We start from the raw sequence: 491,707 nt of genomic DNA, 5'->3' as shown, positions 1-491,707 counted from the left end.
AGTTTCAGCTTAGAGAAAGCGCACTGCCACCACATTGCTCCTACTGGTGGAACCACACATTCCAATCCAGATAAGGAGCAGCACCTTTTTCACACACTGCAGGGTCCTGGTGAAATTTGCCTACCCAAAGCTTTTGTTTGTCTTGTGAGTGGGAAACTCTTGTGGGTGCCCATTGCAGCTTCCCTCCTGTGGCAAATAGTAAATTTGGGTGGGTGATTTTCATTAGAAGTGGGAGTGGGGTTTGACTTCCCATGGTCCCAGTGCTAAGTAGGAACCCCCTGTAGCAGTAGTAGTTGCTTAAAACACCAAGGTGCATTTAACCTCACACATGGCACTGGAGGATCAGCCAGGAAATGTGTCTGTTGTGCCTCTACTAAGTAGCCTTGGAGCGAGTTGTGTCTTGCCTTGAACTTTGCACCAGCCCTGTAAAGTGCTTTGAACTGACATTGACATGAAGCCTGTGTTCTCTCTGTGCGGGGTTCAGGCTGCAATCCTATACACACTTTCCTGGGAGTAAGCCCCATTGTACAGTGGGACTGACTGCTGAGTAGATCTGCTTAGGCCTTTGCCTTCAGCTTACAAACATGTGCATGTCATTCTTCCCTGACTCTGCTTTCCACGGTCCTCTCCCCTGCTCACCACTTGTATCAGTTTGTCAGTGGTGGGCCCCTCAGGCTCAGGACCTGCTTTTTCTTTTGTAAACAAGAATATGCCAAGTGCTTCACAGTGGTGGTCTCAATGTGTTAAGACCATCTGCACCTCAAACCTACCAGAAGGTGGACCCACCTTCAAGAGCCCACTGGGTGAGATGACCAAGCGAGGGCCCAGCTAGCCGTGTTCCCTCAGCCACAGAGCTCAGCTTCCCTGGAAGTCCAGCAAGGATGTATGATGTCATCACTGAGTGTCCAGGAATGCTGACCCAGCCACGGAGGGGCCTGTGTGTGCAGCATTACCAGCCATGCTCCTTTTCCTACCCAGTGACTGGCAATCACTGTGTGCTGCTACCTTGTGTTATAGTCTGCCCTTTCTTTCCTTCCAGGCTAAGGGAAGGAGAGAAGGGCAGAAGCTGGCATGATACCAACAAGCATGCACTCACTTCTAAACCAGAGGGAGGGAGGCATGCCAGAAACATGCCCATCAGCAACTCCAGTCAGTGCAATGGCACTCATCTGGAACGTGGAGCTGTGGCCACTGCTCAAGCTGGTTTTTATAGTGCTGTTATAGTCTTAAGAGGCTTGGCTATTGGGGGAGGGATGTGTGTCACAAAAAGTTCCTGCTCTTTGGAGTGTGACACAAAGCCACTGGAAAGAACCCAGTTCCTAGTTAATGCATTTTTGAGAATGCTTCTTTGGGCTAGTCTGAGCCTGCAGCGCCTGTTGAAGACAGTCTGCCAGTGCTGAGAGTGAATGATATGAGACAGAACCCCTGCTGGTTTATTTTGCCATGGAAACCACTTTGTGAACTACGATCCTTGGTGACCTCAACACTGACTTCAGCCTATCCTGAGAGCTTCCATCAAACTTGCCTGATCACGGATCATCTGAGGTCAGGGGAAGATATGCAGCTCTTTAGCTTCGGAAATAAGGCAGCCAAGAGAGGAACCGGGATAGAATAGTTATTACCAAATAATGTGGAAGACAAAAATGTGACACAAGGAGAGCTTCTTCCTCTCCTTACGGAAGGCTTGGGGGTCATCCAATGCAGTTGAGTGCAGGAGATCCAGAAGAGACTTGAGGAAGCCCATGCAATGCAATGCAAAATTAACTTGTGGAACTCTCTGCCACAAGATGTGGCAATGACCACTTAGGCAGGGGTGAAAAAACCCAAAACATAGCACCTGGCTGCTTAAACATTTGTTCAGCTGGACTGCACGAGAGAGCATCCCAGGGCAGGCTGAAGGCCCTGGCACCCCAAACCTCACCCCCCTAACAGGACCCTTGAAATCATGAGGTTGCAGAGAACCTCCTTCTGACTCGGATGACCCCTTGGGCAGCCCAGTCCCTGCAACTTTCCTGAGCCGCTGGAGCCCCAGTTCCCTTCCCTCGAGCCTGTGACAGGCCCAGCCCAGGATGCAGGGTGCCCCCTTGGCATGGCCACTGGGTGCTGGAAGTGGGGCGGGACTGGCAGTGGCGCAGCTGGAGGGCCAAGGCACTCGGTTTGCAGGGGCCTGACCGTGCCCTGGGAGCAGCCCCCGGAGTCGTGCGGGTGGGAGCAAAGCGGGCGGATGGCCCGACGGGGGCGCTTGCAGCTGCGGCGAGACGCCTGCCAACTCGGCGCCCGGGCCCCTTCTGGCTCTGCCAGGCTCGGGCCTGGAGCCTCGGCAGCCGCTCTGCAAGGAAGGCGGCGGAGAGCGAGTGCGGGCAAGGCGGCTTTATTGGACGGGCGGCGCCTGCTCGGCGTTCTTCTCTCGCGGGGGCCTGGACGGGCGGGGTCTAGGCGGCGGCGGCGGCGGGGGCGACGGGCTCGGGGGCGGCGGGGGGCGCCTCGACGGCGGGCGGCGCGCCGGGCAGGCCGATGGGGATGTTCCTCTGGGTGCCGGGCGGCGGCAGGCGCGGGGCCTCCACGCAGAGGCGCTGGGCGTCGGGCGCGAGGGTGCAGGCCAGGCGCTCCAGGTCGGCGTCGGCGGGCAGGCGCAGCTCCTTGCGCACCTCGTGGTACTCGCGGCTCACGCAGCCGTCGGTCTCGTCCGCGCGCCGCTCGCGCTTGCCGGTGACGGTCAGGCGGCGGCCCTCCAGCCGCACGGACAGCTGCTCGGGCGCGAAGCCGGCCACGTCCACGCCGAAGCGGTAGGGCGCGCCCGCGCCGTCCTCGTCGGCGGAGTCCTCGGCGGGCGAGGGCCTGCGGCCGCGGCGGCCGCGGGCGGCGGCCAGGCAGGGGTAGGCGTCCAGCAGCGCGGCCCGCACGCGCTCCATCTCCTCCAGGTGGCGCTGCACGTCGCACACCAGCTCGTCCAGCAGGCTGGGCGGCGGCAGCCCCACCGGCCCCGGCACGTACTCCACCAGCGCCCGCGCGCAGCCCCTGCGGGCCGAGGGCCGGCGGGCCGGCGAGCGGCAGCCGTCGCGGGGGAGGCCCGCCATGCCGAGGGAGACCCGCCCCGACGGCGCTGCTGCTTCCCGGCGCGGGCTCGCCTGCCGCTGCTCGCCGCTAACCGTCCCCGGGGAGAACGCGGCGGCTTCCAGCGCGCGCCCGTCGAACGCGCCGCGCCCAGCAGGCAGGCTGCAGCCGCGGCCGCGCTTCCCGGGAGGCTCTCAACCTGGCAGCTTAGTGCACACAGTGGTGACTCACTCTGCCAAACTTAGTTCTTTACGCCCCCCCAGCGCTGGCAGTAGCTACGCTACTGGTCTACGCTACTGGGGCTCTCAGCAGGGGCCCCTCCGTTGTGTTTTGCACAGCGATGCACGAGGCTCCCAGAGACCACTTTTGCTGTTCCCAAACAACATACGTGGGGATCGTGTCCCTGCCCCGAAGAATGGCTGGTGACTTTTAAGGCTTCAGTCCTACAAAATACGCACCCAGAGCAAGCCCCACTGAACAGTGGAGCTTCCTCCAAAGTAGAGATGTGCCAGGGAAGGTCACAGAGGTTGCAGCCTCTGCCTACTGAGGGCCCAGTCCTATCCTGTCCAGCTTTGCAGCAGAAAGGCTACATCCTGCAGTGGTTGGCAGTCACAGAGGCCCCCTTAAGGTAAGAAAATGCTTGGTCCCTGGCCTTACCTATGGACTACTGCACTGGAAAGTTGGATAAGCTTCCCTGAGGAGTCAGTGTCCAATTGTAGGCTTAAGCAGGGCTGTGGAAAAGGAATTCTGCACATGTTCAAGGATGCCCAGCTCTTTCTGACTTGCTGCTGCTTTTGCTTCAGGGCTGAATCCTCAAACTGAGAACATGTTTCTGGCTACTCTGGCAAAATCTTGGCTTGAGCTCCATCTCCTTGAATGGAATCTCCCCCCCCCCCCCAACTGCAGGGCTTCCTTTTTCAGTTGTGACTACAGTTGTTGCGTTAGTTCAGCTGCATTTTCAACAACTGGCTGTGGAGGAGGAACTGCTTCTGTTGTCCCATCACATCTCAGTTACCAGAGAGCACAAAGGAACAGCTCAGTCCTATCCCATTTTCCGGCAAGGAGGCCTTGTCTCAGGACTGTGTTGGTGCTGGGAGGTTGGACAGGACTGGGCCAAGTCTGGGCCCTCCTCACCCCCAGTGTGTTTCCAGTGGCTGCGGACTGGTGTTCTTGACATCTCTCCAGATGTATATATACAGATGTATAAATAAAACATGTATATAGTAGTATATAACATATATAATAATAGTATATCAACTGTATATCATCATCATGGGTTGCAACCCTAATTTTGCTGGGTCTAGTACTGCTGAGCAGAGCCTCCAATAAAAATTAATTGATCAATTGTCCTAATTAATTCAAAAAACTAAAAGACATTTTTTCTACCGCTTTCTAAAGCGTCCCGAACCCGGCCTCCTCACTGCGGAGCTGCTGTTGGGAGAGTCTGGCGCCCCCAGTGGCCGGTCCGGAGAAGCTTCCTATTGGCCAAGGTGGACGTCAAGCCAGGGGGCGAGGCAAGAAGCGTCTCCTTATTGGGTAAAGTTCCAAACGCCTCGCCCTCTCCCTTCACCCTGATTGGCCGAGCTCTTGCGGAGGGTGGGACTTTGAGGGCAGGGGACTTCCGGTTGGCTGCAGAGTGCGGAAGTCTCCGGAGCCGAGGCTGAGGTGAGAGTCCGCCGGGGGCCGCTGGTCAGAGATGCCCCCTCCGGTGCCCGCAGCGGCCTGAGCGCCTCTCTGCCCCCCCCGAAAGCGCCCTGCTCTGAGGAGCCCCCCGCTGAGGGGCTCGGTGTCTTGGGCCTGACAGCGCTGCGGGGGGTCAGCCCCACATTATTTCTTTGCTCAGCGTGCAGGTGGTCTGTGGAACTCCCTGCCACTGGATGTGGTGATGGCAGCTGGCCTGGATGCCTTTAAGGGGGGACTGCACAGACCTACTCAGCCTGTCATTGGTCAGTGGAACTCCTTGCCACAGGATGTGATGGTGGCATCTGACCTGGATGCCACTCAAAGGGGACTGCGGAGACCTACCCAGCCTGTCATTAGTCTGTGGAACTCCTTGCCACTGGATGGGACGTTGGCATCTGGCCTGGAAGCCTTTAAAAGGCGACTGGGCTATGGGGACATGGGTGGGTGGGGATGCAGAACCTCCCTACTGGAGTCCTTTGAAAAGCGCTGCCGCCGCCATGTGAGACACTCAAGCATATTCAACCCATGCATGGGTTGAGTGTGCTTGAGCGCCTCACGTGTTAGCAGCGGCGCTTTTTGAAGGACTCCAGTAGGGAGGCTCTGCATCCCCACCCACCGTACATCTCTAGACTGGACAGACCTACCCAGTCTGACAACAGTCTGTGGAACTCCTTGCCACAGGAGGTGGTGATGGTGTCTGGCCTGGATGCCTTTAAGAGGGGATTGGACACATTTTTGGAGGAAACATCCATCACGGGTCACAAGCCTTGATGGGTTTGTGCAACCTCCTGATTTTAGAAGTGCGCTGCCTCAGAATGCCAGGTGCAAGGGAGGGCGCCAGGTTGAGGGGCCTGCCACAATGCAGCAAACACGGGTAAGAGGCTTGGAGTGGGCAGAAGGGCTGTTTCAAGTGCACAAAAGTTTTGCTCGCTGAGCCTAGCCTCCTACTGTTGTTTGCTGCATTGTGTCGCGGTCCTGCTGCCAGGTGGTGGATGTCAGGGGATGCTGCATGTACCACCAGACATCATCCTGCATACCACCAGTGGTTTGTGTACCACCAGTTGAGAAACACTGCTGTAGTGCAATCTTGTGCATTCCTATGGAGAAGTCAGCCTGGCTGAGACTAATGGGGCTTGCTTCTAGGTAAAGTTGTGTAGAACTGCAGCCTTGGTTTCCTTTGAAGTCAATAGCTGTCTGTCTTAGATTTCCCTTTTGAGTTCAGAGGCCTCCTACGTAATCCAGATCATCTGAATTCTCTCCAGCTGTTATGGCAAGTGGGAAACTGCCTAAGTTGCAGTTATAAATTGTTTCATTATTTTTCCTAGAAAAACCTCTGGGAACACATGCTGTGTATTGAGGCTGGTGGTCAGAGAATTTTCTGCCGTAAGCAGCAGAGGTGGTAAGTTGCCATCATGAACCACAGTTGTGATTGTGTAATTTATTTATTTTTTTTGTAGGACTGGAGGAACACCAAGATGACCACTGTGGTCATGCCCTTCACCTGCCAGCTTCCACGGGAGTATAAGAACATTTATTACATCTTGACTGAAAACCACCCTTATGGCAACAAGACGTTTCCTGCAGGAACTATGTGTTACCTGAATGAACGCACATACCTGCAGCACATTAGCAGCGACTTACCCCCCACTCGTTTCTGGAAGTTTGTTATGCTGGTCGATGATTCTGTGGCCACTATGGATGTGGAAACTCTGCAGCCGCTAAACAGCAGCGTGGCAGATTTCCTCTCGGCTATCAGCAACCCTGAAGAAAGGTTGAATTTTTTTCTGGAGAAGCATGGGCTAGACGCAGCCATGAAGGCCCAGCCAGGCCAACAGGTCCTTGTGGATCTGGATCAGCAGACTTTCCCTGGCACAATCTCCTACATTGGAAAACTTCACTGGCGCCCTTTGCCATCTGGGCTCTGGCCAGTTTACTTTGGAGTGGAGTTGCAGGTAAGTCTGATCAATAATGACCCATTTAACATTTTTATAAACGATCTGCATGATGGTATGAAGGGTTTGCTCATTACATAACTCAAAGCTGTGGGGATAGTGAATGCCCTAGAACAGTGTTTCTCAAACTGTGGGTTGGGATCCACTAGGTGGGTCGTGAGCCAATTTTAGGTGGGTCCCCATTCATTTCAATATTTTATTTTTAATATATTAGACTTGGTGCTATCATGGTACGTGACTGCATTTGGAGAAATGTTAACAGACCTGTATTTTGAACAAGCTACTATGTATATTTTAACAATGATAGTAAATGGGGCTTACTCCTGAGTAAGTGTGGGTAGGATTGCAGCCTAGGATTGTGAAAAGTGTTCCTACTTGCTGATGTCACATCTGGACATGACATCACTTCTGGTGGGTCCCAACAGATTCTCATTCTAAAAAGTGGGTCCCGGTGCTAAATGTGTGAGAACCACTTCCTAGAAGACAGAACTAGGATTCAAAATGATATTGACTAGGCTCTGCTGATACCAAGATGGTGTTTAAGGGAGACAAATGTAAAATCCCACATGTAACAAAGGTACAAGTACAAGATGAGGGAAACCTGGCTTGGCGGCAGCAGGTGCAAAAAAGTTCCAAGTGTCTTAGTGGGCCATCAACTGAACAAAGGCCAGTAAGGTTACACCAAGAAACCAGAAGTTGCTTTTTTTTTTTTTTTTTAACTGTTGGGCTCAGGGACATTCCCTGGTATCTGTGGTTTCAGTAAGCTGGAGAGGGTCCTGGAATGGAACCCCCGCAGATATCAGGGCACGCTTGTAATGGACTAGATTACTTCCAAGGTACCTTCCAAGTCTGGTTTTCTATTATCATATGTAGCATTTATATACAGCATATTTGTTCAAAGCACTTCTCAGTAATCTTGATCACACGCAGGATGTGGTGACGGCATCTGGCCTGGATGCCTTTAAAAGGGGATTGGACAAGTTTCCGGAGGAAAAATCCATTATGGGTTACAAGCCATGATGCGTATGTGCAACCTCCTGATTTTATAAATGGGCTATGTATCAGAATGCCACATGCAAGGGAGAGCACCAGGATGAGAGGTCTTGTTATCAGGTGTGCTCCCTGGGGCATTTGGTGGGCCGCTGTGAGATACAGGAAGCTGGACTAAATGGGCCTATGGTCTGATCCAGTGGGGCTGTTCTTATGTACACGTCTGTTTGCTTTTAGAACTACGTCTTTCATTAGGGGAGAGCAAGTTGTTTTTGCCAGGTTCTGAAAATCTGCGAAGTTCAAATGAGAGCAGATGAGTCATTTATGTTTTGTTTTGGGTAGCCAATGTCTGAAACGCACCAGATTTGAGTTCCACTGAACACACACACTCTCTCATGATTTTGGAGGGAAGGAAAAAAACTGTTTTTGTACTAATGCACAATGAAGTCTTTATCTTAGCCTGCTATTTGCAGATATTTTTCAATCTTAAGAGGAAGAAAGAAAATTGGAGTAGACATTTTTATTAAGCAGAGACCATGAAGTGAGGTTTCTAGTTAAATGGTAAATGAAAGATGTGCTTCTTAGGATCGTGTTAATGGGGTGACTCCTGAATTCCAGTTTGCTATGCACTCATTGTCTGGTGGTAGACGTGAGCTACTTTGTTGCATTTTTCTTAGTGGGTGAGAAGCCTCTCAGTAAGAATACTTGGATTCCTTATAACATGGATAGTGTTCTCTCTCTCTCTCTCTCTGGAGCAGAAAACATGCTTCAGCTGTTCTGTCCAGCTCTCTCACTTTGCCCGTGGCTTAAGATGTATAATCGATCTGCTACTTTTCCAGGGTGATGGTGAAGGCAAAGGCAGCTGTGACGGTGTCTTTCATGGGAGAGAGTACTTCAAGTGTAAACAGAACTGTGGTGTTTTTCTGCCATGTAACAAACTACGGTTTGTACCAGCACCAGAGAATGATGCGGTGAAGCCAGATGCGACCGTGCCTGTTCCTGTGAAAGTGGGGGATTCTGTGGGTTTCTATTTGGATGATCTTTTCACACGAGGAATAGTAATGAGTGTATTCAAAGAAGACAACACCTGGATGGTTAAAATATGCCCGGTAAGGAAATCTGTCAGCTCTTTCTCTTAATTGGTAGAAGAAAGTCTGGACGTGACTTGCAGTTTTAAAAATAAGGAATGATGAATCCCTGTTCGTATTTGTGCAGAAAAGCACATTGAGTGGAACTTGTGCAACTAGTGTCCCCTGTTGCTGGCAGGAGCTACCAGTTCTTACCTGGCTTTATGGGTAGAGTGATGTTCAAAGAGGATATGTAGCTCAAAGGTACTGAACCTGAGGCTCTGGAAAATCATCAGTTAGAGTAAAAGTGTGGAGGCCTGAAATTGGTCCAGCTCAATATACAGTACATTGCAATTCCTTGTAACAGATTCATTCAGTTGCTGGCTCAGCTCCAGACCTCTTACATATGATCTTGTTTTGTTCTACTTGCCATGGTTATGACTTACCTGGGTCAGTAGCAGTGGGGGAAAAACCCACACCGGGCCTCCCAATTGCAGACTATGGTAGTGCAACAGATTTTCATTCACACCAGGGAGTTTGAGTATAAATCTTAGGGGTTAAACAGATTTTCTTAATAGTTGGCACCTTTTCCTCAGTCTCCCAAAGTGTTAACCATTAAGGAGAGCAGGGTGTGGAACAGTGGGCTCCATCCTGTGGGGGAAGCTGGGAAAGGGGGCCTCACAGGGTGCTGATGTTGGTGCTTCTGGTATGGAGAAATAGTAGCAGATGGAGACCCCTGGATGCCTTCCTGAGGAGCTGTAGCAGTTCACAGGAGTCTGCTTCTGAGCAGGGAAGGACAGCAGAATGCTCTGAGATATTGACAGAAAGCAGATGGAAAAGAAATCCCTGCAGTTCTTCCCTAAATGGAAAGTTGGGGAAGAGACAAAAGAGAGGGACAAATGGTACTTGTTAAGCCCCTTTCCCCATCTGAGGCCATGGAGAATGGTGGTGGATGGCTAGGTTCATAAAGCTCATGCTTTGCATGTAGGGGGTTTCCTGGTTCGGCTGGGTAAGACATCTGCCTGATGCCTTGGAGAAGTGTTGCTAGTCAATCCAAATAATATTGAGCTAGATGGGCCAGCAGTCTGACTTCATGGAAAGCAACCTCATATGTTCAGGCAACTGATAGTCAGTCTTGCCCCTCCACACCTCTGTGCCTCCCATGGAGGAATAGCTTGCATTAGGCAATGCAGGTATTGCTGGAATTCTTGAAGCCATTTCTTCTGGAGCAGTGGGTTTCAAAGTGTATTCTGAGGAACTGGGGTTTCTTGGGAGGTTAATCAGAAGTTGCAGGGTCACCTGGAAGAGAGTTTGCCTGCTGTTTCCAGTCTCTTCCTATGGTCTGAACTCTCAGTTTATGGTGAGGCCTGACAGACCTGGCCAGAATTTCATACAAATTGTGTGCAAAAAGTCACACTCCTTGAGCATCCTCTGTAATGCAAGAGTTCCTTTTCACATCGGTGGGGGGTGGTCCTTAGCAAATATGTTTGCAAGAAGGTAAAAATCTAGAAAACCACTTCCTTAGAGCAGCATTTCTCAGCACTGCTCCTCCAACGTTGATAAATTAAAGATCAATAAGTCACCGGGCCCTGATGGCATCCACCCAAGGGTTATTAAGGAATTGAAGAATGAAGTTGCAGATCTCTTGACTAAGGTATGCAACTTGTCCCTCAAAACGGCCATGGTGCCAGAAGATTGGAGGATAGCAAATGTCACGCCTATTTTTAAAAAGGGAAAGAGGGGGGACCCGGGAAACTATAGGCCGGTCAGCCTAACATCCATACCGGGTAAGATGGTGGAATGCCTCATCAAAGATAGGATCTCAAAACACATAGACGAACAGGCCTTGCTGAGGGAGAGTCAGCATGGCTTCTGTAAGGGTAAGTCTTGCCTCACGAACCTTATAGAATTCTTTGAAAAGGTCAACAGGCATGTGGATGCGGGAGAACCCGTGGACATTATATATCTGGACTTTCAGAAGGCGTTTGACACGGTCCCTCACCAAAGGCTACTGAAAAAACTCCACAGTCAGGGAATTAGAGGACAGGTCCTCTCGTGGATTGAGAACTGGTTGGAGGCCAGGAAGCAGAGAGTGGGTGTCAATGGGCAATTTTCACAATGGAGAGAGGTGAAAAGTGGTGTGCCCCAAGGATCTGTCCTGGGACCGGTGCTTTTCAACCTCTTCATAAATGACCTGGAGACAGGGTTGAGCAGTGAAGTGGCTAAGTTTGCAGATGACACCAAAGTTTTCTGAGTGGTAAAGACCAGAAGTGATTGTGAGGAGCTCCAGAAGGATCTCTCCAGACTGGCAGAATGGGCAGCAAAATGGCAGATGCGCTTCAATGTCAGTAAGTGTAAAGTCATGCACATTGGGGCAAAAAATCAAAACTTTAGATATAGGCTGATGGGTTCTGAGCTGTCTGTGACAGATCAGGAGAGAGATCTTGGGGTGGTGGTGGACAGGTCGATGAAAGTGTCGACCCAATGTGTGGCGGCAGTGAAGAAGGCCAATTCTATGCTTGGGATCATTAGGAAGGGTATTGAGAACAAAACGGCTAGTATTATAATGCCGTTGTACAAATCTATGGTAAGGCCACACCTAGAGTATTGTGTCCAGTTCTGGTCGCCGCATCTCAAAAAAGACATAGTGGAAATGGAAAAGGTGCAAAAGAGAGCGACTAAGATGATTACGGGGCTGGGGCACCTTCCTTATGAGGAAAGGCTACGGCGTTTGGGCCTCTTCAGCCTAGAAAAGAGACGGTTGAGGGGGGACATGATTGAGACATACAAAATTATGCAGGGATTGGACAGAGTGGATAGGGAGATGCTCTTTGCACTCTCACATAATACCAGAACCAGGGGACATCCACTAAAATTGAGTGTTGGGCGGGTTAGGACAGACAAAAGAGAATATTTCTTTAGTCAGCGTGTGGTCGGTCTGTGGAACTCCTTGCCACAGGATGTGGTGCTGGCGTCTAGCCTAGACGCCTTTAAAAGGGGATTGGACAAGTTTCTGGAGGAAAAATCCATTATGGGGTACAAGCCATGATGTGTATGCACAACCTCCTGATTTTAGAAATGGGTTATGTCAGAATGCCAGATGCAGGGGAGGGCACCAGGATGAGGTCTCTTGTTATCTGGTGTGCTCCCTGGGGCATTTGGTGGGCCGCTGTGAGATACAGGAAGCTGGACTAGATGGGCCTATAGCCTCATCCAGTGGGGCTGTTCTTATGTTCTTATGTAACGTACCACTTGCCATCATGCTGTCCTTGGAGATCACCAAGCATCATCGCCAGTTACTTCTGGGATCAGAGACCGTGAGACCAAGGTCAGTAAGAGTCTCACAATGGGTAGGAGAGCTTTTTCTTGTTCTTGAAAAACATGCAATGAAGCTCTGCCCGCCAGCTCTAGCTTCCTATCACAGTTGGAAGCACCGGTCGGAATCTCACTACCAGGCGGTGGGCTCTATGCATACCTCCCAACACACCAGGCATACCACTGGTGGTGCATGATTGAGAAGCACTGCTCTAGAGCAGGGATGTTCAAACATTTTGGCAGGAGGGCCACATCATCTCTCTGACACTGTGTTGGGGGCCAGGAAAAAAAGAATTAATTTACATTTCAGATTTGAATAAATTTACATAAATGTATTTATTAGAGATGGAACTTCTCTGAATGAATGAAGGTCTTGCAGTAGCTCAAGGCCTATAAAAGGCCTTGCACAAAGCTTTCCTTCTCTGCCACTGCTGCATCATAGATGTGAAACAGCAAGTAGTGGAGGGAGCCCTTGTCCCACAGCTCAGATGAGAGGTTGAACAGTCGTCTTCATGCTAAGAGCAGTTGCATCGGGCCAGCATGGACTCCAGCAAGTCTCTGGAGGGCCAGAGGCTCTTTGGAGACTGGGGGCTCCCCGAGGGCCTGATTGGGAGCCCCTGAGGGCCGCAAGTGGCCCCCAGGCCGGGGTTTGGGCAGCCCTGCTCTAGAGTGATTCCACCAAGGTAAACAAGGCTCTGGTAACATCAGTGCAGTCTTTCTTTCGCATTGAAATGGCCTATTGTTCCCACCCACCTACTCCACAAAAATGTTCGTTCTTCTTAAGTCCAATAATTTTTTTCCTTTGCTGTTAGGAAGAAGAAGCATCAGGAGATGTTTTCAGGGTTATCCCCATGGACTCTGTCGTGAAGCAAGAGTTGCTTTTCTCAGGTGAATAGACACTTTGGTGGTCTTTTGGTGTAGGTTCTGTTCTCCATTCTGGAGAAAGACAGGAAGGGCCTTCTTGTTGTACTGTAGAATTTGAGGTGTGAGTTGAAATGTCTGCAGCCTGATATGTGCCCCTCACAGTATTTGTAATGAGCCTGTTTCCCTCAGGGGGCAAAACTAAATTTATGTATTTGGTTCTTTGGTGCATTCCCCCTTCAGACCATGTGAAAAGAAGCAGCAGCCCAGAGTATTCTTAGTCCTAGACATGAACACCCCTTGCTTAGGAACACACCGAGGGAGGGCCCCTGTCCTTTGAGAGAGATGGAGCTTTTTTGTTTGTTCTTCACCAGCCGAGGGAGATTTCCTCAGAGAGACTTTGTGTACCCCACCCCCAACCTTTAGCCTTTTGTCTACCTGCTTGAAAGGCTTCAGAAGCAGCTTCTCAGTCATCCTCATTGGAGTCCTGTAAAGCAGGTGAACGTTCCTATTTTCCCCACTGCAGTTGGGAGACTGAGGCAGCGGCATCACCTAAGGTCAGCCATCAAATTCACGGTGGAGCTGTGAGTGGAGCAGCTTCTGTGTGAACCACATTTCCACCTGGTGTATCAGGGATACTCCCAGAATTGTTTTCTTAGCCTGTCTTACAGGAGTCATAGGAAAACTGAGTCACTGCCCTTGGGTCTCTGGAGGCTGGTTCTTGACCTCATCTCTGCCATTTCACTTCATTTTAAAGTTACATTTTCTGCCATCCAGAGCGGTGTTCTCCAAGGCAGTACAATTATATAAAAATAAGCATAAAGCACGTGTGTTGCTTTTCAGACTTTGAAGTGGAGGCTGATTCTAGGCACCAGGAACATGTAAAACGTAAGAGAAGTGAGAGCTCAGAGGACCTGGGAACCAAGCTCCCCTCCCTTGGTGTCAACTCCGTAGTGCAGATCAACATGGATGGGGGCCATTCAGTCACGGGAACGATTCGCTGGATTGGCAGCCTGTCAAAAACATCGCAGAAAATGGCTGGAGTTGAACTGGTAGGTGTAAGGGTTGTATAGACACCTGAATGTATAGTCCCTGTGTTCTGTTGCCCTCTAGTGACACGTTCTTGTGTGACCGAGAAGCAGAGCACATGATGGGGGTATGTAGATAGAAGTTCTGCTTAACAAAGTAAGGAGATGGTGGTGAGAGGCAGAGCAAAATTGGAATTTTCCTATTTTTCTATTCCTTGCTGCCGCCTCTCCCATCTCCGTGGGCGGTGGCACTCATAAATGGGCCCTCTCCGATGACGGGAGAGGATGAGCCAGATTGTATATGCAGTCTCTCAAACACCTGGCCTCTTTCTAGGTTAAAACCAACACCTTGAATTGGACCCAGTAATGAATAGGCAGCCAGTGCAGCTGCTGGAGCAGCAGCCCAACAGAGTCTAACTGCCGACCTCCAGCAAGCACTTACTGCTAGGCCGCTGCTTATTTCTGAAGGAAGGTCACAAAGGATGGTGACGGGTGTCTGACCTTTGCCCAGGCCTGTCTTCCTTACATCTATTTGACTGCTAGGTGGAACTGTGGAAAAGGTTGGACTTTGGTGCCATCAGCATGCTGATGAACACCTATCTCTGCTTCTCATTGTCTTCTGACCCAGAGGTTTCTTTGACATCCAACCAGAGTAAGAGTTCTGTGTAACTTGGGGACATGCATAGTACCTTGTGGCTGGTCTGGATACATCGTGCATAGGAGCTGTTCTGTACAACAGTCCTGCCCCCTGCCTGAATGTTTCCCTCCTTCACAGGATGAAGAGAAGGGCTCTTCTGATGGTGAATGGCAAGGTGTGCGCTACTTCACCTGTCCACCAAAGCGGGGTCTCTTTGTGAAATTGGAGTCATGCCAGCCAGACATGCGGTTCCAGGGTAGCAGTCATACGTCTGTGGAGCACACTGGGTTTAGTAAGTTCCCCTCTGTCTCTTGGCATACTCTGGAGATGCTGGATGAGAAATGAACAGGTGAGGGTCATGTGATTGGTGCACTTGCCACCCACTGGCCTGATCTAGGCTGGCTTCTCTGGAATAGTTGAAGCTGCCTTATGCAAAGATTACAGACCTGGCTAGGTAAGTGTTGCCTGCAGTGGTTGGCAGAGGCACTCCAGACACATGCTCTAGTGCTGAGTCCCAGCCGCCCCTTGCCGTGAATGTATTGAGGAGGCCCCAGCTCCATCAGCAGCTCTTGTACGCTGAGTCAGCAAATGGCCTCTTTTCACTGTGATGGCCTGGGTAGCAAACTGGGGTTGGACAACAGAGAGATCCCTGGCACTTAAAGGCTCAACACAGGGGTTGCAACCTGGTGTACAGCTGGGCTCCTCTTAGTGACCGCAAATACATTTTTCAGAAATAGTCATTTGACGGTTTGAAAAGAGGCCTCGCCTCTGTTTCAGGTGGACTGGATGCTCCTGAGGTGCTGAGCAACTCTCCCCCTCTGAGGGAGGATGCTGCTGTGCGTGTCCTCCAAGGGCGGATGAGAGGGATCCAGGGCCACTGCAACTCCTGTTACATGGATGCCGCCCTGTTCAGGTAGGTGGCTGCACTCGCCTTCTTTTTGAACGATGCATTCAGGCTGTAGGGAAGCTGCCGGACTTGTAATAGGATTGTAGATCTCTCATAAAACCTGGCAGAGCTTCCTCTTTGTCTTCACCTTTCCTGTCCTTTGGCTTCATGGCCAAACCTGCTGCAAGGCTGGATTTTTGCCAGGACAAGTGCAAGGATTTTTGCCTTGAGAAGTGAGTTGGGCCACTATGCACCCTCTCTCAGATGGAAGCCTCTCTTCCCCTGTTGCTCACGTTGTCGCTTCAATCTCTCTCTCTGTCTCTGTGTCAGTTAAAAAAAAGTCTGCTCCTGCTCAGTTCCTGTCCTGCAGTCTGAAGTGTTGCTGCCACCCAGTAGAGTGACCAAGCGCCTCCTCTCTCACCACAGCCTCTTCTCCTGCACCTCCGTCCTGGACTCCATGCTCTATAAGCCCTCCCTCCCACCTGATGAGCACGTTCAGAAGATCCTCCGGGACAAGATAGTCAACCCCCTCCGGCAGTAAGTGGCAAATGGACCCAACATCTTGTGTGCTTCCCGCTCCCTCTTTGTGGTTCATGTGTGTTTTGTGCTTATTGTGTTCTACAAATGCTGAATCAAGGCTAAGGGCCTAAAATTTCATTTTAAAAAGGTAAGCTTCTAGCCCAGTGGTTCTCAACTGGGGCAACGTGATGCCCCAGCCTGAGAGCCCTGGCCTCTGCCCCCTTAAGGGGCAGGGAGGGGGGGAACCAGATCATGAAACTGGAAGTGGGTCGCAATTGTTACTTTGAGTGTCTCTGCATGTTGGGGAGCACTGTGGAGGCTCATGTGGGGTTCCCTGCATCCCTGGGAGCTTGCTACAGTCTCTGGTAAGTCAAAGCAAGCTCCTGCGCCCCTCAAATGTGACACGATCCTAGCAATCGCGTTGCTGCCTTTCCCCCCCTCCCCTGCAAGAACTTATAGTGGGGCTCAAACTCCCTGAAAACTGCTGTGAAGGGAAGCTTGAAATCCAGTGGGCAATCCCTGGTAGAATCAAAGACGCTGAACCAGATCTGGTATGGATTTCAGTGACTGAAGCCAGAGCATCGGGGCTGATGTGTAGCTCCTTGTTTCTCACCATAACTGGCAGAATTGGATTAAAGGAGGCAAAATAAGCAGATATATGAGAATGCGCTTAATGCAGTGTGTGTTCAAAATGTGGCTGTGGTGGGGCACTGCAGGTTGGTGTTAGTCTCTGGCTTGTACCAGTGTTGGCTTTTGACTGTATCTTGCATGTTTCCTTCATCTAAGTCAGAAAGAGATGATGCCGTTTCCTTCCTTTCTCAGGAATGGCTTTGTGGCTGCAGGCAGTGTGATGGATCTTCGATGCCAGTTGACTGAGAAGGGGCAATGTTCCAGCTTTGCCACATCTGAGAAAGGTGGAATGCATTTATGGGGGGGGGGGTTGTGCTGTAGTGCAGTTGCGTTGCCAAGACATCCCTGATGTGGTGTTCTGCCAGACTATAGAAATTGGTTTAAAACGTCTCCTTTTCCTTCAGCTTTTCACTTTCTGACACGTCCCAGTTGCCACCTGGTGGTTCTACTGGTCACTTTGGACTGGCAGATGCTTTGTGAACATTTGATGTAGTGAGAACTGGCATTTATTGCTGCAAGGCAAATGCTGGCTTTTAATGGCTTTCCTCTGGGTTGGGAAAAAACTACAATCCGATATCCTACAATGATATCTGGCAAAAAAACAGATGTAGTGAAATGTTGTGGTAGCTCTACTGCATCAGAAACCCGTTTAGCAAATTCCTCTTGGTATTGCCATGGTCACTTAAGCCAGGGAAATGAACTCTTCCTTCCCATTTTGCTTTCCATGTGCTGTTCTTGTTCACCCCACTAGTGGGGTTGGGGGGACTGGCTGGCTGACTTTCACTTTCTCCTAAGCACTAACCCTCATCGAACAGGCGATCTGCCCACTCTCTTTCTGGCTATCACCTTATGCAGGGTCTCATTTGCCATTTCCTTTGCCCTTTCAGACCCAGAGGAGTTTCTTAATCTCATCATGCATCGCATCTTTGGGATAGAGCCTCTTCTGAAGTTGCAGTAAGTTCTGTTTCTTCTCAGAGAGGCAGAATACTTTTGATCCTGTTCTATGGCTAGGAAGAAATTGTATTGTTGGAGGAGACTGTGCTGGGAGAGTGCCATGTGTGGGACTACTGGCTTATATTTGGTCACCTTTAGGGAGACGGGGTGGTGTTGCTCACTTTTCCTCACAAAATACAGTCAGAAAACACTGTTGCCAGCTGACTGCTTTGATTCGTTCCTATAAATTAATACCCACTTTAAGGCTTAATCTGCTGATTTGGTGCCTGGGTGGCCTCCCAGGTGGGGAGGGGGATTGATGGAGGCTAACCTTTGTTTGCTTTGTGCTGTTGTGATAGCTGCAACAGTCCTAAGAATTCCTTTCCTGGGGAGGGGGGGAGAGCAGGTGAGCTTGTAAAGATGGGTAGCTGCAGAGGAGTGATGGACTTGCTGCCTACAGGTCTGGAAGGCAGAAAGAGCAGGAGTGCTACTGCTACCAGATATTCATGGACAAGCAGGAGGACTTGGTGGTGCCCAACGTACAGCAGCTGGTGGAACACTCCTTCCTCTCCTCTGATCTCAAGCTGGTGGAGGTGAGTGGTCGAGGTCTCCTTTCAGTCACCACCACACAAACATAGTGGTTAATGATTAACATTTGAGCATTATGGTCCTGCGCAGAACCTCAACTGGGTTTTCACTGGAGATTGCAGTTTCAAATATAAGCAAGGCTGCTACAAAATGTGTCCAAACTGTCCAATTATGCAAACCAGCATGATGTCTGCAGTGGGGGAAGATCTATCAGTTGGTGACAGAGCAAACAGTTGCATGTTGAAGATCCCAGGTCCAGTCCATGATATGTTAGGAGGTGGTGCAGGAGTCAGATTTCTCTGTGCCTGAGACTGGTTTGGAGCCACTGGTAGTTGGAGTAGACAGTCTAGGTAATGGGTGTAGGCCAGTGGTTCTCACACTTTTAGCACCGGGACCCACTTTTTTAGAATGAGAATCAGTCAGGATCCACCAGAAGTGATGTCATGACTAGAAGTGACATCATCAAGCAGGAAAATTTTTCTCAATTCTAGGATGCAATCCTACCCACACTTACCCAGGAGTAAGTCACACTGACTACCATTGTTAAAAGTATATGCATAATAGCCTGTTAAAAGTACAGATCTGTAGTATTTCCCCAAATGCAGTCACATCCCATGGCAGCATCCAAGTCTAATATAGTAAAAATACGTAAAATATTGAAAATAATGGGAACCCACCTGAAATTGGCTTGTGACCCACCTAGTGGGTCCTAACCCACAGTTTGAGAAACACTGGTATAGGCCATCTGTGTGAGGGCAATTGAAGTACCCCACTTGGCAATACTTTTTCATTTGGGTGCTTCCTTTTTTTTCCAAAGGCAAAATTACCATTGTCATTTTGATCAGGAGAATGATAGCATGTCCCCAGTATTAAATTGCTGTTCGGGCCTGATATTTCCACCCCAAGGTTCTATAAAGGAGTCTACAATTTAGTACCAAATTCTAGTTTGTTGAATTCCATGCGCTGTTTGACAGGCAGAGCTATACTGCTCCTGGTATGCTCTTCCCTGTCCTTTCTATCAAGTTTGTCTCTGGAATAACCTCATCCCAATGGTTCTTTCCATTCCAGCAGGTTTTCCTTATGTTCACTATATCTATGTTCTCCTTTCTGTCCAAGCCCTTCAGCTTCCCCATCTGAGATCTCTTGACATCTGCATTAAAACACCTAGACATGGTATCCTGTTCCACATGTTGATTTGTGCTATTTCCCCTGCAGTGTGTCTCAAACAGAGATCAAATGCAACGCAGTGAAATTACTGAGATCTTTTTTTCAGGGTTGGGAGAAGTTTAGAACCAGTTTTAACGTTGGAGAGGTGTGAGGCATAGTGAAGTCACCAGTTTTAAGGTGGAGAGCAGAACTATTGCACCTTCCAAAATTCTCCTCTCTACACAACTCTTAAAAGTTTTAAGAGCCTGCTGTCCTCCTTTGTCTAGAGCAGGGGTGTCCAAACTTTTTGCAGGAGGGCCACATTATCTCCCTGACACTGTGTTGGGAGCTGGGGGAAAAAAATTAACGTTTCAAATTTGCATAAATTTACATAAATGAATATATTAGAGATGGAACTTATATATATGGATGAAGGTCCTGCAATAGCTCAAGGCCTATAAAAGGCCTTTCCTTTGCTTACGCTGCTGCATTACAGATGTGAAAAAGCAAGCAGTGGAGGGAGCCCTCGTCCCACAGCTCACGCAAAAGGTCGAACAGTTGGCTGTCAACACTGAGTGCAGTTGCATCAGGCCAGTGTGGGCTCCAGCAAGTCTTTGGAGGGCCAGAGGCTCATTGGAGACTGGGGGCTCCCTGAGGGCCGGATTGGGAGTCCTCAAGGGCCGCAAGTGGCCCCAGGGCCGGGGTTTGGGCACCCCGGGTCTAGAGTCTGGATTTGCTACATGGCTGTTGGAGTAAGCCTATAGACCCTTCCCCAGAAGAATCTGTGTGTGATTGGACGACATCTGTGGTCAGAAGGAAAGTCCTGTGACTTGGTTTGTTTTTTCTTCCTGCCTAGATTCCATCCTGCTTTATCCTTCAAATGCCCCGTTTTGGGAAAGAATACAAAATGTTCAGCAAAATCATCCCCTCCTTGGAGCTGGACATCACTGACTTGCTGCTTGATAGTAGGTTATGGGGGATAAGATGGGAGGGACAGTGCAAAAGACCACTTTTGCTAATATACACAGGTTCTGGTCTGCTCTGTAGTTTATTTCCATGGAGCTCTGCTGTGCAAAACAGATGATTGTTTGGGAAGTGGCTGCCTGTAACTGGCCCAACAGGTGATGTGGAGGGTGGTCCTCCTGACCTTGGACAACAGGGGGGTTTCTAATCCCTACTCACTTTATTTATTTCGTTTGACTTCATACTTTGGAGTGTTAACGGCATATGGAAATAAAGCACAATGAAAAGCCCAAATCACTGTACAGAGTAAAGCTTCCCAATGTTCACAGGAGGCCATTAGTTAACATTTAGATAGCCTGGGAGAATAAAGTGCCTCCGAAAGGACCAATGAGGGAAACGCCTGTTGTCTTGCCTTCTCATGGACACTGATTCCAGCCTGAGCTCTGTCGTCTGGCCACTGCTGCAAAAGCAGGGTCTGTGCAGCCAGTTCCTGCTGGGGAAGGGAGGTGTTGTGGTGGCAGGTGGTCCTAACTGGGCCAAGGAGGATCTTGGTCAGCAAAAGCTGCCTCCTCCCTCCCTCCCTCTGCTGTGGGCAGGCTGTGAAAGGTTCAGGGTCTGACCTTCTGGTCCTTTCTACAGGTCCCCGGGAATGCTTTGTGTGCGGAGCCGTGGCCACACAGGAGTGCTCTGCGTGCTTCAAAGACAAGATGTTTGCAGATGTGGGTCTGAAGCAGTACTGCGATTCTTGCTGCAGACAGGTACCCCCTTTTCCTGTGTGGGCGGGGAAGGGCCTAGACTCTTATTCACCCTGTTTGAGACCTCTGAAAAGAAGCATGAGGGAACTGCACAGATGGTGTTTTATCCAGAAGGACCTGTGCCTAGTCTGTGAAGGAAGACTGGTATGCCAGTACACTGCTTGTAATGGGAGCGGGTCTGCCTATGCCTGCTTCTTTACACGGACTTGAAATCCTCATTTTCATTGAGGACATGGGCAGAAAGAAGCAAGGCCAGGCAGGGTCGGTGTCTTGTTGGGGAGCTATGCCGGGTACGCAGGTCCAACTTGGAGAGCTGTTTCTCTCTTTGGATTGGCCTTTGGCAGCCTCTGCTCACTCTTCCCATATTAAAAGACAACCCCCTTTGATTCTTGGAGACCAGTTTTTGTGCCAGGTATAAATTCTCTGCTAGCCTAGTCAATTCACTTTAAACATACAGCTTGGCCAAGTGTTTGTTCATGTGATCTTCATGACTGGAAGGCAGAGAAAAGCCTGCCTCCTGGCTGCTTGTGTTATCCTTGGACGTCTGGGGTTTGAAAAAGCTATTTACTAAAGCGGTGTCCTTTCTTTTTCTAATGAAATGCACATGAGATGCTGGGGAGCTCCCAGGTTCTGCATTATGTTTTCGGAACAGCTGGAAAGCAAGAAAGAAGCAAGAGGGGCTCTTGACCCGGTTCTGTGGAGAGCATCTCTGAAAAATGTGTGCCATCAGAGGACAGGAGACTCACATCTCCTAGAAAGCCTCTTGACCGCCTTGTGCTCTCTCTCTTGTGCTTGTTTGCAGGCTCACTCTCATTACCAGAGGAAAACGCATCAGCTTACCAGGCTTCACACCCCTGAGGAATTCTGCAAGGGGAACCATCTTGGCAGTCCGTGGGTGCCTCGAGAAAAACTGGAGCTGTTCGCTGTCCTTTGCATTGAGACCAGCCACTATGTCTCCTTTGTGAAATATGGACCACAGAAAGAGAACTGGATGTTCTTTGACAGCATGGCAGACAGGCATGGTGAGTGTGTGTGGTCCCAGTGCTCAGTGTGCATGTGCTCACCCAAATGTTCAAAACACCACTGAAACAGGTGGGAATTAACTCTGGATGTTTGGGAAGGAAAAGATGCACTCATTCATTGAGGGCAGTTGCCTGTGAGGCCAACATTGAATAATGATAAACAGCCAGTGCCATGCCTATAGAGTAATGTGGGGGAGCTATGTAAGTAATTCTCCCCTAATTTGGGGCACTGCATCAATGGAGTGCTAACCTTTTATTTCTTAATGGGCAACAACCTGTCAATGACAAAGCTACAGCAGAAGCCCTTTAAACATAAGAACAGTCCCGCTGGATCAGGCCATAGGCCCATCTAGTCCAGCTTCCTGTATCTCACAGCAGCCCACCAAATGCCCCAGGGAGCACACCAGATAACAAGAGACCTCATCCTGGTGCCCTCCCTTGTATCTGGCATTTACACCTACACATCAAGTTTCCTTTGGAGTTTTGGAGCATGCAATTGAATGGTGTCCTCCCCAAACAAAACAGCCTCTTCGTAACCAAGTGTGGTTTACAGAAATTAGATATTTCTTTCCCAGCCTCTTAGCAGTTGACATCAAGTGTCACATTAATTTGCAAGATGCTTGCAGAGCCAAAAAGGCAGGTGTTCTAAATGCTGTGCTGCACTTGCAGCTTTGCAGCAGGGCAAGGGTTAATGGCTATAGTGGTACTTGCCAAGAAGCACAGCTCCTGCATGCAAAACAGACTGAATACATAATAGAGCACATGCAGACCAGCTTGTTCGGCATAAACGTGTCCAGTTTGTGTACTTTATTCTTGGCTTGGTATTTGAGCTATATAGAATTGCGGCAGAGCAGGTTGTAGAACTATTTCTGTTTTAAGAGGAGGAGAAGGAATATGTGCTGAATGTGAAAGTGATCAGATGCAGTGAAGAAGGAGCAGGTGGCATACCTGCATCAGACAAAGCTGCTCCAGTCAGCACCTTCCCTTTCTCTCTCACATTGCTGTTGTCCCAAGCAATCTCTCTGGTGGTTGTGGTGCAAGAAGCAGGAGAATAGGACAGGTGATGGCCCTAGGGGAGATGAGTGAGAGGGTGGGATTGGTCTGTAACAATACTGCTATCGCTACAAGGCACAGAATACTCTGGATTCTAGACCCTGTGCAGCCAATGGAGTCTGTGCCAGTTTCCTGCCTAGGCAGTGGCAGGAGGCCAGCCTTTCTTATGTCAGGACGGAGGTTATTCCAGATCAGGGGTGTCCAAAGTTTTTGGCAGGAGGGCCACATCATCTCTCTGACACTGCGTCGGGGGCTGGGGAAAGAAAGAATTAATTTACATTTAAAATTTGAATAAATTTGCATAAGTTTACATAAATGAATATATTAAAGATGAACTTATATGAACGAACGAAGGTCTTGCAATAGCTCAAGGCCTATAAAAGGCCTTGCAGAAAGCAAGGCTGGCCTTTCCTTTGCTGCCGCTATTGCATCACAGACATGAAACAACAAGCAGTGGAGGGAGCCCTCATCCCACAGCTCATGCGAGAGGTCAAACAGTTGCCTTCACGCTGAGAGCAGTTGTGTCGGGCCAGTGCGGGCTGCAACAAATCTCTGGAGGGCCAGAGCTCATTGGAGACTGGGGGCTCCCTGAGGGCCGCATTGAGAGGCCTCGAGGGCCGCATGTGGCCCTAGGGCCAGGGTTTGGGCACCCCTGTTCCAGATGAACCTAAGGCCACCCTGCAACTCAGAAATCTTTAGTCCTCAAACCTACCTCTTTCTTATTGGTGCAGGTGACGAGAATGGCTACAACATTCCCACCGTGACACTGTGCCCAGAGGTCGCCAAATACTTGGAGATGCCAGTGGCTGCCTTGGCAAGGGAGCAGCCCCGGGACATGGAAGGAGTCGCCAAGCGCCTCTTCTGTGACGCCTACATGTACATGTACCAAAGCAAGAAAATGGCACTTTACAAGTGACCAGTGGGTGGCTTCAGACTGTTGGTGGCCCTACTGCAGTGAGAGGACTCTGCGGCTTTTCCATCGCTTTTCCAAAACGTATCTCAGAGTTGACGGAATTGGGAGAGTTGGGTGGTGAGATGAGCTTCCTTGATGTGATCCCAGCATTGTCAGCTGTGTGGGAATAAGGATATCAGTGCAAGGATCTCCCACTTCTTCCTCTTCAGTGGACCATCCCAAGGTGTTCCTCCTTCGATCTATAGCTCAGGGAACCAGGAGCTTAATGCAGGTCTCGAACTGTGACTTGGGACTGTGATTCTGCACTGGGAAGTAGTCACAGCCCACCACTTCCCAACTTTTCTGGATTCCACAAATCCAAAGCACAGCGAGAACTGCCTTCTCCTTCACAGCAGTCTCAGCCAAGAAACTCTTCCTGCAATAAGTTCTGGGTTTGACCTGGAATCCCAGCCTTTGCTGCTGCTCTTCTGTGTTCATTTTTTGTGCACTGTGTGTGCACAATTGGTACATGTATGACATGGCTAGAGCCCCCAGTGTCAGGTGATGGCTGCATGGCCACATCCTTGGCCAGAGTGTCCATGTGAGGAAATGGGGAAGGCATTAGAGGGGTATAAACTGGGGAGGTTGTAGTCGTATTTCTGCACCGCCACCCCCCCCTCCCCATTTAGTTAGGATCAAAGATATTTGCCATGGGTAAAAGTTTCAACAGAGCAATTAGGTGTTAGAGGAGTACAAACGGGAGGTTGTGGTAGTATTCCTGATGCTTTAGGGTGTCTAAAGCTAGAAATGCACTTTTAGCACTGAGGGCATATTTCTGGCTTGGCGTTGGCAGTAATCTGGGGTGGAACTTGATTTAGTTGTGCAGGTCTGGCCCTGATAATTTCTGACTCAGCCTTTAGCTCCTTCCCTCTAATTTTTTGCGTTTGTGCATTTCTAAAAGGAGCAGACAATATAGTGCTAGGCAAGCTGGGGTGGTGTCCTTACGCGCTGTTCCCCAATATGTCCTCAGCCCCCACAGGGCCTTTGGAAGAACTTGTGCTGAAGCTTCTGTCTCTTCCAGTGTCGTCCTTACTACTTGTAATAGCTCCTGGAGCTCCTGGCATGAAGAATGTGGCAACCGGGACCCCATAAGGGGCAGGTGCAGGGAGCGGGGAAAGAGTGACTGTTTACAGCTGTGCTGCGGATAGCCAAGTGTGGCTGTCTCCTTCATTCTCTTGCATTTAGTAATTTCTCCTTGATGCAAACGCTCTTCTAGTGATCCAGTTTGCTGTGATGGTTCCCAAAAACATGCTTAGCTGGGCTGCCTTACCCCTGCCCTAAGCCCTATGAAGATGTTTTGGTAATTTGTCTCCCTCCACTTAGACTGATCTTGTCTATCAGTTCCCATCTCTAAATGTTCGGAGTGTGGTAGAAACCCACAATTTCTTTGGTGCATCTGCACAGGCTCCCAGAAGCTTGAAATAATTGTGGCAGTTGACGCAGGTTCCTCCTCCTGTTGATCTGGGGATAGGTGCAATGTAGCTGCTGGCTCTTCCATTGCACTTTGTTGTGGTCTCCCAGGCAAGTACAGAAGTGGGGATTCTGCTTGCTTGGAGCAATCTTTGCCAGTCTATTCTGAGGCTGACCTGGTGGGCAATAATTGTTCCATTTCTTGTGCAGTCCTCAGTTGACGTGATCAGTGCATGTGGCCCACCTGCTCATGGCTTATTTAAGTTCTTGGGATCTGGGCTGTTCTGCGATTTTCATTTTCTCTTTAGCTGTTTGTGTAACTTTTGCCTTAAATCATCTCAGGGGAACGAAAGGAGATGTTTGGTGTCCACCTTCACTTCCAAAATGTGTCTCCCAATACAGTGTTTTTATGACTTCACCTGTGTGTGATTTATTCTTTCAGAAGTGTCTTTCTGTGTGGGGGCCAAGAGGGGGGATGCAGTGGGAGTCTTTGCTTTGCATGGCCACATCTTTGCCCAGAGTGTCCTTGTGAGGAAATGGGGAAGGCATTAGAGGGGTATAAACAGGGGCGTTGTGGTCGTATTTCTTCGCCACCATGCCCCCCCATTTAGTTAAGATCAAAGATATTTGCCCTGGGTAAAAGTTCCAACAGAGCAATTCCTGCCCAGAGGGCTTGGTAGCAGCAGCAGACCAAAGAAAGGGAAGGCCTCAGGCTCTGGGGATCTGTTTCATTTTTTACTAGCACCCAGCCTGGAGCCAAGTGCAAAATGGTAGCATAGGGAAGGGGCCAGCGATCAGCCACAGCCCATGAGGCAGGTGCCAGAGTGATTGCACACACAAGTACAAATCTGCCCCAAGCAGATGAGCGATTCTGCCACACAGCCCTGTCCTTGTCCAGCAGATGCAACAGCTAACATTCCCGTTTCGTGGGGCTGGAGCACTGAGGCCAAGATGCAAGTACTTAGGAGCGCAAGGCAGAAAACTAGTTGGGGCAGAACTTGCGGTTTCACTGGCTATTGCTAAAACGACAGGCAGTCAGAAACTCGCTGATCTGCTGTAAGTCACCCACAGATCTAGCAATAGATCCCACTGGACCTTCTGTCTTTCTCACGCAGTTGAACAGATGGACACCGCAGGAAGCAGGACTAGCACAGGGAAGGTCAGCTGGCCCTGGAGTATGAGGTTCTTCCGGAGTCATGGCAGCTGCGGCAATGAAGGGGAAAGCCTTAGATCACAGTGAGGTGTGCAGTGAATGCAGAATTGCACTCTTGGAAGCAAACACCAGCTGATCATAAATTGAGACAGACAACTTCATGTATAAATAGTGGCTAAATAGATTTATTTTCATACAAAGGATACATGGGTCCCTTCCCACCCCCTATCAGGGAGCGGCACTGGAAGGGGTGTGGTCTCCTTGCACAGTGTTCCATCTGCCAACTCCCTTGTGCTTCTGGTGCCCTCCCCTTTGAACGTTGGGCTCTCAATCTGGCATCAGCAACCCCTCCACCCAAGTTGCCATTTCCTCCACTATGGGTGGGCTCTCCCTGTCTGGCTGGCTGCAAATCCACACAAGACACTGCACTGCATCATAGTGCTGCAGGGACTTCCTCCTGGCTTCTCAGGCATTTCCTTCTCCTTCCCCTTCAGTCTGGTGTCTGCCTGACTTTTCCCCTGCCTGTGCTGTGGCCATGGGAATGAGAAACCAGGAGATTCCCAGGCAGGTGCCAACAAATCTGGGCAGCTCTTTGCCTGTGGCCTCAGGAGGGATGCTGGCCAGTGCAACATCTCTCTCACTGATGCTGGAGGGTTGTTACAAAGGCCAGGACTAGATGTGGCAGAGAAAAGAAATCTGGTCTTCTGTAATATCCTAGCCTGAGCAGATGAGAGGCCACCTCTTCTTTCCTTCATGTGGCGAGAAACAAGGAGGGGCTTCTATCCCCCAGCACAACTGAGTGTGTTTGTGCCACTGCTGTGTGCCTGCAGAGGTTGTCTGTCTTCAGGCCAGTCCCTTTGTGATCTGTGTGCCAAGGTATGGCACCATCTCTCTACTGCACCAGCACTAGGATAACACATCAGCAGGAGAGCCAATGCCAGGGTGTGCGTGCAAGTTGAATGCTTAGTATTCCTCATCTGCCTTTCACTCTGATGTTACCAAGCAGTCCTAGTCTATTCCCCAACCCCCCCATTCCAACTGTGCACATCAGAAAAAACATCAGAAGACCTAGTAACCTGCACAGGCCTTACGGAACAGGACAAAGTTGGCATATCTGTGTTGGTATGAAGCCTGTGCATTGATTTTCTGCAGGGTTAAGTTTAGGGCTGCTGTTTTAGGTGATGCCTGTGTTGACATCTTCACCCTTTTCGTTCCATTCTAGTACACAAAGAATAATTTCAACTTTCCCACCATCTGGCCCTGTCTGTGGGGACTGTGGTAAAGCAATCCAACTTTCTGGTGTTGGTGTATCTGGTGTGCTCCCTGGGGCATTTGGTGGGCTGCTGTGAGATACAGGAAGCTGGACTAGATGGGCCTATGGCCTGATCCAGTGGGGCTGTTCTTATGTTCTTAACTTGTGCCATGGGAATAAAGTACACAGCTGTGCACAACTTGCTGCTTTTGCATACATGACTCTGCTGCAGAAAACCAGTCTTGGTCCAATATCTTGCTCGGGCCGCACATCTCCAGCAGTAAGTCTGCCCTTTGGGTATTTTTATTACATCAGACCTATAGGCCCTGTTTAAACATTAGTCATGCTGCAACTTTGCTCTTTTAGGCCATTGTCACCAACACCTGGGTTTATAACATTTCAAAATTTAAGCAGACACCAAATATGGTTTTTTTTTGTAAATAAAAACATACCCAGGATGGAACTTTCACTTCAGTGACACTGAAAAAAACAGCGGCGGGGGGGGGGGACAGGAACCTGTCTTTTCAGTGAAGCAGGGGGAGGATTGGGGGGGTTGCTTTCAAAGTAAACATGAGGAATGTTAATTGTCTACTATCAGCACTGAGCCACCAGTGGCTGTCTGCATTCATAAGCCTCAGGATTTTGCATGACCTCATAAATGCTCTAAGAAGCTTTAAACAGGCCACCTCTTTTTTCTGAGTGCTGCAAGCCACAGGTAGTCTTCGTAGAATCATAGCATTGGAGGGGACCCACCCGGTTATCTAGTCCAACCCCCCCCCCCATAGCAGGAAATCCTCCCAGAGCATCTGGAGCAGGTGCTTGTCAAGCGTCTGCTTGAAGACCTCCGGTGAAGGAGAATCCACCACCTCTCGCCAATCTGTTCCACTGCCGAACTGCGCTGACCACCAAGAATTTCTTCTTGACATCCAATCAGAATCTCCTCTCTTGCAGTTTGTACCCATTGGCTCCAATTCTGCTCTGAAGCAGATGAGAACCAATTTGGTCCTTCTTCCACAGGACAGCCCTTCAGGTATTGGAAGAGCACTATCATCCCCTCTCAGCCTTCTCTTCCCTTCCCTTCCCTTCTTTACCTAAACATACCAAATCCCCTCAATCCTTTCTCATAGGGCTTGTTCTCCAGCCCTCTGACCCTCCTTGTTGCTCTCCTCTAAACCAGTTCCAGTGTGGCTGCATCTTTCTTAAAGTGAACAGAGTTCAGTTCAGCCCAGAACTGAACAGTGTTCCAGGTGAGGCCTGCCCAATGCGGAGTAAAGTGAAACCACTAGTTCCTGCGACTTGGAAGCTACAGGTGGCAGCAATTCAGTCAGTATTTCCCGTCACTGCAGACTGCCTCTCGTGCAGCTATCCTTCAAGGCAGTTGTTCTGTGCACCTCACCAGGCCCAAATTTGCCAGTTTTACTGCAGAAGAGTTTCTGCCTGGGAAGAGTCCAAAAAGGGAAAGTTTTTCAGACTTGACAGCTATCTGCTTGAGCAGCCATGCTTCAAAATATGTTAAGAAAACTGTTGTGATGGTGTGTGTGTGTGTGGGGCGGGGGGGACGGACGGACGGAGATGCCTGTCTAATTAGTATAGGTGACACCTGTTTTCCACAGGCAGATCTGGGGGTCAATCCCTTAACTCAGTGGTTCTCAAACTCTCTGGGAGTTTGAGCCCTGCTGTAAGTTGCAGGGGGGGGAGGGGAGCAATGCGATTGCCTGTATTGTGCTGCTTTCAAGGGCTATGGGGCTTTCATGCACTCACCACAGGGTGTAGCAGCCTCCCAGGAGTATGGGGAGCCTCTGCAGGACTCCCTGAAGCACACAAACAGTAGATTACAACCCACTTCCAGTTTTGCAGTTGAAAACCAGAGATGGGTCGTGATCATTATTATTTTGAGTTTCTGTATGCTTTGGGGGGGGGCCCTTGGTGAGGCTCGTGTGGGGCTCCCCACACGCTCAGGAGCCTGCTGCAGGCTTTGGTGAGTGCAGGAAAGCCCCTGCGCCCCTCAAAAGCAGTGCAATTCAGGCAATCAGTTTGCACCATTCCCCCCTCCCCACCCCTTAAGGGGGCAGGGGCCAGGGAATACAGGCTGGGCCTTAGTTTGAGAACCACTGCCTTAACTCAATTCCCCAACCTTGATTCGGAGGTAATTTTTTCATTCCATTTTAAATCAAAAATTTATTCAAGGTTATACCCCACTTCAGTTGCATTTTGTCTTTTCTAAGGGGAGGTTAAGGGTTGTTAAACAGACACAAGCAGCATGTTTTTGAAGCTTGGCTTTGCATCAGATATTCTCAGGATGCAGAGATGGGTGCCAACAGCAGCAGTACTGTCTGCATGGTGATGAAAAGGGAAGATGCCATGATCTGGGTACATTCCACGGCTTTGGCACAGTGTCCCCTTCCTGGCTACTGCGTTGGGCGAGCACACAAGGCAGGTTCTCTTGCCCTGTGTTTGTTTTGGTCACTACACTGCTCTGGGCTTTGGTCTAGACTTTGGTTACGAGAAGAACCCCAGATGGTCTTGTGGCCTGTGTGAAATTGGTCCTTGGACAGCCAGTCTGAATGTGCAACTATGTGGATTAAAGGGGAAAGAGCAAGAGGAGTTGGGTTAAACCACTGGAGAAGTGCCGAAGTAGAGAAGCAGTTCTGGGACTGGGCAAGGTATCCCCCCTGGGGGCTGGAGACCAGTGGCAGTCCTCAAAGGAGTGGGTGTTCACAGCCTAATGTCAGTTCTTTTTGCAAGTGTCTCATGCAGTGACGGGGAAGGCTACAGAAAGGCTGAAGGCCAGGTGGGGCTGGGACTGATGTTCATCAGCCTCATACCTCTGACTGAGGGGTGCAGGAGAGCCTTGGCTCAAACCCCCCCCCCCCCCCCCCGTGGTCAGTTGACTGCAGGGGAAAGCCAGAGAGCAGAGAGTCTGCTCTCTGCCACACTAACGGGCTTGAAATTGCAGAAGCTGTTTGATTCCTAGGTGAAGCCAGAGAGTAGGGGCAGGAAGAGACCCTTCCCCCCTTCCCTACAATAAATAAATAAATATACCATGCTGTGATGCTGTGCACCCCTACTTGGGAATAAGCCTGGCTGTGGAGAAAAGATGAGAGGGAAGCAAGGTTGTGACAGGTCCCTCTGGGACTTGTGCTTAGGATAGTAGACTTGACTGTGCCACTGCAGCCCCGAGCCCGTGACCTCCAGCAACAGCAGCTCCCACCTTGGCCTCCAAGGAAGCCCACTCCTGCGCCACCCTCTTTTAGGACCTGGTTTGTTGCATCCGTCTTGGCAAGTCCTTCATTGTGAAATGACTTTCCTCCACCTCTTCTAGGGCAGCTGCTCCTCGCCCCTCCAGTCCTCCCGCCTCTTCTCAACCAGCAATTGCAGGTCTCTTGTGCAAAAAAAATGAGTCTCTTGGGAAGTGAGATTAGTCAGTTCTTCCACGTTGAAACCAAAATGGCAAAAAAAGAGAACAATTTTAAAAATGCAACCCCCTCCCCCCCACGGATGGAAGGAAAACACTACAGCTTACAATTGAGGTTAACCCAAACTTTTCAATGAAGAGAATCACACAGAATGTCTGTCAGGGGCCTCCAGGGCACCGCAGGGCCTCTGCTCCAGCAGGCTGTGGCAGCCACGCAGCCAGTCTGCTTCCTGCAGCGGGCAAACAGCCGCCCAGGCTTGGGAAGCTTGCTTGCTTGCTTCTCGGTCCTGCTCCGATTGCACCACTGCCCCAGCCGCCAGCCAGCCAGGACTTGGGGAGCAGAGAATGGTCCAGGCAAAGGCTGGTATCAAAGGCCTCCTTGGGGTTTGGTCTGGGAAGGGAAAGGCTGCTCCAGGCTCCCCAGTAGGAGGGGCGAACCCAGAACGCGAACCTTGGGACTGCCTCAGTTGCGCCTGTTGGCCAGCTGCCGATCTCGTTTCTTTTTCTCCATCAACCTGCATTGGAAGAGAGAAAAAGGGCTTTAGGCTGCAGAGCCAAGAGCTTCACCTCCAGAATTAACATTTTAGCCCTCCCAGCAGCAGCTAATCAGCTCTGGAAACCTCTAATGTGAGGCTAGCAGAGCACAAGATTCTGGTGGACTCAGGCCACATCCTGGTGCTGTGGGCTTGAGGATACAGCAGTGGAAGAGCTGTGAGTTAACAGGGGTAAAAGAGAACCTGTGGGCAGTGCACAGGGAACAGGTCAATCAAGTGACATCCTTGCCGGCAGGCAGGCGGTTTTTCTGCAGGTTAGGAGAGTGCCTGGTGATCTGAACTCACTTTCTGTTGCGCACTTCCGTCAGTTCCATGAGCCGCTCCTGAGCTGCCCGCAGCTCATCCAGCCGCTGCTGATAGCGCGAGTCGCAACTGTTGCTTTGCTCAAAGCTGGACACCTGGTTGGAGAGCTCGTTGGTTCGGTCCCGCAGCTGCTGGATGGAGGAGTACAAGTTCTCGTCGTCTTCCTCCTGCAACATGTGCAGCAAACTAAACCATGTGAGGATGAATGTTCTGGTCCCAAAGCTGCCTCTGTAAGAGGCCCTTAAAGCTGCCGTCCTCCTTTCACATGGGAGTTGTGGGTGGCCCAGATGCTGTGCCCCCTCTGGCTCAGTGAAGCCCACCCACACGCTGCTGCTGCAAGGTCGCATACGTTCAAAGGAGCATGCAAGCATGTTCCTCAGCCTACCTCAGAGTGGTTGAATTAGGAGGGAATGCTCACATGAGGAGAGCCTAGCCGCCAGATAGGCTCAAGGGAGCCCTCAATGCAGCCCCATCCTTCCCAAAGTGTCCCCCAGTGGCCCCTGCAAAGTCCATGGAGAAGCAGGAAGAGGCTGACACTCTCCCGTTGTTGCTGCCATGCAAGTGGGATTCTTCTGTCATGGAAGCAACGTTCACACATATTCATTATCCTGCCCACTCCCTCTGGAAGCACGGCGATGTGGGCACATCTTATGGGGGGGGTGAGTTTAATGTGTTGAAGGAGTTCACAGGAAGCCCCAACAGCTGATTTCAAAGTAGGAATTGGACTGCGGGCGTGATGGTTAAGATTGCCCAGGAGAGTCCTCAAGGCGGCAGCAACTCTAAACCACTCCTGTCTGCTGGAAGCACGAGGTCTCCTGAGTGAAACACAGGTCCAAACGTAGCAGGAGAATCGCCATTCTCCTCCTTGAAACTGTGGGACTTGTGCTCACACTTATCACTGAAAGCCTGCCCTGTGCATCTTTCCTGTCTAGCGGCCCAGTCCTGGGTGGCCCACAGAATGCAGTGGTCCTGGTGCTGGTGTAGCCAGCATGCTATGAGCCAGTTGGGGACCAGTAAAGTTTTATTTACCTACTCTGCCACACCATGGTCCCCAATGACCCTACTCAGACCAGAACCAGCCCTTTGGCTTGTGTAAATCCAAGTGGGTCTGGGGAGTATGTCGAGGCTGGAAGGGGGCATAGGATATCAGTGCCCAGCCCACCCTTGCCACATCCTCAGACGGCCCTGAACCCTGCCCCAATCCCCCCTGCAGAATACCCCAGACCACCCCTTGTGCTAACTTACTGGCTGTGGTGGGGACTGGGCTCTTCATCAGCGCATGCCTGGGCCTATCAGCCATTTGTGCTGGTGGCCCTGGCCTGTGCACCACTGCTGCCGCTGGCAGGACAGTGGCCCGGGCCGTCCGTCGATGGAACACAAGCTTCATCTGCGGAAGGCCCAGACAGGAATGGCCCAAAGGCAAGTGGGCCAACAGAGGACCTTTCTCACAGCTTTCTGCAGGCTCCGGTGTTGAACCCTGAACACCACTCAGACTTGTGCTGTGTGGCAACTGCAAGGCTCTCTGGAGGTAGGAGGTTGTAGCTTCCGGCGCTGGAAACAGTGACCCGCCTGGTGGCGCAAAGAAGTGGCTTACCTTGGCGTTGACAATTTCAATGTGAATCAGCAGAGCAGCCAGTTCAAGGTCCTCACTGTAGCTGTTCTTCAGGGGCACCGACCTGTAACCTGCAGGCAGGAGTCATAGTTCAATGCAAGTCAGACCCTTACATTCCCTGCAGCAGAAAGCTGAATCCTGAGAATTGCAGCACAACCAAAATGACGTTTGCCAACAAACCATTTACCCCATTAAACCTTCTGCTTTAGATCAAGCCTGTTTGGCTGGAAAGTGTCAAGTGTGTGGACAGCAGCAATCTGGGAGCCATTGCTTAGCAGAACTCTCAGGAATATTTTGACAAAGTCTTGCTCCAGACTCGGTGGTTATGGAAGATGATAAAGGCTCACAGCCCAACTCTCCCTAGCGCTGTGGTGTCCTTTATGGCAGCGGAGACAGTTCCACAGCTGTAAGTAGCCCTATGATGGCCCCACTTTGGGGCCACTGCTGTAAAGGTGCTGTAAAGCAGTGGAGGCAGGGGTGGCCAGAATGGGGGAGTTTCTGGGCAGGAAGGGGATGGGCGGGAAGCAGAACAGGGGTGAATCCTGGCATGTGCTAGATACCACCCCTCTCCCCTCTCCTCAGACCTGCACCAGATCCAAGGAGACCCACTGGAGGCTTCCAGGCTACCTCATCCCTCACAGGATGCAGTACTCTTTTGGTGCACTGAATTGGCTGAGGGGGAGACTTTAGTGAGGACTGAGCTGTTAGTAACTGGATAAGCTACAGAAAGCAAAGTGCAAGACAACTCTTGAAATGCAGGAACCACACAGTGAGGTCCCCTCAGAGTGGAACTGGTGCTCTTTAGCTTGTTTGTAAATGGCCTGGACACAGGGAAAAGCAGCAATGTGGCCACATTTGGAGAACAAGCCGGATTACTTAGGATGAAAATATTTCTTTACTCAGCGTGTGGTCGGTCTGTGGAACTCCTTGCCACAGGATGTGGTGCTGACGTCTAGCCTAGATGCCTTTAAAACGCGATTGGACAAGTTTCTGGAGGAAAAATTCATTACGGGGTACAAGCCATGATGTGTATGCGCAACCTCCTGATTTTAGAAATGGGTTATGTCAGAATGCCAGATGCAAGGGAGGGCACCAGGATGAGGTCTCCTGTTATCTGGTGTGCTCCCTGGGGCATTTGGTGGGCCGCTGTGAGATACAGGAAGCTGGACTAGATGGGCCTATGGCCTGATCCAGTGGGGCTGTTCTTATGTACCCAGGCAGGGAGACTACAATGAGCTCCAAAAGGATCTCTTCTGGCTGAGTGACTGGGCAATGAAATGGCATATGAGGTTCAGTGTTCATCAAAGTGTAGAGTGTGTGAAGGCAAAAAAAAAGAGAAGACCTCCACAACTGCTCCCCTGCACAGGATGCAGCAGTAGCCATTTTAGGGAGAAAAGGATTGGGCTCTGACTCTGTAGTTTGATCCTGGCACACAGTTCTCTCTGCCATTTTTGTGGCATCTTTGGCCAAGGGGGGACTTGGTCACCTTTTTATGAGACCCAGCAAAAAGCACCATCCAAGGGAGATGAATTGTGCGCTGGGGGTCAGTGGCTGAAAGGGAGCAGGTCGGGGGGGGGACGAAAGGGAGGAAATTCATTGTGTACCTGTTTTGAGGGCCTTGACAGGGAAGGTTGCCTGAGCCAAGAAGTTGGGGTCGCTGAACATGTCTTCCTCAAAGACCACAAAGCGCAGGAAGGCAAACTCGGGGTTGTTGATGTCAAAGACAAACTGCTTGACCAGCCAAACAGGGTTGAGGCCGTTGTCAGCTGCGCAGCGAGGAGGAAAAAAAAGCAAAAAAAGGAGCCCACTGAGAGTCGGATCCTAAACCCAGGTGGCCATGACAAGACAAGGCAGAAGGGAAAGAAAAGCTCCCCCTGAAGCAGAAGCATTTGTGCTGGGTCCTGTTTTCAACTAGGCTCTGCACACACACCCTTCCACTGGAAGAATGGGGGTAATCTGAAAGACCTCACATAAACCTTCATTTCCAATATCCCAGGGAGAGCTCGCACATTCAGAAAGTCCCAGGTTCCACTCCTGACATCTACAGTAAGAGGAACTCAGGTGGTAAGATGAGCAAAGGTCTCCTTCTACCTGAGAGAGACGCTGGAACTACTTCCAGTCAGAGGAGACAACACGGGACGAGATGGATCAAGTATCAGCATAAGTCAGAGTTTTATGTTCACACTGCAGAGCGGGCTGCATTCTCCCCCCCCCCCTCTGATTTGCACTCAGTGGTGTGAATGGATCATCTAAATCGCATGAGCTCAAATTGCTATGAAATTTGGGGAAACAGCAGCTTGGGGCAAATGGGTCAGCATTCTGATGTGCCACAATCACAGGAAGTCTCTGGTTGTGGAAGGGAGCTACTCCAAAATGAACTAGTTTAGCTAAACAAGAAGCTCTCTCTCTCTCTCTCTCTCACACACACACACACACACAGCGAGAAACCAGCCCCCTCACCAACAACATCTGTCTTGCTTTTACTGTTGTCAAACTCAGAGCCGCACACCTCCACTTCCACAAAGGGACACACAATGCTGCGCCCGTTCTTGGGCAGATGCCGGGCCCCCAGGATCTGCGGAGAGAAAGACTCCATTGAGTCAGATGGAGGTGACAAGAAACTGGACACCCCTGCCTGCCAGCCTGGTACCAGTCCCCCACCTGACAACCCCTCGGTTCACTTGCCTGTAACTGAATGGTGATGGGCTCCACAATCTTCAGGCTGCTCTTGTCAAAGGGGTCGAAGAGGTCGTCCCGCATGATGTCCGGCTGCAATACATACCCACTGCGCCCTCCCAGCATGAACAGTGACTGGTTCAGCTGCATAGGCTTGTCTGGAAGCACAAACGCACCAGAGCTCAGAGAAAACAAAGCACGCTTCGGAAGGTTCCATGGGTCCTCAGTGGGGCCAGTATACAGAGTACGGGCATGGGATGGAACACTGTTGTTTCATATCTGGGCTGTGTGAGAAGGGAAAGGCTGCCCACAGGTGGCCCAGGGAGAGGAAGCTTACCAGGGGTCTGGAAGTTGAGAGCCACCAACTGGCTGCCACAGATCCACATGGGCAGCGGGTCATAGTTGGACGAGTCAAGGCGCTGCCCCTTGGGGTAGATGCGGCTCAGCTGCCGGCGGTTGTACTGCAGGAATTTCTTGCCCTTGCTGCGGTTGGCGTACTTCTCCGCCTTGGTCTCCGGAAAGGAAGACATGTCTCGGTAACAGGCTTTCTCTGTGCCGATCTCTGGAAGGCAAAAAGATGCCCAGGAGCTTGAGGTCCCGGACTCCAGCGATGGTGGGGCCAAATGGTAAAAACGCCCCCCTCAGTTTGTCACATGGGGCTGGACAGGGTGGGGGAGAAAGGGGCACACTCACTCTCCTCATCAAATGGCACAGGGCGGCAGTAAACGACCAGTTCTGACAGCTCCAGGGCAATCTTTTTCCTTCGCTCCATGATTTTCCCTTCCTGCATCTGCACCGAAGGCAAGGGTCAAAAAGAGAGGCCTCTCTCTCACACACAGAACATGCATGCAGAGCAGTCGTTCCCAACCTTGAGGAGCCCAAGGACCATTGCGACAAAAATTGGAACTGGCATGGGCCACATGCAACCAGGGCCTCCAAGAGAAATTTTATCAGGGGCTACAACATTTCTTTTGAGCCCACTCCCAAACAGGGAGGGGAGGGCTGGGCAGAAAGGGGGTTGGAGAGGGGGCAAAAGAGGGCAAGGGGAGGGTGGCAACAACAGGAAAAATCTTTGGAGTCCAGATCGACCTTGCTTCCCAATGTGGAGCCCAGGTCTACCTGCCCACACAGCACTGGTAGCTAGATGCAGTAATACAGAAAACCAAACACACTCCAGCCTCTAAAAATTTTTAAATATAGAAAATCATTGCAGAAAATTAGCTCATCATATTCAGACTCCCACTAGAACGGAAAGTATCCTGGGCGTACCAAAATGTGCTTCTGCAGTAGCTGTCGTCCCACAGCTGTGTCCTTCATACCCTCTTCCATGCTAAGCAGCTCCACAAGCCAAACAGCTACTGGAGCAGGCCAGTTTGCCCCCCAGATCTGACAGTGTTCAGGAGAGTCAGGTGTGCATTCCTTGGCCCAACACATACGGCTTGCAGCAGCTGCAGCCACTGCACTCCCAGTACTCCATGTGGGCAGCAAATCCAAGCAATATTGAAAAATAAAAGATTCCAGGAAATTTCAAAGGCCCCCTCCTTTATGACTGGGGGCCCAGGTACCTCCTGGACCCCCTCTCATGGGCCCTCATGCAACCATTATCCTTCACACAGGAAATACAAATACATTTGTAATAATTAGAGAATATTTATTAGAGATAGAACAGTTCAGCCCCCGTCCCATCTTTAAGACATACTTTCTAGGACAGATGCCATCAGCATCGGGTGACAAAAGGAAACTGACCCTCAGCACTGCTTCCATTCAGTTGCTCTGTTTCAAAAGGGCTCCCAAGGTGGCCGTGTCTGGTGGTTGCTCCAGTCAAGAAAAGTCATCGCTAAACTCCCTTGAAGTGTAACTGGGTGGGTGTGGAAGCCACAGTCTTTCTGCCGTGGGTTCTGAATGAAGTGCAGGGCTGGGATGAGCTGTGTCTGGGATAGTGTGGAGGGCCCCCAGGATCCTTCCTTTCTCCCCACTTGCTGGAATCTCTCTTCCTGTTCCCTTCTATCCTCTCTCCCATTCTCCTTTTGTCTTCCCACCCATTTCCTTCTTTTTGCCTCTTTCCTGTTTCCGCCAGCAACTGTAGGTGTCTCTGTACTGAGGTTTCAACACAAGTCTAATAACAAGCAAAGCTCCGAGCCACAGACCCCTCCCGGGTGGGACTCACCCTGGCATCGGCGTTCTGCGTGGCTTCCCTGATCTTGGCCACCCAGTCGTTGAGCTCCTCCTGGGTGTCTGTGGCCACATCCAGTGACTGGGACGGGTGGGTCATCTGCTGGGAATGGATGGTGAAGACAAATGGTTTGGAGCTCCGCCCGTCTTTGGAGATAACTACAAGGACACCAGAGGGGTTGGCTTTACTGGAAGAGGTTCCCAATGAAGGACAGTTCCCTGGAGAAACTGGGATAACTAAGGCCATCCCTGCTGCCCATATTGTGCACTGCGGAGGTGAGCAGAGAATTGGCCTGGGGCACTTGCCTGGAGAGAAAGAAAGGCAGGCCAGTCTCCAAAAATCATCATAGTTTTGGACCAGCTCTCTGGATAGAGATTCTCTGTGAGGCAAAGACTTCATTCTTATTCCCACTGTTTGTGTTTTAACTTGAGAATGAGGTTTTTAAAATGTAAATTACAATTCCTAAAACTTGTTGGCATCCTTCAGTCTCGGAAGACTCTGGTATCGCGCTCTGAACGGTGGTTCTGGAACAGAGTCCTCTCCAGTGCGTGAAGCCTGGGTAAAGTAGGTATGGAGGATAGACTGTTTCCCATGCAGCAAATCCCCCCCTCTCCAAGTAGCTGAAATGGTCCAATGGAAAGGCAGAGGCCAATACGGTTGGTTCCAGTGGCGTCGCAGGAATTGCCAGAGCGTGACCATATACAGCCGCGAACTGCCTCAGGGACTCCGGCTCCGGATTTTGCCTCGAGGTTGACTCCTGAAGCCTTTCCCATAACTAGATGTAGCCACAAGGCAGTGGAGGTTTGGGATCAGTTTTCCTTCTCTCAGATGAGCTGCCTTCCCAGGCTGACGAGTCCCATCTACCCAGTGGCTGTTTAGTCGCCTCTTACAACAAGTACAGCCAAACTGAGGGCCTATTCCTATCCCCCACCCCCCAGGAGTTTCCTAAAACTATGGCCATATGATTCAGATGAACTGCTGGATATTTGCTTTCTTGTTCCTGTACAACATCATAGAGCAGGGTTTTTCAAAGGCGTTGAGCTCCTCCCTCCTCCCAACCAGCACCAGCCATTTGTTCCCAGAAGAGATCCTTGCACAAAGCTGAGTGTGTGCAGCAGCCTCTGTGTGTTGGGGTACTAATCCAGCAGAAGAAGATGACAGCTTCTAAAACCACACATGTGAGAACGTCATAGAAGCAAAGCAGGAACTCTTTCCAAATAACGATGGGGCAAGGGTCCCTCCACAACCAGTAGTAGTAGTAGTAATAATAATTTCAAAGTCATGTTTTGACTGGATTTTGTTCATATCCACTTATCGAGTCCTCCCCAAGGACCTACGATAGGCAGCTATTTTCTGTCATCATGTTGTTGCAATGATGATGATGATGATTAACAGCATTTCTATACCACTTTTCAACAAAAAGTTCACAAAGCGGTTTACAAGTTTACAAACGGTTTACAAATCTAGTGCGATTAGTAAAGATCTGCTGAAAGAGCTGCCATGTCTTGGGTGGCACTGGGAGAAAAGTTCACCAGAAACTGGTCAGCATTCATTTAAGTTTGGTCTGTTTTCATGGAAGAGACGACCTGTCTGGACAAGGCCTCTCGTCACTGCTTTGACGTGTGACTACTCCATACCCATCCCTGCTGTCCCTGTTATCCCAGTCCCCGATTAGAGCGTCCATTTCAAATGACTGTGGCCATTTCAGTTGCAACCAATGATAGGTAGAGGGGTTGACTCAGAGAGATACATTATGCTCTGCCGCTCCGTGTTTTGGTCCTCCTACACAAGGAGGTAAGGATTGTGTGTCAACAGGGAGAGAAGGTCTAGTACAATTCTTAGATCTGTGATTTGTGCAAATATGATCTGTGTGTCAGATGTTCTGTGGATGCAAGTCTGATCCTTTCTTCCCAGAGGATGCGTTGGAAACCCCTCCCTTCTCCAATGGCAAAATCTTGTAGACACTTACCTACATGGCAGGAAGGGACATCAATAAAACCTTTCAAGAAGCTGCCTAGGGGGCTGTTCTCTACGGACTGAAAGAGACAAAGAAAAGAGCAGGGCAGTGAGATAAAGACAGATAACTTGTAACAGGCAGCGGGACACAAAGTTGGACAAATCCCGTTCTCTGTCTTCATGTCCCAGTTCAGTGATTCCCCTGCTGTGCTCCCCAAACCAAATGGAATTGCGACACATTTATTCAAAATTAATGACTGTACGACAATCAATAGACATAAAGTACTTTAAACAAACTTTAATTGATTAATCAGTTTAACTGATTAAAGCTCTAATTGCAGATTCTAGAAGGGTACTGGTTAATCAAGAAATTCATTAGTCTTGTGAAACTAGATCGTAAATTGCAGTTTGTGCCCCCCCATTACCTCTGTTGTGACAATACTGACAATGTGTCTCTCCTTCTCCCCCCCCCCCCACACACAGACAGACATTTTTAAATCATGCTTTTAATTGTATTCTTTTTAATCATTGTTGTAAGCGAACCTTGGGTCCCTTTGGGGAGAAAGGTGGGGTATAAATGAACTAAATAAATAAAAGTACACGTGAATGCGCATGCCTCCACTCTCTCTCTCAATCTGGGAATGTGGACCTCAGCTCCTATGATGGTGGGGATGATTACATGAGTTTACCCCACCTAATCAGCACAGGCCACTCTCTTACCAGGGAGCAGAGCCCACACTGTGAAGAACCCCTATGTTTTGGTTGTGTATATTGGGGAACAGGAGTTGCAGGGAGGAGGGAGAAGAAAGTTGGGGGAAAGGCAACAGACTGCTTGGTCAGGAAGCCAGAGTTCAGAACTGATTTGTTCCCAGTCCCTGTATGAGAATGTCGTCACAGCAACAGTTGGCGGATGGAAAGAGGTGACTGTTCTATATGGGAACAGGGAGTTCATATTATGCCACTGAACAAGCCAAATGAATGAGTCATTTCAATGACATCTGGTGGGAAATGCAGCCCTCTAGAGAATTTTTGAAACTATCTTCCAGATGGCCCATTTCTCTCCACTTCCCCAACTTGTTGTGTGTTATACGTATTTTCATTAGAAGCAAGATTAAAACCTTAGCATATAATAATCATATGCTCATTTTTGTGGTCTTATGACACCTTTTGAACCCTTTGGGCAGGGAGGAACCTGGTTGCGCCAGTGATGTATGCACTGTCAGTGCCAGTAAATGGAAACAGGAATAGTCCTGTCACTCCCAAAAGGTGAAGTATGTCAACATTCAATGCATGCTACTAAAGTCGTAGTAGCACAACCAGAAAGGTCTGTCTGGCAGATGAGCAACTGCATCAGATTACCACAAGGCACATCTTTCTGCAAACATCCTTTTTCCAAAAGTAGAAAAATGCCTATGCTGTATTTAGCTTTCAAGGTCCTACTCAAGTCAACCAGCTATAAGAAAACTGCTGTATTTCATTGCATCAACACTCAGTTTCTAACAACCAACACAACCAGTTCAACTATCAAAGGTTCCAATAGTAGCCCTATGGGAGAGGAATGACTTTGGATCTAGCAGACATAATTATTCATTCTTATTCTTCTTCATTATTATTATTATAGTTCGAGTCTCATTAATTGCGAGGGTTCTGTTCCAGAACTCACATGGATGGCAAGAACTGCATTAAAGCAAATCCATTTAAAAAACAATGTCCCTTTGCTAGGTGATTTTAAAACAGCCTTGCTTACCTTTGTGATGTAAGACACTGAGGCCAAATCCTATCCAACTTTTCAGCCCTGGTATAGCTGTGCCAACAGGATGTGCGCTGCATCCTGTGGTGGGAAGGTAGCTACAGAGACTTCTACAAGATAAGGGAACATTTCTTCCATTGCCTTGGGGCTGCATTGCAGCTGCACTGGCACTGGAAAATTGGATAGGATTGGGCTCTAAGCCATTGGGCACAGAATCCATCAATCAGTCTCTCTCCAGGCACTTAGAAAGGCTTCACTCTGAACCAGCGACCCTTCCCTTCACCCAGATCGCAGTGCTGGGAAAGAATGCAAAGTGATTTTCTTTCAAGTGCTCAGGGGGAAGGGAGGGGTTGCTTGCCTTGGAGTGAAGCTATCCTAAGTCATAGAAAACAAAGTCATCATGAAACATAATTTAAAATGTGAAATTCAACAGGGAACGTGTTTTTATAATTAAAAAGCGGCTGTGCTCCCCCCCCCCACACACACACATAAAGGGTTTAGTCAGGAAATGACAGGGTGGGATTTGAACTCACAGCCTCATCCTGCGCTGGTCCAGAAGTATTCATAATCTCCTCCACATAGTTGGCTGGGAACCAGAGCTGCTTCTTTCCTCCATAATCACCTCGCCACCTGGAAGGGGTAACAGGAACAAGGAAAGCAGACTGACTTGGGGAGCATTAGGGGTGTCAACACTGCACACGATGGCAGAGGAACAGTTGGGATGGGAAAACAGAGAAGGATCAGTTAAACACCACAACAACACATTGATTCAACAACTCACACAGGTTGCAGCTCACAACTCACACAACCCACCCAAAAAATACTTCTTTGCATAGGACAGGCAGGCAAAGGCCATTGCCCCCTTACATGGTGGAAGTAGTTGAAGATTTGGAACATTCCATGTCTGGATCCTATGAGGGACAGGTGACACCAGCAGGTGGCTTCCTGCTCTGGAACAGTGAAGCCCTCGCTGCTGTCATGGCCCTCAAGGGACAGCCAGGCCTTTAGGAACTAGACCAACAGACCAACACCTGTGGCTGAGGCATAGTCTTCAATGAGCCTCTGACCCGCTGGAAATTGTTGGAGCTCATGCTGGCCAGCAACTGCTGGCTGCGACCGCCAGATGCAAGCTGTGGGCTGACTCAGAGCAAGGCATTATATTGGTTCCATGTGTTTCCTGATCTTCCCTGGGCATTATTTTAACCCCACTCTTCCCTCTGAACTACTTATGTCTGCATGTGTTTCTGCCTTGGTCTCTATGTTTTCACTGTGCAAGAGGTGTGTGGTAAACAGTTCATAGTTCTCATGTGGTTCTACATGCCTGTATTATAGTTCTCATGTGTATTATAAATTATTATAATTTTAAATGTGTATTAATTTAAAATGTGTATTATAAATAAGCTCAGTAAAATTCATTCATTCATATAAGTTCCATCTCTAATGTATTCATTTGTGTAAATTTATGTAAAGTTATTCAAATTCTTTTTCCCCCCCCGACACAGTGTCAGAGAGATGATGTGGCCCTCCTGCCAAAATGTTTGCCCACCCCTGCCATAAACCATCGTTTGCACATAAATTAGAGATGACTGCTAAGTGAGAAAAGGAGCGGAAGGCAACTAATGTTGGCAGGAGGAGGTGGGGGGGACCCCAAAAGCCATGAGGCAGGGCCTCAGATGGTCTGGCAAGGAGAGAGTGGGCTCTGAGCCAGGCCTGGCAGTTGCTGCTCTGGTGCTTTTTCTCATGAACTGTTTCCACCCCAGGGCTCTTCAAGGCTGCCACAGCCACAATCATCTGGAAGCAGAATGAAAACAGTGGTTCACCACCGCACAGAATACAGCAACACATTTTCCAGAAAGCTGATTCTCGTGGCTAGGAACTTCCTCTACTGTTTATGCAGAAGCAAGTGGGGCAGGCTACCACAGCAGCTCATTCCTCGCCGCCTTCCCCTTTTACTGCTTCCTCCTGAGCGTGGCTATAGCGTTCCTGGGAACAGCCCTTAATTGCCTCTTCAGTAGCCTTTTAAGTGCCCCTTAATGTCAGTTCTTACAACGATGGGGAAATACTCTTACAATTAAAAACATAAAATGGAAAAGAAGTGATACTCGGTTGCCAGGTCAAAACAAAAGCTTTGGTGTGTGTTTGTGTGAGCACGTGTACATGTGCTTGCCTATTCGTGTGACGAGTGCATAATATAATATAAGGATCCATGTGCCACAAAGACCACAGGGAGGCAGTGGCTCCCCACTGCTTTCATGCCTGTCTGATGAGGGCTCTCTGGGGCCCCTCCCCTCTGCCTCCTAAAGGACTCACCACCCTCCGTCTTGCTTGTCCACGTTGTGAACGATGGCTTGTTTGCAGAATGACAGCTCATCTTCCCGCTGGGCTTTGTAATCATACAAGGCTTTCACTGTACACTAGGAAGAAAAAGAGATGGTACCACCAGGGTTGCATTTATAACATTCTCCAAGCTCTGTGTCAAGGCAAATCCACAAAAGGAAAACAGCAATGCAGATTATGCACCCTCAACTACGGTTTCTTCTGTATGTTTTTTGCTGCTCCTAACATCAAAGTTTGTCTAGCATTTGGGACTGTTATTACCTGGCAGAAGAGGAGGAAGGGGGATCAGCCACAGGGCAATGGTCTGTATTGAAAACATTTTCATCGCTCCCTAATAGTCCCATAGAGGCCGTCAGGGTGGCCCACAACAGTTCATCATAGATTTAGGGGTGCTCATAGGTTTGTGATCCCCAAAATATCCAGTCCAGCAGGATCCACGAGGATAACACAGTGTTTAATAGCACAGTGTTAAAATAGCACATCTGCTGTCCAAAGGAAAAACCAAGCAGGGGCTGCTATTTTCTATAGTGACACCCAGAGGGCTGAACCCCCTGCCTAGAGGCACATCCTCCTTGCCAGATCTCCGGCTCTGCTTCAAAGTCTTTTCTGTTCCAAGGAACCCTAAATTCTCTTGCCTTTAGGTTTCTGCATTCATTGCAATTGCTCATTGTAGTTGTTTGGGCTTTTAAATGTAATTTGATTCTATTGTTGATTACTTTGAGCATATTCCTATTAGAGGACTGAGAAAGTGGGGCAAAAAGAGATGAATAAATGGTAAGCAGCAAGGAGTAGCTGCAGTGGGTACTGATAAGTGTGCTCTCCATTCTCGATCCTGGTAATTGCCAAGTACCAGTAGCATAGAAAGCGGAGTGGGAGGAAGTCCCTGACGTGCCCTGGCTGAGTGACGGGTGTGCCAACTGAGCCCCTGCCAAGCAGAGGCCTGTGCCATATTTGAAAGAGGGCAGATGGGCCCTCTCTTCCGCTAGGTTTCGAACGGCTGCAAAATGGCAGCCTCCGAAAGCACTTTGGTGTTGGCACAATGATGCAGTGACACCATCACATTACTGCTGAACCATTTCCAGGTGCCAGACAATACTTCCGGTGAGTATGGAGGGTGGCACGGGGATAGTGATATTCATCCCAGGTGACGCCTGCGCTGGCAATGCCACTGCTAAGTGCACCTCGGGTTCCTGCATACTCACTCTGGCCAAGGGCATCTTGTTAGCTTCTACATAGAAGTGAGGGGTCCGCACCTCGTATAGCGCTCCATAGTCCAACTCCTGCAAGGAAAAGCAGGGCCATTCAGGCAGCCACAAAACCCACTATCCCCCCCCCCCCTTTTAGCTTCCTCTTAGTGGGGAGGAGCACAGGGCAAATGAAAGCAGGCAGGGGAAGAGAACAGCCAGTCTCCGAAAGGAGGCATCATTTTGCGATGGCATTGATTCTGCCGCCTGCTGTGTTATTTCTTTCCGCAATGAACCAAATCAGTAAAATTAAGCCAGAATGGACATCATTCTTCCCCACACCATACATTTGGCTTTACTAATTTGATTTTAAAGATTTGTTAATGAATTATTATTAATAGGAATATTTATACACTGCTTTACAACAAAAGTAGTTCACAAAGCTGTTATTATTGAATAAACAATTCAATCAATGGCCCCTTCCCTCCAAAGGGTTTTCAGTCTGAAAAGGGATGGAGAAGAGACACCAGCAACAGACGCTTGGAAAAGGGCCCATGCTGAGCTGAGGGCTGACAGTGGCTCTCTGCCTGCTAAGTATAAGAGGACACACTTTGAAAGGTCAGCAGGGGTCAAGTTAATACCCCAGATCTAGAGGAGCCCAAGGTGGCTCAGACATCACTATGGCCTGTGAAAGTTCCAAGCAGTGTATTGCCATCATTTGTCATTCCACATATCAAACACGAGTTTCCTTTTAATCATTAATAACCAACAACTAGTTCTTCCATTTTGAAAAAAATTAAAATAAAAGCATAACAAACTACATTCCAGTTATCAGAATTAGCTGGTTCTTGTAGGATATGCTGAGTTTATTCAATAGAGTAGGATGGGGAAGGTTAGCGGACAAACCTGTTTTGTCTCAGTGGAAAAGATCACCAATTTGGCACTTTACAGAATAACCACAGCAAAAGAGGCAGCTCCCTGTCCTGGTGAGTTTACAGATGGGGAGGAGACAAAGTGACAGAGGAGAGGAGACGAAAAGGACAGAATGCAAGGAGCAGCTCCTGACCAACTTGACTGCTGAGATTTGTGTGCTCCTAAAGGGAACGCAGTTCGCCTTCCAGGATCCCATAAGCAATACCACAACCAGTGGGGCATCCCTCACCGCTGTGCCCATCTTCTCCAGTGTCTCCTCATTGATAGGGTAGCGCAGCCTCATCTTCCGATAAAGGGGGTGCTTCTCATAGTAGCTGACCAGGTCGAGAAGGCTCTCAAATTCCGCTGAGCTGCCCAGCATGAAGAGTCGGCCCTCCTGCTGGATCCGGCAATGCTTGATCTTGCCCTCTGCCCTGCAGCCCACGCAACCCAGAGGAGAGAAGGGGCCTTAGATGGGATTCCTCAGTGCTCAACTTTACAGTTGTAAGAGAATTACAGTGCAGTTGCACCACCAAAGCGCGTGCTGCATCCTGCAGGGTGGGGTGGGGAGGTCTCAGAGATTTCCTCCGGGCAAGAGAACATTTGTTCCTTTACCTGGAATTAAGCCCTCTACTCAGACCTGCCCCAGCTACACAGCTGGCACAAGGCCAAGCAGACCCTGGAAGGCAGATGGAGGCCAGGAAGGGGGATAAGATATTGGCAGCATCACTGCTGCTGGTACTGCCCCCCCTGCAGCTATGACCCACCCTCCTCCACCCTGGTCTCCCTCCCATTCCTCCTCTCCCCCACCCAACCAACCCCCGCCTCCCTCCAACCCCCTGCACTGACTTATCAGCAACGGGGCTCTTTTCCAGGCCTCTCGCATGTTGCCCAGGCTGCTCACGGCTTCCAGCAGCAGCGCAGTTGTGCTAAATGGTGTGTTGCATTTTGCAGCAGCCATAAAAGTGCTTGCGCTGCAGCGACACTAGTTCTGGCAGCAGAGGCCTTTATAATATTGGGCCGCAAACAATACTATTATTATTGCTATTTTAATGAAAGCAAATTTTACAAGGTTTTTTTTACAACACAAAGTCAAATTCGCTGGGTACAGTGACATTTTACATACAATTGTGTGAACATAAGAACAGCCCCACTGGATCAGGCCATAGGCCCATCTAGTCCAGCTTCCTGTATCTCACCAAATGCCCCAGGGAGCACACCAGATAACAAGAGACCTCATCTTGGTAACAAGAGACCTCATCTTGTTGACAAGAGACCTCATCCTGGTGTTGTGTTACACCTGGTGTTATGTTACAAAACCCTTCTGGCTAATTCCATTAATGCAAAGTAGCTTTGAAAGGGGACAATCTGAGACAAAGAAATGGCGAGGGGAGTGGAAGGGAGGCTGAATTTTATTCCTACCGGCTGTTATTTGCTGCTTCTCCCTTCCCCTAGTGCAGGCACCCGTTTGCTCTCTCAAATGTCAGGGACACTGACACTCACCGGAAGGAGATGGCGTAGGAGTTGGGCTCGCCGCGCTTGCGCACAAGGAAGGCTCCATCCCGAGGCACCCGCATCAGCATGTGCTCTGCCTGCAAGCGGGTCAGGTTGGCATGATACCACCTGGATGGGACAGAACATGCAGAGAGATTAAAATATGCTTCAGGTCTGTGCCTTCCTAGGTGCACTGCGAGTTTATGGATGAAGGAGATGGTGCAACTCTGTGGAGACCCACCCCTGCAACCAGCATCTATGGGGCCCAGAGACGACTCCCTTCAATGCTACCTTTCTTGATTACTCCCAGCAGGATTTAATATTTTAGAAATGAGGGTTCCCAGACCCGAGCCTCTCTGGACACAATCTCTTGGGGGAAGGGTATTCAGTACCAGATATGCAGGACTTAGTGGCACAAGAAACATACTCTGCACATGTGCAGGGATTCTCACATGTTTCAGGACTTCAAACTAATACTGAAAATGGGTTCAGAAGATGAGACTTGGCGAGTCCCTGGCTCAGAAGAAAGCAGGCCTGCAAGAATGCCGTCATCTTGATCATGTTCTGATAACCCTATAGAGCCTTCAATTCAGCAATCTCGTCCTGGGGGTGTTTCAGCCCATGTGCCCCCCCATGCACCCCTGCTCCCACCTTCTCAACCTTCCCTTATTCTAATGCCCAAACCGGACAAAGTGGGGATGTGGGCCTGCACAGGAGAAGAAGACCAGAGGAGAGAGAGAGAGAGAGGAGGACCAAGCTGCTCACTCCTTGCTTTCATGGGCATTGGGCTGTGGCACGGGATCCGTCAGACGCATCTCAAACTCATTGCAGCGCAGTGGCACCTCACGGTAGTGGCAGATGAGGCTGTAAAGGCTGTCAAAGACTAGGTTGTCCGTCAGGTAGAATTTGGTGGCACCAGCTTCCTGCCGGGAATGGATGCGGCAGTGCTGGACACGGCCAGAGCGCCTGTGAAGGAAGGACAGGAAAGATTTGGCAAGAGGCCCGCCTCTCTCCCAGTCAGGCAGGAGGAGCACAGGCAGGCCGCAGTCACAGGAGCCTTTTTCAGAAGCATGGCTGGGGCTCCAGTCAGTGGAAATACGTAGGGCAGACTCTATGTACACTGTGGTATTGGGGGCTGCCCCATGCTGTGTGATCTGTCAGAACGCCTGCAATACGCCTTGGAGAACAGGCACCTCCCCGCACGATTGGGACCCCTGTCTCTTCAGGCTTCCGATCACGTGAAGTACCTAACCTTGTATCACACTGCGGATATGCACCTAAATGCATGACAGTGTATGACAGGAGCTGAGCCTGTTGCCATCTAAGCATTCAGCCCTCCCACATCTGCTGAGAGGTGATAACATGTGCAAGACTCAGCACTGCACAAAGGCAAGATCTTTTAAAATTACATATTTTCTAAAATTAGCTTCCATCTTGCATCAAATTGTAAATGTGAGAGCTCCACGTTAAGAACAAATTTTGATCCGAACATTTTAATTCCACATTTTAACCTTAAGAAAAACTGTATTAACTTTTGACACTTGGGAGTTGCTTGAGGACCAGAGGACTCAGCTCTGGGGAAAATTATTCACTGAATGCAGGACTAGAAGGAAGGGGACACAGGGAGAAATTCAGAGTCATTCTCGGCAGTGGCATAGCAAGAGGGGTTGCAAAGCCCTAAGTTTTGCAGGTGCCTGAACATGCCACACAAGCAGCCCCTCCCTCTCCCCTTCAGAGCCATTCTGGAGCCATCGCCCCGATGCTTTGCACCCCCTCTAGCTATGCCACTGATGCTCGGCACCGCTTTGGAAGAGTGGCCCCACACACTGGCTTGCAACCAAGTGGGTCTGCAAAAGAAGAACACATGGCCACAAGAGCAAAGTCTTCCCTCAGGTGTTGCCCTGGCCAACTGGCGTAACCATCCCTTCCAGCAGGGGCTGCAGGCATCACCAAAGGCAGGCAAGGTCATGCAACAAACTTTTTGAAGCGCCTGGTGACAGATCCTCATGACCATTACGGTGCCTCACTTCTGGCTAAGCTTTGGCTGCCCTCATCAAACTGTTTCTACGCAACATCCTTGTGGTGTAGCTGTAACTGTGGGGGAACATAAGATGCACCCGGCTGCAAGGTCAGATCAAAGCCCCACCTAGGCAAGCATCCTTTTCAGTGGCACAAGGCCTCTGAACATGGAGGGTCCAAGTCACCCAGACCAAGAGCCCGGGCATTCCTCCCTGAACACAGAAAGTGGTCGTCTACTGAGTCAGGCAGCTGGACTCTCCATTCTTGACTAGAAACAGCTCCCCAAAGACTGAAGCCTTTCCCACCGCCTGCTGCCCAAGACCTTTCTAAGTGCAGGTGCAGGCAACTGGACCTGGGGCCTGCAGCAAAGCAGGTGTTCAACCACTGAGCTGGTTCTCACCCAAATCAGCGGATGAGTCACGGCTCTGTATGTGGAAGGTCCCAGGTTCGAACCCTGGCAGCATCTCCAGGGAGGGCAGAGACACATTCCCAGCTGAAACCCTGGAGAGAGCTACTGTCAGCCCATGTTGACAATACCAAACTTTCCAGACCAAGAGGGCTGACGCTGAATACAGCAGATTCTTTTCTTCCTATGCTACTCTGCACCATTGACCAGTAAGAAGCTGCCCTCCAGGTGAAGGATCCAGGTGATGGATCCAAGCTGACTTTCCTCTCCAGCCCACCCCCTCCCCCCACGTCAAAGTCAAACAGTGCTAAGCTGGCTTGCTCTTAATACCCAGAATATTTCAGACTACCAAGTACAAAATGGTAAAAACATACCATGTGGGGAGCCAATTGCACTACAATTCCAAGAGTTTCCTGCATTTCTGATAAAATTCTTTCCACTGCTTTGCAGGATATTGACAAGAGACTCAGGGCGCAATCCTGACCCCTTATGTCAGTGCTTTCCAGCACTGGCATAGCGGTGCCAATGGGGCATGTGCTGCATCCTGCAGTTGGGTGTCACTCACGGAAGCCTCCTCAAAGCAAGGGAATGTTTGTTCCCTTACCTCAGAGCTACATTGCCCTTATGTCAGTGCTGGAATGCACTGACATAAGGGGTTAGGACTGTGCCCTCAACCTACTACATGGATGCCACAGCGCGGTCAAATTTCCTGCTGGGCAAAAGGGTTGTCTGCACCCACCCCATGTCTAATGGCTGCCAGAGGCCCCTGAGAAGCAACTCTTTCTAGAGAAGGGATGAACGTTTGGAAAGGTGATTTCACTCTTCCATAGAATACACTTTCTCAGTTCCATCACGGCAAGTGGAAGAGAGCTCTTTGATTGCTGGAATCAAGCTATTCTAAACCAGCAGCCTCTCTGGAATGAATGCCTAAACATGGTCTGTACATGTGGCCTGATGTCCCATGTCAAGGTGCTCTTATCGCTATGAAGACAGGCTCATATGCACAGACAGAAGCTCAGATCTCTCCTCTTGGAGGTCTCCAAGTGCATGTTTGGCCATGTGCTGGTTCAGGGTTGTGGTGTGTCCTCCATGGCCTACCAGAAGGAGAGGGTGTAGTCGCCCACAAAGGTCTCACTCTCTCGCACCAAGAAAGTGCCATCTTTGCCACCCGTCTCAGTGCAGTACTCATGCAGCAGCTTCTCGGCAATCTGGCGCCCATCGCGGCCCCCGCCCAGCTTGCCGTGGAACCATTTCTCACTGAAGTGCAGCTCATTGTTGTTAAATTCCTGAGAAAACCACCAGGGGAGGGGCAGACAAATGGGAGAGGGAGGTGGAGGGGAAGGAGAGGGGGAAAGTACATGTGGAATCAGAGAAGAAAAACTGTATGAGAGAGGGCAAAAAACACAGCCAGTTTCATAATGTGTTCCAATGGGCACTGTTTCTGGAAACATCTTCCAGAATGAACAGCTGCCATAAGAACATAAGAAGAGCCCCACTGGATCAGGCCAAAGGCCCATCAAGTTCAGCTTCCTGGACCTCACAGTGGCCCACCAGATGCCTCAGGGAGCACACGAGACAACAAGAGACCTGCATCCTAGTGCCCTCCCTTGCATCTGGCATTCTAACCACTGACCAACCAGCTACTGCCACAGGCCGTGACATTCCACGTCCCCAGAGCACCAACAGCCCTCTTGGAACAAAGCTCGCGTGAGGTGGATTTGCAAAGGACAAAACCTGATCTTGTGTCTCATGCAGGCTTCTTTTGACTGCTGCCTGAGCTTACCCTCAGCTTTACCTTTCGATGCCACCTAACCGCTGATCTTCGTTTCCTCAGAGGTTTTCATTTTAAAAAGGAAGGGAGGGATCTCAACGTTTTCATAAACACACAGGGCCTGCCTTAGGACAATGTGGCCTCTGTCATGACACTGGACCCCGCTTTCTGGGGGTCCCTGCACTGGGGCAGTAGGTGGATCTCCCACTGCAGCCAGCATCTGAAATCCTCGGAGGGCAGCACAGTGAGCAGAGTGTGGGCTCGCTCACCATCCCTGGGACTGTTTGGCCTGAAATGGGCTCCTGGAAGTAGATGGCAGTGAAATTATGTCACCACCAACTATTTCTACTTTTCATGCTTTGCATGCAGCGCCGCAAGCATCTGACTCGCTGCAGCTGCTCTTGCCCTGTGCAAGTGCCCTGCCTGTTGCCAGTCCTGCAATGTGACAACTATGAGAGTGATCTGTGAACCAGAAGGCCCCAGTTCAGATCCCACCCCTGCCACAAACACGCCAGTCTCCAGTGAGCTGTGGCCTCTCAGAGTCTCAGTCTCTTCACTTGCGATATACAGAGACTGGCCTGCCGCACAGAGCTCTTGTGAGGATTCCTGAGATGAGACACCTTCTGCTACCTGATGGATGGAGAGCCACGGCAGACCTATTCTAAATAAATAAATGAATAAATAACCGATGTCAAGCACTTTGGATGCCACATGAAGGTCAGATATTAGATCAGGGATTCCCATGCCAAGGAAAACTGTGTCTGACCTGCCTGGGGTTTCCCAAACATTCTGAAAACCAACCCTTGCCCATTGCTGCAGAAATACAAAGTCAGTCACCACAGGCCAGGGCAGTCCTGCACAAGTGTTTTCTGTGCTTTTCCATGGCCACCACACACTCGGTGTTCACATAAAATGACCTCAGAGTCTCTTTATCCTCTGTGATTTCATCCTTGCAATTATCAACACGATTCTCTTCCATGGCTGAAAAATGAGCATGGCCAAATCCTCGCTTCCTCAGCAACAGCCCACCCCCCCTTCAGCTCCCATGCAATCTCAGCCCCTGCCCTGCCTTCTCCCTCTCCTGCACCAGAGGCACACCTCCTTCTGCTCCATTTCTTCCTCATCCTCATTGGACTGGTAGTGGGACGTCTCCTCGGAGTAATAGATCTTGTGGCTCGTCAGAACAAAGTAGTGGGGGCTCCAGGTCTGCCAAAGAGGAAGAAACATCAAAGGTGGGGGGGGGAGGGTGGAAGGCCTATTTCTGCCTCTCTGTCTGTGAGTCATGAGGCTGCACAACCTCAATCACAGGAAAACACAAATCTCCAGGGAATGGAGGGCAGAATCCCAGCATTCCACCAAGAAACATCCTGTCCTGCTTCCAGCCCCAGATGCATCCATTAAGTGGGCAATGGAGAAGAGCTCCCCTCAACTTGCCCTTTTTCTTCCTCGTCTCCCTTCTGAAGTTAGGCAGGTGCTGACCAATGAGAGGGGGCTCTCCAGATCATGGTGCCCCATCTCTGGGCCCCTCTCCCCAGAGAAGCTGGCTTGGTGTTCACCCTCATTTTCAGCACTAGGCAAAGACCACTTTGTTCACCCAGGCCTTTCCAAATGTCACTCAACCCTGGCTTATACTGTGCACTTTTCTCATTTCTCTTGCTTTAGATCTTGCTGGCTATTTATACTGCTGCTGATCCACTTTGATTTACTGCACTGTTTTAAAGTTATTGCTGTTAGCCACCCTGAAACTTATTTTAATAGTGCAGTATTTACATTTTTGGATAAATATATTCTGGACAATTTTTCTTCAAAATCAAAATACCCTGAGCTCTCCTTCCTGCTGCCCCATCATTCCACTTTGCCACCATTCCCTGTTGCCACCTGCTTATGACAATTCAAAGCTTTTGGATACTGAATCTAATCATCAACCTGTCCAGCCCTGACTGGCAACAGTTCTCAGTTTGGAGGTTTTTCCCAGTTCTGCTGCCTGAGATGTTTGTAGCTGAAGATACCAGGACTGAACCTGGGACCTTCTGCATGCTAAGCACACTGCACGCCTGGCCACTGTGATATGGACCATGCTTAGACTCCAAGACCATGAGTTTTGGTTACTGTCAAAGGAAAGATATGGTCTAGCACAGTGGAAGCCCCACAGCTGAGGCAGTCACATTCCCGTAATGCAGTGGTTCTCGAACTTTTCCGGCTTGCGCCTCCCTTGATCCTTGTTTTCTTTTTTGAAGAGGGAGGGAAAAGAGAACGGTGAGGATCCTTGGTGAAGCTGACACAGACCCCAAGCCTATGTAGGTCTACTCAGAAGTAACCCCCATTTGAGTCAATGGGGCTTACTCCCAGGAAAGTGTGGAAAGGACTGCAGCCACACCCAGCAAGATTACAACTCACCCCAAAGTAGATGGGGGCTGCTCACACACACACACCCAACATGCAAATGCCACCCCTGTTCCCCCTAGGCAAGACGGAGGGATGCAGGCTGGGGCATTTGGACACCCCCACTAAGAGCAGGCTGGCTGAGCTGAGCTGCAAACTCTACCCTCCCAGTTTGAAGCCTCTTCTCCTCTCCTCCAGCCTTGACCAATCCCAGGATGCCCAGGGCGAGGAGTACACTGGGAAATGTAGTTCTTGGGGCAAGGTTGCACATGGAGAGAGCTCCATGATCAGATGCGGCACCTCTGTCTGCCCAGCCAGCCTTCTCTCCCACCTCCCCCCACCATGTTGCACACGCCCTCCCCACCTCACGCTGCCCCACCCACCTCGTTCACAGCTGCAGAAAAGCAGCAAGTCAGGAGGCAGCACGTGCAGCAGAGCAGAGCAGAGCAGCCTCACCTCTCTCCCCGAGATGCCTGGCAACGCCCCTGGAGGCTAGCCATGCCTCACCAGGGAGGCAGGACACATGGATTGAATACCTCAGCCATCATGTCTAGGCTCAACCTCAAAATACCAGGATCGTACCCACATGCAACCAAGCATTTCAGCCTTAGCTTATCCCTTTGATCAGGTACGCAAATTGTGGACAGAAAGGGGGGGCTGCTGAAGAGAAATCTGGTAATATGGACACCCCCTACAGAAGGGACAGGGCTTAGGCAGACACCACCCTTCTGAGGGAAGGGCGGAGACCAAAACTCACATGGTCGATGGGGTCCTCAAGGTACAGGATGCCATTCTTGATAGAATTGCTGATGTCGTTCTCTGAATAGCTGGCCATGGAGACCTCTTCGTAAAGGTTTCCTTCAACCAGCTTCTTGTGCTACAAGTGGAGGAGAAGAAGGCAGGATGGAGAGGCTGCAGAGGGATGTGGCCAGAGTGGCCATCTTTTGTCTCGTGATTCATGAGGAGAACTGGTGGTCTTTTAAATCTTCCAAAAAGAAGACCAGCTCACACCTGCTGCCAGCCTCTCACAGGCCTGAATCCAGCCTGAAGGTCCAGCAGCTGCTGGAGCATGCCCAGGGCTTCTATCTCGCTCTCGGGGTTCTGTCCTTTCCTTAGTTATAAGGAATTTTCCAGGCCCAGAGAAAATGGGGAGGAATGGACCCGCCACCCTTTGGCAGAACAGTTAATGTTTGTGTTGGGAAGGATCTGGCAGTCTCTCTTGTGTATGTTTATGTGGAGAGGAAGTGCCCACATATTCATAAGGCAGGATTCAGTGTGTGTTTGGGGGCTGTCACCAGACATACACGTTTTTCCCATCCTTTAACATGTTTAAGTTCCCCTTTTAGCCCCTGACAGTGAGTATGGCAAGGGACTTTAAAATGGGCAGCTGAGGGAAGATGTTTTTTAAGATCATGTCCACCTTCCATACCTTTTAAGCAGCTTTCTCTGCTCACCATTACAACGGCAAATGCAGCGTTTTTCAGGGTCCCTGAGCAAGCCCACTGAGGGTGAGTGGGATTATGAACAACTCATGCCAAACCAGGCAAAATCTCAAGTGCATAGAGCTGTGCAGCTCAGGTGCATGGAGTCTGGAGCATGGCTAGGCTTGATCGGGGGGACCATACATGCCAGAGGTGCTTTCTCAACTACAATGGTTTCCATTCTTGTTCTTTACATGCAGGCTGTCATGTCATGAATTTAAAAGCCCGTTTTCCTCCCCAAACCGCTGCCCCATGCTTGCTGCAGGAACCATGGGTGCTAGGTGGGGCTTAGCAATGCTCCAGCTGGGGTGACTGACCCCTAAGCCCCATGCTGGCTGCAGGGAGCAGTCATACCTTGATGAGGATCTTTTTCTTGAGCTGGGCAGGTGAGGGCAGCTGGTCAGCATTGACGTCCACTGGCTTGGTCAGCAGCATGTCTCCAAAGACCTTCCTGAAGTGGGAAGCCATGTTCCGCTGCTGGACGATGCTGCAGTGGTCCTCGATGGAGAGGATGATGGGAAACCTGGAGGAACAGCAGGCTGTTTCACCTCTGAGACTTGGCTTGATGCCTCTCTATGCATGTCTAGGCATCTCTTAGAAGAGCTCAGATGATACGCATGCATGCACTGCAGGGCGCCTTGCTTCGTTCACAAAGAGCAGTGACTCTATCCCATGCTGGGCCCAGTACCAGGACTTCCTTCCAAATCCCACCTGTTAGGCCTAGGACAAGGGGCAACTGAGGCTCACTTGGCTGCCCTCACCTCAGGAGCCTCTATTTCATAGCAGTCCTGCCAAAGGAAGCAAGAAGACCCTTCAGGCAGGCCAGTCAAGATTTCTGCGATCTGACACTCTGAATCGGCCTTTCTGTCTGCAGATCTCTGCTGCTCTTGACTCTTGTCACTTCTTGCAAGACTTTCATGGCATCTCCTGTTCAAGGCTCTCAAGCAGCAAGGCTTGGAAGGACCTCTGCCTGAGGTCTGTGGAGCCGCCATCGGCCTGAGAAAATGACATCCACGGTCTGACACCTTATCAGGTGGTATGCTTTATATGCAGCAGGAGATAATGCTGATGCAGCACCTCTCTCAAGGCACCTGCATGATGGAGCTACACACTTTGCTGATCTTCCACACTTTAATTTTAGCACTGTAGTGACAAAATGCAAGAAGCTTCTGCCTGAACACTCCCTCAGAACAACGAGGAAGAACCTCACACCTCACAAATAGTTACAGAGTTCTACGGAAATAATTCTGTGTTGGTCTGTTCTCGCAGTCATTAGTAAGAGGCAGTAATGTACCCCCTCCCCTTAGAAAGAGACAGAAAATGAAGAGCCTTGGATCCCTGAGAGGTGCCAGCCTCACTTACTCAGAGGTGGTGAAGGCATGCTCCTTGATGGTGTGCAGCACGTCCAAGAATTTGATTTTGGAGGTAAGCGTGTGGCCATGGTAGATGATTGGCAGGTCATCGGGACCATCCCAGCAATCCACTGAGGGCACAGAGGATTTCACATTTAATTCATTCATTCACAAAGGTGTCTGGACAGTTCAACCATTGCCCAACACACCACTACGACCTCTGGTTGTTCTGCTCCGGCAAAGAGGGGAGCAGAAAACGGCCTCCATGCCTGCTGCCCTCCAGTCCCAGATACGAGGGACACAGTTGTAGTGATTCAGGGGTGATGTTCCCCGTGACGTTCAGAAGAACTTTCCTCTATTACTGATGCTGGGCTCAAATCGAAGCTCACCTCACTTGGTCCTGAGCTAGAACAGCCCTTGTGGGCAAACAGCCAAAGAACAGCATGACTCACAGAACCCCAATGGGAGACTGGTGGAAACCAGAACCCCCTAACTGGACTCAGGGCCCCAGGACTGGCCAAGGCCACTCACGTTCGATGCAGCGGCAGCCCATTCGAAGGCAGCGAGCGTAGGCTTCCAGGGAAGACTCACTGGAGAACTGGTCGCCTGTGAGATACCTGTGAGACAAGGAAGAGAGGAAATGATCTTAAGCACGTTGCACCCAGCGAGTCATGGACTCTCCGCTCACAACAGGAGAGGAAACTGAATGCTTTCCACATGCGCTGCCTCCGGCGCATTCTCGGCATCACCTGGCAGGACAAAGTTCCAAACAACACAGTCCTGGAACGTGCTGGAATCCCTAGCATGTATGCACTGCTGAAACAGAGATGCCTGCGTTGGCTTGGTCATGTGGTGAGAATGGATGATGGCCAGATCCCAAAGGATCTCCTCTATGGAGAACTCGTGCAAGGAAAGCGCCCTACAGGTAGACCACAGCTGCGATACAAGGACATCTGCAAGAGGGATCTGAAGGCCTTAGGAGTGGACCTCAATAGTGGGAAACCCTGGCCTCTGAGCGGCCTGCTTGGAGGCAGGCTGTGCAGCATGGCCTTTCCCAGTTTGAAGAGACACTTTGCCAACAGTCTGAGGCTAAGAGGCAAAGAAGGAAGGCCCATAGCCAGGGAGACAGGCCAGGGACACACTGCACTTGCTCCCAGTGTGGAAGGGATTGTCACTCCCGAATCGGCCTTTTCAGCCACTCTAGACGCTGTGCCAGAACCACCCTTCAGAGCGCGATACCATAGTCTTTCGAGACTGAAGGTTGCCAAATTGTTACGTTGCACCCAAAAAAAAGGCCAGGGCTTATTATGGAAAGGGTGCTGGGAGCAGCTTAGCTACGTACCAAGGTGGAAGGCCAAATCCACGGCTGGAGTTAAATGCTAAAAATCAATGGGATGAGGCTGAGAAATATCATCCAATGATTCTGTCCACTAGATCAGTATTTCTCAAACTGTGGGTTGAAACCCACTTGGTGGGTCATGACCCGATTTTTGGTGGGTCCTGCAGAGCCTCCAAGGAAAACACGGGTGATGGAAAGTTCAATTGTCTCAAGCCTTGAGGCTATTCAAAAATCAGACAGCTGCTAATGGTCGTGCAAACAGAGGAGCTCCTGTATTCTGCAAGCCTCTGTAAATGTAGGGAGGTAAACGTTTGAACATCTTTTTTCTGGTATTTTTTTTCCCCAAGTCTGTCAATGACAGGGAGTAGGGGCAGGTGAAGGCTGGCTCACAGAACTAAGGGCCCAATCCACAGCCTGTGTATGCTGGCTTATGGCTGGCGCACACTGTCGCAAACGTGCCATAAGGCACATTTGCAAGACTTACCGCATCCCCACTGCTGGAGGTAGCCCAGTGTGAGATCACACTGGTCCAGCTCTAGCAGTGGGCCCGCATTCCGCTGCCTGGTAGTTGCTGGGACCGCCAAGAGGTGGAGAGGTGAGTGTGGGTGGAGGCAGGGAGGAGATGTTCCGGGGTAGGGGAAGGTGGAGGAGGGTGGGCGGAGGGCAGCGAGGAGGCATGGCTGGAGGAGGGAGCAGGGAGAGAGAGAGGGTGGGACTGATGGAGTTTGGCTGCACCGGATCCTGAGCCCCATGTTGGCCCCATGTGTGGCCCAACATGGAGCTCTTTGATTCTGCAGCAGCTCCAGACCTGCCGTAGAACTGAATAGCCTCATTGCAGGGCTACTTCCCTTAGTGAAGGGGACAAACGTCCCCTTCTCCCAAGGAGGCGATGGCGGTTGCCCAGGGTGTTCTGGATGCTGCGGCAGCCATGTCGCCGCCGTGGCAGCCCCACACTCTGGACAGCTCAGGATTGGTTGCCTGCCCCTCAAGCCTTAAGGCTGTTCAACAGAGTTTTCTCAATTTGAAAAACGGATCAAGTTGTTTTGCAAATAAATAGTAGTAGTTGGCAGCCTTCAGTCTCGAAAGACTATGGTATCGCGCTCTGAAAGGTGGTTCTGGAACAGCATCTAGTGTGGCTGAAAAGGCCGATTCGGGAGTGACAATCCCTTCCACACTGGGAGCAAGTGCAGTCTGTCCCTGGCCTGTCTCCCTGGCTATGGGCCTTCCTTCTTTGCCTCTTAGCCTCAGACTGTTGGCCAAGTGTCTCTTCAAACTGGGAAAGGCCATGTTGCACAGCCTGCCTCCAAGCAGACCGCTCAGAGACCAGGGTTTCCCACTTGTTGAGGTCCACTCCTAAGGCCTTCAGATCCCTCTTGCAGATGTCCTTGTATCGCAGCTGTGGTCTACCTGTAGGGCGCTTTCCTTGCACGAGTTCTCCATAGAGGAGATCCTTTGGGATCCGGCCATCATCCATTCTCACGACATGACCGAGCCAACGCAGGCGTCTCTGTTTCAGTAGTGCATACATGCTAGGGATTCCAGCACGTTCCAGGACTGTGTTGTTTGAAACTTTGTCCTGCCAGGTGATGCCGAGAGTACGTCGGAGGCAGCGCATGTGGAAAGCATTCAGTTTCCTCTCCTGTTGTGAGTGAAGAGTCCATGTGCAAATAAATAAATAAATAAATAAATAAATAAATAAATAAATAGTTATTTCTTTCTAAATCATTTTTTAAAGTCTTATAAAGAAGGTGGGTCCTGACAGAGTGTCATTTTAAAAAGTGGGTCCCAGTGCTAAAAAGTTTGAGAACGACTGCACCAGACCATATTAACCAACCATTTCCTTGAATGTGGGAGCATGACTCAGCCACAGGGCTTAGGAAGGCATCTTGCCCGTGCTGTGGTTTCACACCGGCAGCTGTGGGGAGATTAAGACATTTTGTGGTTTTGTGTACCAAGGTGGCTGTGTACAACCAATGGGTATTCTTGCTTTAGTGGTGTGACCCAAACTGTTCCCTTACCAGCAGATCACAAGGCCTGTGCTCTTGAGCAAATGACCCTACGGTCCAGGGAGGCTCTTACGTGTTGTGAGAGGATGAGATCCAGTACTGAGATAAGGGGTAATTCATTTCGTCTGTCACTACCCGCTCGTATTTGGAGTCCATCACCATATTTTCTTTGGAGAACAGGAATGTCAAAAACTGTGGGATGCAGAGGAGAGAAAATTCAGATTATTATTTTCAGTGTGAATCCAAGTTAACTGTGAGATGCTGAAATACACTGAAGTGCACGTGGGAGATTATATCTTTAATGGTTAGTAATGTTACTTATTTATTGAAAGGAATACTCTAGGGAAAGGAATAGTGACACCAGTAGTAGGGCCTAAAACAGCAGGGGGGTAGGCACAAATCTGACTTGGGTCAATCTCAACCTGTGGGGTCAGTGGAGGAAGTCTTGGGACATTGTGTCACTCACCTCATCCAGCTGGAAGAAGGGCTCTGTCATGTCACTGAAGGGATCCTGCAGGTAGCTGCACATGAACTCCCGGACCTTGGTAATGTCACTAGCCCAGGATTCCTAGAGGGAAGGGGTAGAGTTTGGTGTTACAAAGAAGATCCACATTCAACCTTCCAGCAGTGGATGGTGAGAGATCCTTGGAAAGAGAGATCCACATTGAAAACAAATTTCACGCTTGTTTTAGCTTGAAAAGTCCACAAGTTGGCAACATAACACAGGAAAGATTCTTGTGGTGCTTTAAGACTAAGGCTGCAATCCTGTAATGTGTACTTGAGAGTAAAGCCCACTGAACTTAGTGACTTATGGCCCAATCCTACTTAAGGCCTGCGCTGGAAGAATGTGCATGTTGCTGGCGTAGTCTGCCTCAAAGGTGTTGTAAAGCTCATTTTGGCAGTGCAGGGAGCTAGCGCACCAGTGGGAAGGCTTGAGCCTTCCTGTGCATACTGCCGGAGAGACAGAGGTCCAGTGGAGAAGCTAAGCCCAACATAGGGGAAAGGGTGGGGCAGGGGGAGAGTGGGGAGGGTGGAATGGGGAGGAGGTGAGCGGGTCAAGCCCAGGATGGAGAAAGAATCGGTGGCACTAGCACGTGCCAAATTCTGAGGGCTTCCCTGGGCCTGATCCAGCTGCATAGATCAATGTGGACTTGCACCAGCTATATTGGTGGGGCAGATCTAAGTTGACTGGTTGCGGCTGCTGGAGCTTCCCCAGGGCAAAGGATCAAATGTCCCCAAGAAAACCTCCAGCAGCCAAAAGTTCCCTCTGGGATGCAGCATGGCCTACGCTAGTGCCACTGCACAGGGATTTAGTTAGGATCGGGCTGAGTAAGCAAACACAGCATTGCACTGTAACACTTTTGTCTTGGGGTAGCACAATAGCTAGGAAGACCAAACCAGGCAATATAAGGGGCTCATATGAAGAGCATTCTTGATTCATGTTTGTACCCAAAAAAATCTCAGGTGTCACACCCCTGGCTCTCAGTTACTAAAGACAGAGTTTTTCCATGTGTTCTCTGAAGAAAGGGCTAGTCCCTCTCTACCATGTTCTTCTGCACAGGAGAGGCTGTCCCAAACCCATGTTTCTGTCCACCGTAGCAAAAAAAGGACTCCTCTCTTTGCAGATACCTTCTGGTCATACTGCAGAAACTTCTGGAAGTCATATAATGTGATTTGGCAGAGCTCTGGTCGATCCACATTTCTGGGAAGAAAGTTGAGAAGACAAAGTGTGGGTTGAACAGGGCCACAAAATCTACATAGGAATACACTCTACAGAGCCACAAACATCAACATGCACATAAAGAACTCTTGTTAAGTTTGTCTTCACCGTGAGAATTGGAACAGAGGCACCCAGGCAAGGGCATGTCTAGACATACCCAGTTCCTTTGGCCTGTCTTTGAAATACTTCAGTTAGGCTTAGACAACTTGAACAGGAAATTAGACAAATTCATGGAGGCCTACAGACCGACCCTAACTAATTCCCCATGGGAAGGTCAAGTAGCGCCAGCATGGCTACCATTGCATTTCACAGGGACTTTTGGCCTCCAGGGGCCTCTTTAGGGTAAGGGAACATTTGTTCCATTGCCCTGGTGTACTGGCCCGGCGGGTCTACTCAGATCTGTACCAGCAATATCACCGGCCCAAGTCTGTGTGGACCTGTGAAGGCAGATTGTTTCTGGAAAGGGGGAGAGGATTTAGCAGGCATCACTGTCACCAAATCTGCCCTCTTCCCTGGCCCAATCTGCCCTCCTCCCTGCTTTCACCCCACCCTTTTCTGCCCACCCCACCCCATGCACTCTTACCTGTGGTGGTGGGCGGTGGGTGACCACTGTCACACAGAGCTGGCCATGTACCACTCCAGCAGTGCCCAGCCTGTGCTTTCCAGTGGGTCATGTTTTGCAATTGCTAGAAATCGCATTGTGCAGCTGGAATACTTGTTCCAGCAGCACAATGCGCTAGTAGGACTGGGCTGCAAGCTGGGAGCATGTCTAGCACTCTGAGCTCCTTGGGAGAAGGACAGCATAACAATCCTAGATTTACTATCCTTTTCACAGAGACATAAAAAGAAGAGTCCTTCACACTCACCGCAAGGGGAAAGACAACTCCAGCTGTTCAATTACCTGAAATGAAAGGAGGAACATGGCCATCAGCAGAGCAGTTGGGGTGCTGGCAGGACTACTGCAGTCTTTCATTAATTGGCAGGACAGGCCAGCTAAGGTTTGATCAGCAGATTTTTGAAGCACATACCAGATAACTGGGAATATCACTAGACTTTATATTCTCAGAAGAGACCCAGGGTAGTGAACGACCTCCATGGGGCGGGGGGACCTATTAGAAAGATCCAGAGACAGGGCTAAACAGCAAGTTTGCGGATGACACCAAACTTTTCCGAGTGATGAAGACCAGAAGAGATTGTGAGGAGCTCCAGAAGGATCTCTCCAAACTGGAAGAATGGGCAGCAAAATGGCAGATGCGTTTCAATGTCAGTAAGTGTAAAGTCATGCACATTGGGGCAAAAAATCAAAACTTCACATATAGGCTGATGGGTTCTGAGCTGTCTGTAACGGATCAGGAGAGTGATCTGGGGTTGGTAGTGGACAGCTCCCCAATTGTGTGGACAGCTCCCAAGTGTTGCCCCAATGTGCATCGGCGGTGAAGGCTAACTCCATGCTTGGGATAATTAGAAAAGGTATTAAGAATAAGACAGCTAATATAATGCCGTTGTACAAATCGATGGTAAGGCCACACCTGGAGTATTGTGTCCAGTTCTGGTCACCACATCTCAAAAAGGACATAGTGGAAATGGAAAAGGTGCAGAAAAGATGACTGGGCTGGGGCACCTTCCTTATGAGGAAAGGTTACAGCATTTGGGGATCTTCAGTCTAGAAAAGAGGTACCTGAGGGTGACATGATTGAGACATACAAAATTAAGCAGTGGATGGATAGAGTGGATAGAGAGAGATGCTCTTTTCCCTCTCACATAACACCAGAACCAGGGGGCATTCACGAAAGTTGAGTGTTGGGAGAGTTAGGACAAACAAAAAAAATATTTCTTTATCCAGTGTGTAATTAGTCTGTGGAACTCCTTGCCACAGGAAGTAGTGATGACATCTTGCCTAGATGCCTTTAAGAGGGGATTGGTCAAATTTGGGGAGGAAAAGTTCATTACGGGTTACAAGTCATGGTAGGTATGTGCAAGTTCCTGGTTTCAGAGGTAGGCTGCCTCTGATTGCCAGATGCAGGGGAGGGCACCAGGACGTAGGTTGTCTGTTGTCTTGTGTGCTCCCTGAAACACTTGGTGGGGCTGCTGTGAGATACAGGAAAGTGGACCAGATGGGCCTTTGGCCTGATCCAGTGGGGTTCTTCTTATGCTCTTATGATACCAAACGATTTCCTAATGGCTCTGGACAACTTTCCTGCCACTCTGGAATAGGGAAACGGCCTGAGCTCTTGACAAAACTGCTCCTGAGTATTCTCTGCCCAGCCACAGAGTTACACAGTTGTTTTTCTGGGGAGCCGATGGCAAGGAAGTGACAGACCAAACAGCTAGATGAGCAATGGCTGAGGAAGACTCACAACAAATCTAGCCAAGTGTGGGTTAGAGCCCTTATTAGGGACCACTGACAGGGGGTTCTTATGCACAGCCCACCAGATTTTGGTGGCTGGGTTTGGCCCGTGGAATGCTGGGTGCTTCCCAAGGACCTTGGATATTCACAGATATTTCTGGAAAACATGGGCTATTCCAAGTAAGACTGCTTTCTGTAGCTGGCATGTAGTGATTTCATTTACGCCTAGGATGTTCTCGTGCTTTTCCAAAGTCCTTTGGTCCTGGGCCCAGAGTGCCAACAATGATGAGTACAATTTTAGCTTTATTTTGCCACAGGTGTTCTATTTCAATTGGCAAATCTTTATATTTCATTATCTTGTCCTGTTCTGTCTCTTTGATTCTCGCATCTCCAGATTTTGCCACATCTTTTATCCATACCTGCTGCATTCCAACAATTGTCAAATTAATAATCTCCCAACTTTCTTCCTAATTCCTATATGCCGAAACAAATTCACAATTTGTTTGAATCTGATCAATTTACACCTAACATTTATACCCAAACACCAAGTCACTTGAGAAAAAAGTGGGGGAAAGAGTAGTGCAAGATACCGGGAGGACCGTCTCATCCTACATGAAACCGCACATCCTTTGAGGTCATCTCAGGAGGGCTTATTGGAGGTGACATCATTTTTGGAAAACAGGTTGGCAGTAATTTAGGACAAGGCTTCTCTATGACGCCCAGTCCCCAGATCCCCCAATATGAGATCAGAGCAGCCCTCACTGTTTGGGTCTTCTGCAAGGCTTTGAGCTTTTTATATTTCAACCAACTGTGGATTCTTCACTGCTGCTCTTTACCTACAGCACAGTCTCCATTTGTCATGCCTGGCTGTTTGTTTGTGGTTGCTTATTGTGGTTCTGATTTTTGTGGGTTTTTCTTCCTTGCACTTAGAGGCTGATTTGCTTATTCTATTGCTAATTTGTTATGTTTTATACTTTTCTTATTTTTAATTGATGTAGGCCACTTGGGCTTCCCACGAGAAAAGAAAGGTGGGGCACAAGTATTTTAAAATAAGCAAGCAAACATTTGATCACTCAATTAATAAACAAACATTTTGGGAGGGGCTGTAGCTCAGTGGTAGAGCCCCGCTTTGCATGCAGAAGGTCCCAGATTCCACCTGTGGCTGCATCTCCAAGTAGGGCAGAGAACAATACCTGGCTTTTGTGCACTTGCAGCCGGTCAGTGTCAACAAGCCCGAGCCAGGGAGATCAACGGCCTGACCTAGGTTCCTAGCATAGTTGTTTTGTTTTTCAAAAATGCCTCTGCTTAACTAAAGGAATACAGTGCCAAGCCAAGAAAGTGTGAAGCATCCCAGGGCACTATTAACTCAGCCCTGCATGAAGATCTTTGGGGATAGAGATCTGCTCAGGTAGGTAAGGCACCTAAACCTACCCCCTTCCCTGACAAGGGGAGTTCAACTGCACATCCCCACACTCAGTTGGACATTACTGCTGCAGGGCTGCCTTTTGTCTTCTCCTTCTGTGTCCAGAGTCTAAGCCTCAGTTCTATCTAACTATTCCTTCTAACTCAGGGGAACTATCTGGCTACAGAATTCTTCTAGCTCCACTTCTAGAGCAATCCCTGATGTGAAGGCAGGTGCAGATCCTCTGGAAGTGGAGCTCTGAACTACCTTCCCAGCACTCTTGCTACGCTCATCTCCATGATCCTGTCCAGGATCCCATCTATCCAATGCAGGTCTCTTGCGGTTCTTACCGATTTCTGGGCATCAAACATCAGGTTTTTGTAGAAGTGTGCAAAATGGTTGAAGGTCATTTCAGTCCTAACTTCTAGCTCCTGTTTGAAAAAGAAGAGAGAGCAGGTTTTATGGAGGCTTCCTCAGCAGTGCCAAGAATCTTGTGTGCATATCTGCCCTCCCTCTATCCCAAAAAACCCTGCCAGTTTGTCACAACTCGTGTTTGTAGCTGATACTGGAAACACACAGATTTTGAAAGATTTAACTTCTGATGAAGCCACTATTATTCTTTACACCAGTGTCATGATTTAATCAGCTCTGCTGCATTTGCATGGATTATATAGTTTTAAATTATTATCTATTCAAAATTGTGAGCTTACCAGAAGTTTGTCCCGTAGGAACCTCATGTTAGGCACTCGGTAGTTGACCTGGGGCAACATGGCCTTCAGATCCTTGGGAGTAATGCTACAACAAAGAGAGAAAGAGACAAGAATGGTGCATGTGTGAACTAAGGCTCCTATCAGCACCCGTACTCTTCTCTGGGCCACACAGGATCAGCTTGCAATCTCAAATTTTTGAAAACGCAGACCTGTACATAAATAGCCTCAGGCTACAAACTGAATTCCCACTAGACCCATAACCATGCCCTGAAAAGGTAAAAAATTCACCAGACAAGCAGGCGCATCTCCAGTGCAATAGGGGAGAGAAGCATGTAGACCGCATCTGCTGCACGGCTGCTGCTCTTTGCCTGCACAGGATTGCACTAAGATAACTGTGTACATGAACATCACATTCTCCCCCTCGAGCATTCAGGGGTGGCTTTAATGCCTGAAGGAAGGTCAAGTAGCAACACTGTATTGTGGTGCGGTGGTGTAGCTGGGTCCCATCGGGTAGATGGGACTTGTCAGCCTGGGAAGGCAGCTCATCTGAGAGAAGGAAAACTCTGATCCCAAACCTCCACTGCCTTGTGGCTACATCCAGTTATGGAAAAGGCTTCAGGAGTCAACCTCGAGGCAAAATCTGGAGCCGGAGTCCCTGAGGCAGTTCACGGCTGAACACAGTCACGTTCTGGCAACTCCTGCGACGCCGCTGGAACCAACCGTACTGGCCTCTGCCTTTCCATTGGACCATTTCAGCGATGTGGAGAGGGGGGATTTGCTGCATGGGTAACAGCCTATCCTCCATACCTACTTTACCCAGGCTTTGTGCACTGGAGAGGACACTCTGTTCCAGAACCACCATCCAGAGCGCGATACCAGTCTTCCGAGACTGAAGGGTGCCAACATAAGGTGTAGCTGGAGGGGGGTGGAGCACTCAGCCTGGCATGGAGGTGGGCGAGTGGCCCCTCCCTTCGGAGCCATTCCTAGCGGGGGGAGGGGCAAAATGGAGCCATACGGGGCAAATGCTCGCCCACCTCCCTGCCAGGCTGAGTGTTCCACTCCCAGTTACGGTGAGCCACCTTCAACATGTTATTGGAAAAGCAGATATAAGACATCCCTAGAACAAAGTACAGGCCAGTGGCATAGCCACAGGGGGTGCAAAGTGCTAAGTTTTAAAGGGAGCCTCACTGTAGTATGCAAGTGGCCCCTGCCCCTCCCCTTTCAAGTTTTCACCTCCATTTTGTCCCCCCCCCAGAATGGGTCCAAAGGGGAGGGGCCACTTGCGTGCTTCAGTGAAGATCCCTGCAAAACTTTGCGATTTGTACCCCTTCTCACTATGCCACTGGTACAGTCTACAGCCCCCTACACAACGCAGCCCAGGAAGGTACTGTGGCCTAGAAGGGGGCAAGACTGACATCTTTATCTTTAGGGTGCATTCCAGTTCTTACTTACTACTATTATCATCATTTTTTTTATCCTAGCCTCTTCCACAAAGAAGCAGCATATATGGACCTTCCCCTTATTTTATTCTCATGACAACCCTGCAAGATTTGTTAGGCTGAGAGAGAGAGTCTAACAGTGGAACTTAGACTGCATACCGCTGTTCAGGGCAACGGGCAAAATGTGCGCTCTCTGTGGCACCTCACTCTTTACCAACCAAGGCAGTTTAACACAAGCGACATTATAGCTTCTTCTGCAACCCACCCTGTACTGGAATCTTAGAAGCCACATACTGTATCCCTGTAATGTCGTATTTGGGCTCCAGAAAACCTGCAATTCCTCACCTTGGACAGCAGGTGGCAGCAAGGTGAAGCGCTCCCCCAATACCACCACTCCCTCCACAACATTGACCCAGCTGCTCTCTGGATTACAGGCACAGTTCACAAGATGCAATTTTCAAGGAGGGAACTTCTCAAGCCTCTTTGACCTCCTTGCTTCTGCTTCAGACTGCAGGTTGCTGCTGCAAGCAGTCAGCCTACAGTGGAATTCCAGTTGTGCTCTGACATTCCAGCACCCAAAACAAGGGGGCTGCACAAGCCCCTCAACTTAGACTTTCCGTGGCCCACAAAAGCACAAACAGCCTGGGCAGCAAAAGGTGGGCAGACAACAAACATGTACGCAGTGAGGAGAGAGCAGCAGGTGAAGCTGCCTAAGGCTTTGCACCTTACACGTTAAGATGAGAGACAGAGAGAATCAAGGAAGTCAGGGCTACTGACGCCTTAGAACTACCAGTGACTGGGCAAGAGTGAGCGAGCGAGCAAGCGCGCCAGTTTCTGCCTTGTACCTTGATGTGCAGGTGTGGGCAGGTGATGACTTGGAAGACAGATGTCCAAATCAGTTAATTCAGTGACAGTTTGTGAGTCTTATTCAGAGCAGCAAAGAATGTAACAGATTTGATTCATGAGGTCATGATTCACCTGGAAGTTCTTGCATGCTAGCCTTATTGAAAGAAGTGAGAGTTGCACAGGAGCACAATAGTTTTTTTCCCATAAGCTTGCGCAGGAGAGCCACATTAGGTAGACTCCACATTAGCTAGTGGAGAGGAGAGCCCTGTTTGGGTTTTGTGCCTCAGGCTTTTGTAGGCAGCCCCTCTAAATAGAAGAGATGTAGCACACGAACCCAGAGCTTCACCTGCAGGAGGATAATAGACCACCAGGGAGCAGGTGCAGAGTCCCTTTTGATTATCGCTGAGAAGCCACAATCAGACTGCACTGCACACATTTCAGGTTGAATAGAAGGGCTGCTGGTTCCAGGTGTGCAGTTTTGGGGTAGAGCCCCAGCAAAAAAAAAAAAAAAAAAAAAAGTTTGAATATGCTGTGTGGCAGCTATGAAAAAGGCAAATGCCAGTTTCAGGATGATTTGGACAGTGTCAAAAATAGAAATACTGCAACAGTACTGAAATGCCCTTATACAATTCCATGGCGCAGCTGGTGGTCCATGACCATGTTTTAAATTTGCAAAGCAAGAGTGCAGACTCAAGATCTCTTAATCCACGCCAGATGATCCTCAGGATGCACTAGTGAGTGCCTTGCTGGATCAGACCAGGGTCCTCCTAGTCCAGCATAGTGGCAGGAATCCTAGCAGCTGGTAGGCAATAGACAGCCCACTGGATGTGGGCCAGTGGCCCTTTGGCTCTACTGGTTTATCTTCTACACGCCGCTCCTTTACCCATCACTGAAGCCCTTTTCATATATTATATCCCTGCATTTAGTGAACACAGGGAGAGAGAAATGTGGCTGTGCTGACTAGCCCCAAACTCCAGGCCTACATAGTCACTGGCCACCTCTCCCAGGCTTCTGTACATCCAGCACTTACACACAAGCGCTGAATGCTGGAAGAGTTTCTTCTGACAGGTGCCTAGGAGTCTGTCAATGTCAGACATGGCTGGCCAGTGGACTTCCTTCTCCCTGTGTTCTCTGAACACGAGGAGAACAACATACAAAGAGGGTCTGCAGCACAGCATACCGGGAATTAAGAAAGGGTTCTAAGTGCACAGGCCCTGGTTTTCAAGTTGGCTTGTCCTTGCTTGAAAATAATCAACGTTAATACTTTTTTAAAAAATTAATATCAATGGAAAACTGCAGTATGTGAGACATTGCAAATGGATGCTGCCAATCTCCTTTTGTCACAAGCAAACAAAAGGGTGGAGTGGATGAGGAGACTCTTAAGAGCTTGTTCTCGTGACAATGTTATTTGCTGCATTGTCTGAACTGGGCTTCAGCATCTCTGTGATGTTTAGTTATTCCAGAGTGCATAAAAACATGTATACTGGCTGCATCCCTAATCCCAACATGGATTAAATACGACAGTTAAATATAAAATAAATCTTGTGAGATTAAAAAATGGCAGCTGCAAAACATTTGCCGAGTTTGCTGAAACAGCCTGTTTTGTAAAGTAATACCATCAAAGCTTTAAATGTATAAAATAATGTTAGTGAGATCAAGCGCATTTTGAAACCCAAATTGGATTAGAGTGTTTAGTTTAACAAGACAATTCTCAGTAGAGTTACGAGTCTTTTATAAAATAATTCCACTGGGATTAAATTAAGTATCTGATTAATGTGACACCAGGGAGGACTCAATGGATGCTCTGATATAATAATCCAAGTGTAATTATGTTCATTGTCTTGAATAAATTCCACCAAGTTTAAAATGAACTACTGATGATTGAAATAATGTGGCCAGGATTAAAGTGAGTTGAAAACGAATCCAGTGCAAAACTTTTAAAATGCTGATGGCTCCATTTCTTATGCAACAATCTCTGTGGATTAAAGCAAGTTCCCAACATGTCTAACAACTTGAATGTGGAACTTTGTGGGGCACACACTGCTGGGAGAAAAAGTCCTTCAGGATCTCAACTTTCTCCTCGTTCTGACGGCATCACTTCCTGCCTCCACACCCTTCTCTTCCTGCACAGTCCCCTGTCCTTTCCTATCCAGCATCCTGTTTACAGATTGCTGGCATACAGGAAGGGGTAAAGGTTACAGCTGCTGCCTCCTATCACAACATGCCTCACTGACTGGTTCTCCCTCTAGTTTCTCCACCACCTTCCCTGCAGAGTCTTCGTTTCAGAAAGAGACACACAAAGATGGTCACTGTCCATCCTCGCTCCAATTAAGCAAATTGGCCATGAGTGGAAGAAGATTCCTTTGGAGGGAAAGGCCACATCTCAGTGGTGCAGCACATGCTCTAAATGCAGCCCCAGGTCCCGTCTTTGGTGTCTCCAAGTAAAGAATACCTCAGGTAGCAAAGACGCTGGAGAATTTTGTGGGGCATCAGAGCAGTTGATACTGGAATAGGCGGATCAACGAAAGGTGTAACTCAGTATAAAGCAGCAACTGGGAAGGGAAGCAAGAAGCAGCGACAAGGCAGGGTGGAAGAAGTGCAGGCAATGGAATGCACACCACCAGGCAAGGGCTGCAGGCTCAGGCCTGCCTGGAGACTCCTCCTCAAAGAGGTGGCAAAAATGTACCTGAACCGTACCAAGACAGGTGAGGGCTGCTGCTAACACAACAGAATGCTCCTTCATACCCAAGGATACCCCTGCACACAGAAAGCAAGCAGGTCAGGGAGGCAACAAAGTTAGAATTCCTCTCTGCAGTGCTGGCTTTCTGCATGCATAAAAGTAGTCCATCAGGCAGCCTGATGCACCCCACATGCAAGGGTGTCATCTCTGTGAGGCTGAAGAGAGCATATTTGTGTTGCTCATAACACAGAGGTGAGTAACCAGCATCAGCCCCTCTGATCTGTGGTGTAGCTAAAGGGGGATAGCAACATGGTAAGTACTGCAGGAGCTGCAACGCGCTATGTAAGCAGCCCCTCCCTCTCGCCGTTGGAGCCATTCTGGATAGCTCCGGCAATGTGCAGTCACTCAAATCTTCACTAAGACAATTGTGTGGGTGCTTCTACCCCCTCCCAAAGTAAATCCAGCTCTCCAAATTCCATGCCAAGGCAGCCAAATGCTGCAATCAGATTGAAACATGCAAACAAAGCCTCTCTGCACGCACACACGCTTCTTTAATACAATATGTTCTCCAGGCTTTCATAGGATTTGAACTACTGTGGTGGCAACAGACGAGTGGATGGCACTGAAACCTGGGGGCAGGGGATGCAGGTGCAAAAAGAGAGGAGAACCACTGAAGGGGAGTGAAGCCCTTGGAAATTTTGTTCAGCCCCTCCAGACTTCATCAGACTTTGCCTGGACATTTCCCAGCCTTTTGCTAAAAGCCACTTTTTGCTTTGCAGTGCTCTGCTTGTGGGTGGGACTGGGGAGCAGGCAGATGCTTCACAAGGATGGCTGGAAACCTTCAAGAAGGTCCTACCAAGCACTTGCCCCCTTCCACGTGTTGGGGTCATCCCTGATGACCACCAAAGTGAGAACCACCCTCAGCACTCACCTGCCTTCTCGTGACCTATCCACGGAGTCAAACTGTTTTCTCAGCCACCTAGGAAAAGAAAAGGAGAGCGCATGAGCCTGAGGCTGGGGATACGTGTCTTGCAAAACGACCTCCTGGCATGGAAAAAGAGGCCTTTCTAGCAGGTATCTCCAGCAGGAGAATTTATTACTGGCTGCCAAGAAGGATGGCTCTTTTTGCCATGGCTAGCCTCGTTCACAGGCAAGGCACAGTCCAACTCGGCAGCAGTTCAGGTGTGCATTTTTCTCCACTGTCCTGCTGGATCAGGCCACAGGCCAGAGGCTAGTGCAGGAAGGTTGCTGGCAGAGCGCACTGCAGAAAACAGCCATCTGGTCTTCGAACCCAGCCTCTGTGAAGGAGAAGTGCCCTTCTTGGGAACACAGTATGGAGTTATTCCCATAAAGGAAGATATAAGGAATCTGTTCTGAAACTGAAAATGTCAAGGTCTTGTTAAACTGAATCCTTCTCTTGCTTGTTTCTGGAAAGGTTAGACAGACAAGGCCCTCCCCATCCTTCCCTGGATGCCTCTGCCACAGTGGTGATGCCAGGAACATAAGAACATAAGAACAGCCCCACTGGATCAGGCCATAGGCCCATCTAGTCCAGCTTCCTGTATCTCACAGCGGCCCACCAAATGCCCCAGGGAGCACACCAGATAACAAGAGACCTCATCCTGGTGCCCTCCCTTGCATCTGGCATTCTGACATAGCCCATTTCTAAAATCAGGAGGTTGTGCATACACATCATGGCTTGTACCCCATAATGGAATTTTCCTCCAGAAACTTGTCCAATCCCCTTTTAAAGGCGCCTAGGCTAGACGCCAGCACCACATCCTGTGGCAAGGAGTTCCACAGACCGACCACACGCTGAGTAAAGAAATATTTTCTTTTGTCTGTCCTAACCCGCCCAACACTCAATTTTAGTGGATGTCCCCTGGTTCTGGTATTATGTGAGAGTGTAAAGAGCATCTCCCTATCCACTCTGTCCATCCCCTGCATAATTTTGTATGTCTCAATCACGTCCCCCCTCAGGCGTCGCTTTTCTAGGTTGAAGGGGCCCAAACGCCGCAGCCTTTCCTCATAAAGGCTTAGACCTTAGTCAAGAGGTCTGCAACTTCATTCTTCCATATTCCAGAAAAAATATACTGCGGGGGGGGGGCATAGAAGGGGCAAGGTCCATAGGGGGTAAGCTCTGTCTCATGGGTTCAGTTTCTGAAAGAGAAATGATGGGTCATTTTTGGAGTTTGCATTCGTTCTTCCATCTTAAACCTATCTTCTCTGAAGTTTTGATAATATGCTAGGCTGACTGGGCTTTCTGGGAAGGAAGAACCCTCAGGCAACATCTGGGCCTTGTGTGTGTGGTGTGTGTTTTCCCCCTGCCCCCACTGCCTCCCCCGCCCCCACAAGGACTCTCTGCTGGTTTCAAACTCCCGGAGGTTGAAAACCACAGATCCAGAAAAAAGGCGTCTGAGGGGGGGACATAATTGAGACATACGAAACTATGCAGGGAATGGATAATGTGGATAGAGGGGTGTTCTTTTCCCTCTCACACAACACCAAAACCAGGGAACATTCACTAAAATTGAGTGTGGGGAGAGTTAAGAAAGACAAAAGAAAATATTTCTTTACCCAGCATGTAGTTAGACTGTGGAACTCCTTGCCACAAAATGTGGTGGTGGCATCTGGCCTGGATGCTTTTAAAAGGGGATTGGACCAATTTCTAGAGGAAAAGTCCATCACAGGTTACAAGCCGTGATGGGTATTTGCAACCTCCTGACTTTACAGGTAGGCTACCTCAGAATGCCAGACGTGAAGGAGGGCACCAGGATGCAGGTCTCTTGTTGTCTTGTGTGCTCCCAGAGGCACCTGGTGGGCCACTGTGAGCTACAGGGAGCTGGATTAGTTGAGCTTTTGGCCTGATGTTCCAGTTACATCCTTTGTTCCATTTTCAGGGCATGATTCAGCAACAGGGAAGCAACGGAGGGGAGGTGTGGATGAGCTACTCGTTGGGTGCACAACCCCCCTTGTCCCTACTCTGGCCCCATTTGTGCTCTGCCTGCAAGAAGGGAGTTGATCCTTCCTCTCTCGGAAACTGAGCAGAGGAAGACACTGTGGCAGTAGCATAGCCAGAGGGGGGGCACGGTAGGTACAACAGGTGCTGCAACTCCCAGTGTAAGGGTCTCCTCCCAGCCGCTGTTGGAGCCAATGTGGGGCAGCGATGGCAGTGCACAGGCACATGTTGCTGTTACTGCCCCAAACAGCTCCAACAGCAACTTGGAGGGGCCACTTACACAGGGAGTTGTGGCGCCCGCTGTAGTTCAGTGCTGCCACCTCCTGGCTATACAACTGCACTGCAGCAGCTTTGCTTGGGCGAGCAGAGAATTAGGACTGTCTTAGCCAAGACATCCAAGTGGGAGGAGAGAAGGAGGAAGCTGAAAGCAGACTGGTTGTTCTATGTGTACCGAGATTGTGTGGTATGCAGGACCTGGTTAGAGATGTAAACGTTACTGAGCCATTGGGGAACAGTGATCATGCTGCGATCCGTTTTGACGTGCACATTGGGGGAAGAATACCAGGCAAATCTCTAACAAAAACCCTTGACTTCCGACGGGCGGACTTCCCTCAAATGAGGAGGCTGGTTAGAAGGAGGTTGAAAGGGAGGGTAAAAAGAGTCCAATCTCTCCAGAGTGCATGGAGGCTGCTTAAAACAACAGTAATAGAGGCCCAGCAGAGGTGTATACCACAAAGAAAGAAGGGTTCCACTAAATCCAGGAGAGTGCCCGCATGGCTAACCAGCCAAGTTAGAGAGGCTGTGAAGGGCAAGGAAGCTTCCTTCCGTAAATGGAAGTCTTGCCCTAATGAAGAGAATAAAAAGGAACATAAACTGTGGCAAAAGAAATGTAAGAAGGTGATACTGGAGGACAAGCGAGACTATGAGGAACGCATGGCCAGCAACATTAAGGGGAATAATAAAAGCTTTTTCAAATATGTTAGAAGCAGGAAACCCGCCAGAGAAGCGGTTGGCCCTCTGGATGGTGAGGGAGGGAAAGGGGAGATAAAAGGAGACTTAGAGATGGCAGAGAAATTAAATGAGTTCTTTGCATCCGTCTTCACGGCAGAAGACCTCGGGCAGATACCACTGCCCAAATGGCCCCTCCTGACCGAGGAGTTAAGTCAGATAGAGGTTAAAAAAGAAGATGTTTCAGACCTCATTGATAAATTAAAGATCAAGAAGTCACTGGGGCCTGATGGCATCCACCCAAGGGTTATTAAGGAATTGAAGAATGAAGTTGCAGACCTCTTGACTAAGGTATGCAACTTGTCCCTCAAAACGGCCACGGTGCCAGATGATTGGAGGATAGCAAATGTCACGCCTACTTTTAAAAAGGGAAAGAGGGGGGACCCGGGAAACTATAGGCTGGTCAGCCTAACATCCACACCGGGTAAGATGGTGGAATACCTCATCAAAGATAGGATCTCAAAACACATAGATGAACAGGCCTTGCTGAGGGAGAGTCAGCATGGCTTCTGTAAGGGTAAGTCTTGCCTCACGAACCTTATAGAATTCTTTGAAAAGGTCAACAGGCATGTGGATGTGGGAGAACCCGTGGACATTATATATCTGGACTTTCAGAAGGCGTTTGACACGGTCCCTCACCAAAGGCTACTGAAAAAACTCCACAGTCAGGGAATTAGAGGACAGGTCCTCTCATGGATTGAGAACTGGTTGGAGGCCAGGAAGCAGAGAGTGGGTGTCAATGGGCAATTTTCACAATGGAGAGAGGTGAAAAGCGGTGTGCCCTAAGGATCTGTCCTGGGACTGGTGCTTTTCAACCTCTTCATAAATGACCTGGAGACAGGGTTGAGCAGTGAAGTGGCTAAATTTGCAGACGACACCAAACTTTTCCGAGTGCTAAAGACCAGAAGTGATTGTGAGGAGCTCCAGAAGGATCTCTCCAGACTGGCAGAATGGGCAGCAAAATGGCAGATGCGCTTCAATGTCAGTAAGTGTAAAGTCATGCACATTGGGGCAAAAAATCAAAACTTTAGATATAGGCTGATGGGTTCTGAGCTGTCTGTGACAGATCAGGAGAGAGATCTTGGGGTGGTGGTGGACAGGTCGATGAAAGTGTCGACCCAATGTGTGGCGGTAGTGAAGAAGGCCAATTCTATGCTTGGGATCATTAGGAAGGGTATTGAGAACAAAACTGCTAGTATTATAATGCCGTTGTACAAATTGATGGTAAGGCCACACCTGGAGTATTGTGTCCAGTTCTGGTCGCCACATCTCAAAAAAGACATAGTGGAAATGGAAAAGGTGCAAAAGAGAGCGACTAAGATGATTACGGGGCTAGGGCACCTTCCTTATGAGGAAAGGCTGCGGCGTTTGGGCCTCTTCAGCCTAGAAAAGAGACACCTGAGGGGGGACATGATTGAGACATACAAAATTATGCAGGGGATGGACAGAGTGGATAGGGAGATGCTCTTTACACTCTCACATAATACCAGAACCAGGGGACATCCACTAAAATTGAGTGTTGGGCGGGTTAGGACAGACAAAAGAAAATATTTCTTACTCAGCGTGTGGTTGGTCTGTGGAACTCCTTGCCACAGGATGTGGTGATGGCGTCTAGCCTAGGCGCCTTTAAAAGGGGATTGGACAAGTTTCTGGAGGAAAAATCCATTATGGGGTACAAGCCATGATGTGTATGCGCAACCTCCTGATTTTAGAAATGGGTTATGTCAGAATGCCAGATGCAAAGGAGGGCACCAGGATTTTTATAGTTGGCAACCTTCAGTCTCGAAAGACTATGGTATCGCGCTCTGAAAGGTGGTTCTGGAACAGCGTCTAGTGTGGCTGAAAAGGCCGATTCGGGAGTGACAATCCCTTCCACACTGGGAGCAAGTGCAGTCTGTCCCTGGCCTGTCTCCCTGGCTATGGGCTGCCCTTCTTTGCCTCTTTGCCTCAGACTGCTGGCCAAGTGTCTCTTCAAACTGGGAAAGGCCATGTTGCACAGCCTGCCTCCAAGCGGATCGCACAGAGGTCAGGGTTTCCCACTTGTTGAGGTCCACTCCTAAGGCCTTCAGATCCCTCTTGCAGATGTCCTTGTATCGCAGCTGTGGTCTACCTGTAGGGCGCTTTCCTTGCACGAGTTCTCCATAGAGGAGATACAGGAAGCTGGACTAGATGGGCCTATGGCCTGATCCAGTGGGGCTGTTCTTATGTTCTTACAGTACTTACAGCACTCTGTATGGGAATGCTACCAGAAAATTCTATGCTATTCACACAGGTACAAGGGTACCTTTCAATCTGGAGTGGCGTCTGTGACCGCTGCGTGTCCATCACTAGCCAGTTCAGGCCTGTCACCCAGAGATTGACATCTTCTTCGCAGAAAGCTGAGGAGAAAAAGAAGGAAAGAAGATGGTGATGAAGTGAGAAAGATTCACTTGTCTGCACTGAGGCCTGAGGGCAGGCCCAAGCAGAACAGGCAGCCCAGTTCTATCTGACTGAACATTTCTGGGACTTGATCCTCACCTGGCATTTAACTCATCTACTGTGCATCTAAGCTTCAAAATGCTTAGGACCTGACTGAGGACCCTACCAAATGAGGGTGAGGAACGACCACTGTTGAAGGAGAGCTCTGTGAAGGAAGACAGAAGGAGGGGAGTGCCTTGTGACCTGACTTAAGGGGTCGGCAAGGGGGAGGATGCCGGAGGCTACCTCAGTAGCACAGCCAGAGCGGGATGTGGTTAGTACGGCAGGTGCTGCAATACGCCCCCTCCAACTCGCTGTCGGAGCCATTTGGGGCAGCGACAGCAACGCATGCCTTGCTGGCGTCACTAGGGGGGTGCAGGGGTGCGGGCCACACCGGGTGATGTGCCGGGGCGGGTGACACGCCCTGGGGAGGATGCACTAACTTTGCGGTTTCAGGAGCTACCCTGTCATGCCATACACCATTGGATGCGGAATGGCCAGCGGAGTGCAATGCAAAAAACAGAATTAAAATAGCTCCTTTCATTCAAAAGTTATGCCCAAAAAAAGGAAGGAAAAAATGAATGGCTCCCTAAGGAAAGTGAAAGTGAGCCGTACTGTGCATTTACTCGTGAGTAGGCGAACTTGCCTTCATGCATTGGAAAGGGCAGGCTGAGAGGACTCCAAGGACGTCAGAATGGTCCTGATCCAATGAATGTAGCCCCCAAAAACACATAAAGGAGAAGGAGGTTCCTGCCTTCCTCCCAGCTGCAGTCTATTGAGCCCTATCAAAAATGAAGCAGCCACATGGTTGTGTTTCCTTGCGAGCAGCCAGACGTGCCTTGGCTGCTGGTCAGGCCAGGCAAAGGGAAATGTGAGGACACCAGAAGGGTCCTGATCCGATGGAGCTGGAACACAAATGCTCCAGAAGGCAGCCCCCCCCCCCCCACTAAGAAGGACAAAAAAGAGGCTTGAACTGGTAAGGGGAATGTTTTCTATTTTGCACTTGTAAAGCCAGGTGGGTTTTTATTCTGATATGCCTGAAATAGAAGAACTTTAAACTAGGCACTGGGGAGGACTGGAAATCTCACTGATTCTCTTTTTTTTTGGGGGGGGGGGGGTTATTGAAGGCAGGCTACAGAGTAAGCCCCATTGACCGCTATGGGACTTACTTCTGAGTAGACATGCATAGGCTTGGGCTCAACGGCTGCAATTCTACCCACATTTTCCTGAGAGTAAGCCCCATTGACCACTATGGGACTTACTTCAGAGTAGATTCACTTGGTGGAACAGGACTGGCTCCGCCTTATTTATTTCTTTTATTTTAATTTAATTATTTATAATTATTTATTTCAATTTGCTTGATGATGTCACTTCTGGCCATGACATCACTTCCAATGGGTCCTGGACAGATTGTCATTCTAAAAAGTGGGTCCCAGTGCTAAAAGTTTGAGAACTGCTGCAATAAGGTCTTAGTAAGTTGACACGGGGTACGTGTGCGTGTGCGTGTGTGAGACTCTACAAGTTTTCAAAATCACTAAAATCAGAGTTTGGAGGACTAATATGATCACGTTACATATCAATCAATGCGTAATTTCATGCAGAATGCAATGAAACAAACCAGATTGAAATATCTGTGTTCTAACAAAAGGTACAGCCAAAAAACCAGCAGGGGCGGGGCGATGGTACATCACCACGCCCACCACCTGGGGCGTTGCCCCACCCACTTCATGGGGTGACGTGCAGGCCTCCCGCATCGGGTGACACGAATCCTAGAGACGCCATTGCTTGCAGACATTGCCCCAAATGGCTCCGATGGCAAGCTGGAGGGGGCACTTACATGGCGTGTTGTGATGCCTGCTGTACTTACCATGTCACCCCCCAGCTACTGGGCTCCTTGCTTCTGAATGAGCACCATGAGGCAAAGGCACGCTTCATTTCTTTTGCTTGACTCATGTTTGGAAAAATGCAAAGTCTTTGGTAGAACCTTGGAGGCTTTCTTTAACAGGATCTCTGGACAACTCTGCCAACCCTTTCACCCTCTTTCTAAGGCCAGGAAGAAATTCAGGAGGAAAGTATATGTGTTTTTATTTATGGCGAGAGTTTCCAACTTTTCAGCATTCTTCTGGAATGTTCCTATTTCAGAATCTATGTCTATAGACAGGAAGACACATTACCACATATCAGCCTACATTTCAGCAGAAGCAAAACCTCCAAAGGAAATGCCAAATGACCAGGGGATGAATTAAATGATCAGTCACAGATGATGCATCTGCCTATTCAAATGGAAGATGTATCATCTGTGATTGATCATTTAATTCATCTCTCCAGTTGCTATTTTGTTAGAACACTTATTTCTTCATTCAATCTCACATCATTCTGATGCCAGAGGTTGAAACTTCTCTTGCTTAGAATAATTTTTGCAAAAAAAACTGAGCAACAGGAAACATGGATATTTTCTAGGAAAAGAAGTACAGGCGAACTGGCATCCTGCCTTCACTGCGCTGGCCTGCAAAGAGAATGGAAGGCAGGTGCACCACACCCTTCCCTGCTTTATTAGTCATAGGAAGTGTGTTTGTATTGGCCAGTGGCCACAGCAGACAAAAGGCTGGACAACATCACCCTTTACATTCCAGAACCAGTAGCCAACTCAAATACTCAAAAACTCAAATCCAACTCAATCCAACAAGACCAAAAGCCAGACAAACTGGAAAAAAATAAACTGATGCAAACACATGCCCTAAGAGACAATGAAGCAGAATTGCAATTCACCTTACAGGACCTGGTTTTAGTGTTAGCCTAGCAGAACTCACCAGACTCTTATCAGCTCTGCAGCTCTGCCTCTAAGACACTCCACACCCCAAAAGAGTTCTTGACGTATTGGGGTTATTTATTTTGATTTAACTGTACACTAAGGGCAGTTCAATAGACAGCAAATGCTTGACTTACAGTGCAGTCCTATGCATGTCTACTCAGAAGTAAGTTCTACTGTGTTCAGTGATATTTATTTTCAGGAAAATGAAAATAGCTTAAACCAGTTCCACAAATACACAGGCTAGCGGCCCTGTCCTGTTGGGCTTTGCCACCGCGGAACATGCGTCCGACGTGGAGACTGCTGTGAAAGCACCATAATGGGCTTTCTGACAGCACATTGAGTAGCATGTTGCTGTACACACCTTCCCGCACAGTCACTGGCTCTCCCATTGGAGCAGGTAAGCCACCAGAGACGTGAGAGGGGGTGGCGCAAGGGCAGAATGGGAGTGGGGAGGAGGTGAAACTGGGTGGGAAGGGGGACATAATAGGAGAGGGGAGGCTGCTGGAGGGTGTGGATCTTGTGAAGATGGCTCACACCAGAAGAACAGGGAGCTCGGAGTCTCAAACCAGCCAGAGTGATGAAAACATGATGCGATGAGGCTCAGAGCGGTTAAGCGCATTACAGTAATCTAATCTGGAGCTGACCAGAACAGGAATGACTGAGCCAGGTCTGACATGGCCTTCCCCTCTCTACAACCCTTCCTCCCATGGCACTCCACTGACCAGCGACACTCAGCGTCTTCAGCCGGAAGTCCATTCCGTACAAGATGATGAAGCACAAGGCAGAGTCCAGTTTCCGAGCATCTTCTGGATATCGTTCAAAATCCCGGGAATTCTTGCCTGGCCGGATCTCCTTAATTTCTCTAATGTCCACTGCAAGAACAGAAATAAATAAGTTAGTATTTGCTCAAAGACTGGTAGAATTATACTTGCTTGTCAATCCCACCATTACAATATTCACGGAGTTATCGCCTCTTTCGATAGTGTGAATGGTTTTGATATTGGGACTGGTACCACAGAGTGGACAAAAACACCTAACCTCGTAATCTGCTTAATTAATCTAGAGCAATGGTATCAAACTTTTCAGTATGTCATTTTTTCCCCCCATTTTAAAAATGACAATCTGTTGGAAACCACTAGAAATGACGTCATTGATCAAGAAGTGATGTCATGGCCGAAAGTGACATCATCAAGCAGGAAAACTTTTAACAGCCCCCATATCACAAAATCAAATCAAGTAAGTACGTTAAAAGTTTACAATAAGTATAAGTTTAAAAATTTATTGAAAATAAAGACCCTCCCAAGTCGCTGCTGATCTGTTTAAAAAAAACTCCCCAGACATTCCAAAGACTGCAATCCTATCCACACTTAACCGGGAATAAGCCCCACTGACTATCATTGTTAAAATCATATACAGTACATAGTAGCATATGAAAAAGTACAGTTCTGTAACATTTCCCCAAAGGCGGTCACCTACCCTGGTAGCAGAGTTTACCCCAGAGTTTACGCAAAGGTAAGCAAAAAATATTTTTACTTACTTCCCATGGCCTTCCCCCCCATAGGATGCAGCATGCACCATTTTTGGCATGGCTGCATCGGCACTGGCAGTGGGGCAGATAGGTTTGGGCTGTCAGTTTTCCACACCACATAAGGAGCAGGGAAGAGCTGGATCAAAGCACAACCAGACTGAAAGGGAGGAGGAATTGGGGGGGGGGTTCCATTTGACTGCCCCGATGGAATGAAACACAATAGGCAAGACCATCATGTTTTCCTGTCCTACCCAGAAGTGGCAGGACCAGATCCAAGTGCATTAGGGTTCAAGAAAGGACAAAAATGCTTTTAAAATAACCTCTGTGCTTAGGTCTTGACTGCTCCCTCACCTTTGGGAACTGTCACCACAATGCTGCTCACGCCCCCAGCCGGGCTATTTCATTTTCTCTGTGTTATAATTAGGTCTGAATATACTTTTGGAAGTTTCTGGAGTCTGACGCTAGTTTCTAGAGCTCGTCACCCTGCCCCTGGATAAAATTAAGCACCAATTATTTCCAATTTTATACCCAGGGAAACTCATGGCTCTTGGCTGTTCCAAACAGTTTAGCCACAGGGATCTTTAGGCTTACAGTAAACACAGGAGGCGATTCTTGTCTTACAGAAGGAGAGGTTTGAATCAGACAGACTTCTAGTCTGATCCAGCAGTACTCTTCTCAGGTTCACCTGCCCTTCTTCTCTGGGTTGATCTGAGGAGGAGGTGAAGCAGCTGGTGGATGAATGGTCCTGTGTCTTGCAGGCACTAAGAATGGGAAGGGACCTTCTTTCTAACTCTGTGCCCTAAAACAGAGGGTGATCATACTGTTCTTAAGATCTGTGTTGACAAAAAGTGACATCGGAGTCTGATTGTTTATTAAGTCCCATTGTACTGCACTTGTTTACAGGTATAAACACACACACCTGTCTCCAAAGCAATTTAGAAATTTCAGAAGCAAATACACACATCAAACACAATTAATATAATTTCAGCAAAACAAAAATATAGAAATACACCGTTCAACAGATGTATTAAGAGGTCAAAGAGTAAGTGAGCAAAAATAAATTCCAAAGGCCACAAACTCCGCAGACATAAAAATCCTGTCTGAAGAAGTGCATTTTAAGGATCTGTCTGAATATGGGGAGAAGGAAAGTCTTCCAGGTCTCCCTGGGGAGGACAGTTCAGCTGTGCTGGCATCTCCAGTTGCAATAGCCACATCCTTTGTGCCCAAGTGAGGCAGAGCAGAGCTTCTGAAGCCATCTTAGGGCATGGGCAGGTTCTTTCAGGAGAAAACAGTGCTTCATGCATCCTGGTCCTCACAGCCTGGCCCATCCATAAGGGCAACTGAGGCTGGCGCCTCAGGCAGCCGGCCTTTGTCCACCCATTCCCCTCCACAGGTCCTCCTCCCACTCCCCGAACTAGAAAATGAAGAGCAGGGTGGAGCAGAAGGGCCCATCGCTCTCCTCTCTTGCATACTTTCTCTCCCACATTGTCCCCCTCTTCTTTTTCCAGTCCAAGGGCGAGAGGAACACAGGGGGGCAGCATATGGCAGCCTGTCTCAGGCACTGGGAAGTCTTGGACTGATCCACCTGGTTCTTGCCAGTCAAGGGCTTTAAAGGTTGGGGCCGTCACTTTGATCTGAACTGAGGGACAAAGAGGTAAGCAACGAAGATGGCAAAGGTCCGACCACCTGGTTGCATTCAACCAATGGTGGCAGCCACATTTTGAATCAGAGGCTGCTTCTAAACCATCTTCAAAAAGAGCCCCTCCCAGAGAATAAACCCTGCAATGATGAACCCTGAACATCACTTGGGCAGGCATGATTTTGGTCATCATCATGGACCATGCAAATGACTCCTGGCTGGCCCTTGTGAGGTCCATCTTGGGGGTGATTTGTAAGCAGCAGAAAAAGGGTGGCATCTTCCCCTCTATCCAGACTGGAAAAGGAGTCACTGTGGAGCCAGCAGCCACCAGACTCACTGACTGACTGAAAGCGTCCTAATTCCTCAAAAGGTTTTCAGCTCAGTGATGAAGAATTCTCCATAATTATGAAACCCTCCGTTTCTCTGGTGGAAGTCATGGCACTAAAACCCATTTCAAACTCATGCAGTGCCCTGTGAAACACTACCAAGAAGACAAGGACAATCTGCCCCAGAACTGAGAAATAAACTTGCTCTGTGGCCTCCAAGTCACCAGACTTAATCACCACCTTGCAGGTCCTCGCATGAGCCTGTCTCTGGCTGTCTGCCTTTACTCAGTCCCTGGGCAGCTTGATCTCATCCCTTAAAATTACAGTTGTCTGCCTACTTATCTGAGCAAACCCTCATTATTCTCTCTATACAAAGAAACAGCCAGGAGGCTCATTGAGGTGTGGTTTCTGGCCATGCAGTCTAGACCAAGAGACTGTTGATATGGATGATTGTTTTGCAACACTAGGTTAGCCTCTGGGAGGCTCCTGGACCTCTGCAAGGCCACCTGGCATTCCAGGGGGTAAAAGGAAGGGCTGCCACCAGTGTCAGTAAAAGAAATTGGCCACTAATTTTGAAAGTGGTAAGATGTTTACATGCTTGCAAATTAACTAGCAAGCTTGAGCTAGTATAGACTGAGGCTGCAAGCCTATGCATACTTACTTGGGAACAAGCCCCATTTAATATTGTGGGACTTACTTCTGAGTAAACCTGCATGTAAGACACATGCTGTAAGTTTTAAAAATCTGAAGAGGTGGATTGGTAAGAGAAAGAGAGGAATAACTGCCCAATCTTATCCCCGGAGGCTCCGCCAAGTGCAGTGGTGCCAAAATGGCTACCACTGCATCCAGCAGCTCCGCCAGGTCCACCAGAGGTCTCCTTGGAGAAAACCCCAAGCTTTGCAGTGGGGCTTCCTAAATCCCCACCAGCAATTTTGCTGGCACAGACTTGAGAGCCTGTGTTGGACTTTGCAGCCAGACATGGAGGACAGGACAGAGCAGAGCAGAGCAGAGCAGGGCTCCGCCGGTCCCACCCTCCTCCCAAGTCAGTTCCTCTCCCCCTCCCCTGCCCCCTTCCACCTACTCCCCACCTCCCCTGCCCCGAAAATACCCACCTCTGGCCAGCGCTGCAAGAGCTCCCGCCAGCCCTCTGCACAGTGCTGAGGCAGCCCCCCCTCCAGGTGCTGTGGACATGCATGTTTGCAACAGCCAGCGCCAGCGCCAGGGCTGAACAGGACTGAGTCCTAAGACATTTCATTTGAAAATGCCTTGAGGCTCAAATACACAGTAACTTCAGCTATCCCAATCCAACATGCAAGGGGCCTGCTGAGGACTGTTATGCCTGCCATACCTTCCATGCTTCTCAACACTAATTTTCAAATTAATCTAATTACAGTAGAACCTCCAAAGTTGACCACCTCTCTATATTGACCACCTCCTTAAGTTGACCTAATTTTCACAGTATGAACAGGCACTGCATCATGTACACTATGGGAGACAAACCTCTCTATATTGACCACCTCCGTAAGTTGTATCTTGACCACTTTGACCATTGCACAGAGTATTAATTAACCCTCCGTAAGTTGCCCAGTGAACGCGATACTGTGGGCCTGTGTTTTGTCTGGTTTGTCCCATCTTGGAAAACCAAGAAGCCATGCAACAATCCCTGCCCTACGCCTGCTAGCGCGTGTGCGAAGGGGTTTTTAAAGGTGGGCACACTGCACATAGCCGACAGACCTGCACCGGCTGCCAACTGTACCTGGACATGTACCAAGTTGTGAGGGACATGAGGTTGCTTGTGCATTGTGAAGCCACTGTCCTTTCACTTTGGTTTCCATCACCCGTGCATTACTTTACACTTACACTGAAACACAACTGCTATTTTGCTGCCTATTCTGCCAGTTTGGAGAGATCCTTCTGGAGCACTTCACAATCCCTTCTGGTCTTCACCACTCAGAAAAGTTTAGTGTCATCCACAAACTTGTCCACCTCCCTGCTTATCCCTGTTTCCAGGTCATTTATGAAGATGTTGAAAAGCAGCAGTCCCAGGATAGATCCTTGGGGCACTCCACTTTCCACCTCTCTCCACTTTTTTTGTCAATTGCCCATTGACACCCACTCTCTGTTTCCTGGTCCTCAACCAGTTCCCAATCCATGAAAGGACCTATCCTCTTATTCCCTAACTGTGGAGTTTTCTCAACAGCTTCTAGTGAGGGACCGTATCAAACACCTTTTGGCATTTAGTGAATCTGAGGAGACCCAGTAGAGGCCAGGCAGCCTAAGTAAAAAGTGTTTTTGTTGTTTTTTTTCTAGCTGTTGGGGCTATGTAACATGCTACATGCTATGGGCTGGCAAGAGATAGCATTGGTCTGCCTGTCTGCTATGAAACCAAGTACTTTTTTTTAACTTACAATTTTTTTTAAGCTTATGGATTTTCAGGGTTTTTTTTAAAGCACTGATTGTGGGCTATTTATTCTCTGTCTCTTGATATAGATATAGATGATATAAATAGTAAGCACCACAAGAGGATCAATTCTCATTGATATTTGCAATTTTGTATTGGCAACCTTCAGTCTTGAAAGACTATGGTATCGCGCTCTGAAAAGTGCTTCTGGAACAGCGTCAGATGTGGCTGAAGAGGCCAATTTGGGAGTGACAGTCCCTTCCACACCGGGAGCAAGTGCAGTCTGTCCCTGGTCTGTCTCCCTGGCTATGGGCCTTCCTTCTTTGCCTCTTAGCCTCAGACTGTTGGCAAAGTGTCTCTTCAAACTGGGAAAGGCCATGCTGCACAGCCTGCCTCCAAGCGGGCCGCTCAGAGGCCAGGGTTTCCCACTTGTTGAGGTCCATCCCTAAGGCCTTCAGATCCCTCTTGCAGATGTCCTTGTATCGCAGCTGTGGTCTACCTGTAGGGCGCTTTCCTTGCACGAGTTCTCCATAGAGGAGATCCTTTGGGATCCGGCCATCATCCATTCTCACGACATGACCAAGCCAACGCAGGCGTCTCTGTTTCAGCAGTGAATACATGCTAGGGATTCCAGCACGTTCCAGGACTGTGTTGTTTGGAACTTTGTCCTGCCAGGTGATGCCGAGGATGCGTTGGAGGCAGCGCATGTGGAAAGCGCTCAGTTTCCTCTCCTGTTGTGAGCGAAGAGTCCATGACTCGCTGCAGTACAGAAGTGTACTCAGGACGCAAGCTCTGTAGACCTGGATCTTGGTATGTTCCGTCAGCTTCTTGTTGGACCAGACTCTCTTTGTGAGTCTGGAAAACGTGGTAGCTGCTTTACCGATGCGTTTGTTTAGCTCGGTATCGAGAGAAAGAGTGTCGAAGATCGTTGAGCCAAGGTACACAAAGTCATGGACAACCTCCAGTTCATGCGCAGAGATTGTAATGCAGGGAGGTGAGTCCACATCCTGAACCATGACCTGTGTTTTCTTCAGGCTGATTGTCAGTCCAAATATACTTGCAATATAACTTTTTAAAAATCCAATCTAAATAATAACTTGGCCTTGCATTTGTTGTCCTGGAAGCTAAACATGATAATATTTAAATGCCTTTTTTCCATATGTTGACCACCTCCCTATGTTGACCAATTTCCTCCAGTCCCTTGGGTGGTCAACTTAAAGAGGTTCTACTGTAACTGCAATTCCAAATGTTAAGAAATCAACCTCAGGATTTCCAGTGGCGTCACTAGGGTTGGCATCACTAGTGTGGTAGGCCAGTGCATTACCCAAATGATGGACCTCCTCCCATGCAGTGGGAGGGGCAACGCCCCAGGCAGTGGGCGTGGTGATGCACCATCGCCCCACCCCACTGTGTTTTTTTTCTACAACTTTGGATAGAATATAGATATTTCAACGTGGTTCATTTCATTGCATTCTGTATGAAATTACATCGATGATATATAACATGGTATTATTTGAAAGTGCCAAGATTTTAAAAATTTTGATCAGTAGTGGTGTCACCATCCCCTGTGCGCATCACCCAGTGTGGCCCCGCAGCTCCCTATATTCCTCGCAATGCCACTGGGAAGTTCTATACCTTCAGCAGCAATAACTACGCAAACTATAAATAATCAAACTGGAAATTAAAAATGGAGGAAAAATGCAATAGATATGGAATTGGACATACTTTTATGATTTACTGTCCAGATTAACCATGCAAAGTTCTCAAACCATAGTTCCAACCTTGTTGGCATCCTTCAGTCTCGGAAGACTATGGTGTCACACTCTGAATGGTGGTTCTAGAACAGAGTATCCTCTCCAGTGCATGAAGCCTAGGTAAAGTAGGTATGGAGGATGGTCTGTTACCCATGCAGCAAATCCCCCCTCTCCACATCGCTGAAATGGTCCAATGGAAAGGCAGAGGCCAATACGGTTGGTTCCAGCGGCGTCGCAGGAGTTGCCAGAACGTGACTGTGTTCAGCCACGAACTGCCTCAGGGACTCCGGCTCCGGATTTTGCCTCGAGGTTGACTCCTGAAGCCTTTTCCATAACTGGCTGTAGCCACAAGGCAGTGGAGGTTTGGGATCAGAGTTTTCCTTCTCTCAGATGAGCTGCCTTCCCAGGCTGACATAACCATGTATTATCAGATCAATACTCAAATCCTTTCCTAATTGTTTCATAAGAACAGCCCCACTGGATCAGGCCATAGACCCATCTAGTCCAGCTTCCTGTATCTCACAGCAACCCACCAAATGCCCCAGGGAGCACACCAGGTAACAAGAGACCTGCATCCTGATGACCTCCCTTGCATCTGGCATTCTGACATAACCCATTTCTAAAATCAGGAGGTTGCACATACGCATCATGGCTTGTACCCCGTAATGGATTTTTCCTCCAGAAACTTGCCCAATCCCTTTTAAAGGTGTCCAGGCCAGATGCCATCACCACATCCTGTAGCAAGGAGTTCCAAAGACCAATCACACGCTGAGTAAAGAAATATTTTCTTTTGTCTGTCCTAACTCTCCCAACACTCAATTTTAGTGGATGTCCCCTGGTTCTGGTACAATCCTATACATGTCTACTCAGAAGAAAGCCCATTAGGTTTAGTGATACTCTTGAGTGAGTGTGTAGAAGACTGCAGTGTGACATAAGTTTTATGTTCAAGTAACAGCTGACAGATCCTTGTAATGTTTGACATGTCAAGTCAAGGCTAACCAATTCTTTTCCACAGGGTAAGGGCATATATTTCCAGTCACCCCACGGGGCTTCTTGGATCAGTGCCAGCTATTTAGCTGGTGCAAATTCCGGAAGCCCCGTGAAGGGCTGCCTGGCCTGGGATAGGTGTCATATATGGTGGAGGACGCCTCCCCCAATCCCTCCCCCTCCCAGGCCTGATCTGCCCCTTGTTCAGCCTTTCCCCTGCCCAGAAATGCCCCCCTCCCCACCACCATCCCCAAGCCCCTGGTCTGCCTGACACAACCTTACTGTGCCGGCAGGTGCTACTCCTGAATGCAGAGCTAGCAGGCCGGACCAAGTCATTGGTCTGGCGTTGCCAGTTTACAAATAGTCACAAACATGCTTTATGGCACATTTACAACACTCTGAGCCGGTGCAGAGATGGCTTAGGCAGGGGATAGGACTGCGCTGTCAGGAGCCAAGCCTTGCAAAATGAGTATACAAAAATGACTAGCCCCAAAAGTCTTAAACTCACTTGTCATGAACTCAAATGTTCCAGCAGTCTCTTTCACCTTGGACAACCCTGTTTTCTGGTCCCTGCCTCAGTCAATCCCTGAACCCCCTTGGGCCTTTGGGAACGCCTTTTTAAAATAGTGCAACAAATTGTCATTTTTCAGAGTCCAGCCCCCTGCCCAGGATCACTTTAAACTTCTGATAACAGACTGGGGAAAAAATCATGTTTTTCCAGCAGATCTTGATCCAAAAGAACAGACTCTGCTGCACTGAAAACTATTCAGCAATGCATCATGGAGGGAGGGGGGGTGCAAAGATCCTGATCAAGAAAATAAGGATGTTGCCATGTCTCCCTATTACCATCTGTGAAATGTTGAAGGGTCTGTCATCGCTCTCTATGATCAAGGAAAAAATAAAGGCAGTTTTGGTAAAGATTTCCCTGCCTGATCAAATTAAGGAATTTTTCACTCACTACAGGTGAGCTCAATGTTTATTTCAGTCCTGTCTTGGGCTACCTATTTGGCAAGAAAGGCTGGCTATTAAATGTTTTTGTTTTTTTAAATGAATACTCAAAGCTCTTCATGGCACAGGTTAAGAGAGTCATTGGCATCCTTCAGTCTCGGGAGACTATGGTATCGCACTCTGAAAAGTGCTTCTGGAACAGCGTCAGGTGTGGCTGAAGAGGCCAATCCGGGAGTGACAATCCCTTCCACACCGGGAGCAAGTGTAGACTGTCCCTGGTCTGTCTCCCTGGCTATGGGCCTTACTTCTTTGCCTCTTAGCCTCAGACTGTTGGCCAAGTGTCTCTTCAAACTGGGAAAGGCCATGCTGCACAGCCTGCCTCCAAGCGGGCTGCTCAGAGGCCAGGGTTTCCCACCTGTTGAGGTCCACTCCTAAGGCCTTCAGATCCCTCTTGCAGATGCCCTTGTATCGCAGCTGTGGTCTACACGTAGGGCACTTTCCCTGCACAAGTTCTCCATAGAGGAGATCCTTTGGGATCCAGCCATCGCCCATTCTCACGACATGACCAAACCATCGCAGGTTAAGAGAGGATTTCCAATATGAAGGTTACATTCACTAAGGAAGGCCTTTACAAGGTCTTTACAAGGAACCTTACAAGGTTCCAAACTGTTCCTTCAACTTACTCAGATGGCAAGTTCTCCAAAACCCCTCTGGAAAAGAGCCTCTGAATAAAGCTGTCAGGGAGCAGCTACACCATAAGCTGTTGCACTGTCCTCTATATAAAGCTCCCAGAGAAAAATTCTGGTCCAGTTTATTTAAGTACCCTGAGATATCAGATTCTGAAAAAATTCTGTCATCTTTCACCTGATTGGAAAAAACATCCACTTCCCAAACTTCATTACTTGCCAGAGTAGTGTTTAAAATCAGACAAAAACACACACAGTCTTATGCAGTATTCTGTACTGAGAAAAGCACACGGCTTCCATAGGGCCACCTAGTGGGTTCATGACTAAGGCAAGATCTGAACAGGGGACTTCCCGGGGCTCACAGTTCATGTTCTTCACCACCAAGTCAAAGAGGCCTTTTTGTCTCGCAAGCAGAGGGATGCAGACAGAAACAGTCAGAGCTACGTGGAGAGAACCGGCTGTCTAGGTTATTGTCCTGGAGAAGAGGGCAGGAAACCAGTCAGTTCCTGGGGTTTCCAGCAAGCAACAATCCCATCTCTAGCTAGGTCTGTCCACCGACAAAGGACAGGAAAGGAAGTCAGAGGGTGGTGGGCCGGCTGGGGAGCAGTGAGATCACACATGCCGATCACGCCTACGTGCCACCGTGTGCACTGGGAGCACCGTCCATATGCACGAAGCTCCATGGTCAGAGTGATACAATGTCTGACATCTGTCAATATCCAGGGAGCCGTTTTCATGTGTGTGGACACATACAGGCCCCACCCCAACGGCACAATCCAGGGGAGAAGTGGTTGTCCACTGTTTCTTTCTCTTTAAGGCTACTTTATAGCACAATCCTATGCACAATTAAAAGCAGCAATCAGACATCAAAAGCTTGCTGGAATCAAAACATCTCCAGGCCTCGCAGGAAGGTTAACAATGAAGGAGCTGTTCTCAACTCAAAGAGGAGGGAATTCCACAATACAGGCGCCACCACCAAGAAGGCCCTATTTCTGGCCGCCACCCCCTAACCTCTCTAGATGACGGCACAACCAACAGGGCCCCCCCTGATGACGGAAGAGAGCAGGCCGGAACAGACGATAGAAGGCGGTCTCTCAAATACACTGGTCCCAAGCCGTTTAGGGCTTTAAAGGCCTCCAAGTCCCAACTCAGTCAACCGTTCCAGAAGGACACCGTGGTCGATGGTGTCAAAAGCCGCTGAAAGGTCAAACAGGACCAGCATGGATGCACTCCCACCATCCAGCCCTCGGCGTAGGTCATCCACCAAGGTGACCAAGGCCGTCTCAGTCCCAAAGCCTGGCCTGAAGCCAGACTGAAAGGGATCCAGATAATCCACATTTCTGATCATGTTGGGATTTCTTATTATTCTTTAATATTGCAGCTGTTACCGAGCCATTCGGGCTGACCCAGACCTCCCCTGGGTCTGGGCTCCCAGCGAGTGCCTGACCTGGCCTGGATTGGCCTGTGGGGTCAAGATAAGCAGGTGACCAAGCTGGTCACCCTTAAACCACAGAGCTCAGACTGTTTGCCTGGCAGTGGGTGACCAGAAGCAAAGGTGTCAAGAGCCTGCTGGTGGTGGTCTGAGATGGGCCCCCTCCCCCCGGTGCCTTAGGCCAGCTGCGACTGGGCACAGTGGGCAGGAGATCATCTCCAAGTCTCCAAACAGCTGCCATGCCTCCATGCCCCTACTTGCAGCAAAGGAGGAGATGGACTGGGCAGCCCAAGGCCATATGACTGGGCAGCCCAAGGATTCAGCAGGGTGTGGTGGACTTGCACTGGGATGAGCGGGTTTCCCCTTTTTGGGGGACCCACCCAACCCACTGTTACAGAAACCTTCAGCCATTTCCAGGCAGAGGCTGCCAGCCACAGACTAATCTCTGCATAGCCTACATCCTCCATGACATCCAAGCTCGCAGCTTACCACTGCCAAACCCCAAACGTTTATTTATTTAGCCACAAATAAAGTTATTCTTTGTGCAGTGCATAAGGAGCCATGGCGCCTTGGCGGGCTGAGCCAATGAGCTGCAAGGGAAGGTGGGGAGGGGGTATTATGAAACCCGGTCTGTTTGCCTTTGGGGACAGATTAGCCTCCCAGCGTAATCACATAAGTTGGTATGGGTGTCTGTCCACTCAGTGCTCGTCTAGGTTTGCACACGATATTCGAGGAGGGTCAAAGGGTTATTATACTGGAGAGACACTGATCACTTTGTTCCATACTTGGAGCTCAGAAAACCGAATGAACAGCACAAATCAAAAATCCATTCAGTGGCTTCAGACACTGCACACTCTGAGTGAGCGCTTAATTCAGCTGAACACTGGCCGTTCAAGCCCTTCCAAGAGTGCAACTGAGGAGGCTCTGCAAAGGCAGAAGGAGCTGCTGTTGCTGAGGATCAGAGAACCACAGAATGTTAGAGTTCACTTAGTTCAACCCCCTGTCGGCTCAGTGCTGATAACAAACCAGATTAAGACGTTAAACATGCCACTGATTCCTGACAGGGTTTTTCTTCTCCCCACCAAGAACAGCTGGGAAATGATGGCTCAGTCCAAACTGGGGCTGTGGCACATGTAAGTTGGGTAGGGGGGGCAACCATTCTCCCCCCACTGCTGTTTTCCTTTGACAAACTGCCCCCTGCCAAAGTTATTTGCCCACCCACCCCCAAGTAGCACTGTTAGCAGCTTGCCACTATATAAGCAACATATGCACACAGAGGCCTCTGGTGGGGCCACTGCAAGATACAGGAAGCGGGACTAGGTGGGCCCTGGACCTGATCCAGTGGGTCTCCTCTTAAGTTCTTATAAGCTCTCCAGTGATGTTTCCTGTCCGGATCATCTGACAGTTTACAATAGTTTTCCCTCCAGAGACTTTTCTGCAGATGAAACCCTGGCTGAGAATTCCTGCACACTGCAGCAGATTCTGGGTAAGTGTTTCAGGAGGAGCAAACTGCACAGAGGGGCAAACCCTTTTACAGATGGAGTCAGCTAGGAGGGACCAAGGCAGATCGGAGGGAGTGATCTCAGTGATTTTGTTTTTGCTTTTCATTTGCTTTTTGCCTTTTCTAACGTACAATCTTTGTGTGCCACTTTGGAATTTGTTTTAAAATGAAAAATGATACCAACAATTCAAAAAATGAATTAATGTGTTTGCCTCTTCCTCTACTACCAGGAGTTTGCTATGGCCCGTTTCGGACAACAGGATCCAGAGATGGGTGATCTTCAAGATCTGCAAGGCCAATTGAAGTTTCAAGGGTTACAACCAGCACCTTGAATTGTATCCAGAACACTCCAGAGAAACAGTAAGGTGTGTAAGTGACATACTCCTGGCAATCTATTGCTGTAGTGAAGTGGACTGCAGTATTCCGCACTAGTGGATGTTCCCCTATGACCTTCAAGCGCAGGCGCACACAGAGAGTTTTGTAATCAAGTCTTGGTGTCACGAAGGAAGCTCCAGACTTACACCAACATCCTTCATAATATTTCTCCAAATCTGCCTCAAAGCCAGGAACCATCTTTTCACTGCTTACAGCGTCTTGCAGTTACAACCCTTCTAATTCCCAATTTATACCTATTCACAGCCCTTTTGCAGTCAGGTTGTTCTTGAACCAAAGGAGCTCTGCATTCTGTTCCCTCACCTGATATATTTGCTGAGATTAGTTTATTCCATGCCTAGTATGAAATTTCACCTCACCCTTGATGGCTACAGAGTAGGGCAATATAACATCCACAGTTCCCTGAAAAAAATATTGACACTTGATTTTATTGGCAAGCTATCAGACATACCCTCCCATACATGCTCCAACACACTCCCCATAAGCACACAGTTCTGGGTCAGAACAGGGCAGTGTCTGCATGCGCACATTATCAGCCATGAAAGCAACCATGAATCCTACTTCAGGTGCAGCCAAGATCCCTCTTGTGACTTAATGGGAAGTGAGTACCCCGGAGTGTTCCAGAGGCGAAATGCACACATGGAGTCACTTCCCTCACGGATGTGGCATTCAACCAGGCGTTGCAGAAGGCCATGACCTGAAGCTTTCAGCAGCATTTAGGAACAGCCAGAGAGCTTCCGTTTGTCATTAGAATGGAAACCACAGCACATAGCAGGGATTGCTCTTCCTGGAACTCTGACCCAGGGCAGGTAACTGTCCCTGACCTCATTCTACCCCCACCACAACGCTTCCTCTCACTTCCACTGGCAAGACTGAGAGGGAGAGAGAACCTTAGGGACAAAGACTGTGTGGATGAGGGGTGGGTGATACAAAATCTTGCCCAAGAGGCAGGACCATCCACCTAACAAATCAATCTATGCAAGCCAGGCCAACAACAAGAGTGTGGCAAACGGTTTTCCACAATCAATCATCCAGGTGGCTCTCATAGGAAAGCCAGCTGCCCTTGCAATAGCTTAGATCCCCACCACCTCAGGTACTCAGTGGTGAGCAGAAAGATTTCTGCACACACTCAGGCACTCTCCTTTCTGGGTGGCCTCTAGTTCTAAAGAAAGACACAAAATGTTGGACAGAGCAGACGTCTTCTAAGTGCACCTATTCAAAAGGTATCGCTCCGAGCAGGGCCAGCTCAACCATGAAGCAGCTGGAATGTACCAGTGGTGGATGGCTGGGGTGGTGGATGCTACCAATTCCCCCCAGCCTACTGCAGACGTGAGCCATATTGATCTGCTTCCTTACCATGCTCCATCAAGTGCAGACCAGGAGGTGCAGGATGTCTGGTTTGGGGACCACACAAGCAAAGGAGCTCCTTCATTCACATGATCCCTTTAAATAAAACCAGCTCCTGCTCTTCCTGGTCTGAGAAAACCACATGGTGGAGCCTGGTACAGGGCTTTCCCTTTTCGGCACACCACGACAGAGGTGGCAGCGTGGGTGGTATCCCTGACTCTCACCATGTTTATAAGGACTGCAGCACTGAATCAATCAGTGGGCTCAATTAGTTGTTTGCGAAGGAGCACCTGATCGCTCCAGTGGTAGGTTTGTTTTTGTCTAATTAAACAGGCCAACACTCATTTTCCTTTCTTAAACAATAAATAATAATAATAATAATAATAATAATAATAATAATAATAATAATAATAATAATAAAAATTATTATTATTATTATTATTATTATTATTATTATTATTATTAACAGTATTTATATACCGCTTTTCAACGAAAAGTTCATAAAGCGGTTTACGAAGAAAAATCAAATAATTAATGGCTCCCTGTTCCAAAAGGGCTACACCAATTCCGGGGTATATCTGGGGTGCCGATTCCAAAAATTTCATCCATTTTGTCCTATCACGTCTAGTTTTGGAGACACAGCATAGCCTCTTTAGTGAATGGTTCAAGCAGCTTCCTCACGAGGAAGCCTACACCATGGATGCCTACGGAGGGCCAGAAGAGATATCATTAAGCAGAAAGTGACATCGTTAAGCAGATGATGGCCAGAAATAAGCCCTTTGTCCTCACACAGGAACTTATTGGCTGTAAACAACAAAATATGCAAATCTGCATAATATTTGCCACTCTTTCAGCAGTGCTGCTTCTGCCAAGGTGTCACTTTGCAGCTGGGCTGCTGAGAGGTGGTCTGCAAAGCGACGCCTCAGCAGAAATGGCACTGCTGAAAGAGCAGCCTGCATGGCCAAAGGGCTCTCCCAGCTCCTCAGCAGTCTGCCTCTTGGTCTGCCCCTTCCTCTGTAGTGTTCCTTGCCTTCTGAGGCCTCCTTCCATCTCTCCCAGAGCTTCAATAGAAGTGGCACTGCTTAAAGGGCAGCACTGGGAGAGCCCAATTGCCATGGGGGTCAGATAAGGAGCTTCTGAGGGGCACATCCAGCTTTATGTTTGTGACACCCCTGCACTAGCCCATCACTCTCCTTCACAGAGGTTGGTGTGTCATCAGGCAGGAGGGAACAGAATTTGGCACACTGCCTTAGACATCAGTAAGTCCAAGGCTGGCCATGGACATAACTGCATCACAAATGAAAGGAGCTGCTACAAATCACATCCAGGAAAAGGCAGGAGCACAAAGAAAATCCCAGAGTGCAAAGGACTGCCAGTGATATCACCTGAACTCTCACAAGAAGCACATAAGCAAAAGACAGTGTTTCCAGATTAAACGGCCAGTATGAACCCAGTCCAGAGCACTGAGGCCTTGCTCTGGCTACTCAAAGTTCCATTCAGCTCCACCCTGGTTCTGAGATGTGAGCAGGCACTGCCTACACATTCTCATGGCAATGAGGACCAGCAGCTTGCAAAGAAAAACCAAGATTTCCAGATCACTGACTTTGGAACAGAATGCCAGACGTGAAACTTCCACACTTGTAACGAGGAAACATGCACAGCTCCAGTTACTCTGTCACTTGAGACGAGATCTATTTGTCATTTGATGTCTTTCTTAAACACAGACTTTCCTAGCCTAGAAAGCAGTTCTCACCAAGCCTGGCAGCCGCTGTTCCGCTTCTCTGATTCATCTCCCTGTTTCCAGTTCCCACCCTGTTGGTAACAACAGACTCTTCCTTTCCCAGTGCACTTGCAAGCTGAGCCTTCCTCACTTTAAACTTAGCAGCTCCAGACATGGGCTGGATGGGATCAGCCTAGGAGGTGACTGGAGGGGGAGTGTCTCTGGCTTGACTTCCCCACAGCGGGGATTACTGAGCGACTTCACACGGGCAAATCCCTTCATTTGCCATTCAGTTCCAATGCTGAAGAAGCAATGGGACCCTCTGTTCGCTGGGGTGTGGCCGGCTCCACCCCCTCCCAATGCATTTACAGCTCATGTCTGTGTTAGTTCAGCTGTCTGCATATGAACCAGGCAGGAGAGCATTTTTAGAACAGTTTCCGTCTATTGTGTTGATGGCTCTCTTGGAAGAAGAATCTGTGTGTGCAAATGAATTTTTTTTTTTAAATCCATTTCTCTCTAGAGCCATCTCAAGGCTTCAGCTGGCAGGTCCACAGCTCACAACTGACCTGATCTGGTAAAGGTGATATCTGTATTTTTTTTATTTATTTAAATGATTTATATCCCACCTTTCCCTTCCAATAAATGGAGTGCTCAAGGTGGTGCACCACAATCGTCTTTTAGAGAGAGGAGCAAGAGGCAGGCAGGGGGCCAGCCTGTATGACAACCATGCTCTGATGTACATGCACAAGCATAGTGTTCACATGCTCTATGACAGGGGTGTCAAACTTGTTTCATACCGAGGGCCAAATAGCATTCATGATGCTTGCTGAGGGCCAAAAGTGATGCCATTAGGCAGGAAGTGATGTCATTAAACAGCTCATAACCAAAAATAAGCACTTTTCCTCACTTAGGAACTCATTAGCTGCAAATGACAGAAGAAAAAACAGACAAATCTTGACCATATTTCAAGACATGGGAGAGCCTAATTTTCATGTGGGCTGCCCTTTCAGCAGTGCCAGCACTGCTAAGCAGCTGAGAGCACGAGGGCCTGATAAAAAGCTTCCGCGGGCCACATCCGGCCCCTGGGCCTTATAATTGACACCCCTGCTCTATGATGTATTTCTGCTTTCACAGAAACCAGCGTGCCAGCTGAACTCACGAACTGCAGATTGCAGTCCTTCAAGCCACTCATACAAAACCAGGATCAAACTGCAGTTTGTGATCCTGGCTTGGAGTGATCACGCAAGGCGGCCAGCTATATTACACAAGTAGCAAAGCAGTCATGAACCATCATGCTCATGAGAAGGGTAAGGTGGCCTTATTCAAAAGAGGACAGGCTCCCAGACCAACAGTAATTTTGAGGCAGAAGGAATTTCCACAGGGACAGATTATCTCATCCTTGCCTGACAAACATCATCTCCTGAAATTCCTTCCCCCACACAAGTATGAAGGGGGTGGAAGAGCTCTATGCAGCTGCTGTGCTGTATGCAATTGGTGTACCTTCTGTGAATGAGCCGCATGACATGCACAGTCTCCTTGCCAGCACCACACCTGCCTTCTAGCCCTTGGATTTCTAATGTGATAAGGCCAATCAAGACAACACTCATTTATAGGCACTAGTTGCGGCAGGAAGTCTTGCATGCTACTCTGTAAAGTGCCATGTGCTCAATGATAATAACAGCAATAATATGGAGAGACAAGGTTATTTACATTTGCGGCAAGGAGGCTTCCAGGCCCAGGTCAAAGTGGTGGTCTTGAACTTTAAAGCCTGAAATGACCTGGGCCTTGCACATGAAGAGTGGATCCCTCTCCCATCTAAAGCAAATCAAGTGGTGGCGTTTGCTACCACAAGTTGTAGTAATGGCCACTTGCTCAGACAGCTTTAAAAGGGGAATTGGACAGATTCTTGAAGGGGAAGCCTAGCGGTGGCCATTAGTTGCAACAGCCATGCAGGGATGGGTTTAAGGGTGGGCCAGCCAGGTAACAACTGGGGGCCCAATAGGTAGTGACAGACCTGCTATTAAAGGTGCAAATGCTCTGGGTGTGGAGCCTCATGCACTAGGAGTGCGCAGAAGCCTCCCCAACGCGGTCAGAAACTGTGCTTCCGGTCTGCTGGAAGCACAGTTTAAAACAGCAGGGAAGCTTCAGGAGGCTTCCCCGACAAGTCCCGGAGTCGCGCAAGGTTCCGTGCACTCCAGGTAAGTTGAGGGGTGGATTTGCACTGCAGGGGGGGGGAGAATGGGGGGGGAAGGTTTGCTACTGCCATCAGGCATTCCAGTTCTTCTTAACATGACAAAGCTTCTGTTGGAACAAAGAAATTTGTTTTTATTTGTTTATATATGGCATGAACAAATAGAGATTTACAGAGCCATGAGTGAAAGTGTATCATCTTACAGGACATGGATAAATCCAGCATGCAGATCACTCTTCAAGGTTATGAAAGGGGCTGCAGGCGTGTTCAAAAATAAGGTGCCCAAAATGTGAACAAATGGGAGATATGCCAAAGACCCTCTTCACCTGGGCGTGGGGATCACTGAGTGTGGGGTTGCCCTGCCTGCACACATGAACTGTAGGGGAGCAACAGTCGAGAGGCTTCCACCATCGAGCCCTGCTTGTGAGCTTCCTAAAAGTCCCTGGGTGGAACCCCATGGGAAACAGGGTGCTGGAACTGATGGATCTTGCGACTGATCTGGTAGACCTCTTCATAAGGTCCTTTCCCATTCTGTCCTCCAAGGCCAGCAGAGGAAACTCTGCGCTCAGTCCCTTGGAGGACAGATTGGTGGGGCCTCAGAACAGGGCAGTTGCAAGGATCCTCTGGAACTTCTTGGCCAGAGAAAGTGGACTTGAGCACAACTTGGTTGTCTGAGAGTCAAGACAGCTTCCCTGTGTTGGCCATCTGATTCTGTGCTCAGATTATAGTTGCTTCTGAGCTGATATGATATATATTCTTTGGGTTTGGACTATTGGTTTTATCCTTGCCACTGTTTTACTTTGATTTTATTGAACATGGCTGTGTGTGCTTGTGTGTAATAGAAAAGTTCTTAATAACCATTTTTAAGGAAAAACTGTGTCTGCTACCAAAACAGAATGGCCAGCTCCTTTCCTGGCAGAAGTTCCTCTGCTTCTGACATAAAGGAGCAACCCAAAAGCTACAGCGTCCTCCATGACAAAGTTGCCCAGAATCAGTATCACAGCTAGAGGGGGTGCAAAGCACTAAGTTTTGCAGGCAGCCCCTCCCCTTCAGAGCCATTCTGGGAGGGGGGAGCAAAATGGAGGCAGGCGCCAGAGAAGACCCAGAGCCTGGAATGGCTCCGAAGGGGAGGGGCTGCTTACATGCCGTGGAAGGGCTCCCTGCAAAACTTAGCGCTTTGCAACCCCTCTAGCTACACTGCTACCCAGAATAAAACAAAAACAATACACACATGTACACACAAAGCACCTGCTGAACTTCTCTCTGGCTTAAGGTACAGAAGCCTTCTTTTGGAAAGGAGCTGGCGACTTAGGCTGCAATCCTAACCTCACTTTCCTGGGAGTAAGTTCCATTGAACACAATAGGACTTACTTCTGAGTAGACCTGGTTAGGCTTGTGCCCTTAAAGTCATACAAATGTGAATGAACTGGAGCCTCCACCATGTTTGCACTTAAGAGCAGGTCCCTCATTCACCTGCAACCCACTTCCGAGCCTGCCCATCCAGAGAATAAACACATCAAGGGACAGACTGCAATGTTGACCCTTATTTCAAGTCCACTACCTTGCTGACAGGATTAAAAACTGCCCACAGAAGATGGTGGGGGGTGAGGGATGGAAATAGGGAAGACAGCAGAAGGAATGAAGCCGGTAATTGACACAAGTCCAAAGAGGTCAGATTAATGCGACAACCGGCAAATCGGACTTCCCAGTGAGTCAACACAATCCCCACTGGAACGGAAGCAAGGTGAGAAAGGGTGGAGGTCAGGTGCAGTTTCAAGCCCTAATCCCTTTCCTTCCCCCAAAAGGTCTCACTTTGCTACTGTGGCTTCCACTCCAAAGAGGCCATGCATCGAGCTGGAAACGGACACGGGGCTGCAAGGAAGTGTTATTTTTCATCAATGGGATTCCTCCCCCCTTCTTCCCCCATCTCAGAAAGCATGATCTGCCTGACAGAGGTGCACTGGCTGGGGAATTTATGTCTTCTGCCTGCTTGGAAAAGGGGAATCAAACAAATAAGTGGACAGAAACAGTCGGTCAAAATGTGTTTCCGAATGCTGGCTTTCCGTACAACCAGTAATTGGCTTGCACACAGGACGGCCAGAGTGCAAGTCAGAAATTCACACTGTGCCTGCCTTGAAGATCACCAACAGGTGGGGAGGTGAAGTGGCAACATACCTCCTGCCCATTTCATTTGCTCCCATTTCCCAACATGCCCTGCAGGTCTTCTGGAGTCTTTCTTGGCATGCTGGGGACCAGATAAAGAAAGCCTGGGGACAACCGCTATGGTTTACCCTATGCTTGGTCTGTTGAATTAAAAAGACCCAGTACGGCATCTGGCAGTCCTGCCTTCAGAATTATCACCACTTATTTTTTTCTTCTTCATTTATATGAGGGGTGGCCAGCCTGCAGCATGCCACCTGCCACTTTTTATGTAGAGAATCATGACCAGGCCACTCCACCTTAACACTGCTTTTAGCAATCGCCATAATAGCTAAATAAAGCCTCCGAGTTCAAGGGCAGTATATTTCCAAGTGCCAGAAGGTACAGAGCACGAAAAATGGGAGTGCTGTTGCCTATTTGGGGCTTTCCAAAGACACCTGGCTGACTGCTGATGAGGCCAGGTGTCCTACATGGGTCTTTAGTTCGACACTGCAGGACCTGCTCTGGTTCATATCAGTTGCATTCATTACTCTTTTGAACTGCCCAGCCCCCCTCTGCCTGCTCACTTTCTCATCTTCAAAGATGATCTTAGCCAGGATCTCTTTGTGGATGATTTTCCTGAAGATGGCATTTCCACTGGGTTGGGTTACCTGAGCTTTGCTGATCTCATAGCCATCTCTGCACTGCCCCACTCAATCCCTGTGGCCTTCCACGGCCCATCCCAAGCTTTCCTGGGTAAGTGAGTAATCTGCCAGTTAGCAGAATGCAGCTCTCTAGCATCTGCCCTACTGACTTTCTCTCCTGTCCCATCTTTCTCCTCATTTTCCAACCAGGGCAAATCAAGCAGAGTAGGTGTGGCTGCCCCGAGTGCATCACCGCAGCTTTAGAAACTTGAGGGCATGCTGTGTAAGAGATAGCAAAGAAATCAAGCAGACTGTAAACAGCTGTGCTGCTTTCTTTGTTATTATTTAAATGTTCTCCAAAAATATATGGCAACTTTGCACGAGCCACACAGAAAGTGTCCATGTGCTGTCAGTGGCACACGTGCCAGAGGTTGGCCATCCCTGATTGATATAGTACAGTACTCTCAAAGTACATGGAACTTTATAAAGCATAAGCCAGGTTCTAGGAAGCTTACACTCTAAAATGTACTACAGGGGGATCTGGGCATGGTCTGCACGGAGGTGGCAGTGACAGCCATGGGGTTTTAACTGCAATAGGAGGAAGACAGCAAGGAGCCCTGAGGGACTCCAACAGAGACAGGGAAAGAGGTGGATCCTGTCCCTAGCAAAACACTGAGCAAGCAAAGAGAGAGGCAGGAGGAGAACCGTGGGGCTCCTGGAGGGAATCAAGTAAGACAGCAGGAGTGGCAGGATTGAGGGCAGCCAGGAGAGTGGAGTGGAATGGAATGGAAGGCTGGGTGGGGTGGATGGATCCAGGTGAGGAAACAGAAGACCAAAGAGGAAAAGGTCACAGCAACCTCTCTGAGGCTGGGGGTCTCTGTCTGTAGAGTGGGCAGACACCCTGAGAGCCTAGATGTGAGGGAGGGAGAAGGCAGAAGCACAAGAGTGTTTAGAGAGAAACCTGGAAGGCACCAGGGAGGAGCTGATTAAACCAAAGAAAAGAAACAAAGATATCAACCTCCACTGTGGACATGGAGCTGCAAACTCAGATTTTCAACCTTTTTCATCACACGGCACACTGAGAAGGTGCACACCATCACTTTCTGATAACTGATGAAGCACACTGCACTGCCAGCTGGGGGTTCACCTCTCCACTGGTCCTATGAATATATGACCCTCCCCTGCTGCACACCTGCAGACCATTCACGGCACACCCATCGCATTGCAACTGTAATGGCTGAATGAGGGGCAAATTCTCCCAGAGCTGAGCTTCAGCGACTCCAGTAACACCAGCCCCCCACAATGGACACGTCACAAGGACTGGGAGAGGTCAGCAACTGCCAGTTCCTCGGCCAACGCAGACCTTCTAGGAGGCACTCTCAGGCGCCAAAAGCAACAGGTCCTGGCAGAGGAACACGAGCCTGCCCCCCATCCCTCCCCTCCAGCCAAAGAAGCTGCAGACCAGGAGCAGGGGCTGCATCCCTTCAGCGCAAGTGCAGCATCTCGGACCCACTGGCATTAAACAGCATGCCAAAGCCACAGGACACATGCTGCTCTTGCTGCAAATGCTCCACACTGGCTGACCCCAGCAGACCTCGATAAAGATTTGCTGGAGCACCACACCCTGCACTCAGCCAGCTTGCCCAGGACCCGGCAAGGATTCCAGCCTGCAGCGCCTGGTTCACCCATAAGCACACGTGAAGCACCTCTGGGGTGGGGGCAGCAGTGGTAGGAGGGGCTGAGCAGAGCAGCTGTTTAAATGCCCCAGCAAGGAGTTTGGAAAGAAAGCAAAGGCATTTGGGAGCAGCCAGTAAACAGTGATGAGACGGAGGACTCCTAAAGCTGCTTCACAGGAGCCTCTTTTCCTTTCCAACCCAGTGCTTTGCCTCTCAGGAGCAAAGCCTCTGGTGCAAACAGGCCTGCAGTCACAGCTGTATCCAAAAAACCAGGCTTTCAGGCCCAATGAAGGCAAAAGCAGTCTCTTCTCAGCCCTTCCCACCCCACCTTCATCCACTCCAGAGGACATCACCTCCCAAGCAAGCTTGCGTTGGGGCCCTTGTGTAGCTGGGGTCTCACTGCCTCAACTAGGGTCTCACTGCCTTCCTGGTGTTTGAGGATCATATTCCAGTTGAAAGTTTTTCTGGTGCACCCACTCAGTCACTGGGCTGTGTGCGTGTTTTATGGTCAGGGCGGCTTGAATGGGGTCCTAGCAGGTCTGAGGCAGCTCCAGCTTTAATGTGTTTTTAAGGTTCTAAGTCCCTTTTGGCAAAGTCCCTCAAGCAGCAAACAGGCCACATCTCAAGTACACTAAATCACCACCAGATGAAAAGTCAGCAACGTTGGTGGCTGACACAAGCAGCCCTTGGGCATGAAGGACCAGGAGCGGTTTTTTTGTGAGAAAAGGCTTAGAGCTCAGTCTTGGAACTGAAAACAGGTTCTGTGGTTCAGCATGGGCCCAGAGCCACCCTGGTGCCCATCAGTGTTGTGCCCCTGGCTCCAGTTTGTGGGCTTCAGGAGTTCTAGTAGAGCCACCTGAGGTGGTCACTGCAAGCAGCCAGTTGTGGGGGGACACTAGTAGCTTAGCTACAAGGGGGTGGCAAAGTAAGTGCACAACTGCCACAACATGCCATGTCAGCAGCCTCCCCCCACATTTGCCACGACAAGGAGCCACAAAAACCAGCCAGGGGATCCACAGAATCCTCAAGAAAATGCCGCCACCCTATGTAATGTATAGGATTGTAGCCATAATCGGGAGCTGCAGCCAATGGCCCAAAGCCATCAGTCAAAAAAGTTTGGTAACTTATATTCTGCCGCCCCCCCCCCCCCCCGGGCAGTGGGACAAAGTGCCCGCCCCCAATAGGAAGTAATTGCAATGATGTCATCACATCACCACAATTACTTCTGGAACTGCACCAATACTAGCTGTGAGCCTGCCGCCCCTTCTTCTTCTCCCCCTTTTTAAAGGGGAAGTGGCACGGTTCTATACTGCACAGATCTGAGAGTGGGGTACTACCAGATCCTTGGGATTTTTGAATAATAACATCATGCTATATATCATTCGATGCAAAATTTAATGCAGAAGGCAATGAAACAAACCACATCAAAATATCTCTATTCCATCAAAAGGTATAGCTTAATAACCAAAGGAAAAAAACACAAATGCATTATGTAACAAAAACTGGATTTTCTTAACTTACACCTGACCAATGAGACTGACTGTTCTGAAAGTCAATTAGGTGATATTATGACACTGCAGGGAATCAATAAGGTGTTGATATTGGGGGGGGGGAGAAGCCTGCAGAGCAATTGGGCAGCGAGCTGCTGGGGGGAAAGGCAGATTCTCCCCCATTTTCACTTTTTTGAAAGCCCGGGTGCAATGTCACTTCTGGGGCAATATTTTGAGCTTAGCACCAGTCTATAAGTTCATTAGCTACATCACTGCTTACTTTGCAACCCCCCCCCCATACAGCTATGCTACTGATACAATTAACACTGGCACTCTGTTGCCTTTATCATTTAAAAGAAGACCCCTGCCAAGCAAAAGAAGTGCAATCGACAAAGCAGGTGCTAATGGCCTTTGGCCAAAGAAGCACTTCACAAGCATCCATATTCCATTTTTGTCTGCCAAGGAGACACTCCTTAGCTAGGGAGTTTCTCTCACTAAAGTACTCTGAACTGCACCTGCCAGGCTTCTCTCTGCCAGGAAGAAGATTTGCAAGGGTCCAGGAGCCCTGGGCAGGAGGATTTAATCTGGCAACTCAAGCAGTAGCCAAGGAGAGGAGGCTGGAGGAATGGAATGTGGCTGGCCTCTATGGAAAGGGAACAGCATATGCTTTAGATTTAGAACAGGGACTGGGAAGAAGCTCTTTGTGGTTGCCCTTCCCTCTGGGGCAAGCCGATCCAATGTTGTGATGGATGGCACTGTGTTCACAAAGAAAAGGCTGTCAATGGCAATTAGCCACAATGGCTGTAGGGCAGGGGTTCCCAAACTGTGAGCCGTGATTGTAACTCTAATGGGGAGCCAGGGCCAATGGCTCAGTAGGTCAAAGGAGCAGCCAGTCAAAAAATACTTGGGATCCACTGCTGTAGGGAAACTTTGCATGCAGAGGCAGCCCATGCCAGATGCTGTCAAACCAGCAGCAGGAGAGGGTTTAAACCTCCCTGCCCTGCTTAAGGGCTTCCCAGAAGCATATGAGGCTGGCCAGTATTGAGGACAGGGTGCTGAGCTTTTGGAGCTTTCAGTCTGGTCTAGCAGGCTTTCCTTCTGGTGCTTTGGAAAAAAGAACAGCAACTTAAACCGAGACTGCAGAGACCCATCTGGAATCTGTGCTCTTTCAGAGATGCGAGCTGATCAACTTGGCCACTTCCCAAACATGGATAATTTGCAGTGGTGTACTATGGAATAAGCTCAGTGGCTGTGCTCCACCACAAAAGCAGCTTCCTGCCTCACACATGAGCAGGCGGGTGAAGCCTCTGAAAGCATGTGGATTAAAAACCAACATTTCAAAAGGCTGAAGTTGTGATGATCACAAATCACTTCAGCACTATTCAAAGCCATTGGCAGGTGTCTGCAGACAAGTAGCTCCCCAGACATCCCTGCCAGGTGGGGACACATCCTGCTCCCTCCTCCCTCTTCCTAGAGAATTCCTTTGCATCTTGGCACTGTGTTCATGCAGCAGGTAATCACTTCAGCGGCAAAAATGCTGCTGAGATATTCTCAAGACAAATGGAGAGCTGACTGTCTCTTAACACAGAGCAAAGTTACCCTGCTGCAACTGTGAAATTATCTCTGAAAAATATCCACTGGACTGTTTGGAAATCTTTTTGGAAAGGGAGGGCACCAGGATGAGGTCTCTTGTTATCTGGTGTGCTCCCTGGGGCATTTGGTGGGCCGCTGTGAGATACAGGAAGCTGGACTAGATGGGCCTATGGCCTGATCCAGTGGGGCTGTTCTTATGTTCTTTTCATTCTCCTTGTGAGCTTCCTAAGGAGGTTTTCTTCTGGGTCTGCACATCTTCCCACCAAGGTCATGCAGTGGGTGGGGAGGTAGGTGAGGCAGAGTCTCTCCACTGGAATTCTTCAAAAAGCACGGTCGCCTGCCTGTGAGATGTATGTACAAGCACTCACGACCGATGCGCTGCATGAAAATGGAAATTCCACAGAAATGGAAAGGCATGGACTGTGGGCAATCAAATTCACCTATAATCATGGCTGTGCTTAGGACATAACCAGGGTCTGAAAAAAAGGGCACAAGTCGCTAGCCTCACAAAAAACAATTAAACAGTCTTCTTAGTGGTGATCCCAAGTCAACTCATTTATGCTAACAGAAGCAGCACAGGAAACAGAACAAACCTTGGAAAATGAAATATTTTTTCCCCCAGCTGAAAGCATGACCCATCCCTCAAAGAACACTGAGCTTGCACTCTTGCACAACTCTCACTGTCAATCGCTTGGTATACAATCACTGTTTGGAGCAGACCTACACAACCAGGGCATCTTAAAAAGGTTTCCCCTTATTACAATGCCTGCTCCTCTATCTACTACTATGTATCCAGATAATCTGCTAAGGCCCTGCTCCAAGTCCACGACTTGCAGAAGCTGGACCATCGTCTACCAAGCACAGGGCCTTTCCTGTAGTAGCTCCTGCACTGCAGAATGCTCTCTGCTAGTGGCTCCTGTGGCTGCAACATTTAGAATAATAATAATAATAAAACTTTATTTTTATCCCGCCCTTCTCCCAAAAAGGGACCCAGGGCGGCTAACAACATATAAAACAAATTAAAACATAATTTCACAGATAAAAACATATTAAAAAACACATTAGCAGAACCCATAAAAACAGTAGTCAGAAGAGTCAGAATAAAAGAGCATAAAACAGCAGTTCTTAGAGGAATCGGGCCTGTAAAAAAGCAACTAGAAGATATATAAAAGATGTTAAAAAGGCCATAAACGTCAGAAGGCTTGGTTAAACAACAAGGTCTTCAGGCCTCGCCGAAAGGACTCAAGAGAGGGAGCCATTCTCAAGTCAAGGGGAAGGGAGTTCCACAACATTGGTGCCACTACTGAGAAGGCCCTATTTCTTGCCGCCTCCCCACGTACCTCCTTAGGCGGCGGCACTTGTAAAAAGGCCTTCTCTGATGACCTGAGAGGACGAGCCGGATTGTTCGGGAGTAGGCGATCTCTAAGATAACCTGGCCCAGAGCAGTATAGGGCTTTAAAGGTCAAAACCAGCACCTTGAATTGGGCCCGGAAACGAATGGGCAGCCAATGTAGCCCCCGGAGAAGTGGGCTGCCAGAGTCAAACCGCCTAGCTCCAGTGACCACACGGGCCGCCGCATTCTGCACTAATTGCAGTTTCCGAACCGTCTTCAGGGGCAGCCCCACATAAAGCGCGTTACAATAATCTAACCTCGATGTCACCGTAGCATGGATCACCGTGGCCAGGTCTGCACGATCCAAGTACGGTCGCAGCTGGCGCACCAGCCGAAGCTGAGCAAAGGCCCCCCTAGCCACAGCCGCCACCTGGGAATCCAGGAGCAGTTGCGAGTCCAGGTGGACCCCCAAGCTGCGGACCTGCTCCTTCAGAGGGAGTGCAACCCCATTCAGAGCAAGCTGATAATCCAGCACCTGCATCGAGGATTTCCGAACCAGGAGAGCCTCTGTCTTATCCAGATTTAATTTCAGCTTGTTAGCCCCCATCCAGATCCTCACTGCTTCCAGACAGAGCTCCAGGCCCTCAACCGCCACCCTGGAGTCTGGAGAAAAGGAGAGATAAAGCTGGGTGTCATCAGCATATTGATGACACCCCACTCCAAACCCCCCGGATGACCTCTCCCAGCGGTTTCAAGGAAGACAAGGCCTTTCTACCCCATCGTTCATGTGGCAATTGAGAAATCTGTTTTCCTTGTCACTTTTTTACAGGGAGTTTGTGGGAATGCAGAAACATAATGAGGTGTTTCAATGTCATCTTTGAAATTATGCTTCTGTAGTCAGCTGCCCCGTGAAGCTCCTTTGAATTAAAAGCAGGTTATAAGTCAAGTTAAGAAATAAAGGTGGAACCAACAATCATGTTTTGTGGTCAGTCAGGAAGTTAACAAAGCCATAAAGCCTTCCCACTCTCGCTTTGCAGACCCAGACAGACAGAAAGCTTATCAAATCCCTAGCAGGCAGCCACAAGTGGACCTAGGGGATCGGCCCCATGTGTGCCACCCAGAGCTCCTTGGCAGAACTGCGAAATCCATTGGTGCTTCCCAAGTTGAGTAGGTGCTACCAGTGTCTGAGGTATTGTCCAGGAAACAGAAACAGCAGAGTCTCTGCCCCGCAGATCATACAAACAATATCAAGGCAAAAGTCAAGGAAGAGGGCAGAAAAGAAACAGTGGAATTGGAGGGAGCCAACCACAGGGCCATTCCATTTAGTCTGTAACCCCAAGGCCAGGTTGGTCCACAGAACATGCCAAATGCACAGCTAACCCATTTCACGAATCCTTTTAAAGATGAAGGAACGGAGGGTGAGACTAAGGAACTTGCCGAAGGCCACCCAGGAAGTCTTTGAGGGATCCAGGGCTTTGCAGCCCCAGATCTCACACAGAATCAGCTGGAGGTCTTCATATGCAAGAAAGCACACACCTGGCTTGCTGCAGTGAGATGGAGAGCTGCATCTCCCTGGCCTGATCTCTGCTTCACTGCTCGGGTGACAGCCCAGACCAGGGAGCCCTGTGGGGGTGCGCTGAAGGCAGCAAAGGGCCAGGGCTGGCGCACCCCCTTGCCAAAAAGAGGCACTGATCAGCTCTCCCCAGCAAGGGGGCCACAAGGGACCACCAGAGCCCCTCGCTGGGCCCGGCGCACTTGGTGCCCTGCGCGTGTCATTGCCCCACAACTTTCGGGTGCCAGTCCCGACTGACGTGAGGGGGGCGGGAGGCAGGTGAGGCTGAGCCTCCCCACCCTTCGAAAGCACTGCCGCTCTGCCTGCCCCGTCCCCTGCGCGCCTACTCAGAAGTGAGCCCCGTCGGAGGCGCGGGGCTTGCCCCCAGCAGCGTGGACGGGAGCGGGCCGCGGCCGGCACAGCTGCAGAGCCGCGAGGGCGGCTTGCCACGGCCCCGGGCGAGCCCGGCTGCAGCAGCCACTCACTCACCGTCGCCCTCCACCTTCTCCGGCGAGCGGCTCCAGGCGAGCTGCCTGCTCCGGGGCCGCAGCTGGAAGCTCCTGCGCTCGGGCCGCTGCGACTTCTTCGGGGGGAAGAGGGTCAGCACCGAGCCCGCCTCCAGCGCCCGCAGCGCCGCCGCCTCCGCGCCGCAGGGCTCCTCGGGGAGGCCGTTGGCCGCCGACATGCTCCGCGCGCGGCCCCGGCGCGGCCCCTGCCATGCGGCGGCGCGGAGGCTCCGGAGGGCTGCCTGGCCAGGGGCAGCGAGAGGGCTCCGCTCCGCTCCGCGACGCCGCTCCGGCTGCCGCAATGGAGCCGGAGGAAGCTGCGCGCACACATGGCCGGAAAGGGGGCGGGCGGGGGGCGCGTCTCGGAGGAGCAGAGCCGGGCGGGGGGCGACATCTGCAGGCCGAGCGGGGCACGCAGGGCGCCCGGCCCAGGCCAGGCGGATCCCGCGGAACTCCCTGCCTCCAGGCAAGCCCCTGCTGGAGAGGACTGGGCACAGGCAGAGCGGGACGCGCGGCTGGGAGGCGGAGTCCTCTGAAAAGCCCCTGCCGCCCTGTGGGGTGCAAACGCCCCCCACCCGCACCCAGAACACCTGCCTGCACGCCCCAGGGTGACAGCCTGCTTTGCAGAGGACTCTGCCTCCCAGCCACACCGGGTCCAGGTTCCCAGGTAGGACTCCTCTGAACACCTGAGCCCTGACAGTGCAGGAGCCTGCAGAAGGCCCCGGGCAGTCCCTTCCAGCCCACCCTCTCTAGCCAGTCAATACAGAATGGCAGCCTCTTACTTAAGCCCTGCTGCAGCAGGTCCAGGCTCCCGCATCTCACAGTGGCCCCCCAAGGAGCCTCAGGGAGCACCCCACAAGGTGCCTGCATCTGACATTCTGTCTGTCAGCATCACCAAAACCTCCTCTCCCCCCCCCCCCCACCATGTCAAAGTCAGCATTTACTGCCTTCATCTCCCCCTGCAGGAAAGCAGGTCTGCAGTGTGCATCATGGGTACCTTTGGCAGACACACCACACGCTCAACAAAGGAGTCCTGCACCAAAGGTGACTCCATTCCACTTACATTAGTAGAGGAAGCGGCCTATTCTGCTGCACGGACAAGCCATGTCCAAGGAACAGTTCTGGCTTGTGGGTATTTTAACAAATGCAAGGTAGGTTTCAAAGGTCGCCAGTGCCAAGCTCAGCCAGTGCCATTAATAATGGAGAAATGAAAAGGTGCAAAGAGTCAATTCATTGACAATTTAGGACAGCAAAGGCTGAACTCTGGGGCCACAAGGACTTTTCAGCAGCTTTGGCACACATGTTCAACACAGGAAGCTGTCCTGACTTGGCATTTCTAGTGCACCTATTTGTGGAGAAGGCATTAACCTTGGAAAGCATCCATTGTTGTTGTTGTTGGCAACCTTCAGTCTCGAAAGACTCTGGTATCGCGCTCTGAAAGGTGGTTTTCGAACATCATCTAGTGTGGCTGAAAAGGCCAATCCGGGAGTGACAATCCCTTCCACACCGGGAGCAAGTGCAGCCTGTCCCTGGTCTGTCTCCCTGGCTATGGGCCTTCCTTCTTTGCCTCTTTGCCTCAGACTGTTGGCCAAGTGTCTCTTCAAACTGGGAAAGGCCATGCTGCACAGCCTGCCTCCAAGCGGGCCGCTCAGAGGCCAGGGTTTCCCACTATTGAGGTCCACTCCTAAGGCCTTCAGATCCCTCTTGCAGATGTCCTTGTATCGCAGCTGTGGTCTACCTGTAGGGCGCTTTCCTTGCACGAGTTCTCCATAGAGGAGATCCTTTGGGATCCGGCCATCATCCATTCTCACGACATGACCGAGCCAACGCAGGCGTCTCTGTTTCAGCAGTGCATACATGCTAGGGATTCCAGCACGTTCCAGGACTGTGTTGTTAGGAACTTGGTCATGCCAGGTGATGCCGAGAATGCATCGGAGGCAGTGCATGTGGAAAGCGTTCAGTTTCCTCTCCTGTTGTGAGCAAAGAGTCCATGACTCGCTGCAGTACAGAAGTGTACTCAGGACGCAAGCTATGTAGACCAAAGTATGCCCAAGTCCCTGCTTACATCTCACTGGATGGAATTGCAGTTAAGCTGTTTAAGCCTCACTGATGACATTCAGGGATCAGGACTGATCAGGAAAACAAGATATGGATGTGATCGTTGAAATGAACTTGTAAACATTAAAGGAAAAGATTGGAACTGTTATTGTTCAAAGAGCCCTGTGGCCTGCAGGTGGGCCTCATTCTGTGGTGGTCCTGTCAGCAGCCACCTGTTCCTGGCCAGTCATGCTCACTCACTCCTTTCTCACTCACCTGAGGAAGGTGCCACATCAGAGAGCGGGAATATCCATCTCCTCAGGCCAGGGAAGGAAGCCAAAAGCCTGCGTCTGTGTGGGCATTCAGCCTTGCTCACGCTTCCCTTTCCTGCGGGCAGAGGAGCCTTTGCAGAACCTCCAGTTGCCTGGCTCTCCCTTCCAGTGGCTTGAGACAAGCAGACAGGCCATTGGGGAACTAAAGGGTTGTGTGCAGGACTCTGTGCTGTTGCTCAAGGCTGACAGGGCAGTTTCCCCTTTGGGACCCCTGCAGTGTTCCAAGAGATCTGGGGAGCTTGGGGCCAGCCTGCTGGCAGTGCTCTGTAGGACCCAGCACTGCTGCTTGGCAGCTGAGACACACTCATCATGCCCAGTGCCATAGCTAGCAGGAGGCGGGGACAGTACATCTTGGGTGCCACCCTTGGGGGGGTGACACCACTAATGACCAAAATCACTAAAATCACAGTTCTTAGAAATAATACCATCATGTTATATACCATTTGCTGAGTAATTATAGCAGAATGCAGTGAAACAAATTGGAGTGAAATATCTCCATTCTATCAAAAGTTATGGCCAAAAACCACAAAACAAAAATGCAACTCTCTTATGTAACAAAAGGACAATTTCTTAAACCCAAAACAGACCAATGAGACTGATTGATCAAAAAGCCAATGAGATATTATTATGAAACTGCATGGAACCAATAAAGTGTTAGCTAGGTGACAGCCGGGGGGGGGGGTGACACAAGGGGTGGATCCAATATTTGTGGGGGGGGGGAACATGAGCACTACCTTAACTCCAGAGCCCAGATCAACCAGGTGGGTAGACCTGGGCTCTGGCTTGAACTTTGGCCTCTGCGGCCAAGGTTTGCTGGGTGGGCAGACGTGGGTGCCCATCCAGACTTGGAGCCCAGCTCTATCTGCCAGGTAGACCTGGGCTTCCATTCCAACTGTCCTCTGGAGCCACCTCTTCCAGCCATGCTGGAAGGTAAGAACATAAGAACATAAGAACATAAGAACATAAGAACAGCCCCACTGGATCAGGCCATAGGCCCATCTAGTCCAGCTTCCTGTATCTCACAGCGGCCCACCAAATGCCCCAGGGAGCACACCAGATAACAAGAGACCTCATCCTGGTGCTCTCCCCTACATCTGGCATTCTGACTTAACCCATTCCTAAAATCAGGAGGTTGCGCATACACATCATGGCTTGTACCCCATAATGGATTTTTCCTCCAGAAACTCATCCAATCCCCTTTTAAAGGCGTCTAGGCTAGACGCCAGCACCACATCCTGTGGCAAGGAGTTCCACAGACTGACCACGCGCTGAGTAAAGAAATATTTTCTTTTGTCTGTCCTAACCCGCCCAACACTCAATTTTAGTGGATGTCCCCTGGTTCTGGTATTATGTGAGAGTGTAAGGAGCATCTCCCTATCCACTCTGTCCATCCCCTGCATAATTTTGTATGTCTCAATCATGTCCCCCCTCAAGCGTCTCTTTTCTAGGCTGAAGAGGCCCAAACGCCGTAGCCTTTCCTCATAAGGAAGGTGCCCCAGCCCCGTAATCAGCTTAGTCGCTCTCTTTTGCACCTTTTCCATTTCCACTATGTCTTTTTTGAGATGCGGCGACCAGAACTGGACACAATACTCCAGGTGTGGCCTTACCATCGATTTGTACAACGGCATTATAATATTAGCCGTTTTGTTCTCAATACCCTTCCTAATGATCCCAAGCATAGAATTGGCCTTCTTCACTGCCGCCGCACATTGGGTCGACACTTTCATCGACCTGTCCACCACCACCCCAAGATCTCTCTCCTGATCTGTCACAGACAGCTCAGAACCCATCAGCCTATATCTAAAGTTTTGATTTTTTGCCCCAATGTGCATGACTTTACACTTACTGACATTGAAGCGCATCTGCCATTTTGCTGCCCATTCTGCCAGTCTGGAGAGATCCTTCTGGAGCTCCTCACAATCACTTCTGGTCTTTACCACTCGGAAAAGTTTGGTGTCATCTGCAAACTTAGCCACTTCACTGCTCAACCCTGTCTCCAGGTCATTTATGAAGAGGTTGAAAAGCACCGGTCCCAGGACAGATCCTTGGGGCACACCGCTTTTCACCTCTCTCCATTGTGAAAATTGCCCATTGACACCCACTCTCTGCTTCCTGGCCTCCAACCAGTTCTCAATCCACGAGAGGACCTGTCCTCTAATTCCCTGACTGTGGAGTTTTTTCAGTAGCCTTTGGTGAGGGACCGTGTCAAATGCCTTCTGAAAGTCCAGATATATAATGTCCACGGGTTCTCCCACATCCACATGCCTGTTGACCTTTTCAAAGAATTCTATAAGGTTCGTGAGGCAAGACTTACCCTTACAGAAGCCATGCTGACTCTCCCTCAGCAAGGCCTGTTCATCTATGTGTTTTGAGATCCTATCTTTGATGAGGCATTCCACCATCTTACCCAGTATGGATGTTAGGCTGACCGGCCTATAGTTTCCCGGGTCCCCCCTCTTTCCCTTTTTAAAAATAGGCGTGACATTTGCTATCCTCCAATCTTCTGGTACCGTGGCCGTTTTGATGGTGCCAACTTTTGATGGTGCCACTTTTGAAGGTGCCAACGATGAAGCAAAGAGCATGGATAATGGTCCTGTAGGTTGGTGTGGCTAAATGAGTGGACCACTGCAGGAGTTGTCCTGTGACACGTGCCAGCCCAACAATTGACCCATGCACTACTCCCTTGATACCCTCCAAGCCAGATGTGCCTGTCTGTAGTGATGCAGGTATTCAGTGCCTGATGAGGTGCTCAGTCTCCTGCTGTGGCTGGGTGATTAGAGAGCAGATCTGTGGACTGGTGGGTATGAGTTCCAGACGTGACTCTTCATCTTTTGTCCCTGCCCTGAGTGTTTCTGGTCAGTCATGCAAAAGGTGAGAGCCTTGCTGGTGCCTCTTATGAGCCTCTCAGCCTGTGCCTTTGTGAAGTGATCTATCAGCAGCAGCCTGTATTTCCTGAGCGCTCCTGACTTGTCCCAGTCGTTCCCCTGGTATAAGAGCTCCTTCCAGCTGGGAGATGTCCCCACGCAAACGCAAACCCTTGGCATGGAGAGGCTGGTGTGGTTGTTTCACGTGGCTGTCCTCTCCTAGGGGGTCTTGTTACCCTTGCTCTATTCTGCCCCAAAGATATTCCTTACCTGTGTGTGAGTAGCTGTCCAAAAGGGCGAGGGCAAAGTTCCCAGGTTGCTGAGCCAGCAGGGAAGAGGAAGGCTTGATTCAAGGAGCTGGTCAGAAGAGGTGTTGCTCCCACAAGATACTGGCAGCAATGGAGAGATTGTGTAGCTGTTGCCCCAGGTATAGGAGGATTATAGGAGGCTGTAGGATTGTATAGCTGTTGCCCCCAGGAGGAGGCCCTGAACCAGAAGTGAGCTGGGTTCACAATTCCTCTTCCTTAGTAAGACTTATAATACCCACAAGGGGGAGGGGGTCCCTCAGTGTCCTTTGAGCATGAGTTATGGCAACTCAATAAGGAACAGGCAAAACAGGCATCACAGTCAGCTCAGCTCACCTCACTATTGGCCTGGGGGGTTGGAGCCTAGATGGACAGAAGGAGGTTCCATCCACCCAAGCCCCCCCCCCCTACTTGGCAGCTCCCAGGGTTTCCAGCCTACCTCACAGGCATAAGTTAGCGCAGCGGTTTTCAACAGGTGTGCCACAGCACACTAGTGCACTGCAGCTGCTCCTCAGGTGTGCCATGAGACGGGGGGGGGGGAGAGGGACGTTTTTGTTCCATATGCAGCAGCCAAGCAGAGACCTCACAGCCGCACAAAGCAAAGAAGTGTCTGAGCAACCTCACAAGGCAAGACGCTGCTGTTTTCGGCCCCTGCTCAGCAGCTTCCCAGCTTTGTGCAGTTGCAGGAGGCTCCTACTCTGCCAAGAGCAGCACATTCCAAATCCAGGCAAGAGCCCTGCAGAGCGGGGGACTGGGCTTCACTTTTGAATTTCCCTGCAAAAGGAGCAATGGAGGGAAACTCAGCAGACTTAGCTTATCATTGAAATGACTACAGCTTCCCCAGTCTTTCTCTCCCCCACCATTGGGGCGGGGGAAGCAATGTAATACACGCAATAGGGATCAAGTGTGTACACCGGTGGGCTGGGCAGAAATGGGTTCAACCAACCTAAACCAGGGACCATGTTTATTAGCCTTATTCACAAATCTAGCATTCTGCTCTCCTAGTGTCACAAGCGTCAGATCTGGTTGTGGTAATTCAGTGCAAAAACAGGCACTTTGCACATGTAAAGGCTGTAATTTATTGTCACATCACATTCTAGAGCCCATTAAGCCTGCAACCCTATTCACACTTCCCTCAGAATGAGCCCCCACTGAATTCACTGGGATTTACTTTGCACAGAATTGGACTGAGCTGCACCAGAGCTGCCCTCCAGAACCAGATCAAAGGAGGAAGCAAAAGGAAAAGATGGATATCCCAGAGGTCTGTAGGACAAGAAAGGAGTCCTGGATTGTGAGCATGGAGCCTTTTCAAAACCTCTCAGAGCACATGTAAAAATTCCAGCCACAAGAAAGCAAAAATCTTATGTATATTTCTACATACATATTCAAGCCTCCTACAATAATGGACTCTTCAGGAGTTCACTTGTACTGTACCACTACATGGAAAGCCCCCTGCTGTTTGAGAGGGTGACTCCTGGGTCCTAAAACTCCCAATCAAAATAGGGGAGATATAAAACAAATTGGAGGGTGGATCCCACAGTTGCACTGAATCATGCTGCTTTTCTGCGAAAAGGACAAGTGAATAAAATCAAAATAGCAGATCCTCATGAATAAAGGTAATCTACCCCAAATATCCTAACACTGGAGGAGAACTTGAGGGTATGTTTGTCAACCATCCATTCTCAGACAAGGAACATCATGAAACAATCAAACACAGATTTCTCACTGATCTATTTTTAAAAAATGGTTTATTACAGTTATAGCAGTTTATTTATTATTCCTGGCGTATAAATCTCACAGATCCCTCTAGGCAGTCATGGGCAAAAGTAGAGGCCAGCGTGCTGTGGGCCACCTTAAGGAACTCCATTCAAATTTATTTTTCCCTAGCCATATTGTGGATTCACTCTGATGCAGGCTAGAGCAGTGGTTCTCACACTTTTTGCACCGGGACCCATTTTTTAGAATGAGAATCTGTCAAGACCCACTGGAAGAGATGTCATGACTGGGAGTGACAACATCAAGCAAGAAAATTTTTAACAATCCTGGGCTCTAATCCTACCCACACTTACCCAGGAGTTAGTCCCATTGAGTTTCATTGTTAAAAGCATATACATAGTAGCCTGTTCAAAGTACAGATCTGTAACTTCCCCAAATAAGAACATAAGAAGAGCCCTGCTGGATCAGGCCATAGGCCCATCTAGTCCAGCTTCCTGTATCTCACAGTGGCCCACCAAATGCTTCAGGGAGCACACAAGACAACAGAAACAATCTGCGTCCTGGTGCCCTCCCCTGCATCTGGCAACCAGGCAGCTTGCCTCTAAAACCAAGAGCTTGCACATATCTACTATGACTTGTAACCCGTAATGAACTTCTCCTCCAGAAATTTGTTCAATCCCCTCTTAAAGGCATCTAGGAAAGATGCCATCACTACTTCCTGTGGCAAGGAGTTCCACAGACTAATTACACGCTGGGTAAAGAAATATTTTCTTCTGTCTGCCAAACTCTCCCAACACTCAATTTTAGTGGATCTCCCCTGGTTCTGGTGTTAGGTGAGAGGGAAAAGAGCATCTCTGTCCACTCTATCCTTCCTGTGCATAATTTTGTACGTTTCAATCATGTCGCCCCCAGCTGCCTCTTTTCTAGATTGAAAAGCCCCAAACGCTGTAGCCTTTCCTCATAAGGGAGGTGCCCCAGCCCAGTAATCATTTTGGTTGCTCTCTTCTGCACCTTTTCCATTTCCATTATGTCCTTTTTGAGATGTGGTGACCAGAACTGGACACAATACTCCAGGTGTGGCCTTACCATCGAATTGTACAACAGCATTATAATATTAGCTGTTTTATTCTCAATATCTTTCCTAATGATCCCAAGCATAGAATTGGCCTTCTTTGCCAATTTGCCCAGTATTCTTCCCCCAATGTGCATGTCAAAACGGATTGTAGCATGGTCACTGTTGCCCAATGGCTTGGTACATTTATATCACACAATATTAAATCCAGAATCTCTTGTCCTCTGGTGGGCTCCATGACTAGCTGCTCTAAGGCGAAGTTATTTAGCATGTCAAGAAATCCAGTCTCTCTTTTGTGACCAAACACAAATTGGCCCAGCCGATGTGGCCCAGTCCTAAATGGATTATTTTGAGCATGATCACAACAGTCGATCAATGGAAGAGCCTCCTGTCCTAACATTTTCTAATTTTAAAAATAGTTTAATGTAAAGCACCAGTTTGGCAGAGGGCTTTATATTCTGCTCCATAGATTAAAATAAAAATAAAATCTTTTTGGAAGGGTATGGAAGAAAGACTTTTGATAGCATTTGAATTAAAACTACTAATGAAAGTGGTTTAATAAAAATCAGTTTGGCTGTACTTGTTGTAAGAGGCGACTAAACAGCCACTGGGTAGATGGGACTCGTCAGCCTGGGAAGGCAGCTCATCTGAGAGAAGGAAAACTCTGATCCCAAACCTCCACTGCCTTGTGGCTACATCCAGTTATGGAAAAGGCTTCAGGAGTCAACCTCGAGACAAAATCTGGAGCCGGAGTCCCTGAGGCAGTTCATGGCTGAACACAGTCACGTTCTGGCAACTCCTGCGACGCCGCTGGAACCAACCGTATTGGCTTCTGCCTTTCCATTGGACCATTTCAGCGACGTGGAGAGGGGGGATTTGCTGCATGGGTAACAGCCTATCCTCCATACCTACTTTACCCAGGCTTCGCGCACTGGAGAGGACACTGTTCCAGAACACTATTCAGAGCGCGATACCCTAGTCTTCTGAGACTGAAGGGTGCCAACAACAATAAAAATAGATATGGTCTACAGTAATATTTCATTTCTGATTGATAATCTGTACAAACCAATCTCTGCATGTTTACTCAGAAGTCAGTTCCACTGGGTTCAACAGGTCTTACTCCCAAGTAAATTGTTCATTAGGATTTCAGCCACAACCAAGTATTCATCCAAATAACCTTACTGAATATAAAACTTCAAATATCCTTTGTTACAATGTCTAATTAAACATTCAAAATGCAGACTGTAGATTCTTGACAGTTCAAGAATTCCGAGAATATGAAAATCATTGCTCTATAGTGGCACCTAGCGGGCAAACGGATTTTAGTCCAAAAAGTACAGCAGCACCATATCAGATTGTCCTGGGCCTTCTGCTCTGAAGGAGGGATGGGCAGCCAACAGCACTTGAGAGTCCTGGCTATGAATTTGTTTTAAAGCAAGCATCTAGTCCTCATTGATGACACAAATTAAAGCTTAAGCATAAGAACATAAGAACAGCCCCACTGGATCAGGCCATAGGCCCATCTAGTCCAGCTTCCTGTATCTCACAGCGGCCCACCAAATGCCCCAGGGAGCACACCAGATAACAAGAGACCTCATCCTGGTGCCCTCCCTTGCATCTGGCATTCTGACATAACCCATTTCTAAAATCAGGAGGTTGCGCATACACATCATGGCTTGTACCCCGTAATGGATTTTTCCTCCAGAAACTTGTCCAATCCCCTTTTAAAGGCGTCTAGGGTAGACGCCAGCACTACATCCTGTGGCAAGGAGTTCCACAGACCGACCGCACGCTGAGTAAAGAAATATTTTCTTTTGTCTGTCCTAACCCGCCCAACACTCAATTTTAGTGGATGTCCCCTGGTTCTGGTATTATGTGAGAGTGTAAAGAGCATCTCCCTATCCACTCTGTCCATCCCCTGCATAATTTTGTATGTCTCAATCATGTCCCCTCTCAGGCGTCTCTTTTCTAGGCTGAAGAGGCCCAAACGCCATAGTCTTTCCTCATAAGGAAGGTGCCCCAGCCCCGTAATCATCTTAGTCGCTCTCTTTTGCACCTTTTCCATTTCCACTATGTCTTTTTTGAAATGCGGCGACCAGAACTGGACACAATACTCCAGGTGTGGCCTTACCATCGATTTGTACAATGGCATTATAATACTAGCCGTTTTGTTCTCAATACCCTTCCTAATGATCCCAAGCATAGAATTTGCCTTCTTCACTGCTGCCGCACATTGGGTCGACACTTTCATCGACCTGTCCACCACCACCCCAAGATCTCTCTCCTGATCTGTCACAGACAGCTCAGAACCCATCAGCCTATATCTAAAGTTTTGATTTTTTGCCCCAATGTGCATGACTTTACACTTACTGACATTGAAGCGCATCTGCCATTTTGCTGCCCATTCTGCCTGTCTGGAGAGATCCTTCTGGAGCTCCTCACAATCACTTCTGGTCTTCACCACTCGGAAAAGTTTGGTGTCGTCTGCAAACTTTGCCACTTCACTGCTCAACCCTGTCTCCAGGTCATTTATGAAGAGGTTGAAAAGCACCGGTCCCAGGACAGATCCTTAGGGCACACTGCTTTTCACCTCTCTCCATTGTGAAAATTGCCCATTGACACCCACTCTCTGCTTCCTGGCCTCCAACCAGTTCTCAGTCCACGAGAGGACCTGTCCTCTAATTCCCTGACTGTGGAGTTTTTTCAGTAGCCTTTGGTGAGGGACCGTGTCAAACGCCTTCTGAAAGTCCAGATATATAATGTCCACGGGTTCTCCCGCATCCACATGCCTATTGACCTTTTCAAAGAATTCTATAAGGTTCGTGAGGCAAGACTTACCCTTACAGAAGCCATGCTGACTCTCCCTCAGCAAGGCCTGTTCATCTATGTGTTTTGAGATCCTATCTTTGATGAGGCATTCCACCATCTTACCCGGTATGGATGTTAGGCTGACCGGCCTATAGTTTCCCGGGTCCCCCCTCTTTCCCTTTTTAAAAATAAGCGTGACATTTGCTATCCTCCAATCTTCTGGCACCGTGGCCGTTTTGAGGGACAAGTTGCATACCTTAGTCAAGAGATCTGCAACTTCATTCTTCAATTCCTTAATAACTCTTGGGTGGATGCCATCAGGGCCCGGTGACCTCTTGATCTTTAATTTATCAATGAGGTCTGAAACATCTTCTCTTTTAACCTCTATCTGACTTAACTCCTCGGTCAGGAGGGGCCGTTCGGGCAGCGATATCTGCCCGAGGTCTTCTGCCGTGAAGACAGATGCAAAGAACTCATTTAATTTCTCTGCCATCTCTAAGTCTCCTTTTATCTCCCCTTTCCCTCCCTCACCATCCAGAGGGCCAACCGCTTCTCTGGCAGGTTTCCTGCTTCTAACATATTTGAAGAAGCTTTTATTATTCCCCTTAATGTTGCTGGCCATGCGTTCCTCATAGTCTCGCTTGGCCTCCCGTATCACCTTCTTACATTTCTTTTGCCACAGTTTATGTTCCTTTTTATTCTCCTCATTAGGGCAAGACTTCCATTTACGGAAGGAAGCTTCCTTGCCCTTCACAGCCTCTCTAACTTGGCTGGTTAGCCATGCGGGCACCCTCCTGGATTTAGTGGAACCCTTCTTTCTTTGCGGTATACACCTCTGCTGGGCCTCTATTACTGTTGTTTTAAGCAGCCTCCATGCACTCTGGAGAGATTGGACTCTTTTTACCCTCCCTTTCAACCTCCTTCTAACCAGCCTCCTCATTTGAGGGAAGTCCGCCCGTCGGAAGTCAAGGGTTTTTGTTAGAGATTTGCCTGGTATTCTTCCCCCAACGTGCATGTCAAAACGGATCGCAGCATGATCACTGTTCCCCAGTGGCTCAGTAACGTTTACATCTCTAACCAGGTCCTGCGTACCGCACAAAATTAAATCCAGAGTCACCTGTCCTCTGGTGGGCTCCGTGACTAGCTGATCTAAGCCACAGTCATTTAGCACGTCAAGAAATCCGGCTTCCTTATCGTGACCAGAACACAAATTGACCCAGTCAATATGAGGATAATTGAAGTCCCCCATGATTACAACCCTGTCCCTCCTTGTCACCTCCCTGATCTGTTTCCTCATTTCAAGGTCCCCATCCGATTTCTGGTCTGGAGGACGATAGCACGCCCCCAGTATTGCATTGCTGCACAAGCCTGGTAATTTAACCCACAGAGATTCTACGGTGGAGTCGGACCCACCTTCAGTCTCTACTTTGCTGGATTCTATCCCTTCCTTAACATAAACGGCCACCCCACCTCCAACACGCCCCTGCCTGTCCCTGCCTGCGATATCCCACTGATATCCCACTGATTCTCCGCATTCCACCAGGTTTCCGTTATGCCCACTATGTCAATATGCCCACAAAGCATGTGCTGGAGCTGCAGGCATGTACTAGCTGCTGAAGAAATCAGAAATGAAAGTACTCCCTGTTCAAAACAGAGTCTGAAGGAACCAAGAAGGCAAACGCTGTACAATGTTAATAGAGGTAGGGGAGGGGGGTGGGGACGTGTGCAAAGCACAACTCCAAGGTTTGTTGCAAGTCCCAAAAGGAAAATTGTTGTGAAATGCATGCAGTGGCTTTAGTGGCTGCATCTGTGGTACCACTTGTCCTGCTCTGGCACCAGTTTCCTTACCCACTGTCACTCCTTCCCCTGTTGCCATTGGGCCTGCAGCAGGCAAGGACAGGAGGGGAAGCAGCTGGAGCTTTGTGCCTCAGAAGAACATAAGAAGGGCCCTGCTGGATCAGGCCCGAGGCTCATTTAGCTTAGTTTCCTGTATCTCAGAGGCAGCGGCGCTTTTCAAAGGGCTCCAGTGGAGAGGCTCTGTCTCAGCTGCCTCCCCACCCACAGCTCTCCCAGGTGGGTGCTTGGGTGCCTCTCACGGTGGGGGCCCTTTCCAAAGCACAGGGGTGGGGTGGGGTGGGGAGGCTCTGCCTCACCTGCCTCCCCACCCATCCTGTTGGCATCATGTCCTTTCCAGACCCTCTTTGCAGCAAACCGAGCGCTCCGCCCCCCTCCGGCTACGCCACCGCAGTCTCTCTGCCTGCAAGAGGAGGAGCTCGAGGAGGACAGCGGGAAGGGGGCGGGGTGGGGCGGAGCGGCCGGACGCTCCTCCAGCCCCCGTCGCGCCGTGATGACTTACGCGGAAGCGCGCCGCTGGGCCCGACGGTGACGTCAGCGGGGGGCAGACGGCCGGTCGTCACCCGCAGAGGAGGATGGAGGAGAAGGAGCAGCTGAGGCGCCAGATCCGCCTGCTGCAGGGTGAGTGCGCGCGAGGGGCTGGCAGGGGGACCCAGGCGTCCGGCGCCTCCCCCCCCCCGCTGAGGGGCTGCAGCGGCCCTTCCAGTGCTTGGCCTCTGCCAGCAGAGGGCGGCTAGTCGGGCAGGCTCTGCCCCGAGGGGCTTCCAGGCCGACAGGTAGGCGCTGGGGGCACGCGGACGTCGCTGAGCACGGAGCAGCCCTCAGAAGGGTGAGGGGCTTCTGCAGGGTTCGTTTGCTGCCCCTCTGAAGCAGTGGCGTAACTGGAGGGGGGCGAGGCGCTGCGTCTTGCTGCAGAGGGGCACCTGGTGGTGTAGCTGGAGGGGGGCGAGGCGCTGTGTCTTGCGGGGCGTGTGGTGGCCCCTCCCCTTCCAAGCTGGGGGGTGCACCAGCATGGTGCACCATGCATGGAAGCGGAGGGGCTGCCACATGCCCCGCATGACACAGTGCCTCGCCCCCGCCAGCTACACCACCAGGTGCCTATGAAGAGGGATCAGCCCCCGCTGCGCATGCTGGCCAGCACACCTCATTGGCCCCAGAGTCACTGTGTGGGTCTGCTGGTGAATGTGCCTTGGCCCTTCCTGGCCAGGCACGCATGCATAAGAGCCCCACAGGCCCAGACCAAAGCCTCTCTAGTCCACCTTCCTGTATCTGACAGCGGCCCACCAGGCGCCTCAGGGAGCACACAAGGCACATCCCATGTGCCCACCCCACAGCGTCACCCCAGCATGCAAGCAACCCTCCCCTTTGGAGCCATTCTGGGTGGCAGGAGGCGAAAGCAGTGCCATCTGGAGTTTCTGTTTGCAACCATCACTTTGGCTACCTCCTGCTTTTTCCCACCAGGAAGCTTATGGTGGCAGCCATGATATGGGAAGGACTCACTGGCAACTTTTATTCTAATATTGTCTGTTTGGTTCTTTGTTTTGTTTTGGCCTTTGAATGGAATATTTTAAGTTTTAATTATCTTTGAGATGGATCTGGCTGTGACTTAATCATCGGGGTCATGTCCACAGAAACATGCATGGTACAAAGGCACGGAAATGCTTTCAATCCCTATATAAGTTGTAAAAATGTTCTCCGTACTGCTAGAGGGATGTAGTTGAACATGTAACTAAGGGATGACTTTCCTTTCAGGCCTCATAAATGACCATAAAAATGTCCATGGAGACACACCGGCCCTGCCACCTGCCCAAGCATCCAGGTGGAGGAATCCCAGGCCAGCCTCTTTCAGCAACCAAGATATGTTCTCTTCAAGATATTCCCAGCAACCTCAGAGGGATTTTCAGCCTCACCAGAGCACCTGGCGAAAGAAATACTCCCTTGTTAATGTACCACCTCGGCCAACGCTTGCATCTGGAAACAGCCTTTCTGCTAGTGTTTCTGAGACTGTCCTGGCCCACCAAAGCACTGGGGCACCTGAGCCTCGACTAGTGCTTCCAGAAAGAAATGTATGCTTCAGTGTAGATGGTAACATTGTTGGGGCGTCAGCTGGCTCAACTGTGGACAATATTACCACTCTGAGGTCCCAGCGAGGTCCGTCTGGAGCAACAAAGGGCCCAGCTGTTTCTAGAGGATGCGTGGGTACTGCTTGCACTTTGAATGTTGGCTCAAAAGAGTGCAGAGGAGCCTGTTTCTCACCCTCGCCACGTTTATCACTTTGCAAAACAGCGCCTGCACTGTGCCTAAAGAGACCTGATGGTACAAGAGCAAATCGGGGTTCGTGTGAACTTGCCTCCACATTGTGCAGGACTGTCAGTGAGAGTGCTGTTACATTGAAATCGGAGCCTCGGACCTTACTTGATTGTGTCTCGGATTGTTTGCCAGCAAGGAGAAAACCAGCATCACAGGTTCTAGCTCTTCATAGTTCACTACAAGCCCCTGCAGCAACAGACCAACCCAATACAGGCAGGATTGCTGGTGTGTCTGTTGTATTTGGTAGTTCAACTCCTGAAACCTCTTCAGCAGTTGGGATGAGCCTCTTCAAGCACAAGACTTCAGTTCCCTCTCTTCAAAGAGCGCCCACCTTGCCAGCCTCCATCAAGTCCCCAAAGTTCAGGAAAGCCAACTATACATGGGTGGCCAATCCAAGTAAATGCCCCCGCACTGTGAAAAGGTGCGTAATGTCCAGAGCCTCTGACAACACACGGAAAGCTGCTGCAGGTGCAGAGAGAGCTCCCAAGTTACTCCCAAAAGGGGATTTGGGAGCTAAGCAGAAGAAATCCAACCTGCATTCAAAGCTGGGCATCTCTTCCAGCAAGTATAAGTGGAAAGCATCCACTCTCCAACCGTCTCCTTCCACATCCACCTCAGCATTTACGTGGCAGCGTAAGGAGTGCAATGGAGCTGGAGTATCCCACCTTTCAGGGGCCAGCACCTCTCAGACTATCGACCATGCGCCTCTTGGTCATGGCAACCCAAGAGTGTCCTTTGGGAATAATGGCTGTCTTAGTTACAAGTTGAAGAGTCGGACTAAAATAATCAAAAAAGGGGGGAGTGCCTGGTAAGTGATTGTTTCTGCTAGGAGTAAGTGCCCCAGTTGTCCTAAGACTTTTCTCCATTTTTGCTGCTGGCAGTAAACCAAAACATTTGATGCAACAAATCCATCTCTTTATTTGGGTTGTAATGCAGAGTTTGCATGAGGCACAGAAAGTCAGTGACTGGGGTAGGGGTTCAGATGGCAGAGTGTCATACTGTGTATGTATTTTTAAAAATAAATTATATATAATGTTAGATAGAAAGAGAGAAAAAAAATGGGTTATTTATATAGCACCATCTATGTTGGAGCACTAGGTCTGTCAGTGCAGGTAGAGGTGGCAAGCTGTGAAATACCATGAAGCTCTGAAAAAGGCATGGCAACTGTGGTAAGATTTAACTCTGGTATCTGGGACTTTGTTAGGTTATCAGTCCAGGGACTGGTGATTGCTTTATATATGATAAGGACTTGAAAGGGCTTGAACCACTTCAAAATGCAAACATAGGATTGAATGTCTGAATGCTCCTCCTTCCACTGTGTTAGAAGCACCCTTTTGGTAGAAAGCAAGTTGGGATGAAGGATTCTTGCCTAAACTGTTCCTGGGGTACTAGCTCTGATTCAAGTTTGCAGTGTTTAAAGAAGTAGGTAAGAATCAAGATAATAAGTAGCTGCAGCAGTGTTCTTCAGCCTTTTAAGGCCTGTGCAAGAGAGGGTTTGGATCCAATCTAATAATGGTACTGACTTATCACACTGAGTTCTTGGTATAATCCTGCACAACCTCTTACTGTCTTGTCCTGCAGCTCCTAAGGCTGCTCCTGCTCCACCTCATAGAATTATTGTGAATATACAAGAGGTGGGGGAAACAGGTCAGGCCCTGGTGATGGGGCTGATTGGGTCCCAGGAGGGAGGTGAGATTGGCAGTGGGTTCCGAGTCTCATATTATATTTATTTATTGGGGTTGTGACATGGAAAGGGTTGAAGATCACTGTTCTGCAGCAAGAATTGAGTTCAACCTACTCTTGCTGGTGTCAGTTATTGCAGCTACAGAACATGAGGGTTTCCTTTTCAGTTCAGTGATGCAGAGTTGGGCAGGTAATGGTGCTCACCTCTATAGCTCCCTGCTTTGTAGTTTATCGCAAAGAGTGTCCTGACAGTTGGCCACATCACACAAGTGTTTTGATCCTGGCTGACTGGACTTGCTGTTAGAGGAACAAGGTGGAGAGAGGAGGTTAGGTGGTAAAATGTGGGTGGGTAGGACTGGGTCAGAAGAACTGGGTGGGTCGTGGCCCCTCCCAGTTCAGTGGTAAAGCACTTTGCATGCAAAAGGCTCCAAGTTCAGTCCTTGGGATCTTCTGCAGGTGTGATTATGGGTGGCGGAGTTGGGAAATGTTTGTCTCTGCGTGAGTCCCTGGCAGGTCAGGTCAGATAATACTGGTCTAGGTGGACCAGTGGGCTGGTTCAGTATAAAGTAGCTTTGTGTGGTCATGGGTGGGGAGCATCCAGGTTTTCTTGGGGATCTTATGTTAGTAGATTCTTTTCAGTTTAGTAACTCTTTTTCTAGGTAGTGGAGAATGAAAGCCAACCTGAATGTGCTTGCTGTGTCATGGGTCTGGCCAAATACTGCTTCCTTGTGGGGAGGGCTCTCACACAGCTACAGACATTTGAATCTGCAGTTGCTACATGATTTGTCTGGATCGAAGCAGGCCTGCAGTTTTGGAGAGCTCTGACCATACGGAAGTGATTCTTGGGATGGTGGCGACTGCCTCACACCAGTGTGTAGACACAAGTCAGTGTGCAGTTGAGGTGTGGTGGAGAACTGTGATAATACCACCAATCATCTCTGGTTTCCTTCCAGTGCTTCAGCTGACAAGAAGAGCTCCTCCTCCCCGACTGTGCTTCTGAAAAGCCGCTACTGTCTTGGGAAAAGGAATCCCCCCCGTGGAAAGCCTTCTCCCACTGCCAGGAGAGCTGGCAGCAAGGGCCTGGTACAGATTGGCAAGCACAGGCTGTGCCGAGTGCCATCATACCGGCTCCATGTTTCAGCCAAAGATGGTAAGAGCAAACTTGAAAATGTGCTGGCTGGTTGGTAGTTGGTTTTTATGTGCCGGAAACCACAAGAGAAGTGTTAATATGTAGATCTGGTACAAGGCAGCACATTTTGGGCTGGTTTCCTCCATTTTGGTTCTGCCAGTTCTAGTTGAAGAGCTGTAGTCCTTCAAATGTCACAGGACTTATTATCTTTAGCAAAAATGTAAAATTGGATTGTGGTTGCTTATTTTGGTCTTGGTTTCACCCATATCATCATATGCATGAGAATGAACTGCCCCTTTGTCTCTTCAGCCTCATGGAATCATAACCCATTCAATCTGTTTGAGCATTCCTTGCTGTTGTTTTTTTAACTTCTGACTGATACGCATGCACCCACCCTCCCGTTGGTGGGCTCTGCAAGCTTGAACAGAGATTTGCACCATAGTCTGAAGCATTTTTCTAGTGGCAGTTTTTGCAAAAGTAGACTCAAACTGCTTTTGAAATTTTGGGGAACTCAAAGTGCAGTGGGGGATGTTTGACTGGGAGAGGGGTGCTTCTAAAAGAAGGGTTAATGTCCAATTCATTGCCAGTCTATGAAGTTCTGGTGTTGCTATGTTGAGAAACTCTGCCACATTTAATTTTCTGATCTCTTTTATAAATGGAACTCTTGCCAACGACCTGCTAATCTGCAACTGCTGGTGTTATTCCATAGGCAGCTCTTTTTGATTATGAAGCTACTGCGTGGTTTGTGTGCCTACGATGTTGCCTTTCTCCATGTATCTCTGCACCTGTCCTGGTGTTTTGTACACAGGTACCCTTGTTGCCATGGCCTTTTGTACGTGCAGGAACCAATAGTGAAAATGGATTTTCTGTGTGTGTTGGGTGCTAAAGCCTTCTGTGTGATCTCAGGTTCTGGCATAAGCTCCCAGTATGAGCCCAGGACTTTTCTGTCTCATAGGAAGATATGTGTTTGTCTGGCAAAGGTGACCAGATAAGCAAATTGGAATGCACAGACACCTGAGGGAGTACCTTGCCTCTTCTCCCCTTTCTTTGTCCCCCCCCCCCCCCGCAAGTCACTCAGGCCCTTCTTTGGGTGCCATTGTCTTCTGAGTTGAGGTTAGGATAGGATAAGAGTTTTCTCAGGGGCAGCCCCTTAATTGTGGTGTTTCTTCTCAAAAGAGATGCACCAAATTCACACCGCTGGTCCAGTAGAAGAGAGAAGGAACATGTTCCTTTGCCAGGCCTTAATGAAGTCTTCCAGAGGACCAATGACAGTTTAACACCAGCTAGTCGCTGAGACTGGATTTTTGGAAGGGGTGCTGTACTCACTGGACCTTGGTCTGCATGGTAATACACAAGAGTGCATGTGCAAGCATCGCTTATTAGACTGGCAATGCCTGAACTGCTCAGAGGTCCTGACTGAGGCACCTTGGTTTGTCACTTTAAAGGGCACAAGTGGATTCCAATCTAAAAAAACTGGACCAGGCAAGTCATGTTGTCAGGCCTGTTTCTGACAACATAAGCGTCTGAGTTCCTTTTTACTGATTCAGACCATTGGTCTGCCTGTGGCAGTGCTGTCTGTTTAGACAGGCCCCAGGTCTTGGGCAGAGACGGACTTTCCTCAGCTAGGCTGCCTGTTCCTTTTCAAACTGGAGACACCGGAGACTGAACTTGGTGCCTTTGGTATGCAAAACACATGGTCCACTCTGAGATGTTACCCCTGCCTTGGTTCAGGATGCTGGGACAGTACTTCATATTCCACTTCTGGCTCTGAACATAAGAACAACCCTGCTGGATCAGGCCAACAGCCCATCTAGTCCAGCTTCAGGCGTCTCACAGTGGCCCACCAGATGCTTCAGGGAGCACACAAGACAACAAGAGACCTGCATCCTGGTCCCTTCCTTTGCCCCTGGCATTCTGAGGTAGCCCACTTCTAAAACCAGGAGGTTGCACATAGCTGTCACGGCTTGTAATCTGTGATGGACGTTTCCTCCAGAAATCTGTCCAATCCCCTCTTAAAGGCCTCTAGGCCAGATGCCATCACCACATCCTGTGGCAAGGAGCTCCACAGATAAATTACATGATGGATAAAGGAATATTTTCTATTTCTCTGATGTGCTTTTTGTTTTTTGTTTTTGTTTTAATTTGATTTGCTTTTTTCTTATGAACCAGTAGTGTTGTAGGCCGCCTTGGGGCTCTTTTGTCAGAAAAAAGGATACAGATCTAAAAATAAATTAAAACTGTAGTTCTTCAGACTTGTAAAGTGAATCTGCTATGCAGTGGTGTGCCTCTGCTGAACCAGGTGATGTGCCTTCTTTGCAGGCCTGACCCCATTTTTCTGGGCAGGTCAGGTTGTGGCTGGGGAACTAACCAAATTTTAATACTGCCCCCAAATTCTAGAACAATCAGTATGGCATGTTTGAGCTGGGGTGGGCTGCAGGTATGCCTCTCTGTTGCAAGAGCCCTGTAGAAATAGGTGAGTAGTGCCTGCCAGCTTTAGGGTGATGTCACGGGGAGGAGTGTCTCTTACTGATTTGTAAACCTCCCTGAACATGGAAGAGGCAGAGTATCAAACAACCACCACTTTTTATTCATATAGCGCAGCGAGGGGAGGACCAGACTCTGGAGGAAAAAACCATAGCTCAGCAATAGAACATACAGACGGTGTTGGGTTCGGTCTCTACTCACTTCCCAAGCTGGGCTGGGAATGACCTGCCTGAAACCTGGGAGAGGTGCTGCCAGCCAGAGTAGGCAACACTGAGCTAGAAATACTAGTGGCCTTACTGAATAAGGTAGCTGAATATCTTAATATAACTGGTTTTTTCAATGCCAAACCAAGCACTGACTTTATGTGTTTGCTTCCAGGTATTAGTAATCCTTCTGATTGTTCCAAGGCTCTGGGTTCCTTGTTTCAACTTAACCCAAATAGATCTATACAACCAAGCAGAACATGCCTTCCTGAACTAAATAAATGTAGCATTTTGCTATTTAACATGTTCTCCCAAGCCAAGAAAGTTCAAAAGAATGATGTCTCTCTCTCTCTAGGTGTTCTTCTTAAAGGAGTAATTAGCCTTCTCGGTGTATGGCTTCCTTTGTCCATCCTCCTCATCATGTTCATTATTGTTCAGCATACATATTAATCTATCAGTACTAAGGTGCAGTGTATTAAATAGGTAGTGAACGTCTGTCCTGTATTGGGTTGTGTCATCTTGGAATTAGCGATTTGGCTAGTTGTGGTGTTCAAGTGCCCAAGGACTGGCTGTTGGAATCTTTTTTTTTCTTCACAGTTCATGTTCTTAAAAGACATTGATGTGCAACTGTAAGGTTACGTTGGCAAGCAGTGCGCTTTCTCTTAGTGAAGCAGAGCTCTAGCACTGGAGGCATAGACAAACTGGAAGATATAAATCTAGGAGTAGTTCATATCCTAACAAATAGAAAATGAAACAATAGTTATTCTGGCTTAGTGAGTGGTTTAAAAGAGGCTTGTAAACCCTTTGAAATGAGAGGCTGTTTAGTATGATTTACTGAGCCATTTGTTCTCTGCAAATAAGGGAGGCCATTGCTAAATTTGCATTCATGGGAATAACAGCATGTGGAAGCAGACACATGTGAATGTTGCCTCCAGTTCCATGATGTGGGAGATCTTTACATGTGTTGTCTGTGTGAATGTAGGTGCAGGACTGGAGACTTTTTGCTCCACATCCTCAGAATGCTGTTTGGGAATTGCATGTGAAAACTGATCCAAGCAGTCTTTGTTTGCTCCCCCCCCCCAACTGAACTTGGACAGTGGGGGAAGGGGTGGGAAGCCGTAATCACTGATTTCTGCAGCAGGCATGCTGGATCTGTGGAGTGCCAGGAGTCCCATGCTGGGTGTTCTGCCTCTTAGGGGAAGCTGCTGTGGCTTCTGGCCAGGTGACAAGTGTCCATCTTGGCATGGTTCAGCAGTGGCCAAATCTTGCTTTATGGAGACTGGTTGCAGCCCGCCTCCCGCTCTCACTTATGTCAGGGTGACTGTTAACAGCAGATCATTCTACTGCTGTTGACAAGCTGCATTCTGATTGCTTAGATAAGAGTAGTCTGGGTCTCTGAGCAAATTGGTGACCTCCAGCACAAAGGGCTTGAAGGCAAACTGTAGCCTCTTGCATGTGGTTTAAAGAAAACTTACATTATCTGGCTGCTTAGGCACATGCTGGGGCAGGACATTGAAAAAGTCACAAGGCTCTTTGCAAGTCACATTCAGAGTGCTGCGTGTTGGCTCTCCAGAGGGAGTCTCTGGGGAAATGACCTTTTGTGTTGGAAGAGCGCTATCCGGCCTGGTGCTGAAGAAACAGTTACTGACAGCTGAGGGTCTTCCAGGGAGTTTTGGTCGTTTATGAAAGGAGAGAGGTGGGGGGACAGTGGCTGTTGAAGCAGCCGGGCGTGGTGAACCTTTCCTCACCCCTGTAAAATCAATAGCCTTCTGCTCCCTCGGCCAGCTGCATTCCCTGTGCAGGACTTGACTTGGCCTCAGCACTCAGTACCAGAGCTATGTCCGGCTCTCAAGGTGCTGTTCTCTCATCATGGCAAAGTACAACTGGAAGCGACTTTCTCTAGCATCACCAAGGTGCCTGACTAGCAGTTTTCCTCCGTGCAGCCCATCCCAGTTGCTGCTGGCAGTGTTTCCAAAACGTTTGGCGGGGGTGTGGCATGGCCTGTGCGCGGTGGAGTTGCAGATGCTCGGTCAGCGGCCAGCCAGAGAGAGCACTCCTTGTTCTGGCAGAGGCTCACGTGATGCTTCCTCCCCTCTGACCTGTAGAGGGCAGTCTTGCCCCTTGTATTCTCCCTCCTCCACCTTTTTCTGGTAATTGATTGCCTAATTTCCTTTTTATGTGAAAGAAAGCAGATATCAAGTAATTTGCAGCAATAACCTGCTAATGCTGGGCCAGTATCAAAACTCCCATGTTCATTTCAAGTGGCAGATAAAACACTAATATATAATTATCCTTGCAAATTGGATTGTTTTAAATAACCAAAAGACTATGGCCAGGAGAAAACTATCCCATTTCCCTTGAGTTAGTATTGCAGCATAATTGCTGCGTTCAATCAATTTCCTTGGCATTAGAAATTCCATCACAATCAACATTAAGCTATATTCATTGTGATGGCTAAGAGCTGGGCCATTTCTCCTCTTTTCCTTAACTGGCAAAATTAATCAGGGAAAAGATTTTAAACATTTACCCGTGCGAAAGAGGTCAGCTCTGCCACTATATTGCTCAGCAGATAAGGGGGCTAATAAAAAGAAAATTGAATTACTAATGATCGCCAGGAACCGAGTATATAAAACCTGGCAATCGCCCGCTTCAGGAGAAAAGGAGAATCAATTTTCTTCGGACAAGGTGTGCTCATTTTTTATTTTGGCGCATATTATCAGCAATTTAATTTGAAAGCGCATAAACAGGAGGAAACAGTTAGGAAATAATGAGCCTGAAGGTGTAAAGTGCTACAGGATATATGCTGTACACAATTTATTTGGCACAACAGATAATCACTTTAATTGAATTCAAAACTGCATTGTTCAGCAGTGTGGCTGCCTCTTTTTTTGCCTGTGGGGATTGCAGAATATTACAGAGGTGCAGCAAGAAGAGCCGTGTGTGTGTGTGTGTGTGTGTGTGTGTGTGTGTGTGTGTGTGTGTGTGTGTCCGTCCCCATCCCTTCTCGGTAACATCCCCCCCCCCAGGCATGGCTAATGTTGCTCTGTTCATGCGTGTATGCAGGCCGTTGATAGTGCAATATTTAAAAGGCAATAGAAGTTCCTTGTGCCTCCAGGATGCTGCCTCTCTTGTTTCCTCCACGTGTGAGGTGTTATCGTGGAGTAGTAAAGTAGCTAGCCTCTCCTTGATTGATTGATTGATAACTTTGTAGCTTTGAGATGCTCTGAGGGGGGAGACAGATCTCTGCTTCCCCCTCCCTCTGTTGCAGTCCTACACATCTTCCGTGGCTGTGCGAGGAACAGTGAACCTCCTGGGCTATGCACAGTGACTGGCAACTTTCTGTCTTCATTACATTGTTACACCTGCTCTTCAGGTGTTGTGTCGGAACTTCCAGGCAGGATCCTGTCAGTGGGCCGTCTAGTCAAACACCCATCTCGAAATGCTGGCAGAAGTGCCAGGACAGACTGAGCCAGGATAATCTTTCAGATTGGTTCTGTGTGCCTTCTGTCTCCCAGTCAATCCAAAAAATCTAGCCTGGCCTTGTTGTACAGTTCAGCATACTCCAAGGCAAGTGATGTTCCTATTTTAATGAAAGCACCAGTGTTTAAACGGTCTGCGTACTCCTCCCTACACCCTTGGTCTGCCGGGATAGGCTAGGTTGCTGCATGGGGACATATGCATGTCAAGGTGCAATGGCACAGTATTTCTATGTTGCACGGAAGGCTCCTGGGGGCCCAGTTTGTAGCTGATTTACTGGAGGGTCTGTTGAAGGGAACAGAGGTGAAAATGCCAAAGGGGGTGGAGAGAAAGCTGGGGTTCACGTATGCCTGCTAGCAAAGCAGATGATTGGATGTTTACAACTCCCAAAGGAAAAGCACATGGGGGGAGCAAGAACTGTGTTAGGTCTGATTTTGCTTTTGTGCAGGGACATGTCCTTAAGAAAAAGGAGCAGCAGCTGCACAAGCACACGAAAGTCAAAGGAAGTTGTGCAGCGCACTTCTGCTCTGTCATGCATTTGGTTCAGTGGGACTTGCAGGAGGTCAGTTGTGTTCTGTCTTGCGTCACACTTTTGCTTGATTTTTGAAGTGTTTCTGTCTCTCTGCCTCCCCCCCCCCCCCAATGCGGTAAATGAGGATTGCAGAGCTTAAGCTACATTTCTGAAGCTGGAGAATGAGAGAGTAGAGATGCTGGGATAATATCATAGGTTTCTTGTTGTTTTAAACGACTTGTTGGAGTTTTTCTGGGTGTGAAATTTTTCAGTCTATGTTGCTTGCTCACCCAGAGTCTTCATGTTTGGAAACCAGAAAGCAAATCTGTATTATCAATTCAGTATTTTAACCTTTTACGATTCTTTTTCAATCAGATTCAGAATGTGAGTTCTGTCTTATGAGTGACTTGCCCTCATTCTGCAAAGATTTGAGTTAACCTTTTTCAGTGAATGGATAAGTTTTGGCTGGAGGAAACAACTTTAGGGGAAGCAGCTGTGTTGCACAAGCAAAACAGTCTTGTGGCATCTTGAAGATTAACACATTTATTGTTGTATAAGCTTTTGTGGTGTATAGTCCACTGCATCAGATGCATGAGGTGAAAAACTCAGTGGGCAGAGATATATGTATAGCTGGGAGGGGAAAAATAGGAACCAGGTGCATCAATCAGATAGGAAAAGGAAGGTGGGTTGGCTGCACATCTGAACAGGGATGGCATCTTAGTCCTGTGTTACTGTCAGTGGGATGTGTCTTCTACTTGCTGGTGCAACTAGGTCCTATGTAAATACTGCTTCTCTGTGTGGTCAAACCTGAAGTAGGGCAGGCATCTCTTTCACAGCTTTATTATTATTATTGAATTTTCAAATATTATTTGAAAATTTATATCCTGCCTTTCCCATGCCAAAGCAAATGTCCAGAGCAGGGGTCTCTAAACCTTTTGGACAGAGGGCCGCATCAAATACCTAGCACAGTGTTGAGGGCCAGAAAAAATTTAAATATAAAGTTTATATAAATAAACTAGAGAGAGAATTTAGATGAGTGAATAAATGAATGGGCTCATTCATTCAAGCTCTCTGGCCCTTAGAACACCCTCCAGACACAACCAGAGCATAGTTCTTGTCATGTTCAGCCAAGTGGGCCAGAGGCTTTCAGGGGACAAGAGGCTGGCTGCAGGCCAGATAGAGGCTTGCCGAGGGCCGCATCTGGCCCCCGGGCCGGGGTTTGGAGACCCCTGGTCCAGAGTAACTAAGTTCCATGATAAAATTTGCTGTGGCAGTTTTGGCATATGAAGTTTTCCAAGGGGGTGTGTCTGCATAGGCAGGCACGCGCGCGCGCGCGCGCGCACACACACACACCCCTCCTTGTTAATACTACTCTATTTTAATTCCATGCTAATGATTGCAGGTGCACGTCTCAGATGCATACATGAATTCTGTGCCAGTGTTTCTTGGCTAGTTTGAAGTTGCTCCGCCCCTCCCCACCATAACCTTTTGACTTATTCTGCAGCCCCTACCCTTGCACAGCCTCATTGGATACACATGTGCGGGACGAACTCCTTGCTTAGTTTCACTTTGGCGTGTCTTATTTCCAAGTCCTGAACTCCCTCTTGTTTCTGCCATTTCTCCTCCCACACCTTGTGTGATTTTTATCTCTGACTTGAGGCCACTCTGCTCACTGCTGCTCCTTTGTGGTGATTCCAGTGTGATGGAACCTTAGTTTTAATTGATTTCAGTCTCTTAATAAGATACATAGCATTGTTTGGACATCTTCGATTGTGTTCTGCTGCTCTCTCCACTTTGGGGGGGGGGATGCTATTCCTTGTCTTCAGGCAAGGCTTTTGTGTCTAGCATAAGAGATGATTTCTGATCTTTCTGTTATCAGTGATCAGTTTTTAGCCTTGCCTGTCCGGATCCTTTCTTCGGGAGTTTGCCTTCCTCACTGCTAGTGTGAAGGAAGTGGGCTTATGTGATGTGCTTATAGTGGTGATCTGCTGTGGTTTTCATAAACTGTGCTGCTTGCCTCTGTTCATAAATCATCATGTTGTTGTCTCTTTTTTATTCGTTATTGGCTGATAACCAATCAGAGTTATCAGAGCGCGATACCATAGTCTTTCGAGACTGAAGGTTGCCAACAACAATTGGCTGATAGGGAGTGTTGCCGAAAGCCAACCGGCAAAGTAGCTGTTTGGAGCCTTACTGTCATTTTGCAAAAGTTCACATACTTGGCCATGATCTCAGCCTCTGCCAGTTATGTCAGTCTTCAGAAGCAGCAGTGTTGGGTTTCCTTGGGAAGTTACAGGCACGTCCAGGTGACAGTGCAGATGGATGATTGAAAGCTATTGGGTTTTTTCTTTTTTAAGAACTCCCTTTTAAGAAAAACACCTCTTCTCTCTCCTCCAATTTTTTTCCTGTATTTAGGGTACTTCTCAAATGCTGGATGTGATATTAAATTTAAAACATTTATTTATTATAAAAAAATATACCACCACCTTGCTTAATTGACAAAGTGGCTTACAATATAGCATTAAAACCACAATTAGAATAATAATATAAATCACCTTTGGGTGACAAGATGCTGGCCTAGAGGGCCTTTCTCCAGCAGGTTCCAGAAGGGCTATTCATAAGAACAGCCCCACTGAATCAGGCCATAGGCCCATCTAGTCCAGCTTCCTGTATCTCACAGCGGCCCTCCAAATGCCCCCGGGAGCACACCAGATAACAAGAGACCTGCATCCTGGTGACCTCCACTGCATCTGGCATTCTGATATAGCCCATTTCTAAAATCAGGAGGTTGCACATACACATCATGGCTTGTAACCCGTGATGGATTTTTCCTCCAGAAACTTGTTCAATCCCCTTTTAAAGGCATCCAGGCCAGACGCCATCACCACATCCTGCGGCAAGGAGTTCCACAGACCAACCACACTGAGTGAAGAAATATTTTCTTTTGTCTGTCCTAACTCTCCCAACACTCAATTTTAGTGGATGTCCCCTGGTTCTGGTATTATGTGTGAGTGTAAAGAGCATCTCCCTATCCACTCTGTCCATTCCCTGCATAATTTTGTATGTCTCAATCATGTCCCCCCTCAGGCGTCTCTTTTCTACACTGAAGAGGCCCAAACGCCGTAGCCTTTCCTCATAAGGAAGGTGCCCCAGCCCCGTAATCATCTTAGTCGCTTTCTTTTGCATGTATTCTAGAATTGTGTGGCACCAGCTTGGCTGCTTGGGCTTTTCCTTACAGTATTGCTTTATATTGAGATTAGTATTCATGCTTTCTGTTGACCTGCCATGCTCTTGAGGGTTGGTTGAGGTCCTCTGCTCATCTTAGTGGCTCTGAAAGTTGTAATGGTTAGAAGAGATGCAGCAGGTTGATCACTGTGTCTCCATTTAAAAGGGATGGCACAGCCATCCCTGGACCTATCCTGGATGGCCACTGGCCTGATCCTTCATGTTTCACGGCAATGCATATCCATGTACAAAATGACCAGAAGACAGGCTGTGTCCAGCCCAACCTTCTGGTCCTTCTTTTCCTAGAGGCTCTTTCACAGCTGCCTTTCCAGCATCTGTGCAAATGTCCTTCGGAACAGCCGAAGTGGCTTCACTGTGGAATGGTGAGTCTAGCACTGTCTTTTCAGAACTGCTTCTTCTGAAGAGGGGATCTCCCTTCTCTATCCTAATCTTCCTCCTGGGCATTGGAGAGTGGCTGCAGCTCAGTGGTAAAGCTCATGCTTTGCATGTAGAAGGCCCCAAGTTCAGTCCCCAGCACCCCTGGGAGAATAGAGCAAAACTCCAGGTGAGCCCCTGGCTGTTGGTGTAGATGGCACTGGGCTAGATGGGCCAGTGGTCTGACTCAGTGGAAGGTAGCTTCCTGTGTTGAAATGAGTTTCCTTTGTATGACTTGCTTCCTAGGGTGACGTTGCTGGATTGGGCTGGGTCTCCTCTGAATCCTGATGGTCCTTTGAACCCTGACCGTCCTTATCTGTACACGATTCCCATAGTTCTCCATGATGTTGCACAAATAGGCTGAAGAGGTCTATAGACGGAATAAGGATTTCTACTTCTCTTTATTGAGAAGAACCTACAAAATCTGTAGGAAGTTTCTGCTGAAAGCTTAGAAGCTGATGGGGGTTTAGCGGCCAGGGGGCGTGGCATTTTGAGCCGTCTTCTGCATACATGGCCTCCAACTCCTCTCAGTAAGCCTGTATGCCTGTTATCTCCCCATGTCACATGGCTCTCATCCCATCTTTTGTTTCTCTTTGCTGTTTGGCAACAGAAATGTTCCTCAAGATCCTCAAAGGTGTGTAGAACCTAAGTAATTAATATGAACTTTCCACGTTTATTCCAGTTGAATAATTAGGTTTTGTAGGGCAGAATTCAGCGCCCCTTCGGCATATGCGAGAAACGGAGTGGACAGCAGAATTCTGAAAGGCAGAAGTTAGTGCAAGTTTGCTGCTTGGCATCTGACTTGCAGTTTAGCAATGGTTCTCACCTGGCACTTATCAGTGCAGTGAAATGCACATGAGAAAATTCAATGGAAATAATTTGCAGTCTCCTGGTTTTAAGTTTCTGAGATGTTTACTGGGCTGACAGTGAGATTTTTCTGATTAAAGGACTTGGCTAGTGTAGGGGACAATAATATATTTTGTTCCTCGGCCTGGCCCCAAACATAATTTTCTCTTTTCTGGATTTCACCATTGATTGGTGGTCTTAATTTAGTGATGGGCTCTAAAATGCCTTCCATGTAATGCAGCTGTTTAGGAAGATATTAGGGCGAAAGAAATACCCCTGTGTTTTATGTGAAATGAGCTGTGTTATCAGCAAGAGAAATCGAGCGTGCGCGACGTGGTTGGGTTTGTGAGCTATTGGGGATATCGCGGAGAGCACAGGATTTACACCTCCATCTAAACATTAACTGGGGCGTTTTACCATTCCTCCCTCCCCTTGTTGGGTAAAGGGGGGTGGTGGTCTTGTGATCCATCATTGCCTGCCTAGTGCTGTAGTGTCTGTTACATTTTACTACCCCAAACACCGTAAAAGGGCATTAGAGCAGTTAAATCCCAGAGTCCTGCTTTCCTAAGGAAAAAAGAAAACGCTGAATTAGGCAGTGAAAAAGGCAACCGCAGCGATACTTTAATCTTGCATAAATTATCAAAAGAGTCAGGGGCTAGCCGGTTTATGTATAGTTAGAGCTGTGCTAATTAATTGTTCCCGAATAATCAATGATTTTTGACTCTCTTTTTGAAATGGTAATGGACCATGGTATATTTACTTCCAAAATGGCAGCTATGCACATCTATAATTTTTTTTTGGATGCAACTGTGTTTCAGTCTTGCCCCACATAACTGTGGGGCTAATGAGCTAGTTATGTAGCTTGTAAAACCGGTGAGAAGGAAAGAGCAAAATAGTCCACAAATTAAGTGGAGTTTGTCTAAATCCATCCAGTATTGTGTTCTAGGTGGAGTGAGCATGCTGAGTGGATGGAGATGTCTGTTCCTGGGGTCTGCTTGCAGTTCACACAAGCAGGTTGTGAAACTGTGAGGTGGTAAGGGCCTATCGGCACCTGAGGTTGACCTACATGCTCTTTGTTTTCCAGCTCTGCAGGCTCAGAGACAACCTTTTCTTTTTGACTTTCTAGTGGTTTTATTAGCCAAAATTGCAGTTATTGTGGCCTGAAACACTCCTTTGAAGATGGGTGCTTTTTGAGACAGTTGGGAAAACTCCACCTCTCTTACCTTATTTCAGTGAGTTTGTTCCTTTTGGATGTTGGTTCCAGTTTGTTTCCTGGCCCAGCTGAAGTGGCTGGTCCTTCCTGTTAAAGTCCCAGCATGGTTTGGGACTGGTTCTTGTGAACACCTTCCCCTTTCACATGAAGCCTCCTGTATGCTGGTTAACATAAGAATAGCCCCACTGGATCAGGCCATAGGCCCATCTAGTCCAGCTTCCTGTATCTCACAGCGGCCCACCAAAAGCCCCAGGGAGCACACCAGATAACAAGAGGACCTGCAAGGCCTCCTGGGAATTGTAGTTAAGAACATAAGAACAGCCCCACTGGATCAGGCCCTAGGCCCATCTAGTCCAGCTTCCTGTGTCTCACAGCGGCCCACCAAATGCCCCAGGGAGCACACCAGATAACAAGAGACCTCATCCTGGTGACCTCCCTTGCATCTGGCATTCTGACACAGCCCATTTCTAAAATCAGGAGGTTGCACCTACACATCATGGCTTGTAACCCGTAATGGATTTTTCCTCCAGAAACTTGTCCGGTCCCCTTTTAAAGGCGTCCAGGCCAGATGCCATCACCACATCCTGTGGCAAAGAGTTCCACAGACCGACCACACACTGAGTAAAGAAATATTTTCTTTTGTCTGTTCTAACTCTCCCAACACTCAATTTTAGTGGATGTCCCCTGGTTCTGGTATTATGTGAGAGTGCAAAGAGCATCTCTCTATCCACTTTGTCCATCCCCTGCATAATTTTGTATGTCTCAATCATGTCCCCCCTCAGGCGCCTCTTTTTTAAGCTGGCCCAAATACCCAAATGCCGTAGCCTTTCCTCATAAGGAAGGTGCTCCAGCCCCGTAATCATCTTAGTCGCTCTCTCTTGCACCTTTTCCATTTCCACTATGTCTTTTTTGAGATGCGGCGACCAGAACTGGACACAATTCTGCAGGTGTGGCCTTACCATCGATTTGTACAATGGCATATGATTGTCTGGGGAAGCCCTGCACTGTGTCTTTCTGTCATGGTACAGGGTGCAAGGTAGGACCTTGTTGTCAGTCACACCTAGGCTGTGGAATTTGTTCAGGGAGTTGCTACTCTGGTATGTTTAGGGGCTGGGGCAGATGTGATTATGAGAGGGATCTCTGATCTGATGTTTTGGGTTTGAGTCTGGCTACTGTTTGGATCAGAAAGTGCAGGATAAAAATAATAATGAACCATCAATCCAGTGATTCAAGATGGTTCACTGCTTGTTAAATCCCCCCTCAAAAGTGATTACCGTGCCCATATTTGGCAACCCTTTTGAATATAGTCCCCCTCATATTTTATTTCTATTTGTCAGTAGTGAGAGATATTTCTCAATCTCATCCCTCCTCTGCCTAAGTTAGTAAGTGTTTTGCAAAAACTGTTAGCTCTTTTTAGCACTTCATCCTCCAGCAACCGTGAAAGCTAGAAACTTGGCTCCCTGTTATTTAAGTGAGTTCTCTGCATAGTGCTCTAGATGTGGTGCCTAGCAGGATCTTCTGGCAAGAAATTGGATGGCGCAGTTCCAGGTTTACTCTGAATTGTGCAGCCTGGACAGTTAGCGCATATCTATAGCCTGGCTTCAGCATCCTTGTGGGTCCCTAAGGATCTTCCTCTGTCTCCCCGCTTTTGCTGTCCTGGCTCCATCCCCCACATGCCTGTCTCTCCCCCCATACACCTATCAAGTAGAACGAAGAGTCCCTGCTAGGGGAGGCACAGTAAAGCATAGCCCTGCCCATTTCCTGTGCTGAATAGAGCAGCATCTCAGTCTTGCCTTGGATTTTAGTACAACTGTTGATGTTCCAGAGGAGCATTATCCTTTCCAGTTAGTTTGTGGACTGTTGTTACCCTTTCCTGGGTTCTGCTGCCTTCTCCCACCCTCCCCCCGTGCAGGGGCAAGTGTTGTTGGGACAGATCCTGGGGGTGTCTCTCTGATCGCCATTGTAACAAGACAATTTGGGTAAGGTGCAATTATCAATCATCTGTCAAGGAACAGATCCCAAAATGCAGACTTCAGTGGTTTAGCCACATCTGCAGAATGAACACCAGTCGGCTGCCACACAAACTCCTCTGGCAAGAGTGACCTCCCTGCTGTTCATGTGGCAGTACCAAAGGAAATGTGGCTCAGATACATTGAGGAAGATCTAAGGAATTGGCGATTGACCATTGGTGAGGTGAGAAATGTCACAGACAATTGTAAAGAGTGGAACTGTGTCACGAATGACACTGGATTCCAGTGGCACCTACAATAGCATATTGGTTGAAAGGACAACCTACTTCCCAAGTGCCAGCTAAGAAGAAGAAAGTCGTTGGGAGAGATCCTTGGAGAATCTGGCAGCTCTTGGGATTCTGTGGTCGGAATCCTCTTCTGCACTATTGTGTCATGGTTGTGACAGTGAATCACTAGACTCTGATGTAGGTGTAGAAGAGTGTGTGCATGCATGGAGGCCGCTGAGCATACTGTTAATGGTCTCCCAGTTGAGTCTAATCCCATGTGCAATAAAAGGTATATTACACCTGTAAAATATTGCTTTATAAAATTCATGGGAAAATGAAATGGTCGGTCTTGTTATGTAAATATGGCCAGTGCAGCCAAAGATATTTCAATTAACTTTGCTCATTGTGGAGAATAAGTAGAATACAAAAGACATCACTCTGTCTCACTCTGTGGAGCCTGTGTGTGCATTTATTTATTTAGTGCATGTGTGCTTAAAAAATAAGAATCCTGTTCAGGATAGCGTGCATTTAGTTTGAGCCAGATTGCTTCATTCTTTCTTTTCCACACCTTCTTAAATTTCTGTTGATGTTATTTTAGAATGTGTAAGTTTTTAGAGTGCTGCAGCCAACTCGGCCATCTAGCTGACTGTTTGGTCTCCTGTTGGCCACCGGGCAGAAACTCCTGAGAAGATCTCAAGCAGCAGTAGTATCATTGGTCCTCAGCAATTGGCAATTTGAAGTGTGTGTTGTGGTCTAGTTGCACCATGAAGTCATTTAATCGCTTCTTAAAAAGCCAGACCTGCGGACAGCCATGGCAGCTTCTAGTAGTGATTTGTTACGTGAAGACCTGTTTTCCCAACCGGTTGTATTTTGAGAGAAAATAATGTTGTTTGAGCCCTGCACCACTCATAGTTTACCAAAGCTGTGACACCTGGCCCCCTGCTTGGTTGCCTCTTTTCACATGAACACATGAGGTTGCTTAGTCCTGAGTGAGGCAGTGGGTGCAGTAGCGTCTTCTGGCAGGGGCTCACAGAGCCTTACCTGAAAGCCAGGGATTGAATCTGGATCCTTCTGTATTCTACTGAGCTAGGTGGATTTCATAAGCCCTAAAGTCTTCCTTCACAAGCAAGATGAATTTACTTCCCTTTCTTTATTTTAGTTATAGTTGCTGATCTCACTATTAAATGTCCTCAGAGGAGTTTACAGTATTTCTTTGGGGTGTTGTAGAAGCCTGTAACTTTTTTGTTCTTGTTCATTTGTCTTGGAAATAGTAAGTTCAGTTCTGCTTCTTGTATGCACGTGTGTGGTTGAGGTCTGGCAAAATGTTGTGAATGTGTTAGCATGTGAAGAAAGTTTCTGCAGAGTTGGCCCCCTGTTGGTTCACCCAACCTTGTGTAGCCTCATCAGGCTGGCAGTGAATCCCACTGCTTGAGATTCTTGAATTGGAATGACCTTAGATTGAAACTGGAGCATTCTTGATGGGCTCCAGCATGGAGCTGTGGCCCTATATGGTGGTGGCTGGCTTGCTTTTTGTATAATGTCCTTAATGTACACTTGTTCATCTCCATCAGGTTTGTGTTCAGGTGAGTAGAGAACCTCCTGGTTCTTATTCAAGTGCTAGCTTCTGAATAAGTCTGTCTGCGAGTTGTTTCTCACCCTGGACTCTGCTGGAGATGATGCCATTTGTCGTCTCGTCTATCTTAATTATATAGGCACCAAAACGCAGCTCTGGGAAAGTGCTTCACATTTTTATGTACCCTTTGATTGTAGACTCTGGTCATTTGGCGATCTGTGTTAAAGCATTACTCTTACCCTGCATGAGATTGAGTCACTCACATCATTCCCTCCTCCTGCTTTCTCTTTTATAGTGGGATAGAGAGAGAACAAGTGTTTTATCTGTGTGCTTTTGTCTTGGTGTGACTTCATGAGTTTGTATTGGCAACCTTCAGTCTCGAAAGACTATGGTATCGCGCTCTGAAAGGTGGTTCTGGCACGGCGTCTAGTGTGGCTGAAAAGGCCAATCTGGGAGTAACAATCCCTTCCACACCGGGAGCAAGTGCAGTCTGTCCCTGGTCTGTCTCCCTGGCTATGGGCCTTCCTTCTTTGCCTCTTAGCCTCAGACTGTTGGCAAAGTGTCTCTTCAAACTGGGAAAGGCCATGCTGCACAGCCTGCCTCCAAGCGGGCCGCTCAGAGGCCAGGGTTTCCCTCTGTTGAGGTCCACTCCTAAGGCCTTCAGATCTCTCTTGCAGATGTCCTTGTATCGCAGCTGTGGTCTACCTGTAGGGCGCTTTCCTTGCACGAGTTCTCCATAGAGGAGCTCCTTTGGGATCCGGCCATCATCCATTCTCACGACATGACCAAGCCAACGCAGGCGTCTCTGTTTCAGCAGTGCATACATGCTAGGGATTCCAGCACGTTCCAGGACTGTGTTGTTAGGAACTTTGTCCTGCCAGGTGATGCCGAGGATGCGCCGGAGGCAGCGCATGTGGAAAGCGTTCAGTTTCCTCTCCTGTTGTGAGCGGAGAGTCCATGACTCGCTGCAGTACAGAAGTGTACTCAGGACGCAAGCTCTGTAGACCTGGATCTTGGTATGTTCCGTCAGCTTCTTGCTGGACCAGACTCTCTTTGTGAGTCTGGAAAACGTGGTAGCTGCTCGTGAGTTGTGTGACTACAACTCACGAGTTGTAGTCACACAAAGTGTGTATTATGAGAGCTCCCAGGACTGGCTTTGTGCTATGTAAGCGTTGGAAGCTCAGGGCTGTGTTGGGATAGTAGGCTGCAGAAATATTAAAAGAAAATGCAGCCATGTTCTGATGCTGATGTTGCTTGTATTCAGATGTTCACCAGATTTTACTCCAGTCCTGTGCATGAAAATGGAATGAATGAAATGACATTGCTACACTTGGTTGTAGTATTACTCGTCTCATGTATGTAGCACTTTTCAAGTGTTTAAAGCACTTTGCAAACATCATATAACAGCAGCCCTTTCTGGTAAGACAGTATTGCTGTTCAGGAAAGCAGCGGTCAAGGAACACCCAAGCCCTCGTCACACAGTTTGAATAAAGCCCCTTCCCTTCACCACCCTCTGGAAACGGACTACAGTCAAAGTATGTTGGTCTTTTCGTGGGTGACTTGTATTTTTCTTTTTTAAGCTACCTGGTTTTGGAAAATGAAGAAGAGTCTTTCAGTTTGGCACCCCACACACTGTTGTTATTTTCTGTTCAGGCTGTGACGAGGACTGTGATGCGTTGTTGCTGGTGTGCTGGGCTGCTGAAGAAAGTTTGAGAAGGCAACTTGGACCTGGTGTTCTTGTTGATTACTCTCTGGTTGTGTGCCCTTAAGTAAATTGGAAGCTCCTTGGTGCCACTTCCCAGAGTTTGCTTTATCCATTGCCTGTTATAAACACAGAGCCGGGCAGTAGGATTGAGCCACTGTTCCCACAGAAGGACCAAGCATCAGTCGGAGACACACAGAGCTTGCAGGTTTCCCAGAGCAGTTTCTTGAGTTCTGTGGTTGGTGAACCTTGGACTTTTCTAATGTGACACAGGCTCATGGCTTCTGCTGGACTTTCAAGAAAGACGTGATGCAATTGATGGGACCCAAAAAATCTGCCCAGGGTCACATTTTTTTTGGTGTGGAGACAAAATGTGACTTTGCACAGTGGCTAGGAATTGTTCTCCAGAAATTTTTCTTCTGCACCCATCATCATACGGTATCTCCAAAGAAGGAACAAGAAACACCGTGGAAAACTGGCGGGGTCTCGCTTGGTCCATGGTTGGAGGGATCCTTTGAATAGTTCCCAAGGCTCAGTCTTTGGAGTGGATCCACAAAACCATTTTATGAACATCTGCAGCCAGACTCTTGGCTTGCCTTGTTCAGTAGTGTCCATTGCTGCCTCTCCAAGGTTGCAGAGAGACCTGAACCTTTTAGCTGAAGGTGCCAGCACTTGACCCTTGGATGCCAAGCGGGTACTCTGAGCTGGGGCCCCTTCATTAAGCATCGGGTTGTTGGCTAATGCAGCCAAGTCACACTGAGTAGGAGTTACGTTCCTGTGGAAGAGGGTGCTTGTTTAGATGGTCATATACAAATAGGCCTTTGGCATGTTGGGCTCTGTACTGGGAAACTTTTCTGTTCCATTTTCCTTGGAATATGATTGTTTAGAATTTTTTGTGGATACTCTTCCAGATGTGTTTGGAGGATCTGCTTTTAGTTTTCCAATGTCACCGTGTGTGTGTGTGTGTGTGTGTGTGTGTGTGTGTGTGTGTGTGTGTGTGAAGAAGTGTGTGTGTTGTGTTGTGAGTTCGGGCTCCTGCAGTTACCACCTTCTACTGGCAAGTGGGTTGGGGTAGTGGAAATTGGAAGGAGGGTCAGTGTACCTGCATGGCTGGCTGGTGGAAAAGGCTGGGGGGGGGCTGCTTGTATGGGGGAAGTTAGTGCAACTCTACTTGGGCTCCCTGTCTACTGCTTCTGTACAAATTGGTTAAGTGGCCAAGATGGTGTCTGCGAATGTGGTCCCCTTGCTGCTGCCTCTCCTACTGCTGGTTGAGGCGCCTCCAGTGACTGTTGCAGCCCTGCTGCTGTTGCGAACCTGCCTCTGCCCTGCTGGGGAGGGGGCTGGAGTCTTTGTGCTTTTCGGGCACTATTCCAAGATGGTGGCGGCTGCCACTGTGCCACTGTTGTCCTGGTCCAGCCAGGGAGGCTGGCTCCGCTCCCCAGCTGAGGTTGCGGGAAAGCAACTCCGGGAGGCTGGCAGCGCCCGGAGTGTTTGCGGGAGAGCCTGCTTCGCCCCAGCCAAAGGGGGGCAAGCGGCTTGGAGCGTGTGGCTGTTCTGCCGCATGGGAGGACCGCTCCTGGCATCCCTGAGATCGAGGGGAGGATCACTCCGGGCTGAAGGTGCTCAGGGCATTTGCAAGTGGGCCAGCTGCACTTCAGGCAGTCAGGGGATGTGCAGGGCTGAGGCACGGAAGGGTGCCACATTCAAATGGTGGCTGCTCTGCCCTGGAAGGCAGGCAGCCAGGGAAAGGAAGAACCAGGCAGGCAGGGGCCTGTTGAATGGACCAGGCAGGGAGCTTGCCTGGCTGCTGAGGCTGGAGATGCGAGGTGGGGGGGCAGAAGGGCAAAAGGAAAAAAGGAAGCCCCTCCCCCCCGCATTCTCCAGTGGAGGGTCAGCAGAACTGACCCAAACTCTGTCCTGCTTGGCCGAAAGGCTAGGCCAGACTGGCGAAGTCCAGGCAGCCCCTCCCCCTCTGGAAGTTTTGAACTCTGGTCTGCCTAACCTGAGAGGGAGGAGCTACCCATCCGGAGGACTAACCCGGACATGGAGACCACTGAGAAGGGGGTTTCACGGTAAGTACAAATCTCCCCGTTCTTGGCTGCATGCAGTTGTCTGCCCCCCCCCCCCCGGCATGTTATTTCTTAACATTGTTTGAACTCAGTTGTGAATGGAGTTGTGTTAATCCCTGCCTGAATGCTGTGGTGGTCAAAAAACAAGAGAGGCCTTGGCTATAAAAAGTAATGAGGAATATCGTCGTGAAATCAAGATGTTAAACTTCTAGTAGTGGCAGGCAATAAATTCCCAGTCCACGGCGCTCAGGACTTTTTCTTTCTTTCTTTCTTTACTGGACACAAGGTTAGAAAGGTTCTCCTGCACAAGCCACTGCGCAATGGGTGGGAGGGGCGCAAGCGCACATGCTCTTCTTTCCCTGCTGCGACTGGCTTATGCGGAGGAACTCTTGGGAGGATACACAATCCTCTTGGGAGTCCCTCCACACAAGCCCGGTCACAACAGATTGGGGAAAGAGGAGCATGTGCGCTTGCGCCCCTCCCACCCATTGCACAGTGGCTTGTGCAGGAGAACCTTTCCAACCTTGTGTCCAGTCAGCCAAAATGTTGCTTTTCCAGCAGTTGGGAATTGCAGCTCCCTTTCCTGAGGTAGGATATCCCACATGAAATCACCCCCGGAGTTGTATTGGGAAGGCTTTCATGTGACTGTAAGGCAAGAAACTGAGGTGGCCTACAAAGAAATGGTAAAGCCAGAACAGCCATATGCAGTACAAAAGAATTTAAGAACCCCTACCCTGGTGGGATTGTGGGTGTCGGCAAAACGGTTACACAGGGGCTGGCGGGCTTGTTGGGCTGGGCTGTCTCTGCTTATCAGACTTCATGTCTGTGTAGACAGGCTGCGAAGGGCGTGTATGTTCTTCCTGCTGGTCCACCCAGCCCAGTGTTCAGTGTCTGGCAGTGGCAAGCCAGGTGCTGAAGAGAAGTTCCTTCCCCTCTGCAATGTTTGCTTCCTTTTGTAGTAGTCTTCCATGGCAGCTAGACCAACCAAGATCTCAGCAGTTGAATCTCACAGCATACTGAAGTTGGAAGGGATCCTGGAGATAATCTAGTCTAGTCCAGCCACCTGCACTGTGTAGGTGACTGTAGCATCCTTGCCAGGTGGCCATTCTGCCTCCACTTGAAAATCTCAATGATGGAGGGCTCCCAGCCACACAAGTCGTGCTATTCCAGCACCAGACAGCTCCTTCAGTGAGGAATTTATTTTCAGTTGCTTCTGTTGAATCTTCCTGCTGCGCTTTTCTACTCTAGGCTGCTTTATAATGTGCTTCTGGTAAATGTTTTGTCAAGGAGCCCCCACTGGTACCAAAAAGCCTTTTTAAAAATGTGGATGGGGAGGATAAGCACAAGTGGGGAGAGGGTTTAGAGCCCCCCATGCCTGTCCATTCTTTGATTTCAATCTCCTTTTTGCCCTGCCATCCTATAGAGCAGAGGTTCTCAAACTTTGAGGGAGCTTTACTCCCTCAGTAACTTCTTGCGGGGGAGGGACTAGGGCAGTGATGCGATCCCAAGGATTGTTTCGCTAAGGGGGGTGAGAGTGGGTGCTTTGCACTGAGAGCTGAGAGGCAGAGTGGTGGTTCTCAAATATATAGCGGTGGGAGAGCAGCGTCTGTGTTCAGCCTTTTCCAGGGGCTGTTTGCTGGTGTCTCGTTTGGTTTTCTTTAGATTGTGAGCACCTCTGAGACAGGGAGTCCTCTTTGCCTTTAGTTTGCTTTGTGAACTTCTTTGCTGAAGAGTGGCGCATAAGTATTTTTTATTTGTGGGCAGTTTCTTGCTCTGGTGAATGATGAAACATACATTTAATGCTGCTGGTTTCGAAGCGAAGTACTTGAATAGTATTCTTGATGTCTTGGTGATGGAATCTTTGGAGAGGAGCCCCATGTAGAAGAAAGGATTTAACTATAATAGCTAAGCTCCAAAGGATGCATGGCTGAAACAAAGGCATGTGCTTCCCATGTTTCCCTCTGCTTTTGTCCCCCACTCTCCTTCCCTTGTTTCTCTTGTATTTACTGTATTTAGGTGGTGAGACTTCAGGGTGAGAATGAAGAGACTGTCTCTTCATTCTGTGTAAAGCACCCCTGATAATGCTATGTAATTAATTAGAATAACTGCAAATATATTACAAAATTGCTTGATGGAGGCTGAACCCCTCCTGGTTTCTGCCTTTCCTGGGTTATGGTTCATGCCAGTCGCTATATGAATTCCCACTTGACCTTGTTCTCTTTTCATCCATTTGCATTAGAAAAAGGAAGGAAAACAAAAAGCCTAACAAAAACCCATCCCCAGCACTTTTGAAGCTCAGCTGCCACATCGGATTAGACTCTCCAGTCATGTGTCAAGTTCTGTCTTGTACATCTTCAGCTATTTGAGCAGCCGGAGCATTGGGTTTCTGACCCTCTCCTATCCTGTGACCCAAATGCAGAGGGAGTTGATTGTTTAGCAGAGCTTCATGAAGACATGGCATGTGTTGACAGTTCTTGACTCTCTTTAATACTTGGGGTGTGTGTGTGTGTTTTCTTTTACTACCTTGCATTGCATATACTGCTTGCTTCTCAGATGGCAAGAAGTACCTTCCCCATGTACTTCTGGAGTTGCTATGGCTGTTTCTGCTTTGAGCTGTTGAAGCAGGTAAAGGATAGCATTGTGGCACTGATAGCTGTTCTGGTACTGGAACACTATTGTCCATTCACAGATATCAAACTGTTGTTTGAAAGGAGGCTAATCTGTAGTTGGAGAAGGAATTAATTGTTTCCTGGAGTTGGGGGGATGGTGAGAGGACAAAAAAGGTTTCACCATGTTGTCCAGACCTGTCAAATCTTGGTTTGTTATAATGAAAGTTTATGAACAAGTGAGTATATGAAATTGGGGAAATGGAAGCATGTGGTTCAAAACCATGAGTAAACCATTGTTCCATGTAATTTCTGAACTGAGCCAGGCTCTGAGATCTTGGTGGATATGTGTACGAATGACAAATGTGTGAAGGTAAATGCTGGCAATTTCAAATATTGATCTGGCTGCCCTGGGGTGGAAGTGGAGATTAGACAAGTTCAGTGTTTTGTGCAAGAGGCCCCTTGGATCAAAACTCAGAGTAAGATAAATAAGGAGATTGAAGACCTGAATGCAGTCCTTAACCTATAGGAGGGTCTCATGTTCAATCCCAGGCAGCATCTCCAGGATCGCTAAGAAAGACCTCTGAGCCTTAATAAACCCCGGAGAGCTACTGTATAATTAATAATAAGCGAAGAATTATGATACTAGATACTCATTTTTGTACGAGGAGGAGTTATTTAAAAGATTTTTATTTCCTGTCTTATCCTCCACAAATGTGAGGTATCTAAGGCAGCTTACAACTTAATAAAAAGCATAATAATCATAAATATAGTCAGTTAAAATGAATAAAAAATCATCGAATAGAAGCAATAGCAACATAAAATAGCAAAGATACAAAACAAGAGAGAATCTAAGACATTAAACCCTGAAGCAGAAATAGCCCATGAAGAAAGAGTTTTAGCGCCTTCTGTAAGATCAGCAAAGATTGGGCGGTTCTTAGTTCCAGTGGGAGGAAGTTCCAAATGGAAGTGAGGAAGTAGGCTTGGGTTGTTTGCCTTTGCAATCAATAGATTATTAAGCATTGTAGTTTAGTGCGACTTGGAAGGAATTTAAATTAGTATTTTCTAATCCTACTTTTCAGCCCAAGTGTTGCTCCAAAAACAACCTTCCGCAATTAGAATCTAATACAAATAGCAATAAAAAGGCAAGATGCAGAGCTGTTGGAAGGAAGGTGTTCTCAACTGGAGCTGATTCCAGGTATGGTGGGGCTGGAAGGCTGGATTGGAGAAGCATTTGGATGCTGGCATGTACCGTAGAACGTCTGAGCAGGGTAGGCAGTACTGAGTGTCTGCAAGGTCCTTGGCCAAATGCTTTGGAGATGAAAGACCCACCTAATGGTGTCTAAGCCAGCACTGGAGACAACCACACATTTCAGAGCCTTTGGGCTTACAGTTATGCTTAAGAAAGCTCAAGCTGCTTTGTGTTTTGACTGCGGGATTTCTGTGGCAACGTTTGAGGCCTCCTGTAGCTGGCAATATATTTTGTATTTAAAGCTCTGGACAAGTTCTTTTTTGTGTTTGAAGAACCTAAAAGAAAGAACCTTTTGTGTTTGAAGAACACTAAAGAACCTCTCTCTACTGGTCACCCATTCAGGCTCTAATGGGCACTGATCCCCTTGCCCAAATGTGGTACTCAGGCAAGTACTTCTTACGGTAATAATTACTGTAGGTAGATAATGCAGCACTTATTGACAAAGTAGGCAACAGCTGTCCTGCCTTGTGCAACTAGCCTTGCATCCTCCACCCCTTTATGCTGTAGTCAAGAGTTCTCTGAAGAGGCTGGTTCTTCATTTGGGGGTCACCAACTTAGTGAAATTTCTCAGACGCTGTGCCCAGAAACATCTTCCTCTGGACTAAGCAAGACCATTTTCCATGACTTTGCACAGGCTGGAGCGACTGGCTTTTGCACAGGAGAGGCATTTACAAACATTTTCCAGCTCTCAGAGGTTCTGTGGCTCCCTTGCATCTTAGAATGCTTGCATGATACCCTTCTTCGACCTGCAGGGTTCCATGGGTACCAGCACCCAATACTGATTATGAACCGATCTGAACTGGTAAATATGAGCCAATTTCCTTTTCTTACCCGTTGCCCACCTTTGGTGCAAGGCTGCTCTTGACTATTTCATTCGACTTTGATCCAAGAACTTCAGTGCTTAAATCTGGGTTGGGTTCTGGTGTGACATCTGCCGCTGCTTTGCTCTGGGATCGAGGATGTCTTGCTTTGCCTCACAACTATTTTTCCAGTCTTGGATTGTGAACAGTTCTGCCTGGAGCTCTCTTGAGCTGACATTTGAAACTATGGAATCCCAGCCTGAGCTATGCCCTTGGTGTACTTTGTAGCCCAAGTAACAGAATGGGAAGCATGAAAGAAAGCAAGAGTGATAGAGTGTGTGAAGCATAACAGGTGGATTTGGAGGCAGGAGAATGTCAGGTGAACTCAGGTAATGGATTGGGACTTGAATCCAGGCTGTGGCTTGGCATACCATCCTCTGAAACATGCTGGCCTCATGTAGAGTTGTGGCGGATAGTAGCCTACCTCTTTACCCAGGAAAACCTCTCCATGTCTGTCTGCCAGGATGCTGAAGCCTCTGGATTTTGTTTGGGGTTGGATAATTTCAAAGTGGTTTTCTCAGCCACTCTTTTAAAAGCTCTTTGCTTTCGTTCCTTTCTCTGAGTTTAGGGAAAGTTGCTTACCCGGCACATTGAAGTAGTTGTTCAGTTGCTGCTTGGAAGGGTAATTGGTTTTGGTCTGAAATATTTACTGGTTGAGAACATCTCTGTGTTTCTTCCAAAGGCTGCTGCCCTACAAAACATGGTCGGGGCACAGTGGCTGATGAGGGGATACGTCCAAGCAGCCAGGAATTCTGGGCTGCACGCTGGTGGACAGGCTTTGTAAATGCCGAGGTGAAGGGTGGTGGCAGCAGGGAAGACAAGATGTAATTGGACTTTCTCCTCTTGCTCGCTCTCGTTGGTAGAAATGCTGCTCCACCACTTATCGACACTCACAATATGATGTTGCGGGATCAACTTGAGTTGACTCTCTGCATTTCTCAGGAAAAGCCACCTGGAGTAAATGAGGTGATGCTATGAATAGGTCCAGTCTGTTGCTCTGCACAGAGTTTGTTGGCGGATGTAGCTGTTGAAGCAAACATGAAAGATGCTGTCACAAGTGCCGGCTTCCCAGATGAGTGTTTAAACAGATAATTGAGTTACACTAATGTGACCTTTCTAGAGGAGTTGGGTTACACAAACTCCCCTAGAGGCCAAGCAGAAGAACATTTCAGTTAAAGAATAAATGGAAGCTTGGCTTCAAGGCGGGCTTCCATCCCAAATGCCATTGGGGCAAATGGTATGATTTTGGAACATGTGTAATATGAAATTTGTTGTATAAATTATAGGGTGACACTGATGCTTGTTGTGTTTAACTTTCAGTCATTTTCCCAATCATTCCTAACAGCCTTGAGCCTTGGGAGCCATGCCTGAAGCTCTCCAATCCAACAACTCACAGGCCATATATGGGGTCCAGTATGGCCTGTCAGGGAGGTGAGGAGCCTTTTTTCCCTCATGAGGATGGGTTGTGGACATGTTTTGATTTCCAGAGTGCCCCAGTTGTGCTCCTCAGTCACATCCTCCTTGTAAGGTGGACCTTTGGCTTGATCCCAGAAGGATGTGTCTTGCATTCTTATGACCTGACTTGTTGATGTGCCTCACCTCATAGGAAGTAGCCAAGCAGTGCCACAGATCACACTTCACAGCTCTGTATGTTGCACATAGCCATGTTGTTTTCTCAGTTTGTTCTAATGCCCCAGGCCAGAGCAGAAGAGCAGCTGCAAATGTCCTGGGCGGCTGCTGGGGTGTGTGCCATCCCTGTTGTCTGCTGTGCAGTTCTGTGGCCCTCCATTCAGTTGGAAAGAGTGTTGTGTTTCCTGGGAATTTGGCTGCTCTGTTCCTAAGGAATACAATTTGAGCAATGATCTAATCACTGTAGTTGGGGAGGGGGGGAGGTTGTGTGTCTTAGGATTCTGCACATTCCTGGGTATGTTCTCATGATCTAAAATACCAACAGGTGGCACCCTTTGCCATTGTAGGATGGGTCATGGAGCAGAGGGTGTCCTAAATCATTCAGCACTACAGTGCTTCTCCCTCCCCCAGCTGCCACTGGTCAGCAGAGCCTGCCAGCTGCAGGAACAGAGTATTATGCAGAAATTGGGGTGGACGAATCATGATTCAGGAGGCGCTCAGGTTACCTTGCTGTGAGCTTGATCTATGAACCATAGGGGAATGTTAGTGCTTGCTCTCTTTCAGTTGACTTGACTGCCATTAAAATTCATGGGACTTCTTTCTGTTTAAGTATGAGAAAAGGAGAAGTTGTCAGCTGCCTCAGGACACTAGGATAGCAAGCAACCGGGGAAGAGCCGTGGCTCAGTGGTAGAATGTCTGTTTTGCATGCAGAAAGTCCCAGGTACAGTCCCTGGCAGCGTTTCCAGGAAGGGCAGAGAAAAACGTCCTGCTTGGAAACCTGGAAGAGTTGGTGTCAGTCATTATTGACAACACTAACCAAATGGTCTAATTCAGCATCTGTATGGTTCCCAAGTTTGCTTACTCTTCCTTTTCCTCTCTCCGTGCTTCATGTAGAACATGTTAAATTTTTTGTCATACCCCCCCCCCCAGTTCCAGATTATTACACAGAGTAAACTTGTGCAGAGTTTCATGTACAGACACTGTAGAATAGAAGGGGAGCTCTGCTGGCTCCAGCCAAAGGCCTTTCTTGTCCAGCATCCTGTCCACCAAGTTGCCTCTGGGAAGCTCTTACTGGGATTCTTTCCACCTTGCGCATGTGTATGGAGGGATTCTGGAAGAGCTTACTTCGGAAACTGACAGCCCAGCCCTGTGAGGACCATGTGCTGCTGGATCTAGTGTTCTGGCAGCACAAGGTCTTTTATAACTGTTGCAAACCACGACACACCGTTCAGAGCAGCTGGGCTGCCGCCACAAGCTGCTGTTTGCCAGCAGCTGGAAAAGAGCCCTAGCGCTCATAAGTGCACAGGGAGTGGGCGGAATGAGGAAGGGGGTGCTATTGGCGGCAGTGGTGCTAACCATCATCCTATCCCCCTTCCTGGCCTCGATCCGCCTTCCTGAGTCCACTCAGATTTACTCCATTTACATAGCTGGCACAGGTCTGAGTTGACCCAGCAGGGCAGTGAAGGCTTATCAATGTTCCGTGGGAGGAGACGACCTGCGGGACTGCCTCCCTTGCAACATGCAGTGCAGCTGCCTCAGTGTGTGTGTGTGTTTGTTAGGATTGGGCTGTGAGAGTTGCTGGGCCCCAGTCTGCTTCACTTGCAGGCTAATCCTGGCAAAACCCCATTCTGGTCCTACTCTGGGACTGTCTGCACCCTGCCCTCAGCCTGGCAGGACCCCGAGACCTTCTGCTCCCCTGGCCCAGGTAGCACAACAGTCACAGGCTGCACCAGAATTGCTTGTTGTCGTTCAACCCCCTACCCCGCCTAGTCCTGCCCCAGTGTTGAGATATAGGAAACAGCAAAGCCTCTCGGAGAGAGTGATGAAAATTGCCAATTAGCTGCCTGTGAGAAAGTGGAGAGAAGGCAGCTGTGAGCAGGCAATTGCTGGCCTCTTCCAGAGTAACCTGACCCCCCTCCCATTTGCCTTCCAAACTTTCCATTTCAGTCTAAGAAGACAAAAATGCAGAGCAGGGGTGCGCGTGCGTCTGCAGGCGGGGGAGAGAAGAGGGAGGGCTGGAAGGGGAATCTTAGCTGCAGGTTATTCTGGGGCTCAAGAGCTATCTTTGCATCTCCTCTCAGTTGTGAAGAGCTCTCACATTCCCGACGGCATCTGGCCTAGATGCCTTTAAAAGGGGATTGGACAAGTTTCTGAAGGAAAAATCCATCACGGGTTACAAGCCATGATGTGTATGCGCAACCTCCTGGTTTTAGAAATGGGCTATGTCAGAATGCCAGATGCAAGGGAGGGCACCAGGATGAGGTCTCTTGTTATCTGGTGTGCTCCCTGGGGCATTTGGTGGGCTGTTGTGAGATATAGGAAGCTGGACTAGATGGGCCTATGGCCTGATCCAGTGGGGCTGTTCTTATGATCTTATGGCTACGCATTTGAGCCCCACCAAGCGCGGTTCTCCCTCCTCAGCTGTCTCAAGGCAGCCTTGGGAAGTTTCTTGCTCAGCGCATGGATGCCGTTCCAATTTTAAGGCTTGCTCTGAATGACCGGAATTCACAAATTAGATCTCTCGCCTCATGCAGTCACCGTAAATTAGAAAGTCCCTAGTTGTGGCATGCTGGGTGGGAGGGGGGTGCTTGTTCAGCTTGAAGCATTTTTTGGGTGCGCCCACAAGTATCCATGTGTTCAAATACGACTTCTGATTTAGTGTGCCTCATATTTACGCACAACCTGTTTGTTTGTTCATTTCTATCCTGCCTTTTATGAGATCATTCCAAGGTGGTTACTGAGTATAAAAGCATAAAAAGGATTTTGCGATAAAATCAAACTCAAGCGATTGAAAATACTGTAGGAAGACAAAAACGAACACTCCATTAGCAGCAGCAGACACAAGCGTTTCTCACAAACCTGGCGGAATTGCCAAGCCTTGAGCACCTTTTTGAAAACATTGTTGAGGAGGGAATTCCCCAAGCAGTTCACCTCAGATTACCTGTACATTGTTGACAACCTCTTCACTCTTCCAGAGACTGCTTTGACGTCCCGACATACCTGGGGTTAAGAATCGTCTTCTTCTGATTGGACATGGAACGTCAGAGAGAGGGCAGTTGGCTGCTTCGAAAAGTTGCCTCCATGTGTTTAGAAAAGATGGTTGATGGTTTTCTCTTGGTGAGAGTGTGCCTAGGCTGCAGAGCTTCATGGCACACTTCTAGGAAACTAAGAAATGACTTTCTTAACACTCCCTTGTATTGGTAGAGATTTTGGCTGGTGTAAGTGTTTTTAAAAATCATTTCATGGGCTTCCTTATTTGGGACAAATTTAGTGGAACAGAAAGAAATGTGTATATTCACATGGTAACTTCCCAGTGTGTGCGGAAGGAGGCCGGGATGCAACTTTGAGGCACCACCTTCTAGTGCAGTGATTTTCAACCTTTTTCATCTCCCGGCACACTGACAAGGCACTAAAATTGTCAAGGCACACCATCAGGTTTTTTATAATTGCCAAGGCACACCATGCTGCCAGCGGGGGCCTCACATCCCTATTGGCCCTATCAATAAATGACCTTCCCTCAAGTTCCAGTGGCACACCTGTGGACCACTTGTGGCACACCTGTGGACCACTTGTGGCACACCAGTGTGCCACGGCACAGTGGTTGAAAATGGCTGCTCTAGTGTCTGGTTGAACTTGGTGGCATTTGCTGTTTACAAAAGTCTCAGTTTCACTTCATGGCCAGTGCAAGAACTCTCCTCCTCCCTGGGAGTCCTTTTCAAGAAAGTACCTGTTGTGCATTTTTCTGCCTCATAGATTCTCCATCTGTTTCTTTGGTCTCAGCTGTCTATATTTGCTTGTATCTTGTGTTTTATCTGGTGCTGCATTATTTGGTTTGCTGCTTAGGGACCTGCTTGCAGGGTCCTTCCTGCCACCTTGTATTGGTCACTTTGAAAATTGCTGGTCTTTTTATTGTTCGGTAATGACTTTTTTTTTTCTGAAATTCATGGAGCTACCCAGGATGAATGCTGCCAAAATAGCTGGTGGCCTGTTGGTGGTATATATATTGGTAGCTGTGTCCCTTGACTTGCCTGAACTACTGAGTGAAGGGCTATGTTGCTGATTTCTCTGGCCCTGCTACCCCATTTTGAGCCTCGGAAACTGATCAGAATCCAGAGGATTGCAGCTGTCTTACTTATTTTAAGTGAGTGAAATGTATCATCCGGATGTGACAATCCAGCACCTGAATGATGTTCTAAATGTACAAACCAGTCTTCATTTTGTTTCTTATTCTCAGTGACCACGAGGTATAGAAACCTGATGTTTAAAACTGGGATTGTTAGAATTCTAGCAGGAGCATGTACAATATCTGGCCTGAAGGCAGAATGTTGGCCATAGGATTGACAGCATGTGAGAAGTTGGAGGAATTTGTGGCAAGCTCCTTCTTGGGTCAACAAAATTGTCTTTAAAAAAAATATTTCCAAACTTGCTGTTTTACAAAACTTTAATTAAACAGGTCAAGGCGGTGTTGTAAACGGTATTCTTGAAATGTTCCCATCTGTTGGATGCGTTTGCGTCGGCCGGGCCTGGAAGAGATTCCTCAAGCGCTTGTGCAAATTCCTCCACTTTTCTCTGATCCCGGGTCTTGCTGGTATCAATGCGAGGTCTTCCTTCCTTTTTCGAGTGATACAATCGCTTTGTTTGCAGTTTCACTCTGCTGCACACCAGGGAGTGGTCAGTGTCGCAGGCAGCACCATGATAACTGCGTGTGATCTTGATGCTTGATGCGTGTGATCTTGATGATGTTGAGACCAACAAGGCGGCAGACTGGTTTGAAGCCCACTCTGAGGAGTTGACACCAGTCATTGAGGAAAAGAGGAGAGCTCAAGCAGCATACAAGGCCTGTCCCAGTGAGCGCAACCTGCAGGTCCTCCGAACTGCTCGCAGCAAAGTCCAACAGACTGCCAGGAAATGTGCTAACGACTACTGGCTCCAGCTCTGTTCCGAGATACAGATAGCAGCTGACACGGGCAACATCAAGGGGATGTATGATGGTATCAAGCAGGCCCTAGGTCCAACACAGAAGAAAATTGCCCCTCTGAAGTCTGCCACAGGCGAGGTCATCCAGGATCGGGCGCAGCAGATGGAACGCTGGGTGCAGCACTACTCTGAGCTATATTCCAGAGAAAATGTAGTCACCGAAGAAGCACTGAACAACATTGAGTGCCTGCCTGTGCTGGAAGAGCTTGACAGTGAACCAACCCTAGAAGAACTTCACGTGGCCCTGGACTCCCTTGCCTTTGGCAAGGCACCTGGAAAAGACAGCATCCCTGCTGAAGTCCTAAAATGCTGCAAAGAGATCATCGTCACTGAGCTGCATGAAATCCTCTGTCTCATGGAGAGAAGGTGGAGTACCTCAAGACATGAGGGATGCAAACATCATCACGCTGTACAAGAACAAAGGTGACAGGGGTGACTGCAACAACTACCGCGGCATCTCTCTCCTTAGCGTTGTAGGAAAGCTGTTTGCCCGAGTTGTACTAAAGAGGCTCCAGGTACTTGCAGAGAGCGTCTATCCAGAATCGCAGTGTGGATTCCGAGCCAACAGGTCCACCACTGATATGGTATTCTCCCTTAGACAACTGCAGGAGAAATGCAGGGAACAACGACAGCCACTCTTTATAGCCTTCATAGATCTCACAAAGGCTTTCGACCTGGTCAGCAGAGACGGCCTCTTCAAGATTCTCCCCAAGATCGGATGTCCACCCAGGCTCCTCAGCATCATCAGATCTTTCCACAAGGACATGAAGGGCACTGTTGTCTTCGATGGCTCCACATCAGACCCTTTTGACATCCGAAGTGGAGTGAAGCAGGGCTGTGTTCTTGCACCAACCTTGTTTGGGATTTTCTTCGCTGTCCTGCTGAAGCAGGCCTTTGGAACTGCAACAGAAGGCATCTATCTCCGGACCAGATCAGACGGAAAGCTCTTCAACCTCTCCAGACTGAGAGCAAAATCCAAAGTCCAGCTGAAATGTCTGCGTGACTTCCTCTTTGCCGACGATGCAGCTGTCACTACCCACTCTGCCAAAGATCTCCAGCAGCTCATGGATCGTTTTAGCAAGGCCTGCCAAGATTTTGGACTGACAATCAGCCTGAAGAAAACACAGGTCATGGTTCAGGATGTGGACTCACCTCCCTGCATTACAATCTCTGAGCATGAACTGGAGGTTGTCCATGACTTTGTGTACCTTGGCTCAACGATCTCCGACACTCATTCTCTCGATACCGAGCTAAACAAGCGCATCGGTAAAGCAGCTACCACATTTTCCAGACTCACAAAGAGAGTCTGGTCCAACAAGAAGCTGACGGAACATACCAAGATCCAGGTCTACAGAGCTTGCGTCCTGAGTACACTTCTGTACTGCAGCGAGTCATGGACTCTTCGCTCACAACAGGAGAGGAAACTGAGCGCTTTCCACATGCGCTGCCTCCGACGCATCCTCGGCATCACCTGGCAGGACAAAGTTCCAAACAACACAGTCCTGGAACGTGCTGGAATCCCTAGCATGTATTCACTGCTGAAACAGAGACGCCTGCGTTGGCTCGGTCATGTCGTGAGAATGGATGATGGCCGGATCCCAAAGGATCTCCTCTATGGAGAACTCGTGCAAGGAAAGCGCCCTACAGGTAGACCACAGCTGCGATACAAGGACATCTGCAAGAGGGATCTGAAGGCCTTAGGGATGGACCTCAACAAGTGGGAAACCCTGGCCTCTGAGCGGCCCGCTTGGAGGCAGGCTGTGCAGCATGGCCTTTCCCAGTTTGAAGAGACACTTTGCCAACAGTCTGAGGCTAAGAGGCAAAGAAGGAAGGCCCATAGCCAGGGAGACAGACCAGGGACAGACTGCACTTGCTCCCGGTGTGGAAGGGATTGTCACTCCCGGATTGGCCTTTTCAGCCACACTAGACGCTGTGTCAGAACCACCTTTCAGAGCGCGATACCATAGTCTTTCGAGACTGAAGGTTGCCAATACAATACAATTAAACAGGCCAACACACATTTTGCTTCCTTAAATGTTACACCAATTCCTGGGTGTATTTGGGGTGCTGATTCAAAAAATGGCATCCGTTTTGCCCTATCACGTCTAGTTTTGGAGACACAGCATAGCCTCTTTAGTGAATGGTTCAAGCAGCTTCCTCATGAGGAAGCCTACACCATGGCTTCCTCATGAGGAAGCTGCTTGAACCATTCACTAAAGAGGCTATGCTGTGTCTCCAAAACTAGATGTGATAGGGCAAAACTGATGCCATTTTTGGAATCGGCACCCCCAATTCATATCAAATTGCCATAAAGTTTGGGAAAAACTTTTCTGACCCTCAATTTTGTAGACCTGTGTTATCTGCAAAGTACTGAAATGCTGTAAATGTAAGAACATAAGAAGACCCCTGCTGGATCCAGCCCAGCGCCCATCTAGTCCAGCTTCCTGTATCTCACAGTGGTTCACCAGATGCCTCAGGGAGCACACACAAGATGCTTGCATCTCTCTGCCACCTCCCTGTGTCTAGCATTCTATTTATGCTCACGCCCACTGCAAAGACACTGGATTGCAATTGGGTTGAACCTGTGCTACATTATTAAACACAGTGACCAGTTATTAATGCATGAAACCTAATGAGCACACCTTCCTCCCTCACCAGGCGAAAAAACTGCCATCCATGGCCAATTCGACTGGCAGAAAACAATTCCTACTTGGTTCTCATGATGAGTGACCAGCTAGTCTCGGACTGTACATACCCGTCATGGCTTGTAACCTGTGATAGAGTTTTCCTCCAGAAATCTGTCCGATTAATTTCCCCCCCAAACTTGGGATATCAGGAATGGGGGGGGGGGGAGGGAGACGTCTTATAATCTGATGCATCTCGAGCAGGGGTGGGCAAACTTTCAACTCTGGCATCCTGGACCTTTAACAGTTGTGTAGAAGAGGGAATTTCTTCTCTGATGACAAGCTGCACCTGCTGAAATTCTCTCTCCTACACAATTGTTAAAGGTCCAGGATCCCTAAAGTTGAATGTTTGCCCACCCCTGATCTAGAGTAGTTTCATTGACTTCATTGGGAGCACTTACTGACATTTGTTCTCTGGTACCTTAAGTGGGTTTTGAAAGGTTTAGAGCAGCATCCCTTAAAGAGGCCTGTAGGGGGCATTCCGGGCCTACATTTCTGCATGAACACTTTGTTGTGAGCTTCGCAAAGGAAATTTGGGTACTTGCAACTGAGGAAAAAGTAGTTCATCAGAAAGTAGTAGGGATTAGGGTCGTGCTTGTTGGCAAGCTTCAGTCTCGAAAGACTCTGGTATCGCGCTCTGAATGGTGGTTCTGGCACAGCGTCTAGTGTGGCTGAAAAGGCCAATTCTGGGGTGACAAACCTTCCACACCGGGAGCAAGTGCAGTCTGTCCCTGGTCTGTCTCCCTGGCTATGGGCCTTCCTTCTTTGCCTCAGTCTGTTGGCCAAGTGTCTCTTCAAACTGGGAAAGGCCATGCTGCACAGCCTGCCTCCAAGCGGACCGCTCAGAGGCCAGGGTTTCCCACTTGTTGAGGTCCACTCCTAAGGCCTTCAGATCTCTCTTGCAGATGTCCTTGTATTGCAGCTGTGGTCTACCTGTAGGGCGCTTTCCTTGCACGAGTTCTCCATAGAGGAGATCCTTTGGGATCCGGCCATTAGGGTCACTGAAGGTGAAATATGGTGAAAAGTGAAATGTTGTCAGTTGAGACTATTGGCCTCACCAGAGCCCAGGGGTTGGGGGAGGGGAGGCAGTTTGCATCCCGTGAGGAAGTTCTGCCCATTTGTGTTGGAGGCGTGTGCCACTACTGGTGGGTGGTGGTGGCTGTGAGGGAAACCAGATCTACATGTCTACTGTGGTGTTCTGTGGCTTAGCCACTGCTTATATTTAGGGCTGAGCTCAGTGGGTGAAAACGCCTCCTAGAGGTAAACTCTTTGGAGCCCTGAGCAAGGCAATCTCCTTGCTACTGAGTTTTTGACTAGGGAACCCTTGCCTGCCCTCCATTGTGTTCCTTGCCTACCCTCTGGTGATGCTTTGGGCCCTGCCACCAGGACTGAGGGCAGATGGGTTGGCTTTGCCAAAGTGGCCCTTGGATGAGCATGGGGCCCTCAGCATTTGGAACAAGCTCTGAATACGTTCATTCCTCCTAGCTTTGTGCAGGACGGCTGCTGTTTACACTGCCATACCAGGCACGCATATGTTTGGGCCTCAGAAGCATCTTTGGTGTTAGCATGGCTCTCGGTGGAGGTGTGAGTGCCCTCGTGGCAGTGCCGTGCTTGCTCACTACCGGCTGTTGGTATAGTAAATAGTACTGTGCATCTGTGGAGCAAAGCTGGTAACGAAGAACCTTGCAGGTTCACTACATTGTGAAGTAATGAAGTGGAAATGAACTGCCTGCCTCGGGAGGGGAGCAGGGAGGGGATTATCCTCTCTGACAGTAGTTCTCTGCTCCTGAGATTGATGGGATGTGCTGACGTTGGGCGCCAAACATGACCGTCTCACTTTGGAGAGCAATTAATCTGAGGATTCGGTAATCTGTCATCCTCTTGAGCCTCCTAATAGATGGGGAGCCTTCCCAGAAGCTGGAAATTGGTAGGGTGGTTTTGGAAGAAGTGCCATTCACACCCTCCCCAACCCAGTCCTTGCACTTTCCTTTCCAACTCCGAAGAATATGAGCATTGCAGCATATAAATTCTTCCTCTTTTCTTGTTTGTTTTGTCACAAACAGTGCTGATAAAACTAAAACTGGTTTTGATAATACTGAATGGCACTTTCTGCACTGAAAAAGACTAAAATAGAAATGTGTACACTCAATAATATCTAGCCATGTTTCAGAGAGAGAGAGAGAGAGAGAGAGAGAGAGAGAGAGAAAGCAAGCGCTGAAATAAGTGGGATGAGTTTCCTAACTTTGTGCTAAATATTCATATCCTGTTCCTCTTCTCCTGTGTGGATTAGTTGGATAAGGGAAATCCCATTCGTTTGGGATAGGAGCAGGATTGTAACTATGTATGAATTGTAGTGGTTAAAGCCTGTGAACAACAGTGTGTGTGTGTGTGTGTGTGTGTGTGTGTGTGTGTGTGTGTACTCTCCCTCCTCTGCACACAGGCAGAAAGAAATGCATTATCGTAAGAAATGCAGAACGAAACGTATTATCAAATTGATCCGGACTATTTATGTATACGAACAACTTCACACTATGCGTAATTAACATTGCTGCTAGGAGATGTGTTGATGGTTTGTGGGACTGCTGCCCCACTGGGGGAGATTCACATCATGGGAGTTGGGAAAGGAGGCTGGCAAAAGTCAGGCCTTGCAGGACAACTTCCAGGGAAGTTTATTTTGGCATCTTTTTTTCAGGAGAAAGGGACCCATCAGGGTAAAATATGTTCACCTTCATTGGATTTCCTGCCACTGATTCTTGACCTAGCCTGGATTGAGAGAAGCCTTCCTTCTCCTTCCCTCCTGAGCCACCTCTCACCCTGGTCTCTGCCTTTTTTGCTCCTAGGCTCTGGGCTTGCATAGTTCCCTCTTCGGTCTCCATTTTCATTCCATCCTCCTCATTGTCCTTGTGCCAGCCCTGCCTCACCAATCCCTTCCTCGTCTTCCACCTCAAATATTTCTTGTGAGCTGGTTCCCCTGTTCCAGCTCCTGGCCCCCTTGGGTGGTGGGTGGCCCTTGGCTGCTTCTTCCTCCTCTCCCTGTCCCTGCCTCTTTCACCCTCATCTACCCCTCTCCTCCTACTCTCTGGGCTGCCTCACAGTCTGCCCTCCTGGTAGCCTGTTTCTTCCTCTCTCTATCCTCTCTGTGTTCTCCACCCCCCCCCCAACTTGGCTGACAATCCCTTCCACACCGGGAGCAAGTGCAGTCTGTCCCTGGTCTGTCTCCCTGGCTATGGGCCTTCCTTCTTTGCCTCTTAGCCTCAGACTGTTGGCAAAGTGTCTCTTCAAACTGGGAAAGGCCATGCTGCACAGCCTGCCTCCAAGCGGGCCGCTCAGAGGCCAGGGTTTCCCACTTGTTGAGGTCCATCCCTAAGGCCTTCAGATCCCTCTTGCAGATGTCCTTGTATCGCAGCTGTGGTCTACCTGTAGGGCGCTTTCCTTGCATGAGTTCTCCATAGAGGAGATCCTTTGGGATCCGGCCATCATCCATTCTCACGACATGACCGAGCCAACGTAGGCGTCTCTGTTTCAGCAGTGAATACATGCTAGGGATTCCAGCATGTTCCAGGACTGTGTTGTTAGGAACTTTGTCCTGCCAGATGATGCCGAGAATGCGCCGGAGGCAGCGCATGTGGAAAGCGTTCAGTTTCCTCTCCTGTTGTGAGCGGAGAGTCCATGACTCGCTGCAGTACAGAAGTGTACTCAGGACGCAAGCTCTGTAGACCTGGATCTTGGTATGTTCCGTCAGCTTCTTGTTGGACCAGACTCTGGCACATCCAGCATTAATTAGTGTCTTCCATCAGGCTGTTCCCCTCCAGTTCTTGAATCACTGTGGCTCAATTCAGATAATATGGAATTCCTTCCTCCACTTTTTGTGCAACTTTCCTCTGTTTCTTCGTCAGTGCTAACCATAGCTGGCTGTGACATTCCTCTTGGCAAACAATATTCAGTGCATGCACTCCAAACCAGTAGCAGGAGGCTCCTTCAGATTATAACTAGGAGTGTAGGTACCAGCCCTAGTTTGCCATTTTGTCTACCAGGGCAGCCTGTGGCTCATGCTAAACAGTCTTTGGGGGGAGAGAGGGCAGGCGGCAGCTTGCTGCCCATCTGAATTGAGCCGCAGAGCCGTTTCTGAAAGACTGGGCTCCCCATCACATGTTCCTTGTCATGAGAGTCTGTTGTGTGGCAAGCTGCTTTTTCTCATCAGGGCAAAAGAAGGAAGAACTGAATGCTGTAATCCCTTAGGAAGTTGCTTTGCAGCATGAATGCAAAGTCCTTTGTTGCCTGTGTTGAGCAGGATTCCTAAAAAACAGTCTGGTTCTGTCCAGGGTTTGATCAGTGATGCCTCTGCCATGCATTGCATGTGACCCTCCCTTTGAGTTGTAGGGGTGCCTACTATGGAAGACTGTGTGACTTGAAAAGCCCTTGAAATGTGTTGAAATGGGGAGGGGTTCTTAAAAAATGGGGAACCCTTGAAATGGGGAGGGGTCACCCATTAAGAATGGGCCATGCCTCTACTTAGTCCAAGCTTCCTGCATGCAAGATTTATGCAATTTGGTAAGCATAAGTGGCATGACACGCTAATGTTCCAGCATGTAACCCTTCCTGGCAGGAACGGATGCCTGAGATTAGTGTTCGTTCTCCAGTTTGGAAGTTTACAGGACTGTGTGGAAACCTGATGCCAGCTGCTCTCCCTCATATGTGACCCTGCAGATGGACAGAATTCTTGTCGGAGGCTGCTGGAAACACTGCTGGGCTCTAGGCTTGGAGGACGTGCCGCAGGGTCAGAAACTTCGTTTAAATTCTGCCTTCCACCCAGGCGTGATCTTGTGACCTGCTCCAGAGGAAACTGTAGGAGAGCAAGCAGACCGTCTTGGCAGGAAGAAGTTCTGTAAGGGCCCATGTTGTGCTGTGGAGCGTGCCTGGAATAGATTCACGAAAAACTCTCCTTGTTTGTGAGTCAGCAGTGCTCCTTTCCTTGAGCAGATAACCAGACTGTGTTTCATCTGGAGTATGAAGACCAATATATAATAGTGTAGTGTGGTTGAAATGGAGAGCTGCAAATTGAGAAGTGTCCAGTTTGAATCTCACCTCTGACTCAGTGGCCTTAGTCAAGGCACGTTCTCTCTCCCTACCTGCAAGTTGCCCAGAAGAACGCTGATTCACTTGACAAGGCTGTTCAAAGAGTTAGTGAGAGAATGTCTCCCATGCAGTTTAAACACCCTAAAGTGCTATGGGGTGATTTAAGTATTATTTATACAGGTATTTATATACTGCCTTTCTTTGGTCGTCAGATTTCTCCTCAGACTTTAATCCAAGGCGGTTTACATAGGCAGGCTGTTCTAAACTCCCGTAGGGATTTTTTTTACAATTGAATAGTCTTTCATAGAACTCCTCGTTCCAGCTGCATTCCTTCCCGGTCTGGCCTCTCTCTGGCCCTTCGCCTCCCACGCTCCACTTGACAGCAACTCCTCTCTGCCACCGAGGGTCAGCTCATCAGTATATCAGCGTGTCGTCAGTTCTCGGGTACTTCTGGTTGTTTCGAACTGGCAGCCTCAGATCTTCAGGCATACAAGGCGGCAGCTCTACCAACTGAGCCAGACCTCCTGCCCTGTATTAATGTGTTTCACTTACTTAAGGTGGGCCTCTTCCATGGCAGTTAATATCCTTGAGATAACTGATCTCTCCATTTCCCTCCCACTTCTTTTAATGTAGTTTCCTTGTAGTACCAAGAGGACTTTTTTAAACTCAAACTGCTATTGCTATTATTGTAGAGTAGGATTGTCATCACCTGCTTTTTAATAATTAGACCTAAATAAAGCTCTTTTTCACATGCTCAGAGTGAGTTTCATTACATTAAAAAAATAAAAAATAAAAACCAGGAGAAAAATCCAGGTGCACTTTCTCCCTGTCTATTTTAATTGCTTTAATGCTCCTTCACGGTGCCTTCTTTCATGACCCAGGTCTCTGAACAGTGTACCCTTGATTTACCGGACCTTGATTCCGAACTTGGAAATAGTGGGCTGTTTCCAAGGTCCCAGAGGTCCATTCAGCCCTCCTTTACAGCAGAGCTCCCTCAGCAGCACCAAAGGAATTCTGTAACGTAGTGAAGGGTCTGAAAGTTTTGGGAGCAGCAGGGCTGTTGCTTGAGGGCAAAATGGAGAACAGCTGCTCCAGCAGCAGCCCTGAAGGTACACTTACTGTACCTATGTACAGTGGGCAGTGGAGTAAGGGAGTTCCACTTCCTGAGGAACTCTGTCTTCCTAGAGCGGCCTCAAGAAAGAAACATCTGCATGCCCAGAGCACCCTGCTCAAGGGGAAAATGGACCTGCTCAAGCACCAATCCTGGAAGGTGAGCCAGCCAGCCTGCCCCTCCAGCCTCCTCCCAGCCATTACCTGCCTGAGAGAGCTTCTGCTGCCCTCTCCTGGTGCTGCTGCTCCTCTCCCCTCCAGGGTATTCCTAGTGCACCCTGATGGGGGAGCAGAGCAGAATGGCAGCATCAGTGGAGCTCTCTCAGGCAGAGCAGTGGGTGGGAAGGGGCTGGAGGGGTGGACTGGCTTGCTTACCTTCCAGGGCTGGTTAGAAGGGGCCTCAAAAATCATCCAGGTAAACTCCTGCCTAGTGGTACCTGCCTCTTCCCAGTACTCCTGTGGTTGATACCAGGGCTCAGCCATATAATCCTCTTTCATTTTCTGGAATATTAGATGTAATAGGTGAGTTGGTTCTTCTGAGCACATATAAGTATTTCTCTAACAATAGCTATTTCCTCCAATTCACTGGTTCCCAACCTGTGGTTTGAGAGACCCTGAGAAGTGGTCCACAAGGTTTCAGGAAAAAAATAGCCTTTGATCACTTCCAGTGTCTTGTTGAACAAGGAATCTTCCACAGACCACCAAAGAGGGTAGAGACCGCCCGCAGCCACAACCACTTAAGTGTCAGCTGTGGGCAGTCACTTTTCTGTCCTCTCTGATAGTCTGAAGGAGAGTGCTTGGGAGACAGTTTGCCAGAGAGGGTAGAGGCTACGCCACCCACAGCTGCATGTGGTCCACAACAATGCCAATTTTTGCCTCCATGGTCCGCGGGCTCCTAAAGGTTGGGAACCACTGCTCCAGTTGTTCCAGGAGCAAACAGAAGCTTCCTGGAGGCTAGAGTTGGACCCTGGCTGTAGCCTGTGTGGTGCTCTCTTCGTCTTTGCCTGTGCAACCTGACAAGCAGGAGTAAAATCCCAGGAAGGGGTGTTTGGGTGCACTGGCATCCATGCTGCTGCTGAGTTTGGAGTCCAGTTTGGTTGATGTGGGCCTTACTTGGAGGTAGACTGCAGCCAGGTCTGGGTGCTCTGGGTGGGCATACCCCAGACTTGCAGAATCTACTTTTAAAAAAATTACTCATGTCTGTGGGCTATAGTCAGAGCCAAATATAAATTGGTGACTGGGGTTGCCAGATGCACAGTCGAGGCTCAGGGCTGAAGACTATAAGTCCCTCTTGCATTAAGCCGAGACCGGCAGCCAGTCCGATTGTCTGAAAATGAGAGGTGTCAACATGATTATTCTAATCCTTGAGATAATCCCCGAAGCACCTGTATTAGAGACAGAACGCAAGAGCAGGGCAAGGACCAGACTTTTCCACAGCTCTTTGGCATGTGTCACTCTCTATATGGGATCCAAAGCATTTGAGTTTCTAGCCCTTGAGGGTGAAGTGGAAAGATGGGCCACCTCTGATGAATGTGTAGGGAGTGGGGTGGTGGGTGATGGTGGTCTTGTGGTCTGTGTAACTGGGTTAATTAGGTGATTCTTCACTCAGGACATGACCAGCTTATTTTTGAGCCCCTGCCTCTGCCTTCGCACACTGTTGCCCCTTAGCAAGCCAGGCAGCGAGTGCCTGAGGTGCCTTGGAGGATAAGGAACATTCTGTTCTCTCAACAATTTTTTATATGAATTGCAAGGAACATATTGCAGTGGTGCTAAAGCCTTTGTCAGTGGTGTGCCGCTCTATTGTTTAACACTGAATGTGGTGCAAATTACTCAACAGTACATTAGAAACTGCTCCCTGGATTGTTATAAATTTCCATGTAGCTAAATATTGATATTCTGCTTGAGTTTTATTGATATGCACTCTCATGGGCTGCCATATTGTCCTACTTTTTATGAATATAAAAAATCAAAGGTGCTTTATTATTTTAAATAGACCCCAGTTCAATTGTATTGTTTTTTTTGTCCGAAATCAGATCTGTGTTTAATCACTAGGAAAGGGCTTGGCTAATGTCCACTGTCATCCAGCATGTAGCTTAGTTGAGAACTAGGGGGGATGGGTAGTGCATGTGATATTTTTTGAATTACTAAGAATCGGGGTGAGGAATGGCTGCTTTGGAGTGTGTTACTTATGTATGTGTGTATCTGTGGTCTCTTCACACAGGACTGGGTTCCTCCTGTGATCTCCTCTTTTCCTCACAGATGCTGCAATGTCATATGTATCCAAATCTCTAGGAACCTTTCTCCCAGTGAAATTAAAATTCCATTCTTAATTTACAGGAGTAAATTTGTATATTTAAAAAAATCTTTGACTTAAGATCTGGCAGCATCAAGGTGTTTTTCCCCTGTTGTCTCCAGAAAGCATGAGAAATTGGATTTTATAATTTTATAACTGGAAAATATGTTTTTCTAACGCTAAAAAAAATGTCCCAGTCTTGTATACTATACTAGTTTAACAGATTAGGCTCTGTTTACCCACACTCCAATTTGGTCTTTCAGCTTAACACTGGGCTAAGAAGGATGTGCCCTTGTAGAAGTTCAACAAGTGAAGCTTTTCTTAATCACACGCTAGAGATGCGCCTGATGAATGACTGCCTGATTCCTAGTTTTCAACTCTTCCTTTCTTTTCTAGTGGCTGTCTGCTGGTGTTGCATCTTTTTAGATTGTGAGCCCTTTTGGGACAGGGAGCCATTAGAGATTTGATTTTCTCTGTAAACCGCTTCGTGAACTTTTTGTTGAAAAGCGGTATATAAATACTGTTGTTGTTGTTGTTGTTGTTCCTTGCTTCATTTTACTGCCTTTACTTGACTGCTCACACAGAAGGTGGGGAATGTTGCCGGTTGCCTTAGTACTTACGGAATTTCATTATTATTATTATTATTATTATTATTATTAATAACAGTATTTATATACCGCTTTTCAACTAAAAGTTCACAAAGCGGTTTACAGAGAAAAATCAAACAACTAGTGGCTCCCTGTCCCAAAAGGGCTCACAATCTAAAAAGATGCAAAAGAATACCAGCAGATCCTTCCTTCCAGATACCCAAAAAATCTGACTGCTTTGGGAGTGGACTTGAAAATCTTTGTGGACCCTCCTCTGCCTCATTCCCCTTATTGATTAGTTGGGGGTAACCGGCTGCTGCAGATATGGCTGCCCCAGTTGCTCAGAGTTCTCTTCTGTCTCTCCTCTTTAAGCCAGAAATGCCACCCAGTTTGCTTTCTTGTTGAATGTAGTTGGAGGTTATGCAATTACTGTATCCAGGTCATTGGCCTCTGCAGATCGACTGATAAAAAATGGAAGTGGGTATGGAATATCTTCCATTGGCAGACCAGCTATTTAATACATGATTTTATTTCAGATTTGAAAGATGTTGTTTTTAACTGCTTTGAAGGAATCAAAAGGCTGGCTGTCTCCCAACTCCTGAAATCCCTTTTGGCTGAGGAGTGAGCGCTTGCTGTCAACCTGCATGTTTCCTGGGCTGACAGGGCCTCCGGAATTCAGGGCAAGTTCTTTGAGGACTGCAGCTGGATGCTGTAGGAACGCACATATCATGTAGGGTGCTGATGGCCATTCCCCATTTGTGGCAAGTGATGCTGAATTTATGTACATTTTCTTGTATATCACTAGGTGAGCTTCATGACTGAGTGTGGTTTTGAACCAGGAACGTCGCAGCCCTAGTTTAACGTTCTAATCTCAAAGAATTTTGAATGTAAGCCCGTTGCTTTCCATTAAAATCCATGGACCACAGTGTCCGCCATGAGTTTCACTCAGCTAGTTTGCAGCTTAGGTTGTCATCTGAGGAAGCGAACCGGGTCACATTTTTCAAATGTAGGGAATATAAAGAGAATGCACAAATCTTTAGAAAAGTGACTTGTCCTTCTCCTCCCTCTGCAGAAGGGACTGTTAGCAGAAAGTGGAAGGAGCACCACTGGAGAAAATGTTGTAGTTCATGCCTCCGTTGACATTGTGATATCAGGCATGGAGTGTTGGGTGGAAGAACCTCTGTGATGAAGATTTGCAACAGCTGTAGCTGTGCAAGGTCAAGTTGGCATTGGTCGAATGTTGACACAATTTGTTCTGGTGTACTAGTAATCTGTTTTTAATTCATTCATGTTGTGTCTCCCCCCCACCCTCCGTGAAAAACACATTGAAAAAGAAAAGTGTTCTGAAGCCCCCTAAGGCTTGGGGTTTCCATTTGCAGCTGTTAAATGTGACACATCTTGTCTTTCTGAGAGAAACTTTTACCTACTTGTCTCATGAATAAGAACTGAAAGTTAGGGAAGAGTGAAACAAGTTCTAACCAGGGCACTAACTTCATTCCCACCGGGGGCCCCTTTGATGATGACTTGGTGCCCCAGAGCTGTGCTTGTTTGAGTCTCTTTCTGTTTTGGTGCAGCCTTTGGGGGGGATTGCGAGTCCCAGGAGGCCAGGATTCTGTCTCGTACTGCGCAAGCTTCTCAAACTTTCCTTTCTCATGTCCTCTGGCAGTGGAATCTTGTCTACTCCAGCAAGCGCTGTGGGGCAACTCGTCCTGCGTGAATGGGGTGGGGAGGTAGGGGCAGGAGGGTGAGCAAGGGAATGGGTCTCTTGATGAGTTGAAACGCCCTGATTCTCTTCCCCCAGCAATGCTTCTGTCAGTCTCTCCATCTGCCACACTTTTTATTTCTCCCTGGAGGAGAGAGATGTATTTGGGGAGCTCTTCCTGGGGACTTCTGGGAGTTCACAGCATGCATATGAAGGAGTATGAGGCGAGGCTCTTCTCCCTTCTTGTGACAAACTTGCAAGGGTTTTTGTTGCTGAATTTGTAAAAGAAATTTGGAACTTGGTTCTCCTCGTGTCCAATTCATGTTGCCTGAGGTTGGTACTTTCTCTAAAGACTTTTGGGGTGGCAGCATGCAGGTCCAGGAAGGAGCCCAGATACCTGGGATGTGTCTGTCTTTTCCCCCAGCATTCTCTCTGTTTCAAAAAACCAAATAAGAACAAAACCCAAATCTTGCTGTTTCCTGAAATGTAAGTTGAATAAATTTATACAGACTTGGTAGCAGAAATTTGGGTTTTCCAGCCACAGGTCTATGTCCCTTTTTAGTTAGCAGCTGAGACCTGCAATGCTCGCCTCTTCTTCTCCCCAACCTCTGGCACTTTGCTAAGCTAATTTCCACAAGTAGCTAATCAGTACAGCTGGTTTACTGCTTTTTAACTGAGCTTCTGGAACCACTGACATTGACAAACAGTTGCGATCCCCAGCCAGACTATCATCCAGTCTGGGGATGGGGGGCATGTTCAGTGAAGGGAGGCTGCACCAAAATAGCTGGGCATTGGGGTTGAAATTGCAAACACCCATGGCCTATGGAGACCAATTAAGGAGTGCAGCAGCTGTGCTTGGAAGCCATTTTTGAGGCTGACATGCTGAGCACACGCCAGAGGAGCTCCCTGCGCATGATGGGCTTGGAAATCTGTTTCACTTTGCCTCCTGCATAGCCACTTTGCCTCAGGCAGCTGCATCACAAGGAGAATTGTGTGTAAGTGAGCAATGGTGGAGAAGCAGTCCAAAGATGCTTTTGCGTCCTTTCCTATTACGGCTCTTATCTAAGCCCCAAAGCAAGTGCATCTTAACACACAGTGTTACTGGTGCAGTTTCTGAAAGACTAGGCTCCTTTACCTCATGATGGGGTCTCTGTCCTTCAGTAACTAGTCTAGTAAGAGAGTCTTCTGCCGGTCAACTGAGGTTCTGCCTTTCCCCCGTATGAAGTGCTGCTTGTGGCCATACTGGGGCCTGGAGTACATTGGCCCCCTTTCCTACTACTGCGGTGCCTGCCTGTGCAAGTGCACCCAGACATAGCGCCAAAAAAAAAAAAAAATGACCACCAATTACATGTCAACAAACTTGTGTGGGTGTAGTAGGGGAAGGCAGAGAAGGCCGGGATTCCTTCGGTTTGCACTTGTAACAAAAGCAAGAAAAGGAAACTCTTAAACACTGCAGGGACCATGCTCTGGAAACTGCTCCAGGCCCCTAATATGGGTTTAGGACTGGTAGTCACTAGTGAAAGAGCTAGTGGGCTACACCAAAGGATTTTCCCGGCTGGCATACATCAGCCTGTAAAACTCTGTGTCCCTGGTTTGTGGGCTGTTTACAGAGAAGCTTATTGAAAAGCACTGCAGAAACTTTCCTTCAATGCAGCCAGACCCATCCCTCCATCCACAAGGCCCTACTGACAGTTTCCTGGACAACCCACTTTGGTTTGCACTCTTGCTCCTCCCCACCTTCATCTCCTGGAAGTCTTAATTCAGTTCCAAGAGATGGCATCTTTTCCTGTGTGTGTTGTTTGTCCAGGCCAGGGAACCTCCACGCTAGCTATCAGGGAGGAATTGCTCTTCCACTGGGATCTGCCTTGTGTTGGTTATGTGCAAAAGATTACTTATCTGTTTGGGACAGGATGGGCTATGCTGGTTAAAAAAAACAATTAGGGCAACTGAAAACATGGCATTCCTGTTTAAAGATGAAGGAAAAAAGGGCAACAAATGGTGGGGAGTGGGTTAGAAGCCTGAAGAACTAAGGATACAAAGAACTGCAGATTTCTGCTTTATGTTATATACCACGGAGTTAAGGCGAGAAGGTCACAGAGTTGTGAAAGAAGAACTGGCAGTGCCTAGAATTAGAAGCAGTGGAACTTGTGTATCTTTCTGGAGATGTTTATGGTGCCTTAGGACTTCCAGGGTGACGAACCACAAGTTCACAAGAGCTACTTGCATAAAATCAGTAACCCGCTTTAACAAAATTAAAACTAACACAGAATAATAAACTGCCACACACCAAGTTCCACCTGCAGGGGTTTGTTAAAGCAAGTGGTGCAAAACCCCCAGGCTCAGGCCAGAGAAGCAGAACGTGAATTAGAATTTTTGGTAGATGACCAGGTAGGTTAGTTTCTTAGCTGTTTGGTAGAGGGTGTGTGTGTGTGTGTGTAAAAGGGGGGACCTTAACAACAAGCTGCAGCGTGAACCACTTCCCAGATACTACAGAAATGCCCCTGTAATGCTGTCAATATAAAGATTACCTGACAGCCTAGAAGGGAAAATGAGACTCTTTTCAAATATTGCTGAGCACTGTCGAGAATTGCTTGTCAGATGGGTGTCTGGATAAGGGGGGGCTCTCTGCTGCGTTTTCCTCGTCGCTTCCCCCCCAGCCAATCATTTTGGTAATCCTGAGGAGAAAGTACAAGAAATCGTTCTGCTCACCTGTCACTCACAGTTTAGAAAATTAGGTATTTGTTGGGAGGAGAATCCAGGAGCCGAAGTCACCACCTGTTCCTATTGAGAAACAAGAGATGCTTTCTGGTAGATTGCCTTTGGGAAAAATGGAAGCAGCTTGGGGAAGGAGTGACACGAGTGCGAGTGGATGGGGCTTTGAAGATTTGAGAGCAAAACATGGAGCACTTCTGACTTGGGTGGAAGGGTTGGATTATCGACTTGTCAGATTGAACAGTGTCACCTGTCAGCTGCAAACTTTCCCTCTCTTGTTCAGCAGTTGTCCAAACTGGCTGGTATACATATGGTAATGGTTGCCAGCTGACTTTTCCTCTTGCATTTTCTTGCCTCAACCCTTTCATTATTTTAAGCAGCTTCATGGGCAGGGAAGTGGGACACAAATGCTTTGCATTTAGTTTTGGAAGGTTTAAGAAGAGCTGTCATTGGGAACCAATGGATGGAGTGCAGGAATTTCAGTCCAGGAGAGGGTGTGTGCACATGCGAGCACATGGGAGGGGTTTCCCCTAGACTCTGGCGCCAACTTGCTCATAATGAATAATTGATAAAGCTAGCGCCTGCCACCGCGTGAGCCTCTCTGCAGAAGTGCGCGTGGCCTCTGGGAAAGGAAGCTTCCTTCCATAAATGGAAGTCTTGCCCTAATGAGGAGAATAAAAAGGAACATAAACTGTGGCAAAAGAAAAGTAAGAAGGTGATACTGGAGGCCAAGTGAGACTATGAGGAATGCATGGCCAGCAACATTAAGGGGAATAATAAAAGCTTCTTCAAATATGTTAGAAGCAGGAAACCTGCCAGAGAAGCGGTTGGCCCTCTGGATGGTGAGGGAGAGAAAGGGGAGATAAAAGGAGACTTAGAGATGGCAGAGAAATTAAATGAGTTCTTTGTATCTGTCTTCACGGCAGAAGACCTTGGGCAGATACCATTGCCCGAACGGCCCCTCCTGACCAAGGAATTAAGTCAGATAGAGGTTGAAAGAGAAGATGTTTCAGACCTCATTGATAAATTAAAGATCAATCTGATCTTATCTGATCATCGGGCCCGGATGGCATCCACCCACGAGTGCCCCAAGGATCTGTCCTGGGACCAGTGCTTTTCAACCTCTTCATAAATGACCTGGAGAAAGAGGTGAGCAGTGAGGTGGCAAAGTTTGCAGATGACACCAAACTTTTCCAAGTGATGAAGACCAGACGTGATTGTGAGGAACTCCAGAAGGATCTCTCCTAACTGGCAGAATGGGCAGCAAAATGGCATATACGTTTCAATGGAAGTAAGTGTGAAGTCATGCACATTGGGGCAAAAATTCAAAACTTCACATACAGGCTAATGGGTTCTGAGCTGTCTGTGACAGATCAGGAGAGAGATCTTTGGGTGGTGGTGGACAGTTCGATGAAAGTGTCAACCCAATGTGCGGCAGCAGTGAAGAAGGCCAATTCTATGCTTGGGATCATTAGGAAAGGTATTGAGAATAAAATGGCAAATATTATAATGTCGTTGTACAAATCGATGGTAAGGCCACACCTGTAGTATTGTGTCCAGTTCTGGTCACCACATCTCAAAAAGGATATAGTGGAAATGGAAAATTGCAAAAGAGAGCGACTAAGATGATTACAGGGCTGGGGCACCTTCCTTATGAGGAAAGGCTATGGCGTTTGGGCCTCTTCAGCCTCGAAAAGGGATGCCTGAGGTGGGACATGAATGATACATACAAAATTATGCATGGGAAGGATAAAGTGGATAGAGAGATGCTCTTTGCACTCTCACATAACATTAGAACCAGGGGACATCCACTAAAATTGAGTGTTGGGAGGGTTAGGACAGACAAAAGAAAATATTTCTTTACTCAGCATGGAGTTGGTCTGTGGAACTCCTTGCCACAGGATGTGGTGACGGCACCAGGCCTGGATGCCTTTAAAAAGGGGATTGGACAAGTTTCTGGAGGAAAAATCCATCACGGATTACAAGCCATGATGTGTATGTGCAACCTCCTGATTTTAGAAATGGGCTGTGTCAGATGCAAGGGAGGGCATTTGGTGGGCCGCTGTGAGATGCAGGAAGCTGGACTAGATGGGCCTATGGCCTGAACCAGTGGGGCTGTTCTTATGAACCGAGACGGCAAAGACTGTAGATAGCGAAGATTGCAGTCAGAAGTAAGGAAGTGATGAGGTCAGATAGAATCCAAGCACAAACAGAGAGGTTTACAAGTGGAAGTGGAGGTCATGCTTCTTATGAAAGAGCAGGGATGCATGGAGTTAAAGAAGAGAGACAGCAGCAGGACCTGATCTGTAATGATTTTTGGTAGAGGAGGGAGAAAATGGTTTTTTTGTGTGGTGAATTTCAGTGTGCAGAAATCAGCGTTATGTATTTTTATTCAAAATTTACATGACAATTACAGGTGGAGCCTGTTTATCAGCCGTTTTGCATCTGAGGATCTGACTCCGCATGGGTCCCCTGGAACTGTGCTGGGTCAGACTCAGCCTTACTTGAACCCTTCGAAGGTGACTGGAGCTGTACTCTGGTCACCTTTAGAGGGCTTGCTGAAGCCTTCAGAGGCTGTGTGCATCTGTCCTCAGCCTCTGCGGACTTCAGAATGGCCCATAGAGCCAAAAAAAATGCAACTTCCGGTTTCCCTCAGAAACCGGGGTTTTATTCCTTTTAAGGCATTCTGGCATTTTAAGGCATTTAAGGCCCAGGGAAGGGGCTAAAGTTCATGAATTTCCTTATCCATGATTTTTGGTCTTCCCAGGGGTCTGAAAACATATCCCCCACAGATACCAACACCCCACCTGTATAAGCAATAAGTTGTAATTGCTTAAAAAGTATACTAGGTAGGTGATATAGGTGGTACAGTGTCCACAGATGCAGCCATAGTCATTACCCATGCACCCCCCATTAAATAAGAAATAAAAACAAAATGAAATGGTTTTATTTTTTCACAGACTTTCTAAATACAAAATGAGAAGTGCAGAAAGCAGTGTTGTGTGTTTTTGTTTTATCACCTTTTTCTCCCACCTGTAATTATTAAATAATTCCAGTAGGGGACCTGCAAGAATTCTGGCAAGTACCGTATTTTTCGCTCCATAAGACGCACCTGACCATAAGACGCACCTAGTTTTTAGAGGAGGAAAACAGGAAAAAAATATTCTGAACCAAATAGTGTAATAAAATATTTAATAAACTATAACAGAACAACATTTGAACCATGTAAAGTGAACAGCAGTCAACAGTGGCATTAAGACCCATTATCACTGTCATTAACAAATGGAGAGACTTAAAGGTTTGAATACTCTAGTTTTCTGGAAACCCCAAGAACTCATCATCACTAGAGTCAGAATTTATGAAGCTCACAAAAGCAGGTGCACACAAATAGGGGATCACATTATCTTTCTGCTACAATGATGTTCTGCCAAATCCCAATCCACTGGGCCTCATGCCAGTTTAAGGCTGATCAGTCCCCCTTGTGCAACTCACCAGTGCAGCAAGCAAAAGTGAGTCCAGTTCCAGTCCACAGATGCCAAGTAAATCAGTCCCATCAAAAAGAGTTGCCAAATCAGAGTCCAGAACCAATAAGCCAAATTACAGTCCAAGGTCAGTCAAATCCATCAGGGTATCCAAATCCAGTCAGATTCCCCTCCAACCTGCACTCCTTCAAAACCCACAAACCCTTTCTGCCTCAGGTACTCCTTATATTCCTGAGGGCCCTATTGCCTTCCAGTGGCTGCAGCTGTGCAGCACACTCTGCTGAATGCCCAGGCCTTACCCTTAAAGGCGCCACTGCTGACACCACATCTACCTCCAGTTCTTCCGTGATTCCAATACAAATGAACAAGTGGAAAGTCCAACCACAACTTGAATTCTCAAGACACAACAAACCTCTGGATTTATGTTGATTTACCGGAGGCTTGTGCAATAAGCAAACACTGGCATTCTGACCAAGGAGACAGTTTTTTCTTTGTGATGGGGGCTTACATTCAGATGCTGGAGGTGAGTGAAAGCGCTCCTCCCCTGCTGTGTGAGTGAGTGTGTGTGGGGGGGCAGAGCATCTGAGTGTGTAAGAGAAGGGGGCAGCCTGTGTGTGAGAGAGAGGGGGGAAAGTGTTTGTGTTGCAGAGAAGTTGTGATGCTCCAGGCTTGGGGTGGGGGGGGGGAAGAGAACATAAGAACATAAGAACAGCCCCACTGGATCAGGCCATAGGCCCATCAAGTCCAGCTTCCTGTATCTCACAGCGGCCCACCAAATGCCCCAGGGAGCACACCAGATAACAAGAGACCTCATCCTGGTGCTCTCCCCTACATCTGGCATTCTGACTTAACCCATTCCTAAAATCAGGAGGTTGCGCATACACATCATGGCTTGTACCCCATAATGGATTTTTCCTCCAGAAACTCGTCCAATCCCCTTTTAAAGGCGTCTAGGCTAGACGCCAGCACCACATCCTGTGGCAAGGAGTTCCACAGACCGACCACGCGCTGAGTAAAGAAATATTTTCTTTTGTCTGTCCTAACCCGCCCAACACTCAATTTTAGTGGATGTCCCCTGGTTCTGGTATTATGTGAGAGTGTAAAGAGCATCTCCCTATCCACTCTGTCCATCCCCTGCATAATTTTGTATGTCTCAATCATGTCCCCCCTCAGGCGTCTCTTTTCTAGGCTGAAGAGGCCCAAACGCCGTAGCCTTTCCTCATAAGGAAGGTGCCCCAGCCCCGTAATCATCTTAGTCGCTCTCTTTTGCACCTTTTCCATTTCCAGAGAGGCTGTGATGCTCCAGGCTTGGGGGGGGGGGGAGAGAGAGAGGCTTTCCTGGGAGTAAGCCCCCCTGACTCTAATGGGACTTACTTCAGAGTAGGCATGCACAGGATTGGGCAGTGAGACTGCCACCCCACCCACGCTTTCCTGGGAGTGAGCCCCAGTGACTCTGTAACTTACTTCTGAGTAGACAAGCAGGCTTGGGCAGACTACACCCCACCCACACTTTCCTGGGAGTGAGCCCCAGTGACTCTGAGACTTACTTCTGAGTATCCTCTGACTGGGAAGCAGAGCAGAGCGGACGGGGCCAGGGCTGGGGCGGAGTTTTTTTTTTTTTTTGCAGTATTCGCTCCATAAGACACACACACTTTTCTCCCCACTTTTTGGAGGGGAAAAAGTGTGTCTTATGGAGCGAAAAATACGGTAAAAGGGTTATCAGCAAGAGAGTGATGAAGATTCTCCATGTCTGCTCCTTTCCTCCTACATGTGATCCCCTAGTCTGCATGTTGCATTGAGACAAACAGGAAGCAGGGACTCATGTTAGTTGCCCTCTAGTGTGTGGTTGTCAGCACATTTGGCTCTTCAGTTAAGGAAGACTGTCAAATAAGAAACATTAACACTGCAAATGCTTCTATATAACAAAGGTTCAGTAATGGGACACAGGGAGCCCTGGATCAGCTGGTAACTGAATCTGCGGTATGGGCTTCTGCCTGTATATGTGAAATTATGATTTCTTGCTCCAGCGTGCATCACTTTACGTGTACTCGCATTTTCTGCCATTTTTCCACTCCTTCCCCCAGCTTACAGAGACCCTTCTGGAGTTCATTAAGGACCCTTCTGAATTTCACCACCTGGAAAAGTTCAGTCTCACCCGCAGACTTGGGCAACTTGCTGTTTGACCCTTCAGAGTTTCCGAATGCCACAATGGACTTTGGTATTCCAGGTAGTTGTTAGTTTGAAGTTTTTACCTGAGGATGTCTCTGACTTGGATTAACTATCAGACTGTAGACTTTGAAGGAGTGGTGCTCTACAGGTACTTCCCATAGCAGTGTTATATGACCTCTTACCATCTTGACTGCAGACTTCCAAGGGAGTGGGCAGCCTTGCTGATGGATGGGTCTGATGGAACCAAGTTTTCAGCTAACTCTCCTGAAGGATCTGGCCACTCTGCACCAGTAGCCAGCAGTCTTTCCGTTGGAGAAGAAACCTTCAGGGCATCTTCCTCAGTGTCCCTTCTGTGGGTATCAAGGGACATTGTCATAGACCATCGGTTCACAAATTCCCAGGGAATTCAAGCCCCTCTGTAAGTCCTTGCGGGGGAGGGGGGAGGCTTTGATGCGATTTCCAGGATCGTGTCGCTTTGGAGGGGCGCAGGGGCTTGGCTGAACTTAACCACAGCCTGCTGTAGCATCCCAGGGCTGTGGGGAGCCCCACATCAGCCACTGCAGGACTCCCCAGCTTGCGGAGACTGTGAAAATAACAGTCGCGACCCAATTCTGCTTGCAAACCAGAAGTGGATCACAATTGTTATTTTGAGTGCCTCTGCATTTTGGGGAGCCCTGCAGAGGCTGGCGCGGGGCTTGCTGCACTCCCAAGAGGTTGCAGCAGGCTGTTGTAAGTCTAACCAAGCCCCTGCGCCCCTTCAAAGTGACACAATCCTGGTGATCACATTGCTGCCTCCCCCACTCTCCACCCCTTAAGGGGGCAGGGACCAGGGTTCTCTGCCTGGGGTGTCGCAACGCCCCAGTTTGAGAACCACTGTTGTAGATGCTTCAGTTGTCTTGTTCTTCATGCTTCTTGCAGCTCTTCAGTGTTCATTTGGTGGTGGCCTGAGCATAATTGACAGAGTAAGCAATTATAAGTCATACATTTTAAAAGTCATAAACATATACAACATACATAAACAGTATGCAAGTGCATTATGATACTTTAAAAATACTCTTTCTAATAATTCTTGACACTTTAAAGTCGCCACAGCACTTAATTCTCCCACTCAGATGTTGTTGGCTGGCACTGTTGCGTTCAGTTTCCAGATATGGGAGTGACTCATGAGAACTGGACCCCTTCAGAAACATGGGATGCAGCCTCTGGGTGACTCCAGCTTTGTGAGGATCGCCTCATGCACTGGAAGTCTGGGCTGCTAAACGTCTTGGGGTCTGCATGTGAATGTCACTGACACGCTTGCTCACACCCTTTTCACTTCCCTTTCAGCTTAGTCTTTGCAGCACACTGGGAGGAGGGGGACACCCCCACCTTCCATAATCTATAGCAACTGTCACCCAGCAAACTACTCCCATTTCATACAGATAGGTTAGGTGTCAGCCTGCGATCGATGGCTCTCGAACAATAATTATAAAAACTAGCAGGTTGTGTTGCTTGAGTGAGTTTAAGAAGAGTAGGGTCTCAATCTTCTCTCTAATAGGGCGTTGACAGTCTGCAGATGCAGAGGGCTCTGTCTTCGTCTGACAGCGCTGTCATTAAGCACCAGGTAGCGTGGAACAAGGGAGAACAAGGATTCCGTGTGCACAGGAACATGCGGTGTTGACAGGAGTTATTTGTCATCGCGGAGCTGCCCAAACTCTTCAGACTGCAGTTCGGGTGGATGCTTAAAGTGACTTATTGCCCCTGTCTGTGGCTGCGGTTGTGATTTGATAATCGGTAAATGTTTGTCAAAGATGAATTCCCTTCCTGATTCAGTGTAGTGCTGCAGAAGCAAATGAAAAGTGGTTGTGCGTGAAAAACACATTGGATGGATTTAGGGAGCCAATACAGCGGCACCCAAAACTAGATCTCTCCAGGGCAGGCTGATCAGCTCAGAACTTCACACTTGATGGGAAACAACCAGAGCTGGAACAGCAGGTTGCTGTGGTGATGCTTTCAGCAAAGAGCGTATTGAGCCAGCTGCATTTTCTGTTGTTCTGCTTTTGCAAAACTTTGTGTGGGGTCTGGAATGGTATCTGAGAACTTGCGCTTTAGTTTATCTCATCTCTCCTATACCTTTGTCATAATTAGCTCTGTCAACATTCAGCTAAATATTTTAATTGTGTCTCTGTACATAATATACCACATGAAATGCATTCCAAAGAGTTCCAAGGCTCATAAAAATATAATGCATATTTACATACAGATCATTTAAACCAAAATCAAAATCATAGTATGTGATCAGGGAGAGAAAACTGATAGACTTTTGTAGATTAGGACTTTTAGACGCACGTGTGCAATTGTTGATGCAACAAAAACGGCTATTAGATGTTATATACTCAGACACGTGTGGCTCACAAGCTGTGGTTTGGCCACCCTTTATATAATTTTGCATCACATCATTCAGTATCGTGCAGCTGTTTTTCTTGCTCCAACCCTCTGTAAGTAAGTTTCTGAAAGTCCATTACCTACAAAAGACTGCCAAGCAGCTTTCTCTCTGTGCCCACATATGTGCAGTTGCTGAAACTGGATTCCTTAGCATCATGTGCCACTGCTTAACATGTTCTGTGTCAGAATTTGGATTGTAAGCTCTTTGGAGCTGGAATCTGTCTCTTTTGCTCATGTTAATGTGTAAAGTGCCATGCCTGCTGATAGATGGAGAGGGGTGTGTGTGTGTCTAGCTGTGATGGTTATGGAGAAGTGAAATATGAAAATATGCTGATGGTGTCTAGGGAAATTTTCTTAGTTCAGGTGTTAAATGTTCTGTGCCCTTTCTGTTCCTCCCTTGGGGTCTCATGTTATGCTTGCTTACTCCAATTACTTTCTTCCCTAATGCTGTAGTGCTTGTCCTATAATGTTCACATTTTTAAGATATCTCAACTATCAAGTTCGGTATAAGGCACGCACATTGGAAAAAGTTTTCTGCAAAACTGAAATGCAAGAATGAATTGTAATAATTAGTGCAATTTTTTTCAAGATTTCTTGGTATAGGACTTTGAATTTCTTTGGCTCTGAACACATGTATTTCAGGATAGCTTAGTTCTCCTCCCCTCAGGACTACAAGCAAAGCTTCCTAGAGCAGACTTCTCATCTGTTACTTTAAAGGAGTTTCCTTAAAGTGGGCAGAGGAATGGTCCATGAATAAGAAATGCACTTGGAGGTAGTCTTTTGCCATTTTTAAAGACGTGGTGTGAATTACTTTTCTTGTCTACAAAGTGAAGCAGCCTTGGATTTAGCCTCCTGCAGCACCAGTTCCCTCTGGGCTAGCAAGTTTCCAAACTCCCTGGGAAGTTAACTGTTGACTGGTGCACACACACAGAGGTGTGCGGTTAATTGAGCTGGTAAAGTTTGTATCTGAGTCAGTAATATATTTTGTATAATTACCTGTGAGGCTGTCCATCTTCTGCATGCCACCTGTGATAGCTGGGAAAACCATGAGGTACTGAGAATCCTATTCACATATTTGCTTTTCTGATCTGGGTTTCACATCTTTATATTGGCTATGTCCAAGTGTTTTTATTTAATAAGGTAGTGGAGGGGGACAGCAGCTTTTTTCAGTGCCATCTCATTTTGTCAATGTATGAAGTATCATTTCAATGAATTCCTAGGTGGGATCAGATTGCTGAAGTGCTCCAGTTTGGAAGGCATTCGTCCCCACGTTGGTGGCATATCTGGGCTTTCCAACAACTAATTTACTGCTAGTGTGTTGTGGGGTGTGCAGCTCAGGTTTTCTTTCTTGGTTAACCCTCCTCCAGCCCCTTGCTCACAGCACTGCTGGTCAGGGCTTTCCTAATAAACTCCGGGGGGGGGGGGGGGGAAGATGGCCACTAACCACTTCTCCATAATACACCCATAATTAATGTTCAGAACAAATCTGATGATGTTGTCATCCTTCAGTCTCAGAAGACTCTGGTATCGCACTCTGAATAGTGGTTCTGGGTGTCCTCTCCAGTGCGCGAAGCCTGGGTAAAGTAGATATGGAAGATAGACTGTTACCCATGCAGCAAATCCCTCCTCTCCACGTTGCTGAAATTTTCCAATGGAAAGGCAGAAGTTAGAACAAATAAGGGCTTTTATTTATATCCTACCTTTAAATTGGTCAAGTGGGACCCTGATTGAGGTTCTACCTGGCTGGGCTGATCTCTTGACACCTTGCTAAAGTGGGAGTGTTAGAGCCCAATGCACCATCAGAATACGGAAGAGGAGATGCCATGGGGTGCCCCTAACAGACTGATGCATTACTGCTGGTCAAGTGATCCCCAAGGCTGTGGAGAATGGATTAGGCAGTTCAGTCCAAAGCAATTCACTTGACTCTTGGTAGTGCAGTGGCCAAGAGAGACAGCAAAAGAACCTGTCAAAAGGGCAAAAGGAAGCTGTTGGGAAGTTACCATCTACAGAGTCAGCACCACAATCCATCTAACTCATTGTTGTCAGTCATCTTGTAGCAGCTCTTCAAGGTTTCAGACATCTCCCTCTGCCCTATCTGGAGTTGCTGCTGGGAGTCTCGCCTGAGAACTTCTGCAGAACTTCTTAAAAGCAGTTGCTCTGTAACATTTATCTCCAGCTCTCTGATGTTCCACTCGCCACTGCTGCTGTCCTGAGGGGGCAGTGGGCTGAGGGGAAATAGTTCCCTTCCCTTGAAGTGTGTTCCAGGTAGCACTGGATGCTTCTCTCCCTAGCGGTGGAACTTCCACTCATGCAAATTAGAACTTGTCAGCTCCCTTTCTCTCTTTAGTAATTTCCAAATACAATAAAATCTCTCACATTTTAAATGTTGTGTGCATTAAAAGCAACTAGAACGCGATTGCTGTTGAATTGTTCCCAGAGTTGGAAGGTGGACAAGCGGCAGGCATGCATGATGTGCCTCTTGTTGGATTCTGCCTTGTTTGGGGCAATGTTTCACAGTGTGGAGTTATATTTGGGGTGGGGAATCATCCCAGGACTTTCCAAAGCTGCTGGCTTGTAATGCACATGGTGCCCTTTGCTGAAAAGTTTCCTCCTAGTCAAATACACTTTAGATTGGGGGGGGGGGTGAGTGATGCTGATTGGGAATTTGGGGAAGGGCTTTCAAAAAAAAGAATTGTTTTCAAAGGTGTGGGGGGGAATCGTTTAGCCTTAGAGGCTGATGGGGGAATTATCTGAGAAGGGTCATGTTTCACATGGTTAATGGAAATCGCTTCCACCTTGTGCCCCCCTTTCACAGAAATGCGGGTCCTTGTTGAGCTCCAGTGCCCAGTCCTTTGCATGGGATCCACCATTTGATTTGAGACCATTTGATTACAGCCCAGGAATTTTCTTCCCCCCCCCCATGTCTGAAGTGCTGAAAACGATGAAGAGCAGGAAAAGTGGAGTGATTTATTAGACTCATAAAAATTCATACTTTGTTATTCCAGTCATTTTACATCTGAAGCTTGTTAGAATGAAAACCCCTGGCGGCTCCTGCCGAGCGAGAGGGGTGAGGGGGTGCATTTATCACGTTTCATTCCTGCTTGGGCTGCCATAGCAGTTCTCATTTAGAGGAATGGACTCGGCTCCTGGAAATGCATTAATAATCAACTGTCAACGAGGGAGGAAGAGAACCCCTTCGTTATCATAAGGGTTGTGTTTGAACAGGGCCAATACACCAGAGACCCATTTGCTCTCTTTAACTGGGGCTTGAGCAGGGAAATGTGTTCTCCGTGTACAAACTGTAGCCACCTTTCCGGCAGTCCCAGAGGAGAATGCAAATGACGCTCAGTGCTCCTCATCCATCTGCGATCCACTGACTTACCTAGTTGCTTTCTGTCACTTTAGATCAGAGGCTCTCAAGGTCTATAATCATGAGGCTCTATAAACCTCAAAAGTAGTGTTGGAGGGAGAGAGTGGATCTGCTTCATTGGCAGTGCATGTGCTTGTAGTCTAGAGAGAACCTGGGTTTCAGCCTTGCCTAAGTTATGAAATGAAACTTTGAATGGCCCTCGGAAAATCACTGCAGACTGACTCTGATGTCATTTAAGCCCAGCTTAAACCTGGGTTCTCGTCATGTCCCCTCATCCTGGGAATACACCCTCCCCTCTTCCCCATTGTGCAAGGGGAGAAATGATTCTACTTCTTTCGTTGTTTGCGTCAAGACGGGATTGGCCATGATGTAAAAAACCAGCTGATCCTGTTTTAACTACAGTTTTTAAAAGAAATCACAATCTGAAAGTGAGATTCAGCAGTGAGTTCAGATAATGAAAACTGTGGTTAGAACAAGCCAGGATTAGTGCGTTTTCATGGCCAATCCTGGTTTGTCACTGTGATTGGAAGCAAAATTATTCCTCATGCAAGGAGGGGGGAGAGAAGCATGTATTTCTGGGTCTGGGTAAAATTTATTCCTGGCCTTGTATGACGTCTGAACCAGCCCGCTTTCTAAATTCCCAATCCGTACGATGGGAATAATAGAAACTTTTCTTGTAGTCATAAAGGGAGGCACAAGGACTGAGTGAGAGCTCACAAGTGTACTTGTCTGCATCAGACACTGAGAATTGCAAGATGTGTGGGAAGTGCTTAAAAAGTCCAGGCACAAGCTAGACTGCCAGTGGAAGCAGGAGCTCAGCCTGTGTAGTGCAATGTGCTGACGATGGGAACATAATGGGCCACCAATCATCAGTAAAGATCTCTGGGTATTAAATCAGTGTTAGCCTTCTGAGGCCTCAGAGTCATACATCATGAATCTTTAGTAGCAGGGGCAAGATTTACATGCTTAATTTAATACTGTAAAAAATATTCCCAACAGGGAAAGAGTTCTCGCATGGCTCGAGGGTTATTTGTGGATGTGTTTTAGGTGAGCTGCTTAGGGCCATCTCCTGCCTTGGGAAAGCCTTGATTAGCACAATGGTATCAGCCTGTGCTGATACCACTTTGCCAACAGTCTGAGGCTGTTGATATCACTTTGCCAACAGTCTGAGGCAAAGAGGCAAATAAGGAAGGCCCATAGCCAGGGAGACAGACCAGGGACAGACTGCACTTGCTCCCAGTGTGGAAGGGATTGTCACTCCCGAATCGGCCTTTTCAGCCACACTAGATGCTGTGCCAGAACCACCTTTCAGAGCGCGATACCATAGTCTTTCGAGACTGAAGGTTGCCAATACAAAATCAGCCTGTGTTAAAATGCCAGTGGGGTTGGGGGTGACATTAAAAGACTTGGCTGCAGAAGAACCTCTCTGTTTCCATTTCTCTCTTTCCCCCCCCAAACCTCTAAAAGTATGTTACCTGTCAAGCGAACTTCCAGTTGCAGCTCCTCTTTTCAGAGGTCAAAGCTTTTGTGCTGTGTGTGGCAACCTACCTCTTCTTCATGGCCTTTCACCAATGCAGCTCTTGGTTAGCCGTGCTTTGTCTCCCCCTGCTGTAGCACATCTTTCTGAAAAGTTCCACTGTCCGCAAAATCTGGGATACTATATTAGTCTTGGAAAAAAACATGCAGAAGAGAGCATTCCTATGCAGGGTAGACATCCTTTGCAAGCCCTTTATTGATCTGAATCAGTTATTTAGAAGACCGATTTTGTGTTGGAGGTAGGGAGATGCTGGGTGACGATGTGGGAACAGAAAGAGCTCAGGGAAGCGCATTATCATTTGCCTATTTCTCTCTTTTCATGGCCTGCTATGGTAAGGTAGACAGGTTCAAGTCTAATCATCCTTCTGCCCACGTCTCCATTTTCTTTACACCCCCTTCCAGGGAGATGTAGTGATGGTGGGCCAACATAGCCTCCTAGAAAGTTGCCATTGTGCCACCTTGGCCGGTGATCTGTGGTGCTGCTGGCTACCTGCACTGCCACAACTTGATCGGGTTGATCACCCAGGTAGGGCTACTGTGGCCAAGGTAGCAGCTGGTTGCCTGTTCTTGCAGAAGAGCTTTGCAGTGGCCAGCAGAATGTGGTGCTGCAACTCATTGACTCACTCAGGGATCAGTTCCTACTTGCCCTACTGGCCCAGAAAGTTGGGCCAGGTAGCCTCTGATTGTCTACTCCGACTGGCTTTCCAGGATCTCAGCCAGAAGTCTTTCCCAATCTACTGCCTGAGATAGCTTTGCCTGAAAATGCAATGAGTTAAGCCTGAAACCTTCTGCATGCAAAATATGCGTGCAACCCAGTGGTGCCATTCGCAGGGCACTTGGTGACACCCTTGGGGTGGAGGTGGTGATGCCACTAGTGGCCAAAAATTTTGAAACCTTTTGGTAAATGTGTATTTATGAATGACACCATCATGTTATGTATCATTGGAAAGGTAATTTCATACATCATGTAATGAAACAAACAGGGTTGAATTATCTATATCAAACATTATGGCCTATTAACCAATAAAGCACAACTGCTTTATGTAACAAAACGTGGATTTTCATAACTCAAAACTGACCAATGAGGCTGATTGTTCCAAAAGCCAATAAGGTGTTGTAATGAAAACAGGGAACTAATAAGTTGTTTGTATGAGTCAGCTCTCGTTTCCATTTTTCAGAGCCGATACTAGAACTCCTGCTCATTTGTGTGTCATCAAGTTGGCCACTGGTTTTTTGTTGATTACTGATTTGTTGGGTGACCTGTACTGTTATATATTTAAATAAAGTTAATGGGGTGACATCAATGCTAGTGATCCCCATGCATTTAGGCTGTGCATATGGTATTGTAATTTATTCTTTATGGTCTGGTGTGGGAGGAGGTCTACCATGGGGGTGATGCAGACCCTAGTGGTTTGCAACCACTGGTCCAACCTTTGAGCTATGAGCCCTTCATACTCTGTGGGTTTTGCTAAGCGCGCCTGTGCTGTATTTGCATATGACCCATTTTGGTTCCTCTTTAAGAAAGAAGATAATCAATTTTGTTGTCAGAACCAGTTAACAGGTCGTTTTAGTGCAAGGGCAGAATTAATGTTGAAGTTTATGATTAGCAGAAGTTTGCATTTTCGGAGTCTGTAGTGCTTGATGTGGATACGATTTTAAAAATTAGAATGGATGTATTTTATCTGTTTCTGATCAATGTAATACTAATAATGAACAATAAATAATTCAACGTGAGTCACTGTAGGAGCCGAAGCCCTCTGTCTTCCCAGCGTCCACGTGAACATGTGTCCTGTTGCACATCATTAACTTGCCGTAATGCCAGAGCTGTGTGTTGTGTTAGAGTTCCTGTGGCAGACAAATTTGAAATGACAGATTCCATAGACAGATGCCTAGATTGTGCTGTACATGTAGACAGGGCCCAGACAGATGGGTAGAGGAAAGTGCAGAGGGAGGTTGAATAGATTAAACAGATGGGCGGATTGATCAGAAAGACAGATAGGTGGGTCTGAGAGACTGACGGATGCATCCTGGTGCTTTTCTAGCCTTGTGGTTAACCCTCACCCCCACCCCAGCTCACAAATTATTATGGTCAGTGAGGGGAGTGTTTGTGTGCACGTGTGTGTGTTTGGAGAGCTTGTGGAGTCCCTTGTGCAGAACAGAATTGGACATTTGCAGAATTCCTTTTGTTGCTGTTTTAAAAAAGTAAGTTTCTATCCAAGTCTTCCAAAGAAGAACTGGAGTGCCCCAAGCAGGCTGACCAAGGTGAATGCCGAGTCACCTGTCTTCTCCCTCCTTTGCTGTGTGTCTCAACATTTTTGCTACAAGTGTGAGATTGTAGAGCCTTGCTTCTTTTTTGATGTCTCTTTACTGCACCCCAAATGCTGTGAGTTCTTTTGCCTGAGCCTCTTGGACACATTCTTGTCTCCCTCTCCTCTCTGAATCTGTGAGCCCCAGAAAGACTTTCCTCATTGAAATATTGCCCCGTGGAGTGGCAGAGGAGGGGTCGCAATGGCGTGTGGTTCATGCCGCACTGCCCAGAACCATGTCACTGGCTAACGATCGGGCTCTCCCTTTAATAGTCCGAATGTCATAATGTTCTTTTGCATTCTGCTCCTGAGCGTTATTCCATTAGCCTGGATTACAGCTGCAATTCCTTATATTGATGACTGGAAATGCTTTAGCTCTGTTGTATAGCTTCGTTTTGCATTATGGATCTTGCTGGCTGCAGGGCTGATGACTGATTTTGTTAGGCTAAACTGCAAGCGATGTATACAGCTGAGCCCTGATAAGGCAGTGTTTCTCTACCCTGCTTTCCTCCTTCCCTGAAACTGATGATATAAACCCTTATTTGTTTAATGAAACTGACTAGCCTGCTCTGGTCTTCTTCCTGGTATCTAGCTGAGGTGCAGCCTAGTCTTTTTGGGAGGGGGAGGTTTGAGAGAGGCATTGTCTATGGCTCCTCCCTAACTCTGGAACTCCTAGGGAGGCTCCTTCAGCAGAATTTTGTGCTTCCTTCAGGAGCGGTGCAAGAATTCAGCTTTGGGAAGCATGTGGGGGCTGTGGATAACTGCAGAGTTATCTTTAAGACAGGACCGCTGGTGAAGAGCTGGCCACCCTCCAGCTGGTTCTGGCTTAGTTGGTCCTCCCCTCCTTCACAGCCAGGCTACTGAAGAACTGGGCTTGTGGGGGAGGAGTGAGAAGACCAAACCCTCTAGGAATCTGATGAAAGAGAGCAGCATGAAAAGACAAGACCTGGGCTTTTCTACTAGTGACACCCTGACTCCATGTGTCTCCACTGACTCTGTTGCTGTCGGCTTTTGAAAGATTAGTTAAAACCTTTCAATTTCTTTGCCACTGCTCTGCAGTTTTATGTTCTGCATTCTTTTTCTTGCTGCTCTTTTTTCGTTAGGGTTAGAATTATATATTCTCATGTTATTCAGTGTTAAATTATCTGTTTTAATTGTGTAACTGGTTAACAAAATGCATTTAAGTTGCCATTGGCCTGTTTCAAGAATTGAAGGCTGCTATTGCAGCCCAACCTTTTTGAAATCCTGTGGCTTATATGTTGCTAATTGCATACTGTCTCAAGTTCCCCTGGGGGCTGGAGATAAGAATAGGCCCTCAGTTTGGCTATACTTGTCGTAAGAGGCAACTAAACAGCCACCGGGTAGATGGGACTCGTCAGCCTGGGAAGGCAGCTCACCTGAGAGAAGGAAAACTCTGATCCCAAACCTCCACTGCCTTGTGGCTACATCCAGTTATGGAAAAGGCTTCAGGAGTCAACCTCGAGGCAAAATCCAGAGCCAGAGTCCCTGAGGCAGTTCATGGCTGAACACAGTCACGTTCTGGCAACTCCTGCGACGCCGCTGGAACCAACCGTATTGGCCTCTGCCTTTCCATTGGACCATTTCAGCGACGTGGAGAGGGGGGATTTGCTGCATGGTTAACAGCCTATCCTCCATACCTACTTTACCCAGGCTTCGCGCACTGGAGAGGACACTCTGTTCTAGAACCACCATTCAGAGCGTGACACCATAGTCTTCCGAGACTGAAGGATGCCAACTGCCTCAAGTGCTTTTTTTTTTTTTAGTAGAATGGGCAATTTAAATATTTTATTTTATTTATTCATTTATCCATTCACTTATTCATTCATACATACCCCGCTTTCCCCTGCTGAAAGCAGATACCCAAGGCAGTTTACAATTTATAGAGTTTAAAATAAACAAAATAAATATACAATTTAAAATAGAAAAATACAAAACTATAATAGAAAAAAGGGGAATACAATGGGGGGAACACCAATTGGAGGAGGGCAAAAAAATATTCAAGGAACTGCTGTACAGGCTCAGGAGGCAGACATCCCAAAAGTGAAACAAAGCAAAAAAGTTTTAAGCCCTCACTAAAATGTCATGAGGGAGGCGGTAGATCTTAATTCCCTGGTAGGGAGTTCCATAATTGTGGCGCCACTACGTATTTTTTAAAGTCATTTAAAAATATTTTTTATGTAAACTGTTTTGCACCTGGGAAAAGTAGTATATGAAAAACCTTAAATATTGAGATTTTGAGTGCATTCTGAACATTACATGTAAAATCTTATACATGTATTACAAGATGGAAATCTTTTAGAAATCTTATACCTATAGAAATTTTCTATTTATAGATATAGAAATCTCATATCTTACAGAAATAGAAATTTTAAATCTTATATATTACAAAATAGAAATTGGCCTTTATTTAACTTTAAGTAGTTTTGGGATTTTGGGGGAGGGAGTTGTGTATTTATAGTAGCAAATAAGTGTAGCCTCAGCTGATAGGAGGCAAAAAGAGTGCACTCAAATATTTTCATATGTAATGGTATAGCTGTATTTTATTTTCTTATTCTTTCTCCTCCACCTCTCCTACAAATGGGAGTGGCTAATTTCAGAATAGTACTTTGCCAGACATTGCAAATGAGTTTTGCTTTTTATCTAGTTGGAATTGGCTTTTTGGTCATAACATTCTAGAATTTAAAAAAAAAACAGTTTGAGGAGAGCTAAGGTGTTTACAACTTCACTCATGTACCAAAGCACATGAAAATAAGGCAAACTATGGATTTGTGGCCCACCAGAAGGTCACAACCCAATTTTTGGTGGTTTGCAAAACTGACAAGCAAGATTTGGCTTATGTGCCTCAAGGGTTAAACAGCCTGCTACGGGGTGGGGGAGCACAGCTGCTTAGTCACCATTATAGCCACAGAGGCTTTTGCTGCTGGTAAAGTGAAACTTCTTTTAGATCGTCCCAATGCTAAAAAGTTTGGGAACCAGTGGTTTAAGATGAGGTGTGACAGCAGCAGCTACGCCCCCTCCCCAGACAGCCATGGGGATTTTGCTTGCTATGCCCCCATGAAGGTTATGCCCATATTAGATAGCAGAAGTCTGATTTTTGAAATTGATGTTAAATACAGCTAAAGAGGTTTTGTCTTGGCTTTCATCAACAAAAAATTTGGGCATCAAGAGAATGGTAGAGGAGTTCCTTCCTTCCTTCCTTCCACTAGTGAGGTAGCAGGTTAGGGAATAAGTGATCTGTATTGCCTGAAGAAAGACTCTTCTATCAGCAGTGAGCAAAGTGGGGCAGAATTGTTGTTTCGCAAATAAGAAGGGGCAGGAAGGAGAGATGGCAAGTCAGGGGAAAGCAGGTTTTGAGCTCAAAAGGGGAGGCTACATGACCTCCTTCTCGCACTTGTGGGTCCTTGCAGTTTCTGTGTCAGCAAACTTTCATCACTGCCACAGCTTCAGCTGTATTCTTGGGTGTAATCTGTGAATTATTACTTTCATAAAACAGTGTACACTACCCTCAAGGTCTATTTCAGTCGGCTAACCTTACACTAACAGCACAATCCTGGGTATCAAATTGATTGGGTGCATGAAACCAAACCAGTTCCACGACCACAATAAATATCTCTGTTGCATTCTGTAACTTAATGGAAATATTTATTAAGGGAAGCACATAATAGCGGGAAACATTTCAGAAGCTAAAATTAAATTCTCCTTGCTTTGCCCAAACAGCATAAACACTTGGTCCTAGGTGGTTCATAGACCAGGATTCAGAAGCTCTGAAGAAAAGTTTTGAATGTTGTTCTCTACAGCCTGAGGCCTTGGAGGCTGTTCACTTCTAGAATGGCCCTGCAGAACTTGTGGCCTATCAAACCAAACACAATGCCACCCCTACCCCCTGACCTGGTTTGAATTTAGTTCCGATTACTATGATGGGTCAACAATTTTCTTATTGGTCATAATAGTTATTGTTTCTGGCCTTATTGATTTTTTTTCTGAGATTTTTTGATGTCTTCAAATTCTTTGAAGTGAGCGTTTTTTTTACCATGATTGAAATTTAATGTGTTTTAAAGTGTCCATTTTGCATGTGTGTTCAGTGCAATTTCCTGAAAACATCACATAATTGTTTGAAATAAAATAAATATTTGGGAGCAAGTATGTATGCGAGCAGCTTCACTGGGGGTGCATAAGTGCCAGAAAGTTGAGATCTTGTGCCTGAGCTCTCTTCCTCCATCCCAAACAAGAATGGAGTGTTGTTGCTTCATTACTTGTTCCCACTTGGAAAAACTGGTCCAAGAAGACACCTGGTCCTGCCCAGGCTGAATGCTCTCCCCTGGACTATCCAAATCAGTATGGTGGTGGTTGTTGTAGTATCTTGTGTTGATATTTATATATTGCTTTTGAACAAAAAGAAAAATTACTAGCAAAAAGAATGAGAAACCATTTGATGGGTGAAAAAAGAAAAGGGCCTCCAAACAGAAATAAACCAGGTGTGGGGTATGTTCAAAACCCTGTTTTGAGAGCTGTTAGAGAAAAGTGCAGTTATTACAGCACAATGAATGAAGGATCTGTCTTATGAAATACTTCGTAAGCCGCCTTGGGCATTTGCTTTGGCAAGGGAGTGGCAGGGCATAAAATTTTAAATTTTAAATAAACAAACCTGGTTTTTGCTCCTCAGTGATAGAATAAGTTTTAATTGAGATTTCATTCAGAGATGGGCTGTTCCTTAGCTTGTGTCTTACAGCTAGGAAAATGGATTTTGCCCAGCTCTGTTTGTGAGTCGGGATGGATGAACAGTGTATGTGGGCAAGCTAAGGACACCCCTGAGGTGGCAGGCAAACTGCCTTCCCTCTGTGCATGTGTAACAGTTAGACATGGTTTGCAAACTCACTTCTAACCACAGTTTCAGAGCCTGCTTACCCTTAAATATTGTTTTAGGTGTTCAGATGTGATGTTTAATCATAACCTTTTCATCCCTTGGCACACAGACAGGGCGCTAAAAAGATCAAAGTACACCATCAGGTTTTTGACAATTTGCAAGGCACACTGCACTGCTGGTGGGAGGGGGGCTCACATCCCCCTGTGGCCCTACTAAGAAATGACCCTGTCAGGTCAGCAGGGGAGGATAGTACTTGCCTTCCTGATAGCAGAATGGCATGGGAGCATAGGGAGATAGCACAAGAACAGAGCGATCCCAAACAGAGCCAAAGAGGCAGATACAGGCTTGTTTGTTGCAGAAGCAGGTACTGGTAAAAGGAGCAGGCAGAAGAGTAGTCAGTCAAACTGTCCAGAAGTCAGGGATACAGCAGGTCACAGTCACGAGAAGGCAGTCCAAATCAGTACCCAAACCAGCAGCACGACATGCAGAAACTCCACCACAACAACCCACACCAGGAGTCTGTGCTTGCCCCATATATACCGGGGCCAGCCAATCAGAGTAAGGTGACCTCATAGTCACAAGACAGTCTTGTGACCCACTCTGATTGGCTGTCCAGTGGTGCATTGCACCATTCCTCCATAGCCTATGTGACTCAGCACTCATCTCTCCCTAAGTCACATGACTCCCACCTGCAACAGGTGCAGTTGATTGCATCAGCTGTGCTGCTTTACTGATTCCTTCACACCAGGCCCAGATATCAGGGCCTCCTGCAACATCCTGGCTAATAAAAATCTCAAGCCTGGGATGCCAAAAACCTGACAGACCCTCTCCCAAAATCCCATGGCACACCTGCAGACTGTTAGCGCCACACCAGAGTGCTGTGCCACAGTGGTTGAAAATAGCTGAGCTAGACTGTTTACCCCTTTCATAAAATGTTTCATGGCCAGGTATATCTTCCTCTCTCTCCCCCTCTTGACACTGCAGATAGGAAGGGAGCTCCTCCTTCCATTGGCCAATAGCGGAAAGTGGAAAAAGAATCATCTTGACCCAAAAGTCATTGGCTAAACTATTGGATTAAAAGAAGTCACACAAAACTGCTCTTAGATGTGTCTGGCTTGGTTCAAAAAACAAAACAAATGAGATTCTCTGTGCCCACAGATTGTGCTCCTCAACTTGCTTTAATGGAATCTGAGGATTTACCAGGAAAATTTCTCTTGGATCTCTCTGTTGATGGAGACTGTCTTTTTAATGCATTTTGATCCTTGCTAAGCGTTGCTGGCTTCCATCTGGAAGTCCATTCAGCACATGGAATTAGTGAACCTGATTTGGCACTAATCCCCCCCAAACATCTTCCACTGAAACGGATTCCTCAGGAGGCAAATGTTCCAAAGCACTTGAAGCCCAATGTAGACATTTTAAAAGTTTCAGCACTCATTGTTCTGTTGTCCTCCAGTGGAGCAGCCAACTGGTTTGGGGGTCACAGGTGAAGTGTGTTTGATCATATGGATTTATTGCCTATTAAACAGCAGCTTGTGATCATAAAGCGTTCTTTAAATTCTGGCATAAGTAGATCTCTCCCCGCCTCCCCAACCCAAGAGCTTCTAACTGAATAAGAGCGAAAATTAAATTCCCCTCTTAAACCAAAGGAAAGGCCTTCTTAGACGCTGATTCTGGTAGCAATATAATTAACCTCTCACTGTGCCATTCAGCGGGAACATATTGAGCAGCCTCTGTGTTAATCACCCCATAATACTTGGGTCTGCTTTCACATTGAAATTGGTAACAGTATTAGAGTAATCCTGACACTCTATTTCTGTTGGTAGTAGGAACATGAGCCAACTGGGGAAACTTGAACAGGGGCCGTTGAGCTGAGCTATGCAGCAGGCACACCTTGCAGGTGCTACTGATTTAGTATGAAGTGTTGAAAGCCTTTGGAATTGTTTGCAGTAGGTTGAAAACTCTGATAAGCTTCCAGGAAACAGGAATCTGGGTCAATATAGGTCACCAGAGAAAATGAGATAATAGTTTTTGTTTTTTTAATGCAAACTAAGTAACGTTTAAAATCCTGGAAGCAAGCTTTTGTATAACAGAGAGCTCTTCCTCAATCGCAGACGTTCAGAGTAGAAAAAACAATTTTATTTTTAGATTATTTGCCTAGACATGTCTTCAGACGATCAGGACAAAGAAGCAGGCAATGAAGATGTCTAATTAGATTTCAAATAGGTTGCGCTGATGTTAGAAGAATGGGCCCTTGAGTAATTAAAATAGCCAGGGCAGTTTGTACTCTCCAGTAACCTAAATTGTGCATTAAAAAAAATACAACTAAAAGATGTACGTGTGCTTGCAATCTCTAGGCGGCATGTGCTGCTGGCTGACTGGCCAGCCACCGCCTCCACTTCTGCGTGCCGGATCTCTCTCTCTCCTGTGCTCTTCTGAGCCTCCTACCCATGGGCAAGGCAGGGAGAGACGGGCCCAATGCATGCGCAGGGTCTTTTATAGTGGGAAGTAACGCAAGACCTGCAAGTCTCACGTTATCTTCCCACTATAAAAGGCCCTGCGCGCCCGCTGAGCTTGTCTTTCTTTCGCTGCCACTGAGCTCAGTGGCAGAGAGGGAAAGCAAGGCGTGGAGCTCACAAGGTTGGCCAGCGTGGGCTGGGGTGAGGGCCAAGTACCCATTGGAGATGGGGGAGCCCCTGGGGGCCAGATGGGGACCCCTCACGGGCCACAAGTGGCCTGCGGATCGGGGTTTGAGCAGCCCTGTTCTAGAAGAGCAAGCAAGGGTTCAGATCTTCTCCAAAAGTTCACATTTGGTTAAAGTGCTGATTTTTTTTCTCCAGACACATGGCAGCAACACTGAGCAGGAGCCAGGCATCATCATCAGATCACAGCTGCCTCGCATGTCATGCACACCTCTGCCTGGACAGAGCAGGGCAGCTGACTTAGTGCATGGACCAAGGGAATTCGGCCTCTTAATTAAAAAAAAAAGCTGTGTGAAGACCCACAGTAGGTGGTGGTGATGATGTGATGTAACTTCTGCTTTGTACCTTGAATGGCAATATGTTTTTAAAAAATCAACTAAACCTTGGTATAAATTCCATGCAAATTCCCCCCTATCTTGCCTGATTTAATCATGTTTGTGGACCCTCAACTTTAGCCACAGTTAATACTAATCAGGATTTGCTATTAGTCAGGGGTTTGAAACCAGCATCAGGTGCTGGTTAATGCTAACCGTAATGAAATCTGTGCTATGTAAGTCTTAAACATGGCTGCTGAAGGGGCGCATGTATGGGAAGAGGTGGTGGGAGGGTTCCAGTGCCCGCAAGGCACTGGAACCCTCTACCTGTTGTGTGGTATCTTGTTCATGCTGAAGTAACCTGTGTTCACTGATTTGAAAACAAGCACAAAGGTGTGTGTTGAAGATCTTCTGGAAGAAATGTGAAATTGTCCTACAGGATGTCTAACAGTTCAGACACTCGCTAGTTGTGTGTAAAATGGCAGGCTGTGCACCCCCAGGTGCCTGCGTGTTTGTCTAGGCATTTATATGCCTGGGCGCTACAGTCCAAATGCACCTGCTGGAGAGACTGAAGTGGTGCTGGGAGCTGAATCTTGATGAAAGACACCAACAATTCATGTTAACTTGATTTTAACAAGGCATCCTCAAAAGGCAGACCTGGGGACAAAATACAGGACTGATTTACCAGATACAGGTAACAAAACCTAGGGACAGTGTGTGGTAAATAGGGATTGTGAGGAAGGGCCATGACCTAGATCCACTGCTGAAGCAGAGGAAGTCTGGACTAGGCTGTTGCACGGATGGGGGCCTTACTCTGAGCTCCTGGGATGCAGATGAAGCCAAAGGAATTCCTTGGTTGGTTTGTGTGTTTTGCCTCTGTAGGCATTGCTTATGAATTGCTGCCTGTTGGCCAAAGGATCTTAAGTATTCACCAGAGTTTTGGCCTACACAGGGCACCTTGCTGTACAGAGTGCAAGGAGAACTCACTTGTGGTCTCCTTTGTCTGCCAAGAAGCTTCTGTTTTCCATTTAACAATTCTTCCAGAATTGCAACCTGATAGTCAGCAATTGCAGCTGGAGTAACCTTGTAGTTGGCACGCCTAAGAATTGGTAATGCCCTTTTGTCCCTCTCTCTGGAGTGCTTCATTTTATGCAAAAATTTGTATAAATAACAATTTTACGCTGTGTTATCTACTGTGCAATGTAGTCTCTCTTATTCAATTTGTTGTGTATCTGGGGAAATTGGCTGAGAGCCCTTGTGAGCTGTTAGCAGTCCCCCCCCCCCCCCAAGAAGACTGCACATTCTGAAGGCCTCGGGGTAAAGTGCCCGTAAAGAGGAAGGAGGAGGCAACTGTTCAGGCTGTGGGCTGCTAACAGGTTCTCTGAATATTCAGCTGGTCTCAAACTTTCAGTGTTACAGTGGTTAAATATCTCTTTCCTTGTAATAATGTGTCTGGACAGTTCAGTCCTGCCCTTCATACCAGAGCTAGGGGAAGAGGGATTCTCCTCTGCTCCCCCTGTTTAAGAATCCTGCTGCGTAAAGGGATAATGTACTGTGAGTGGAATGGCTGTGTAGCTTTGTTTCAACGATCCTTCACAATGAGGCCTGTCACATTCCAGAAAGATAATGCGTGGGAACAATATTTCAGATTTCTAGTCATTTGTAGATTTGTAAGCCAACATTGAGTATCCAATAAACGGAAGATCTGCTCAAATGAGGAGAACAAAGAGAGCACAAACTCTGGCAAATGGAATGTAAGCTGACTACAGGAGTGTGTCACTTAAGGGGTTGCATTCCACAAACCCCGTCATTAAATGATTTGGTCACTAAACAGAAGTGGCTTACCAGATGCTGGGACGCCTCATGGAAGGCTCTGGAGGCCCCTTTGTGTTGCGCAGGGCCTCTGCAGGCCTCTGAAATTGAAAAACTCCAAGAAGCGCTCTCTCTCTCTCTCTCTCTCTCTCTCTCTCTCTCTCTCTCTCTCTCTCTCTCTCCTGAGACTGATGGAGTCTGAACTGCTGGTGACGAACCAAGAAAGAGTCTTTGGGGTTGTGGTGGTGAGCCCATGGCAACATTGACTGTGTGGTGGCAGATTCCATGTTGTATTGGCAATCTTCAGTCTCGAAAGACTATGGTATCGCGCTCTGAAAGGTGGTTCTGGCACAGCGTCTAGTGTGGCTGAAAAGGCCAATCCGGGAGTGACAATCCCTTCCACACAAGTGCAGTCTGTCCCTGGTCTGTCTCCCTGGCTATGGGCCTTCCTTCTTTGCCTCTTTACCTCAGACTGCTGGCAAAGTGTCTCTTCAAACTGGGAAAGGCCATGCTGCACTGCTTGCCTCCAAGCGAACCGCTCAGAGGCCAGGGTTTCCCACTTGTTGAGGTCCATCCCTAAGGCCTTCAGATCCCTCTTGCAGATGTCCTTGTATCGCAGCTATGGTCTACCTGTAGGGCGCTTTCCTTGCACGAGTTCTCCATAGAGGAGATCCTTTGGGATCTGGCCATCATCCATTCTCACGACATGACCGAGCCAACGCAGGCATCTATTTCAGCAGTGCATACATGCTAGGGATTCCAGCATGTTCCAGGACTGTGTTGTTAGGAACTTTGTCCTGCCAGATGATGCCGAGAATGCGCCGGAGGCAGCGCATGTGGAAAGCGTTCAGTTTCCTCTCCTGTTGTGAGCGGAGAGTCCATGACTCGCTGCAGTACAGAAGTGTACTCAGGACGCAAGCTCTGTAGACCTGGATCTTGGTATGTTCTGTCTGCTTCTTGTTGGACCAGACTCTCTTTGTGAGTCTGGAAAACGTGGTAGCTGCTTTACCGATGTGTTTGTTTAGCTCAGTATTCCATGTTGGGGCATTAGGAAAGGCATTGATGATGTCTGCTAACATTGTATTGCCCCTGAGTGCTCATAGTAGCATATTAATGACTCTTTACTGTTTTTCGTTTCCTTTGAGTGCAATCCTATCTGCTTCTCAGTGCTTTCCAGCACTGACATAAGGGCAATGCAGCTCTGAGGTAAGGGAACAAACATTCCCTGACTTTGAGGAGGCCTCTGTGAGTGACACCCAACTGCAAGATGCAGCACATGCCCCATTGGCACCGCTATGCCAGTGCTGGAAAACACTGGCATAAGGGATTAGGATTTTGCCCTTTGAAGAATAATATTGTGTTTTAAAACAAGTATGAAAAATGGAAACTGATTTGTTGATCTTTCTCCCCTCCCCCCGATTTTATCTTTTCATCACTGTCCTCATGAGTGTGACTGATTCCTGGTCCCTTCCCATTGCACTGGGGAAGTTTGTCCTGCCTTGCGTTAGATCCCACGTTTGAAGAGTGCTGGGATAGTCCCTTCAGGCTCTGCTACCTACCCTCCTTCATCTAATGCTGTGTTCTCTCACTATCGCCTGCTTTTTAGCCTGTGAGCCACATGATCCCATTCAGAGAGGATATGTATTTTTAAGAACAAAACTTGCTTTATGCTGAGTCAGCCCCTGTGTCTGTCTGCTGCAGTATTGTCTGTTTTGGCTCACAGTGGCTCTCCAAGATCGTTGGCCATGAGAGATGTTTCCAAGTACAGCTATTTGAGCTACTTCCCCTGGAGATGCTGCCAGGGATTGAATCTGGGATCTTCTGCATGCATGCAAAGTGTATGCCACTAAGCCACGGCACACACAAATCTACAGAAAATGCTCCAAGTTCCAGGCAAGAAATCACAGTACACAGACTGTATCAATCGTATCAGCAACTAGTTCCGAGTAAAGGTACAAACATTAGTGTTAAGACTTTCCCCGCAGCTTTGTTAGCTTTTTGCCTTCCTTCCCTTTAACATTTCATGTCAATCACTTTAGGTTCTTCTTGTAGAACTTATTACCTGTCGATGTTCCATACTTTGTATTTCTTTGCAAAAGAAGAATCCATTGTGTCTCTTGCTGTCGCCAAATTTTTTCATGCTTACATTGACTGGGCTTTAAAACTTGTGCATCAGGGAATAGACTTCTGTCTCTGGGGATGAGGATCACCTTGGGAGCTTTGGTAATTAGCAAATCTATTCCAGCTGTGGTCAGTAGTACACGTTTTCTGTAAAAATTCATGACTTGAACCTCAAGGGTTCTGGTTAATGCGCTGCTGCTGTGCTTCTAAAGAAATGACTCTGCCATTCATAAGTACACACCCAGAGGAAATTAGTTCAGAGTATGGAGCCACCATTCTGCCGTACCTGCTGTGTGTCGGTATAGCTCCTCTGTGACTGTAAGGATAATGGGGTATGGCAGCCTGTGGAGGGGAGTGAAGCAGAAGGTAACGTAAACTGGAAAGCATCGTAATGAGGTGGTCCAGTGGACTGTGCAATATCATTGGGAAGGGAGAGGGAAGAACAGTGTCGCAAGGGAGCACCAGAAAATGCACCAGTGAAGAATTCTACCACACTTAAAAAGGAAGCAGTATGAAGGAACTCAAATTCTTTCAGGATAAAGAGCTGAAGTTGAACACCTAGTGATGGATAAAATCTTGACCATGTGCTCATAGCTTTGTTGAGTGTTACATTTTCTTTGCTCACCTAGTATGGATAAAAGTATCTTAACTTGTATCATGAAAATCTTATATAGAAAGGAGGATGTCTGAATATAACGAATATTTAAAACATTTTAAAAATGAACATCCCCTTGTCTTGGTCATCACCCGTTGGAGGTGCTGTACCGCAACTCTTTTTACAACCCATTTGCACTGAATCTGGTTTAATTCCCGTTGGAGTATCTGACTGGAGTCAGCAATCCCAGGGAACTAGTTCCAAATGGGAAACACAGCTAGTTCTGGGGCTTGCTTGACTCAACAATTTCTTTTTGGAATCAGCAGTTGCTGGATAAGACACTTTTTTTTTTCTCCTTCAAATGCAACAGGAGGACTCATATTGAACCAGGGCTGCCCAGCACGGTGACTGAAACTTGTTCTTAGAGCTTGGGTATGTGAAGTGGGGGAAGCCATTACTTGGTTCATGTGTTTTGCACTTAGAGTAGGGGTCTCCAAACCCTGGCCTGGGGGCCAGATGTGGCCCGCGGCAAGCCTCTATCCAGCCTGCAGCCAACCTCAGTTGGCCTGAGAGCCTCTGGCCCAGTTGATCAAACACAACCAGAGTTGTGCTTGTGGGGTGGGGGAATGGGGGTCCATTTAAGTGTGTGCTTTATTTCTTGGGCTGTGTTCGTTTTTGGAGAAGTCCTGAACATTTGAGCCCATTTATTTATTCATTCATCTAAGTTCCATCTCTAATGTATTTATTTACATTTTATATTTAATTTTTTTCCGGCCCTCAACACTGTGCCACATACTTGATGCGGCCCTTTGACCAAAAAGTTTAGAGACCCCTGACGTAGAGCATCCCAGATACCATCTCTGCCATCTAGTTGGTTAAAATGACCCAGGAACTGGAAAAGGAACTCCTGCTAATACTTTGGAGAGGGCAAACACATTAAACCTTCCAACCTGGCATGGGGTTGCTCTCTGCTGTATGTATTCTATAGTTAGATAACCCTTTGAGCATATGCAGAGTGCTTTCCCACCACTGGCTACCATGTTTCTGAGATTAGTGACTTTGAAGCACACTTGAACCCAGGCAAGAGCCTGTCTCTTGCTCTTCTTTAATCAAATGTTGCTGCATATTTTTACACAGTTTGCAAGTATACTGGTTGCAAAGGATATGGAACAGCCATTCCTTTTTTCTTGATCTAAAATGCATGTTGAGGATACACTGTTTGAAATGAAGGGAGCTGAGCAGCAGTGCCACAAAATCAGCTGATGCTTTTATGTCAGCAGAGGTAGACCTGATCCCCAGCAGTGACCAGCATGTCGAAAGTTGACTGTGGTGTGTGCCTCACAAGGGAGTCTTTACTCCCACGACTTCCAGAACCATTGGAATACTGTAGCTAGCTAGCTAGTCCTTTTTGCTCCCTGCTCCTAGTGCCTAGACATGTGTTCATGCCTTTAAGGGCTTCCTCGAGGCCCTTTCTAAAGGTTGGCGTGAAGACCTCTGGTTCCCTCCCCCCTTTTTGCTTTCTCCTAGGGTGTGGTTCCTTGTTCGTGAGGAAAAGGATGTCTGGGAACGAAAGCGCCCCCTCAGCAATGCACCGCACACTCTCTGGTGTGCACAAGTTGTGAGTCTTGGACTGATAAATGGTGCTCATATCCCATTCAAATATGATGCAAGCAGTTTCTTTGTAGTTTGTCTTCCATTGCGGTAGTAAAGTTTTTAATTAGGAAAGCTAATGAGATCGATTAGTCATTAGAACTGACCTCTGGATCTCTGCAAGGAGCGTGCATGTGTGTGCCGGGCTGATAACGGGGGACGCTGGGGCATTGTTCGTAATAAAAGCGTAAAGTGTTTGATTTGAGTGAAATGTGCCACGGGGAATACATCATGCGGAGAAAAAAAATTACAACCCTGGGAGCCTGTAATGAAGGGAATTAAACCAACATCCTATCTAAATAACATGATTATCTACACAAAACCCCTCAGCTAGCAAGTAATAATAGAAAACCGAGCTGCTCCGGAGAGTCCCTTTCAGAGCGCAGTTAATGCTGCAGCTCATGCACAGGCCATATCAGAGGAGAAGCTCCAGTATGAATGCCACATCCAATTACCACTGGCGAATTGAGTCTTTACCAGGCATTCGCTTGTCTGTTTTCGGGAGGGGAGACTGAAAGACCTCAATCATGCGGGATCTCCACTTGTGTCTGTCTAGGTTGGAGGTACCAGGTGTATGCTGCTGGTGGTGGGGGTGGGGGGTGCAGTCAGGGAGCATCTGATTGGGTTTCTGATTGATTAGCAGCAACTGGCAGTTGTAAAAAAAGACCAAAAATGGCAGGGTGGAAATGGGCAGGGGGAAGTAGCAGAATGCTCAGCACCTGACTCAATTAAGAATTTTCTGCGGGCAGAACACAGGGAGCCAGAGCTAAATGGGGAGTATGTGCTGCTGTTCAGGTACAAAATAGCCAACTTGTGAGAACGCTAACCCATGTGGAGTGGGGAGTGGCACTGAGGACATGGAAGGAGCGAGAGGTGTTGCTTCTGGTTTCCAGGCAAGAGTTGCCCACTGGCTTCCTTCGTTGTCCAACTGGGAAATAAGCAGTACTTTGAGAACTGTAACTCATAACTCTTTCTGGCATGCTTCCTGATTCTTTTGTTTGGGCTTCTATTCCAGGAGCTCAGAGTTTGTAATAAGTGGTTTGACTGATGATGCATTAATTACAAATAGTGAAAAAATATGACCCTTTGATCCTGGCCTCCAGCCGCCTGCAAGAATGTTTTCTGACCAGGGCATTGGCGATCTTCCAAGGAAAGACTATGTAGCTTAGAAGAAGATGCAATTTCCCATTCATTCTGGAAGGACACTCTGCACCAGGAAGGGTCTTCAGGGTATTAGAGGTTCACAGTCCTTCGCATTTCTTTGTATGGACAATTCTTGCTTGATTTTTCTTTCTCATTCTTTAGTTTGTATTAGTGCACTTGACATAAGCTGCATTTTGGTTTACTTGGATTGTCATTATTTAATGATTAAAGAAAAAAGACAGGGGAGACTTTGCAATTTAGAAGACTTTGCAATGAGATTGGAGATGTTATGGAGGAGGAGAAGTCAGCTTCTGGCCCTTAGCTGTATTCAGAGGCAGCAACCTGCTGAGTATCTGTTGGTGAGCATAGTACATGGGGGGGGGGGGTGTCCTAAAAGAGGGTGGGGCTTACTTTGTTCTGAACTAGCACTCTTTTCATGTCCCTATTGGAAGAAGATTAAGACTAGACCACTGAGCCAGTTCAACCTTGAAAGTAAACCAAAGAAATAGGTCTCAAAATGGGTCTCAGAGGTGCTCAAGACCAAAAATTTCCAAACTTGGCCTTGGAAACTTTCCACAGGGAGGAAAACTAAGCTGGTCACTAAGTATGTGTCCCATTTGTGCTGACAATATAATGCAGAGGGTCTTTTGATAATCTCAGCTGCACTGGGACAGACGGACAGAGGCATTTGCTAAGATGCATAGTGTGCCAGCCATTTAGGACTTTTTAAGGTCAACGTCTGTGCTCAGAATTGGGCACAAGAGATAGCAGGGCAAGTGGGGTTGCTGGAGTAATGTTTGCTGGGCAGCTTGCTTACTGTTGTGAGATGGGCTGTGCTAGCTGAAGCTTCCAAACAGTTTTGAAAGACAGCCTTTTCAGATCATGTTGCATAATTTAGTCTTGAGATGATAAAGATATGAGTATAGGTTAAGACCCATCTGATGGAAAAGGATGCATCTGTTTCACCAGGTGTTTGGAGATGCCCTTGGCCACCACTTCAGTTTCGATTTAGCAGCACTCCAGGGCTGCCAACCTGGGAAGGGGCTGAACCCCATCTACAACAGAACTCCCAAGGTGTCTGTCCTTCAGTTATGTGACCTACTAAGGGCGCAATCCTATCTTGCGCTGGAACAGGTAAGCCAGGAGTCTTGCACCTCCTGAGGTGGCGCAAGTCTGAGGAGAGCAGAGTGGCTTGAAGGCGCTCCGTGCTGCTCGGGGAACGGGCTGGGTCCCAGCCCCGCCTCCTACTCCCAGCCTGCCTGCCTGCCCCCGGGGCCGCCCACTGCCCTCCCTCCCTCCTTGGAATGCCCCCTTCTGCCTCCTCCCCACCCACCCCTCCATCAGCATGGAGGTCGAATTCAATCTCCGTGCACTGGCCTAACCAACTCATGAGGAGGCACAGAGGGACTTGTGCTGGCCCAAGGGCTCCTCAGGATTGCGCCCTTACTGTCATTTACTCAACTTCATTTTTTGTTTGACTTTATGATTCTGTGAGGTGGTATTAGATTGTAAACTGCCCTGAGGTCTAGGGGTGGAACAGCACAGAAACTTGGTAAAATAACATTTCACAATTTTGGGAGGTGCTCAAAGTCATGCTTTGAATGCCTGGTCTTCATTCACACAGTAATCTAGTTCAGAACCTTTTGCACAGAATCTTTAACAGGGGAAAGATTGAGAACAGTATTGAGAACAATTAAGGTATTGAGAACAAAATGGCTAATATTATAATGCCATTGTACAAATCTATGGTAAGGCCACACCTGGAGTACAGTTCTGGTTGCCACATCTCAAAAACAGCATAGTGGAAATGGAAAAGGTGCAGAAGAGAGCAACTAAGATGATTACTGCTCTGGGGCACCTTCCTTATGAGGAAAGGCTACGGCGTTTGGGTCTCTTCAGCCTAGAAAAGAGACGCCTGAGGGGGGACATGATTGAGACATACAAAATTATGCAGGGGATGGACAGAGTGGATAGAGAGATGCTCTTTACACTCTCACATAACACCAGAACCAGGAGCCATCCACTAAAATTGAGTGTTGGAAGAGTTAGGACAGACAAAAGAAAATATTTCTTTACTCAGCGTGTGGTCAGTCTGTGGAACTCCTTGCTGCAGGATGTGGTGATGGCGTCTGGCCTGGATTCCCTTAAAAGGGGATTGGACAAGTTTCTGGAGGAAAAATCCATTACGGGTTACAAGCCATGATGTGTATGTGCAACCTCCTGATTTTAGAAATGGGTGTGTATCAGAATGTCAGATGCAAGGGAGGGCACCAGGATGAGGTCTCTTGTTGTGTTGTGTGCTCCTTGAGGCATTTGATGGGTGGCTGTGAGATACAGGAAGCTGGACTAGATGGGCCTCTGGCCTGATCCAGTGGGGCTGTTCTTATGTTCTTAAACTACAATTCCCAGGAGGCCTTGCAGGTCTTCTTGTTATCTGGTGTGCTCCCTGGGGCATTTGGTGGGCCGCTGTGAGATACAGGAAGCTGGACTAGATGGGCCTATGGCCTGATCCAGTGGGGCTGTTCTTATGTTCTTAAGTTAAAAGAGAAACATTGTGGAGAATTGATTAATACAATTCCCCTCCCCCCAGGTAGTATATGTTTTATTGCAAGGCAACAGAAGGTCCTTAAACCCAGACTTGCAGCTTTATCTTTCTGCCTTTTGTGGGAATTACGAGACTTAACATTATCTTAATGTACCTTTTTTGTCTTTTAATGTACTTTATAGCAGTTCTGCTTTTATTGGTCCTTCCTGGCAATGACTTGGCAAAATTATGGTTTTCGGTTGTCCTGTTGCACAACCCTGGAAATGCTGGCTTGGTGCGGAGCTTTGTTGATGGAGACCAATGTGAACTTATCTAGGGTCTGCAGCCTAGTGCATGTGCTCCCCTTTGTTGCATGAGGTGCTTTCAAGACCACGTGTTCTGCGTGACCCACCTGGGGGTGACTTTCATAGCAGAAGGGCAAGATTCAGATATTGATGATGATGAAGACTAACATTCAGTTTAAAAAAAAGTCTAGCCCTCTTGGCTACCAAGCTCATTTGCAAAGTGCATCACTTTGTTTCCTTGGTAGCTGGCTTGGTCTGCAGTTCCTTCCTCAGGAAGCCTTTTTCAGAGCCCGTAGTTCTGCGTCTCCAGTTGACAGTGCTCCAGTGCCTTTCTTTCCTGGCAGGCTTGTCGTGATTTTTCAGACGAAGAATCATGTTGTCTGTGTTCATGTGTTGTGCTGTTATTGAATTCAGTTTTATTTCCATGTTCTTGTAATAACGTATTGATGTTCATAGTTTCATAAGGAAGTGGGGCTACTGTTTTAAAATACCTTGCCCTTGAATTCTGCAGAAATTTCAGAGTGTCTTGTAATCATGATACAGGTGGAGTCTATTTATTTGTATTAGTTCCGTTCCGTGACTCGGCGCGATTAACAAAAAACGCGTTGTGCTAAATTCCACAGGGCTACGCAAATACACTGCAGCCTGACACTTCCGGATGGAAGGAAACTAAGGCAGCTGTTATCAATCCCCTCCCCTCCGCTCCATACTCAGCCCTCCCTGTTGCCAGCTGCCCGGCTTCTTTCACAGTTGGGATGCTGATCTTTTAAGAGTCCAGCCCTATGCGTTTCTACTCAGAAGTAAGCCCCATTCCAGTCAATGGGGCTTATTCCCAGGAAACTGTGGAGAGGATTGTAGGTTATATCTCATGCTTTGCTTGGTGGGAAGGCTTGCTTGTGTCGGTGATTGCCTGCACCATGGGGGGGATTTGCTTGTGTCGGTGATTGTCTGCACCATCTCGGGGGGGGGGAATTTGGCAAACACTCCCTGGGTTTTTTAAAGCAATCCCCTCTGTTGCTACCACACCTGCCCCTGTGTGAGAAAGAGCTCCACCTTGCTGTACATGTTCTGGCTACAGAGATTTTTGGCTCTCCCTTCCCCTCTTCAGCCTCTTTGCTGGCTCAGGGGCTCCAGGAGTGTTACTGTTCCTTTGCAAGGGGAACCTCTTCCAGGGCTGTTTCCCTGCCTGGGCAAGGCAGAGCCTTTTTGCAGTGTTTTGGGCTGCCTGGAAATGGATCGAGATGCCAGCGCAGGGCAAAGGAAGCAAAGGTGTGTGTGACTTTCGGTTCCCCCACCCCTTTTGCATTTAGACAAATCCGCAGATTAAAAAATCCGTGGATAAATAGGTTGCACCTGTATTTAAAAACAATAAACTGAAAAACTAGAATAGAATATAGTAGTTTGAAATAAGACAATCCTATGACCTGCACTTATTATCAATACCAAAAAAAAACTGAGTGACTGAAAAGAGAAGGTTTGAATAAAATGTTTGTGTCTTGGACTTGTAGGGTGTGACCTAACATCAAGGGCCAAGATGTTAATGATTATCCCTGGTCACCAAAAGCAAGTTTGCCAAAACGTCTTGTGCAGATTTTGGTGTCTGTGCATTGGGTGCATGTTCAGGGCCAGAGAATTTAGGTGGAAATGTGGCCACAGTCTCTGGAGGCCCTCGAGGTCTTGGACTATGTGGCTAAAAGAGTTTACAGCTGCTCTTTCTGTCTGTTGTCTTTACTTTTTCTAAATATTTGGGCATTCGGGGGGGGGGGGAAGCATATGTTTTATAAGAAAAAAAATGTTCCGTGTAAGAGAGCAAAGGGTTGGAGGGCTGGTGGTGGTGGTGGTTGGGGGTGGGAATAGAAGTCTCGGCATGACTGACAGTTGCAACAGTAGCCATAGTCTGCAGTTCAGAAGTTATGGAAATACGTAAACAAATCTCTAGGTAAGGTAGATTATTCACATACTGTGATAAGTCTTTTGATATGAACTTCTGTACATGTTACCAGTGGTATACTTGACACCTGGGTTGAATCCTCAGGCAGCATGGAAGGGCCTGTTGAGACCAGCCAGTGTGTGTCAGGCACGTACCACCACAATTCTTAGACACTTCACCCCCTTATTGCCTGCACTCTGGGGCAGACCGCTCACACCGCCCTGCGCATTACTTTAATCCACCTAAAACTCAGCAGGTCTTTTGTACTAAAAGACCAAGCGAGACTTCTTGTCCTTCAGATTTTGCAGAATTACTCTTTCATCAGTTAAAAGCTGCTTGCATGATCTTTGAATGTTCCATGCTGTTTGAAGTTGTGTCTGAAAAGTGTCACAGTGTTTTCAATACACCACCAATACCAAACCTGTACCAGGCTTGGATCAAAATGAGGCAACCCCTCTGACTTACCGGGTACCAACATGCCAGTGATGCAGGTCCCACACTAGAGTGTGCACCTCTCATTTGCTTATGGTACAACCTATGTGGTATCCCAGTCAATCTCAGAGGTCATGGTGGAATGCAGAAGTGGAAATGACCCCTTGTGGCTGAGCTTGGTGTTTTGGGATCCTTCTGGGTCTTCACCAGCATGCAAAAAAGAAGAAGAAGAAAAAAGAATCAGGGTGGAAGAGCAAAATGTGCTCCATGACAGCAAGCAAAAGGCTCTTTTCCCAGGGCCTCTATTCCTGGACAGACATACTGTGACTGTCTACCCCCAACCTCCTGGGTCTTCCCATTCCTCTGATTTGAAAGCTGAGGTTGGAATCTGAACCCACAAGAAGCTGCAGGCAGGAGGGCAGTTCTGCCAGGAGGGATGAGATGGTAGAGTTTTGCCTGGGTAGGCAAAAGCACAAGGAAAGGTGGGGGGGGGAGAAAGAGAGTTACTAGTGATTACTTAGAAAGAGAAGGAGTTGGAAAAGCTTTCGAGTGCTTGAGCTGCCCTTAGCTAGCTGCCCAACTGGCAGTGAGCAGCGCACTATCCAGTTCTGGAGGTTCCATTGCAGCTCTCTCCCGGAGACGGCTGTGGCACTCCTGAGGCAACCCTGTGTGACAGAAAGCGAGGTTAGCTGCTCCCTGGCTGCGGATCAGCAGAGTGGCCAGCACACCTTGCAGAAGCACTAGACACGTTGTTGGCAGGCTTGCTACATAGCCAAGACTGCCAGTGCTGCTGCAAAGGAAACACTCCTGCTTGGCTGGAGGCAATTCCACTTGACATGGCACAAAAACCTTTTGGAGCCGGTGATGTCTGCTGCTGACTTGTCAACCAGATTTTGGCTCCTGCCCGAGAGAAGGGAACTGCCCCAGGCAGCTGCCTCTGGATTTTTATCTGCTGCTAGTTCTGATATATGGCCCTAAGAAGTTGTCTAACTTATCTAGCAGGGAATATTAAGGTTGCCTTCCCCAAGGCAGCCTGAAGAAATTCGGGGGGAAAAATATGGGCCTCTTTTTTTTTTTTCCACCTTGCAATAATTTTAATTAGAGGATTCCCAAGATGGGGGGAAGTCATCTCTTCAAATCAGTTATAAAACCAGCAGACTTAGTCTCAGCATGTAGTGTCAGCTTTAATTATCTGGGCAGTTATAGCTGTATGTTATAAAAGTCAGGCAATTAGATGCATTCCTTAAAGCTGTGAAAAAAATTGCTGGCTATCAAGAAGAAGAAGAAACAGAATCAAACATATAGCTGTTAATTGCACAGAGCATTCAGCAGAAAAAATGGTGTGTAGATCATATTGCAAAATATTGTGCAAGTAGAAATGATTAAATACATAAATCTGTTTGGGAGTGTCGATGTCACCGATGAAAGGTATTCTTTCTAACTGAGTGCAGACTGTGTCCAAAGACATCCTCAGCACAAGAGGAAGGATCCATAATATTTTGGGAGAGCAGGCAAGGCCTCCTCCCTGCTGCACCTCCTGAGTATACTATCAGTGGGGGAGACCAGAAAGTTGTCATCTCTCTCCTGGGGAAGGGTTGTTATCTAGCCTACAGCATGGGCCTCTGTGCATCACAATGAAGTGCATTCAGAGTGGATTGTTCCAAATAACTCAGATGGGTGAGCCAAGTGCTATGCCACTGCTCAAAGAGCATTTCTGAAAATGGGAGAACAAAGGAAGTGGTTATAGGCTTCTTTGGAAAAGCACTGGAGAAGACTTAACTGTGCTCATCTGATCCAGGGAACAAATGGAAGTGTGTGGGAGTAAGTAATGAAAAGCATGGCTCATGTTTGTTGTGACACTGGATACTGGTGAACCAACAGAGCTTTAGACATGGGAGCTGGTGCCATGGGGAGAGTTGCACCACAATTACGATGGTGGGGCTTAGCTAATAATCCTTTGAATGCAGTGAGTGTGTTGCGTTCACTTTGAGGAACGCACTAGATGTTGGCAAAGCACAAATAAGGTTTGTGTCGAAGGTTGTGGAAGAGGCAGACTGGCTGGGCTGAAGTGTTGGTTGGACCTGTGCATTCACCCTCACAAGCGCAGGCCGTGAGAAGCAGCCCACAAGAGACTGCTGAAGACCTGTTGGGACCAGATCGAGCAGAGGCTGGGCAGGTCAGTCTTGAACTGCCTGGCGTGTGGGGCTGCCATGGCAACCTAAGCGCAACCGGACAGCCACTGGTGGCGCCTTGGGGAAATGGGACATTCATCCCTGCAATGGGGCTGCTTGATTCTGCGCCAGCTCTGGATCTGCCACAGAATCAAAGAGTTCCGTCTTGGACTACACGGCCCAACGCAGGGCTCAGGATCCGGTAGAGCTGAGTTCCACCAGTCCCACTCTCCTCCTGCCCCGCTCTCTACCCCGGAACACCTCCTCCCCGCCTCCCCCCCCCCACGCCCCCACCTACCTCTCTGCCGCCCAGTGGTTCCGGTAACTGCGGAGCTATCCACTGGTGCTAGCCTGGTACCCAACCAGCACTAAGTGCTTGCAAACATACTTTATGGCACATGTGCGACTGTGTGAGTCGGCATGCACTGCTTAACATGGGCTCTTAGGGAGCTGTCAAGAGACAGTGTGACCCGATCCCAGTGAGCACATTCAGGGGACTGTGTAGGCCAATCCCATATAAAGCTTCCCTCTGAAGAGTGCCTGCTCAGCATTTTCTCAAAGACTGCCAAGGAGGACAGTACTGCAGTCTCCCTTGGCGGCCTCTTTCTCTGACAAATAGCTCTCTGGCACTGAACACACTGACTGTGTTCAGCCTCCCTCTCATCTTCCAAATCCTTTTGTGATTTTTCATCTTCTCAGTGGGATTGATGGACACCTATTCTCTTGTTCGAAAGCCATTGGCTTAACCTGCACCCCCACTCATCCCGAAATTAAATACTTCAACTTTCCTCCAGATTTTAGGTCAGACTGACAGTTCTCTGTTGAATGGTTTGGAAGGCAGTTTCTATGAACTGGACTTTGCTCCAGGTGTGCAAAAGCACTTGTAAGTACTGCCACAAAGTAGAACATTCTCTTCACTCCTAAGCAAAATGTATTTTGGGGTGGGGAGGAGGGTGATGATATTTGATCACTCTTGGAAAAATGTGGAAGCACTTAATAGATGTTATCTTGATGACAATCTGTAAAGTAAGATGACAATAGATGTTATCCTTATGACAATCTGTAAAGTAAGAGGGGAAGTCTGAGACTGAGGTGATAGTGGTTTCATGGGGGCCACCTGTGGAGAGGTGAGATCTGAAGTGGGGAAGGCCTGTGGCGCCACTCACTGTCTTCACTGCTGTGTGCAGGCTGCTGTGACCTTGGTCAGTGTCAACAACAACAGTTCCGTCTGTACATTCATGTGCAGTTTGGAGAAGGCCTGGATTTTATTCTCTGAAGCATAGAGGGGTCCAGAGGTAAGAATCTCAAAGCAGGTCCCCTTTGTTCTTGATACCAGTGTTGTCACCCCTATGAGTTTCAGGCCAGTATTAATATCAATTATTTTTCTGTTCTTAATTTACAGGCTCCAGTTTCCTCCTTGTCACAAGCCCCACGGCCAATAAAGTGGTAAATACTCGCTACAGGATAGTGAAAAAGACTGTGGCTTCTCCTTTGGGCTCCGCAGCATCTTTTGGCAGCTCTGCTCACAGCTGGAAGACCAGGCGGCTCTCAGCGTCCAGGTACTCTTTCTTGTGGATTTGGGATCATGTCATGTTACAGAAAACTTCTTTTTCACCAAGGTGTCACTGCCGATGACAAAGCAGTTCTCCCTTCTGATAAGCCGTACAAAAGATTTTGTGGAACTAGACCAAGGATTTGTTTTGGCTGGTTGTGCATGCGTTGGCGATGTCTAGTGCAGTGGGCTTCCCTGGAAGACAGCTCAGAAGCTTCAGCTGGTGCAGAATGTAGACAGTTGGTTGCTGTAGGAGTCTGGTGTGTATCCCTCCAATTCCCTTTATCACTGATTGCCAATTTGTTTCTGGGCCTTATTCAAGGTGCTGTTTTTAGCCCTGCCCTGCCAGTCTGGCTTATCCTGAGGTCTATCTTCTGCCTGAAGACCATGATCCTGCCTGAGCTTTGCAATCCACCTTGCCTGCCCTGCTCTCTGGCTCAACATTGACACTAGTTTTAATTGGACAGGATCAGGGATGGTTTTCTTTGTAGTGGTGTCGCTGCTTTGAAACGTGTGCCCCAGGGAACGTCACCAGAGCCCTCTACTAGCTGCTTTTGATAGGCTATTTCAGACCTTTTATTCCAGAAAGCTTTTTGCTAAATGTGTAGTTCTGAGTTCTTAATTTTCTGCTGTTTACTCTGAAATTGTTTTGTTTTTTCTGCTTTTCATTATTCTTTTATTGTATTGCTGCACAAGGTTTTTAACCTGGAAAGCAGGAAATACTTAATATTTCAAGTAAATAATAGGGTAGGCTCTTCCCTTCAGGGGCATGGGGAAAGTCTGTAAACCTCAGGGGCATGAACTTCCCCTGTTCACTTGCTGCTGGGTACGCATGTACTTGCATGTGCTGTGCAGTGGACTGTAGCACAGTGACTGGCACGCTGAGTGCTTCCTAGTGTTTGAGAGGAAGTAAGTGGCAGAAAAAGAGATGCTGGCTACACTGGCAGTCAGAAGGACGGATGGCTGGAAGGGGAGGGGACCCTGGAGTGACCCTTCCCAATCCCAGGTTAGAAGGAATATGGGAGGAGGATCCCCAGGGCTGCCTCCTCCAAGTGTTCAGTCTCTGAAAGTGCTCTGCATGGGAGGAGCTTCTGTTCCCTGTTGAGCAGTGTGCACTCCAGCTCCTGTGCTGTTCTGGCTGGAAGGAGTAGAGGGGTGCTAAGTCAAGGCGGTGGCAGCCAGGCACTGAGCACTGCCTGAGTTTGTGAGAGAGAAAACCCTTCTGAAAAATGGGGGAGGGAATGGGAAGAATTATCACTATCTTTTGCTGAAAGACCCCCCTTTTCTGGGTTGGCTTCTCAGTGGGGACAATAAGAATATAAAAAGAGTCCTGCTGGATCAGGCCCAGGGCCCATTCAGTCGAGCTTTTCACAGCAGCATCTGGGGTATCTCACAGTGGCCCATCAGATGCCTTGGGGAGCACACAGGATTCTTGCATCTCACTGCCACTCCCCTGCATCTGGCATTCTATTTACCCTCACATCCCCCAATGAAGACACCAGACTGCGTCTTGGGTTTAATTTGGGCCATGTTATTAAACAGAAGTGACCAGTTTTTAAAACATGAAACCTACTGAACACACCATCCCTCCCTTGCCTGTCTGGGGTAGGTGAAAAAATTGCCATCAACGGCCAATTGGAATGACAGAAAAAAATTCCTACCTGACCCTCATGAAGAGTGACCCGCTAATCTCGGGCTTTACATACCCATCGTGGCTTGTAACCTGTGATGGAGTTTTGCTCCAGAAATCTGTCCAATCCCCTTTTAAAGGCATCCTGGCCAGATGCCATCACCTCGGCCTGGGGGCGACTTGTGGCCCTTGGGGACTCCCAATTCGACCTGCAGGGAGCCCCTAGTCTCCAATGAGCCTCTGGCCCTCTGGAGACTTGCTGGAGTCCACACTGGCCCAACGCAACTGCTCTCAGCGTGAGGGCAACTGTTTGATCTCTTGTGAGAGCTATGGGACAAGGACTCCCTCCACTGCTTGCTGTTTCTCGTCTGTGATGCAGCAGCGACAGTGAAGGAAAGGCCGGCTTTGCTTTGTGCAAAGCCTTTTATAGGCCTTGAGCTATTGTGAGACCTTCATTTATTTTTATAAGTTCCATCTCTAATATATTCATTTATGTAAATTTGAAATGTAAATTAATTCTTTTTCCCCCCCGGCCCCCAACACAGTGTCAGAGAGATGATGTGACCCTCCTGCCAAAACGTTTGGACACCCCTGTTCTAGATAAAAAGGTGGTATCAGAGAAAAGGAAGGAAAATGGGGACTGCATAAGCAAGGGAAGAATATGCTGGGGGTTGGAAACAGTAGGAAAAACCTAGTAAAGTAATTTAGTTTGATCTTTTGGTTTCATAAATTATTATTATTATTATTATTATTATTATTATTACTAACAGTATTTATAGACCGCTTTTCAACTAAAAGTTCACAAAGCGGTTTACAGAGAAAAATCAGATATTGTGTATAAATTGTGTATAAATTGTGTATAAATAAGCCTTGCCTGCTGCTGCTTTCATGTAAACTCACTCTTTTTCAAGGTGGGAAATCCTCCCCCCCCCCCCCCAGAAAATAAGCATTTCCAAGTATGACTTCAGCTTAGATGTAGATAAACTTCAAAGTAGTACCAAGTTTTTCCTTCTTTCCCCCCTTTAAACTTTCCCTTTTCCATTCTTGAACATTCTCTATTTTTTTCCTAGATCTGTTACAGGTTGTCATCTTGTTTTTCAAATCTTTGTTACAAAAGCCCTTCAGTGGATGACCAGTTGCAATTGCAAGTAATTTGTTTAAAAGTGTTGAAATATTACACATTTCTACAAATGTGACTAGCAGCTGGCTTGCAAAGATGTTGGGGGGGGGAGGGAATAAATTTTTCAAATCAAATAGAATAAACATCCTCGATTACTTGGCAAAATGAAAGAAAATGCTGATATTCCTTTTTTAAAAAGCTGATTATTCAGTATTTGTTTCAGTTCAAAAACAGTTTGAAAATGAAGAACCAGATGCTTTATCTGGAAACTTCTGTTCGCAGCAATTTAGTAATACTTGATAGTGTCAAAACAGTTGCTATTTAAGGAATCCAAAATTAGAGTGTAGCATTTATTACCTTTCTAAAACAATTGATTACCCCCCCACACCCCCCCAAATATTGCTTTTATTGGAGCATAGCTTTATGTAGCGCATAGGGCTCTATATATGAAGTTGGAGAAGGTAGTGGTGGGGGGGCATGATGTAAATGAACATAATCTCTGTTCACTGGGCAAAGAGGCTCCTTTTAAAGTTTATTTTGGTCATTTATTTTGCTCTTCATTCAGTTATTCCATTTCTACTGCTACTTTTCCGCATCAAGATCAGAGCGTGAAGGAGTTGGGTGGGGTGACTGACTGTTGCATCTGTAAATATTTGTGGTGTTAATACGAGTATCTCGTATCTCATTTCTAGCTGTCTTGTGTTCCATTGTCTATTGCAGCCATTTTCAAGCACTGTGCCGTGGCACTCTGGTGTGCCGCAAGTGGTCCGCAGGTGTGCCACAGGAATTTGAGGGAAGATCATTTATTAGTAGGGTCACTAGGGCTGTTAGCCCCCACTGGCAGCATGGTGTGCCTTGGCAATTATCAAAAACCTGATGGTGCGCCTTGACAGTTTTAGTGCCTTGTCAGTGTGCCGGATGATAAAGGTTGAAAATTGCTGGTCTATTGTATCTTCATCTTACTTACCTTTAGCAAAATTAATTTGATACCCTCGTTTCCTGTGACAGCACCAAAAACTTCATTTAAGAGTAAATCCCAGGGCAATACTGTGCCTGATGCTTTCTGATAAGGCCTCTTCCTCTGGGACCAGGATCCGCCGTGAACCCGGAGGCTGCTTTGGCTTCCGTTCTGAGGTTTGGTCCTGTTCACCAAGTGGCTCTCCTGCTCAGCCTCCATCAGTTGTATCGATTGACTCTTGCTCCTTCACTTAAGCCTGCTAAAGGAAACCTATCTCAACAGAAACACTTGCCTCTTCCTTTGTGCGCCTCAGACAGGCTTGTCAGAATGACTGCTCTCCCTCAGTTACCTCATCCAGCACTGCACTGGCTGTTTATCTGAGAGCTGGAGGGGAGAGGGGGCTTTTGCCCCCCCCTTTGTTTGTGTGTGAGAGACCCATATGTTCCGTGAGCAGTCTGGACAAAAGTGCCACAAAGTGCCACAACTTGACACCGGATGTTTCTTAAACAGAGCCTGGAGAGAGAGGCCAGAAAGTTCTGTCATCAGTTTCCATCCAAGTCCTTTCAGCACTTGCCTCAGTTTCATCTGAAGAATGTGGAAAGCAGATGTGATGTGCTTGGCAGACCACTGGCACGTGGTTTGTGAGGTTGCAGGGACTGTCTGTTGGGGCAGATCTCACCAATCTGAAACCACCCTTGCTCCCAGCCAGTTCCTGACTTAATTCATGGGGCTGATTTTTTAACATTTTAGAGCCATGAGTAGATTTGGGAGGGACCCCAAGGACTTTCTTCATCCATCTGAAACTGCTTGGCAATCACCAGTGGGATCTTTCTCGGAGGGACCCAGAACCCAAGCTGCTCTGCGACATCGGTACACATGGTGCAACTGGTAACAATTTTGCTTAAATTATTACTTCCATACCTGCTACTGTGTGGTGCTCCATATATAATAATCCTGCAGCTGGTTTCATGCACAGCTTATTATACCTATCACAGTTACCTTCTAAGGTTCACCCAAATATTATTATGATTATTTAGAATACTTATATACCACTTTTCAGCCAGAGTAGTTCACACCGGTTTACATAGTAAAATAAATCAATAAATGGCTCCCTGTCCCCAAAGGACTTACAGCCTAAAAAGTGATGTAGAAAAGACATCAGCAGCAGCCACTGGAAAAGACACCATGCCGGGGTGGACATTTGCTCTCGTCTTGATACCAGTTTAGAAGGCGCCATGTGGCCCAGTCAGCAGGGATAGCTACAATAAATTTATGATCAGTTTCCACTACTGTCAAGTTTCGTACACCGCTTAGTTCACTTCATAGAAGCTTCTTAAGCCTTTATTATTTATTTATAGAATTCTATCTCGCCTTTCTATCCCAGTAAAGGGCACTCAAGGCTTTATTACATGGTTCAGTTATGCCCATTGTTCAGGAAATCTGGATGATCAAATCAATCCTTTGCAGTACTTTTCTTGTGCTCTGGTTTTACCCTAAAGTGCAGGAACTGGCAGGCACACTATAGACCTAATTATCAATACACCACTCCAGAAATCAGAGGAACCAACTCAAATGATCCCCAAGGCTTTGATCACAGCCGATCCCTTAAGGCACGACTATGTTGAACTCCAAGAAAACCCCACACGTTTCCTGAACCACCACTGATGAAGCCCAGGCAGCCCCACTCCCTTGCAGCCCCACAATGGAATGTAGATGGCAAGAGAGCAAAAAACCTCCCAGAAGAGATAAAGGGGGAGGAGTGAGAAGGAAGCACAATCAATAAATCTTAACCTCATTGGAGCTCTTATTAAGTAAATTAATTTAAGTTAATTTAACTCGATCATGACTCCCGATCACAGTGATTTAGTGAGGGGGGAAATTGCATTAGGAAAGGCCGCACACACTAGATAGAAGAACGGAAGAAAATTAGATCCACTTAGCAATGTGAATTAATATGGAAATAGCAGGTGTAAATTTAACCTTATCAAGAGAGTGAAAATTATCTTCATAAATTTGTAGAAATGGCCCCCGAGTCGCTTATAAATCTATTTAAAACAAAAATATTACAAAAGTGCAGTAAAATTAATTTAAAATATACTCCCATCTATTGCCTCCAGAAAAGTCAGTGGCAGGGTGAAGTTTAATGCAATCTAGCAATAAGGGGAGAAAGCAACTAATCATGGAGGGATTAGTGGGGGGGGGGGAGAGATGCTGTGGATTCTCCACACCTTTTCCTTTGAGTTGGGTGTCCAAGAGCAGCTGGAACTGCAGGACCCTGGAGAGCACCAAGTGGACAGCTTCCCAGTGTCAGGGCCAGCAGAGGACTAAGGTCTCCAGTTGCTTCAGGCTTTAGACTGCAGCTCCCCACCACCACATCCCTGCCTGGAACGGAGATGAGTTTAAAGGGGAAACTCTCCAGGATGTAGCCCTGCACTCCTGTGTCGTTCCATTGTACAGGGGTATATTTCTTGGCTCATTGGGCACCAATTTGCAGGCTCAGGGGAATGCAAGGTTGGGTATGTGGGAGAGGCAAATTCCTCCAGGCTCTCCAGCTCAGGGTTTGCAGACTTCAGCACCTCCATCCTGGACCCTTTGTTTCCAGTATCTCTAGCCTGGAGGTTTTAGCAAGTGGAGTTCAGGATCCCTCTTTTTTGGGGGGTGTGTGGTGGTTTGTTCATTACTGAGTACAGTACTGCTTGCCCTGATGGAAAAGACATGTTGGAAACACACCACCTTAATGCTTTCATAGAAATGGGCATTGAGGATGCACAGGTTGTGTCCCCCCTACCCATTCTGTTCCTGAAGGGAGTATTGTGAAGGCTGATTTTTTCCTTGAAGAGCAGAGTTTTCCTTGAAGCGTTTCTTTGCCATTTGATCCTTTTTTTGGCTGATACTTTCTCAAATCTCATTTTGAGCTTCTCTAGAAGGAGAAAGGAACTTTATGTGCATTCTCTGGAATATTGATTCTGCTTAGCTTAAAAAAAATCAGTTAGACTTGGCTAAATAAACAAGAGATTCTTAGGTATTTCTCTTTTCTGCCCTCCCTCCTGAAGGCCAAAACTGTACATCTGTACAGTTTGTACAAAACTGTACAAACTGTACAAAACTGAAGGGATGTAACTAGCTACATCCCTTCCTGCCTTGCTGGCCCTTCAAGGCATTCTGGAGCATTACCTGCCTTTTCCTGCCATTATTCAGTTCTTTTTCAAGTATCCTTAAAAGTCCTGTTGAGTGTCCCTGGGGGTACATGAATCCCAGGTTAGGAACCACTATTTTACTTGTATGTTGTTTACAGTCCAGGACTGCCTCGAAAACAGGGGGGAGCCACAGGCAGCCAGTCCAGGGACACAGGGCCCTCCACTCACCACCCTGCCCCCACAATCAGCACCAGAGAGGAAAACAAACCAGGCAAAAACACACACAGCAGGGGATCCAGGACTGCCTCCAAAACAGAGGGGAGCCACAAGCAGCCAATCCACTACTGGCTCCAACTCTGTTCCCAGATACAGATAGCAGCTGACACAGGCAATATCAAGGGGCTGTATGATGGTATCAAGCAGGCCCTAGGTCCAATACAGAAGAGAATTGCCCCTCTGAAGTCTGCCACAGGCGAGGTCATCCAGGAGCGGGTGCAGCAGATGGAACGCTGGGTGCAGCACTACTCTGAGCTGTATTCCAGTGAAAATGTAGTTACCGAAGAAGCACTGAACAACACTGAGTGCCTGCATGTGTTGGAGGAGCTTGACAGTGAACCAACCCTAGAAGAACTTAATGTGGCTCTATCCAGAGAGCATCTATCCAGAATTGCAGTGCACATTCCGAGCCAACAGGTCCACCACTGATATGGTATTCTCCCTTAGACAGCTGCAGGAGAAATGCAGGGAACAACGACAGCCACTCTTTATAGCCTTCATAGATCTCACAAAGGCTTTCGACCTGGTCAGCAGAGACGGCCTCTTCAAGATTCTCCCCATGTTCGGATGCCCACCCAGGCTCCCAGGCATCATCAGGTCTTTCCACGAGGACATGAAGGGCACTGTAGTCTTTGATGGCACCACATCAGACCCCTTTGACATCTGAGGCAAATTGAAGCAGGGCTGTGTTCTTGCACCAACCTTGTTAGAAATTTTCTTTGCTGTCCTGCTGAAGCAGGCCTTTGGAACTGCAACAGAAGGCATCTATCTCCGGACCAGATCAGACGGAAAGCTCTTCAACCTCTCCAGACTGAGAGCAAAGTCCAAAGTCCAGCTGAAATGTCTGCCTGACTTCCTCTTTGCCGACGATGCAGCTGTCACCGCCCACACTGCCAAAGATCTTCAGCAGCTCATGAATTGTTTTAGCAAGGCCTGCCAAGACTTTGGACTGACAATCAGCCTGCATCAAACACAGGTCATGGTTCAGGATGTGGACTCACCTCCCTGCATTACAATCTCTGCGCATGAACTGGAGGTTGTCCATGACTTTGTGTACCTTGGCTCAACGATCTCCGACACTTTCTCTCGATACTGAGCTAAACAAACACATCGGTAAAGCAGCCACCACGTTTTCCAGACTCACAAAGAGAGTCTGGTCCAACAAGAAGCTGACGGAACATACCAAGATCCAGGTCTACAGAGCTTGCGTCCTGAGTACACTTCTGTACTGCAGCATGTCATGGACTCTTTGCTCACAACAGGAGAGGAAACTGAACGCTTTCCACATGTGCTGCCTCCGACGCATCCTCGGCATCACCTGGCAGGACAAAGTTCCAAACAACACAGTCCTGGAATGAGCTGGAATCCCCAGCATGTCTGCACTGCTGAAACAGAGACGCCTGTGTTGGCTCAGTCATGTCATGAGAATGGGCGATGGTCGGATCCCAAAGGATCTCCTCTATAGAGAACTTGTGCAGGGAAAGCGCCCTATAGGTAGACCACAGCTGCGATACAAAGACATCTGCAAGAGGGATCTGAAGGCCTTAGGGATGGACCTCAACAAGTGGGAAACCCTGGCCTCTGAGTGTCCTGCTTGGAGACAGGCTGTGCAGCATGGCCTCTCCCAGTTTGAAAAGACACTTGGCCAACAAACTGAGGCAAAGAGGCAAAGAAGGAAGGCCCGTAGCCAGGGAGACAGACCAGGGACAGACTACATTTGCTTTCAGTGTGGAAGGGATTGTCACTCCCGAATTGTCCTTTTCAGCCACACTAGACGCTGTTCCAGAACCACCATTCAGAGTGCAATACCATAGTCTTTCGAGACTGAAGGATGCCAATGATGATGTTTACAGTGCACTTACTTTGATAGCGTTTACAAAAAGGTGGTGAAGACCAGAATTAAAAAAGAATAAAAATGTATCTTATCTTTTACTATGTTTTTAATAAATTAGAGACTGTACAGTTCTTAGGTAACAATTACTGGTAGCTTATTTTTTAGAATCTGGCCTTGAGTAAAATCAGACAAAAATAAAACACCCCCCTTAGTTCAACCTTCCCCAGACTTATCTGTAGGTCATAGAAAATTCCGTGATTTTTGGCTCAAGACCTGCCTCAACTTATCTGTGAGATTGACTTATGCTTGAGTATCTGTGGTAATATTTTAATCAATTTTAAAGCATATTTATCATGTGTGATCCCTGTCATATATGTGTTTTATCCCTGGCATATATGTGTTTTATCCCTGTGACTGTCAACAGACATAACCACAGGAATAAAACAGGCATAAAACACATCCCCAAAGAGCACAACTACATAGTCATCTACTGGAATTAATCTTACAGGAGCCATTTAAGATTTGCCTGCTACATGTATGAACAACTACAGTGAACTCAGTGCTGCCAGACACAAACAAATTAAAACATTGAGAAGATAGCAACTTGAACCAACAGAATTGAACATATCATTGAATTGCTATGGAAACAAACTGGTTTTACAATGCAATTAAAAGAAAACCACCAATAAAGCAAGGAACCATTAAACATTTGCTTACTTGTGAGTAAACGCAAACAGGTAGCTGAGTTTCGCTTTCCATAGGGCTCAATACATTTATCAGTTTGGAGGCAGGGACTTCCTTCTTCGGTTTTTTTGGGGCCTGCACTCATTGGATCTGGACAATTTTTGTGGCGTTGCCTTCCTCTCAGCCTGCCCTTTCCAGTGAACCAAGGCATGGTCACCTACTTGTGAGTAAACTTGCACTGTGGCTCAGTTTCACTTTCCATGCATTTTCCTTGGCAGCTTCTGAGCATGCTCAAAAGACTCTACAGCCAGTTAAAATGGGTGTCCAAACTTTTTGGCAGGAGGATCACATCTTCTCTCTGACACTGTTGTGGACTGGGAAAAAAATAATTAATGTACAGGTGCAGCCTATTTATCCATGGATTTTTTATCTGCGGATTTGTCTCAACGCGAATGGGGTGGGGGAACTTAAAGTCACACACACCTTTGCCTCCCTTGCCTGCACTGGCATCTCGCTCCATCTCCAGGCAACCCAAAACGCTGCAGAAAGGCTCTGCCTCACCCAGGCAGGGAAATAGCCTTGGAGCCCTGGAAGAGGTTCCCCTTGCAAAGGCACAGTAACACTCCTGGAGCCCCTCAGCCAGCAAAGAGGCTGAAGAGGGGAGGGGAGAGCCGAAAATCTCTGTAGCCAGAACATGTGCAGCAAGGTGGAGCTCTCAGTCGCTCACTCGCTCTCTCACACAGGGGCAGATGTGGTAGCAACAGAGGGAATTGCTTTAAAAAATCCAGGGAGTGTTTGCCAAATTCCCCCCCCCCCACACACACACACACACTGAAATGGTGCAGGCAATTACCCACACAAGCAAGCCTTCCCACCAAGCAAAGCATGAGATATAGCCTACAATCCTCTCCACACTTTCCTGGGAATAAGCCCCATTGACTGGAATGGGGCTTACTTCTGAGTAGAAACGCATAGGGCTAAACTCTTAAAAGATCATTATCCCATGTGAAAGAAGCAGGGCAGCTCGGAACGGGAGGGCTGAGTATGGAGCGGAGGGGAGGGGATTGATAACCGCTGCCTTAGTTTCCTTCCATCCGGAAGTGTCAGGCTGCAGTGTATTTGCGTAACTCTGTGGAATTTAGCACAATGCGTTTTTTGTTAATCGCGCCGAGTCACAGAACGGAACTAATGCGGATAAATAGGCTCCACCTTATTTATTTATTTATTTATTTATTTATTTATTTATTGCTCTTGCCTAGATCCTCTGTCCCAATTTACTGAACTGTTTAGATTATGTTCTAACTTAGATTAAGTTTAACTTGGGTTAAGTATAGGGTTAATTTAAAACAAAGTAGAAAAACTTGCTTTCCACTTTATCCTCCTCTGTTTTATTTATTTTTCCAAGTGCCTGACCCTTGGGCTCTTACTCACGAGTAGGACTCTGCTCCTGCCCAGAGTAGACATATGTACACACCTACATATTTAATTTCTATCGCCCTCACCTAGCTCCTGTGCCCCACCTCGCTGGACCTTAGATTCCCTCCCTCAGGTTAGATTAGGTGCTAACTTAGGTAAAGCTTAGGTAAAGCTAAATTTCAAGGTTGATTTAAAGTTTGAAGACAAGGAGTTAGAAATACAAAGAGTTAGAAAGAGTACACTTACCTTCTCCTTCTCGTTGTCCTCCAGCCCTTCTCCAAAACTCAGAGGTCCACTTGCCTTCTCCTCACCCAGATGCTAAACTCGCAGTGCCTTACCTGGCATTTTGTTCCCAGAGGCACTTGGTGTCCCAGAGGCCATGCACACTTCTGCAGACAATTCTGCAGTAGATGGACAGAGTGGATAGAGAGATGCTCTTTACACTCTCACATAACACCAGAACCAGGGGTCATCCACTAAAATTGAGTGTTGGGAGAGTTAGAACAGACAAAAGAAAACATTTTTTTACTCAGCGTGTGGTCGCTCTGTGGAACTCCTTGCCACAGGATGTGGTGATGGATGGCATCTGATCTGGATGCCTTTAAAAGGGGATTGGACAAGTATCTGGAGGAAAAATCCATTATGGGTTACAAGCCATGATGTGTATGTGCAACCTCCTGATTTTAGAAATGGGCTATGTCAGAAGGCCAGATGCAAGGGAGGGCACCAGGATGAGGTCTCTTGTTATCTGGTGTGCTCCCTGGGGCATTTGGTGGGCCGCTGTGAGATACAGGAAGCTGGACTAGATGGGCCTCTGGCCTGATCCAGTGGGGCTGTTCTGATGTTCTTAGCTGTTTTATTCTCAATACCTTTTCTCATGATCCCAAGCATAGAATTGGCCTTCTTCACTGCCACTGCACATTGGGTCAACACTTTCATTGACCTGGCAACCCCCCCCCCCAGATCTCTCTCCTGTCACAGACAGCTCAGAACCCATTAGCCTATGTGTGAAGTTTTGATTCTTTGCCCCAATGTGCATGACTTGACACTTACTGACATTGAAACACATCTGCCATTTTGCTGCCCATTTTGCCAGTTTGGAGAGATCCTTCTGGAGCTCCTCACAATCACTTCTGGTCTTCACCACTCAGAAAACTTTCGTGTCGTCTGCAAACTTGTCCACCTCACTGCTCAACCCTGTCTTCAGGTTGTTTATGAACAGGTTGAAAAGCACCGGTCCCACAGTGACCGTGGCTGTGGCACTTACAGCACTCCTGAGGGGCAGCTGATGGCTTCATAGTGGTCAGGAAGTTGGCATAACCCACAGTTTATTGAATGCAAACCATGCTGTGATGTAGCAGAAAGGTGCATTGATAGAAGTGATGTGAGGGGAATAGGTAACAGGGATGGCCACACCAAATCTGGTGTCCGGTCTGTATTCACCACTACCACTGCTACCACCAATGCAAAAAACCCTGAAACCCTTCATTGCGCACTGCATTCCTACCTGCGAGATGCTTTTAGCTAAAACGGGAAGTGTGGGGTCATGATGGGAAGCAGCACACTTTCTGTTTTCTTTAAAGGGACCACAGGAAAGGAGCCAGGTAAGTGGCCTCTTCCTCACCACCTTACATCACTCCTTCCTTCCTTTGGAGTCATGTAAGGAAGGAGTGAGGTGAGTGGGTAGCGAATTAATGGGCGGAAGCAAGGCAGCTTGGTTCAGTCTCTGGTGGGCAGCAGCAGACTCGGAGTGTCCCTGCCTCTTTCCACTGATAGAAGTCTCACTGTACGTGTCATGGCTGTGCTGGCCCTGACAGTAGGGTGGCAATCAGAGTGACTCGATCAGCTAGACATGCCTCTTGGGTGGCTTGTTGTGGCATCCGAGTGGAGGATGTATTTTAGCCTGGTGCTGAACATCAGCATTTGGCTGCAAAGGGAACAGGCCTGAATTGAGAGACTACCAGAGGATTAGTGGATACAGTGGGAGGAGACAGGGAGAGAGAACTTGTGCTGCAGACTGGCATATGCCTCTGGATAATGAGCTCTACCTGGAAAGTGAGAGTGACGGGTAAAATCTTCAGCCCTCAGGACATTTCAGGCTGGGCTTGTCAAAACGCCAGCAATAGGGCACAGCCCTGTCACTGGCCAAGGGGTGGGCATCCACCAGGTCTGCAACACTAATTCCACTTGGAAGTGGCTGTTTCCAGGTTCTTCCCTCGGGTGACACAGGCATGCCTGGACTCTTAGCAGCAGTTGTCAGGCCCTGCCAGTCCTGCCCATTCTAAAAGTGAATTAGTAAGTTGACACTTGGTGAGATCTAACACTCTTCATGGTTTTGTCTTGATTAAAGATCTTCTAGCTGGCTCTTAACTGGTTGATAAACCAATTATGTGTATGTCTTGTGAAGCCTCAGTGAAGATGCTTCTTCGAGGATGCCTAACAAAGGTGACAGTGTCTCTCAAGCAGCAGATATTTAGCGTAAAAATATCCCACCTGACTGTTTTGGGGGGAAAGTGATCTTGATTATTTTCATCCAGTGTGCTCTCACCCTCCTGGGTATGGGAATTTAGCAATATAATAACAACAACAGCAGCAGCAGCAGCAACAACAACAACAACTTTATTTTTACCCCTCCTTTCTTCCCGAAGGGACTCAATATAGCTCAGGTGGCTGCAAGCACAGAGGCTGCTGGTGCCTTTCAGCTGTGAATTCTGAGCTTGTTAATTTTGGAATGATCAAGAGGTGTGTGGCATTTACTTGCAGGGACTTTTCTTCATCATAGCTCCATGTTCTTTTAGTTCAGGGTAGCTTACCTTTTTGTTAACTTACCTTTTTGCACCAGTACCAGTCTGGTGATTTGCCAGTTCCTAAGCAGTGGAACTCTGTGATTGAGGTACTGCTTGCTCCATGGCGCTTCTGAGCTTGCCAAGGCAATTTGGATACTTGGAAGAGTGTCAACAGTGATTCCTGATGCAGCATAGGGAGCTGCTATTAGGGGGGAAAGGGAGCAATGCATGGGCAAGCCCTTTGCTTTTGCCTCAGGGGGCTGTCTGGATCATTGCTAGATGAGCAGTGTCCTTTATCACTCTTTTCTGCAAGGGATGGGATGAATGCGGGGTGCTTCCTTTTGCCCCAGAGTGTCCTTGTGGTTATCGTTAACCTGTTGGTGGCAGGAAAGTCTGGGCAACTGTCATGTTTGACTTTGGGGGAGTTCAGGTTTGACCAGCACAGCTGTTGTTACTTATATGAAGAAATGCCAAGTGGAGAAGAAAATCCTTTTCCTCTCCCTTTACTCTACTACTCAAAAACTCTCTAGTAAAGAACTGGTGGGGCAAATCACTTGTTCTTTGATTCTCCTTTGTGTGGAGACAGACCAGTGAAGCAATTCTGGAAATGTCTGCGTCTTCCTTTTGGTCACCAAGAGAAACCAGCCCTCATCATCCACTTTGCATTCTGCTACTCTTCACTCTGGGCCACACGGAGTCTGCTGCTGCATCATTGCCAAGCAGGGAATGACAAGGAAAGTTCAAGAGGCCTTTTCTTTTTCTCCAGCTCTGTTCTGTATTGCTGACATTTTGCCACTGCAAGGAGAAGCTTGACTCTGGATGCAGAACCCAGCATGGAAAGGGATTAGGCCTATTAAATCATGCTGGGATTTATGCGCAGGAGAGCAGGATCTTGGGGTCCCAGTTTGCAAGCAAGTGCTGAGAGTGCGTGATTCCAGCATGTAATGCATCACATAGATGTGGCGATCTATATTTCATGGGCGGCAGAGCCAAGTGCTCTGTTTCAGGCTTATTGGGGAAAAACGTAGCCGAGTGTCTGCTTTGAGAAGGCATTGTGGTGAAGGGGGAATCATCGGTGGAAGATGGAACCCTGTGAGGGCTGTAGAGAAGGCTTGGGGCAACACTGGTGCCAATCCCTCTGTCCCTGCCTGCTGGCTGGAAGGCCTTGTGAACTCTTCCCCCCTCCTGATATCCAAGCCTACTGTATGGTTATTGCAGCCATGATAACAAAAACGGGAGGTTTTTGTAGGTGTAATATCAGGGAATTGTTTTCTGTGCCTGGCTTTTACACCCCGTTTCGCTCTCTTCCCCCCTTCAGCTTCTTGTAGTGCATTAATCTGAAAGAGCGTTGAAATGTGACTAATGTCCTTAAAGTTTCTGTCAGTTCTTTTTCTTCCTAAATTTATTTAATAAGGAAGTGAGAAGCAAACAGAATCCTTGTGTTTAAGCAGATAACTTGGGAAGCCTTTTCCATCTCACTTTAAAAATGGCCATGTCATGGATTCTGCAGAAAGGCTGGTTTTCTCATAGGGTATTTTTTTTTTTTTTGTAACTTTTGATATATAATATATGTATTTGTCTGCATGGTAAATTTTATTTTAATAATCTTGACGTGCTTTTATAAAGATTTAGGAAGAAGATTTTTTTTGAAAGGATGTTAAAACCATTCTCTAAAAATGACATCTCATTAAAGTGAAATTCATCTGCTGGGATTGGAAATGTTACGGACAAGAAGAAAACACTGGCTGTATTTTTTAAAAAGTAGTTTTTTTCCCTATAGGAAGTACTTCCTAATCTTTTTAATGAGGATGTTGTGAGAGTCACACAACCCTGTATTGTTTCTGAAAAGTCCTGACATCTGGCCTACCATAATCCGTTTTCTGTTAGCTAGTAGCTAGAAGCTTCTTAATAATAATAATTTTTTAAAATGTAACTGCTTTTTTGGCAAAGCTGTGGATTAATCTCTCAAATGCTCTATGTGGTCTCTTCCCTCCCACAGGAATGAATGACACTTTATAATGTTCAATCTCCTTTTGCCAACTGAAGCTGACATCTGGGTGCTTGTCCTTAACATCCCAATGTGTTGCCAAGACTGGTGCTTGCATGCAGGGATATTCCACCTAGGAGACTGGTGAAGCATCTGCTTTGGGTGGCAGGTGAGGAGAGGTGGCAAAGTGGTAGGGAATACCTGCGCACGTGTGCCATATTGCCACAGATCATGGCAGCAGACCTGCAGGAGGTATCCACCACTGTAACCCTGCCCCTGATCACTCTTCTTTCTTCTCCTGCTTTTTTTCTCAACGGGTTGGAAGTTCTCCTAGGATCCTCCTTGCCCCCTAACAGGCAAAAGAGGGGTGGTGGTATTTGATGCTGTTTCAGGAACTGGACGAGCCTGCTTGCATGTAATGTGGCAATGCCCTTATGCGAGACCACTTGCCTATGCTCTCCGGGAAATTCTCCCTTGTCTTGCACTCACCTTTTAAATGTGTTAATATTGCATTCCCACCACTACTGCAATTGCCCTTGTTGCAGGGTTGTTGGTTGCTGTGACCAGACATTGGATGTGATCTTGGACCATCCCCTCTGTGCTCTTGGCCCTTCCCTTTGGGGTACTTACTATGGGCAAACTGGGTGCTAGTTGGGCAAACAACATGGGGCCAGGTAATTTGAGAGATGTTCCCAGTGAAAAGCTGCCCACCTTGCAATGTCCAGCATTTGAGGCCCTGCTCCTATCAGCAGTTCAGCTGTCAGGGACTTGTCACAAGTCCTCTTCTGTTGTGGCATCTGGTTCCTGGAGCCTGCTGCCCTGGAAAGGTTTGCTTTCAGCCCCCTGTCCCCACCTTGCTGATGCTTCAACACCAGAAGATAACTTTTCAAAAACACTGCCAGGCATTTTACTTCTTCTTCTTCTTGTGCAGTTTTGGATTTTGGTGGTTTATTGTTTTAGTTTTTGTTTAGCTTTAACTAGGTATGAGTTAAGTGTTTTGTTCTTGTGTTGTGAGCTACCATGGAGGGCTCTTTTGGAGCCAAAATGTGGGGCATAAATTGATAGATAAAAGAAATGGAGGAGGTGCCTGATGAGCCTCTTGCATGAATTACTGCCACTTGCTCAGTGTGGACTGCCCTTGAAGACAACTGATTCAACTGCTTCTCTGACACTCCTTTACACTGCACCATTGTTGTTCCAGTTGCTTTGGTTGCCAGTTTACTTTTGGGTGCAAGTCAAGGTGCTGGTTGTGACCTTCAAAGCCTTACATGGCTTGGGACTGGGGTACGTGAAGAACAACCTTCCCCCATATGTGTCTAGCCATATCTTGAGGTCTGCGGGGGGGGGGGGGGGGTTTCCTTTTCTGCATCTTGTATTTTTTCTGAGGTGAGATCTCAGGGGACACAGAGGCGAACTTCCTCCATCGTAGCCCCCTCTCTGTGCAACTTACTCCTTGGAGGGGCTGCTGTGCCTCCCCCTCTTTTGGGTTCCTCACTCTCTGAAGACTGACTTATTATTATTATTATTATTGACAGCATTTATATACCGCTTTTCAACTAAAAGTTCACAAAGCGATTTACAGAGAAAAATCAAATAACTAAATGGCTCCCTGTCCCAAAAGGGCTCGCAATCTAAAAAGATGCAAATGAATACCAGCAGACAGCCACTAGAACAGACAGTGCTGGGGTGAGGTGGGCCAGTTACTCTCCCCCTGCTAAATAAAAGAGGAGCACCCACTTGAAAAAGTGCCTCTTACCCAATTAGCAGGGGTTTCAGGATTATGTTTTGTTTGGGTTTGCTCTCCCCTGCAGTGGTGGTTTTTATACTGCTTTTATTTGTTAACATTGGTTTTTAATACCTGGTTGTCTCTTGAAATATGTTGCTAACTGCCTTGAGTTTCTTTAAGAATGAGGTGGGATGTAAATCTTCGAAAGACAGGACATAGATGTTCAAGCAGGCGGTTCTGTGGAGTCAGTGAGCCCCCCCACTTTCATCATGCTGCTGTGATTAATGCTCTTGGAAACGACTTCAAACCTTCCTCCCCATGGGTGTTGCCAGTCAGGAACTTGGGGGTGGGGGGGGGGAGAAGCAAGAAACTTCTTCTCTCCTCTCTGCTCCCCTTCCTCTTGGAGTTGCTACTCAAGCATACAGCATCTCCCAAGAGCTGCAGCATTGTGGACCAACCTTGGCGTAAGATCCGAACCACACCAGTTCCAGGATACATTTTCAAAACAGGCACAGTAAGTGGTGACATTCTGTTCTCCAACCCTGAAACCTCCCTGGTGTCCTCTGTGTCTTCCTTGTTACTTGGGGGATCAATTTACAGAGCTTAAAATGGTAGAAGAAATGAGAGAGAGAGAGAGATCGCTGTTAAAGATGATCAAAAAGGGGCGGCAGTTCTGGAGAGAGCTGTTGATGGGTCAAGCATTATAACTCAACCGTTGGCTGACCTTTGCCCAATAGCGTACCAAGAGTGAGGGAGGGGGGTAGTCTACCTCAGGGAATCTCGCTGTGAAGGCTAGGCCTACCTTTCGCTTTGACTGACCAACCACAGGGGTCAAGTACCCTACTGTAGATATGTCACTGACTTTGCCAAAAATGCCACTCTGTGGGTAGCAACCCACTTCTCTTTTATTTCACCTCTTTTGTAGCAGGGGCAAGAGTGAGGACTTCCTGCCTCCCTAGACCGGCAACTAGCAGGGAGCCAACTGAGAGGAGTGTAAGTACCTCCTAGTGGCCACCTGTTAGAACTACAGGTATCTCCAGGAAGGACTGCAAGCATCTCTTGGGGCAAAGATGGCTGTTTAGGACTGCCGCTCCACCTTGCCTGCTGCAGGAATTGGGGAGTCCTTCATTCCATCTTGTGTGATCTTGGGTGTGTAGTCTGTTCTGCTGTGAATGAAAGGACTGGAGTCTTGAAACACCCAGTAGCTGTTGAAAACACTCACAGCGATAGCTCAATAAAACAGCTGAGATTCTGCTCTGAGTGAAATGTTAGGAAGAGTCTGCTGTGATCAGATACTACATGTTTGACTCATCATTGACAAATAGCCCAATACTCTGCATGTTTACTCAGAAGTAAATTCCATTGAGTTCACTGGAACTTAACAGCCAAGAAAGCATGCACAGAATTGCAGCCTAGTCCTTGCTTGTCTTGTCAAATGTCCTACTCCGTCAAATACAGATGGCAGCCCTAGAGCCCTCCATAGAGACAGTGGGGCAGGGGGAGAAATCTCACTCAGGTTTCCATACCCTTCAGGGAGCACCTACAGTAATTGAGTTCTACTTTGGAGGAACTAATGAAAACAAAATAAAACCAGGACTCAGAGGTTAAAGACCAGCTTTAAATGCATATGAAAATACTTAAGAATAATGGGATTTTCTTTTTTTAATTTTGGTTAATGGAGTAGTAGATTTTTGAATTGATCCTATTAAAAATAAAACTGTCACTTTCAAACCTGGGGAAGCAATTATGGTTATTTAGTTGACAGGGTATTTTGTGTTAATCTTGGGTCTTACCTCCACCAGCACAGATGACGTTCTGAAGGAAGTGTACAGGAGACCCTGAATATGGGGGCCTTCAGGTTGGCGATCAGTTATGTTCGTGGATTTTTTTCTTTCTTCCCCTGAAAACACTTTATCATGGGAGGAAAGAGAGAGCCACCTTCCAGGTGTGGTATTAATGTTGGCATATGGAGCTGCTGTAAGCAGTCAGTTCATTTTGCCCAGTGTTGTCTGCACAGCAGCTCTTCAGGGATCTTTTCCAACCCTGGTATCTGATCCTTTGACTTGGAAGCACTGAGCATTGAACCCGAGATCTTCTGCAGTCTTTTGCAATGTGCTTTTCCACTGAGCTGCGGCTCTGCCTCCCCACTGTCTTTAATGCATAGAAAATCATTATATGGGCATAACACCAATTCATTAGATGAATTCTGAACCTAGATAAAATTAAGTTATAAACAAGTAATAACTACATGTAATAGAATTTGCCTGTGTTTTCCCTTTGTTTCTATCCTTGATTCTAACTAATAATAATAATAACATAGCATAAATCCTATAAACACTTTCTCTGGGAGCACACTGCATGAACACAATGGGACTTACATCTGCGTAGGCACGTATAGGATTGTGCTGTGAGGGTAGTGAATGTTTCACAGTCAGGATAGGTGCGTAGAACTGGCGGCATTGTCATAAGGAGACAAAAGCATAACAATTGTTAAAATATTTATTTTTATTATGCTTTTCACTCTACTTGGTCCCATGGTGGCTGACATCATGTAATCAAAAACATTAAAATCACAAAAGCACACAATCAAGGTATCAGAAACAGAGACTGAATCAAATCAGGATTTGTCTAGTATCTCTCTTGTTCAATTCCCACCATTATTTCTTCCTCTGTTAACCACTCTCAATATTGGAGCCCCCTAACTCCCTGTAACATCCATGGCAGGAGGAGGCCCCTTCCCTGGGGTTGTTACCAAGCGCAAGGGGCTTACCCGGTCGATGAGCAGTGGTGGGCAGTGAATTAAAGGACAGGAAGCAGGTATGGTAGCTCTACACAGGCGGTTTAATTGCATCAACCGTTTTACATTCATGTGGACCGTTACTGCACGGCCCACCGCACTCTATGCTGACTTGTGTCTTCGTCGTCTGATCGGCTCAGGACCCGGCCCTTCCGGCTCCTTGGCGGTTCCAGCCCAAGTTTCCTGGCCAGGGTCCCTTGGCCCTGAGCCTGGATTCTGGAGGGCCACAATCCTGCTGGCCAGGGTCAGGCTGGCTGGCCTTGGGAGGACCTACGGTCCCTCTGTGCTGGATCCCTGGTTAGTTAGCCACCGCGGGGTATAGTTGGTGGCAAGCACCCGGCTCGAAAACCCCATCTCTCCAGGGTACACCCTCTGGGTCCGGGCGGGTCCTGGGTCAGGGAGGTCCCTGCCCCAGCCTCCTCTCTCCAGAGCGGACCGCAGCCCCTTTCCTCTGGAGGCCTCTCTCTTTCCCCTCAGGCAGGGGAGACTTTTCCCCTCTGACCTCACTCTGGCCTTTCACCCTTCTGGAGAGGAGTGACCTCCCGCTTCCCTCTCCAGGCTCCTTATGAGGCCAACCTCAGGTTGTCCAGCCCCACCCCTCCTGACCGCGTGTCTGCCTGTTCCTTGTCCCTACTCCCAGGTAGGTGTTCTGCCAGGGCCCCTAGTCCTGATGACACTTGGGGCTTACTCCTGAGTAGGCCTCGACTCTAGAGGAGATCCCTGCTCCCAGGGAACTCCTGACCGCCTGACACTCCCCTTATCCAGACTGTCATGGATATGTACAGTTCAGGCCTAGTAGCATTGCAAGACCTGAACCAAGCTAAAACAGTAAGTAAGAAGTGGCTTGCATTTCCTAGCTGCTAGGATTTACATCTCAATGGAAGGTGATTATATAGCACCTAGGCAGCCAGAAAGACGCCCATCAAGGATGGAATGCAGCTGCAGATCTCCAGGGGGGAGGGAAGAGCTGAGAGGGCGAGCTTCCAGCCCCACTTCCAGAGTCTTTGTTACTTGTCTCTTGGTGAGGTGAGAGAGGTGGTGGGTGCACATCCTGCCTGCCAGGACCATGTGGCCTTAGGTAATTGGCCTGAGGATCTACAAAAGAAGCTGACCCAGGTGAGGGTTAGAGAATAATAGAATTAGCAAGTTAGCTTTGTTGTTTTATGCTGATATGTTTCCTAGAAGTTTTTATGCCTCTAGCATTTGCTGCCTTTTGTAACCTTTTGTAACTCTATGTATTTAATAAAGTAGAAAATCTTTTTACCATGTTGGTTCATTGTCTGTTGGGGACAAAGGTTCAGAATCCTGCCTAGCCGTTCAGCAAGCTACCAAAAATCCTCATTGAGGACTAGTGACTTGAGGACTGAGACTTTAAATAAAGAAAGTGCTCAGTGCCTACAAGGGATATAGTTAAGCCTAGAGGGTCTCAGTGTCCCTGGACTGAGGCACTGGTTCTTACAGGGTGGTGGCAGTACTACCGAACAGGGATCTTTGAGGGCTCTAGGGTTCAGAACCAACAACTATGAGCACTCCAAAACCCTGGGAGTGAGACCTAAGTGTACGACACAGACACAGGCTTAAGACCAAGTAACTCAGTACCTAACTTACAGAACAGCTTCTCAACTGAAAACCATCCCAGGGAACTTGGCTATTTTACTCTCATCCCAATTGCCTTGGTTCCTGTATCTGAGGTGCCTAATCACCACCCCAACATCTCTCTCGCCAAGATTGCTGGCCAAGCCTAAAGAGAGGCAGCTTGGGTTCACATCTATCTTTCAACCCTAACCATATACCAGTCAGCTCTCCTCTCACTGAGAACTATGGTCAAGGAGAAAATGTCACCTAAAAGTGGCTCAAAGGGGACACTCTCCTTGTTGTTGCCTCTTTTGGTGATGACCTGCTGCCTGTGACAGGCACTCAGAAAATAGAGCTTCCCACATCCAGAAGCACAAACTGTGCATTAACTTGGTTTTCTGGTGATGGGTGGGTGAGTGATGTTTCCAGCTCGACTCTGCTGCTTTTTTTCTGGCAGTAGATGCTTTTGGGGAGCCAGATCATATCACCTCCCCAGGACAGATGTTGCCCCTACCACTGCCTGGTTTCTCCACCGGGTGCTATGATGAGCATGCCCAAAGGCCAGATGTTAAATGACCTTCCAGGGTGTGCTCCCTTGTCTACTCCTCATAGAAAAAAAATGTTGGTAGCTGAGTGGGCCTTTGGGAGTATGTCTAGCAAAACGGGGGCAGAGCCCACTGACACTTAGTCTGTCTAACTGAGGTGTACATCTATGCCATGTACTTGTTGGAGGAAATTAAAAATAGTTTCCTCTTTGGGGGGAAGCAGAGTAGCTTAAGCAGCGGACCCCCCCCCCCTTTGGGTTTGGGTATCACCCCAGGGAACCTCCCTCACCTGGCTGGCTGCTAATCAATAAAAAAGACAAAGAGGCAATGGCTTGTTAAAGTTGCAAAAAAGAAGTTATTTACTTACAGTTCCACTGAGTGTATATTGACAGTCTCTGCTTAGGATCAGAGGTTCAGCGAACACTTAGAGATGGCAAGGCCCTGGAGCTGCCTCGCCCTGCATGCCTTGTGCTCAAGATGGCCTGGGCATCAGAGCCCTGGTGTGTGCCATCTTAACAGGTCAGTGGCCAGAGGACAAGGGAAGGATAAAGGGTTCGGGCCACACCCCACAAAGATCACAGAGAGAACAGGTAGAAAGGCCAGTGTCACTGGGTCATAGCTTGACCCCTTCTGGACAGCATCCTGTCCCCTCTGGACAGCAGACAGAGTTGCATCAACTCCAACAGTACTTACCAATCCCCCATTCCAAGAAATATATACATGACGTCTGAACAACAAGCTTATTCTTAACACAGTCCAGTTTTCAACTGCATCTTCAGCACAAATGGAGCTCTCTACATGCAGGCTCAGCTGAAGACTGCATGTCATGGCATATTACATGTATTTGTATTGGCAACCTTCAGTCTCGAAAGACTATGGTATCGTGCTCTGAAATGCGCGATATACTGCTACATGTATGCAATATATTAAGGAATAAAGCATTTGGATGTTCTAGAAAATGTTTGCTCTTTTTCCAGTGGGAAACACTGGGGCTGAAAGTCTCTAACTGAAGGACAACTGGTGAAGTGGGACCCTCTTGGGCGAGGGGCTGGAGGGGCTGGCCTGAGAGCAGCAGCCCAGCACAAGGCACCTCCCATGCATAAGCTCTGCCAGTGGTCCAGACGGGCTCCAGGGCAAGAGTTGTCGGTTGGGTCACCCTTCCCCTCCCCAGGCACGGGGTCCACAGTTGCCTCAGCTGCTGCAATTCTTCCGCCTCACTAGTGCAGGCTGTCCCCATCCAGCTTCCAGGTCTCTCCTGCCCTACTGTGGTTCATGGGCTCAGTGGTGATACTACTAAGAAAGTGTGGAAGGTTGACCAAAGCAGAAAAACAGGTTTTTGCCTTAACTGCCCAGCTGTGGGGAGTTGGTCAGTTCTAGATCTGGGGCCTGACAAGCTCCAGTCCCTGCGGCCGAGTAGATGGAAGGTTCCCTGAGCAGCAAAGTGACCAGTCAGCAGGAGGTTGGAGGAGTGGTGGCAGCTGAAGGTCTCCCTTGCGATCACAACATTGTGAGAATTGACATGGGGCCAGGAGGGGCTGGTCCCCTGCTTGACCTGTTCACACCTTGCAGTTCACACCAGCAGTGCATGGTGCACGGAGCAGGGAGCTGGTGCCTACCATGCTGTGTGGTGAACTTCTTGCAATGCTTGTTCTGGTTCATATCAGCAACACTTGCTGTCTCTCATGCACTCCTGTTGTTTGTTCCCCATCCTTTTTTAACAACCCTGTGAGAAATATTCCCTGTTGTGAAGGAAGGCAGGGTATAAATATTCTAAGTAAATAAATGTGCCAGAAATGGGAGGCCTGTGGGGAGGGAGTACATGGAAGCCCCAGAGTGGGAGGGAAGGGGGAAGCCCAAGAGGGGAGAGAGAGAGAGAGAGAGGAGAGGCGGGGAAGAAGGAAGGACAGAAATGTCCAGAGAGAGTCCTCTGTATGGTGCCTAACATCACAATCCTATATACACATCTACTTGGAGGTAAGTTCCATTCTGTCAGCAGGGCTTACTCCCAGACAAGTGTGCATAAGATTGCATCTGGAGGTAGGGTGAGAATGCATGATAGCTGGAGGCTGAGGTGGGAAGGAAAAAAAAAAGGAAAAACCAGAGAGAGAGAGAGAACACAAAAAAGCTAGAGGCAGTTTAGGGGCAATGTTGTCTGCAAGACACTATGAGCACCTGAAAATGTCATTCAGTCTCAATCCCAGTGAGCAACTGAAGCTGCCTTTTGCTGAGTCAGACCTATGGTCTGCACTGACTGGCAGCAGCTCCCCAGCACTTCAGATAGATGTGAACTGAATTCTTTGTTGCAGAGAAAATAGGATTCCCGGCGCTGACCCCAGTTGTGTAGTGCCGTGAGTTCTTTGCAGAATGAGCCTGTGCAGGTGTCCTAGATACACTTGTCAACTCAGGTCTGGCGCCCTGGCACCTTGGCGAGGGCCAGCATATTTCTCTTCACACGTCCACATCATTTATTATTAACTTATTATTACCCCTGGGGGCTGGGGACAAGAATAGGCCCTCAGTTTGGCTGTACTTGTCGTAAGAGGTGACTAAACAGCCACCAGGTAGATGGGACTCAATAGCCTGGGAAGGCAGCTCATCTGAGAGAAGGAAAACTCTGATCCCAAACCTCCACTCCCTTGTGGCTATATCCACTTATGGAAAAGGCTTCAGGAGTCAACCTCGAGGCAAAATCCGGAGCAGGAGTCCCTGAGGCAGTTCATGGCTGAACACAGTCACGCTCTGGCAACTCCTGCGATGCCGCTGGAACCAACCGTATTGGCTTCTGCCTTTCCATTGGACCATTTCAGTGACGTGGAGAGGGGGGATTTGCTGCATGGGAAATGGTCTATCCTCCATATCTACTTTACCCAGGCTTCGCGCACTGGAGAGGTCACTTCCAGAACCACCATTCAGAGCGTGATTCCATAGTCTTCCAAGACTGAAGGATGCCAACAGAGAGATCAACTTTATTTTCACCTCGCCTTTCTCCCCGGAGGGACTCAAGGCAGCATTTCATGAGCTCTTAAGATGCATTTTAAAAAAATTATCTAGTGGCTAAAATATTGATTGCCAGTGTCCCTCAGTAAGGTCCCAATCCTGGACTGGTGCTGGCACTGGGTGTTGCAAACATGCTGTAAGGCACACCCATGACACCCTGGAAGTCAGTGTTGACCCAGCCCCAGTCGCACTGAACCCAGCGCTAGCTGGATGCCACCCAGAGGCTGCTGTAAGTGCCCTGCTGTGCCAGATCCTGAACTCTAAGGCCTGACATAGCGTCTCTAATTTGTGTGAGAAAATAGCTGGTGAAGACTTGAGAATCCCCATTGGGAGCTTGAAACTTTCACTGGGGGCAAAAACCCTCTTCCCCTGAGGAGACTGCTATTGCCTGCTGTGTGGTGCAACCTGCAATCGCTTTGGTGCTGCTGCACCCAGCAGTGCCACCATCTTTAGGATTGGGCAGTAAGCCTGATAAATTTGTCTAGCATCTACCATGCAACATGGCCCCCAGCTGTGAGATCCCCAGGCAAAGAGAGCCCTCTGTGGCTCCCACAAGTTTCCCTTTTTGCCTGTGGTTACGAATGCTTGTGTGAAGGAAGTGCACTGCAACTCCAGGACGTGCAGTGTTTTCTGGAGGTGCTGGTGCAGCTCTGTTTCTGTGCTTCTTCAGCAGGCACATTCCTCTGGATTGGGCGGTGTAGTGGTTTGGGAGGTGGACTCAGACCTGGAAGATCCAGTTTCAAGTCCCCCCTCAGCCGCAAAGCTTCCTGGGTGACCTTGGGCCAGTCACTTTCTCTCAACCTCGCCTACCTCACAGGGTTGTTGTGAGGATAGAAGGAGGGAGCAGCCATGTACACTGCCCTGAGCTTTTTGGCGGAATAAAAATGTAATTAATAAATAAATAAGGTGCTCCGAGAAGTGCTTCCCCGTCATCCAGCTTTGATTGAGCTTCTTCCCAGTGCGACACGCCTCTCCTGCCCCTCAGAGTTTATGTCGCTGTGCCAACTCCCCATCCGACCCTCACTTGCTTCCTTTGGTAGGCACTGGCCTTGTTTTGCAAGCGAGGCTGCAAGAATCCCATGGCAGAAGGAAAGAAGAGACAAGCCAGAGCAGGCTTCCCCTAACTTGGTGCTCTATTTCTTGTTTCTTTCCTGATTCAAGGTTCTTTGTCTGGATTTTGGGGTTTTGCCAGGGTGAGTTTTTTATTCTCTGGACTTAGAACCCGTCTTCTCTCCACACTGGTGATTAAACAGGAACAAAATTACCAAATCTCAGGCATCTGATTTGCAGATACAGCAGTGGAACAAGAGCACACACCATAAGCAGTTATCCCTGCTTCAAACTGCTTCTGATTCTCAAACAATACAAAAGTAGAGTTTGTTCCACATAACAGATCAAGGTGTGAAGGCCTGTCACTAGATCTGGATGTTGAGTTGCAACCTGGTAACGTTAAACTTAGCCACATGAAGCCCGTGCCGTGTCACATAAACAGCCTTGAACAATACTGCCATCTCATAGGGAAAAACCCAGCTGGATCAGGCCAAAGTCCCATCTAGTCCAGCCTTCTGTATCTCACAGTGGCCCACCAGATGCTTTAGGGAGCACACAAGACAACAGGAGACCTGCATCCTGGCGCCCTCCCCTGCATCTGGCATTCTGAGGTTGCACAAACCCATCCCGGCTTGTAACCTGTGATGGAATCTGTCAGAATGCCAGATGCAAGGGATGGCACCAGGATGCAGGTCTCTTGTGGTCTTGTGTGCTCCCTGAGCACTATGAGATGCAGGAAGCTGGACTAGATGGACCTATGGCCTGATTCAGCAGGGCTCTTCTTATGGACTTTTCCTCCAGAAATTTGTCCAATCCCCTTTTAAAGGCATCCAGGCCAGATACCATCACCCCACCCCAGCCAAGTACTGTATTTCTCTAATGAGAATCATTTTCTAAAAGATCTATAGCAGGGGTGTCAAACATATGGCCCACGGGCTGGATACGGTCTGCAGAGCCTTTTTGAGCGACCTGCATGCTCCTGGGGGAGTTCCAGGGCTGCCCCACCCCCACTTACTCCAACCGCGATTGGAGCTCTGCTCCAGTTGCATCCAGAGGAGATTCTGAGGGCTGGGAATGCCATATGCGGCATCCCCGGCCCTCAGAATGACTTTTGAGGCCTTGGAAGGCCTTAAAACTTCACTTCCGGCACTTCCTTTGCTACTGCCGCTGCTTGAACTTCCGTTTTTCTTTCCGTGTACCCAGAGACTGAAAGTGTTGTGTAGACTGAAACAAACTTCTCTCTTATTTTACACGTATGTTTCTTTCTTGATTTGGCAGGCATTTGGCATGCAATTATAGAGAGGTTTGTTTCACATGTTGCAGGTGATGGAGGAAGGGGTGAGTAGATGAGAGAGTAGTACATGCCTGTAGCATGCTGAAATTGCAATGCAATGCTAGTTATGGTCATGGTAATTAGAAAGCACTCGGGGCAGTAAAGGACAGTTAAAGCAATATTTATGCGGAATAGTCTTAAAGTGTTTTGCTAACTGTCCTAACAGAGAAATGTAAAGCACTTTTGTCTCATGGCATTGAGTTGATTTTAGTGCTCACTGTTTTGTGAGTTTAGTCTGGATTTGAGACTTGTTTTTGCCCTTTTGTTCGTCTTTTGGTTTGTCTATTCAGTTTTATTGTTTTATGCTTTTTAAAAACGTGTTGTGTAAATTGAGTTTTTAGAAATGGTGTTCAAATATATTAAATACAATTTAATTTAAAATATTCCATAGCATTTTTTAAACGTTTCCCCAAATTTTGAATTTTTCTGCTGGAAAAATAGGAAAAAAGGCCTTCCCTCAGCCTCTCTGGCCATCACATCTCCCACTCATTTGCTAAAATTGCATCCTGTAGAATATGTGATGCTTTGCAGTCAGGTAGCCTGAGTGTCAGGCACCCACTTCTGGTGTCTGCATTGGCTGGAGAGGCTGCAGGTACCTTGGAGCAGGGAAGGTAGGCTGGCCAGTGCTTGGAGTCTCTGCCAGAGGATTGAGCCAACTGCTCAGTTGCTGGGGCTGAAGGGCAGGGCTGACCAGGGAAGTGACGTGGGGGGGGGGGGGAGGCTGGTATGGAAAGGGAGAGGCAGTCTGGTAGCTCATGTCTGCTGCAAATTGCCCAGTCTGATGGAGCCTGGCAGGCACTGGAGCTGTATGCAAGGCAGTGGTCTAAGACTGGCTCTCTGGTATTGCTCCTTTCCCCAGAACAGGAAGGTGATGATGTGTTTTATCTTCAGGATTGTGCTTCCTGCTACTGTCTCCAGGCCCAGTTGAAACTTGCGTGCTACCTGAGGATGCACAATTTTCCCACCTATCTCTTTTTTTTGTTTGTGTACTAGCGCACACCCCTATCCCTATTGTTGCTGCTGCCGCTGCCCGCTCCTTGATCCCTTTCCTGCCAAAGCATCTTCAGAACTGGCCAGTGTGGGGGTGGGATAGAGAAAGTTCCGCCTTGGACTGGCCTGGTAAAAAGAAGCCACAGCAGGAGAAGAGGTGGGGGGGGGTCGTCTTCCCCGTGGCTGTTCTTTCAGGGGGAAAGGAGCATAGCAAACTCAAGAACATAAGAACAGCCCCACTGGATCAGGCCATAGGCCCATCTAGTCCAGCTTCCTGTATCTCACAGCGGCCCACCAAATGCCCCAGGGAGCACACCAGACAACAGGAAGACCTGCAAGGCCTCCTGGGAATTGTAGTTAAGAACATAAGAACAGCCCCACTGGATCAGGCCAGAGGCCCATCTAGTGCAGCTTCCTGCATCTCACAGCGGCCCACCAAATGCCCCAGGGAGCACACCAGACAACAGGAAGACCTGCAAGGCCTCCTGGGAATTGTAGTTAAGAACATAAGAACAGCCCCACTGGATCAGGCCATAGGCCCATCTGGTCCAGCTTCCTGTATCTCACAGCGGCCCACCAAATGCCCCAGGGAGCACACCAGATAAGAGACCTGCATCCTGATGCCCTCCCTTGCATCTGGCATTCTGACATAGCCCATTTCTAAAATCAGGAGGTTGCACATACGCATCATGGCTTGTACCCTGTAATGGATTTTTCCTCCAGAAACTTGTCCAATCCCCTTTTAAAGGCATTCAGGCCACATCCTGTGGCAAGGAGTACCACAGACCAACCACACACTGAGTAAAGAAATATTTTCTTTTATTTGTCCCAACTCTCCCAGCACTCAATTTTAGCCGATGTCCCCTGGTTCTGGTGTTATGTGAGAGTGTAAAGAGCATCTCTCTATCCACTCTACCCTTCCCATGCATAATTTTGTATGTCTCAATCATGTCCACCTTTCTAGGCTGAAGAGACCCAAATGCCGTCGTCTTTCCTAATAAGGAAGGTGCCCCAGCCCAGTAATCATCTTGATTTCTTGAAGTAATCAGCTTGACTTTCTTCTCCAGTTGCATGCCTCAAGTCTTGTCAGCAGTGCTGGAAGAGGTTAAGAGGTCCCCCTCCCCATCTTTCTCTTGCTATCATTGGGACAGTGAGGCTAGGCTGGTGTCAGCCTGGGAGAACTGAGTGGTATGTAGCTCCCCCTCCAATTTGCCACCTCCCCCAGCTCGCTGCCTAAAGCAAGGGACTTGCTCAGCCTCATGATTAGGCTGCCCCGATTGTCAACCTCCAGTAGGTTGCAAAAAAGAGTTTGAAACTGGTACTTGACCCACAGGACTGGCGTTGTTGCAGCTGCACACACACATTTTTACCAGTCTTGACATCTTCCAGATGTGGAGAGGGGATGCCTGTCATTGCGTTAACATCTCCTCACTGACCCTGCTTGGAGACTGCATCGCCAGTCTCACCCTGACTTGCTGGCTAGCAGATGCCACTATCCGGGTTAAGAAATGCAACAGCAGCATTCCTTTTGCATTGTGGGAATTTCCCCAGGAGTCTTGCCTGCTACCAGTGGAACAAAGTGTGTTTTGTACGCTTGGCTATGGGACAGTATATAAAAGTCTGTTTGTGGGGCTCCTCTCATTTGTTTATGACACCAGCCTGCCATTAACAGAAAAAACAAGGTAATATGATCCGGCTGGTCTTCCTTTATGCTGTGCTCCCCATCAACTGTCTCTGACGGCTTGCTGCCTGTCGTCCCCATCCATACACCGTTGTCTCATTTTTACCATGTTGACTCATGGTCTATGTCTGAGATATATAGGAAAATGGAACTTAATTTGAATAAATGTTTTCCCTTCCTCTCAAATCTTTTGCAGCTGGCTGTGAAGCATCGGTTCAACTTCGCTTTCAACTTTTTACATTTATAAATGGTCATTTCATGAAGGACTCCATCCTTCTCTCTGTTACTGTTTTGGATTTTTAATAACGCTTTTCTGATATTGCTGGAATTTGTGACAGCTTTTATTTGTATGGCTTGGAATCAATGCCACATTCTATTCAGATGCTTAAGAGACAGAGCCGGTGTTGAGAAATTATAAGAGTGTCTGCAAAGTTATTTCAGTGACTCCATTTGCCTCTTAACATGTGCTGGAAAAAAACAACTTGGAAAAATTAGGCCTATAAATAGATTTTTAATAGGTAAAATTAACCCATCCTGTATGATATGAGCCCCCCTAAGTGATGGTGGAGGGAGTGTTCGTTAAGTCCCAACATTTACTGCCCCTGAAAAGGCATTCTGGAGAATCCCCCAACACTCTGGAACTGTTTGTGGAGGGAGCCAAGAGACTTTGCAGGGGGACGAATGGACAGTGACATTCCTCATGGAGTAAGGTCTTTGGATTCAAGCGGATGCACCTTGGTGTATTTTTGGATTCATTTCTTTAAAATTCTCCTTCCCCACCCCCATTTCCTTTTCCTAGCCAGGCTAGCGCGGGGGGGGGGGGGGAGGCAGGAAAGTAAAAAGGAAAGGTGTCTCCCCCACCCCAACTTAGTTTTGCTAATTCCCCCCCCCCCCAGTTTTTGAAGCTGGCAGTGATCAGACTTGTGGGAACAGACTTTGCTCAAGTGTTTTGTTCTCCAGCACCCACAAAAGCAAAGTGCTTTGCAGGAAAGAGGAAGAGAGAGATTCTCCTGCACCGAGTGGTGGGGTGTTGCCCTCCAGCAAGGACCCCGGTCGCTCCTTGTTAGCTGCTGCTGCATACAGCTTGACCAGGAATCTGCTTTCCAAAACCCCGCCAGGCTCTGTTGCTTTGAGCCCCCTCCAACTGTTGCTGGCATCTGGGCTGCGTCTCACTGAATTGTCAGGGCCTTGCAGATGACTGACAGGGTGAGTCTCCAGGCCCCGTAAAAGAATGAAGCCTCATCAGGGGGCAGGAAGGTCATTCTGCTTGGCAAATTGTTGGGCTTAATTTTAAATTGATTAATTCTTCCTTTCCAGGCTAAAACAAACATGTACAGTTCTTTTCCAGGCTGAGGAATTGCTCCACCTGTTTCCTCCTGCGTGAGAAATATGCAGGCAGCCAAGGCTTCCAGCCCCAGGCAAGGCCGGGAAATGAAGGAAAGCCGAGGGCCCAGGGGTGAAACTCCGTGCTTTCGGCAACCCTCTTGTCCTGTGCTGGTAGCAGGGGAAGGGGGGCGAGAGGCTGGAGACAGTGGTCTTGAGGTTCTCTCCGTGTGGAGCAGGAGAGCTCTGGGCTGAAGCAAAACGTCAGTGGGAGCATTCAAGGCTGTGTTGGGCATCTTTTTATTGTTTGACTGAGAATCGTAGGCATATGCGGTGGGAAAAAGAGGACACTTTAGAGCAGGGAAAGCCTTGCTATGTTGAAATGACTGAATCACAATCCTGTGATGTGTGCCCAGCAGTCTGCTGAGTCTTCTTTTATGGTACAAATACTTACCTGCTGGTACATTGACCCTGCAGTGGTCTCCCACCTGAGGAACTGGTCAGATTAACATCTGCTTCAGGTCATCAATGCTGTGGTTCCCAGATCATGTGTCTGGCCCAGCTGCTGCTTCCTATTTCCTATTAATGGTTGGCAACCTTCAGTCTCGAAAGACTATGGTATAAGCATACAGCACCCGGTATTCCCAGGCAGTCTCCCATCCAAGTACTAACCAGGCCTGACTCTGCTTAGCTTCCAAGATCATACAAGATCGGGTACCCCAAGGATTTTATAGTCTGTATCAGCCATTTTCAACCACTGTGCCATGGCACACTGGTGTGCTGCGAATGGCCTGCAGGTGTGCCACAGGACTTTGGGGACCATTGGGGACCATTTATTAGTAGGGCCATTAGGGGATGTAAGCCCCCAACCATCAGCATGGTGTGCCTTGTCAATTGTCAAAAAACGGATGGTGTGCCCTGACAATTTTAGTACTTTGTCAGTGTGCCGTGAAATGAAAAAGGTTGAAAATCACTGGTTGTATTTTTCCAACGTGAGTACCAGCCAAGGGAGGGAATGGAGGCAGAGTAAGAAGCAATCAGCATGGAAAGATTATCTTTTAGCACCCATTTTTCCTGGCTGCATGGAGGAAAGCCCACTTCATTGGTTCTTCTGGGACCAACTGCCATTTGGCCCTTCCCAGGACTGCCTCCATCAGTGGTCATTTCCCCTGTTTCTTATGGTTCTTACTCAAACTTGAAAGTCTGATTGCTGAATTTGCTTGTTTTTCTTTTTTGTAGCAATTATATTTTCACACGACTGCCAGAGTCCGTGTTGTGTTTTGATCTGTGTACAACTCCTAGAATGTGTTGGGCACTTTATAAATCATCATCATCAGTTGCTGCACTTAGTTGGGTTTCAATTAAGGGTGAGCTTTAAAGAAATAATTCAGAAGTGTTGCAGCGAAGGCTGATTTTCAGGAGGTGGGGGAGAGAGAGAAAGAAAGAGTGACTACTATACCAGGTCATGCTGGTGATCAGGGAGGGCACTGCAGCCAGGGGGGAGGACAGGCAGCACCATTTGAGAGCTCATAAGCAAAAGCCCTCCTTGCAGGCCTTCCTTCCAGGCACTGGTCCGTGGTAGCAGCAACCTGGACAGAGTGGTGACTTTGTCTTGGCACAGCAGTTTGTGTGCTAGTTTTGTTTTTCTTTCTGTTTAGGTGCAAAAGGCTTTAGAAATTAAGTTGTTCTGCTGCTGGGTGTCCAAGAATCCTTGACGTAAATAGCGATCCCGGGCATATGAGTTTGCTGAGGCTGCAGTTGGTGAATGGTGGCTTGTTCCCCAATCAGCAGTTTCTTAGCTCCATTGACAGTCAAGCCCAAACCTGGCAAGCTGTTTCCATTTTCATTTGGCCAGTCGCCTAACTCGAGTCAGCTGGTGCAGGGCCCCCTCGAAGTCGGTCGCCATGAGATTGCCAGGCATTGCAAGAACATCTGTGGCATGCATCTCCTCTCCTGCCGTTGAGCGCCTGATGGCTGGCTGGAGAGGCCTGGGTTACTTCGCAGGCTGCAGGAGCAGCTGTTCCAGGCAGTGCCCCCAAGGCTTTGCTAAAAGGGATGGTCTGAGAGAGGTGCAGGCGGGTCTGAAAGGTCACAGCTGCTAAATCTGGGCAGTGACAAAGAGCACTCTAATTGTGGCACCTGCTGCCAGAGTGGTGGTGGCTTATCTGAAAAAGCATCAAAGATTTCTAGGCACTTGGTCGGTGGTTAGTGCAAAGTTTGCAGCATTCATTGTAGGTGGCGGAGTGGGTTTGCGGAGCTGTACTAGCCAGTTTCTTGTCCCTGCATGAGGAAAGCTGGCAAGGGACTGTTCCATCTCTTTGGTGTCCCACCCTGTCTTTCAGATTCAAGATGGGTGACGCCTTGAAGGGTTAGCTTTGAGACACATAGAAGCATAGCTCTGTAAAACTGATTTAATTAACCCCAGGCCATCAAATGCCAACCACGCGTAGTGCAGGTGACGTGCAGGTGTGAGTGACTCCCAGGAAAGAGTAGGAAAGAGTATCAAGATTGTAACACAGTTGTCAAGAATCCTCCTCTGTGAGAAAGATACTGAGAGCTACATAGAGATCTAGGTGGAGAAGATCCATGGAGAAGATCCATGTTACACCACTTCTCTCTTTTTTGCCCCAGTTCAGACATGAAAAGAAACCATGGTTACCATGTGAATAAGGAGAGGGAAGGCTTTTGCTTAAGGTTTGAAACAAACCACAGTTCTGGCACTGGACTTTGGGAACTGTGGTTTTACTTCAAACCACTGAAACTGATCCTGGTTTGTTCTTCTCTGTAACTGGTTTGAACCACAGTTCCTGAGTTCAAGCATTTGCAGAATTGTGGATTACTTCAAAAGGAAAAGAAAAACACCTCGCCCTTCCTCTTGTGTAGGGTTGGAATGAGTATGAACCCATGACTCTCAGAGGCTCATTCATGTGGTGGGGACCAGGTTTCTCATGTTGCCTGGAGTGGGCCATTGTCTTGCAGTACAGACTGCACTTACACTGAGCTGGCAACCTGCTTCTCCAGCTAACTGATGTAGATCTTCCTGCATCAGCTTTAATGTAGGGGTGAGGCAGGATTGCAGGAACTTGGCAAGGCTCTTCTAGGTCAGACCAAGGCCTACCTAAGTGGTTCAGTAGCTACCTCTGGAAAGTCCGAAACAGCAGAAGAGAGAGGCCTGCTTCTTTCCAGCCATTGGGCTCTCTCCCAATGAGAATGCAGAGGCAGAAAGTCACTGAACCCCCAGGTAGCAAATTGCCGTTGTGACTAGTCATTGCTGATAATCCTGTCTCCCAGTCTTCTTTTAAAGCCATCTATGCCAGTAACCTTCACCATATCTTGTGGCAACAAGTTCCGCATATTGATTATGTGCTATATGAAGAAGTGCTTCATTTTGTCCCATCTTGTACCTTCTGCCAGTCAATTTCACTGGATAATCCCTGTTTCTAATATTACGAAAGAGGGGGAAAATCCACTCTCTATCTCTATCCAGTCTCTCTATCCACACCTGTTGCCTGACAAACATTAATGCGCAAGATGCATAGCATGTTTATATACCCATGTACATGACACTGGGTGCCTACCAGGACAGTGCAAACCAGACCAAGAAAGAACATAAGAAAAACCTGGCTGGATCAGGGCAAAGACCCATCTAGGCCAGCTTTCTGTATCTCATAGTGGCTCACAAGATGCCTCAGGGAGCGTACAAGACAGCAAGAGACCTGCACCCTGGTGCCCTTCCTTGCATCTGGCATTCTGAGATAGCCTCCCTCTAAAATCAGGGGCTACATCATGGCTTGTAACCTTTGATAAACTTTTCCTCCAGAAATGTGTCCAATTCCCTTTTAAAAGCGTCCAGGCCAGATGCCATCACCACATCCTGTGGCAAGGAGTTACACAGACTAATTACACACTGGGTAAAGAAATATTTTCTTCTGTCTGTCCTAACTCCCAACACTCAGCTTTCATGGATGTCCCCTGGTTCTGGTGTTGTGTCAGAGGGAAAAGAGCTCTATCAATCCCCTGCATAATTTTGTATGTCTCAATCATGTCCATGTGTTATGGCAGAGGTTTTCAGACTGGGGCGTCACAGTGAGGCCCTGGCCTCTTTCCCCTTAAGGGGCGGGCACAGCCAGGAGGCAGGGAGGAGGCAGCGGCACGATCCCCAGGATCGTGCCACTCAGGGGGCTGCAGGGGCTTGGGTGCACTTACCAGAGCCTCCTGCAGCCTCCCAGGGGTGCGGAGAGCCCTGTGCGAGCGTCTGCAGGGCTCCCCAGGTCAGCAGAAGTGAAAGTGGAACGATCGTGCCCCACCTCTGCTAAACCACTAAAACTGCGCTCCACTTCTGGTTTTGTGGAGACAGGATGTGATCGCTGTACTTTCACACCGCACCCGTGGATGGCTGCTGCAGGGACTGGTGAGTGCATCTCGGTCCCTGCAGCCCCCCTGAGCTGGGGATTGCATTGCTGCCTTCCCCCGTCCGCGCTGCCTCCCCCGCCCCCACAAGGACATACTGCGGGTTTCAAACTCCCAGAGAGTTTGAAAATGTCAGCGTTGTGGGCTTCTTTGCAGTGTGCCCCTTGCTCCCAGGAAAGCAGCTCTGGCTCTCTTGCCCTGCTCCCCTTTGGGTGTTGCTTCAGAGCCCTTCCCCACCTTTTAAGCCCTGCTCCTAAGAGGAATTGCTTAGTCTTTGCATTCTAGCCCCACAAGTCCTGCAGCTCAGTGTACACTGCACAGCAGAAGCCTAGCCCTCACCTCAGGAAACCCCCCTCTCCTAGTCTCAGTCAGATGATGGTGACGAAAACTCGTATACCATTTTCCAACAAGAGTAGTTCACAGAATGATTGACATAGCAAAATAAAACACTCAATGATCCCCTGTCTCCAAAGGCTCCACACTCCTTTAAAAAATGCAGAAGAGTCACCAGCAACAGCCACTGGAAAAGACACCATGCTGGGTAAAGAGAAATGTGAACAGAGCATCCTCCTGATGCTGCTCTTCTGAGAGGCAGGACACGAGCTGTGCCAGGGTGGTGCAGGCGCTTTAGTAATGCGGCTGCCTTTGAGGCTGGTTGCCTGTTGTTGTCAGGGCTGGCAGGTAGCTGCCCTGAGCAAGTGGGCTTGCGCGAGGGAAGCAGGGCGGGTGGCCTCACGGTGCCAGTGAGGTATCGCATGCTCAGTCGGAGGTTTGGAAGGAGCCCCCCATAAATGTGAAGCCTTCTTTTCATTTCAACCGCAGCTAGCGGGAGCCTGACAGCTCGGCCATGGCTCTTAATTTGGCACCGCTTTCAAAGGTGTTTTTTATTACTTATTTCATTTCATTTCCATGAACCCCACGTTCATTGTGCTGCAAACTGAAAGTTGGAATCAGAAGATCAGCTGCGTGGAGGTGCTTGCAGGCACTTGCCTCCCTCTGACTTTATTCAGGCAAGAAAGAAGTCAGGAGGAGGACAGCGGGTCAGCCAGTCTTTGCTTGGGAAGATAAGTGCTTGGTGATGTGGGGGGACTGTGGTGGTTAGAGCATGAGGCTTCCCGAGCGAGATGCTGTAGGGCCACAGAACTGTAGTTGTGGCTGCTTTCTGGTGCTGCAGGAAGCCACCCATTCTTAAACCCTAGTCCTTTTTGCCTTTTTGTTTCTGGTTGGTCATTCCTCCCCCCTCCCCCAAGCTCGTGCCTGCACATGGATGCCTGCACTCTGCTGAATCTGGGCTTGCTCGGGCAGGTTTTTTGAAATTTTATTTTATGAGAAGAGTCGGTTACGACTCCCCAAGTGCTGTAAAAGTTAATGTGATAGTCTCCTTGCGCCTGTGCTCATTTTTATAATTTTTTATTTTATGAAACAGGACAGGGAGCTTAGTGACTTATTACTATTCATTTCGTTTCAATGCAGTAAATATTGATTCAGTTGGGGGTTTTCAATTTAAACCACTCGGCGATTATATAAAATATTACTAGCCTCTGAAATTATGCTTACCGATCCCTTCGGCTGCTCATTAAGAAAGGAGTGCAATTTTTAGATCCCTCTGCTTTCATCATTCTAATAAATGGGCCCAGCCGAGGTTTTTGCACGCAAGGTGCAGCTAGCGGGAGCCTGACAGCTCGGCTACGGCTCTTAATTTGGCACCACTTTCAAAGGTGTTTTTTATTATTTATTTTGAGATGTGTAGGTTTCTTGCTCAGATTCTTTTTCCATGGCAGAGGAGGCGTGATAGACGCCCTGGATAAGCGGAGACGGTTTGCCAAGGTGGAGTGAAGAGCCACAGAGCCCAGGCTTCTCCTCCTCCCTCTGGAGCCTGTGCTGAAGGGCCCCATTTACAGGTTGGGAGGGGGAAATCAGGAAACAGGCTCCAAACGAGATCTGGTTGGAAGCGAAGATTATATTCAGTGCACGACGGGTAATTAGCGACTTTATAATGACATCTTTAGCAGTGTTGCTACAGCTAGCAGCAGGCCACCAGTCAAGATGTTTGTGACAAAGCACTCCGTGAAACAAGTTCAATCCACTCTGGATGGGCTCTTCAGCATTGTGCATTAGCTGCTGTGACGTGCAGAGATGGTGATGGGGGGGGGGGCATGTGCTCAACAAGCCTTTGTGGTGCTTCACAGGTGATTCACGGAGCCTCTGGTGAAGCCTGTTTATGACTGCAGTTTCCTTGCACCAAGTGTGTGTGTGTGTGTGTGTGTGTGTGTGTGTGTGTGTGTGTGTGTGTGGGGTGCACAACTTCAGTGTGAAGAGGCTACCACCTTCTACTCTGGTCCAGTTAGAAGAATTTCCAGCACGATGACTTTGTGCACCTGAACTTCTGCTTGCTGCCTCACCAGGACCTCTGTCTCCTCAGCCTCTGAAATAGGCAAATAAAATGATCAGGGAACTGGAGCACCTTCCCAACCAGGAAATGCAAAAGTGGCTGAAAATGTTTAGTGCTTAAATATGGGAGAAAAGATTCACTGGGATGTGTGGAGGGAGAATGTGTTTTATGAACCTGAGGTTGACAAAATGGGGAGAGAGAAGGTTTTCTTTTTTTCTCTCAGTTCTGGGACTTGGGATCATCCAGTGCAATTGACTGATGGGCAGTAGATTCAGGGCAGACTAAAGGAAATCTTTCTTCAGTCAGCACCTGCAGTAGTTACTGTGTGGAATTGGCTACTGCAAGATGTGGCAATGGCCATTGACTCCTCTTTGATGAGGAACATGGGCAAATGCATTGAGGCAGAGAACTCTGTCAATGGACGTGATCCATGGTGGTTGTGTGGAACTTCTGTCTTCTTCCCAATTCTTGGTGCTGGAGGGATAACAGCAGGGAAGGACCCTCCTTGGTGCCCTTCTGGGGTTTCCCTGAGGCATCACACCGACTCTGATCCAGCAAGAGTCGTCTTGTGTTATCTGCAATGGATAGAACTTGGTTCTTCCTCAACTACTAACTACCCAAGCCATTTGGGGGTGTGTGTCTGAGATCTCCCAACAGTTTGTGGAGTATGCAACTGTGTTGGGGGCAGTATAGGGAGAGCCAGTTTAGTCATCTTTCTTTGCAGACTCTTCAGTTTGGGTAAGTCAACAACATCTCCCCCTTTGCTGTAAGCCAGTGATTCTCAAACTTTTAGGGAAATGAACTCCCTAAGTAAGTCTTTGTGGGGGAGGGGCAAGACCAGTGAAGGCGGCTACTTTTACTCCCAGAAGGTCAACGCGAGGTCCAGGAGGTGCGGGGAGCCCCATGCAGCCCCCTGCAGGTCTCCCCGATGCTTAGAACATTCAAACAGAGCAATCGAAAAGCATTTTCAGTTTCCCCTGCAGAGGGTTGCACAGGGCTCCTTACACCTCCTGGACCTTGCACTCATCATCTGTGAGTAAAAGAACCCCCCATTCACCACTCTTTGCGATGCAATCTTGGGGATTGCATTGCTGCCTTCCCCCTTTCTCTGCCTCTTAAAGCAGTGGTATTCAAACTGGGGCATTGCAACACCGCAGCCTGAGGGCCCTGGCCTCTGCCCCTTTAAGGGGTGGGGGCAGAGGGGAAGGCAGTGGTGCGATCCCCAGGATCGCGTCACTAACTGGGATGCAGGGACTGGGATGTACTCACCAGTCCCTGCAGCAGCCTTCCCAGGGTGCGGGGAGCCCTGCGCGAGCGCCTGCAGGGCTCCCCAGCTGGTTCGAAGTGAAAGTAGAGTGATTGTGCTCCACTTCCAGTTTTGTGGGGGTTTTTCCACTTCCAGTGTTTCAGGGACTGGTGAGTGCATCCCAGTCCCTGCAGACCCCCTGAGTGGTGTGATCCTGGGGATTGCGTTGCTGCCTTCTCCCGCCCCATCTGCCTCCCTCCCCTCCCTTGCAAGAACTTAGTGCGCTTTTTAAACTCCCAGAGAGTTTGAAAACTGCAGCCTTAAAGGGATAGGGGAAGCTTTACACAAGCTGGTGGGTCACAACCCACCAGTTTGAGAACCACTGCTCTAAGTAAATGTGGAAGTCATGGAGTTTTTGAGATGGAGTGCTCTTTCTTCAGCCCTCCTCCTTGGATGATGTTAGTTAGTGGAGCCTGTTCAGCATTGCAGTCTCCTCTCCATGGGCAGCATAATTAACACAGAATTAGCAGGCTCTTGCGAATAAGTTCTGAAGACAGCCCTGCTCTGCAAGTCCACCTTCTTCCACCGGATGCAGTGCTGGGTCTCTACATTTCTGCTCCTTGCTATGCCAAGCACTTCTCTGTAGCACTGTCCCACTTCCCATAAGCAGCCTCTTTTGAAAGGGAGTTTCTCCTGAGCAGCTGAAGGGTGTTGTGTTTAGCTTCCTTGATCTCTCCCCACCTCTTGATGTCCAGATTTTCTGTGGTGCAAACAGCTATAAAAGATTTTTCCACCCTAGGCTGCTCAGGTTTGGTGGGCCAGCAAACTTCTTGAGTCATAAAAATTGTAGCATTTTGGGGGCTCTTTTTACCAAATTGGTTGCATGGCTTTGTTTAGAATTTCCTTAACTTCACACATGTCAAGCTTGCATTAGAAAAATAAAAGAAAAACACTTTTTCGTATTTCTTTTGTGATACTGATGGATTGATTTGGTCTTCATTAGTTGATAGGATTCATTGGCATCCTTCAGTCTCGGAAGACTATGCTATCGCGCTCTAAAAAGTGGTTCTGGAACAGCATCTAGTGTGGCTGAAAAGGACAATTCAGGAGTGACAGTCCCTTCCACACTGGGAGCGAGTGCAGTCTGTCCCTGGTCTGTCTCCCTGGCTATGGGCCTTCCTTCTTTGCCTCTTTGCCTCAGTCTGTTGGCCAAGTGTCTCTTCAAACTGGGAGAGGCCATGCTGCACAGCCTGCCTCCAAGTGGGCTGCTCAGAGGCCAGGGTTTCCCACCTGTTGAGGTCCATTCCTAAGGCCTTCAGATCCCTCTTGTAGATGTCCTTGTATCGCAGCTGTGGTCTACCTGTAGGGTGCTTTCCCTGCATGAGTTCTCCATAGAGGAGATCCTTTGTGATCCAGCCATCGCCAATTCTCACGACATGACCGAGCCAACGCAGGCGTCTCTGTTTCAGCAGTGCATACATGCTGGGGATTCCAGCTCATTCCAGGACATAAGAACAGCCCCACTGAATCAGGCCATAGGCCCATCTAGTCCTGTTTCTCACAGCGGCCCACCAAATGCCTCCGGGAGCACACCAGATAACAAGAGACCTCATTCTGGCGCCCTCCCTTGCATCTGGCATTCTGACATAGCCCATTTCTAAAATCAGGATGTTGCACATACACATCATGGCTTGTATCCCGTAATGGATTTTTCCTCCAGAAACTTGTCCAATCCCCTTTTAAAGGTGTCCAGGCCAGATGCCATCACCACATCCTGTGGCAAGGTGTTCCACAGACTAACCGGACACCGAGTAAAGAAATATTTTCTTTTGTCTGTCCTAACTCTTCCAACACTCAATTTGAGTGGATGTCCCCTGGTTCTGATGTTATGTGAGAGTGTAAAGAGCATCTCCCTATCCACTCTGTCCATCCCCTGCATAATTTTGTATGTCTCAATCATGTCCCCTCTCAGGCGTCTCTTTTCTAGGCTGAAGAGGCCCAAACGCCGTAGCCTTTCCTCATAAGGAAGGTGCCCCAGCCCCGTAATCATCTTAGTCGCTCTCTTTTGCACCTTTTCCATTTCCACTATGTCCTTTTTGAGATGTGGAGACCAGAACTGGACACAATACTCCAGGTGTGGCCTTACCATAGATTTGTACAACGGCATTATAATATTAGCCGTTTTGTTCACAATACCTTTTCTAATGATCCCAAGCATAGAATTGGCCTTCTTCACTGCCGCCGCACATTGGGTCAACACTTTCATCGACCTGTCCACCACCACCCCAAGATCTCTCTCCTGATCTGTCACAGACAGCTCAGAACCCATCAGCCTATATGTGAAGTTTAGTGGATTACTAAACCCATGTGAAGTTTAGTGAATTAGTGGATGATTACTTTGATCATGCTGCAGAGACTGCCTCAAATGTTGCAGGGAGCCAATCTGTTGGTGAACTGACTTGCTGATGGCATTATCTCTCACCAGCTGTTTTGAGGAATAATATTAAAGGTGCAGGGGAGGAATTAAGTATATCTGAAAAAATCTTTTTGGGGTTTTACATGTACTTGAGATATTTTAAAATGTATTTAGACTTCAGGAGGATGTTTGGTGGTGCTCAAGATTTCCAAGGAGTTGCACAGTCTTGATCCAGCACTGGAAAGGTGTTGTCCTTGCAGTGGCTTTGTGAGGTGTGTTGTTGCCTCCCTTTGTATGGGAAGCCAAAGCTGGGTGGTATGCCCATCACTGGACTGGTGGGACTGACCTCTTGTCTACCTGGCTCTTCCCTAGCCTGGCACTAATTTGAAGGGAAACTTACAAAAGGTAGGTCTGTAGTTTTGTTGCTAGTTTTTCTTAGCTGGTGTACCCAGTTGAACGCCACTTTAAGTAGCACTCAAAAGTAGCTTATAGAGTTCGTGGTGATCCTGAGACCTTCAAAATTGTGTGTCTGTCCCATTCCACCCCACTCCATGGTTATCTTCCATGCTCCCAAAGACCATTTTTTCTAATGCATCCGGATAGGCAGTGTGTTCAGGCTGGGAGCTGAAAGTCTTGTTCTTCAAAGAATACACAGATCAGCCTGCAGAATAGCTTTGTGCATGTTGTCGTTAGCCACAGTGTTTGAACCAATTTTAGACCTTTTTTCTCTGACACTAGGGAGTGAATTGATCTTCCTGGGAGCATCTTTCTTCGTTCTTGGAAAGCATTTCCATGTTTTTTCTGCATCATAATCTACCCCTAGCACCTTCCTCTGAGGCAGCCATTTTCAACCACTGTGCCCTGCCACGAGTGGTCCAATGGTTTCCCACTGGAATTTAGGGGGAAGGACATTTATTAGTAGGGCCAATGGGGGTGTGAGCCCCCCCCAATGGCAGCATGGTGTCACTTGTCAAAACCTGATGGTGTGCTTTGACAATTTTACAGTGTGCCATGAGATGAAAATGGTTGAAAATTTCTGCTCTTAGGTGAGATTCCATTCCCGTTCTGTCAGCACCAGGTAGGAAGCCTGGGCCTCATATGCCAGTCGGCAAGTTAATCTGTCTAGCAGATATTGGCTCCCAAACTGCCTTCGTTTCCTATATGAGTAGAGCAGAGCATCGGGACATTCAAAGGATATTTTGCATTTTGGTTTAAAAATAAGCCCAGAGGAAGACAGCCTATATTTCTCAGCTTGGGGAATGTCATAATGGTTTTTTCATGTGCGAGCTTTGGACATGCCCTGGGAAGCAATGCAAAATGTTGCACTGCACAGAGGGACTCCTTGGAAGTTTATGTCGGGAATGCTCTCCCTTTCAGAAGTCTAGAGGGAGTGTCTCTCTCTTCCCCAAACATGCGTCACAGGACATTGGCTTGCAGCCGATCATTCCGTCATCTGCCGGGAATGGCCTCCCCAGAAGGCCTCGAGGCCTTTGCAGCAACAAGCACAGAGTTTTCTGAACAGGCACGGCTGTGTCACCTGTTGCCAGAGACATGAGTTAAGCTGCTTTTCTGACAGGTGCTTGGAATGGCAGGGAAGGATGCCGAGAGCAGCACCATAAGTTGGCCAAGAGATGGCGTCACTGTTGCACCCAGAGCCTCCAGTGTGCAGCTGCCTTCAGCGGAAGGAGGAGGGCTGACTTGTGGTGATTGGAGAGGCCTGAAGCCTTCGCTGCTAAGATTTCTGTGAGCTGATGAGGGGCTCACTGTTTTTCCCCACCCTTTTCGTGGAGGAGGGGTGTGTGTTTCTCCCAAGTCAGCAAGGTTCGTCATCTTGGCCCCACAATGCCACAAAGTGCAAGAGCCTCCCCCCCACCCTGGTTTAATTTGTGGTTAGATATCTGTTAAGATTGCATCCACTTCCCCCAGTCAGCACTTAATTGGCAAGTCACTTGATTTAACAGCGTGGGAGCCGGCACCGGAAAAATGGCTTGAATAAATCACCGCCTGACGCCAGAAAATAGATATAATCTCAACATTAACTACATTAATAGTAGCAGGAGCCGAATTAAGAAAGCCATAAAGTATAGGCAGGAGAGTGTAAATTATTGCCACCTCTCTGTCTCCACACTCCCTCCTCCTGTCCACCCATTTGCGTTCAGAGCTGACGGAAACAAACCTGTCTTATCCTGAGGCACCCGGGTGAGCTGCAGAAAGGAAGAGAGTCATTCTCCTGATCCCTGGCTTGCTTGGCGGAGGAGAGGGAGCAAGTGCGCAGCAGGCAGTTCCGTGTTTCATAGCTGGCTATTGATTTTAGCAGCATCCACGATGGAAGGCTCTTGTCCTCCTACTCCTCCCCCCCCTTTGGGGAGAGCTGTGCAGCTCACTGGTCAGTGTGTGGGCGCACTGGGAGTGCCACCAGTTGTGGTCCTCCTCGTTTGTGGTTGACATAGAAGCAGAGAGGACACGCTGCTGGAGTGTCTGTTTCAGTTAAGCCCCGCAGACAAATAAGACATGCATTGGAAAGTAAGTAAAAGGCATCCTTGCAAATAAGTTTATAGTAGCATCCTGGAAGTGCCCTGATGGGGAAGCAGGATGCTGAGCCTTTGGTCTGATCCAACCGGGCTCTGTTTTGCTGGGTGGCTGCATTGCTAGCCTATTAACTGAATAGAACCTCTGTGTTCAGAGGCAGTCTATCTTGGAGTACTAGATGTTGAGGACAAACAAGGGGGAGAGCTGTTGCATTCATGTTCTGCTTCTGGACTTTCCAGAGACCTCCACTTGGTGCATGGGGGAAGCAGGGTGCTAGGTGAGATGAACCCTTCAGCAAGGCTCTTGTTGTTTCCCATTCTACTTGCCTGCGTAGACCTCTGGTAGTCATTTGTGGTGCATCACTGCCTGAAAGCAAGCCACAAAGAGAAAACTTGGTTCCTGTTTGCAAACCCTTCCCTGCCTGACCTCTGGAGATGATTCTTACTGGCCACAGGTGATTAGATGAGAGGTTAATAGTGCGGATAGTTCTGGGCCGAAATAGTAGAGTTACCCCTTCAAAGTGCAAGAGGGCAAGCAGTCACCTTACATGGGCGGAATGGAAAAGCAAAGAGTTGCAGCAGGTTCAGTCTCCTCTAGACCAGTGTTTCCCAAACTGTGGATCAGGACCACCAGTGCGTTGCAAACCAATCTGTGTTGGTTCACGAAAAGCTTTTGAAACATTACAAAAAAAAATGTTTGCAAGTGTCCTTGCCCGGTTTGCAGAAGAAAGTTGTTAGCTGGATTTGTAGTATGAGGTAATCTTCATACCCCCAAATTAAAAAGTCACATTTTCCGATTTTCTCTAGTGACTGGTGTGCTGCAGATCTCCTGTGAACCCAGTTTCAGCCTTTTGTCTGGCCAGGAAGTTCCTAACTGCACATTAAGCCTTCTTGGTCCCTAGAATGACTGTAAAGGTTTGAGGGAACAGTCCTTGAACTCAGTTTCTAGGCAGAGTAGAAAATGTCTGCTCACACATACTATATTTTAGGTCTCTAGCAGTCTCTGGAGCATAGGACCCCAATTATTAATTGATTAATTATTAATAAATAAAATATTGTTTTCTAGAGCTCTTTTTTTCTTTATTGGTCTAGTGGGTTGCAATAGATTTTCATTTTAAAAAGTGGTCCTGGTGCAAAAAGTTAGGGAAGCACTGCTCTAGAGTCTCCTTGTGGAGCAGTACCAGAGTTACTCTTGTCTTCAGCAACAGAGAGGAGAGTAAACATATGTGAGCACCCTGCGCATGTCAGCTTTGACTGAACAGTGTTTCTGGCCCTTCTGGGAAAAACCTGCAGGTACTGTGCTTGGGCGGTACCAGCCAAACCTGAGGTGGGGTGCTGTGAAGGGCTTTCCGTGATCAGGTGTGTAGAGCTGTGGTCTCCTGGGGTTCTCTGTCTCCCCCATGGCTATCGAAAGCAGAATGAATGATGCCAGACAGTCATGTGCAAACATGCTGAACTGTGCTTGGTTCCCTTGGATTTTGTGCTCTCCTTGCTATATAGGGTGTGTTGGAGATCTTCAGGATCAAAAAAGTTTGATTCTCAACAGTGTTGATTCCACCTTCATAAATTGGATTAAAAATAGAAACTCTCCCTATTTGCCTAGTCCTGGGGGTGGGAGGAGAAGCCATGTGAACAACGTATGGAAAGCTGAAAAGCAGCTAATCTTAAGGTTTTTTGTTCCGTGAAATGAATTTGCATCTCATTTTTCATGGCTGTGATAGATGCCAGACTGCACCTGGTGGTAAATAAATTCTGAAATTTCCCCCCTCCAGGAAAATCTTTTGTTTATTTGAGGAATTTGCTGCCCTCTAATATTTCCCTCATTTTGGATCTGCTGTTCCAAAGTATAGAAAATACCCAATACTAGTAGCCGTCCTCTGCTGAGCACATTGGTTGACCTGGGTCAGAACTGTCTACTATACCAACTGTGATCAGATGTTCTCTCAAGTTTCAAGTTGGGGAGGGGGGCTGCCCTGCCCTTCTTGGTGATACTGTCCAGGATGCAACATGCAACAGTCTGCCTGAAAAACAGGGGCTCTACTATTGACCCTGTGTCCCAAGCTAAGATATTTTTTTAAATGCACAATGAATATAATGTGTTGTGAGTTCCCCCCCCCACTTCTTCATGTCCTTGTTCTTGATTAGCTAGAAAATCCTCCTGATTAGATTCATTTTATTTTAAAATGAAAGTTGCGACTCCCAGGAGCGCAGAAAGAGCCCCTAAGCCTCTTAAACATGCAACCAGAGTGTTGTCTGTGTTGTCTGCTCTGTAGAGTTTATTATTAGATTTGTATATCCTTTTCAATAAAATGTCCACAAACTAATTTGGCAGAGAAAAATGACCTGCAGCAAACTTTGTGTTTACTGAAAGTAAGTCCTACCAGTGACTTATTTTTTAGAGGTGGAGATGACCAAGGGCCAGTCCCCTGGGTTGTTACAATACGAGTGAGGTTTTGCGATTCCTGCACTGCCAGATCCATTGTATGATTCAGAATTTTCTGGCTGGCACGGGCTGCTTAGGGCTGAGCATGGGCTGATTTGCAGCAGTGAGTGCAACATATGGTACTATAAGAGGCACCTCCTCTTCTTTAGGTGGGCTACCTCAGTAACCAACTTGAAGACAGGGTTGTGGGGTAGGGTTCCACCTTATTAATGTTGATGCCTCTGTACATGAGTACATTTTTGCACAAGGCTAGTTGTGTGACCTTCTAGCCTCTGTGTCATCCAGTGGCAAGGAACACCCTCATTCTAAATGCCAGCCATTTTTCTTTCCATCCTACTTATTGTCTTGTGCATGCCTGGTTAGACAAGCATTAACAATACTGTCCGCTCTTGTTGACGGCAGACTGAGCAAAGATGAACTCAGAAGGGGGTGGCGCATCTGAAGGCTGCTGGCAGAGACCTTATGCTAATTAGATTCAGCTTGGTGTGTGTGATGTGATGCAGCCCTGAACCCACAAATGATGCAGATCTAGCAAATCCTCTCCAAGGGATCTCTCTCCAGAGGCATCTGTGATGGATTCAGACTTCCTTTCAGCTGACTCTTCATCCTTCCAGGCGGAGTGCTTTTCTGGGCCATGTTCCCTTGGGTGCCTCCCTCCCAGTCCCAATTTCACTGGCCCCATGTGCTGCTGATTGCCAGCTCAGTGACTAACACTGTCACAGACGTGGCTTCTGCCCAATTTTATGGTGCTGTTGATTCAAAATTCCCAGGGACACGATAGGCACATTTGCGCAGACCCTGCTGGAATGAACAAGAGCTACAAAGGAAATGATGGCAGCTAATTCCATTGGCTTTGAATGCACTTTAGATGCCATGTGAGCAGAGTAGCAAAAATTCAATTTCTACTTTCCCTGAACTTTACTCGTCTGTGTGTATGTTGAAATGTGTGCTTAGTAAAAGGCTGACCAGGTGATGCTGTAGAGCAGTGTTCTCTAAACTGGGGACCACTGCATGCCGGAAAATCCTTCCCCAGTGCAAACGGAGCTTACCATTCCACCGGGGAGCCTCTTCTCCGTACCTCCAGTCACCCCAAATCTTTGCGCAGCACAGCCGCATCTGCTCAGAAATCCAGGGACAAACCTGCTGGGGCAATAGGACCCACAAGTGGCTGATCTGAGGCACGGAGAACAGGCTCCCCAGTGGAACGGTAAGCCCCATTCACCCAGGCAAAGGATCGTAGCGGGCACTGGATCCAGCTCGCAGGCCAGGGTTTGGCGCCCACTGCTGTAGAGTTCTCATCAGCAGTGGAGAAAGGTTGGTTTGCCTTCTCAATGTACTGTATCCTCCCCAGATATCCCTTAAATTGGCATCATAACCCTGTAGATGGAGCACTTCCAGCAGATCAAAAAAAGCTGAAATTCTGATCTTTTAACAAATGTGCATATATGTACTTATTTTTGCACTATTTATTCTTCTGGTTGTGGGGAATGGCAAGAGTTATGCAGGGAACTGAACCCCAAACCAAAATGCTGAGAATCCTAGTCTAGACATTTTCCCTGACATCTTGTTTTCTACATACAGAGGAATTTTATGTATGAATATTCAGTCACGTGAGGGCTCCCTCCCCCCACTTGGTGGTGCAGCCCAGATACAGGTTGACCATTTCAACCTGGGCAGGAGGTCTGATCTAGAGGGTTGAGCCTCCATTTGCCTGAAGATAACATCCGAAGATCGCCAGTTTGAGGCCACCGACACTGTGCGACCTTGAAGCAGCTGACAAGCTGAGCCAAGTTATTGCATCTGCTCTGAGCGTGGGAGGACAGAGGCCAGAATGTTGCGACCAGATCAGAAAGAAACATCTGAATGTTGTGGTTTCTTGAAAGATAGAAACCTTCTTTCAAAATGTAAAAATCCCTACGGGGATTTAAACTGCCTGCCTATGTAAACCGCCTTGAATAAAGTCTAAGGAGAAATCTGAGGACCAAGAAAGGTGGTATAGAAATACCTGTATTATTATTATCATTATTATTTCACTTTCGGTTTCTGAATCCTGAAAGCTGGGGGCCTCCCACAAACAAATCATGTCCCTTCTCAGTCCCAGTACTGTGAACTCTTCTGATTCAGCAGCCTGAAATTCTGTTGTGATCGTGACTTGTCTGCCTCTCTCATCCACAACTCTCCCCACATTCTTCCTGGGGGTTTAACCTGCATCCCTGACCAGCCAGTGTGTGTTCCTGCTGATTGTAGGTAAAAAATAAGTTGTTATTGTTATTAACGGCATATATATACTGCTGTTCAACAAAAAGTTCACAAAGCAGTATACAGAGAAAATCAGATAACTAATGTTAGTTAGTTATCAGATAACTAATCAATCTAAAAAGATGCAAAAAAAGAACGCTAGCAGACAGCTGCTAGAAAAGACACTGCTGGGGTATGGAGGGCCAGTTCCTCTCCTCCTGCGAAATAAAAGAGGAGCGCCCATTTGAAAAAGTGCCCCTTACCCAGTTAGCAGGGTCTTTACTAAAATTACCTTTGCTTCTTGCTGTGCTGCTCAAGGTGGCGTTCAATTAAAAAAAGGTGCAAATACAGAACATCAGAAGGCTGTAGGCATCGTGGTGGTGGAAACTGTGTAAAGATGCCATCTGTAGGCAGGCAGGCAGGGCCCCTTGGTTCCTCTACCACAGCAGCCATGGCCAACACCAAAATATGGGGCTGCCTTTGGGTTTAGCTTGTTGATCTTGGGATCACATTTCTCATTGTTAATGCAAGAATTTCTGGATTTGATTTCTGGAGAAGTCTAATCACCAGGGAAAGAGGAGCCACATTTAGGAGTTATAGTCCATAGGTCAAAGGAGATGCTTTGAATGTAGAGCAATACCTTGCACTTTTATTTGGTTAGGCACCAGAGCATGGATGAAAGTAAAAAAATAGATATGAACATAAGAAGAGCCCTGTTGGATCAGGCCAAAGGCCCATCTAGTCCAGCTTTGTGTTTGTGTTTCATTACGGGTTACAAGTCATAGTAGGTATGTGCAGGCTCCTGGTTTTAGAGGTAGGCTGCCTCTGGTTGCCAGATGCAGGGGAGGGCACCAGGACGCGGGTTGTGTGTGTTGTCTTGTGTGCTCCCTGAAGCATTTGGTGGGCCGCTGTGAGATATAGGAAACTGGATTAGATGGGCCTTTGGCCTGATCCAGCGGGGCGCTTCTTATGTTCTTAGATGTCTGAGAGCCACAAGACAGATGTTTAAGAGCCTCAATAATTAAGAAGCATTTATAAATATATTTATTCACAATGAACTTGACACTAATGTTTAATCCAGGAAACTCTCAAGTTATACCAGGTAAATAATTATAAAACTTGAACATTACTTATTTAACTTTTATATTAATTGTGATACCAAAAGGAGGACAGGCAGCATATTTCCAAGAGCTGCACATCTAATATGTCAAAGAGCTACATGTAGTTCATGAGCTGCAGATTGGCTGCCCCTGGTCTATAATGATGGGTTTGATGAACTGGTGATCTGACTTGGCGTACAGCAGCTTCATGTGGAGACTATATGGAAACATCAGTGGATGCCAAATGCAGGAGCTGGTCAGTGTTAATTGCAGGAAATGTATCTTGGTGGTGTTGAAAGAGCTTCATTGCTTACCACTTTGTTTCCAGGCATAATTCAAAGTGCTGTCTTCAATCTTTAAGGCTATTTATAGCTCTGACCCAGGGCACTCAAAGGACTGCCTGCTCCCATACAAACCTGCTTATACTTTTATACAGGCTTATATTGAGCTTTGTCAGGAATTCATCAGAGGCAGGGCAGATAGCAACCAGGAAGAGGGCCTTATCAGTTGTGGCATCCTTCTTATGGAATGCCTTCCCTAGAGAGGTCTGCCTGCTACCTACATGGTTAAGTTTTAAGTGCCAGGCTGAAACCTTGTTATTTGGCCAAGCTTTTAATAAACAGCAGCTTTGGTTTATGTCACATAACACCAGAACCAGGAGACATCCACTAAAATTGAGTGTTGGGAGAGTTAGAACAGACAAAAGAAAATATTTCTTTACTCAGCGTGTGGTTGGTCTGTGGAACTCCTTGCCACATGATGTGGTGATGGCGACTGGCCTGGACGCCTTTAACATGGGATTGGACAAGTTTCTGGAGGAAAAATCCATTACGGGGTACAAGCCATGATGTGTATGCGCAACCTCCTGATTTTAGAAATGGGTTATGTCAGTACGCCAGATGCAAGGGAGGGCACCAGGATGAGATCTCTTGTTATCTGGTGTGCTCCCTGGGGCATTTGGTGGGCCGCTGTGAGATACAGGAAGCTGGACTAGATGGGCCTATGGCCTGATCCAGTGGGGCTGTTCTTATGTCTCTGTGTTTTCATCTACTGACCTCCTGTTTTATCTTGGCCTTTGCATGAGTTGTCCTATTTTGCTTTCTCTGAGGTTTTTGGTGCTTTGAGACTTCTCCTGCTGCACCTCTCAGTTTTATTTCGTGGAGACTTTTATGCAAACTTTTGTTACCTGCTTTATGTACTACTATATAGTAGAAAAATGGTGCAGAAAACAGTTAAATTTAAACAGGCTGCCTGGTCCAGTAGAGGGAGTCAGACGAAGACAGCAGCACACAGCTGCCTGCTGCATCTGTGCTTCATCTGCTGCTTCCCTCCTCTCTGTTTGGAGCAGGGGTCTCTAAACTTTTTGGCTGAAGGGCCGCATCAAATATCTGGCATGGTTTAAATAAATCCATTAGAGTTGTAACTTAGATGAATTAATACAAGAATGGTCTCAAATGTCAGGACTTCTCCAAGCATGAGCACAGCCCAAGAAATAAAACGCACACTTAAATGGACCCCCTTCCCCTCACCCCAGAAGCACAACTCTGGTTGTGTTTGATCAACTGGGCCAGAGGCGCTCAAGAAATCAGAGGCTGGCTGCGGGCCGGATAGAAGCACACCGTGGGCCGCGTCTAGCCCCCAGGCCGGGGTTTGGAGACCCCTGGTTTAGAGGAATGAAAGTTCTGTGTTAAGAACTTTCAACTTGAATTGGGAAGGAGTTTGGGGAAATGCCTCCCCCAGTTTACCTCCTTTTGCCGCCACCAACAATGCTCCAGCAGCACTTCTCCGCGCCACTGGTGGCTGCCATAGGTCCCCTGGAAATACAGGCCTGCTTCCTGTTAACATTTTCTGGTTATTCCCTCTAGCATGCAGGCTTCCTGCCTGCTTGTCTGTAATCTTCATGCTTGTAGCAACTATTAAAAGCAAGAAACATTGAACCTTTATGCTAGCAGTAAGACTAAAAACAAAGGCTACAAGCCATAACATTTTTCAACAGAAAAGCCTACGAAGCAGTTTATGTGGAAAAGTAAATGGAAAGAGATGGGCTCACAATCTTTAAAAAAGCGTTATTTTTAACTATGCAGCAAAATATGTAGAAGATATACAAATACACAACAATATAAAGTAAAATGCAAGAAGAGACACTGTACAGAAAGAAGGACAAATACACACTCAGCACATCAAAAACATCTCACCAAGTATCAGAACAAAGAAATATCACCTTTACCACAGGCCATCAATTATCCAGTAACAGTCTATTAAGAAGGGACTCCAAGCGTCCCTAAGTTTCAGAACAGCCAACCTTTTCCCAGTCACAGTTACAAAGTACAACTTAGTTAATGCATAAGCGCAGTCCCCAACATTTCCTCACCTATGTATCAGAGTTAAAAGTGCTTTTTCCAGAGTTAGCTATTGCCTTTGCTGTGATGGTAATTTTAGCCATCAAAGGGTGATGATTTGGCTTTACAGAAGGATCTAAAGAGCTTAATAGGAAAATTTGCAACCTCATTGGAATTTAGTATCTCATGTATTGGCAACCTTCAGTCTCGAAAGACTATGGTATCGCGCTCTGAAAGGTGGTTCTGGCACAGCGTCTAGTGTGGCTGAAAAGGCCAATCCGGGAGTGACAATCCCTTCCACACCGGGAGCAAGTGCAGTCTGTCCCTGGTCTGTCTCCCTGGCTATGGGCCTTCCTTCTTTGCCTCTTAGCCTCAGACTGTCGGCAAAGTGTCTCTTCAAACTGGGAAAGGCCATGCTGCACAGCCTGCCTCCAAGCGGGCCGCTCAGAGGCCAGGGTTTCCCACTTGTTGAGGTCCACTCCTAAGGCCTTCAGATCTCTCTTGCAGATGTCCTTGTATCGCAGCTGTGGTCTACCTGTAGGGCGCTTTCCTTGCACGAGTTCTCCATAGAGGAGATCCTTTGGGATCCGGCCATCATCCATTCTCACGACATGACCAAGCCAACGCAGGCGTCTCTGTTTCAGCAGTGCATACATGCTAGGGATTCCAGCACGTTCCAGGACTGTGTTGTTTGGAACGTTGTCCTGCCAGGTGATGCTGAGGATGCGTCGGAGGCAGCGCATGTGGAAAGCGCTCAGTTTCATAAGAACATAAGAACATAAGAACAGCCCCACTGGATCAGGCCATAGGCCCATCTAGTCCAGCTTCCTGTATCTCACAGCGGCCCACCAAATGCCCCAGGGAGCACACCAGATAACAAGAGACCTCATCCTGGTGCCCTCCCCTACATCTGGCATTCTGACTTAACCCATTCCTATAATCAGGAGGTTGCGCATACACATCATGGCTTGTACCCCATAATGGATTTTTCCTCCAGAAACTCGTCCAATCCCCTTTTAAAGGCGTCTAGGCTAGACGCCAGCACCACATCCTGTGGCAAGGAGTTCCACAGACCGACCACGCGCTGAGTAAAGAAATATTTTCTTTTGTCTGTCCTAACCCGCCCAACACTCAATTTTAGTGGATGTCCCCTGGTTCTGGTATTATGTGAGAGTGTAAAGAGCATCTCCCTATCCACTCTGTCCATCCCCTGCATAATTTTGTATGTCTCAATCATGTCCCCCCTCAAGCGTCTCTTTTCTAGGCTGAAGAGGCCCAAACGCCGTAGCCTTTCCTCATAAGGAAGGTGCCCCAGCCCCGTAATCATCTTAGTCGCTCTCTTTTGCACCTTTTCCATTTCCACTATGTCTTTTTTGAGATGCGGCGACCAGAACTGGACACAATACTCCAGGTGTGGCCTTACCATCGATTTGTACAACGGCATTATAATACTAACCGTTTTGTTCTCAATACCCTTCCTAATGATCCCAAGCATAGAATTGGCCTTCTTCACTGCCACCGCACATTGGGTCGACACTTTCATCGACCTGTCCACCACCACCCCAAGATCTCTCTCCTGATCTGTCACAGACAGCTCAGAACCCATCAGCCTATATCTAAAGTTTTGATTTTTTGCCCCAATGTGCATGACTTTACACTTACTGACATTGAAGCGCATCTGCCATTTTGCTGCCCATTCTGCCAGTCTGGAGAGATCCTTCTGCAGCTCCTCACAATCACATCTGTCTTCACCACTCAGAAAAGTTTGGTGTTGTCTGTAAACTTAGCCACTTCACTGCTCAACCCTGTCTCCAGGTCATTTATGAAGAGGTTGAAAAGCACCGGTCCCAGGACAGATCCTTGGGGCACACCGCTTTTCACCTCTCTCCATTGTGAAAATTGCCCATTGACACCCACTCTCTGCTTCCTGGCCTCCAACCAGTTCTCAATCCAGGAGAGGACCTGTCCTCTAATTCCCTGACTGTGGAGTTTTTTCAGTAGCCTTTGGTGAGGGACCGTGTCAAACGCCTTCTGAAAGTCCAGATATATAATGTCCACGGGTTCTCCCGCATCCACATGCCTGTTGACCTTTTCAAAGAATTCTATAAGGTTTGTGAGGCAAGACTTACCCTTACAGAAGCCATGCTGACTCTCCCTCAGCAAGGCCTGTTCGTCTATGTGTTTTGAGATCCTATCTTTGATGAGGCATTCCACCATCTTACCCGGTATAGATTCCTGTTTCCTCTCCTGTTGTGAGCGAAGAGTCCATGACTCGCTGCAGTACCTCACTATATCTCACTATATCTTTAGTATCTCACTATATCTTTAAAAAGATCAGCTATCTCCTGCCAAAATTCCCGCATGGCAGGGTTTCTCAAACTAGGCCGTGGCAATGCCCCAACCAGAGGGCCCTGGACTCTACCTCCTTAGGGGCGGGGGTAGGGGGAGGCAGCGATGCGATCCCCAGGATCACGTCGCTAAGAGGGCTGCAGGGACTGGCATGCACTTACCAATCCCTGCTACAGTCTCCTGGGGGTGTGGGCAGCCCTGCTTGGCCCTCCACAGGGCTCCCCAGCCTTCAAAAAGTGAAAGAGGAGCGATCGCGCTCCGCTTACGGTTTTGCAGAAGCGGGGCAAAATCGCTTTCACTTTCTGGAGGCTGGGGTGCCCTGCGGACGGTTGCGCAGGGCTTCCAGCACCCCCAGGAGGCTGCTTCAGGGATTGGTAAATGCGTGTCAGTCCCTGCAGCCCCCTTAGTGACGAGATCCTGGGGATCATGTCGTTGCCTTCCCCTGCCCCCGCTGCCTTCCCCTCTCCCCCACAAGGACTTAGTGGCTCTCAAACTCTCCCAGAGAGTGTTATGGTGTAACATTTCCACTATATATGCTTAAAAGTTTCATCTACCAGTTGGCATTACTGATTCCAGTTGCATTCCTTTCAGTTTAACAAATATCTAGTATCTCTAGTCCATACACAAATTTGGAATGGTTTTCCCTGACCCCTCCAGCAGTCCATCTGTTGATGGATACTATCCTGTAATTGTTACTACTCTAGGTTTGTAAGTTGGCCTCCAGCATCCCTATCCCGTTGTCTCGGTTATATCAATGTTCCTTAGAACACTTATATATTTTAGAGAACAATCTCTTGCATTGTGTATTCATCTTCATTAATGATTCAAGCAACTTGTATGTACTGTGTATGTCAGTAGTTCTCAAACGTTTAGCACCAGATTCACTTTTTAGAATGAAAATCTGTCAGGACCCTCCGGAAGTGATGTCATGACCTGAAGTGACATCATCAAGCAGGAAGATTTTTAACAATCCTACCTACACTTACCCAGGAGTTAGTCCCATTGACCATTATTGTTAAAAGCATATACAGCAGTGGTTTTCAAACTCTCAAGGAGAGTTTGAGCCACTGTAAGTGCTTGTGGGCGCGGGGGGGGGCAGCAGTGACGGGTGGAAGGCAGCGGCATGATCCCCAGGTTTGTGCCGCTCAGGGGGCTGCAGGGGCTTGGGTGCACTTACCCAAGCCTTCTGCAGCCTCCCCAGGGTGCAGGGAGCCTTGTGCAAACCTTTGGCAGGGCTCTCCGCAGCAGTGAATGTAAAAGCGGAGTGATCGCACCCAGCCTCCGAAGTGGAGAGCAATCGCTCCGCTTTCACTTTCATTGCTGTGGGCCACCTCCTCCCTGCCTCCAGGCTGCTCCCAGCCATTAAGGGGGCAGAGGCCAGGGCCCACAGGCTGGGGCGTCGTGGTGCCCCAGTTTGAAAAGCCCTGATATGCAGAGTAACCTTTAAAAGTACAGATCTGTAACATTTACCTAAATGCAGTCACATCCCATGGTAGCATCAAGTCTATTAAAAATAAAATATTGAAATGAATGGGGACCCACCTGAAATTGACTCGCAACCCACCTAGTGGGTCCTGACCCACAGTTTGAGAAACATTGGTGTATGTAAATATAAATATGCGTGTTAAGGGCTGACAGTCTTAAAACAGCAAGAGATACCAGCAAAGAGCTGCTGGGAAAAAAGGCCCTGTTGGGATGCGAATTGCTTTCCCCCTGCTAAATTTTGGAGATTTTCAGCCCTCATAAGGCACCTCTTTATCCCTCTTGCAGGGTCCAGTGCCAGTTGGGGCACACCACATGAAAAGGCCACAGAAACTGGTACTGATCTGCAACAGGCCTTATGGCAGAGGTGTGGAATAGGGACCAAACACAAGTCACAAACTCTGTCCCCAGACCTCTTCAGGCAATTTCATAACCGGACTAAATACCACTGGGGGTGCGTTTGCTTGTTCAGCCTCCAGTGTGATCTGTGTTATTACCCATCAACAATGCCTTCTGCTGATTGAACTCCATACAAAATGAGGAATGGAGTTAAATCTGACACAAAACATGGCAACATTCGGAAATCAGTGGGAGAAGAAGCACTTCACACCCCTGGGACATGTCACTGCTGTTTTAGCACACAATGCTTAAGTCACTGTTTTGCAAGGGATTACAGAAGGGAGACTCCAGTGGAAAACTGCTGAACTAGCATTTATCAGAAAATTTGGCTTGAACAAGTATCACTTTTGTCTCTCACTACTAGAAAGCTTCGCTTAGCCAGGCTGCATACAGGTCCCCCTATGAGCAGTGCCCTACTGCAGGTCTGGTGTCCTGTGCTTGTTTGGTCTTTTCGAACAGGTCTAGGCTCTGTTGCCATTGCTCCTGCCTCAAGTACTTCAACTCAGAATAGCCAGGGAGAGAGGACTTTCTGATCTTCTTTACTGTGCTTTTGTGAATTGCTGCTGTACTGTAAGTACTGGGTCACTGACTGTACCTCTTCCATCCCATAGTCATTAGGACCACCCCCCAACACTTCTCTTCTGTCTCTGTAGATCTGAGTGTGCACACATGTAGTATGCCTGCCTCTCAGCCTGCTAAGGATTTTGATTCTTTCCACTGATGGACTGTGGTTCGCAAAAGCTTCTGCTGAAGTCAGTGGGTTGGTCTTCGAGATGCGACAAGGCACTTGGTTTGCATGGCTGCTACCCCTCTAGAAATGAACTTCGCAAATCTTGCTACCCAGGTGGAAGGGATCCAAAACGGAATTCAAAGATTACATGCACTGGAGTAGATTTTTCTTAGTAAGTGTGGGGATATTGTAAGGAGATTGGGGCAGCAGCTGTGTGGGAATGATGGTGCTCAAGAGCTGGGTTGGACTCCCCCGACAGTTGAACTAACCCTGTTCTGGCACCATTCCTTACTTTCATCTGTTGGATAATTCTTGACTCATAAGAGAGAAGCACTACTAAGAAGACACCCCTTTTTCCAGCTAGCAGGCTAGAGCAGCCATTTTCAACCACTGTGCCGTGGCACGTACCACAGGAATTTGGGGGAATTAATAGGGCCAATGGGAGATGTGAGCCCCCACTGGCAGTATGGTGTGCCTTGTCAGTTGTCAAAACCTGGTGGTGTGCCTTGACCATTTTAGTGCCTTGTCAGTGTGCCGTGAGATGGAAAAGGTTGAAAATCACTGGGCTAGAGTGTGGGTTTTGGCACCACCACCAAACAGACCCAGTCCTGAGAATCCTGGTCCTGGTGTGAGTGGGAAGGAGGCAGGAGGGCCTGCAACCTGTGCCCCCTTTAATTGGGCTAATGTCTAATCCCCCCCCCCCAAAGAAAAATTGGGCATGACTGCAGTAAGGAGTGCTTGACAGCCCGTTTGGAAGCTGTGCAGAGTTACAGTCTGAACTTTTAAACTGTAGGCACAGAGCCATCTCTCTCAGCTTCCTCCCCCACCTCACTCTTCGTTGGTTTTTCATCCTGCTTTGCAGAGTCCCAATAGCTCCAGTTGAAATGGATTTTTAAAAGTGTCATTTTATGGAGAATTTTACTTTCCATCTTGTTGTTTATTAGGGCTCTTAAAGGGAAAGCTTGTAACGCATTCATTGATCGAAATACCAATTGAATAGATGTGAGCACATAAAATAGCCCCAACCCTTTAATAATGGAGTGATATCCTTTTGTAATGCCGGCAGTGCCATTAGTAGGGCCAAACCAATCCCCTGGCCCTTGATGGGTGCCTGTGAATCATTTTTATACATGACGGTATATGCAGAAGTTGCACAGCCTTAACTCGGCTTTAAGTAGCCATCCAGAACCAGACCCAGGTAATGAAGTCCTGGAATGTGCGGTCTTTAAATCTTTTCCTCATCTTATTCTCTCACTACCCCCACCAACCCCACTAAGCACAGGCTTAGAGTTGCAGGTGCTCACACAGGCCCCCAAATACTGAAATTCCTTCCGTGGTCAGGAAGTCTACTGGGGCCGTCCCCTTGCAAAGGAATTAGAGTTGAATTTGATGTGGATTGTGACAGAGGAGCCCCTGCGAGGTCTGCAGTGTGAATTCCCAGGAGCCCTCGTGCTCATGAGATGCCTTGAAAGAGCAAGGCAGGTGCAATAGTTGGAGGGCATCAGTAGTGTGCCTGGCACATCCACCCATGCAAAGACCAGAGAAAGCTCTTGCATAAGTAAGGGGGGGGAGCTGTTCCTTGCGAATCTTCCAAGCAGCAGGCAGGAGATTCCAGATTGCTGAGGCAGCCATCAATAAGGTATTCCTGGCTTCCGCTGCAGCCTGGGGGGGGGGGGAGTTGCTGTAGGGCAGGGGTCTCCAAACGTTTTGGCCAGAGAGCCGCATCAAATATCTGGCATGGTGTGGAGGGCCGGGAAAAAAATTTAATTATAAAATTTAAATAAATAAATTAGAGATTGAATTTAGGTGAGTGAGCCCATTCATTCATTCAACCTCTCTGGCCCTCAGAACACCCTCCAGACACAATCAGAGCACAGTTCTGGTCATGTTCAGTTGAGTGGGCCAGAGGCTTTTGGGGGGCAAGAGTTTGGCCGCAGACCAGAAAGAGGCTTGCTGTGGGCTGCATCTGGCCCCCGGGCCGGGGTTTGGAGACCCCTGCTGTAGAGCACCCTTGGTCTGGCGTTTCTTCACTCTCTTGTGTGACAAGTCAGTTCAGTCAGTAAATTGTTTCTCTTGTCACTGCAGTTTAGTTCACACAGTCCAGGTTGTATTGGAAGAGGTGATTGCAATTAAGTAAGTTGACATTAACAGCACTTTCAAATTAGCAGAAAACCTATTTGTTGCTGTTGTTTTAGTCTTCAAACAATTTAGTTCTTGGTGAATATTCTCTTCTTCAGTAGGTTGCTGGTGTGTCTGCTATGGGAAGGAAGGATGGCACTCTTGCGGTCATTATCCTTGCTCTGGTGACGTCTTGGTTGGATTGCTGTAGTGTGTTTACCCTGTGTGTAATTAGTCTGTGGAACTCCTTGCCACAGCATGCGGTGATGGCATCTGGCCTAGATGCCTTTAAAAGGGGATTAGACAGATTTATGGAGGAAAAATTCATCATGGGTTACAAGCCATGATGCGTATGTGCAACCTCCTGATTTCAGAAACTACCTATGTCAGAATGCCAGATGCAGGGGAGGGCACTGGGATGCAGGTTTTGTCATGCTGTCTGTGTGCTGCCTGGGGCATTTGGTGGGCCACTGTGAGATACAGGAAGCTGAACTGGATGGGCCTTTGGCCTGATCCAGCAAGGAGGCTCTTCTGATGTTCTTACGTAGTCTGACTGGCAGATAATGGGGCTGCCATTGCTGACTGGGGGGCCTCACTGTTGGAACTTAGAACTCTGACTGACTGCCTGGGCTTCCCCTTTGTTTCTGGGTCCAGTCCAGGGTGCTGGTTATTCACCTCAAAGCTCTGAATGGTTTAGGCCCTGGATGTCCTCAGGTCTGAGTCAGGTTTAGGGAAGCCCTGAAGGCATTCCTTTCCTGCAAGGCTGCTGGTGCTCCTGCATTGGCTCGGTCATGTCCTGAGAATGGATGATGGCCGGATCCCAAAGGATCTCCTCTATGGAGAACTCGTGCAAGGAAAGTGCCCTACAGGTAGACCACAGCTGCGATACAAGGACATCTGCAAGAGGGATCTGAAGGCCTTAGGGATGGACGTCAACAAGTGGGAAACCCTGGCCTCTGAGCGGCCCGCTTGGAGGCAGGCTGTGCAGCATGGCCTTTCCCAGTTTGAAGAGACACTTTGCCAACAGTCTGAGGCAAAGAGGCAAAGAAGGAAGGCCCATAGCCAGGGAGACAGACCAGGGACAGACTGCACTTGCTCCCAGTGTGGAAGGGATTGTCACTCCCGGATTGGCCTTTTCAGCCACACTAGACGCTGTGCCAGAACCACCTTTCAGAGCGCGATACCATAGTCTTTCGAGACTGAAGGTTGCCAATACATATACATGCTGGTGCTCTTTTGATGGCAGTGCTTTGGTGGGACGTGGTGGTTGCTGCAGGTGGGTGTCTCTGTGCTTCTCTTTTGAGTGTGTCTGATTCTCTTTTTGGAGTGATTGTGGCTTTATTGTTCTATTGTCTTGTTTTGCTTCATGTCCTCAGCAGCCTTTGAACCTAAGGAGAAAGGAAAGGTAAGAAATGGAAAATAAAATTAAACACCTCACCCAAATGCATTGTGATTGGCAAGCGGTGGGTGGCTTGAGCAGCCGCTTCCCCCTCCTCCAGCCTGCCTGCCTCTGCTTGCTGTCCAGGAAATTGTTTTGGCTACACAATCCGTGTTGCTTTTCTTTGTCTCCTGACTTTCTAACCCGCGTAATATCACTCCTGCAGAATGGATTGGTGACCTTCCCAATGCTTGGACAAATTAATGGGGGAGAGATATGTCAGTAGTTAAATGGAATCTAAGAAGGCAAGTCCTGAATCTCAAGGGATGATCATCATCACCAACTCCATGTTCTCTGTAAAAACCACACATTGACTCAACTTTTTATCCCCCCCCCAAAAGGGTTTTGTTGGTGGGCCGTGCATCACCAACCCCCAGTACTTTATTCCTTCATTTTAATAAAGCTTGTGTTAAATATGGTGGCTTGTTCTCAAACAGCACGTCCCTCTCTCCCATGTTCAGGTACCTGTGTGCGATGCTGCCCTGGGCGGCAATAAAAGTGAGATTGCAAGAGTTGTAGAAAAGCCTGTTGACATCTGGCCCCTCTCATGCAGGCCTCTGGAAATGAAGAGGCTGAAAGAAGTAATGGGGTAGTTAGAGGCTGGAACATGTCATGGGACATTAAAGGTTATTTGCTCCTTCTCGTTTGTTTTTGCTGCCCAGGCCATTAAACTTCCTTCTGTGCTTTGGCTATTATTGACCGATAAGTGATTGCGTAAGCAGCCCTGCAGCCTTGGGTGAAATTCTTTCCCTGGCCTGTCTGTCTTATTTAGTGGGCAGGAAGCAAGCCGGTGGGGCGTAAACATACTGGCCACATTCTGGAGAGGTGAGCCTGGAGTCTCAGGGCCCAAGGTTCCACTTCCCATTAAAAGGATCTTGGGTAGCAGCGTTAGGGAAGACCCCTCTCTGCCTGCTGCCTTCAAGAGTTGCTGCCTGAAGGACAGGCCAACGAGACCATTTCATATAAAGTCTTGTTGGGTTTGGTGGATTGGATGCTAACAGCCAGCTCCTGGACACCCGGGATGCTTCTGTTGAGAGTAGGAATTTGTTGTGGATGTTCTTTTATTATTTTATGGAAAATGAACAAAGCAATGATTAGGTGAACCAAGGACCTTAGTTGTGTTACGGGGCCCTTTCAGGTGCAGCACCCAGGCTATGGAAATCCCTGTCCTGTGAGACGCATGTGGCCCGGCCCCCTTGCTGGTGGTTTTCTTGCTGCCTGATGGTAATACTTTTGTCTTACTTGTTTTTGAATCGGGGGGGGGGGGTGGTCCCTCTCCTTCTGTAAGTGTATATTCCTGTGCTAGCTGTTTTTTCATTAATGTTTAGTGTCGTTTCCATACTTGAATATTCATTTTGTATGAATAGTTGGGACTGGGAAGTTCTTCCTCATGTCCTGCCTAAATAGCTTTGTTCGGTCCATGGCATATCTACCAAACTGGCCTCTCTATCAAAGAGGGAGATGCAATTAGTCTGGCACAGCCTGTTCTTGACGAAGCCCGTCTGGCTCCTAGAACTTCCCCCTTTCTATTTGAAGTGTTCACAGCCCTTTTGCTTTATAGTCTGTTCTAGGCTCTCTCCAGGCATTTCTATCAAGCAGACTGGACTGCAGAGACCTCCTTTCCACTCTTTTTAAAGATAGGGACAATATTTGTTCCTGTCCAGTCCTTCCCCCCGCCCCCCCAGACTTTCTCCAGGATTTCAGACAGTGGCTCTGAAGTCATGGCTGTCAGCTCCTCCTGGGGTATAGTTCATTTGGTTCTGGGGACTTGAATTCCTTAAATCTGCTGTTTCTTTCTGATCTCTCTATAGTACCTGTTTTGAGTTGTGGTGCCCCCTCCATTTTTTGTTGGTGCAACTGTTCTTAGTCTGGGCCCCCTTTCCCTGGTAGGAGTTGACACAGGCTCGTCTCTTTCTAGAACAGCCAAACCCCCTTTTTCGTGTGTTCTTGACGTCTCTCACAACCCCTGGCTCATTCTAAGCTTTTGCCTTCTGACTGTCCCTAGAGGTGTGGACTGTGGTAGTTCCTTTGTGATCTGTTCCACTTTCTACCTCTTATTCATGCTCCTCTTTTGGGTTCTCAACTTTTCAGAAAGCTCTTTGTGTGGCCTCCTTGGTTTTCTGAGGTGTCTCCCAATTTTCCTTCTTGTGGAAACTGTTTGGGATTTGTTGAACTTCCCTTTGTGAGACTTCCAGTGGATATTGGGGAAGTTGAAGCCCCATTACCACTGGGTGATGATGTACAGTAGGTTAGATGGAATGAAAAGGGGATTGGGCAGTTTCAAAGAGGGCAGGTATATCAGTGACTGCTAGATGTGATTGCTATATGCCACAAGATGGGACTGATTCCAGTGCAGAGCAGTGTGCGATGAAGAGGGTGTCTTGCCAAATTCACCGTTGGCAACCTTCAGTCCCGAAAGACTATGGTATCGCGCTCTGAATGGTGGTTCTGGAACAGCGTCTAGTGTGGCTGAAAAGGCCAATTCCGGAGTGACAGTCCCTTCCACATTGGGAGCGAGTGCAGTCTGTCCCTGGTCTGTCTCCCTGGCTGTGGGCCTTCCATCTTTGCCTCTTAGCCTCAGACTGTTGGCCAAGTGTCTCTTCAAACTGGGAAAGGCCATGCTGCACAGCCTGCCTCCAAGCGGGCCGCTCAGAGGACAGGGTTTCCCACCTGTTGAGGTTCACTCCTAAGGCCTTCAGATCCCTCTTGCAGGTGTCCTTGTATTGCAGCTGTGGTCTACCTGTAGGGTGCTTTCCTTGCACGAGTTCTCCATAGAGGAGATCCTTTGGGATCCGGCCATCATCCATTCTCACCAAATTCCAAATTCCTTGCCAAATTGTCTTGCCAAATTCCTGCTATAATTATGCCAACTTTAAGGCTAATCAGTTCCCCCAGTTTAACCACAGCCAGCTCTGGCAAATACTACCACTGTACCCCAGCAACAGTGAAAAAGGTAGCTTGCCTGCAGGCCTGCAGGGTCCCTCCTCCCGGTTCCTGAGGCAGCAGTCCTTCCAGGTGCAGTAGTGCCCTTTCAGCTCTCCACCACCTAGCAAACTCAGTCCAGGCAGTCAGTTCATTAATCAGTTGGGTAGTCCATTAGTTAATCCACAAGTCAGTCCACCAGTTCATTGTGCATCTGCCAGTCCTTTGGTTGAGTTGTCAGTTAATCAGTTCAAAAGTCCAGTAAGTTGTTAGCCAGAGAATCAGTCCAATAAACAGAGCCGTGAGTCAGTCAGTGAGTTGACAGCCCAGTAGGTCAGTTAGACAAAAAGTCTCCTCTACCTCCTCCACACTCTCTCTCCAGCTACAACCCACAAACTCTCCCTGCCCCAGGTGCTCCATACAGCCTGATTGCCTCTCCTGGCTGCAGCTGTGCAGCACATCCTCTACTGAAAGCTCAGGTCTTAACCCCATGTTTCCCAGATTCACCATAGCAAAGGGCCACTGTGGACACCACATCCTATCTCCTTGCCATATCTTCTGTAATTCCAATACAGAGGGGTGTGCTTTTCTCTCCCGCTCTTGTGTTTTTGCTGTGGGAAGAAGCCGGACAAGATGGGCATTTGGCTTGATCTGGAAACCTTGTCTTGTGTCAGCACAAATAACCCTTTCCTTAATTGGCACTGAAGGATTTGCTGATCACAAGGTAAACAACCCTGCCCCATTTTTCTGGTTTGGCAGAAAAATATTTTTGTGCAAACAATGGCACTGACCTTTCAGTGTTTATTTAATACCTCCTGTGTGTGTGTGTGTTGATAGGATTGGGGCTTGCAAGAGCCACTGACTTGAATTCTGATCTTTGATGAGTCCTTTAATATTTTGGATGATATCTGTTTGTATATATAGTTAATTTATTCTAATTGAATAAAGCAGCTACCACGTTTTCCAGACTCACAAAGAGAGTCTGGTCCAACAAGAAGCTGACGGAACATACCAAGATCCAGGTCTACAGAGCTTGCGTCCTGAGTACACTTCTGTACTGCAGCGAGTTATGGACTCTTCGCTCACAACAGGAGAGGAAACTGAGCGCTTTCCACATGCGCTGCCTCCGACGCATTCTCGGCATCACCTGGCAGGACAAAGTTCCAAACAACACAGTCCTGGAACGTGCTGGAATCCCTAGCATGTATGCACTGCTGAAACAGAGACGCCTGCATTGGCTCGGTCATGTTGTGAGAATGGATGATGGCCGGATCCCAAAGGATCTCCTCTATGGAGAACTCGTGCAAGGAAAGCGCCCTACAGGTAGACCACAGCTGTGATACAAGGACATCTGCAAGAGGGATCTGAAGGCCTTAGGAGTGGACCTCAACAAGTGGGAAACCCTGGCCTCTGAGCGGCCCGCTTGGAGGCAGGCTGTGCAGCATGGCCTTTCCCAGTTTGAAGAGACACTTGGCCAACAGTCTGAGGCAAAGAGGCAAAGAAGGAAGGCCCATAGCCAGGGAGACAGGCCAGGGACAGACTGCACTTGCTCCCAGTGTGGAAGGGATTGTCACTCCCGAATCGGCCTTTTCAGCCACACTAGACGCTCTGCCAGAACCACCTTTCAGAGTGCGATACCATAGTCTTTCAAGACTGAAGGTTGCCAACTAACTATATAGTTAATTTATTCTAATTGATGTGTAGCCTGGGGTCACTGTAATAATTGATGCATAAAACTCAGAAAGAGTTTGTTAGATGTACCAGTGCCCTCTGGTGGAAGGGCAGTCCTTTCCCAGTCACCTGATTGCAATACAGGCATCCACCTCTTAACAATGGTTTGCTTAATGATGGACTGCATATGTGACATGGTCAAAGCACAGTAAAGATGCTCTTAATGAAGCAATCTCATCTCCCATCGCCTGCAGCAGAGGGTCTGTTTACACAGCAGAGAGGCTCTTGATGCAAAGAAGAGGCCATCTATCTCCAGTAGCCTGTGCAACCAGTTAGTGCAGTAGTTCTCAAACTTTTCCAGCGGCTCCCGGCTCTATATGTGAAGTTTTGATTTTTTGCCCCAATGTGCATGACTTTACACTTACTGACATTGAAGCGCATCTGCCATTTTGCTGCCCATTCTGCCAGTCTGGAGAGATCCTTCTGCAGCTCCTCACAATCACATCTGTCTTCACCACTCAGAAAAGTTTGGTGTTGTCTGTAAACTTAGCCACTTCACTGCTCAACCCTGTCTCCAGGTCATTTATGAAGAGGTTGAAAAGCACCGGTCCCAGGACAGATCCTTGGGGCACACCGCTTTTCAACTCTCTCCATTGTGAAAATTGCCCATTGACACCCACTCTCTGTTTCCTGGCCTTCAACCAGTTCTCAATCCATGAGAGGACCTGTCCTCTAATTCCCTGACTGTGGAGTTTTTTTCAGTAGCCTTTGGTGAGGGACCGTGTCAAACGCCTTCTGAAAGTCCAGATATATAATGTCTATAGGTTCTCCCGCATTCACATGCCTGTTGACCTTTTCAAAGAATTCTATAAGGTTCATGAGGGAAGACTTACCCTTACAGAAGCCATGCTGATTCTTGCTCAGCAAGGCCTGTTCGTCTATGTGTTTTGAAATCCTATCTTTGATGAGGCATTGCACCATTTTACCTGGTATAGATGTTAGGCTGACCGGCTTATAGTATACATTTGCTATCCTCTAATCTTCTGGCAACGTGGCTGTTTTGAGGGACAAGTTGCATACAACAACAACAACAAAAAGCTTGTTGGTTAACACTGGGCACAGTGCATCAGGAGCTCTCAATGCAGCATGTATGCATTTAAGTGGGACTTGTGTTGGATATTCCAGTGGACTGTGTTCTCATCCCCTAAGGGAGGGAGTGAAAATAGGGAGTCTTTTTTCTTAATGGCCAGACAATTAGGAAATTGAGTACTCCGAATTAACAGAGGACATTATTGGACTAAGCTCCTGGCTTGAGGCGAGCCAGCTCTGTTTCAAGGCAAGGGAGAGATTTAGTGTCTAAAGAAAACATTTTGACCCCCAGTAACCAGAGCTCAAAGTGAGAATCAAAGCTGTAGCCCTCAGAAGTTGTGGGGGGCCTCAAGAGGAGTTTTGAACTGGGGGAATCCCATTATTGCTTCCTGTTGGGGAGAGGCTTTTGAGAGAAAGTGCCTTTTGGAAACAGCAGTGGATCTCTGCTCAGTGGCATGGGGTTGAGAAGCGTCTGTTTCAAAGACTTCAGGAGGAAAAAAGTCATTAGTCCAATGGCTGCCAGGGGACAAGTTTGTGCTGAAGTGCTGGATTGTTCCAGAGGTGAGTGCTGAATAGACTCAACCTGTTATGAAGTGGTCCTGGGGAATTGCAGTGAAGGGGAGGTTGCTGAGGGGAGTTCTTCCAGCTCTTAACAGAGCTCCATTTCGCGTTCTCCTGGAAGGGGAGGTGTAGTTAATTTTGGGCCTTTTGAGGCTACAATAGGCAAGTTCCTCCAACCTTACTGAGCATCTGTTCTCAGAAGCAAGCCAAATGCTGGCACAGGGGGCAAGATTTGCAGCTCAGAAGCTGGATTCTTGCTGCTGAAAGTGCATGGAAGGTGGAGCCCTGCCAGTTGCTGAGCCACAGGACCAATTTGGTGTGTGATGGGGGGGGGGCAGCCCCGCTGGCACCTTAACTCATACAGTTGTCATCTGCCTGTGATCAGATTGCCAGAATTCCAGATTAAAAAGCAATTCTGCCATTCACCAAACTCACATTGCCACAAATTCTGCCCACAGAATTGTTTCTGCTTGGTGTGCTTTGCTGTGCAGAGCAGTTTGTGAAGGTCTGTTCCCAGAATTTTAAACTTGAGAAGAGGGAACAAGTACAAATGGAGTACTACTTGAGAAATGAGGAGTGGTCTTTGGCCAGAGAGTGGGAGAAGAGCTGGCCTTTGCACCGAGAGGACTGGATTCTCCTTTGCAGACAGTCCTATACTCTGAGTGGGGGGTTTTCCTTCTAGCAAAACTGCTACCATGTGTTCAGGCTTACAGTGGGCTGGGAACTGGGAAAATAAAAATAAAGCAGAGATGTGGTGGAAATCCTGCACTGAGATTATGCTCTAATGTTTAAGACTCCAATTTTGGTGGGATTGCACCAAGCTGAAATTCTCCTCTGCCTCCCTGCATTTCCATCTGTCAGTGAGGTCGACTGTCTACTTTGTACAAAACTGCTTCTTTTCCTTTGGTTTTGAGTGTGCCCTTCATTCCGCTCTCCTGTCCTGTTGACTTGTAACCGAACAGAGATGCAAGAGAAAACAGTTGTGCTCCAGCAGTGGGAACAGAGAGAACAACTCAGCCCTTTTGATTGTGTACAAGCAAGAGAGGATGACAGAAAGTGTCATGGTGCGCTCAAAGTACTCAGCTCAAAAGACAATGAATTGGGGAGGGAAGGTCCAGCCAGAGTCAGCACCTTCCCCCCCCTCCCGCCATCACATCCACACTTTCCCCTGAGATCTAAAGTGTTGGATTCAGAGTGTGGCTTCTATGGGTGCGACAATTCCATGTTCTCGTTTCCTTCCACCCCCCTTGCTTTTGGGCACCTGACACGACAGTGGCTCTTGGTTTTTTAAAGATGCACTTCTGTAGTGTCCCTGTATTTCCTTAGTCCTCCCCCCCTTCTAAAAAATCATTTAAAATTTGCTTTCCATCCCCACTTTGGGGGTGAGGGAAAGCCAACCCTCAACCTTGTGTAGTCAAGGTTATGGCGATAAATTCTGTTGCATTGTCACTTCTATTCGGAGTAAATTGGCTGGCCGCTTTCGGGCTGAAGGGAAGATAATTTGCTGTAGTATTTCAAATGGATTAGAAATGGATTTGAAGGGAAAGTTCATGCCTCCCATTACAAAGGCTAGAAAGAAGACTATCTTAAGGCACTGTTCACTTGCTGGCCTTCATTATCCACGCTTAATACCTTTCCTATTTTCCAGCATTAATGAAATTTCCTGTCGGAGCCGGGCTTGCTGGACGGATGGAGAAGTCTTTAGATCGGAGGGTTTGTGTTGTAGAAAAGGAATTACAAGCCCCTCGTGTTGAGGGCAGGCGTATTCTTCAGGTCCTTGGCCTGGCTATTATCTCATTAATTTTATCCTCCCTTCTCAATACAGTTCATTTCCAAAGGCCAGCCTTTCCATTAGGGTAACAATTTGGTGGAGTGCTGTGACACCACACTGAATGAAAAGCTACATGATGTTTTTCGAGGCACCCCTGCCCTTCTTTTTAGAGGTGTCCTTCCCTTGTCCCCCTCTCTGCTCCTGCCTTTGCTCCGAGTTGAATGTCGCTCTTGGCGGCCGTCGGTGAGGCTCGGTGAACCTCTGTTGCTGCCAGATAACCGTTCTAAATGGGGCTCTGATCTTTCGCATCGTCCAAGGAGGATAACGAGGCCCTTTAGAAAGATGTGTCAGGGACAATTGAGCCCCAGATGAACCCCTCTCGCTTTTGTGCGAAGACGGCTCCTGGCTTCATGCTCAACCATGCATGGGATTCCCCCCCCCCCCGCCTCAGCCATCCTATTGAGTTCCAAACAGGACTGTGTGTGTGTAGCAACCACTTATTCAGACTCTTCTTCTTTTCTGTTTGGGGAAGGTGTGCTCTTTTTGTTTCACCAGAGGAATTTCGTGTGAGTCCTGTTTTAGCTCAGATGTCTTATTGCCATGTTGTACTGTCTCACCGTTTGAGTTGATGACAGCTCTAGGAACTGGGAAATATAGATTTTTTTGGGGGGGGGGGGAATATAGATTTTTATTTAAAAAGTTTCATACTACAATATGACATACTTCATATGGTCATTGGCCTGCAGGGTAGAAGCTCCTTATACCTTTTAAAGCTTTCTACTCTTGTCTTAATTTTATTGGATTTTTTAAAACAATAACTTCAATTTAAAACCACATTAAGATGAAAATATAAAGCAACAGTGAAAATGATAAGAGTAGATGAAGCTTCATAAGCTGCAAAGCTTCTAAGCTTTGAATGCCTGGATAAATTCAAATAAACAAAATAGCGCTGTTGGCCTGGTGCCTAAAACTCCCCAGGTTAAGTGCCAGGCAGGCAGCCCTGGGAAGCATGATTCAAAAATGGGGTGCCACCATAGAGAAGGCACTTTCCCCGGTAGGCACCCATCTGGCCAGGGCTAGTCCAAGACTGCCTGGTGCTAAATGCTGTGCCCTCAGCTGGTAATGAATACCTCAGCTAGTATTCAGAGTGATGCTCTTTTCCTTCTCACATAACACCAGAACCAGGGGACATCCACGAAAGTTGAGTGTTGGGAGAGTTAGGACAGACAGCAGAAAATATCTCTTTACCCAGCGTGCAATTAGTCTGTGGAACTCATTGCCACAGGACGTAGTGATGGCATCTTGCCTGGATGCCTTTAAGAGGGGGGGGATTGGACAAATTTCTGGAGGCGAAGTTCATTACGGGTTAGAAGTCATGGTCGGTATGTGCAACCTCTTGGGTTTAGAGGCAGGCTGCCTCTGATTGCCAGATGCAGGGGAGGGCAGCAGGACGCAGGTTGTGTCTGTTGTCTTGTGTGCTCCCTGGGGCATTTGGTGGGCCAGCGTGAGATTTCTGAGCACAGAAATGCAGGAAGCTGGACTAGATGGGCCTTTGGCCTGATCCAGCGGGGCTCTTCTTATGTTCTTAATGCACCAGTCTCTGCTCCTCCCCCTTCTTGCGTTGGAAGAGGAAGTGTGGAGTGGAAGTGGTCATCCCCTGCCTAAGGCAGCCAGATTTAATTTAATTTAATTAAATGGATGGTTCTCTAGTGTGGGCCACTAGGGAAGAGCCTCTGACAATTACTGTTGTGCAGGTCCTACAGGTTGTGTTGGTGCCTCAGTCTGGAGCCAGGGCATCCAGCAGTAGGGACTTGTAACAGGGTTGGAATCAGCCAAGATGCATGGGAAAGAGCTGCTGTGGTGCCACAAATGTGACTCGCTGCTGGCCTTCAATTAAGCAGTACAGGGAAAAGGCAGGCACTGTCCCTGTGATATTTTCTTATGGTGCAATTTATCAAGAATTTTGGTAGTGCTCTGCTGTGCTTCATAGTTAGCAGTCCTGTGAAGGAAGCAGGCTGAGAGATTGCTCTGAAATGGGTGGAATAACCCTTCCCCAGCCAGTGGTGGCCTTGCTGTTCATATGGGGCGCTAGGAAAGCAAAACAAGGTGGAAAGCACTATAAGGCATTCTGTGTGTGCCTAGCTAGTGTGGATTTCATTACTCCTTATTGCCAGGGTTAAGGAAGTACGTGCATGGTGCATGTGTGCATACGCTAATGCAGGAAGTGAAAATAATAAAGAAAAAATTCATTTTGCAAGGGGTGGAGCACCATTCTTGAGCCCAGCATTGCCCAGATGGGCTATTTAATGTTTGCAGGCATTTTTTTCCCTTCATCAGATGGAGCTGGTGTCAGCTGGGCCTGCAACCTGAATGTTTCATGCTGGTGTGGCGATTGCAGTGCAGAGTGCCTGCAGCCTCCTGCTCTATGATCCATTTTATGCTGCTCAGTCCTGGGCTGTGTGTGTTTTTCTTCCCCTTTGCAAGCAGGCTAGAGAGAGAGAGAGAGAGAGAGAGAGAGAGAGAGAGTAAAAACTGCTGAAACAGGGCTACAACTTCCTGGCGCCTTTCCCCTCAGTCTTTCTGTCTCCAGCAGTGGAAACTGCTCTAAAGGTTATTGGAGCAGATTACAGGTCTGTTTGGGAGTCTGCCCCTCCCAGCTGACTTTGATACTTCCAGAAAGGAGCATGTCTCACGTAAGGCGTAGTTGGGGGTAGCAGTGACACTTCCTGGGAGCCTGGGAATTCTTTGCATGGGAGGTGGATGCAAGAGGCCTGTGATGAAACTTGCAGAAAGCTTGTGAACCCCTTTCCCCCTCCCAGCCTTGCCTCTGTTTCTGATGCTAGTCAGTGACTTTGGTCTGTGGCCTCTCAGTTCAGAGACCTGGTCTTTGACCTGCAGGATCTGAACTGTTATGAGAGTAACATGTATGTTTAGAATGACAGGGAGAGGCACTTCAGGCTGGTGTTTTTGTGTGCAGTGCTTCTGGTTGGTGCTTTGCTGCACAAGAATGGAGTCTTTTGGGAGCACCATTAAGCATTCCTGATTTAAAATTGTGATGTGAAGTGAATATGAAGCGAGTCCTTTTGAAGTTGCTTGCAGAACCACCTGCAAGAGGAAATGGCACAAGGAAGGTCTTAACTTTGCTTGGTCTGTGGGCTTCTTATGAGACTTCCAACTCTCTCCTCGTCTTTCTGTGATGCTTGCAGAGGCAGCCAGTGCCTCTGGCAGGTTCCATGGTATTGAGCATTGTAGGTCCCTGGGCCCTGAGGGGCCCACTATGTCTTGAGAGGCAGCAGCGGGGTCCTAGAGGGGCTCCAACTCCTGTGGCAGTCAGCTGGCTCCAAGTTGCCTCAGAAGGGTAGGTGGGGGAAGGGGATTGCTCCACCCTCTTCCTTCTCCGCACAGACGGAGGCTTCCCACCTCTTTAGTCACTGGTAGCCTGGCTTCCCTGCAGCAGGCTGCCTCCACTCTCATCCCTGGCTGGGCCAGCTTTTATGCCTGGAACCGACCCCTCCAAGCGCCGCCCCTTCCCTTCCCAGGGTGTTAAAGGAGCAGTCCTGGGCCCTTTCCCCCCTCCTGCCATGTTCTGGAGGCCCTGGGCCTGCAGGCCGGTCTGTTCAAGTCTCCCCCAAAGGGGAGGGGGTTGCCCTGGGGGTGCTGCTTGTCCCTTCAGGGGCAACATCCCCCAAGCTACCTGCAGGTAAGTCAGAGGGACCCAGACAAGCATATGTTTTCCCTAGCCACCAAACTTTCCAGTTCTCCCATCTTCGCTTGGAGACTTCAGGTATTTGCATAAAAGCACTTGTATATGGAGTCCCCCAAGATGGGCTGCTTATTTGCTGCTTTATCCCTGCAGCCTCTCATTCTGCTGATATAGTGGGAAAGTAGCATAAGTAGCATAATGGAAACCTGGTGCAAAGCGGGGAACCAGTGGGATACTGCAGTCCAAGGCTATAAACTCTATAGCAGGGACAAGAAGGGGCGTGTTGGAGGTGAGGTGGCCATCCATGGGCAGGAGGTCTGGCTCAGTTGGTAGAGCTGCCGCCTTATATGCCTGAAGATCTGAGGCTGCCAATTCGAAACAACCAGAAGTACCCGAGAACTGACGACACGCTGATATACTGATGAGCTGACCCTCAGTGGCAGAGAGGAGTTGCTGTCAAATGGAGCATGAGAGGCGAAGGGCCAGAGAGAGGCCAGACCGGGAAGGAATGCAGCTGGAACGAGGAGTTCTATGAGACTAGAACTATTCAATTGTAAAAATCCCTACAGGGGTTTAGAACAGCCTGCCTATGTAAACCGCCTTGGATTAAAGTCTGAGGAGAAATCTGATGACCAAGAAAGGCGGTATATAAATACCTGTATAAATAAATAATCCATGATAAAGAAGGGGTAGAATCCAGCACAGGAACGTTTGAAGGTGGGTACGATTCCACCATAGAATAGTTTGAGTACTTCATTCTTAGACCTTGGCAGAAGTGTCATTTGGCTTGTAGCAGCTTTTATTTTCAATTAAAATGAGAAAATGTAGAACCTGTGTAGTTTCCCAGTGTTAGCCAGGGTGTGGGTGGTCCTGGCTGGCCAGATTCCACAGGGAAGAGGATGGAGTGGAACCCACCTGGCAGAGAATGAATGGGAGGCAGTTCACCCAGGGGGCAAGGAAGCACTTGCATACAGTTGTGTGCTGAAGGAGGAAGTAAGAACCAAGACCTAGTCCGAAGCAGGTCTTGTAGCACCAAGGACAGCTCCCAGGCAGCCCATCTGCTTACTCTGAGACCTGGCAGCCTTCTGAGCCTCTTCCTTTCCCTGACTGAGGAGAAGGAGCTTGTGTTCTGCCCTGGAGTCTTGCGCTGTTCAGCTGTTTCCTCTGGTGCCTGTTGCCCTCTTTGATGAGAGGAACCGGGAGATTGTGATGCTTTGAGAAGAGGCTGTGGAAGTTGCCTGTGGAATTCAGGATTCGGATCCATGTGTGGCTGTTGTGTGTGTATTTCAGGCTCACAGAAGGGTCTGGTGGCTCTTGCAAGCTCTGGTAGTGGGGGGAAGGGAGGGTAGGACAGTTCTTCATTGGAAGAATTCAGTATTGTGTGAATTTGTGTGTTCTTTTAAAACCCATCTCAAGTCATGTCCCAGTGAGCAATTCCTGGAGTTTGAACAAACCATCACGGAGCAAGAATATATAACAATTTCTTCCTGTAATTCTGCACAATTCTGGTGGTATTGTATTCCTCTCAGCCGGCTCTTTCCAGTGCACCAAGACACAGTTGCCTACTTGTGAGTAAACGTACACTGTGGGTCAGTTTCATTAGCCATAGGGCTCCATACATTTTCTTTGGCAGTAGAAGACTCTACAGCTAGTTAAAGCAACAAAGCTCAGAGGATGTTAGGGGCTTAGAAACATAGTCAGAAGCACCAGGTTTGGTGCCTGGTCTGTATCCACCACCACCACCACTACTGCCACCAAAGCAAAAAACCTGAAACCACAGCTCAGGTCTCCAGATTGTTTCACCCAGCAGTTTAAATAGCATGAGGAACAATGTAGAGACTTGTTCTTCATGCTGTGCCAGCAACCAGGGGGTTCATAATAAAGGGTGAAGAACATGCCAAATGGAAAATGTTCATGATTTCATTGAAGAAAATTGTGATTCATGATGGCCTTCATATAAGATGCATTGTTTTTACTCTAATTCCATGACCCCCAGATAAAATGTTAATTTGCACAATGTGATGATTTTTTGGCACAAACTTGGGATAGCAAAATGACTACCCACCCTGCATAATACTGTTTTTCTATTGATGTGAAAGCAGACCTTTAAAAGCAAAACCATCTTGCATTGCTAACACTAAGTATATTACAATTAATTTGCATCACTGTCTCAAGGTGACTTGGGGCAGGAACACTTCATTAATTTCTCCATCCCAGCAACTCTGGAGTAGGTTTCTTTTGTTTTTATTTTGCAAATAGGAAGCTAAAAGTGAGATGATCGTTTGAGCAGGGGCCCTTGCACTGTAAGGAGCAGGGACCCATTTCACTGGCATCTATTCTTGGTTGTGACTTTTTCCATTGGTACCTGGACATTAAATATTTATCTCTGACTACCATGATTTCCATGCAGTAGTTAGCATTCATTAGCCCTTATTTCCTGCTCCTTGGTACAGGAAGAGACTGTGGCGTCTAAAGGTATCTGTTTCTGCAGATCACTTACACCTCTTGGGTATGCATTTAGTTTAGATTTGCTTTTTTTTTGAATGAGGCCAATGGAATTTGTCAAGACTTCTTGAATTACAGGAAGAAATTGTTATATATGGTAACCAAGGGGAAAACCAAGACTCTGATCTGCATGTTTTGGCTTCAGCCAGAACAAAATAATGAGTTTCTTTATGGTAAGAAATGGAGGGGCTCGTTTTTATGACACACACTTCAAGCATAGCGCATTTCCGTAAATTGTTCACTTTGTGTTTATAAAGACAGCAAATGCACAATTTGCAAACATGTCAACATATGATTTTTATAGTTGTGCTTGTGTTTTAAAAAGTCCAGATTACATGCTTTAAAAACCTTCATATTCAGTTCTCAAGATAATTATACAAGTCAAGAAAATGCATCCAAAAGTGTTTATGTAGCGTTGTCTTTACCTGACTTAAATATAGTATTTGGATTTTTTTTGCAGAATTTGGAACTTCTTGGTGTTTGTGTGAGCCTGAGAGTGAAGTATTGCTGTGCTTATGTGAGGAATTGAAAGAAACCAATACACAGTGGTGTAGCTAGTGAGGGGTGCAGGGGTGGTCCGCCCCAGCTACAAGCCTTGGGGGGGGATGACACCACAAATGACCCAACATCACTGACATCGCGGAGGTTATGAATAGCCCCATCGTGCTATATACTGTTGGATGCAGAATTTTCTGCAGAATGCAGTGAAAAAAATGGGAATGAAATGTCTCCTTTCCATCAAAAGTTATAGCCTAAAAACTGGAAACAAAAAAATTCATGGAGGCCTATGGAAAGTTAAAGTGAGCCATATCGCATGTTTACTCATTCAGCAACACCAGAATGGTTCCTATTCAATGAAAGCAGTCCCCAAAAAACATCTAAGAAGGAAGTCCCTCCCTCCGAGCAGACAAATGTATTGAGCCCTATGGAATGCAAAAATAAGCCACATGGTTGCGTTTACTTGTGAGTAAGCAAACTAATAAGAACATAAGAACAGCCCCACTGGATCAGGCCATAGGCCCATCTAGTCCAGCTTCCTGTATCTCACAGTGGCCCACCAAATGCCCCAGGGAGCACACCAGATAACAAGAGACCTCATCCTGGTGCCCTCCCCTGCATCTGGCATTCTGACATAACCCATTTCTAAAATCAGGAGGTTGTGCATACACATCATGGCTTGTACCCCATAACGGATTTTTCCTCCAGAAACTTGTCCAATCCCCTTTTAAAGGCGTCTAGGGTAGACGCCAGCACCACATCCTGTGGCAAGGAGTTCCACAGACCAACCACACGCTGAGTAAAGAAATATTTTCTTTTGTCTGTCCTAACCCACCCAACACTCAATTTTAGTGGATGTCCCCTGGTTCTGGTATTATGTGAGAGTGTAAAGAGCATCTCCCTATCCACTCTGTCCATTCCCTGCATAATTTTGTAGTCTCAATCATGTCCCCCCTCAGGCGTCTCTTTTCTAGGCTGAAGAGGCCCAAACTCCGTAGCCTTTCCTCATAAGGAAGGTGCCCCAGCCCCGTAATCATCTTAGTCGCTCTCTTTTGCACCTTTTCCATTTCCACTATGTCTTTTTTGAGATGCAGCGACCAGAACTGGACACAATACTACAGGTGTGGCCTTACCATCGATTTGTACAACGGCATTATAATACTAGCCGTTTTGTTCTCAATACCCTTCCTAATGATCGCAAGCATAGAATTGAGCTTCTTCACTGCCGCCGCACATTGGGTCGACACTTTCATCGACCTGTCCACTACCACCCCAAGATCTCTCTCCTGATCTGTCACAGACAGCTCAGAACCCATCAGCCTATATCTAAAGTTTTGATTTTTTGCCCCAATGTGCATGACTTTACACTTCCTGACATTGAAGCGCATCTGCCATTTTGCTGCCCATTCTGCCAGTCTGGAGAGATCCTTCTGGAGCTCCTCACAATCACTTCTGGTCTTCACCACGCGGAAAAGTTTGGTGTCGTCTGCAAACTTTGCCACTTCACTGCTCAACCCTGTCTCCAGGTCATTTATGAAGAGGTTGAAAAGCACCGGTCCCAGGACAGATACTTGGGGCACACCGCTTTTCACCTCTCTCCATTGTGAAAATTGCCCATTGACACCCACTCTCTGCCTCCTGGCCTCCAACCAGTTCTCAATCCATGAGAGGACCTGTCCTCTAATTCCCTGACTGTGGAGTTTTTTCAGTAGCCTTTGGTGAGGGACCGTGTCAAACGCCTTCTGAAAGTCCAGATATATAATGTCCACGGGTTCTCCCAAATCCACATGCCTATTGACCTTTTTAAAGAATTCTGTAAGGTTCGTGAGGCAAGATTTACCCTTACAGAAGCCATGCTGACTCTCCCTCAGCAAGGCCTGTTCATCTATGTGTTTTGAGATTCTATCTTTGATGAGGCATTCCACCATCTTACCCGATATGGATGTTAGGCTGACCGGCCTATAGTTTCCCGGGTCCCCCCTCTTTCCCTTTTTATAAATAGGCGTGACATTTGCTATCCTCCAATCTTCTGGCACCGTGGCCATTTTGAGGGACAAGTTGCATATCTTAGTCAAGAGATCTGCAACTTCATTCTTCAATTCCTTAATAACTCTTGGATGGATGCCATCAGGGCCCGGTGACTTCTTGATCTTTAATTTATCAATGAGGTCTGAAACATCTTCTCTTTTAACCTCTATCTGACTTAACTCCTCGGTCAGGAGGGGCCGTTCGGGCAACGGTATCTGCCCGAGGTCTTCTGCCGTGAAGACAGATGCAAAGAACTAATTCAATTTCTCTGCCATCTCTAAGTCTCCTTTTATCTCCCCTTTCCCTCCCTCACCATCCAGAGGGCCAACCGCTTCTCTGGCGGGTTTCCTGCTTCTAACATATTTGAAGAAGCTTTTATTATTCCCCTTAATGTTGCTGGCCATGCGTTCCTCATAGTCTCGCTTGGCCTCCCATATCACCTTCTTACATTTCTTTTGCCACAGTTTATGTTCCTTTTTATTCTCCTCATTAGGGGAAGACTTCCATTTACGGAAGGAAGCTTCCTTGCCCTTCACAGCCTCTCTAACTTGGCTGGTTAGCCATGCGGGTACTCGCCTGGATTTAGTGGAACCCTTCTTTCTTTGCGGTATACACCTCTGCTGGGCCTCTATTCCTGTTGTTTTAAGCAGCCTCCATGCACTCTGGAGAGATTGGACTCTTTTTACCCTCCCTTTCAACCTCCTTCTAACCAGCCTCCTCATTTGGGGGAAGTTTATCCGTCGGAAGTCAAGGGTTTTTGTTAGAGATTTGCCTGGTATTCTTCCCCCAACGTGCATGTCAAAACGGATCGCAGCAAGATCACTGTTCCCCAATGGCTCAGTAACGTTTACATCTCTAACCAGGTCCTGCATACCGCACAATATTAAATCCAGAGTCACCTGTCCTCTGGTGGGCTCCATGACTAGCTGCTCTAAGCCACAGTCATTTAGCATGTCAAGAAATCCGGTTTCCTTATCGTGACCAGAACACAAATCTTGGCAACTAGTCCAACACAACTAGTCTTGGCTCCTGGTCAAGTCAGGTAAAGGGGAATGCAAGGCTAGTTGCATGGTCCCAATCTGATGAAAGTGGAGCTCAACAAATGCTCCAGAAGGCAGCACCCCCGCCCCCAAATAAAACAGAGGCTTGAGCTGGTTAGGTCAATTTTTATTTGTTTATAGACTTGCGAAGCCAGGTGGTCCCGATAATGATATGCTTGAAAAATAAGAATTTACACTGTACTAGGCATTGGAGAGGGCTGAAAATCTCACTGATATTTGTGTGTGTGTGGGGGGGGGAGTGTTATTGCAGGCAGGCTACAGAGAGGAGTCACTTGTTGGAACTTGGTGGAAGTGAAGGACTGGCTTCCCTTTATTTAATTATTTGTTTTTTTAATTTAATTATTTACAATTATTTTATTTTGCTTGATGATGTCACTTCTAGCCATGACATCACTTCTGGTGAGTCCTGGACTGATTTTCATTCTAAAAAGTGGGCCCCAGTGTTAAAGATTTGAGAACCACTGCCTTAACTTGAAACAGGCCAATGAGACATCCTTGGGGGGGGGGGGTGACACCCTAGTGACCAAAATTCTGGAAATCATGGCTTTTAGGAATAATACCATCATGTTATGTACCAGTGTTTCTCAAACCCACTAAGTGGGTCGCAAACTAATTTCAGGTGGGTCCCCATTCATTTCAATATTGTATTTTTAATATATTAGACTTGATGCTACCATGATATGTGACTGCATTTGGGGAAATGTTACACATCTGTACTTTGAACAAGCTTCTAGTTATATTCTTTTAACAATGAAAGTAAATGGAACTTACTCCAGGATAAGTGTGGGTAGGATTGCAGCCTAGGATGGGTAAAAATTTTCCTGCTTGATGACATCACTTCTGGTCATGACATCGTTTTGGTGGGTCTCGACAGATTCTCATTCTAAAAAGTGGGTCCCACTTTTGTGTGGGACATTGTCCCAAATGTGTGAGAACCACTGTTATATACCACTGTTAATAATAATAATAATAATAATAATAATAATAATAATAATAATAATAATAATAATAATTTGATGCAGAATTTCATCCATTGCTTGTGGGGAAATATTCACTGCATATATTTTCTGGCCATTACTATTATTCATTTCATGTTATGAGTATTACTTTCTCTCAGTCTTACCTACCTCACAGGGTTGTTGTGAGGACAAAATAAGGGGAGCAACCTTGTACACCACCCTGAGCTGCTTAGAGGAAGGGTGAAATAAAAATGTGAATTAATTGTGTTGTATGGGGTGACAAAAATTTATGGACCCTGGGTGTCAAATGACCTAGCTACATCACTGCTGATACAAGTCGAATTATGCTTCTAAAAAGCATAAGGAAGAGCTGTGGTAGAAAATGAAAGCATTGGCCACTAGAAATCATTCCTGAACCTGCCTGCCTCTTTATCACAATATAGTCTAGATCAGGGGTTTCAAACTCATTTCATACGGAGGGCTGAATAGCATTCGTGATTCCTGCTGAGGGCCGGAAGTGATGTCATTAAATAGGTCATAACGAAAATAGGTCATAACGTGCTGGAATCCCTAGCATGTATTCACTGCTGAAACAGAGACGCCTGCGTTGGCTTGGTCATGTCGTGAGAATGGATGATGGCCGGATCCCAAAGGATCTCCTCTATGGAGAACTCGTGCAAGGAAAGCGCCCTACAGGTAGACCACAGCTGCGATACAAGGACATCTGCAAGAGGGATCTGAAGGCCTTAGGGATGGACCTCAACAAGTGGGAAACCCTGGCCTCTGAGCGGCCCGCTTGGAGGCAGGCTGTGCAGCATGGCCTTTCCCAGTTTGAAGAGACACTTTGCCAACAGTCTGAGGCTAAGAGGCAAAGAAGGAAGGCCCATAGCCAGGGAGACAGACCAGGGACAGACTGCACTTGCTCCCGGTGTGGAAGGGATTGTCACTCCCGGATTGGCCTTTTCAGCCACACTAGACGCTGTGCCAGAACCACCTTTCAGAGCGCGATACCATAGTCTTTCGAGACTGAAGGTTGCCAATACTAACGAAAATAAGCACTTTTTCTCACTTAGGAACTCATTTGCTGCGAATGACAGAAGAGAAAATACACAAATCTTGATCATATTTCAAGATACGGGAGAGCCTGATTTTCATGTGGGCTGCCCTTTCAGCAGTGCCACCTCAGCACTGCTCAGCACTTCTGCGAGCCGTATCCGGCCCCTGGGCCTTACGTTTGACACCGCTGGTCTAGAATCTTTGCATTAGGAAGAAAAGGCTTGGGAATCTGCAACAATTGTCAGAGTTCATGTAATTCTTTTCTCACTACATTTCAAAAGATGACCACTGTACAGTCCCTTTGCAGCCCAAGTTGTTTTTCCCCTTTCATACATCCATTCTCCTGGTCTTTCTTTTTGCATATAAAAAGATGTGTCCTGAGCTGTTTGGAAGTTCGGTGAGTGTTGATCTGCTAAATTAACCTAGTTACTTGCCAGAAAGGCAGAGCTGGCGATGGCAAGTGTTTTCCACTTAGATTAATGTGCTCATAGCATTCAGCTGCCCCCCCCCCAAGGAAGAGGCAGCAGTGCTTGCATGTGTGAGTAAGTGAGAGTCCAGTTGAAAATTACTTAGTGCCTTGTCAGGAACCGATTTCGCTTCAGCAGTGGATGTACATGCAATTTGTGCTAATGCAGAGGGAAAACAAAAAGTGCTGTTTGGAAAAGGGTCCTCTTAGTGTGAGATTTGCAGCATGATAGATTTCTCCTCCTGTGTTCACAACTGACTCGAAGTCTTGAGCACTGTGCTGACTATGCCAAATTCTGTGTGTGCTTGTTGGCAAAGAGGCAGTGGAAATTCAAACATTATTTCGTCAAAAGTGAAAATGAAAGGCATTGACCACTGTTGCAAATGGCCATAGGGGAGGTGGGGAAGAAGAATGTGGGCAGCTAGAACTGTTTTGAAAGGGGAGGTGTTTGGATTTTTTTTTTTTAAACTGTCGCTGATTACCTGGCAGAAGGGGAAAGTTGCCCTGGTGTTTAAAACCAAATTGCAGTCCACGTTGGACTGCTGTGATGTGATCTCCAAAGGACTGTCTTTGAAAAGAGTTTGGAAACATCTGTTGGTCCAAAATACAGCAGTTCAACCTCGGTGTCTAATTGTGCAGCGCACATTACCGCAATATTCTGTGCTGGCTGCCAGGGTGTTTCTGGCCCCAGGTTAGAGTGCACTCTTTCCTCTTGATCAAGGCCTTCACTATAAGGATTTTCACTCAGGATTAGGGTTAGGGTTAGTTCTGCCTTCCTCAGTTTTAATCACAGCTGAGATTTCCGCCCTTCCTGGCAGAGCACTTGGTGAAACAGGCAGCCCCTTCCTTTCAGTGTATCTGCTGCAACCACCTCAGAGTGGTGCAGTGTCAAGGGTCTTCCTTCGGACCTGTTAAGAAGACTGCTGAGTGCAGGTGTCTGGATTGAAGAACGAAGTAAACCTTGGCAGTCTAGAATGCAGACTGGAGCAGAGCACAGCCAGCTCACCAGCAAAGTCTGGGAGTTGTGTGCAGCCCCCTGACAGCAGTCTGACCTTGATGATGGTGGGGAGGATTTTGTCTTTGTGAGTATCTTGCTTTTGTACACCTCAGAGCCATGAGCCAGTGCACTGTGTAACACAAAAATAGTTCAAGTTGAATTTTTCATGTTTCTTATACAATTCAGAAGTGTAGATTCCAACAGTAATCTTAGTTTTTTTGAATCATTAAAACCTTTTTTAGTTATCTTAAATTTTGTGTTTCTGCTAATCCTATTGCCTCATACATTATAATAAACGTCGTATTATACAACTGCGTACATTTTAGAGTAGCCTAACTATTGATGCTGTGCCAAAAATAACCACATTTTTTAAACCCTCACACCAAAATGAATAAACAACAAAATATTCAGAGAAACACAAAATTGTTCCAATGCTGTTACACAGTGTTATTGGTGACTGAGCACCTGTTCTGCATGTGGAAGGTCCAGTTCAGTCCCTGGCTGGAAGAATCAGGCCGCAGGTGAGGTGACAGAGCTCTGCTCAGGACCTTGGAGAGTTTTTGACAAGAGTACATGCTACCAGACTCGGGGCCCAATCCCATCCAACTTTCCAGCACCGGTGCAGCAGCAATGGAGCCCCATGGTAAGGGAACAAGTGTTCCCATACTTTGAGAAGGCCTCTGAGACTGTCTCCCCAACACAGGATGCATGCATACCCCATTGGCACAGCAGCACCAGCACTGGAAAATTGGATAGGATTGGGCCCTCAGTAACCCACAAGCCTGACCAGGTGGCTTTCTGTGAGCCATAAAAATATCCTGGGGAAGGCACTGTTGGCAATACAGTATCTGCCTTCTGCCATGAGACTGGGTAAAACCTACAACACGAACAAAAGTCCAAGCACCAGGCAGCCTCCCGTCAATGATTCACTTTTAAAAATTCCTGAGAAGACATCCGCTCTGCACCTGTATTTTGACGTGGGCTGCTCTGGTGGTCCTTGTCTTTTGTGGCTGTGCATATAGAGGCTGCTGTGGCTCCGCTGTTTGGGTGCGCCCTCAACATTTCTTGAAGTCTACTGCGTGCCAATTCCTGGGGCACTTCCCATCTCAGAGAAGCACCTGAATAGAAGTTCAGTGTTTGTGTTGTGGAAGCCGCTTGATCAGGTCAGATCAGAGGTGCTTATGGAATTGCTTGCACACTTCCTGCTGCCCCCCTCCTCACTTCCTGCATGCCCTAAGTCATGCTCTAAGCTTTCTTGTGGGCATTCTCAGGCACAATCTACCGAGGCTGACAGCCAATGGCAGCAACCGTATTAGAATAAACTTGTCATGCTAAGTGCTAATATACACAATGAGAGCATTTTGCAGTTCCCCTGTTCTGTGTCACATGCCTTCTTTTAAAGGCGATGCTCTCCAGGCATTGAAGTTCTGCAGCCCCCTAATTGCACATCCGTTCTTCAGCAAATGCTGAGGTTTAGATACTTTCTGCTAATAGCATTATGAGCATAGTTTTGTACTAATTCAAAATTAGATATCTCATTTGCATAAACAAATTACCATTTGGATTAGTGCTAAATAGCTAAGATAGCTGATACTGGAGCAGATTTGATTGGGTTGGAATGGCTGCTGGCGTAATGGGGGAAATGCAGTGTTTTGATGTGTGAGTGGGTGACGTTACAGATAGAAAAGCCTGTGTTGCAAGCTGTGTGTAGAATCCAGTATTGAGCACTGAAGTGTCATGACTTTTTTTTGTCTCTGGCTGTCTTGGTGGCAGCAAAGAGCTTGAGGATGAGTATATGCAACTTCTGGAGCAGCCTCTGAGGCAAGAGGAAGGGGCGCACGTGACGTGATGGAGCTCCCCTCTATGTCACTCTCCGTGGCTGCTGTAACTATGAACTGGGAAAGCCTACCACTCAAATCTTGCCTCTGCCTGAACTTACTAGGTGGCCTTAGGCAAGCCATGATTTGCTTCATTTCTAAATTTCTTCATTTCTAAATGAATTTAGATTTGCATTTCCATGATTTGCATTTCCAAAATGCATTATCATCACAAAGGCTTTGGGCTGCTTTGGAGTACAGCTTTGATAGTTTTCTGGTTCAGAGAATCTGATGATTAAGGTCCATTGTTTGTGGACAGTTGGTGGGATGTCCAGGTGCTGTCTGATCAGAAGGTAACCAAGGGACCTCAAAGCTCAATCTGGGAAGTCTCCCCAATAACTCATTGGACTAACAGTTCTGCCAGCTTTAAAGCAGTGTACTGCTGAACATTCTTACTGGATGGTTGTCTAGGAACATGCTCGGTTATGAGCAGAAAGCCCTGCTTTCCTTGCCTTGAACGTATTTTTTTTTCTCTTTGCAGGTCTCTGGTCCTAAATAGCACTTGCCACTTGTTTCTTGGGAGTAAGTCCCCAGCTTTGCAGCATCGATGGAGGAGCAAAGGCCTGCGCTGTATTGGTGGTGTCATGTACCGAGTGTCAGCTAACAAGCTGGCCAAAACCTCCAGCCCTCCAGCCAGGAGCAGTGAACCTGCTAGCAGAAGCTACACCAGAGCAGGTAGGCTACAGGACAACTTTGTACTGCTGGATGTTTACACGTGTGATTGCCAAACTGTTGCTTGAAATTCACGGTGTGAATGACAGCACAGTTGCTTGAAACGGGCAACACTAATAATAAAGAATGGTCTTGTGCCAGATTTGAAAACTGATCTTCCAGCCCCTTGTTCCCGTAGCTGTTGCCTTCATTGGATTTTCCTAGATCATCATGATCACAACTAAACTGTCTCAGAACTGAGCTTGCAAGCTCAGTGCACAGCACATGGCAAAACAGCTCTGCTCCTCTGTGAGCTGATTAGAATTGGCCTTGCCAGGTTCAAGCTGCTAAAACAAACTGGATTGCCTTAGAAAACCCCAGCAGCTTTCAGAGTTAGCTGTGATCAAATTCATGAATCCCGAAAGGCTTGATAACTCAGGTTTGAGGGCTTTGCTAGCAGCCTGAGTTTATTTTCCAGTCATTAAGCAAAAATTGCCTGAATTAGAACATGTACAGACAGAGTAAAATAAAGACAATGCACTTGTCATAGGCATACATTATGGCAATCATGCAAAGACTCTCCAAAAATATTATTTATGGGAACATCACTCCTTAGTTATAGTTTTTCATGCTGTTTTTCTAAATGAGGAGCAGTCAGGGACTCAGCACCTTATAATGACATGGTGGAAGCATGACAACCATAGAAAAGTTGTGTGTATGGTGACGGGAGCTTTGATTAATAAGTTAATGTCCACCTGCAACGAGGCAAAGGATGTATCTGTCTTATGGAAAAGTAAAATTCAGAATGAAGTCCTTTCTCCAACAATCATGTACTTCTGAGCAGAGCCAGTGAGAAAGAGCACCATGTTTGCTATCTTCTTCTTCTTCCTTCCAGGTTTTTGTCGTGTGTGTGTGTGTGTGTGTGTGTGTGTGTGTGTGTGTGTGTGTTTGAGAGAGAGAGAGAGAGAGAGAGAGAGAGCACCATGCCAACTCAAGTTTCCTCCTCAAATTTCCTCCCAGGTTTCTTTTTAATACTCTTGGGAGACAGATTAAGTGGAGAGGATGTTCCTTCACCCTCCTATCCCTGCATCTGTATCTCCACTGTAATCTGCACACTTTTTAATTTTCCATCTGCAGCGCCCAGCCAGTTAATCCACGGTGTAAGCTAAATCTCCACCCTCGTCACCTGCTGAGATGAGGTGCCGTAAGCATTTCTCTCTGCTCTTCTTCCTTCTCTGGCTGGCCCTGAATTTCTCACTCTCTGGTTTCTGTCTCATGCCTTTTACCAGAGATGAGGGGAGGGGAGCAGAGAAGGGCAGCTGAGAAGGAAGTTTGAAACTGTTAGTTCTTTGTTAAGAGGTTTTTTTTGCTCTCCAATTTCTGGCCCAGGTTTCTAAAACTTTCAGAGCTGCTAGTTCCTTCTGCTGACTGGATTTTTGCATCCACCCAGGACTCTCACTAATCCCCTTCTTTATGGTCTTATTTAGCAGCTGCTTTGGCCACTCATGTTCTTTTTAAATATTTGCTTTGCTCCAGTTTTGTTTTTTGTTTTTTTTTTGCTTTTGAAAATTTTTTTGTATTTTCTGTTCTTGGTTTGCTTCTGAGGTAAAGAAAATGAGATGCAAATTGATTTTTTCATAGTTAATTTGGACAACAATCGATCCCAAAGATTTCCCTTCATCTCACTCTGCCCCACTGTGAAATTGGGGTGGTTTTTTTCAAGAGCTTTGCAGAAGCATTTCAAATCTGATTAGGCCATAATCAGCAGGCCCCAGGTGTGCACCAACTTCTATCTTGTTTATCGTACCTGGTTTGCTTCCTCTGCCCAAGCTAGCAGGCGAAAACCATGAAATGATGACTTGGGGTCAGTCGGCCCACAAAATGTACCTCTCTTTCTATGGCATCTAATTTGTTGGAGTAATCAATGTGCCTTTCCTGTTTTCTGTCTTTTGGCCCTGTTCTAACAAGGGCCTTCCTGCTGGCATGGAAGGTCCTTAGGAGGCCTGCTGGAGCCAGCAAGTTCAGTGTGGAGGAGGATGGGGAGGGGTTGAACTATTGGATCAGGGCAAAAGGTTATTGCTCTTCTACCCAGGCTGCTTGCAAACCAGGGCACCAAAAACAAACAAAAAACCTCAGGCCAAAGATTAAGACTAAAAAATAAGTTTACTTACAATCTGATGCAAGCACTTTACTCAAATCAAGATTCCTAACACTGAAAGACCAGGAGCCCTAAATAGCTGCCCCCCCATGCATGCAGGTATAATAAAAACAATAGTTAAAAACAAAGACTAAGGGCGCAATCCTATCCCTTTATGTCAATGCTTTCCAGCACCGACATAAGGGCATTGCAGCTCTCAGATAAGGCAACAAACATTCCCTTACTTTGAGGAGGCCTCTGTGAGTGCCCCCCAACTGCAGGATGCAGCACACGTCCCATTGGCACCGCTGTGCCAGTGCTGGAAAGTACTGATATAAGGGGTTAGGATTTTGCCCTAAGATACACTCTTCTGTAATGCAAAAGTCAGCAAACAGGAAGCTATATATACACAAAGAGGAATCAGCAAAAGACACACTGTTTACAAGGACCATTAAAGGGACCACATACAATTCACTTCAAAGAACTAAATGCTCCCTCAACTGATGAATAGTACTCAGTGTTGCTATTCCCCAACATGAACAGGGTGGGGAAGGGCTGGATGAAGCAGCAACAGAGACGGGGTGGGAAGATCAAGCCCAGGGGGCAGGATCAGGGTCACTGGCACATGTGATACCTAGTCCCCTTCCTGGGCCTGAGCTGCCTGCACAGACCAACGCATTCTTGCTCCAGTGATATCACTAATGCAGGTCTGAGTGCAGCTGCTGGGGCTTATCCTGGGCAAGAGGACAAATGTCCCCTTACCCCAAGAAGACTTCCAGTAGCCCCCCCCCTAAAAAAAACAAACCCACAGGATGTAGCGTAGCCTGTGCAGACGTCACTGCATCACGGCATAGGGATTTATGTTGGATTGGGTTGTCTCAGTCTTTTAGCAGGCCTCCTGTGCCTATTGTGGAAGAAATCTCTGTAGCTTTTCCTGGCCCAAGTGTGAGATCTGTGGCCATATAAAGATATGAAGCGCCTACCTTGTGTTTTGTCAAATCTGTTGGTCCATCAAGCCCTGCACTGTTTGTGAGCAGCAATCTAAAGGGCTCAGGCAGGGAAAGAGAAAGACTTTGAACAGGAGATGCTAGGACCACCTGCAGGCCAAACTTGTGCTCATTGTTTATGTAAAAGAGGTATCTTCTACCTTTCAAACTAGGTATACAAAAAACATTTAAATGAATTGAGAGAATAAAAATGGAGTTAGATATGGGGGGGGGCAAGACTCCTAAAGGAAGAAAATTAACATTAAACCAAAAAAAAAGGTCTTCAGCCCTGTCAGAAGGTCACCAGGAGGCAGTTCCTGTTGAGAGGGAGCTCCAGAGTTGTGGAGATGCCACAAGGAAAGCCCTCACTCCTCTTTGCCACAACCTAGCCTCAGTCAATGGTAGCACATGCAGGAGAACCCTTCCTCAGAGTTTGAGTTGAGTCAGCACAAAGGGCAGAAAGCCTCCTTGTCCTAAGCTGTGATGATCTTTTTGAAGGTCAAAGCCTGCACCTTGAAGTCAGCCTGGAAGTGAAAAGGGACCCAGTGCAGTCACAGGAACAGCAGTTTAAGAGAGTTAAACCACCACCACCCCATGTCTACAGGAGCCACTGCATTCTGCACTAATTGCAGACTCTGAACAGTCATCATTACAGTAATCTTGATATCACCAAAGTGTGGACCGCTGTAGTCGGGTCTGATAGCGTTGCAGTTGGTGCACCAGCCAAAGCTGGGCAAAAGCGTCCCTCGCCTGCTCCTGCACTTGCGGGAGTGCAGTCCCATTCAGAACAGTTTGATAGTCCAGAACTTCCGTTGCAGTTCTTCAGACCTAGAAGACCTCTTTTTGTCTTGAGACCTCCTTTTGTCTGGAGGCAGAGCTAGGTGTCATCTGGTGATACCCAAAATCCTGGGTGGTCTCTCCCAGCAGTTTCAAGTAGGTGTTGAATAACCTGGAGCACAAGGTGAATCCCAATGGCATCCCACAAGCCAAAGGCCAGGCTGCTGAAGGGCAGCCTCAGTGCCCCTTTCTAGAATCAATCAGCCAGGAAGGACTGGAACTGTCATAAAACAGTGCCCTGAAGCTCCAGTCCAACCAGCCAAGCTAGAAGGACATCATGGTTTATAGCACTGAAACCACAAAGTTGTGGGCTTCAGCCAGCTTCTTTGGGCCTCACCATTTCCATGCACAGAGCAGTGGCCCAGTGGACCCAGGTCACCTTTTGATCCACAATCCCGTGTGTGTAGCTGGCAATGTCCTGGTACTGGGTGCCATTTTTTCTGTGGTAGAAGGGGCTGGAGCTTCAGCAAATGCCCAAATTTGCAGGCAAAGATATGTAGGCAACTAGAGAGGTAGGGCAGAGTCAGGGCCCTGCAGGTCTGATGTAGGCTGTGGAAGGGCATGGACCAAAAGAGCACCAGATGTGAATGCCAGAATACTCACTCTGGAGTGTCCCAGTTATAAAGTCTCTTCTCAGTCAAGGTAGGAGTTGGATATTGGATGTCAGATGGTTCTGAATGTTAAACAAGCTAGTCTAGGCAGGTACCTTAACTTGGGCAAAGCCTCTTTCTGCACAAGGAGTTTCTAGAGGGTATTACTTTAATTCTAGGAATGGCTACCTTTGATGTCTCTCTGGAATGAACCAGTGTGATGGTTAATTATTTAACTGACTTTGCTTGACCCGCCTGCCTCCATATTTGCTGCTGGAAGTCCCCTTAAGAGCACCTGGGACCAAGAATGATTCACTTTCCTCCACCAGCTCAACACCTGCTTCTTAGCTGCTGGCACAAGTTAAGAATTTGGTCTCGGGGTTGCATCTAACTCCGAACCCTTTGCAATATCAGTGGCCAATCATGAGGCTGCCAGAACTGATCAAGCAAGTCATCCATCTCTGGGAGCGAGAGGGAAGCTGGTACTTTTCTTGCAACTTGTCCACCATCCACCTCGTTATCGTAAACATGAAGAATGGTGCATATGTGCACTCAGTAGTTTTGGGTTGGCGGAATCCAGTGAAATGGTGGTGCTGTGGTTTTATTTACCACATTCTTTGAGCTCAACATGTTTCAGTGATTGGTCTGGAGGCCTGAAAGCCAGCCGTGCCTTGCAGCCTTTCTCCAGCTCCCAAATTTGATTAGATTTTTTTGAAGTGTGTTTGCAAAAAAGAATTTGGTTCTAGGTGAACATTGTTCACTCCAGGCAGTTCCAGTGGGAAAGCCATAAAAACAGATAAGACAGATCTGATCAGTACTTAATTTCTAATCTGTGGCTCTCACAAACAGGAGATGAGGTGGAAGACCTGTGCCTGAGCTAAATGAGGTAAGTGCAGGTGAGGGGTTGACAAAATGTTCCTCTGCGCCATACGGATTCCTTGCACACAGAATACTAGAGTGTCAGGGAGAAGATTTAGCTTAGTATCCTCCTCCCTGGCATGCTAGTTTACTATGTGCAGGGAAACTTTTCTGTATGACACATTCATATGCATGTATGCATTTATCCATGTCACATTAAGGTGAGCCCACATCTATTCTCTGAAGTGGTATAGCCCGGCTTCCCTCATCAACTCCTGTTTGTGAGAACTAGGCTTGGAATGAGAAGTGCTGGCCCCAAAGCATACCTAGAAACCCTTATTTATTCCAGATATGGGGGGAGGGGTGCCAGTAGTTACTTAGTGGTTTGGGGAACTCCACATATGCTCAAAAGAATTTTCTTTTTTATCATTATCTCATGTGTGTTGGAGCTGAGTCCTGGCTCTTACCGTGCTTCAGGTCTGTCATGTCCCCATCCCACCTTCATATTATTAAGGTTTAAGACTGTGTTATGCACCCTATTAATTGAGTGTCCTTATTGCGGAGAACAGCAGGATAAGGAAACTAGGAATGATAATGGTTTCTTACAGATGCATTGTGATATTAGCTGATTTGGGCTTCAGAATGGTAGAATAAATATATTGGAAATAAATGGCTGCATAGCTCACTCTTCTTCCAAATTGCTCAGGACAGCTCATACGAAATGGTTCCATTTTATCCTCACAACAGCCTTGTGAGGTAGGCTCACCTGAGAGATAATGTCTGGCCCAAGATTACCCAGTGAGCTTCTTGGATTTCCTTCATCCCCGTGAGTCTGCCTGCACTGTGAGAACTTCAGGGGAGGAGCTCATGCATGTTCCACTCCTTTCTGGAGGGCTGGTTTGTAGGGGCACTCGAGAGGGTCTTCTCGCTGGTGGGCCTCCCTCCGGAATCCCCTCTAATGGAACATTCATTGTGCTCCCCATTCTTTTGGCGGAGGCCAAAGGCATACTTGTTATGGCAAAGCCACTCTGATGGTTTCTGTTTTTGTATTTTACCTCTCTCCTTTTTCTGATGCTGACAGTGTTTTGGTTGTGTGCTCTGCTGTTCTGTTTCTGTGATTTCATTGTGTGTTAATTTGTGTTGTGAGCTGTCTTAAGTCTCAGAAGAATGCTAGGATATGCAGCTTTTAAAATAAAGGGACATCTGAACTTGGCTGTCCTTGGCCCACACTTGGCACCTGAGCCACTCACTGTATGCTGTTGACTCCAAGACCACCCAGTGCATTTATGAAGAAAGCAGGAAGTGAGCCAGGGACTTCCTGGCTATTGTGGCTCCTTTCCTCTCCCAGTGCGCCGCACCATGTTCCTCATGATGTCACCAGGTTGCTTGGCTTGATCCGGTTTCTTCCTCTTCTGATGCTCAGACATGCCTCCTTCTTCCCCTAAGTAGACAAAAGGCCCATTTTGCCTAGGCTTTCCCTAGTAGTAAGAGCACTTCAAAATAATGACATCAGGAGGTGCCTACAGCCTAATGGGAGGTGAGCTGTGGAGCAGGTGTGATGCCTTTGCTGAACTTGGCAGCAGACCGACTTGGCCCTCCTGTCTCCGCACAGCACGAACAGAGGTGGCACCACACTCTCACCTGCCAGGTGTTTGGTGAATTTGATCAATTGATATAATAAAGAGTTTTGCCTGCCTCCTGAAAACTTCTGACCCTGTTCCTTTTCCCTCAGCTGGCAAAACTCCAAGTGTATGAGATGCAGGCTGTAGAGGAAATAGGTGTGTTCCTTTGCTTGGTTGCGTGTGAGTACAAAAACACCCTTTTCACAAAATAAATTCTACCAAGTGGTTGTGGGGGGGGGGGGAAGGCAGCCTCTGCTACAAGATTGAAAGCAGCAGGAACAAAATTAAGGTTTGATATTGTCCGGAAAGCAGGTCTGACCTCAATCTCTTAAAGAGCTGCTGCTGGCTGCGCTGAACACCCTTTTGGTGCTGTGAGGGAATCAAAGAGACCCTCAAGCCTTGGTTGCAGGCATCCATAAGGTTTCCCTTGGAAGCAGAGTCTGGCATGATGAGCGCTCTCCTCCATGTGTGTTGTGTGTGATCTCCGCACATGCACTGGTTGTGAAAAGGGGAAGATAAAATACCAGATGGGACAAGTGGCCTCACTATGTCAGAAGAAAAACCGCTCTTGGCCCAGAAGCTGGTGGAGTGCATCCCAAAAGTGTTTTGGGTCAGACCATGGTCCAGCTCCCAGCCAAGCCATGTGTGCTCTTTCTCGGCCAGGTCCACCTTGCAGGCTTGCAATGAGTGTGAAATTCATGAAATGAATTCAAAGGCTCAAGCATTGGCCCTGGGTTCGGGGAAGACAGACAGCCAGACACAATTGCAGTTGCCTGGCGCTGCCTGCTGAGGGTCCAGGCAAGGTGAGCAGCCTGTTTCCCAAAGCTCTGGGGAGAAAATTGGTTTGGGTGGCGCAGCTTAGGCATTTCCACCCGATGCAGAGCCAAAGCAGAATTTAGAACAATGTTTCTCCTTTTCTTTCCTGGAATTGCCCGTTTTGCTAGATGCTTGTGTGTCTCCTTGCCTACCACTACAAATACTGATGTCTTAATTGATTATAATAAGGTGCTTTGAATTATTGGAGAAGAAAAATGTGGCAGTAAATAAGGCAAAATACTGCTTGGGTTAAATGCTTCAGTCTGGTAAATTTCTGCAAGCTCAGTACTGTTTCTATAAGAACAACCCGCTAGATCAGGCCATAGGCCCATTGAGTTCAGCTTCCTGTATCTCACAGTGGCCCACCAAATGCCCCAGATGTCCATGAACCCCCAGCTGGAGTAATACTACAGATTCTGAAGGAATCTAAGGTAAAAAGAGTCCAGTCTACAGAGAGCATGGAGGTTGCTCAGATCAACAGTAATAGAGGCCCAGCGGAAGTGTATACCGCAAAGGAAGAAGGGCTCGACTAAGTCCAGGAGGGTGCCCGCATGGCTAACCAGTCAAGTTAGAGAGGCCGTAAAGGGCAAGGAAGCTTCCTTCCATAAATGGAAGTCTTGCCCTAATGAAGAGAATAAAAAGGAACATAAACTGTGGCAAAAGAAATGTAAGAAGGTGATACGGGAGGCCAAGCGAGACTATGAGGAACACATGGCCAGCAGCATTAAGGGGAGTAATAAAAGCTTCTTCAAATATGTTAGAAGCAGGAAACCCGCCAAAGAAGCGGTTGGCCCGCTAGATGGTGAGGGAGGGAAAGGGGAGATAAAAGGAGACTTAGAGATGGCAGAGAAATTAAATGAGTTCTTTGCATCTGTCTTCACGGCAGAAGACCTTGGGTAGATACCGCTGCCCGAACGGCCCCTCCTGACCAAGGAGTTAAGTCAGATAGAGATTAAAAGAGAAGATGTTTCAGACCTCATTGATAAATTAAAGGTCAATAATAAAGGATTACGGTCAATTAAAGGTCAATAAATTAAAGGTCAATAAGTCATGGTATTACCTGTAATGGATTTTTCCTCCAGAAACTTGTCCAATCCCCTTTTAAAGGCGTCCAGGCCAGATGCCATCACCACATCCTGTGGCAAGGAGTTTCACAGACCGACCACACGCTGAGTAAAGAAATATTTTCTTTTGTCTGTTCTAACTATCCCAACACTCAATTTTAGTGGATGTCCCCTGGTTCTGGTGTTATGTGAGAGTGTAAAGAGCATCTCTCTATCCACTCTGTCCATCCCCTGCATAATTTTGTATGTCTCAATCATGTCCCCCCTCAAGCGTCTCTTTTCTAGGCTGAAGAGCCCAAACGCCGTAGCCTTTCCTCATAAGGAAGGTGCCCCAGCCCCGTAATCATCTTAGTAGCTCTCTTTTGCACCTTTTCCATTTCCACTATGTCCTTTTTGAGATGTGGCGACCAGAACTGGACACAATACTCCAGGTGTGGCCTTACCATCGATTTGTACAACGGCATTATAATACTAGCTGTTTTGTTCTCAATACCCTTCCTAATGATCCCAAGCATAGAATTGGCCTTCTTCACTGCCGCCGCACATTGGGTCAACACTTTCATCGACCTGTCCACCACCACCCCAAGATCTCTCTCCTGATCTGTTACAGACAGCTCAGAACCCATCAGCCTATATGTGAAGTTTTGATTTTTTGCCTCAACGTGCATGACTTTACACTTACTGACATTGAAGCTCATCTGCCATTTTGCTGCCCATTCTGCCAGTCTGGAGAGATCCTTCTGGAGCACCTCACAATCACGTCTGGTCTTCACCACTCGGAAAAGTTTGGTGCCTTCTGCAAACTTTGCCGCCTCACTGCTCAACCCTGTCTCCAGGTCATTTATGAAGAGGTTGAAAAGCACCGGTCCCAGGACAGATCCTTGGGGCACACCGCTTTTCACCTCTCTCCATTGTGAAAATTGCCCATTGACACCCACTCTCTGCTTCCTGGCCTCCAACCAGTTCTCAATCCATGAGAGGACCTGTCCTCTAATTCCCTGACTGTGGAGTTTTTTCAGTAGCCTTTGGTGAGGGACCGTGTTGAACACCTTCTGAAAGTCCTTCTGAAAGTCCTATATAATGTCTATAGGTTCTCCCGCATCCACGTGCCTGTTGACCTTTTCAAAGAATTCTATAAGGTTTGTGAGGCAAGACTTACCCTTACAGAAGCCAGGCTGATTCTCCCTCAGCAAGGCCTGATCGTCTATGTGTTTTGAGATCCTATCTTTGATGAGGCATTGCACCATTTTACCTGGTATGGATGTTAGGCTGACCGGCCTATAGTTTCCACTAAAATTGAGTGTTGGGAGAGTTAGGACAGAGAAAAGAAAATATTTCTTTACTCAGCATGTGGTCGGTCTGTGGAACTCCTTGCCACAGGGTGTGGTGATGGCATCTGGCCTGGATGCCTTTAAAAAGGGATTGGACAAGTTTCTGGAGGAAAAATCCATTATGGGTTACAAGCCATGATGTGTATGTGCAACCTCCTGATTTTAGAAACGGGCTATGTCAGATGTAGGGGAGGGCACTAGGATGCAGGTCTCTTGTTGTCTTGTGTGCTCCCTGGGGCATTTGGTGGGCCGCTGTGAGATACAGGAAGCTGGACTAGATTGGCCTATGGCCTGATCCAGTGGGGCTGTTCTCATGTTCTTAACTACAATTCCCAGGAGGCCTTGCAGGTCTCTTGTTATCTGGTGTGCTCCCTGGGGCCTTTTGTGGGCCGCTGTGAGATACAGGAAGCTGGAGTAGATGGGCCATGGCCTGATCCAGTGGGGCTGTTCTCATGTTCTTAACTACAATTCCCAGGAGGCCTTGCAGGTCTCTTGTTCTGGTGTGCTCCCTGGGGCCTTTTGTGGGCCGCTGTGAGATACAGGAAGCTGGAGTAGATGGGCCATGGCCTGATCCAGTGGGGCTGTTCTCATGTTCTTAACTACAATTCCCAGGAGGCCTTGCAGGTCTCTTGTTATCTGGTGTGCTCCCTGGGGCCTTTTGTGGGCCGCTGTGAGATACAGGAAGCTGGACTAGTTGGGCCTATGGCCTGATCCAGTGGGGCTGTTCTCATGTTCTTAAGGAGACCCTGGTTCTGGGGGAGGTTGGCGAGAGTTGGAGATAAATTTCAAGAGCACACCCTCCAAAGGCAGCCCCTACCTGGCCCTTGGTTGCTAGGGCACGTGTGCCAATGAAGGCCCAACCACAACCCCCCACATGCTGTGCCAGGTTTACTCTTGGCAGTTTGGGCTCCCAAAGGAGGTTTTAGGCAGAAGCCGCTGCCCCAGCCCTTCTTAGGTGAGCAGATTCCAAGCAGAGACACTCGGTGCCTTGGATGGCTATGCATGAGACTCGCTTTCTGCTGTGTGTGTGTGTTAGTACTATAAGCCCTTCCATTGTGCTGTGCCAGAGAGAGCCCCGTAGTGGCATTAGTGCTGATAAACACGCTTCCAAAGCAGCTGGGGAACTCTATGCGCGGTCCAATAGTGGAGTGGGCTGACCAGGAATCGAGCGGTCAAGGGCGGACATTGCAGTAGGAAGGACGCCTTTGGAGAAAGTGCCCTCTCGGCTGGTTGTTTGCCGGCTAATTTTAGAAGTGCTGAGTGTCCCAGAACTGCTGTTTCCTACATCAGTGCAGAAGAGAAAGTATTCAGCCCACCCTTTCCCTGAGCAGATGGTGTCATTGCAAGTGTTATGTGAACTAATCCATTCCCAGGTGGTTGTCTTCAGATTTGTGCCTGGGGGTTGCGTACTGGACAGAGCAGCTTGTCTTCTCATTTGGGGGCCCAGCTCTGCATGTGCCAGAAGGTGCCGGAATGAGAACTGCTGCTGCTTCCAGTACAGGCTGAATGGTGGCCTTCAGTCTTAATTGTAAATGTACAATTAATATGTGCATTAATTACATATTAACATATTTTGTAATTTTGTTTATCTGTTTATATGCCAATAAAGGTATTATTGATTGATTGATTGATTGACATATTAACGTAATAGCAGTGTGACTCAGTCATACTGCCTGACACCATTGTGTGGCAACCTTTTGCTCCAATTGTAACATTCAAGTGGTCCTCAATGGGTCCACATGCTGCATGTGACAGTACTCTAAGTTTTAGGAAACCAGTGCATGGATAAACATATGGGTAAGCTGTGGGGGACAGGAAAGCGTACAGTTGGTGCAGCAGCTTAAGCCTACAAAGGCACCCTGAGCCACAACTGCCATGTGAACTTCTAGGAGCAATGCTGAGTCCAGGAGCGAACCCAGCCTATGAACCTGGTCCTTCAAGGGGGTGTAGCCCCATCTAGGAAAAACTGATAGTCCATGAACTGAATTGTAGGTCTCCTGAGTAATAGTACCTCTATCTTATCCAGATTCAACATTTTAGCCCGTATCCAGCCGATTCTTGATTATTTTTTTATTCTGAAGGTAATTCAGGGTGTTCATAGCCTCTCAGCATAAGATAAGCTCGAGGCAAAATCCAGAGCCGGAGTCCCTGAGGCAGTTCATGGCTGAACACAGTCACGTTCTGGCAACTCCTGCGACGCCGCTGGAACCAACCGTATTGGCCTCTGCCTTTCCATTGGACCATTTCAGCGATGTGGAGAGGGGGGATTTGCTGCATGGGTAACAGCCTATCCTCCATACCTACTTTACCCAGGCTTCGCGCACTGGAGAGGACACTCTGTTCCAGAACCACCATTCAGAGCGTGACACCATGGTCTTCCGAGACTGAAGGATGCCAACAACAAGCATAAGATAGGATGGTGATGTAGAACTGGGTGTTATCTGTGCACTGGTAGCACCCAGTCTGTAACCCCCCTCCTGATTAACTCCTCCCAGCAGTTTTATCTAGATTAAACAGAATTTATCCTCCAGACCACCATAAACCAGAGGCCACAACATCAAGGAACCCACAACTAGCACCTTCTGAAGTCTGTCCTCCAGGAAAGACCGGAACACAGCCCCCCCCCCCCAAGTCCCATCCTGGCCCCGCGTTCCAGGAGGATACCATGGTTAATGATATCAAAAGCTGCTGGGAGATCCAACGAAAGGAACAAGGACACACTCTCCCGGTCTAGTTCCCAGCAGAGAATCATCCACTAGGACAACCAAAAACATCTCTTCACCACTGCCACTTGAAGGTATGATGGAAACATACTCTCCTCAAGAGATGTATCAGTCACCTTCCTTGCCCTCTCAGCCAGTCCTCCCAAGACAGGTTTTATTAGCCAGGATGGGCAAGGGTACATGTAATTGACCTCCTCACTGTCCCAAGAATCCTGCTGTTGCACTTTGTTTGATATTTTGTTTTATATTACATATTCTTTATTGTTTTGGATTAAATGGTTGTGAACTGCCTTGGGGTAGTTGAAGAGAAGGCTGTAAATCTTTTGATAAGCAGGTAGATAAAAGCATGACATAAGCGCTAAATAGTGCTACTTATTTGAGGGGAGAAGGTAAAATCTATGTTGACAGGGTGTCTACTGTGGCTGGTTGGTTTGCTCTCTGCCCCCGAGCTTTCTCCTGCTGCTTCCTCAAAGGTTGCCTTGGTCGAAACTGGGACCAGGGTTCTATGTCTACTTTGTTAAAAGTCCACAGAAACGTCCCATCGTGTGTATTCTCTGCAATGCACAACTCATAGCTTTGGGATAGTGTTTGAACTTCCCTTTAGCCTGGAACAAACCCAAGACTGAGACAGAGTACATTTAGGAAATATTGTAATAAGCTCCAAGATAGTTGCTAGGGTGTGGGTTGTGCAGCCTCTTTTAGTTTTCTGAGATTTCCTTATAGGCTTGGAGTGTGCTGGTCCCAGAAGAGTTTTGGTCCAATTACTGGTAGTAGTGCTGACCTGTGCATAACTCATGTTTGGAGCATGATCAGCAAGGGCATTCCATAATTGTTACCTGTCTTCCTGCAGTACTGGGCTAGCTAAGAGCTTGGTGACCTTTCACAGACTTCTTGTTTTCACGGTCCTTCGCTGTATGTAGTTCAAGCATGTTAAGAGTTTTCAGTACAGATAGTAAATGAAAGCAGCAGACTCTTATTGGGACCTTCTCATCTCACCCACTTGCAAAGCTTTCACGAGGCAATACAGGCACAGTCCCCAATACCATTGGGGCTTGGCACTGCTGGAACTCGCATTCTGGCAGCACAAGGTTCTTTACAGCAGCATGGAAGCTGGGCCACTGCCACAAATGGCAAGATATGTAGTGAGTACGGCAGATGCTTCAGGAGACTCTGCAGGCACCAGTAAGTTGGGGGCAGGGAGGAGAAGGTTTGGGGGCCTTCTAAGGTAGGGGGGCAGGGAGTGGGCTTGGAGGGGGAGATCTCGGCGGCAAATGTGCATACTGTGTCTTGTCTCCCATTTTTCTGCCCACCCTTTCTCTCCTTGGACTTGTCCCCCATCATTGGAAGCAGTGCACACTCCACCCTCATGGCTGTGTCGGTGCCATTGGTGGGGAGTGGAATTGGGCAGCCCATCATTTTCAACTTTTCTGACAACTTCAGCTGATGCAAATTGTAGAGCTCTACAGTACCCTGTAGAGCTTTCAGCTGTCAAAGTACCCAGCATTCAGTTAGGGAGAACCAGTGGCTCCTGCATCATCGCTCTGGGAAGGACGGCTTTGTTTCTGCTCACTGTACAGCACCTGCCATGCTGTGAGCATGAAATACACGCACAATAGCAACAACCCAACACTGAGGACTATGATGGGTGTTACGGTTTCTTACGAGGGGGTGAATCCAGGCAGACCTGTGTGTGTGTGTGTGTGTGTGTGTGTGTGTGTGTGTGTGTGAAGGGTGCCTTTGTTTTGTGCTTGTTTTTCTTTGTGAGGCAAGGATGTGGATTAGGCTGCTGCTTTGTGTAGTGGGGCTGCCAGTTTCTGTATTTGTGGCAGAAAACCAACTTATGTGCTGCTTCAGACTTTCCAATATAGCCTACATGGAGATTAATCTCTCTGCAGGAAATTCTGATGTATGAAGCAGCCCTCACTTCAGGTAGAATCTTCTCATGTGTCACACACACCGAATAATGTAATGCATTAGCCAGGAGACTTTGGGTAGCTTGTTGCAGAACCCAAGATCTTTGTTCTCATGCTGTTCCTTTCGTAGTCAACAGGGTTATGGCCACAATCTAGAAAACGTTGTGATTAATTCTGCTTGCCCAGCAGGGCTGTTGACTTTCTGATTTCAAATAGTGGTCTCTGTGCCAAATGTCAGGCAATTTGTGGGGCAGGCATAGCGGGTGAAAATAGAGAGTTGAAACTCCTGCTGGATGCTATTGAATCTCTTAACATTGGGCATGCTCTGGGTTGTGGACCGCTACTTCCAGGGTCAGGAGTCGAGGGAGGTTGTGTGCAGTTACTGAGAGGGGGAGAAAAAGGCAGAAGAGGGCTGAATTGCACCTTTGCATTCAAAACATGGACCTAAACCTTAAGTTAGTCTCCAGTGCAATTAGAGCACCCAGCTGATTGGAGCTGCACATTAGCTGTGGGTGTGTACCTGCTCCTTTAAAAGTGTCCCTTGTTGGAACAAGAAACCAGCAACGGAATTGGAACTTCCTCTTAGAGCCTGAGCAAATGTTACTTTTATCATGTGGTTTTTATGGTTGCCTGATTGCCATTTCATGTAGATATTTTCATCTGTGGTTTGCTTTTCCACACAACTGACAGAGTTCATTTCCTCCTGTAATTAGTCTTTTCCACGTGGTTCACATTGCATTTGATAGGGAATTGATATGCTGATGTGGTTTGTGTGTGTGTTCCTGCATAGACCTGAATGTCTCCGTGAGATGATAGACATGGACAGGGTGGGACCTGCTTGAGACTTCCCTGAGTGCACAACTCCCTTCTCTGAAAATCTGAGTGTATTTTCAGGTGGAAAATAACCACAGTACAAATCCCCAGTAAACCCACCCTCCCAATAATTGAATGTTTATTTTGGCTCTTGGCCTTTGCGTTCTGTTGTAGGCGAAGGAGAGTGCTGGTCGTCAGATGAGTGAAATAAATGAGCCCCTAGCAGCAACTAATGCTGATGTCCTGGAAATGGCTGGGCCTACTTAAATGAATAATAATTAAAGAAATAAATTTCCTGGGTGCCAGCTCCAAAACATTTTGTTCAGCACTACAACAGTGGGCCTCTGAAACCTAAAGTAGATCTGGGTGGAAAGAGGCAGCTGTGCGCTGCTAATGCAGCCTATTAAAGGGAATCATCGAGATTAAGAAGAGAAGACCTTTCTGCGTGCTGAGCTTGTGCGTTAACCAGGCTGAGCAGAAGAGATTATGCTTCATTCGCCACAAGGCTGGCGAGCAAAGCAGAGCGGAGGGAGGCAGCACCTTTGGCAGGTGAGTGGAAGGGCAGCAACTGCTTTTAGTAAATTAAATGGAAAGGAACTGCAGGCGCTCCTGCACTGAAGAGAGTAGTAGAGCCCCTCACAATGAAGGCCAAGGCAGAAATGGCAATTGCCAGGGCTCAGTGGCTCCTGAAATACCTTTTGCAGGGACTTGAAATCAGACAAAGTTATAGAACCCGCACAAGCCCCTTCCCTTTACAGGTTTACCTAGAATGACCTGAAAAGCAGCGCACTCTTCTTGCAGGCACAAGTTTTCCCCTTTTGCTCTTCACAGCTCCCACAGTCCGACCTCCTCTAGCACTTTCTGACAAGCGGACCTCACTGGGACACTGTTTTTAGTGCTAGGGCTCAGCTTTGGAGTGTGTAGCTTGGTAACAGTAAAGCAGAAAAGACCACTGAGTATGTGCTGCCAGTCGCTTATAGATCCCTGGATGTCTTGGGCCAAGGCATCTTTGGGCCATCGTTGTCCACACGAACCCTTCCAGTTGTGAGATCAAAAGCTGATCTAAGAAGAGAGGTCTTTACCTGCATGTGGGTCCTGTATAGAGGAGCTGGACCACAGGCAGAGCAGGTGCTTTGCATGCCAAAGTTCCCAGATTCCATTACTGGCATCTCCATGCCTGACTGGGAAAGAAAATCCTCGACAGTTCCTGGCTGTGAAACCTTGCAGTGCTGCTTCCAGTCAGTGGCGACATTGCTGACCTCCTGGACAGACAGCTCCTGGCAGCTTTGTATGTTTATATGTCTTTCTGAGTCAATTAAGAGAGGGAAAAACAGAAAACATAAGAGCCCCATTGGATCAGGCCAAACGCCCATCTAGTCCAGCTTCCTGAACAGTGGCCCTCCAAATGCTTCAGGGAGCACACAAGACAGGAGACAAAACCTGCGTCCTGGTGCACTCCCCTGCATCTGGTAATCAGAGGCAGCCTACCTCTAAAACCAGGAGCTTGCACATGCCATCCATGACTTGTAACCCATAATGAACTTTTCCTCCAGAAATTTGTCCAATCCCCTCTTAAAGGCATCTAGGCAGGGTGCCATCACTAATTCCTGTGGCAAGGAGTTCCATAGACTAACTACACACTGGGTAAATAAATTCTTCTGTCTATCCTAATTCTCCTAACACTCAGCTTTAGTGGATGTCTCCTGGTTCTGGTGTTGTGTGAGAGGGAAAAGAGCCTCTCTCTATCCACTCTGTCCATCCTCTGCATGATTTTCTATGTCTCAATCATGTCCCCCCTCAGGTGCCTCTCTTCTAGGCTGAAGGGACCCAAATGCTGTAGCCTTTCCTCATAAGGGAGGTGCCCCAGCCTAGTAATCATTTTGGTTGCTCTCTTCTGGATCTTTTCCCACTATATCCTTTTTGAGATGTGGTGACCAGAACTGGACACAATACGCCTGGTGCGGCTTGACCATCAATTTGTACAACAGTATTATAATATTAGCCGTCTTATTCTCAATACCTTTTCTAATGATCCCAAGCATGGAATTAGCCTTCTTCATCACTGAAGCACATTGGGTTGACACTTTCATTAAGTTGTCCGCAAGCACCCCAAGATCTCTCTCCTGATCTGTCACGGACAGCTCAGAACCCATCAGCCTATATGTAAAGTTTTGATTTTTTGCCCCAATGTGCATGACTTTACACTTACTGACATTGAAGCGCATCTGCCATCTTGCTGCCCATTCTGCCATTTTGGAGAGATCCTTCTGGAGCTCTTCACAATCTCTTCTGGTCTTTACCGCTCAGAAAAGTTTGGTGTCATCTGCAAACTTGGCCACCTCGCTGCTTAGCCCTGTCTCCAGGTCATTTATGAATAGGTTGAAGAGCACTGGTCCCAGGACAGATCCTTGGGGCACCCCGCTTTTCACCACTCTATTGTTAAAGTAACCCATTGACACCCACTCTCTGTTTCCTGGTCCTCAACCAGTTCCTAATGTCAAACACCAAAACAGAAATTGCCCTGGCCATTTGGCAGCAACTCACAACCTCCCTTTCAGATCTTGGTTCATTAAATATATCTTAGGCCCAGACCATCAAGGTCCGTTGTGTAGTTTCTGCCACTCAACCTGAATGATGTTTGGAAAAACCAGTGAACTTCTGAGAACTGGTGCCCCATGGCTCCACTGCTCTTCAGGAGTTGAGTGGCTTCCTTTGCACTGAGTGCAGTTTCTGGACAGTCTGCAAAGTGTAGTTGTACTTGCAGAAATCAAAATACGTGTTAGTTTTAAAACATTTATACCCTGCCTTTTCCCTCAAGACAAGAGGTGCTTAAGATAGCTTACAGTACAAATCAAATTAAGAGCACAATCCTAGCCAGGTCTGCTGAGAAGTAAGTCCTGTTTTGTTCGATGGAGCTTACTCTCAGGAAAGCGTGGTTAGAATTGCAGCCTAAACATCATAAAATAACCAGCATCACAACAAAAGCCAATATAGTACATATATGGAATGCAGAAAGGAAAAAAAGGTCTTTCTGTGAGGGTGACGGGGCACCTTCCTCTGCAGGCAAAGATCGCTCCGTTCTCCAAATCACATCCTTCACCACCACCACCACCCCAACTGAGAATCCAGCAGAAAGACGAAGGCCAGGAGCAGCCCAGTTTGCAAACTTGCTTGTCTGCTGCCCTAATCCATTTCCTGGCCACAAGGAAAAGCAGAAAATGTGGTCTCATATTTCAGAGCACTGCATCTGCTTTGTTCTGCAGGGCAGTTAATCTCTGCGTAGACCATTTCCATTACCAGGAGCGTCCCAAAACCAGAGGAACAAGTCAGCCTGCTCTGTAATGAACTGAGCTGCAAAAGTTCCAAATCTCATCTGGGTTGTGGTGGTGGAATTGCTGCTGGACTGTCTGTGTGCCTGTGTGAGTAGTTCTCCCACATAAGCAAACCCCTTGGAGTGTGAGGGGTGCTATGTCTGCATGTATCTTCAGGCCTTTGGGAATGTGTAAAATTGTGTTCCATCTGGTGCACATTTTACAGAAGGACAGTTGAGCAATGTTTGTTTTTCACATTTTTATACGCCCCTTCCTCCAATGAGCTCAGGGAGATGTACATCATTCCACCCCTCCTTTTGTCCCCACAACAACCCTGTGAAGTAGGTCAGGCTGAGAGAGAGAGTGATTGGCCCAAGGTCACTCAGTCAGTTTCATGGCTGAGTGGGGAATTTGAACCTGGATCTTCCAGGTCTAAATTCAGCTCCCAAACCACTATGCCATCCTGGTTCAAATATAACTTTATTTGTTATAACAACTAATAAAATCAGGTGCAATTTAATTTACTTATATCTAAAAATGCAAAATAAATTTTACCATTTCCAACCATGGAGTGTCTGATCCTGGAGCATTTAAACCTTTGCCGTTAAAAATGTTGCACCAGTCATTCCCAGACTGCTTGCTTACCACAAGAGGGTTTCTAGCAAATTGCAAGGAGCAAACGATGCTTGTGAGCCCCAAACCTGCTCACTAAGGGGGCTGCCTGCCTGCTGCATTTCCACATGACTGACTGTCCTGGCACTGGTTCTCAGTCCACCTCTGCAAGGAGCAGGCATTTCTGCTGCACTTTCACATACAGTGTGGTTAAATTGTTCAGCTGCTCCTGTTGAGGGTCCCAGCACTTTAACCTACCCTCAGGGGAAGTTCCCTGTTGTACCTCTACTTGAATCACAGCTCTGGGTTGACCACTCAGGAAGCCCACCCGAGTTCTTGTCTCATACAGAAACAGAGTTGGTGTGTTCTTGTTTGACAGATTCTCAAAGTAAACTTTTTTCAGGTGTAGGAGCCTCCAGTTCTAATTCTAAGCAAAATGTGGTTTGATTATCAGAAATTTGGGGAACTGGGTCACACTCATCTCACAGTCAGTCTCTATTTTATGAACATATTTTGTGTTTTTTACCCTATTATTTGACATAATAGTCCTGTAGGTGGCTTAAGAAGTAAAGCAAAAGAACATGTTAAATACAGTACTGTACACAGAATCCAATCAACCACATGGAGCAAAGCCGAGACAGACCAGACCAAATGCACTATAGAAGCCGCATGTTTTCTCCTGTTGTCAAAATGCCAGGAGGGAAGGTGCAACTGCAGCTGTTTGAGGCAGAGAGTTCCAAGGGATGGGGACAGCTCCAGACTCTGGAATTCCTAACTGACCAGTTTGTGGTGGATCTGCAGGAGCAAGCTGTGCAAAAACGAAGTCATTAGGTGTGAACTCAGTTTGATTGAGTGCTTCCCTTGGTCAAAGGCAGCTTACCGGGTAGAATGCCAGGGAGGTCAAGGGGTATAGCTGGGGTTCATTCACTTGGATCTATTCTGTGTCTTTGCTAACCTTAACATCCACCTGCCTAAGTGCCCCTGGTTTGGATTCTATCCTGGGGCCTGGATCCTGGCAATATTTTGCTCCCTGGCCCTGATCCTGCCATTCATGCCCTGATGATGAGGCAGCAGCCTGCACCAAGGGGTACTATTTCCATGAACATGGTAGGGATTTTACTGCCATGTCTGGGAAATTGACAGATTTTAAAACCAATGTATATAGCAGCAAAAACTAGAAGGACCTCTGCAGCTCCCCAGAAAGAGCTGCCTGTGTCTTAATGCATCCTCCTGCCCCCACCCTGACAGCATTCAGCATCCTCCAGTGAGCACATCGCATAGTAGTTGCCACAAGAACCTTTGGATCTCTCTGGAGGAAGCAGGAACTGTCGTGTTCATTAAATGCATGATTATGGCGATGATTAATAGCAGATCCTCTTCAAGCCTAACTACTTTTCCTTTCAGGCCTTGGAATGAATGTGCTGGGTTTCCTGCAGCCATCACAGCAGAACAGCTTTTTCTTGTCAAGTGTGCTGAGCCGAGGCTTCCAGTGGTCTGCCTCGAGCATTTAGGATTTCCTGTGTGTGTGCTGCTTTTCTGTGCAGTGGGGGAAAGGGCCTGTTTTTATGACATTAATCACACGTAAATTGCCTGTACAGCCACTGGGGGTCAGAAATGTCGTACTTTTCCGACTTAGACATGCTCCTTTTAACCCTTGCACCTTCAGGGTTACAACACAAATAAAGCTCCTCAGGTGACAAGATGTGCCACCTGTTCTTCATGTCCCACAAGATGGATCCATGGGTGTATCAGAGGGACGAGTGATGAAACCATCCGTCAGCATTGTCGATAAGACCCACGTGGGGAGAATGGGAAGAACTGGGGGATTGGGCATCATGTGCAGCCCTGGTGAAAGAGAATCAGTTTAAGGTGACGATTTAGAAGCACTGAGTAAAGACAGCATCACTGCCAAGAAAATGAAGGAAGCGACGAGTGAGTGTGAGCTTGCAGTAGGGATAAGACAGAAGAAGTAGTGAGTCCATTTGTTTCTAATGCTGTCATTTTCCTTTTTTCAAAAACAAGTGTCTGGTCCTTGGGGAGGTAACGATAGTCTTTGGTGATGCCTGGTAAAATTTCTGAATCAAGAACAGGACTTGATATGATATCTAATTGTCAGTCTTCCGTTGCTACACCTCTGTGACTAGCAGAAGAACAATACACTGTGCAAGTGAAGGAAGTAATTTATATGATTCCTGTATTCAGCTTTTTGGAGCAGAATATGGGTTAGCTTTGCAGTGGCTCTGGGTACATGTAGAAAAGACTGCACACAGTTTTTCACAAGGAAAAGTCAACAGCAAGCAACAGTCTTGCTGAGTGATGACATCTGGCTCTGGAGTGTTGGTAAGTGTGTGGTCTGTGGGTTCAGTCCCATCTCTCTCACTGGAAACAAATGCTTCTAGTCATTGGCGTTGAGCTGCAGCTTAGACCACAGTTGCCTGTCTCTTCTGCATAGTGTGAGATTGTACCATTGGAGGTGTTGCAGCAGTAAAGGGCTGACCCAGCGTATCTCCTGGGCAAGAAGGGCCTCAGAGATGGAAAGAGGACTATGAAGTAAGCTCTTTAAATGCATGGGAGGCAGTCTTCTTGAGGGGAACTGGGCTTCCTCTTGTCTGAAAAGAGGAAGAGAGGAGACTGGGATGCTTGGCAAGAAAACAAACCTTCAGCAAGGCGCAGAGAGAGGAGGATCCAGAAAGAAAAGGGGGTTGTGCAGTGTTAGCATCCTGGGTGCCAGTTGGCATGATTGTTCATGGAAGGAGGCTGGGATAGGGATACGTAACACCACACCAGCCAGTGAAAGTTCCACAAATGGCTCCCAAGGCTCCGAGGCCAGGGGTTCTTACAGGTTTTTGTCCCGAAGAATCCTATGGGGTTTTTAGGTGGGGTAATTCCGTCTTAGGGCTCTTATTTGGAAAAGACCCATGACGAATTCTGCCTCTGTCTCATCCAGCTGGCTAGGTAGATAATGATGATGATAATTAATAACTAGGTATTTATATACCGCCTTTCTGGTCATCGGATTACTCCTCTGACTTTATTCAAGGCGGTTTACATAGGCAGGCATTTCTAAATCCCTCAAGAGGATTTTTACAATCATAGAGGTTCTCTCTTTCAAGAACCAACAGCATTTCAGAATGGATCTTCCTGGTTTGGTCTCACTTCTGGCCTCCAGTTCTCCCACGCAGGCTGACAAGCAGCTCCATCTCTCACATGGAGGGCAGCCAAGACGCTTCTTGCTCACACCAAGAGCAGGTGGAATCACTCAGTTGGGCTTGTCAGCTGCTTCAAGTTCTCGCCATTCTCAGCCGTTCAGGGAGCTGCCAGTGTCCTCGAACTGGTGACCTTCTGATGTCATCTTCGGGCTAACGGAGGCTCTACCCACTAGACCAGACCTCCTGCCCATGGCTGTTCTCAACAGCCAGATGGCTGTTCTCAATTCATCTTCAATTCATTAAGCTTGTAGTAAGGTCCCTTGGAGGTGTGCAGTCTCTCCAAGGGCTTTCAAAAGGTGTCTTTTCCCAACTCAGGAATCCAGGGAAGTGGCTAGGGGATCATAAACTATTAAATTTGCAGTTCCCGCAGGATTTAGAGCTGAAAAACACCGTCTCCGTTTTGGAGGCATGACAGTGGCATTGGCATTTAAGGCACAGCTAAGCTCCATCCAAACGTGGAGTCTGATTATACTGCAGTCTGATATTCATGAGACTTAGTTAAGGAGTGGCTGAAGTGGTACAGGATCAGAAGTGTGTCTTCCTTTCTGGCCAGAGGATCTGTGACCTTTTAACAGACATGCCCCTGGTGTGCCCTCCAAGCAGACACTCAGCACCAAGCGGATATATTTAAGTACTTGTCTCCTGCCCGCCTTGCATTAGACAGAACTGGACAGAAATAAACTATTGACTGTGTAATAGATTGGAACATCAGCTTTAAGAAAGACTTCTTCCTGTGTAATCCTTACTGCTGGGGTGGAGCAGGATCCTCACCTGCAATGCCAAATCTCTCACGCAGTCTCCTGGACAGCTAAGGATCTGGGTGTTCCTTCTTTCCTTCCTCACGCGTGGTGTTCCTAACTGCTTTGGAGCGACTTCATCTCGGCCACCTCTTTTGTGCTGTGGAGGGAATAGAAGAGAGAAAATTTCCCCTTATTAGTCAACCTTTATGCCTTCTTTCAGGCTGCACTAAAACACTGCACACATAAGGGCCAGTACTCAGAACTCCCCTTCTACAGGGTCACTGGCGTGAATGGGGCTTGTGTCAGAGCATGGAAGGGGCATGGAAGTCATTTTGGCTGGCACACCCTCAGGCAGTCACACAGCCCAGAGGAGCATTCCTTAAGCAGTTTGAAGATACGTTTGTGAGCACTTCCAGCACAGATAAATAATTAGGCTGTTTTTATAGAATGAAAACTGAGCAATGAAGCTGTTTGGCCTCCAGCTATTGATCTGTCGTTTTCTATTTCATTAGTTAAAATCTCTGTCTGTTCATTTTTCTAAACCCGAGAGTAGCAAGGAATAGCTTTACTTCACTCTTTCTCAATATGCAGTAGCAGAGGAGACCTTCTTGTGCTTTTATTGACTCTATACCGCATCATCATCTGGGACAAGGGGAAGGGTTCTGAAAAATTTGCTATGAAGCCAGACTTTAGGCTTAGCTTTTGTTTGAAGACAAAAAGAGGACCTTTCTGGCCATCACTGCCTTTTGTTATGTTTGTTGCCTAAAACTGCTGGTGTAGTTAGGGGGGTGCAGGGGGTGCGGACCGCACCGGGTGACGCGCTGGGGGGTGATGCACCCTGGGGGAGGACACACTAACTTTGCGGCTTTCGGGGCTACCCCATTGTCCCATACACCATTGGATGCGGAATTCCCAGCAGAGTACAACGCAAAAAACAGAATTGAAATCTCTCCTTTCGTTCAAAGGTTACGGCCAAAAAACTGGAAATAAAAAATGCATGGAGCCTTATGGAAAGTGAGCAGTAGCATGCCTTTACTCGTGAGTAGGCATACTTGCCATAGTCCGGCAGAAAGGGCAGGCTGAGAGGAATCCAACGACACCACAATGGTCTCAATCCAATGAATGCAGCCCCCTAAAACACAAGAAGGAGGTCCCTGCCTCACTCCCAGCTGCATCTATTGAGCCCGAAACGAAGCCACATGGCTGCGTTTACTTGCGAGTAGGTGAACTTGCCTTGGTCCAGGCAAGGACTGAGAGGACTCAGGGCAGGCTGAGAGGACTCCAAGGACATCAGAATGGTCCTGATCCAATGAATGCAGCCCCCAAAAACCCAAAAGGGAGAAGGAGGTCACTCCCTCCCAGCCCTGTGGAAAGTGAAGCAGCCTCACGGTCGTGTTTACTCATGAGTAGGCAGACATGCCTTGGCTGATGGTCAGGCCAGGCAAAGGGTTACTCCAACTTACTTATTCCAGTGAGGACACCAGAATGGTCCCGACCCAATGGAACTGAAGCTCAACATATTGTTCCAGAAGGCAGCCCCCCCCACACACACTAAAGAGACTTGAATGTTAAGGGGAAAGTTTTCTATTTTGAGATAAGGTAAGCAAGCAGTACAGCAAGCAAAAGTCAGAGTCAGTTCCCAGGTAAGGGGAAGTTTTCTATTTTGCACTTGCAAAGCCAGGTGGGTCTTTGTATTGATATGCCTGAAATAGAAGAACTTTAAACTGGGCACTGGGAGGGCTGGAAATCTCACTGATTCTTTTTTTTTGGGGGGGGGGGGTTGTTATTGTAGGCAGACTACAGAGTAAGCTTCATTGACCACTATGGGACTTACTTCTGAGTAGACATGCATAGGATTGGGCTCACAGGCTGCAATCCTACCCACACTTTCCTGAGAGTAAGCCCCATTGACCACTATGGGTCTTAACTTCTGAGTAGACATGCATAGGATTGGGCTCACAGGCTGCAATCCTACCCACACTTTCCTGAGAGTAAGCCCCATTGACCACTGTGGGTCTTACTTCTGAGTAGACATGCATAGGATTGGGCTCACAGGCTGCAATCCTACCCACACTCCTGAGAGTAAGCCCCATTGACCACAATAGGACTTACTTCAGAGTAGATTCACTTGGTGGAACAGGACTGGCTCCCCTTATTTAATTATTTTATTTTAATTTAATTTATAATTATTTATTTCAATTTGCTTGATGATGTCACTTCTGGCCATGACATCACTTCCAATGGGTCCTAGACAGATTGTCATTCTAAAAAGTGGGTCCCAGTGCTAAAAGTTTGAGAACTGCTCCAAAAAGGTGTTAGTAAGTTGACACGGGGTGTGTGTGTGTGTGTGTGTGTGTGTGTGAGAGAGAGAGAGAGAGAGAGAGACTCTACAAGTTTTCAAAATCACTAAAATCAGAGTTTGGAGGACTAATACGATCATGTTACATATCAGTTAATGTATAATTTCATGCAGAATGCAATGAAACAAACCAGATTGAAATATCTATGTTCTAACAAAAGGTACAGCCAAAAAACCCGTGGGGGTGGGGCGATGGTACATCACCACGCCCACCACCTGGGGCGTTGCCCTGCCCACTGCATGGGGTGACGCGCAGGCCTCCCGCACCGGGTGACGTGAATCCTAGAGACGCCACTGCCTAAAACTTACTTATTCCAGCCAGCTTTTTACCATGGTTTCTGCAGTGCTCCTCCTCCTCAGGAGTATTGCTGCCCTGAGGTAATTCTGCATTTTTTAGTGTCTGGAAGTTCAGTAGATGTGGGAGAATGAGTTTGGATGTTATATCTGGGTGCCGGGGAGTTGTTACCCTGCACATGCCCGATCTTCTCTGATCTCGGAAGCTAAGCAGGGTCAGACCTGGTTAGTACTTGGATGGGAGACCGCCTGGGAATACCGGGTGCTGTAGGCTTATACCATAGTCTTTCGAGACTGAAGGTTGCCAATCATTTTTTGGGGAGTTGCTGTCTTAAAACTGACTCTCAGAACCTCTCAAGCCAAACCCTGAGTGGTATCTTTACTTAAAGGTACAGCAAACTGTCAGTGAAAACTATCTGCAAAGGTTTTTTGTTCAGCTAATTAGCAGCTCCTAATGATTGGTGAAGTAGCACTCTGAGGGGGTTTGGTTCTTTTCCTTGTTATAAATCCTTTCTCCCTCTTTTCAGCAGTCATTTGCTTTGCTAGGGAAAGCATATAGGTATATATATGGGCAGGTAGCTTTCGGGGGTGGGTGGGAAAATGCCCTGGGGGGAGGCTTAAACCCCTCCTCTCTCACTGCCACAGTCTGCTCTCAACTGCCATTAATTTTTTCAGTAGGCTGTCCAGTTGCAGACCTCCCTACGCAGACATGATACCTAGTTATGTTCTAAGAACACAAGGGCTGTGCTGCCAGCTAAGGCCGAGGTGGGGCCTTCTGTTCCTGCGTTCTCCGTTCAGTAGTCAATGACCAGCTGTGTTCGGGAAGCTCACAAGCCAGCCTGATGCAGTAGCCATGTCCTGCTTTCCTCCAGCTGTTGGAGAGGCAATCGTTCGAGTCTCAGAGGCTCCATTGATAGTTTTGGAGGGTTCTCATTTTCTAAAGGAGCGCCTCTCACTCAGGAGCGCCTCTCGCTCTGTGCCACAGCTTCAGCTCTAGTCTAGAATATTTCTGCTGAGCATTGGCGTTGAAACCAGGTCAAGACATGCACGTTTGTTCCTGGGTGACAGTAAGATAGTTTGTAACTAGTGACACTATTTCGCTTGTGCGAAATGCCACCGTTGGGGTGGTCACATTACCTGACATGACGTGTGGCCAAGTCCTTTTTCTAATGGTGAAGGAGTTAGCTCAACAACTTGAGCGTGGCACTTTATGTTGAGATGTTGTATAACACGCATGCTGTGTGAATTGGTCCTTGAGTAATATGCAGAGAATTCTGGATCAGTCTGAAGCAATTTAGAGGAATGGGGAGGAATGTGGAAGAGAGAGCATCTGATATGAGCTGCTTTGTGAACTGTTCTTGTTGAAAAGTGGTATGCTGTATATATTCTTTTTTAAAAATGTGTTTGTTCATAAAGTTGACCACATGGAATTTTTTCTCTTAATTTCCCCAAATGGATGGCAAATGCTAAACAGACCTCCTGTCCTCTCAGGCTCACTATTAAGATGCCTGGCATTTTTTTTCACACCTTTCCAGTTTCTAGTTTTTCATTGGTTTATGAACATTTTTTATCACTGGAAAATGCTTGTAAAAGGTGTCTGTTCCACAGCAAGATTGACTTTGGAAGTGGGAGAAAACAGTGAGAGGAGCTGAAGCAGGAGCGGCAGATGTGGTAGGGGGGCTGCAGCCAGCACAGTACTGTATGAGCTCCCCAGATGCTTTGCAGAGACTGGTTGCCCCATAGCTGGATGTAGTTGATACCCCTGATAGACGGCCCTTGCAGCACCCACTCCTGGGACTTGATTGCGCCAGCATTTTATTTGCACATGGAACAGATGGGACTGTGCCATCACCAGCGGGCTGCGTGACAGCCTGGGTGAAGGGAGTGCTCGTTGACATGCTATCAAATTCCACTCACTCACTTGGGAACGTACTTGGGTTGGCAGGTGAGCGACTGGATGACACTCTTCCCACCTGGAATGCTCAGGCATACTTCTCCACTGATTTGTGCAGCACTTGCTGCAAGAGAGATTCCCATCATGCTCACTGGGGAAACTGTAATATAAATGAGTAGGAGTAACATAACATCTCTTCTGGAAACTGCTCTAGCATGGAAACTCTTAACTCAGCTCCTTGGTTGCTTTGAACATGCATTGTTCTGCCCCCTGCCCTAGGAGCACCCTGTATTTGGGGTAAAGCTGGGGGTATGTAGCGTGTCAGTTCCATGAAGTATGGAAGTTGCCACCCACCCAATCCCTTGGTGTTATAGGCAAGAACCATCGCTCAGTGGTAAAGCACCAGCTTTGCCTGTAGAAGGTCTCTGGTTCAGTTTTCTCCATCTGACCATTTCCTTCCTGAAACCTTGGAGAGTTGCTGCCAGTCAGTGCTGACAATACTGAGCTAGATGGACTGAGGGTCTGGCTCCAGAAAAAGTGGCTTCAGTATCGTCAACTGTTGAACATTCAGTCATGTAGAAGATTCAGTCCCCAGCAGGACCTCCAGTTAAAAGACTCCTTGGACTGAGACCTCAGCAGCCACTGCCAGTCATGAGGCAGTGCCAGGCTGGGTGGACCAGTAGGTCTGGCTCTGGCACTGTACCTTGGTGGTTGTCAAGTGCAGAATTAGTAAGCCTAATCCTGGAACACTTTAGAGCAGTGGCTCCCTACAGGGGAGTTGGGACCAAGTAAGTGGTTGTGTGGGTGGGAGGGGCAGTGACAGTGCTGCAGGGATCGCAGGGGGCTTTCCTTACTTATCTCGGGGGCAGTGCTGGCTCCCTGCAGGGTCCTGGAGGTTCTCAGCTCCCTCTGCTCTCCTCTGTGGCTGCTATAAGCAGCCCTTTTCTCCAGTCTAAAGATACTTCCTGTTTTCTCTGACTAAGGCCTTATAAACAAGAGGAGATCAGAGGGGGCTGCAAGCTTCCAGGACACTGCAGGAGGCCAGCGATGCCCCCCAGGTTAGTAAAGAAAGCCCCTTGGCAGTGGCAGCACTGCAATCTGCAGCACTGTCACTGTCACTTGAGCATTGTCATTCTCCTTAAGGGGAAAATGCCCTGCTTCTGGTTGCCCTGGTGGGTTGCAACCCACCAGTCTGGGAACCACTGCTTTAGAGAGTAATTACTCCTCCATGGGGAGTCTCTCGTGCCAGCACCACAAGCATTATGTTGTAATTAAAAGCTCCTTGCCAGGGGCACAAGCCAAAGGTGCTGGAGCCACAAAGAGCAGGGCAACCCAGACATATTCCTTGGGGCTCTGCTTGCGGGAAGACATGTGTCTGCCTTATAGTGGGCTACTAAATCCACTGCAGGGTCACGGCAGGCATGTGGGGTGGTGGTGGTCATCTCTGGTGTCCAGCCTTGTACGGAGGCAGATCAGACCACATCGTCTCTGCCCCACATTTCTGATCAGCTGCAGAGACAAAGCAAGACTGGATGCCACTGATAGCCAACTTCCTATACGAGAGTCGCCCCAGGATGGTGAAATTGCAAGCCAACCCCCATTTGGTCAACAGTCGTTTCTGGTGGTTGGCAACCTTCAGTCTCGAAAGACTATGGTGTAAGCCTACAGCACCCGGTATTCCCAAGTGGTCTCCCATCTGGGCATCAGTCATTTTTTTAAGCCAGGTAGGACTGGGTCTTGGCCAGCAGGGCATCTGCCATGGAAGGATTCTGTCCTGCAAATGGATCTGGAATTGAACCTGGAGCAGTTCCAGCCTGGGATTTAGGCTGTGTCTCTGTGCTCAGTTTGGAAAAAAGGAGGAGAAAAGACTGCAGTGCTGAAACAATAGAAGTGGGAGCTTAGGTGAAGATTTACCAGAGGTGTATACTTTGCTGGGCCCAACATATTCTGGGAAAAACTCTTCTTTGGCAGCAATCTATTTGTTTTTCATGAGTGAAAAAATGAGCAAACTGCTAGAAAACTGGCTGCTGCCGTAGCTGCCCCCCTTACAAGTACCTGCTCTGCCACTCTTCTTGGGGGGAGGGTGGGATGCAGGGAGAATAGGCAGGCTCCTGAAGTGGCCCCGTTTGTCCTGGTTTCCTTTGCAAATTTCTTGTGCCTTTCATGTGCCAGCCCTTGAGGCTGCTTAGCAAAAGGTGGGTGCAGAGAGCCCTCTTGGAGCCCCAGCAATGATTGCACTTGTGGGCTTTTGCCTATTGCTGGGCCACTATGGCTGCACACTCCTGGAAGTCTGTGCGCTTCTGCAGTGCTGACTTAAGTCACCCATCTAATTTATGCTGCTCCCCAGCCACGCTTGTGACAGTTTCTTCCCTTTCTTGTTCACTTGCTTGCTCTTTGTGAGGCATCAGCAACACCTTGGTCTACTGGAGAAGAGTTTATTTGCCCTGTGTGAACACAACTCAATGCCTCCTTATGTGTTACTTATATGTTATGGGAAATTGAGTTCCTTGCTCCTATCTGAATGAGTTGTAATCTTCATGTTTTTTGTTTTGTTTTTTTGTCTTCCCCTCCTCTTTCTCTGTGTGTTCCTAAACAGCGAGGCTGGACTCTGCGCCCAGCACACCTGGTTATTCTCCAGCTGGTTATCCAAACAGGTCAGCGACAAGCTGGTACATTGCAAGGTCTGTATTTTCTCAAGAGTGTTGGGGCTTCCCTGTCCACAAGTGTGAATGAACACCTGCTGATGCACCCTCTCCTGCTTCCTTCAAATGCCACTTTTTGTGTGAACCCTTTGGCCTGCATCCCTGTGATTGAAAAGAGTGGGAGCTGCGCAGGGGCCTAGCACTGTTCTTGTTTAGCTCCTGGGGCTTCAGTGGGGCTTGTGGAGGAGAACTTCCCGGTGGAGTGTGTCCTGTGCTGATAAATGGAAAGTTAACATGCTATATGGGTTTTCTGTCTCCAGTGTCAGGATACCACTCTTGGCCTGTGCATACTTTGAGATTCCGTCCTACATGCTTGTTTTACTTTCATTTTTAAAATTTGCAAACACTTCTGGGCAAGGCCCCAAAAGCAGCAGGCAGTCAAAACTTAAAATCCACTAAAAATAACAGAACATCATCATCCCAAAAATACTGATAAAATGGCTTCAGTGTAGAGCAGTAGAACCAAGCCCATACCATGAATCAGGCAACACAGGATGGATCCAGGCTGAAGGCCCATCTGAGCCAGGCGGGCTTCACCAAGCTACAGAAGTCTGAGAGAGTAGGAGGTAGACGGGCCACCTCCCTAGGGAGGAAGTTCCCGAGTGTGGGAATCACAGCTGAGTCGCTCATTCCCTCCAGTCGCACCTCGTGTGATGGTGGGATGCAGAGCAGCTCTATCATCAGCACCTTGACTAACAACCCAGTCCTACTTAACCTCCTCCTCCACCAATGCAGCTGTGACACCCAAGTATGTTGCACCCTCGGTGGGGGGGGGGGGCAGTCCCTGTAGGTCTCCTCCAAGTAAGGGAAATTTGTTCCCTTGCCTGGGGATATACCTTCCTTGCCTGGAAGAGTGGTGGGCCATGTTTTGCAACCGCAGTAAAATATGGTGTTGTGCCAGGACAGTTCCAGCACCACAGCTGTCCCTAGAATTGGGCTCTTAGGTTGGAAACCATCACAACGCTGTGTATATTATTTAACATAAGTTATTCAGTCTCTGGAGGATCTCCAGCTTTCCTCCTTGGTGTCTAAGAAAGTGGAAAGCCCTTGATAATGATTGTTGATAAGGTTCAACAAAGCTCCTTATGGAGGTGTCTGCAAAAAAACGAAGCTTCTGGTTCTTGGGTCTTTAAAATTCCTCATTATCAGGCAGAGTCATTCTGTGCATGTTCAGAGATATTCCTGATGATTGTACAACATTGGCAAGACCAGAGGCAGGTGTCTGCCCCAACGTAAGCCCTGTGGCAAGTCTTTCAAAATTGGCCTTCGGGGCCCTGGGTGGCAACTTCTGCCTGAGGCCCAAAGGAGAGTTTCCCTCCAGTTCTCTGACAGTTCGGCCACCTAGGTGTCCTTGGGGTTCTGCTCCTCTTGGATTCTGGCAGGGACTGCAGAAGCAGGTCATACTTGCTCAATAATGATTTTAAAAGCAAAATGTTATCCAACGTTTATACTCCTGTGAGAAGGCATTTCTAATCGAGACATGTTAAATCAGAAATGGTGAAACAGTCCAGTTCTAGAAGACAATAAAGCTTCAGTGTAGTTAGTGAATTATTTTTAAATGTCCTGCAGAATCCCGAGACTTCCTCTGGAACAGCAACACGTTCTGGAATTTGAGTCCCATTCTAGCAGAAATGACTGTGAAGTGAGCCTGCAACATTCATATGTTAAATATGCATTTACACCATTTTGGGAATCCTTTGCATTGAAAACATCCCTTGCATTATATTATAAATGCAGGATATTTGAATGAATAAAATCTATTGTCCTTTTCTTTTCTATTTTTTTAATTAATTTTTAATTATTTTTCAAAATAAAAATAATATTTCCCTGTTGGATGGAAGGGAAGTTTGCCAGGATCTTTGATGGATGCTCCTTTGATTAACTGTGTGTGTGTCTCTTCCTCCGGCTAGCCGAGCTGTCCAGCGGAGTTTGGCTATCATTCGCCAGGCCAAGCAGAAGAAAGAGAAGAAGAAGGAATACTGCATGTACTACAACCGCTTTGGCAAATGCAATCGCGGGGAGAGCTGTCCCTACATCCATGATCCAGAAAAAGTGGCCGTCTGCACCAGGTACCCTCCATTTTCGTCCAGGCAGCTCCCTGTTGTCGCTGGCCCAGTCTTGCCTTCTCAGAAGGGAGAGTCCTCTCGCGGGCAGGCTTTATGCTCGCTCGTTTTGGTCCCTGCTGATGCCTCTAAGGCGGCTCGGGTGATGGATAAGAACCTAGTAGAAAGAGGAGTGGAATGTACAGACCACAGCCATGCCCCGCCCTGCTGAGGGATGTTTGTACACACAATTGTGCAGCAGCTGTAGAGTTGCATGTGTGAATGCAGTGGGTGAGCAAGAGGGAATCGCAAATGAAATTGCATGTCCAGTGAAAAGCACACAGAACTGAGCATTTTTGCCACCATTTTGAAGGAGAGGACAATGTAGGGAGGGGTATGAGGGGGACAAAAGCAGAGCAATGGAGGAAAGGAGGGCACACATGGGGGTGTCTCTGCCAGAGCCCAGATCCGCCAACAGTGGCTCTTTATTTGACAACCCAGGATCTTAAAGACTGTCAAATCCATCAGTAGAGAAGTTTTTGTGGACTAGGGACCCCTCTGTCAGATGCTGGGAAAGTTCTCCTCAGTTTGCAGATATGCTGACAAGTGGGCATAAAGAAATCTATAAACAGCAGAGCCACAAGGCCACTGAAGCACAAACAGTAAAGTAAATCTGTGACACTTTTGTGCAAAGCTCTAATGTACAAGAACTGCAACAATTATTGGCGATGGCTATTTGTGTTAAATGACTAAGAATATTTATACGCTGCTTTTCAACAAAAAGGTTTACATAGCTAAGGGCGCAATCCAGAAGAGGACTTGGACCAGCGCAAGTCTTTTGGGCCAGCCCAGGAGGGTCGCAAACGTGCCATAAAGCACGTTTGCACCTCCTCAGGAGTAAGCTGCGCTGGCGCACAGAGGTGCGCTGGCACGCAGAGGCTGAATCCAGCCTCTATAGCAGCTTGTGTGGCGAGCCTTACGTCAGCTTGGCTGGGCCGACACAAGGCTCTGGGGTGGATGGGGAGGGAGGCAGGCGGAGGGCGGCCCCTAGGAGCGGGCAGGCAGGAGGCAGGGGTGGGATCTGGCATTACAGTAATACTGGATCCCCAACCCCCTTTCCCGGGGATTTCAGAGTGGCTTCAAGCCACTCTGCTCTCCTCGGATTTGTGCCACCTCAGAAGGTGGCGCAAGTCTGAGGAGAGCCATAGGGGCAAGGGCACCTTACCTGGAGGTAAAGGGAAAAGTTTCCCTTTATCTCTGGCTGAGCTGCTTTGGATCCCTATCCCGTGCTGAATACAAGCCTCTTGGCTTGCCTGTTCCAGCACAGGGTAGGATTGAGCCCTAAGTAAATAAATAAATGGTTCTCTGTCCTAAAAGGGCTCACAATGTAAAAAAATTAGCAGAATGAACACCAGCAAATATCCACTTGAAAAAACCTTCTGCTCTTCCTCTGCTAAATACAAGAGGAGTACCACTTAGAAAGTATCTCTTTGCCTAGTGAGCAGAGGTGCTTAACATGTCATAACAAGTCTGTTAGTTGGTTTTGTGGCGACAGCCCAACATAGTTCCCCCACCCCAATATGTATGTGATATTACTTACTCTGTATATAAAATGCTTTTCCTGTAACTCAAAGCAGATACTTACGAAATTCAGTACAAAATACAGCATCGACTGCATCAATTACAGGAATGAAATAGTCATAATCCCAAAACTCCAGCTGCCAGTACAACCACAGATTCCCCACCACTAAAGGCTTGCCTAAGCAGAAATATTCCTTGCATGCCTCCCTAAAACAAGACTGGTTTCTGGCACTTTTTTAAAACAGAAAATGTCACAGCTGAGGTGTTCTAGGTGATGCTCCCCAGATCTTACCCATGAAAGATTGATACCCAGAACAAGATCTCAAAAGAATCGTCAGGGTGGGAACTATCAGCCCTGTTTAGGGGCCCAATCCTATCCAGTTTCCAGTGCCAGTGCAGTCGTGTCAATGGGATGTGCACTGCATCCTGTGGTGAGGAGGCAGTCTCAGAGGCTTCCTCAAGGTATGGGAACATTTGTTCCTTACCTCGGGCGCTGTTGGATAGGATTGGGCCCTAGTACATCAGAGGTAAGTAAGCCCAGAAGTTACTGGTGACTGGCAATGGAAAGTGAGGGAGAACATGAGTTTCTGCGTGTGTGCGCCGTTTTTGTGCAAATGGGGCAAGCACTGAACTTTCCTTCAGGATGCTAATTCAGGGCCAGTTCACAGGGTGCTGAAGCCGTTTATGGCTTCTCTTCAGCTTATGCAAAAGGAGTATCTATGCAAGACAGAGGAATGCAGAAGCAGCAGCTGTCCAGGATCTCAGACAGGTTTCTAGACCTAACTGGAGATGCTGCCAGGAATTGAACCGGGACTTTGTGCATGCAAAACAGTTGCTCTGCCACTGAGCTACAAGCCCTCCCAAGAGGTGGGCAGCAGAGTGAAAACTACAACAGAAAAGCCATTCCTGCAGCAGTAGTGATCAGAGAAGATCCAGACTGTCCTTGAATGTTTTGAAATTTAAGGGATGTTCCTTTAAGTGGATTAACATCTTCTGAGCACAGCTCTGTTGCTTCTTTGCTTCCTATTCTGTATTTCATATTGTGCAACAGTCTATATTTGTATACAATTGTGCGTCGCTTAGCAATTTTCAGACTGCATATGCCACGGCTGCCACTAGTCCCTGTTCCCCTCCCCAAGCCTCCGATGCTGAGGAGAGCCTGTGCTTCCGTGCTTCTCAGAGATGCGTGCTCCCTCTGCAAGGCTCAGACTGGTCACTTAGGCCAAATACACATGACTTCTGGTTTTCTAGGAAATGGCAAGTCACATCTTTTTGCCCGAAACAGGCATTCTGAGCCTCTGCAAGGCTCAGTAAAACCTTGGAAGGGAGGAAAGGGAGGAGAGGTGGCTCCCCTCGCCTTTTGGAGGTTTTGCATAATGTCAAGCCTCGCTTGACAACAGGGGTGCCGGTCTGCATCCCTGTCATTAAGCGAAACATGACTGTATTTACAAATGTTGCATGCAGCTCCAAGGTATTCTGAAGATCGATAAGTACTGCAACTGTGCAGTGTCAGTTGCCAGCTCCCATGTAGCATGTTCAACTTCTCATGTGGGCAAGCTGTTTGAGAGGTGAAAATTAGTGCCCCCTTGATTCTCAGTAGTTCCTTCTTCAAAGAGGAGGAAGTTGTGGTGTTGTAGAGATTTATTGGTTCATGTGGCCTGAGCTTTGCAGACAACAGACTCTTCCGTGAATGCAAGAAGTGGACAGAAAGCAGCAGCATCTACACATAACCTGTGGCACAGGCACTGGATTACACTGATGTGTAATCAAATTGGAACTGAACTAAATTGATTGTCCTAATCTCATGGAAAGTCACAGTGTTGTGTTTGTGTGGGACAGAGAATGAATCTGTGAATATTCCTATGTAAAGAAAGTTCTGTTGTAGTTGCGTGTCTGCATTTGAAAGCCTAAAAGTTTTCTGGAAATGTTCTCAAGTTTTGTGAGGTCTCTTCTAATGCCTCCCTCTTTCTGGTTCCTTTGATAGGTTTCTCCGTGGCACGTGCAAGAAGACTGATGGGACCTGTCCGTTTTCACACAAAGTTTCCAAAGATAAGGTTTGTGTGGCTTAATTGCAAACTGGCTCAAGGGAAGCTGCTTTCCAGTGGTCGTAGGGACAGCTGCGTTTTTGAATGTTTCACATCAAATTCATTTGGAATTTGCTTGACAGGGCATTCAGACACATAGCAGGGTCATTCCGCATAAAGAGAGCAGAGTTGTGCCAATTTGTAGTAGGATTTTAGCATGTTGAGCAAGGTGCTCAGGTGTGTAGCGCTTTGTGCAGAAGAAGCCCCCATGTGTGTGCCTAGCCATTATCGCCCCTGTGTGTGCGCGCTTTCCCATGCCAGTTCATGCAACAGCCAAGTTGATGACAGCTGTTGTTTTTTGCACTGTGTGGCGGCTTTAAGCTCATGGCAGGTGGGACTTGTTTACCATAAGCAGAATCATAGCAAGTTGAGAAAGTTGCATCTTCAAAACTTTTCTGTCCATGCTTTATTTTTATGTTATATGAATAAAGAAAACAAACAGAAAAAAACACAGCATTGCATAGATCAGGGGTGCCCGAACCCTGGCCCGGGGGCCACTTGTGGCCCTCAGGGGCTCCCAATCAGGTCCTTGGGGCGCCCCCAGTCTCCAATGAGCCTCTGGCCCTCCAGAGACTTGCTGGAGCCCATGCTGGCCTAATGCAACTGCTCTCAGCATGAGGACGACTGTTCGACCTCTCACCTGAGCTGTGGGATGAGGGCTCCCTCTACTACTTGCTGTTTTGCATCTGTGATGCAGCAGCTGCAGAAAAGGAAAGGCTGGCCTTGCTTTGTGCAAGGCCTTGAGCTACAGCAAGACCTTCATTCATTCATATAAGTTCCATCTCTAATAAATTCATTTATGTAAATTTATTCAAATTTTAAATGTAAATTAATTCTTTTTTTTTTCCCCTGGCCCCTGACACAGTGTCAGAGAGATGATGTGGCCCTCCTACCAAAATGTTTGGACACCCCTGGCATAGATGCAATCTTATGCAGTTGCATATTTGGAAAAAAGAAGGGAAAAAAGTGGGGAAAAGTGGGAATATATGCAATCAAAACATTACATAAGTATATCTACACACTTCACATGGCTTAAGATATTTTGACGAAGAATGGCCTCCAGATATTTCCAAATATGCCCATACACAGCTGATGTCGATATGCCATTCGCTTGAATACCGATAAAATATCATCCATCAGGCGCAAGTTCGTGAGCGGGCTCTCAAACCTCTCTTGTGACACTTAGACATCTGAAGTCTATTGTATATGGCTGTTATGTTAATCAAGTTTGGCCACCCTGGTGTATCAAGAAATAGAGGGGTCTGTGAGGCAGATAGTGCCGAGGGGCTGAATTTACACTCTAATAAGTGCTACAATTGTAAGTATCGCCAGCCTGCAGACATTGGAAGATCATATTAGTCTCTCAAAGGAGAAAAATTCCTGGTCTTGATCAATAAGTTGATCTAACGTGAAAATTGCTGTCGGACCAGCTCCAACATAAAAAAAAGTTTCCTTATAGATCTTTAGAATTGGATTCGCCCATAATGTTAATCTGGAGTGTGAATAGAGGTCAAATTCAAATTTTCGTGCCATCAGGTTCCAGATGCATCTCACCAAATTTGCTGTTATGGGTATCTGTTGAATGGTAACATGTGCAGCCCCCAAAGTGATCCATTTACACATTGCAGCTTATGCAGACATTTCTAGCCTGGCCCAAGAAGGTATCTCACTTTGCTGACTGTCCCATCTGTTGCATCTTCAGATTCCAAAGATGGATGCCAGTACCACAGCGTTCAGATCTCAAAATGTATAAAGTTGTAGCATATAAAAATGTATTTTGTTTACTGTAGTAGGAATCTAATAGGATTTGAGAGCTAGAGAACTGGTGCTGGAGCTGGGAGCAACCTGAAATTGGTGGGGAGGTTTGTGCAATGGGTGGGATGGATTACTTTAGGAGCAGAAAGTCAGGTAGAGGTGAACAGACTGCAATGAGCCTGTGGAAGAGCATCATGTGTATGCGCAACCTCCTGATTTTAGAAATGGACTGTGTCAGAATGCCAGATGCAGGGGAGGGCACCAGGATGCAGGTCTCTTGTTATCTGGTGTGCTCCCTGGGGCATTTGGTGGGCCGCTATGAGATACAGGAAGCTGGACTAGATGGGCCTATGGCCTGATCCAGTGGGGCTGTTCTTATGTTCTTATCAATGGGGGAGGATGCAATTGTCAGGGAGTAGCCCAAGCAGAGTGTGAACTAGGGTTTTAATCAAAGGGGTTGAATTCTTGCAGTTCTATGAAGTGAGAAATGACATGGCATGGAAGGAGGGGAGTTGGAGGTAAAGGCAGGAATCTGCCTCTTCTTTGGGGTGGGTGGTGACATTATCAATGGATAAGGATTGCATACGAGAAAATAAGGGTTTGTGGGAGAAATGGGAGTAACAAGAAGTTATGTTCTTCCCCAGCCCCCACTCTTTCTTTTGTTTTTCCTGTGTTGTAGAATGGTAGCTTGTAAGCTCCTCGGGGCAGACACCTGGCCTCCAGTATGCATGGTGACGGACTCAGATATGTACCTGGTCCTGAGCCGGCATCCTTTTCTGCATAGGCCCAACTTAATTTTGAGTGTGGCATATTTTGGGGTCTGGCATCCATGCTTGTAGATTACTGTGGTTACAGTTGTCTTAGTTCAGTTTATCTTGGGGAGACTGGGCTGCCCCAAGTCCTCCTGGTGTCTGAGGTGGTAGGCCAAATGCTGCCCCCCTTCCCCAAGGACATGCCAGCCTGCACTTCCTGCCACTCTCCAGTGTTCCAGCTCGGCACTCTCTTCCCCTCCACATTTCCTCTCCCTCTCTTGTGTCCCTCTTCATCCAGTCCAGTGGGTGGAAGGGGGAGCAGAGATGACAAGTGTGTGGACACAGATGGGTGCCCCATACCAACATGCTGACTGCAGTGACCGCTTCAGTCAGCACCATGGACAAGCCAGCCCTGAAGGAAGGTGGCACTGGTCATGGTCAGGTCGCTAACAAGAGCCTAATGCCCCTCCTATTCTGACAGCCGCCAGGTGGCATTCGGTGCAGAACCAGCTCCCTCCACTTTTGTTTAAAGAAAATTAGCAGATTTTTAGCCCTGACCGCTTCAAAGGAACTCTTGGTGGAACATACCTGCTGGAATCTCAGGTGCCCAAGAGGTGACCAAATTCCAGCAGCTGGGAGCTGAGGTGGGGTTGAAGTGCCCTGCGCAGTTTTGTATGAGTCAGAAAACCAAAGTGCTCCCCAGAATTGCTGAACAGATACTGCAAAAGGGAGGCACCACTCACATTTGCATAATTTATGCAGGTTGCAGAATCCTGTTTTTCCTGGTGCAAAATGAAGGTAATGTTTGAAATTTTTTTTTGTTTTTGTTTGGAACAACACAACCCTGGCCAATGCTGAAGGGAAGCCAAATTCCCCCCACCAAGATGTTTTCCGTCTCCTGTGATACGTAGCTCAGTCTTGATTACATGGTGGTGTCTCCAGAACGTCAGTGTGCTGGTGAATTGAGGAAGCATCTTGTTTGCCTCCCACACTGTGTGTGAAGATTGTGGCTGCATCCCCTGCCTTTGCTGAGCTCACAGCCCTTTCGCGATGATTTATGGCTAAGGGGGAGCCAGCTGCCCAGAGCAAGTGGCGACTGTGGCGCTCGCTCCTGTAACTTCCTGTTAACCTGGTGATTACCAGGAAAGGTGATGTGAGCCTCATTTATCAACGTAGAACCCAAAGAGAGAGCCCAGCGAGTTAATTCCTGCTGCAGAACTGGTTTTCTGCAGTCCATGGGCTTTGCTGTAAATGGGCAGGGTGAATTCTGCCCTTTCCAAATAGGCACTTGCTTCTGAAGTTGACTTTCTCATAGGATGTGGGTTGGGACAGGGTCAGAAAACTTGCCCAGAAACATTAGCCCTCTCACTGGCTCCTGCTGAGGCCGATTTTGCTTGCCCTGTGGGATGCGGCAGGAGAAAGTTCTCTGTCTTTCCCAGTCAGCAGGGTGTAAGCAAAGCATCATCTTTTCCACTGACTTAGTAACCTGCAGGCACGCTCCAGCAACAGTCTCTGTGGTTCAAACACCAAACTTCCAACAATATGTCCTTGCATGCCCCAACCTGTGTGTGCTGCCATCGCAGTTTGCTGCTACAACTCAAGAGAAAGTCCTTTTGGTGGAAAGAAGTCCCTCCTGTTGGAGGTTGATGTCTTCCCCAAGGTGGTGGGTTACCCCTCTGAGTGGGATACACCTCAGGGGTACATCAGCAGCAGCAGTAGGATGCACTCTCAGGGATGCCACAAGGCTAAGGAGCATTTTATGCGAGCCATCCTTCTGCCCAAACTACAGGTGGGCCCATGGTGAGAGGGTGGGGTTTGAATCTCTGCTTGCTTGCTTGTTTATATCTCGCCTTTCCCACGCCAAAGCAAATGCCCAAGGTGGCTTACAAAGCTCCATAATAAAATTACATTACATCACAACAATAAGCAAAAAAAAAAAAAAATCAATACTGAGCATTAAGACATCAATCTTAACATTAAACAATCAAACAGGGCTTGCCAGACCCCAGGCCATGGACCAGATTGGCGTTTGCTGAAATCCCTTCCCTCCGTGAGCAGCACTTACTGTTCTGCTGCTCTGCCGCTTTGTTCTTCACCCATGTGGGTATAGGGATGCTCTGGGCAATTGTGTCTGTGGCCCACGTCCCATCAGGCTTTGCACCAGGATCTCTGGTTCATAGACGTGACTGCCAGAGAATCCCTATGCACACATGGGTGAAGAATGAAGTGATAGAGCAGTGAAACAGGAAGTGCTGCTCAGGAAAGGGAGGGAGTTTTCGTTGTGCAGCAGTCTGCAGTTTGTGCAGTGTTGCACAGTGGTCTCCAGCACTAAAACATTAACCTGTTTTTGCCTGGCCCACAGGTGTACACATTTGGTCCTTGTTGCTTATATGCATCACTGAGCAGAAATGGCTGAAAGCAAAGCAAAATCCAACATATATCATCAGGCTGTGGGGGTGGGGGGGTGGGGTGGAGAAGAGAGGCACAAATTAGTTCAGGGAAGCAGGCACAGCACTCTTATAGAGCAGCCATTTTCAACCACTGTGTCGTGGCACACTGGTGTGCCACAAGTAGTCCACAGGTGTGCCACAGGAATTTGAGGAAAGGTCATTTATTAGTAGGGCCAATAGGGATGTGAGGCCCCCACTGGCAGCATGGTGTCAGTTGTCAAAAACCTGATGGTGTGCCTTGAAAATTTTAGTGCCTTGTCAGTGTGCCGTGAGATGAGAAAGGTTGAAAATTGCTGTTATAGAGGCACCAAGAGCAAACACCCGCCCATCAACCAAATGCCAAACAAAACAGGTGTGGTGTGAGTGCATGTGACATAGAATTAAACATGCACGGTCATCACATTTGAGGGAAGTGCAGGCAGCAGTTGTTTGACAAAAAGGTCACTTGCCAGTTGTCTCATCACAGATAACCTCTTTGAACCCCTCTGACTTTTGTTAGCTGAGCAAAAAGGCTGTTCATTAACCTTAGGACACAATCCTAACCAGGTCTACTCAGAAGGAAGTCCTACCAATGGGGCTTACTCTCAGGAAAGTGTGCTTAGGCAGCCTTAGTCAGCTTGGCTAGGAAGTGGTTGTGATTGCCAATTATTGCTCTTCTGAACAGTTGCCATGATTTCACTGATTCCTGGTTCCTCCAAAAGTCTGGCAGGAGAGTGAAGTTTTCATAGATTTCCTGAGTGCCCAGTCCTATCCAGCTTTCTGGCACCGATGCAGCCCCGAGGTAAGGGAACAAACATTCCTTTACTTTGAGGAGGCCTCTGTCGCTGCCCCCCCCCCCCCCAAGATGTAGTGGATGTCCCATTTTCATGGCTGCATCAGTGCTGGAAAGTTGGATAGGTTTAGGCCCTAACAGTTTGTAGTTTGTCAAAACCTGAACAGCTTCCCTGTTTGGAGGACAGAAAAGTGGCGGGAGGGGGAGTTGTGGCTCAGCGTTTGGGAACCCTGAAATGAGCTGCTTTGTCCCTTTCCCACGGGCACCTGTGAAGAGCAGGCTCCCTGCTCCCTGTATGTGAATGGCTGGGTTTGTGGGTGGGGGTTAGCAAGAGGCTGGGACTGGGGCCAAGGCAGGCTGCTGTTCCAACAGCTTTTCCCCTTGAGGGACTTGACAAGAATCAGCATTTTTCTCCCTAATAGAGCTTCAAAACTCTGTTGTGAGCAATTTGGAAATTCACGTTGACTTTCGGGTTCATTAGCTGCTGGCTCGGAAAGGCGTGCGCATGTTCGAAGCTGCCTAATATGGCCACAGTGCGCTGCCGCCGTGCATTAGCCTTATTGTTATTTGCGTGGACATAGCGGGGTGCAAACGAGGTTAATTGAAATGGGAATGGCGCTTCTTCTTGGTAATGGCTCAGGCCTGACAGCTGGGAGGAGCTGAGTTTTGCATAAGAGCAGGCTTTATTATCCCTTTTTATTAGAGCTAATTTGATCTCTATATCAAAACCTACATTAAGGGAATCGTTTACGGTCACGCCACCGCCGACAAAAAAGACAGCCCCAGAGCCCTGTCCTTTGTTTTAATGCCTGCAGTTAAAAGACAATTAAAAATAAACTCTTTGCTTTAAAGCCCCTTTCGTTTTCTTTTCTGTGCCGCGTTCAGCCTTCCATCTTCCTGTCCTCTTCCCCACTCTCCTTTTCACTCTGGTGAACTAATTCAGTTCCTGCCCCCGCCTGTCCTTTGGGGGAAAGTTCCCTCCTCCCCCTTCTCTGTGCGTTTGGAAGTATTGGTTTGGCGGGGGATATAAGTATTATTCGTAATAACAACAATAAATACCTAGACCCTCCTGATCTAAGATCATGACTCTTAGCAGAAGGCTTGCTCTGGACAATAAACCAGTTTTGTGGCAAGATAAGGAGGGTCAGGAATGCAACTTTGTGGGCGGGGGAAGCCAAGCAAGCGGAACCACCACTTTGGAAGCCACCTGGTAACTCTGGGGGGTTGGTGCAAATGCATGGAGTCGAGGTGCATTTTTTGAGCTCTCTTCTGGAAAAGTGGGGGAAGAGTCGCTTCGGAGACTCTGACGAAAGAATGGTCCCTTGCTGAGACCAGCGCTATGTCCGGTGCTGTTCTGCCTGTTCTGACTAGTGGCAGTGCTCCAGGTTCTCCCGCAGGGATGTCTCCCAGATCTGTTCCCTCCCAGCCAGGGACTGATCCTGCATGTGCTCAAGTCACTGGGCTGTGGACCCTCCCCATCTCAAGTAGCCATTAAGTGGAATTGTCACAGCAGGCCAGTCATTCGCTTTTAATTATAGCAGCTGGCTGGAGGTAAAGTTCTGTGGTTTGCGGCATGAACACAACTGCACAGTCAGTTTCACTTTGCTTGTTTGTGCCACCAACACCTGTAAATAAGAACTCCTGGAATGTAGAGTTCTGGAAAGGGGGAGGTTCTTGTGGACCTCTTGTCTGAAAACAGGAGAGCCTGTCCCTTACGAGCAAAAGCATCGGCACAACCCTTTGGTCAACTGCCACTTGCTTCTGACCAGGGTTGGCCTGAGTGGCAGAAAATCCATCAGGAACACCCAGTTCTGTTGTTCAGGGCTGCAGAGGCCCTTGGCAAGCTCTCCTCCAAGGCTCTCCCCCCCCCGTGAGTGAACAACAAGAGAGGTGGTCTGCCACCACCATATCACACCACCCTGAGGTGGTCTTGGGTGGTCAGTGGGTTCTTGGTCAGTGGGTTCTTGGGTGGTCAGTGGGTTCTTGGCCGCTGCTCAACAAGGTCAACTCCAGCCCTGGCCCTGCCGCTGTTTACTGTGGGGTACAACCTGCTGGGAGTGTCTCTTGTGCAATTCTGATTGAAATGAACAGGTGGGAGGAGCCCATGCCAGTGGTCTCTCTCATGTAGTGATCATTCCTAAATGAGTCTGTTCTTGGTCCTCTCCTGTCTGAGTCCAGGTTGCTGATGGTGGAGGATAATGATTTATCAACTGCTGCCGTGACGTGCTGCGCTGACCTGGTATAGATACCAGTTTTAAACAGAATTGTCACCAACGCCACTTTTCACATATCATGCCCATTTGGCCTTATTGTTCACATTTTTCTACCTTCTTTTTTCTCTACACCCAGGTATACATATACCTGCCAACATCATGCATTTGATAAAGTGGCCTCTAGTCCAAAAAAAAGCTTCTGCCTCAGTATAACTCTTACTCTTTAAGGTGCCACAAGACTCCTCATTGTAGTTGTGGCTCATACGCATGTGTGTGCGTCGTCACTGCATGGGGCACTGCTACAGTGAAGGGGTTCCCATCAGGTCAGTGTGTCTGTCTCGTCTCCGTCCGTTGTCCCGTTCCCTCCCCCCCATCATTTGGGGTGGAGTGATGAGACAAAGGGTTTGCTTTGCTGTGGGGAAAGTTTTCTTTTGAACCAGCACTGAATTCCTGTTGGGGGAGGAACCATTTTTACTCTCTCTTTCCTTGGTCCTTTCAGATGCCCGTGTGCTTGTACTTCCTGAAAGGGATTTGCAACAACAGCGATTGTCCCTACAGCCATGTCTACGTGTCCAGGAAAGCGGAAGTGTGCCCAGACTTCCTCAAGGGCTACTGCCCCTTGGGAGAGAAGGTAAGGAGGGTGCAGGCTTCTCCGTTGTGGCAAGGATGCTGTGGTGTCCAGTGGGATGCAGAGCTCTTTTGGCTTGGCATACGTGCTGCTCTTACTTCTGGTACTGGCCTCTGTCACGTGGCAGGTCAAGGCTGATCTGTAACTGAAAAGTCCTGCCTTGCTGCTGAGTGTCAGTGTGTTTAAGTCTCTTTTCTCTACAACCCTTTGCTTAACCCTCTTGGCTCTCAGCTGTGTTGAGGAGTAGACAAGGCCTGCCATACAGCAACTTCTCCTCACCATGCAAGTTGCAGGAGAAAGATGTTCTCTCTCCCTCCCTTGGAGCCCACGTAGAAGATACACTCCCAGTTGATGAGACCCCAGGATGTGCTCTGTGATTTTAATTATTTTTTTCTGTACTCCACTTTGGAAATTGGTTAAAGTTGAAAAGTTGAGCAGAACTCTTGGAAATAAAATGAGTGACATGAAGATAGCCTGACCCTGGAGCAGAAGGCAGTGGGGTGCCCTTGTGCCTGTTTTGGTTGCCTTGTAGCCACTGCCCATCAACTAGACTTTTGCTTCCTGGTTCTTTGGTGTGTTTTTCAACTTGAATAATTTGGATTTCTTGTAAACTGTCCTGGAGTCAATATACGCAAAAGCAATCGAGAATAAATAATAAACCCTAAAAATGAAATGAGGAGCATAGCTTGCTTCTGGAATATCTTTCGGCTGATTGGGAAGCAGAGAATTGTGTATGTTCTCTGGAAGGTTAAGGAATCTGTACTAATTGGTGCTTCTTCCTGGCACCTGTGTGGAGCTGGGGTGTTGGTCTGATCTGTATGGAAGGAACCTTCTGCCATGATGAAGACATCATCTTCCTATACAATAGTTATTGGGTATTGGGAGATGTTCAAGCATTAGAACTATATTGCATTTTTTGGGTACATGCTTCATAAGTTTTTAAGGCTGCGCCCAGACATTTGCTGTGTTAATACAACAAACATTTGTTTACAGAGGCATGTAGCATAACATGATTGGCCATAGCTCAAAGACAAACCTGTATGTGACTCAGTGTTGTCTGTAATATGACCCTTAGGGCTGTCTGCTGGGGTTCTTTTGCGTCTTTTTGGATTGTGAGCCCTTTTGGGACAGGGAGCCATTAGTTTGTTTGATTTTCTCTGTAAACAGCCTTGTGAACTTTTAGTTGAAAAGCGGTATATAAATACTGTTAATAACAATTGTTTCAGCATGCACTATGCAACTCTGACCTACTTTTTAATTTCTTGAAGGGCATGTGGGAGAACAGATTCACACTGGGACCATAGCAGCAGATCTTTAGCACATTGTCCCTACTGTGATCCCAATTTGGATTTCCACCCACCCAGCATGGCTGCTTTTTAATCACGGAGAAAACACCTCTTGATTTAAAGCCTGGTCTCTTGGTCAAAGCCTGAGACTCTCACCCAGCCATTTTCAACTGGTGTGCTGTAAATGGTCTGCAGGTGTGCCATGGAAGTTTGGGGCAGAATAATTGGGGGTGTGAGTTCCGCGCCAGCAGCACGGCGTGCCTTGTCGGTTGTCACAAAAGTGATGCGGTGCCTTGAAAATTTTAGCACCTTGTTAGTGTGCCGTGAGATGGAAAAGATGGAAAATCATTGCTCTAGGCCAGGGGTCTCCAAACCATGGTCCGGGGGCCAGATGCAGCCCGTGGCAAGCCTCTATCTGGCCCACAGCCAGCCTCTTGTCCCCTGAGAACCTCTGGCCCACTCAACTGAACACAACTGCAGCTGTGCTCTGGTTGTGTCAGGAGCGTGTTCTGAGAGCCAGAGAGGTTGAATGAATGAGCCCATTCGTTCATTTATTCACTCTTCTAAGTTCCATCTCTAATTTATTTATTTAAATTTTATATTTAAATTTTTTTTCCGGCCCTCAACACTGCACCAGATACTTAATGCGGCCCTCTGGCCAAAAAGTTTGGAGGCCCCTGCTTTAGCCAGTGCACCACATTGCATTACCTCACTGATCCTAACAACAGTCTTGAGGCAAGCTCATTACTATTATTGTACATGAGGAACTGCAAGAGTAGCTTGCTTGCAGCTGTCTAATGTGAGCAAGGTGAGGCGTCACAGCTTCCACTCTTTGCCCCATTACTCTGCCTTCATCTGCTGGTGTCAGCGTGCAGCGGGGTTGATCAGGTCATCCAGCCCATGTGCCAGACAGTGGAGCCTGGGCAGGCAACTCTGCTGTTCTGTGTATGGCGCGTGGCAGATTTGGTGGGAGACGAGCCTTGCAGGCCAAGCTCCATGCTGGCACTTCTGAGAGCTCGGCAACCTGCAGGTTTGGCAGTGACATGACGACATCATCACTGAGTGTTCAGCTCCTTTGCTGGAAAGGTTACCAGCCCCTGGAAAGGTGTACAGCATCTGTTCACCTCTGAGCAGTGGGAGAAGAGTTTTCCCTTCCTGGTCTCATTTTTAATCCTGGGCAGAGTTGTCTTCACTGGGCATCCAGACAAGCAGCCAGCTATTAATGATGCCATGCTTTTGTTTACATGGTTGCTGGCATCTTATCAGGGCATTGTCCCAAAGAGATCCCGTTGGGGCCTAGCGGAGAAGTTATTTGATTGTGTTGAAGAGCTTTGGGGAAGCTTAGAGGGCTTCAAACCAGTGAAGTCTTGTGTATCTGCAGGTTTTGAGGATGTTTCCTTTGACCCCCTAAGTGGCATCTGATTAATAAAGATTAATCTTTATCCTACCCTAGGTCTTGAGCAGCAGAAGCACAAGCACTTAGGGCATGTTGGGGGGAAAGTTCCCTTTCTTTGCAGCGGTAGCAGCAGCAGCAGCAGCAGTTCCACCCTCCAGATCAGCAGGCTAATGTTTCCTGGGGGCTGTGGCCAGTCTCTGTAATTATCACCATCAATCATCATCTTTTAAAAGGCATTTGCAAAGCTGTGAGAAGAGGTTGGCTGCAGGATCAGACTGGTGTGGGCGCCCATTTAGTTCGGCCTGCTCTTTCCCACAGTGGCCTGTCAGATCTCTTTGGGAAGCCCCCAAGTGGGCTGTAAAGGCATCAGTCCTGGTGAGTCACTAGCATATCACCCTGTGGCCATAGATTTCTGAATGTGAACCGAGTGGGGTGTGAAGCAATCCTTTCCACCCCCCTGAACATACTGTCCATCAGTTTTTCTGGCTGGTCCCAGGTTCTGTTGTTGCAAGAGAGGGAGACAAATGCTTGTCTATCCACTTTCTCAGCACCATGCATCATTTTGTAAATCATATCTATATCACATTTCCTTCTAGTCATCTTTTTTTCTAAAGTTAAAAAGTCTCCTGTACCCAACCCCTGGCTGTTTGGGTTGCATTTTTCTGCACCTTTTACCAGCAATGTCCTGTGTGAGATGGAGCAACTTTGACAGTGATCCTGTTGTATCCAGGCCTGTGTTTAATTACTCCCAATTCTGGCGAACTCTCCAAGTCACATTGACAAGAAGAGGGCTTTGCAAAGGTATGAGGAGGTCATCAATATATACCTCCCTGCATGGACGTTGGCACACAGAGGAATACCTGGCTTGGCAGCACAACTTGTGAAAGAGATCTTGGAGTTGCAGTGGATCACAAGATGAACATGAGTCAGCAGTGTGATGCCTCTGCAAAGAAGGCGAATGCCATTTTAGCCTGCATGAACAGAACCGTAGCTTTCAAGTTACAAGAAGTTGTGATTCCGCTTTACTGTGCACTGGTTAGACTTCACTTGGAGTATTGTGTCCAGTTCTGGACACCCCACTTTAAGCAAGATGCAGCCAAACTGGAGCAGGTTCAGAGGAGAGCGACGAGGATGATTGGGGGCTGGAGGACAAGCCCTACGAGGAAAGGTTCAGCCTGGAGAAGAGAAGGTTGAGATGGGATATGATAGCTGTCGTCAAATACCTGAAGGGCTGTCATATGAATGAAGAGACAAATTTGTTCTTAACTGCCTCTGAAAGTAGAACTAGATCCAATTTGCAGTACAAACTGCAAGAGAAGAGATTCTGTTTGAATATCGGAAAAAAGGAAAAAATACCTGAGGGTAAGGGCAGTTCGGCAGTGGAACAGATTGCCGAGAAGTGGTGGATTCTCCCGCACTGGATATCTTCAAGCAGAGGGTCAACAAACACCTGTTGGAGATGCTGTAGGAAGATTTCCTGCTACATGCAGGGGCTGGACTAGATGACCTATTAGGCCCCATCCAACTCTGTGATTCTATGAATACTATGAAGAGGCCGACTATAGAGGAAATTGCTGGAATGCCAGAGGACACAAGGGCTGTGTCTGTTAAGGCAAGACTCTACTTACATCGGAGTTAAGTCAGCCCACCCAGAGCAGTCTTTGGGGAAGCTCTGCTTTGCCTAGAAACCGGTGCTCCAAAAGGGATGTCTTGCAAAGGGGTGTCTTCAGCAAGGCTGTTCAGCTTGTGAATAGCCTTTGCTGCCAGTGTTTTACTACCGACCCTGTGTTGTATCCGCTTGCGTGGGAGGAGACATTCCCTCCAAAGTAAAATCGAAGTGATGAGGCTGCCTTTCCACAGCCCGGTACAAGTCACCCAGCCAGCATGTGTACAATTATTTTAAAATATTCCAATTTAAATGAAAATATAAAAGAGATATTTAGAATATTTATTCTATTAGTGAACATGCTTACCGCATCACTTCTGGAGTGTCAGAAAAGCATTCTCCTACAGATGATGGATAGCAGCCCGTAATTATATAGGGGGGGGGGGAAATTGCTGAGCGTGCCATATTTAACTGGGGAGAGGAAATACCCGGCCTGGGCCATCAAGGGTTAATTTTATTCTCTAAATAATATAAAAAGTGCTGAGTCTGTTCCTTTCGCACAAAGTAGAAAGTCCTCAAATGGACCCCGGAGAGTTTATAATATTCTACTGAATCAAGTAAAAATGTTAACCTTGCTTCATAAAACGATGGCTTGTTAAAGATGCGCAGTCCCTTTTCTTGTGAATAATTTAGAAAGGGAGTAAATCTCTTCTCATTCTGCTTCTCCTATTTTTTTTTCTCTGTGTCCAAGATGCTGCACAGCCCAGCTGTCTGCAGTTTTAACTTTGAAAAGGACAAGGAGACAGGCAGGTGGGGGGGGCCTGTGGAGTCGGCCTTGTCTGTGCTTGAGAAACTTGGAGTGGCAAACCTCTCGGCGCACCTCTTGGGTGCCATATCCGTGCACGCAAAAGAGCTGCTCCTTTGCATCGTGAAAGCTGCCCCCCCCTTGGTGGCACATGTTGAGCTGCTGCTTCTTCTATGAAAGGAAGGGGCCACTGCTCCATGTGGGAGTGCCTGCTTTGCCTGCAGAGGGCCCAGAGTTCGGTCCCTGCCTGGGAAGGACCCCTGCTGGAAAGCTGCTGCTAGGCGGTGGGGCCCATATTGAGAGGCAGATGGACCAATGGATTGATTCCCTGCAAAGCAGCTGCTGGGTGCATATATAAAGTTCAATGCATGAACCTTGTGAGAAGTGCCCCCTCCCCATTGCTCTGCCCAGCAGTGTTTGGACCTCTTGCAGGAAGTGGCTCTCTGCACTCTGTAGGCAACCTTCAGTCTCGAGAGACTCTGGTATCGCGCTCTGAAAGGTGGTTCTGGAACAGCGTCTAGTGTGGCTGAAAAGGCCAATTCGGGAGTGACAATCCCTTCCACACTGGGAGCAAGTGCAGTCTGTCCCTGGTCTGTCTCCCTGGCTGTGGGCCTTCCTTCTTTGCCTCATAGCCTCAGACTGTTGGCAAAGTGTCTCTTCAAACTGGGAAAGGCCATGCTGCGCAGCCTGCCTCCAAGCGGGCCGCTCAGAGGCCAGGGTTTCCCACCTGTTGAGGTCCACTCCTAAGGCCTTCAGATCCCTCTTGCAGATGTCCTTGTATCGCTATCTGCAACATCTCTGCCTTTCTCAGCCCCTCCCCCTTTTTAACCTTGCAGTGTTTTTTGTTTCTTGTGCTGCCCCCCAAGTGTGTGTCTGTTTTATGTCCCTGCCCTTTGAATGGGCTGGCTGTTCTACTGCCCAGCCCTTGTTGCCTTCCCTTCTTGATTGCCAGGATGTACCCTTCTATATTCCCTTTACAAGAGAGGGGATGGTGCATGCTGTAGAGCACCAGGCTGGGAAGTGTGCCTGCCCCATACAGGCTCCATTCCTCTCACTGAGGGCTGTGTAGGAGTTTCTGTGCAAGCCCCGTGCCATTTGCTCCCAAGGCACATGCCAGGTATGTCAGGCCACAAGAGAAGAACTGCTATTGTAACACAAGGCAGCAAACTCACCTGGAAGATGAAAGTGCCCTCCTTCCTACAGGAGGCCACCAGCCTCACCTCTGCATGGTCCGCTGCTGCTCTTGTACTTACCTCCTTCTACTCCGTCTCTGCTGGGGGTGGGTAATTACTCCCCCACTTCTGCATTGCTTACAATTGGAGCATTCAGTTGCTCTCAATGTAGAGATTCAGGACTGGTTGTGTGGCTCTGTGAGTCGCTGCTCTAGGCTTGCCTCCTACGTAGAATGTGGCAGTGGCTCATGCGGGAGTGCCTTCCATGTTTTATCTGTCCTGATTCTCAAGCAGCCTGAATGGAGAGGGAATATTTGACCATTTAATCTCTCAGCCCTGATGGGCATACTTTCTCCCCAGAAGTCCCCTTGGAACTACACTGTGTTATGGAACAGCATCGTTTATGGGACATTCTGGACATCCCCTGCTAACTGGTTAAGAGGCACTTTTTCAAGTGGGTGCTCCTCTTTTATTTAGCAGGGGGAGAGTAACTGGCCCACCTCACCCCAGCAGTGTCTTTTCTAGTGGCTGTCTGCTGGTGTTGCATCTTTTTAGATTGTGAGCCCTTTTGGGACAAGGAGCCATTAGATATTTGATTTTCTCTGTAAACCGCTTTGTGAACTTTTTGTTGAAAAGCGGTATATAAATACTGTTGTTGTTGTTGTTGTTGTTGGAGGGAAATCTATGGCAGACGGTGGGACCCGGTCACCGTGAGTGGCTCTCTCTGTTGCTCCAGCTGCTAAAGGGAGTGAAGAGACTAGGAGAAGGGGCGTTCAGCAGTAAGCTGCTGCTGACATTCAGTCACAGTTTCTCTCCAAAATTGTCCCTGATTTTGGTCCACCACTCAAATTCATTGAGAGTGTGTGATGCAGTCTTGTGGAAATTCGAGAAGTGGGCCCTTGGAGGGTGGGGATTGCTCCACCCGCTCCAGATACCCCTTTGGGGGTTTGCTTTGCACTGCACGCAGAGCCTGAGGATGCCTCACGTTGTCCAGGTTTGTCACTTGTGACTGAAGGAGGTTTGGGTGATGTGCTTCACCTGGGCACACTTTGGAAAGTGGCTGTTGACTGCCATACCTTGGTGGCTGTCTGTTCTCCAGGTTGCTCCCTTATCTGTCAGGGCATGTTCTGCTTCACTGCAGAAGCTACAGGGCTCTCAGTTTTTGTTTGTTTGTTTTTAACATTATTATTTAGAATTTATTGCATGCTCTTCCCTCTATCCGTGAGTACCTTTGGGAATGTTTGAACCAGCTGCTCTGGGTTGGTAGATCAGCCTGTACTTGTCTCAAGCTGTGATAGTGCGCCTTGCAGAGTTTTATGCAAGGGGGTCACTGGTTCTTTGACTGGAGTGATTTGTTCTGTGGTAAGAGGATTAATTCCTTTCTGCTCCTTTCTCCCATTTCCAGTCTAAGGTTGGCTTTTCCACATTTGCCCCACAGAAAAGAAGGAACTTCAGAGAGGGATTGTGGCTCATAAGCAGGACACCTGCTTTCCAAGGAGAAGATTCCAGGTTCTCTCCTTACACCTGAAGGGAGGGCTGGGGAAGAGCTCTCCCCGCGCCATCTGAAACCCAAAAGTCTTTTCTAGTTTTAATGAACAGTACTGAGGCGGCTGGGCTGATGGTCTCACCTCACAGTTGGCAGGTTTGGATGTTCTCCGCCCAAGTGGTGTACTTGTGTTGACCACATGGTGGCTGCTTTCCCAATGAATTCTGTTGGCTTCCCCAACTCTTTCCCAGAAATATAACTTCCAGAGTTATTTGGAGTAGAGGGGAAGTAGGAAGCTATTGGCATTGAACCGTAATGTGTAAGCTCAACATTCAGCATCCCAAGAATTTCTTTCTTTCTCTAAAAGTGCATATGTGATGACGATGATGGTGAAGGCAGGCCTGAAAGTGTGGCAGTCTGCAGAATCTTAAGTCCCAGATGTATGGCTGCATGGGAGTGGCACTTGTGAGCTATTGGATAACTGAGACTGCAAAGCTTTCTCTATCCTGACCCACAGGTAGAAATTCTGTACTAATAAATAAGCAGGGAAAGCCACTCACGCCCAAGGTCCTGACTCTGTGCACCTGCTTTTTTCATCAGAATAAGATATTTCTGATTTCCCTTTTACCTCAAGAGCAAAGTTGCTCTTGTCCTATGTCCCGAGTTCCTGTGTCCCAAGGCCCATGTTTTGCACAGAAGTAAGCAAGCCACTAGCTGCACACCATTTCAAGGACCCCCACACACCTTGCAGATGGCTCCTGTGGCCTGGTCAAGTGGCAGGGGAGCAGCTTCTGCTGTTTCATGAAGCAGCAGTGGCCTTTCAGCCAAGGCAAGATGCTGTTTGTTGCCTTGGCTGTGTTAGGAGAGGTGTTTGGTCTTGGGCTGCACGTAACGTTTCTTCAGTAGTATCTTTTGGATACTGGAAAAGACAGTTCTGTGGAGGCAGGCAGCTGGCTCTCTTGCCTGCATGACTGGTTTGGTTAAAAAGACTCGCCTAAACCTTTCCAGTCCTGTCGTTTTCAGACTACACTGTGTTTAGCCAGCCGCTGTCTGTAATAGAAGGTCAGGAGGTCCGGCTCAGTTGGTAGAGCTGCCGCCTTGTATGCCTGAAGATCTGAGGCTGCCAGTTCGAAACAACCGGAAGTACCCGAGAACTGATGACGCGCTGATATACTGATGAGCTGACCCTCGGTGGCAGAGAGGAGTTGCCGTCAAGTGGAGCGTGGGAGGCGAAGGACCAGAGAGAGGCCAGACCGGGAAGGAATGCAGCTGGAACGAGGAGTTCTATGAGACTAGAACTATTCAATTGTAAAAATCCCTACGGGAGTTTAGAACAGCCTGCCTATGTAAACCGCCTTGGATTAAAGTCTGAGGAGAAATCTGACGACCAAAGAAAGGCGGTATATAAATACCTGTATAAAATAAATAAATAGAAGCCCAGGGTGGCCAGGCAGTCCCTGCGCAGGCTTCAATGGCTCCAGACCCCACATAATCGCAGGCATATGGACTTTTTGGCCGCCCTAAAGGTGAAAGATGAAACCCCTGCTTTGCATGCCAAAGGTCTCCAGTTCAGTCCCTGCCTGGCAGCATCTCCAAGCAGGGCTGGCAAAGAGCTCCACTTGACAATGTGGAGAGCCGCTGCTAGTCAGTGCAGACAGTGCACATCGGAGTGGACCAGTGTCTGGCTCTGGGAAAGGCAGCCTCGTGTGTGTCCAAGGGGAGATGTGCTGGGCTTGGGTGCTTTGTTCTCGGCTCTGATTGTCTGCCGGCTTCATCCTGGACGAGTCTGACTGGATTAATCGGCAGCTGCACCAGAGCAGAACACGGAAGGAAAGTGACCATGATAAAGGCTCCTGTTAGAAATAGAAGCTTTTAATTTAAAAGACGGCAAACTCTCTGAGAGTTTCACCGATAATCCGATTTCTCTCCCGACCAAGCCTGTCTCTCCGACGAGAACCTCTGAAGATTTCTGCCAAGATACCTCTTATTTACCCTCCGCCATAATGGTATAATGAGGGCTCCCACTGCTTCCTTAATATAACTGCTGCGTCTTCTGTGACTTTCAGACACTTATGCTGTAAATGTTGCTTATCAGTACAAATGGGAACCGTTTAATAGCTTGGGCAAGTTTTGATAAAAGAGAGAGAGAGAGAGAGAATCCTCCCCTTTGATAGCCGTCTGTGTTTATCTTCTCGGTGGCAATGAACCTCATAGACCCAACAGTTTTCTAACAGAGCTTCTCCCTAGTGTTGTGTCCCATCCCCCCCCCCCCACGTTAGTCACTCCTTTCAGGACTGTACCGCTCCCAAGCACAGGCTGTCACTTCTCACTGATGCTGAGTCCAGAAGTCGCCCTGCACAGTCATAAATGGAGAGAACCTCTTGTTGGTGTGTGATTTCCCTGACGCCAGCAGTGCTGGTTCGAGACGTTCCTGGCTTGAGGCAGGCAAATGTTGTTTGGCTTGTGGCAACACGGCTGGTTTAAACTGTGCCTCCTTAAAATGCATGCTATGGACTTTGAGTTCTTCTTTTTGCTTTGACTCCCTTGTTTCATCATGATACAACTGTAGTAGCATAAAAGAAAATGTCATGTCAGTTTCCTCATCTGATACCACTTTTCCTATGGTGGTTGTGAAAGAGAGTGTCAAGGCTCAGAGCCACACTTGTCACTGGTGCTCTACTGCTGTCCATCCATTCTGATGTGTCTGTCAAATGGAGTTGGAACACCCCTTATTTTAACCCTCTGGGAATGTTGACTTTCCCCGAAGAAAAGAAATACTTCTGATGTTGCCTTGTTGTATGTCCGGGACAAACATTTTTGTCCCACCTTTCTCAAGATCTAGTCAAGGTGACTTACAGTCCACAATTGCAATCAGATGAGGAGGCAATAAATATAGAACTTCAAATAGCAGAGCAACTTCAAAACCAGAGGGAGGGAGCTTTCAGCCAGGCTCAGAAAAGGGACACAGTAGAAGTAGGGGCTGGAGACCGTTTAGTGGGATGAGACCACCTTCAACTTCCACTTGAACACCAACAGGGATGGGGCCAGCCATGTGTCGCAGGGGAGGGAGTTCCACAGTTCAGGGGCCGCTACAGAAAGAGCCTCCCTGTGTGTTACTGTCAACCAGCCATCTGAAGGTGGACCACACACTGGTGGGCAATTTTATAGGGGGAGGGGGAGGTGATTCTTCAGGCACTTTGGTCCCCAGCTTTGAAGGTCATAATCAGAACCTTGCATTGCTCCCAGAAACATATAGGGTGTCAGTGCAGCTAAGAGAGCGGCATGTGTCATGGTCATAGCACCTTGTGCCAGGCAAAACTATTTCAGCTACCTTCTGTACCCACTGAATTTCTGGAGGGCTTTCAAGGGCAGCGTTATGTAGAGTAGGTTGTAGCAGCTGAACGGAGAGTGGCCTAAGGAATGGATAACCATGGCCAGATCTGCCTGAAACAGAAACGGGCACAGTTGATGCATTAACTGAAGCCGAGTAAAAGCTCCCTGAGCCACAGCTTTACCTGCGCGTCCAGGAAGAAGGGCATGCCTGGGGTACTCCGACTGCAACCCTGATCCCTGAAGGAGAGCGCATCCTCATCTGCCTCACCACATCAGTAGCTCCCCAACCACAAGAACCAGGGTCTTAGGCTTTGCTTTCAACTTGTTTGCCTGCATCTGTGTGCAAGACAGATATGAACCCCTCCCTGGACTTTGGGGGCCTGAGAAGGGTCTGTGCCCTGAGTCCCCCTACAGTTGGATGATGAGGACCAGAGTTTTCTCCAGGGATTTCCTTACCTGCTGGGGAAGAACCTGGGAAAGAAGCATTCCTGTATATACCATAGATGTAGAAATGGCTGGGACTGACATCATTGCTCCCAGGGACCTTTCTGATCACACTGGGGGGTCCTGGGAGCAACCCATGAGCTTATGGAGCAGAAGTGCCTGTGCAGGCTCACTCCCCTCCCACCTTCTGCCAGCCCGTTTTGAATGCTTGGAGCAACTCAAGGCAGACAGAGACAGGGACAGGCCTCCTCTCCCATCCTGAGAGCTGGAAGGAGAGAAGGGAACTGCCACCAGTAAGCATGGGGGGTAGACCAGGAACGTGGGGGGTGGAGTGGGGTGGGGGCTGTACACAAACAAAGGCTCTGCAGCCGAGGGCCCAGTACAACCTGGCTTTGTCTGATACTTCTTGTTGGTATTGTGACAGCCTGCCGATGCTGTGAGGAGGGACATTTTTGAGAGAAATAAATACCTTCTCTGCTGCTTACACTCAGCCTCACCCACCAACACGCACACAGCCAGCCCGTGTCATCTGCATCCGACACAGATGCTGTGCTAAACTCCCCCCTCTTTCAAAGCTCATGTTGCCCAGTCCTGCCACTCCTGGCCTTGCAACTTTCATCGTACTGAATAATTCATTCCTGGTGCCCCTTGCTGCGTGCGCTTCCTCCGTGTTTGGGCTTTGTCAAGGCCTGGAATTTGGCTGGCGGCAGGAATCATTTTTCTCGAGAGCTTCACCGTCAGAGTTTGCAAAGCAAAATGCACCAGGAAAAGCCACTGCAGATCAATAGCTGTAAGGTGACGCCTGGGCAGCCGACCCCCAGGTCTGTTCCTCAATAACGGAATAAAACAAGGAGGACACCGTGCCCTATAAATATCTGGACGAATCAGCAAAAGTGAGAGGGCGAGGCTGCCAGATGCAGCAAGGAGCAAAGAGCCGGAAGGCTCTGAGTGGCAGGCAGTGCGGAAAGGTGCAGGTGCAATAATCCACGTGAACAAATATTGTCAGAATAATCCACTGCCTCGCTGCAGTCAGCGAATGCTTGTCCAGAGAAAAAGGCCCCTTTGAAAGGGCTGCGTGGTGGCTGAACTCTGAGTGAAAGGCATCCCATGGTTGGGGAGCAGCCATCAGGGCCACGTCTCAACTCATCCGTGCCACACAGAGGGCGCCACCAGCAGGCCGATATGGGTTGAAACAGGAGAGTGCATCCAGGGCAAGTTCCCAGCACTGCAGTAGGTCTTGTGAAGATGGACGGCCGTGGCCTGTGTGCAACCAGCAGTATTTTTTTTCTGGACCCAGCCTGGCCCTTTCCACGTGCTGCAGTTCATGGACAGAGTATTTTGCATCATGGTGATTTCAAGCTAACATACAGGTCTGGTGCTGGGTTTTGCTGGGAAAGAAGCCTCTGCTCTCAGCCTCTTGGCTTCCCTGCAGATTGAACTTTTCCCCCTGTGGCACTGGGGGTGGCTGTCTGGCAAACCAGCATTGCCCTCCAACACCAAATGTAAAAGTCAAGAAAGCTGGTTTCGTTTCTCCCACTGTAACCTGAAGTTACAAAAGACCACTCCTGCAGTAGTTCCATGCGGCAATGTCAGTATCCATCACCAGATTGCAAAACGCTTGGGCTACGTTGTCGTCTGGGCTTTTTTTGCCAGGAAGCTGGAATTCTGTCTGTGGCTAGTTGCCTTTTTAGAAACTCTCAGGAAGGTGATTTGCTAGCTGTCAGGTCCAGCTGGCTTGAGCCAAGCAGCCTCCCTATTCTTGGCATTGGCTCCCCACCAGCCACTCAGTGCAGGAAACTCTCACAGAGAGAGCTACATTAAAACAGCGAGGCATCCACCCCACTGCTAAACCCTGCAACTCACTCGTCTACTTGATGTTCTTTGGCAGGAACCTCTGACTTTTTTGAGGGGGTGCTTTTCAAGGACTTTTTCCTTTGCAGTCTGAGCTTTGGACTTGAAATTGGAAGCCCCGGAGCACTGCTGAAATAGATGGCAGGAATGTCCGAGGCTGGCTGGCACACTTAAAAATTAGGGGTGAACTGTGACAACAGTGAAATGTATGGCTGATGTTGACTTACACCAATAAAACCAACAAAGGCTGTAGCTTCATTCTACCTGAGTTTAGTTTTGTCTACCCAGATTTTTAAATACATGTACAAATAATAAATTGCTTTTCAGTTAATTGGTGTGATGCAGTGGCTCATGTGGGATTCTTTGTGAGTGCAAAAGAGAGCTCTGACCCTCCAGGAGCTTCTGCTAAAGAGAAGATGTTACTAGCCTGTTCTTCCCTTGCTGAGATGCTTCTCCTTGGAGATGTATTCTTCCTACTCGTCTTGTCTTTGCTACTTTTTGTTCCTTCATGGTTTGGGGGTGGTTATTAATATCCTTCAAGGTGATTACGTGGTTTCCCCACCACCTATCCCCATGTTGTCCTCAGCGCAACCCAGTATACATAGTTCTTTTTGAGACAAATCTGGTCATGGAATTGCCTTGCAATTGTATGTTGCAGGGAGCAGCTCCCCAGGGCACAATTATGGAATCCATGTGGAGTATTCTGGAAAGGTGCCACGTGCTATGTTTTTGCACAGGTCTCTCTAGGAGTGCTCCTCCAACAGCAGTGGCTCCAGTGGAGGCATAGCCAGCATCAGAGAAGCCACAAACTCTGTCTGGCAATGGCAGCGCTGAGCACTGGAGGCTTTACAACCATAGAGTTCATGGAGCATAGGTCCATTGTTGGTGGTCACAGTAGCTGTGTGGCACTGATGTGTTCAAAGGCAGTCTACCTCTTAGTACCAATCACTCAGGAGCGACAAAGGAGGAGTCTGGCTGGCCACTATGGAGTGCAGGATGCTGAACTAGACTGTCCTTCAACCTAACCCATCCAGACTGTTTATGTTGTTCTGACTGATTCTCAGATTGCAGCACTGCCTGCATTGCTCCCTGTTAGGTTAGCCCCCACCTTCGTCATGGTTAGTTTAGCAGTCTTTCTCTTTGGCTCCCCCTCCTGCCCTTTCTGACAACATTATCTTGTGCACTTCTGGAATCTCCTTGCTACTCTTATGTGGGAGTGAACTGATTTTTTTTCCTTTTTATGGTACAACCTGCTAGTTGGCCTGGTGGCTTGCCAGGGAGTGGTAAAATTAGCAGCACTGACAGGTGGACTGGATTGGATGTCCCAAGGAATGAGGTTGCTCCCTGACGACTTGAGCGCTAGCGCTCCTTCTCCTCTTCACCTCAGCTGACATGCGCCGTCGTACAGCAACTGAATCCTGGTGTTTTGTTGGGTGTGAACTCAGCAGGCCGTAGCCCTCACCCTCATGCCACCAGGTGAATAATTCATCATGACAGGGCCATTCTAGGCCCCAGCAGCCCTGAAGTGTAAGACCAAAGAAGCCCTTCCCTGACTTGGAGGTGTTTAGGCACATCACAGTCCTCTTTGCCTCTCCTGTGCCCTGTCTTTGGCCTGACTGACACTCTCGCGCAGGAGTGAAAGGATGGTCAGATGATGCCATCATAGAGGAAGGCCACGCCAAGTACAGGATGGTGTAGAAAAGTCATTAGAAACTTGAGAGGCTGGGACATAGCCTTGGAATTAATCACACACACAGTTTGTTTTCTTTGTAGAAGTACAGACTTGAAAAGAAGCTGGTAAACTGTTCCTAATGTAATGATTTGTTTGAGAGCATTATTTTTGGGTATTCCAAGGTGGGGGGAGCACAGGAACAGTAGAATAAGAAGAGGTACTAGAGGAGGAGTCGAAAAGGCAACTCAGATGACACAAAGGCAAGATTTGCAGAAAGGGGGACCGGAAAAGAGGACGAGCACCTTGCAAATGCCCCGGCGCAGCAGATCCCCTCCTTCTAGGATGCTGGTATTTTTAGTTCTGCCCTGACACACGAGTTGCTCAGAGTAGCAGTTCACACCCTTTGGTGACACTTTAGCACCGCATAATTATTTGCATTTTGTAATATAAATTTTATTGGAATTATTTAATGACTGAAATGCATTTACTGCTCATTTTCTATATTCCTGTGCTTAATTAAGAAAACTAAAATAATGTTCAGAGTGCTTACCTTTTTAGATATAGCTTCTGCAAATCTTCAAAGCAAGTCACAAGTATTATCTCAGTCATCCTTACAACAATCTTATAAGGTAGGCCGCTCGTATTGGTTGTTGCATATGAGGCATGTGTATGAGGCTGAACCACTAGAGGCTAGCCCGGCTGTTCCCAAATTTACTATGGCTTCAGTGCCCTTCTTTCATGGCGGCCTCTTGTTACTGGCTCTCCCATGATCCATAATGGCAGTTCCTGGGAGAGTCAAGAAGCAGCAGCCAGAGACATCCTGAGGTGCCAACGGCACACAGTTTGAGAACCACTGGACTAGCCTAAAGCAGGGCTTTACAAACTGGGGCGTTGCGATGCCCCAGCCTGCAGGCCCTGGCCCCTTAAGGGGCGGGAGCAGCCTGGAGGCAGGGAGGAGGCAGCAGCGCGATCCTCAGGATCGCGCCACTCAGGGAGGCTGCAGGGACCTTGGTCCCGTTAGGGAGAAGGGCGGGATAAAAATAAAGTTTTATTTTTATTATTATTATTATTATTATTATTATTATTATTATTATTATTATCAGACAATCAGCCTGAAGAAAACACAGGTCATGGTTCAGGATGTGGACTCACCTCCCTGCATTACAATCTCTGAGCATGAACTGGAGGTTGTCCATGACTTTGTGTACCTTGGCTCAACGATCTCCGACACTCATTCTCTCGATACCGAGCTAAACAAGCGCATCGGTAAAGCAGCTACCACGTTTTCCAGACTCACAAAGAGAGTCTGGTCCAACAAGAAGCTGACGGAACATACCAAGATCCAGGTCTACAGAGCTTGCGTCCTGAGTACACTTCTGTACTGCAGCGAGTCATGGACTCTTCGCTCACAACAGGAGAGGAAACTGAGCGCTTTCCACATGCGCTGCCTCCGACGCATCCTCGGCATCACCTGGCAGGACAAAGTTCCAAACAACACAGTCCTGGAACGTGCTGGAATCCCTAGCATGTATGCACTGCTGAAACAGAGACGCCTGCGTTGGCTCGGTCATGTTGTGAGAATGGATGATGGGCAGATCCCAAAGGATCTCCTCTATGGAGAACTCGTGCAAGGAAAGCGCCCTACAGGTAGACCACAGCTGCGATACAAGGACATCTGCAAGAGGGATCTGAAGGCCTTAGGGATGGACCTCAACAAGTGGGAAACCCTGGCCTCTGAGCGGCCCGCTTGGAGGCAGGCTGTGCAGCATGGCCTTTCCCAGTTTGAAGAGACACTTTGCCAACAGTCTGAGGCTAAGAGGCAAAGAAGGAAGGCCCATAGCCAGGGAGACAGACCAGGGACAGACTGCACTTGCTCCCGGTGTGGAAGGGATTGTCACTCCCGGATTGGCCTTTTCAGCCACACTAGACGCTGTGCCAGAACCACCTTTCAGAGCGCGATACCATAGTCTTTCGAGACTGAAGGTTGCCAATATATTATTATTATTACACATACAGCCTCCCGGGGGTGTACTCACTAGAAGGCTTGTATGGGTGATCACACCCATCTTTCACATCTACTTTCACCGCTGCAGGGAGCCCTGCTGCAGGTCGCGCTGGGCTCCCTGCACCCCTGGGAGGCTGCATGTACCAAGCCCCTGCACCCCCACGTCCTGGGGATTGCGTCGCTGCCTTTCCCCGCCCCTGCTGCCTCCCCCCTCCCGCCCATGCAAGACCTTAGCGGCTCTTAAACTCTCCCTGAGAGTTTGAAAACCACTGGCCTGAAGCCTTCTAGCGAGCCCATGGCAGAAGGGAGATGTATGGCCCGCCCCTCCGTGAGTTCATTGGGTTTTAGTATGCCAGTGCCGAAGCTTCAAGCCTGGGTGTGCTTGTGGCCTATGTCTGCGTGACTGCACTGCTGACTTTGCTCGAAGTGGGCTCAGCAGCTCACCTGAGCGTCTCTGGCTTCAGTGTACTCAGGGGAGGAACCAGCCAAGTGTGAGCAGAACATGGGGGACCCACCAGTGTGGGGCATTTGTGCAGCCTGTAAGGGGATTTAAACTGGGGGACATCCCAGCCTCTGTTCATAGCTGCCATGCTACACTGGCTCTCATGAGAAGAGCCTGGCATCTGAATCAGGCCAAAGAGGGGAGGCTCCTGGTCCAACATCCTACTTCCCACAGTGATCCCCCAGCTGACCCTGGAAAGCCCACAGGGAGGAGAGGCACCCTCCTCCCCCGCCATTGCCCCCCTGCCTGTACTGAGAAGTGGACTGCCTCTGATCCAGGTTTGAATTGTAAATCTGTTCTGGATAGGGCTGTACTTCCTTTGAAGGACCAGTGTTGCAGTGGGGAGTGGCTGTTGGATCCGGCCTTGTGCCTGGATGCTCCAGTGTCAGCTGGATGCTCCTGGCAGTTGATAGTAACCAGTGGACTTCACTCTGCAGTTTCTGTTGGGGGTCACACAGTTTGCTGCCACCTTTGTTTGATGGGAGGAAGGGTTTTTCCCTTCCTGCTTGGCATTATGCCCCTATGCAGAGGTGATTCTTCTCTCTGAATGTTGATAGGTGCTTCTTCATTCTTTTTGTTGACGGCGTTGCCCTTCCCTGCAAGTAGCCAGTGAGGCAGAGTTCAGTCCGGCAGGCTGTGGAACCACATCTGTGGTGTTGATTATGCCTGATAGGGCTGGTGTCAGAGAGGAGCTCTTTCTGCATGGGAGCTCTTTCCCCCCTCCTTCAAGTGCCTCTCCCACTCTGCTTGCTGAGTGAGCAAGTGTTTCCTCCTCCTGCCTGTCTTGCTGCCTCTTCTCCTTGCTCCCACCCACTCAGGCTTTGGGTAGCTTCCAGAGGAGCATCTGAGCTCAGAAGCACCACGCCCTGCCTCTCTACTTCTGCAAAGCCTGTCCCTCTCCCAGTTCAAGCAGATGGTCTGAGAAGAGCCATTTTGGAAAGGTCGGAACTCAGCCTTGGCTTAGCACTTCAGAGGCCAGAGTGGCTGGAAAGGGCAGCAGAAGCACTTGAAGCCAGCTGCAGAAGAGGCTACCTTTCTGTGCTAATTAATGGCCTGACCTGGGCTTGACCTGCCAAACCGCTTGCAGGACATGCTCAGCATTGATCTCTCTGGAGGAATTTGCCACCCCAACACTAATTCCAATTCATCCATAAACCTTCATTGAAAGAATTGGTAAAAAAAAATCCACATTTGAACTGCTTTGTACACCCTGATGGCTGATTTCCCAAGAAGAGTTGGTGGCTTAAGGGGAAAACTTGTTCTCATTGCAGAATTGGAGTGGACAGAAGACTTTATTGGGTTCAGTCTGCCACTTCTCTCTTTACCCTGGTGATCCACACAGTCTCTGCCGACTGGTTTCCGGCATACAGGACTTGTTGGGGTTGTGTGTGGCATTGATATTCTGTGTGACTCTTGTCCTTCACCTTGGCTTACAGAAGCATAGAATAAAGCTGTGTGTGTGGATTTCTCCAAATGGCAGAATGTGTTTTGGTTACAGAACTCCACTTTCCTTCACCTAATTCCGTTCAAGCAGCTGTTGGATATAGGTCAGCATCACAGAGTATCCACTGCAGGGATGGAATATTCACATAGGGTGGAGCTGCTGTTCTTTAGACCAATGGTCCTCATACTTTTTAGCATGGGACCCACTCTTAAGAATGTCAATCTGTTTAGGACCCACCTCAAGTGATGTCATCAACCTGAAAGTGATGTCATGACCAGAAGTGACACCATCAAAAAGAAGTGCCCTCACTGTGATGCTAGTACCGGAAGTGATATCAAGCAGGAAGTGACATCTCTCTTTAATACAGTCAACACCACGTGTATTAAATTGTATTAAAGGGAGAATATCTCATGGCACTTTATTAGCTTTTATTGCGTTATTTCTCAACCTTTTTCTAATAGCAAAGCGTGAGGGGAAAAAACTTATTTACAACCTTGATTTTTCGAATAGTATCCTGGACTGCTGAGTTGCCAGAGCAAATATTATGCAAAGGTTGGCTTGGAAGAATGTCAGCATCTCAGTTTATCAGAGCTACAGAAAGCCACAATTTCATGAGCTGGAAACCCAGAAAAATGAAAGCTTTTCCAAAAAACTTATCAGAGCTACACTAGCAAGCAAGGCTACCCACTGCACCAACCCCAAGTCAGGCTTACTGTGTCTTGCACATACACCAGCAAGACTGCAAGAGAGAGCCAGGGACAGATTTCTTCCTTGCATTTCAGAGATCATTTCTTGCACAAGATCGACAGAAGCATCTTCGCACCTCCAGCTCTAAACAATTTCAGGAGGGTTCTAAGTAGAAGTAAGGCTTTCCTCCTCCACTTTTCAAGGGAAAGGAGGTGTGCAATGGTGTAAGCAAGCAGGAGAGCAGACTAGAAAATCAGAAGGTTACCCAGGAGGACTTGGGGTTGGAAAACCGGAGGTTTGACAGTGGTGGGAAGGGAGAGGAGAAGAACTGGGGAAAGGACGGAAAGAAGTGGAAGAAATTTTCCTCAAAATGCCCCCTGGGAACAGTGTAACATCCTCACTGTCCCAAGAGGCATTCTGTGTTTTTTGTTTGGGCCACTGCCAAGATAACCAGCACCATTGCCATCACCGCACTTCTTTCAGCTCATTTTACGTACCCCTGCATATCACCTGAGTGCGTCATTCACTCACCCCAGTTCTCCCACCCCATTTCACGCACTCCTGCAGATCACCAACTTGCTTAATTCACTCCTCAATTTTCACCACCCCATTTCACATATGCTGCACTCCTGCACCTCAGCATCTCTTCTGTCCTGAAGCTTAGGGCCTGACTGGGAACTTCCGAAATGGCAGTGCCCAGGTTTGCCAGCTTCCAAGATGGTGCCACCCAGCTCACTTGCCATCTGCCAAGATGGCAGCTGCCATTCTATCACGACCCACAGTTTGAGAGACCTTTAGACCTCTTGTGAACCAGCCTTCTGTGGTCTCACTTCAGCCTTCTCTCGCCCATCCAGAATTCTGCTGCCACAATCATTCACCTCTTTCTTGGCTCTGGTCATATCTCGTCCCTGCTTAAGTTTTCCGTTCCAGCACCTGCTCCTCACCCTCCCCTTCCAAGCCCACCATGGCCTTGGCCCTCCTGACCTCTCCAATGTCCTTTCCTGCCTGTGGCTGTGATTCCCAAACTTTTTAGCACTGGGACCCGCTTTTAAAAATGACTCTCTGTTGGGACCTGCCTAGCTTGTAAACAAAAACAAAACCTTGTAAACTGAAACAAAAAATTTCACTTTTCCAGCTCCTTTTTACTACAGCGAGGGGACCTTCTGGTGCATTCGTTGAGCTCCATTTCATTGGATCAGGACCATTCTGGTGGCCTTGCGTTCCCCTTCACCTGGCCTTTGATAGGAGCTGAGGCCTGTTTGCCTGCTCATGAGTAAAAACACACTTGTGCCTCAGTGTCACTGGCCATAGAGCTCAATACATTTTTCTTGTCAGCTTGGAGAGGGGGACTTCCTTCTCACATGTTTTGTATGATCTGTGTTCTTCGGATTGGGACTGTTCTGATAGCACCGCTTTCCTCTCAGCCTGCCCTTCAAAATGACCTGCTGCACATTTGCCTATTCACCAAGTAAAAGTGCAAGTGTGGCTCAGTTTCACTCTCCATAGGACAATACATTTTCCTCTTCAGCTATCAGCTTGTCAGTTTCAGTTTCATGACCCACCAAGAATCAAGTGGTAATTCATTGGTGGGTCACAACCCACAGTTTGGGAAACACTGGTCTACAACATAGACCAAAGTTATTCACGTTTCGGAATTCCACTTTCTCTGGGAATGATGGGGATTGACTGAAGGGCAGGGACTTACCATCTTGTGTTTATTCCATAAATCATTGTATCCATTAATTAGTTTACTGTTTTTACGCTGCCTTTCTTCTAGAACAGCTAGGAAGGTTTGCAACACAAATAGCAATAGGCATTATAAATAGCAGTTATAACAGTAAGCCATGGGTAAAATCATCAGCAGCATTAACTGCACTATAAAAATAGAGTGTGTGAGGCTCTCCTATTGCTGACTCTTTTGCAAAAGCCCCACAGCAAGCCAGCAGGTTCGTCCCACAAAGGGTTCACAATTTGTACACTTTGCGCCCATTCATATTACTTTCCGAAGGTCATCACACCACAATCGGTGTGTCCAACAGTGAAGTGGTGTCGGCCACAAGCGACAACACCTAAATAACTGCAGCTTCAAAGTCCCGCTCCAAATAGATTGGTGTCACCATTTGGCTTTCTGGGACCGGTCCAGAATTTGGCTTCTGAGGACAACCTCCAGGTTCATTTAATGTGGATTGTGAGATTATACTGTATTGTGCTGCTGTGACTGTTTTCGTTTTGGCTTTTATTTTGTTTTCTTATCTACTGATTTCAGTTTTGTTCCTTTGAGCATTTTCCAATGAAAAGTGCAGGGATAAATATTTTAATGAATAAATAAAATAATGGTACCCTGAGACTCCTTGTCTAACACCAGCCCAGTCTTCTAAACTTGGGCACTTGAAATCCTGATCCCTCCCACTCAAGCAGGCACTGAAGGAGGCAGGGCAGGTAACAGGCAATGGAATGCCAGGGCCTGCTTTTGGTTACAGGGTGGCCAGGGGCCACCAGCCTCAGTAAAGGGAAACTGCTAAGACAGGTTTTGCTTCAACTGTTTTGGACCACTTCAGGCCAGGGACTGAAATACAGACCTTAAAAAAAAAATAAAAACTGAGCACTGTCATTGAAGGCCTCTGCTGTTCATGCAGACACTCAGCTGGATTGCTGTCCTGTTAAGGAGGCTTTATGATTGTGATGGCCGACTTCAGATGTTTCCTTCCCCGCTGCTCTAAACACATAGCTGATTATTTCAAATCTGTATTGAAATTCTGCATGGGAGAGCACACTCCCTGCAAACTGTGATTGCAGACTTTCGCTCCCTTGGCCCTGTGTGAGGTGTGTTTCCTTCTCCCGCTTCCTATATCTCGTCTCCTTCCCCTCCAAACTCTGCCTTCCCTTGGGCTTTGCAGTTCTGCACCCACCTTTCTTCAACCTGCTGACCTATTTCTTAGCACCCATCTTCCCATTCATCTTCTCAGCCTTGGACCAGTTTGTCCAGCTAACTGCACACAGCCTCCATGTATTCCTAGATTCCAGGTGCAAAACTGAGCATTCGCTTGCTTCTCGGAGGCTGCGCACTTCTTTCCATTGCTGTCGCCCTCCCCTTCATTGTTTAAAACATATGTGAATCATACTATGCTGTGACATCACAGCAGGTCAGCCAGTGGGCAAGTGTGGCGATGAACTCTTGGGTGACAGGCATGCAGCAGGTGGTGGTTAGTCTGTATGAAAAGGGGAACCTTCCAGGCTTGGATCCAACTTATTTTGTGACTCTTCTTTCCTTGTGGCTGTTCCTTCAACTGTCCTCCCTCATAGGGCCACTTTACACGAGATTGGCGTGGATGTGTTGAATGTGTGGATGGAGTGAGTCTGGGTTGAGGGTGATAAATGCCCAAATGGTCAGGAATGCATCCTTGTATCCTATGTATTTGTGGCCTTCTTTTCCCACCCTCTCACAGAGTACTCCCACAAAGTACTGTAAGATACTGCTTTAATTTGCCAGATTGCCTCATTTAAAGCTATGTTGATATTTACATTTGTATTGGCAGTCTATCCATCCCAAGGTCTTGGGATGTTAATGACATTCTAAAATAGTTATTAAAATATATACCTGTACCAGCCTAGTCTGAAGCCTGTTTAAACCCAGTTATCAATATAAGTCAGGTTTTGAGAAGGTAACCTGGATATTTGAGCATGTCCAAAAGATGCCCCAACTCTTCCTATAGAGCCCCTCCAAAGATGATGTCCTGGGGAGCAGGTGACTTCCTGCTCATTTGTAAATGTGTCTATTTCATAGGCTTATCTGTGTTATCTATGCCAGTTTATAACCTGCACTCTCTGTTTTCTATTCAGTGCAAGAAGAAACACACCCTGGTGTGCCCAGACTTTTCAAAACACGGAGTCTGCCCCAAGGGAGCCCAGTGCAAGTTGCTGCACCCCCAGAGGAAGCATCTGGCCCAGCAGCCGAGCAACACGGGCTCCTTCCCACATGAGTGCCCAGCGCCCCAGAGGGGGCACCTTGCTGATCAGACCTTGAGGTAAGGAGACCCAACTGCCCAGGTTGCTGCCGTGGCAAGAGCGTTGGAGCAGGACCTGAAGACCTCGTTTGACGTCTTGTCAGTGAAGTGCACTGGATGACCTCAGGCCGGTTGGTCTAGCTCGGTCTAATCGAGGGTGATTGTGAGGAAAGGATTGGGGTTGGGAAGACCCACATGTGCCACCTGACTTCCTGGGAGGAAGGGCATGGTATATACATGCTGTCAGTCAAACACTCAGCTTTTCCCCTTAATTACAAGCTTCTGACATATTGCAGAATGCCTCTGTTCTATCAAGGAGAGCTTCTCCTTATCAGGCAGAGTAGCGGCATGACGACTTCAGGGACGGAGCTTGTAACCCAGTAATAGAAACACAGACACGGCAGATGTCCCCCGCCAATAAGTGTGTATTTACAAGTGTCCTCTTTTGTTTAGCGGGGGGGGGGGGCACTGTTTTTTTTCATCTTCACCACATCTTGTGGCTTTGAATTCTGCATGCTAATGGCAGGAAGAAGTTGCTCCTTTTTTTTCTTCCTTAAATCTCCCACCAGTTACTCTCATTACTTAAGAAGTTCTTATTGTTTGCCTGGATACCTTTTTTGTTTGCATTGAAGCTCATACATTTTCCCCCTCCCCCACATTCTTTATTGTGAATCTTTATCTGAACCTGTAATCTTCACTCCTGTGCTGGGGGGCTGGGACAGGAGGCCTGCTGTCCCTTGTAGAGTCTAAGCAGCAAGGCAAAGTCTGTAGGAGAGCAAGAGCCTAGCTTGCTTGGGTGGAGGCAAGAGGAGGACCTGGTTCTGTAGCCAACAGCCTTGAGGTTGTGCTGTGAAGTTGAACATGTCAGCATGTCTCAGCATAAAATAACCTCACCTTGCAGAGGTCATTGTCCTAGATGTCCTTGGGGCCTATTGATCATAATGCTGCAGGCTCCTCTCTCCCTGGGAAAATGACCCACCCCAGTTATATGTCCTTAAAGCTGTGAAGCTCGCCCAAGAGAGGAGTGAGGCTTTAGTCTTGTAGTGCATGCTGACACTCTGTCATCCTCTGCTCAGAAGTGCTACCCTGGGATTTTAGAATCGCCCCTAATATTTTGCTTAGGCTGTGAGTGCTTGAAGTTGAGTGGAGATGCCGTTAAAGATTAATTGGAAGTTTTGCCTTTCAAGAAGTCATTGAGAGAAGAAACCTATCAAGTCATTTTACTCTTTAGGGCTGTAGAAAACTGTGGCCCATGCTGGGCAGTGACAGATTTGATTGCCAAGTGCAAAGATGGACTGACTAGTACCCCAGCATATCTTTCAGCTCCAACTCATAGGCATCAAGTGTTGAGCACCTTGGCAACCAGGCATCTGGCTTTTTCCTATTGCTGATTTAGCCTGTTCCAAGATGGGTTGCTGCTGCCTGCATTAGGAGTAAATGTGAAAAACCAGGCAAAGCTGAGGCTGGAGAGCCCACAGCAGGGAACAAGAAATGAACAAGCGCTAAAGTTTTTTGAGAGGTTGGTCCCTGTCACATGACTCTTTGGTGGCCAGTTTATCTTCCTGCCATTTTCCCACTTGACTAGAGCACAATGGCAACCATCAGGACAGGTCCCACCTTGCACGCACCAGGGTCCACTGAGCCCTGACATGTGAGAATTGGGGGGGGGGGTATGTGTATGTATGTGGACTCACTACCGCTGGTTTGCTCCCTTTATGGACTCATTCCCAGCTCCCACCCCCCATCTATCCTAGTTAGTCTAACATGTGCTCCAGGTAAGATAGTGGAATGCCTCATCAAAGATAACATCCTAAAACACATAGACGAACAAGCCTTGCTGAGGGAGAATCAGCATGGCTTCTGAAAGTCTTGCCTCACAAATCTTTTAGAATTCTTTGGAAAGGTCAAAAGGCATGTGGATAAGGGTGAACCTGTGGTTATTACCGTATTTTTCGCTCCATAAGACGCACCTAGTTTTTAGAGGAGGAAAACAAGGAAAAAAATATTCTGAACCAAATAGTGTAATAAAATATTTAATAAACTATAACAGAATAACATTTGAACCATGTAAAGTGAACAGCAGTCAACAATGGCATTAAGAACCATTATCACTGTCATTAACAAATGGAGAGACTTAAATGTTTGAGTACTCTAGTTTTCTGGAAACCCCAAGAACTCATCATCGCTAGAGTCAGAATTTATGAAGCTCACAAAAGCAGGTGCACACAAATAGGGGATCACATCATCTTTCTGCTACAATGATGTTCTGCCAAATTCCAATCCACTGGGCCTCGTGCCAGCTTAAGGCTGATCAGTCCCCCTTGTGCAACTCACCAGTGCAGCAAGCAAAAGTGAGTCCAGTTCTAGTCCACAGATGCCAAGTAAATCAGTCCCATCAATCAGAGTTGCCAAATCAGAGTCCAGAGCCAACAAGCCAAATTACAGTCAAAGGTCAGGTTCCAGGTAGGTTAGTCAAATCCGTCAGGGTATCCAAGTCCAGTCACAATCCACAGTCAGATTCCAAATTCAATAAACCCAGTCAGTCTCCTCTCCTACCTCCAACCTGCACTTCTTCAAAACTCACAAACCCTTTCTGCCTCAGGTACTCCTTATATCCCTGAGGGCCCTATTGCCTTCCAGTGGCTGCAGCTGTGCAGCACACTCTGCTGGATGCCCAGGCCTTACCCTTAAAGGGGCCACTGCTGACACCACATCTACCTCCAGTTCTTCCGTGATTCCAATACAAATGAACAAGTGGAAAGTCCAACCACAACTTGAATTCTCAAGACACAACAAACCTCTGGATTTATGTTGATTTACCGGAGGCTTGTGCAATAAGCAAACACTGGCATTCTGACCAAGGAGACAGTTTTTTATTTGTGATGGGGGGGGGCTTACATTCAGATGCTGGATGAGGTGAGTGAAAGCGCCCCTCCCCTGCTGTGTGAGTGTGGGGGGGGGCAGAGCATCTGTGTGTGTAAGAGAAGGGGGCAGCCTGTGTGTGTGAGAGAGGGGGGAAAGTGTTTGTGTTGCAGAGAAGTTGTGATGCTCCAGGCTTGCAGTGGGGGGAAAGAGAGGCTGTGATGCTCCAGGCTTGGGGGGGGGGAAGAGTCTGTGATGCTCTAGGCTTGGGGGGGGAAGCAAGAGTCTGTGATGCTTCAGGCTTGGGGGGGAGCAAGAGTCTGTGATGCTCCAGGCTTGGGGGGGGGAGAGAGAGAGAGTCTGTGATGCTCCAGGCTTGGGGGGGAGAGAGAGAGGCTGTGATGCTCCAGGCTTGGGGGGGGAGAGAGTGAGAGGCTGTGATGCTCCAGGCTTGGGGGGGGGGAGAGAAAGGCTTTCCTGGCAGTAAGCCCCCCTGACTCTAATGGGACTTACTTCAGAGTAGGCATGCACAGGATTGGGCAGCGAGACTGCCACTCCACCCACGCTTTCCTGGGAGTGAGCCCCAGTGACTCTGAGACTTACTTCTAAGTAGACACGCAGGCTTGGGCTCCCTCCAGCGCTGCCACAGTCCGCGCTGGCGCTGAGGGAACGCAGGAGCCCCCCAGCCAGCTCAGCCTCTGACTGCCCGGGGAAGCCGAGCAGAGCAGCAGAGCGAGCGGGCAGGGGGCGGGGCCAGGGCCGGGGTGGAGTTTTTTTTTGTTTGTTGTTGTTTTTTTGCAGTATTCGCTCCATAAGACGCACACACTTTTCCCCCCACTTTTTGGGGCGGAAAAAGTGCGTCTTATGGAGCGAAAAATACGGTATATAAGTGGACTTTCAGAAGGCATTTGACATGGTCCTTCTCCAAAGGCTGCTGAATTCACAGTCAGGGAATTAGAGTGCTGGTCCTCTCCTGGATTGAGGTCCAGGAAGCAGAGAGTGGGTGTCAATGGGCAATTTTCACAATGGAGAGAGGTGAAAAGCGGGGTGCCCCAAGGATCTGTCCTGGGACTGGTGCTCTTCAACCTATTCATAAATGACCTGGAGACAGCGCTAAGCAGCAAGGTGGCCAAGCTTGCAGATGACACCAAACTTTTCTGAATGGTAAAGACCAGAAGAGATTGTGAAGAGCTCCAGAAGGATCTCTTCAATCTGGGAGACTGGGCAGCAAAATGGCAGATATGTTTCAATACTAGTAAATGTAAAGTCATGCACACTGGGGCAAAAAAAATCAAAACTTTCATGTAGGCTAATGGGTTCTGAGCTGTCTGTGACAGATCAGGAGAGAGATCTTGGGGTGCTTGTGGACAGCTTGATGAAAGTGTCAACCCAGTGTGCTTCAGTGGTGAAGAAGGCTAGTTCCATGCTTGGGATCATTAGAAAAGGTATTGAGAATAAGACGGCTAATATTATAATGCCATACAAATCGATGGTAAGGCCACACCTGGAATACAGTGTTCAGTTCTGGATGCCACATCTCAAAAAAGACATAGTGGAAATGGAAAAGGTCCAGATGAGAGCAACTAAGATGATTGCTGGGCTGGGGCACCTTCCATATGAGGAAAGGCTATGACGTTTGGGCCTCTTCAGCCTAGAAAAGAGGTGCCTGAGGGGTGACATGATTTAGACGTACAAAATTATGCACGGGCTGAATAGAGTGGATAGAGAGATGCTCTTTTCCCTCTCACACTAGAACCAGGGGCCATCCACTAAAGTTGAGTGTTGCAAGAGTTAGGAAAGACAAAAGAAAATATTTCTTTACCCAGCGTGTAATTAGTCTATGGAACTCCTTGCCACAGGAAGTAGTGATAGCATCTTGCCTAGATGCCTTTAAGAGGGGTTTGGACAAATTTCTGGAGGAAAAGTTCACCAAGGGTTACAAGTCATGGTAGGTTTGTACACGCTCTTGGTGTTAGAGGTGGGCTGCCTCTGATTGCCAGATGCACGGGAGGGCACCAGGACACAGGTTGTGTCTTTGTGTCTTGAAGCATTGTGTCTTGAAGCATTTGGGGGGCCACTGTGAGATACAGGAAGCTGGACTAGATGGGCCTTTGGTCTGATCCAGTGGGGCTCTTCTTATGTTCTGATCCTGCTTACCTGGCCCCAGGCAAGCAGGCAGGTGAACTTGGCAGAGACAGGTGAGTGAGCAGCTCCCAAGGCGTGCTCTCAGTGGGTCCCACTGCAGCTGGGAGCATTGGCCTGTGTCCAGCCAGATTGGTTCTCTTCCCTTAAGCCAGTAGGTGTGTTCCCAGTGACTACCTCTGGGATTATCCCAGTCAGTGCCGTGCAGGAGAGAGGAAGAAGTGTCCAGAGACCAATAGGAATTCTCTCAAGGCCCCTGGAGGGCTCCTGAAAGAATCCCACTGGCTGCTGTCATGTGTGTCACCGCAGCCTTTGATATTTTGCAAGACACTTCAAGTCAGCCTGTGACTGGGTTCTGTGGGGCCCTGGATGTCACTAATCTGTGGGCTCCCAGCCCACCCGCTGAAGTCAGTCCTGCGTAAGACCCTGAATTCCAGGCTCTGGAGTGTCTTCTCAGACAATGCCTGCTGTTGATGTTAAAAAGTGCTTCAGCAGAAAGACTGTCTCCTTGCTTTAATGCCCCAGGAGAAGCAGTATCAAAGTTAGACCTGCAAATTCAATATACAGGTGTCCCCCACTTAACAGGTTAGGGACTAGTCCAGCCATTTTCAACCATTGTGCCATGGTACACTGCTGTGTCGCGAATGGTTTGCAGGTGTGCTGTGGGAGTTTGGGGGAGGGTCATTTATTAGTAGAGCCATTGGGGGATGTAGCCCCCCACCAACAGCATGGTGTGCCTTGTCAATGGTCAAAAAACTGATGGTGTGCCTTGTCAGTGTGCCATGAGATGAGAAAGGTTGAAAATCACTGGACTAGTCATTAGAGCACTGTTGAAAACTGGAAATTGTCAGAATGCGAACCCAGTCTTTTTAAACTTGCAAATGCATTTTGGCCGCTGAAAAATGTAAATAACATACTATATATTACTTGCAAATGCATGCGAAATCTCAGCACTCTATATGTACAAAAGTGCAGTAACATGAACAAGCAGCATTTCACCAAAGCAGCATATGGAAGGCTGTGGAAACAGCTCAATAGGTCGAAAGAACAGACCACGAGTCGAATATATGAGTTCTGGTTATAATTGAAAAGCGTCAGAAAAGCAGATTGCCCAAAAGTGGGGGAAGCCTGTATTAGCCGACGTTTAAGTTTTAGTTGCTGAAGCAGTGGGAGCAAATTCTGCTTGGTGGGCTGCACACTGAGGGTCTGGGCATTTGGGGTTTGGGGTCTCTTATGGGTCTGCTGTTTTACTGTGATGGGGATTGAAAAGATGATTCTGACAAAAACCCTTCTTTCCTTCAAAGAGGAAAACGGTTGCATTTGCGCATGAAACTGTCAGCAGCTGCTTGGTTCTTTCCATGACTCTTCAGAGAGGCCCATTTCACAATTTTTGTAATATGCAGGGAGTGGGGCAGGCAGGGAGCAGACTGGAGGAGATGGAGCTCAGCGGCAAAGTTGAATGCTGGATCGGATTCCCAATTCTCTAGCCTCCCCCGGCACGCTCCTTATTCCAGCAAAGTAACAGGCAGGGGTCTGTGGAGGACCATAAGCAGCCCAGAGGCCTACCCAGGGGTAATATTTTTTTTTACTTCTGGTTGGCCTTCTGATTGCCCTTCCCCTCCATCGCATGCAGTGTGTGCTCTGTTGGTGTGTTAAAGCTGTGTGTTAAAGCCTGGTGGGGGGCAGGATTGAGCTGTCAGTGTATGAAGACAAGGAATGAATCAACCCAGAAGTTGCTCATCAGTTGCCAGTTTGAGCAAAAGCCTTTCAATAAGCATCCTAAAGTATTTAGAAAAGGAAGAAGAGGAAGAAGGGAAGGGGTGCCAGAGGCCCAGATGCTTTGCAGTCTGCCAGGAGTTTCAGCCAGTGGGTCTGGAGGATGCATGTGAGCTGCAGCCCTGTGGCTCCTGACTGCTCTGTCAGGTGTCCCACCATGCTGAGAGAGGCTGGCCCACAGAATTCAGGAGATATTTTTGCAGGGACCTAGAATAGAAGTGGGAGGGGCGTGCTAATTCTGCCTGCGGCTCTTCTGGCAGGGCCTTCTCTGTCATTCCTCGCTGGCTGGTGTCGCACCATCCGAATTGCTCCACTCTGGAACACTAACTGCTTGCCAGTCTTGCATCTGTGCATTCTTCCCCACGTGTGGGAGTTGCAATAATCCTTGCAACTGTGTATCTCGGTCCTTGGCTTCCAGAGTTGAGGTGGTTGACTTCCTGAGTGTGGAGCAGCCCAAGCGTGGTTTGGGAGAACCACGGAAACAGCAAGTGATCCAAAAGGTGCCCTCCAAGAACCCATCACAATGTTGCAGAGGTTTACCAAGGACTCAGCAAGGCCAGAGGCATTTATGGCTCAGGTCCCAGGTAGAAGGCAAGAGTTTGAGCAGCACCTGGCTCGCTGCCTTCTCGTCCCTGACTCAGACAAGCAGCCAGACTCCGGGGAATCCTCTCTTGCCTGGCCACTTCCAGGTAACACGGCAGTCACTCTCCTCTGTTTTCTCGCTCAGTCTGCTGCTCTCCCCTAGCCTGAGCTCCAGACCAATCCCCACAGGCAAAGGCACTGTGCAGTGTAAGCACTCTGGGCAGAGGAATATGGGTCCAGCAGGGGGAGTACATCCAGTGCGACACACACACATTCACAGAAGCGCTCTTCAGAAATGCTCTGGTCACCCACTAATTAGACTGCTGCCGTGCATTGTGCATAGGGCTACCTTTTGTTCAGAGACTGTTCAGAAAGTGTAGGAAGTTCTCATGTAGGCAGCGGCTCCTAACAGGGCAGGGGAAGTGCATCCTGCTGTGCTGAAAGAGCTCCACTGGCTCCCAGTCCATTTCCACACCCCATGCAAATGGCCAGTTCTGACCTTTCAAATCTGGCATGGCTTAGGTCCAGGGTTTCCTGATGGACGAGCCCCCCCTCCCTATGTCATCATGGCCCCATAAGAGGCTGTACATGGAGGTTGCCCCTGCCTTGGGAAGAAAATGGCCTCCTCATTTGGGTGCCCTGCGTGGAACATTCTCTTCCCCAACAGGTTCCAATAGGCATTTTGGCTCCAGGCAAAGATCCCCTCGCCCCTGGTTTTCATTTGGTTTGGTATCTTTTGGACTGCCTGCCTACTGGCCTCATGTTTCTTTCTGTGGTGCTTGTGTTGCTTTGTGAGGTTTTGTGCCGCTGCGGTTCCTGTGAAAAGAAGTGTGCTGGGCCACCCTGAAAACACTTGCATGTCGAAATGTACCTGACTACAATGCCAGCTTGGGGGGGGGGCATTGCTTGGGTAGCACCTGGGTTATGAACTCCAGCATGGTGCCCAACCACTTGTGTTCAGCCGCCCAGTTCAGGCTTTCCAGTCTGTGGGAAGAGGAGTGAGTGGCCCGTCCTCAGATTTGCTGTGCAGTGAGGCAACTAAGGAGTTAAGGGTCACTGCTCTGAGCTGCCTCCAGGGTGCAGGGTGTGTCTAAGCCAAAGTATGCAATCCTCACTTGTGAGTGGATCTTGCTGAGCATTACTTAATAATAATAATAATAATACAGGTATTTATATACCGCCTGTCAGGTTTCTTCTAAGACTTTATTCAAGGCGGTTTACATAGGCAGGCTATTTAAATCCCCATAGGGATTTTTACAATTGAAAGAAGGTTCTATCTTTCAAGAACCACAACATTCAGATGTTTCTTTCTGATCTGGTTTCACATTCTGGCCTCCATCCTCCCACGCTCAGAGCAGATGGAATAGCTCGGCTTCAGCTTGTCAGCTCCTTCAAGGTCGCACGGTGCTGGTGGCCTCGAACTGGCGACCTGTGGATGTTATCATCAGGCAAATGGAGGCTCTACCCTCTAGACCAGACCTCCTGCCAAGTAAACACAGGCAGGCTCAGGCTGTGCATAAATGGGTGCCTACAGTGTTTAAGGGATGCCTGCATGGCAGCATCAGCTCCACTGTTGCACCTGCCTCGCTCACCAGCCTGCTCTTCAGGGATAGGAAGAGCAACCTGGCTGTGTATTGGGAGGGGGGGGGGAGCTGGAAGGTCCTACACACTTGCACTCTATATTGGGCCCTTGAGAGCCCTTGGAACCCCCAGCCCAGGCCTTGTATGGTAGCACTTTTGGAGCAATGGATACTCTGCGGGGCTCTCCAGAGTCATCCAGGGTGACAGAATGGACTTGGAATGCCATCCAGCTCACAGCCCCCATGTCAATGAGGTGTCAGATGAGGCTCCTGGCTTGTTTTAGGTAAGAATGTAGGACCCAGCGAGGTGGAGGAGAGGAGCTCTGTGAGGGCCCCTCATCACGCTCAGGGAAAGAAGGGATGATGGGGGGAGCTGGGCAAGGGGAGCTCTGAAATAGCTCAGTCCTTCTGTCTTCATTAGCCCAGCCGACAGAGATGTCAAACATGATAAAACATCACATTAGCGGGATCTGCTCAGAGTCAGGAGTCTTTGGGACGGGCAGGGACTGGAGCCCATGTCAGGAAAGGAGGGAAGGGCAGGTGGTCAGCACTTGACTGGAGCCGGAACGGAGTCCCAGCACCTCCATGAAGTGCCAGAGCTCAGTCCAGAAGCCTGTGAAGGTGTCGTGAAGAAGAGCCTGCCTCTGAGAATGTGCAGGGAAAGCTTCCCCCACCCACTGAATGATTGTACTCGATCCTTGTATGCATGAAAGGCAGGAATTGAACTTCCAGGAAAGGCAGATGTCATTAAGAAAGAGATCGAGAACAAGCCTGCTCTTGCGACAGCGCAAATCAATGGTGCAGCCACATCTGAGGTACTGCGTCCAGCTCTGGTTACCACACCTCAGAAAGGATGTTATGGATCTGGGAAAGGGGCAGGAGAGGCGGCCAAAATGACCAGGGGCTGAAACACCTTCCATAGGAGGAAAGACTGGAGATTTGTGGCTACTTGGTTTGGGGAATAAAAGGCAACTAAGAGCCACAGGCAACAGAATTCATTTGACAGAGGCGTCTTTCTTGAGTCCAAATAGCTGTCATGGGAGGCAACTCTCACTGGGGCTAGGATGTGTGGGGAGATTCACTTCCCCCCCTGCACCTTTTCTTACCCCAAAATCACCTCCCTGGAGCAGCAATTTGCTCCCAAAGCAGCAGTTAGAGGAAATCACAGCACCAGAGAAAGGGAAACTGTATGTGGGCAGTGGGTGAGCTCCCCCTCCTGGTGCACTTGATGGGGGCTGACCCCCCTCACATGGCTATTCTTGATGTGCTTGCATGTCTTGTTCAGCCCAGTAGGCTGCACACTACCCCTACTTGCTCTCTTCTCCAGCAGGAAGCTCTTCATTGTATGGTGAGGGGGAAGACATCACGTGTATTCACTGGGACCCAGGAAATGCAGAGAGGAACAGGAGGTGGGGTCTCTCTGCTGTCAGTTTATTTTGATTTGTGCCTTTCCAGTGGCAGTTTTGGAGCAGGGTCTTGGATACTTTTCTGGGCCCTCCATCTTTACACTTTCCTGTCTCCTTTTCTTTCCCCTGCTCACAGTCAACAGGAATTCCTTTGCCCAGGAATTCGTTGCCAAGTGACCACCCTCATGGTGGTCACCAGGAATTTGTTGCCACCCTCTGTACCAACCAACTCCCCCCCCCCTTACTGGCTCTCCCAAGGAGCACCTGGAGCCTGTGGAGAGAGAGAGGTTTTGCCTCCCTCTCATGATGCTAGAACCAGGAATCATCCAATGAATGTAACTGGTGGGAGATTTAGTATGGACAGGTGGTACTTCTCACAATAATGGATAATTATTAGTATGGATAATAGTATGAATAATTAATCTGTGGAATTCCAAGCCACAAGGTGGCCTATCAGCAGCTGCTAGTCAGGATGGCTGTGTCACGTTTGGGTTCTGTGGCATTCCACTTCTGCCTACCACTTGCAGGGGAACCACAGCAGCAGAGAAGCAAACCGTTGTCTCCTGCGGGTCTTCCCAGAGGCAGCTGGTAGACCACTGCAAGAAACAGGATGCAGGATCCTACAGATTTTTGGCCTTATCCAGGAGGACTTGTGTAAGTCATGTGAGGACTTATGCAGGTCATGTGAGAAAATGTGAGGCTGGCACCATATTATTTTAGAATTGAAGTGCTGAAGTTGCTCAAGTATGCTGGGTTTGCAAACTGCCCTGCCCACATGGCCTTGGACTGGGACAGGACTTCTGGAAGAAAGATGAGAACCAAAAAGAGATTACTGAATGGAACTCACGGCCTGCCCTTCCTCCAAGGAGCCATGTCATCCTTCCCCTCACTTGTTCAATCTCTGAACAACATAAGAACATAAGAACAGCCTCACTGAATCAGACCATCGGCCCATCTAATCCAGCTTCCTGTATCTCACAGCGGCCCACCAAATGCCCCAGGGAGCACACCAGATAACAAGAGACCTCATCCTGGTACCCTCCCTTGCATCTGGCCTTCTTACATAGCCCATTTCTAAAATCAGGAGGTTGCGCATACACAACTTGTGAAGTATGTCAGGCAAAGAGAGAATTGGTGGCCATGGGTCATCCAGTTAAGTTTCTGGCTAAGGTGGGATATGAAATTTGGCATGAGTCCAGTGCATGAGTCACTACACCATGCTGGTTATCGGATTAAGATCCATTATCAAACGGGTTTTGTTAAAATGTTGTTTTAATACGCGCTTCTCAAATGATATTATTGATTCTTGCTTACCCCTGTGGCCAAATAAGAACAGGTGACCACCACATCCGGAAGATGCTCAAGCTAGAGCTTTGGTTCACCTCAAGAGGAACAGGGCTCCAGCACTAACAAGCAACCATTGAGAGCACCCCTCTGTTTGCAGGTGGCAACATGCTTAAGGTGGTGCTCTCAGACCAGATGTGAAATCATGTTGGGGAACCGGGGAGGAAGTGGTCTGGTGCAGCGCTGGGATGCACAGTCTCAAATGAAGCCAGCTATCTGTCCTTGTGCCCAGAATTGCCTCCTGTGAAAAGTAACTAAGAAGCCCTGTCTCCAGACAATGCAGTGGTTGGTCTACAATGTATGCATGGAATTGGGTTTTTTGGTTTTTCGTCAATGGTTTCCACTGTGCTCCGCTTCTGCTGCTGTCTTTCTGGGCATTTTCCCGTTTGCTTCTTTCTTGAGCAATCTCATTCAGTCAGGAATGACTCAGACATAAAATCATAGTACTAGGTAATAAATCAGATTTAACTATGAGGTCACTGAGGGCATTTAAAGCCTAGTGGAGCAATTTCATCATACTCGTCAGATGAATGGTCCTAACCAATCAGGGATCACTTTGGAGCCACTTTAGGGGTCTTGTTCAACTAAGAGAGCAGTGTCTGACTAAAAAAAAAATTAAATGCATATTTATGCATCTATCTTATGTCTGAACAGATGCTCCTTCGGTTTATTTCCAGAAATTGCCATTCCGTGTCTTCTCTTTCCAGTTTCTCCCATTCAGGGCCTAACTGTGCCGGCTCTTGCCACTGGCTTGGCTTTATTTTGTGGTCTTGGACAAGTCAGTGTACCTCAGCCTTGTTGTTCAGAATTATAACAACCAGCCTTGCAGGGGTTGTTGAGAGGGGAAAAAGCTGTGATGCTTTGCAGATTAAAAGTGCTCTCATCTGTTGGTGGCTTCTGCCACCCTGGTGCCATCTTGTGGTGGGGGAGGGGTCTGAGCCTCCTCCAGGAGTGATGTGATCCATGGTGACCTCCAGGCAAGGGAGTTTGTCTATCTCTCCCAGCTTCTGGTTTGAATATTAACCTTTGAAGAATTGAATTGTGTTTCTCACCAGCATAAAAATTTCTCCTTAAGCATTGTCTTGCATTTCCCCCCCTCTTTTTTCCTCTAATAGGAAAGAGAGGGTCGAAGAAGCAGCAGCAGGCCCTTCAGGCACAGGGAATGGGGTGAACGTCTGGAACCAGAAGATCCTCTCCAGCACCAGCAAGCTGAGCAAGCTGCCATCCTTCATCTCTCTCCAGTCGCCGCCCACCTCTCCAAGTGAGGAAGAGCGGCAGCCCGAGAGGGAGAGGAGCGGAGAAGAAACAGGTAAGAGGGCTGCTGGCGGCATTAGCATCCTAGTCCCATATGCTTCTGAGCTTCTCTCTTCTTGGAGCAGGGTCTTCCAGCAGGGTGTCCCATCTCTGCTGGCTCTCAGATCCATAACTTGGAGTGGTGCAAGTTATTCAGGAAAGTGATTAGTTGAGACTTGAAACATAGAGAGAAGGGTGTGAGTTGGGGAGGGTCGTTTGTAGTTGATCTCGGGGGTGGCATTGAAGGCCCCCCGCCTGTTAGTGCTGGGGGACTTCAATGTTCATGCCGAGGCCCCTGTGGCAGGTGCAGCTCAGGATTTCATGGCTGCCATGACAACCGTGGGCCTGTCCCAGAAGATCTGGGCCCCGACACATACAGCAGGACACGTGTTGGACCTGGTGTTTACAGCTGGGCATGGGGGCAATGATCTGGAGGTAGAGGAGATCAACATCACTCCGTTGTCATGGACAGATCATTTCCTGGTAGGGTTTAGGCTTGTTGCTACTTCCTACCTCCGCAGAGGCGGGGGACCGTTTTCTATGGTCCGCCCCCGGAGGCTAATGGATCCTGAAGGCTTCCTGAGGGCCCTGGGGGATTTTCCCACTGCCAAGACTGGTGCCTCATCTGTGTCCCTGGTCGACCTCTGGAATGGGGAAATGTCCAGGGCTGTGGATGAGATTGCTCCGGAGCGACCTCTGCCACGTCGCAGACTCGGAGCGGCTCCTTGGTTTACTGAGGAGCTGCGAACGATGAAGCGGCAGGGCAGGCGTCTAGAGCGACGATGGCAGAAAACTCATGATGAATCCGATCGGACACGGAGTAGAGCTCATTATAGAGCCTACTCCGTGGCGGTGGTAGCAGCGAAGAGATCGTTCTTCTCTGCTACCATTGCGTCTGCTGATAGCCGTCCGGCAGAGCTGTTCCGTGTGGTGCGGGGCCTCCTTCATCAGGCCCCTTCGGTAGTCCAGGAGGAATACACGGTCAGCCGCTGTGACGTGCTTGCCCAACACTTTGCAGATAAAATCGATCGTATTCATCGCGACTTGGATGCCACATTGACAATGTCTGTTGATGTCCCCTTGGCAACTGCTTGTCCAGTATTGTGGGATTCTTTTCAGCTTGTGCAGCCTGAGGATGTGGACAGACTCCTTTGGAGTGTGAGGCCGTCTGCCTGCCTGTTTGACCCTTGCCCAGCTTGGCTGATTAGAGCGGCCCGGGGGGGACTGGCTGAGTGGACGGGGAGGGTGGTCAACTCTTCTTTGATGGAGGGGACATTGCCGCTCGCCTTGAAGCAGGCAGTGGTTCGCCCCCTCCTGAAGAAGCCCTCCCTGGATTCCACTGTGTTGAATAACTATTGGCCAGTCTCCAACATCCCGTTTCTGGGCAAGGTGGTGGCGGCCCAACTCCAGAGAGTCTTGGATGAAGCGGATTATCTGGATCCTTTTCAATCTGGTTTCAGACCGGGCTTTGGGACGGAAACTGCCTTGGTCGCCTTGGTGGATGACCTACGCCGGGGACTGGACAGGGGGAGTGCGTCCCTGTTGGTCCTGCTGGACCTCTCGGCGGCTTTCGATACCATCGACCATGGTATCCTTCTGGGCCGATTGGCCGAGTTGGGAGTTGGAGGCACTGTTTTGCGGTGGTTCCGCTCCTACTTGGAGGGTCGGTCCCAGATGGTGGTGCTGGGGGATGCCTGTTCGACACCCTGGCCCTTGAGGTGCGGGGTGCCGCAGGGTTCAATTCTGTCCCCCATGCTATTTAATATCTACGTGAAACCGCTGGGAGAGGTCATCCGGGGGTTTGGAGTGAGGTGTCATCAATATGCTGATGACACCCAGCTCTATCTCTCCTTTCCTCCAGACTCCAAGGTGGCAGTTGAGGGCCTGGAGCGCTGTCTGGAAGCAGTGAGGATCTGGATGGGGGCTAACAAGTTGAAATTAAATCCGGATAAGACAGAGGCTCTCCTGGTTCGGAAATCCTCGATGCAGGTGCTGGATTATCGACTTGCTCTGAATGGGGTTGCACTCCCTCTGAAGGAGCAGGTTCGCAGCTTGGGGGTCCTTCTGGATTCGCAGCTGCTCCTGGATTCCCAGGTGGCGGCAGTGGCTAGGGGGGCCTTTGCTCAGCTTCGGCTGGTGCGCCAGCTGCGACCGTACTTGGATCGTGCAGACCTGGCCATGGTGATCCATGCCACGGTGACATCGAGGTTAGATTACTGTAACGCGCTCTACGTGGGGCTGCCCCTGAAGACCGTTCGGAAACTACAATTAGTACAGAATGCGGTGGCCCGTGTGGTCACCGGAGCCAGGCGGTTTGACTCTGTCAGCCCGCTTCTCCGGGGGCTGCATTGGCTGCCCATTCGTTTCTGGGCCCAATTCAAGGTGCTGGTTTTGACCTTTAAAGCCCTATACTGCTCTGGGCCAGGATATCTTAGAGACCGCCTACTCCCGTACAATCCGGCTCGCCATCTCAGGTCATCAGAGAAGGCCTTTTTGCAAGTGCCGCCACCCAAGGAGGTCCGGGGGGTGGCTGCAAGAAATAGGGCCTTCTCGGTAGTGGCACCAACATTATGGAACTCCCTTCCCCTTGACTTGAGAATGGCTCCCTCTCTTGAGAGCTTTCGGCGAGGCCTGAAAACACTGTTGTTTAAACAAGCCTTCTGATTTCTGGCCTTCTTAACTTTTTTATACATCTTTTAGTTTTACAGGCTTGATTCCTCGGTGATCTGCTCTTTTTTAATCTGACTACTGTTTTTATGGCCCTGTAGTGTGTTTTTAAATGTTTTTATCTGTTTGTATTAATGTTTTTAAATTCTATTGTTTTTTAATATGTTGTTAGCCGCCCTGGGTCCCGTTAGGGAGAAGGGCGGGATAAAAATAAAGTTTTATTATTTATTATTATTATTGATAGTTTTTCTGTCGCAGGCAGGATGCAAGGATGGCATGAGTGGGTTTGGGGCAGAGGTCATAATGGGATGACAGAGTGGGCTGTTGTTCTCTCTCTCTCTCTCTCTCTCTCTCTCTCTCTCTCTCTCTCTGAGGTTTATATACACGATTAAAACACTCTTCTCATCAAAAGTCTTTGGAAGTGGTGCATTTAAGAAGGTGAATCTAGTTTTGTGATACCTTCATTTTCTTATTTATTTCATTATTTAGTATACAAAGCAGGGATTTCAGAAAATTTCAAGATTCAGAAGTATGAATGTTCAACTGATCCAGGAAAATTCAGAATAGGACCCTAGTGTGGAAAGGGAAATCTGGGTTGGATCTTAGTTCTGCAAGAATGAAACAAAGCAATTCCCCTGCCCTCTTCCTTTAAGCACAGGCCTAACCTGCCTCATCCCACCCTAGCTAGGGACCTCTTCCTGATTTTAGCGCTGCCAGACCTTTGGTCCTTCTGTGGTTCCACTCCACAAAGCCTCCTTCATCCACTAGCCTGCCTTTGCCAAATAAAACAGAAACTGACTTGTTATCACTCTGAGCCCTTGGAATATGGCAGGCTATCAAATCCAAGTGAAAAGTGTGGATGGCTCTGAGGAAAAGAAATCTGGAAATTCCCGAGTGTCACTGCCATGGCCTCCCGTTTTCTTCTGCTTTTTCTTCTCTTTAGTTTTGCTCCTTCAAAAGTATTTAGCATCTACATTACAGCAAGCTGATGGCCACTCCCTTTGACATTGTAGAAGTGGCTAGGAGAGTCTCAGGACTCCCTACCTTGTGGACCTGCCTGTTCCCTGAAAGCACTGGGGGAACCTGTTATGTATCCCCCCCCCCCAATCTCAGAGGCCCATTTGTTTGGCAAACAAAGCCAGGCCCCTTACTGGTACACTTCTAATAAGACAGTGAAGTACTTTTGAAACGCAGGCTGTGTCAAAGTTCCAGGCACCTTTGGCACTTGCGAAGATGGAGAATTTCTGGAATAGGGATTTAGCAACTCTGATTCAGTGGCAGGACTGAGCTGTTTTGACACTATGCCAACCGATGTCCTTTCCAGAAGGATCAGTGAACTTCTTGCTCTTCCGTGTGGAGCCTGTCTGCCCTTTCATCCAAATCACTAGTCTTCCTCCCTGCCACATTCCCCTTTTCTTGGCCCTAAACCAGTTCACAAGCATCTGTCCTGATGCTTGCCACACAGCAGTAGCTCTTGAACCTTCCCACTCTCTTGACTTCTTTATCATTGCCGGAAAAGTGGAGCAATTACTCTGAAATGAGTGAAAGTTGTTGAAATGAAACAGATTGTAGCTATCAGCTTGGTCTAAGTCTGTTCATTTTATGTTAGGGGAAGGTGAAGTTACTGATTCCAGTGGGAAGGGCATGAGTGAAAGAGGTGCATGCAGAGGCGCTTCTCACCACAGTCATTTTGACTTTCTCTTTAAATAAGCAAAGCAGGGTTGTGGTCCTTCTGGGCATGGGGACAAGCTTGTGTAGACTGTCTGGTAAAATTTCAACAGCCCAGGTGGGTTTTGAGTAGAATTATAATCAAGTATTAGGACCTTTGTTGGATTAATGTATTTTGGGTTACAGCACATGACTTCGGGCAGAATTTGGATTACTTTGTCACCCAAATGAAGAAGAGCGATGCTGAAGCAGACCAAAGCATCTAGTCCAGGGCTGTGTGTCCCTCCGAATGGGGAGGTTCTGGCTAAATGCTCTCAGGGAGTTCAGATGAAGGCAAAGGCGCTCCCCGTTTGTCCCCAGTAGGCAGGAAACAGTTGCCCCTGCATGTGGTGTTCCATTCTGTTCTTTTGGCTCACTGCCTTTCTGCAGAAACGGTCCGGAGCCTGTTTGCTTTGTTAAGTGACCTGTGTTAATCTCAGACCAGCCTGGATTGGTTTGCTTCCTCCTGTTCACAGTGCTTCTGGCCGCTGGCAGCTCCGGCTGCCCCCAGGTGCTGTCATCTTCTGTAGCAGGTGCCACGATGAAAACCCACCATTTGCTCTCTGCTCCTTGTTTGTGGAGGACGCAAATCCTTGGCCTCCTCGCATCGTCACTGGTTGTTGTGAGAGCAGGTAGCCTCCTGCTGCTTCGGTAATCATCTACAGGTAATGCGTCTTTCCATATTTCACCTTCCAGTTAAACAGCTTGCACCAGAGTGAGCAGTCCTTCCTGTGCTAATTGTAACCAAGTGCACCAACGCGGGCCCTTCCAATCGAGTGCTAATTTAATTAGAAAGCACCCATTTTAGTTAATTTGTTCGAGAAGATCACTGCAGGCTCCTGGAGAGAACAGATGTTCCCCTCTCCCCCGATGAACATTCTGGGGTTTGTAAATGACTCCACTCAGCCTTGTTTAGGAGAGAAAAGAGGATTTTATGGTGGCAAACGACCCTTTCTGTAAACATTTTACAGCTCTCTGCACGTTTGAGTGAGGATAAACCCCGGGCAACTCGGCGGGCTGCAAATTTGCGACCATACGGCTATCATTTTATTGTCATATTTCACGGTCGTAACATTAATGGAAGATGCTCGCTCCAGTCTTTTTTAACGGCTCCACTGAGCACGCTCAAAACACTTTCGCTTTGGAAAATTCACAGAGGTGCAGTGCTTCTATTTTTGTTTACCGTTCCGTATCTGCAGCGGGACTCACTTTCAAAGTGCTCCCTTTACCTCCCCAGCATGTGTACCTGTGCAACACCCCCGTGTCCTGCCTTGAACTCTTTTCGTTATTGCTTGGTAGTTCCCACGTCCTGTCCAGCCACTCTTTGGGCCCACGGGCTTGCTCCCCAGACAGTGGTTGCAGCCTTTTCGGGTTACCTCTAGTGCTATGAGACTAAATAGCTTCGCAAGGATGGAAGGTGCAAGTGGAGGGGGGGAATAGCTAGCTGTAAGCTTCTTCGAGCTCCAACCCATCAAGATTTGAGCCTTAAAAAGAAGTTGCCCATGTTTCCAAGCTCTTTCATTGATGCTGAGAACCAGGAACGTGGTGTTAAATAAACGTCAGGTTTCTCAGAATAGCTATTCTAGATCTTATATTTCAAGTTGAGGTTATGAACCTTCACTGGGTGTCCTCTTGGGGGGGGGGGGAGGCATGTCCTGGTCCAAGTGATTCCAATTTCCTGACTTGGTAAAAACATCTCACAGATTTCACAATTGTAGCATTTATTCCCAGTGCAAAATTCTGAAATTGCATTTCTGCTCTGAATTGGTCTGTTGCATCCCTTGTGCCATCTGTGCTGGATCCTTGAAAAGAGCAGCAACTTGGTCTCTCTTGGGCTTCTGGGGCTCAGATCTGCTGAAGCAGATGCAACTGAGGGACATAAACCAGACATGCGGTGGGGGTGTGTGACAAATCTGAATGTCAGATTGGAAGGAGTGGCATCTCATTCCTGTTAGCATCTGCAGAAATATTCCAGGGCTGACTTTCAATTCAGGGTGTCAAATTCCACCCCCCTGTTTTGAGACATCCACAAACTTCACTTGAGGCCAAGAAGGTGGTACCTTTATCAGAAACAAACTCAAATTAACACAGAGGGAAAAATAAAAGGAAAACAAGACAACTACAAGTGCCACACTGTGGTATTGATCAAATCCAGTAACATTTCGTGCTTGTTTTTTGCTTAATGTCCAGCCTGAAGAAGAGTTCTATTGAACTCAGAAATTTATGTCCTAGTCTGTGATTTTTGTTTTTCAATTGGACCTGATAAAGGGCATTTTAGGGCCCAATCCTGTGGTACCCAGCGTTGGGTGTTGCAAAATTGCTGTAAGGCACTTTGCTGCCAGCAAGAGACACCCAGTGCTGGTGAAGAAGCCTGTGCCCTTTGGTGCTGGGCGTCTGCACCAGGAGGACACCAACGAGGAGCACTGGCTGGTGAGTTCCCCCACCAGCCAACAGGAAGGCTTACAGGATGGGGGTCAGGAGAGAGAGGGTGAAACTGGATGAAGAGAGGGAGGGGCAGAGGGCAGATTAGGCACAGGAGGGGGCAGAGACAGTGGCAGAGGCTGCTGCCAAATCTTATTCCCCCTCCTGAGCTGCGGAGCCCAGCATGGGTCTCCTTGGTTCTGTGCCAGCTCAGGAGCTGGTGCTGATCTGAGGAGACCCATCAGGGCCAGTGGAGTTCACAATGGAGAGAGGCGAAAAATGGCGTGTCCCAAGGATCTGTCCTGGGACCGGTGCTTTTCAACCTCTTCATAAATGACCTGGAGACAGGGTTGAGCTGTGAGGTGGCCAAGTTTGCAGATGACACCAAACTTTTCTGAGTGGTGAAGACCAGAAGCGATTGTGAGGAGCTCCAGAAAGATTTCTCCAAACTGGGAGACTGGGCAGCAAAATGGCAGGTGCGTTTCAATGTAAGTCAGTGTAAATTATTATTATAGTTGGCATCCTTCAGTCTCGGAAGACTATGATGTCGCGCTCTGATTGGTGGTTCTGGAACAGAGTATCCTCTCCAGTGCGCGAAGCCTGGGTAAAGTAGGTATGGAGGATAGGCTGTTACCCATGCAGCAAATCCCCCCTCTCCACATCGCTGAAATGGTCCAATGGAAAGGCAGAGGCCAATACGGTTGGTTCCAGCGGCGTCGCAGGAGTTGCCAGAACGTGACTGTGTTCAGCCATGAACTGCCTCAGGGACTCCGGCTCCGGATTTTGCCTGGAGGTTGACTCCTGAAGCCTTTTCCATAACTGGACGTAGCCACAAGGCAGTGGAGGTTTGGGATCAGAGCTTTCCTTCTCTCAGATGAGCTGCCTTCCCAGGCTAACGAGTCTCATCTACCCGGTGGCGGTTTAGTCGCCTCTTACGACAAGTACAGCCAAACTGAGGGCCTATTCTTATCCCCAGCCCCCAGGGGTAAATTATTATTATTATTATTATTATTATTATTATTATTATTATTAATAGTATTTATATACCGCTTTTCAACTAAAAGTTCACAAAGTGGTTTACAGAGAAAAATCAAATAACTAAATGACTCCTTGTCCCAAAAGGGCTCACAATCTAAAAAGATGCAAATGAATACCAGCAGACAGCCACTTGAACAGACAGTGCTGGGGTGTAAAGTCATGCACATTGGGGCAAAAAATCAAAACTTCACATATAAGCTAATGGCTTCTGAGCTGTCTGTGACAGATCAGTAGAGGGATCGTGGGGTGCTGGTGGACAGCTTGATGAGATTGTCGACCCAGTGTGGGGCTGTGGTGAAGAATGCTCATTCTGTGCTTGGAATAATTAGAAAAGGTATTGAGAATAGAAAAGCTATTATTATAATGCCATTGTATAAATTGATGGTAAGACCACACCTGGAGTATTGAATCCAGTTCTGGTTGCCAAATCTCAAAGAGGATATAGTGGAAATGGAAGAGGTGCAGAAGAGAGACGAAAATGATTACTGCGCTGGGGCAGCTCCCTTACAAATAAAGGCTACAGTGTTTGGGGCTCTTCAGTCTAGAAAAAAGGCGCCTGAGGGGGCCATGATTGAGACATACAAAATTATGCAGGGGGGGTTGATAGAGTGATGCCTAAAACCAGGGGACATCCACTAAATGGAGTGTTGGGAGAGTTCTTGTTGGCATCCTTCAGTCTCGGAAGACTATGGTGTCACGCTCTGAATGGTGGTTCTGGAACAGAGTGTCCTCTCCAGTGCGCGAAGCCTGGGTAAGGTAGATATGGAGGATAGGCTGTTACCCATGCAGCAAATCACCCCTCTCCATGTCGCTGGAATGATCCAATGGAAAGGCAGAGGCCAATACGGTTGGTTCCAGCTGCGTCGCAGGAGTTGCCAGAACGTGACGGTGTTCAGCCATGAACTGCCTCAGGGACTCCGGCTCCGGATTTTGCCTCGAGGTTGTCTCCTGAAGCCTTTTCCATAACTGGATGTAGCCACAAGGCAGTGGAGGTTTGGGATCAGAGTTTTTCTTCTCTCAGATGAGTTAGGAGTTGTTGGGAGAGTTAGGACAGACAAAAGAAAATATTTCTTTACCCAGTGTGTGGAACTCCTTGCCACAGGATGCAGTCTGACCTGGATGCCTTTAAAAGAGGATTGGACAAATTTCTGGAGGAAAAAGTCCATCACGGGTTACAAGCCACGATGGGTATGTGCAGTCTCCTGATTCTAAAAGTAGGCTACTTCAGAATGCCAGATGCAAGTGTTGGCACCAGGATGAGGTCTCTTGTGTGCTCCCTGGGGCATTTGGTGGGCCGCTGTGAGATACAGGAAGCTGGACTAGATGGGCCTTTGGCCTGATCCAGCAGGGCTCTTCTTACATTCTTATGAGCGCTACACAGCGTAAGGGATCTGATGTTCCCTTACACTGAGGAAACTCCAGAGGCTGCTCTGGCCCACAGTGGCCATTTTGGAAGCACTGTACTGTACGGCGCCAGGACAGCATGCGATTGAGATGCCTGTGTTCCTGTGTGGAATTTTTAAGATAGACCAAAAGAGCAACTTGTCTGCTTGTCCAAATCTGATAAGGAGCTATATGAAAAAGAAGCGAGGCCAGAATCCGAACAGGAAATTTTAAGACGAGCTGCTAAAGACCTGCCTATCTATACAACAACAACATAAAGAGGTGAATTTATAAACGATCGCAGCATGGCAGACAGTCTTTCTCTCCGTGAGACTATCACATTTGATTGTGTTGAATCAGGGGTGCTCACACTTTTTTGGCTCGAGAGCTACTTTGAAACCCAGCAAGGCCTGGAGATCTACCAGAGTTTTTTTACAATGTTCACGCCATCATAATATATAACATTTATGTGTACAATGTATGTTGCTGTACCTTGCATAACTGCATGAGCCAATATTGCACAACACAATGTAATTAACTATAAACATTTTTTGTAATTACTTGAGTTTACTTTGATGACTTGCACTGAAGTGAATCAGCCAAGGATGCATAGTCCAGATAGTAGCTGCTGACAGCCAGCCTCAAGCACACTTCCAAATGTTCATCAGTCATGGTGGAATGGTACTTGGACTTAATGATCTTCCTTTAGGAAAAGGCTGACTCACATAAATAAGTGGAGCCCTTCCTGCCTCAGGTGCTCTTATATCCCTGAGGGCCCTATTGCCTTCAAGTGGCTGCAGCTGTGCAGCACACTCTGCTGGATGCCCAGGCCTTACCCTTAAAGGGGCCACTGCTGACACCACATCTACCTCCTCACCAGATCTTCCTGGATTCCAATACAAGTGGGAGGGGGGAGCAGATCTCTATACAGACCAGTGCAAAAACAGGGGAAAGGTGTGGGGGAGGGAAGATCTCTATATAGACATCACAGCAAGACCAGTGCAAAACCCCTTGCACACAGAACCAACAGATGGAAGTGGGGGGGGGGCAGATCTCCATACATACCAGTGCAAAAACAGGGGAAAGGTAAGTCATCCTCAGGAAGGTCAACGGGGCTCACTCCCAGGGATGCGTGGACAGGAGAGAAGCCTGCCAGCGGCTCTTCTCCAGGACTACTCACGAGTCAGCCCCAGTAGAGTCAATGGGGCTCACTCCCAGGGATGTGTGGACAGGAGCTCACTCCCAGGGCGGGGCTCACTCGCAGGGATGCATCACTCCCAGGGCGGGGCTCACTTGCAGGAATGAGTCACTCCCAGGGCGGGGCTCACTCACAGGGATGCATCACTCCCAGGGCGGGGCTCACTCGCAGGGATGCGTCACTCCCAGGGCGGGGCTCACTTGCAGGAATGAGTCACTCCCGGGGCAGGGCTCACTCATAGGGATTCGTCACTCCCAGGGCGGGGCTCACTCGCAGGGATGCGTCACTCCCAGGGTGGGGCTCACTCCCAGGGCGGGACTCACTCCCAGGAATGCGTGGACGGGAGAGAAGCCTGTGATCTACTTATTTTGCCTGGCGATCGACTGGTAGATCGCAATCGACTTACTGAGCACCCCTGTGTTGAATCATTAAGTTATTCTGTTTTTAGACAGAAATAACTTTCTAAAAATGAAGCCATCTCTAGAAGTAAATTTGGAAAGACAGTTTATTACTTCTTAAATTACACAATTTGTTAGTCTGTTGCAATACACAAATAATATTATGTGTTTGTATTCTAATGCTCCACTTAATGTTTAGGTAACATATTCTTTTATTCTTGAAGTCTTTCTATATATTCTTGAAGTATTTAGCACCACAGCTATCCAAGATGTGTATCTTGTATTCTTATTACCTTGTTTAGTAACTTTCCTTTAACAACTATCATTCTTAATGATGAATCAGATTGTACATACCTGCTTCATCTGGTGAGGAAATTTCCTGACTGAAATTGCACAATCTCAGCATGTAAGATTTTGGGCGCAACCCTAACCCACTTTCCAGCAGTGACATAAGGGCAATGTAGTACCGAGGTAAGGGAACAAACATTCCCTTACTTTGAGGAGGCCTCCATGAGTGCTACCTAACAGCAGGATGCAGCACACGCCCCATTGGCACAGCTATGTCAGTGCTGAAAAGTTGGTTAGGAATTGGGCCTTTGTTACTCATCTTACCTCCCCAGTTCACTTACTAATCCAAACAAATGCTGGTATTTTCCTCATGACCACCATCGCGCGGGGAGGGGGGATTAAATAAAAAAAAATTATTACTAGTTAATGCCCATTTAATATCTGCTTTAGGAGATTCTGGTATTCCCTCCTTGCCCTCACTCCCTCCCTTGTGACTGTGAGCCAAGGTGTTTGCATTTCAAAATATGCTCTGGGCAGCATGACATCACTGAAACTAGTCTTAGAACCTGGTTTCAGGTAAACTAGCATCACAGCATAGACAGAGCTGTGAATTAGAATTTTCACAAATTACAGGTGGGTGAACTATGGTACGTTTTGCCACGTACTTGATCCACCTATCACCAATTTCATTCACTTTATAGGTTTTGATGAAGTGGAATGTTAGCAGAATTCATATGTTGCATTTTTCCCATTCCCTACAGTCCTTTTTGGTCCCAGTCCCAGTTGGAGGGAGTGATGTGTGAGTGAAACGGAGAATCCGGGGTGGGAGGCGGGGAAGGCAGCTCATCTAGGAGAAGGAAAACTCTGATCCCAAAACTCCACTGCCTTGTGGCTCTATCCAGTTGTGGAAAAGGCTTCAGGAGTCAACCTCGAGGCAAAATCAGGAGCCAGAGTCCCTGAGGCAGTTCGTGGCTGAACACAGTCACGTTCTGGCAACTCCTGCAACGCCGCTGGAACCAACCGTATTGGCTTCTGCCTTTCCATTGGACAATTCCAGCGACGTGGAGAGGGGGGATTTGCTGCATGGGTAACAGCCTATCCTCCATGCCTTCTTTACCCAGGCTTCGCGCACTGGAGAGGACACTCCAACTTCGCCATACGGCGTCGGCACAACACGGGAAGTAGCAGTTTACCGGTTATAAGTCTTCGCTCGATTGGCGTAGAGCGTGACACCAGGGGCTGCTTCCGACAGTGGGAGAGATCATTGCATCTCATTGGGCAGCTACTGCCCGCCTTAAGCTGGGCAGTCCCCAGTCAGTAAGGTGCTGCCTCACCACAGTCCATTAACCTCACGGGGTGCGTGGGGTTTAGGGTGAAAACCGACAAGCGGATCGACAACTCTGCACCATGCAACAGAAAACTCCTGCCCTAAAGCTGGGCACCTGGAACGTTAGGACAATGACACCTGGCTTCTCTGATGACCTGCAAGAAATAGACGACGCACGCAAATCAGCTTTCATCGACATGGAGCTGAGCAGACTGCAGATGGACATCGTCGCCCTCCAAGAGACGAGGCTTCCAGATTCCGGATCTGTCAAGGAGAGAAATTTCTCATTTTTCTGGCAGGGAAAACCACCAAACGAAGCCAGGGAACATGGTGTTGGCTTTGCAGTCAGAAATTCCCTGCTGAAGTCCATCATCCCACCTACTGTGGGAAGTGAAAGAATTTTGTCCCTGCAGCTTCAGTCATCAGCAGGACCTGTCACTCTCATCAGTGCTTATGCACCGACTTTGTCGTCTCCAGCAGAAGCCAAAGACAAATTCTATGATGACCTGGCCACCGCTATCAAGAAGATCCCCGTAAAAGAGCCATTGTTCATCCTCGGCGATTTCAGTGCTAGAGTTGGTGCTGATCACAGTTCGTGGCCCACTTGCTTAGGTCAGTTTGGCACTGGGAGGATGAACGAAAATGGCCAACGCCTGCTAGAGTTTTGCTGTCATCACGGTCTCTGTGTCAGCAACACGTTCTTCAACACAAAGCCCCAACATAGAGTCTCTTGAAGACACCCAAAATCGAAGCACTGGCACCAGCTCGACCTGATTCTCACCAGACGCTCCAGCCTTCCCAGCACCAAGATCACACGCAGCTATCAGGGTGCTGCCTGCGACACTGACCACTCCCTGGTGTGCAGTAGAGTGAAACTGCAAACAAAGCGACTGTACCACATGAAAAAGGAAGGAAGACCTCGCATTGATACGAGCAAGACCCGGGATCAGAGAAAAGTGGAGGAATTTGCACAAGCGCTTGAGGAATCTTTTCCAGGCCCGGTCGATGCAAACACATCCAACAGATGGGAACATTTCAAGAATGCCGTTTATAACAACGCCTTGTCCATATTTGGCAAGAAGACCAACAAGACGGCAGACTGGTTTGAAGCCCACTCTGAGGAGTTGACACCAGTCATTGAGGAAAAGAGGAGAGCTCAAGCAGCACACAAGGCCTGTCCCAGTGAGCGCAACCTGCAGGTCCTCCGAGCTGCTCGCAGCAAAGTCCAGCAGACTGCCAGGAGATATGCTAACGACTACTGGCTTCAGCTCTGCTCCCAGATACAGGTAGCAGCTGACACAGGCAACATCAAGGGGATGTATGACAGTATCAAGCAGGCCCTAGGTCCAACACAGAAGAAAATTGCCCCTCTGAAGTCTGCCACAGGCGAGGTCATCCAGGATCGGGCGCAGCAGATGGAATGCTGGGTGCAGCACTACTCTGAGCTATATTCCAGAGAAAATGTAGTCACCGAAGAAGCGCTGAACAACATTGAGTGCCTGCCTTTGCTGGAGGAGCTTGACAGTGAACCAACCCTAGAAGAACTTCACGTGGCCCTGGACTCCCTTGCCTTTGGCAAGGCACCTGGAAAAGACAGCATCCCTGCTGAAATCCTAAAGTGCTGCAAAGAGATCATCGCTACTGAGCTGCATGAAATCCTCTGTCTCTGCTGGAGAGAAGGTGAAGTACCTCAGGACATGAGGGATGCAAACATCATCACGCTGTACAAGAACAAAGGTGACAGGGGTGACTGCAACAACTACCGTGGCATCTCTCTCCTTAGCGTTGTAGGAAAGTTGTTTGCCCGAGTTGCACTAAAGAGGCTCCAGGTACTTGCAGAGAGCGTTTATCCAGAATTACAGTGCGGATTCCGAGCCAGCAGGTCCACCACTGATATGGTGCAGGAGAAATGCAGGGAACAACGACAGCCACTCTTTATAGCCTTCATAGATCTCACGAAGGCTTTCGACCTGGTCAGCAGGGACGGCCTCTTCAAGATTCTCCCCAAGATCAGATGTCCACCCAGGCTCCTCAGCATCATCAGATCCTTCCACAAGGACATGAAGGGCACTGTTGTCTTTGATGGCTCCACATCAGACCTCTTTGACATCCGAAGCGGCGTGAAGCAGGGCTGTGTTCTTGCACCAACCTTGTTTGGGATTTTCTTCGCTGTCCTGCTGAAGCAGGCCTTTGGAACTGCAACAGAAGGCATCTATCTCCGGACCAGATCAGATGGAAAGCTCTTCAACCTTTCCAGACTGAGAGCAAAGTCCAAAGTCCAGCTGAAATGTCTTCGTGACTTCCTCTTTGCCGACGATGCAGCTGTCACTACCCACTCTGCCAAAGATCTCCAGCAGCTCATGGATCGTTTTAGCAAGGCCTGCCAAGATTTTGGACTGACGATCAGCCTGAAGAAAACACAGGTCATGGTTCAGGATGTGGACTCACCTCCCTGCATTACAATCTCTGCGCACGAACTGGAGGTTGTCCATGACTTTGTGTACCTTGGCTCAACGATCTCCGACACTCTTTCTCTCGATACTGAGCTAAACAAATGCATCGGTAAAGCAGCTAGCACGTTTTCCAGACTCACAAAGAGAGTCTGGTCCAACAAGTAGCTGACAGAACATATCAAGATCCAGGTCTACAGAGCTTGCGTCCTGAGTACACTTCTGTACTGCAGTGAGTCATGGACTCTCCGCTCACAACAGGAGAGGAAACTGAATGCTTTCCACATGCGCTGTCTCCGGCGCATTCTCGGCATCACCTGGCAGGACAAAGTTCCTAACAACACAGTCCTGGAACGTGCTGGAATCCCTAGCATGTCTGCACTGCTGAAACAGAGACGCCTGTGTTGGCTCGGGCATGTCGTGAGAATGGATGATGGCCGGATCCCAAAGGATCTCCTCTATGGAGAACTCGTGCAAGGAAAGCGCCCTACAGGTAGACCACAGCTGCGATACAAGGACATCTGCAAGAGGGATCTGAAGGCCTTAGGGATGGACCTCAACAAGTGGGAAACCCTGGCCTCTGAGCGTCCCGCTTGGAGGCAGGCTGTGCAGCATGGCCTTTCCCAGTTTGAAGAGACACTTGGCCAACAGTCTGAGGCAAAGAGGCAAAGAAGGAAGGCCCATAGCCAGGGAGACAGAACAGGGACAGACTGCACTTGCTCCCGATGTGGAAGGGATTGTCACTCCCGGTTTGGCCTTTTCAGCCACACTAGACGATGTTCGAAAACCACCTTTCAGAGCGCAATACCATAGTCTCTCGAGACTGAAGGTTGCCAATACCTACCTATGTTTTTGTGTTAAGTCCACTATGGAATCTCTTGAAACAGATATGACTGCACTGTGGCATGAGTCTCCTTGTGTCTAGACCAACAAGGCAAACCCATTCCTATCATCCCCCTCAGACCCACAGTCCCAGTGGAAGGCCACACTTTGAATCACAGCAGTTGATCTCCAGAGTCCTCAGGCTGGCTCAGGTAGAGCTTTTCCTGCTCTGCAGTTCAGGGGAGACCACACTTTCCTGACACAGCAACACTGACCCTGTGACAAAAGTCATCTCCTAGGGAAAACCAGTGGTATACCAAACAGGAGAAGGGTCTTCACCCCCACCCCCACAACACACTGCCCCCCTGGATACTAACCTAGCTCCACATGGAGCCCCACGCAACATTTTTGGGTGCTTTGAAAGCCTTTTGATGCCTCCGGAGCATCTCAAAAACAGGAAGTACTGTAATTAACCCCTGCTAATTGGGTAAGAGGCACTTTTTCAAGTGGGTGCTCCTTTTTTTAGCAGGGGGAGAGTAACTGGCCCACCTCACCCCAGTAGTGTCTGTTCTAGTGGCTGCCTGTTGGTATTCTTTTGCATCTTTTTAGATTGTGAGCCCTTTTGGGACAGGGAGCCATTTAGTTATTTGATTTTTCTCTGTAAACCGCTTTGTGAACTTTCAGTCGAAAAGCGGTATATAAATACTGATGATGATGATGATGATGATGATGATAATAAGGGTGCTCCAGGGGCCTTAGAAGACTTTTGGAGCACCTGCAGACACAGCACAGGGTTTCATCTGCCCCTGGAACAGCTCCAGAGGGCAGGTGGAGGCGGCTGCAGCAGGCGCAGCAGTGCCACCCCCACACGGCCCACAGGCATGGCACCTGCAGCTTTTGCCCCCTGACCCTCCCCAGGACTGCCACTGCTCCATCCCTGTCCATCCTTACCAACTCCATGTCCAGACTCAGAGAAGAAGGCCTGTGAGTGAGCCAGTGGGGCTCCTGCAGCTGGCTGCCACACCCCTATTGTCCTGCAGTAAGCTGTCAGCAGATGCAACAAAGCTGCAAGGTGTGAAATTGCAGGCTGCGCCTTATTGCTCATGAATGTGCATTTATATTGATGCATGTTAGAGATGAGCTGCCTCCATGCGGTGGCATAGCTGGAGGGGGGCGGAGCGCTCAGCCTGGCAGGGGGGTGGGTGAGCAGCCCCTCCCTTTGGAGCCATTCCCAGCAGGGGGGAATGGCTCAGTTTTGCCCCCCTCCGCTAGCTTTGCCTCCGCCTCCATGTCCAACTCAGACCCTAAAAAAGGAGCTGAACCTGAAGGAGTGGCAATAACTCTGGCAACATGTTAACAAGGCAAAACTAGGGACAGGAATGTAGTTGCGACCAGAAATTAGAGACTGTCCCTGGTATATAGGGTCAGTTTGAGCAGATGCTGTGGTTTCTCTCCCTCTCTCTCTCTCTGTGTTCCTTGCAGCGGCTGCCATGCTTGCTTTTTCAGGCTATTGTACATGTGCCCACAAGTCTTTGTGCCACAGTTTCAAGAGTCAGAGTTTTTAGAGAAGTTGCACCACTTATGGGATGAAGATTGTGGGGAGATTTCCCAAGGGGAAGGACTGTGGCTGCCTCACATGCAGAAGGTGCCAGGCTTAGTCCCGGGTAGCCCCTGCAGGTAGGACCTGGGACAACATACATGTCTGTGTCGACAGGACTGCTCTGGGGGGTCAGTGCAAGGTGGCTTCCTGTGTCTCGTGGAGTCAGAGTTCACTTCTCAAAGGCCTCAGATGTTTGCTTTGCTTGGCGTCTCCTCTTAGCACACAGAGTGCTAATTCACTCCAGTGAGGCTTGCATGGAAAAAAGCCCCAGTGGAGTGTGCTTTCCATCTCTGTCTCCTCTCACAATAACCCCCCCCCCCAGCCTGTTTCCCTCGATATCCCAATTTCACACCACAGCACAGCCCCTTTGTTGAGCATCTCATCTGGCAAAAGATGGCAAATCCATGCATACAGAACACGTTAATTAAAAAGCATCACAAAGTGCTTTCCTAATTGAGTTAACAAACCCCTATTATAATTGCCTTCCTAATGCAAAGTCTTATCAAGTTGTAGGTAACAAGGGCACCTTCCTAGGGCAGACCACGTCCCTGCAGGCTCCCTGGGTGAGAAACTTTGCTCCAAGAGAACTTTGGTTCTCTGCTTACAAACAAATGGTGGCTTATGTATCTTTCCTTTAGCAACTTTTCCAGTCTCTGCCAAATTTAGACTTGTGTTTGTTTGTTTAAGAGAATTAGTGCCCCATTAGCCTGCTTCTCCTTGGGCACTTCCTGATCCTGGCTTTGGGCTGCAGCTTTACAAGGCCTGCAAAGGGAACTGCAGTGTGACTGCCAGACAGTTAGAGTAGCCCTGCTGGCCCAAGCACCTTCCAGCATAGCATGCCAGGTACTGTGGAACATTCTGCAAGACGTGTAGTTGTCACAGCCGTGTCTGCTTCTAAACATGGAGGCTCTACCAGACTTGCCTTAGCTCATATCCATTTCTCTTTGTATTTGTCTAATCTTCTTTTTAAGCCATCCGAGCGAGCTGGCACCTCTGCCATTGCCACCACATCCTGCGGCAGTGAATTCCATATGTTAATTATGTGCTGTATGAAGAAGTCCTTCCTTGTGCCTGTTCAGGCGCAGATGCCATTCGGTTTTTTTTTAGTGCCAGGCTCTTGTATTGTGTGAACTGCCAGGAAATTTGTGCTTTCCACATTCTTTAAAAGCAGTATCTTGTCTGTCTTCACTGCCTCTCTTTCAAAAGGGGATCTTCTCCAGTCCCCGAAACTTGCACTGCTCTGGAGCTGACTGTGTATCAACTTGCCAGCCTGGTGTTTATCGTTTTCTTATTTCTTTCTTGGTGCAGCAGCCAAGAGGTAAAGCATCTGCAGTGTGGCTGGTCCCTAGTGGCTCTCATTCAGAATTCAACCCGTCTTTCCTGTCCCCCATGAGGGCCTTTGAAAATGTGCTTTCTGATCTCTTCATTTGTGCTCCTCTAATTGTGTCTGCAGTTTTTTCCAATCTGCTCTCTTCTTATTGATTTGCAGACAACTTTCAGATCTGCCAAGCTTTCCTCATTTGGTCAGCCTGTGATCCTCACTTTTTGTGGATTAATCCTTGCTCTGGCTCTGAAAGCACTTTCCTCTTGTCATGCAGACTCTTTATGCAAGTCTCTCTCTCTCTCTCTCTCTCTCTCTCAGTGGGCATTAAAGTCGCACTTGAGATGTTTGGAAATCATTCTTGTTCCAGTGGTTGTGTCTGACAATCCACACCTTACAGGAGGGGTTGGCCTCTGTGCCTTGAGCCGAGCCCTCTCAGATTGGCTGCTCCACTTGGACTGCAATATTTGGCGGCTGCTGTTGGACTGCAGAGGTGCTTGAGGTCTCCCCACAAGTGCTGGACTGCCCTTACCTTTGCAGCAGGATACTGTGATTTCCATTTTGTGGGTGGTAGGCTGATTGGCTTGCTCAGGACCACCTGGTCACCCCAGAGGCAGGGGTCAGGTTCTCCTGTGCCCTTTTGGCACTAGCCCTAAAGCATCACCCCCAAAGAGCAGGCTGCAGTGCAGTGGTCTCCCTTGCTTTGATTCCCGTATGTATTCCGGACGGCAGTGAGAGCAAGGCAGGACTGGAGTAGGTCGAAGGAGTGACCTCATTCACCATCTTTTATATAAGATTTCTAGCCAGGGAGAATGTTCTGCAAGGGCAGCACATGCAGGAGAGCTAGAAACTTGCCTTTTGGTTTTAAACAGTGAGATTCCCAAGATGTCTGCTTCCGTGGTTGTGGTACGTCAAAAAAGAATGGCTCTGAGCGAGAGCCATCAGTGCAGTGGAAGAAACTGGAGAGGGCAGGAGCTGACACTCCATCAGGCCTCTGGAATCAGCCCTGCAAGATGGCGAGTCTCTTCCCATTGTCCTCGCTGCCACCCATTTATTTGCTGCTTCCTAGGACTGGCCTCCTGTCCCTCCACAATGTTCCATGGAATGGCCACAACTCCTTTGAGCAACAGGTGCGCTGGTGTGTTGATGGTGATGCCAAGGGGCAGGCAGGACTCCCCGACCCCCTTCTCTTGGGCTGGACATTCCAGAGCCCCACAGTTGTGCCTTTGTCAAATGACCACCCAGGGCCTGCTGTTGCTCTGCTGCTGCCTGTCAGAATAGGTGCCTCCTGTGTGCTTCACGTCTGACTGTGTTTTGTCAGTTAACAGAGAGCTCATCTGCTGGGTTTTATGGTCATTGAGTTGCAAAACGGAACCTTTGTGTTTGTGAACAAGTTGACAAGTGGAATTGAGAGGCTATGGAGCAGACCGCCTGTGTCATGGGAGTTCTCCGCTTGACAGAACACAGCCACCCCCACCAGTGACCCACAACATGCTTGTAGGATGCCATCATTCTGTCTGCTGGATTACCCTCTGCCGTCAGTGTCGCTGCCACAGAGATAAGAGCTGCACTCTTGACAATGGCTCCTGACCCAGCGGGGGGGGGGGTTCAGATTTCTGGGGCTTGGGTCAAGGCAGGGTCAGGGCTGCCTCTCAGTCCTCAGGTTATGCCACAACCGAACCACATGTCTCCTGTGTGTCAGCAGCGTTTGCCACGCAGGGGTTAAGGTTCTAGGGGCTGTGGTTTGCCAGCAGGGGGTTCGCTTTACCTCTGAGAGGGCAGGAAGTTTTCCCTATGAGGCACTATTCAGCGGCAGCCCTCAGCACCCATCTGGCACCGTGTTGGCTGTCAATAGCAGACGGATATGCTAGAGTAGCACAACACAGCCCCACTGGAGATTTGCCCCCACCTCTCTCTGGCCCTACCCGATTTCCTGGCTCCTCTGAGTGAACTCCTGTCTCCCTCTGAGGTTGGCTGGGGGAGAGGAGCAGAAGTTCTGGGAAGAAGGCTGACCCCAGCCGCTCAACCAAGGACCAGGAAGGCCTAGCAGACTCCTGGGATGAAGGACGGTGGTAGCAACAAATGTGGGGTCCTGCCAGAGGAGGGGGGGCTTGTCTCAGCCTTTCCCCACCTGTTTCCTCCAACCACCAGGCCAGCTGGGCTTTCAGGGAGTGTTTGCTGGGTGCGCTTGTCTGCATGCTGCGCCAGGAATGCCGCTGGCCTCATCAGCTGGCAGGTGCTGGCTGGAGACCAGAACAGCCACTAGCAGCAGGGAAGTCACACTGCAAACTAACTGGGAGACACCTGCAGCAACACAGGGGATGGCTGCAACTGGGGGAGGAGGTGAAATGAAGCTGGCTTGATGTCAGTTGCTCAAGGCTGCTCCATCTTGAGTTTGTATCCATGAAACAACAGGAGCAGCCCAGTCTTAATTTGTACTGCATTCGGGGGGGGGGGGAATCATGGAAGTTCAGCTAAGAGAACATTTGTTTCGATACCTAGGGGTAAGCCTCCTGGGTAACGGTCACCTCTGCCACTGCTTTGCTGGCACAGGTGGTCCAAGGTGAGTAAGGGAGAGGGATCTGTGAGAGGGGGAATGGGACAAAGAAATCGGCACAAGTCGCTGCCACCAATATCTACTCTGTTCTTCCCACTCCCTCCCAAACACTTGCCTGTTTCTCCCCCTCCCTGCCCAAATTCAGCCCCTACTGCTGGCTCACTGGGTCCGGCAGCTGCACACACCATAGCACAGCAGAACGCTGTTCCAAAAAGCCCTCTGTGCACAAACCACTTCTCCTCCGTCATCCATCTTTGATGGTTTCACAAGTGCCGGTGACACACACAGCTGCATCCAGCCCAGAAATTATAGTAGCCACAAGCGAGGCCTCCTGTGATAGCACATGCTGCCCCCTCACCCACTGGTGTGTCAGCCTCTGTGCCTCCCACTCTCCAAAGTTCCAGCTTCCCACTCTCCTCCCCCCGGTATTTCCCCTTCCTCTCTGTGCCCCTCTTCCGCTCTAATCCAGGAAATCGAAGGAGGAGGTGGAACAGCGGAGGCAAGTAGGAGGACCAGGATGGGCCCTCCTGCACCCGTCTGTTGCCTGAGGTGACCAGTTCAGTTGGCCACGTGGATGGGCCGGCCCGGCTGCAGGTGTCTTCTGGGATGGAGGTGAAGTTGGCAGTTTTACTTGGGCAGTTAGCATAACGAGAAATCATGCTGTTTAAGAAGCCACAACAGAAAAGAATCTTGAGGAAGGTCCTGACCACAGTGGGGGACTTTGCTGACTGGTCCAGCCTCCGTTGCAACAGCACAAGCATGTTGCATGTGGCAGGCTTTTCTCTCTCCTCTCGGCTACCTCCTCCAGGGATGGTGCTGCAGCTCAGAGCTGTTCCATGTTGAGGAAGCACTGTGGCACCTTCCAAGATGATTTTGTAACTCTTGCAGCCCCCTGCCAGGTAGGGCAGTATTTATTATGCTGTTATCAGTGATGTAGGAGCCTAAGGCTTCTGGTCGTTTCTCAGCTGAGGTGCCTCCCCTGAACCAGACTTCCAGATCCATTGCTTAGTCTCTTAGTCCAGCTCTAAGAAGGGGGAGCTGTGCGCTCGGGCAGTGACAGGTGCTTCCCTCCTCAAAACAAAGTCTCCTCTGACCTCTGCTCACTTCAGACAGAGGCAGCTTCCAAACAGCATAACTCATAACAGCATAATTTTATAATATCTCCACTGTGAGAGAGGGAGCAAGTGACCCACCTGTGTTTTCACTGGGGGAGAGGCCTGCTGTTCCTAAGGCACACTGTGTGTGTGTGTGCGTGTGTGTGTGTGTGTGTGTGTGTGTGTGTGTGTGTGGCTGGCACTGGGACCTGTCGTGATTGTAACTAGTCTGCTGCCCAGTACCTGCAGCTCCTAAACACCACAGTGCACTTCTGAACAACCACAACAAAATCCTGGAACTTTGCCCTTTTCATAAGCAGGCCAACAATTGCAGGTTCTCAGCCATTCTTCCAACCGTAATGATTGCATCACTGCAGGTGAAAGATTTAAATGGACAGGAGCTGTGTGGCTAACCTCTCCCTGCCCCAGGGAGGGGAACATGGGGGCATGCAAACCTTGTACAAAACTAAAACCCTAAAGAACTTGGGCCTTAAAAACATTGATCTGCCATTTTATTGGCATTGTCCTGAATCCAAGTTTGAAAGGGTGAGTTTTGACCTCATGTATTTCATAACTATATAGAAAAGTGGAGACTGCTTCTTCCCCCTGGACGCTTGTGTAAAATTCTAGGGCAAAGAAAGGAGTTGGGCAAGTACAACGGGGGGAGAACAATGTAGTGGGATGTGCCTCTTGCCCCTTAAGACTTGCAGGATGCATGGAGGGTTTTAGAAACAATTGGGTTTCCTTTTCAGAAGGGTGGTGGCTCTCTGAAGTGGGTTCAGTCAGGCTCTTGAAACCAGGCATCTGGATTCAGACTTCAAGGTGAGAATGCAGAGGGCAGGTGAGGACTTGACTCAGCTCTCCTCTTGGGGGCTTGTGTTCTGAGGAGAAGCAGTGCTTTCAGTTTCTGACACCCTCAGACCAGAGCAGTTGCTCTGTCTTTTGAAGGGATGTGTCCAAAGAGAGCACTTGATGGAAACATCAACCCAGTCATTTTGGCTGGCAAGTGGACCGAGTCTGCTTTGGAGGACCAGTAAGGCTTTCTCTTTCTCAGTGGCGGGACTGGTTTGCCTGCCTGCCTTGTAAGCAGAGGGAAAATATGTCTTGGTTTTAATCACAAGTTTAAGAGAGCCCTGGAAGCCCCAATTCTCTCGCAAGCCTGACAAGCTCAGCAGAAGAGGCTCCGGTTTCTGCCATGCTGGTTCGCTTGCCTGCCCAGCCACCTCTTCTTGCTCGAAGCTGTTCAATCATCATAATGAAAAGGGGGCTTCTTAGCAGAGCTTTCGCTAACTAGAAATTATATACCTGGTTCCTGGAAGATAGATGGTGCCGCTCCCGAAATACGGGTGTGGGGGTAGAAAGTGAGCGACTGCTTTGCCTGCTGCAAGATTGATCGCACAATTTGAATGTTCGTCCAGGAACTTCTAAAAAGCGAGGAGGGGGATCTTATTCTGTCCACTGCAGCATCCCTGGGGCCTCCACCTTTATCGGGACGGGGCTTGAGGGAGCTAAATGGGAGGTGGGCTCCTTTCCTCTTGTTCAGCTCCATGCAGGATATTTATTGGGCCACCCAGAAATGAATCCCCAATCTGCAAAACTCTCTGATAAATGATGGCGCATCTTGAGGCTTGCTCAGTCAACCGACACTCACTTCTGCTCTCTGGATATTCCTTCATTTGCCAGCCTCGCGGATAATGGATGGTGTTGCATTTCAAAATGATTACTCATTCAGATTTTTTTTGCATATCCTTTATTGATTCTGAGATCATTAATACATGTTGAGTTTCTTCACTGGAGCTGGAATACGTCCCTTGTGCTTCTTCAGTTGTCTGGAGGGAGAGAGAGTGAACTGAGGTCTGGTGGACAGGGAGCTGGGAGGGCTTGTGTTCGAGTCTCACCGCCGCTGCTTGTCATGTCGAAGCTGGGATGTTTCTGTGGCTGCCTCTGGATTTTGCTCACCAACCCCAAGAGGCCAGAATGGCAGTTTATGATTCTTTAGTACCATTAATGTGTGTTGCTTTATTTATGACAAGATTTCTGCCACATACTGTTTTTTTCCACAGTGAATTTCCAAAGCAGTTCACAATGACTGATCACTGGATCTTCTCCTCCTCATGCTGTAGATCCAAGATACTGGGTGATCTTGACAGCATTGGTGACTGTATCATGTGACTCTTGGTTCTTTGTTGCCCTGAATGGTGGGCATGTCAAAGGAGGGTGCAGGGAAGGAGGTTTTTTCCAGAGTCCTCTGCCCAGGCCAAGAAGTGTGTCGCTTCTGGAGGCACTGAGAGGACAGTGATCAGGACTGTCTCCCCTCACATGAATCTGTCTGTCCTGCGGAGACGATCAAGGAGGCCTCTGACCCATTGCCCTTGGAAAAACTGCTAACCGTGAATTGGGACAGGTAGTTCTCTGTGTTGGCCTGTGGCATGTGCTCCGGATGGGGATCAGGACTGTCTCTTTTGTGCTTGCCATTCCGAAGCTGGTCTGAGACTCTTCTGCTTGATTGGTTTTGCTTACTGGAAGGTTTCTATTGGCTCAAATGGTTTTTCTTGCTCTGCCCTCTGATCTCTTTTGATTTTGTTCTTTAGCTTGGGTTTTTTGGGAGGGGGGTTCACTTATTTCTATCTGTATTATGCACTGTATTAGTATATTCTGTTCTAATGCTTCAGGCAGCCGTGGGCTTTTCTGTTGGATAAGGATAGGCAGGGTTTAGAGGTTTTAAAGTAAAAATAAAATCAGAAGACCCGATCTCCAGCCCTGGTGCTGGCAGGTGGGCATGTGCAGAGGTTTTCTTGCGGCCTCTCTCCAGGAACCACTGGCAGTTCCTGCTCTGGGCTCTGGGGGAAGGGGAGGGATGGACATTGTCAGATAAGCCCCCTTCCCAACCTTTAGTGCAGAGTGACAGGGGGGCCTGCTCCGAGGGGCTTGCATGCTAGGCAGGGGAAGAGTCGAGCCAAGTCTTCTTGTACTGCCTTAGAAAGACTGGTTGGAGGGAGCTTGGATGGCTGCCTCCTGAAACCACTTCCAGTGTGTGATCCCTTTCCGCCCCAGGAGAAGGGCACGAAGGGCCTGCTTCCCTGCTTGGCTGTCACTGTCCCTGTTCTCTGATGCCTCCGTCAGTGTTCTTTGCATGTTGACAAAATGGTGCCTTCTGTCACTGTCACAAGCAGAGCTGTGCTAAGACAGGCCTTCAAGCTGCATGCTGTGGAGACGGGGTGGGGCCATGTGTGGCATGCTTTGGTGCGCGTGCATTTTGCTGCTGTCTTCTTCCCTTCTGTGCTTCTGTGTGTATGACAAATTGCTACCAGGGTGGGAAGCTAGGAAGGTGGATAAAGATGTGGCCTGTTTCTGGACATGTCCCTCCATGGCAGTGTTTGTTTTGCAAGGTCCTCTCCAGCCCCTCCTGGAAGCACTGTTGGGGATTGGAGCTGGGACCCTGGCCTGCACTGGGCAACCCTGCCCTGCGCTGTGGTCCCTCCCTGCCCTGTTCAGTCAGGAATGGTTTCTGCAACTGGTGAGAGGCTGCGCTTCCTTTAATGGCCTCGCCTGGAAGCGCAGAATTCCGGCTCCCGTGCCGGGCCCCAAAGGTGAGAGGTGGCCTCAAGAGTCTCTCTCTCTCTCTCTCTCTCTCTCTCTCTCCCCCCCCCCCCGGGACAGGTGTAAGGTGGGCAGGACAGGAACCAAATTAATGAAAAAGGATTAAGATTCCCACCACACTCCTGGTGGTTTTGTTCCTTAGGCTTTAAAAATTACTCCTTCCTGTTTGCCATTCATCATGAAGAACCACCAGCACGAAGAAGGGCGTTTTAGGCTGTTAATGTCCCCTCAGAGCCTCTTGGGGAACAGCAACAGACAATTTTACAACATGCCTGTAAGGATTTCATGGCACCTCATAAGTAAATGAATGAATGAATGAATGAATGAATGAACCAGGATAACACGCGTATCCCCACCCAGAAGGAAACTTGCAGCCCACTGCCACCAGCTGGGAGAAGGGGCTGCCAAGGGTGGCAGCAGACCCTCCCTGGCCTCGACCACTGTCGCTGGCACATGGCAGACATGCTCACACCCCTCCCTGGGGCTTGTTTTATGCCATGCTGTCTTCCAGTATAAACTAAAAGCTGCCAATATTATAGTGCAGGAAATATGGCCTGTCTTGTCGTGCAGTTGTAAATCCTTTTTTAATTTATTTAAGGTCCATCCCTGATGCAGGGAAGTGTCCTGTTGCATATTTATCAAGTTACAACATTTTAATCTGTTGTATATTTTTAAATATTTTCATATTGTGATCATCTGCCCTGAGCCTGAAGAGGGTTTATTAATTTTCCCCTGCCTTTCTTATTCCAATAGATAAGCACAAGGGAGTTTACAAAATTAAAATTAAGACGATGATGATGTTAAACAAAAAACAAGTCAAACTCAAAAAGCAGACAGCGCAGACAGAATCAGATAAAATCAACAAGGAAAAAAAAACACAACTCCGTCAAAGACTTGACAAAATAAAAAAGCAGGCTGGCATGAGTGCTCACCCTCCACCTGAGACAGCTCCTCCCCCAAAAGCAGCACTCTGTGTGCTGTGGGGGTGACCCCGAATTCTCTGTGTTCAGACCAGGGCTGTGAGTCGCACAGCATTTCCCTCTCAAATGGGAATTGGAATCCCCAAAGGACTCTGGCTGTAAACAAAATCTTCCGGAATCCTTGCTGGGTTTAATTCCCAACTGGTCACGTTCACTCACCTCACTTGGGAGTGGGAAATTTATTTCCATAAAAGCTGAAGGCGACTAACAAAATTCATCATAAGTAGAATGCAAAATCAATAATAAAACCATGGAAAGAGTTAAAGAAGATCTTTCCCTTCAGTGCCAGAAGGACGGGAAACCGTAATTTAGAACTTTGCACCTTGCTCTCAGGTATAGCATCTGCCTATTTTAGGTATAGTATCTGCCTGCGATACAAGGACATCTGCAAGAGGGATCTGAAGGCCTTAGGAGTGGACCTCAACAAGTGGGAAACCCTGGCCTCTGAGCGGCCCGCTTGGAGGCAGGCTGTGCAGCATGGCCTTTCCCAGTTGGAAGAGACACTTGGCCAACAGTCTGAGGCAAAGAGGCAAAGAAGGAAGGCCCATAGCCAGGGAGACAGACCAGGGACAGACTGCACTTGCTCCCGGTGTGGAAGGGATTGTCACTCCCGAATCGGCCTTTTCAGCCACACTAGATGCTGTTCCAGAACCACCATTCAGAGCGCGATACCAGAGTCTTTCGAGACTGAAGGTTGCCAACACAAATTTTTCTGTAGTTCCATTCACCGCAGATACTCGCCTATAAGTCAGTCTCGTAGATAAGTTGAGGGCAGGTTTTTGAGCAAAAAGCATGCAATTTTCTGTGACCCTCAGAATAGTGGGGGAGTGGAGGTTAAACTTAGGGGAGTGTCTGACTATAGATTTTACCCAAGGCCAGATCCTGAAAAATAACCTACCAGTAGTTGTTACCTAAGAACTGTACAGTCTCTAATTTATTAAAAACATAGTAAAAGATCATAAGATACATTTTTATTCATTAACTTTTTAAAGAACCTAGAGACCAGCATATTTCAGAGACCACCTTCTTCCATTTAGTCTGTTCTGTTGTCTGAGGTCATCAGAGGGGGCTCTGTTGGTTGTGCCACCATTGAGAGAGGTGAGGGGGATGGTGGCCAGAAACAGGACCTTCTCAGTGGTGGCACCTGCGCTGTGGAATTCCCTCTGAGTCGAGAACAGCTTCCTCGCTATTAACTTTCCGGCAGGGCCTGAAGACTTTAAGAAAGCCTTTGAGGCCTTATAAGGACTGCTTTTAGAAATGGATGTTTTTTACTATGTCTTTTATGACTGACTGCTCTGTATTTTATCCTGCTCTGTATTTCATCTTGTTGTTAATTGTTTTTATTTTTAATATTTATTTGTTTTTATTCTGTATTTTAATTTTTTTATTGTTAGCCATCTTGGGTGCCTTTCGGGGAGAAAGGCAGAATACAAATCAAATTATTAATAATAATAGTAACTGTAACAGTAATAATAGAGGAAGCTTCAGTGCGTGTGGGAGGAGCAAAGGAAGGACACTGGTCAAGATGCTCCCCCTCGTACCCAAGGAAGGAAACTCCATGTGTGGGTTGTTGATGGACAGACTGACTCCCAGCTGGGCGAAGGGGTGGTCCTGATCCCACATTGCTCGTGGCAGTGGCACATGCTGCCTTGCATGTACGGCAGCAGCATGTGGGGTGAGGGGAAGCCCACTTTTACAGAGATGGAAGCGATCTTCTCAATGCTGCCCTGGAGGTGGGCACACATCCCTTTGTAACACCGGTAAAGGAGTAGCTGTTCTAACCTCCAGTGGGAGTGAGTTCTGCAGGCTGGCTACTGCTGTCATGACGTACCACCAACCTCATTTCCAAGGATGATGGCACCTGCTGTAGGACCGCCCTAGATGGGAGAGGGATGGTCCGTCACTATTTAGGTTCCAAACTGTGAAGGGTGGGATAGGCAGTAACTCTGGGTGTCCCTTGCATGACCACCCCTGCTTCTACTGATGGTAGTGGCATCCTGTCTGCCAAGTCTTGTGGCCCACAGCATTTGGAGGCTCAGTGCTTGAGCACTGCCAGAGCAGAGTCTTACCTTTCCCACCAGAGCTTCCTGCCTTCCCTCCCCCTCTCTCAGCTCTCCTTCCCCACCCATCAGTGCTGTTTCTTCAGGGTTCTTTCACACCCAGGCATTAGAAAAGCAGCCTCCAGTATCCTCACTCTTTGCTTCCCTCTCGTGTTCCTTTTTTGCTTGTTCCTGCCACAGCCATTCCTTTGCTGCTGCTGCTGCTGCTGCTGCTCCATGATCAGGCCATAGCCCAGTGCAAAGCACCTGCCTTGCAAAGAGAGAGCAGGATTGCCCGGTAGCCAGCAGTTGGGCATCCCATGAGCCCAGCAGCATCCTCTTCCTTCTTGTGTACTTTCCCACATAGCTGGGGGGGGGGGGAATTCTTATGTTTTTGTGAAAGCAACACTCTGACCCAGTTTATACTTGTTGATACAGACAGACACGATTCCGCCTACAGTCTGGGTCTTCCTGCAGCAGGACACCATCAAGTCCATTTGGACATTGTGTCCCATTGGCTGTTTTCTGGCTGTCTCTTTAAACCAGCGTATTAGCCAGCGTCACAGGTGACTAATTGCCAGGTCTTCAGTGGCGGCTGTGCCTCTCTCTGATGTATGGGTGTTATATTAAGGGTGGAAAGGTGCTAAATGAGCCCTCTTTATTCTACATAAATTAGCTCAAAAGTCATGAATCAATGCCACTGCTGTGAACACTTCCACAGAAGTTTGTTTAAGCAAGTTTAAAAGGTAGGAGGGGGAAAGGGAGACTTGCCACCCTCCCCCACCCCCTTGGGGCTGCCTCCCACCCTCTGGGCTGCTGCAGAAGAGCAGGGAGTCCAGCAGGGAGCTGAGCTGAGCCTCTGCAGGATGAAAGGCCTTTCCCTGATGTAGGACCCATCCCAGGCTTCCAGAAGGCAACATTCTAGCAGGGATCATCACACACTTGCAGGTTGAGTTCAGTGTTGGTGCTTGCTCTTTTCTTGCGGGGGCGGGGGGGCGGGCAGTCGCGGTTGAGAAACGTGAAGCCTGGAGCTTCAGCCTGAAACGTAATCCAAACCCTGCCTGGTCTCCAGGAATGGAGAGACCTCAGGCCTTAATATGAGGAATCTACAGCCCCTGTGCGGCTCCATCCAGGCAACCCTCACTCGTGCTTGAGTCTCTTCCTGATCCCTGACTGTTGGGTCGCCTGCCATCTGGACTATCCCTAATTGCAGACATCTGTCCCTGGAAAAGCACGTTCTCTGTTTTGTCGAAGGGGGAAGGAAGATGTCAGGGATGCCTTTTGGAAATGTCAACTGCCTTTTGGCCCCCCCTCAAGCTCCAGAGTTCAAGTTTCTCAGCACAAACTCCACCCAACTCCCAGGAAAGCTAATGCTTCAGTCCTCCAGTGAGTGAGCCTGGTCACATGCATGTATGGGCAAGGGTGTGTGTGTGTATATATGGACACTACTGCATGTGCATGTAAGCTCTTTCACATCAGGGCTGGCCCATCCGTGATGTCAATGGGAGCAGTGGTCTTTGGCAGCAAATTGGTGGAATGCATCAAAAATATTTTACAAAAAAAAATTGCAAGTAAAAAACCCCCAGATATCTGCCTTAGTTCATTCTCTGCCATGTGCTAAGCATCTCTTGGCCCGGGTCCTTATTGCCCGTCAGATAGGCATATTCACTGGTTGCCTTTGGCCAGCTCTTTGCATGCTACTGCTGGCCAGTCTGAGATCTGTGGTCACTCAGTGTGGACTTGCCCTGGTCTGTGTAGGTCATCCCCATGTCTGTGGCTCGTGGGCTGCAGGAAGTCACCATTGTGCATTGGGCTGTTTTCTCCCACCACCAATCGCAAATCACACTGGCTCCAATTGGTGGACCTGGGGATTCTGGTAAGGAGCACAGGAGATCCTGCAGACCTGACCAGCTCTCTCGTTTCCAGTATGACCCCAGTACCTCTCTCAAGATAGCTGATCCCGCCCCCATCTATTTGCCTGCTGCTTCTGACTTGTTAGCGCTGAACGGCCTCTGCCATCCCTTTGCCCTTGTTGCTGCCTCAGTCTGATCTTTCTGGAGCTTTGCATTTTGTCATCCTGAACAGTTTGACCTTGTCAGCAAATGTCACCCCCTCTCTGTGTCTCCTACTCACACATGGAACCAGGCGTGTGTGAAGCACAGCCACCAGGGGGAAGTGCAGTGAGCCCTCTCTGCGGGGTTTGTACTGCTGTTCCCTGATACCTTGCCATTCTGGGAGGTCTGATGTGCGTCTGGAGACCCCCGACTCGCAAGGGTTTCCCCACCTGCTCCTACAGAAGAGGCAGCTTTGCATCTGCAAGGGAAAGAGTGGAGCTGGGCCCTGGATGGGAAGATTGCATTGCAAGTTGTGCTCCTACACCACAACGCCCACAGAACTGGGGCAGAGCCCGCCTGCGTCTTGCAGGAGAGGAGGGGCAGTCTTCGACCAGCGGTAACCAGGGACTGGCTGACCCAGGCGCCTTACTGAGGCCAGCAGGCAAAGGAGGAGCAGGAGGGAAGGGACCTTTCTGGACTGGGTCTCCGCAGAGGCATTTGGGGTCCTTGGTTTTCTTCTGCTGCACCTGAGCATTGGTTGATGTCGCCTCCTGTGGTCTGCTCTTCTGCAGAGCGCAGGACGTCCTCTTTCCATCTCGAACACTGACTGTTTCCTTTTCTCTCTCTCTTTTCCCAGGGAAGCCATTGCAGATCAAGCCCAGGCTGTGACGTCTTCTTTTGGAGAAGAGGCCCCCCCAGCCCCCAAGCACTTGGCAAAACTTCTCAGGGATTCGCAGCCACTGGGCTTGCCCAGCAACTACCTCCAGGTGCCACACTGAGGCAGGCAGGTGAAGGCTGGTCACTATGGCCACTGTTGCCATTCACGTGTTTTATGCGAGAAGTGGGGGTGCAAGGGCCCCCCAGCCTCACCCAAGAGGGTGGCTTTGGGATTTTAGATTTCAAATAAAGGAGCGTTTTGTCTAGCACATCTTAAAAACTTTCCTAAGCTCCTAGCTAACCTCAGGTGGCAAGTCCCCAGTGTGTGTGTGTTGAGGGAGGGGGGTGGGATGCTTCCAAAACCCTCCACCTCAGTGCCATGCTCCTTGTGGTTGTCCTGGCCTTGGTTTGCCACAGGAGCAGACAGACCTGGCTTTGGATTGTATGCGGGACTTAAGTGAAGACACTGTGGACTCATCTGGAAGAGTTTACGTCAAAATCCAATCCAGACTGTGAGCACCTCTGTCATCGCACCTCTGTCATCTGGTTCTGGGCCAACCTGAGTCACTTTGCTGCTCCAGACAGCTTGTGCTTGACCCCCGTGTTGCATCTCCTCCTCCTCCTGTGGGTGCTGCAGGAGATCAAAGTCACCCCCTCAGGTCCTGTCAGTCTCAGCAGCCCTGCTCAGTGTTCTCTCCCGCAAGTGCTGGGTGTTTTTCAGCTGTTCCCACATGCAGACTCCTGGGAGTCTGCCGCTAACAGAAGACCGCTGCCCTTAGATCCATTGTGCTTAGTAAATAGGGTGTGGAGTTTCTGCTCAACTTTGTCCTGAAATTTCTGGGAACTATGGAGGAGGTGCGGGGGAGGGGGGGATGGGGTCCTTTATCTCTGGAATGAGCATTGAAAATTTGAGGTAAAGAAACACAAATATATGCAGGTCTTTGCTGAACCGGAAGAGACTTGCTTCTCTCTAGGTGTCTTTCCTTGACTGGCTGTGAAGGAACCATATTGCCTGCTCTCTAGGACTTCTGCCTGCCTTCACCACCACCACCCCCATATACTCAGTATAGGTATAAATTCTGGGGAAGATACAGTGTTGGAGCAGAAGGGGCAGGGAGGTCAGAGAGCTCTGGCTGCTCTTTAACTCGCCCTGCCCCCCCCCCACACACACACCTTGCGTATGTGGCTTGATTGGACCGAGACATGGTGTGCCTGGGCCCTGCAGGGTCAGCTGGGAAGGGCCAGAGGCGAATGCTGCTGAGGCCAAAGGCAGGGCTGGAGTGATGCGCAAGGGCTGGAGGCAGGTGTGCAGGCAAGGCCACCTGATCTCTGTGGTTGCTGTCAGAGGCCAGGCACCAGACCTGCGGCAGAACTTGCATCAGGCCGGCAGCCTAACCCCTTTTGAGCCCTTGGGTCCTTGGCTCTGGCTGGGCTGATGAGTGGATGTCTCCTCTCCAGCGCAGCGGGAACCAGGCGAATCCAGAGCGTCCTCAACCAAGAGCTGCCCTGAGTGCTGCTGACATCCCTGCTCCAACTCCCCTGGTGTTTCCCAGGAAGGTTCTGCCCAGCCTTTCTCAACAAAGGCCATGCAGGGAGTGGGCCTGGCCTGTGTTTGTGCTGCTGAAGGTGCTGGAGGCCTCTTTTCCTGCTGGCATTCTGAGCACACTCTGGGTGGAAGTGAATCCTGCTCCCTTCCTGCCCCTGACTTAGGATGAGACCAAGATGCTTGTCTTATTGTGCTTGTTGAGTGAGGCTCTTTTCTTGGCAAGCAGGTCTCCCTGGCATCTTGGAAAAGCAGGATCTTTGTGGCGGGCACCACTCTGTGTGTGCGAGAGGCAAATGCGTGAAGTGTCTGGTTTTGTTAGCTGGGCAGCATTGCGCAGTTTTTGCTCAAGCTCCCCTTTGTGAAGTGTGTCCTGCCGGGTGACCTTAGAGGCTGAATCCACTGGTGGCCGTTGTGTTAAGGAACAGTGCGGAGTCTGTGTCCGAGAAGAGCATTCCCAAACTTCTCCACAGAGGGGCAGTGTGAGGAAGACATTGTTCTTCTGGGCTTCCAGTGGCTTGAGCAGGACAGTTGCTCTTCTCCTTGTGAGGTCAGTCTCCTTCCCTTGCTGTCTGGCTCCAGGAACACTATTCCTATGTCCCACCGTGACTGCTTTGGGCTCCTGAGCATGCCAGCTCCCAGTCTGCCTCAGTCAGGCTTGCAGCCAGAAGCACTGTGGAAAAAGACAGATCATGTGGCGGTGAGCAGCAGGCATTGCTGTCAAGGTGTGGAGTGAGTCCTTGTGGGAGAGGAACGTGTGGTGGGTCAGACTCACAATTCAGTAGGCCTCTGAACCGAGCTCAGAGGTGCCTGTGCACTCTTCTGCTTGCGTAGAGTCCAGTCTTGGATTTGAAGTCGGGACATGCTCAGGAAGAGGAGAGCTCTGTACCTCAGAGAAAGCTAGTGGTAGAGCCCTGGGTGTGCACACTGCACAGGGTCTTGAGCAGCAGGGAGTGGGGAAGGCCTTGCATGGTCTGGCATGCTGGAAGCCACTGCCAGGCGGAGCAGACAGTCGCAGGTTCAGCAAAGCCACTGTCTGGCTCAGAGGAAGGCAACTCCGTGTGTGTCTGTGATTGCTCAGTGTCTTCAAAACGCGGCAAAGCCTGACCCCTGGGCAGGATTCTTCCAGGTCACCTTGGCGCCCCCCCCATGTCTTTGACTGGCATATTGCGCTAAGCAGCGCAGCTTCCTCCGACCCCCGCCTGATGAGTCTGCGGGGCTCATCCCCACAGAGCAACAAGCTAATCAAAGATTGATGGGGAGGAGACCTGCAAACCTGCAGCACTCGGCACTTCCTTGCCCGGCTCCTCTCTCCTCCGCGGAGATGGGGGGGTGGAAAGGGGGCTGTTAGCAAACACCCATTTGATTGGCCTGCTTTTATTTCCCCCTCTCCATTTCTTTATCTCTGTGATTTAACAGCCTGTCTGCCAGCGTTCCCGCTAGATCTGGGAGTGCTGGCCAGGCAGCAATATGTGGTGGGGGGGGAAGCAGGTGCAAACTTCCTGTGCTTTCTAAAACTTCCATCTCACGGAGAGCAGTTGGAATAGAGATCGAGACACATTAGCAGGATCCAGGAAGGCCAGGCTGTACCTCTGAATCAGGGCTCTTTTCTGTGGCATGCAGGAGGGCCTCTGATGGGATCCTCTGATCTGTGGGTCATTTTAGTAACAGCCTCCTCTGCTTGAGCAGACCAACTTGAGTCGTCATCCGCTAGGTGGCTTCTGAACTTGGGAGTTCCTTTTAGGTATCATGGCTAACAGTGATTGATCGAACTGGCCCTCTTGACTTTGTCTAATTATGCTTATCTAAAGCCAGTGGCTTTTGAGGCCGCTGGTGGCAGCGAATTCCATCATGTGATTATGTCTTTGCGGGGAAAGGTGCTTTACTTTGGTTTTTCTGAATCTGAATGAGAGATTCCTCTGCACCTGCTCTCCAGTCCCACACCTTGTGGGTGCTGACACTTCTCTCTTCTCAGCACTAGATCTGGCCACGTTGAGGTCTCTCGTGTGGTGCTCACCCAGATATTGGTAAGTGGAGCTCTACTAGCTCAGTGGTAGACCACAAGCATTGCATTATTGAAGTTTCAGTCCAGGGCCAGGGAGGGCTCCAAGTGGTAGGACTGAGGAAGACCCCCTGCCTGAGATCTGTACCACCAGGTAAGATGAACTTCAGGAGAAGGGTTTGAGGAAGGAGGGTCACACGTAAGAGCATCCAAAGTGGGATGGAGTGTCCAAACTGTAATCTGGGAGAGTCGCATCCCTGACAGGTGCTTGTCCAATCCATATTTTATATACAAATCAAAGAGAATCTCAAACTGGAGTGAATTCAGAGTTCTAAAGGTGGCAGCCTGAGGAGATCTCCTCAGGTTCATCCTTTTTCTTAGACATCACGGTTCAGACAAGTATCCAAATTGTGATGGCCAAAACCCTGGTGTCTGAGACCTGCATGACACACGCTGCACCCCTGTTTTTTCAGGAGATCAGATTTTACTTTTTGATCTGGAGACATGCATGCAGCAGTTTCCTATAACCTCCTCCAGAATCCTACCCACCCACCCCCATTAGATGCTCTCCAGAGGCAGTGGAAAAGCCTGATTGAGCAGCGCTGAGAGAAAAGTCTGTCCCAAAATTAAAGCCACCTGGTCCAAATGATCCAAAGTAAGAAACTAAGGCAGAATTAGCAAAAGGCTCGGTATGGATTCTGGATGGTGACTGAGGTGCCAGAATCTGTACCTGGCTGGGGGAAAGAGAATCATTTTGCGGGGCTGTTGACAGCTCTGCACCAGCCCCTCAGTCCTCAACCATTCAGCATCCACCAGCACATGCAAGCCAGGAGGTCTTTGCATTCTTTCCGTGTGGCACCTGCCCAAAGCCCCAGGGGCTGGTATTTGCAGCCATCCAAAACTAGCCATTAATCACTCCAGCAGAGTGACTGGGGTGCATCTAGATTCCATTGCTTCTTGTAGAGGCTCTCCTGAGCGTTAGGAAGGGTAAAAGCATGTTTGGGGTGCACAGGTTGCACGGCTGCATCTTGCTTCCCTCGTCACCAAAAGGTGGTTACATTGACATCCAAGTGAGACATCTTCCACCCCTCTCCACCGAATCCAGGGAAGGCCCAAGCGGGGTGAACAGGAGAGTCACCTGGTGCACATGGTCCTGTTTCAGCCAGCAGGCAAGGGTGAAGCTCCTGAATATTTGTGCCCCTTCATGTTGTTGGAGAGAAGTCTCAGCTAGATTCCTTCCCTCTGGCACGAGAGCTTGCTGAGTACAGAGAGAAGTTTGGATTGTTTATTGATTCCTTAGTTGGTTTTATTGATTAAAAAGGTACCCTCAGTCAGATGGTTGATTTTTAAGAATATATATATTTTTATAATGGAAATGTTTACAAAAACCACCATTAGCAGCCACCTTGGAGGATGCATTCCTCCTCCTCGCACACAAGGGGAAAGCATCTTCTGTAATGATGCCTTTTGCAACATAGTTATGCATCTTCTAAGAATCTAAGTGTGTTTGTCGTAATTGTTATATTCGCAGGCAGGTAAATGCAGTTCTCGTTGGTTAAAACTCACACAGTCAGCTAAGATTTCATCACTCAAATGTTAACCAAATTATTTTTATGGGGGGGAGATGCATTTGAATGTGCGTTGTGTCATTTTCCCCTTGAAATCTGAAGTATTGCAGTTCCAGCAAGAGCTGCACCACTTGCTTCTGCTCTTCATGTAGCTCTAACACTCCTGCGCATTGACACTGCACCTGCTGGGGGGCCCACTGCCATGAGAGGAGCATTAAGGTGCACTGGCTCAGCACAAATGGATCCCCCCCATTTGTGATCTTGGCCTAGTTGAGCAGCCCCTCACACTTGACCATGTAGGCTTGTTTTGCAGGATCCGATGGAGAACTACTTGTGGGCTGAACATGATTTCTGGACAATTGTTTGCTCTTCTGTCAACTTGCTTTGTAAAACAAATAAAATTGTGTGTTTAAAAAATAGTCCTGCTGTGACCGACCTTGTGCTCACAATCACCTGTCTCTCCTCCTCCTGTGTAACTGGACTGCTCATTGGCAGCCTTTGACTAGGGCTTTGTGTAGCTCCACTGGCCAGTGACAGAGCTGTATGTGAGAATCCCTGATCTGTCATCCACTCAGGGGTAGATTTGTACTTGTGTATTCAGGTCACCCCCATATCTGGCTCCTGGACATTAGGGGACAAACTGGCTCCACACTCTGAGCCCTAATATTGCACCTGACTCCATTCCCAGTAACTACTCTGCCCCCAGCTCCTTTTCATGCACCTTGATGTTGTTGTCAGGTGTAGAAAAGTAATTAAGGGAGGAAAAAAGTGGATCTCATAAGCCTAAGTTTGACCACCCTCATGACTTCTGTTCACATAACTTCCAGGAGACCCCTGGTCTGTGCAGTAACTGTGGACTGCACTGGGGAATCCCTTACTGGGGGCAGGTCTCTAATGCTGCTAATGAATGCTGATAATATTTCACACATTTATTAGGGCTTCAAACCCACTGTATCCCAGACCACTTAGGCAGGTAACAATACTTAAAACCCACATCATTCTAAATCTGGAGTTGTGTGGGGCAGAGGAAAGCAGTTGCCCATGAAAATAGTCCATTGCTAATCTTCAGCTGCCAGAAGTTGAAGGTTAGCATTAAAAGCCAGAATATTGAGCTTCAGCAAACCACTGGTTGCCACTTTTGCTGGTCTGTACCACTTCAGATCACAAGAGTATAGGAGGAGGATTGTGTGTTTGTGTGCTTCTCCATTATGATGGTGTTTTTTTCCATTAAAAACCCATCTCCTTTCACACAGAAAGCTAGCACTTCAGGGAAGTGGGGAAAGCCAACAGACAGGAAGCAGAGAATGCACCAGAGGGTGCCCTCAAAATCTGACAGGCAGAAAGCACCACCAGAAAGGTCCCTCTGCGAATTGCATAGGGCACAAGGGCCTCAGGGTACCTGCTCATGTTGTTTCCTTGAGATTACAGGCTGTGCTTATACGAACAAGGAATCCCCTGTGGTTTTGATCACCCACATTTGATGCCTTTCCTTATGGAACCGCAAGATTTGCCCATCACAAAGAACAACTGCTTTATTGTTGATGCAGTCACTTAGAATCAGGAATGGAAGTAGAGACTGCCAGGACCTGCTGATTCTGCCAGAGGCTCAGTGCAAGGTTCTGACACACTTCTGAATGTAGGATGTCAGAGGTTAGTATCATTGCTTGGGTCGGGCAGACCTCTCTTGCCTATAACTTGATGGCTGCTGTCTCAAGTGATGGCACGTTTGTGTGAATGAGCCAAGTTTGATCATATGTGATGCTTTTCAGTGGAATCAGTTCACACATTTAACTTGAAATCATGAATTGCCTTTGATTTGCCTGTCAGATCTAGTGATTGCACATGCATGTGTGAACTAGCCAAAAGTCAGGACCACATGTTAACCAGCTGGCATAACTGCCGTGTTCATCTGAAATCCACTCTTCGCTTGTAACTGCCGTTGTAGCATAAGGGGACGGGTAATGAAGCCCCTGTCCGTCTTCAAGGGCAGTGTTGGACACCATGCCTTGGACCACGGGCTGCTGATCATGGAAAAGCCACAGTGAAGGGCTGATCCACACACACCCCATTTTCCTTTGGTTACTGTGGCTTTGAATTTCTAGTAAAGGGGGGTGTTTATATGTGTGGGGAGGGTGTGTAACGTATTGAGGGCTCGGGCCGCTAAGGCAGTGTTCTTATTAGGTCCCTTTTTCAGCAGGGCTTGCACTGGAGAACTGCTTGGGTGGGGCAGGGGGACTGCTCATAGTTCTGCTGTCAATGAAACTGTGTGTGTGTCTGAAGCCCCGCTGCAATCCTTTGTGAATTGGTGCTTTTCAATATTTAACTCAAGGCCAATAAAGTGAATTTGTGCTTAACCAAGACTGCTCTTTTGTGAGTTTTATAGTAAATTTTGTCACCAGTTATTTCACCACCACGGTTTCTCATTTTGCAACAAAGCTAATGAGGCAGCTGGATATAGGAGGAGAAACTTTTGAAGGTTGGGAAGAGAGACACACAAATAAATAATAAGATTGGCTAAATAAGTAACTCTTGAGATCCCAACAATGTTTTAATTGAATTTGAAATTAAGGCTTTTAATTGTTTTCTTTGAATTTCAAATCTGTCGACATTGAGAGGTATCATTTGCAGCAAATTCTGACCTCAGAAATTCAAAGCACAGGCTGCTTGTGTCTCTTGGATGTCCTGATCCACCGGCAAGTCTAGGCAGTATCCTAGTTGCTGGCTGCCATCAAAGAGCCAGGAAAAAGGATCCTCTGCAAAGGAGGACAGAGAGCCCAGGCAGCTGTTTTTAAGTTAAAGGTCCTTCTCAACTTCTAAATTTCCACATGAGGAGAAGGTAGTGGAGTCTTAGAGTAATATGGGGGGGGATGTATTATAATTTATCTCTTTTCCCAAATATGCTGAAGTTGAACAGGCAGGGTTGAATGCATTAATTCCCCCACCACCACCAGGAAACAGTATCCTTGTTACTCCACACCCTCTTCTTGCTCATTCAGCTTCCAGACCCAAACTTCAGTCCACTCTCCCACTGCCAAACTCTGTTTTTTAAGCATCCGCTCCTGGCAGCACGTGGATGTCATATACAGGATCCTAGCAGCCACCAGCCATCAGGTTAATTGAGCACGGTAGGCCTGTGACGCTTAGCATCACATTCTCACACTCTGGTTATGTTCCAGCCGAGGTAGTTCTTACATTCCAACTACCAACACAGGACGTTCAGAGAAACAAAGTGTCCTTTGTGGAAACAGCCACTGCCTCCAGTGTGCATGGTGTGCCCTTGCTGTCTGTTGTATATCCCAACTGGTGAAACCAGTCAGGAATATCTGAATGGGTCTCCCCCACCCACCCCTCTTTCTTTTTCAACAGATATATGCTCTGTCACTTGCATTCACCCAACCTGTTGCCTTCTGCTTCATCTGTTTGCCCTGGAGGAGCACACAAAGACCATCAGTCCTGAGAGCTGGCAGTCAGACGTCTTTGGACAGCCCAGAGTTCATTCCCTGAACATCTCTGCCTTCTTGGGTGTAGGGTGGGTGTTGGGGGGGGGGATTCTCTAAGGCGGTTCAGGGAAACTCCTGCCTGGAACCGCCTCGCTCTGAGAAGTCATCTTAGGGGAGTCCCACCTGCCGCCACTTGAAACATGATCCCTGCCTTGGGCCCCGTCTCAGGGCTGGCATTCCCAGGTGTCGCTTTTTCCCATTCCCCAGGTTCCTTGGGCTGGGTTTAAGGGTGGTTTCCTTTTCAGTGCGGGTGTTGAATGTCCACCACAAGCTGCTGTGACATTTGGGAAGCTTCCTGGGCCCTGCAGCCATCCCCTGAAAACCATGCAGGCAATGCCGACGGCTGATAGATCCCACCTTCCTTGAAGCTTCTTGGTATGAAACCCAACCCCACAGCTCGGGGTCAGGACTCGCGTTGGAGGGCGTATAAACAAGTTTGGGCAGCCTGAGTCAGGACACCGCGTGCAGCTGTCCACTACTCTCCAGCCACTCGTCCTCCGTGGCTGCCTCTTCCTGAGCGATTCACACTCCTTCCTGGCTTCAGGGCATCCAGGCACTTGGAGGCAGACGTCCCTTGCCCTGGGGGATTGGCAGGGCTGAAAGAGAGGAAACAAATGGTGCATACTTGGCTCAGGGCTGCTCCTCCCATGTTTGCAGGGATGGGAGTCATGTTGGACTGCAAGCAGCCTTGTACTTCGGGAAAGGCAGTCTGACTGAAATAATTCATGCTGTGGTGGCTGATAGGTGGCTCAGTCAGATTAGCAGAACAAGAAAGTGAATTAAAAGGTGCGCTCGTTGAGAGCTGCAGCCATCAACAGCCCCCTGGGTGGACGGGTGGCTGACTGTGGGTGGCCGTGTTCTGTGTGCCTGGGCATTTTCAGGCTTTGCTTTCTCATTTTCATCATCAGCTCTGGAGCACAGAGGGTGGGAATCTTTCTTTTAAAAATGGCACATTTCGGATGTTGGACTGGACGTGACTCTCCAGTGCAGAGGCTGCCCTGGTTCTTGGGGCTGGTGGCAGCTCTGTCCTGGTAGGCCCTTTTCCCATGCAGTTATCTCATCTGTAATGTGACCGGCAATCCTCTCTCTCGCCCTCTCTCACTGGGAAAAGTGGCCCCTCTGCCATTCTCTCCATCCCAGCTTGTCTTGGCAAGGAGCATCCCCCAGGGATTGAATCTCTCCTTCGCACTCACTCTAAAAATGAGGGGGTGACGCAAAGCTCCAGCCCTCCTGGGGCCTCCAACTGGTTATGTCACTCTACCTGCTGAGGAGGGTCGGCTTAGATGACCAGTTCTTGGCTCCAGGGCTGGCTGCAATGGGCGAGGGTGGGCCGGGGTGGAAGTGCCAGCAACAGCCCTGTGGCAGTTGGTTCCCAGGGCCCCCTCCACTATACCTCAGGCATGTGGCCTAAAAATATCCCCCCTTCCCCCCCCAGCCCAACAAGAGTAGTGACAAGAGCTTCTTGGAGCAGTGCCTACCCTAATCCTTTAATGTCCCATTTCCATGCATGGAGGCAGCTGCTAATGCAGATCTGGGGGAGGGCGGGGGGGGGCTGACGTGTGTTCCTGTCCCTGTCAAGGGAGCTGCTAATCTTCTGGCATTGCTGTGGCACCAAGAAAAGAAATTCCAGACTGAGGATCCCCAGCCCCGTGTGTGTGTCTCCGTGCCCGTGTATGAGGGAGGGGGTAGCGTCTTGCTTCTTGGATTTACTTACATGTGCACACGGGCAGACACTTCCCTAACGGAGTGCGATGGCCCACCAAACCGTTTCCTCCTAATCAATAATTGCTAACCTTAAATCTTTAAAACCCACTAGCAGCTGCTCCAAGAAGCCATGTTTCTAGACCTCATGAATATGGCAGAGAACCACTCTCTCATAGCAGTGCAGAGCTAGGACTTTTGTGTTGCATGCATTCTTCTCCCTCCTGAGTTGAGTGTTGGTGCACAAGAATCATTTCTGCCAGGTTTTGTGTTCATGGCAAAGTCTGGGTGTCCCCTGAAATCTGAGGGCTGGGCAAAGAAGAGAAAATTAGGCCCAGTATGATGCAGAGTAAAATAGCAAAACTTGGGATTGCTCCACTTCAGAGCTCCCTTGCAAAAATCTCACTGCATGTAGTACTCGTAAATGAGCTCACTGGAGGCGAGGCTTAGTGCAAACCTTTTCCTGACTTTTTTCTGGGTCTGTTCATTGATTCAGAGGGGCCTTGCTGGTTTGGGTCTCACCCTGACCCAAGAAATGCTTCCTGTTCAACAGAACTATGTTAGCATTTCTGGTGCTGGGATGAAGAGTGCACAGAATGGACTTATCCTGATTTGGGGCACCTATGACTCAAACCTGTTCTGCAGCACACCTCCAAATGCTCGTAGATGCTTGAGACAGACCATGGAGGCGAACTGTGGCTTTCATTTCCTGAGGGTGAGCTTCCCTTGGAAAATAAACAGCTTGTGTGGACTGCAACAGACCTTGTCCCTGGCACAGCAGGGCTGCCTCCATGTCCTTATGGGCTGCAAATAAGCTGTCTGAGTTTAGGGTTATTGTCTGGGATCCCATTCTAGTGAGTTCTGAAGCTTTCCCCTCTTATTTTTAAGGAACAGGTTATTCCACTGAAGGTTGTATAGCCTTCTGTTTTCCATGCACAAGTTGTTTGTTCTGCAAGCATCCTATAATCAGTGCAAATCACGTCAATTTGCAAGTGAAAGCAAACAGAAGAAGATGAAGCAGGAGACTCCAGAAGGTGCATTTGCTGGCAGAAAAGTTATTTCATCTCTGTTACTCAATTCAGAAGTGCGTGTGCTAGAAAACTCCAAAGAGGATGGATGTTTGGGCACAATCCTAACCAGGTCTACTCAGAAGTAAGTCCTTTTTTGTTCAATGGGGCTTAATCTCAGGAAAGTGTGGTTAGAATTGCAGCCTTAAAAGCTCTGGCTATAGCTTTGCCTCTCAGTTTGGTCTGTGAAAGCACTTAGAATTGTATGACAGGTCTCTCTGTTCAAGCAGCACTCAGCTCCAAAGGAGACTTGCTGTCCTGGGTCAACCTTTTCAACTTCTGAGTGTCTGATGAGCTTCAGACTGGTTTCTGAAATGCAGCTGCCTGCATTGTTCACTGACAGTATTATCTAGGATGTGATAATACAAATATTATCTATATTCAAAAGAAAAGAGATGCCAATTAGATTATACTTCACTGTGTTTAAACAGAAATATTAGGGAAAAAACGGCTAGAACTTTCCTGTCCTTTGGCAATCTTGTTCAGGAGAAGAGGAGAGTTGCTGAAGGACAACAGCTGTATGTGCTTCAGGCAAAAAAAAAAAAAAGTGGGGGGGTTCACTCCTGCTAGGATTGTTTACCCCTTTTGGTAGCCAGCAGACTACCACTTAGGGAGGAGGGCCATGTCCCTACACCCTTTTCCCCACCTGATTATGCCTCTGGAACATCTATCTTTTTGCCCAGTTTGCTAGTTTTGGGTGGTATCAGAGTTTGGGAAGTGGACAAGAACAAGCAGAAGTGTACACTGCAAAGGAAGAAGGGCTCAATGAAGTCCAGGAGGTGCCCACATGGTTAACGAGCCAAGTTAGAGAGACCGTAAAGGGCAAGGAAGCCCTTCCGTAAATGGAAGTCTTGCCCTAATGAGGAGAATAAAAAGGAACATAAACTGTGGCAAAAAAAAAAAAATGCAGGAAGGTGATACAGGAGGCCAAGGGAAACTATGAGGAACACATGACCAGCAACATTAAGGGGAATAATAAAAGCTTCTTCAAATATGTTAGAAGCAGGAAACCCGCCAGAGAAGCAGTTAGCCCTCTCGATGGTGAGGGAGGAAAAGGGGAGATAAAAGGAGACTTAGAGATGGCAGAGAAGTTAAATGAGTTTGCATCTGTCTTCACGGCAGAAGACCTCTGGCAGATGTCACTGCCTGAATGGCCCCTCTTGACTAAAGAATTAAGGTCGCAATCCTAACCCTTTATGTCAGTGCTTTCCAGACGCTGTTCCAGAACCACCATTCAGAGCGCGATACCATAGTCTTTCGAGACTGAAGGTTGCCAACTATAACTATTTCCAGCACTGACATAAGGGCAATGTAGCTCTGAGGTAAGGGAACAAACATTCCCTTACTTTGAGGAGGTCTCTGTGAGTGACACCCAACTGCAAGATGCAGCACACATCCCATTGGCACCAAACTTTTCCGAGTGTTGAAGATCAGAAGTTATTGTGAGGAGCTCCAGAAGGATCTCTCCAAACTGGCAGAATGGGCAGCAAAATGGCAGGTGCGTTTCAATGTAAGTAAATGTAAAGTCATGCACACTGGGGCAAAAAATCAAAACTTCACATATAGGCTAATGGGTTCTGAACTGTCTGAGACAGAAAAGGAGCGAGATCTTGGGGTGCTGGTGGACAGCTCGATGAAAGTGTCGACCCAATGTTCGGCAGCAGTGAAGAAGGCCAATTCTATGCTTGGGATCATTAGATAAGGTATTGAGAATATGAGTTGGCAACCTTCAGTCTCAGAAGACTATGCTATCGCACTCTGGATGGTGGTTCTGGCACAGCATCTAGTGTGGCTGAAAAGGCCGATTCGGGAGTGACAATCCCTTCCGCACTGGGAGCAAGTGCAGTCTGTCCCTGGTCTGTCTCCCTGGCTGTGGGCCTTCCTTCTTTGCCTCTTTGCCTCAGCCTGTTGGCCAAGTGTCTCTTCAAACTGGGAAAGGCCATGCTGCACAGCCTGCCTCCAAGCGGGCCGCTCAGAGGCCAGGGTTTCCCACCTGTTGAGGTCCACTCTTAAGGCCTTCAGATCCCTCTTGCAGATGTCCTTGTATCACAGCTGTGGTCTACCTGTAGGGCGCTTTCCTTGCACGAGTTCTCCATAGAGGAGATCCTTTGGGATCCGGCCATCATCCATTCTCACGACATGACCGAGCCAACGCAGGCGTCTCTGTTTCAGCAATGCATACATGCTAGGGATTCCAGCTCGTTCCAGGACTGTGTTGTTTGGAACTTTGTCCTGCCATGTGATGCCGAGAAAGTTTCCTCTCCTGTTGTGAGCGAAGAGTCCATGACTCGCTGCAGTACAGAATAAATGCCAAATTAAACAACGGTGCCTGTGGCTGTCATTGAATAAGTAAATAAAGATGAATCCCTTCCAGGAGCATGGGAGGGGGGCAAAAGTGGTAAAAGTGGGGGCTTCTTGTAGTGAACGATTCAATTGTCAGGAACATGGGGGGGGGTTGCGACAGATGTGAGGACCACATGGTGACTTGGCTGCCTGCTGCGAAGTTTGCAGACATAACTTCTTGTCTAGATAGGCTGCTGGAAAGAGCTGGGGAGGAGGTAGCAGTTATGATGCATGTTGGCACCAACAACATGGAGAAATGTAGCCGGGAGGTTCTGGGGGCCAAATGTAGGCTGTTAGATAGGGAGTTTAAAGCCAGAACCCCAAAGGTAGCATTCTTAGAAGTGCTACCTGTTCCTTGAGCAGGGCCAGTTAGGCAGGCGAACCTCAGGGGTCTCAATGTGTGGATGAGATGGTGGTGTAGGGAGGAAGGGTTAAGATCTGTTAGGCACTGGGGAATGATATGGGACAAGCAAGGCCTGTACAAGAGGGACGGGCGAACCAGAATGGAACCAGACTGCTGGCAAGTAACATTAAAAAGGTGGCAGAGCAGCTTTTAAACTGACCCTTGGGGAAAACCCAACAGGAGCCAAAGGGCATCTGGTGAGGACTCCTTATCCCTATGGGATGAGGGTGGAGAGGTGAGAGAAGAACAAGGTAGTGGCAAGGTAGGAGAAGGAATTGAAAATGGAAGTGTGATGGGACATGATAGATGGTTCGGCACAATGAGAGGTTTCAAGGATAAAGGAGTTAATAAAAAACCCATCTTGGGGATTCCATGTACAAATGCTTTTATGCAAATGCCTGAAGTCTCCAAGTGAAGATGGGAGAATTTGAATGTTTGGTGACTAGGGAAAACTTTGATATAATGGACATAATGGAAACCTGGTAGAATGTAGCAAATTCAATGGGATACGGCAGTACCAGGCTATAAACTCTACTGGAGGGGCCGGGAGGGGTGTGTTGGAGGTGGAGTGTCCATCTATGCTAAAGAAGGGGTGGAATCCAGCAAATTAGAGATTAGAGGCTGGTCCAAGTCCACCATAGAATTGCTGTGGGTTAAATTACCAGGCTTGAGGAGCAATGTAATGCTGGGGACGTCCTCCAGACCAGAAACCTGAAGGGGACCTTGAAATGAGAAAACAGATCAGGGAAGTGTTCCTTTCCATCACCAGTCTGTGCATTTTTACTCTCACTGGTTTTTTTCTGGGTTTTTCCAGCAATAACAATGTGTGATTTATTGTAGTTTCCTGAAAGTATGAGTTTCAGAATGGTGGCTTCCAAATATTATGAATATTGCAGTAGGGAAGCCTGCAAAATGCTGAGGAAAATGTGTTCAGATGCATGGAACAACCCACACCAGCAGTTCCTTGGAGAGGGGATCATGTTCAGGTGACAGGAGGCAACTGTTTTTTGTTTGTTTGTTTGGGGGGGGGGGGCCTGCAATGTTGCCAGGAACTGCAGAGAGCAACTCTAGGATTCTGTGTAGTGCTAACATTGACCCTAGCCTAGTGCAACACCCTGCCCCACAAATCTTCAGACAAACCTCTGGGACATGCAGGGCTGGGGAAAAAAATCACAGGTGCCATTCCCATCTCTCCCTCCCTCCCCTGGTGCCATCTGATGGGAAGAAAATGGTCGGCAAAGGAACGATATATAAAACAGAAGAATTCATGAGATAAGAATTGAAAATGAGGCAATGAAATAAGGATTCAGTGAGATAAGAATTCTAAAGCAGCCTGCACTCTTTTAAAAGCGTTCGGAAAAGTTACAACCAATAACCAAATGGAATGGAGAAGCAAAATGATGACGGTGCTATCCAGCAGCCCCCTCCCTTGAGAGACTCCCCTCACCCAGAACACACTAGGCTTGGCTTGGACACTGTCCAGTCCGCCAGACTTGGCTTCCAAGTTCAGAAGGGCCTGACACTGCCCACTTTGACAAGCAAGCAACACCAGCAGTTATTGGGGGCGATCCTATTTTCAGGGGGCACCAGTGAAGCAGTTTTGTGTTATTCCAGCCATGTGCTCTCCTGAGCTTCTGAGGTGTGTCCAAGATTGGGAGGAGTTTAACTACCGGGCAGAGTGCCAGCTGGCTGATAAGAACATAAGAACAGCCCTGCTGGATCAGGCCATAGGCCCATCTAGTCCAGCTTCCTGTACCTTACAGTGGTCCACCAAATGCCTCACAGCCCAGTCCTGAGCTCCCATGGCACACAGCTTCTGCAGCACCAAAAACGGCTGCCACCACATCCTGTGCGCCTCAGGCTATCACAGGCAGCACCTCGGGAAAAGGGGACTTTTGTTCCCTTCTCCCAGGTACGGGAAGTAGCCCCACAATGGGGCTCCTCAATTCAGTGAAATGAAAGAAGTGAAGTAAAAGTGTTCGTGTAGGACACCGAGCCCCACACAAATGCTCTGGATCTGGTGGAGCAGAGTTCCTGATCCACTTCCCTCCTTCCCCACTCCCTCCCCACAACATGCCTCCTCCCCACCCTGTTCCAGCTTCCCGACTCCCGTCACACCTCCTCTTCACCCTCTCTCTGCTCTCTACCTGCCTCCCCCCTCCCCGGAATGCCTCCTCCCCACCTCCCCCCACCCCTGCTTTTCTCACAGTGGCTTGGTGGTCCATGCGAATGCCAAGCAGCAGAGGCCGTGTGCCCACCCAGGTGCTGGCCCAGCGTTAGGCTACGCAAATGCGCCTTACAGCACATTTGTGACAGTGCACGCCGGCGATAAGCCGGCATGTTGAGCTCAGGATTGGGCTCTCAGGGAACACACAAGACGACAAGAGACCCGCATCCCAGTGCCATCCTTTGCATCTGGTATATGAGGTAGCCCACCTCAGAATAACCAGGTAACCACATCAGGTAATAACAGGTAATGACATCAAGTAACCACTTGATGTCATTGGCAGGTGCACTCAGCTGCTGCGTCTGAGACCTTTGTCCAAAGGAACATAAGAACAGCCCCACTGGATCAGGCCATAGGCCCATCTAGGCCAGCTTCCTGTATCTCACAGCGGCCCACCAAATGCCCCAGGGAGCACACCAGATAACAAGAGACCCCATCCTAGTGCCCTCCCTTGCATCTGGCCTTCTGACATAGCCCATTTCTAAAATCAGGAGGTTGCGCATACACATCATGGCTTGTACCCCGTAATGGATTTTCCCTCCAGAAACCTATCCAATCCCCTTTTAAAGGCGTCCAGGCCAGTCGCCATCACCACATCCTGTGGCAAGCAGTTCTACAGACCAACCACATGCTGAGTAAAGAAATATTTTCTCTTGTCTGTCCTAACCCGCCCAACACTCAATTTTAGTGGATGTCCCCTGGTTCTGGTGTTATGCAAGAGTGTAAAGAGCGTCTCCCTATCCACTCTGTCTATCCCCTGCATAATTTTGGACCTTAGAGGACCTTAGGGGTCCTCAAGGGGGACCTCAGAACCTCAGGGGGTGAAAAAGGACCTCAGGGGGTCACAGAATTGGAAAGGCCTTAAGAACATAAGAACATAAGAACAGCCCCAGTGGAGCAGGCCATAGGCCCATCTAGTCCAGCTTCCTGTATCTCACAGCGGCCCACCAAATGCCCCAGGGAGCACACCAGATAACAAGAGACCTGCAAGGCCTCCTGGGAATTGTAGTTAAGAACATAAGAACAGCCCCACTGGCTCAGGCCATAGGCCCATCTAGTCCAGCTTCCTGTATCTCACAGCGGCCCACCAAATGCCCCAGGGAGCACACCAGATAACAAGAGACCTGCAAGGCCTCCTGGGAATTGTAGTTAAGAACATAAGAACAGCCCCACTGGCTCAGGCCATTGGCCCATCTAGTCCAGCTTCCTGTATCTCACAGCGGCCCACCAAATGCCCCAGGGAGCACCCCAGATAACAAGAGACCTCATCCTGGTGCCCTCAAGGATTTCCTTCAAGGATTTCAAACCTTCAAGCCTTCAAGGATTTCACTGTTAAACTGCTCTTCCTGCTAAGGCAGTGGTTCTCAAACTTTCATGCTCTGCTTCCGCTTTAGTGGGGGCAGGGCATGATCACTCTGCATCCACTTTCCCTGCTGCAGGGAGTCCTGCCAGAAGTTGCGCTAGGCTCCCTGCACCCCAGGGAGGCTGCAGGAGGCTGGGTGCCCTTACCCAAGCACCTGCAGTCCCTTGAGTGGCACGATCCTGGGGATTGTGCTGCTGCCTTCCCCCCTGCTTCTAGACTGCCCCCGCCCCTTAAGGAGGCAGAGACCAGGGCGCCTCAGGCTGGGCCCTCCCTTGCATCTGACATAGCCCATTTCTAAAATCAGGAGGTTGCACATACACATCATGGCCTGTAACCCGTAATGGGGGGGTCTGCAGCAGCGCTCTCCCTCCGTCCAAGGAGTCTCAAGACGTGAGTCCAGGTCATAAGAACAGCCCCACTGGATCAGGCCATGGCCCATCTACTCCAGCTTCCTGTACCTTACAGCAGCCCACCAAATGCCCAGGGAGCACACCAGATAACAAGAGACCTGCATCCTTGGGCAGGAGGTCTGGTCTAGAGGGTAGAGCCTCTTTGGAGCCCGAAGATAACATCAGAAGGTCGCCAGTTCGAGGACACCGGCAGCTCCCTGAACGGCTGAGAATGGCGAGAACTTGAAGCAGCTGACAAGCCCAGCTGAGTGATTCCACCTGCTCTTGGTGTGAGCAGGAAGCGTCTTGGCTGCCCTCCACGTGAGAGATGGAGCTGCTTGTCAGCCTGCGTGGGAGAACCGGAGGCCAGAAGCGAGACCAAACCAGGAAGATCCATTCTGAAATGTTGTTGGTTCTTGAAAGAAAGAACCTCTATGATTGTAAAAATCCCCTTGAGGGATTTAGAAATGCCTGCATATGTAAACTGCCTTGAATAAAGTCAGAGGAGTAATCCGATGACCAGAAAGGTGGTATGTAAATACCTTGTTGTTGTTGTTGTTGTTGTTGTTATTAACCTGGTGCCCTTCCTTGCATTGGCGTTATGACATAGCCCATTTCTAAAATCAGGAGGTTGCACATCTCACAGCCGCCCACCAAATGCCCAGGGAGCACACCAGATAACAAGAGACCTGCATCCTGGTGCTCTCCCTTGCATCTGGCATTCTGACTGCCCATTTCTATAAGAACAGATGCAATAATGTGGCAAGGAGTTCCACAGACTCACACACTGAGTAAAGAAATATTTTCTTTTGTCTGCCCTAAATCTCCCAACACTCAGTTTTAGTGAATGTCCTCTGGTTCTGATGTGTGAGAGGGAAAAGAGTATCCCTTTTATCCATCCCCTGCATAATTTTGTATGTCTCAGTCATGTCCCCCCTCAGGCACCTTTTTTCCAGACTGAAGAGCCCCAAACTCTGTAGCCTTTTCATGTAAGGGAGGTGCTCCAGTCCAGTCATCATTCTGGTCACTCTTCTGCACATTTTCCAGTTCTTTGTGAGATGTAACACCCACTGTGTTCCATGGGTCTGATTCTCCAGTGGAAGAAGGGTGCATTCCTTAGTGTAAGTTTGCCCCCTTGTCATGAGGAGACAGGGTCTAATCAAGTCACATCACCTCCTCCACACATAGGGCTCTCACGTCCCAGATTGACCCTGCCTTGCTGGCGTGAGGTTGCAAATCACACTGCTCCAGGGATGTGCGGTGGGTGGGAAGGCAGGTGAGGCAGAGCCTCCCCATCAGAGTCCTTCAAAAAGTGCTGCCACTGTGTGAGGCGCCCAGGCACCCACAACCCACTCACACACAGTGTAAGGAGAGTGTGGAGAGCACAGAGTGTGTGGGTTGTAAGCGCTTGGTCATCTGACACAGTGGAGGCACTTTGAAGGCCTCTGGCGGGGAGGCTGTGCCTCACCTGCCTCCCCACCCATTGCACATACCTGCGTTACTCCCTCATTTGAGAGCCAGGGTAGTGTAGTGGTTGGGAGGTAGCCTTAGACCTGGAAGGTTCGAATCCCCCCTCAGCCATGAAGCTTCCTGGGTGACCTTGGGCCACTCACTTTCTCTCAGCCTCACCTACCTCACAGGGTTTTTATTTATTTATTTATTTATTTATTTATTTATTTATTACATTTATATACCATCCTTCCTCCAAAGAGCTCAGGGAGGTGTACACAGATGCTTCCCTCCTGTTTTCCTCACAACTACCCTGTGAGGCTGAGAGACAAAAGGAGGGGAGCAGCTGTGTAGATGCCCTGAGCTCTTTGGAGGAAGGGCAGTATAAAAATGTGAAATATAAATTTGAGGGAGCTGTTTCACTCTTCCCTTCTTTTTTTCACTGAAGTAAACTGTTTTTCTTCTTCTGTTTTCCTCCTCCTCCTCCTCCTCTCTCCTCTAGTAGGGGCCGAGTCCTTTAAGGGACTGGAAGGAAAACATGACAAAGCTCCCTCAGGGACCCCCATTCAGACCTTAAATTTTTTTGTGAGGTGCTTTTGCACCCGGACCTTCTTGGCTCCCCGCATGGCAGTGACAGTTCAGAGAAATAATGCTGCCGACTGCCTCATTCTCCACATTCTGCTGTGACCCAGACAGGTCCCAAACCCTTGTGCCTCACAGCTGTTGTGTCAGACGTGAAGGAGCTGACAGGCCTCCTTTGTCCACACTTTGAGCTCTGCTCATTGGGACCGTCTATAAAATACAGCGCCCGTCCTGCCCAGTGCTGCCAAGCTTCAGTAATTGACCTCAGGTTTCTGAGGTAAAACTCCTGGGCGCCATTTTCCTTTCATGCACTCTGTTGTGGACTAGTGGGTGCAAAGGACGACCTCCCCTGTTTTATCTCTGCCAAGTGCCAGACATTGACCTCAGGCGACTCTGCAGGCTCAGCCTCTACTACTGCACTGGGAGGGTGAATTTGGCTCCTCAGGCTCAACCCAGACTGCTCACAGGGGAAGCACCTGTTTCTCTAGGAAGGATCCCCGTCTTTCAAGAAGTCCAGTCACATGTTACGTTGTGGGTCCAGAACCTGGTAGACAAAGCCCTGTCAGAAAAATTACGCCCTGCAGCAAAACCTGTGCAGTAGCCTCAGTCACTGGGTCCCAAGCTAAGCAACCACCATTGCCTTCTTCAGACTCCTCGCTCTCCAGCCCTTTGGAGTCAGAAGAATCGTCCTCCAAGCGCTATAAGTCTTCCGCATTTGAGTCCACCAAGTGCAAGCTCCCCCCCCCCAAACGTATCATGAAGGGGTCTGGGGGGACAAGGATGGCTTTGTGAATCGGACTCCTCAGAGGTCTCCTCATCAAGGGAAGAGGAAATCTCTCGGGAGAACACCAGTGCCTACAACTTAGATAGGCTCTTTCCCATGGACATTTCCCCTAGATTATTGTCCTAGGCAGCCAGAGCTTTTAATCTTAATGCCAAGATTGACGGCACAATCCTAACCTACTTTCCAGCACCGACATAAGGGCACTGCAGCTCTGAGGTAAGGGAACAAACATTCCCTTACTTTGAGGAGGGTTCCATGAGTATCACCCAACTGCAGGATGACCCACACATGCTATTGGCACAGCTATGCCAGTGCTGGAAAGTTGGTTAGAATTTGGGCCTACCTCTTCTTCTGCCACTCTTAACAGAGCTGGGTCGAAGCTTTTGTTTCCTCAGGGCTCTCTCAAGCCAGCAGAGGTTCTCTTCCCTGATACATTTAAATCTATCACACACACAGTGTGTGAAGAACCTGCACAAAAGAAGCACACACTAAAATTGATTGCTAAACTTTATTCTTTACCACAGAAAACTTTGGACATTCTGCAGATTCCCAAAGTAGATGCACCGGTGGCTGCTTTATCATCCCATGGCATCATTCTGAAGGGAAAATAGGCCCCAAAGACCAGTGCAATAGGAGAGTTGAAGTGGCGATTAAGAGAGTGTTGGAAAACTCTTCATTTGTGCTCAGGGCCAGTGCTAGTAAGGGTGCAATCCTAACCCATTTTCCAACACTGACCTAAGGGCAATGCAGCTCTGAGGTAAGGGAACAAACATTTTGAGGAGGCCTCCGTCAGTGCCACCCAACTGCAGGCTGCAGCACACGTCCCATTGGCAGAGCTGTGCCAGTGCTGGAAAGTGGGTTAGGATTTGGGCCTAACTCACTAATGTCCAGGGCTACTTATTACTGGGCAGAAGAACCAGCTGGTGTTGACTCCTCTTTCCCCAAGCCTGTGAAGGATACTTTAAAGCAGATAACTCTATCTGCAGCCTTCTCTGTGCTTCAATTCAGTGCATGTTCCATGGCCTCTTCCCTAGTAGCCAAGCACCACATCCCCTTAGGCACTGGGACGTTGATGCAGCATCCCAGGCCAGACTTGCAGTGCTGCTCTTTATAGGCAATAAACTTTGGTGAAGTTCTTGATCCTGTTTTAGTATGAAAACAGGGATAAAAGGAAAGTATTATCTACTAATTGCAAAGAGAACTTTAAACCTTGGCATCAGTCCTTTTGAGGCTAAAGACAGTCTTTCTGCCCCAAAGGACAATCTAAATTCATAGCTCAGTTGAGCAAACTTAGATTGCAGCACCACACAGCAAGGTCCTTCAGTTTTCCATCTTCCAGCCAGTCCTCTAAACAGGATAAGGGCAGAACAGCCTTATGGCACCTGGGAATTCTCCAAACTGCCCAGGGATAGCTTTTGGATGATTCTCCCCTCCAAAGCACCAGGCTATGATGGAGGCCATCTCCCACCTTCTCAACATAAGGGCAACAGAATGGGTTCCAGTGCTGGAGGAAGGCGCTGGGGTCTACTCTTCCTCCTCCCAAAAAAAGAATGGTCAAACAAGAGCCATTCTGGATCTCAAGTGGTTAAACTTCTTCAAGGTCTACCACAAATTCCACATGAAGGCCTGGCTGCCCTGGTCAAGGCAGATTTCCTCTGTTCCACAGATCTCTCAGAGGCTTACCTCCATATTCTAATAAGGAGGGCCCACAGACACAATCTCAGATTTATCTACACTGGACATCAGAGCTATTCAGGTTGGCATCCTCCCCCAGCATCTTCATCAACGTTTGGGGCGTTCTGTCTCTTTGGGATTTTTGAGTTGATGGGAGATAGTAGAGTTCTTTCCCCTGTATTCCTCTCTCTTTTTCTATGCACCATTTAGCTGACTTGACTCTAAGCTTTCCCTAGTTTCTACTTCTGACTGTGCCTGGAGATTTATTTTCCTATCTGGTTCTTAAGCTTGGCATACCATCTGGGACACAAGAGCCCTCCGTGCAGAGGAGGGCATGTGACTTGATTAGACCCTGCCTCCTAGTGACAAGGGGGCAAACCCATGCTAAGGAATGCATCTTTCCTCCACAGAGAACAAGACTTCTCAGGTAAGCAACTTGTTTTTCCCCAGGAAAGTGTGTCTAAGATTGCAGGCTCAAAGGAGCATGAATGGCAGAAGAAAATCCACAAATTAGGAAATGTTAGAGCTGGTTTGTGTGTGTGTGTGATCATCTCAATTGGGTGTGACGGGGTGTGTGTCATGAGGGCTCCCTGCCCTGTACCATGCGCCAATACACCACTGGCTGGCAGCAGATCTCCAAGAGAGCCTTTTGGTGGGCTGCATTAGCCACCCCGGCCCTTTGGCCACTGAGCTAAGGGCCCTCCATAAATCACAACTTTGAAAGGAGCTGCCTTATGCAGAGTCAAGCTAGTGGTCAGGTCCAGCCAGCAGGAGCCTTCTCTGAGGCCCTTCCCAGCCTGCTACCTGAGATCTTCTCCAACTGGAGGTGTCAAGAATGGAACCCGGGATCCTCTACAGGCAACATAGGCCTGTGTGAGCTCTTGGCCTCTCCTGATGAGGAAATACCGAGGTCCTGACTGGCACCCCACATGAATGGATAAATTGACCCAAAATGACAGACCCCCATCTGTTTCCACAATTGCCAACCCCAGGATTTCTTGCCACCCTATCGCTAGAAAATGACCCCTTGAGCAGGCTGATGGTTGTGTTGGGGGTGACAGGGGTGCTGAACAGCACCACACCCATTTTAAAGGAATCTTCTGTGACCCCCTCACAAGTGTTGTGACACTTTAGCACAAAAGAGGAGTTCAGTGAAATTCTGTTAAATTTAGGGACTAATTGGGGTGGGGGGATTCTGCCTGGGTGCTTATGACCAGAGAGCTCCTTCCACTTTGTCAGGGGATGGGCAGGTATTAGGGAGCGCTCTCTCTCTATCCCTCCCTCCCTAGTGGGCATTCAAAGCAGCTTACAAAAAGTAAAAAAAATTTTAAAAGGTCTAGAGCTGTTTGTTTTACTTTAGATAGCAGTTAGACAGGAAGCTGGCAGCTGTTTGGATTTGGGACACAACTGTCACTCACCAGCTCCAAAAGGGGCTAGACTGAGAGAGGTGGGTTGGGAGTGAGCCTGCAGCACGTCCCATGCCCCAGGCTGTGTCTCTCCCTGGCACAGAAACCTTGGGCTGGGGCTGGCATGTTCGGAACAGTCGGTCATTCCCTGGCTTGTAGACCTTGCCAAGAAAATGCCAGGGGACTGATTTACGACTCATAACAGAGCTTATGAGCCCCTTGCTCAAATGTCCCTTGGACCAAGAGGGCAGCTAGCTGGTAGCATTCTGCTCTTGCTTTCCAAAGGCCACCCTTCTTCTCCTTCCCAAGAGCAGCTCAGCTCAGCTTCCCAGGGCATTTGCCAGGTCCTCCCTGACCTTTCTTGTGCATCTGTGCCTGGCCCTCACACTTACACAAGACTGCCCACCCATGGGGCTTTTGGGTTGTATCGGTGTCTGATTGCTGTTTTTAATGTTTTTAATTTGTTTTAATTGTGCTTCACGTTATTAAGAACATAAGAACAGCCCCACTGGATCAGGCCATAGGCCCATCTAGTCCAGCTTCCTGTATCTCACAGCGGCCCACCAAATGCCCCAGGGAGCACACCAGATAACAAGAGACCTGCATCCTGATGCCCTCCCTTGCATCTGGCATTCTGAAATAACCCATTTCTAAGATCAGGAGGTTGCGCATACACATCATGGCTTGTACCCCGTAATGGATTTTTCCTCCAGAAACTTGTCCAATCCCCTTTTAAAGGCATCCAGGCTAGACGCCATCACCATATCCTGTGGCAAGGTGTTCCACAGACCAACCACACGCTGAGTAAAGAAATATTTTCTTTTGTCTGTCCTGATCCTCCCAACACTCAATTTTAGTGGCTGTCCCCTGGTTCTGGTGTTATGTGAGAGTGTAAAGAGCATCTCCCTATCCACTCTGTCCATCCCCTGCATAATTTTGTATGTCTCAATCACGTCCCCCCTCAGGCGTCTCTTTTCTAGGCTGAAGAGGCCCAAACGCCGTAGCCTTTCCTCATAAGGAAGGTGCCCCAGCCCCGTAATCATCTTAGTTGCTCTCTTTTGCACCTTTTCCATTTCTACTATGTCCTTTTTGAGATGTGGCGACCAGAACTGGACACAATACTCCAGGTGTGGCCTTACCATAGATTTGTACAACGGCATTATAATACTAGCCATTTTCATATTGTATTCTGAGTTTTGTTTAAGCTGCCTTGGGATCCTTCAGGGAGGAAGGGGGGATACAAATAAATAAATAAATAGGGCAAAGTGCTTGTGGGCCCAGTCCTGGTCTTCGTGGCATCGCTAGGGGGTGCGGGGTGTGAGCTGCACTGGGGGATGACACTGCTACTGGCCAAAATTGTGCAAGTCTTGGCATTTCGAATGCTACCCTCTCTCTCTACACACAGGCAAGGAAAACACAACTGCCTCATGTCAGCAAAGGTGGATTTTCTCAACTCCAACCTGACCAATGAGCCTGGGTGTTGGGGGAGCCCACGAGGCAGGCATCAGAAAGAGTCAGCTGTCACTTCCACGGGTCGAGCTAACACTGGAGCCCCTGTGCAGTGGTGCGAGTGTCCCCAGATGGGCCGCAGGTTTCGGGTAGTTGGGCGGCCCGTGCCGGTCTGTAATGAAAGAAGTGACTGGGGCGAGGGCGACCCCCCCCCCAGTGATGCGCCTGCGCTGGGGCTGCGCGCACGGGACTGTTCGGAGGGAGCTCTTGCTAGTGACGCCTCTGCCTGGCGCGGGTCGAGGAGAGTCCCCTCCGCAGCGGGGCAGCTGCCTAAGACGGACACCTTTGGGGGCGGGGCCTTCCTGGGCGAGCGCCTGTCCGCCCCGCCCCGCGCCCTCTGCGGCCAGAGGAGGCGCAGCTCCAGCAGGCGCCGCGGGAGCAGGCAGTGGGGGGCCCGGCAGCTCCAGCCTCGTGCCCAGCGGCGGGGCTGCCGGGCGTCTCCCTCTTGCTCCCACCGCCTGCAGTGCTCCGGCGGGGAGGGGCTGCTTGCAGCGCTTGGTGCTTGGCGCCCCTCCCGCTCCAGCCTGGGGTGGGACTGGAATGCAGAGCGCTCCCGCCCCACCTGCAGGCCCTGCTCCTGCCCCTGCCCTCCTCAGGCAGCCCTGCTGGCGGCGCCTGTGTGCTCCCCCCCGTGTCAGGATCGAGCATCCTCTCCAGCACTGCTGCCCTCCAAGGGCCGTCCAGGAGCGGAGCGGCGCTGCACAGCTGGGCCGGAGGGTCCCCCGCAGAGCTGCAGCGCCGGGGCGGATTCGAACCCGGTACTTGCTGGCTCGCTGCTGGAGTTGGGGTCCAGGGACGTGCGGTGGGTGCGGAGGCAGGGGAGGCAGAACCTCCCCACCAGAGTCCTTCGAAAAGCAGCGCAGGCCCCGTGTGAGGCGCCCAGGCGGGCTCCCACCCACCGCACCTCCCTGGCAGAGCTCATGTCTGCCCGCTGCCTGCCTGCCTCCACGTGCTGAGGCTGCTTTTCTGCTCAGCACAGCTGGCTGGCAGGCAGGCAGACACCGGTCCCGTCAGGAATCTAAACAGGAATCCAGCCTATAAAAAAGGAGGTGCTGTCTCTGCTAGCCCTGGCAACGTCCTGTGACAGGGAATTCCACAGGCCTTAATAACTGTGCACTGCAGAACATAGTGTTTTCTTCTCTCTCTCCCAAACTCTCTGCCAGTCAGTTGCGTTCCAGGAGCCCCAGTTAAGGATACTGAAAGGGCCGTGCCTTGGCCCCCTTCCTCAGTCTTCTGTGTCAAAACAGTTTTGCACGAGGGCAATTTCTGTTGGAGGAATCTTAAAATTGGTTTCCTCTTTAGGGGGGAAGCAGAGTAGCTTCAGCAGCAGACCCCCCCCCCCCTTTGCTGGGAATCAACCCCAGGGAAGCTCCCACACCCGGCTGACTGCTCATCAAGAAAGACAAACGACAGTGGCTGGTTGAAGTTGCAAAAGAGAGTCATTTACTCACGCTTCCATAGAAGCATATGTTACAGCATCTGATTAGAATCAGAGGTTCACTAAACTTGAGATAACAAGGCCCTGGAGCTGCCTTGTCCTGCATGCCATGTGGTCAAGATGGCGTCATCAGCAGAGCCCTGCTGGGTGCCACCTTGTCAGGTCAGTGGTCAGTGAGGAAGAGCGAGAAAGAGAGGGCTCTTCCTCTCTTCCTAAGAGCGAAGGGAAGGTTATAGGGTCTGGGCCACATCCCCACATATGTCATCCAGAGGGGACAGATAGAGTGTAGAGTCACTGGGTCATGGCTTAACCCTTTCAGGACAGTATCCTGCCACCTCTGGACAGCAGACGGAGTTGCACCAAACTCCAACAATTTCTGTTCCTGCCTGTCCCCGCAGGGGCTTGCCCAGCCTGCCCTTTGGTGCTGAGAGAGGCTGCAGGACCCTCAGAAGGGGAACCTATGACTGAGCAACAAACTAGATACTCCGTGTTGAGCAGCCCCTGAGGTCCTTTCCCCTCACCCCTGCTGTTTCAGGCCACATGTGGTGGGAAGCACCTCTTTTGCCACTGCTCCTGTCTGGATCTCCACTCTCCTCATGGCTTCTGTCATGGGAAAAAAAGTCCCATTGACACAGTGGAGGGAGACCCATCTGCATTGAACTCTAAATTGGGAGAGACAGAAGGTTACCCTCCTCATTCTCCTGCTGCACCCTGACATATGTGGCCTGATCTGCTGACTTTAGCTCCTAATGACAGTTTGGTCCTAAGTTATCATTGTTGTAAGCAACGAAATGGGCCATTTACTGAAATGACTTTTGCTTCAGACTGAATTGTCACAGTAACCTACATGGCAACATTTACTAGGGCTTCAATCCTAACCAACTTTCCAGCACTGACATAAGGGCCATGCAACTTTGAGGTAAGGGAACAAACATTGCCTGACCTTGAGGAGGTCTCCATGACTGCCCCTTAACTGCAGGATGTATCACATGCCCCACTGGCACAGCTATGCCAGTGCTGGAAAGTTGGTTAGGATTGCGCCCTAGAAGGCATAACAGACAAGAACTTAGAATCCATGGCCTTGCCATTTGCTCTTGGCTCCTATCTAAAAGAGGGATTCTTTTAGGGGTCTCCAAACCCCAGCCCGGGGGTCAGATGTGGCCTGCAGCAAGCTTCTAACCGGCCTGTGACCAGCCTCTTGTCCCCTGAAAGTCTCTGGCCCACTTGGCTGAACATGACAAGAACTATGCTCTGGTTGTGTCTGGAGGGTGTTCTAAGGGCCAGAAAGTTTGAATGAATGAGCCCATTCATTCCTTTATTCACTCATTTAAGTTCTACCTCTAATTAATTTATATAAATTTTATATTTAAATTTTTTTTTCTGGCCCTCAACACCATGCCAGGTATTTGATGCGGCTCTCTGGCTAAAAAGTTTCGAGACCCCTGCTTTAGTGCTTTGCTATGGATCCTAAACTCTGCATAGGAGACTGCTAGGACAGTACTGTAGAGGTCAGGCCTCCATCTGGGCCAGGGCTTTTCAAACTGGGGCGTCGCGTCGCCCTTACCCAAGCCTCCTGCAGCCTCCCCAGGGTGCGGGGAGCCCGGTGAGAACCTTTGTTAGGGCTTCCCGCAGCAGCAAAAGTGAAAGTGGAGCGATCGCACTCCACTTCCGCTCTAGTGGAGGTGGGGTGTGATCGCTTCCCTTTTACATTGCTGCGGGGAGCCCTGCCAAAGGTTCGCACCGGGCTCCCCACACCCTGGGGAGGCTGCAGGAGGCTTGGGTAAGTGCGCACAAGCCCCTGCAGCCCCCTGAGCGCCTTCCACCCACCCCCGCTGCCTCCCCCCCACCCTTGCAAGCACTTACAGTGGCTCAAACTCTCCTGGAGAGTTTGAAAACCACTGTTCTGGGCTTTAGCAGCTTCCTTGGTGCCATTAAGGGTTTGAGACCCAGGTATTTGAAGGACCGTCTCTCTGCATGTGAGGCAATCACAGATGGCCCAGTTGTGGGGGGTCATTGTCTTTACACATTTTGGGTGGTGACCTGCAATGGAGCCTTTCCTGTGGTGGTGCTCAGGCTATGGAACTCACTTCCAGCTGGAATCGGGATCATCCTCATGTTACCAGCATTCCAGAGGGACATTAAAACTTTCCTATTTCAGCTTCAGATGAACTTTTCGTTGTGTTGACTTCTGGTGACCTCTGGTTTTTGGACAATGATATTTTTTTGTGCATTGTTTTCTTGTATTTTTTAAAATTGTTGTTTATATTTGTACCTTGATTATGTAAATCATTCTAACTGTTGTAAGCCAATTTGGGCTGGAAAAGTGTGGTAAAAAGTATCTAAATTACAGAATTTAAAAAAAGAGTAAAGATGGCTTCCCCAAGGCACTGCTGGGGTCACTGCTGGGGGCACTGCTGCTTGTGCTCTGGAGGGGCCATCTTGACCTGCACCTGCTCTCTGCTTGTGGCAAATGATGGACTTGATTGTGTGGGTTCTATGGAGGCGGCAGGATGTATGGTTTGCAGAAGGGGATGGATTTACGTGGCAGCTTTGGCTCAGCTTTCACTGAGGTTGTCGGCTTCTGTGTTGACTTTAGAGTGCTGGTGGGGACTCTGATGTCTTGGATGCTCACCCATACAATCCCCGCCCCTTACCCAGAAAACAGACCTGCTAGGGAGCGGGCTGGGCTGGGCTAAAATCTTTCTCCCTGATTCATTCGCTTCCTACATAGAATTTATTCCTTTGGTACAGAGGACCATTTCATCACCTGAGGTGGCACATCCTAGGCACAAGTTGACACAGGTGAGAACTGGGCCTCTGATCCTGTGTCCTCAGCTTCTAGACTCCAGTTATTCTTTGGGAACCGTTTTTTACAGAATTTTTTTAAAATAGAATTTTAAAGAAAATTTTTACAGAATTTTTCAGTTGTGCAAAAGTGACAATTTTGTGGGTGAGGGAGAGTGGTGTAGCAATGAACCTGTGCACACATGGCCTTTTCTATGATTTCTGGCCTTTTGATCTATCCAGTGTTGTATTCCTGCTGCATCTGTAGATCATGTAAACCCTACCGATGTCATGAAATCTAGCAATTAAAACTTAGTTACTATAGCTGTTCACAGAAAAGTTGATGGCAGGTTTCCAGCCAAAAATCATGGCATGTTCCATGACCCTCAGATAAGTCAAGGGTAAAAATTAGGGAATGATGATTGTGAGGATGAACTGCAGCTTGCCCTGGAGCCTGATTGAAGGGGGGGGGGGTGAATCTGAGCAAGCCACTGTTTTTGAAGGCATTAACAAGGTGCTTATGTAGTACTGTGTGACATCCCCCCCTTAAAGCAACAGAATTGAATACTGCATTGAATTGCTAAAAAAAAAAACTGCAGAAAAGCATTTGCACTTTTAAAAACCTTCCAAAACAAATGCAGCACCAATATAAAGCCACATAAACAAGGGACATGTCGTGTCGTGAGAATGGATGATGGCCGGATCCCAAAGGATCTCCTCTATGGAGAACTTGTGCAAGGAAAGCGCCCTACAGGTAGACCACAGCTGTGATACAAGGACATCTGCAAGAGGGATCTGAAGGCCTTAGGGATGGACCTCAACAAGTGGGAAACCCTGGCCTCTGAGCGGCCTGCTTGGAGGCAGGCTGTGCAACATGGCCTTTCCCAGTTTGAAGAGACACTTGGCCAACAGTCTGAGGCTAAGAGGCAAAGAAGGAAGGCCCATAGCCAGGGAGACAGAGCAGGGACAGACTGCACTTGCTCCCAGTGTGGAAGGGATTGTCACTCCCGAATCGGCCTTTTCAGCCACACTAGACGCTGTTCCAGAACCACCTTTCAGAGCGCGATACCATAGTCTTTCGAGACTGAAGGTTGCCAACTACTAAACAAGGGACAGCCCAATCCTATCCACACTTTCCTGGGAGTAAGCTCCATTGACGCTAATGGGACTTACTTCTGAGTAGACATGCATGGGATTGGGCTGTTACCTCAGCACAACACCTGCTTCATTGCTGCCAGACTTTTTATCCTGTTCACTGTTGTTTTAAGAGGCACTTCTGAGTTTGGAGTTAATGCTGCAGCAGAGCTCCCTGCCTCTGACAAATGTAAACAAAGCTGTGAGTTTGTAAACTGTCTGCAATGACTCAAAATGTTCCTCAGATACTTCACAGAACCTCCACAGGCACCATTAAAGCGCCTCCAAGCTTCTCCTGGCTGACACCCTGAACAGCCCTGACCCCTGAGTGACCCACAGATAAGACAAGGAGACCTCGATTTATTGGAAGAAATATCTCAACATATAGGTGGGTTATTATGGTAGATGTAAATTTTATTTCAGTAAATCAAATGTTGAAATTTCAACAGATTTAATGCTGTGTTGGGGTACATTGCCAAACCCCAAGAAAGAGGCCCACTCATTCAAAGACCTCAGTTAAACCTGGTCCTACCTCAGAAAGTTGTTTTCAATGCCAGGATTCAGCCACAGAATATGGGAAACCAGAATGCCTCTGCATGTGCAAAGTATATTTCCGTTGCCGCAGATTATCTGTAGCCAGCTCTCTTTTGGATAGATATTGCTGGGTGGTCCATAACATTAGTGCTGGCAGGAGTGGCATCAGGGGCCAGTTAGGTCATGCACTGGCTGAAAACCCACTGAGCACCTTCCTGCACTAGTGGCACATGTGGGCAATATTGTTGGGCACCAAGGAGATGTGCCTACTGGCTAGCGGGAGGTGGAAGGAGCTGCTGCCAGTTCTCATTGGTAAGCCGGGGGGGAGGGGTCTGAGATCTGATACACTATGAAAGCTCAGCACAGGACCTGCAGCAATCTGGAGTCAGCACCAGCACCTAGAAAATCCAAGTAGCACACACCACAAAATCTGGTGTGCTCCCTGGGGCATTTGGTGGGCCACTGTGAGATACAGGAAGCTGGACTAGATGGGCCTATGGCCTGATCCAGTGGGGCTGTTCTTATGTTCTTATGTAAAAGTGGCACAAACAATCATAAATCAAACAACTCCTAGTTTGCTTCCTTTTAACAGCGCCTAAACTCTGCAACCAGAGGTGGCTGCTTTGCTGTGCTGAATGGTGGGGCTGGCTGGTGCTGGGAGCCCCTGTGTGTCTTCAGGTGCTTGACTGACTTGCATGTGTGGCGCTGGACTTGGGCTGAGAAGGCCTGGATTCAAATCCTGACTCAGTGGTACAGCTGATTCAGTAGGTTCAGGACTGCCACCCTCCCAGGAGCTTGGAGAACAATGTCAGGCAGCTCCTGCCTGCCTGCCTGGCTGGGGCAAAGGTAAGCAATGCTGTGGGACCCTGCTTTGTCCCAGGGCTGGTGAGCAGCTGAGGCTTGTGTTTTGAGGATTGCAGTGGATTCTGGTGTGCTATGTGTGTTTTCTTTGGGGGAGGGGCATGTTGCGCAGATCACTGTTTCTGTTGAGTTGTGTTTGATTTTCTAGGTGCACTTTTCCTTTTCTTTTGTAAGTTGTCACACCAGGTCTGTGTGATCCCCCCCCCCCCCAGCAGCTAGGTTCAGTAATTGGTCCATCTAGCCCACTCTGAAGACTGGGAGGAGAGCGCTGTACCTGAGGCTCTTTTTGCCAGAACTGATCTTTGTGCACGTGAAGCAGTTGCTCAACCCGCCCAGCAGTGACCGAGCGAGGAGGCACCCTCATCAGGCAAGCCCAGTCTCTTCAGGTGTTAGTGCCTGTGGGTGGGTGAGTGAGCAAAGCCCGACTGGCTAGGCAGGGGTGCCAGGAAGGCCACCCTCCTTGCTGCCTGTCACGTTCTTTCGCGGGCCTGGCCTGGGAGCCTTCCTTTGGACTGGATGCTTCAGGCCTGAACGCGTCCGAGGCCGCGGCGGGGAGGCAGGTCGGCCCCCCTGCAGTGTGGGCTTCGGGGAAGGAGAGCTGCATTTGCGTGGCCTGCTGTCCCCGGGCTGTGGCGCGGCGCGGAAGCGGGCGCGGGCCCTCCCAAAGCGGCGAGGCAGCACCGCTGGCGTCGTGCAGGCGCGGGGGGCAGCCAGGCCGGGGAGGGGCTGCTGGCAGGCAGGCAGGCGGTTCCTGCAGGTGCCGGCCACGGAGCCACTGGCCGCGCTCTCGCTCTGGCCGCCCGCTTCGGTCTCAGCTCCGCCTGCTTCATGGGGCTTCCTCGCAGTGAAGCCCCCGGCCGAGCCCCTCGCCCGCCTGGAAGGGAAGAGCCGAGAAGGGCGTCCAGCCCGACCTGCTGCCTGCGGCAGGCTCGAGGAGCGCGCAGCGCGGGCATTTCTCGGCCGCCTGCCCCCGTGAGACCCTCCCGCAGCCCCGCAGGCCCAGGGCCGACCCTGCGAGGCAGGGCTGACCCCGACGGCTGCAGCACCCGGGAGCGCGGGCGGGCCGGTGCCGCCGTCGGGCCGGCCCCTGGGCGGTCGCGCAGCGTTCGCTCCGGTGCCCGCCGGGGCAGCCTGCGCTCGCGCGGCCGGCAGGGGGCGCTCCCCGCCTCGCACGCGGCGTCCAGCTGTTCCTCCGGAGACTGACAGCTGGCGGGGTTGCCATGGGGACGGGACGGGACGGCCCGCCAGCACGCCGGGCAGAGGCGGTGGCAGCGACCGCCCCGCCCCGTGGGCGGGGCCCGGCGCGCTCCCTATAAGATGCGGACGCTCCATTCAGCGCCTCAGCTACTCGCGAGGGGGCGGCGGCCGAGGGCGCGGACCCTCGTGGCGCTGCGGTGCGCTGCGGAGGAGGGGAGACGCGCCACCTGCACCCTCCGGGCGCCCTGGAGGAGCCCCGCGGCGGCCAGTGACCGCGGCGGCGGGCGGGCGGGCGGGCGGGAGCCCCGCGGAGGCAGCCTTCTCCGGAGCCAGCCGGCCGGCCGCCCGCCGGGGAGGGCGCCGGGAGATGGCCGGGGAGCTGGCGCTGGGCGCGGCGGAGCTGCCCACGAGCCCGCTGGCCATCGAGTACGTGAACGACTTCGACCTGATGAAGTTCGAGGTGAAGAAGGAGCCGGAGGCGGAGCGCTTCTGCCACCGCCTGCCGCCCGGCTCGCTGTCCTCGACGCCGCTCAGCACGCCCTGCTCGTCCGTGCCCTCCTCGCCCAGCTTCTGCGCGCCCAGCCCCGGCGGCGGCCCGCCCGCGCCCGGCCTCGGCCACCCGTCCGGCGGCGCCCCGGGCGCGGGCGCGGCGGGCAAGGCGCAGCTGGAGGACCTGTACTGGATGTCCAGCTACCAGCACCACCTGCACCCGGAGGCGCTCAGCCTCACGCCCGAGGACGCCGTGGAGGCGCTCATCGGCGCGCCGCACCCGCACCCGCACGCCCACCCGCACGCCCACCCGCACCACCACCACGCGCACCCGGCGGGCGGCTTCGAGGGCGGCTTCCGCGGCGGGCCGCCGTTCGCGGGCGAGGAGCTGGCGCCGGCCGCGCACGGGCACCACCACCACCACCACCACGCGGGCCACGGCCACGGCCACGGGCACCACCACCTGCGGCTGGAGGAGCGCTTCTCGGACGAGCAGCTGGTGTCGATGTCGGTGCGCGAGCTGAACCGGCAGCTGCGCGGCTTCAGCAAGGAGGAGGTGATCCGCCTGAAGCAGAAGCGCCGCACGCTCAAGAACCGCGGCTACGCGCAGAGCTGCCGCTACAAGCGCGTGCAGCAGCGGCACATCCTGGAGAGCGAGAAGTGCCAGCTGCAGGGCCAGGTCGAGCAGCTGCAGCAGGAGGTGCGGCGCCTGGCCGAGGAGCGCGACCGCTACAAGGAGAAGTACGAGAAGCTGGCCGCCGCCCGCCCTTCGCCCTTCGCCCGCGCCGCGCCCGCCGCCGCCTCCCCGCCCGCGCCCCCCGCCAAGGACTTCTTCCTCTGAGCGCCGGGCGGGCGGGACTCCGCGGCCGGGCGGGCTGCGCCTTCCTGCATGCCGGACATGTACGGGACCTCCAGCCCTCGCCCCCTCCCGGGCGCCGCAGCACCGGCCTTCCCCGCCCCTCCTGTACAGCCCGCACCGGACCCCTCCCGAGCCCCTTGCCCGGGACGCTCGCAGGACGGACAGACAGACAGACTGACCCCCACCCGAGCCCCGCGGGGCGCGCATGCAAAGCTGCTACCGGAACGAGGCGAGAGTCCGCCGACGGGCAAGCCGGTGAGCGCTGGAGGCCGAGGCGCCGCGGACACGAGTTCTATGCACAGAAGCACTGAGGAGACCCCCGGCCCGGATCGGCCCGGCCCGGCCCCCCTTATTTATTGCAAGACCCTGCAGGGAAGCTTCGGGCGGCGGGCGCAAGCCGAGAAGGGCCCGCGCAGTCCGGGACGCTGGGGCGGTCTGAGCGCCCTCCGGCTCTTCTCGAACTCGAACGCCGCCGCCGCCGCGCCCGGAGAGAGCCTCGCCTCCAGCCCCGGCCCGGCCCGGCCCCTCCTTTGAAATTAATTTAAGTCCCCTTCCTTTCCGCGTCCTGCTCTTGAGCCAGGCAGGCCGTCGCCGCCTCCCACAACTGAATATTTATATATAGAGAGACAGGTCTATTTTTTGTTCCTTGTCCCGAGTTGTTCCTCTCTGTTCAGCATCCGTGCAAAAGCCTCCTTCGCGCTTTCGTTTGCTACCAACAAAATAAATCTCTTTAGACATCTATCTAGAGCCATATGTATATCCATACGTTCTTTCGTCTGGCCTGCCCAGTTTCTGCCCAGGCGGTTCTTGCACACGAGTGTGGGTCGTAGCATGAAGGAAATGAAAACAGTTCTCTTTCTGATTTCTTCACTTTTCGTGAGAAACAACATTTCGTTTTCTCTCAGATGCAAAAAGGGGGGAGGCCGATTCCCGCTTCTGGCTCTGAAAGAAGTTTGGGGGTTCAGGAAGCCATTTGGACTTTGTATCGCAGGAAAATCATAAACAGCTCCCCACCCCGTTTAAAATGATTTATTTAGCATAAGGCCAAATTAAGCAATTCCCCTGCAATTGTGTATTATTCCTCTTTCTAATTTTTTCCCCTTTTGGTTTTTGTTTTGTGTTTTCTGTTAAATTCTAGTGCTTATTTTCTTTGGAATAATAACTAGTTTGGTTTTTTTAAAATAACATTTTTACAACTTTTGTAGAAAATCTTTCTGGGTAGAGAATGAGATTGTCGTCTTCTGGATATTTCCAACTCTCGCCTAGCCGGGGAATGCTGCTGGAATGTAGCTTGGAATTTGAGAATAGTGGAATATTTATAAATGTTCAATTTGGAGATTAAAAAAAGTTTTTATATTAAATTGTGGATTTTATAGCTTTACAATATGTGAATCAATCAACCTATTTCTAGGATATGGTTCATTTTTCTTTTTCATTTTCTGGGGAGTGATCTGTGCATATTTGATTTTAACATACACATTTTTTTTTTCTGATCTGCCTCTTCTCTCTCTCCCCCCCCCCCAATTTAAGATTCTGAAAGAAAGATACTGATCAGAACATTGGTGAGCTGTGCTGCCCGCCTTTTCCATTCCCAACTTATAACTAGGGAGAAAAAGATAATTTTTCTTCAAATTAGAATGGATATTCCACTTCAAATGATTTACTCTTGATTAAAGGCTTGTTTTATAAGCAAATCCACACTGCAGTCCATTGGCCTTTATTTTAGATGGCAATAAATTTCCCACTTCAGCTTCTAAGTGAAAAATCTGATGTTCTTTTTCCCTGTAACTGGAAAAATAAAATCATGAAAAAACAGCAGCAAAATGATATATCCAAATTTAATTTTTTAATGTGCATGTTTTAGAAATTGAAAAAGTCAAAAGGATGGTGGGAATTTTAATATGTAAAACTACAGACGTATTACAATTTTGCAGTTACATTGCTTAGACCTCAACATCTATTTTGTCATTGTTTCAAAGACATTTGTTAAAGAAAAATTTTCATGCTAGAAATTTAAACCAAGTATATGGAAAAATTTTGGTAATTGCATTCTGCCATATTCTCAAACACCTTTGCTCCTTTCTCTGTTCAGGAGATTTTATTTATGTTGCCTTTCTGCCAACTTCAGCCACAGTCCACCAGGAAATTCACTTGCACAAACCCTGCGGGCTTCTTGTGTCTCTCTTCCCCCCCCCCCGTTTGTGTGCGTGGTATTCCATTAGAATATATCCTAAAGAAATTGCCTTGCATTTTATATGATCTGCCTCTGTAGATCTCAGTCAGGCACTATGCTAGCTAGAGCACTGTATGGTCACTCCTCAATGAAAATGATGTGAAGTTTGGACTGTGCAATTTCCTGGAGAAGTCTTGCTTCTTGGAAAAGTCTGAGTGGGCTTTTCTGTGTTTGGGCAGAGTGTACTGTAAAGAGATGGGGAAAAATGAAATGCTGCCTTATCAAGCGACAACCAAGCAAGGGGAGAGAGTTGGCTGCTATTTTGGATGGAGGTTGGAAATGGAAAAAACTGTTGGGGCTCTTTTAACCTCCTTCCCTTGGCTGGAGTTTGTGCGTGTTTTGAAGTAGTCTGTCCAGGCTGGTTTTAAGCATTGCATATGCACTTAGACTTCTCAGGGTGCAGAAAATTTTCCTATTGGAAATAATATCTGCAAGCTAATCTTAGTTCTCATTATTCCTTGAATTAATTTTGCCATTTGCTGCATGCACCAAGTTTTAGGATATGGCCTCCCTGCACTCCTCTGTGCTACTTCCTCCCTTGCTCAGCTTCTCCAAGCCAGTTCCCATTCCTGATGCAGCCTGCTGGGCTAAATTAACTTCCTTCCCAGTTGCTTTCTTTTTTTGTACTAGTAGGAAAGGGGTGGGTGGGTGGGAGGGAAGGAAAGCTTCAAGGTGCAGTGTGTGTTGTGTACTTTCTGAAATCAATGGAAAATCATATTCCTTTCCATGGTTTTGCTATTTCTCTTTAAGGGGAAAACCCTTTGCCTGATCACATTCTGCATCCTTGGTACTTTGCGGTCACCCTGCTGTGTTTGAAACATTCTTTTTGCAGGGCAAAATCCCTGTAGTGTCACATTCTTCCATGTTCCTTTCATTTAAGGTACTGGTGTGAACAGATGTATCACAAATTCTCCTTGAGGTGGTTTCTCATGGGTGTAATGACCACAAGGAAGAGAGCGGTGGCTGCTTTGGTTAGTAGGATGGTTTGCAGTGCCTGATCTTGGTTGTGTCAGTATTTCTTGTGTCAGCACAAGGATTAAGTCCACTCAAAGTGGGACAACATTAATCTAACATGCTAGGAGGGGAAATCTGTGTGTCTGCTTGGAGAACTTAACATTTTTTCTTCCAGTTTGACTTGTTCCCTTACCCCAGTTCTTTTCAGCCCTTGCTTCAGCTATCCTGTTTCATAGTCATGTGTTAGACAATGGCTTTAGGACTCTTCAGAACTCCTTTCCTTCACACTGTCTCCAGATACTGGTCTAACCTAGTTACTTGTAGGGCTCAACCTGTCTGCCCTCCCTGCTTTCCATTCCCCACCTCTGTGCTTTTTTCAGAAAGCAGCATCAGATCAGTGCATCTGGAAGGATGGCTAAATAAGGGCAGGGGAAGTTTGTATGATGAAAGGGCCCTTTGAATAACTTCCACTCCCTGCATGGCAACCTGAGAATTGCCAAGTCAGAGGCAATAATCTGGGGACTGTGATTCTGGTGTTCAGCCAGATTATAACCTACAATGAACTCGACTTTCTTGATCTTTTGTTTTCTGAGTTATTTACTCCAGAACATGACCTTTGAACATAACAGATGACCTTTATTTCAGGTAAGACACTGTCGAAAGCATCCTTAACATTAGAATATCTGGACCAGCCATTTTCAACTACTGTACCATGGCACACTGGTGTGCCGCAAATGGTCTGCAGGTGTGCCGTGAGAGTTTGGAGGAGGGTCATTTGTTAGTAGGGCCAATGGGGATGTGAGCCCCCTACCACCAACAGCATGGTGTGACTTGTCAATTGTCAAAAAGCTGATGGTGTGCCTTGATAATTTTAGTACCTTGTCAGTGTGTCCTGAGATGAAAAAGGTTAAAAATCACTGATCTAGACTGTTGACCCATGTAGTTCTGGCCACTGCTGAGAACCACTGAGGACCAGTCAGGTGTCTCCCAGATGTCAGCAGTTTCCCTTATTCATTCCTGGCATTCAGAAGTGTGCAGTCTCTAAACATGCATTGCATTTTGTATGTTTGCCATCAAGCCTCAAAGCCGCTGGCAGAACATCCTGCTTGTCTCTGGTTCAGTGTTCTTTTGAAATGGTAGGGTACGCTGGTAGCCACCCCATTGTCTGGTGATAAGGCATGCCATCCTCTTGCCTGCTGATTACCGGCTTGCAGATGATTCCAGGGTTCTTTCGTAATCTGTTCTTGCTGGCGTTATGAGAATACGGGTTATAATCTAAAAATCCCTGACTACTTAAACTTCCTTTGTAATGAGCATGCCTGATCCCTCGACTCTTTCTTTTAGAAACCCTTCATAGGAATCCCACTCTGGAGATTTGTTCCTGTGTTTCTGTAATGTCTTTATTCGTCCTGATGTTGTAAACAATTCACCTCCTTGGCTCCTCTTGTTTCTCTGCACAGGGCTCACAGGAAGTGCAGATGCATTGTGATGATTCCTTAAATTCTGGCAGGCATGCCGACCGAGTGAGTTTGTTTGTTCTTAATTTCTCTCTGAAGCTTAGCGAGGCCAACAAGTGTAAGTAATACAATACACATTTTAAAGTTGATGTCTAGAATTCTCTAAAAGATGACGCCCCAAATCATGAAAAAGAACTGTTGGCTGTAATCAGGCAAGCAAGCAAGGCTGTAACTGGGTATTTTGCAGTTCTCAATTTTTAAGATCTATGTTAATCAAATTGAATAGCTTATGCCAGTTTTTCAAAACTGATCTTCAGATATTATGCTTCTTGTAGTGCTAAAAATGTAGCAGTGGCATTGCTTTCCAGGTAACGGGACAGGTGCAGAGTTTACTTCATATTTTGTTAATAGGTTAATGCAAAAGTGTGCTTGTGTGCTACTTTCAATGTTAACCCCACTTATCCAACAAAGCTCTTAGGGCAGGGCTGGGTTTAAGATATTTGGACCAAGTGGGCCCTGTGCTTAAGGCCACCCCACACTAGGTTAATCTAGAGAACATTTGCATAGTTTGGCAGTTATGTTGATTGAATCTGAAATTAGCAGGAGTTTAAACTTGGACAAAATTCTAAAAGACTTAGCAGAGAAAAAACTTTTTAAAATAATATCACTTATTTATAATTAGTGTTAAGCAATTTTTAGAAATTTAAAAAGAAGATCTTACAAGTTTTTCACTCAGATTTTGAATTTTTTTCTAAACAAAAATAAAATATTTTTACAAAGTCATTTCACAGTCACTTAAACAAGTGGTTTTGAAACTATTTTTCAAAGGTAATCTGCACATTTTGTATACTCGTAGGCTTTCATGCATCCAATTTTATATTAAAATCTGCTTAGATCCATTTGGTCCATTAACTCGCATGCACTTTTTAAGCACACATTTTGATTGCTTTCCATTCTACCATAGTGATATAAAATCTATAATAAGATTTATTTCTATCTTTAAGATTTTACAGACCTTGGCTGTGAACCTGGGGCCTCACGAAAACAGGTTTCCAATTGGTCCCTACAGCTCCTAAGGTAGGCCCTGGCCAAAGGCAGCATTTATGTTCCCCTCTTCTGTCTCTCACAGCATCTCTGTGTGAAAGATGAGGCTTGAGAGAGTCACTTGCCCAAGGTGACCTAGAGAACTTCTTACTTGAAAAGGGACTTGAACTCAGGTTCCTCCTCCCCACCCAAATTTGAAGTAGCCTGTTTACCAAGTTGAGCATTATGGACTATCTCCTTGCTTAGGAGCTCTTGGGGACCTTATGGCTGTACTGGAGAATGAACATAGGAAGCTGTCTTCTACTTGCTCATCCCGAGATAGTCCATCTGTCCTGCTATTGGCAGTGGCCTTCCAGGATTTCAGACAGATATTTTTCTCTGCCCTGTGTGGGGATGCTGGTACCTGAGTCCAGGGCCTTCTGCAGGTAAAACAGGTGCTCTGTCACTGCGTTATGGTTCCTCCTTGAGGAGGTGGCTTCCTTGTCATGGTTGGCTGTTTGTGTCGTGGTTGGTGGTTAAAAGAGCTGAAATATTTTCCAGACACTTCTTCATGTTTGGAGCTGTGACCGCTTTTGTTCAGGCCACAGCCAAAAATGGAGACCTCACCAGGGCGGAGTCCTAATCTATCCTGCAGGCTTTTAAATACCCTCCGATGCAGGGAGATGCGGTGGCTGGGGAGGCAGTTGTGGCAGAGCCTCCCCACTGGAATTCTTTGAAAAGCGCCACCATTGCATGTGAGGCACTCAGGCACTTACAACCCACATGCTCTGCGTATGGGTGAGTGCTTGAGAGTTGCACATGGCGGCGGCAGCTGTTTTTGAAGAACTCCTGTGGGTAGGCTCTACCTCACCTGCCACCTCCCCCCCCCCCCCGCTGCACATCCCTGCTCAGGTGCCTCTGCCTGCCCAAGTCATTTCCTCTTGTAGGTTCTGCTCTCTCTTTCTGGCACAACTTTTTGTGCCAGTTCTCCAAACACAGAAATTAAGCACCTTTTGGAGAAAGTGAGTTGAAGGCAAAATGCATTATGACCACAGTTCATTGCAGCTGATGGCTGCAGATTGATTCTTAGCCATATTTCCTCAAGAGCAGGCCCTGCTGATTCTGATGAGATTTACTTCCACGTAACTGCTGAGGACTGTAGCTGTGAGCATTAGAACTGCTTTAGGTCATTGGTTTCTAATAGGACTTATTTGTGACTGTCTCTTTCTGGATTGTATAATGTTGGCAGTATTTATCTGGACAAGTTCATGATTTGGTGTTTAACAACCTTCATCCACTTGATACACACCTGCTACATACTACCTATTTGTGAAATATTGTGAATTGGTGCAACATGATTTGGAGAAGAAAATAAGACTTGGAGATTTCAAGGCTCTTAAACAGAGCTGCCCAGTCTGGCCAGGCCTTAAAAATGCAGGTTATCTGTTGGTCATCTAACTGGATAATATGTAGTGACTAGGAGGAGCAAGTCTCATAGTTGCATTGTAAGAATGGGAGATGGTGCAATTTTGAATTTTTCCAGAAGTTTTATGTATCTTACTTTTAAAAAGGCACAGTGACTTGGAAGAGTTTCTCCCTCCACTTTCCGTAGAAACAAAATAATAGAAGAAGGATAGTTTCTCCTCCTCTGCTGGGTGTTGGAGAAGAATGTGGTGTAGTGAGTTGTAAACATTTTTGGACGTGCTCCTCCATATCTTGTGCTTTATGATCAATAAACATTTGATGCCTTGATGCAAAATGCTTAAAGGAACTTGGTGTCTTTGTGCATAAGTGCAATAAATTGTTTTTATACAGAAGCTTGCAGTGACACACTCACAGAACTCTGCAAATTAGAGTACTTAGCCCACAGGCTGGTTGGACTGTTGTGACTTTTTAAATTTTTTTAAGTAGGGCTGCTGCTTTTATCTGGATAACACACAATTTTATACTGCCAACCACTTGTAGTTTAGAATTTGCCCCTTTGCATTTGTGTGTTGCTGGATATTTTGCTATGGGAGGTGCCTACATTTGGAAGGCCTTGAAATTATTCTGTGTTTCTGCCCCCAAAGGGGTAGTTGGGTAACCAGTTGTGTCTCTGTTGCTTTCTCAGTGCGTGTCTGTGCTGCCTCTGGCTCTTCCGCATGGGTGGAGCACTAGGCCTCCCTTCTCTTTCCCAAAGCTTGGGTGATTATTTCTTTTTTTAAAATCCCCTTTTCTAGATTCTTCCTCTTTTTGCTAACTTATGACTGACAAAAGTACCGCCTGAGGAAATGAAATTGGTTGCCAGAACGGGTATGTGCCAGGCAGATGAGGCACCACAAAAAGCGCAGCATCCTCTAGAATGCCGTGTGTGTACATCATTATGAAACAGAGAGCAGAAATTCTTGCAGTCCCTTTAATTCCTGCCCCCACCCTCCATTCTAGAGCTTGCTGCATTGTAGAAGTGGTCAGGCATGGCGTGTGCTCGCCATGGAGCAGAACTGCAAAATGTGGCTTTTGCCTCCTCCTTGTTGTGGAATCCATGACCACAACATTAAGGCTGATGCTTAGCGAGAGCTAAACCATCTCAACCTGTTTATTTTAAAAACAACAATGTTGTTCTCTGTGCTGTTGCGCTTGCACCAGTTTCTCTCCGATACACATACAGTCACTCTGAGTACAGAGGCTCTGAGAGACATGTAGGATTCTGTAATTGTAGAGGCTGCCTCCATTCAGTTCAGTGTAAGAGAAATGTTTTAGGATAACAGTGTGATGCAGTGGTTAGGGTGTTGGAAGCGTGGTTGGGAAAGCCTGCTTCCAAGTCCCTGCTAAGACTTCTTCGCCTTGTCTGTTGCGTGTCTGGGGATGTGTAGCTCTCCTTTACACTGATGTTCCCTGCTGGGAGCATGTAAAATCTGTGACCATGGCAGGGACATGTGGTGCAGGTGTGGCAGATAAGGCAAAACCACCCCATCATAGTCCATGGAAAGCACCACAGCTTACAACCGAGAAGGATCTCCTTACGCCCAAGGAGGCTCTCCTTACACCAGCTTTCCCAGGTGTAAGGAGAACCCCCTCAGGCATAAGTGGGCAGGGCAGCTGTGGTGCTTTTCCATGAACTATGTTGGGGTGGTTCTGCCTCACCTGCCACACCCTCACCACACATCCCCTCACCGCACATCCCTGGGCCATGAGGCTAAAATGCTGATAGCCCTCACTTTTTCCAGCCTTGGTTTGCTAAACTGCAGCCTAACCCATTCTACATAGTTTCGGTTGTTGTTTCAATTGTTGTTAAACAAATATAAAACACAATTACTAGTGAAATTGTGGCCATGTCTACTCAGGAGTAAAGCCCATTAAATTCTGTGAGTCCTAACTCAGGGAAGTGTGTATAGGAGTGCAGCCTTAGCTTTTCATATTGGGTTTCTATCTATTGACCATACAAGTAAAAGATATAAACAGAAAGCAAGAGCTCTTAAAGCGAGACTGTTTCTTCCTGAAATCCAGTGGGGTCCCCCCCCAATAATTCACAAATGGTTTCTGCCTTTCTTGTAATTGATGCACACTTCTGACCCTCCCTTCCCTTACACATTTAAAAGCTGTGTTCATCAGCTTTAAGTCTTCCAAAGGCTTCTCTTTGGACCGAATGAAGGGACATGACAGTGATGTAAGAAGGATCTCCAACTCTTGCTGTGAACTTCTTGTAAATAGCCAGGGAGGCGGTGAAGAAGAAAGACATGATCTGACTTGCTGTTATTGGAGAAGGGGGCTTAACTGAGCAAGTTCCAAGTGATGGAGATTCATTTGTACATCCACATAATCTTGTATAGTTCATTGTTTTTGTTACTATAATTTTTACTGTCATTTATGAATTACCTAACTACAAGATAATTTTATTCCTTTTGAATTGGCGATTGGCTACAGATAACTTCAACTCGTTTCAGATGACCATGTTCATCCTTATAATCTCCCTAATGTTAGGAAAAATATCTTTACAAAATAGCTTAATTCAGTGGTTTCCAAACTGTAGGTCGGGACCCATTGTTGTGACCTGATTTTAAGATCAGATAAGTAATTGCTTCAAGCCCTGTGGCTATTCAAAAATCAGATACTGTAGCTGTTAATTATCCTGCAAAGAGCTCAGCTCCTGAAATTTGCAAGCATGTGCAAATATAGGAAGATAAATATTTGAGGGTCTTTTTCTGCTTATTAAATAAATAAATAATATTTATTTCTAGATCTTTTTTAAAAGTCTGATAAATCTAGGTGGGTCCCGTTGTTTAAAAAAGTGGGTCCTGGTGCTAAAAGATTTGGGAACCACTGGCTTAATTGTTACGTACTTGCACCAAATCAGAATATGACCAGCATTTATATATAGGGTTTAAATGCCCTCATATGGCATTGAGAGACTGATTCTCTGAGCTTCTTGGAAGAGAGTCAGGATGCAGATATAATAACTATCACAGCTGTCAGAGCAGCCGGGCCTTTACTGACGTACTGGCACTGATTAAGGCAGCTTCTAATTGCTTTAAGTTTCATGTTTGAACTGGAGCTCCCTGGATTGTGGCCTCTGACCTCTGCATTACAGTTCTTATTGTCCAGGTCCTTGATGTATTATTTCAGCAGCGTCAAGAGTGCTTGCATTTTGCATTGCTGGTCTCTGTCCCAAAGTCCCTCTTCCAATATAAATATGCACGTGAAACTAAGATGCCCTGGAGCACTCTCCACATTTGTTTTGCCACGCACAAGCGGTGAGTGTCTTAGGGCCCATTCCTATTCTGTTTTCCAGTGCCTGTGCAGCCGTGCCAATGAGGTGTACACTGCATCCTGTGGTGGGGAGGCAGACACAGTCCCCTCAAGGCATGGGAACATTTGCTCCCTTTCCTTGGGGCTGTCTTGCGGTTGCACCAGTGCTGAAAAGTTGGATAGGATAGGGCCCTTAGAAAGCAAGTCCTTGGACTTTGCTGCTTCTTGAGATGTTAAATGTGCATCTTGGGATGAATGAAGAAAAAGCAGATGCTCAACAGCCTGGCTCTTTCCCATTGATGTCAATGGGATTTATTTCTAGGTCTGTATTCTTAGGACCTGGACGGAGCTCATGCACCTCGGATTTGCAGGTTTGGATGTGTGAAAATTAAAGCACGTTCTCAGTTTTGATCTTTGAGGGTGTTGATAAATGCATGGCTTGCTTTACTACACCCTCCACCCCTTCCTCAAAAGCTCAGAGCAGCTTCTGCCTGGTTTTCTGAGAGGCTCCTGCCTAGATATTTTACAGGGCCAAATCTTCAACAGAAGTAAAACTGAGAACATGAACAAGCAAAGGGAAGACAGAGCAAGTAGGAAGGCAGCAGTTTTCATTCCGAACTTATGAGTGCTCTGAGCAGCCTCCATTCCTAGGATGTTTGGTGCTAATGTTTCTCTTCTCTTCATTTGCAGCAGATGCAATTTATTCTGCTACTGTGGTGGAGTGGACAGCATGTCAGAGCAGGACCGGGGACACCTGGATTCAAATCCCTGCTTGACCATAAAGCTCTCAGGGTGACCTTGGGCTGGCTACACCCCCCCCCCACACACACACTTTTAGCCTATCTCACATGTAATTCAGCTATTCTGAGGGTAATATTGTGATGATAAGCACTTCATAAACAGCTTCATATTTTTACCTCGCCTGCTTGAGATGACTTGCAAGAAGGTAAAATGAGTTTAGATTATTTTTCTAGGTCAAACTTAAATGTAGAAAATAAGAGGATTCTTTATTTTTCAAATGTTTGTGTTTGTACCTGCTTGAGAGTCAAATCCCACACCTCTTGGGGACAGATTACTTGGGGACTGCTGTAAGAAATGCCCCTATCTGCACCTTGCAGATTTTTCTAGATACATTTTTCTAGAATGGTAGAAAAACAGGATCTGTACTGCCATCTTATTGCAGCTGAAGGTCTTTGGAGCAGGGTACTTCCTCAAGAAGAAACTCACCACACCTTTGTCGGCTTCTGTTGGCAATGAGTCCCCTTTGTAAGTGGCTCTTCAAGGCCAGCTGAAAATATAGTTTGGAGCATGTGTCTGGCTGCGTTGACTCAAGAGGTGACCCCAGAATCTTCTTTGTGGCATTGCAAGAGATCTGGTTGGGGGCAGGGGGACGCTCTTGGATTGTCCTGCCTGCAACTTAACAGGTACCAATAAGAACAACTTTGCCCTTGGGTTGAGGGATGGGTGTGTGCGTGTGTTTGTGACCTCCATTCTCTATGTCTTTCATCCATAAAGTTCCCTGCATGCTTTTTTAAAAGAAGCATGCAGGGAACTGGAGTATAGACACAGAGGATCCTTACTTTATATATAAAATATAAATTATATACATATGTATAGCTCCAGCAGGGAAATGAGTTGGAGCTTGTTCTAGAACCTGGTCACATTTGCACTGAAGCGTGTTCTGTGCTGGTGTAAGAGATTGAGGCACCTCCACATCTTGCTGTTCATGACATTACGTGTCTCTTAGAGTAACAGCTTGGGCACTCATCACCGGCAAAATTGGATCTTGGGACAGGTGGGCAGTCTGGGGCAAGAGAGACTGGAAGGCTGAGTGTATCTGAGACTCCTTCGTACTGCATGCCAAGCAAGTCCAAAGGGCCCAGCAGAGAATGCCGGTCTCCAGCCAAACTACTCTTCCTTCTTGTAGTAGCTGCTTTTTCTTCCTGAGCTATTTTCTTCCAGTGCGTGTCCCTGAAAACATGTGTCCCAAAAGGAGGGCAGGAAGCACAGCATGTTTTCAGTGCTATGTGCACTTTAGTTGGTCTTTGCAATCCTGGGGAGGAGGTGGTGCTAGAGGCCACCAGGAAATCTTTTACCATAAAATGGTCATGGGTATTTGTTTTTAGGCTCTTGCAGAAACTGATTGCTTTAAGTACAGTTTTTTGAAATTCACTTTCTGGCTCAATTGTTTGGATGCTGAATGCTTTCTTAACAGTAATGCCATAGTAATAATAGTAGTGTCATTTCTACAGTAGTGTTCTAATAGTAGTGTTCTACAGTGGCAGAACACTGTCTCTCTCTTCTGTGTGCCATATCCTCCAGGCCTTGTGTCATTCTGTCACAGGAAAACTGTGTTGAGAGGATCACTTAAAGTCTTCAGAGTAGGATTTTAATCTTGCTGAAGTCCTGCTTGTGTATAAAGTAAAATAAGGGCCCAATCCTATCCAACTTTCCAGCTCTGATGCAGCAGTGCCAAAGGGGTATGTGCTGCATCTAAGGGAGAGGGGTGCAATCTCAGAAACCCCCTCAAGGAAAGAGGATGTTTGATCCCTTACCTTGGAGCTGCATTGCAGCTGCACTGGAAAGTTGGATAGGGTTGGACCCTAAGGTTTCCCAGTGATAGGTGGGTGTGCTATGTAGACTGGAATTGCTTCTGAACATTTCAAAAGGAGTTAAAACTGAAACAAATGTTTGCAAGTATTTTAAACTTGCCAACAATTCAGCTTCTGCTATTTGAATGCAAAATTTAGCCCATAATTTGAGTACTTTTTGCTGGCCCATCTTATTGTGTTCATTTTGGCAGGAATGCACATTCTGGCTCAATTGTTTGAATGCTGAATGCTTTCTTAATACTTCTGGATTGTTTCAAACTGTGAATTGTCAGACCCTAGAAAACAACATTGCGCCCTGCAATTTGCAGGTCAACTATCTGGTCTTGTTAAATTTTTTTGCATGCCCAGACTGGCTATCAAATATTAAATATTGGAATTCAATGTCAGATATTGTTACTGACTGAAGTTTTTATTTATCTAATGAATATTTACCATCACAGTTTGTAAAGGACACTTTTGGGCAGAATATTTAAGCAACTAATTATATCTTTTCATTCATGCAATATAACTTTTCTCCCCTCAGATATGGCATATCCTTTACCAAGCAGTTTTGATTTTTAGTTTAATTTTGGTTCTCCTCACACCTTTTTGGGTTAGGTTGGTATTTTTTTTTTCCATTTTGTAGCTTAGAAACTGGAGTGGTATTTTCCTTAAGGGTCACACACTAGACCAGATCAGGCGATGTGCCAGTGGGCTGAGTGTGAGCAGGGCAGGCTAGAGGAGCCGCATGTGTGCGACACTCTCCCCAGCAGGGGCCACTGCCTGTCACCTGATCTGGCCCTATTAACCCCAGAACAGGTCACTCTTCATTAGTCCGTGCTTCGGATTGTGTCAAATTTTGCAAAACTATCTGCTCTAGATCTTTTTGAGTGTGCCTTTTAAAAATGGATGGCTTCTTAAAAATGTGTCATTTTTCATGTTGCAATTATGGTTAGCTTAGAAATACGTTAAATATAATAGAACAAAATAGCTACTAGAATCCTTGGAGCCATGAAGTGGGAAGAAATGCAATAAATTTAGTGAATATTTTGATATGGGGCAAGAAGACTTGAGGCAGTCTTCAGCAATGAATTTGGCATTTACCACTTCAGCCTGCTGACCAGTCCGTCCTTGGTGAACCACAGTCCCAGAGCAATGCTTCCATTGCGGTAGCAGAGGATGGGGGAAGCTGCTTGTTTGCCCATGTATTGTGGAGTGTCTCGTGTGATGGACAGCCACAGCAAAGAATTGCTGCATTTGCTCTTCATGCATGTTGTACTGATGGAGAAAATCTGGATCTTTTTTTTTTTGTACCTGTTTATAAGAGTATAGGAGATCTGTCCCTGCATCTTTTTTCTTGGTGTCTTTATAATTGTTGTTTCCAACACTGGTTTTTAATAAGTCCTAAGACTTCAGCAGATAAGATTCTAGCATAATGTTCCCTGCTGTTGCAGAATAATCTAATGGACTCTCTTTCCCAAATCGAGTGGCTTGGCTCTAAAACACTGATGCAAACGGCATTTTTGTTTCTTCTTTTAGGGAACCCTGCAACTATATGTATTCAAGGCTTTTTTTTCATTAGCAAGTGAAGTGCACAAAATAGATTTCCTTTAAAGAGAGGGGGGGGGGGAACCAAAAACAAAGCATGCGAATGCACATAATTAGCAGAGATATTTGTTTTATTGTGGAGTCTTACAATCTTGGACACAAAGAAACTGTCAAAACCTCTGAAGCTGAATAACATTGTAGCCCTCGATGGCTTTGCATTTCCAGGCAGAGGGATCTCTGCAGAATGGGTTGTTTTTCAGGGTGCTGCTTTCTGAGGCTTGTAAACTGCTTGCTGCTTCCCCTAAAGGTGAGGTGGTGACCTGATGTTTGCTTGTCTACTGAGGCACCGAACATGAGCCACGTTGGTGCCTGAAATAATAGTTCATATGAACTACTGTATTTCTTGCTTCCCGCCTGCTTTTCTACATCGGCTAAGTTCCCTGGTGTTCAGCCGTCTCACCCTGGCTTTGTTACTTCTTTTTACTGCCATGCTGAGCTATTCCCCCTCTTTACTGAATGAGTTAACAAGAAGGAAGCTGCATTTTGAGCTCTCTGCTCCAGGAGCTTACACGATGCTAGCTTCTGTCATGTAACGTATTGCATGATTTTAAAAATCTGCTGCTTTTGCCATGGTGTCTCGGGTCGAACTGAATGCTGAACTGGCAGCATCTCAGAGGCCCTTCTAATATCCAGTTTACTTCCCAGAAGAGAATCCATGTTGCAAGCATGAAGTGGAGCGTCAGTGCTGAGGCCAGCAGCAGGGGTGACCATTAAATTCAGGCCCTGCTCTGTGGCTTCCAGGAACTATCTGGCTGATCGCTGGTGGAGTGCCAGACTAGGTGGTATGGCCCAGCCAGGCAAATTCTTCTCGTGTTCTTGTTCAGGTACTGAGGATCCCATCCTGGTGCATGTGGGACGATCCTGGATTCTCTGTAAAGATCCCTTCCTCTGTCTTTAGCTCAGGGGATTAGGTACATCCAAAAGCTAAGACACCCCTAGAGTGCCTCAAGTCGACTCTTGGTGCCAGTGGGGCAATCCTCTGGGACTGTTCCTTCTGCAAGCTTTATTTTGACGAGCACATGTGTTCTCATGCTCAATTCCCATTCATAGGACAAACATAGGAAACAGTTTCTGATCGAAGCAGATCACGGGTCAGTCTAGTTCAGCACTGTCAGCACAAACATGCATTTTTCTCTGTCCTATCCTGGAAATGCTGCCTGAGAGTGAATCTCGGTCCTTCTGCCTGCAAGAGAAGGAAGACTGAGCAGTTGCCCCTCGGAGCCATCCCACAGGGACAGGCCTGTCTGGAGGCTTGTTTGCAAAAGAATTTATCTGGATCAGGTGCTAATACCAACCTATTGAAATTCACTAATGTTTATGAATATAATTCATAATACAATTATTGGAAGTGAGTATATTTTGTAGTTATTTTTCCTTCCCTAAATATGTAGGAGTCAAATTTCTGAAAGCATAAAGTCAAAGGCCACCAAGCGAGGAGAAAATATTCCTGTCCCTGCAGACTCCAGCTTGGCATTCCGAAGTGGAATAATTCCGCTTTCTAATATTTTTGATTGACTTGGCTCTGTCAGTGCAGTTGGCGAACGGTGGAGAAAGCGATTGATTTGCCCTTTGTGTAAAATTACATCTTGCCTACAATTTTTGTTTAATGTTGGCATCAGCTGTCGCTGATCAACCCTTTATTAATGCATCTGCTGTTTTTGGTTTTAGAATGCTGAATGCAACTCTGGAGTGGTACATAAATGCTAATAATAATAATTACTATTACAATTATCCAGAACCATGATTTCTGCTGCAGGCCAGGCATTCTCCAACTGGACTAACTGTACGATCCTCCTAAGTCTCACTGAATTCAATGTGGCTTATACTCAAGCAAGTGTGTGCAGGATCGAAGTGTAATTTCTTTTTTAAAAAAAGTCTGCCTCGGGTACAGGCTGGTAGTGATTTACTGGTGAGGCTCTTTCTACCCCCCCCTTCTGTTGTCATCTCTCTTGCTGAGTGCATGTGCGCGGCTTTGGGGAAAGTGACACCTGGTATTGTGTTAGTTATGTAACGCGGAATGATTATTTGAACCAGAGCCCTGACACTGCCAGTTACTTTATTGTAATGTTAAAATGGAAACATTTAACAATAAAGCAAAATTCTTCCCAGGTCTGTGCCACCCTCCTCCTCCTCAGCCGGCCTGTTTGTTCATGCAAAATTCCTGATTATTTTAGGGTTTGAAGAAGCCTCTCTCTGGTAAAAGAACCCTTGCCAGATGCAAGGGAGGGCACCAGGATGAGGTCTCTTGTTATCTGGTGTGCTCCCTGGGGCATTTGGTGGGCCGCTGTGAGATACAGGGAGCTGGACTAGATGGGCCTATGGCCTGATCCAGTGGGTCAGTTCTTATGTTCTTATGACAGTAAAATCAACCATCGCCTTCTGGAACAGAGCAAGACCGTTTTTAGGCTCTCTTGGCAATAAGAGATTTTTAAATTGGCCTCATACATGGCAGGCTGCTGTGATGTTTGGAGATTGTTTCACCTTAATTCACCTCCCAGCCCTGTCCTGCCTGCCTGTGTCTCTTCTCTGTTTGACAGATCTCCGTCTGCTTCAAATACTTGGACAGAAAGGAAGATCCTTTGGGTGGACTAAGCTGGTTGTGATATTAGTCTGTGTTTTCATGCAGTGGAGATCAAAATGGGCAGGATGAGCCCCCCTGCCATGGCAAGTGCACATGTTTCTTTTGTTTGTATCACTTCCATTCTCCCATCATGGGACTTGAGGCAGGATGCAATGATTCCCAGGCATGTACAAACCAGGACCAGCATAGCTCTGGCAAGATGACTGTCTCAGGGGCCCTTGGCTCATATCCTGGACAATTTGTGTAAGCTTCCCTTGTGCTTCTGGAGGTGGAGGCTTACCAATGCAGAGCACCCCAATTGCAGGAGACCCTGTTGTGGTGAATGGGAAGCCTTTGCCTTTATTTAACCTTTGCATCGCCTGGCTTGGGTGTGCAGGTCCAAGTCCTCCTTGAGGAGCATCTACCCAGGCCAGAGGGCCTGGGCATGCCTTTTGATGGCCCATCTTGACTCATGGCTCTGTTGAACAACAGGAAAGGAAGGTCCAGTGGGCAGCCGGCTTAGCTCTATTGAGTCTTCCCACCTGACCAGGGCTTAGGGGAAGTCCCAGGGCTGGGCTACTTTTTCCTGCCTCAGGGCTAGTCAATGAGAGAGGCTGAAGTTCAGTCTCTGAGTACCCCTTCAAAAGGGAAAGGCTTCAGTCTGAAGGAAGTGAACACTTGTCCTTTTGGAGAGCAAAGTCAAGTGTGCAAACAGGCTTGCCCCTCCCATGAGAGGAGATGCAGTGTGTTGAAAGTGGACTTCTTACTGCCAGGGATCTGTAGTTAGATTTTTTTTTTGAAAGAAACTTCTAGATTTTCTGCCTTTTAGATACCTCCTTTTTTCTTTTGATTTCTTGTGTGCTTTCCCCTGTTTTGCTGTTTTGTATTTGCATTCTGGAATCTGGCAGTCTGCTGTCCAGATGCTGTAAGGAGCTATGCCTGCTTGGCTTCTGCCAAGCTGCTGCAGTGCATTGTGTCTTCAAATTGTAGCTCCAGCATGCCTGTATGGAGTGGGGGGGGGGGGGGGGCTGAACTGAGTAGTTTGTCAAGATCGGTGTGCCAGGGTGAAGCTGCTTAATATTGTCTGCAGGTGCAGGAAACGGCTTTGTACCTCCTTCCCATTGAGTTAGGTCTTGTTCACTCCCTTCGTGTCCCAGGTGCTGCACAGAGCACTGAAATGATTATGAACATCCTGCCCCAGGAGACTTAAAATGCAAGGATTAGATGGACTCAGAAGAGGCCAGTGTGGATGGCTCAGTAGAGAACCTGGCTGGGCAGGGCCTTCCCTAGGTGAGTGCCAAGGCTGGAGCCCTTGCTGTTCAGGGAAGCTTATCTTCTTGGCCCCTTCTTTATTTGTTTCCAGGTATTGCATACAAGCAGTTTTAGTTTGACTTCAGAAGGCAAATTTGGGTTTGTTGCTGCTGGTGAATTTACTCTTTGAATCTCTTGTTTGCTTTTAAATTTTTGTGAGCTGCTTTGTGGACCCATTTTGGATCAAAAAGAGAGTCACAAATTGCCCGCCCGCCCAGACACGGGTCTGTTCCATATGAAAGCCAGTCACGACTAGGCATAAAATGAGTCAAACAAGGCATGACAAACTTTCTCAAGATATGATCCATGGTGCTCCTATTTTGTGCTGCAAATTCTGCTGCCTAAGGCAGGCAGACTAACTCTGCCTAATGATATGACCAGCATTGGGGGGGATCACCAGCATGACAGTCCCCAGGAAGGAAATTAAGAACTTGAAGTGCTCCCTGTCTTTAGAGCTGGCCCCCTTGCTAGGAAAATGTTTGCAGATTGACTCTCATTCAGTGAATTGCTATCAACCCTTTGTGTAAGGAAGGGTCATTTTTCCTGGGTTCCCCCACCCTCAGTTCTGTATAGGAGGAGAGTCAGGGTGGGGGGGGGGCAATGCAGCAGTGTGACTTTGCCTGCAAGAGCAGTGACCTGAGAAGGAGAAGCAGCAGGTTCAGCAGGAAGAAAATTGAGACCTTTGCCTATAGGCATGTGTCTGTCTGCCCTGCCTGTAGTACAGGAGGAGAGAAGAAAAGAAGGGGTCTGGTGGATGGCAGACAGGGAGAAACTGGGTGATGCCCACCAAGGAGGAGAGTGCAGGCCTGGTTACCTCATTTCATTGGATGAGGGGCCCCAGGAGATGCAAGTGCTGTACACAGGATTGCACCTGAGCATTCTGATGTACCTGGGATGTTTTTGTTCCACCGCTCAATTTTTATACATTTGCTTTAAAGCTATTGCAACTTGCTTCAAACATCTGGGCTGAAATAAGCCCCATCTTTAAATGAAGTGTATTCATTTTCAAAGGAGAAATATGTAGTAGAAGAAAAAAACCATGAATGAAGAAATTTAAAGTTGGTGCATTGCTGTACAATCTTGGTGGGGCGGCTGTGGGGGTGTCATGATCTATTCATAATGTGCCATGACACCACAGGACTTGGAATGCAGCATTGGAGAGGGGGGCCCCTTGCATGAAAGAGTTTGTCAGCCTGATGTCTGGAATGCTTTCAAGGCACTGCCTTTTGAAATAATGTTACAGCCAGTTTAAAATGGCAAAGAAATCTTGGATTCAAAGGGGATAACCCTTTACGGCCAATGCATTGTTGCTTGTTTGTAAATCAGGACTACGTAATGTTTTCAAATCCATTCTATGTTTTGCAAGTAGCTCCAAATAGAATCTGGAGAAGTTCCAGCCCAGGTTTTGTTCAGGACTCAAGCTCACTGCACACCAGCTTAAGCCTGGGCTGGCAGAAATGAAAGAGTTCGAGGCTCACTCTGAGTGCCACTTTACCATCCAAGTTGTTCAGCAACATTATACTTTCACTCTAAATACTTCTCTGGCATTTCCTGGGGCCTGGAAGAACTTTGCAAAAAGCCTTAGGAGGGCTTGATGTTGGAAATGTTTTCAGATATTGCAGAGAACACTTTACCTTCAGGTCTTTTGCGCTCTGGTAGGAATTCGGCCTTGCACAACAGGTTTTCTGGGTCCCTTGGCTTCTCTTTTCCTCCATCTTCTGACTGCATTCAGTGGAATAAGCTGATCAGTGTTTGAAAACAGGTGCACACAAACAGTGGTGTAGCTGGAGGGGGTGCAAAGTACTGGGTTTGGCATTGAGCCTCCCTGCAGTGTACAACTGGACCCTTCCCTTCAGAGCCATTCCAGACAGGGGACAGGAGCAAAATGGATGCTCCTACCATCCGGAATGGTTCAGGGAGGCAGGGGCGCTTGCATGCTGTGGGGAGGCTCCCTGCAAAACCTATTGCTTTGCACCCTATCTAGCTATGTCACTGATGCTAGTCCATTAACCAAGTCCAGTATTTTCAATGATATATTTACTGGGATGGAGTGAGATAGACATAAATAGCTAATATTGTCAGGTTACTAAGACAGTTGCAATCCAATTCCATGCAAGTTTACTTTGTAGCAAATTCCACTAACTTCAAGGGGCTTCACTTGTAAGTGTAGTGGATTTCTACCTTACTGTGATGGAATATAATTGAAAAATTCAGTGTTGGGTTAAACTTTTTTTTTTTTTTTGCTAGTTGTAGGGTGTTTTGTGTTTCGAGAGACACAGAAAACAACTCGGAAAACAAAGTTTCTTTTCTTTCTGCACAACCATGTTGCTGTCTACCTTTTAAGTGAAGGTACTTAAAACCGTCTGCCTGTCCTTACTGACTACCATGCTGATAACAGTATTTCTTTAATTCCAGTTTCATTATTGCCAGCCTGGAAAATAGAGCAAAAGCACGATGCAGTTAGAAAGCTGACTGTGCAAGCTGATGCACAGTGACGCAGGAGGAAGTGTGACTGAATTCAGTGGCTCTCCCCTGGAGTAAAGACTTGTTAGGATCGATTGGCTGGCTGCCACTGCAGCAGCCTCGTCTAGTGCTGGCTATGTGTGCAGATATTGGTGGCATGGAATGATGACACTGCTGCACAACATTTGGTAGTGACCCTGTCCAGTTTTATATGCTTACTTAAGCATTGCAGAATACTCATCACATTCTTAGTGTGCAGTAATAAAGCAAGTGTTAACATTTCCCCTTCTCAAACCTATTTGAATTTCTCCTCAGGTGTTCGCTTTTTTCCCAAAAGAAAAAAATTAAGGGGAGAAAAATTTCCAAGGTTTCAGTATTTCTGGAAGTCTTGATCTTACATGGAGGAAAACAAAAAGGTCCCCGAGATGAATGCTGCGTACGTGGCCATGTGCAGAGAAATCAGATCTGCTCTGCTTTTGCTCTTTTGTGGGCTGACCCCATTTAATGAACTTCAGAAAACACAAAGGGCCCAATCCAGCCCTGTATAGCACCTTTTGCACAAACTGTTCATCCAAAGAGGAGCTGGTCTGGCCTTCTGCTTGGTTCGCTCCTTCTTCGAGCATTAAATGACTACCTGTGCTGTGGCAACCTGCGCCCACAAGCAATTCCATTCTTCCCCCTACATCCCCAAAGTCTGAGAAGTATCTGAGGCTGTCATTTTATATCCCTACAGCAGTGGGCAGTGCTGAGAGCAGTTTCTCAGCCTCACTGCATAATGGTTCCCTTTCTAGTTCTTGCCAGTAGTGGGATCAGGAGAGCCAGGAAACATGAAAGGAGATTCACATTTGCAGCATTTAAAGCTGCCTTGGATGCCCCAACATGCGGTAGAAAAGCAGGGTAGAAATCCTTTAAATAAATAAAAGTTTGTGTTTGTACTCTCCCCCCAGCAGCCCCCATTCTAAATTGAATTTCTAGGTGGGAGGCATTAGATCAGTGGTTCTCAAACGTTTAGGACTGGGACCCATTTTTTAGAATGGGAGTCTGTCAGGCCCCACCAGAAGTGATGTCATGACTGGAAGTGACATCATCCACAGGAAAGTTTTTAACAATCCTAGGCTCCAATCCGTCCCATATTTACCCGGGAGTAAGTCCCATTTACTATCATTGTTAAAAGCATATGCATAGAAAAATACAGATCTGTAACATTTCCCCAAATGCAGTCACATACCATGGTAGCATCAAGTCTAATATATTAAAAATTAAATATTGCAATTTGGCTCACGACCCACCTAATGGGTCCCTACTCACAATCCAAGAAACAACACATTAGATAATTTGGTATCTAAGGGTGGTTAGTACCATTACAAAACTAGGGGGGTGCTAAAATAGCAACCCCCACCCATTTTTGCTCAGAGCTCCAACAACCTGCTCACCCAAACTCTGGGTGTACTCGGGATCTTGCTTTTTGTTATGCTTAAGATACACTCTCTCTCTCTCTCTCTCTCTCTCTCTCTCTCTCTCACACACACACACACACACACACACACACACACACACACACACTCTCCTTTAGTGCCTGGGACTACGGAAAGGGATGTTATGGTGTAGCATAGCTGTTTCTTTTCACTTTAGTAAGTCAAATTTATTGTAAAATCAAAGCAAACAAAATTATCCCTTTTATTTATTAAATTTTCATTGCTCAAATGGCTTCCACTTTCAAAATGGTGAGTGAATCATGGCACAATAAGACCATTGCCAGTTTGCCTGGCCACCAGCTCAAACCTACTCCTAGATTCCCATCACGTACCACACAAATGAGGGCATAGCCCCCTTACGCACCTCTCGGTGGTCATTCTTGGAGAGTCTATGAAGCACCACTATATCATTTTCCATCATATCTTTTGCACTGTAATCAATGTAGTTATAGTCTTGATCTCTCCATTTGTATTGTTGGCAAACTTCTTCATCTACAACAGCTTCATACTCTTTTTCTGCAAGCCAGCTGTGTGGCCAATTGAAACACCTTCAGATCTGTACCATAGGAAATGCTGTATGAGCATCTCTGCTGGGGAGGGGGCTAGTTTAAGTACACAGAAGTCCTTAAATGATCCCATCCATGTCTACTTGGAAGAAAGTTCCACTGTGTTTTGTGGGCTCACTGCACAGAAGTTCAGCCTTAATCTCACACTCTGTAACCTGAATACTCAGAACAAGGCTTCTGTCCCAACCTGTGACATGTACAGTTAAAAGAAAAGGATCTCATATGTTCACTTTTTTCTTCTTTCCCTTTAGATTGATCAAATTCAAAGCCAGGCAGGACTTCTGTACCTTGAATAGTTGTATAGAAGTGAGAATTTTGGCTGGTGCAGCTTCTCCTGTAGGGAGGAGAAAAGTTTCAGGTATTGAAATTTCCTATGCTGTCTTTACATCTGGTTCTTCCACTTCACTTTTCTTTTTCTCCTCAAGAGAACAAGAAGAAAATGGTGATGATGTCACTCTTGCAGCCTTCTACAGGTCAGACTGTGGCCCACTAGTGGGCCCAGAGGCTCATCTGTTAAGTATTAAGTTCAATCAAACCAATTCAAATCATTAAATTCATCTGTTAAGTATTATGTTCATCAAATCAATTCCTGTTGCTCCTTTAAGAGAGTTAGTTCCCACTTTGAATAGCGGCAGCTTGAGGAGGATGCTGGACCCTACATAAAATCAATGGGACTGTAGTTCTAATCTATTATTTATTTTTGAGGATCTATACTGTCCCTTTTGATCAAAATGCAACTAAAGCAACTTACAAGACACACCATTGCAAAGTAACCCAGCAGCCCTTTGGTTGATGGCAAAGGCCAGCGTGTGCATTGCTTATGTTCTGCAGTCCCAGGCCAATCAGCAGCTGCCACAGGACACAGCATGGTATGTGGCATGAATGTGCTCATATGCCTCACTGATTCATAGATGTAGTGCACCACTTGATTTAATCTGTTAGGTCAGCAGGAGAGGATAGCCCTTGCTTTCCCGATAGCAGAATGGCTCAGGAATATAGGGAGATAGCAAAAGAAGCAGGTAATTCCAAACAGAGCCAGAGAAGCAGACACAGGCTTGTTTGTTGCAGAAGCAGGTATTGGTAAAAGGAGCAGGCAGAAGAGTAGTCATTCAAACGGTCCAGATGTCAGGGATACAGCAGATCACAGTCACATGAAGGCAGTCCAAAATCAGTACACAAACCAGCAGTGCAGCATGCAGAAACTCCACCACAGCAACCTACACCAGGAGTCTGTGCTTACCCCATATATCAGAGTAGGGCGTCCTCATAGTCACAAGACAGTCTTGTGACCCACTCTGATTGGCTGTTCAGTTGATAGCCCACGTGACGCTGCACACATCTTCTCAGAGTCACATGACTCCCACCTGCAACAGGTGTAGCTGATGGCTTCAGCAGTGCCGCCTTGCTGATTGCTTCACACCAGGCCCAGATATCAGGACCTCCTGCCACATCCTGGCTAATAACAATCTCAAGCCTGGGATGCCAAAAACCTGACATAATCTATGCTTGTCAGCTAAGTGGGTGAACTGGCTTTATTGAAAAGAAGTTGCATTTGAGGAGAAGAGATGTGACCGTTCCATCTTTGCTGTTACTCCGGCAGTGTCCAGGCACATATGATGTCAATCTAGCAGGTGCTGCATCTCTCAGGTGGTAAACAGACATTCTGGAACCAGCTCATAACCTCAGGGGCTGTGCTGGGAGATCGTCTCTCTGCAGGTGGTTGGGTGGAGGGCACAGTGCATCTTCCCAGCACTCATGCACCTCTCACCTCTGGGACAGTCAGGTGACTGTGGTGCAGCATTCAAATGAGTCCACAGGTGCATGCATGCAATAAAATGTGTGTCTGCCCAAATCTTGCCAGTCTGCATGAGAACTGTGGATGGGGCTTTGCATTCTCTGCCCAGCATCTCCCCATTAGGACTGCATTGGCAGGGATGCCCACAGGGCCATGCTCACATCACAGTGGGAAGGCAAAGTCTCACTTGTCCACCATGCACAGGGGGGTGGTGAACGGGCCTGGATCATCAGGTTTCACTGCCTTTGCAGGCAGGAGGCTTTGCAAATGTCTTCAGTCCAACAGGGCCTCCTTGGATCCATGAGCAGAAGTCACCTGAAGAGGCCACCCCGCTAAGCCTTGCTTGTTGCCCGATTGCTGTATTAACTATCGTTGACTTGTCAATAAAACTATTGCTTAAAACATTGGGAAGGAGGCTCTTTTCTTTATTGCTGAATAATCACATTATGCCTGCAAGGAACTTGTAGGGTGGATATGGTGAGGCATTTTTCCTTCTTGACCCCTGAGTGTCCTGTTCCTTGTTATATTTCTATTGCAATATGGGTGTATGTGGTGCCTACAGCATGAGATGGCCAACAGAGACAGGCATGGAGCTGCCCATCTCAGAGAGTCTGTGGGGAAACAATGGAGGGAAGGAAGGACACATCGTGCTTGGTTCAGAATGAGGCTAAGCTGAAAGCCACAAGGAAAAGCTGGGTTTAAAAAAGCTACTTTATTTTTGAAACTTGATTTTCAATTTTTTAAACTGTAGAGACAGCAAGAAAAACAAAATTAACATAACCAGAAAAATCTGGGAAGAGGTGCAAGTGCCCAAAGAATCAAGAAAAAAAGAGCAGCCAGCGAGTGTCACTGTGCAGCATAGTTAAAGATGCAACTTTTGGAAAAAAGCAGAAATATGTAGGCGTGCTCTGCAAAAAGTGGTGTGCAGTAAATCAGATGGGGTTTTGAGGAACTGCTCTTCTGGAAGGTCCAGGAGGAGGCTGGAAGGCTGTGGGGCCGGCCTCTTCATGATGGCTTGGGACTGAAAGGGCTGTAATAAATGGATGGAGATACTGATCTCTATGCAGGTCATTTCCCCAAATTGATCAAACCAAAGGCTTAAAGCTACACTTAGATCTCTAGCACTAATGATGCCTCTCCACCCCAGGCACCAGTTTAGGGTCTTCCCCCTCCACACGCTTATAAGAAGGGGATCTTCCTTAAACCTTTGGTTCACCCTTGAAGCCCTTCCTATTTGTCTTCCCCTCAGTAGAGAGAACTATGAGCCTCTTTAAGCTATTTCTGCCCAATGTTGGGTATACGCACCAGGGAGCAAACATATACACCTGTGGGTTGGGCAAAATTGGGTTAAGGAAAGCCTTGACCTCCCCCAAGCCCATATTTATTTTTTTCACTTCCATCCCACTCTTCCTCCAAGCAGCTCAGGGCAGTGTATGTAGTTCCTTCCCTCCTTTTGTCCTCACAACAACCCTGTGAGGTAGGTGAGACTGAGAGAAAGAGAGTGTTTGGCCCAAGGTCATCCAGGAAGCTTCGTGGATGAGCAGGGATTTGAATCTGAGTGTTCCAGGTCCAAGTCCAACTCCTGAACCACTACACCATCCTGGCTCTCAAGACAGGGTTTTCCTCCTATATTCTCCTGGTTTCCAAATGCTGATCAAACAGCTAGAGATGGGGAGTGAAGGTGAGGGACCCTTGAAGTATCCTGTGAGTAACCAGTGTGGTTAATCTAACCCACCTCCTCCCTCCAGGGGTGAGCCACTGGGAGGCCACTGCTCCATTGCAAAATAGTGGTCACTTGAAAAAGGTGACCTCCTTCCCCCCTCCCTTCTGGAATGCAACAACCCTTCAGCTGGTTCTTGCTGAAATGGCCGTGGAGAGTCTCATCCTTCATGGTAAGGAAATGCTAATCCTTCCTGGTGATTCAGGCTTCACTGCAACACCCCAAAAGCAGGCCAAGAGATTTTCAGTGGCACAAGGGGAAGCACTAACTGGAAGGGTGTTAATTACGCAGCTTATTAGGTGTCTTCTGCATTATTAGCATAACTCTGACATAATTAACTCCCTACAAACAAGCCCACAAATATTAATTGTCTATCACTTTCTCAGAACTTGAATGTATTAATAAAGACAGTAATTATGTATGGATTGTGTTGCTGAAAGTTAATGACATGGGAATTTGATTTGTCCCTCTGAAACACGATAAACTTGAGGAAGTGTTTGCCAAACGATCAATTGATATTTAATTAACAAATGCAACCTTTCAGAGTGAGTCTAAATTAAAAGTCTGCTACATCTCATCTGCAGTGTTACGATGACGCCTTCAAAACCTTTGGATGCACAACATCTCTACCCATTTGGTGGGGGGTTTGTCATGGTCAGGGGGCAAAAGTGCAAGAACCTCTTGCTCTTTGCTTAGTAACTAATTGAACAAAACCATTTGGCAACACAGAATTCAATGTTCTGGCTGAATTTTATAAGAACATAAAACAGCCCCACTGGATCAGGCCATAGGCCCATCTAGTCCAGCTTCCTGTATCTCACAGCGGCCCACCAGATGCCTCAGAGAACACACAAGACAACAAGAGACCTGCATCCTGGTGCCCTCCCTTGCATCTGGCATAGCTCATTTCTCAAATCAGGAGGTTGCACATACACATCATGGCTTGTAATCTGTAATGGATTTTTCCTCCAGAAACTTGTCCAATCCCCTTTTAAAGGCGTCCAGGCCAGACGCCATCACCACATCCTGTGGCAAGGAGTTCCAAAGACCAACCACATGCTGAGTAAAGAAATATTTTCTTTTGTCTGTTCTAACTCTCCCAACACTCAATTTTCGCGGATGTCCCCTGGTTCTGGTGTTATGTGAGAGTGTAAAGAGCATCTCTCTATCCACTCTATCCTTCCCCTGCATAATTTTGTATGTCTCAATCATGTCCCCCCTCAGGTGTCTCTTTTCTAGGCTGAAGAGGCCCAAACGCCATAGCCTTTCCTCATAAGGAAGGTGCCCCAGCCCCGTAATCATCTTAGTTGCTCTCTTTTGCACCTTTTCCATTTCTACTATGTGCTTTTTGAGATGTGGCGACCAGAACGGGACACAATACTCCAGGTGTGGCCTTACCATCAATTTGTACAATGGCAAAAACGTTTTGTTCTCAATACCTTTTCTAATGATCCCCAGCATAGAATTGGCCTTCTTTGCTGCTGCTGCACATTGGGTCGACACTTTCATCGACCTGTCCACCACCCTCCCAAGATCTCTCTCTCCTGATATGTCACAGACAGTTCAGAACCCATTAGTCTATATGTGAAGTTTTGATTTTTTTGCCCCAGTGTGCATGACTTTACACTTACTGACATTGAAACACACCTGCCATTTTGCTGTCCATTCTGCCAGTTTGGAGAGATCCTTCTGGAGCTCCTCACAATCGCTTCTGATCTTCACCACCTGGAAAAGTTTGGTGTCATCTACAAACTTAGCCACTTCACTACTCAACCCTGTCTCCAGGTCATTTATGAAGAGGTTGAAAAGCACCAGTCCCAGGACAGATCCTCGGGGCACTCCGCTTTTCACCTCTCTCCACTGTGAAAATTGCCCATTGACACCCACTCTCTGTTTCCTGGTCTTCAACCAGTTCCCAATCCATGAGAGTTCCCAATCCTCTAATTCCCTGACTGTGGAGTTTTCTCAGCAGCCTTTGGTGAGGGACCGAGTCGAATGCCTTCTGAAAGTCCTGATATATAATGTCCACGGGTTATCCCGCATCCATATGCTTGTTGACATTTTCAAAGAATTCTAAAATGTTTGTGAGGCAAGACTTACCCTTACAGAAGCCATGCTGGTTCTCCCTCGAGATTCTAACTTTGATGAGGCATTCCACCATCATACCTGGCATGACCGGCCAACTATAGGCTGACCAGCCTATAGTTTCCAAGGTCCCCCCTCCTTCCCTTTTTAAAGATCAGTGTGACATTTGCTATCCTCCAATCCTCTGGCACCATGGCCGTTTTGAGGGACAAGTTGCATATTTTAGTCAAGAGATCAGCAACTTCATTTGATTGGCCAGACTGGCAGTACTTTTCTGAAATAGATGGGGAGAGGGGAGAATAATGTAGTAGTAGTAGTAAGTAGTAGTAACTTTATTGTCACAGCACAACGAAATTTATGCACCTTTGAGATACAAGCATAAATATATACTACAATTCCAACAATCACACTCTACACACTCTACACTCTAAATATATACTACAATTCCAACAATCACACTCTACACACACCCCCACACATTCTATACAACATGCATCATAATATAAAAACAGTATAACAGACCATAATGCCCAGGAGCATGGTAACAACTATATCGCCTTATTCAACGTAATTATGGCTGTGGGATAAAAACAGTTCAGTTTTAATTATATGGGACTGTCAAAGAATGAACAGTAAAGAATTAGGGATGTTTTGGTGTGTTCTCTAAGGAGGTCATGGCAGCACACGTGGGTTTTTGCCTTCCTGTTTCGCCCTGCAAGAATCCTGTGAAGCTGATTATGTAGGGGAGAGAGGGGCTGCCCAGGGTTGCAGAGTGACCTTCATGGCAAATTTGCACTCAGATCTTTCCAGATCTGACATGCTACCATTCACTGGCTTTACACTATGTAATAGCTTGTCCATCATCATCATCATCATACTTATCACTGTGTGGTGCTTTTGACCTTCAAAGCACTTCACATGAATTGTTTCCGTGTAAGCCTAGTCATGAGTGTGCCCTCCTAGGACCAGAGCTGGCCTAAGACCTCCTGATGCCTGAGGTGGTGCACCGAATGCTGCCTTCCCTTACCTGGCGATGATGTGCTAGCCACTCCTTACTCAGAACCTAGATTGGAAAGGAAAGAGGGAGGTGGAGTGGAAGAGAGAAGAGTAGTTGGCTGGGAAGTCAGAGGTGACTTCCTCGTCTGCTCCATCTCCCTCTTCCATTTCCAATCAAGGGAGGAGGGGGAGCACTGGAGGAGAATGAGTGGACAGGGTGAGCCCCCCCCCCCACTGCCAACCTGCTGCCTACATATGTGTACTCAGAAGTAAGGCCCATTATAGTCAATGGGACTTACTCCCAGGAAAGCACAGATAGGATTGGCTTGTCAGTTGGTCTCATGACTGACCCTCTGTAGTACTCATGGTCATCTCCAGAGCTCTGGGAAAGGCCAGGGTCCTCATCCAGACCCCTTCTCTAACTTGCTTTATTAATGATTTCCACTTCTTCTGCTGCTGTTCTCGTCATGGTGATCTGTTCAGAGGTACCTCAGACTTGGTGAGGGGAGCCAAGAGTTTTCCCAAAGCAAATTGGTGAATAAATTCCTAACAATGCATTTTGGAATTCCTGCCTGATACCAGGATGGACCAAAGGCCGGTCAGCAAATGGCTGGCTCCAGGCCCTGTTCCCCAAGATCAGTAGCACAGCCACGGGGAGGGTGGAGGTGCAGTAAGTATTGCAGGTGCTGAAACGTGCCCTGTAAGCGACTCCTCCCACTTGCGAGCAGGAAGGCCACTTACATGGTGCACTGCAGCACCTGCAAGACTTACTGCACTGCCTGCCTGTAGCTACTCTGCTTTCCAAGATCCTTCACCTTGGAGATGCCACAGGTTGAATCCAGGGCCTTTTGTACACCAGAAAACAAGTGCTCTGCCCCTCAGCTGAGTTGCTTGCTGTTCTGCGCTGCCCCACACGCTTGTTATTCTTATGCACAGCAATGTGCAAAGACTTCTCCAACCAAGGCCTGATCTTGTGAGAGGAGCATCCCAACCATGGCTGTGTGTGGAATCCACTTCCTGGGCTGCCCTGCCCTGCTGACACAAGTCATTTAACAACACTCAGTGGAAGGGCGGTGTGCTGCCCACCTTTGCACATGTGTTTCCTGCTCTGTTTCTTCTGACGGGTAGTAAATAAGAGATTCTCCCTGTCCACCTGGCCTGTTTGTCTTTCTGAAATATTCATCAGCAGCTGATTAAGTTTTAAGCAAGGGCTGGTTGTCCAGGTGGGCCTCTTATACGCCAGCTGCCAGGGGAGAAGGAAGGAAAGGACCGTGTGCTTCTTGTCTTGCTCTCACTGTGATTCATTCGCTCTCCCTCTAAGAACACAAAGCAATGGGATGAAGGGAAAGGCACACTGGTTTTCGTTCTGTTCCTCTGTTTTAGCCTTGCTAGTTCATGCAGCTGAAACGGTGCCAGGGAGCTGCAGGGAATCTTTTACTTTTACTTGTGCCTCAAGGTAACTGCCTTTGAGCTGCAAGGATCTGATTAATGTTTTCAATTAAGACACACTTCCTGATGGTACAAACGGTTTGGCAGTGGAACAGTCTGCATGAGAAGGTAGTGGACTCTCCAGCATTAAGGGTCTTCAAGCAGAGGCTGGATAGCCAGTTATCAGGGATGCAAGTCTACTGTAGAGGCATTTCTGAATTGTCTATGTGCTTTTGGGCCATCCTGTTAAGATCCACCTGTGTTTTCTGGCCACCTGATTGGAAAACTTTCATATCTCTTCTTTCATTGTTGGTGACCAGTTTTCTGGTACGAGCCCCATTGAAATGCATGGGAGCTGTGCATGGGTCGTGCTTCATTGTGTACTGGTAATTGGTAATTGGATCCATGCACAGCTCCCATTCATTTCAATGGGACTCATACAGAAAAATTGCCATGTGGCTTGTGCTCCTGATTTACACCGAATGTTGGCACACACCAGGCAAATGCCTGGTAGAATGCAATATATTTTTCTTTTGAGAGCGGAGAGGACAGCATTGCTCGCTTGTTTTTCTGAAAGTAATAATACTTGGGAGCGTCATCATTTTAAAAACCCGAGGAGTCACAGATCTATGGTGACTGAGGGCACAGTCTACTCAGAAGTAAGTCCTATTTTGTTCAATGGTGCTTTCCTCAGGAAAGTGTGGATAGGACTGCAACCTAAATGTAAAAACAGGGCTTTTCTAGGTGGTATGGAAATGCATACTTTGATAATTAATAAATAAGTAACAGAGACAGGGTCTCTGTGCAGTGCATACATGCTAGGGATTTCAGCTAGTTCCAGGACTGTGTTGTTTGGAACTTTGTCCTGCCAGGTGAAGGCCCATAGCCAGGGAGACAGACCAGGGACAGACTGCACTTGCTCCCGGTGTGGAAGGGATTGTCACTCCCGAAGCGGCCTTTTCAGCCACACTAGACGCTGTTCCAGAACCACCATTCAGAGCGCGATACCAGAGTCTTTCGAGACTGAAGGTTGCCATAGTAGTAAGTATTATGGACTTGGAGAGAACTTCATTAATGCAACCACAAAATGCTGGGGTTTGGGGCAGTAATTTGAGCTGAAAAGGCAAGCTGCTTGAAGAATGGCTGGTTTCTTTTATGATATGAAACACCCCCGGCGCCCCAGCTGCACATCTCATTCCCCTCCTGCATGTGCAGGATATGTGACTTCTTTGGAATGTGAGAAGGGACTTCAGGAAACACAGGATGTAATTTGGCAAATGGATCGCTCACACCATTCCTGTCAATAATTATCAGTGAGACGTCATCTTCCTTTTTGATGCCTCTCCATATCCAATTTAAAAATCAAAATCCAAACACTTCAAGTTTCCAAATTCATCTTTCAAAAACTGGCCTGTTTTTGAATTGGTGCCACGCTGCTCCCAGTAGACCTCCGTAGTCTGCCCTCCCCAAGCCTCTTTTATTGCTCTTAACAAACACCAGAAGAGCCAGCACAGGCTCACCACCCCATTGCCTCTTGCAGGGCTAAGGTGGAGAGATTCATGGCAGGATCAAGCAGCTGGAAGGTGCCCCTGTGGCGTGTGCAGGCAGCCAAGTGTATGCACTCTTCAAATCTTCAGATCCCTGTGCAAACTCCCAACACGGTGTAACACTGATAACCATATGACCATAAATTTCAGCCTATGTAAATGAAGCTCAAATATACAAGTCATCCCCCATGGTCATTTGCAGGCTGTGTTATGCATGGAGTGCTGCAGCACCAAAGAATTATGCTCCTGCAGGAGAGCCTTATCTTTACAAGTGGACCTCCCCCCCATCCCCCATACACAAACCACTCCTTGCACCTCAGTCTTGCTGGTGTAAAGGGACAGGAACAGGTTTTTCACACTCAGACCAGCATAGCACAAGAAGAAAACAGAAAGCTGGAAGGAAACCCATCTGTACCGAAAACTGCAGATGGGCAGGAGAGCACATCAGGTCAGCAACAGCCACTACACAGGTTTCTTGGACTCAGAAAGCAGATGGGTGATGTCTGGGGCCAAGAGACACTGGTGGGTGGAGCTGTTTCTTTGGAAAGTTCCATGTATGATCCTTTCAAAAGTGAGTCATCTTCAGCACAGCACAGGAGAGACATGAGGTCTTAATCTATCTAGACCACCTTTTCTGCTACAGTGAACCTGCCGTTTCATTTTAGCTCTTGCGTTGGACATCCAGACCTCTGTCTGCAAGGAAGCTCTTCTGCTGTAGAAACATGGCCTTCCCACAAGCATTTTGCCACCACTTTTCTTGGAACTGTTCCAAACACTGGGTTTTATGAATTTGTATGGGGTGGATAAGATAGCAGCACTGGACTGCCTTAAGCTATGGGAAAAGTGGCACACAAAGCAAGTCCGTCAGCTGCCTCCAAGAACACCACTTGTAGCTCATCTGCAACAAGAGCTTTTGGGATTTGGCCGCTTTCATCTATGCACTGAGGAGTCTCCAGGTTCAGGCCCACGTTAAGCCCCACCAATGGTACCTGAAAAATCAGCCGATGTTCTGAGAGGAAGGGAAGAGGACTTTGGGGGCAAGCAAAAGTAGAGAGACAAGCAACATGCAAAGAATGTCAGGACAGGACTGGAAGGCTCCCCCTCATCTTCCAGCATGTGCCAGCAGGAGAGGGAAAGATGTGAGGGCTCTGGAGCTCTTACAGTGCAACCTGACAGAGGTTTATTCCCAGGAAAGGGCATAAAGAATTGCATCCCTGATCTCCTGCCCAGCTGCAGATACAGTAGTCAGTGTTCATGCTTACAGAAACCGGGGAACTATAAGTAAAGGGAAGGTAGGGTGTGTGTGTGTGTGTGTGTGTGTGTGTGCATGTGTGCGTGTGCATGTGCGCGTGCGCGTGCGCGTGCGTGTGTGTGTTTTAAAGGATGGGGGCTGGCAAGGAAAGTATTTTGGTTGTGGTGGGGAACAGCAAGTGAGACTGAACCTGGAGAATTCACTGGCATCTCCACACCCCATCAATTTGTAGCACCTGTCAAATCACACCCATGAATCATGTTGCTAGCATGTGTCCCTCACTTTATGAGGAAAAAGTCCACAAGTATTGAACAAATGGATTTGTGATGGCACCATGAAGCCAGAAGGGCCTCTGATCTAGTGGTGTTACTGAAATGCCAATTTCCTAGCTTGTAAATACAAATCTTGGCAGTTTACAGTGCTTGCCTCAAATACGACGTACCTTCCAGAGAGTTGGATTTTAATCTGGGTTGGGTTTTAATCAAAGCTGTAGAAAAAAAAAATCATCCATCTTTATTTTCCTTGCTGTTTCAGGACTGGCAAGATAGAGGAAAGGAAAGAGGGCTTTCTAATTTCTCCCCACTCTTGCTCCTGCCATCCTCTGATGGTGGCAAATCAGGGACAAAGAAGCACATCAGGAAATGTCGTTTTCCAGTGCAGCGAACATCAGTTTGGAGGTTCATGGGGGCTTGTGGAGCAGGGAGCAGGTACCCATCATCAGGCATAAATTGGGTTCCAAACAAACCAAGCAATCTTCCCCGGTTGAAAGAAAAGAGTTTGGTTTTCCCAGTCCGATCCAGTCCAGTCCAGTCGTGGGAGTGGCTCCACCAGCAGCGAGGTCCAAAACCTTCCTGCTCCTGCCTGAATTAAGCCATCCAGTGCTGGTGAGCTGCCAAGCAGCTCTGCCTCCCTCCTGCCATCCATGTTCATCCTCCTGAAGGCTTCAACAGGAAGATGGAGATGAGGTGACAGATGGGATGGAAATGCGACAAAAATAGGATCATGCATCTTTAACTAAGTCCCACCGCAAGTCAGGAGTGGCTGCATTTTTTATGCCTGGGCAAGCTGAGGGTGGGGGATGAAGGAGGGGAGGTTTGTGTTCTCCCAGGTTCACATATTTCTTTACCTGAGAGTGGCAGCAGGGTTGGGATGAATATTTCATGGCTGCCCTTGTGGTTTTTGGCATCCACTGGCTTGTTTATTGTCGCAGCTTTCACTGTTTCCCTGCTGCTGTTTGTCCAGTGCTATCTCAGTCTTGGTGGCATAGCTGGAGGGGGGGAGGAGCAGCCAGCCTGGCAGGGAGCCTCAGTGTGGCGGGCAAGCAGCCCCTCCCTTTGGAGCCATTCCCAGCGGGGGGGGTGCAAAACGGAGCCGCTGCTCCGCCCCCCAGCTACGCCACCGCTCAGTCTTAAAGTCAGTTAATGTCCCGTTGCAAGAGACCAGCCTCAGTACCTCTTGAAAGATGACTAGGACAGGGGGCTGAGGTGTGGTATAGTGCAGCTCTGTGGGGGGGCGGCAAAGAGTGGGATGGATCTGCTGCAAAGACGTATGAATACACACCCAGAGCTGCTTACCACATTCCCTCTCAGCACACTTGGGACAGCAGTGCCAGAGGTGGAAGCAAGTCCCTTTCGCCTGAGATGAAGAAGACAACTTGGGGCAAAACCAACTGAGTGCTGGGCCAGCCCATCCATGAGGCCAACTGCAGCATTCGCTTCAGGCATCAGATTGGTGGGGGTGCAAATCTCTGCCTGCCTTCCCTGCTTCTCCTCCTTTCACTCTCAGGCTTGGAAAAGGAAGAGGTGGCAGAGAGGAAGAGGAAAAGTGGAGGGGAGGAGAGTGCTGGGCTGAAACAGGGGGGCATGGGAGGAGCAGGGGCTGGGAAGGAGGGGTGGCAATTGGCATGCCGCCTCAGGAGGTCTTGGTCAGATCCCTCACTCAGTATTGCCTCCCACGCTGGCTGGCCACAGCTCTCCAGGTGAATGCTTCAGACAGGGATCTGTCCCTGACCTCCTTGGAGTTGCTTCCAAAGACCTCTCTGCATACAAGCTTTGAGTTCTGCCCCACACCCCAGGGATTCATTCGTCATGAGATTTCCATGGGGATTCAGTACCTCAGTGGAAATACATGTAGTGTGTTCCCCATCCCTGTTCAGTGCCTGGCTCACTGTCCGATAGAATTGTCTTTCATCGTGGAAAATGACTAGTTGTCATTCCCAGGCGAGCAGTCAAATCAGTAGACTGCAGGGCGGAAGAGATTTCTGGATGTCCATGCCTGACGGCCCAGACATTGGCTGGCCGAAGGAACTCACGACTGCTCTTTCATGCTGCCCCTTGTTCTGTCATTCGCAGGGACTTGAAGACTGTGCCTTTTGCTGTCAATTCAAGTGCTATAGGATTATTAGTTATTTCCCCTTTCTGATTGTCTTCCAGTGTCCAAGCCTGTGTTTCAAGCAGTGTTAAGACCCTGGTGAGAAACTAGACTGGCTCCTCACCAATCTGGGGCTGCATGAGAGGGCTAGCCGTGGTTTCGCTGGCCCTGGTAGCCAAATGGCACCTTCATGTTCAGAGGCAGCAATCCCTGGAGCCAGCAGTGAGGAGGCAAGGGAATGGTCAGCCTCTGCTGCCAAGGAGCCTGCACGCGCCCCAGCTGCCCACCCACAGGCACAGCTATCAGTTTGCCTATCCATGCGTGAGCTCCTTTGTTGGCTGCAGGTCTCTCTGCTGCGAGGAGAAGATGCTGGGATTTGCTGCGTCAGCAGAGCCCGCGCATCTGCAGTGGAGGATGCAGGCAATGCGGATATTAATCAATGCTTTTCTATCAGGCTTGGCAGCTGCCCTGGGCGTGCAGCTGGGGCAGCATCTTGGGAAATGAAAAGCCGCCTTGCAGTGGTCTCCAGGCTGCCATTTCACCCAGGCACACGCGAGCATGTTGGTAAGTGCCCAGCTCCTTGCTCACGGTCCCTGTTGTGCCCTCCTTCTTGCCTTTTGGGGATGTCTTGTTAAACGTCAGTGTGGGCTGCCAGAATTGTCTTTCCTTCCTCAGGGCACATCTCTCTCCCCAGGGGGTAAGGCATTAAATTGCTAAGCAGGACGCACACCATCTCATGCAGTGCACCTGCACATGAACACTGATGCACCATGCACAGGGCACAGCTTGCTCTTTCACACAACTGCGAAGAGGCACTTTGAACCGCTAACGTCCCATATGGCAATTATATTTTTCGGGTGTAAAAAGGCTTTTGAGCTGGTGCAGGACACGTGATTGGAGTACAGTATACACAAATCCAACGTCTGGCAGGTCGTGTGTGGCCTTCAGCCATCTGTGCTGATGGGAGGCAGGGACTGGGCAGTGAGCCTTGGTGTGAGAGTCAGGGTGTTGCAAGCGTCATGACCCTGTTTGCATGTGTGAAATGTTGGATGGTCTGCAATAGGAGCCGCAAGTACAGGGCACACTTCTGCAAGGCTGCAGGTCCTGTTAGCGCTGACTTGAATATTTGGTAGGGGTCCGGTGGGGCACAGGATCCCCTGAACCCTCCTCACTTGCTTTTAAAACCAAAGGTCTCCTTCAGAGTTGGCCACCCACTCTGCACTACTTAGTTTCAGCAAAGCCAATGACACTGCAGGACAACTAAAGTTGTCGCATCAGGGGGGTGGTGGCGGCAAAGGCAAGGTGCTCTTTCCTGCCTACAGACTGGTCCCCCTGCACCTCCATCTCTTTCCAGTCTCTGGATTGGAAAAGGAAGATACAGGTTTGAAACTCACTCCCAGGAAAGTGTGAATAGGAGTGGGCTGTAAGCCTCTCAACCCTTCATGCTATTCATTAGGGCTGCCTCATTATGAGAGTTTTTTTTTTTTTTTGCAAATAAATAAAATATTACTTGTACATAAATAAATAAAAATATTCTTTCTTTCTAGATCACCTTTTAAAAAGTCTTGTAAGGTTGGTGGGTTCTGATAGAGCGTCATTTTAAAAAGTGGCTCCTGGTGCAAAAAAAGTTTGAGATTCACTATTTTGTGCCTAGTCTGTTCTGTTCACTTCATATGTCCAGGGGCTGAGCCCTGGCATTGAACACAAGTCTGGACACAGAGTGAGCCCTGGAATCCAAGGCGGCTCTGCAAACAGAACACGGACTTTCATTCTGGCATACCGGATCTGAAGAAAACTCTCAGCCTCTTCCACCTGTTGGATACCTTGCAACATTCCGCTCCTCTTGACATTTGTTCCCTTGGGAGGAGGATGGAGAGATGTGGGTCAAGAGCTGAGTGTCCCAATGGGAGCAGGAAGGGGTGGTTTGCCTTTATCCCCCTTTTGTGTAGCGGAGTCATCAACACTCACATGCAGTATTCTCTTTGATGGCGTTCCTCTTTTTGTTGCCTTTTTCATGTTTCCGTGCAGTCTGCAAATTTTTCTTTTCTATTTTACAAAAAGAAACATAAAAGCTGAATTGACCTTGAGTCCAGTTCTGTGCTTGTGTGTCAGCATCCTTACCTCTCTCTTTGTGAGCCTAGGCAGAAAGAATCTGCCCCTCCCCCCAAACTGAAACAGGCCCACAAAAAATGACCTATCCAGATCAAAATTGTTATGGTTACCTTGATATTGTATGATTTGGACCATTTGGGGATGGGGACAGTTTTTTTTTGTTTTTTTTTAAAGATTAAAATAATTCTGTCCATGTTGTCAGCACCTTCAGTAGCTTGGCTACAAAACTTTATAAAGGGGGGGGGGGAAAGAAAAAAATCATGGAGGGAGCATAATGACAGTTTGTATAGTGCAGTGGCTAAAAGGTTGCCGTGTGAATGATGAAGTCCCTGACTTGGGTCTCACTCCAGTGTGATGGCCTCAGGCAAGCAGTTCTCTCTCCTCCTCAGACCAGCAACTGCAATATGATACTTGCAGGACTGTCATCAGGAGTAGTGCCGTAATGGATAGTACGGATAATGTGCTGCGCACCCTAAAGTGCACCATATAGACCAAGGTGTCAAACTCATTTCATACAGCAGGCCAATAGCATTCATGGAAGCTGGAAGTGACATTATTAAGTAAGAAGTGATGTCATTAAACAGATGATGGTCAGAAACAAGTGCTTTGTTCTCATGTTGGGTTGCAAATGCCAGGCAAGAAAATATTGATTTTTTTTGATAATATTTTAAAGATATGAAAGAACCCAATAATCACGTGGGCCACCCTTTCAGCCACAACACTTCTGCTAAGGCATCACTTTGCAGCTGCAGCTCTGCGAAGTGATGCCTTGGCAGAAGCAGTGCTGCTGAAAGGGCAGCCCATGTGATAAGTGGGCTCTCCCAGCACCGTGGCAGCTTCTCCCTCTCTCACCCCTCTTGCTCTGCCCCTTCTCCCATAGTGTTCCTTGACTTCTGAAGCCTCCTTCCATCTCTTCCTCCCAGAGCCTCAGCAGAATTTCTTTCTTCTGCTGAAAGGGTGGTGCTGAAAGTGCCCAATTATCTCATGAGCTGGATAAAGAGCTTCTACAGGCTGGATTTGGCCCACAGGCCTTATATTTGACACCCCTGATATACCTGTTGGCAACCTTCAGTCTTGAGAGACTATGGTATCGCGCTCTGAAAGGTGGTTCTGGAACAGCGTCTAGTGTGGCTGAAAAGGCCAATTCGGGAGTGACAGTCCCTTCCACACCGGGAGCAAGTGCAGTCCGTCCCTGGTCTGTCTCCCTGGCTATGGGCCTTCCTTCTTTGCCTCTTTGCCTCAGTCTGTTGGCCAAGTGTCTCATCAAACTGGGAAAGGCCATGCTGCACAGCCTGCCTCTAAGCGGGCCGCTTAGAGGCCAGGGTTTCCCACCTGTTGAGGTCTACTCCTAAGGCCTTCAGATCCCTCTTGCAGATGTCCTTGTATTGCAGCTGTGGTCTACCTGTAGGGTGCTTTTCCTCCACGAGTTCTCCATAGAGGAGATCCTTTGGGATCCGGCCATCATCCATTCTCACGACATGACCGAGCCAACGCAGGCGTCTCTGTTTCAGCAGTGCAGACATGCTAGGGATTCCAGCACGTTCCAGGACTGTGTTGTTAGGAACTTTGTCCTGCCAGGTGATGCCGAGAATGCGTCAGAAGCAGCGCATGTGGAAAGCGTTCAGTTTCCTCTCCTGTTGTGAGCGGAGAGTCCATGACACGCTGCAGTACAGAAGTGTACTCAGGACTCAAGCTCTGTAGACCTGGATCTTGGTATGTTCCGTCAGCTTCTTGTTGGACCAGACTCTCTTTGTGAGTCTGGAAAACGTGGTAGCTGCTTTACCAATGCATTTGTTTAGCTCGGTATCAAGAGAAAGAGTGTATACCCCTGATATAGACTATTCTTAAATAATGTGAGTAGCTTCATCCAGCTGTTCTGTCTCAAGTATAATGTTCAGTGGCCTGTCTGCATAGAATAGAGTCTTAAGTTGAAAGAGTAACAGTTTTATAACTTTTTTGTCATAAAAAAGACTTATTAATTGATTACCTTTAATCATTTAATTTGCTTCTTTGCAAGTACAGATATTGACATGGGGCAATTCAAAAAGAGGGTATTCAAAGAGCAATTTATCACTAATCACCTCGCTGGGATAAAGAGGAAGCAGTAGGATCTGTGGCTAATAAATGTTTATATGAAGTTGCTAGGGACCTTTGCAGAACAGGACCTACTTGTGAGTAAACATTATAGAAGAATCTTGGCCATGGGGAAAGGCATTGCCCTTATACTGTGGAACCTGTCTTAAATTCAGTTCTATAGAAAAGCAATGCTACACTATCGGGCACTTGTGTGGAACCAGTTAAACCTATTCAGATAACCAAAATACGTGCAATTAATGTGTGTAGGGGAGTTAGATCACACCTGTGGACACCCCTCCCACTGTGCAATCAGAGCTGGCCCAGTAATGAGGTGAGTGAGGAAGTCGTAAGCAAGGATGCTGCTGCACACCCGCAAACCACCCAACCTTAGCTCTGCCCCCTGCTGTTCTGAGGCCTGGTCAGGCTTGGTGGGGAACCTGTGGGGCCTGGGCCAGGTGCCCTCTGCATGCTGGGAGGAGACATCTCATGGCATCTCCTCAGAGGTGCATAGCTCTGCATATCACAACTGCATATCACAATCTGCATATCACAACTGCATAGCTCCAAGGAGTATTGTGATAGTTTGTGATTCAGCCTTGAACAAGTTCAATGGAACACTGGAATATGGATAAATAAATTGAAATGGTGGCCATTGGGAGACAGGCCACTGCTAGCATTACAGCAAAATGTGGGAAGGGAGAGTGAAGAACTGGGCAGAGTTTCCCCTTCGTTTGGCCAAGCAGAGAACTTTGGCCCTGCTGTAATTTCAACTGCCCTCAAGCTGGACCATCTCTGGACAGACCTGCAGCAGAAGCAGCCCTGATGACCCCCTGAGCAGACATCGCTGACTACTCATTGGATTGACTGGTGCTGGCTGGGGGGGGGATGGGACAGATGTGCCTGGGCGCAGTTTGCTCCTTGCCTGGATGCCGCAACTGAGGCACTGCTGTAGTTTGATGCCAGACTTGTGTGGACATCAGGCATAGCATGAGGAGATCGGCTGGTGCGTTCTGAGGTGGAAGAAAGATGTGTGAAAGCCCCCCACCCCCAAAGGCTATGAACAGCTTTATTCAAACATGTTCCTAAGCCACCTTGAAAGCCAAAATGGAGCCTGTAGTGTGTGTGTGTGTGTGTGTGTGTGTGTGTGTGAGAGAGAGAGAGAGAGAGAGAGAGAGTCCTTGTAAGGAGGGAAAGCTGCTGAATTTGATTTTTAACTCATATGGGAGATACTGACTATCACAACAGCTCTTTTGTCCACCTGTTCTTGCCCACCTGGGGCCTGCTCTCTTCCTTCCATCTCTAGGTCGCTGAGGCCATTGGGTGTCAGTGATCCAATTTGTATCAGAATCGTTATCAAGAAGGGGGAACTGGTAGATCTGAGTCCTGGGGGGCGGGCACCATTCCCTGGAAGTTCTCTTGTGCGAGTCCTGCTGAAAAGAGCAGGAGCTCCACAAGGGCATGTGTGCAGGAGGACTGCCCAACGGACTGCAGCTTACATCCATTTGCGGCACCTGTTCGGTTCCATTCTTTAGGCTTTGTGCAACAACAGCACCCTGGGCCAGCTCCAACCCTGACCGAAAATGTTTCCTCTTGGAAGGGCGCCACTTGCACTCCCGTTCGATTCCCCTCCTGACAGCCAGCACCGGCATCTTGCAGGATTGACGAAAAGAAGGCAGGACCCCCAAAGACTTTAAGAAAGACTGCAGACAGCAGCCCCTTCTTCACCCCTCCCTTCCCTCCTGCTCCATGGGAGATGCCGCCTCTCTTCTC

The 491,707-nt window shown here is 48.2% G+C and overlaps 5 protein-coding genes across 8 annotated transcripts; 3 read left to right on the top strand and 2 right to left on the bottom strand.

Annotated features, from left to right (window-relative positions):
- Nucleotides 1-2,432: 2,432 nt before the first annotated feature.
- LOC136647540 (heat shock protein 30C-like) lies at nt 2,433-3,077 on the bottom strand. The gene has a single exon (XM_066623147.1). It carries the CDS (start codon nt 3,075-3,077, stop codon nt 2,433-2,435), a length of 645 nt encoding a protein of 214 aa, XP_066479244.1.
- Nucleotides 3,078-4,514: 1,437 nt separating this feature from the next.
- On the top strand, nt 4,515-25,862 carry LOC136648929 (ubiquitin carboxyl-terminal hydrolase CYLD-like). 3 transcript variants are annotated; one of them, XM_066625255.1, is made up of 15 exons: nt 4,515-4,590; nt 6,195-6,689; nt 8,519-8,788; nt 12,874-12,949; nt 13,766-13,974; nt 14,726-14,879; nt 15,365-15,500; nt 15,900-16,010; nt 16,815-16,906; nt 17,510-17,576; nt 18,016-18,148; nt 20,146-20,254; nt 20,892-21,010; nt 21,810-22,029; nt 23,814-25,862. In XM_066625255.1, the coding sequence occupies exons 2-15, from the start codon at nt 6,213-6,215 to the stop codon at nt 23,996-23,998; spliced, it is 2,358 nt and encodes a 785-aa protein (XP_066481352.1). In that variant the 5' UTR covers nt 4,515-4,590; nt 6,195-6,212; the 3' UTR covers nt 23,999-25,862. The 3 variants fall into 3 exon arrangements, with proteins under 3 accessions (XP_066481352.1, XP_066481354.1, XP_066481351.1); XM_066625257.1 differs by lacking the exon at nt 4,515-4,590 and adding an exon at nt 4,702-4,719; XM_066625254.1 differs by lacking the exon at nt 4,515-4,590 and adding an exon at nt 4,941-5,000.
- An 898-nt stretch (nt 25,863-26,760) lies between these two features.
- LOC136647671 (1-phosphatidylinositol 4,5-bisphosphate phosphodiesterase gamma-1-like) lies at nt 26,761-111,400 on the bottom strand. The gene is made up of 32 exons (XM_066623347.1): nt 111,121-111,400; nt 82,074-82,223; nt 78,367-78,460; nt 73,047-73,094; nt 67,151-67,235; nt 66,791-66,871; nt 63,558-63,592; nt 62,601-62,673; nt 61,438-61,539; nt 61,045-61,163; nt 58,158-58,243; nt 57,637-57,757; nt 56,629-56,797; nt 55,551-55,670; nt 53,510-53,617; nt 51,739-51,926; nt 48,981-49,181; nt 48,225-48,344; nt 46,972-47,155; nt 45,828-45,905; nt 44,599-44,702; nt 42,822-42,918; nt 40,552-40,618; nt 38,577-38,740; nt 37,103-37,199; nt 36,747-36,971; nt 36,419-36,567; nt 36,194-36,308; nt 35,338-35,499; nt 33,716-33,804; nt 32,104-32,288; nt 26,761-31,779 (listed from the first exon to the last, which is right to left on the bottom strand). Exons 1-32 carry the CDS (start codon nt 111,314-111,316, stop codon nt 31,728-31,730), a joined length of 3,864 nt encoding a protein of 1,287 aa, XP_066479444.1. The 5' UTR covers nt 111,317-111,400; the 3' UTR covers nt 26,761-31,727.
- Nucleotides 111,401-124,679: 13,279 nt separating this feature from the next.
- On the top strand, nt 124,680-415,620 carry ZC3H3 (zinc finger CCCH-type containing 3). 2 transcript variants are annotated; one of them, XM_066623326.1, is made up of 12 exons: nt 124,680-124,746; nt 125,878-127,243; nt 129,072-129,268; nt 215,980-216,136; nt 301,248-301,441; nt 332,123-332,207; nt 334,139-334,297; nt 337,836-337,905; nt 346,377-346,508; nt 370,035-370,219; nt 383,006-383,199; nt 414,765-415,620. In XM_066623326.1, the coding sequence occupies exons 1-12, from the start codon at nt 124,701-124,703 to the stop codon at nt 414,794-414,796; spliced, it is 2,817 nt and encodes a 938-aa protein (XP_066479423.1). In that variant the 5' UTR covers nt 124,680-124,700; the 3' UTR covers nt 414,797-415,620. The 2 variants fall into 2 exon arrangements, with proteins under 2 accessions (XP_066479423.1, XP_066479424.1); XM_066623327.1 differs by lacking the exon at nt 414,765-415,620 and adding an exon at nt 385,884-386,004.
- Nucleotides 415,621-448,609: 32,989 nt separating this feature from the next.
- On the top strand, nt 448,610-449,572 carry MAFA (MAF bZIP transcription factor A). The gene has a single exon (XM_066623132.1). It carries the CDS (start codon nt 448,610-448,612, stop codon nt 449,570-449,572), a length of 963 nt encoding a protein of 320 aa, XP_066479229.1.
- The last annotated feature ends 42,135 nt before the right edge of the window (nt 449,573-491,707 follow it).

Source organism: Tiliqua scincoides, chromosome 4 (assembly GCF_035046505.1).
Source record: "Tiliqua scincoides isolate rTilSci1 chromosome 4, rTilSci1.hap2, whole genome shotgun sequence".
In the NCBI taxonomy this organism is placed as follows: domain Eukaryota; kingdom Metazoa; phylum Chordata; class Lepidosauria; order Squamata; family Scincidae; genus Tiliqua; species Tiliqua scincoides.
Note: the sequence above shows the minus strand (reverse complement) of the source record. Positions and strands in the feature narration are given on the sequence as shown.

Excerpts from the sequence above, each read along its gene's own strand:
- LOC136647540 (XM_066623147.1), bottom strand. The coding sequence starts at position 3,077 with ATGGCGGGCCTCCCCCGCGACGGCTGCCGCTCGCCGGCCCGCCGGCCC.
- LOC136648929 (XM_066625254.1), top strand. The coding sequence starts at position 4,956 with ATGCCTTTAAGGGGGGACTGCACAGACCTACTCAGCCTGTCATTG. Across the intron at positions 12,950-13,765 it reads GCAAGAGTTGCTTTTCTCAG|ACTTTGAAGTGGAGGCTGAT; the intron begins GTGAATAGACAC and ends GTTGCTTTTCAG. Across the intron at positions 21,011-21,809 it reads GCGATTCTTGCTGCAGACAG|GCTCACTCTCATTACCAGAG; the intron begins GTACCCCCTTTT and ends GCTTGTTTGCAG.
- LOC136647671 (XM_066623347.1), bottom strand. The coding sequence starts at position 111,316 with ATGTCGGCGGCCAACGGCCTCCCCGAGGAGCCCTGCGGCGCGGAGGCG. Across the intron at positions 61,540-62,600 it reads TTCTGCAGTATGACCAGAAG|GAATCCTGGGCTAGTGACAT; the intron begins GTATCTGCAAAG and ends CCTTCCCTCTAG. Across the intron at positions 58,244-61,044 it reads ATCTCATCCTCTCACAACAC|GTATCTCACAGGCGACCAGT; the intron begins GTAAGAGCCTCC and ends CTTGTCTCACAG.
- ZC3H3 (XM_066623326.1), top strand. The coding sequence starts at position 124,701 with ATGGAGGAGAAGGAGCAGCTGAGGCGCCAGATCCGCCTGCTGCAGG. Across the intron at positions 216,137-301,247 it reads AGGCGGCTCTCAGCGTCCAG|GTCTCTGGTCCTAAATAGCA; the intron begins GTACTCTTTCTT and ends TTCTCTTTGCAG. Across the intron at positions 370,220-383,005 it reads CTTGCTGATCAGACCTTGAG|GAAAGAGAGGGTCGAAGAAG; the intron begins GTAAGGAGACCC and ends TTCCTCTAATAG.
- MAFA (XM_066623132.1), top strand. The coding sequence starts at position 448,610 with ATGGCCGGGGAGCTGGCGCTGGGCGCGGCGGAGCTGCCCACGAGCCCG.